The 576,716-nt window shown below is 39.1% G+C and overlaps 3 protein-coding genes and 1 pseudogene across 11 annotated transcripts; 3 read left to right on the top strand and 1 right to left on the bottom strand.

The window, feature by feature from the left end:
* Positions 1 to 7,208: 7,208 nt before the first annotated feature.
* Positions 7,209 to 39,741, top strand: GC (GC vitamin D binding protein). Of its 2 annotated transcripts, none has more exons than XM_027599936.1 (13): positions 7,209 to 7,674; positions 19,393 to 19,462; positions 20,087 to 20,219; positions 21,478 to 21,689; positions 22,832 to 22,964; positions 23,285 to 23,379; positions 26,818 to 26,947; positions 28,556 to 28,758; positions 29,498 to 29,627; positions 30,086 to 30,183; positions 32,002 to 32,134; positions 37,334 to 37,385; positions 39,578 to 39,741. In XM_027599936.1, the coding sequence occupies exons 1-12, from the start codon at positions 7,575 to 7,577 to the stop codon at positions 37,361 to 37,363; spliced, it is 1,467 nt and encodes a 488-aa protein (XP_027455737.1). In that variant the 5' UTR covers positions 7,209 to 7,574; the 3' UTR covers positions 37,364 to 37,385; positions 39,578 to 39,741. The 2 variants fall into 2 exon arrangements, with proteins under 2 accessions (XP_027455737.1, XP_027455738.1); XM_027599937.2 differs by lacking the exon at positions 39,578 to 39,741 and adding an exon at positions 38,517 to 38,745.
* Positions 39,742 to 124,938: 85,197 nt separating this feature from the next.
* On the top strand, positions 124,939 to 126,956 carry LOC113925308 (60S ribosomal protein L7a-like). Its single transcript, XM_035726255.1, is given in 3 exon segments — positions 124,939 to 124,980; positions 126,075 to 126,140; positions 126,143 to 126,956. Coding segments are annotated over 3 exon segments (846 nt in total). The 5' UTR covers positions 124,939 to 124,962; the 3' UTR covers positions 126,905 to 126,956.
* A 34,949-nt stretch (positions 126,957 to 161,905) lies between these two features.
* On the bottom strand, positions 161,906 to 502,768 carry SLC4A4 (solute carrier family 4 member 4). 8 transcript variants are annotated; one of them, XM_027598149.2, is made up of 26 exons: positions 502,108 to 502,768; positions 456,242 to 456,315; positions 437,613 to 437,792; positions 367,284 to 367,419; positions 357,140 to 357,300; positions 350,219 to 350,398; positions 311,151 to 311,227; positions 279,602 to 279,759; positions 272,717 to 272,804; positions 270,287 to 270,441; positions 269,525 to 269,644; positions 266,985 to 267,159; positions 253,446 to 253,579; positions 247,276 to 247,547; positions 234,978 to 235,048; positions 214,510 to 214,701; positions 201,356 to 201,469; positions 199,508 to 199,669; positions 187,565 to 187,743; positions 186,350 to 186,422; positions 178,779 to 178,847; positions 175,982 to 176,155; positions 173,274 to 173,435; positions 169,820 to 169,916; positions 167,157 to 167,236; positions 166,115 to 166,250 (listed from the first exon to the last, which is right to left on the bottom strand). In XM_027598149.2, exons 2-25 carry the CDS (start codon positions 456,312 to 456,314, stop codon positions 167,193 to 167,195), a joined length of 3,246 nt encoding a protein of 1,081 aa, XP_027453950.1. In that variant the 5' UTR covers position 456,315; positions 502,108 to 502,768; the 3' UTR covers positions 166,115 to 166,250; positions 167,157 to 167,192. The 8 variants fall into 8 exon arrangements, with proteins under 8 accessions (XP_027453954.1, XP_027453950.1, XP_027453951.1 ...); XM_027598150.1 differs by lacking the exon at positions 502,108 to 502,768 and adding an exon at positions 461,216 to 461,234; XM_027598147.2 differs by lacking the exon at positions 502,108 to 502,768 and adding an exon at positions 456,671 to 456,810.
* Positions 372,665 to 373,534, top strand: LOC113924478 (annotated as a pseudogene).
* Positions 502,769 to 576,716: the final 73,948 nt, after the last annotated feature.

Below are 576,716 nucleotides of genomic sequence, written 5' to 3'. Positions count from 1 at the left end.
GCTAGAGTTAGAGCCCTGTGGGTGAACAGGGCACAGTGCAGGAAGACTTAGTGTAGCCTGAAAATCCATGTCTCTTGTGCACTCCAGAGTAGTAGATCCATGTGCCGACTCAGAGTTCCTCCTAACACAGCATCTTCCCCAAACTGTTTCCTCCAGTGTATCCTATCATAGAAAATGGCATTAATAGTCACCTACTTGCTTAGGCCAGAAACCTGGGGGCTTACCTCTGACTTTTTCTCCCTTCTAACATCTGGTCAATCACCCCTGATTCTATGTCCTAAACAGAGTCTCCCCATCCCGTTGCCAGTACCACAAGCCAAGCAACTGTCATGCCTTGCCTGGATTCCTGAAGCAACCTTCAAACTGACCTCTCTGTATCCACTGATCTCTTCTGCATTCTCCACATATTCACCACTCAACACATTTGCTATTTTGTTTTCATCATCTGTCTTCCTAACTAGATTAGAAGGTCCATGAGGACCCTAGAGGTCTGCATGCCATGGTAACACCAATAGCTTTGCATGATAACCTGGCAAAAAGTGGTGTGAATTAGATATATGTTAAATAAGTGAAAGTCTTCTTCTACTGAAAACTAAGAGAGCAGACACAAAATAGAGTAAGAGCTCTTTCAAGGAAAAGAATGGAAACAAAGACCTTTGGAAACCAGCAATGCCATGTGCTCAGTGAACCACAAGCAGTTCAGCTGTACTAAATTTTAATATGTGAGGCAAAGAGAACCTTACAGAGGTGCATAGGATATAGTCATGAACTTTAAACACAGGCAATTAACTAAAGGGTTATAAGTAGGGAGGCAATAATATGGTCTCATTTACATTTTAGATAAATGATAGCAACAGAGGGAAGATTGGCCTAACATGTTAGTTAGAAAGCCTTTAATTGCAAATGAGGGAATTGCAGCATGAATAAACTTAAATAAAAAGGGAGATTATAAGAATATTGGGATTTCTCATGGGAGTCGAGAACAGAAAAATGGGTGTCCTATAAAGAATACCCTGGGGGTGCCTGGGTGGCTCAGTCAGTTAAGCGACTGCTTTCAGCTCTGGTCATGATCCTGGAGTCCTGGGATCGAGTGCCGCATCGGGTTCCCTGCTCAGCAGGGAGCCTGCTTCTCCCTCTAACCCTGCCCCCTCTCATGTGCTCTCTCTCTCTCTCATTCTCGCTCTCTCAAATAAATAAATAAATCTTAAAAAAAAAAAAAAAGAATACCCTGCAGGAAAAACAGAGGGATGTCCCGCTAAGGTCAGGAAAAAAAACAAGGATGCCCATTTTCACCACTTTTGTTCAACATAGTCCTAGAAGTCCTATACACAGCATTGAGACAACAAAAAGAAATAAAAGGCATCCAAGTCAGCTGGGAAGAAATCAAACTTTCGCTATTTGCAGATGACAGCACACTACGTATAGAAAACCTGAAAGACTTCACCAAAAAAAAAAAAAAAGGCTACTAAAACTGATAAATTCAGTAAAGTCACAGGATAAAAATCATTGTACAGAAATCTGTTGCATTGCTATACAATAATGAAGCAGCAGAGAAATTGAAAAAACAATCCCATTTACAACTGCACCAAAAACAATAATATACCTAGGAATAAACCTAACAAAAGCAATAAAGACCCGTACTCTGAAAACTATAAAACAATGATGAAAGAAATTAAAGATGACATAAAGAAATGGAGAGACATTCCACGCTCATGGATTGGAAGAATCTTGTCAAAATGTCTAGGCTACCCAAAGCAATTCACACATTTAATTCCACCAGCACTTTTCACAGAGATACAACAAAAAATCCTAAAATTTTTATGGAACCACAAAAGACCCTGAATAGCAAAAGAAGTCTTGAAAAAGAAAAACCAAGCTAGACGTATCAATTCTAGACTTCGAATTTCATTACAAAGCTGTAGTGATCAAAACAGTATGGTACTGGCACAAACAGACACATAGATCAATAAAAAAGAATAGCAAACACAGAAATAAACCCACAATTATATGGTCAATCTTTGACAAAGCAGGAAAGAATATCCAATGGGAAAGAGTCTCTTCAAAAAAATGGTGTTGGGCTTTTGAGCTACACGCAAAAGAATGAAACTGGACCACTTATACCATACACAAAAACTTAAAATGGATTAAAGACCTAAATGTGAGACCTGAAGCCATAAAAATACTAAAAGAGAGCACAGGCAGAAATGTCTGACATCAGCCATAGCAACATTTTTCCAGATATGGCTCCTGAGGCAAAGGAAATAAAAGCAAAAACAAGCTATTAGGGCTACCTCAAAATAAAAAGCTTTTGCACAGAAAAGGAAACAATCAACAAAACTAAAAGGCAACTTCCTGAATGGGAGAGAGTATTTGCAAATGACACATCCAATAAAGGGTTAGTATCCAAAATATACAAAGAATTTCTAAAACTCACCAAAAAAAAAAAAAAAAACAATTAAAAAATGGGCAGAAGACACGAACAGATATTTCTCCAAAGACAACCTACAGATGGCCAACAGATACATCATCAGTGATGTTGAGCATCTTTTCGTCAGGGAAATGCAAATCAAAACTACAATGAGCTATCACCTTACACCTGTCAGAAGGCCTAAAATAAAAAACACAAGAAACAACAAGTGTTGACAAGGATGTGGAGAAAAAGGAACCCTCTTGCACTGTTGGTAGGAAGGCAAACTCGTGCAGCCACTGTGGAAAACAGTATAGAGATTCCTTGAAAAGTTAAAAATAGAACTACCCTATAATCCAGTAATTTCACCAGTGGATATTTACCCCCCCCAAATACAAAAACACTAATTCAAAGGGATACATGTATCCCTATGTTTATAGCGGCACTATTTACAATAGCTAAATTATGGAAGCAGCCCAAGTACCCATCAACAGATGAATGGAAAAGAAGAGGTGATGTATACATTGGAATATTACTCCGCCATAAAAAAAAGAAATCTTGCCACTTGCAAGGACATGGATAGAGCTAGAGAATATAATGCTGAGCAAAATAAGTCAATCAGAGATTAAAAAAATACCATATGATTTCACTCATCTGTGGAATTTAAGAAACAAGCAAAGGGAGGGGAAAAAAAAAAACAAGAAACCAAGAAACAGACTCTTAACCATGGAGAACAAACTGATGGTCACCAGAGGGGCAGTGGGTAGGGAGATGGCTGAAATAGGTGATGGGGATTAAGGAGTGCACTTCCGGTGATGGGCACTGAGTGATGTATGGAAATGTTGAATCAATATATTGTACACCTCAAACTAATATAACACTGCATATTAACTATTAACTATACTGGAATTAAAATAAGAATTAGAAAAGAAAAAAAAAAAAGACCTGGGGTAGCCTGGGTGGCTCAGTCAGTTAAGCATCTGACTTTGGCTCAGGTCATGATCTCAGGGTCCTGGAACTGAGCCCCACATCAGGCTCCCCACTCAGCAGGGAGTCTGCCTCTGCCTCTCCCTCTGCCCCTCCTCCTGCTCGTGTGCTCTCTCAAATAAATAAAATCTTAAAAGTATTCTGCAATGTAGATCATGTTCTATTCCTGCTCTGAACATCAACTTTAAGGATAATACATACTTTATGCTATTAACACATCCATCTCATGAGGTCATTCATCAGGGCAAGACACTGACACCACACTAATAGCATAGAGAGAATCTGAATTAAAAGAACATTCTGGCAAATGAAATCATTTTGAAGGCAATTTCTACTGTTACACTATAATGGAAGAGTTTCTAAGCAGCCTATAGCAGCATAGAAGTGTTCAAAATACAGCTTTGGTAAAGAGTGTATGGTCTAGGAGTTACTAAAAGAAGAGAAAATAGGGAAAGAATAAAGATTGGCTTTGTCTCACAATTTTGCCTAGAACTAGCCTTGCTTATGTAAAAAACCTGCATTTCTTCTAAAGCTAACGGCAAGATAAAGCGAAGACTTTTTTTTTTTTTTTTTAAGATTTTGTTTTTAACTAATCTCTATACCCAGAGTGGGGCTGGAATTTATAACCCTGAAACCCAGAGTTGCATGCTCTACCAACTGAGCCAGCCAAGAGCCTCATTTCAATTCTTCACAGGCAAAACAACTGTAAAATTCTACTGCTTATTTAATAAAGAATTCTTTTTTAAAAATCTATTTCAATAATAAATTTAAGTTGCCATAACTGCTACTGTAACACTTCAGATGTACTAGTCATTGCAACATGAGACTTCTCATTTAAGCCAATTAGGGTTATTTCTTCCCAAATTTTGAATCATTGTAAGCAATCAACATTTGAAAGATTCAGGAAACTTACAGAAATAAGACAGAGCAAAGATTCATATATTTAGCTACTAGCATGTGACAGCTAATTTTCAGTTAGAAAAAGATACTCAGCCAAGGGGAATGCATTTGGCAGCTTGTGTAGAGATTTCTCAAGAGGACACCTAAATGAGATGTTGCAATTCTTGCTACATGTAGTTTGTCATTAAACAGGAATGGTAGAGGCTATTGCAAAAGCAGAGATAAAGTTATTTTTTTTAAGTGCAAGAACAGGCTGATCTTAAACCCTGTAGCAAATTTAATGGGAAACAATATATCTTTAAATGAACTAATCAAAAGATGACTAAAATACTGTTAAATTAAAAACTTTAAGAGTACATATGTTGTGTTATCTTAAAAATGGAAACTAATCTGTCAGTTATTCTGAGTTCTGGGTTTCTTTTTTTTTAAACTCTTTGGCCCTCATTTAGAGTTGATTTCCAAATAATTTACAGTAAGACTAAAGCATTTTTTAACTTACAAAGTAAACTCATAGTTTAGCCAAAGGAAAAGTTTAGAAGATTTTTAGTAGGTGGAAAGTTCATCTTTGAACAGTATAGAGCTGGTTCTTAAACAGCAAGACTATCTTCCCATTCTGTCTCTAGCAAGGTTTATAGTATCTTTTCAACTCCTTTACCACAGATTTCCATTGGCCTTACAGAGGTAACTAAACAAGATCAAAGCAGACATCTTTTTCCAACTAACTGGACTCCATTTTCTGAACCTAAAACCCCACTATTTTCAATAGAGATGGGGGATCAGACTAAAAATGTAACCTCTTAGAGCAGTTTACTAAGATTTGGATGGAATCTGCCCATGCAATTAATCCTTATCTACTAAATGGACACTGAAATTCTAGATCATTTGTCTGTGATGGTCCTAAATCCAGGATACAGGGCTGGCTTTAAAAATATTCCACTGAGTCCCAGTGACCTTCTTGGTTTGGAGAGCCAGTGAAGAACATGAATAATTGGAATAACAGTAATAGCTAACATTAACAGTAATAGATAATGTTAATGTCATCATCTGTTTGATATAAACCCTGCACATGGATTATCTTCATTAAGCTCACAACAACTTTGTGACAACAGTACTAGAGTTATCACCACTGTGCATACAAGGAAAATAAAGCTTAGACAAAACTTCCTGGGTGGCTCAGTCAGTTGAGCGTCTGCCTTGGGCTCAGGTCATGATCCCAGGGTCCTGGGATCGAGCCCCACATCGGTCTCCCTGCTAGGTGGGGAACCTGCTTCTCCCTCTCCCTCTGCTCTTGTGCTTTCTCTCACTCTCTCTGTCAAATAAATAAATAAAAAATCTTTAAAAAAAAAAAAAACTTCCCAAAATTACAGGGCCCATAAGAACTGAGTAAGGATTTGGTTTCAGGGCTTGTGTCCCAATCCTGACCTGACACTGTTTCTGGAAACAAAGGGCTACTGCAAGACCCAGGCACTGACCCGATTCCAATGATGGGATGAATGATAACTGTGCCTCTCTGGGCAAGTTACAAAACCTATCTGGGACTTGGTCCCCTCTTTTGTAAAATACTCCCTCTTCTGCTTTCCACAAGGCCACTGTGAGCTCTCAAGCTATACTATCCCAAAATATACTAATTTTATAGAATTCATAGAATTTTTTTTAAAAGATTTGAGAGACAGAGAGAGAGAGAGAGAAAACACAAGCCAAGGGAAGGGCAGAGGAAGAGGGAGAGGCAGACTCCCCGCTGAGCAGGGACCTGACCCCACCCCCCTCCCTAATGCAGGGCTCATTCCCAAGACCCTGAGATCATGACCTGAGCCTAAGGCAGACACAACCAACTGAGCCATCCAGGCACCCCCATAGAAAGAACTTTAAATGAGCTCTAGGGAGTCCAAGATTTGCAACGAGCTTTTGTGATTTGGGGTAAGTCATTTACCACCACCATCCTAGTTATTTGCCTCACTTCAAGGGCTATTTTTTTTTTCCCAGGTTTGGGACAATGCTTGTTTTAATGGTAGATTCAAGTACACATTGCATTCAGCTGCTACATATGGGTTCCATATAAAGCTCAATTTACATGATATTATTTTTCTCATTTAATATCCTGTAGTATTTGGTATCACTTACTTGTGAGGTTCCTTGATAGACTTGTACTGTCTTCAAGTTCAAACATTAATTTACTCTTCTCATCTTTCTCAGTAAATCCCAGTGATATTTTCTAATCACATTAGAACTGGACTTTAAACCAAGAAATCATCAACAGAACCATGGTGGGTGAAAGAACAGTAGAGGCCGAGCTTGTCACTTGCTGTTGGAAGTATATGAGTGCAAAGGAAATAACACAAGACAAAACGTCTCTACTGGTTTAAGGACATTTTTCTTAAATTAAAACTTAGCTAAAATATGAACACTAAAATGGTGACTTTAATGGAATTTTGGACTATGTATTCTATCCGAGGGGTTCAGGGGGGGTTTCAATGTTTAGAACTGGGTTCAATGTTTTATTTTAAGGGCTATTTTTAATATGTATTAAAATAGGGGTGCCTGGGTGGCTCAGTCAGTTCCGTGTCTGACTTCAGCTCAGGTCATGATCTCAGGGTCCTGGAATCGAGTCCCGCATTGGGCTCCTCACTCAGTGGAGAGCCCTTCCCCCCTCTCATGCTCACTCTGTTTTGCTCATAAATATCTTTAAAAATATGTATTAAAATATGTCAGTGCTTCAAGAAGTGTAATATAGCACATAAAGTACTATCCCACTATCTTCAATAAAATTTTAGAACATTAAGATTATGAAACTAGGCAACTGTGATAAATTGGCTTCTAATCCCCTTGCGCCTTAGGACTTAAAAATATCTAGTCTTCAATATGTTAAGGTAATCCTTATGTGTAGTAAATTTGAAGAAAGAAAAGCAGACCAATAGAGAGAAACCTCCAGGTTTCCATTTAAATATGAGAAGGGTAGGGAAGGTCCAAAACACATAACCCTGTAAGTGTTGGGGCGGGGGGAGGGATATGTGCCAATTAATACATTAATTTTAGAAAAAAGCAGCAGTGGGGAAAAAAAATTCTATGTATCCCCTCTTTGGCAGTTTGACAAAGTTAATGATTAAAATGTCCTATATTTTCCCCAGAGTGTCTATTTGCCTTGATTGATATTATTTTACCTCTTGTGGGCCAAGGATGACTGCCCTTGCTTCTGTGTAGAGATTAATAATTGATTAGTTCACAGTCAGGATTCTTAGTAAAAAGAAATTGGTTACTTTGGGCTGCTACTTTGTACTGGGTCATGTACAGGAGACGGGGTGCTGCAGAACTTGCTGGCAGAAAGATGAAGGTGATCCTGGTCCTTCTGCTTGCTGTAGCATTTGTGCATGCTCTAGAAAGAGGTAAGACCTTCCAGTGCTGCCATCACTTATAAGAACTCTTACTAGTTTGATTTTCCATTACCATTTTTAAAAGTTCTACAAAAGGTGAAGAACAGAGAGTTGGTAAACATGTTGAGGAGTAAGGGCAGAATCAAAGAGGCACCAATCTGAGCTCAAATGGGGCATATAGCACTGAGTTGGAATGGGCAAGAAATCAAGAACCTCATAAAAGAAAAATAATTTTTCAATTACCCTCCCTGCTTTTTTGAAAACCAAGATCTGGAGAGAATTGCTTGAAATTAGAAATTTTTTCATTGTTAAAAGATAACGCAAATGAGGGGCGCCTGGGTGGCTCAGTGGTTGGGCATCTGCTTTCAGCTCAGGTCATGATCCCAGGGTCCTGGGATCGGTCCCCTGTCGGGCTCCCTTCTCTGCAGGATGCCTGCTTCTCCCTCTCCCACTCGCCCTGCTTGTGTTCCCTCTCTCACTGTCTCTGTGTCAAATAAAAACATTTTTTTAAAAATCTTTAAAAAAAAAGATAATGCAAATGGAAGCTGTAGTCCATCACAGAATATTTTTCCCCCCAGACTTCAAAGATTTATTGTTTTTGAGAGCATAATATACCGTATCAATGATCCATGAAGTGAGCGAAGATCCTTGATCCTCTTCAAGGAATTCTGCATATGTGTAATATTTGAAAATGCATTATACTTTCTAAAAGATCCTACATGAAAGAACTTAATATGAAACATGACTCAATAATTAAGCTATATTTTTCATTAATATTCTTCAACTGATGTCTTCATCTCCGAGCAATGTTTAAAAACCTTTTTAAATGATACAAGCTAAAATATGTGAAGCATACAACTTCATGAGAAGTTCCCAAGTCGCAAAATTCATACTCTGTTCCAATTAACTTTCCTGGCTGATTCTTTAATGCTTATTGGAAAAGCTGCATTTGTCTTGCTTTGGCAAACTAAAACTTCCATCTAGTGCTCTCAGTGAACAGCCTCGCCCAAATCACAGGGTAATATCCATATCGGTAACCTATCTAACCAGTAGAAGATGTGTATCCCAGAAGTCAGCTACTAATTGTGACATGAATAACCTTATCGCTCTTCTTTTCACATTCACTTTTCCTTCATCTTTTGTCGTTGAAGTTATTTTAAATTTTAAGTTGCTCACTTATAGATTCTTAAGCAAGCTATGGGTCCTTATGTTAGACTACTAAATCTGAGATATAAATAAATGGTATCCTTTACAAGACCTCTGAATAGGCCAAGTCCCAAGAAACCCTGAGAGCTTACTCCTTTGCCCAAGGCTTCCCTGGGGCAGATCTGAACCTAAAAAATCCTACTGAAATACGTTCAGATCAAGATCTTCAAAATACAGAGGATCTAGGAGTGGCTAGGTCCTGGGATTATGTGCGGACACCATAGCATGGGGCATGAGTCATTTTGAACTGCTGACTCAGTAAGTATATATTAGATTCACCACAAAGGATTACAAATGTCCTCTGGAAAACATTATTCTGCACCCTCTGTTTTGACATCATTCATCACTGTCTCACGCTCTGATGAAATGGATGCTAAAAACTACAATTCACCTTCCTTAAAGGTCTGAACTTCACAATCAACTTCAGTCAGATTACTTAGGTGCCGCAGGCAGATGATATCCCGAGACAGAAAATACATTTGTAAGTGATACATGTCCAATATTTGGGAACAGTAGTCCTGACACATCCAACCTCTATTCTATAATACATGAGCATGACCCAAATGACCAAGCCAATGATTTACCTGGAAGCTCGGTGTACGGTCTCCTGGAAGAAAGTTACAAAGTACAGATTAAAGGAATTGAGAGGAGGTTTGGGTGGTAGGGGATGGGTTTGGGATGCAATTCTCTCTGCCTTTTATAGTTCCAGAAAGTGGACCAACAATCCACAGCATGTATCTAGAACACCTTTTTGAAAGTACTTCCTTGAAGACTCCTCTTGGAAGAAAGTTTCTATGGCCAAACACATTTAAGAAATAAGCCAAACATTAGTCCTTCTTGGTTGGTTTACAATCAAGGTCTTTGTTATCCTAAAGATTCTGAGAAATCATATAAGAAAGCTTATTTAACCCAGTTTCCCAAACACATGGGCTCGTTCCGAAAGTGCCTTTGGGAAAGGAAGTGTTCTTTGGGAATCATTAGGTTTAAGGTGGATGCTGCTACAGCTCACAATGAATATCAGCTCTAGTTAGGCCAGTCCTCCCCTATCAGATGCACTGGAGATTCAGTTCACAAGCCCTTGGGTACATCTTGGGAGAGAAGGCCTTTGCCAAATATGCCAAATCTGGATGGAGTCATAAGAAAATATCCACTTTAGCTACCCTATGAAAGGCAAGCAGTCTGTGTGTGCCAGTTGCCTCTCCACTCAGTTTCTTTCCTCAGGACTGAAATCTAAAATGTATCTTTCCCTGTTCCCAATGAAGCAGCAGGAAGGCTGCTGACACAGCTACAGGATTGCTAAGGAAATAATCCTACAGGAAACAAACCTCTGCATTTTATATGAGCTGTTGGCCATAACAGGTATTTATTATGAACATTTTCTTTTTTGCTTTAGGCAGCTCATTCTCAGCATATGTATTGTTACTAGATGGGATATTAAATAGCGAGAAGAAAGTAAGTCCTTTGGGTTGGTGGGTAAGGTGCATTTTTCCTTCTCCCACTCGCCTGTCAGAATAGCCCTGGACAATATGGGTTATCCCAACCTCCCCACTCACCACTGAATCACTGTTTCTCTTTTCTGCAAGTTGCCCCTTCATCAGCAGCCATCCTAAAAACAAGTTGTCCTAAGTTTGATTCAGGGACATAGCTGTACAGAAAGCCCAATAAGTAGATAATCCTCTCTGTTTTCTCAGAGAAGTCTTTATATCCTCTCTGCAAAACCTGTATAATGGTTACTGAGGGGGTGACCTAGGATAGGAGAGCTACATGATGAAAAGACAGCCATGCAAAGATCTAGAAGTGTGTTTCAAGCTGAAGGAATGGAGGTGTAGAAGTACAAGCCAGGCCTGATTCAAGTTCGAAAAGCCGCCAGAGTCGAAGCCCAAAAGAGGCTTAGCCAGGAAGGGGGAGGAGGAGGAGCTGAAATCAGAGAGAGAACTAACTTCATCATCAAAGGCAATGTTAAGCTCCCTGGAAATCAATAGCAATGTGACGCTACACTGTTGTCAGGTATAACGCCAGGTATGCACACACCACCATGTGTATAGTATAGGGATAGGTATGCATGCTTTTAAAGCAGGAGATCACTCTATCAGTAAGAGATGAAGACTCTTTAAGAGGCATTGATTACCCTTCTCCCTGGGTACCTATGGCAACTTAACTTCTTTGTTCTGCCCACAGCTACCCTGCTCTGTTTTCCCCTTCACTCTGCATCAGCCACAGACCTCTACACTCTCCCACACATTACGTGCTCTGCACCTAAGGAGCTTGCACTAGCTCCCTCCTCCTCTTAGAACACTGACCCTCCCCCCCGCCCCCCGCCGATATCCACATGGCTCCCTTCCTCACCTCTTCCATGTGTCTGCTCCAAGTTCATGTATAGAAGAGGCTTCCCTGACCAACCTATCTCAAATAGCACTGACCACTTCATTTTTCTCTATCCCCTTACCCTGCTTTATATTTTTCTTTTTAGCACTCATCACCTTACCTGATCACCAGCTGTTCATCTGTTTATTATAACAAATACGAAATGTAGACCCTAAGCTCCATGAGATCAAGGAGTTTATTTCTGTTCCTTAGTTCCCAGTTTTAGAATGCCACCTGCCAGGTAGTATGTGTTCAATAGAGGTTTTGTGTAAAATCACAAAGTTAGGATTGTTAGAGTACCGATCTCAAAAGGTAGTTTTGAGTATTTAAGGAAAATTAAATTTCAATTAGAATACCTAATAGACATCCTGAAAGTAGTAAACTCTAATTATAAAAATAAGATTTATAAATTATCCACTGAAACATTGGTCTTAGAGTCTATACCTTGAATAAAATAGACAATATTCACAATGTCCCAGCATGTTCAAGATCTTTTGAATAGATCTATTTCATCATTATAACGCCCTGATCAACTCAGCATTATTATCCCCACTTTAAAAGTGAGAATCTGTAGGAGGGAGGAGTCAGTAGCTTATCTAAGGAAACCAAGCTAGTAAGTGGCAGAACCAGAATTTGAGAGAGATTAGTTAGGTTTACAAAGACAATGCTCAAATCATGGCTTGGCTGCCTCTCATGGGACAGATATCTGAACAATCGTTCACTAATATAAGAACAAGAGAGGAAACCAGTTCACTAGCACTAGTTTAGGGGGAATTAGATAAAATTCATGCTGCCTACTATGGTCATCTGTAACTGATCCAAACTCTAGTTCATCTGTACTCCATGGATCCGGCTCTGTCTTCTAATTTCCCTATTTTCCCAGTACCTTGGAATCATTTATGTCCCACCCTGTAGAGACTTCCTGGATTTTATTGTATCCATTTTTGCCGTCTATATTCAGTCATTTCCACATTCTACCATTTTCAGCTCCGAAATACATCAGCCTTATACAGAACCTTCTACTATAGAAAGCTCCTCGGTATTCCCTTTTTATTCTCTCCTTTACCCTCCTGCATGTATCTAGCTCAAGGCCTGGTGAACACCACCTCTCATATCCACTACATTTCCACATACCGTCTTTGTCCAGATCCTGTTCCCCTTCACCTGACTATTGCAATGGCTTCCTAATTAAACCCCATCTCTTCCCCAATCAATTCATATGAAGATACAATACAAAACCTGATAATCTGATAACTGGAATCCAAAAGATGAACTACATCAAAGTCAGGATCACTCTTGAGAGCTTAATGAACTGATAAGCCTGAGCATGTACAACTGATGGGTAGGATTCCAGGGTTCAGGCTGTCTGATACAAATCCACCCCAATTCTGGTCTCTGTTTAGAGCCACCTGATGGTGACTTGAGGCTTAAATAGGAATATATGGTAAGCAGAATAAGGGCCCTCCAAAATGGCCTACATCCTAAGGCCTAGAACCTGTGAATAGGGTAGGTTACATTGCAAAAGGGAATTAAGGTTGTAGATGATAAAAGGAAATCAGCTGGCTTTCAAACAGAAAAATAATGCCAGATTATCTGGGTGGGGTCAGTGTAATCACAAGGTGCTTTAAGGTGGAAGAGAATCAGAACACAGTCAGAGGAAGGTGTGACCAAGGCAAAAAGAGGTGCAAAATTGCTGGCTTTGAAGATGGAGAAGAGAGCCTGGGCCCAAGAAATGTAGACCACTTCTAGAAGCTGGAAGAGGCGAGGAAACAGATGATCCCCTTGAGCCTCCAGGAAGAACACAGTCCTACTGACACTTTGACTTTAGCCCAATGAGACGTCTATCAGAACTATAAGCTAGTAAACTTGTATTGATTAAACCACTAAATTTGTGGTAATTTGTCACAGTAGCAATAGAAGTCTAGTACAGTAGGTTTCTGGGTCCCGTGACAAGTTGAAACTTCTCAGAGAAAAGGAGCACTGAGCCAAGGCATCTCAGTGTTGACAGGCTACCCTTTTATTTGCCAGATCCAGTGAGAGCTGGCCAGGAGATGACTGGGGTGCATGTTAACTCATTTCCCTGCTCTCTGGGCGTTTTCTATTTTTACTTTCTCTTCTGTATTCTTACCAGAAAGTAATTTAACCTACCACCTGCAAGAAGGACTGGAACAAATCCCAGGATATCCACATCAGAAGATTATAGAATATCTGATAATGTATGTCATCACTGGATTTTGTTACAAAAAGTTGCTAATACAGGATGTTCATCACATTAGGCAGGAGAGGTGCTAAGCATTTTTACTTAGATTAACATTTCATAGAACAGTCTTATAAAAGGGTACTACTGACTATCTTAAATTCAAGATTATTCTCCCTTGAATTCCCCTATAGGAATATATTTCAATGGATACCCCATTACCTAAAAAGTAAAACTTTGTCTTTCAAGCATGTGTTAAAGTCCACGTTTCCATTTCCTTATAGGACTTTTTTTTTTTTCCAAATAGGACTTGTGATTTTTTTTTAACTTCAGATCTCTCCAAGTTGTTCTCTCCACTTAAAATACTTCTTCCAATTCATTTACTCCTGTTAAAATCCTGCCCATTATTCATGATCCACTCCAAGTAATAGTTACTTTCAGGAGACTTTCTAAAAGCCCTCTTCGTTCTGAGGTTCTGTAATGCTTTGTTTCAATCTCCTCTACGGCAATGGGCACTATTGGTGTTACATGCTTAGCTCTATGAGACGTCAGTTCCTTAAGTATTGGTGGCTTCAGAGCTTCTTGCATGGTACCTTTTCATTCTTATATTGCTTAAAAACTAAGCCCTGCAATGCATTCTAAATTTCTAAATCAATATGTTGAAGGTAGCACTCTCATGCATCCCAAAGGTGGCAGAAAGAAACTTGCTCCCTAATATTCACCCCTGCAAAAGCATTTGTAGATGACAAGATGCCCAACCTGTGAAACGAAGGGGAGGTGGAATGAGATGCATGAAGGAAGAATGCCTCCTTTGAGACTTTGGTGGGTGTAGCCTCTATATAGACAACCGCCCGCAGTGGACCCAAGGATATTAAATTTGAATGAGCCCAGGAAGTCATTCTCTATTGCAATTTTAGTTTTCGGGCAACTGACTCACTGACCCTGTATATCCTACTGCTTTTTTAATGTTCAAAGTCTAAAATGAAGATTTGTTCCTCTGATGGTATCCTAAGAGGTACATTTAATTTCCTCTAGATGGTTTAATACATAGATGTCATGTAGAGTTCTAGGTTTAGTATTAAAAGATTGAATTTCTTTCTATGGACTCAAACCCAGAAAACTACACACCTACCTGCAATCATTATCAATATGAAAAGCCAGATCAATGCTTTACGATGTAAAATGTCAATAGATAGGAGAACCACAAAAGCCTGAAAAATGAAATAAAGTATTAATTTGCCACTTCATTGGCAGTGTTTCCAGTAATAAATCAGTAGTTTTCTTTAGCTCCATTAATTACGGTAGCTTCCTAAACCAGTCCAGCAATGTTCAATTTCTCAAATAAAACCACTACTCTGCAATCAACATCTAACCTGACTAGGCAGAACAAACACTACAAACCATATTTTTAAATGGTTTAAACACACACACACCCCAAATATCCTGACCTTTTCCGACAAATTAGTCTATCAGTGTATAATAGAAATGAAAATGCCAAAGGAATGAAATTACAGAAATACAGAATGCCCAACAGAGCTCTGAAAGCCCATGATTCTCCAGAACACAACAGGAAAATAGCAATGTAATATAGTTTCTAGCATTTTGTATAAGCATTTTTCAATTCAGTGTTATTTAGAGTACAGCCATCATTCCTGGTATACAAACAACTTTTATAAAGGACCAAAATGGTTTCAGAGAAATATTCTAACCGTGGTTAAAGCATTCAAAATACACTTTTTAGCAAAGTTTGTACCAAGGTGGTAGTAGCTGATTGTCTATCCCCACTAGACTGAAAGTTCCATGAGGGCAGAAACAGGTCTATTTGGCTCCCCATTGTATATTCAGTACTGAACCCAATACCTGATACAGGTCTTCAAACCATATCCGTTGCATGTATGAATATTGTTAGCTATTTTGAGAGGGACATGAAGCAATAAAAATTTCCCAAAAATAAGTCAAGTTTTCAAAAGTCTAGAATTAGATGCGATTTACCAGAATATTTCACAATACAGAGAGAAATGAGACAGGCTATTGCAAAAAGCAAAACTGTTAATGAAATTTGTAAACATTTAGTGCCAAGGGGTCACTTGATGTGAAAATGATTTCACCAGGGTCACTGAGATTATGCCAATATTTACTGGGGCCATATCAAAGTTCAGATTGCCTTCTTTATAACCACATGGAACATTAAAGAACAGACTATGTCATTTACAATTCATTCTAGATAGGATTTAATTATATGAATCAAAGGGAGTTCCACCAGTATGAAAAATTTAGCAGTACTCCATGGAATAAGGAATCAATTTGTAATAATCACATTGCAAATTAACTTCAATATTTGCTTTTTGGACCATGAGAAAATTATTAACATACTTGCTTAGGCTTAGAAGCTATAGATCGTTGTAAATAAATAAGTGAAAAAAATTCTTTTAATCAGAAACATTTTGAGTATTCTACCTGAAAGATACATAGTACAACAGCTTCCTCTACAGGTTATTTCTTTAAGAGAAATATTTTACCCTTATATTTTAATTCTAAACATTCTCAATGACTCTCTTTTGAACTTCCTTCCTTGCTTCTGTCAAGCCCAAGGCTGAACTTTGAGCAAAAATTATTCCCAAACCACTTTAAGTCATTAGTTGATCGAGTTTCCCCACTTTGCTGTTATTTTGCATTCTAACTAAAGCAGTACCTAACACCTGTGGATTCTAATGCATTTTAGCGCAAACACCAGTTGATTTAATTAAAGCTATTGAACAGAGGATAATCTGTGGCATCTACTTATACTACATTCACATGTACTCCCATTCCCAGAACACACTGAAACTTCTTTTTTGGTGAAGTGAGAAATCTGAATCTGGAAGGCTAGAAACAAAATATTTCTTTAAATGTTCATCAGAGGTGCACCATTTGAATACAGGCTCTCACTTTTCATGTTACTGAGTGTTTGCAATCAAAGTAACAAAATGACCTCTATTTTTATAGGGAAAGTTTATTAAACAGAGTTGGCTCCTCTGCATTAAAAAGAGAAAAGTTCTTATTGGAGAATTATTTTTTGTGGTTTAAAACACTGTAAATTTTGGGGGGGGTCCATATAATTTCTTACTATTTCTAAAAGGAATTATTTTGTAAACCTTTGGATGTGCTCTTAGAGATCACGAGGTTACAATCTTGTACTAAATTCAAGAATCTTTAATAATTATGGTTATTTAAATTCTACTTGATTATTTCCAGGGCAAAACAAACTCACCTCTTCACAAAGCAGTTCATTTAGTAGTCATGGCTATAATAAAATTCTCGCACATTGAACTAAAATCTAACACCCAGCTATTTTTCCTAGCTCTACCTTAGGAACAACCTAAAACAACAACTCTATGGACATCCTAATGGCACATTCTTCACTATAGGAGGACAGCTCTCCCCTAAATTCTTTCCCCCATGCCCTAATCACTGGTCTCATTGAATACCATTAATGATTAATGGAAGTTTTTGGTACTATTTGATCTTTTGAAACTGTGACAATATCCGACCTTGTAAACTAGTCAATACATTTCCAGAAGATGTACTAGATGTGAAGGTCCTCAGCTCTATCAGGTTCACTGCAAGTAGCTTTTTATACTCCACTGTTAACTTTATCAATCCTATTGTCTTGGCCTGATTTCCAAGATAACATGAGATTTGAACATGTAGTTTCTTCCACACCCTTTAGGATTTTGATGGAATTTGTAATAAGGGGCTCAAAGTGTCTTTGTCCCTCAATTCTGACTCTTCCCACTGCAGTAATATACTTTGAGCAGTCCACCTGAAAGATAGAGGGGCAACAGCTTCCTCTACAGGAGGTTTTTGCCATTAAGTCTAACACATCCTCAAGAGAACCTTCTCAAAAGAAAAACAAAAACAAAAGAAAAATAATTTCTCTCCAGCTTGTATCCAAGCGCCACCACCTGCACTCCAAACCATCAAAAGCTGCTTTCAACCCTGGCTTCCTTATGTTCCTGCTTTCAAAGCTGTAACTGTGAGAGGCAAGGCCATGTAGGAGGGTCAAAGTCATGATAGAAGTTGCCATTGTAATACCTGAGATGGGTTGCTCAATATTTAAAATCCAGGGAAAAAAAACCTACTAAACTTTAACACACTTAGAAACTGGGCCATTTATATTCTTCTTGCACTTTCCCCCCCAAAAGCTGTATCATGAAATGTTGGAATGTTTCCTAGACTTACTTGCATAATTGATGCATCAGGAAATAACCGTATGGACTACTTCCCCACCTCCACCCTATTGTATTATGTAGTAGGTATGGTGAACAGGTGGGTCTTCATCAGTAGAGAACTCCTCTCCTCCTGTGGGAACTACCTTTTCCCAACCATTTGGATGGACCTAAGAGTAGGTTCGATGATTTTTCTGTTCACTTAAAGAGGTCCTCTCTGGTCCTTCAAAAGGACTACCTCCTAACAGTCAAGGGAATGGCTGGTTTGTTGAATAGTCAAACATTTGTAAGTTCTTTTGAAGTTGAAGCTACCCACCCCCACCCCCCCGTGTTAGTCCTGTTGCCTACAGCGGCAACAAAGGACCTGTACACTTTTCTTCTCTCTGCCTTCCTCCCAATCTCTAGACGGTTTTTTTTTAAGATTTTATTTATTTGACAGAGAGAGATCACAAGTAGGCAGACAGGCAGGCAGGCAGAGGGAGAAGGAGGGGGAGAAACAAGCTCCCTGCTGAGCACGGAGCCCAACGCATGCAGGGCTCGATCCCAGGATGCTGGGACCATGACCCGAGCCAAAGGCAGATGCTTAACCGACTGAGCCACCCAGGCGCCCCTCTCTAGATGGTTTTTACCCTTTCCAGTTTTAACATAGGGAAGGGAGAAGCTAGCAGGAGAGGTAAGCAGCAGGAACATTAATTCAACAGACAGTGTTGTGAGATGGTGTTTCCACTGCTTACGGGAGTTATTCCAAGTTGATATTTTTCCTTTATGGGTTCTTTAGGGAGCTCTTTACCATCATTTCTGGGATCTCTTACATCCAGCCAGTACCTTCAGACTTTTCAAGTTGTCACCTTTGCATGGAGATATCCACTGTTGACAGCCCCCTGCCCTCTAGATAGCCTAGCCCCACCCCAAAATTAAGACAAGTCCAGGCGGGCTTGCTCTCCTGCTTGATCTTAATCAGGTCCACAGGTCACAATACAGCTTCCCACTCAAAGCCTTCTCCTTTGTTGCCCCAGGCCACTTCGCCAGCACCTCCCTTCCTCTAGCATTCTCTAGTCTGAATCAGACACCTGTCATCGTACCCCAAACTCCAGGAGCCCCCTCTCAAGGTCTGAGTGTTTTCCTTTAAGCCTTTCGCTATGCTTGAAATGAGAGGAAGTGCTCTCCACCCATTCCTCTAAACCCACCACACAGGCAAGTTATTTTTTGAGAAAGCGGTCAGATTTCTACTTTCCCCCCCTGAGCTGAATTCCTAGCATTCCTGGATAGAATCTGGAGGTGGGTAATGGGGTTACGGTGGCAACACCAGCTCACATACCTCCTTTAAAGTCCTGCATTAGGTGGGGCTAGCTCTCCACTATGGATATATGTAGACATACTCTCCATTTATTTTTTTGTTCTTGTTTCTTTCAACACCTTTGGTGACATGGAGACAAAGAAAGGAAGGATAAAAGTTCCATCTTAGCGTTATTGTAAAGAAGGGGCCCATGCGAAGGATTACCATGTCAATGGTTCTGACATCATTTGACTTTTCTACTTTCAGCATTAGTGCATTTGTTCTGCTGTCCGTCACAATTTATAGCAGGCCATAAAATTCATCTGTAAGAAAACAGCTAGAAAGGCAAGCAAAAATGAAATTGTATATAGAGAAAAATGCTACTTTCACCTTAGATGAATCCTGTAGAAGACACATACATATAATGTAGCAGTCATTAAAAAGGAAAAGATACAGATTCTTCTATTTCTGGTTCCTAGGCCGAGATTATGAGAAGGATAAAGTTTGCAAGGAACTTGCCAGTCTGGGAAAAGAGGACTTCACATCCTTGTAAGTATGAGGTATTCGCTCACGCTCTTAGTTACTGGACCTTGAATGAAACCACATCTGAGGGAACTTCAATTCAGCATGCTGAACCACTCTCTGCACATTTTAAAAGGATAGAACCCAAGGTCAGTGTGGGCATGGCCATCAGGCCAGTGGAGGACATCCAAAGATTCCGGTTGAATTACTGTTACTAGACAAGTTGAATTATTGTTACTAGGGTCTAAGAATTTGTTAGCAGTAACTTTATTAATAGAGTTAAGAGAACAAGCACAGTTTTCTAAGGTAAATTAGAATGCAAAGAGTATACAGAAGGACCATGGCAAACAAAGACAACAAGATACAGAATGGGTCCTACTGGGGAGGCTTGAGAGAGGAAAGAACAGGAGGCTGCTCGGATAAAACCCCAAATCCAACTTCCATCTTACAAGAGAAGTTTGCCTAGAACAAAAACTATGTTTTAAAAGTCAACCTCCTGTTCTTTTCACTAATCAAGGTGTGCAATATGCTTGTTAAAGACTCAACGAATTTCATGTTTTAATTTGAGCAAATGTGAAATTTTTTGAAATTTTTTAAAAATTATATATTTTTAAAATATATATATATTGACTTGCTTTTTTCCCCCCTCAGATCAATGGTCTTATACAGCAGAAAGTTTCCCAGTGGCACATTTGAACAGATCTGTCACCTTGTGAATGAAGTTGTCTCCTTGACAGAAGCCTGCTGTGCTGAAGGAGCTGACCCCGACTGCTATGACCGCAGGGTAGGTTCACGTGGCTGGCCATGTCCACGGTGGCCCAGACAAAGAAGCCAGGATAGGCTTTTATACCATATCTTGGAGAAATCTTAGACAGCAACTCCACCTACTCCAAGTTTGGGAGACATATAAAGCCTGCTACCCCCAGAGCCCAGACTTATTCTAGTATAATGAATCAGTTTTGCCCATCAGTCTTACAAGGTTCAAATGAGAAAACTGGGACATATATTAATTCATGAACCTCTTGTAATATATTCTGTGTCTCTTAAAAGCCTACTCATGCACATACATTTATCATGTTAAGACTGGTACCAACTGCCCCAGAATAATTTAGTGTTTGCCTCAAATTATTTGGGGGTTCAAAAGTTGCCCTATAACCATATACCAGGTTCTCCCTTCAAGTATATATGCAGAAGTTACAATGCTGAAGTGACAGGGTTCAAAATGTAGACGGGAGCTGAAAAAAGTGAAACCACAGGTGCTTCTAGCAATTTACGAATGCAGTCATCAGGCCTCACACAAAGGACATTTAGATGCATCTTGATAAAGGCCTCTACAAATATCTGCTTGCTCAAGCCTGCAGAAACCATGCTCCAAAGATCTGATTAGAATATATCCTACACAATGATTATTCTTAGCCATTAATTGCTTCATCTGGCCCTTATGTAACTTCCAAGAATTTTAATCCTTTTCTCCCACCACCAACTCTGCAAATATCCATCATTTAAAACCTGACCTTCTGCACCACCTTAAAATAAACTACCAACCATGATCACTAATATATTTTTATTTTGTTTACATTTTATTTCATGTATTTGCTAAGTGTCGCTTGACCAGAGATAAGCTCCAGGTTTGTAGAGACAGATCATAACAAAATAGAAATGGCACTGCCCTTTTTTTAAAAAAACACCTTCTTTCTCCTATTTGTTCAAAGCATTTTTAAAAACGTGTTCACTCTTTTCAAACTTTTTTTTTTCGAAAAGAGGTAATTAAAAAAAAGAGAAAAGAGAAAAACAGGAGATTTTTCAGGGAAAGAAATGGAAAAGGAATTCACTGAAAAAAAGAGATAAGGACAAAAAAGAGTTCCTAAGAATTCCTAAGTTTTGAGAGTCTGATGGAAAGTAGGTGTGAAGCTTTTGTCATGGACGGTTTGTTACTAATGAGAATTTTTAAACTTAAGACTAAGATGGTCATATTGAATGGAGAACTAAGAGCCGGGAAACTTCCATTTACGAGCTGACTTGTTTCTCTTCTCTCATTCTAGACCTCAGCATTGTCCGCTAGGTCCTGTGAAAAGGACTCTCCATTCCCAGTACACCCAGGAACTGCTGAGTGCTGTACCAGAGAGGGCCTTGAACAGAAACTCTGTATGGCCGCCCTGAGGCACCAGCCACAAGAATTTCCTACCTACGTAGAGCCAACAAATGATGAAATCTGTGAGGCATTCAGGAAAGATCCCAAAGACTTTGCTGAGCAGTAAGCTGCTTTCATCCTAAGTAAAACTTCAGGGCATAAAAATACCAGAAGTGTGTTGAATCTAACCCTCTCCTCTATACAAACACCTCTTCTATAGCAACCTGGATAATTTCCAATAAGAACTTAACTCCTACCCAAGACTTTTCATCTCCATCAGTGCTAATTATCGTAAATGCCTTTCTCAGACAGAGATGAAGTCAACTTTCTAAAACCTCCCAAACTTAGTTCTATTGTCTGAAGCAGAATCACTTGGATTTCCTCTCTCTGTGACATTTTCAAATATTTGACAGCTATTGGGATCCTCTTTATGCGAGGGATCCTTGCACACTCTATCAGATAGATTTTTCCCCCATTTTTGTTAGTTTTTGTGATCTTCCAAGGCTAATATAAGATTATATAACCTGGTTACTCATGAATGTTAAACAATGAGATGGTCAAAGTTACATGTTCACTTATGTGGTATAACATGTCACGTTCACAACTGTTTCTAGGGATGTAGGAATAAAAAAACCTTAAACTTTTCTGAACATTAAACATTTAAAATGTGCACAGCAATACAATTCTGTTTATGATCATGGCAAAATACATATACAAAAGTCAAATGCAATGTCACTCAAATTGGCTTTAGAAGTTTATAGTTAAGGTCATGATTTTATAAAAACTCATTGGCTTTCCCATCCCTGAAAATTTTCAGAGAGCATTTTGCCCAAGATTTCAGAGTATCCAATAGACCCTTAAGGGCTTCTGCTCCTAAAAATTAAAGATTTCAGCAAATAAGCAAGCCTACACATAGTAATTATCAAATAGTAAACTGGGATAGATCATGAAAGGTAAATGTATCTCATTTTAATTTGTTCAATCAACATTAATAAGCAATTACCATGGGCCATGCGGCTGTAGACACTAACTAAAAGGAGACAAATAGCCCTTCCTCTTAAGCAATCCACATGAAAATTTAAGAAATAAATGAAAATAGTGATTAAAATTGACTAGTATTGTAACCCATTCTTTAAATCCTTAGTGCTTTTCATATAATAAAACTGAACTAATGTAATGCATCCTTTTTCCATCAAAATGCCTATGAAAAAGTACATTCTGCTTCCCACCAATGTTTTGACCAATCTTATTTCCCCCCCCCACAGATTTATGTATGAATATTCCATTAACTATGGACAAGCCCCTCTATCGCTCTTAGTCAGTTATACCAAGAGTTATCTCTCTATGGTGGGATCCTGCTGTACCTCACCAGGCCCAACAATATGCTTTTTGAAAGAGGTAGGTATCATTTTATTATGTATTTATGTTCTATTTTTTTCTTCTATTAATGCCATTCAACTTAAATAATGGGAGTTCAGAGTCTATAATCAGTAAAACTTTCTAAAATGCCTCCTTTACATTTCATTCATTGGAAAAACAAACATAACCACCTCTAGGAAAGGAATATCAATAAGTTCCTTTGGTCAGAATTCAGTTTTATGGTAAAAAAAATAGTTTTGAGGTTTTTGGGTTTTTTTGTTTGTTTGTTTTTGCCATTCCTGAACACTGCTTTCAATGGATCTTGACCATCTAATAGAATTCTCTCACTTATCTCCTAGAGACTCCAGATGAAACATTTATCACTTCTCACCACTATGTCAAATAGAGTCTGTTCACAATATGCTGCTTATGGGAAGGAGAAATCAAGGCTCAGGTAAAGATTAAGCATCATCAATATGTTTAGCTGTTTCCTTCTATACTATCCATAATATTAGGATGCTCTAAGAAAATATTTGTAATAGAATATATACACTATAGTCTTACGTTCCTATAATTCACAAAAATACAGTCTAGTTCTTCTCTATGTAAAATCTGAATAAATAGGCTATTTTGTAAAACATGAGATTTGCTCTTAATCAACCTTTTCCACATGCACATGGGAAAACTGGTAGACCCCTAGAAATTGTTTCTTCAGTATTCATGTTAGTATGTATTACAAACACAAACACAAAAACAAAAAATCATGTTTTTGTTCATCACCTGTTATTTCCTTTGCCTATTTTTTTTCCTTGGGATGAGACTTCCTGAATTCTTATTTGTTCTATGCAGTTTTGTGCTATATATAATGTGCATCTCTTAAGCTTTGTGAATGTGTTCTAATTATTTGTAAACTCCACTTTGATTTTTGTGTGGCTACTGTTAACACTAGATTTTAATTTTGACAGTTTCTATCTTAACACATCTCAGACTTCTAGACTTTGCTCAGATTTATCTTTCCAGTATCTACAGTCTCTAATTCTTTTTACTCTGATCCACAAGCTTTTTTCCTCCTCTAATGGTAATAAATAAATTAATTAATTAATTTAAAAAAACTGTTTTGTGCTGGCATCAGATCCTAAGGTTCTCTAGTGGTAATAGAAACTACTTTCTTAAGTTCTTTAAAAATAATCCTCTAGTAGAAATACTCAAATACTAAATGGCATTTTCTCTAGACCTTCCCTCTCCTTTTCCTTTTGCATTAAGATGGTGTATTTGGCAAATAGAACATAAGGATTTATAATGCAAAACCACCTATAAAATATATATCTATCTTAATTATTAATTTATACTTACATTAGTGTCTGGGAATTTATCCCAGGGAAATAGCACTGAATGTGAACAAAGACTTAGCTAATATATTGCTGCATCATTTCTTTTTAAATATGAAAAAAATCAGAGTCTTCCTAAATTTCCCTAGAATGGAGACTACTTCTATCAGTTATAGTGTATCCATATGAGAATGCCATATGGTTTGCTATAATGCTATTGTAAAAAGATATTTAATGAAAACTATAAAATACTGGCAAAAGAAACTGAAGAAGATACAAATAAATGGAAAGACATTCCATGCTCATTGAATGGAAGAATATTGTTAAAATGCTCATACTATTCAAAGCAAGGTACAGATCTAGTGCAATCACTATCAATATCTCAATTGCATCTTTTGCAGCAATAGAAAAAAAATCCTAAAATTCATAGAGAATGTCAAGGGGATCTATGTAGCCCTAACAATCTTGAAAAAGAAAAACAAAGTTGGAGGCCTCACACTTCAGGATTTCAAAACATACTACATAGCAATAATAAACAAGATGCTATGGGACTGGCATTAAAAAAAAAAAATAGATGGACTAATGGAACAGAGAGCTCAGAAATACACTCTTACATATTTGGCCAAATAAATTTCAGCAAAGGTGCTGTGACTACACAATGGGGAAAGGACAGTCTTTCAACAAATGGTGATGGGAAAATTGGATATCCACGTGCTAAAGAATGAAATCGAACTCTTACCTTGTACATATATTAAAATTCAAAATGGACTAAACCTAAACATAAGGCCTAAGACTATAAAACTCTTAGAAGACAACAAGAGGGAAAGCTTCAGAACATTAGATTTGGTGATGATTTCTTACAAATGACCAAGAATAGACAACAAAAGCAAAAATAGACAAATGGTGCTACATCAAACAAATTTCTGTGTGTAAAACGATAACCTACAGAATGAGAAAATATTTGCAAGTATATCTAACAAGGGTTTGATATCCAGAATGTAAGGAACTTCCATAACTCAGTAAGAAAGTATTCAATTCTGTTTCATTGAGTTGTTTAAACAATTATTCAAGAGATATATAAAAGGCCAACAAGCACATGAAAAGATGTTCACCATCACTAATCATAAGAGAAATGCAAACCAAAACCACAAAGAGATGTCACCTCACACCCATTAGGATGGCCACTACCAAAACAAAAAATGACTGTTGGCAAGAATGTGGAGAAATTGAAATTCTCGTGCACTGTTAATGGGAATGGAAAATGGTACAGCCATTACGAAAAACAGTACGGAGTTTCCTCAAAAATTTAAAAATAGAATCCTATGATTCAGCAATATCACTTTTGCGTTCAAAGTAGAATCTCAAAGAGATATTTGCACACCCTTGTTCATTGCAGCACTATTCATGATAGCTAAGAGGTAGAAGAAATCCAAATGTCTATCGATAGATGAATAAAGCAAATGTAGTATATATATAGAATGGAATATTATGCAGTCTCGAAAAAAATGTCCTGTCACATGCTACAATAGAGATGAATGCTAAGGACATTATGCTAAGCAAAATAAGCAGTCACAGGAAGACAAATACTGTATGATTCCACTTCTGTGTAGTATCTAAAGTAGTTAAAAAAAAAAAAAGTAAAAAGGTAGCTGTCAAAAGCCTGGGGTGGAGGCGATCAGTGTTTAATGGGTATAGAGCTTCAGTTTAGCAAGATGAAAAGATTCTAGAGATCTGTTATACTTACAGATATTTACGTTTTTTTTCTTAAAGATCTTATTTATTTATTTGACAGAGAGACACAGTGAGAGAGGGAACACAAGCAGGGGGAGTGGGAGAGGGAGAAGCAGGCTTCCCGCTGAGCAGGGAGCCCGATGTGGGGCTCGATCCCAGGACCCTTACAGTAAATAAATTTAACACTACTGAACTATACACTTTAATAGTTAAGATGACAAACTTAAGGTTATGTGTTTTGCCACAATTTAAAAAGAATACTTAATACAGGAAATATTCCTGATATATTAAGTAAAAAAGGCAAATATATAAATAGTATAGCAGAGTATAATCCCTGATGAAATACTTAATACTTGATAAACCTTATAAAATGCTTCAGGGTTATAAACCAAAATATCAACATTTATTAATTCTGTGATCTAGGGCCATAGGTCTTCTTTCTTTTTAATCTGTAGTTTCTAAATGAATTTATAAACCATTTTTAAAAGTACAATGAGGGGCCACAAATATATGACATTGGCCCCATGAATAGGGACATTAGTGCTTTATTGTTCTTTTGGATCTAACATTTTAAAGGCATGCTTTGAGTAGGTAGACCTGGCAAGAAGAAAAGCTGCATATCAGTATGAAAACATAAAATGATTCCCTGGGGATGACTGAATTTTGAATAGTGGCTCTAGCACATGAGACCCATCACATACATAGCAGATTTGTTCCATGCAGCTATTGAGGACAAAGAGTTGAAACTATGGTATTATTCCTCCAGAGTGTAGATTCATAATGAAACCAAGAAAACAGTGTGCTGAGCTAACAATTCATTTTTAACTGTTTAGCCATCTCATAAAATTAGCCCAGAAAGTGCCAACTGCTAATCTGGAGGATGTTTTGCCACTAGCTGAAGAGATCAACACAATCCTCTCCAAGTGCTGTGAGTCTACCTCTGAGGACTGCATGGCCAAGGAGGTAAGAGAATCCTCATCATGGGCCGTGTACTGAGTGGCAGGCACTCTGGGTTGCTTTTTACCTACATCAGCTCAATGAATCCTTGTGACATTTAAGTGTATTGTTAACCCCATTTTATATAGATAAGGAAACAAGATTAACCAGGATGAATAATTTGAAGTCTTACAACTAGGAAGTGGCCAAGTCCACACACAAGGACAAGATCATCTAACTCCAGAGACCTTATTCTACCTGCACAGCCCAGTGCAGTTTAATTATAATTAAACAAGTTCTTAAGTTAATTCCTAAAACTTAATATTTAAACTCAATTCCTTGGAAACACTAGTCATATTTTTTTTAATTTTTTAAAATTTAGGTAATCTCTACACCCAACATGGGGCTGGAACTCTCGACCCTGAGGTCAAGAGCCACATGCTCTACCAACTGAGCCAGCCAGGCGCCCCACTAGCTACACATCAAATGCTCAATAGCATTGGACAGTATAGATAGAGATCATTTCATCACAAAGTTCTATTGAACAATATTGCAAGCATTAGATTATTAGGAAGTGCTCATGTTTATACCTGTTATAACTGGGTCAATTTTTTTTCCACCATTTTTCATTTACCTAATCCTTTCAAGCAGATATGAATTTGAACAGTTGCTTTAGATAAAGGTTACTCTAAGTCTTTGGACCTCTTTAGAAATAGGTATATTGTATTGCGTGGTCTTCTTCCTCTAAGAAAACAGGTCTGTGTTAATAGGTGTTTTTCTATAACCTGACTTAGAACCTTTCATATATACCAGGCCAAGGCTTGTAAGCCTACCTAAGCCTTATTTTTTTAAATTTTATTTTATCATGTTATGTTAACCACCATACATTATATCATTAGTTTTTGATGGAGTGTTCCATGATTCATTGTTTGTGTATAACACCCAGTGCTCCATTCAATACATGGCCTCCTTAATACCCATCACCAGGCTAACCCATCCCCTCCCACACCCCTCCCCTCTAGAACCCTCAATTTGTTTCTCAGAGTCCATAGTCTCTCACGGTTTGTCTCCCCCTCCAAATTCCCCCCCTTCATTTTTCCCTTCCTACTATCTTTTTTTTTTTTAACATGTATTACTTGTTTCAGGGGTACAGATCTGTGATTCAACAGTCTTGCACAATTCACAGCACTCACCATAGCACATACCCTCCCCAATGTCTGTCACCCAACCACCCCATCCCTCCCACCCCCCACCACTCCAGCAACCCTCAGTTTGTTTCCTGAGATTCCTCATATCAGTGAGGTCATATGATACATGTCTTTCTCTGATTGACTTATTTCGCTCAGCATAAGACCCTCCAGTTCCATCCACGTCATTGCAAATGGCAGGATATCATTCCTTTTGATGGCTGCATAATATTCCATTGTATATATGTACCACATCTTCTTTATCCATTCCTCTGTCGATGGACACCTTGGCTCTTTCCACAGTTTGGTTATTGTGGACATTGCTGCTATAAACATTGAGGTGCACGTACCCCTTCGGATCCCTACATTTGTATCTTTGGCTAAGGCTTATTTTTAATGAGGCCAACCAGGAAACTAACAGTGCACAAACTCACAATTGCTTTTATAGCTGCCTGAATACACAGTAAAAATCTGTGACAACTTATCCACAAAGAATTCTAAGTTTAAGGACTGTTGTCAAGAAAAAACGCCCATGGACGTGTTTGTGTGCGCTTACTTCCTGCCAGCTGCCCCAACACCTGAGCTGCCAGCCATCGAGTGGCCCACAAATACAGACCTGTGTGACAAAGGGAATGCCAAAGCCATAGATCAGTAAGTAGAGTTGATCAGAGTAATTTTTTTCATGACGGTATTGATATTTACTAGCACTAAGTGACAAAGAAATGAAAGGTTTGCCATTTCTTCCCATTCATCTGTTTTCATCCAATGAAGAACTAGAATAGGCCATATGTTTCATATACCATGAGCTGCATAAGCTACGAGTATGTGCACATCCATGGCATAGAAATATTTCACAGATAGGTTGGATTAACAAGTCGGAAAATGGCCAATATTAGAGATCAGAATTTAGACTAACTTTAGACTAATGTATATTTGTCTAAATATTTTCATAAATGCATAGAGAGCAATGGAATAAGACAATGGAAGGATTGACACAAATCTACTTCCACAGAAAAGCCATTCACAGTACCTACTTGATGCTTTATGTAGTGTTCATTTTATTATGGCTACACAAAAGCTAGCTCCATATGCATTTGAAATAGATGTTTATATATAATATACACATATGTGTATATATAGTACACATAAAGCTTTAATTATTAACTAGTCAGAATAGCTCCAAAGCAACTACTAATAATTTGCATTTCAATGAGAATATTAATCCCAAACCTGTTGATTTGGAGTCAGTTTTACCTAAACCTTTTATTTCTAATTAAGATGCAGAAGCCAGGTGATCAGCCTTTATAACAGAGACCCAATTTCAAACATGACACACATACACAAATCTACTCATGTTAAAAAGTATTCGCTCCTTTCCCTCTCATGCCAGGTATACATTTGAACTAAGTAGGAGAACTCATCTTCCAGAAGTATTCCTCAGTAAAATACTTGAGCCAACCTTCAAAAGCCTTGCCGAATGCTGTGACTCTGAAGATGCTACAGGCTGTATGAATGCTCAGGTACCACTCGCTACATTTCCTTTACCAACCTTGGTAGAAGTCAAGGGTTGGAAATCTGTAGCTCATGGGCCAAATCGGACCCAGTGCCTGTGCTGTATGGCCTGTGAGCAAAGAATGGTCTTCTATTTTTAAACGGTTTTTAATTTTATGACAAAAATGTGAAACTCAAAATTCAGTGTTCATAAAGTTTCGCTACAACACAGCCTTACTCCTCGTTTGCACATTGTTTATAGTTGCTTGTGTGCCATATTGGCAGAGTTGAGTAATTACAAAAGAAACTATATATAGGTTACAAAACCTAAAATATTTACTATCTGGCCTTATGTAGAGAATGTTTGTCAATATCTGGTGTAGATAATAAACACACATACTAATACATTAAACAGAATTCTGATTTAATGTTCTTCTAGAACAATGCTTCAAGACAAATAATTTTGTATGTAATTGTTTTCTTACAGGGCCCTCAACTGAAAAAGGAATTATCTTCTTTCATTGACAAGGGACAAAAACTATGTGCAGATTATTCAGAAAACACTTTTACTGAGTATAAGAAAAAGTAAGGGACTTTTCTGGCTGTTTTGTCTACATTTATCAATATTAGTTTGGTTTTGTGGTCTCAGAGTATAGGTGAGGATTAAGATGTGCTAAGTGAGCAACAGAAAGAAGAGGTGCAATCAAGAGTTTAAAAAAGTAGAATCTAGTATTTATGTAGGAAGAAATGGAGTTCTTTTCAGAGGGGGAAAAAGTCATGTGTATCGGGTGAGGTCAACTAGAACACAGCCACAGAAGTATAAATTACAAGACCTGCAGGAACTTGATTCAAAAAAACACCAAATTAGCCCAGAGTTCATCAACATTCTTGCCCTAAAACTTATGTAGATGTCGCCACATAATTGAACTGTAAAACTGCGGAAAAAGGTTACCTAACCTCGTGGCATATTGTGTCTGACAAGACAACCCAACTTTCAATCAAGTGTGATACCACCCATGACCAGCATGTATTCTTTACAAATTGAAAATAATCATCAGTAATGTTGTACAAGAGTCAACAGTCGTGTTTCTCAAGAGAAGAAAGGCCGTACTAGTGAAATGAATTTTACTGGGTTCCTAACGATCCATGGCATTCCCAACTTCATTAAGTAGATTTCTTAGATCCATTTCAAATCATCTTGGTCAACATAGGCCTAAAGCAAGCACAGATAGAACTCCACAAAAAGAACTAAGAATTCCAAAAGTAGGTCACCTCCTTCAATGACCCCCCCTGAAGCCTACTTTAGCAAAGCTCTAAAAGAAAATGAAAAACTGTGAAAGCCTTAAGTTCAAAATGCTTATTTCCCAATGATCAGAAAACAGCATAGAATAACATTAAACAGATAATACAAGTTTTGTACCCCAGTGTTTCCTTGGGCAACTGACAATTTATATAATCTCAATACATTAAAAATAGCAATGAAGTAGAATTGACCTTTGGGTTATGAAATCAAAGATTGAGACAACTGCATCCAGGTATTTGAAATCCTGCACAAGTGTACACACACATACCCACACTTTTTCTTTCTCCATTCTCTGAGTTCCTTCTGGGCTGACTTGCCTCTTCTTCCAGCTGGGACCAACTCTTTTCAGTAATGCTATTATGAGCAAACTAGTCCCCCTAACCCTCTTGTCCTTTCCCAGCATCCACCTTACCGCAACTAGATAAATTTGGGTTTCTACCACCTCCCATTGCCCACAACTAGGCTGGCAAGTAGTTCCTGGAGAAGGTCCTAAAACCAGGCTGAGTTGCCCATTATAAGAGTAGAGAGATACCAAGATTCTACAGACAATCCAGAGGACTCAAGTCCTAGTGCCATCTTAAAAACTAGATGGAAAGTTAATTGATAGTAGAGCTAAAAACAAGAGCCAAAGTTTCTGACCTTCTTTGTGTTCCTCCAACATAGCCAGTTGAGAAGTAGGCACACTGAGGGGGAACTTGTGTAAAATGAGAGAAGAGAAAAAGTATTAAGGTGGCATAAATTTCCATGAGGGAAATACTCTTTAAGGAGCTTGAAATCTAGCACTGGAGAGAAGATGAAAAGTCAGGAAGAATAGGAGAGGAAGGGATCCACGTTAATATAACAGAGGAAACGAAAGGGGAAAGACTGGAATTCAAATCCAGCAACAAATTTTAAGTTTACTTTTAGGGTCTTAAAAGAGATGTGGAGATTTCATTTTCTAACCTCGAACTGAGTCGCTAAAAATCACTCCATGGATCCGAAGTTTAAGAGCAACTATTTCCATTTTTCTATTGTAAAAGACCTGAAGTGGGTTATCAGCTTGCATCAGAAAGGTTTATAAAATACATCTAGTAAAACCTTACATAAATATGGTCTTTCAGACTAGCAGAGCAATTAAGAGCACAATTCCCTGATGCCAGTGCCGTGGAACTCCAAGGGCTGATTGACAAGCGCTCAGACTTTGCCTCCAAGTGCTGTTCCATCAACTCACCTCCTCTCTACTGTGATTCAGAGGTAAGAAAATCTAACCCTCTACTTAGCACTGCACAGTATTTTAAGAATTTTACTCAGACTTGCTCATTCCTTTGTTACTGAAATGCCATTATGTGGCAGACTTTTCCTGACACTTGCCTGAGAAAGACAATTACTATTTCCTTGTTATGCTAATGTAAAAGCAAATTGAGGCAGTTGCAAAACTTTGTTGCCTATATTCATAAACCCTTGTGTTAAAGTACACTGCAGTGTTTTTCAAACTGAAGGTTGTAACATTAACACCTTTTTAAAATAAAAAAAATACGGTAGAAATAGAGTCCATCTCACACAGTAAGGGTAAATATTTTGTGAATTTTACTTCATATATGTACATGCACATAGGTATCAGTAGATAGAAATACTTTTAGAAACCTGGATCACACACCTTCTCTCAATTATGAAAATTTGATTTTGTTTTAAGAAAAAAATGCAACTGAAAATTAACGGTCACTAATGTTTCTTTAGAGTAAGAGGTTCTAAAAGTTAAGATGGAGTCATTTCTCATTACTAAATTTTTTTAGATGCTATCGATTTGCTTCAAAACTTTAAAAGCTAAAGAAATCAGCTTGGGTTCATCTTTCTTTAAATGTTAATAATGTTAATCCCCCTGCTCCTCCATTCCCTTTCCCTTTTCCCTCTCCTCTCTAGCTTTCCTTCTGTCCCTTAAATGTAATTTGCATAGATGCCAGGTCATTTATTTTTTTACATTGTGCATGACAGAGGCATTTCCAGCCAGACTTTTTTTCTGTAGTCTGTTAGTGTATCCCTTTCACTACCTCTGAGCCTACTGGCTTTCTCCTATAAGCCAGTGTGAGGCAGGTACTTAGTGTCCTACCTTTATGCCGGCTGCAGGTATAGAGGAGGGGAGGGGAGCCCAATTTAGGACACGTAGGTCCGCTGCAGATAGATCTGGTCATGCTCTGAGATTTTGTTCAATGTTTTAAGCTAGGATGTCCTCCATCAAGTCAGTATCTATCCTATTCCATGAGGAAAGGTTCTGTTGGCCTTTTTCAGATATAGTAAGCCCACTCACATCCTCCATTTGACCTATTCCTCCCCAGCAGTCATATCAATTATTTAGAAGAGTCAAAAAGACAACATTTCATTCACTTTACTGCTAATTTGGTGGTATTAGTGATCATTCCAAGAACTGTGTTGTCTCACCCATTCCACTTCTGGGATACAGAGGCAGGGTTAAGCGCAACTCTATACCAAACCAAAATATCTTCTTCCTTTGCTCACCTCTTTCTGAAGCTCATGATATTAAATTATTTTCTTTCTTACTCTGGCAGTGGCTGTTGAGATTTGGCTGATTTTACTATTGTTTATTTTGTCATGTGTTGGGGAAGAAGCAATTATGATCCATTCTTGACCTGTCATTTTTGTGTTTTTACATAAAAAGAACTACAGTGGTATATATGCTGCTGAAGCGAGCACAAAAAAAAGAACTACAGTGGAAGTCAATATTTAGGCTGATAATTTAGTGTCAGTTAGAAGGCCTCTTCTATAAGCTGGACAAATTCATGTAAATTCTTGAAAGATCTTCATTTAGACCATGAAAGTGACAAAAGCTTAGTGTCATCTTATTCTATTATTTTTTCTATTTCTAGTATTCTATTAGAGCACATTTGAAAATATCTAAGAACTTAGTAGAAATTACAAAAGTTCAAATGTCAGAAAAAACTATAAAGATCATCTAGTAGAACTTTTCACTCCACTAATTCCTTCCAGAGGTCATTCAGCCCACACGTAAATGTCTATAATCAATTTATTTTCTCCTAGAGGTAGCCTATTTCACTGCCAGTTGGCCTCATTTATGAGAGCTTTCTTCTACAAGTTAAGCCAGTGTATTACCCTCATGATTTCCACTGACTGGTCTGGTTTTCTTTACCAGCTAGAAAATGTCTCTCTTCTCAATAGCAGCTTTTATACCTAAAATGGCTTTTTAAAAGTTAGCCAAGTCTTAAGTGATACATCTGATAAAGGGTTAGTATCCAAAATATATAGTGAACTTATAAGTCACCACCCAAAAAGTGAATAAGCCAATCAAAAAATTGAAAGAAAAGTCTATTCATGTCTTCTGCCCAAGAAGCCATATGGATAGCCAACAGACATATGAAAAGATGCTCAAAAAAAAAAAAAAATCACTGGATATCAGGGAAGTACAAATCAAAACTACAAGGAGATACCATCTCACAACTGGCTAAAATCAACAACACAAGAAACAACACGTGTTGGCAAGGATGTGAAGAAAGGGGAACCCTCTTGCACTGTTGGTGGGAATGCAAGCTGCTGCAGCCACTCCAGAAAACAGTACAGAGTTTCCTCAAAAGGTTGAAAGTAGAACTATTCTATGACCCAGCAATAGCACTACTAGGTATTTACCCAAAGGATATAAAAATATTGATTCGAAGGGGCACATGCACCCTTATGTTTATAGCAGCATTATCTACAATAGCCATATTATGGAAACAGTCCAAGTATCCATCGATGGATGAATGGATAAAGAAGATGTGGTATATACACACAATGGAATATTACTGAGCCATAAAAAAGAATGAAATCTTGCCATTTGCAACATGTTGGAGCTAGAGAGTATTATTCTAAGTGAAGTAAGTCAGAGAAGGACAAGTACTACATGATTTCACTGCTATGTTGAATTTAAGAAATGAAACAAATGAGCATGGCGAGGGGAAGAAAAATAGTGTTTCTTGGTTTGCCTCTAACTATGGAGAATAAACTGATGGTCACCAGAGAGGCGGTGGTAGGGGGATGGGTTAAACAGATGATGGGGATTAAGGAGCACTATGTGATGAGCACTGGGTGATATATGGGAGTGCTGAATCACTATACTGTATACCTGAAACTATTATCATACTGCATGTTAGCTGGAATTTAAAAACTTAAAAGTTAGGCAAGTTTGGTCTCATAGTACTAACATTTTAGTGAAGTTTTATTTGTTTTTGCCTGTATAGCACCTAACAAAGTCCTAATTAGTTTGCCAAACTGAGCTACATCACCTTGTTTGTTGTTCTGCTTAATATCCTGGGAGATTCTGATTTCTCTTCTAATTTCTACATTCACACCCTACAGCCAAACCTATTAGCCAATCTTGTTTGTAGCAATTTTAAAGTTAGAACTCCAGATGAAGAGCAAAAGCCTATTCTTTAAATTCTGCTGAGAAATAGATCATGTTTATCTTTCATGAAAATTCAAGCCAAGTGAGATTCTAAACATAAAAATTGGAGGAGTTGGATTGCTAGAATATTTTGGTCATTTTCAGCATTAAAACGCTTAGCATAAAACAACTGAGCAGTCCCTTCCTTTACTACTAACCTGCAACAGCTGAATTAGGTTGCCTTATGCCAGAAAAATAAAACTACCTCACTTAGAAGTTGTTACCAAAAGATTTTGCTGAGTCTCACTCAATTATTAAAAGGACTAAGTTGTTTTTTTTTACATTCTGTCAAAAAGCAGCAGTTTTGTAACCCTTCCCGACTTTTTGTTATCTGTTTATCCATATACACACTTTCCTTTTTGACATCATACAAGACAAACTGAACAATTGCACACAACACATGCTTCAAGTCCATTGCTTCTCTTTTTTTGTTGTTGCTTTTCAGATTTTTTTATTATAACATATGGCCATTTAAAAACGTTGTATTTTCAATTACAATGATGAAAAGGCAGGCTTACAACGATGTTCTTGCTTTATACCCAGAAAATGTAGAGCAGTGCTGCTGCTGAATAGCCAATCTTTCAGAAACCTGCTAGACAAGAGGGGGACAAATGGAGTGGAGGCACTTGCACACATGTGATTATTTGGAGCACTGGGAGAGGAGACCCTCTGCAGTTTGCATTAGCCCTTTAGATGCTCTTTCTACGCTAATCTCACAGCTAGGTTAATGAGCTGGCCTCTGGGACTTCATGTTAGAACAGCACTCACTTTGATTCTCAATGCTTGGTGTGAGTATTTGTCCTGTCACTCTGTAATATTTGGGATATAATTTATTAAACCTCCTTGCCCTATATTTTTTTGACAGATGTTTTTCCTTTAAAATAATGCCCATCTGCTACATTGACTCCAAGTCATTTATATCCAGGGATCTACCTCTTTCGACCATTCTAAATATACTTGGCACAGCCGCTAGAAGAATGGCAAAAGGCACTTCTGAACCAGATTAAATCAGTGTTTCATTAATTTCAACATGGCCAAAATCTTCTCCTTAAAAACCTCCTCTTGTGTTTCCTAAGTTTATGAGTATCACCACCATTCACCCATTGTCTAAGATAACAAGTGATCCTTGATATCACTTTTCATATATATCCAAATTCCAAATCCTACCAATTTTTTCCTCCCAGCCCTTTAATATTTACTTAAACAAGTTGAGGCACAAGCAATAATAAATCCTATCAATTCTAACACCTCAGTATCTCTATCTCCCCACTTACTTCTACATTATTGGTACTTAAGTTTAGGCAACCTTTTGCCTGCAGTATAATGTCCCAATTGGTCTTCCATCTCCAGTCCCCCCACTTTCCAGGCCTCACACCCACCCTCATCTCTATACAGAGGTCAAAATAACCTTTGTAAAACACAAAATAGTTAGTACATTCCTCTATCTCCATTGCATCCAAAGTTTTGTTTTGTAATAGAGTTTGGACCCTTGACTTCCTTTCCAGTTGGATCTACCATTACTGCTTGTTCCTCCTGCTTTGGTTCTCCTGAACTACTTGCAATTTTTCAAGTACATTCAGCTTGCTCTGACCTCAAGGATTTTGCGCATAATGACTCATCCCAGATTGCCTCATGCTCACTCCAACCTGGATAAATCTTCCATCAAGTCTCAGGATTCAATTTAGGCCTCACCTACCTCCTTTGGGAATCCTTCCCTGGACTCAAGCTCTTCTGTTAGCCCTTACTACTCTGGGCACACCCAGTAATTGGCACTTATTAACTATTGTCCTTTCTTTCTTGTCTATTTTTCCTGGAACACTGTAAATTCTAAGGGCAAAGACAGTATAAAATTAAATAAATGTGAATGCTGGCTCATAAAAAGTTTACTATAAAGCTACATTTTGACAAGAATCTTTTTCCCTAAGCAAGGTTCAAATTTGTGTATACCTTCTGCAACAGTCCTCAAAATACTTTATGACTTAGATAACATTTTTTCATTTCAGATTGATGTTGAAATGAAAAATATCCTATAGTCCTGATGCATGTGTGTATTAGGTAAGTATAGTTTAAAGGCAGCAAAGAACCCAGATTTGTATTTTAAAAATCTGAGAACAATTTGAATAGTCTCCTTTCTAACTATCATCTATTCAGACTCATTTTACAGTGAAAATATTAAGCCTATGGAAAAGTTAAGGTGCTTATAACGCATAGACACAACCAACTTCTGACCTATTCAGGCCTAGAATCCAGGTCCCCAGTTTGGTACTATAACCATTACAACTTCACATCTAAGATAATGACAACATGGAGATCATTTCAGGAATTTTGAGACATTCAAAGTTTAAAGACTCAGTTTAAAGACGGAGTCCACCAAGTCTTAAAGACAACAGGGTTCTTAGGAGGAAAGAGACATTTTTCAAATTAAAGCAACATGTTTGAAGTATTATCACTTGTTTATTTTAGATATTACACTTTCACCCATTAAAAAATGTGTGAAGATGTTGAGCCTAAAGTAGAACCCCATACCTTAAACCAAAGGTGACCTCAACTCTGCACATTACAAAATTATTCTCTCCAGATTTAATTGTATTCATTTTAAAGATATTACTTTTGAGATTAAAAGTGATGAAAACAATCATTTAGGTTTATTTCAGACCTTCATTGAACAGAGGTTTTTAATGCTGTAAGGCTGTTATTTTGCTCTATTGACAACATTCCTCAAAATGATATGGAAGCAAAGATCATTGACTAAGGAAATTAAATCATTTCATCATATCCAGGCTTTCAATGTAAACTCTTTGAATGTAAAATGGTAAAAAAGAAAATTAACATCCTGAGAGGCAGGACAATGGGGGTGGTCATGGAAACTTTTGAAATTACCCACTCTACATTAGAACCCCCACTCCAACTATCTTTGTAAGCAAGTTATTATACTCCTTAAAGCTCAGTTTCCTTTTCTGTGAAAAGATATTACAGTATGTCTCCGCCTTGTTGTAATGATGAAAGGGAGGGGATGTGTAGAAATGCCTAGGAAATGGCAGTCCTACCAGCAACATTGCTGCTATTGTTTCGACTACGTATAACGTGAATCTAAACTCAAATGAGTTTCCCCCAGATCCATCAGTCTTTTCATGTTTTAAATTGCTCTAGAATAGATCCCTTTTCTTCTAAGTTTTCTCTTCCTAGGGGCACATACTGTTGAGTGTGAAGCAGTTCCTAAAACCGTTAAACCAACTGTGGCTGGCTCTGCATTCTATCTCAACGAAAGCCTGTATTTCGGCAGATGGAGGAGCTGAAGCCTTGGTTTCAGAGGGTTCTCATCCTTAAGTACACCTCCAATTCAGGGCTTCCAGCCAACAGTGTGTTGCAGTTTCATTCTTAACTAAAAGCATATTATAAACCAGAGTTGTCCTCTTGACCGTTATTGGTCCCCTTGATCACTTTCTTTCTTCAAGCCCCAAAATTGACTGTGGCATACCTCACTAGAGAGAGAATTATAGTCTCCTGATAAATCCCACAAGGCCAGTTAGCTTTTTCCTTCAGCTTTGGAAAGAGTGTTCCCTGGGTTGCCAACAGATAAAGGAATAGGCTCCCATTGCAGACCCAAGTTGGATAGAAAACACTACCAGAATCACACTCAGCATAAGCAGGTGCTTACACCGTGAGAGAAACTAGTGAGGAAAGCACAAACGGGTCTCCCATCTCAAAGGCATAAACGCAGGACAACGAAAGATGGAATTTCTTACACTGTGCAAACAGAACTATGGTATAACTTTGCTATCCAGTCTTGGTGGGTTTGGTAACCAAGGTGGGGGCGGGGAATCATATTTGATTCATTACAAAGTAGAGGGGGATTTGACAAAAACTCACTGTGTCACTAAAAAAAACTATTCTCTCAATCCCATGACAAGGGAGGCTCATGTGCTATTGGTTGCTGCATTTTTTTGTTTTGGCCATAACCATTCATTCTGCGAGCACAAAGTTACACACAACATTAATTCAAAGAAAGAAAGAAAAGCTATGATGTACCTTAACATAACAGTGATGGCCTCCTACACAGGTCTTGGGAATTTCTTACATTTTTATTCTGGACCCATCAGGTGGGTCATAGTGGATAATATGTGTCATGTTAGACAGGTCTCTCTTTTAACATAAAAATAACCAGACCTTATAAACATCTGCTGAGCGGTATTAGGATTGTTGCCCATTAGCAGTTTTTCTAACATTTATTTTCATTATTCTCATAGATCTGTTGTTGGAACCACCTGGGAATATCTCATGGCCTAACCTAAGCAAAACCAGAGCTCCTGGGGAGACCAGTAGGATACTCCCTGCTTTTTATCAGCTACATTTTCTTTATACAACAAGTTTGATAATTTACTATAAAAAATAAATATAATGCAGACCATAAATTTTCCTGAGGATGTTACAACGCTGATCTTCAGCTCTGTCCCTGTGATTTTCACAAAGATGCTGCGATAGGCAGCCCCAACCTCACGAACCCCTGCTTTTTTCTAGCTCTCTGCTGTGTCTTTCTAGAAGATTCACAACATTAAGTATCCACTTTCAAATTCCCAACACCCTAAGTTCCATTTCTTGATTGCTTCTCAGGCTTAATAGGTACCATTAAGGAAAAGTTAGCCAGACTTCTATCATAAATAGCCTGGGATAGTTCACTTCTTAAAGAACCACCACCACCACCTTCCTGAGAACAACTTTGTGCTCCCAGCTGCAGGTTGTGTGGCATTAAGTAACAGCTGCCTTGCATAAAAATCTCTGTGGTCTGAACATTTTTATCTTTGCTAAAGACGACTCCTCAGAGCAATTTATTGGATCAAAATTCTCAACACCTGATTTCAGCTTAATTCAATTTACCACATGTACACCGTAGAGGATATTATTTCTATGTGCTTTCTTTGCTCAGGGGAAAAAAAAATCAATGTTCTAAGTTGACAGGTTTTATTTTGAAAAAACGATCATAGTTTTAGAATAAGCACCTCTCTGAAACCAATACAAGCCAAGGAAACCTTCTAAAACTAATTGCCTGAAGGAATTTACATTTATCTCATGGTAGATGTAGAGTTATATGGTAGAGATGAGCATATTTTAGAGCAAATATAAGTGGAGTCCCATTAACCAAAATCATCCCTGGTCATGCCTCAAGATTCTAAGTCTTCTCAGCAGAAAGAATTTCATTAACTAAGCCGAGGTCAAATACTCAAGACTTCAGCTGCCAGTAACTGGGAAATAAAATGCTTGTCCCCTTGCAGCTTCTGTAGAAGTTTCCAGTCTTACCTCCCACAAAGATTCCAAAATGGGAAATTAACCTCAAATAGAAAAGTTCTTCAGATACCATGAAGGAAAAAAAAAAAGGCAACAAACTATGCACTACATATTTAGTTATTTTTTTACTTCCAAAAGTACCTTGCTGAAGCTTCAAAACCAACTCTGGGATGTAAACATCATTGATAAAAATGAGAATGAAACTCCAAAAAAATGAGTGGCCCACAGTTAACAGTGAAGAGCAAAGCAGAGACTTAGCCTTCAAGTCCAGTATGCCATATAAGATTAATGGGCATACTGGAAGAATGTGTTCCCTGATGAAATTAGTTCTGGAAACAATATAATGTATCTCCCTTGAAGAGTCACAATTGACTGTGTACAATTTAGTATTCCCTAAATTTAACCACTGACCCCTTTTTCTTTGGATATCACCCAGAATTATTGCTCTGTAAGATTAATCTTGGAAAATTCTGCTCCGTTCTTGAGAAATTACATTTACAAATTGTTCATTAACCACTACAAACAAGCCCGTTTTGATCAAGCATTTTTATGCCTGACCAAGTAGAATGGAGTGTTTTTTGTCACTAAGTATTCGATAAATATTACATGATGGGTTGAAGTAGTGTTTTCATGGTTCCCCCGAATATATTTTCCAGCAAGCTCTGAACAACTTTCATCGGTTTCTTTTATATTAGGGATCTCTGACCCAAATATACCATCATTCTAATACAAGTTTTAGTTTTAGACTTTTTATGCATAGTTTATATGCATTCTACTCTGGGTAGAGTTTTGCTTTTAAGGCCTTTGATTGGATGAGGCCTATGCACATCGTCAAGGGTAGTAATCTCCCTTACGTAAAGTCAGCCAGTGTTTGATGTTAATCACATCTACAAAATACCTTTACAGCAACATCTAGACTAACATTTGACTAAACAAATGGCTGCCATAGCCTAGCCAAGTTGACCCATAAAGTTTAGCCATCACACAAAACTTCTGTAACTTGCATTGTCCTTTACGAGGCTTAATGTCTTTCCAATTGTAGTACTACCTGTGTTTTTCTAGATGCCTAAGTCATTCCACAAGTGATTCCTAAAGGATCACCTGAGATCATCACCTTAAGTGGTCTACACAGGATTAGTATATTAATGCCTTTTCCTGGAAATGCTTAAAACAAACAAAGCTCCTTTTTATGGAGATTTTAATTTAAAAACCTAACAAGAGGAAAGCCTTTCTATTATGTCATTTAATTCAACAGCAATATGCTCTAATGAAACAAGAATTGAGTCAACTTGACAGTTTACCCAATTTCCAAATAGCTAAAAATAAACAAGAAGGCTTAGAAGCTTGTGTTTTTATGACTCTGGTCTTCCTTCTGTGTACCTCTCCCCACCACCAAAGCCTCACCTTCACCCAATCTATAGACCAGTGATTCTCAGAGATTCGGGTTTAATCAGTCTTGAATGGAACCTGCTGTGCAAAACCCTGCACATCATTGCTTTAGAAGCTTGGCACATGGGGCACCTGGCTGGCTCGGTTGGTTAATCATCTGCCTTCGGCCTCAGGGTCCTGGGATCAAGCCTCGCAGCCTCGAGTCTGCTTCTCCCTCTCACTCTCCCTCTGTTCTCTCTCTCAAATAAATAAATAAAATCTTAAAAAAAAAAAAAAGCTTGGCACCCTCACCCAAATTAGAAAAAGAGAAGCATCTGAAATCAACCAGTAAAGGACCTGTTGGTTGGCTAAGTGGTTATACTGGGCAAGGGTGAATTTCTAATATCACTTTCCCTCTGTCTGCCATTGCATTATGAAAATGCTGTCGATTATGGAATGAAATTTTTGTCTCCCATTAAAGAAAACCCAGTCATAGATAAGTCAAAAGATGGCCTTTCCCAGAGGCTATTTCTTCCTTGTCCATTTCTTCCAGGATCTGAGATATTCTTTTCCCTCATCAGGACAAGAAAGTACCTAATTATTCCTTCCACTACACACACCACCACAAGTCTCCTCATTTTATAACTAATGCTTTTTGGCAAATTCTAGTTTGCAATTAACGATAGTACCTACTTACCCATCTTGATTCTCCCCCAGTAAGAAAGTTTCCAACAATGAATTAGGTGTCTTTTCTCATGCTACAATCCCAGAAATACGGATTTTGCAACCCCTTATGCTGCACCATGAAAAGCCTCCGGAGGGCATGCCTGTTTCAAATAAAAATATCTTTGCCTCCACCTTGTGGTTGACAGGCCTAAATGCAGATAGCTGTGCAGAAATCTATTCTGAAATCAGATTTTCATAAAGTGGATGGGACCTGATCACCTGTAATATGCTTACTTTGTGCTACAGCTGTACTTAGAACAACGTGAAAAGCCAAGATAACAAGGTATAGAATTCTCAACCTTTATTCTCAGAGATTTCAACGAATGTGTGAATTGGCAACTTTGTACACAACAGACCAAATGATCTGTCTAAATTTTTCCTTTAGATCCTGAGAATGTTTAAAATTTTAAGAAAAAAAAATTAACCCATTTTTCTCTCTGAAAAGATAGCATCAATGATGGAGTAGAAGTACCTAATATTAAACTCCTGCTAAGATTAGGTAAGAAAATGTAAGAAATAGTACAATACTTCACTTTGCACACACTGTGTTGTCAACAACCGACCTCTGTGCTTCGGAACCAAATTACAGCTGGAAGACAGAGTTTGGGATAAAGAGGAACAGCAGCTTTATTGTTTTGCTGGGAAAAGGAGGAGGCAGCAGGCTACGGCCTTCAGAAACTGCAAGCCTGGGCCCTTGGGTGGCTCAGTGGGTTAAGCGTCTGCCTCCCGCTGGAGTCATGAGCCCGGGGTCCCGGGATGCAGTCCCGCATAGGCTTCCTGCTCAGCCCGGAGACTGCTTCTCCCTCTCCTCCCTGCTTGTGCTCTCTCTCCCTCTCCCTCCCTCTCTCTCAAATAAAAAAAAATCTTTAAAAACAAACAAACGAAACAAACAAAAACCCTGCAAGCCCTCCCAGGGCAAGGGGCTGGGCGCTTTTTGGGGAAATACAGGATCTAGCGGGTTTCAACAGGAACTGCGGTTGTGCTGCCAGCCTTAGTCGTTTTCAGGGTGGTACCAGGTTCCTGAAACAAAAGGCTAAGAAAGGAGGAGGGGGGAAAGGTTACTTTAAAATAGAGCTTCTCTGAGTGCTTGGTTGAGCGCCCAAAACTTTATTTCCGCTCAGGTCAGGAACTCCGGGTCTCGGGTTCAGCTCCGCACTGAGCAGGGAGTGAGCGGGAGATTCTTTCCCTCTCCCTCCGCCCCTCTCCGCAGTCACTCTCTAAACAAACAAATAAAATCTTTTTTAAAATATCGAGCTTCGTGGGAGCACTGTTGCGGCTGTTTTGATTTTTGTTCAACTTTATGCTTTTAAGCGGTTTCAGTATTACTTTTTCAAAAACTTTCCCGTCTTATCTCGTCCAATCTTCCTCACATTGACATGAAGCAGATAATTCGGGTCCTGATACATCTAATTTACAGGTAAAATGGGCTCAGGGGGATGAACGCGCGCTAACAGCAGAGACGGGCCCAACCATGCGGATTGTCTCCTAAGTGCCTTCCGAAAGTCAGGTGTAGCAGGTACGACCTGGCGACGGTGCGTGCCACGGATCTATTGCTCCGGAAAACGCCACCCTGACAGGGCAGCTGAGAACAATAGCAATCATTAAAAATTTGCTCACGCCTATCAGTGTTGACGGAGCTCGGGGTTCCTCGTGCAGTTGAGATCAGGCAGTGGCTGGGTCCCTCCTCAAAGCGTTTTCATTCACGGAAGCCGCCCTGGGATGGAAGCAACCAACCAACCGTGGGGCTCCTTGAGCATCTCGCTCCTGGTGCTCTGTTCACGTGGTCCCCGCAGGCAGCCTCAGGGCAGCCAGCGCTTTCCCGCCGCGGCTGCACATTGCCGAGTTTCCCAAGATAGAATGGCGGAAGCTGTCCTTTTTAATCAACCCCCAGAAGTCAGGCAGCAACCTTCCCACTATGTTCTAGCCAACAGGCGGTGCAAAGACCCCACCAGCTTCGACAGCAGGTGAGATAGACTGCAATTTTTGATCAATGGAGTATCAAATAATTTGCAAACGTTTTAAAACCACCATCGGTACAAGATTTTTAGATCAGCGTATTTGTCATTGGCAGTGGTTGTGCAGAATATGACAAAGCGCTCCGAAGGCTGGGGAAATGATGTAAATAGGAGTCTAATCCAAATATAGATTTGCTGACCAGAAAATCACCAACATTTTTAAAAAATTACTTTCTATATCAGTAATCTGAGGACTAGTTCATAGAATATGTTTAGGTATAAAATTAGATAAAAATAAGAACCTAATAAAAAACTCAGAATAAGGCCAATACTACTACAAACTGAACATTGAAAAAAGTGAATTCCTGTCTCCAATGAGTTTTTGTCATCCAGTTTATCATATTTGGTTCCTTGTCATTCATATGTTCCTAATTATGATGTCTAATACACTCAAACCAACAAATACACTCAGTTGTTACTCTAATTTCTAATAGATGGTCTCTATGTAAAAAGCAGAGAATTACATAGTGATACATCATCAGTTATTAACTCAAAGACGGCAATGATGAAACCTGTGATTAATTTTGTTCAAGGATTATGTTTGCTGAATAAGGAGGGTACAACGTATTTTATGTAACAGTTTGTCAGATGTATTTCAAGCCGTCAAATATTTAGACATGTGCTCTGTGGGCCCCCACTTGTACGTTTCCCCCTGGGCTAGCAGTTCCAGGTCAGGTCCGTATCTTACAGGTACCGCAATGGATCAAGTAGGTGACTTTTTCCCTTTGCCCCACCCCCCACAAAAACACGAAAACAATACACAGCCTCATTCACACCGGCTTAACAACAAATTTCCCCCAGGCTCTTCAGCATGGTGACTTCAAGCAAGCTGCTGGTACTCTTTCCTCCAAGCCTGGAAAACTATAAATGTGAAGGGAAACTAAAATGATTTGAAGAACTAACAACCATACTAACAATAGTTATGAGTATCTTTGGAGAGTCGGAAGGCTGGGGAGTTCCTTAAAGGCCGTCTTGATCTTGGGAACACAGTGGGGGAGAGAGGTTGATGGGAGTGGATTCAACCTTGGGCAGAGTAAGGGGAAGAAAGCTTCTAAAATCTGCTCAGGCATTCAGAAAAGTTTAAAACGCTAATAAAATCATAAGAGATGGGCTGAATAAGTGAGAAGACAGTCCATGCTCTTGAAGTGCATGACTCACTATCACAAAAATATCAATCCTCCTCAAATTTATCTATAAGTTCAATGAAATCCCCCATTAAAATTCCAGGTGAATTTTTTAAAAAAATTCATTCAAAATCCCTTATTTGAAAATGTATGTAGAAATTTAAAAATCTACAAGAAAGAAGTCTAAAAAAGGAAGAGTAATGTGTGGGAACATACATAAACAGATATATAATACAAAGCCATACAAATAATAAATAATATAATAACATAAATAGGTAAGTAAAATGGAATAGAAACCCAAGCATATATGGGAACTTAAAACTATAGTAATGGCATCATAAATCAATGTGAAAAGGTTGGATTATTTTGTAGATGGTGTGGAATTTTTCTTCAATGTGTAGAAAAATTAAATTGGAATGCTATCAAATAGCATATGTGAAAATACAAATGGACTAAAATCTTTAAGGTAAAATTAGAATACACTGGAGTTAATAGAGAAAAATGTAAGTAAACATATTCATAAGGGGTCAGAAACATCCTCCTTCAAAAAGGACAAATCATAAGCAAAATCGTGATATATTTGTAATTCTAAAACCGAAGAGGCATTAAAATTTAGAAAATAAAACAAAATCCACAAAGAAAAAAATAAAATGCATTAATCAAATGGCCAGGGGAACCACAGGGGATTTTTAAGGTAGTGAGGTTATTCTGCATGAGTCTGTGATGATGGACAAATGACATTATATGTTTGTCAAAACCCACAGAACTGTACAACCCAAATAGTGAACCTTAATGTATGCAACTTTAAAAACATCATTTATGAGGTCAAAGATCACAGGAAGGAATGCAGACTGTGACAAGAGAATTTAACTGTATTATAAATGTATGAACAACTTCTCCAGAAAGGTTAGGGGAAATGGTGTCAACCTACATAACTTTAGAAACAAATGAAGTCTGTAAGGCTAAGGGCAAAAGGAATTGTGCAAAAGCACTGTGCTCCAGTTGATAAAGTTATTTCCCATGGGGATACTTGTTAACAACTTTGATACTGCTACACATGTGTACTGGAACTGAATAATTAGTAAGTGGATGGAAGATAGTAGGAGCCAAGTTTCTCACTATTGGAATGGACATTTACAAATAAGCGAGAGGAGGAGGCTGAAATGATCCACGTGGTAATGGAGTAGAGTTGGAAACATCAGTAAGAACTCATGTTTAACTTAAGATGGCTACAGATGATTACACACAGAAATATTTATGGATGTGTGTATACAGACTGGGTTTAGTATACACACATGCATGTGCTTGCGCTGTCGGCAGAGAAGGCCTAAAAGAAATGATAACCCAGAAGCAATGAACATACCTGGCACTCTGACCTTAGTTTCTAATACCATTCTCGCCAATAAAAGGAGCTAGGGATTGTTGGAGAAATGGACTGTTAATATTCAAAATAAGCCTAGAGTATATTGTAGTATCAGGAAAAATGGAAGTGCTCAAAAAAGGGGGAAAAAAACCCACGAAGATTGGGGTAAGTCAGTGGGACACAGGAGCCAATGTAAGGAGTTCTCAGTGGTCAAAGCTGGAACAAAATAGATACAGTAGCATTGGATTATAACCCGAGGTATAAATAAATGTCCATGAGTTAGTCCATACTAATATAAATAAATGACTGTGTAAATTAATAAATGAGAAGAGACAAAACTTCCCTGCAAAAGCATTACAAATGAATTATGCAAATATTTGCCCCCTAAAAGAGGGGGAGCATAAGTCCCCACTCCTTCTGCATGGACACTGCATAGTGACTTTCTTCCAAAGAGTAGATTATGTAAAAAAGGAAAAAAAAAAAAAGATCTTACAGGAGAGAAACCTGAAAAACACTGCTTTGGCCAAGTAATCAAAATCAACATCAACAATCATAAATCATGTTGATAGAATGTACCCTTGATATGATAGAATGAAAATGAAACTTGACTTCTGTGGCCTTCCTCCTAAAAATCTGTAAACTCAATTTATTAATGAGAAAAACATGAGACAAATTCCAAGAGAAGGACACTCTATACAATATACCTGGGCCAGTACTCCTTAAACCTCTGTCAAGGTCATCAAAAACAAGAAAAGTCTGAGAAACCGTCACCCCGAGAGGAGCCCAAGGAGACATGAAGACTAAATATAATGTGATACCTGGTTGGGATCCTGGACCAAGAAAGGGTATGAGGTAAAAACGAAGGAAATCTAAATAAACTATGGCTCATTAATTCTAACACGTGCATCATACAAATCTAAGATGTTAATAGGGGAAATTATGTGGGAGTGGGGCAGGAAGTATGGGAACTGTACTATTGGCTCAGCTTCTCTCTAAATCTAAAACTGCTCTAAAAATAAAGCCTACTGGGCACCTGGGTGGCTCAGATGGTTAAGCGTCTGCCTTCGGCTCAGGTCATGATCCCAGGGTCCCGGGATTGAGTCCCGCATCGGGCTCCCTGCTCCTTGGGAGCCTGCTTCTCCCTCTGCTTCTCTCTCTCTCTCTCTCTCTGTCTCTCATGAATAAATAAATAAAATCTTAAAAAAAAAATAAAATAAAGCCTACTAATTTAAAAAATGCAATTTACAGATGAGGAAACCGAAAAGACTTGGGAGCATATAAAGGGATAATCAAACTCGTTAATTATCAGAGAAATGCTAATTAAAACAACGAGATATCACTTTACCTCTGTGAGACTGAGTAAACTTGGAAAGCTGCGTAAAGCCCAGAGCTGGTGGAGATCTGGGGACAAAGGTTCCTCATGCACTGCTGGTTGGAGTGCAGCCTGGTCCATTGGTTCTGGGAGGAATCAAGAGGCTCTTAGTCAATTATACATACACATAAACTCTGACCCTAGGTTCTGCACCTGGAGATAGATACATAAATAGATAAATACACACCAAATTCTCCCGTGGTCCACAAGAGAATATGTAGGAGGATGCTTTTGTAGCGCTGTGTGGAGGCAGAGAGTCAAACGAACACTGGCTATCCAGCCCTAGCCTAGAAAAATAAACAGGTAGAATATAATGGATGCACACCATGGAATATTACACAGATGTTAAACACAGCAAACAATATATGTGTAGCAACATGGATGGCTCTTAAAATCATAATGCTGGCAAAAAAAAAAATACAAAACTCAGTGACATTTTTACACATGACCATCTATTTCAATTAAAAATACATACATGCAAAATGAAATTTTTATATTTAACAAGAACAGATACAATGAAAATATACATAGGAAGAACACAGAATGATTACTTATCGGCAGAGGGAAATGGGGTATGAGGAATGGGGGTAACTTAAACAAGAGCTGAGCCTTCTGTGAACCAAAGATAATAATGTGCATTAACTGAAGGGTATGGTTGACATCATTAACTAACCTTCCGCACTTGAGATCCAACAAGAAAAAAAGATTCCAACTCAGATATGGAATTGAGGCCTAAGGACTTCATCATTCCTACAATTGAGGTATAGTCCAGCTCCACACTGTCCATGGCTTTTCCAAAACCACAGTCTGTGAGACTAGCTGAGGGAGATGAGGAGGGTATTATGTGATATCCAAAAAAATTCTCCAATATAAATCATCTAGGCATGTCTCCTTGGCACAGGCCCCACCTGTCATAAAGATATCACCCTGAGATCAGGTGCACCTGTAGTCTCCTGCCCAGGGACCAGTAAATCCTGGAGTAGGCCAAACTTGGCATCTTCCATGTGCTGTTGACGAGTAGCCTACATTGTCATTTACACTTGTAATACCAACTAATTCTAACAACTGTTGAGAAAGAAAAGGGTTAATGTCTCCCCGAGTTGGAGTCCTGCTGTAGTATCATAACCCCCACATTGTACAGAGTGGAGCCAGATTGAACACATTCAGAGGAAACTCTGATCCTTTCAAGACACTGAAGAACTATTCTCCAAGGAACAGAATTCGTTCTAAGTAGTTAAAACAGAGATTGGTTCACGAGAAATGTTATCTGATTCATGATTCCACTGAGTTAAGACTCGACTTTAATCCCTTCAGGATCTCTAAGTGGAGCCATTAATAACAATTATTTTAATAGCTGAAAATTAGTGTTTACTATGTGGCAAGCATTGTTCAAAACACTTTAACTGCATTATCTCATTCCAGCACACACACACAAAGGTCTATGAAGTAGCTACAGTAATTATGCCAATTTAATAAAGCAGAAAATTGACAACATAGGAGATTTTGTGACTGGCTGAAGGCTACCCATTAGTAAATGGTGGTAGAGCTGGGATTCAAAGCCAGGCAGGCTGACCTCAGAGCCATGTACTCAAACTTGTATACCTCACTGTCTCTGTCCACTGGGCCTAGCAATTAAGAAAAAGGCAGCTTCTCTAAATTATGCCAAAGTTACAATAGAAGAAATTTTTCATGGTTTGGTCAGGAAAGCATTTTCTACCCACATATTCTAATAGCCAGCTTCATTTCATTTTTTTTTTTTGTCTGAGTCTGAAGATTTTAAAGTTTCCTTCCTCTCTCCCTTCCTTCTTTCCTTTCTCGTGCTATCATAGAGTTGCTAAAGATATGGCAGAATTTTTAAAAATGTGTCCAGCATTTTGCAAAACAGAAGATGATAACAACTGGTAAGACACTTGATGATGGTTTCCATCTGTTGGAGAATTATATCTAGAACATATAGAAAAGAGGTAAAACTCAAGAAAAATCCCTAAAATCTCCGAGATCATCCAAAAAAAAAAAAAAAGACAACTGTTTTTCCTGATAGAAGTCTGTTTCACTCTGTCCCAGCCCCCATGCTATTTTTCAAAAACACCACCACCAAATGAAACAGTTCTTACCCTCCCAGATATTCAATACATTGTTTTAGGTAAAAGAACTGAAGAAACAAACTAGCAAATGTGACAAGGAGAGAAGGAGCCACCATTCTAGGATACTGTCCATTTCATGCATAGATTCAACAAACCAGTTCTTAGAGAATATTTTAAAGTTGATTGTGGTAGATCTTGTATGGTCCCTGATATGCAAAATAAATTTATCAGAAGTAGACTGTTGGTGGGGAAAAATAGACTCTTAACTATAGAGAAGGAACTGATGGTTACCAGAAGGGAGGTTGGGGGAGGGGGACGGGTGAAAGAGGTGACAGGGGATTAAGGAGTGAACTTGTCATGATGAGCATTGGGTGATATACAGAATTGTTGAATCACTATATTGCACCCCTGAAACTAATATAACACTGTATGTTAACTATAATGGAATTAAAATAAAAACTTAATTAAAAAATAAAAAAATCTATTTTTTGAAATAAGCATCTTGAAACTTGCTATAAAATTCCTCTACCTCTACTGCCAAGACTATAATGGCAGAAAGTATATTTTATTGATGCATACTGTATATTCTATTATGTATACTCCATTAATCTCATTAACATTTTTTAAAAGATTTATTTATTTATGTGGGGGGGGTAAGGCAGAAGGAGAGGGAGAGAGAATCTCAAGCAGACTCTCCACTGGGCGTGGAGCCCAATGCGGGGTTTGATCTCAAAACCCTGATATCATGACCAGAGCTGAAATCAAGAGTCAGCCACTTAACTGACGGAGTCACCCAGGCACCCATAATCTCATTAACTTTTTAAAAAACACTGACCAGCAGTCTACTGACATCTAGTGTATTTGAAGGCTATCATATGTAATCAAGTGCCCAAGAAATGGAAATGAATTCTAGTATTAGCTTTAAAAAAAAAGATTGCAGATATAGATCAAGGTAGAGACATAGCCATAAAATATATAGATATGGAGACAGGGGCACCTGGGTGGCTCTGATGGTTAAGCATCTGCCTTCAGCTCGGGTCATGATCTCCAGGTCCTGGGATCGAGCCCCATGTCCAGCTCCCAGCTCGGCGGGGAGTCTGCTTCTCCTTCTCCCTCTGCCTCTCCCCCTACTTGTGCTCTCTCTGTCATTCTCTCTCAAATAAATATTTTTTTAAAAAATTTGAAAAAACGATATGGAGACATATGTCCATATTACACACACCAGTTTTCCCTTCCATCGATATAACTAAGAACTGACTGTCAAGATAGAGACTTGAGTGATATTGCGTGTGCTGAAAGCTTCACAATAACTCAGGCAAATACGCTGATTTTGGAGTCCGTGAATTGAAAGGAACTTTTGTTTCCCATCAGTAGAAAAGAGCACAGAACTGAATGAAAGTGGAAACCAGAGTTTTATCTCAGTCTCACCATCACACTGTGTGACCGTAGAAACTTCATTCAATCTCCCCAACTCCCATCTGCAAAATATTGCCAGTACACCAAATAACCTCTCCAATTCCTTTTCTTCCTTTTATCTCTGACAGCAGTACACTGTGCGTGCGGGTGGTGCCGCTCCATGCCCTCTCTGAAACCTTTTGAAAATATTACTTACATGTACCCCTAGATGGCAGCAGAATCCCGGTTACTGTATGATTGCAGGCAGCCAATTCCCCTTTCACATCATTCTGAATCCCACGGTCAAAAAGTTAATGGAAGGACTTTGCCTTCCATTTGTCTTGCAGTTGTCAAAAGACTTGAGTTTCGCCCTCGGCTCTGCTATTTATTAACTGTACGATCTTGGGCAAATGAGCGTGTTGAGGTTTCTGATTACCTACCACAACATCAAAGGACATCTTCCAGATCTGACGCTATGATCGAATATTGTTGCCATAGCAAGAACATGGTATGTTTAAATAGTAAGGTCCTCTTTTTCTACCTTAAGCCATTCAAACCGTCTGCATTTGGCACAAAGAAAAATTCCATTTTCTCTCTGTAAGACCTTGGACAATTAACAATATTCTTGTTTCCTCATCTGTAAAATGGGGAAAATAATAGTATCTCTAAGTGGTGTTATAATGAGTAAATAGATATGACAAGTAAAGCAGCTAATAAATGTTAGCCATAATAATGTTTTATTGTTATGGTTTTGCTCCACGGCATTTGGCCTCTCACAGACCATTATTCCTACCAGCCTTCTCTCCTGATATTTGAGGGCATATGTCAGTGGCTTCAGGCTGACTCACTTACAGGCTCAGAGTCTGCACAGAACAGCACACAGGTCCAGAAATTCCTCAGAGAATCCTCCCTCATCTAAGTTGCTGTGGAAAGTTCCAGGCCTTGGATCTCTAAGTCCTGAAGGGATCTAGGTGTTCTGCCTCAATCAATTCTCATGAAAACTCCTTGAAAGGGCCCTCTAAAGGTCCTCTGATTGGAGTTGTAACCTGTAGTCTCATGGATTCCTCCTTAAGGAATGCAGAGTCGACCTGAAGGCCAGCAAGTAAGGCTGGTGAGCATCCCGTCTTAGCAACACAATGCAGAGACTAGTAACGGAAAGTTACCTATAACCTAGAGTACAGAAACCAATGTATCTGGTTCCTCCTTAAATTGGCTCTCTTGATTCACCACAATCATCCATTATATTACTTCCAAGTTCACATACCATGTTATATGTTATGTGACAAGAGTTGCCACATTCTCTCAGGTATTGATTTAAAGCCTTGAATACATAAAATACTAAAGTTGCCAAAGGGTCACTGAAACAGAATTCCTAGGAGTCACTGTGCTTCTTTGACCTATTAGCTATCATCGTTTTGAGAATATTGGATGTTATGAGCTAGCAAAATTAAGGTGCAAAGCAAAACTAGCTGTAGTCTCTACCAGGAACCATCCCTTAACTACCTTATCTCTTTTTCCAAAATACTACACTGCAACAAATTTATCTTTTATTTCTTTAATTCTATGTGTAATATAGAATTTATTTAGCAGTAATGTGTGTTGATAACTTGTTCTGTGTAACAGGATGAGTCTGGTCATGATATCAGGGCTGACAGGCAGTGGTTAATCAGAGAACATGGCCCAACCACCCCAGATCAGAGCAGGTAATGCGAAAGCAGAATCGGGGATGAGCTGGGTCTAGAACACCCAGCACCCTTTACATGCTAGCAGGGATGGGGATAAGAACCTAGAGACATCAGAGCATTCTGAGATCTGAGGCTGCCAGGGTCTTGAAGAAACCAGAGAAAGCTGTGATTACCCCTTCCGTGAGGTAGTATTAATAATCTATCTGCTTATATCACTGATTCTGGATTCACCAAATATGTCAAAGGCCTTCCAAAAGGTGAGTAAGATTAAAATAGTTCTTCCATGCATATCTCACCTTTAGAAAGAATAATGAATACAAAATAGAAGAATGGGGGTGGGGGGAGAAAAGACCAACCTCCAATTATGTATTCTTTAGCTCAGAAAACAATTCTGCTAACACAGACCATACTACACTGATCTCAGAAAGGGCAGACACCAATCCTGGCCTGCCCTTTTTGTCACCAGCGACCAGTAGGGTGCTTGGCACTCATGCTCTCCATGAAGGTTTGCCTTCCTTACTGTTGTTATGGATGATCAGCTAAGGATATACCAACCGTAAAAGTTTGTGATAGTGTCCTGCTGAGTGACCAGAGTCATAAACCCCCTGATCTTTAGCCCTTTCCTGTTATTTGAGCTGAATTCATATACAGACATACAAAAGAACATAACCACCCCAAACAAGAAGTGAAGCCAGGATATAGGCTTCAAAGGATGTAAACTCCCCACACGCCTGTTATAACTGGGGACCACTGGCACCCTGAACACCATCCCCACTGCTTGTGAATTCTTTAGAGTCGCCTTATAAACACGGTACAACAGGCTGCAAGTCAGAAGACCCATGGCCTACACCTGCTCTGGGCATCCACTAGTCGTGTGACCTGAAGCAAGTCATTTAATTTTGTTTTTTTATTCATAAGTTAGACTAACAGTCTAAGTCCAGCAATAATAGCCCATTTCAGCAATAATATTCTGATTCTAAGCTGATCATGAAGAAGAGAAAATTGGATTCAACAAGGGCCAGCCAGCGTTCCTGATCTGTATAAATTCCCACAGAGTCTTTTACTCTCCCTAATCCACATACTTTTCAGTGTGTGAACAACTAAACTGCTTACAGGAGATTTACCAGTGACATAAACTCAAGGAGGATTCCAGAAAATTACATGTAATCATCCTTCTGTGTGCTTTAGAGCTGTGTGAACTCTCACCGTTCCAGCACGTTCCTGAATTGGTTAACGGAGAGGCTGAAAAAAAAACTTTAAACAGCTTAACGTGAAGCTATAAAAAATATAAGGATCCTTACACTTTATCCAAGAAATTTTATATGTCGTGGGCTTTAAGTTTCCCACAGATGTCACATGAAAATGATGATGAAATGAGCAAGTGTTGACAAATGAAATCATCAGAAGACACCGGCCGGGGCGGCGGGGTGGGGGCGGTGCAGGAATAGAATTGGAATTCTGGGATGCTCAGCTTGCACTCCTGTGACCCTGGGGCTGCCGGTGAATGGTGTCCCACGGGCCTTCACGGAGGGACAGGGGCGGGAATGATGTATTTGGGAGCTGAGGCGGCCTTGGTGACATTACGAAGAAGAGCCGTTTGACGTGGCCCTTCATATAACCACTCTTTGGCACCATCCCATCAAGACACTCGCGTCCTCCACCAAAGGTTCATCCCTTCAAATTGCACTACCTTCCAATCTAATATGAATTTTCTATCCAGTTCCAGCTTTCAGGAAGAGAGAAGAAACCTTCTATTCTGTTTCTCCCACTGAACGTAGCTAGAAACCGAGGCGGAATTCATGGAGCAGGTGGGCTAAGGAAGGAGGACAGATCTGGAGCACCACGGAAACAACGGTGTATTTACCTTTCCGTACCCCTGCTGTCTGTCCCTTGGCCTAACCGCCAAACTGCCTGAGCCCAGACGTCAGCATCACTGACCACAGAGAAAGGTCCAGGCAAAGCTCTCTAGTTTAGGCTTGGGGAGTGGTTGAGGGGTCACTTGGCAGCACAGTGCAGGAGGGCCCCATGGGGGCCTAAAACTCTGAAGGAGGAAACCCTTCCTCCCTGCTTGGAAGAGCTATGGTACTAAGACCTAAGAGAGTGGGGAGGGAGAGGTACAGTCTCACTGCTTGTCTCCCTCTCTCTTTCAACCACCAAGCCACAAACACCGTTGGAGTCATGAGAAATGCTGGCAGAGCACAGTAAATCAGATTTCAGATTTCCGGCAGCAGGACTGAAAAGGGGGCCTTTGGGGACATGGAAAGTCATCAGGAAATCACAGAGAGGGAGGAGCTCAAGGAAGTCATCTTCCAGAATTGGCTGTGCACTCCTGGGCTTACCCCCAAGCTGGGCATGCATGGGGCTGACCCCAGACGCCCCAGGAGAGACTCTGAGAAGTCAACGAAAAGTTCGATCATTGCCCAGGTCCCAGACTTGCAAATCAAATATGATACACTCTCATGTCAGATCCAAACAGGACTGCAAAGACTTCGGAGAACAGGAATGAAAGAGGGGCTCCATAGCAGACTCAGCAGACACTGAGAGAAAAATGAGGGGACACAACACAGATGTCTATGCACACAAATTTGATGAAATAACATAGACGAAATAGACTAATTAATTGTTCAAAAACCATATACTTTCTAACTTTATCCGAGATGAAACCATTCTGGAGGTCAGAAGCTAAAATCAAAGTATGGCCTGGTCTGTCTTCCTTCCAGAAAGCTAAAGAGGTGAATCCCGAATCCTTTACATAGCCCCTTCCAGCTTTTAGAGGCCACACACAGTCCTTGGCTCTTGGCCCTCCTGTATCTTCAAAGCCAGCAACATTGCATCTCCCTGTGCCTTTGGTCTGTAATTACATTTCCTTCTGACTCTTCTGCTTCCTTCTTCAGTTTTTAAGGACCCTTGTGATCATGCTGGGCCCACCCAGATAATCCAGGATAATCTCCCTATTTTAAATCCAGCTGATTAGCAACTAATTCCATTTGTAGCCTTAATTCTCCCTTGCTATGTAACTTGACATATTCGCAGGTTCTGGGGCTTGGGATGTAGACATCTTTGGGGGGCCATTATTGTGTCTGGCATAGCAGACCTTACTAGCTGATGAATTTTAAGAATCCAACATGGAATTTAAAAAGACAGTGGGATGTTTAAGGCAAAGCTGAAACTAAGGAGCGATTTCACACACAGGCCAAAGAGAGCTTACTTATATATGACTGAAAATTGGAATTTTTTGTTCTTATAAATTCTCCATACCTCATTAATGTTATCCAAAGGTCAATAACTGTTTTGGGTCAATAACTCCATAAGAATGGGTTGAATTAAAAGTTCTTTTGTGACACCTGGGTGGCTCAGTCGGTTAGGCGTCTGCCTTCAACTCAGGTCATGATCCCGGGGTCCTGGGATGGAGCCCCGCATTGGGCTCCCTGCTCAGTGTGGAGTCTGCTTCTCCCTCTCCCTCCTGCTTGTGCACTCTCTCTCTCTAATAAATTAATAAAATCTTTTTAAAAAGTAAATAAACAGAAGTCCACTTGGTGTTCTGCGTGGTTAGGAAACCAAAGGAGTGTATCACATATTATAAAATATAAGCCTAAACTAAATTTAGAATTATCATCTTAACATGATAAATGTAATCAGAGAACACAAAAAGGCATAACTTACTGATGTACCTGCAATAAAATGAATAGAATTTCATTAGTGGAAAAAAACCCTGGGAAGAAAATAGAATAATGGATAGAAAAATGCCATAATAACTCAAATTATTCTTACACAATGTGTGTTTTTGAAGAATAATCATTTGACTAATCATATAATTATGACCATATAGGATGAATGGAAGCAATATTTACAAGGACAATACCCTTGGGTTGAAAATAAAAACATCTCCATCTGGCAATAGCTACTGAGAAATGTAATCTAGGATTCTATTAGTCAGAGGGCATCTAGGTTTCTTGTCAATAGGCAATATCGACAAGTGACCGTTACTCTATGTTAGTAAGTGGGGATACACCAATGATTCCTGGGGAACAGATACACCAATGATTCTCAGGCTTTCTTCCACAGAGGGTATGCAATGGTCATAAATGAGATTTAGGCTCAATTTCCTATATGGTATTTCTGATGCCACCTTTTTCTTTCACTCCAGGTAATAGAGTCAACAATTTGAGAATTCAATTCATGTTATGATAGGCATAACACAAGAGCCCACTAGCTTCTTGAATTCTCCCTCCTTTTAATACCTAAATAATGACCATCTGGGTCTCCGTCATGTGTGACGACACAAAGTACCCTTCGTAAGTTCTGAGAATCCGCAAGCAGAGCTGACATCCTCCTAGGTGTGGTATGCAGGCTTCCCCAGCACTTTTCTCCAGCCCCACCATGTCACAGCTCTTCTCCACACTGGTGACATGTCTCCGCTCTACCTCGCTCCAAAACTAGACACTGCCTTCCCTTCTCCAAAGCACAGCTGACATGAGACTTTATTCTTCAAAAGACCTCACCAAAGGAGGCCTGCTATGATATAAGTTACCCACAGTTAGAGATCTTTGTTTTGTCCGTGATGTATCTCAGACACCTAGAATACTGCCTGACATGTAGTAAAGCCCTGTTGAAGAAACGCAAAGTATATGGAAACATAAGGCAAGTAGAGTGCAAAACAGTAGGAAACCCTACTCCTAAAATCGATCATCACTCCTCCACTCTCAACTGAATTCCTAGGGCCCATTCATTCTTCCCACTGAGGAAAACCCCTTTGTTCTAGCCTCTCAGGAGAAATCAAACCGGCTAAACCCATAATAATCTTACAGACATGCTGTTGACCACAGAAAACACAGTCATTTACATTGCTTTGTGGAGCAATTGGATTTTTTTATTCCAAATCTGGCATTCTCAAGTAGGATCTTATTTTACCTTTGCATAACTCAAGGTTCATGCAAATGTTTACTCCAAAAACCAAAATGACATCTATATCTGTATCTCTCCCCAAAATGATAAGGAATTTATCTTTAGCAACACAAAGTGCCAAAGAGAGCTTTGAAGTTCCGGAGTTTTTTCCTTAAACACTGTAAAGAATCCAGATCATTTCTCTGCCTTCCCCGCCGCTCCTACCCAGCATGCACACAGCAGCCTCGCAAGTGGAAAGTGTTTCCCAACCCACTGTCAAGGGAAGGGAAGGAGATAATGTGTCTGTTTATGGAATCGCCGGCCTCTGCCCTACCACATACATGCAAAAAATAATTTTGTATATCCTCCAATTCTTTTTATTTTTAAAAATAAGTGGTATGCAAATTGCCACATGATGACTGTTATGGGTAACATATCACCATTGATCTTTCCCCCACAACCAATGGTCCATCCAGGGTTGTGACCCTGCAGCTCAGGGCACAGGGCAGTCATCCTAACCTAAGATCTTCCCTCTCCTAGCTTTGTTTCCAAACTTACACACGCTGTGAAAGGAGTATTTTCCAAAAGTACCTGCACAGATTAGAAATAGTAAGTACATACATGTGTGTAATCAAGCAATAACAACTCTGTCTCATAAGCAAAGAAAGCTTGCACAATATAGCATGGCAGTCAACAGCATATGTAGTGCTTCATGCTACCGAAAATCCTAAGAGTTTGGGGGACAATGCAAGCTGGTAGTTAAGTATACACATTTTGGAATCAGAAGGATGTGGGTTCAAATCCAAGTTCTACCTCTCCTTACTGTGAATGTGAGCAAGTTACATGACCTCTCTGAGTCAGCTTTCAGACCTGGAAAAAGGCACATTAATACAGTTGCTAGAGGGTTATCAAACAGGGATAGAGATACAGTGGTGCTTCTAGAACATCAAAACGCCAACTCAGTTGGGCCTGCAGTACCATCTTACAGCCTTTGGGGCTCTCTCTAGCCAGCTTACTCTTCATCCTGCAGAGCTGCTATTTCAGACCTTTTCTTTTTTCTTTTTTTTTTTTTAAAGATTTTATTTATTTATTTGACAGAGAGAGACAGCGAGAGCAGGAACACAAGCAGGGGGAGTGGGAGAGGGAGAAGCAGGCTTCCCGCTGAGCAGGGAGCCTGATGTGGGACTCGATCCCAGGACCCTGGGATCATGACCTGAGCCGAAGGCAGACGCTTAACGACTGAGCCACCCAGGCGCCCCAGACCTTTTCTCTCTCCCCAAACCTCCGCCTGTGTCTCACCTCCAATACTACTGAGAAAAATGGAAAACATCCTAAGTAGGAAGGCTATACGATTACTCAGCCAGAGTGAGACAATTTTGAGAGCAAAGGGGGATACTCTTTTTTTTTATTATTAACATATAATGTATAATTTGTTTCAGAGGTACAGGTCTGTGATTCAACAGTCTTACACAATTCACAGCACCCACCATAGCACATACCCTCCCCAACGTCCATCACCCAGCCACCCCATCCCTCCCACCCCCGACCACTCCAGCAACGATCAGTTTGTTTCCTGAGATTAAGAGTCTCTTATGGTTTGTCTCCCTTTCTGGTTTCGTCTTGTTTCATTTTTCCCTCCCTTCCCCTATGATCCTCTGTCTTGTTTCTCAGATTCCTCATATCAGTGAGATATCATGTGGTAATTGTCTTTCTCTGATTGACTTATTTCGTTTAGCATAATAAAAGGGGGATACTCTTATAATTACATCAGGACAATAGGTATCAGCTGAGTTAAATTCTTATTGAAAACTCGAACTCAATATATTCCAAACTAAACTTATCTTCTTCAAAATATCCGGCTCATCCCCTCAGTGTTTCCAGTCTCAGTAAATAGTTTTACTGGTTTCCCTGGTTGAAAAACTGGAGCCATCCTTGACTTTTCCTACTCCTTCTTCCTCTCTATCCAGTCAGTTCTATTTTGTAAATGTCATTCAAATCCGTTCCCTTTTTATCATTCTCATTGAAACTAACCCAGTCAGATCCTCATCGTCTCTCATCTCCATCACAACAACTCTAGAAAGAGGCTGCAATCCCTAACTAAAAGTATGTCAGAAATACACATTGCAGGGCTACTGTTTTCCTTCCTTGCTGTCCTTTAAGGGTAACCCACCTAGAAAGAAAGCTGTCACAAAGAGAGCAGAACATAGAAGTGAAGAGAAAGCAGATGCCTCTTGTAGCACCTGAAGAATTAGATGTTATAAACCTCTTTTTATACATGAGAAAATAGTGTGTAGGAAGAAGATACAGCTGTACCTGAAGGCACATTTCACAAACTTTCTAGCTATCTGAGCCAATGCATTTCATTTTTCTTTTTGATGAAGCAAGTTTATTGCATTTCCATCACCTACAATTTAAAAAGTCCTGACTTAAAAAAATCATGTGACCAGATCACAACCTACCTTCAGTCTTCAGTTCCTAGCACAGTACCTGGCCAGATGATTAACCTGTTGAATGGATGATGTATGCAAACACCCTACGTGCATCTTTACCTCCATACCAACAAAGAGAAATGTGTTTTCATTCATTCAACAAGTATTTATTGAACATATTCTATGGATCACTATTCTAGATACTGGGAATACAGCCCTGAGCAAACACACAAAACTTTGCTCTAATGAAATGTATATATAGTATATTCAAAAGTAAGGAGTAAGAAATTAAAATAAAGTAAAATATCTACTATTTTTGTCCATGGCTCTTAGATAAGCTGCCTGGATTTTGTTATATAAGATATTTATATAAATACATATTTATATAAATATATATATTTATATAAAAATGAACTGGGACATGGTATCCATTAAAACTTAGGTCCAAACAAATGTCAGGGCTTAAGATTTCATCAGAGACAAATTATTTTTATAGAGCACTTTTTAAAAAAAGTGTTATTGTTATGTTAATCACCATACATTACATCATTAGTTTTTGACGTAGTGTACCATGATTCATTGTTTGTCCATAACACCCAGTGCTCCATGCAGAACGTGCCCTCTTTAATACCCATCACCAGGTTAACCCATCCTCCCAGCCCCCTCCCCTCTAGAACCCTCAGTTTGTTTTTCAGAGTCCATCGTCTCTCATGGTTCCTCTCCCCCTCCGATATCCCCTCCTTCACTAAAGAGCCTCGTTACAGAAACTCATGCTCACTAACCCATTAGTTCAGTATTTAAGGCACCATAGAAAAAATGAGAATACTTAGAGTCAGAAATCCTAGAGTTGAATCCTGGATTTAAGTAAAAGCTATGTCTTCTTCCTATACACTATTTTCTCATGTATAAAAAGAGGATTATAACACCGAATTCTTTAGGCCTATTCATTTCACTTAGAAAGTTAGCCAGCAATTATTAAATATTAGTTGAATGAATGAATGCTAATATACATATTAAGTGAGATCATATATATGAAAGCATTTGTCAGCTGTAATGTGCTATATAAACAGTAGTTGCTTTCATCATTATCATTATTATTATTATTATTATCATCATTATTATTATTTCTGTGAGAGCTGAGATGGTGGAAGTGTTATATAGGAAAAGGTACTAGAAAGAGGAGGAAGTAGTGTAAGAACTGTGTAAGAACACAGTTACTGTGTTCAGTACAGAACTACTTACTGTGTAGTTTAAGAACTGACTTGAAAAGAATTAAATGTCTAAGTGTCTAAGAGGAGAGTGGGGAAGGCCTACAGTAACAAGCACCATTTCCAAGTAGGGGGAGTTTGGTTCTACTGCTCCCAGTCTCTGGGCTCCCTGCTTTGGTACCCTCACGATTCTCTCCACAAAAATTCCTAATCCTACCCTCTGTCTGCCTACCAAAATTACCTCTTTACTCAGCCACACTGCCATTTTTTTAAAAGCTGGTTTTAGGAAAGCAATCTGATTAAATGATAATTTTACAGTGTTGTGAAATGTTGCTATTTTTGTGCCCCGCTTTATTTCCCAGGGAAATATCACATCCTTCTTCAGTGACTTCTTAAAATTTCCCACAACAGTAGTAGTATGTGCATGCCATTTTTCCTTCTTGTTTTTGTATTTTCTAATTTTTTTTAAGATTTTATTTATTTGTCAGAGAGAGAGTGTGTGCACAGAAGCAGGGGGAGAGGCAGGCAGAGGGAGAGGGAGAGGGAGAGGGAGAAGCAGGCTTCCCGCCAAGCAGGGAGCCCGATGTGGGACTCGATCCCAGGACCCCGGGATCATGACCTGAGCCGAAGGCAGACGCTCAACACCACCCAGGTGCCCCTGTATTTTCTGATTTTTAATAATAATTTGAAATTATAATAAAAGTGAAAATATTACTTTTAAAAATAGATTTTTTAAAAACCAAAATACTCCAATAGGTATGCTATTTTTTTTCTTTTTTTTTTAAGATTTTATTTACTTATTTGAGAGAAAGCGAGAGAGGGCACAAGCAGCGTGTTGGGGGGAGAGGGAGCAGACTCCTCCCTGAATGGGAAACCTGACACGGGGCTGGATCCCGGGACCCCAGGATCATGACCTGAGCCGAAGGCAGATACTTAACCAACTGAGCCACCCAGGTGCCCCTCTTTTCCTTCTTTATTATCACCTGCCAACTTAGCTTCTAATCATCTGAATGAGTTTCTCTAAGTGGCTATTCTCTTTTTGCTTCTTGGAAAACTAAAGTGAGCATAGCTGAAACTTAATCCTTGGCTGTCTTGTTTACCTACCCCAGCTTCTGGAAATTTAGAACAGGTGGATAATGATGTCTTGTCTTAAGGAGTTTTCAAAGTAAATGCTTGAGAATGGGCAGAAACTGTCTTAAAATAATACCTTGGGATTTGGGGAAGAAGAAATTGATCAAGACAAGAGAAAACTAAAGTAACCAAAGTAACAGATTTGTATTCTCCTATCTCTGAACCACTTTCTAGACTATCTTACTTACTTTAGCTGTATAGAAATATTATTTTCATTTAAATGAATAGGTTACTATTAAAATGTTATTCCTAGGGGCACTTGGGTGGCTCAGTCAGGTAAGCATCCAACTCTTGGTTTTGGCTCAGGTCATGATCTCTGGGTCGTGAGATGGAGTCTAGCATCCAGCTCCATGCTCAGTGCAGAGTCTGCTTAAGATTCTCTCCCTCTCAAGACAAACCATAAGAGACTCTTACTCTCAGGAAACAAACTGAGGGTTGCTGGAGCGGTGGGGGGTGGGAGGGACGGGGCGGCTGGGTGATAGACATTGGGGAGGGTATGTGCTATGGTGAGCGCTGTGAATTGTGTAAGACTGTTGAATCACAGATCTGTACCCCTGAAACAAATAATACATTATATGTTAATAAAAAGAAAAAAAAAAAAGATTCTCTCCCTCTCCCTCTGCCCCTCCCTGCCCCCCGGCTTGCATGCACACATTCTCTGTCTCTAAAATAAATAAATAAATAAATAAATAAATAAATAAATAAATAAATAAATAAATAAATAAATGTTATTCCTAGCATAATAAACACCATGCATATAATTAAATGAATTATATCTATAATTATATATAATTAAATTAATGCATTGGTTTAATTTTGTTGCTAAGCTTTCACTGGAACAAGCAATATTATTATATATTCCCTGACCTTTTGAAATTTCTGACATGACATAGCTGCTTGCTCATAACTTTTTAAAGAGAAAATTATACTGGTCATGAACATGAGATCATTAGGAGAGCTGAGGCAAGGCTGAGGACTTAGGACAGTCTATAGAATTGCGTCAAACTCAGGAAAGGACTCGGAGCCTATAAATTAAGGTGTTCTGGAACCCTAGGAGCCATGGGCAGTGGAAGCATGCATTAATTCTAGAAGATAAAGGCTCACAAGGGTCAAAAATCAGTTCGGAGGATATAAAGGGTCACAGCAAACAGGAAAGCGTATGGAACAGAGGCTGATAACATGGCCAGGTTAGGAGTGCACATCCTGGTACCAGTAACAAGCAGAAGCTTTCCATTTTGCCAGCTTCCTGTTTCACCTCCTGGGTTTTTATGTGGTTCCCATTGAAATAGAGACAAACCAGCACGATGTGTCTAGGTCTGAATAAGAGAGAATGTAACTGAAATGTATAGATGAGAAAAGAGAGGGTAGAAAAATTCTGGTCTGGGGGGGGGGGGAGTAAGAACAGTACAGAACAAAGATCTTAAATAAAAAAGAACCAAGATAAGAAAAAGAAAATTTCCAATGTTTGACTTTGGGAATAAAATAATCTGAGCATTTTGAGTACCTGCGTTCTCCCTTGCCCACTTTGTATGTTATTCTTAGGGTTGGCAAGACTCGATAATCACATTTAGGAAATTTAAGAAAAGGACAAGAAAAACTACCTTTACTAGAGCTAAAGAAAACAATGGCTACCCTCACACTTGTTCTCCTAAGGGCCTTTTTAAAACTTAATATTTAGTCACAAACGCATCGTGAGTAATTCTATCAGGGGACATGTAGTATGGAAGCATCTTCATTTCAGAAAAACATAACCCTAGGCTTTCTCCAGTGTGTAACTGGGACAGATTTCATCTCTGCAGCTACACAGTGTTGCTGCGCAGTACAGAGGAAGCAATCTTGCCCCGGAACGATCAAGAGAAAACCGAATACGAAAATCTTATTACCTGACAAAGCCCAAGAGAATCTGAGGCATCACCCTTAGACACAGGTTTTTTTTAACTTTAGCCAGAAACTCCCTCAAAGGCAATATGATTCTAAGAATAAAACAGGGATAAATTAAGTCTTTTTGAAAAGTATTACTTTTAATACTGATATTTAAAAAAAAGAAGAAGCAATAGTTCTTTGTTTCCACACTTACAAAATCTCATACCCAATATTTGCCTATTCAATTTGTTTGTGTTTCTCTCCATGAAGTGGTGGGGAAGGTATCTGTGAAAATAGGAATTAAGGATTTCTATTAACAGAAATAGGATGATCACATTCTCTGTCAAGTTACATGTACTTGGCTTATCTGAGCAAATTGTACGATAATTTTAGAATGAAAGATACTATGAAAAAGCTAACTAGGGTAAACAGTGACAGGCTTCCTCAGAAAGCTGGATTTTTACTTTGAAAATGTATAAAAGAAGCAAAGTGGGTCCATATGAATTTAGGGTTGAAAGCAGCACACCGGTATGGAGAAAACTATTCTAAAGCGAGTAAAGAAAAGCTTGCCATTATCTTGCTATTCTGACAAACAGCCTAGTAAATTGAAAGGCCTTTTCGGACCAATCCTTAAAATTAATTAATTCCTAGAAATTCCTGGAAACCAAATAACAAACTCTTGACCTTTGTCCACCGTTCTTTTTAATATCAGCAACATGAAGGCCGGAGAACAAGGGCCAATTCCCAGGGACATTTAGTAAAGTTTATCCTCTACTGAGAGTCTGGAAATCTAAGTTTCAAGAACCATGGGACCTTTGCTTACTCATTTCCCCTCTCTAGGTGTTAATTCCTTCATCAGAGGATGAAAGTGTGATATAAACTATTCATTCCCCCAGCATTCTTTGTAGTGATAACTGCACCACCACCCCATGTTTTATTTAGGCACAGGGGTGCCCAGCTAGAGATTGTTTTAGCTAGGAGTGGTCATGAAACACCAAAGGTGATTTTGCAATCTTTCTGTCATTTCTTTAAAGATGAAGCCCCTTGCCCTGGACTCTCCCCACTCCCACTGGCTGGAAAGTGACCACAACTGCAGCCACTACCTGAGACCCAGCCTGGGAGCCACAGGATGCTGATGGCAGAGCCTCCCCACCAGCCCGGGCTGCTAACGGACATCCCTGAACATTGACGTTCTGAATGTTAATCAGTGTAAAAGAAGAAACAGAGAGGTTCTGCTGCAGGAATAAAACAAAAAGAGTAAGCCTTTTTATCCTGACAATGGTGATCATAGAAGTAACAGGTTAAGGTTTCAGATCAATTTTGAAATGATGGTCTTTTCTTCTTTCTTAGCAACTCAGACTCACAGGCCCTTTCATTATATCTTTTAATTGCTCTGTTAATCACTTTCAATATCCTTCCAGTTTACTACCATGCAGTATGACAATAGATTGCCTTCACTACAAAGGCTATCTTTAAATTCCCACGGGCATTTAGTAAAGTTTTATTATCCCCAGGCGTAATCCTATGAGAAGATTAGATCACTAAAAGTAGTTTTCTGCCTATCAGCATAAAGCACCGGGGAGGGCTTGCAGATGATGTGGGGTTTGAAACCCAAAATCCTGCAGCTTAAACAGGGCCGCCAGAAGGAGCTCTGGGAAAGTCACCTGAATCAGACTTGCTTTTGCTTATGCAAGTCATTGACCAAAAAGGAACTTAAGGAACCTTCTCGCGGCTTTGTGAAAGCCCAGACTTAAATACTTGATTTTACACAAATTTTATACCCACACACAAATTGTCTTTTTAGTAATTGTTAAACATTTTTATTAGCAATATGTCCACTGGAACTTCAATGTGAAGTATCAACGAGCTCAAAAGATCAAGAGTTGAGTTAAATTCTTTGTGCCGAGTTAAGCTTTGTAATCTATTGATGTCTAAAGGAGAAAAACGCATCATGGATGACAGATAAATTCAGAAGCATAGAAAGTCTCCCAAGAGAGTATTTCACATAAGGAAGAGATTTGGGCACCCCAAAGACTGGGTAAATGGCATTCACGACCTTGGAGTAGAGAGAAACAGATCTAGAGGAAGGACTAAAGGAACGCTAAAAAAGAGAAAGAGAAGTAGAGGGATGTGATACAGTTAGTGTCTTACCCACCTGCTAACTGAAGCCAGAGAAATCATTTAAAAACACAAATCTCTCCATTTTCATTTCCCTGCTTAACATGGCCCTTAGAAAAATGTACAAAATCCTACCCTGACCTAAAAATGTGCTATGTGCCTGGACCCTAATGATCTTTCTGGTATCACATCAAACCACAATCCTCATTGCTCTCTCCAGGCTAGGCACGCTGGGCTTTGTGGGTTGAATTGTGTCCCCCTAAAATGTCCTATGTTGAACTTCTAACTCCCAGTACCTCAGAATGTGAGCTTCTTTGGGCATAGGGACATTGTAGATGTAATTAGCTAACATGAGGTCACTCTGCAGTATGGTGGGCCTCTAATCCATTATGACTAGTGTCCTTACAAAAGGGGAAATATGGGACCAAACGCACACACAGGGAGAACGCCATGTGAAGAGACAGGCAGAAATGAGAATGATGCTTCTACAAGCCAAAAACACCAGAGATTGCTAGCCATCCACCAGAAGCTGCAGGAGAAGCATGGGACAGATTCTTTCTCAGAGCCTATAGAGGGAACAACCCTGCTGATGCCTTGATGTTCGACTTCCAGCCTCCCAGACCTGTGGTCCCACAGGTCTAAATATCTGTTGTTGAAGCTACCCAGTTTGTGGTCCTTTGTTATAGCAGCCCTAGCAAACTAACACGCTAGATTTCTCTCAACTCTGCATGGTCGCTCTTCGGCAAAGTCTCTCTTTGCCAGTGCTGTACCCTTCACCTAGATACTTCTTTCCTAGTCACACCACCCTTAAGTCTTGCCGTAAGCACCATTTCCTGGAGAGAGAAACCTTCCTTAGCCTCCCAGAGTAGGTAAGATTCCTCTCCTTCTTAACCTACACTTATCATAAATCCAACAGGTCCCTGAACTTCTTCAGAGCACTGTGCCCTCCTGAATTATTTGTTTGTTTACTTATGTCTGTCTTCTGCATCTGGCTGTAAGCCCAGGGTAGGACTGTGTCTGTCTCACCCTCAGCCATATCCTCTGTGACTGGCACATAATAATTAGTGCTCAAGAAATATTTATTAACTGGGTTCCTTGATTTTAACTTGGAATCCTCTGTTCGCAAATATTGTTTCAAAGATCCTACATCCTGAGTAATAATTCCCACCAAAATATTTCTATCCTCATGTATATATTCATGTGCCTGAAGGCAACCTCATACCTCTATAATTTGTTGTTGTCATACCTAACATTTTATTTCATTCCACCACACATCTGTATAAGCAATAACATTTGCAAATTTATTAGTCTCCAGGAATGTTTTTGATTTAGATACTATATTACTGAAAAGAATTCCAATTATTTGGCAAGCTGACATCCTCATAAGATTCTATCTGTCCAGCAAGGCAGATGAAGGAAATCATGTGAGAAAAACACTAGAGGAATGAGGTAGTTTTTTAAAAAGACACCCATTTAACCTGTGTTTCCTGATAGGAAAACTTCTGCTGATGTACTGAGATGAGAGGCTTGATGATAATTATCTAGAATCTATGGAATAGTAAAAGTCTCAAAACATGTATATCTATCTATCATCTATCTACCTATCTATCTGTCTTTATAGATATGGATATATTTATAAAAGAGAAAAAAGAGCAAATGATTCTAGGTAGATTATATTACGTCTCGAGTCAATCCTAACTTAGTTTGACTTTTGATCTCAAAGAATCACAGCAATTTAGATCAGAAATCTCTCTGCAATAAAGCTCTGAGTGTGTTCACTGAGCAGAAGCATTTTGATTTACTTTAAAGAAAGTTTCTATTCTAAAAAAAAGAAAGTTTCTGAGTAAATGTGAGTTCAACAGATATTCTTTTAATAAGAGAATAGCTGGAGATAATACATTATTCAGTACCCTTTTTCAGATGGACTCTGCTGGTCACAGAAGGACTAAAGGGTGGCAAGTCTGTTTTGAATTCCATCATATATGACACAAACTAGACTAAGGCCTTCTACTCTTGGGCACAGAAGGAACAAAGTGACTAGACTCATCCTAGTCATTCACTTAGTAAATCTTTCTTCTGAGCATTTATTCTGTTGTCAACTGCTGGGGCAGACACTGCTTGTATAAAGTTGAATAAAAATTATAGTAACAATAAAAATAGCCTATTCTTATTGCCTGCTGATTATGTGCCAGGCTCCACACTAAATGCTTTCCATACATCGTCTCCTCTAATCCTCACCATAGCACTGTGAAATACGTACTGTTGTTGTCCTCATTTTATGAAGAACTCAAGTCCCAGAGCGGTCTGGTAGCAGAGCCAGGATGTAAGTCTAGCTACACCTGACTCCAGTGCCTGAGACCCTACCCAATGCATTATACTACCTCACAATATAGAATGACTCAACTGCTATAATTTTTCCCCAAATCCATAAAATTCAGGTTAAGCTTCTGAGCTGAGAAACATAATGTAAAGTGAGTTTGAGAAAGAGAATTTAATTCCACAATAATACAGAAATGGCATTAAGTAATCTTTTCTTAGAATGAGTTTATGGGCCATTTCACATAAGCTCCCCAAGTTCAAAAGTCAGGATTATAGTGATTTTTGGCTCATCTCAAGTGAGCTTAAGAAAGGCAGAAACGAAAGAAAGGGCCCTTAGAACCTCAAGTCCAGTGTGTGTGAACGTAAAATAAAAACAATGTGGAAGAGACCTGGAGTTTTTAGTCAAGAAAGAAGCCAATCTGTTTTTTAACCAGTAAGCATAAATTGAATTTGTATACGTTTTTGGTAGAGAAGAACCCATAGTTTTCATGAGCTTCTCTAAAAATACTTTGACCCAAAATTTGAGCCAAAACTGGAAAGGAAAACATATTGTTCAAGGGTCCAGAGAGAAAGGTATATAAATATAACTATTAGCTGAATGCAGAATTCTCAAAATAATTATTTTGGACACCCCAAAGCAAGAGAATAATTGGCCTCTGTTTCATTACTGAGTCCATGTATTCTCTCACATGTGCCTTTCTGTGAGGCAGGGCCTACGTCTTCCCCACTACTGACCTTGCCTTCCACTAATTTGACAGTCCCGGCCCCTCTCTGCCTCTTTAACTCCTTCAGTTCTAATAATAGTACGAGCGACTTAACCTAATTGTTGAATTTGAGAGAGAAACTGTTGAGAGCTCTCAGGAAACACGTGCTCTCTTCTACAGCTTGGATAGATTACACATTTGGAGATGCGGATGTCTGCTCGGTTCTAGTGCAGGCAGAACTAAACCATTGAACCTCCTAATTCTAGAGTCAGCATTAGGAAACCAATTTGTCCACAGATATAAATCAAATTCTCCAAGAGTAGTTTTGTCAGTAATTAAGCACATTTTTTGGCCTCTCTGTACTGACTTTCTTCTTATTTCTCAATTATTGTGAAACTGAATGAGGAAGCAGCCTATTACTTATTAGCCCCCTTCAAAGACCTCAAAACTACAGATAAATTGATAATAGTAGCTTGCAAGCAGAACACACAAAAAAGAAAAAACTTCTCTTTGGTATATTCTGGAAATAAAAAAAAAAAAAAAACTAGAATTGTTTTTTAAACCACTTCATTTTTTTTAGAAGTGGTTTAAAAAATAATACTGGTCCAGTTTTTCTATCCCCAAGCATTGCTAATGTAGCCCTGCTTGGCCAGATCCACTGTGATCCATTTGTAAATGGGTTTATTAACAGTTTAACTGAAAAGCCCAAAAAGATGGTGAGAAGTTGGCTGCTAACCCTAGTTTTGCAGCCAATGGAAACATTTGATAGAGAAGAACTGGAATTAAGGGGTAAGGGCGTGTGGGGGATAATTCTAAGTCATGGAGTAGAGTCTCCTATGTTCAGATTTTTTATTTTCTAGCCATCTTATCTTTCGTCTTTCATTTTCTTGTCTATCCATCATAACTGAAGCAGGCATTGTACAATGCATGGGGGCCATGACAGCGTGCTTCGCCCACCCCCTACTACAGAGAGTGTAATTGACCAAGGGCCTCAGCTTGGGAAATCCATACCAGTATTTGCTTTTAGGCTGCTCCTCCCATTGGCTGTTTGAGCCAATGACTGAGTGCAGTGGTGATAACTAAGGCAGATCCCAGTCTAGAGAGACATGAGATTTTTGTTGGCTAACTTTGTCTTGAGGATTCCCTGATGGCTTTGTTGAAACTGTGAAACTGTGAAACTGTGTGGCATTCCACCCAACGTTCTTTCCCTCTCTCTTTCACTCTGGGTTAAACTTGACTGATGAAGTCAATGGATGAAAAAAATTTCAAATTAACTAAAGATACCAACAAAATATGTTGGTTCCTGAGCTTCATACCAAATGAAACTGAGCCCTCCTCAGTGGCTCCTAAAAATCTCAGTGGCCTGGAGAACAGTCTTCAAGCCTCTTTCGTAGGAGTGAGGAGAAGCTGTGCTTGAGGAGTGAGATTCCAACACTTCCTCCCCACACCAAAGGTAGTAGAATTAGTTTTAAACATCAGATAACTATGTTTCCCTGAGGAAATTCTTCTCGAACAGCACTGTTTAGTAGAACCTTCTGTGATGACGGAAATGTTCTATATCTGTGCTGTCCACTGCAGAAACTATTAGTCACATATGGCTGTTGAACATTTGAAATGTAGGTAGTATGGGGAGGAACTGAATTTTAAGTTTTAGTCAAACATAAATAATTTAATTTTAAATTTAAAAAGCCACATGTGGCTAATGGCTACCATATTTGACAACACAGCTCTAGAATCTGCCTACAAATACACCATAATACAAGTGCAAAACCGTATGCTTCCACTTGTTTATGAAGTACGATTCAGTGAAGAGATTAGCAAGAATCAGAACTATTTTGGAAGGGCACCATACATAAACAAGAATATATCTTGTTCATGGACTCTGAAAAACAAACTGAGGGTTCTAGAGGGGAGGGGGGTGGGGGGATGGGTTAGCCTGGTGATGGGTATTAAAGAGGGCACGTTCTGCATGGAGCACTGGGTGTTATGCACAAACAATGACTCATGGAACACTACATCAAAAACTAATGATGTAATGTATGGTGATTAACATAACAATAAAAAAATTTAAAGAAAAAAAAAGACTATATCTTGTTCAGGCACCAATTTGTAAAGGGCCTTACTTCTTATTCTATTCACTCTGGAAACCATACTAAATAGATCCAAATAATGTGTTTCTAGTGTTAATCCCCAATTACTTTTTTAAAGTAATCCATTTTCATCCATTGACTTTTTTTTTTTCCTGCAAGTCTCTAATATTTTTAATTATCTACAAGCTAATATTCAAGAAGCCTTTACCATAGATTTTTGTGGTATTGATAAAACTTGCAGTCAGTATGGTTAAGGAAGTCTATGACATTTTTTTCTTTGTTTTGAAACTGCACTGACAATTCACTCCCAACTAAATCCCATGCTAATTCTTCTTCAGTACACATGCTTGCTGGAAAGTCAGTATCAGTTCTGACAAATGCAAAAGCTATTTTCTTTCTTTCTCTGACATTGCTCAGAATCGATCCTTTAAAGTACAGGCCACTCTGCACTGGCTGTGGAGTCACATTAACTATAGATTAAATTTTAGGACAATAGAGTAGCCTTATCAGCCTCTGGGTAAGTAAGCAATGAGCCTAAAGAAGGGATGCACCATCCTTTTGTAGAAAGACAGGATGGACATAGCAGTCAGTATGATGTTTGGTGTGACTTAGAAGATCCAGGCTTTGGGAGTCTACAGTAGTTGGTGGAAAAATTGAGTTTCAAATGGGAGATAAAAAGGTAGCGTACCTCACTCTACAGAGACACCACGGCTCGGCTTCTAAAATAGTCCATGCGTACAGAGTATACTGAACTTTAAACAGAGGGGTAGCATCTCAAGAGAAAGGAATCCTTCTGCTAGAATTGTTGACCCTGCTGGGGGGAAAAAAAAAAAAAAAGCATTCATTGACCAACTCAGATGAGAAACTCCAAGTCTTCCCTGCTGATACCTGGGTGATCAGGGATAGTTAGAGGTAACCAAATGGCTAAGAAGGAACAGCTCCTAGGCACAGATGCTGTACTGGAGAAGCAAAGAACCATAGAACTACACTTACAGCATCTAGGGGCATGGGTCTGGGTCTTATGTGGGTACTTCTCTCATACTCCCACGACTTTAGCTATTCCATTACCTTCAAATCAGTTTGATTTTATGGCTTCTGTTGCTCTTCTCGGCCTTTACTGAGACAGCCCATTCTGGATCAAGGTTGATTTTATTTTCAACTGCATTTTCCCCTTTAAAATGGGGCAGTTCTGCCCACTAAAGCATTGGTCCATGATCGTGCTCCTGCTCACAGTCTTGCCACATTCTCAGTTCTGTTCTGCTCAATCCTCTTTCCTTTCCCCAAGTCACTTGCACTGATACCAATGGTTCTGTTCATCCAGAATTATAGATGGAACAGGATACACTGTCTAAGAATAGATTTATATACTCAGTTCACTTTCCAGAGGATTGAGAATTCTTTGACTTTTGATGAATCACTGAATTCTACTCCAGAAAGCCAATATTGCACTGTATGTTAACTAAGTAAAATTTAAAAAAAGAGAGAAGAAAAACAAGAATTCTTTGACTACTTCAACTTTATTATTTCAATCTTTTATTAAATTAGCCCTTCATTCATTCACTCATCAATAAACATTTATTGAGGGCACATTATGTGCCCACACACTAGTTTAGGACTGACGATACAATGGTGAACAAGGCATACAAAGGTCTTGAACATAGTTGCTTACGTTTTAGTGAGGATAAACAGATAATTAACAACTCAAGAATTAAATTATTTCTAATAGTAATAACTGCTCTTTGAAAATAACAAATGGTGGGGTTGTAGGATTTAGAATATTAGAGGAGACAATGAAGTTCTCTCCAAGGAGGTGAAAATTGAGGGGAAACATGAATGACGAGAAGGAGTTCTTCATGTAAAGACCTAGGGGAAGGCTTTACCAAGTTGGGAGAATAGCACGTTTACAGGCCCCAAGGCATGAATATGTTTGGCATGTACTTGGGAAGGAAAGAGGACCATGTGGCTAGAAGAGCTTAAGAGAGGGAGACATTGGAAAGAGACGAAGTTGGAGAGTTAAGATCATGAGGTTCTATCAAGGAACTTGGATCTGATTCTAACCGTAAAAAACAAGATCTTTAAAGAGCTTGGGAGAGAGAAGTAATAGTATTGACTTTGGTTTTTAAAAGTGCTCTCTGAATTGTGTAAGACTGTTGAATCACAGACCTGTACCTCTGAAACAAATAATACATTATATGTTAAAAAAAAAAAAAAAGAAGAAGAAGAAGATAGCAGGAAGGGAAAAATGAGGGAGGTGGAAATTGGAAGGGGAGACGAACCATGAGAGACTATGGACTCTGAGAAACAAACTGAGGGTTCTAGAGGGGAGGGGGCTGGGGGGGTGGGTTAGCCCGGTGATGGGCATTAAAGAGGGCACGTAGTGAATGGAGCACTGGGTGTTATGCACAATGAATCATGGAACACTACATCAAAGACTAATGATGTAACGTATGGTGATTAACATAACATGATAAAATTTTAAAATAAATAAATAAATATAAGAAAGTGCTCTCTGAACTATATATGGAAAGGAATTTATATCAGTCAGGGTCCCAGCAAGAAAAAAAAGCCACACTCCAAAGGGTTTAACTGCAGAGAACTTAATGAAGGGAATACTTAGAGGCACAGGTAGGACTGAGGCAGGCAACAAGTCTTAATGAATTACCTAGGGACTGCAACAGAGATGAGCTGATATTACCCCAAAGCCTTAAGGTACAAACACAAGGCACCTGAACCACGGAGAGCTGAAGCAAGAGAAGAAAATCACTCTTCAGGAGCCACGGCTAGACTGTGGAAAGGAAGACGGGGCAAAATAAACACATTTTCTTTCTCTCTTTGTCCCTCCAGTCTTCCAGTGGGACGCTCAACTTTTCAGACCCAACCATCGAGGCGAGAGAGTCAATGTCTGTGCATATCTGGTGGTCAAAGCAGGGCAACAAAGGATGGAGAGTGACTGTGGAAGGGAGGGTGGAGAACAAACAAGACAGGCTGTGGGGGAGCAGGAGCAAAGCCGGAAGAACTAGTTGAGTACATGGCATGATAACAGGTACCACGTAAAATAAAATGATAACCTGGTGTAAAGAAGATCTGTCAATATTAAATACCATTTTCTTAAAACACAAAGGGGCAGAGACATTTATAAATATTGTGCTTGACTAGTTTACAAAGTGACTTCTTTCTACCTAAAGAAAACCGTGCCTATGAAAAATAACCTCAGTATCTTTTGAGATAAATAAAGGAAGAACCAGTTATGTCGAAGTCATAAAATAAGAAATAACAAAAAGCAGGTCATATGGGAAAAATTTACTTTATCTTCTGGGTCCGTTCCCCAGGGTACTCATGCTGGCCTCCCTAGCTCTTAAATAAATACTCTCCCAGGTAGAAATATGAATGATAAATGATTGCGGGCAGACATTAAAACTGTGCTTCCATGAGAAGCAAACATTAACTGCAAGAAGAATGTTCTCATAACCACAGTGCGAGAACCAGTTTTTCTCCCACTTTTGTGATATCTTAGGGCTTTCTCCACTCTTTACTATCTTCTGAGGTCTCCTTCTGGGATACTAAGCCATAAGAAACTTAAAAAAATAAATGAGTTTTGTTAAAACAGAAGGAAAAAAAATCAGAAAATCTTTCAGCATAATAATATACCAGATTTATGAGAAGAAGACAATCTTAGCAATATTAAGAAAGGCTGAAAAGGGGGACAGAAAATCCTTTAGCATAATAATGATTGGGAATCTTGTTAATGGAGGAACCAATCTTAGAAGGAGAAACATTGGTTGTATGTAAGTGATGAACCACTGAATTCTACTCCTGAAACCAATATTGCACTGTATATTATAACCAGAATTTAAATAAAATCTGAAAAAAAAGAACTATACAAAATCAGAAATAAATACATTATTCTTGGTCAGAGAAAAAAAAGAGAGAGAGAGAAACACTTGCTTGCCTTGACGCTTTGCTCTATTTTCCTTATCCCTCTTTACTTGTGCGCAAGTTCTAAACCCTTTCTACCACTCCCACCCCAGAAAGTAAGATAAAAACAAATGCTGGTGGCCTGGGTAGTGGAGAAAAGAACATAATGATGGGGAACAGGCTGAGGGCTAAGAGGCAAAATACACTTCTATTTCTGTCCATAAGAGTAAGGTGGTCTGGAATTACCCTCCAGGCCACTAGAAAACTAGAAAAAAAAAATACAAGAAACAACTATTTTCAGTTACTGGACAACAGTCAGCACAACCGTTTATGACTCTTGAGAAATGGAAACACTGGGTAGGGAACTAGATGAACCTTATCATCACTGAAGTGATGCAGGGAAGAAGAACCCAAAGGGAGTGCAACAGTCTCACTGTGTTGAGCAAACACAGATCGGAGTTCAGGGAGGCCAGACTTGCTAGAATTTGCAAAGCAACATACCTCGGAGTATAAAATCACATACAGAAAGAGCTTCAGAAATCTGTGTAAGGTTCACCTTGAGTCTCCAATGAAATAGCAATCTGCGTGTTTATAAGGTGAAATCTCATGAGGACAGACAAGAAAAATTTCTAAGGAAAAAAGCAACCACCAGAGAGTTGAAAGAGGTATAGTTCCTGGAGTTGAGAACCATTCAGGAAGAGTTTGCATTCCCTCCAGCCAGAATGGAGAGACTTGGCCGAATACACACAGCATTCAGTAGACTGTACGAGGCCCATGCCTTAAAGGTGGAAATAAATTTAGTTCTAGAAGAGAAGCTACTCTATATCCACCCAAGATAAAAGAACTTAAAAACAAGCCATGAAATGATCAAACTAATCCACAGGTGACTTAACTTTCTTCAGAAAAAATTCAAAACTCATTAAATTAACAAAAATATCCAGCACTCATCAACATAAAATCAGAGGTCTGGCAAACATTAAAAAGAAGTTAGATATGCAAAGAAGCGAGAAAACTTGACAAATGACCAGAAGAAGCAGTCAATAGAAACTTCCAGAAACAACAGAGGCAGAATTAGAAGACTGAGAGCTTAAAATGATATCATGCATTTGCTCCAAATACTCAAGGATGCAAAGGGACAAAATAAACATAATGAAAAAAATGAAAGGCATATAAAAGAACCATATGGAACATCTAGAAATGAAAATTATAATACTTAAAAGTAAAAGTCTACTAAAAGCAATTAACAGTAGTTTAAGCACTATAGAAGAAAATTCAGTGAAATTGGGCCATAGGAATAAAACCTATCCAAATGAAACACAAAAATAAAAAAAGCCTAAAAAAGATCAACAGAACCTCAGTGACCTATAGAATAATATAAAGTAGTTTAACATGGATATGACTGGAGTCTAAAGGGTGAGCAGAAAAATCATTTGAATAGTAAATGGCCCGATGTTTTCCAAATTTGATGAATTCTATCAATAAACAGATCCAAAAAGCTCAATGATGCCCAAACAAGATGAACATAAAGAAAACAACACAAACTGTATAATAATCAAACTGCTGAAAACAAGCATCAAAGAGAACATTTTAAAGTATTCACAGGAAAAAAAAAAAAACACATATACACAGAAGAACAAAGACAAGAATGTCTACAGACATCCTGTTGGAAACTAAGCAAGCTATGGGACGATGCACGGAGAAGAAAACTATCAATAGGCAATCTATATTCAGTGAAAATGCCCTTGAGGGGAAAAGGAAAAATTAAAATTTAATCAGAAAAACTAAAGCTAAGGGAATCTAATGAATAAAAGACTAGTAGAAGTAAGATGGAACCCTAAAAATATTGAATCAATCCAAAATAAGGCAGGAAAAATGAAAACAGAGAAAACCCATACCAAAATGGTAGATCTAAACTCAATCATCACTAATTACATTATATGTAAATAGTCTAAATATTTTAATTATCAGACAGAGATGGTCGGACCAGATTATAAAATAAGATTGAACGTTACACTGTTTTCCAGACACCTATTTTCAAGATAAGACAAAGATAGGTTAAAATTGAAAGGATGGAAGAAAGACATGACATAAAAATATTAATCATAACAAAGTAGGAGTAGCTATACTGATACCTGACAAAGTGAAAATTATAATGTTATCATGAAATACTTTATACATAAGTACACATGGAACATTCATCAAGGTAGACCAAATGTCATGCCATAAAAACTAGTTTCAACAAATTTAAGAGGATTAAAATCATATCACTTATACTACTTTATTGCAACCAAATAAAATTAGAAATTAATAACAGAAAAAACATCTAGAAAATCCCCAAATATTTGGAAATTAAACTTCTAAGCAACATATTGGTAAAAGAAGAAATCACAAGAGAAATAAGAAAATGTTTTAAAATAAATGACAATAAAATCTGGCATACTGGAATCTGGGGGGGATGTAGATAAAACTGCTTAGAGAAGAATTTATAGCTTTAATTGATTGTATTAGAAAAGATTTCAAGGGGCGCCTGGGTGGCTCAGTCGTTAAGCGTCTGCCCTTCAGCTCAGGTCATGATCCCGGGGTCCTGGGATCGAGCCCCGCATCGGGCTCCCTGCTCCACGGGAAGCCTGCTTCTCCCTCTCCCACTCCCCCTGCTTGTGTTCCTGCTCTCGCTGTGTCTCTCTCTGTTAAATAAATAAATAAAATCTTAAAGAAAGAGAAAAGATCTCAAATGAATGGCCTAACCATCAGCCTTAAGATTTAAGCTAGAAAAGTAAGAACAAGAACACATTATACCCAAAGTAAGTAGAAGGATGAAAAGAATAAATGATAGAAATCAGGAAAAATAGAAAAGTAAAAAGCAAACAGAGAAAATCAACGAAACCAAAAGAATATAGCTTGAAAAAAAATCAATGAAATTGATAAACTTCTGGCTGAAACTGATTAAGGGAAAAAAGAACAAATTACCAAATTCAAGAATGAAACAGAGGACATCATTATAAATTCTGCACACATTAAAAGGATAAAAAGAGAATAACCCCCCAAAATTTTGGCAAAATACTAACAACTTCGATGAAATAGGCAAATTTCTTAGAAGACACAAATCACCCAAACTGTCTTAAGAAGCAATAGAAAATCTTGATAACCCTAAGTCTACTAAAGAACTTAATATATAATTTGATATGTAACCTATATTAATATATATTATAGAATTCTTCACATAAAGAAAGCTCAAGGCCGAATCGCTGCACTAGTGAATTCTTTTAAACATACAGAAACTTAATACCAATCTTATATGTACTTTTTCAGCAAATAGAATTAACTCCCAAGTTGACTGTCTTTGCAGAGAATGTAAACATAGGTATTCAATTAGTTCTTTCTGATCCTGCAAGTGATAGGGCCGGGCTCCCTCCGGGGCGGCCCATATGCCATCAGCCTCCTGTGGCTGTGTTGTCTGCCCCTGGTTTGGCACGACCACACACACCAGTGTTGTTTCTTCTGCGGTGACACTGCTGTTAACATGTGGTGCTGTGGGTCTCATATACTTTTTTTATGCATCCTTTCCTGAAATGTCAAGTCCAGTCTTGTTGCTGTTGCTGCCACTGTGGGAGTTCGTCACTAATCACGAAGCTGGTGCACATTGGAAGCTTCTACCCAGTGTGGTTTCCCAAAGTGGAGGCCTCTCCTAGTCCAAACAAGGAAGAGAGCCCCATGAGGGCAGGAGTGCCCCAGGCCTTGGAGCAGACAGGGATGGGGGCATGGGGGCTGGGGACCTGGAGCTGCTAGTAACAAGTGTGATTCCCATTACCTGTTTTCTCTATTACAATAAAGCAGAGTCTGACATACACACACAAAAAAGAACTGTTTAATGATCTTAAGAGACCAGAATGAGCCTAATGCTTAGTAGTGAAAGACTAAATGCTTCCCCACTAAATTCAGGAAGAAAGTGAGAATGTCCACTACCTCTTCTACTCAAATTTTTTTGTGGTTCTAGGGCAAAAGGCAAGAAGTAAAAATGATATACAATTTTGAAAGAAGGGCAAAAATTTGCGAAAAACATAATCATGTCCATTTCTTAGACTCCTAAGGAATCCATTTAAAGAAAGCTACTAGAACCAATAATGTAGCTTAGCATGATCAAAGGGTACAGTGTTAACATACACAAGTTTCAACTGCATTTCTATATACCAGCAACGAGCAATTGGAAATTGAAATTTAAAAGCAATAGCATTCATAGTAGAATCAGGAACATGAAATGCTGAGGAACAAATTCAATAAAATATGTGCAAGAACTGCTTAATGAAAACAACAGAACATTGCTAAAACAAATGAAAGAAGATCAGAAGAAACAGAGATATGCACTATGTTTCTGGATTGGAAGATTCAATGTTATTTAGGTAACAATTCTTTCCAAATTGATCTCGAACAGTGTAACAGTCTTGCCTTCCTGCAGTATGGCCTCTCCCACCCAAGTGACCTTTCTAAGAATTACAGGTTTGATCATGTAATTCATCCACTTAAAAAAATATTTTATGGTTCCCCAGGGCTTACAGGCTAAAGCCTAAATTCCTTAGAATAGTACAAGAGGTCCCTCATTCCTTTTTGTTTCTCCACCTATCGCATCATGTCTGGTACATAGTAGGTACCTAAATAGTGTTTTAATGAATCATTGTCTGATCTACTGATTGGATGAAAGAGAAGAGGGTTTTGTTCAAGGATGAAAAACCCAAAACAGGCTGAATTTCAGAAGTGAATAGAACACTTTCGTTAAGTTTGGCTAAAATAAATATGCAAAAAGACATTTCGTAACAGGAAGAATTATTAAACATTTTTATTCTGGCTCCCTGTTCCTTCTGGCATTGCTTCTAATCTAAAGCAGCTCTGAGGAAATTATGTTTGACCACAAGCCCCACAAACTATTTCTAGTTTCCCATAATAAATCCAAGAGAGAAAATCTTATAATATGTCATCTATAGCCTCAACCTACCTCAATCTCCAAATCCACCCCCACCCCCCTTTCCCTCTCTCTTCCACACTAGACAAATTTCCCAAGGGAAGAATGAAGATATTTATAGCAACCAAATAAAGAACTCTGTACCGGAAAGTCTGGCTGGCCCAGGGAAGTTTGCCTGCTTCCTTTCCACCATCCACACAGAGTACTGATAGCATGCCCACCTCTCGGTCCTCGAGAATGAGCTGCTACCCTTTCGAGAGCCTGATTTTCCTGCATTGTCTTTGAACTGTAAGTTTGGGTGTGTGCATGTTCCTTTAAAAACATTTTCACAGATCCCCCAAATCACACAGGCATAATTCTTCTAGATACAAGAGTTTGGGAACCCCACAAAAACCTGTTTCCTTTCGGTATCTGGCTAGAGATACATTTGTGCTATATTCTTTTAAATATTTAAAGTACCATTTTGAAACAAAGTCTAAAAAACAGAAAACTCGGCAGAATATAACGGCAAAGCTAAAAGGAAGGCAGTAAACAACTGGGAGATTTCCAGAAGTTCCTGTTTCAGCCAGGACAGGCAGAGGAGGCTGGCAAAATGGACGTGGGACAAAGCTTGCCCTCTGGAATAGCTTGTCTCCTCCCTTCTGTAACCTGATGCCCTGTCCTCATGCTGCTTTCTGTCTCCCACCCTCCCAAGGCTGCTTTCAGGAAATGATCTCATATTGCTTCACACTGAAACTAAACCTTAATGTATACGAAGAACTCATGAATTTCCTCTCCTCAGGATTTGCCTTTTATCAGAGGACAAAGGTCTTTTTCCAACACCACTTTGGATTAAACCAAAAGGAATTATTTTTATGCAATAAGCAAGCCAGAAGGGAGAGAGAGCAGACATGACTTCCTGTAGGAAAGAATTAGAGAATGCAAAGCTGATGGGAAATATTCTCAGCCAACACTGAGGAAAGTACTCAGGGCCATGTTAGCAAAGGCCAAGGAGTCATCAAGTGTCCTCCTGAAGATGCAGCCAGACTTTTATCAACTTAAATTCACACATTCTGAGAGAAACTAACACATTAAGTGACAGAGTTGGTACAGAGTCCCAATTTTCTTTCACTTCACTGTCTGCTAAGACCCCAAGATCTTTGGCTGTCATACCTCCAAACGATTGATGTCTACCCCTTCTCCTTGAATGTGAAGATACCTGTCTTATCCTTCCCGCGTTAGCATTCCTTTGCTCCCTGTTTTAAATTTTTCCTTTTGTCCTTTCACCTCAGTTTGTCAAGTGTCCTAAATCCTATTATTATCTCCTGAATTATTACCTCTTCATCCAGCTTAATGCCACCAACCAACTCCTAAAGGGAGGAAGAAACCCTTCCAGAGTATTAACTGCATTCCATAAATCTAGTAGTACTACAAGGAAAGCGACAGCAGGTACAACCTAGTTTCCAGGGCCCGAGGTTTTAGAAATCATTTTGGCAGCGACCACCATGTTTCCTACTTAGTCAGTGGTGTTAACCTTGCACCACTCTTTCCTCCTTACCACAGGCAAGAGATGGCCTGGCTGGGTCTCAGTGCCACTGAAAGCTTGTTACCTCTGCCTTCCTCGAGTGCCCCATGCCCAGAGGAGATAAAATGATAAGTGAAGAGAAGTAAAGCAGAATCGGTTTTGAGTCACAAGAGTGACTGTTCAGTAATTCCCTCCTTCGGTCAGGTGAGGAGTGTTGAAGTTAAGTGACGGACATGGCAAAATGTATATATCAAGAAAATTTCAAGGAAGTTCATCCTTTTAAAATCCCAGAGTGGCATCTTCATTTGTGAACAAAGGCTGAACTTGGGTGGAGGGAGACATGTGGAAAGGCCCAGCAAGCACGTGGGCTGCATCACAGCAGGGACTCAAGACTCCCGGTGAGGAGAGCAGAAGGAATGGGACTCGCTGCTTTCAGACCAAGCCCTATCTTGAGAACATTTGCTCTGTTGTGATGAAAGTGAGCATCAATGACACACGCCCAGCTTAAAGGAAACATATCTATATCAGCATAAAAAAGCAATGTTGAGACGCTCACAGGGCCTGTTCTTTAGATAACCCCTGACCCTGCTCCCACGGCCCCCCCTTCTACTTCCCCAGGTTACCTACACAAAACTGAGTCACCACGAGGCCCAGTCATGCTAACAGGTGCTAGGATCCAAAAATAATTGGAAAACATCTGTTCTCAAGGTCTCCTTTTATTCCACCCTAAGCTCTCCACAAGAAGTAATCTCTCTAGAATGCATCCCAGAAGGCATCTTAAAATTCTCGGCTCCCCTCCTCATCCTTGCCCCACCTCTTCCACCAATGACTCTCTGCCTTTTCCGGGGTGAATCCAGCTGGTCTCTCGATTCTCCTCCACCTTTCTCATTTACTCATTTCCTCCCCACACTCAGCCAAAGGTACAGGCTGTGGTCTAGTCCGAAGCTTCCCAACTGACATGTAGGCTACAAACTTGTCCTGGTTTGCCTGAGAATTTCCCACTTGTAGCACTGAAAATTTCACATCTTAGAAAACTCCTGAGTTGCGTATAAACCAAGATGCTTCTTTTTCTAATGCTGTAAGATGACAGAGTCAAGATATTGATCCCCTCAGGTCTAGAGGCAGCAGGGCAGAACCTGGAGTCGCTGACATTCCTAGACCCATAACTTCCAGCCACAGGGGGCCTCATCCCTTTACCCAAATGGCCTATACAAAGATCATTATTTTCTATGTGCACCATGAAAAGTTTATGAATCATTGGTCTAGGCAACTCCTTTTTAGTACATTTCATTGGAGGGGGTGGGTGGAGAACGTCACAAATGAATAGTTTTCTTTTTTCCCCAGTGTCCCTAGTCAGAGTCTACAGATTGAAAAAGAAACTCTGAGAGGCACAGCCCAAGGTTTCTCCTCCTCTCTCGGGCTGGGGTTTTGGCACAGTCCCACACCATTACCATCTCACTCTAGGAGGCATCAGGAGAGGGCACAGCCCAGCAGGAGCCCTCTCCACAGCAGGCACCATGGAAGAGAACATGATTTGGAACGCAAGTTGGGGGCCAGCATGAGGAAGCATCAAAGGCCCTTGGTGTGACAGGGGAAAGGATCACAATAATTTTGATATTCATCGAATGCCTTCTGTGTGACAATGCTGCACTAAGAGCTCCACACTAAACACTGTTTTATAGATATGGGAAACTAAGACCTACTGAGATGAAATTACTTGCAAACATCATTCAGTAAGTCAAAGAAGGGGCTCAAATCAAATGCAAGTCTTTCTGACAGGGAAACCCATGCTCTTGTCAGCTCTACTGTAGAGATATCGGCAGCATCCACAGAGGTAGCCAGCAGTCACATTAGATCTCAACTGCCCAAGAATGAGAGAACTCCTTTGTATCTCACAACTGGGATTCAAACAAGACCAGATCTGCTGTAGTCTCTTCTCAAAACATCAATTAAAGTGACTATATTAAGACATAAAGTAAGTTATACCTTCCTTCTGCTCAAAACCGTCTCACTGTCAGGGAAAACCCCAGTACTCAAAATGGACTCCCAAGTCCTGGTCTGTCTCATTTCTCTAACGTCACCTCCAACTTCTCTTGCCCTCACTTACCTCCACTTCCGCAACTGGGCCTCCTTGCTGTCCCTCAAGCATGCTCAATACACCTCTACCTCAGGGCCCTTGCACATGAGGTTTCTTCTGACCAGACCATACTTCCCATAGTCATCCACACCCCTCACTTTTGTTAGATCTCTGCTCCATGTCAGCTTCTCACTGAGGCCTTCCTGACCACCCCACATAAAATGGCAAATCCCTAATGCTCACCACCTGGCACCCTTTAGCTTCTCTCCCTGCTTTATTTTTCTTCTTATCAATATTCAATATACTTTGTATTTTACTTGTTTATTGTATGTCTCCCCTCTCTAGAATGGTAAACACGATGAAGAGGTGAATTTTTTATTTTTTGGTCAGTTTTGATCACTACTTAGCATTTGGAATGATAAATATGTGTTGAATGAACTAATAAATCAATGACAGACTGTTGGTATTCTTTTCTTCCCACAAAAAAAAAAAAATCCTCCTTCCCTTAGATGACTCTATGTACCCGAAGTGGCCGCAGAAGGTTCTAGGTGAAGGTAATGACATTGGACTCATAAGATGAGAAATAACTGCCTGAGGTTCCTATTGATTTTGGTCTTAGCTGTGGGATGAGGGATATTACATTTCCTGAGCTAAAAGGGGCCTTAAAAAGAAATTGAGAATTAAGGAAGAAGTTGTTTCTTGGTTGAAACAATCCTTCTACTTATCTCTGCTTTTAATCGTGTTTTGTGGGGTACTTTACCTTCCCTTGAAACTATTCTTGGATCAGGCTTTTTCTCCGTTGTGAATGTAATCACCTCAACCATCAGTGAGAACCCAAGTAAGAAAAATATTCATATTTTTGTTAGAAAATTCCCAGAATGATTTTATGACCAAATAAGTAATTAGATTTTTCTGGGTTTGATGCTATTTCTCAGGATAGAAAATACAGAATTACATCATTAAGTTCATTTGCTTTGTACAGCATCCAGCACAGTGAGATAGACACCCATTTATGATTTCATGGATTTTTTTCTGTAGTGATTACTAAAGTATTTATTATATTTAACATTTGATGATATGTTGGAACCATGGTAAATCCAAGAAATATAATTCTTTCTAGCTAGGAAATTACAATCTTAAATGAAAGGGAAACTAATAACAAAAAAATAATATATGTTTAAGTATTAAATAAGTTTATTGGAAGTTTCATTTTACAAAAAAAAATTACTTTTTATCATTCATTCTCCCATTTCTTTGAAAGTTAAACTTTTCTCTTTTAACCAAGAGATCTAACATTGCTGGTAACCTAATAGGTAACTCAGTTTTTATTTCTGGCGTATACCTGAAAGTCTAATATCTCCATTTTTCACCTCAGTTTTGCCTCAGAATAAACTGTATTTTAAAGCAATGTTAGCTCAAAGAATCAGATTTTGCTCAGTTTGCCTTTGAAAGGAGGAAATTTTGTCCATCAAATAGAAGGTAGTATGTAGTATCAACTAATTAATGATCATGAAGTGCTTTTTAAATGCTGACTGAATGAATGTTCACCCTTGTGATGCTTAAAGGTGAAATTCAGTGACTCCATAGCCCATGTATTAGTGGTTAGAGTTCAAGTCCATAGACTATTGGTTATTCATTCAAACTGTTCTTCAACTTTAATTCATACAAGTTCTATTAACAAAGATACTTATTTGAGAAGAATTATACAGTAGCACGTTTGCATTAATTAAACCTATCTAATTTGGTCACAATGGGACTCAAAATTCATTAAATCCCAATAAAACTGTTTTTTTTTTTTTAAGTCAAGGGACTCTTTCTCCAAGTTTAAGATAAATTGTTTTAAACATAGATGTTTTAGAAGAATTTGTAAAGATAGCTTCAAATTACTCATCCACAACTGTTTATGCCAGCATTTATCTAAAATAATTTTTATTGCCAATTCAGGTTTTTCTCTACCTTTGCAACATGTTTCTTTGTCAACAACTCCTGTCACTCAGTGGATACAATACAAACTAAATTTTAATAGTATCAAAAGGAAAATAACATTAGGATGGTAGGACACCAAAAAAAAAAAAAATGGTTTGCCTCCAAATCAACTATAAATTTGTTTAGATTATCTACACTGTTTCTCTCCTCTGTAAATCTTATCATTAAATAGTCACATAATGAAGGATTTCCCTTAATTAGTATTCACAGAGCTAGAGACTTATTCCTGCAAGGACAAGAGGAGTGGCAGGGTAGTGGCGAGGGTACATAGAGCCTTGGAATCAAACTCTCTCCCGAACTCTTGTGAGAACTTTAAAAGACATTAACACTTCTGGACCTTAATATGAACTTAATAATAACTTATTCACAAAATGTGTATGAGGATTCAATCAACTTGCTATAAACTGAATGTTTGTGCCCCCCCAACCCCCCCCACAAATTTATGTATTAAATCCTAACTCCCGAGATGCCTGGGTGGCTCAGTCGGTTAAGCATCTGCCTTCGTCTCAGATCATGTTCCCAGGGTCCTGGGATCCCACATGGGGCTCCTTGCTGAGCGGGGAGCCTGCTTCTCCCTGAGCCTGCTTCTCCCTCCGCCTGCCACTCCCCCCTGCTTGTGTGCTCTCTCTCTCTCGGACCAAAAAAAAAAAAAATCTTAAAAAAACAATAAATAAAATATTAACTCCCAATGTGATAGTCTTTGGAGGTAGGCCATTTGGGAGGTGATTAGGTCATGCGGGTGGAGCCCTCATGAGTGGGATAGGTGCCCTTGTAAAGAGATCCCAGAGAGCTTCCTTGTCCCTGAGGTCATGTGAGGACACAGCGAAAAGCTGAAGGGGTGGTTGTCTATGAGCCAGGAAGCAGGCTCTCACCAGACACCAAACCCGCCAGCGCTTTCATCTTGTACTTCTCATCTTCCGTAACTCTAAGAAGTAGATCTGCGGTGTCCATAAGCCACCCAGTCTATGGCGTTCTCTTTTCGGAGTCTGAACAGACTAAGACAGAAATTGGTCCTGAGAAGTGGGTACTGCTGTAACAAATATCTAAAACCATGGATGTAGCTGTGGACCTGAATAACGGACAGAGGTTGAAAGAGTTTTGATATGCGTGTCTGAAAAATCCAACATTGCCTTGCATGAACAATAAAACCAATGCTGGTGAGAGATCAGAAAGAAGAGAAAAGAGCTATAGAGAGAGCCACCGTCTCTTCTTAGAGAGTCCCAAAGCAATCCTGAACAGGACATTGGTAGAAATACAGTTGGTAAGGACTATTTTGATGAAGTCTTCCACAGAAATCAGGTGTATATTATTGGAAACTGAAGGAAAGGTGATCTGGTAATAAACTGGCAAAGATCTTGGCTGACCTACGCTTGTGTCCTAGTGTTTTGTGGAAGGTAGAACTTGCGAATGATGACATTGTAGAAGTGGCTGAAGAAATCTCTAAGCAAAATGTTGAAGGAGCTATCTGGTTTCTCCTAATTATAGTGAAATGTCAGAAGAGAGAAATGATTTAAAGATAGAATTGTTAAGCAAAAGAAAGCTTGGAAGATTCTCAGCCTCTCTATATTGTAAAAAAGCGGGAAAGCTGGTCCCAAGAGAATTCTAAGGGTATGGCCAAGCAACGGTTTGATAAGGAGATTAGTATGGATCTGCCAATCTCAACAGTGGTCAGGAGCTATTGTGCAAGACAAGGGAAGAATGATGATGAAGGCAATTCGAAAAACACCAGATTTGCCACTCCCACCACAGGCCCAGAATGCAAGGACCCCCAGGGGCAGAGTGGCTTCACAGAAGGGACCACCGGTGTCTGTGGGACCTCAGTGAACCCTTCTTGGGCCATCTCACATTGCAGGCTCCATTCCCAGCTTCTTGGCCACACTTGGCACAGCTCTGATGGGCCCTGGAGCTACATGGGCTGCACCGGGGAGAATCATGGGAGCATGGCTGCCTCCACCTGATTTCAAAGGGCAGGACTTTCTGGCAGAGCAGCAAGTTTGGGATCTCAGCCCTAAAGAGAAGTGGATCCAGGCAGAGAACCATCATAGGGGTGGAGCCACTAGAACTTTGGGGGTACAACCCCTGCCTGGCAAAGCTGTGGGGGCAGGGCTGCTGCCTCAGTGCATCTAGAAGGCAGGACTCCCCCCAGCCCCATTTGTGCCTGTAAGGTAGGACCTGGACTTCAGTGGGCCTGAGCATTGAGCTAAAGGATTATTTTCAAGCCTTATATCCTGAGGTAAAAGACAGTTGTTGACTGCAGAAGACCAATGGAAGAGTATTTCATCTAGTGAAATTTCTAGGAGTACAAGAAAGCCAGGAATTTCCACATGACCAAAGGTTTATGAAAGGTGCAGCAATGATGGAATCAGCACCAGGTAACATAATCAAGCTGTATGCAGGAGAAAAGAAAAAGTAACCATCACGCAATCTCTCTAGACAGCACCATGGGCCCCCATTTACAAAGTCAGATCTGGATGAAGGTTTAAAAGTCAAAACCATCGGATATGAGTAATCTGCCACTGTCATTCCAGGGAGTCCAGCAAGCTGTGGTGCTATTGTCTACTAGTCCCTCTTTCTTGGACTTACTGTGCTTAGGGTCACCTGGAATTATTGTCACAGTGTAGTTTCTGAGTCAGTAGATTTGAGGTGGATAGAGTTTCCACATTTCTAACAAATACTCAAGTAATGTCTGCAAACCAAATTCTGAGGAGCCAGGATATATACCTGGGAATATTAGGAATAATTGGGGCATCACTGCAGGGGCTGGAAGCCAAGAGCCACCTGGGAATCTCTATGCAAAGTTTCAGAATCATTTCTCCTCGTCCTGGCTGCCAGTTACCCCTTAGCTAGTGAGCTGGATAAACAAGTCCCTGTAGATTAGAATAACTGATTCTTCAATCTTTATAAAACAGATTTAGAAAAGTGGGAAAAAATGAAAAGACTAATCCTATATAAATAAAATCCAGTTTCAGGATAAAATGCTCACTCATACAGGGTAAACAGCTCCTTCAAGGCTAAATGCTTCCCTAAATTGAACTTCCTTTTTTTTCATCTCACATGTCCCTCCTGTCCTTGAAACTGCTTTGCCTCGAGGGAGTATTTGATTTCGTAGGAGTGCATCACATTTTATGATCCTTGATTTGATCTGAAATTAAGCTAAATGTTTAAATGTGTCATAAATATTTAAATTAGACCCTCCAATTTTGTGTGTACACAGAAGTAAAATATTCAGGTTGTTAACAGTAATTGATCCTGGGTAGATGTGAAGATTATAGGGAATTTAAATGTTCTTTTTCATATACTTATATGTATTCCAAATTCTCTGTATACATAGAAACAAGTGTATAGTTATGGTATATGCAAGTAATTTCTCTGACCAAGCCATATAGCCATCACCAGATTTTGGTGTGTCCTGAGATCCAGAAATTAAGCAATATTAATTGGCTTCTACTATGCTTTAGACACAACACTAGAAACGGAATAGACACACACAGTCCCCGTTCTTGAAGATCTTGCAGTTCAGTCAGTGCTATTAAGTATCAGGAAGAGGGTACTTTTTGAGGAAAATACGGGAGGATGCTATGTCAGTCAGGGCCACTCAAAGAAGTCTTGGAGAACAAATCAAGAGTCTGCCAAACAGAAAAGCAAGAACAGGACATTCCAGCTAAGGGAAGAGCATGAAAGACACCTTCACTGCCTAATTTCTCAGTCAGTCTGATTTTAAAGCACATTATCCTCATTAACTGTTAGTCCATGTCAAATCTCTGAGGGTTATTTCTGTGGACAGTAAATTTGGTTGATTAGATTTTGATGTTAATGAGAACCTCATGTTAATTTGTTGGCTTGCCAAAAGAATGTGCACAGAGAAACTAGAATGAAGAACCCTAAAAGACTTTAATCCTAAACCATCACGGCATTCTGAGACAGGTAGTCCCGGGGATTTATTCTCCACTGTTCCCGAGAGCTGGGCTTTTGAGGGCGTCTTCAGGAAAGTAAATTTTTCCTTCAGCTCTCCCATCCACAAACACACATAACACACACAGGCGCATACTCTCCCCATCACCACCAACACCAGCCAACATATACACATAACACTTCACTTCATGGAAACAGATAGAAAAATCAACAAGTCATGTAAACCAGGTCCACTTCTAAAGAGAAAATACCAACTTAAAACTATGTCCCATGAACATTGGTAGAGCCGCTCTGGTTATCCCTTCCTTAATTCATTTATCCAACAAACACCTATCAATACTAGGGATTCAGATCTGATGGAGACATGGCAGTCACCCTCAAGAAGCTGCAAATCAAAGACCATGCACAGGGCCGTAAGTGTGTAATAGATGGATGGGGATGGAGAGTGTGTTGGGGCCACAGGCATAGTGCATCAGGGTCGGTCTGGGAGGGAGTGGTCCTGGAAAGTTGTCTGGTTCTCTGGGAAACTGCAGAGAACTACAAATTGCTCGGTATGGCTGCAGCAAAGGGTAAATATGAAGGAGTGGCAGACAATGAAGCTGACAATACAGAAAGAAATGGGGTCACAAAAGGCCTTATATACTAAATGAAAGAATTTGAACTTTATCCTTGAAAGCTGTGGGAAGCTATTGAAGGATTTTAAGCAAGGAAATGGCATGATTAAAAAAATCAATATCATACCAGTGTGGGGAAGGGATTGAAAGGAGGCCACACCGGGGACTGAAAATGCAGTTCGGGGGGTATTGCAGGATTTAGAGGCATTTAGGGAGTTCAAATTAGGGTAGTTGTGCAAATAAAGAGGAAGGGAAGACTTTATGAACAAGATCTTCACAATAAAGGGAGTCACCAAGGATACTGACCCCAACTCCAGGTTCTGAGGTGTTTAGTGGGGGGACAAAAATCACCAGGAGAGCGCTAATGTCAGAGCAGTTTTCAGTTAGAGTAAGAAGGTGAAAGGAATGTTCATGGAAAAGACTGAAAATGAAAGCCAGTTTACATCTGGCTTGGTGATAGGCTGTGAGTTCTGGAGGACACAATGGAAAGTTCTGGAAGGTCAGGGAGGGAGCTTGATGGAGCAGGTTGAGAGAGATACAGGGCAATTTGAAAATAAGCACTCATATAAAGATAGCTTATCTGGAAGTCTTGAAGAGGAATGTGGGCTTGATGTAGTCAATCTCAGAGGCTCCAAGGATGTGGTATATCCGTGTCAGCCAAACTTATTTGACCACGAAACATTTCTAAAATCATAATGTATTTCTGGAACATCAAAAGGAGTTCATGAAATATGAGGAGCTCTTTGATCAATGTAGGTAGTTAAAAATGGTCTCAAGGATAAATTAGTTGCTGCAAAAAATTATCAAAAATCTTTCCTGTCATTTTAGTGCCTAATAGAAAACAAACTAGAGGAATCAAATACTTTTTGTTTGTTTTTGTTTTAGTAAGAATGAAGAAGAAAGCCACAAGAAATGATAAAGAAAGAGGTCTGGCCTTACACAAGGGGTCCCCCTGCCATATGTCCAGAAGTTTCCCTGACTCTATCCAGTCCACACTAAGTAATTTCTTCTCTGGTTGGCTTCAGACTTTTAGTTTTCTCAAAGGAATTTAGAGCTGGAAAGGCAGGTTTGAATTTAGAATGAGTAGACCTTTTGAAGCTTTGTACCCGAAGCTGGTGGCGAGATTCAACCTCCAAGGAGTAAGGATGTTTTCTAATAAATATGAACTAATTTTTCTCCCAAATTTCATTCAGACTTCTCTTTTATGTAACCAGAGCATAACTAAATATCTTGAAATTCAGATTCTGAGGAAATATAAAATACTCTTTTAATCCTAATTGTTTGTGTCATAAAAGCAAGGTCAATGATATACTGCCTATTCTTCCCAAGGACACTGAAAGCTATAGTCAAACTTTGTCCAAACTTTTTTTTTTTTTAATTCTCTAAGGAAGTCTTGTGGTAAAACAGATGAAAATAATGTGTCTGAAAGTGACTTTGGTGATTTCCTCCCTACTTTATATTTACAACAATATAATTATCCCCTCCTTTGCCTCAATTGGCTGAAATTTTAGTATGAGAGATAGAATCTCTGTTTTCTGGAACCATTGCTCCATAGTCAGCAAATCTTCCTCTAGCCTCCCCTTCTTTTTCTGAGCACCCTTCTTCTTCTTTGCCTTAATTCATGGTTCTTCACTTAGAACCTCATGTGCCTGGCAGCCTCAGTGTCAGCAGTTGAGATGAAGGATTAAGGTCTCCTTGCTCCCCACTGCCACTTCCAAATTATTCTTCCCCACTCTCTTTTTAAAAGCTAATAATAATCCTGAAACCAGTGCTGCACTGTATGTTAACTAACTTGAATTTAAATTTTAAAAAAGGGTTAATAATAAAGCTACTCTCAAGGAATGGTGAACACAAAATTCAAAAAGGTGGTTGGCTTGGAGTGAGGTCAGCAGGTGAGTCCCAGACTTCTACTCAACATCCCAACTTTAATGTCACCTGTAGTGCCTCCGTGGTGCTTCAGGAAAAGCAAACACTCCTCCCCAAACTCATTCTTACTTCCCAGAAATGGAACCAAATTTCACTGACGTGGGCAAATAAGAAGCCCAAGTAGCTCCTTGCCATTTCCTTTTCCCTCAGACCCACATACAAAGCACCATGTTTTCCTGCTACGTGTACTTCCTGTGGATAATCTGCCTTCTTCTATCTCCACTGCCTCCACTGGTGCAGCTACCATCACCTCTAGCCTGGTCACAGGCAATATTTGCCTAATTGGTCTCTCCACAATCAAATCCAGAGCTCCCACCCAATCTACTCTCATCCAAAGATGATTCTTTTCAAAACACTCATCTGACTGTGCCACTGCTTAAAGACCTTTCATGGCTTCTAAAAATTTGTAGGATAAAACCCAAAATCTTTGTCAACACCTTGCATTATCCTATGTCTCTAATACCCTTACCAGAGGGCTCTAGCCACACTGGCCTTTTTTATGGTCCTAGAACATGCTACATGCCTATTCACCATGAGCTGCTACACTGACTACTACCTCTGTCTGAAATACAAGAACATTTCTCCCATTTCACTCTATCTCTCCCAGACCCCAAACCCTAGTCCATCACCCTCCTGCTTACACCGTGATTTTCACTTCATCAACTCCTACTTTTTATTCAAGCCTCAGATCCAATTGCTTCCTCAGGAAATCTTTGAGGCCCATGGGTAGATGAGGTCTATTTCTTATATGTTCCAAGGGTATTCCCTTTTTGCCCCCAGAAGTGTGAAATTATATTAATTACTGCCTCTTCAAATAGACTGTGATTTCCATGAGAACAGGAATCACGCTTAGTTTTGCTTAGCTTAACGCTTGGGACATAGCAGGTTTTCAATCAAAAGGTGTTGAATTATATAGGATAGTATCTTAATTAGCTTTTGCTTCATAACAACCAAATAAATCTTAGAGGCTTGCAGTGTAAGCATTTTTTTCTCACATTCATGGATCTGCAGGTTGATTCCAGTTCATACTCAAGGGTCTGCAGGTAATCTAGTCTAGGCTCAGCTGGGTGGCTCTGCCTTAGGCTACAGTTCAACTGTGCCTGACCTTAGGCTAAATGTTGCATTCAAGTCTGCTTCATATGTTTTCCTCAGGACATGATCTCATGGCAAAGGCAGAAGCACAAGATCCAAGCCAAACCACACAGACACATTTATGGCCTCTGCTCATGTCAGGTCCACTAGCATTCCTCAGCCCAAACAAGTGATGCAGCCAAACCCAACATTGATGGGGCAGAGAAATATATTCCCTCCAAAGGTAGGGGAGGAAGGGAGTGACTATTTGCTGGGCAATCATTCAAACTATAATACATAGATACAAAACTTACTGTAATTCAATTTAGAAAGTGTTAGATGACATAAAGATGGCATATTAATAAAGGCCCGTGTAACTCAGGAGAGATAAAAAGCTGGGGCATCATAAAAGAAAAAAGTTTTTATGAAAGAAGTTTCATCTAAGGTAGGCCTTGAATAATAAAAGGATTTGAACTTGTAGAGACAGATATCTCAAGTGGGTGAAACATTGAAAATAAAGGTCTAGAGATCAGAAGTGTGGGACATATTTAAATAGTGGTATGGCTAGAACACAGAGTACCTGTAGGGGAGTAAAAAGAGAAAGCTCATACACATTTTACTTGGCAGTGGTTAGTCAGTAATGGTTTTCAAGCAGTGGAATAACATGTTCAGGGCTGGACTTTGGGACTATCAGTTTGGCAGTAATGCCTAAGACATACGAGGGGGGAAAGTGAATGGAGGAAGATCCATTAGTAAATTCTTGGAGTGTTTGTGAGGGCATGACAGTTGCTTGATCCAGAAAAGTATCAGTAAGAACTTAGCAATTAGTTGGTTGTGGAGAGTCAAAAGAGAAAAACATCAGAGATAATTGGGATTTTTTTTAACTTAATAGGGGCTTGGAAAAGACTAGTACTGATAAAGAAAAATCTGTGCCCTAAGATTGCCAATCGAGCCAGCAAGGGAGTCCCAGCCCCTGCCCTGGGGCTCTTCCGGGTTCTTCTTTCTGCTCTGCTTCCCTCGCGCACCAGTCCAGGTTCCTCTCCCTGCCCGCTTCGCGCGCGTGCCAAGAGTGCCCAGTACGCAGAAGTAGAAGTGTATAAATTACCCCCTTTGTTTGTGCTCGGGGCTCAGACCTTTGGAGATCACTCTTCTCTAAGCTGCCGGCGTTAAATACACCTCCTATCCTCCAAGATCTCTGGGTGCTGCTTGGTTCTTCCATTGGGCAATCCAGTCCAGGTTCCATAACAGTACAATCATCTGAAATCAAAAACACAAGAAGAGGAAAAATTTAGAGAAGATGATTCACTAGTTTTGGATATGTTTTTCTTGATACCTTGGCATGAGTATCCAGCTAAAAATATCTGAGAGGTGTGGAGTTTAAAAGTGAGACTATGGGACACCTGGGTGGCTCAGTTGGTTAAGTGCCTGCCTTTGGCTCAGGTCATGATCCTGGGGTCCTGGGATTGAGTCCCGCATTGGGCTCCCTGCTCAGCAGGGAGTCTGCTCCTCCCTCTACCTGCTGCTTCCCCTGCTTGTGCGCTCTCTCTTTCTCTCTCTGACAAATAAATAAAATCTTAAAAAAAATGAGACTAACTGAAGACAGGTATTCACCCATCCATTCAAGAGTGATTTATTACTATAATCTTTTCAGGGGTCATGCCCATCCTGTTGCCATTGTATGTCTAGTAACTATCAGGTTCCTGGTTTAGTGCAGGCTATTGGAACATACTTATTGAATGAATGCTAGGCAATGGGCCCACAATGATGAAGATACAGATCATGCTCTCAGTAAGTTCACAGTCTAGATTTGGGTGTTATCATATGACTGAGGCCATGAGAAGAAATAAAATTGCCTAGAATCTTTTACCCAACCCTAAATACCCCAAAGCAAACTCTTGGTAACTACGAACACACAGGGGTGGAGGAGGAGAACAAGGTAAAAGCTGGAGCCATAGAAGAAGCAATTACAGAAAAGGAGAAAAGCAAAACAACCAAGTCTCATAGAAGCTAAGGTGAGAGAAAATTGCCTTAATGTCATACAGGCAAAGACTAACCGAATTTTCAATAGGATGAAAAATACAAACACGTTATTTGACTTGGCAACAGCAGGTCCATGATGTCTTTAAGGAGTTGAATGGTTGGGGAAGAAACCAGATAGCAGAAACTTCAGGAAACAGTAAGTGCTATATGAGTGCGGTTAGTAAATGCAATCTAAATTTTTTTTTTAATTTGAAAGTAATTGGAAAAGAAGGAATAAAGTAGTAATTCAGGAGATTCTTCATTATTGAATTAAGATAACTCATAACCATGCATGAATGACTAATATCCTTCTTTGGTTGTCCCCTGTTCTGTTACTCCACAACTTATGCCAGGTAAATCCCTACCTCTAATCATGTTACATTGTTTCTCAAAAAATTTCCATTGATCATTACCTTTTTTTAAATTTTTTATTGTTATGTTAATCACCATACATTACATCATTAGTTTTTGATGTAGTGTTCCATGATTCATTGTTTGTGCATAACACCCAGTGCTCCACGCAGAACGTGCCCTCTTTAATACCCAACACCAGGGTAACCCATCCCCCATCCCCCTTCCCCTCTAGAACCCTGTTTGTTTTTCAGAGTCCTTCGTCTTTCATGGTTCTTCTCCCCCTCCGATTTCTCCCCCTTCACTCTTCCCCTCCTGCTTTCTTCTCCTTCTTCTTCTTCTTTTTTTTTTTTTAACATATATTGTATTATTTGTTTCAGAGGTACAGATCTCTGATTCAACAATCTTGCACAATTCACAGCGCTCACCATAGCACATACCCTCCCCAATGTCTATCACCCAGCCACCCCATCCCTCCCACACCCCACCACTCCAGCAACCCTCAGTTTGTTTCCTGAGATTAAGAATTCCTCACATCAGTGAGATCATATGATACATATCTTTCTCTGATTGACTTATTTCACTCAGCATAACATCCTCCAGTTCCATCCACGTTGTTGCAAATGGCAAGATCTCATTCCTTTTGATGGCTGCATAATATTCCATTGCATATATATACCACTTCTTCTTTATCCATTCATCTGTCGATGGACATCTTGGCTCTTTCCACAGTTTGGTTATTGTGGACATCGCTGCTATAAACATCGGGGTGCACGTACCCCTCGGATCCCTACATTTGTATCTTTGGGGTAAATACCCAGTAGTGCAATTGCTGGATTGTATGGTAGCTTTATTTTCAACTTTTTGAGGAACCTCCATACTGTTTTCCAGAGTGGCTGTACCAGCTTCCATTCCCACCAGCAGTGTAGGAGGCTTCCCCTTTCTCCGCATGCCCGCCAACATCTGTCGTTTCCTGACTTGTTAATTTTAGCCATTCTGACTGGTGTGAGGTGATATCTCATTGAGGTTTTGATTTGGATTCCCCTGATGCCGAGCGATGTTGAGCACTTTTTCATGGGTCTGTTGGCCATTTGGATGTCTTCTTTGGAAAAAATGTCTGTTCATGTCTTCTGCCCATTTCTTAATTGGATCATTTGTTCTTTGGGTGTTGAGTTTAAGAAGTTCTATATAGATTTTGGATACTAGCCCTTTATCTGATATGTCGTTTGCAAATATCTTCTCCCATTCTGTCGGTTGTCTTTTGGTTTTGTTGACTGATTCTTTTGCTGTGCAAAAGCTTTTTATCTTGATGAAGTCCCAATAGTTCATTTTTGCCCTTGCTTCCCTTGCCTTTGGTGGTTTCTAGGAAGAAGTTGCTGCAGCTGAGGTCGAAGAGGTTGCTGCCTGTCATCTCCTTTAGGATTCTGATGGACTCCTGTCTTACATTTAGGTCTTTCAACCATTTGGAGTCTATTTTTGTGTGTGGTGTAAGGAAATGGTCCAGTTTCATTCTTCTGCATGTGGCTGGCCAATTTCCCAACACCATTTGTTAAAGAGACTGTCTTTTTTCCATTGGACATTCTTTCCTGCTTTGTCAAAGATGAGTTGACCATAGAGTTGAGGGTCCATTTCTGGGCTCTCTATTCTGTTCCATTGATGGATGTGTCTGTTTTTGTGCCAGTACCATACTGTCTTGATGATGACAGCTTTGTAATAGAGCTGGAAGTCTAGGATTGTGATATCGCCAGCTTTGCTTTTCTTTTTCAACATTCCTCTGGCAATTCGGGGTCTTTTCTGGTTCCAAACAAATTTTAGGATTATTTGTTCCATTTCTTTGAAAAAAGTGGATGGTATTTTGATGGGGATTGCATTGAATGTGTAGATTGCTCTAGGTAGCATTGACATCTTCACAATATTTGTTCTTCCAATCCATGAGCATGGAATGTTTTTCCATTTCTTTGTGTCTTCCTCAATTTCTTTCATGAGTATTTTATAGTTTTCTGAGTACAGATCCTTTGCCTCTTTGGTTAGATTTATTCCTAGATATCTTACAGTTTTGGGTGCAATTGTAAATGGGATCGACTCCTTAATTTCTCTCTCTTCTGTTTTGTTGTTGGTGTATAGGAATGCCACTGATTTCTGTGCATTGATTTTATAACCTGCCACTTTACTGAATTCCTGTATGAGTTCTAGCAGTTTTGGGGTGGTGGAGTCTTTTGGGTTTTCCACATAAAGTATCATATCATCTGCAAAGAGTGAGAGTTTGACTTCTTTGCCGATTTGGATGCTTTTTATTTCTTTTTGTTGTCTGATTGCTGTGGATAGGACTTCTAATAATATGTTGAATAGCAGTCGTGATAGTGGACATCCCTGCCGCGTTCCTGACCTTAGGGGGAAAGCTCTCAGTTTTTCCCCATTGAGAATGATATTTGCTATGGGTTTTTCATAGATGGCTTTTATGATATTGAGGTACGTACCCTCTATCCCTATACTCTGAAGAGTTTTGATCAAGAAAGAATGCTGTACTTTGTCAAATGCTTTTTCTGCATCTATTGAGAAGATCATATGATTCTTGTTCTTTCTTTTGTTAAGGTATTAACAAAAGGATGTTGAACCAAACTGGCAGCCCAGGAATAAATCCCACTTGGTCGTGGTGAATAATCCTTTTAATGTACTGTTGTATCCTATTGGCTAGTATTTTGGTGAGAATTTTTGCATCCACTGGGTCTAAAATGAGTCTCTTACAGACAGCATATCGATGGGTCTTGTTTTTTAATCCAATCTGGTAGCCTGTGACTTTTGATTGGGGCATTTAGCCCATTTACATTCAGGGTAGAAAGATATGAATTTAGTGCCATTGTATTGCCTGTAAGGTGACTGTTACTGTATATTGTCTGTGTTCCTTTCTGGTCTATGCTGCTTTTAGGCTCTCTCTTTGCTTAGAGGACCCCTTTCAATATTTCTTGTAGGGCTGGTTTTGTGTATGCAGATTCCTTTAGTTTTTGTTTGTCCTGGAACCTTTTTATCTCTCCTTCTATTTTCAATGATGGCCTAGCTAGATATAGTATTCTTGGCTGCATATTTTTCTCATTTAGTGCTCTGAATATATCATGCCAGTCCTTCCTGGCCTGCCAGGTCTCTGTGGATAGGTCTGTTGCCAATCTAATGTTTCTACCATTGTAGTTTACATATCTCTTCTCCCGAGCTGCTTTCAGGATTTTCTCTTTGTCAATGAGACTCATAAGCTTTACTATTAGATGTTGGGGTGTTGACCTATTTTTATTGATTTTGAGAGGGGTTCTCTGTGCCTCCTGGATTTTGATGCCTGTTTCCTTCCCCAAATTAGGGAAGTTCTCTGCTATAATTTGCTCCAATATACCTTCTGCCCCTCTCTTTCTTCTTCTTCTGGGATCCCAATTATTCTAATGTTGTTTCGTCTTACGGTATCGCTTATCTCTCGAATTCTGCCCTCGTCATCCTGTAGTTGTTTATCTCTCTTTTTCTCAGCTTCTTTATTTTCCATCATTTGGTCCCCTATATCACTAATTCTCTCTTCTGCCTCATTTATCCTAGCAGTTAGCACCCCCATTTTTTATTGCACCTCATTAATAGCCTTTTTGATTTCGACTTGGTTAGATTTTAGTTCTTCTATTTCTCCAGAAAGCGTTTCTCTAATAACTTCCATGCTTTTTTCAAGCCCAGCTAGTATCTTTAAAATCATCACTCTGAACTCTAGTTCTGACATCGTACTAATGTCCGTATTGAGTAGGTCCCTGGCATTTGGTACTGCCTCTTGTTCTTTTTGTTGAGGTGATTTTTTCCATCTTGTCATTTTGTCCAGAGGAGAATAGATGAATGAGAGAACAAAATGCTAACACGGTAACAATGTCACCAGGAAATATACTCTAAACAAATCAGAAAAGACCTGAAACTGGGGGAAAAGAAAGGGAAAGAAAGAAAAAAGAAAAAAAAAGATAAAGATAAAGACAAAAACAGAACAAAACAAAACAAAAAAAACATAATATGATCAAATATGATCAGGCTGGTACATAGATCAGTGCCACACACTAGATTTTGGGTGTATTTTGGTTTGTTAGAAGAAAGTGCCTCCCAAAATTTTAAAGAAAGAAAAACTTATTTATGTACAAAAATAAGGGTTAATACAATGAAGGGATGGAATATGAATGTAAAGATGAAAATTATAAAAAATTTTATAAAAGGAATTGATAAGAAGTTGTTTGAAAAAAGAAAGAAAAGGATTTAAAAAGAAAGAAGAAAAAAAAGGGAGAGATGTGATCAGGCAGGAGACTAGAACAAAGCCATACACTAGAGATTTAGGGTATATTTTGATCTGTTAGAAGAACTGTATCTCAAAATTTTTAAGAGAGAACAACTTATATATATATGCCAAAAATAAGGGTAACTACTGTGAAGGGATAGAATATGACTCTAAAAATGAAAAATAAAATTTTTTTTTAAAAAAAGAGATTGAAAAGATGTCGGTTGAAAAAGGGAAAAAGAAAAATTCAAAAAAAAAAAAAAAGACAGTTAAAAAAAACTTTGAAAGACTAAAGAATCATGGGGGAAAAGCCATGAATTCTATGTGCAGTATTCCCCTAGCGCTGGAATTCTGCCATTCTCATTGATCAGTAAACTTGGTCTTGGCTGGCTGTTCTTGCCGATCTTCCAGGGGAGGGGCCTGTTGCCGTGGTTCCCAAATGTCTTTGCCGGAGGCGGAATTGCCCCGCCCTTGCCGGTCCAGGCTAAGTAATCTGCTCGGGTTTGCTCCGGGAGCTTTTGTTCCCTGCAAGCTTTCTGTACAGCTTTGGAGGAGGAGAGTGAAAATGGCAGCCTCCCAATCTCCTCCCCGGAGGAGTCAAGAACTCAGGGCCCCACTCCTCAGTGCACCCCCAGAGAAAAGCAATCACTGCCGTCTCCCTGGTCTCCAGCCGCACTCCGTGCTCACCTGGCCTGTGACCAAGCCTTTCTATCTCTGGCACCCAACCCTGTGTGGAGTCTCCAAACCCAGCAGATCCCTGCGGTGCGTTCCCGCAACGCTCCTCCCGGGGTAGGAAGGGGAGTCTCCCCGGATCTGCCGCTTGTTGGGTCCCTGCTGGAGGAACAGTGGCCCAACTGGGCCACAGATCACGTTTTATGGCAACCCCGAGCTAAGAGCCCGCGCCTCGGCTCCGTCTCTGCAGCCGGCTTCCCCGCTCCAATACCAGGGGAGCTCTGCTGCACTCAGGCACCCCTAGTCTGTGACTCTGATGGTCCTGAGACCACACTGTCCCAGAGAGGGTTCCACCCCCCGCTTAGCCACTGGAGCGACGTCCCTCAGCGGAGCCAATTTCTAAAAGTTCTGATTTTGTGCTCCGCGGCTCTATCACTTGCCAGAAGCGGCCAACGGAGGCCCCCTCCCTCGCCGTCTAACCTCCCAAGTATCGCCTCAGATTCACTTCTCCACACGTCCTACCTTCCAGAAAGTGGTCACTTTTCTGTTCAGAGAGTTGTTGCTATTCTTTTCTTTGATCTTCTGTTGAGTTCGTAGGTGTTCAGAATGGTTTGATCCCTATTCAGCTGAATTCCTGAGACCAGAGGAAATCCAGGTCTCCTACTCCTCCGCCATCTTGCTCCACCCCCCCCCACCCATCATTACCTCTTGAACGAAGTCCTAGATTGGTTCTTTTGCCCTAGTTCAATTGCCAAACCTATATATAAGGCATTTTCATCCAGGTCATTTCCTTATAATACGTATTCTACACTCCAAGCATATTGAATAATATTCTATCCACTTCTTCCATTACAAAAGCAAAAATTTCTCACTTAGGTGACTGCTCACATACATCTGTCCACTTACATCACCTTATTCTTGCAGTCTTGCCTTCCCCCAAGGCAACTGATCCATGAAGCCTTTGTTAGTCTCCTCAAGCAACTCTCTTTTTCTCTTTTTTGAATAGAGAGAGGCAAATACAAAAATAGTGAACACACAGAGGCAAATAGGTATGGGTGCAATAGAAGTTTTTAAAATAATAAACAGATAATTTGAACAACCCTATTAAAAAATGGATAATTTAGATTAAATGGACAAACAACATATTCTCCACCAGAACATAAAATGCCAAAATTTGATGCAAGAAAATATAGATACCTCAAATGTAGGTAACAAAGCAATTAACCTCAGACCCAGAGGGTTTCAGGTAAGGTTTACAAATACCTCAATGAACAGGTAACCCTATATTATACCAACATAATTTTAAAAATGGCTGGGGAGGAAGTTGCCTAATAGATTTTAAGATGCTAGTAAAGCCTCAATTCCAGAATTAGTTTGTTCTATACAAGAAAAGTATATGACCATTTCACTTATGAACATAAATGCCAAAATCCATAATAGCCTATTAGCCTACCAACTTCAATAGTGTATTTGAAAATAATAATCAGGTAAAGTTTAACCTAGGATTAAAAAAATTACTGAATAACAGAAAAGTCTACCAATTATAATTCACCAAATCAATGAATGCAAACTGGACAATCATGTGATTTCTCCAATGACACGGAACAATATTTGACTTTATTACTTAAAAACTAAAATGTTTTCCTGAGACTAAGAATAGAAACTTGGAACTTTCTTAGTTTCCTGAGTTCTATACCAACATAAACAATCATCTATTAAAGGAATTTAAATAAATCAGCAAATTCTATAGAATCAATTTGAAAAATCAAAAGCTTTCCTCCCCACCAGCAATAACCAACTACAAAATAGAGATCCATTCACAATATAGTAATGTGAATTGGAATTAACCTTATAAGGAATACACAAGAACTTTATGGGGCAGATACTACATGTTCATGGTTGAGTAGTTTAACATCTATAATTTCAATGTCAACTCAACCACAATTCCAATCAGATTTTTTACCACTTTTCTGAGACTTCAAATTCTTCCACTTGCATCACATTTATATGTATACTTGTCTTATTCCCTCTGCTAAACTCTAAGTCATTTGAGGATAGTAATATCTTTTCCACTTTTAAAATTGTTCAGAACACCTAACAACATCAAGCCTTGTATGAGAGGTGCTTATAGAAATATATGTTGAAGAAGGGGAGGAAAAAGATTTTGAAGGTATATTTTCCATTTTTCATGATTTGTCCTAGAAAGAGTTCTTAAAATAGGTGCATAAAGTAGCACTTCAAGGTTGAAAGGCTTTTCAATTTTGTTTCTCTTCCTATAATTTTTAATGTTATGATTGACTATATCCTAAGCTGGCTGAAATGCTAGTAAAACGTTGGCATATTTATATTTGTATGCCACCAAATTTTAAAAGAAATATTTCACCAAGTTTCATATTGATTTCTAGTCCAGTGTACCTTTGGATTCTCATGCACTAGCTATTTTCTTATAATAGATGCTTTGGGGAAATTACTATGTATTATACCATTTTAAAAAATTAGATATATCTCTGTTCCTTCTCCTTTTCACAAAAAAAGACTACACACCTCTATTTTGTTTCTATATAACTTATCAGTGTCTCTTTAAATAGCCTATGAATCAGTCAATGCATCTGTCAAATGACTAGCTTGCATGAAGTGCAAATATTTCTTCAATAGAAATCAAATGAGAATACTCACCAAAATATTCAATGGTACAAATATTATATCTATTCTATGAAAATTTTAAATTCTCAGGAAACTTATGAGCCCAGAGACTCATAAATACTGGAACATGAAATTTATCTGAAAAATTAGATGAGGACAAAGAAAGGTTAAGTGACTTTCTTACAGTCACAAAGAAGTTGGGTGAAAGAAAATACAGCAGACAACAATCAATCAATTAATCAACTATTCATTGACTGCCCATACCTTTTTGTTCTTATCATTATGCCATTATTCATGGCAGAGTAAATTTGAGCAAAGTCATATAGAACAGCTGGACCAGCACAAAATTGTGAGGTCAGTAATGTTTTCCTTTTTTTTCATAAAGTTTTCTTCAGTGAAATACCAGTTCCTCACTTTTGAATGTTTTACCTTGGAAGCATTACTTAATCTCTATGAGCTTGTTACCTTACATGTACATTGGAGATAATGCTTATTCATAAAGCTTTTGGAGAAATTAAATGATAAATGTAAATCCTTGCTTAGTGCTCTAACCAGAGTACCTAATGGAAAGCATTTTTCCTCCCTCCTCTCTTTAAAACAATATGGTTTCCTAGTCTCTAACATCCTACTCATATCAAAACAGGAAAAATACCTCTTAACCTAACTTACTCTTTGACAAAACTAATTAACACCATTTTCCAAAAATCTAAGTTATTTTATTCTAAAATAAAAATTATGTTGGACTATATAAAAGAAACAGTGGTTAGGTCATTTATATAAACTCCTTCTTTGTGTCTATATATCATACTAAAAATAATTATGTATATCCTAAAATTTGACACACTGACTTTGTTGCAAATTCAGCCTTCAAAAGGAAAGTTATAGTAGAAAGAGCACTAGATTAGGAGTCAGGAAACCTTGCCTCGAACTCTGGCTCTTTCATTATTTAATCATGTCATTTAGGGTAAATCACTTATTCTCTCCTTCTCCTCTGCAAACTCAAGGGGTTGAGTGAGGTGATTTCTGAGGTACTTCACCCCAGAAAAGTCTGCTTCTCAATGCTTTTATAGATGCTCAGTCTTCCTGAGATTTTTCTCCTTCCCCGTATGCTTTTAGCTTACAACAAACTACCAAGAACCTTATCACTTCTCAGAGATCTGCTCTTGGAAATTGGATACATAGCTTAAAAATTAATAATAAGGGAATATGAAAACATGAGAGTATAGTTACACAAATGCTCAGATATATGTGTAAAAATATTAGCCTTATCTCATCTGAATTGTTAGAATATCATAGCAGTTTCCCTCAGAATATGTGTTAGAGAGAAATAAAAAAAAAATTTAAAGGGTAAGAGTACTTACTTTTTTACATTTAGTGAGTGGAAAAGGCTCAGCCACTTATCAAAGTTGATAGGAGACATAATTACAGCACTACATCTCCAACTTCCAAAACTTACCAATTATAGATAATAAGATGCTTGAGATATCCTAAATTTTTAAAAATCCCCTGAGCATGATATTCTCTGAAGCCATGTTTACCTGCTACTAACCAACTACAGTTATCCGAAGAGAACATTTTTCATTCATTTCATTCACTTACATACTACCTCATCTATTCAAAAGCAATTTAAAAATATTGAGTCCTTCCACTTGTACCCTGGATTCCAACTCTTTTTACCTACTCAAGGAAATTGCTGCTGCAATTCTCCCCTAACCCACATAACTCTATCCTCTTTCCTGAACATTTCCTATCTATATAAAAAAAAACTATAATTTCTCCCATTAAAAAAATAAGCACTTTTGACCTCACATCCCCTCTAGCTTCTCTTCTCCTTATAGAAAAATTCCTCAAAAGAATTGCCTGGGGCGCCTGGGTGGCTCAGTTGGTTAAGCGACTGCCTTCGGCTCAGGTCATGATCCTGGAGTCCCGGGATCGAGTCCCACGTCGGGCTTCCTGCTCAGCGGGGAGTCTGCTTCTCTCTCTGACCCTCTTCCCTCTCGTGTTCTCTGTCTCTCATTCTCTCTCTCTCAAATAAATAAATAAAATCTTAAAAAAAAAAAAAAAGAATTGCCTGTATTTCTGATCTCCAGTTATTCTCCTTCATTCTTCCTTGAACCCTACCCAACCTGGCATTTGCCACCACTACTTTACCCAAAATAGCCCTTGTCAAGGTCAACAGTTACCTTCAGGCTATTAAACCCAATAGTCAAGTCTCAGTTCTCATTTTAGTTGACATATCAGTAGCACACAACATAGATGATCAATTCCTTTTCCTGGAAACAGTTTCTTCATTTCACTTCCAGAATAACTATAATAACAACAACAATAATGACTAACACAAGCTAGCTCTGCTCCATTTTGTAGTTCACCTGCATTTACCATGATCCATTTGTTTTTTTCATAAAGGCTATATAAATGAATTCAACTTCAATATGATGAAGGCTGCTACCCCTGCATCTTTTTAGTCTTTGGTAGAATTCCTACAATGCCTCCTGGGATGGAGCACTGTGGTACTACTCTGATTTACTACCTTAACCAGAATATAGGGTTGGAGCTGGTGGGTTGGGAAGGAGAGTACAATTTCAGAGGCTTCCACTTGTTTTTCCTATCAGGATGGCTCTTCCTGCACAGGTGAGGAAACCAAAGTGATGGTTCTGCCAGTTGCTGCGTGTAGTCACCATTATTATGCACTCAGGAACCGAAGAAAGGACCACAGAAGGGTTGTGAGTTGGACCTGCTATGAGTTCAACATGGCCAGGACTCCATTTGCCTCTTGGCCCTCATATTTAGCAACTCTAATAAGGATGCCATGACAGCATGGCATGAGGCATCTGGCATCACTGTTGGCTCAGCCCCATCTCCAAGATCTGAGTATTTCCCCAACCCTAGTATAAGGTGTATTAGTAAATGTTCATAGAGCCCTTTGGTAATAAACTGGTAAACAGTTTCTGAAAATACATGTTGTAGTAATACGCAGTTCTTCCTTAAGGGGATTGGCTTCCTCTTTTTAGTCAATAGGCTCTGGTCTGGAAGATGGGTAGAGGTGATTTTTTTTTGCTTACAGCAGTTGACTTCAATCTTTTACTTGCAAGATATTAATACTTGCTTATATAATTCAAGCAATACTCTCATTGGTTGCCCATCTCTATCATCCCTAAGAAACCATGCACCATCAGCCATTGTCATAGATCCCATATATCAAGGCCCCCGGGTTGCTATCCAGCTGTGCTGCCCATTCCAGTAATTATGACCACCCTACCTCTGGTGGTTAAGTCCACCATTGGACATCCTCTATTCTAGAATCCTATCATCCCCATTGATACTACAGTTAATTCCACAGTAGCAACTCCTCCTACATCAACTTATTTATAGAGGACAGCTGTCACTGAGCTTCTCAGTGATGCCAATGTCTCCCTCACCGGTGTACTCTTCATTGCTTAAGTGAAGGAAGTATCATCTGCACACTACAGGGAACATAGCTGTTTTATGTAATCAATTTATTCTAGCATGGCTACTCCTTGGAACTTCTGATCTTTTGCTCAATTGCCTAGGCAGTTATAGTATCTCCATTTCATTTACTATGTGATTGTTACCTCCATGGTTTCAAGAGAGATACAAGGAGTAATATGAGGACCAGATCCAGGCAAATTATTGCCTGTATGTTCAGTCCTGAGTTATGAGAAAGTATCGCCACAACGATAAACTCTTGCCTATCCACTTTTATGTTTTGCCCCTGCCATCATTCTATGCTATTCCCATACTGCTTTCCCAGTTCTTGCCAGTATAGCCATGTACTCAGTTCTTTAATTAATAATTCACTTCTTCCAATAGCAGAGGCTGTACTTTTCTTTCCATGCTGAGACTTGACCCTAGTTATTGGCCCAGAAACAATGAGAAAATGTATAGGCAGGTCTTGAGGAAGGCAAGCATCATTCCTAAAAGTCCTCAAGGGAAACCTTTGCATGGCTTCCAGGCAATAGCAGCTACCAGCCAGAGAGCAGGGCTGTTTCTGCAGACCTTTAGGGTTCCCGGAGAGCTTGTAATAGCAATGCTACCACATGCCAGTATTACCGCCATCCCAATTAGCATCGGCAATGGGATCTTTATGTTATCTGACCAGAGAATGATCAAATTACAGAATCTCACTCTAAGGATCTGTTTTCTAAGACCACTTGTGTTACCAACTGTTTTAGATTGCATTTCCTAAAAAGTAGGCACTGAGTCAAAGATTTGGGTACAAGAAATTTCCTTGGGGAGTACTTCCAGGAAGCATGGTAAGGGAGTAGGGAATTGTGAAAGGGAATGGAGGAAAGCCAATAAACAGACCGTTAAAGAGCAGGTTATCAAGGTGGGCAACTGATATTCTCTGAGAAACTGTAGAATACACCTCAGAATTGTCTCACCAAGAGGCAAGGAAGTTATCCACAAACTCTTGACTCTCCCTGTTTGTTGGTTGCTCTGATAGGACTTAACTCTCTGCCCCATTCAGGCACAGGCCAAACATGCTTCCTCAGACAGCTGGGCAGAAATGATGGGTTTGTATAGCTCAGAGCAGCTGTAAGTGAGATCCATGTAGGCCAAGGAAATGCAGGCAAGGCGTTGACAGCAACTGCTACACTACCATATACTGAAAACCTGTCTCTCTTGCCTTAAAAAGAAGGTGCCAGTTACACTTTCTAATACACATAAAAATAAATCTTTATTTTTTTAATGTTTATCCACATCCTACCTAAGAGTCTTGTGTTATTCCACTAGTGCTGTGCATTCCCCAGATTAGAAAAGATTATAATGAATAACCACAATTGAAAGGAGAAAGGAAGGAAGACTATATGTATATGTACGGAAACCAGTTGGGAGGCTATTACAGTCTCCAGAGCATTAACTAAGTCAATACCTACAGATGGAATGGAGAAGGGGGTGGTTTTGAAAGATCTTAATGAGAATTTATAGGACTTGTTGACGGATAGAAAATGGGGATTAGGGGAGTAGATAAATCAAAAACATAATATCTTTTCCCTTCTTTTAAATATTCATGCTAAGTACTTAATAGCCATCAAGTTAAAGATAAAGTTACAGATAACTTCAGAAAAATCCAGTAGAAATTCTTCACACTGAATTTTAAACTAACTCCACAGGTGATTCTGATACTCTCCAAAGTTTGAGAACCACTGCCTAATATGATACTACTAGAATTCCTTCTAGAGATTTGAGTGTCATTAACTGGCTGATAGGTAATAATTCCCAGAGTATCATCCATTTTAGGTTAATATTTTCTACAGGGAAATATGTAAAGTCGTGTTAGCATGAATCAAAAGTTTAACTGTATGTCTGTCATACTTCCAGCAACTACCTTGAGAAAAAGCCAAATGGATGTTAACTTTCTGAGCAGAACTTCACAGCAAAGGAAGATGAACTAAGAGAAGCATTGCCTGATTCCAATCCAAATGCCAAAATACAAGTGCTTCCTACTCTGTTCTAGCAAGCACTGAATGAACATCAACTGAGGCAGCTCCAGAATGAAACAGGACGGATTTATAACTGGTCATTCAAACTTATTAATTGCTCCGTATTAAATTCACAATATGGTACAACCTGGTTGCCATGTCACTAACACAAACCACATATGACACATTCTTTCCACTTGAGAGACTGATTAATTCATCATTCAACAAAAGACTACATCTCTTCCAACTTTGTGTGAGGATTTCTTGTAGCAAATAGTTTGTAACAAAAGGATGCCACTTTTTCTCTAGCTTCCTAATGATTGAAAAGGTTATGGATATCCTTAAATTTCAGAAAAGAAAGTGTAGATCTGGTATGAGAGAAGTTATTGACATTCTAGGGATAGAAAGATGGTAAATACATATCCTAGAAAGATCTTTAAGAAAAGTAAAAACAAATTGTTTATTTCTGAATGGTTTAGTGTATAGCCTTAATCACTCAACAAATATTTGTAGAATATCTATTTTATATTTGACTGGCACTTTCTCTGAATGCCAGGAGTATAGCAATGAATAAGACAAAGTGTGTCCTATAAAGGCTGCAGTGGTAAATATTTAACAACCAGTTCTTCAGGGCAAAAAGCTCTGATTTATAGACTTCCCTGATTCCCATGGTGTAAATACTCCCATCTGAATTTAATTCAGTAAATTTTTACTAAGAACATGCTATGAAAGAGGGCCTGTGCATGGTAAAGTGAGAATCAGCCCCTCGTATCAAGAGCTCATTACTCCGAAGCTGAAGTGTCTTAAAATATTTTGATGGTAATTTCCCAAGAACACTGACAATGAAATAAATATTTGCTGTGTAAAGTAGAAGATTCAGCTAATAACCTAAAAATAATTTTGACTAAATTAAAGACAATCCATGAAAATTTGGCTTTATCAACACTGGTGAGTTTAAGCTGGAGAGTTAAATTATTGACTCCACTCATGCAGTTTCTGTTAACTTATGAAACAAAATCACTGCCTGGAAAAAAGCCTAGCAAATATTGTTGTAGACTGTTGACCTCATCCATTTGGTGATGGCAGTTATTTTGCTAAAATCTTTTGAAGCAGTTGATTGTGGCCTTCTTAAATTCTGCTTAAAGGGTTTTTTGTTGTGAAATAGATGAATTTGAATGAAATATTGCTCCAATGCTTTGTGACCATTTTTATTTCTCTTATAAAAGTGAAATTTATTACCTATATCCTCTCTGGTTGCTTGGATAAAATGTCTCCTTAAGATTGCTAATATTAGGGCGCCTGGGTGGCTCAGTTGGTTAAGCGACTGCCTTCGGCTCAGGTCATGATCCTGGAGTCCCGGGATCCGAGTCCCCATCGGGCTCCCTGCTCAGCGGGGAGTCTGCTTCTCCCTCGGACCCTCCCCCCTCTCATGCTCTCTCTCTCTATCTCATTCTCTCTCTCAAATAAATAAATAAAATCTTTAAAAAAAAGTTTTAAGATTGCTAATATTAGTATCAACAACAGCTGGTGAGTCTAATTTGCATTTAAATGAACAATTCACAGCTACGTCCTTCAGGTCCCAGGATGCTCCTGATAAATTCTCTTATGCACATATGCAATAGTAGTTGCAAGATGGATATGCAGTCAACAACACAATCTAAAAGCTGTATCTGTTAATGGATCAGTCAGTCTATGAAGGGCTACTGACATACTCAGCACTCCTTTGAAAAAACAGTCATCCCAAATTTAATGTCAGCTCTCCATGCCAGGCCAACTCCTAATATTTCAGGCTGTTCAGGGTTTGATTCCAGCAAGACTAGAATTGGCCTGAGTTACTTTATCAAATAAAAGAACTACCAAAAATCCTTAATCCCTGGTCAAGGAATGAAACATATGATTATAATGTTGTTTTGTACCCATGGATCCAAAAATTTCAGGGACATTTGTACCAGCTTGTTAGCATTGTTTATTGATAATGGTGAGACTGATGATTTGTACCTAATCTTCATGGGACCCCTCTGCCTTTGGTGATGCCAGTAGTGACAGTCAAACAGGGTTCAGTTGCTAAAGAACATTCCCAGGACCCAAGGTGCCAGTGTTTTCAAATCTAGAGTTTTGCAAGAAAAACATACAATATCAATGGCATTGGTGGTGTTTACACAGCAAGAATATGGCTACACGACCAGCAGGGTGTAAGAAACCATAACCAAGATTCCCAAATGTCCTCATAATTCTGAGCTGTCCAGTACACATGTCAGAGGTTCTTGCTCTAAGGGGAAAAGTTCATCCATCTAGCCTTTTACAAAGATGGAACAATGGAGCTCCTACTGGCCATTGTGAACTCCTCATGTAAGATAGGTTTGGACTGTGTATTAAAGTAAGATATTTTTACTTTAATGCTACTGCTATGTTGTATCCTTAATAATTACCTTTAACAAGAATTACCTTTTCAGGATTATAAATGGTAATTTCCCATTGCTGTGTGTGTGTGTGCATGTGTGTGTACATGTGTATGTCTGTGTGTGTATGTGATTTGTATTAAACTTTTATTTTTACTAAACTTGGGCTCATTTTATGGTAGAAATAAATAATCTGTAATTTTTCTGAAAATAAGTTGTGAATTTTTCATCATCAGCTGTTAAAGATTCTAATTTTGGTACTTATCAAGTAAAATAAACCTTGTCATATACAGCAACCAATGTTTATTTGTCACCAGATCCAAAATTAAAACACCAGATCCTTTATAGAAATATGTACAAAATAAATATACAGTTTGCATAAAGGTTAATAGATTTTTTAAGTTCTATGCTTAGATTACTTCTATTATACCCAAAAATGAGATTTTTTAAAACTAAAATGACCTAAAAAGTACTTCTGGGGTTCTTATATTTGTCATATATGCAACTCTATTCAGATGGAATTAGCACAAGGCAGATGGATAGATAGACAATGGATAAATAGATAATGAGGAAGGAAGAGAACAGTTTTTTGTGATACACTTATAAACAAAAACTGTCATTTCTTGAAATCCAATTAAACTATTGTGAAGCTGAGGTTAAAACAAAAAGTCACTCAAGATCTAGAGGATGAATCAAACAATTAATCCACTTACTACCCATTTCACCACCATTTCCTTCTCATTGAGAATGGATTCACTGCAAATTTTCAGGAGTAAAACTCGTTTCCCAGGCTAACACAAGTATTTCTAGTTTCCAAACCTTGGATATTCTACTGGGAAATTTTGAGAAGAAGGGTAAAGTAAATAGAGTCAGTTCTTCTATAATGCTTGTTTCAAAAATGCAAATTTGTTCCAAGGTAATTGATATATTAGCAAACAGTTTGAGAATAATATGAATTTTACATCTGTTTGTGCATGATTTCATCTGCAAGAAAACATTACATAAAGGCAAACAAAACAAAACAAAAAACTAGACCTGCATCCAGCTGATCTAAGTCGAATGCATAAGTGCATACACACACAGCCCTTGAACATCTACTAACGACTTCATTTAATAGGTGTGTTAAATTGCAACGTTTTTTGCTGTTATTTTGCATTTGTAAACTTGTCTATTTAAAAAGAAAAATCTATTCGTAATCTTAGATATGTCTAAATGGTTTAAAATGCCAACCTGTGCATGCAGAAGAAGAGCCTGAAGGATAGAAGAGAAGCTTGAAATGATAAGGCATTTTGAAAGAAATTAGAGAACATGTGATATTTCCCAAGGACCAGAGACAACACTGGGAAATAAATGAAAATTCTATGGTTGGAACAAATACAAGTGCTGAAAAGTCAATAATAAGGCCTCAAGAGGCAGAAAATGTAGAAAGATTGTTAAGCATATGATTGAAGACCACCGTAAGAAAATTGGAAATGGAAACAATCTTTCTCACAATCAAAGAGAAAGTGATTTTTCTAAGCTCTTTTTCCCCCCTTGGCTAATATGTAAAGATTTCTGATCAGAGCAGAGTTCCCTGAAGATTGTTTTCCTGTCATTTTCTCACAATTATCCAAATATGAAAATTACATTAAAAAAAGAGAAAGAGAAAAATGCGATCTATCTACAAAGACCTTCCATAAAAATCACCAAAACCTGCAAGTGACTCCCTTTAGACCGCTCCTTTTAGTGGCATGTTCAGTGGTTTTGAACATGGCTTAAATTTCCAAAGTTGTTGGCTGTTTGAACAAGCCATAAGTACAAATAAGAAAGCCTCAAAAAATTTCCAAAGGCAGAAAAACATGCTGTAGGATTTAGGGTTGTGAACATACAATTTCAGGTCCTTCTCAAAACAAAGTGCTGTATTGATTGTAGTACTTACGTATTTCTTAAATATTTAATATGTGTGAAGCTATGCTACCATTTTTATTTGGTTCTGATCTTTTTTAAAAAAGATCGTATTTATTTGAGAGAGAGCATGAGAGAGAGGGAGAGAGAGCACAAGCGGGGGGGGGAGGGGAGCAGAGGGAGAGGGAGAAGCAGGCTCCCTGCTGAGCGGGGAGCCCAACACGGGGATCAGGACCTGAGCCGAAGGCAAACACTTAACCGACTGAGCCACCCAGGCGCCCCTTATCTTTTTTTTTTTTAAACATGTCACTGAGGAAGTCTGAGTGTTGTGACCCATTTTTCCCACAAACCCTGTGGTTTTTGCAGTTTTCATAGCACTTCCATTTTGGGGACCACATAAATGGTGTTAGGGCAGAATTGACTGCACTACCCTTCAGAGGAGGCCACTAGCTTTCTGCAAATACAACTCTCTATATGTTATATTTAATATGACAATTATGCAGAAAGATTATGTAAATAAGATTAATGGTTTGGCAGTAATGAGAGAAGAAAGAGGGAAGGATCGGATTCCATCCCCACGTTGACAACCACATCCGTGACATTTCCTGAGACGTCTTGCAGTCATCTCAAACGCACTTCAGATGTCCAAAACTGAACTCTTCATCTCCTCTTGAGAAACTGTGCCTCCTCCACTTTCCACCATCTGAGTAAACTGCCCCTCTGCTCTTGCTCTTTCTCCCACACAAGCCTGAACCTTGGCCATCCCAACAACTCCTGCCACTCACCAAACTGCACCCAACCCATCACCAGACCTGTCTGTTCCATGTCCCCGATGCATTTCCAATCTCTCTCCTTCTCTCTGTCTCTGCCGTCTCAACCTGGTCCCTGGGGCTGCCATTTCTTTTTAATGGTGCTCCTCCTGCAGGTTCTTATTGGAGTATTTTCTGAGAAATGAGGATCAGGTCATACCTCAGACCAAAAAGTTCAATGGCTTTCTATTGTAGGCTTTCTAATCCACAAAATTCCTTTGTTCAACTTGACACAGCCCAGACCACCTCTTAAACCTCATCTCATACTCTTCCTCATCTCCATTCCCGGCATCCTGAGACCTGGTTCGATGGAGCCAAGCTCTTTCTTGCCTCACACCACCCCGTGTACTGTTCCGCTGGTGTGCGCATCTCACCTGTTTAATTTCCACTCAGCCTTCAGGTCTCAGGTGACTGTCACCTCTTCAGAAACACCTTTCTACCTCCTACACCACATTAGCACCTCTTCATTCTCTTACTGATCTTACAAGTATTGTCCTTCTCGAGGCTGATCACAATTTGCATTTATTTATTTACACATTTGTATGATTATTTGCTAAATTCTCTATTTCCCACTAAACTATGAATTCCATGAGGTCAGGCAGCATCCCTATTTTGGTCACAATGTTGAATAACACATGCATCACAGAATACACACTTTAAAATATTTGCAGAATGAATAAATTCCTTCAGAAAAATGTTTATTACATTGTGTTTTGGATGTTGGATTAAGCTCTAGGACTATAGCTAAGAACACATGATCTTTTCAGGGAGACATAATCAGATCATCATCATCATAGCCATAATGAGCACTTTGTGGATTTGTAATGGGTTATGCATTATCAAAATTCACCTTTACATCTCTGTGAAGTTGATACAGTTGTGTTATTATCCTCACCTCGCAGATGAAGAAATAGACTCAGCAAGGTTAAGCAACTGTCCAAGGCTATACAACCAGTCAGGGGCAGAAGTTTAATACACGTACTCTAAATAACTCTCTACAGAAGCAAATAGGACCTACTCATCCTTGGGAAGTTGGGAAAAAATTTCACTGAAAAGTGATAATTTGATCTGCGTCTTAAAGAATGGATCAGAGCTTTCTAGACAGAAAAGGGCGTGAGGTCATGCCAGAAAGAAGGAAAAGCAGATGCACATGTATGAAAGGTAAGACATTTTTGTGGTAAGGCAAGGAGTTCAGAGGAGGTGAAGTGCTCAGTTATGTGGCAGAAAGTACAGGAGAGGATGCAAAACAAACAGGTAGGGACCAGATTGAGAAAGGCCTGCATTAAATCTAATCTGATCAAGGGAGAGCCAGTGATAGTTTTGGTCTAACAAAAATAAAAATATTCCATGTACTTCTTATGTCTTAAAAAGCTAGGTCCACAGATTCTACCACCGAAAAACAAAAGTGCCAGAGTTATTAAAACCTATGGATAATTAAAGTCAAATGTTAAAAATTCCTAATTAAAATAAACCCACAGCCCTCTTCCTCCTCCATTCACGTTCTTGGATGTATCGGCCATAGACAGTCAGTGCAGCTGAGTGCGGCAGGTGTCCCCCACTCAGCATGGGGCAGCCATGGGGATCCAGAGTGGGATTTTGGAGCAAGATCCGTGTGAGATGAGTGTCCACTCAGAGAGGCAGCCCAGGGTGGAATGTCAGTGCTCTGGAAAGGTGAGAAGACATCCATGCAGGGGGCAGCCTGGCATAAGGTGTCAGAGCCTGAGCACTTCCACGGAGACACAGCCCCGTGCGGGATATCAGAGCTGAGGAGGGTAAGGATGACACCCATGAAGGAGGGGCCTGGCACAGGGGGTCAAAGCCCAAGCAGAATGAGGAGGGCATCTGTAAAGGGAGGGTGCTTGGTGTGGGGAATTGGAGCCCAAGTTGGGTGAGGGGGATGTCTGGGTTGTGAAGGTGATTCAGTGTAGGGTGTCAGAGTCGGGAAAGGAAGGTTTGTGTGTGGGAGAGCGGCCCAATGTGGGCCATAAGAGCCCAGCTGGAATAAAGAAGGTGCCTAGCATGAGGACCTAAAACCCAAATGGACGGGGCGCCTGGGTGGCTCAGTCGGTTAAGCGTCTGCCTTCGGCTCAGGTCATGATCCCAGGGTCCTGGGATCGAGCTCCACATCGGGCTCCTTGCTCCGCGGGAAGCCTGCTTCTCCCTCTCCCACTCCCCCTGCTTGTGTTCCCTCTCTTGTTGTGTCTCTCTCTGTGTCAAATAAACAAATAAAATCTTTAAAAAAAAAAAAACCTAAAGGGAGTGAAGAGGATATCCCTGGGAGGGAAGGGGGCAGGATCGGTGAGAGGAGTGAGTTATATACCTTATATACTTCAGTATACAAAATATACACTAAGTATATTACAAATAACGGTGCAGGTTTTTCACTGCCAGAGAATGGAGTTACGAAGATGGAAAGAAACCCTAATTGATTGGAATTGAAGATTCCAGTCAAGTCAGTGTAAACTCAGGGCTTTATAGCATTATCTATATGATAGGTAGAGAAATAAATATCCAGTAGTCTCCCCTTATCCACAGGAGATATGTCCCAAGACCCCCAGGGAATGCCTGAAACCGCAGGTAGTACCACAACCTATATCTGCCTTGTTTTTTCCTGTACATATAGATGTGTGATAAAGTTTAATTTATAAATCAGGATTTAAGAGATTAACAATAATAACAAATAATAAAATAGGACAATCATAACGATATACTGTAATAAAAGTTTTGTGAATGTGGACAATCATAACAATATACTGTAATAAAAGTTCTGTAAATGTGATCTCTTTCTCTCTCAAAACGTTTTTCTGTACCGTGTTCACCCTCCCAGTGACCATGTGAGATGATCAAATGCCTATGTGGTGAGATGAACTGAGGGAAATGACATAGGCCTTGTAACATGGTTGTCGGGTTACTATTGACCTCCTGACGATCATTCAGAAGGAAAATCATCTGCTCCCAGACCGCGGCTGGTTGATCATAGTAACCAACACCATGGACAGAGAAACCATAGCTAAGGGGATACTACTGCGGAGGTGCTTGTGCATGTGTGGTGTGCGTGTTTACATATATTTCCCAGCCCTGTCCCCTGCAAGGGCCTGATAAGAGCAAAAGTGATATGCACACCTAACAGCCAGACCTTGCGTTCTAAGGACTTTTATCCACTGGAAACAGGGCTTCTTTAAAGAAACAGCTGATTCCAAGGCTGGGGAAGAAAAAGTACAAGATGAGCCTAGAATATTTTATTGTGTCTGAAAGCGAGGAAGGATTCAAAAAATGATGCGGACTTGTCAAGAGCCACCAACGCCAGATTGGAGGGGCTCCCACTGGCCAAGTCCGAGATAATTTCAAGGTCAAAATATATACAAAGTAGCAGATTATAACCAATTAAATTAAAATTTTAACAAATGTACCACTCCAGTGGGGGGATGTTGACAACTGAGGACATTATGCATGTGTGGGGGCAAGGGGCATACAGGATATCTCCGTACCTTCCTTTCAGTTTTGCTGTGAACCTAAACAATTCTAAAAATATAGTCTTTAAAAATACACTAAATTAAAGAGGAAATCATGAGCCCATATTAATAGAAATAATCCACTGAACAAACACATTGGAACTATGATGAGACTGGATTTTACATAGTCTCAAAATATCTTTTCAAGAGAAAAAAAACAAAAAACAAACCTTAACTGCAAAGGGAAAAAGAGTAACTTCACAGTGGACAAGCTGACGGACACCAGCTTATCGAAGTGATCAAAGCGAACACCACCAGCAATAGGACAAAATGTCATTGTGCCCCACCTGGGAAAATGCAAAGAAAGGAAAGAAGCATCACTTTTAAGATCTTCCGGCCAAGATGCAGAACCTGAATCTAAAGATCAGGAAATATTAGACAAACCTAAATAGAAGGGCAGTCCGTAAAATAATTGCTTAAAATCTTCAAATGTGTCAGGATCATTAGTCAAGGAAAGGATGAGGAACTGCTCCAGATGGAAGGAGACTAAAGAGACATGACAAGTATATGCAATGTGATTTTGAGCTTCATCCTTTCGCTATAAAGGATATCACTTAAATGTGATCTGAGGATGAGAGGATAAGGCATCAATGTTAATTTCCTAATTTTGAGGGTGGTATCATGGTTATGTCCTTCTTGTAGGAAATACACATTCAAGTATTCCCGGGTGCTGACACATAATATCAGCAACTGACTCAAAAATAAGTTCAGGAAATAAGAAGTCCTTTATACTGTAGATCCAACATTTCTGATGATTGGGATTTTTCCTCTCAAGAAAGAAAGAAAGAAACAACAATATCACATTTACACGTCAGCTCAATTCTCCAGAATTTGGCTTGGTTTCAAATACGTTACAAGAGGATCTTCATCTTTTGAACCTCTGGCAATATACTGCTTCCCTTAGCAACTGACTAAAAGTCACATTGGTTCTCACTTAACACAGTTCTTAACAAATTATACTTGGTTTTCCATCTTGTCAGCCAATGACTTTTTATATAACCACTGTTGAGGCTGACAAACCCAGATTGCCAGAAGCATGCTAAAATAAAATTTAAAATAAATTAAAATAAAAAAAAGATAAAATGGGTGAGTGTATTTAGCTCGCTGTAGCAAGGGACAAGGCACCCACAGGAACCACAGGAACATCTTCATAAGTGGGAGTTGAGAAAGGCTTTTTATGGGATTTGAGTTTATGCTGGATGATTCTAAGGAGTTAAAAAAGCAGGGACCAGTTCTGGATTAGAAGCTATCAAGAAGCAGGGGAAATTCAGTGATTGGGAATCCTAGCGCTTTTTGTCGGAGAGGTGGAGAAGGAAGGCAAGCCGAGAGTCGCCCTTGGGAAGGAAGCAGCAATCATCCCCGTCAGTCAGAAGAGGGGGGTGTTTAGTCATTTCTGTGGTCAGGTGGCAGCCTTGTCTATGGCTTGTTCCTAGCAACGCTTGAGTTCTGTTGAGAATACTGTGGTCTGGTTGCCACCAGGGCTATTTTCTAATTTCTCAAGTAGTCCTTTAAGTGGCAGACACGGTAAACAGAGGAAGTAATCACTGCAACCTGTGAGGGAAGAAAACACAGAGCTAAAATAATAATATGAAGGAAGGGAGAAGAAGAGGAGGAAGAGGAGGAGCACGAGAGGAGGAGGAGGAGGACGGGGGGAGGACGAGGGGGAGGAGGACGAGGGGAGGAGGAGGATGGAGGAGGATGAGGGGGAGGAGGACGGGGGGAGGAGGACGGGGGAGGAGGAGGACGGGGGGAGGAGGAGGACGGGGGGAGGACGAGGGGGAGGAGGAAGATGGAGGAGGACGAGGGGGAGGAGGACGGAGAGGAGGACGAGGGGGAGGAGGACGAGGGGGGAGGAGGACGAGAGGGAGGAGGATGAGGGGGGAGGAGGACGAGGGGCAGGAGGACGAGGGGGGAGGAGGACGAGGGGGGAGGAGGACGAGGGGGGAGGAGGACGAGGGGGGAGGAGGACGAGGGGGGAGGAGGACGAGGGGGAGGAGGACGAGGGGGGAGGAGGACGAGAGGGAGGAGGACGAGGGGGGAGGAGGACGAGAGGGAGGAGGAAGAGGGGGGAGGAGGACGAGGGGGGAGGAGGACGAGGGGGGAGGAGGACGAGGGGCAGGAGGACGAGGGGGAGGAGGACGAGGGGCAGGAGGACGAGGGGCAGGAGGACGAGGGGCAGGAGGACGAGGGGGAGGAGGACGAGGGGGAGGAGGACGAGGGGCAGGAGGACGAGGGGGGAGGAGGACGAGGGGGAGGAGGACGAGGGGGGAGGAGGACGAGGGGGGAGGAGGACGAGGGGGGAGGAGGACGAGGGGGGAGGAGGACGAGGGGGGAGGAGGACGAGGGGGAGGAGGACGAGGGGGAGGAGGACGAGGGGGGAGGAGGACGAGGGGGAGGAGGACGAGGGGGGAGGAGGACGAGGGGGAGGAGGACGAGGGGGAGGGGCACGAGGAAGCAGCAGCAGCAAGATGGGTGCTGATTATAAGGCTTTAGATGCACCAAACATTTTCAGTTCTCAAAGCCACACAGTAAATTAGCTAATACTATTATCTCCATTTTACAGATGAGAAAACTGAGGGACTGAGACATTAATTTGCCTGATATCACTCAGCTAGCAAATAGCAAAGCCAGGGTCACTATACAACACACAGTGCTGGGCTTATACCTCCAATGGCCAAATATTTACTGAAGCTACCATACACCAAGTACTATCTGGGTATTACAGGAAATAATATGATATAGCACCCGCTAAAATATACCTGAAAACCTCTTCCAAACATTTGCCACTCTCGTCAGTCCCCCTTCCTCACCTCAGCTCCACATTTTCAAAGGCTATGATGAAGTCTCATGTTTCATGATTGAAATACAGGATCAATAATGTACCTCCCTTTAACTTACCCACAACTCGGCCCTTTATCTCCCTTCATTCTTTTCTCCATGCTTACATTGTTTTTTTTGAACTCTATCGCTCATGTATGCTCCATGTGTTGTGCTAATTGCCTGCTTATATATCTGTATCTTAGGAGACACTCTTTATTTATATTTTTGGCTGTTCAGCATCTTGATTTCCTTTTGGGGAATTACTCTAACCCAGTGGTGTGCTGATAAATATTTAAAAACTGGCTCTCCAGGTGGAGAAAAAATATTTTTAAATAGTATTTTTAATAATAAAATGTTATTTTATTAAAAATTTTATTATACATTTTATTCGTAAACATTTTTTATAAATTTTACTCATATAAAGAACATGTAACGATCTATAAATAATAAGAAAATATATAATACTCTCTTCATTGTAAACTCCATACAGCAATGAATTCTCCCAGAATGCTTTTGTTGTTTTTGTAACTTTTGTAGCCAAACTACAAAAGTTGTAGTGATGACAAAGTATAGTTATATGTCCAGTGTTGTTGGTGTTTTCATGTATGAAATAAGTAAGGTAAAGGAACACAACAGAGATGTATGTCAGAACTTTTTTTTGTTCGTCGATGACATGAGTTCTTTGTTGAATCTTATAATAGTTTTTGGATACTGGGAGAATATTTCCTCAATTTTTTAAACTCTTCATAATGTAATGGCTGAAGATGTGACACGATTTTAAGTTTCATCTGCATTATTTACATTTCTCCATGACTTTCTTAAGTCTGAACAACCAACAAAATAACAAATCAAGTCCTACTTTGTAGCATTTGTGAATGTGTACCACATAAAACAGTCCCACCCTGGCCAATTTCAAGCTACCAATGTGATGCACAGTAGCACAATGTATAATATTTCCACTCCATGGCCACAGATGTAAATAACCTTAAGAACATAAATAATAGTAAAATGTAGTAAAATCATTAGAAGGTGGTAAGTTTTGAGTATTTATTATCTTTGTTTCAATATAATTTATTTAATTGCAAGTTAATATCATTTAATTTTAATTACTGTTTTTAACAACTGGCTTATAAACTTCCTGAAAATTTAGCAGTTGGCTCTCACGAGCAAGCAGTACAAGCCAATCCAGCCTACAACTGCTTCTTCTCCACAGGTCACAGGTAGTCTTGGGCAGGAGGGACTGTCTTCCTGTTTCATAAAGGAGACCACAGAAACGGGTCTCCGGTCTACCTTAAGGAATCAAGGGACAGGCCTAGAAACTAAGCGTGGCCCCTTATGTGCACTCTTCTGGGACTCTGAATCTCGACTGACTCAAAAGATAAGGGAAGAAACAGTTGGAGAGATCCATCACCCAACATGGCAGCAGCTGCTAACCAACCAGCTCCTGCTATGGAACTGCGCTATGCTTCTCTTTCTATTGTCTGGAGGTGCCTTGGTCACTGCCTCTCTCAACACCTGTTCTCAAGCCTGTGATCCTCCCATGTTCTTTCCATAAGTTACATTTGGCATGTTTCTATTGTTCACAATCAATAAACCCAACAGTTACTGCATGAGTTCCTTAGAAGCAAGGGCTGGATCTTCCTGTTTCTAAGTCTTGCACCTCACATAGTTCTAACACCAGGTGAAGGCTCAATAAATATGTGAATGGATTTTATAGTTGGGATGACATTCCGGATTATATAGATCATAAACAAGCCCGTAACATAAGTTGAAATAATAAAATTGTGTTCTGAGTTCCAGAGAATAGGAATGAATGTTGTAGCACAATGTTTCTGCACGTGGTAATGATACAGAAGTCCCCTCCCGATCGGCGAGGGATACGTTCCAAGGTCCCCAGTGGATGCCCGAAACCACATAGTAGCCAGCCCTATATATACTGTTTTTTCTTATACATACATACCTATGATAAAGTTTAATTTATAAATTAGGCACAGTGAAAGATTAACAAGATCTAATAACAAAATAAAACAATTATAACAATACAGATCTTCCTCAACTTATGACATGGTTACGTCCTGACAGAGCCATTGTAAGCTGACAATATTATTAGTCAAAAGTGCCTTTCCTACACCTAACCTACCAAACATCATAGCTTAGCCTCACCAACCTTAAAAGTGCCCAGAACACTTACATTAGCCTAGAGCTGGGTAAAATCACCTAACACAAAGCCTATTTTATAATAAAGTGTTGAATAGCTCATGTGATTTAGTGAATACCGGACTGAAAGTGCAAAACAGAATGGCTGTGTGGGTAGGGAATACTTGTAAGTGTGTCGGTTGTTTACTTCCGTGATGGGGGGCCCCCTGCAGCTACTGCTCCCAGTTCCACGGGAGAGGGTCACGCCGCTCAGCTAGCCCGGGGAAGAGACCCAAATTCAAAATTCAGAGCAGGGTTTCTACTGAAGGCATATCACTTTAGCACCAACCTAAAGTCAAAATATCATAAGTCAAACCATCGTAAGTCGGAGACCGTCTGTATACTATAGTAAAAGTTATATGACGGGGCACCTGGATGGCTCAGTCGGTTAAGAATCTGACTCTCTATTTGGGCTCAGGTCATGATCTCAGGGTCGTGGGATTGAGTCTCATGCTGGGCCCCACACTGAGCGTGTAGCCTGCTTGGGATTCTCTCTCTCCCTCTCTCTCTGCCCCTCCCTGCTCATGCTCTCTCTCTCTCTAAAAAAAAAAATAAATAAAATAATAATAATTAGATGAATGAGCTCTCTCTCTTGCTCTTTCTCTCTCTCTCTCAAAATATCTTATTGTATTTTACTCACCTTTCTTCTTGTGATGAGGTGAGAAGATAAAACGCCTAGGAGGCCCCATGACTTAGATTTAGACTACCACTGGCCTTCTGACGATTCGTCAGAAGGAGGATCACCTGCTTCCAGACATCAGCAACTGAAACTGCTGAAAGCAAAATCGCCCCTATATATTACGATGTTGACAGTCATCTCGATAATAACAAGGATACTGGCTGGTAGTGGGGGGAGGTGGTGTTCATCAAGGATTTGGATATTTCCTGTGCCTACTTCATACCCTCTCCACCCACCTGTTACTCCAGCCATTGAGGAGGCCATGAGTGTCACACAGGTGAGCCCCGCTAACCCCTCACCTCAGCTGCACCACATTCTCTGGTACTCCCTGACTTCGCAGCATGGCACACCCATGTGTGCCCAATTTGGAAGTGAGAGAATTAACAGACAAGTCTTAATCAATGGGGATTAGAAGTGAGTAGGTAATTCTTCCTCTCTTTTGTCCTCCCAAGAGAAGATTCTGAGGAACATTCGTTCTACATGGCTTTTCAGAGGGCCCCCGCAAGACGAAGCCCCAGTGGCCCAAGGTGATGCAGATTCAGGAACATACTCCTATGTCAGCTTTCTCTCCCTCCCTACTAGTCCCGGTCGCTCACTCCTGTTCCCCCGGATCATTTCCCAAATAAACTACATTAGATTCTGGGGGAAGACCAGATTAAGATAATAACTCTGAAAAATATTTTCTTAAAAGAAAGCATGATTTGGCATTTTTTCTCTTCAACTCTTCCTAACATCTCAGTTATTCACAACTTTTTCTCAGTTGAATCAAAATTACAAATGTAGTTGTCAGAATTCAACAGTAGGTATGTGTAAAAAGATAAATGTCCCTCCAAAATTCATATGTTGAAGCCTCTCTACTCCCAGAACCTCAGAATGTGACCATATTTGGAGATAGGGCCTTTAAAGAGAAGATTAAGTAAAAGTGAGGTCATAGTCTGAGCCATAATCCAGTCTAGGGTCCATAAGGTGAGGACAGAGGGAGAAGGTGGCCATCTGCAAACCAAGAAAAGAGGCTTTAGAAGAAACCAAGAGCTGCCAACACCTTGATCTTAGACTTCCAGACCCCAGATGGTGCAAATAAATAAATTTCTGTTGTTTAAGCCACTCAGCCTATGGTATTTTTTTATGGTAGTCCTAGCAAACTAATTCAGTATGTTATCAGAAAATAGCCTTTTTTTTTTTTTACCCTTTACTAGTATAGGACCTACTTACCAATCCATCAAGAGAGAATTGGCTTTAGAAAAGTACAGAGATTTAATATTCATAATGATAGTTCTGAGTCATTGAAAAAATGTAAAGTTATTTCTAGAATTCTCTCTATGTGACACCGATACATTTTCTTAAGGTTTTGGAGTTTAATGATACAAAACTTCTCTTATCTGGGACTACAACTTATCAGAAATGAAACATTTCCATATATTGCTATATAAATAATACATCTCTACCATGGCAGACTTTTCTATCCTTCAGGTTTAGAAGGAGCATTCTTTTCTCATGTTGCCATAGAGAGAAGCATGACTTGACATTATACTAAACACTAATAAAACCTGGAAATGTTCACAGACTGTGGAAAGTATTTCAGATTGTGGAATAAAGAGTGAGGATGAATTACATCGAGTTGTTTTCTGTATTGATTTAATGCCTCGTTACTTTTTCTGGATCATGGAGAGTTCCCAGAACACTCCGCTTTCCTCTTTACATTTCCTTTGATCGATATAAACCAATTGTGCTTGTGGATCGGCCATTGTTACTCCCACAGGGAGGAGAGAGAGACCTGGAAAAGATAAGAAAACAGGGGAGGCCGATATGGTGAGGGCTGTGAGCTCAGCCAGAATGAATGAAAGGCAAGACACTCTCTAAGGGGAAAAAATTATTTCTGTTCTTTCTCCCATAACCCACAGTTAAAACTCAGCATAGAGCTCTCTCCTCCAGCAACCCAAGATGCCGAAAGGGAAGAAGGTGAAGGGGGAAGAAGGTGGCCCCGGGGCCCTGCTGTCGTGAAGAAGAAGGAGGAGGCCAAGAAGGTGGTCAATCCCCTGTTCGTGAAGAGGCCCAAGAATTTTGGCATCGGACAGGACATCCAGCCCAAAAGGGACCTCTCCCACTTTGTCAAATGGCCCCACTACATGTGGCTGCAACGGCAAAGGGCTATTCTCTATAAACGTCTAAAAGTGCCTCCCGCAATTCACCAGTTCACCCAGGCCTTGGACCGCCAGACAGCTACTCAACTGCTTAAGCTGGCCCACAAGTACGGACCAGAGACAAAGCAGGAGAAGAAGCAGAGATTGTTGGCCCAGGCCGAGAAGAAAGCTGCAGGCAAACGGGATGTCCCCACTAAGAGGCCACCCATCCTTCGAGCTGCGGTTAACACTGTCACCACCTTGGTGGAAAACAAGAAGGCTCAGCTGGTAGTGATTACACATGATGTGGATCCCATTGAGCTGGTGGTTTTCCTGCCTGCCCTGTGTCGTAAGATTGGGGTTCCCTACTGCACTATCAAGGGGAAGGCCTGGCTGGGGCGTCTGGTCCACAGGAAGACCTGCACCACTGTCGCCTTCACACAGGTCAACTCGGAAGACAAAGGAGCTCTGGCAAAGCTGGTGGAAGCCATCAGGACCAATTACAATGACAGATACAATGAGATCTGCCACCACTGGGGAGGCAACGTCCTGGGTCTGAAGTCTGTGGCTCGCATCACCAAGCTGGAAAAGGCAAAGGCTAAAGAACTGGCCACCAAACTGGGCTGAGTGGACACTGCTGAATTTTCTGTACATGAAAGTAATAAAATGTTGTCTTTCAGCCAGTGTCAAACAAACCAAAAACAAAAAACCTCAGCATAGAGGGATCATTGGAAAATATTAAGGAGCCGTGATTAATATCCTATGCAGAATATTTTTTTTAAAGATTTTATTTATTCCTCAGAGACAGAGAGAGAGAGAGGCAGAGGGAGAAGGGAGCCTGACGCAGGACTCGATCCCAGGACCCTGGGATCATGACCTGAGCTGAAGGCAGACGCTTAACCGACTGAGCCACCCAGGCGTCCCACCTATGCAGAAATTTTATCTAAAATTGTTAGGAGGCTGGGACACAAGAAAACAAACATCCATAAGTGAGTGCTGCTTGATAGCGGCACATCACTGTTCACATTTATCAAAACGTCAGCCTTAAATTCCTGCAAGAGTCACAATACATATTTTCTACAGTAACAATAACAACAAAAAGAAAAAATGTTTCTAAGTTTGAGTGTATTGTCTAAAACTGATTCAATCAAATGAGGTTGTCCATCATGGAAACACACCACTGTGGAATTCTGTGACAATAGGCAGAGAAGTGACTTCAGCAGAAATGACATGACGTGGTCTAGAGAAGCACACTTCACCTGGAAAGCATGTGCCGAAGATACACAAGCGCATTGTCTATGTAATCCCAAAAAGGACAGTCACAAAAAGTGTACTGCTTCTCCCAAGGGATTGTTGAATTTTTTTACCTGTTCCAGAATGAAGACTGAAAGCCTTTTGATATCCCACTATTTAATTTGTTTGATGTCTTTATGAACACTGGGGGGCCGTTCTTTAAAGAGCACATGAGAATGTAAATTGCTCTAGGCTCCATTGCTTTGAACCATGTGTAATGTGAACTAATTACATAATTTATTCCAGAACAGTAATGAGATTACTGGTTAGTCATCAGTCAGGTGCTGGATCACTTTTATTGGTCATCAATTTTTAAGCTCAGTTGAGGGATTTACTCAAATGGCATATTTAATTACCACAGATAAAGAAGAAATAAGCCATCCACCGAAAAAGAGGTGGCCATTAGGGGTTACCTAAGTCTCTGTGTAAGATGATAGAAGGAAAGTAACCTCACGCTGAGTTCAGTAATAACCAGCCTTCATGTCTAAGCTTCAAAGACTACTCTGAAATACAGATGTGTTCCTTCTTACCACAATCTGTGCTTCCTTTTTTATTCTGCCAGTGAACAGACCATTTCCTTCCTTTATCCTTTCTTGCTTTCATGCTTTCTTCCTTGTATTAGGAAGGAGCATAAGCCCTGGGCCATACTTGATGTTATAGACAGTCTGTCAGGAGGATGAAATAGATAGAACTAGGGGAGAAGCTCTGAGGCCTGCACCCGAAGCAATAAACAGAAGAGCTGGGAAGAAGTAAGAAAAGCCAATCTGGAAAACTCAGACACCTATTCCAGATACATAGGGACCAAGGTCTGTACAGTAAAAAGTTCTGGAATGGTTGATGTATACTAATAAATAGGCAATGTAATGCACAAATAGTGCTTTAACAGGGCAGTACTTACTTATGACTAAAAACAAAACAAAACAAAATTTGGACTCTCCCTAAACCTGTACAGAACAAGAAAAAGATAGAAACACTAATACCATTTCCCTACAAAGGAGAATATACACAAATTCTGGATAATCTATGACAGCAAACCAGCAATGTATTTACTACTATTGCTCTCAGAGAAGGTGGAGGTGCCTTTCCTTGGTCGCTCATGGATTTGTGAGTGTGTGCGGTCTGGTGGAAACAGACACTGAATTTAGACAACATGCTGCCCACTCACTCGCATGTGGTTTTGGCAATGTGCTTAACCGCTCTGAGAAGTAGTTTGTATCATCTATAAAGTGTGAAGAGGAATAATATCCACTAGGGCTATTTCCAAGGGGCTAATCGCATTTGTAACTTGTTCCGAAATCAAGTAAAAAATGCACTTAAAGCACACAGCTTAGGAAATACTTGATAAATGTTCATTTCCATGTTTTATTTTTCCTCCCACCATCCCTGTCTCCCTGTTGATAGTCACTCATGGCATAAGGAACAGAGGCGACGGGCTCGTGGCCACCGCGTAGGCAAGGGTGCTCAGACAGTGGGATGATTCGGCTGCGTGCTGGGCAGACGCTTCACAGGAGGGGAGGGCAGGGCGAATTGTTTCTCCTCCCACTCCCGCACGTTGTCCACAAGAGGCACATTTTTAGCAATTTTGTGACAGTATTATGTTGGCATGGAAGGATGAGAACGAGTAAAGTATGGCAGCCAGATCCCCAAATGCGAAGGAGAGGGCAGTCAGGGGTGGGGCGGATGAGGCCCCTGAAGCTTGACCACACCCAGGCTGGCTCCTCCAGAATAACGTTAGATCCGGAAACTCTTTCAAGGCAAAATTACCCAAAACTAATTTAAAAATTCTGCCCCCCCCCCATTCCTTTTTTTTCCAGACTAGAATAACAAGATGAACCTTTATGGCAGAGCACAGGAAAATACACAGGAAAAACGTAGACAGGTGTTAATTTTCCTGTTCTGACGCAACCCTTTTGGTTGTGATTTCACATGGTTAAATATCTTGTTCAGTACCATAGCAGATCTTCCCAGATCACTGAGCGATTTTTCTTGAGAATACTCCAGATGATTGCATCAGGAGGCATTGTCGTCATGTGCTTTAACACGAAATGGAGAGTGGAGAGGGGGAAATGATTCAGAAGACAGGTCTGGAGCATAATTAGACAAACACTGCAGTCTCCAGCTCTCTGTCAGCAGCAGACTTAGGAGGCTAAGTTTCCACAATATTTGTAGGGAAACAAATACTCTATAGCCACAGGCTTATGCTGTTCTTGTAATGATTTCATCCAAGTCCTCAGCCCGTCCTGAAGGCTTGAGAGGAGATTATGAATTTCAGGACAGGCACACATAGCAGAGGGATAGACTGTAGAAACCAAGAGCTCAGGAGCAGCCGGGCAGATCGTGACCTTGAGTAAACACTTACTGCTTGACCCAGGTTATTTCCAGTTGTAAAAGCCAGAGCTCCAAACTTCCACAGGAGTTTATGGAGACGAGTTGGATATCACTTGTTCAACTCCCTCTAACCATCTTCCCCTTTTTCTTTAGTCTTACTCCCTCTGTCTATACTCCTCCATTTACCCCTCTTTCCCTCCATCCTATGATGAGGTTGAAACTACACTGCAAGGCTCAAGAAACAGAAACCCTACATTTCAAGGTGAGATAAACCCTATTCAGACCCTCCAAGCCTCCTTACTCTCCACAGACCTGATGTGAAGGGTAGACTGGGCACAATTCTAGCTCAAAGCATAATATTATTATCTTTACACATTAGGTCAAGTTATAGAAACTAGACCATCCCCAGAGGAAATACCAAAGTATAGACCCACTAAGATTAAAAGGAATGTCTATTTATTTGAAAGATGGCTTAATAGCAATAGAAATAGGAAATTGCTTCCATTTTGGCAAGCACAATAAATTGAACAGAAATATCAAAGAACAGTTAAGTTTAATTTTTAAAAAACCAGCAGAATTAGTTTACACTTGAGCAGAGATTTATTTATGCAGCTTATCTAAAATCCGGGTAAATATTCTACTTCACGGATAGCCACTATGCCTGCCACTCCTCTTTTGCAAGTCAACATTTTCCCAGCAAGAAGTAGGTTGGTTGAAGCAGGAGGTAAAATGCAGGGGTTGGCCAATTTTCTGTAAAGTTCCCGATGTAAATATTTTAGGTTTTGCAGGCCACACATAGGGTTTCTGGCTTCTGTAGCAACCACTCACCTCTATAATTGTAGCTTGGAAGTAGCCATAGACAATATGTAAACAAATGGTTGTGGTCATTCTCCAATAAAACTTTAGTTATGAATACCAAAGTCTTAAGTTTCTTACAACTTTCACACATCACAAAATACTAGTCTCCCTCGAATTTTTTTTAATCCCTTAAAAGTGTTTTGTATGGCTCACGGGCCACACAAAAACAGGATATGGCCCATGGTCTGTAATTGTCAACCCCAGCATAATGCAAGGACTAGGAGTCATATAGGCAGAAAATATTAGTCTGATTGGGTAAATCATGAAAACTCTCTAATTTTTTTATATCAACTTCTTGTGAGGAGAAAAAGTTATACACATGAAAATAATTTCAAAATATTATGTATTATACACATAATAGTTGTTGGTGATGTTTGTTTATATAGACACTGTCACATATATGTTGGCCACATAAAAACCCAGAAGCACACAAATCAGCATAGATTGTCAAAAATCACAAAGGCAGTAAGTGCGCATATACATAAGTCGTAAGATCTCCACGGTGTCAAAGTTGAGGTACAAATTTGTCTCCAATATTGTTGGCAGCCAAAGTGAAAAGGAAGCATTCAATTCGATTCAATTCGATTCAACAAATATTTATTTTGTTAGAATCTACTAGGAGCCAACCATTGTTCTAGGTGCTAGGAATGTAATAGTTCAAACAAAGTCTTAGCTGTTGTGACACAAAATTGTTATGATATTCCCTTGTGATAAGAGAGGATAGCAACTCTTTAAGGGAAGAGAAGCCTTCCTGGGTATGTAGTACTGAAAATAATTTTCCTTGAGGCTTCACATAGGCCACCCTGCTTTGCTGTGAAGACTTTTGTCTCAATGATATGCCTATGAAAGTGTGATATTAAATTGTTTCTTGCATCTTCCAGTGAAAACTGAGGATGGGACACCAGAGCTTTCTCAGTAAAAGTAACCCTGTTGTAAGCCAACACAGCCTAGGGTCAGTGTATAATTCTCAGCTGCTCTAACTTAATCCAAGAATCAGACGTGGATTACTAGATAAAACCTCCATCTCCAAATCTGCATCAGAATGATCTGGGAAGCTTCTGAAATATTGTCGATTTTTGGACTGCACTAGTGAATCAGAATATCTGAAGGTGGGCCTAATAATCTGCATTTTGAAAGAGCTCCTTGAGATTTTCTTTTACACACCAAACTTTGGGAAACTCTGACTTTTAGTAGGATTTTTTTAAGCTGCTTTCGTTCTTCAGGAGTTGTGAAATCAATTCGGGGGACAGCATTTTTCATGAAAGAGATTAAAATAAAATAGAAAGAATGATTCCATTCCATTCCAATATTTAATAGTAAATATTAAAGTGGATTACACTTTATTTAAGTATGTATTTAAATGATACAGATGGTCAGCATAGTATATTTTGCAGGAATTTTTGTTTTTATGTATACATACAGTGTAATAAGTCATACATATGTATCTTTACTCTGGGCCTCACTCAAAAAATTCTGGAAAACATTGATCAAGAGGAACACATCGACTTCAGATCCTTCCAAAGTGCTCTGAAAATATCAGCCTTCTCTGATCTGAGAACCAAAAGGTAACAGTTGCGTGTAGCATTCTCAGGCAAGAATCTAAAGGGCGTGTATTCTGTGCTTTTCAAAATAAAGTAGGAGACAATAGGGTTAAAATCCTTTGGATGGATGTGTATAATTTAAACAAGAACATTGACTGGAAGGTGATGGTGCAAAAGATAATGGTGTTTTATAATGATGGTAATAGAAGTGGAGGAAATTGGATCTAATGATCTCATGATAAAGTAATTGTGTTTCTAAAATTTTAGTGTGTATCACCAAAGGCAACTATTTATTGTTTGTATCTATGCCAGAGGCACCTATGAATATTTATATTATTACATATATATGTACATATGTGTGTGTGTGTGTGTATATATATATATATATATATATATATCATGTGCTTTTGTTCTAAACATACGCTAGTGAAGGAAAACATCAACTATCCTTTGCTTGCCATGATGTTCATTCATATTTTTAAAAATACATATCGTTAGAGGGATGAGATGTCCCTGTGGATTAACACTCTGGTAAACCATGTACAAGCTCGTTACCAGTAGCGGAAGTCTTCTGGCCATAAAAAGCAACAAATTTGCCCAGGCCACTTTTGTGTTCTCCGTTTATTATTTTCTGTAAAATAATAACTCATCCCAATTTTATTTATCATATTAGAAGATAATACTTAGAACATTTTGGAGCACTGGCTTCTTTATGATTAATGAACCTAAATTTAATTTCCCGTCCAATGCTGTATAGTCAACTCCTTATGAATTCCTTCTCCTCCCAAAATTATGAAGAATGTCCCATTGTAGCAGGTACTGTTTCAGACAGGTGCACAAAAGCATCTCTCTCAAAGACTCCCAGCACAGGCGATGTCTTTAGCATGGGAGCATTCCAGTGAACACATACTAAGTCAGTGCAGAAGTAAAACAACAAAGGCCGTATTTCCCATTTGAACCAATCTTCATGGAAAGCAACTTAGTTAAGTGTTAAACAATCTTTATTACTCGGAACTTGTTCTTGTTCTTTTAACACAGAATTCATAGAAGGGTTTTTGTGAACTCTGAAATGTCATGAATTTTGTGTATATCGATGCATAGATTTCTCTAGGGAGTGGACTCATAGCTTTCAGCAGTTTCTTGAAAGCATCCATGGCAAACAAAAACATCACAAAACAAACTTTCACTGCTTTAAAGCCAGTCTTTATTCTTTCATTCCGTAATTTAAACCCTGGATCTTCTCCATCTGTCTTCAGATAAGATCAAACAGAGTTTTTTTCTTTTCCTTGTATGTGTATAGTTTATTCTTGAAGGCTTTCATTAGATAACACCCTGACATTCTCTTCTCTAAAAGAAAGACAGACAAAGCTTCATTGGAAAGAATAACCGTTGAGAAGAATGGTTTTAAAGGAAGGAAAAAGGCCAAAGTCTAAGTCTCTTTAAAGATGTTTATATCCACTTTGGAGCACTAAAATAAGGTACAAAACTTGCTGATAAATAATGTGTAGCTTCTATTGTACTAAGTGGAATCACAATGGAATGTCAATCCAGGTAAATTATTAGGGAAGTACTTTTGTTAAGTCAACATTTCTCTCAAATAGTAGAGGTTAATATTAACATGGTTTCCTAGAAAATGATCCTCTCCTTTCCATAAATCACACAACCAATGCACAACAGAGGCCATTTTAGAAATATCTCTTAAAATCTGCAAACAAGGAAGTTTAAATACATAATGTGTAGTAAAAGATATGTGGCAAACTTCGTGACATGGTGAGATTCTGCACCTTTTGCTCCAGGTAAAGCTGATCTTCCTGCATTAGGTCAAGATAAGTTCAGAACGCAATAACGTTGTGTGGATTTTAATTAAATAATTCCAAACCTTCAGGAGTAAGTCAGTTTTCTGAATTAATACAAAACCAAAGTATCACTTGTTCAATAGAAGTTTTATCAGACATTGTCAAGAAAATGACCAAATTTTTTTCATTAACACAAAATGTTGATTTCAATATGTGTGGCAACAGTTAGGAGGGATATTTTAATTTGCTTGTTCTTAAAGCACAGAAATTCATCAATTATTCTTATATTACATCCCAAATGCATTCGCTGAACAAATCATTCACTGCTTTCTATGTGTCAGACACTGCCCTAAGTAAGTGGTGGTTCCTAAGGGTTTGTGATGGTGAAAACGAACAGGAATGGATGGTAAATGAATAAATCACTTTGCTTTGGACAAGCATGGGTAGTGATTAAGAAATCTTGATACCACAAGTGAGACGGCAAAAAGTGAATTGTCTTAAACAATAACAACAACATCCTGTGGGCTTATAAATGGCCAGACATTATGCTAAGAAATCAAAAGAGCTTACTGTATCTAAATTGCACAGAAACCCCACAAGATGGATATTTGCAATAGGACACTGGGTCACAAATGACAGAAACCCAACTCCTAAAACCCAATAAAATAGGAATGTAGTTAGAATTCTGGCACCCCTGGAACCAGGTTCTGGAAGAAGGGCTATCAAGTTCCTCACTGGGTCTGTCATCTCTGCTCTCTTTGCAAGTCTCCCACACTCTTCTTTATGGTCTGTGGATGGATTTCCTCTGGCAGGAAACAAGACCACTACTAACATTTAAGTTTTACGTCTTAAATGTCTACACCTAAGAAAGGCTCTCCTTTCTGAGTTACAATTCTAATATTCCTAGAAAGAGACACTATTAGCCACAGTCTATTCAGATGCCCAACACCAGACCAGCAGTGTTCAGTAGGTCATGTCTGTTATATTTATATTGAGGTAATAAGATCTTGAAATGGCAATCTTTCTGATTTTACTTCCTTTTATACAAGCACTTTCATCCTTCTCCCAACTGTTCAGAGGAATCCAGAAGCTTTAGCATTTTTCTACAAGGAAAGTAAAATAAGAAAAATACATTTACACTCCTTTATGGGTTTGGTTTAATGGAGTTTGGTTGGTTGGATTTTGTTTTGTTTTGTTTTTTATGCTTCCTAACTAGTTTCTTGAGACTCAACAGGAAGTCCCTGAAGAAAGTGGGTCAAAGAGTTTATGTAACAAAGATTAAAAAGCCAAAATAGAGGGAAGGAAATGACTCCAACTGCCACACTTGGAAGGAAGATGGTTGAGGGTTACCTGGGCTGAGAGAGAGATGAGGGAATGGTGGAGCCAAGACTTCACAAGAAGACAAAATCTCCAGACCAGAAGGCTCACAGGGGAGTTAGGGACGAGACGGAAAAGTTAGCATGAAAATATGTCCCATCATCATAAAGTGGCCAGCTCCAGGAAGCAGAGTGGAAGCCAAGATCACAGACTATCCTTGTGCTTGCAGAAAAGCCCTGTCAGTGGCTGTCACCACTATTGGGCAGAGACTGGCTGCCATTATCAGCTGCCTCTACTTCAGCAATGTACTACCCAACATACGAGTAGCTATCTATTCCTGTAACTTCGCGGAGCCTCTTGTGGACACTATCTTTGTCATCAGCCCAGGACACACACGAGTACCCCAAAACAGGGCATAGGAAACCGGACCTACCCAATACAGCAGTGGTGGAAAAGGGAAAACCCTGGGGCAGGTGTTTGAGGGAGCTGAAGAGTGGAAAAACTCGCCCTTATTTCACCACTTTGGCAATTTCCAGGGTAGTCATGTAGATGACAGGTAGGAAAGGGAAAATTTCAGACAAGGTGCTGGCATGGGTTGCAGGACAGATGAAAACATAATAACCTCCTAGGATATAAATATTCTTCTTTGACAGATGAGGCAACTGATTTTTAAAGTTAAATACTTACCCAAGATCACAGAGCTAGGAAATGCCAAGCCACGATGCAGACTCGGCCATGGCTCTGAACCATGATGCAACAATACCTCAACGTTCAGATCTTTGTGGCATCTTCTTTAATAAATGAAAATGTGCAAGAGGTATTTGTGGAAATTTTTGGAATCAAAATTCCAACTTCTGGCACCAGAGGAATCATATAGCTATCTGAGCAGCCATGGAAACAGATGGTTCTAAGATAATGTATACAGTATTGGGAGAAGGGTTTTTTGGTTTGGGTTTTGTTTTTTTGAAGAAAAACATAGTTATCTCTATCTATGATTTTTCTAGAGTGTGTGTCCTGAGCTCAAATCGGGGTCTCAGGTTATTTTTTGTGGGTATTTTGTATATGTATATTTCCATTTAATGAAAAATTAATATGTGCACAGTATGGATCATTTAGCCCATTTAAGTGATAATTTTCAAGGGACAGAGGGATCCAAAAGCCATAGAAAACATACGACTTTCATCCATATGCATTTTTAGGAGTTTTTAAAAATCTTAAATAAAATTCACGGTAATTATGGAAAAATCAAGTGTGAATTATTATGCTTCTAAATCATCGTTTTCATAGCTTTGTAGTATTGTATCCTTTGAATCTGCCAGATATGTACTAAATGGCAAGTTAGAGAAACTGAATTCAAGTTAACTTGAGGAATAATGGAAATTTTGCCTCATGTAGCTATAAAAGATATTACAAATATGTTGTCAATTTCTCTCTCTCCTCTCTCTCTCTCTCTCTCTCACCATCCATCCGTCTCTCATCTTTCCCACTCTCTGCTGGCCCTCATTCTCTCCTATGACACATGCATGGAGAACAAGAATCTAGAAGCTCTGAGTTTATGACATTATAGCCATTTCTCTTCAAGAGCAAAGAAAGAACTTCTCTCTAGCTTTCAAATATCAAATTCCTTAAAAAAAAAAAAAAGACCTTGATTAATCCTAAGTGGGCCACATGTCCTCCCTTGGATCATACCTGGGGCAAAGGAATTAGGTACCAAGATTGGCTGTTTCTCATTCATGCGTCTACCCTTTTCTGTGGAGTTTTGCTAATGTCAGCCCTACCAGAGTCAGTGTTGGGTAAGGAGTAGGAGCGGTGAGTGGGCTGGGGCCAGCTCTGGCTCGCTGGGCATTGACTGTAAGCATCTCTTCCCAACTCTAGATGCATTGAATCAGCCGTGGTGGGAGCTTTTACATAATAGAAATCAGCATACACTGCAATCCAATACTTTTTTTATTTGCCTGAAAGCAGCTTGTTGAATATTTCCCAGAAACTCCTGCATGGGAGCATTTCCCCCACAGGGCTGGGTTTCGGAAGACAAAGGGTGCAGAGGAGAGACAGGCTATGCTACTCTCAGACCTATTTATTCTCTCTCAGTGCAACCAAGAAGTAGTATCTATAAAACCAGCAGATATATTAACTTTTGCAATATATAGCAACTTTTTCATGAACAGAATTCTGGGATTAAGGAGGTCTTTTAACTACAACGATTATACATTAGCTATCCTATGACAAGAAAATGAAAATCTTTAAAAGTTAAAAAAAAAAAAGGAGGTCTTTTAAAACTTCCACATGCTTTCAGACTGCTCCAAGTAGAGTTTTGGAATTGTTTTTTACATGGCATTTACTCACCTCACAAGTGTTCAAATACAGGAAAATAATATTAACATGTTCCAAGAAAAGAAAAAAAAATACCATCTACATTCAGATAATTCTGTAAAAACATGACCTGTATACCATGGCATTTCATTTGGAGTAAATTCCACCTCAGCCTTTCCCCAGGTCATTTACGGAAAAATAACCCTGTGGTTGAGTCTGTCTTTGCCAAGGAAAATATCATACCCTGATGCCTGCCACCCATGTTAAATAAAGATATATTCTGATAAATACATCTAACACTTTTTTTAAATACCCACATGTTATACAACAGCCATTATTTCACAAATACTGGAACATTATCTACATCCCAGTCTCCGGTTTCATCTTAATGCAAGAGTGAAAGTGAGCAAACTTCTATGACTCTCTCTCTCGATGCTGATTTTTCTAAGATTTGTGGACGTTCCTTGTAAAATGACTCATGATCATGGGCTGGGCTGCCTAACTGAGTGCCTTTTTCTTAGTCAGATCATGCATAGTACCTCCTGTTTTTGTGTCAAAAGACGTTTTTGGTTTTTGCTTTTTTTTTTTTCCCCCAAAGCTTCTTTTTGTTAAATTTAGCTGTAACTACATTTATTGAGCAAGTGATAATAATAGCTATGGGATAACTTACCATATCAACACAGCTAACATTTACTGAACATTTACTAACTTGCTTGGTAGGCACTGTGCTACCAAGCACCTTACTTTTGCCATCCTATTGAATCCATACAACAGCCCTAGGAGGCAGGAAATCTTATCCCCGTTTAACATAGGAGAACACGGAAGCAGAAAGAAGATAACTAGCTCTCGCAAGGTCACACAACCACTGAATGGCATTGTCAGGAATCAGATCCTGATGTGACACCAAATTCCATGCCCTCAACTGTCTGAGTCTGTTAGCTGCAATATCATGGACTAAGGCACTTGGCCTATCAACTTTCCACTCAGTTGCAACGCACGAAGTCTCCGGGATGCAGGTTTTTTTCGTTTCCTTTACACATGATCATAGCAGGGCTCAAAGAGTTTAGGAAACACGCCCAAATTTCTAAAGCTGCAGGCAATAATTGCTTGAAGTGGATTTCAGAGCACAGCCTAACTCCTCACCCCGAGCTTTTACTCCTAATGTGCACTTCTCAGCAGAGTCAAGGGATTTAAAAGTGTTATAAGTTTAGTTATTTGAAAATTTCAGGAAAACAGCCTCAAATGATTAATGTTTGGCTATATTAAAAACATGCCATTTGTTCAGAATCTCAATTCTACTACCGTTGAGGGTAACAATAGAGAGTAAGTGCTAGAGTAAATTACAGGATCCTGGCAGTTTTCTGGGAAGAAAATGTCAGAGGGGGAGTCTGTGCTATGGAAGAAGGAGAAATGTATCAACGTCAGCCAGTAGAAATAGAGTTGATTACTTGAATCCAGGAGGCACTATGCCAGCCAGCCAGAACTCAGGGAGAGAGAAAGAGAGAAAAGAATCCAAGAAATCAGGCAGAATCATCTGTACCTTTTAATCACAATAGAGTAGGCAAGAACAGACCAAGTGGAATTAAATGTCTATCAGAACTGCGCTGCACATAACCAACCCTGAGTCACTCCAGCCCTATACCAAGTCTTACTGTAACGACTTCATAATGAGAAAACCACATGCAAATGAAGTAAACAGTGATTAGGGGCAATCATAGACCTGTACTGCCTCAATCTGGGGGAGCTGTGGCCGGCTTAGGGGGATGGTTTGCAATTCAGAACAAGAATGATTACTATGAAATGACAGACCATGACACCTGTGAGAGTTACCTGTATACTGAGCCTGTACACTCAAGGGAAGGAAAGACCCTCTGAGTCCTGTCACCTTGTTGCTTCTCAAGTGGACTACAAGTCGGGGTTAATCTGGGTAATAAACCATGTAGATTTCCTCATGGTCTTGCCACAGCTGATCACTGATGCTTGGAACCCTAGAAATCGGAAACAGTGGGCTGGAATGAATAACTGGAAAAGTAGACCATGTTTCTTGTAGCAGAATCAACACCACAAAGATACCAGTTCTCAAGCTGCTGGGAAAAGCCAATGCAGTCCCTTCTTTTAAGGCGAGGAGCACACAAAGAGCCAACAATGTGACCACTTTGAATCACTTCAAAAATCTTGAAATTAAGGGAAACTTAAAGCAAAGTCACTAACAAAACAAAGGTAATTGATTAATAGAGTCCCTGAACATAGGTTGGAAGGGGGTTTAGTTACCAAAAAATTCCCTTTCTCAATAAGAATTCTAACAAATCAGACAGAGAATATGGTAAGTAGGAAGGTGGGGGTGAGGAATATTATGGGAGAAGGTGTTTGGGAAGGTGGGCAAGGGTGAGGCCTGTAATAGTGGCAACAGGCTTAGAGGTAGTCCAGGAAATTTTCAAGATATTTATTTATTTATTTAGAGAGAGAGAGAGAGAGAGAGTGAGAGAGCACGTGCTAGTGGGGAGGCGCAGAGGGGGAGAGAGAGAGAGAATTTCAAGCAGGCTCCACACCCAGCCCAGGGCTCAGTCTCACCACCGTGAGATCATGACCTGACCTGAAATCAAGAGTTGGTCGCTTAAGTGACTGAGCCAGCCAGGCACCCCCTCAAGATCTCTACTTAGATGGCCGTATACACTAGCAGACTTGTAGACTAGGGAATCAGGAACTCGTGTTTGCCTTCTGGAATTATAAGCAAAGACAGAAAGCTTTCCTAGCCACCTTTAGGCCAGTTGAAGTGTATCACATAGAGCCAAGGTAATATCCATTACTGCACTGTGTGCTCAGCTGTCTCTTCCCCAAGCAGACCGCGAGCCCCTCACAGAGAAGTCTCCTCACACAGCAAATGCCAAACAAATATTTATTGGACAGAACAAATGAGAAGTATTAAAGTCTGCTTGTATTGCCCCAACTCATCTTGAAATTGTCTACCTCAGGAGAGAAATGACAAGTCTCTAGCTCCTGGGCAGACGTTCCTTTCCCTTTTAAACGCAAACTCATTCAAAGTCTGATAATTCTACCTTTTAAGTGATTTCTTTCTGAGGGAAACTACTGCTTGCTTGAGCTACCCAGTTTGTTGCTGCCTCATCTAACTTGTTCTTAACTCTAGATCTGCAGCCAGCGTCCTGTGGGGCGGGCGCCTCTCCACACACAATGAGTGGGAGCAGGGTGGCCCAAGCTGCCCTGCAGCTGAAGTGTGAAGTAACTGAAGTGTGAGTTTGCCTCCCTCGCACCTCATCTCTCCGTAGCCTCGATCAGGAAGACATGGTGTATGTTTTCGTGGAAATATGCCACTCAAATAAATCTGGCAATTATAGTTTAAATCCACCCTTCTATTTCCTAACATCCCTGTTGGGGGTGCTGGGAGACTGTCTAAGGGTTAACATGGCCACTGCTGTGACAGGGGTAGGGGTAGGTTAGTGTTAGGTTATGGTTAGGGTTAGAGTTTGGGTTAGGGTTAGGTTAGGGTTAGAGGTAGGGAACAATGAACTCCACAAACTCGAAGAGAGACTGTACCCAATCCTGAGGTCTACACACTTGCCAGAAAAGGAAAATGAGGGAAATTAAGAGACATCTAATTGGAAGTTAGAAGATAAAATGATTATTTGTTACTGACCATATGATGCATAATGTGTGAGAAAGCAGCAGGTGTCTTACTTCATTCAGGTCTCTACTTTGTTCTGCCACTGCGAAGTCTTGTCTGACATTGTTTCTTCCACAATTTACTTTCTCCTTGTGACTCTCTCCTGTCTCGGCTGGCTGCTGGGATCCCACCTGTAGTGGTGATAACGTCCGGAATCCTGCTTGAAACTTTTTGGACTGAATATCATTTTCTCCTCTCTGATGACCACTTTAAGTGTTGTTCAATTAATGTAATCATTCTGGGTTTCATAATCCTCATTTTTAAAATGAGGGATAATAATACTATTTTTGGTGGTGTGAAGATTAAAGGAGTTGAAATATGGAAAATACTTGAAGGAATGCCTCGCACATTGTAAATACTATATAATTCTGTGCTCTTATTATTCTTTGTCACATTTATAACTACCTATTTATTTATTCACTTATTTATATATTTAAGAACACTTAATATATGGCCTGCCCTCCTAACATATTTTTAAGCGTACCACACAGCCTTGTTATCTACAAGCACCATGTCGTACATCAGATCTCTAGAACTAATTCATCTTGCATAACTGAAAGTTTACACCTGCTGATTAGCAACTTCATTCCTCCCCCCCCCCCCCGCCAGCCTCTGGCAACTCCCATTTTATTCTTTGCTTCTAGAAGTTTGATTGTTTTTGGATACCTCATATAAGTGGAATTACGCAGTATTTGTCCTTCTGTGACTGGTTTATTTCACTTACCATAATGTTCTCAAAGTTCTTCCATGTTGCCTCATAGTGCAGGATTTCCTTCTTTTTTAAGGCTGATAATATTCCATTGTATATATACCACATTTTCCTTATCCATTCATCTGCTGATGGACATTTAGGTTGTTTCCATATCCTGGCTATTAAGAATAGTACTTCAATGAACATGAGAGTACTTATATCTCTTTTTTAAGATCTTGATTTCAATTCTTTGGGTAAATACCCATAAGTGGGATTGCTGGACCATCTAGTAGTTTTAGTTTTAGTTTTTTGAGGAAATTCCACACTGTTTTGCATAGAAGGATCATTCTGCATTCCCACCAACAGTGTACAATAGTGTCCAATTTTTTCACATTCTTATGAACAGTTGGTGTCTCTTGTTTTTTTTTTTTTAATAATGGCCACACTAATAGTTGTGAGGTGATAACTCATCGTGGTTTTGATTTGCATTTTTCTGATAATTAGTGATTTTGAACATCTTTTCATATAACTGTTGGCCATTTGTAGGTCTTCTTTGGATAAATGTCGATTTAAGTCTTTGGCTCATTTGTTAAATTTAGTTATTAGACTTTTTTGCTATTAAGTTATTGTAGTTCCTTATATATTTTAGAAATTAACCCCTTATTAGAGATCTGAAAATTTTTTTTCCATTCTGTAGGTTGCCTTTTCACTCTGTCGATTATTTCCTTTGACTCACAAAATTTTTTAATTTGATGTAATCCCAGTTGTCAATTTTGCTTTTGTTGCCTATGCTTTTGGTGTCATATCCATGAAATTATTGTCAAAACCTATGTCATGAAGATTTTCCTGTATATTTCTTCTAGGTGTTTTACAGTTTCAGGTCTTATGTTTAAGTCTTTAATCCACTTTAAGTTGATTTTTATGTGTGGTGAAAGACAAGGGTCCATTTTTGTTCTTTTGCCGTTTGTGGCAAAAACTGGATATCCAGTTTTCCCAACACCATTTGTGGAAGGGACTATTGTTTCCCCATGGTGTATTCTTGAATCCCTTGTTGAAGTTGAGTTAACTATAAATGTGTGAATTTATTTCTAGTCTCTCTATTCTGTTCCATTGTTCTATGTGTCTATCTTTATGTTGGTACCATATTTTTCAATTACAATAGTTTTATAATATATTTTGAAATGGGAAATGTGATGTCTTCAGATTTGTTCTTTTTTCAAGATCGTTTTGAATTTTCAGGCCTTTTGTGGCTCCATGTGAATTTTATTTATTTTTTTAAAGATTTTATTTATTTAGGGGCGCCTGGGTGGCTCAGTCATTAAGCGTCTGCCTTTGGCTCAGGTCATGATCCCAGGGTCCCACTCCCCCTGCTTGTGTTCCTGCTCTCGCTGTCTCTGTCAAATAAAGAAATAAAATCTAAAAAAAAAAATTATTTATTTATTTGAGAGAGAGAGAATGAGAGATAGAGAGCATGAGAGGGAAGAGGGTCAGAGGGAGAAGCAGGCTCCTCGCTGAGCAGGGAGCCCGATGCAGGACTCGATCCCGGGACTCCAGGATCATGACCCGAGCCGAAGGCAGTCGCTTACCCAACTGAGCCACCCAGGCACCCCACAACTTATTTTTGTATGTTGATTTTATATCCTGCAACTTTACTGAATTCATTTATTAGTCCTAGAAGTTTTGGGGTAGAGTCTTTAGGGTTTTCTATATGCAAGATGATGTCATCTGCAAGCAGACAGTTTCACTTCTTCCTTTCCAGTTTGGATGCATTTTATTCATTTTCCTCACCTAATGGCTCTGGCTAGGTTTTCCATACTATGTTGAATAAAAGTGGCAAGAGTGGGCATACTTGCCCTGTTGTGCTTAACCAAGGAACCACAAGCAGATGTGGGGCAGGGAAATAAGCAGGACTCATCTCTTCTGAGATTGCAATGAGTCTCCCATCGTCTGTGAAGATGAAGAGAAGTGTGGAAGGGGAATTTCTCTCAGTATAGACGTTCTGTGTACAAATCATGTCTCTGCAGGCCTTTCTCCATGGTTTGAGATGGTTTCTCAAATCATGTTGATATAATATTTATGGACTTAAAGACTACTCAATTCAGTATATCATTTGCACTGACAACACAAATAATATAGACTCCATAACAAAGAATTTATCCCTAAAATATTAAAAGAAGCTACCCCTGAGGCAGTTTGAATTGTAAATAATGGTGAATGTAACACAAATGATGTAACACAGGACAGAATTTACTGTGGACTGTAAATAACTTCTAGACCTTTTTTGCAATAATTGCAGTCTAAAAACATAAGGAACCAAATACAAAGGAAACAGTAAAAGAAATACCAAATGAGAAAATGCCCCACTAGAATAGGTCTCTACTAGTGAATCTATGTTTTTCAAAGGATTTTCCCATTTCATCTCAGTTGTTGAATTTGTTGACGTAAAGCTATTCTGAATATCCTTATCTATTGAAACTGTGGGATAACCCCTGTCTCATTCCTGATATTGGTGACTCACTCTTCTATTTTTCGTGATTGGTCTAGCCTCAGGAATGATCAGTTTGATCTTTTCAAAGAGCCACTTCGAGGTTTTGTTAATTTCCTCCAATGTTTGTCAGTTTCTTATTCTATTGTTTCTCATTTTTATTATTTCCTTCTTTCTATTTAGTCAGGATTTACTCTGGGTTTTTTCTAACTTTTTGAAGTAAAGTCTTTCGATCATTGATTTCATACCTTTCTTCTCTTCTAAAATAACCATTAGGAACACCTGGGTGGCTCAGTCGGTTAAGCGTCTGCCTTAGGCTTAGGTCATGATCCCAGGGTCCTGGGATTGAGTCCCGTGTTGGGCTCCCTGCTCAGCGGGGAGCCTTCTTCTCCCTCTGCCTGCCATTCCCCCTGCTTGTTCTCTCTCTCTCTCTCTGACAAATAAAATCTTTATAAAAAGAAATAAAAATAAAATAAACATTAAATGTAATATATCAATTGCCTAATTGCTGTGATACAAGGCAAGACATATTAGGTATCAAATACATGATATAAACAATAAGGTTAATATCAAAAATGATACTGGGGAAAGCTTCATAGTAGAGGAGGTAGCAATTGATATGGGCCTTGGTTAAAAGGTCGACTAGAAGGGAAGGATTTGGAGGCAGAAAGAATGATTCCAGGGCACAGACGGTTGGCTGAAGGGAAGGTGCATGCAGAGGAGTGGAAGGAGACACTATGAAAGAAACAATTTAGAATATCCCCAGGACTATTTGTGTTTTAAAGAGGATTATTAATCCTGGAAAGTTAGACAACTCATACCTGATTGAGGAGATATTTTAAAGCAGCAGAGCAAGCCATACCACAAAGATGGACTTCTACTGGACCAACTCTAAGATGTGTATTCACCCTTGACTTACATTTAAATGTGAGTCTCTGACAGAAGGAAGGCAAACACTGTTCATCGGTAGAGAAATGCAGTACTGAAAGCAAGTGCAAATCTAACAGGGGGTCCTTTCTATGCCTTTCCCTCCAGACCGAAAGCTCTGCTAGAAGACGCACAGCAGCCATTTTATCCACCAATTTAAGCATATGGCAGACTACCTAGCAAGAGTCTATACTCAATAAATGAATGCTGAATACATTGTGAATAAATAAATTCCCAGTGTGTAACTTCTTCAGAGTTACAGTTTTTTTTAAGATTTTTTTTTTTTTGAGAGAGCCCGTGCGTGCACGAGTGGGGGGAGGGGCCGAGGGAGGGAGAGAATCCCACCCCAACTCCCTGCTGAGCTCGGAGCCCCCATGCGGGCCTGGATCCCACAACCCTGGCATCATGACCAGAGCCAAAATCAAGAGTCAGATGTTCCACCGACTGAGCCACCCAGGCTCCCCAGAGTTACAGGGTTTTGTTTTGTTTTGATCATACTGTTCTATCATTTGCAATTTTTCCACGGTATATTAAAATAACAAATGAATTGAAAGGGTTTTAAACTTTGAATTTAAAAATAACGACTTTCTGTCATCTCTCAAAATAACTGGAGTCAGCCAGAATCACGAAGTCAGGGTTGGAAAATCACTGCTACAGGTAGTTACTGCCAAAGGGATTCAAATACTCTCTTAAAACACTTCTTTTTAACCTTCCAAGTGAAGGTTTTGTTGACCTTGTGAAAGCTGCGCATGTGAATAGATGTACCCTCGAAAAACACAATCTGATCAATACTGGCCAGGGAACAAAGGGGTTCCGACCTGAAGTCGGATTTCCACGTGCGGCTACTGCGTCTCCATCACAGGTGACAGCCGCGCAGAGAAGAGCTAGACTGATTTCCGTTAGGCATGCTTCTGCTAAAATAGATTCATTCTTAGTCATCAGAATCTGATTTGGGCTCAAGCTTAGCAGGCTAATTTTCAGCCTATGGGAATAAAGTCCTGGTAATTTTCTGATCATTTAATGGAAAAGAAGTCAGCAGTGATAAAAGAAAACACCACACCAAGAGACTACGAATGTCAAATATTTCCTACATCTCTGGCCCATTAAACATCATCTGATTGGGGTTTACTTTTTAAAGGCATAATTCCCCTAATAATTAGGGGGGGACTGTTCTCAGGGTGCATAGTTTACTACTAGGGAAAATGTCACTGGAACAAGGCTTAATTAAACCTTTGCTTTTTATCACAGTCTAGCTCTGGTTGTTAGAGATCCCTACAATTTGATGCAACGGTTTTGGGTTATATTTCACTTCCAAAGAAATATAGGGTGTTTTGGAGCAAACAGTGAACAGAAAGGAATATTCCAGTGGGAATTAGGTTTTTAAAGACATAGTAATTGGTGGCTTTTCTTCACTATCTCTCATTGAAATGGTTGCACTTACTCCATAACCAACTTGGCTCAAACCTACATGTACTTATTAAATGCAGGCATGCCTTCCAGAGGCATTTTGCCAGATACTGAACACAATGTGATGAGGAATAGCTCCTGGTCCTTGCCCGTGAGATTGCCCAGTGGCCTGGGGAGACAGTGTGAGATGTGCTATTAAAGGAGGTGAGTACAAGGTACGATGGAAACCCTGAGCCCGGAGATGATAGAGGACACATCCCTCAGGCGGTCACCATCCCGCTGAGTCATGAAGCATAAGGAGGACTTTGCCAGGATTATGAACTCACAGTCACACCAGGCGGAACATAATACCCTTTGGGAACTCCCTTTCTTTAAATGAACTTTTTGTTTTGGAATGATTTTAGATTTACAAAAAAAAAAAAAAAAAGTGACAAAGATAATACAGTTTCCCCTAATATTAACATCTTACATGACCGTGGTACATTTATGCGAACTGAGAAATTAACACTGGTGTAACACTATTAAGTAAACAACCGCCATTGGTCCTATTTTACCATTTTTGACACCAACGTCCTTTTCCTCTTCTAGGATCCAATTCAGGATACCACATGGCATTTAGTTGTCACATCTCCTTAGCTTGCTCCACTCTGTGACAGTTTATCTGTTTTTCCTTATTTTCCATGACTGACAATTTTAAAGAGAATTGACCATGTGTTTTGTAAAACTCCTTCAATTCAGATTTTTCTGGTGTTGTTTCATGATTGAATTGGAATTATGGGTTTAGGGGAAGAACATCACAGAGGTGAAGTGTCTTTGTTGCATCAAATCAGAGGTATATGGTATCAACCTGACACCGCACTGTTGATGTTGACCTCCATCACGTGGTTAAGGTCGTGTCCGCCGAGTATAGCAAAGTTATTATTTCTCTCTTCTCTTGCTCTCTCCTTTGCCAAAGAGTCAATAAGTCCACTCCACACTCAAGGGAAGAGTATCTACGCAGACCATTTGAATAATTTTGTAAGGAAGATTTTTCCTTCTCCCTCATTTATTTATTTAATCATTTATTTATTTCAGCTGGGACAAATATATTTTACTTTGGTTTCTTACCCAATACTACAGTATTTACTTTGTTGCTCAAATTGTTCCAGCTTTGGCCATTGGGAGCTCTTTCCGGTCGTCTCCTGTGTCCTTTTGACAGACACCCATATTTACATTCTCTTAGCATTTCCTTGCTTTTTGGCACAAGATACTATAAGATCACATTGTATTATCCATGAACCAGTCCTAGAATCAACCATTTCCCAGCGAGCCCTGTCTCATTTTATGGGAGAACAGTATTTATTAACCAAGATATGCACACTGGGTGTGGAGTTTTTGCAGTGTGTTTATAACTTGAGATAAAAACACAGGGATGAAGGAAATAGAAGAAATAATAGTAGAAAAATAATGGAAGCTGGAAAGTAACTGGCCAACTGGAAAACTTCTTAACAAACTACAAAAAATAAAAAGTAACCCAGCACTGGCAGAAATACAAAAGCGAGCCAATTGGTACCAGAGAACCCCAGGAAGACTTGGAATTGGAAGCACCAGCTACCTCTGAAAACTGGGAATGCAGCTAGGCTAACAAGAGAAGAATGGATAAACGGCCATATGATAAGCTGTTTGCCCCTTAGTTCCCCTCCCACACCATGGACACCCAGGCAGTTATCTCTCCCATGCTAGCACAGGCCTGGGGGTTCACTCTCCAGAGAAGTTCAACCAAAGAACTCTGGACTTGGGCACTATAGGTTTAGTTGAGGGAGTGTCAGACTGAAAACAAGAGAATTAAATAAAAGGTTCCACATGAAATTTTATCTTTATTTGTCTCTCAGAGCACAATCAGCCATTGGAGGAGTGCTCTCTGGATAAACCAAAAGAAAAGACCCACAAATAGTGACATTTGGGGGTCCCAACATATGTGGTCCAGTCAGCCTCCTTACAGTGAATCTCATGAGACACACAAGTACATGCCTACAAAACTTGTAGGATCCATTTTTTCCTTTTTGTTGTTGTTGTTGTTGTTGTGAAAGCTATCATACATAAAGAATATATATAGCATATACATACACATATGTTTGTGTAAATATGAAAAAATATACATGAAGAACAATTATATAATATAAAATAATTATAAAATAAACATCTGTAGCAACTATCAAGGTTAAAATAAAAAATAATTACAAAAATAAACATTTTGTAGCTACCACCAAGGTTAAGAAATTGCCAGTACTATAGAAGGAAAACACTGATTCATATTCCCTTCCCTTACATTTAGGAGTAAACATAATTCTAATTTTTAGGCTTCTTTTACCATTATGTAGACTATATACATATCCCTGAAAATATACTTTATTTTGCCTTTTTAAAAGTTTACAGAGTGTTCTACCAGTGTATTATTTATAACTTGATTTTTTTTCCTTCAACATACTATTTGAGAGATTGATTTATGTTGATTGTGATGGTTAATTTTATGTGTCACCATGACTGGTCCACAGGGTGCGCAGACATTTAGTCAAACGTTGTTCTAGATGTTTCTGGATAAGATTAACATTTGAACTGGTAGACTGAGTAAAGCAGATTGCCATCCCCAGGGCTGATGGGCTTCGTCCATGTAGTCGAAGGCCTGAATGGAAAAAAAGCTGACACTCCAGTGAGTAAGAACTCCTGCCTGACTTCCTGTGAGCTGGGGCATCATTAATGTTTGGTTTTTCCCCTGACTTTGCACCCGCATTGAGACATTGACTCTGCCTGAGTTTTGGGCCTGCTGGTATTCAGGCTGGAAATATACCATCAGCTCTCTTGGTTCTCAGGCAGAGAACTTGGACTGGAACTACGTCATTGACTCTACTGAGTCTTCAATTTGTCTACTCACCCCACGGATCTCGGAACTTATCAGCCTCCATAATCAAGTGAGCCTGTTCCTATAATAAATCCCACTCCCTCTTTCTCTCCACATCCTATTGGTCCTATTTCTCTGGGGCACCCTGACTGATACACTGATGAATATAATCGTAGTTTGTTCATTTCCCTTTCTGTATAGCATATATTTATCTATTTGAATATTAATGGATGTTTGTTTTGTTTGGGGTTATTATTATACCAATTTGGGATTATTATAAACAATACCAATATAGACCTCCCTGTACATGTGTCCTGGTCCACATGAGCAGAAATTTCTCTTGGATGTATAACGAAGAATCAAATTCTCATCAGATCTATAGATTCAGCACGGCGTGATTTTTAAAAACTTAGCGAAAAAAATTTTTTTTTTCTTTTTTAGAAATTGACATGCTTATTAAAATATACACGAAATTCAGGTGCCTGGGTGGCTCAGTCATTAAGCGTCTGCCTTCAGCTCAGGTCATGATCCCGGGGTCCTGGGATCGAGCCCGCATGGGGCTCCCTGCTCTGCAGGGAGCCTGCTTCTCACTCTGCTTCTACCTCCCTCTCCCTGTCTCTTATGAATAAATAAATAAAATATTTTAAAAATATATATACATGAAATTCAAAAGATTAAGAATAGCCCAAACAGTTTTGAAATAGAGTTGGAAGACTTAACCTACCTGATTTTAAGACTTATTATAAAGCTAAAGTTAGCAAGATATTATGCTGTTTGTGTCATGAATGATGAATTGATCAGTGGAACAGAATGGAGAGTCTAGAAATATGCCCACACATATTGTCAGCTGATTTCTAGCAAAGATGCAAAGCAATTTCATGGAGGAAGAATAGTTATTTGCCAAATGGTGCTGGAACAATTGGATACCCCTATGCAAAATAATGAACCTTGACAGTTACCTCATGTTATTGCACACAATTTATCTTGAAATAGACCACAGGACTAAAAGTAAGAGCTAAAATTATAAAACTTCTAAAATCTTAGTGACCTTGGATTTGGTAGATTTCTTATATATAACACAAAAGGCACAAAATCTAAAAGAAAAAAAATCAACAAATTGTCATCAAAGTTTAAAATTTTCACTCTTCAAAAACACTATTAATAAAATGAAAAGGTGAGCCACAGACTTGGAGGAAATTTCTTAGCAATTCCATTCCTCAGTCTATACCTTAGAGTCTAGAGTACACACAACCACATATAAGGATGGTCACAGCGGCTTTATTCATAATAGCTTCAAACTGGAAATAACCCATATACTAGAAAACTACACAGCACTAAAAATACAAATTACCGGTACACACCACAACATGGATGGCTTTCACAGATATTATGTTCAGCCAAAGAAGCTAAACAAAAGAGAGTATACATTATATGATTCTCTTCACATGAAATTTAAGAATAGACAAAACTAAGGTGATCACAGGTGATAGAAGTCAGAACAGTGGTTACTTACAGGAGATGGGATAGGTACTGATTAATAAACTCACAGGAGTACGTCTTGGAATTCTGCAAATATTCTGTATCTTGATCTAAATGGTGGTTACATAGGTATATACAAAGGTAAGATTTCACTGAGCTAAATACTTAAATTTATTGTACTGTATGCTTCAGCCATAAAAAGATGTTATAGAAATGAAGAAATAAGTTATATATATATATATATATATATATGGTTTTATGTATATACATACATATATATATAACATATATGTTATCTTACATGAGAATTAGGAATTTCACTTGGTAAAAATATTCCATTAGAGGTAAGCAAAATCGTGCCTTTGGCAGCAATCTTCAATAAGAACCACCTTATCAATTTATAGTTTCTGACCCCATAGATTATATTAATGCTACTGATCAGCCAAAGCAAGGGAATTTTACAGCATATGTTTATAGGCTAGATAAAATATGTCTCTCCAGGGCGCCTGGGTGGCTCAGTCGTTAAGCATCTGCCTTCAGCTCAAGTCATGATCCCAGGGTCCTGGGTTCGAGTCCCATGTCAGGCTCCCTGATCGGCGGGAAGCCTGTTTCTCCCTCTCCCACTCCCCTCTGCTTGTGTTCTCTCTCTCGCTGTGTCTCTGTCAAATAAATAAATAAAATCTTTAAAAAAAAAGTATCTCTCTTTAACTTCCTATTATAGAGCTGATGAGGTTATAGTTGTTAGACTTTCCTGATTTATAGATTTTTATAGATTTATAGAGTTGGCTTCCTCCTCCATCTAGGAGGATTATACTTTAGCACTTCCAGTCATGGCCACATCACTTGCTTTGGGTCAATGAAGAGTGATTGGAAGAAAGCGGGCCGCCTGTGAGCAGAAGCTCTTCGAGCTGCTGTGTGTCATGTTCTCTGTCAAAAGACTGGTGGTGTCTAGATAGAGGCTGCCCCATCAACCTAGGTTCTAGAATGAAGATGACCTGGTGGAGGACCATATTGATAAGTAGCCTGAGAAATTAATCTTTGATGTTAAAATCCAATGAGATTTTTAAGTTATTTGTTAGCATGCATTATTTAGCTTAAACTGGTTTATGTAGAAATTGGTATCTAGAAATGCAGGGCTACCCTAATGAAAACCCAAGTAAGCTACATGACATTGGTTCAGGTGCCAGTAGGCCATAAGGAAACTTTGTTACTGGAGTCTGGAAAGATGACAATCCATATTATGCATTGTCAGAACATTTGCTAAGACTGTTCTTTGTGTTTCCTTGGGAGATAGTTAATATATTGAGTGATCTTTGGATTTAGATATAGAGGTTGGCAAACAAAATTAGTGGCACACCTTACTTCTCATATATTACAAGACAGAGATTAATTTAAGAAAAATTGTCCATTTGCAATCAGAGATGAAAGTGAATAGAATTGAAAGATACAATTGTTTCTCTTCCCTAAACATAAAAGGCAAAACTGAGAGAGCATTTGACCTACAAAAGGGCAAATAAAATTCACCTCATTTCAAGGACCAAATCCAATATATGGCCATTAGATTCTTTGTTACACTTTTGAATTAATTAAGATGGAGTCCTTCCAGTTGGATAAAAGAGTTCATGGGTAAGAGATTAAAGGAATGAATTGACTCCCGCTTCTAAGGAACTTGATTAACTAAAGTCACCCATAATTAAGTTTAGAGAAAGAGGCATATCATGAAAACAATTGAGGATGAGGCTATAGACACATGAAGCTGGATGGAATCAAATAAAAAAGCTTAATTCTGAGAGCATTGTACTAGTTGGGACTAAATATCACTGTGACAAATCTTGACTAAAAATGACCCTTGTGGCCCTCAATAGTCAATGAAGTGAAAGTAGGCTGAGAAAGTGGCTTAGCCCTCAAAAGGAGGACATATTCTCCAATGTCCTCTTCAGTTGTGGCCAAGAAGGATATAGGAGAAAGAGAAATTTCCAGAGAGTAGTGCCAAGAGCCACAGAGGATAGCAGCCTGGGAGCTTATTCTCTGAGAGCAGAAGAGGGGTCCAATCAAGGAGTGTTCCTTATCCTCGGGGTGGGGGGAGGCGGCAGGGGGGCATTCTTGAAAACTTTACCCAGTGTGATTTCAGAATTGCTTCATGTCTCTCGTTATTTCTCTTTCTGAAAGGGAATATATGTTGCAGTTATCCTCTCTGTCCTCTACCATTGACTTACGGATGTGTGGGTCTCTCGATGAAGAGAAACCACACTCAGACCTGATGTAGTAAAGACAATCCCAAAATGGTTTACTTTCATCTTGATGCTATTCCTGAACTTTTGGGTTTTTCTCCTCTGAGAGGGAAATGAGTATATTTTGTGTGCAGTGGGAGGGAAGCAGAATTTCTGAATAAAATTTGGGACCATGCTAAATCACATTTCATCCTATTCTTCATTTGTCTTTCTCTGAGGAAAGATTATGTATCCCTGTTGACCTCAGGCTTGGTCATGTAACTTGCTTGAAACAATAAAATATGAGCAGAAGTTATCCATGGTTCTATTGTGCTCTATTTTCACTCTGCCATGAATTCAGCTATACCCACCTATGGGGGGTATTCCATCGCCCTGGATGGTGAAGCAAAGATGACATGAGCCGAGCTGCAGCCAACCCTGTAATGGACTTGTTGCAGAAGGCAGAAATAAACCTTTGTTGTTATAAGCCTATGAGTTTTTGAAGCCTTTGTTCCTCTACATAATTTTTCCTGAGACAACTGATAGGACTTTTCTTCCTCTTTTGGAGCTTTGCTGAACATATTGACCTTTTAAAAGATATATTTGAGCCCTGTAGCAGCCATCCCACCCGACAGATGCTTCAGCTGTTGGTTGAGAACATGAGTCACTCTGTTGTGCTACAACAATAAGTACTAAAATGTAGTGTTGGGGGAGTCAGGCTTGCTTTCTTGGGTTCTCATGACATCACTGAGGTTGAGAAGAGACCTGTGGAAGTTGAGCTCAACAGGTTCCCACTTTGGCTTGGGATCAAGAAGTGTTCCTAACGAACTACCCAAGAGATGGAAAACTTACTGGAAGAGATTAGAACTATCAGCACATTGTGCTTGTTTTGAACTGGAAAACTGAATCTACTCTCATGGTATTATAGAAACTCAAAAGTCTTGAGTGCCTAAGAGAATTTGAAGAAGCCTCAACTGTAGAGCTAGCTCCGCATTTATTGGCTTCTAAACTACCACTAAAGGTATATATTTGTCATCTTAGTCAGAGAGCCCTTTGCGGAGTCCATTGGCTTGTCATTGTAGTGGGATCTAGGGTATAACAGAGCCAAAAGATCTCAGAATATTTATCCAGAAAAGGACCAGCATCAACAACCTCGCTCACCTGGGTGAATAGGGAAGAAAAATGGATTACTAAAAAATCAGTCTTATGGAATATTTCTTAAGTGAGAACTTTGACTTTACAAAGCATATTATTAAAGTGAATTGTTACAATGCATTAGCATAGCTTAGTGGTTAAGGAGAGAGATCCTGGATCTAGACTGTTCCAGTCAGCTCTACCACTTACTAGATATATGATTGTCTTAGGTTGGGCTCCGGGGAAATAGGCTCCGAGGCAGAGATGTCCATGCAGGAGACGTTTGGAGGGTGCTCTCAGGATGAACACTCACAGGGAGTGAAGACCACACGATTGAGTGGGAAGATAGTTGGAGTGTAACATGGTTGCCACAAGGCTGCAGCTGATCCCCGTGGTTGCTCAGTAGCCAGAATGGCTTTCAGAGATGTCCTGATTTGAGGTAAGGGGCATTGGAGGTGGGTTGCTCTTGAGGGAGGAGAATAACCTTGGGTAAAGCAGTGTCCTGTGGCCAAAGAAAATTTCTGAGGAAGGACTCACCTGTGACTGTCAGCAGCCAACATACCTAGAATGAGAGCCTGGGCCCTGAAGAAGTGCTGAGAAGCGCCCTGCGGCCTGACAGCAATTAAGGACAAGTTACTTAACCTCTCTACCCCTTGGTTTCTTTGACTATAACATGGAAAACTAATGGTACCTCTTATTGGGTTGTTATGAGGACAGATTAATATATGTAAAGCATCGGGAACATTGCCTACCATACAGTGAGACTATATAAGTGATTGTTAAATAAATAATGGTCCAGTGAAGGTTTTCAGGGAATATACTTTAACAAATAGATGGGGGAGCTTTATAATTAGTCTATTAATTGTTTCTATGGGGACAGTCACTCTGAAAGTGCTTTTAAATGTTTGAAAGCAGTTAATTCTCAAGTAGTTAGAAGTTCTCCATGAAAATCTTAAGAAAAGTATTAATTTGCTTGGAAGCAGCTTTTTAGCAATCATGCATATACAATTCTCAGGCTTTATTCAAATTATTACATACTCTGAATTGCTGAAATATGAATAGAAGGCATATGATTCTTGACCGATGCTGTACTAAATACCTTACATGTGCTTCTCATTACAACCACTTTAAGAGATAAATACTATATTGTTATTATTTCTGTATACAGACGGGAAACTGAGACTCAGAAGGTTTTGCAAGACTCCAAACCCTTGATACCTAACTGCTGCATCCCTCTATATTAGTCACACACACACTCAGCTGTTCCACGTTTTTGAAATGTCTGATTTCTTAAGCACTGCACTCAAAGAAAATGTAGCCTACCAGTGTTGCCCTTCACAAAGATCCATAAATAACCCAACAGCATCATCTTGCAGCTTGTTAATGGAATACTCAAGCTTCCCATCTTAGATAATAAATAATTAAGATATTGAAATGTTAAACCTAACTCGTATTCATATTGTAGATGTCAGCTCGCACAGTATTCTAGAAGCATTATATAAAAAGACACATTTTGTATTAAATTACATACTCAGTAGGAGGATATGTATATCATGGCATCAAAAATAGACTCAGCACTTTCTAATCATAGCAACTCTCACAGTCTCCCTTCAAAAAGCTGATCCTTTAAAAACAGCCTACATAGTCACTAATCCACTAATTCATAGTCACTTGTAGTTCTACCCCAAGTCAGCAGTTGGGTCTGCCCGTTGAGAAACCTAATCAATAACCGAAGCTCCGTAGCTGCTATGCTTAACCAATGCAGCCCTTGACAATTCTATTGCTGAATCTCAACGTTTGAAATTATCCCGGCCGAGCTAAATTTTTACCAGTTCAGTCTGACATACAAGATCAGGTTATATAGGGTAAAAGAAGACAAGAGCGTTCCCGATACTGAACGATGCTTGTTTTCAAAACAGAACATATTACGGTGCTATTTCACCTTTAATCCACCATTCTTCCCACCGTATCCCACCACCTCCAACTTGTTCAGGTGCTAGACTGAGACACGGTGAGCTCAAGAAGGAGAGACCCCAACCCTATTCTAACCCCCAGAAGATGCTAATCAACTTCCCTTTAGACAGTGATCGGTGTAAACGTGGGGGGTGATTCAGATCTACCCAACAGGACACAGGAGAAGCCTGCGGGACAGAATTTCCTTCGCCAAATACAAAGACAAAGCCCAGCCAAGAGAAAACCCTTTGTCTATCTCCCTGCTTCTTCTTGTTCTGATGTTTCTGAAAATGCAACAGCTCTCTTTGACCATGAATGACACAACCAAGGGAATTACAGAGATGCCAGCTCTGACAGCATCTACACAATGAACAATATCCAGAAGCTGCCTAACCCCAGACTATTTAAGGCCAAACTAAAAGTTACTAGTTTGTCCAACACATTGCTGATGGACACAGCATCCTTGCACTTCTCTCCATCTTTTCTTTCTCACTCCCACTGCCCAACCTTCTGTCAGCTGCCTTTTACATGGTCATGGGTAATCTCATTGGCATCTGGTTCCCTAGCATTTTTTGAATGTTGAAACCAAAAAATATATTTCCATTATTATGACTATGCTAATATTCTATGTTAACGTTATGGCTAGGTTAAAAAAATAAATAAATACTCTAGTGGACTCAAGTCGTGGGATAATTATAAATCTAGTATAATTACACCTGAGTCACTCAAAGGAAAATGTCGAGTTCAAGTAAATTCTCTTTCCTTATACTCCATCAATAGCTCAAAACATGAGTCTACTACATATTTGGAGTATTTACTGCTCATACAGTATTTAAAAAATTTTTTCCCTAGAGTTTCTGATTGCTTTTGTTTTCTCTTGAGAGAAATGTTTACCATATCCCCAATATCTTCCAGATTCTTACTCCTTCTTGGAATCTAGTGCATTTTTTTCCTTGACGTATGATAACTTCTATTCCAATTTGGATTGATTTCTTAATATTTGGACCATGACTTTCTTGTACAACTTTTATTTTTCCAGAATTTTCTAATTGCCCTATTTTCCAATGCTTTCATCTTATACTCAAGTTTTTCAAATTTCCAGTCATTTGAGCCATTCCACGGAGTACTTTTTCTATGTCCTTTCCCAAAGCCTTCCATCCTTCTACTTTAGTTTGGATTGGTTGCTCTCTACGCCTACGCCTAATGAACACCTATTATTCTGGGACTTTACTATTTGACAAGGTTGAGTTGATTACTTTTTGTGACCTTGATTCTTTCTCACTTGAATCACTCATAGTGAGCTATGTTCTTGAGTAATATCCTAAGAACAGGTGAGTGGGAAGATAAACTGTTTGGAATTTCATGGTTTCTAAATATTTTATTCTGCCTTACACTTTATTAATAGGTTAGTTGCATCTAGAATTTTAGGTTTAAAATCATTTTCCTCCAGGAATTTTACAACATTGCACTATATCTTCTAGTATCCAATTTTGCTGTTGAAAAGACTGTCATCTTGGTTTTGATTTCTCTGTAGGAGGCCTCTTTTATGGACAATTTTAAGATATTCTTCTTATTCTTGTGTTTTGAAATTTTTATTCTTGGTTACCTGAAATTCAACAATGTTATGTATATATAATTATTTGTTGTTTCTACCCATTGAGATTTATATCTGAAGATGTGTATCTTTTCTTTTTGATTCTCTATTTTGGGATATTTTATAAACATTAACTTCCAACTATTCTGTATTTTGTGAAAAAAATTTGAAATGGTACTTTAAATTTCCAAATGTTCCCTTTTATTCTTTGATTGTTCTCTTTTAAATGATCCTGTTCAAATTTTGTATAGGTAGTGTTTTTTAAAGTATAAAGCAAATTACAATGATTTTTTTAAAATTCTCTTCTAGTCTTTAAAATACTTGTTTACATAGGATTAATCTTTTCTATTAATCTTTGTCTTTCTCCGTAATGCTTAAAGGATTTCTTCACATTTGGTGACTCTTACTGTCCATACATATCTCCACATTCTAGAATGAGGAAAAAAAAAATTGACAGGGAACTTTTTGCCTATGGGTGAATCTTGTTGACCTTCAGGCCTTGCCTCGGTGTACAGAAAGGTAATTATTCATCAATGTCAGATGACGAGGTTTTGGTTTTGGTTTTTTTAAACAGGTGTTCCCACTTTTTCCCAAGGCAATTTGTTCAATTATCTTAAGGGAAGAACTTTCTGATTTTTTTTTTAATCTAAGGATGAGAGCTGGGCCTTAGGCTGATTGACAAGCAGAGGTAGGAGAAGAGGTGCTATATATACACACACTTCCTGTTAATACCCATTCTCAGCCAGCCCCACTTCCCATTCCCATCCCTGATCCCCCTGCAATGTCTGAGTCTGAGCCTTACTGAGATTCTCCTGGCCAACCATGGCGCTGACGGCATCCTCCTCTGCCCACGTTCGAAGCTGCAGCTTCCTGCAGTCTGCTTCATCAGCCGAACATGCATTGGCCTTTCATCATGAGAATTTGTGGGTGTCTCTAGTCCACTTGTGCCACCTTCCATAATTTTTTTATTCCTTTATAATCATTTTAATGTAGTACTGAAAAGAAGAAATCTTGGTTCACCAAGATTTGTACAGAAATCAGTTTTACATTAAAAAAAAAGATCCTGGGGCAGAATAAGGAGTATATATTTTCAGTAGGTAAAACGTGTAAAATTTAATCATTTCAATATAAAACCAATACATTTGTCTTTAAGACTTCTTGTGGTGTCCTTGCCTCTGTACTAAATAGCCTGAATTTTTTTTTTTTTTTTTTTTTTTTTTTTAAGTAGGCTCCACACCCAGTGTGGAGCCCAACACCGGGCTTGAACTCACAATTCCAAGATCAACACCTGAGCTGAGATCAAGAGTCAGACGCTTAACTGACTGAGCCACTCAGTTGCCCTCTAAATAGCCTGATTCTTAAATTCTTAAGTATATTTTATAGTTTTAAAAATATCTTCTCTTCCTATCAGGATGAAGTTATTCATTCTTGCTAACTCAGTTTTCCTATCAGTAATTTTCTCTGTTATTTCTCATGTCCTGTGTTCTGAGAAAGCCACAGATGACCAAGCTTAACCCATTCAAGCATTTTGAATAAGTGTAAATAGATTCTGTGGGAGGAATTGAGTTCTTCTTCCAGGACTCTGGTGCTCAAGCTGTGGTGCCTAGACCTTGAGACACATGGTTTGGTAGTTCAGAGGCCTCTGCACTTTACTTCCCTGTTCTCAGGTAGGTCAGGTAGGTGAAGTAGCAAGATGAAGAGCTGTTGGAGTGCCCATTTTTCCCCCCTAACATACTAAATACAACTTGATCCTAATTTCTGGACTCAGTTATTGTTATACATGACAATATTTAGAATTCTCTGTGGGTACATTGAAAAATTAATCAAATTCTCCCATATTATCTGTTCAGAGTATGGCTTCTGCTACTTCTTCCAGCTCAGTGATAAAGTCCAAACCCCATTTTCGCCACCACTACCACTATCAGAGCTATTGCCTTGATATTAAATTTCCAGATTGAAAGATTGTTATACTGTCTCTGTCTCATTATCTTTTTTTAAAATGTACTTTTTAACTGCTACCAATGGTTCTTGCTCATCCCTTCCATTTGCTCCCCACCACCCGCAACCAACCACCACTCTCTGATTATAATTTGGGGCTGAACTGAAGTTTCCGAGAGAATTGTAAATATTGCATGGAAGCCTGAATAGGCCCAGCAGGAAGAAGTATGTGGGATGTGTCTTGTATCTTCTGAGGAGTACCATTCCAAGATTTTGTTCATTCGAATAATTATTTTTTAAAAAGTGCTTATGCTTAGAAGTTAAAAGATTTATTTTGGAGAGAGAAAGAGAGAGAGCACGTGAGCAGGGGGAGAGGGAGAGAGAATCTGAAGCAGACTCCGCACTGAGCACGGAGCCCAGCACAGCACTCAATCCCAGGACCCTAGATCATGACCTGAGCCAAAACCAAGAGTTGGACGCTTCACCGACCATGCCACCCAGGCGCCCCTTAGCAGTTTTTTTTGCTTTGTTTTTTGCTTTGAGAATTGACTATCTACATTATCCTGGATTCAAGAAAATGGCATTTTATATTTCACTATTTATAAAAGAAATTATAATAACACTTTTTCAATGAAACCATTCCATTGCTTTTTAAAAAAATGTATTTAAATTCTAGTTAACATGCAGTGTAGTATTAGTTTCAGCAGAATTCAGTGATTTATCACTTACATACAACACTCAGCACTCATCACAAGTGCCCTCCTTAATGCCCATCCCCCAACTAGCCCATCCTCCACCCACCTCCCTCCATCAACCCTGTTTGTTGTCATTAAGAGTCTCTTATGGTTTGTTTCCCTCTTTTTTCCTTCTCCCATATGTTTCATCTGTTTTCTTAAATTCCACATGTGAGTGAGATCATATGGTATTTGTCTTTCTCTATTTCGCTTAGCACAATATACTCTAGCTCCATTCATGTCATTGCAAATGGCAAGATTTATTCTTTTTGATGGCTGGGTAATATTTCATTATATATATATATATACATATATATACATACCATATCTTTATTCATCTTTTTTTTAAGTTAAATTTTAGTTAACACAGAGTACAATATTGGTTTCTAGAGTGGAGATCAGTGGTTTGTCACTTACACACAACACCCAGTGCTCATCACAAGTGCCCTCCTTAATACCCCTCCCCCATCTAGCCCATCCCCCACCCACCTCCCTCCATCAACTCTCAGTTTGTTCTCCATCTGAAGAGTCTCTTATGGTTTGTTTCCCTCTCTCCTTTTTTTTCTTTTCCCCCTTCCCGTGTGTTCATCTGTTTTCTTTCTTAAATTCCACATATGAGTGAAATCATATGGTATTTGTCTTCCTCTGGCTGACTTCTTTCACTTAACATAATACTCTCTAGCTCCATCGTCATTGCAAATGGCAAGATTTCATTTTTTGGATGTCTGAGTAATACTCCATTATAGAGATATACTGCATCTGCTTTATCCATTCATTAGTTGATCATTCACTCCATTGTTCCATTGCTCTTAGTTGGACTTTTTTTTTTTTTTTTGCTATGAACCCTTGCATGATTCTACTTCATTAATACTTGAATAGATGATTCTTACAATCTCTTATTTTATATAATTTGGACACTTACTTTATCCTCCTACCTTGAGTTTTAAAAAGCCATCTAATGTCCGGGACTCTCACTTACTCAAATCTTTGTACTCCCTGTAACACCCAAAGAGTAAAAGAACAGGCACTTAATAATTATTTGAAGAGTTGAACAGAAGCACTTGACACTCATAAATGCATAAAGTTACTTTATTTTAAGTATACATTTAATTTTGAAAAATATAAATGCTAAAATATCTCATCTTCTTCATCTCTTAATTCCATAAAAGTCACAATAGAAAGCTTCATAAAACTGTAAAATACTATGTTATAGGAATTTTAGGTTTTATATTGGAAAAAATCATTAGTAATATATTGAAATGTTTTCTGTTCTTTATCATTTTGTTCCACCATGTTGATCTACTTCATTTAAAATAAAAAGATGCATCATTTCTCCAAAGTTAATAAAGACTTAAGAGAATAAAAATAAGAATATCTGAAAGTGCGTATTGATTCTGAAAAGTAAGGTGTACAGATATGTACCAGCCATGAAAATGGCTAAAAAGAGGCAACTATTCACTCTTTTCACATTGTAGGACTGGGACAAAGTTAACTTCTGGCTCTAAAAGTTTCACTGGATGACTTTAGCCCTGAGTTGCAATTATCTGCTTGGGAAACAGAATTCAGGATTTTTGTTATGTACCCATGGAGCACAGAGAAATGAGCTAAGAAATAGGCCATATCCAAATTGGTCAAAACACAACTTGACTGGTTAGCATATATCATACAACTTTTTTTATTTCAGGCTGCAATGAAGCTCAGTGAAATCATCATCTGAAAACTCCCAAGGCCCTTCGGACAGTCAAGGGCTGTAAAATATCATTTGTATTCAGCCACTTGGTGCCACTGGGCTTTATGCTCATGCTGTGAAGAGTGGATGTGAAATATCATGGAATAAATAAGAAAATCTCAAGTTCCTGCACCAAAATCATTAAGTGGTATGAAAAGAATTGAAGAAAGCTTTGTCCCATCCCTGAACAATGTCAACCTCTGTAATACAACTCAAATGGTTTCGTTTTATTTTTAAAGGATAGTCAGCAGTCAATACATTTCAAGTACTTTAACACAGTTAAAAAACAAAAAACAAAAAACAAAAAACTCGGAAGACAATCGTTCTCTGTATTAAACAGCAATGTATAGCTGATAAAAGATTTACTCTGTGTGTGTTGGTGCATGTGCATAACATATACACGAACTGAATTACTGAGAGCAGATAATCACTTCTCCCACCACCCCTCATTTTTTGAGGTGGGGGCTGATCAGAGAGGGTTTTGTTTTTTGTTTTTGTACATCTTGAAGCCTCCATCGCCCACCCCCACTCCACCGCTTGACTGGAAGAAGAGGCAGGAACACCACTGCCTATGGCACAGAAAATAGTTCGGATTCCAAGTCACTGTCTCACACAGTAGAAAAGAGTGATCTTTATCAAGGAAAACAGCGTCTCCAAGAGATTTTCCTTTCAAATGCAAAACCAGAGGCCTTTATGCTCCTTTGATAAGGCCAACTCTTGGCCCCGTGATCTCTTCAACAGTCAGTTTGTACAATCACAGGACTTCTGCTTGGTATCTTGGGAGTTGCCCTTAGTCTTATACTCCTAACAACTTCAATATTTCATGTCTCTGTATTCGCACCAGGGAAAGATACTTGGTAAAAAAGAAAAAAAAAAATTCCCCATTGTATTGTATTCTGTGTGTCCAGTTTACATAGAAACTTCTCAGAAAATGAGTAAATTCAGTTAAAACACAGATGATTCGGTGGCTCTGTATGGACTGCGGGTTTTGTTTGCTTGTTTGGTAACTACTCCTGTTCCTCTGAAAGTAATGATTCTTTAAAAGCTTCCCTGGGTTCTGAAATATTGAAAGGGTTTGATATGAACTGTTACTTTTAGCAAACGGAAGGTACTGTTCTGCATTCATTTCATGAATTTCAACCTTTGGTCACAGAATATGGATCATAAGTGGAGGTGCAGATAGTCTTCAGATCTACTCAAAGGCTGAAATATTGAGTTAAGTTGCTTCAGGAGTTCTTTGAAAGAGATGGAGAGAGGCACAAATCCTCAAATACTTGATTCATGATCAGAAAAATAAAGTGTTACATCCAGGGCCTTCATAAAAGTGAACAAAAAGTGTCTTTAATTTAATAAGATCATACGTTAGGCTAAACTTATTATGTCTGACTCTTAGACATTTTATTGATGCTTCCCTTGGTAAAGAAAAAGCTTCTTATAGTTTCATATTAGAGTAATGAAAAAACTAGATAGTATAATCATTTTAAGGAGAGCTCTAAATACAAATGTGATGCCAGAACTTGGCATGTAAGCTTTTAACAAATACTATGTAATTTGCTGCTTCTTTTAATGAAAAAATTGCAGGTCATTTATGTCTAACTTGTATAAAGTTTAAACTTTTAAGATTATCAGATACTATAAAAGTAACAACTAATTCAGGGTAATAAAGTTTTTATAATCAAAATTTTAAGAGGACAGAATTATAATTTAATTAACGTAAGAATGAGTGGGAGTCACTAAGTGCATATTATGAAACCAAAATACATGGTTTCATCCTGCTTCTGGTACTCTTCCTAGTTAGATATATTTAGTTTAGATAGATCACAAATATGGTTCTATGAATCCAAAATTATGAATTCAATATTTAAAATGTTATTTTTAATGCAGATTCACAATACATAATGCAGTCTATTTAAAACATTACATTTAAATTACATGCTAAATTTGGTTAATAAAGGCCTAATTTTCTTTTTTCTAAATTTCAATATGGTACCTTGAAATACATGTACACACACACACACACATATATATATATATATTCTAGATGTCCCAATCATAAGGAATAATTGCCTTTCCATCCTAAAAACATGTGTGAGCATTGCTAAAATGTACGTGTGGATGTGTGTGTGTATATATGTACACACCTCTGCAGATCTATCTGCATTCCCATAAACACTGTATAGATAAGTAAATTGTCTATTAATATTCCTATGGACTTTGTATTGTAAATACGAGCTCTTGGATCCATGATGGTATCCGGCAATAAAATACATTTACCTTCATTTGTATAATAGTCAGTCTCTTAGACCTCTGATGGATTTTTCCTATGTGGTTTGGGTTTTATGAAAACTGACACAAGAGGCTGGATAACTTTGCCCATCGCCTACCTTCACTCTGTCTCTTTCCAACTTTGCACATATGTGCACCAGCCACACACAGAGTATGTACACAAACAAATATTTCAAAATGAAAACAATGTGTAACAATACTGTATAGGACATCGACATGGCAATACAATCAGCATCTATGCCTGGATATTACTATTATCAAGACATCAGTTATTCCCATTACACAGGAGCTTCTCCCTTCTCCCTCAATCTCTTCATAGCACAGTAAGTTTCTTTTAAAGAAAGGGAAAAATGGATGCTTAGAAACATGGTGTTTTTAATCTGATCCAGCCCTCTGGCTTACCTTAGAGGTTGTGTATTTGTGTGTGTGTATGTGTGTGTAAAAATCACATTATATACAATACAATTTTTACAGAAAGCCTGGCAGCTACAAATAAGAGGTAGAACTACTCAAAACTATGTTTCCTGCTGCAGGAAAAAATTCATTTTCTTTACAGTAATTAAAAAAAAGTTTAAAAAATTGACAAAAAATGAGTTGCAGGTTAGGCCCCATAATTTAAACAACAAAATCTACGAAGAAAATATTCTTCAATGTACTCAACAGATAAGTTCATTAAAGGGTTAAAAAAAGTTGCATAGGAAAAAGGGATATTCTAGCACTTGCTACAATGATGGCAATAGTTTCTCTACAGGGAGTAAAGTACCTTGAGTTTTTCTTCTTCTGATAACTCTAAGATGAGGGCTTACAAGCAAGAGCAAATTAGCATAGCAGCACTTTTTCCAGTCCTGGAGAGCTCTATAAGCAAGGGGGGGCTCTGCCTGGGGGCCCCGGGTTCTTCTGCCCCACGGACACACAAGCTGTAAGCGCAGCTCCAAAGCTAAAGTTGTAAGTTCCTTCAATGTTTTAATCAAAGGTGTTACAAAAGCCTTAATACTTTTGCCCTCTGCTCAGTAAAGGGAAAGCACAGGGTCTGTGCGTGTCTTGAGTGACAAAGGAATTTGGATGTCAGAGGACACATCTGAAAAAAAAAAAAAGAAGAGGGGATTCTTCAGATGTTTTTAAGGAACGGTGCACTACTGTCTTGATTCTACCTATGCAAGAGAGAAGCAGAGTGAGTGCTAGATTATTTGGCCAAGGACCAAAAACCAAAACAAAACAAGAATTAAAAAATAAACAACTAGACAAAACCCAAGAACATTAACAACAAAAACTGTCCATTTGAAGAAAGACAAACAGGTTACAATGTAGTTTCTGTTCCCTTGCTCCTCCAGAAATAATCATTGTCTTCAGGCTCAAGTTCTATCCTAATGTGAGGCACAACTTTTACTGGAGTTCTAGGAGGACTAGAGAAAAAAGAAGAAAAAAGAAATAGTAAGTAAATCGGATTCCCTTTATCATCTGTCAAATGTATGTGCATTGTGCAGAAGCTGAACATGTTCTCTGTTCTCTTTACTTACCTACTCTCTCCTTATTAAAAACATTTTTTTTATTGTTTTAAAGATTTTATTTTATTTTGACAGAGAGAGACACAGCGAGAGAGGGAAGACAAGCAGGGGGAATGGGCGGGAGAAGCAGACTTGCCGCAGAGCAGGGAGCCTGACGCGGGGCTCGATCCCAGGACCCTGACATCATGACCTGAGCCGAAGGCAGGCGCTTAGCCGACTGAGCCACCCAGGTACCCCCAAAACAAACATTTTTTTAAATGGGATGAAGGTACAAAAGAGTCAAGAGATTCAAGTAGAAAATTTCATAAACCTTCACACTTAGATTAAAAACAAAAATCACAAAAATCAAGAAAGAGGACTGACAGGTGGGTGATACTGTTAGAAATCAAAGGACAAATAGACCTACATGAAGAAAATGTCCCAAGATTTTGCTTTTTGGAAAATCGAGGAAGATCTGAAATGTCTAGAGCCGTGTTAAGATTAGGGAAGGAAACTACTGGTGAGCTGCCAGAAAACAGCGGTTATCCCTTAAATCAGAGATGATATGGAAATGATAAAAGCAAACATTGATCCTGGGCTTTACCTTAACGATACTGAATGTGTCCATTACTTCTAAGTATAGCAGGTCTCTTAGAATACTTTCTACATAAAACCTGGGGTGAGGTTTGGGGATTGGGCAATTGATTCAAGATAGTTTGTAGACAGGAAGGAAAACAAGGCGTTCTGCCAATAATCCGCCATGGACTACATTTCTGTGGGGTAATCATCCCACAGAACAACATAAAACATGGAGTTGTCCTTTACCTTGGCATACCGAGTGACTGAAGGAAAGGAATTTTATCAGCATGATGTGTGGCGTTCAAGGAATGTTGGTGATCTTTCTCCTGGAAAAGAAAAATTTCTTTAAATCATGAACAGTACCCTTCGGTAACGTATAAAATTAGAGTAAAAATAAAAATCTTTGTAAAAATTGATGCATTATAATTGGAAAGAGAGTGGCAAATTTAGACAATTTCTTTTTTCTTTTTTTTTAAGATTTTATTTATTTATTTGAGAGAGAAAGAGAGAGTGAGAGAGGGAGAGTATGCGCAAGCAGAGGAAGGAGCAGAGGGAGAAAGACAAGCAGACACCACGCTGAGTGAGGAGCTGGGCTTGATCTCATGACCCTGAAATCATGACCTGAACCAAAATCAAGTCAGATGCTCAACGAACTGAGCCACCCAGGTACCCCTAGACAATTTCAAGAGACATAGTATTGAGCTAAGAAACTAAGTTAGGTGACCAAGATAAAAATCTGTTAGTTTCATTTCCCCTAGGTATTCTGGGATGGACCACTGTTGTTTTCTTCCATGAAGGGGTAGGAGGCCAATCAATTTTAGAGCATCTACTTAATGTCTTAAGCCTTGCCCTTGGATTTCCTTTCATCTTCAGCATCCACAGTTTTGTCCTGCTGTTATTCATGTGGGAGAAAAAGATTGTGAGGAACTTAATTATCAGGCACCTCTACTATTAATTTTGTTCTTTCATGGCTTATAAAAGATTAATATGACATTAGAAAAGATTTCAGTTAGAATGACCGAAGATATTTTGCTTAAGTAAATTTCTAATATCATATCAATTTTCCATGTATCCCTCTAATGGGTTTTTGAGAGAATGAGTAACAACTAGCACTAAATAATTGATTTGACATAAACTATTTCCATGAATTCTAGCTGGTGGTGCTTTATTTTTTATTTTTGAAGCAGCCTTTAAACTGTACCTAGAAAGGCTGTAACAGGTCATGATGCCAACAGAAGACATATGTGCTGTGTCCCTTTCACAGTTTCATTTTGCTATTAATGCTCTGGCATTAATAAAATGAAAACTGAAGCCAGGATATGGTTTGAGGAGCTTGAATTCAGAAAAGGAATATTAACCAAATCCTGCCGATAGGACTGAAAAGAAATTAGCCTCAGTTACAAGTTATAGGTTACGGACTGGACACCAAAGCGAGACTGTTCTCTAAACCCAGTGTGGCAGCCAGCCTCCAAGGTGACCCCTGCTGTGCCCTGAGCCTCCCGGTATTCATGTCCTCGTGTAATTCCTCCCCATTTTGTACCAGGGTTGGTCTGTGTGGGACCAACAGAACATGGCAAAAGTGATGGCACGTCACTTCTGAGATTCAGTGATAAAAGACTGCAGTTTCTGTCTTGGTTTCTCTCTCCATTCTCACTGGCACTGGGGGCAGGCAACTATATGATGGGCAGCCCCACGGAGGTGCCCAGGGGCCGGGGAACTGAAACTTCCTGCCAACTGCCTTCCACGTGAACTTAGAAGCAGATCCCAGTTCCTGTTGTCTTCAAGTTTGGCCCCAGCCAAAAGCTTGTCTACAATCTCACGAGAGACCCAGAGACAGAACCACCTAAATCCTCTGTTCCTACATTCCTGAATGTCGGGAATGTTATAAGGAAGTACTTGTTTGTTGTTTTAAGTTGCTAAATTCTGTGGTAATTTGTTCCATAGCAACAGAAAACTAATATACCCATTTTTCATAAATAGTCATTCATTCCAAACTTCTCTTGGTAACCTCTTACTGAAGTCAAAGTGGCATTGTCAAATGGAAATAAAAGTGTCTCAACTGTCTTTTTCCCCCTTAATAGGTCAGTAGACTTTGAAGTGCATCTGGATCTAAAAGAAGATATTTTCTTCAAATGACACCCCAAAGTGAAAGTAGTTTGGAAGCAATTGCTACTTGCTATTGGAAAAGCTTGAGATATTCACTAATGTTACTAGAGCGGTTGTCCCCTTTTTCAAGTGGCCTGTTACCCCAATTACAGAAGAAAAGATGATGTGTCAGAAATCATTACACCTTAGCCACCAACCTATTACCCCAAAAGACCAGTCCAGTTAAAAAGGTGTTTTTGAAATAGCAGAAAAGGAATAAGGAAATTAGGAAGAAACGGCATATATCTTATAAGTAATACCTAAAAAATTGTATTAATATTTTATGATCACTAATTTAATTGAAAATAACAATTATTCCAAATGCTCAGTATGAACAATTGATTCACTGATGATTTAGATGCAATTTCTCTCTGAGCTCATTTGGTCCTTGGCTAAAGCCTAAGGAAGACAAACAGTAACAGACAGTGATGTAGTACTACAGGCTGCAATTCTAAATACCAGCGGAAAAAAAATGAAAAATCAATTAAAAATACAGCTATGAGTTTAGCAATTGAAAGAAACTGGTGATGATGTGTGGATCAGAGAAAAGACTACCAAACAAAAACTTAATAGGTTATGGATAAAAGGAAAGAGAATGAAGCTCAAGGAATGTAAAACTGAAGTTTTATAGTAAGTAAGTGTGAATCTTCACATAGAAAAACAGAAAATAGAGGGAAAGTTAATGTAAATGATAATTCTAAAGTTTCTTCTCTGCAAGTGCAAATCATATTTGAGCAGACACGCAAGAGGTTAGTTCTACTCACTGTCGGAAGGTTTGCTATCACTTAGGAAAGGTTGCTGTTCCATGATGTCCATTGGAATTTTAATACTTGGAACTTTTTCTGAGTATGGGCAATCAGACTGTGAAAGAAATTTACAACAATTTTTAGAAAGTTTTTACTATACAGCCCTCCCTCTCTCCCAGTATTGATCAAGCCTATCATATTAGCACTTACATTGTCTAAGGAGAAAAGACTTTGACATAATCATTTTTACTTGCTAACTTTTCAAATTCTACACAATTTTTCTCATGTTTGTTTTCCTCTCTTCTGAGTTAATGGGATAAAGTCAATTAAAACTAGAACCACACCAAAGAGAGATCACTGTAAATTAAAACAACTGTAAAGCTTTCCATAAGCTAGATTCCCAATCCACAAATACTTATGGCTTTGTTGTAGGGTAAAGTAAATAATCTCAACGTGAAAGATTAAATTTAGTAAACTCCCTCAACTAGAACATGGTCTTAAAATTCTTGTTTCATTTATGCTTTCTGATTCCATGTCCAAGACTTCCCTTCCAAGACAGGTAGAAGACTAACATTCACTATCAAGGAGCCCTCGATGTATAGTTGAAAATAACCCCCCCCCCAATACTCCATCAAAACTACTTTAGAGTTAAAGGTTCATTTAAATTTGTTTATACCAAAAATATCTGAAAGCTTAGCAAAACATGAGAAAATAAACAAAAGGAAGGTACCTATGATTGTCAGGTAAGCAGAGAATCATAACCAAAATAAAATGATAAAATCAGGAAGCTATTCACGGGGCTGTTTGAAAAAACAGTCACCAAAGCCAAAACTATAACATATTTTCACAGGATTAACCCCTCCCTTTTTTAAGGAATTCATTATATTGAATACAAGTCTATGTTTGGACCGAAAAGATCAAATCCATTCCTTAACTGAAAGTACCAAAGAGATGCCCTTTAGCAGAAAGATGGGGGGGGAGGGGGGAAGAACCAGAGGTCAAAGAAAATAAAGAAAAAATAAACCTTAACATACAGACTACTATATACATTGAAAATTCTTTTAAGGTGAATCTGAAGAGGGTAATAGGCCACAGTATGATTTTAAAAGACTAAGATACTGCACTTAAATTGACCAAAAAAAAAAAGATGCCACAGGCACGGACCTTTATGAGAATGTCAAGAAGGACAAGTTTTAATCACAGTATTTCACACGTTTCTCCAAATAATAGCATTTATAGATGAACAGGTGGGAAGCTGATCCTTAACCATAGCCTACCAGCCAGATCCAAAAATGATTGAGTGGTTCAAAATACTGCCAAGCCATAATTTTCAATACATCTGTGCATAAAAGTTTTGTAGCTGCCATGCCCCTGTGTAGCTCTCTTTATCAATGGACCCCAGCACCCCTGATTACCAGGTGAATGCTAGGAGAGCCCCTAAATAATGAGCTCAACACAGAGAACTTATTACACATATGTATTCTAAATTGCCTGGTTGAGTTCACTAAGACAAATACACAAGCTTGTTTTTTGGCGAGGGCTGGGGGAAGAAGAGAAAGAGGAAAAGAAAAGAAACAAGTATCACACATTATCTTCAAGAAAACTGTTGGAAATACAGAGCTGGAAACGGTAAATACCATTAATAAAATAATAGAGTTGTTTAAATAAAATATGATTTATTGAAAATTGAAATAAAGAATTTGAAGGACTTCTCAGAAGCTCATCTGATCCAACTTTTGACACCAGAGAACACAAACTTAAAACATCTCAAAAGTTGGTATTTTATTATTTTTTTCTTAAAAACTATTAGAGATGAGGATTCTATAATATCAGTTCATATATTAGTAATATGTGATAAATTTTAAGTTTGGTGTCCATGTACATCAACTGGCATACTTGTTTTGAAAATTCAAGATGAAATATTACTTCAATTATGTATTTCAGGCATTCCTTTTTTCTTTTTTGTCTTGAGTGGTCTAGAAATTAATTTCAAATTTTGATTTCTAATCAATGTGTAAACATATCATTCTTTTTAACACTGCACCCTAATCTGTACTGCAATTTAAACACAATTTCTTTTTCCGTCATCACTGGAAACAGAAAATCTATACACCTGTTCTCATTGAAGATGGATGATGACAGTCACAAAAGCTCCCTCGGACTCTTTTCTCTTTAGCTAAATGTGCTTCATATATTTAGCCTCTTTTTATTGGATCAATTTATCTGAAATCCAATTTTGTCTGTTGCCTTCCTTCACTGCACTATTTCTAAATTCTCCACAAAGAATACAATCAGACAGCCTGACCAGCTGGAAATAACCAGACAGGCCTGGACTAGAGTTTTGGCTTTGCCACTATTGGCTGTGTACACTTAGAAAAATGACTTTACATTTTTCAGGCTACATTTTCTCCTGTAAAATAGGAACAAAAACATATACTGTAAAGAGCTGTTATGGCAAGTAAGGACGTGTATGCATGATCACTCAAGATGACATAGTACAGAGGAGACACCAAAACTTAACAATATCCCCACTTTAGAGCTGTATACCAGGGATGCAATTAGAATGTGGATACTGTGCTGTGTAAAATCCACAACAAATCTTCACACAGAAAATGTCATTTTGGTAGTCCTTTCAAAAGGCTACTGGGATAAATTGTGCGTGTGTGCGTGTGCATGTGCGTGCGTGCGTGCGTGTGTGTGAAATAATCCCAGCTGTTCTCCTAGTACTGATTACAGACCCCTACTGGAGCACCTGTGAAATGGTCTCCTAAAGAAAAACAAAAATGGGCAACAATTTTATTTCTCAACTTAATCACTCAATTGCAGGAGGATCATCTGGACTACAAAACTGCCTACTACAATTATGTATAAAGACCCTAAGCTCCAATTCCCTTTCCTTTTCATTGAAGGGTTACAGAGAGATCATCTTAAATCATGTCAAAGTTCAATGTGAGGATAAGTACAATAGAAGAGAACTGTGGTTGAGAGCCTACTCAAGTGGATACATAGATCACCGGAGGTGAGGTCACAGGTATTAGTCCACATCAGTCTTGAAATTACATATAACTGAGTTATTAGCTCATATTTAAATCCTGGATCATCAATAGCGAAACAAATACATTTTATAGCATTATGAAGCAAGTTTCCTTTTTATCTATGAGATGGGAGACTGGAGTTCTTTAGATGTGGTGGGCTTCTTTTGGAAGTCATTTTTATCGCTATTAGTATATTAATGGCTACAGAAAGACTTCAGAAAATATAAAAAACTAAGGAAAGAAAATAAAGGGCAAAGGAAAGTGAAGAATGACATGTAACCCAGCCAGGTGAACATTCTTGGAACTCAGCCATATCTCACATAAAGGATTATATGTATATAATATATATATTTCACATATATATATATATTTCACATATATATTTTTTTCACATTTATCTCTTTAGCTTTACTTTGGAATTTTGGAAAGTTCCTTACATCATCATTGTCACTGTCCAGACTTCCTTTCTTCTTTTTCTTTTTCTTCTCATCTTCCTTCTTTTTCTTGTCCTTTTCTGGAATGACATCATCGAGGAAGCTGAGGTCATGTTGGGAGAAGAGGTAGTCCATGCCTTTTCTGACAGCTACAAGTGCCAAGATCTAAAAGGATAAATATAGAAAGTATAAAAGAAACCATGTCAGATGAAGTCATGGTGAGCATTGATACTACTCTATCAAAGGCAGTAGAAACCTAGCTTGCATAAGGCTAGAATATGATAGAACTCATCTTGCTTATATGGATTTATATTACCTGGACCACAGACATTTTCTTTATGGGGAAAGTTGCGTCATAAAAGTCTTCAGTAAAACTTACTTTCTTCACTGAAATGTATGATCATGTTCACTTAGAATGTCAACACAAAAGGATTATTTTTTTTTAAGATTTTATTTATTTATTTGACAGACAGAGAGGGACAGTGAGAGAGGGAACACAAGCAGGGGGAGTGGGAGAGGGAGAAGCAGGTCTCTGGCTGAGCAGGGAGCCCGATGCGGGGCTCGATCCCAGGGCCCTGGGATCATGACCTGAGCTGAAGGCAGACGCTTAACGACTGAGCCACCCAGGCACCCACGAAAGGATTAGTTTTTAAACCATTTTCTTCCATGTCAGATTTTCAATAAAATGACTGAAAGTTTAAAGGGAAGAAACAGCCTGCATTTGATTTCTAATTATTCAAAATTAAAACATTACACAAGTTTTTGAAAATCAAGAAAATCTGTACAATGTACAGTATACTACAACATCTTCAAAGTACTAATAGTGAAGCAGTCCTTGAGTATGCTCAGATCATTTAATCTATGGGGCAACTTTAATCACTACTATGACCAGAAAACTTACAGTGTGTCAGAGGCTGTGCTAAACTCTTAGGCAGGATTTTCTCATTTATTCCCACCACAAACTCAAAAAGTCAATATTATGATCTCCATCTTACAACTGAGGAAACTGAGGCCTAGAGACATAAGTAAGTCATCCAAGATCACAAAGCCAGGTAAGGAAAAAATACAAGGGCCCCAGCTGTCTGCCTCTAAAATCAGTATTCTTAAAATATATATCTTTGATGCTATGAGTTGCCCTTGAACAGTAACTTCTAAAGGTACATTAAAGATGCCTTTGCTCAAGAGTAAAATTAGTAGGGTGCCTGGGTGGCTCAGTTGGTTAAGCGACTGCCTTCGGCTCAGGTCATGATCCTGGAGTCCCAGGATCAAGTCCCGCATCGGGCTCCCTGCTCAGCAGGGAGTCTGCTTCTCCCTCTGACCTTCCTCCCTCTCATGCTCTCTCTCTATCATTCTCTCTCAATAAATAAATAAATAAAATCTAAAAAAAAGAGTAAAATTAGTACACACTAGGATATATGAGAATCATGACTCTGTCTCAGATTAAACAGTTATGTTTATCCACATCATGCTCTCTATAGGTCCGTTTCTTCATCTCCTAGAGAAATTAACAACATCTGCCCTACTGATACACATTATTGTTTGGTGATCAAATAAAAGCTCTAGAAAGATAAAAAATAAAGTTATAAAGGGAATGCATTTTTTATTATTATTAAGCACAAGCAGTAAGTGATTTACTGGACTAGTTCAAATTTATCCAGGTGTAACTTTGTTTTTCCTGTCTTTAGCAAAACTAATAGGTAGACTATACCAACAGGCAAATGGGAGTCATTTCTCATACTCATTGTGTTTTCCAGTAAGCTAACAGAGTTTAAGAAAAAAAAGGGGGGGGCGGATATAAGGGACCATCATGAAAAAAATATGACTCTACAAGTATCACTAGTATTTTATGGCAAAAAAAATTACAAACAACAAATACACATGAGATAAAATAATAACTCTGGCTAAGAGTAAGAGGATTTTTATAAAAAAAAAATAAAATATGTCTGTGTATGAGAATTGTGTTTCCAAAGTTGTGGGAGAGACAGATCAGACCTGAGGCTAGCTTGGTGACTTGCTTCAAGTATACGCGTGTGCATTTTCTTGCAAGAAATGGAAAATTATAGTAAAGTATAAAATTTAATGATAAAGTCGAATGCAGGGCTACCATTTCCTTTTCTCCTTCTTTCACTTGTACTTCCAAGTGCAATGTTAAGTTATTTTACCTTGCTTCTCATCATATCATGGCAAGGACTGAGAGCCCAGACTTATCCTTAAACTTAGCAAGAACTTCAAAAACTGCACTTTTCACTCCATTTCTTCAAATTCACTTGTTTTCTTATTACCTGGACTGTAATGTGAAGTACTTTATTATTTAGATTGATTCTATTGTACAATATTTTAAAAATAACTCATGTGTACTGGTGTCTACTAGATGTCAGGCATTGTGCTCTATACTTAATATTTATCATTGTTGCTCAGAATGACAGTACTAAAGCCATGCCCATTTTACTAAGTTCATGGCAGCTCATGGAGGTTCCCCGACCAGAAGAAACCAGTGTTGGTATCTGAACTCAGCTGAGTTTGACACTAAAGTCCAGCATAGATGACCACAGACATAGGAACCTTAAATAACAATTGATCAAATCAAAATTATTTGGCCAAAGCTGGAAAAAATGAGAACCACACAGAAAAGACATGTGTGTCTTCTATATTATAATAACAAATGACACTGCTATGACTTCATGGGGAGGTTCAATTAAAGGAATCCTTACCATGACTGGAAAGATGATAGCAGCCACGGTTGACTTGAGGATCCAGAGCAGGGCTAGACACAGCACCTGCAGGAAGGTGAACAGGTGGACCCTGCGCAGGGGGACATGGCGCAGGTAGATAAAGTCTGGCTGGTGCTTCAGGGGCATCAGCAGCAGCTTCAGACGATCCATGAACTGGGGAGGAAAGGAGATGAGGGTACCATCATATTACTTCAAGAGCAGATACACAGAGTCATTTCCACAATGCCTAACCAACGACTAGTGATTTATATATTCTATAATTTAGGCAAGCAGTGTCCTTTTCAGAGGACCCTGGTCAGGGAATACAGAAATTTAGTCCAGCACAGTAAGACATGATAGGAATCTTCCAATATTGTTACTTTGCAGGAATGTTATGCAGATATAGGAGACAAAGTGGCCACCAAAGAATAAAGTCACAAAGCCAAATATAAATTCTAGATGCTCATCTCTTACTTTCTATTTTTACTATCTGAGTCTCCAGAGAGAGAATCTTGTGACTATTTTTGTAATGAAGGAAGACATCTAACTCATGTATCTTACTCTGCCTCAGTCACCTTACCTGAAAGAAGAAAAGATGCTACTATGCATCTTAGACATTTCGGGATGTTTCAAGGATATAAAGGAAGTTTCCAACTTGAAAATGGGAATGCACTGGTATTTTCATAAATTCCACATTATTTATCTATGGCATAACTTAACTAATAACATTCAGCAATTCATTACCATTCTTTTCAAAGAAAAGCCATAGGACTATGATAGTGAGTTTCAGAGTGTCAACAACTAGACATTGGAATCTAGGAGAGGCTATCACAATGTTGCACAGAAACAGGTACTACACGGGCCTCCGAGCACCTATGTGCCAGGTGCTGTGTCTCAAAGATTAACTGTTGAGTTGCCATGGATGATGGTGAGAAGGATGATATTTAGGTACCTCCGAGAGGATCTCTCAAGTGAAAGATACTCAGTAAATAGCTGCTGAATTCAATTATTAGGTAGTAAGACTCTGACATAATATTTCTACTTTCTTTCCGGAGGAAAGGGGGAAGTGTGCAAATAAACTAGACTATCACAGACAAGCTTCTTGGAAGCTATTTCCTATGTAACAAACTTACTTTCTCTGCCTACGCCTACTTTTGACTGGAGGGGACCTTGCTGTTTATAAAGACTGGGTTACAAAATTTCTTGCTAAATCAAATCTCCCAAAAGAGGGAGAATCAAGAGAAAAGTAAAGAGAAAAGGCAAGAGGGACAACAGCACTGCAGAATTTGAGAAATCCACGGGCTGTGCCTTTAGCAAAAGATTTTTTTTCCCCATCACTGTGAAATTGTTGATTTTTTGCCTTCTATTTAATTTAATAAACATGTACTGAGCTCCAACTATCAGTTAAGCACCTAGAACATATAAAAATCAAACTTCTGATCTAGACTGACCTATTAGGGGCAAAAAGAAAAAAAAAGAAGAAGAACTATTAGTTTGGGAGCCATATTAGTTCCATATTTTTCCATTTAGGGGAAAAAAGAATATTTACAAAGCCAGGTACTTGCCCAAAAGTTTCATAGGCACAAATAAACTCCCATTCACATTCAACTAGTCCAATCTACGAAGGACCATCTTGTATTTTGTGACAAATATCCCAATGGTGAAGAACTCTACCCAGAGGGGACCTAAAAAAGGGAAAAATAAAACAGGCTTTTCTGTTTTGGGGGGGTCAGGCCAACTGCCCAGCTCTATCTGACTCTAAAACCAAATTAATCTAAATTCAATAAATGAAAGCAAGGACTATTATGAAGGGGTTTAAATAAATTCTTATGATGTTCACAGAACATGCAGTCTTTTCCCATTAAAACATTAGTAAGTGCTAAATAAGGCTACAATTAACAAGGTGCCAGAAAGCAGCAGAAGTACTTCCAGTCTCCCGGTGCCAATTAAATTAAACCTCAATTGAAAGACAAAGTCCCTTACAGAGTTTTCTCCAGTGATTTTTTTTTTTTTTTAAAGGGGCCAGTTTTACCCAAATTGTGAATAGCTGAAGTTTTGGACAAAAGTAGCACTAAACCGCATTGACTTTATTCTTTTATTGATGCAAAACTTTTGCTCATTTATCTCAGCCATGTGAAAAGCGAATCAAATAATAGCCTATTCTTAGTATGGTTTAAAGGCAGATGGATAAATGGTATCTTGAGGAGCACACCGAAAGGGTTCAATTTCCTTCTTGAGATGAAGGAAGGAAGGAGGGAAGGAAAGAGAGAAGGAAGGAGGGAAGGGAGGAGGGAGGAAGACAGGTCACAGCTCTCTCACTTCCCCAGTTAAATGACCTTTAACAGCTTATTTCAAGAATGGGTACCTATGGTAACATTTGTTAGCACAAATTAATTCTGTTAATTAAGTCAGAAATAAGAAGCAGTTGTATGGCAGAGAAAGTCGGAAACAAATGCATTTTATCTATCATCTATCTACCTACCTACCTACCTACCTACCTACCTACCTATCTAACATATAGTGCAATATTCTTTTCGGTATACAATGTAATGATTCAACAATTCTATATACTACTCAGTGTTCATCATGATAAGTACACTCTTAATCCCCTTTCTCTATTTCACCCATCCCCCCACCTCCCTCCCCTCTGGCAACCACCAGTTTGTTTTCTGTACATACACACATTTTAAAAATTCAGCAGTTAATAAGTAGCACTTCTCATCAAAGATCTGTTACTGGACTACTCTTACTACTAGAAGAAAACACAACTATACTTAGATTGCTATGGAAAACTTACTTGCACACCATTAAGGGATGCTACCCCCATATACAGGAATACACCATAGAGTACAGGCATGGGAATAAACTAGAAAGAAAAAAAAAATGGAGAAAGATTAAAAAATAATAATAATAAAAACAGTAATGAAGAAGGATAGTTTAAATAAAGGCCAAATCTGAAACTAAAAGATAGGACATAATAATATAGTGACCTCTAATTAGTGTACTCGTCATTGACGAAACTTCTAAACTCTATACTAGAAATACGTGGAGGGAGACTTTCAACTTTCATTTGATGCCCGTTGGCATTTTTTTTTAAACAATCAGCATGCATGACCTCAAAAATAATTTTTTTAAATGGGAAAAAAAAATGTTTCCCTTTCCCCTTAAAACGAATGATTATGTAAACCAGATGTTTGCATGAAATGTGAGGTAGAAAGAGAGATAGACAGTGGTTGCTTCACTCCTGAGACCAAGTTCCTTTCCAACAGTCTGTTGATTTTTTCCTTAATAATTTTTGCCAAATGATCTATCAGTTTGGTGTGTAAATGCCTCTTTCAATTAAGCAAACATCAAACGGCTGTCCCCTTTCTTCCTCTCAGGAATATTAAGAGGACTAACTAATGAGAACACTGCTTGAAAGGAGCATTGAGCATACGGAAGCAATTAATTATACACATGTAGTAATACACATCTTTAAAGAGTGAATTAATACATTTTCAGGCATTAATTAGCAAGAGTCTTTTACAATAATACAAAGTGTTTTAACAATAGGAAGTTCCAATTTGATGTTCCTTAAGTTTTATCTATTCCTAGACCTTTGAAATGTCCTTAGTACTGTAGAAACTAAGCAACTCAAGGTTGATTCTGTTTCTAAGAAGTCTTCTATTTGAACAACAAAAGGTTCTCAAGCTTGGATTTTGAAAAGAAGTTCAAGTAATTTCGGTTTTCAAAAACCACAATCAATTAAGTTCAATCTTACTAAATCTACATAAAGGAGGCTTTGTAGCCAGGAAACAGTATGATTTCAGAGTAATTTTTAAAGAACTATGGCATGTATTAAATGGAACACAATTTCTATCAGTCTCCCCCTGGCATGACCTGAAACGGTTCTGCATCTGAGACCCTTTGGCCACTACTGTTGAGAATTAGTAAATTCAAAATACGTCACGACTATCTCCAATTGTTATCGGCTAGCTATAGGAATTGTTAAATTCATATGTAATACATATATTTATTTACATAAAACATCACACGCTCCTTCTAGAAAAAACTAGTAATTGTAACATAGCTAATTTGATCTTAAGTTCAGAAATAAATAAGTGACTTTGACTGCTGAAGGGGTCGGAGGGACAGTCTGAGTACTGGGGACTCCATGTGTGCTGTCATACCCCACAATCACCACAAAGAGGTGAGCACATCACATTCAAGCCACTTGAGGTCAAGCCACTTGAGTTCTGACACGTGCCTTTATTTCCTTTAGAATGTATATATTTCCTGTACAAACTGACCAAAAAAATAAATAAATAAATAACCAACAAAGAAACCACTTCACAGCTTTCACTCATTTTTTAAATTTTTAAAACATCTGTTACTGGCAAGGGCACTCCCACTTTTCTTTAATATATGATGATTCCTTTCATACATTCATTTCATTTCTAATTCCTTGGGAAGGAAAGAAAGGTGGAAGGGGAAAAGAGAAGTATAATTCTCTTATAGTTGGGCATGTAGTTAGAAATCCTGCAGTAGTTACTTTTTAATCTGAGTAAAGTGTTTTTTTCTGGCTTGAAAGAAAGTAATCACAAAGGTGATACTGAGCCTTACCTCCACCCCTCCCCTAAGTTTAGCTAAATATTTTCTCTAATGTAGTTCTAGGACCAGAGTGAAGGAAAGTTGTACCATGGTGCTGAGGTCTATTCTCTCTGAATTTATGTCAGATTTCACCAAATCTACCACAAAATAAAATCAGAAGGTACCCTTAACTCAGAATGGGGTATGGGTAGGAAAATAGCTTGAGAGATGATGATTTTTTAAAAAAAAAAATATTCTTTGGTGAAAAGGAAATAGCACATATAAGGAAGTCTATTGATTCAAATTTTGGGTCAACTTCACTGTGATACAAATGTCTTAAGAAATGCACCATTTTCTTTAAAATAGTGCAATGTTTCTCACTAAAAATCTTTCAGTTTGGAAACCTTGATGAAATGTGACAGAATTACTGGGTTAGAGGATGTTTTTTATTGGATTTGGTTCAATTACTGGGTTAGAGGATATTTTTTATTGGATTTGGTTCAGAGTCCTATCAAAAGTTCAATCCTTAAAAATTCATCACAATAGAATCATTCATCACAATAGAAATTTCCCAAAGGAAGAAAAAGAACAATGTTTTAAAAAGATGTGATCCCATTTTAAGTTAAACTAGTATAATATACATTGCATAGCAGATAGGCATTTTTATAAAACAAGACAGGAGAAACTAAAACACAAAAAACACAAGGTATACTAGGTTCATAGGCACTTGAGAATTGCCAAATTATAAAATTCTGCAAATAAAATTACATGATTAAACATAGCCAGGAAACCAAAAAGCCCAGTTATAAGTAAATATTACAATGCTTTTAATAAATATTAAAAATGAGAACGTTCAATGCTTGGCCCTACAACCAGACAGAAAAATTAAATTGAAGTCAATGAAGATTTTAGCATACTCAGATTATGTCAGCAAATTTTTCAAATTCTGGTGAATGTAGTTCTACTCTTTTTTTACTTAGCCCTCCCTTTGATTTTCTGATAGTGTTAGAATATTCCCATAAGAAAAAAAATGTGAAAGGGTAAATTTAATAAGAAAGGTATAGATGGTAGTTGTCCACAGTGCAGAATTCAGTGCAGGAGTGAGACCTCCTAGCAGAATAATAGTCATTGTGTGTGTGCATGTGAACGCGCGCACGCGCGCGCATGTGTGTGTGTGTGTAAAACAAAGAATGAGGTACTGATGAGCATGGAAGCATAGAAGCTAGACCTGAGTTCCAATTCTGGTTCTACCCATTGTAGAACTGAGAGAGAACTGTCAACTTCTATCCTCAGTATTCTCATCTGTACAGTGGTTATGATAAAGATAACATAATACATAAGATCTAGTTCAGGGACTGGCTCATAATAGATACTCAAGAAATGATAAATGTGGTACTGATGTCATTATTAGCATCAGGACCTTCACTGGCAAGTCGAGATGCCTGCGACCGCCAAGCCCAGCCCCCCTCTGGTCCCTCTGTGGTAAGGGTGGGGGCGGCAGGGGTACAGGCCAGAGAGGTGGCTGCAAAGGTCAGACTCGAAACCTCGGTTTTCTATAAGCTCTACAATATAGTCCTTTCAACTCTAACAACTGTCTTCAGGAACATGTTATTAAAGTAACATCCTAATGCCCTTAAGCCTTAAAAATCCGGGGCCATAAGGAAGCTGCTGACTTGAAATCCCGTCCTTAGTCATTGACGGAACCATGGATGAAGAGGTTGTGAAAATGCCACATTTCTCTCTACGTAAGAGAACTGGAAATTGGATCAAGGAAGCTGGGGAAGATCATCTCATGGGAAATGAAAGTAAAGGAGTTCTTTGAGGGCAATACTGTTTTATTTTAAAAAGGCAATAAACCATGATGGTTATGAGATCAGGCTTTTGGAGTTAGAACTGCCTGAGTTCAAATCTTGGCTCTACCATTTAAGAACTTTGTGACTTGGCCGGTTACTTATATATATTTTTTATCTGTAAGATGGATGCAATTATACATACGTTTTTCATAGGTTTTATTGGAGAACTAAATAAAAAACAATCTGTGCAGAGCTCTTGGTCCGATGCCAAGCTCCCAATAAATGGGAGCCGCTATTACCACCATCCTCCCCCTCACTACCATCTCTCCTCCTTTCCCTGATACTGAGCAGAGTGTGGCACACTGTAGGAGCTCAACAAACGCTTGCCAGATACAAATCAAATGCTAGCCTCCACATTCTAGAACCCTAAACAAATGTGAAAGACAAATTTCGGCTGCACCTCGTGTTAAAGATGAACTACTTCAAGCAAAGGCAACAGAAGTAGCAGTGAACTTTACTTGATCTTTATTTCTTTAAGCTTGCCAAAAGAATTGAAAAAGCAAGCTCTAGGAACAGTCTTTCATCTTTTTGCTGCACTGTGGTTGGCCCCAGTCTCCCCATACAGAACCCGAGCTTAACAGGCAGTGTTTCTGCCACAGAGACACAGATCTAAACTGTGTAAGCAGCCTGGGAAGCCAGTTCTTCCTGCTTCCCCACAGTTCTGTACTGAATCAGGGGTGGGATTTGAGGCATGTGTGAGTGCAGCTGGCTAAGGTCACGGGGTATCCTCATGAACTTAAAGCTAATACACTATGATTCCTTACATTTTTTCCATGTAAAAAGACACGCTTCGGCAAAGAGATCAAAACAGAGGTCACAAGCTTCATGTTCAAAGTAAGCCTGCATAAGGAGGCGCAGGGGACAACTACCCACCCTGCTCAATGCAGGGAGAAAATTACTCGCATCCTCTGAGGCACTGAACCTGTGGGATGCAGGGAGCTGGGCAGGGGGAGGTGCTGAGCCACGTCATTTTAAAAAGTGAAAGGCCCATATTTCTCTTGATTCTGTTCATTTGATCTGCCTTTCAAAGGCAGACTCTTAAGTAAAACCATTCTCTAAAGTTGTCATCTGTTCCTTTAAAACACACATACTCCAATGGTGGAGGAAAAAGGCTCCCTCCTCCCAAGTAACCCCTGATACCTCTTTCCGTGTGAATTCTGAGGTTAATTGTTAATCCTGACTTCTACTTAGTTATTACGGAGGTTTTAGTTAAACTGTACCCTCAACATCTGCTTCTTCCTGTATTGACTTTTTACATGAGCTACCAAGAATTCTGGGGTGAATGCTTCTCAGCTACCCAATTTCGTGGGAAGAAGGGCACATGATCTGAAACTAGCTGATGTGATTCCTGAAGGAAAGAACACTTCTACTCACCGAAGTCTGGAATCACAATTGTCAATGCTGGACTATTTTATTCTTGTTGTTTTCAAATCTAGGTTTCCCACAATATATTGGAAGCCATAGTAACAGAACAGTTTCATTTCCCACATTTTGAGCATAAGCCTTGCCCAGTAAAAATGTTTGCTGGACCACCTTTTTCACTGATTCTTACAATGACTCTTTGCATTGACTCAAAGTTGCCAGGTGGAAATGGCCATAATTATGAACATTAGCAGCTGAACAAGGGTGAGCTTGAGGAAGGTCAAAAGGAAAAGCAAGCTCATACTTGCTGATCCCTTACATCTCTCTTTCTCCTTTCTCTGTATTATAATCTGTTCCTGCAGATACTAAGGTGCTTTGCATATCAGGGCAAAAAGAATCATCGTAAAATAAAGAACAAAAGGGCTTTCAGCTTTAATTCCTCTGCAGCCACATTTGGGTGCAGGGTTAGAAAATAGTTAGGAAGAGGCGTTGTTGAAAATGTGAGTCTTGCATCTTTTCCTAAAAATAGCAATTTATACAGTATCTGTTCTCTGTTTCCCTTTGGGATCATACGTGATTACTCAGCTGACAGATTCTCTAAGATTAAAGCCAATTTGCTGTAACAAAAAAAAAAAGAGAGAGAGAGAGAGGGAGAGAGGGAGAGAGCTTTTAAACACATCTGAATTTTTTGAGTTAGGATTTGATACTGTATTAATGAAAAGACATAATATAAAAATAAAAGACAAAATGGGTGGGGGCTGATGGGCTAATAGGCTCAACTGAACTGATGGAAAGATTTCTATTTATCCCCTACTGGTAGCTAAGCGCTAAGAGACCCCATAAAAAAATCTCTGCAGTTGTGTCATGTGAGCCCACCTTTGGGGAACCCAGGGACAAATTCATTCCTGTAGATCCTCCCACAACATGAGGTCATAATTGCCTGCAATGACCTTTCTAAAACTGGATCTGTCCAGATGAGGTTCTACGGCCTATGTGGTAGAAAGCTGTCATTAGACTTTTCCACCGGCTGATGTGCTAGTGTCTATGGGGCAACAAAGGAACATAAAGCCTTTGGATGGTGGATGTGATGCTGTGAAACTCACAACTTCAAACCTACCCCACAACTTGCTTTGCACTGGCAAAAGGGATAACAGATTTCCCTCTGTCCCTGCAAAACCTTAAGACCTGTACTCTCTTGAGGTTTTCATATATGCCCAGAAACAACTTCTTTGAGGTTATTTTAAATTTTACTTTCCCACATGTTATGTGAAATATGTATTCCTTCATGATTCCAGGCAGAAATTAATTAAGCCAGTTTCAGTTCATCGTGGAAACCAGGGACAAGGGGTGAATATTTAAATCTTTTAACTGTTTACCAAGCATTTTGTGTATAACATATGCGATAATCTAAATACCCTGAGGGCAAAACCAGTCTTAGCCATAAACTAAGAAATTATAGTTCCACTTTCCTCAAATTCATCTGAATGGCAACCGACTTATAAATGTGCCAATTCAAGAGAACGGGGGTCTTTTGCCTTTCTCTCTCTATACTTCTGCATGGTTTGAATTCTTTACAAGAATGTACTGCTCCATCACTTGTGTAGTTAAATAAGCATCTTAAAAATCTGAAAAATGAGAGTTGTCTAAAAATAAACAAAACTTTTCAGAGACGAATTTGAAAGGATATTAACAGTGGTTGTTTATAGCTTCTAGGTCTATAGGTAATTTTCATGCTTTGCACTGTGGTGCAAAGCATCAAATACAAATTATCAATAACTGGCCAGTATTGTTCATATAATAGAAGGAAAGAATAAAATGCCTGTGTCACAAAAAAAGAAATGGAAGCTTCAGGACAGCTAAACCTGCTCTTTTAACCCTATCTCGTCTTCTAAATAGGTTTTCCCATACAGTTCCCATTCATCTGTTTTGGCAGATCGTCACCCCATCGATCAAACCTATATATTTGACTCCTAATTTTCTAAATCATCCAGCATGTCATTTTTTCTTCTTCAAAAGTTCATTTCTAAAGTTTTCTAGTCATAAATCAGTAATTTTACTCCATTCTCCCTCTGTGGAGATTAGGCCTTCTGATTCAAAGCCAATAGAAGCACAGTCAGCAATAATTAAGACGAGGAGAAGTTACAAAATGATCATCCATGTTACCCAGGAGTCTAGTGCGTGCGCGGGGGGGGGGGAGTGGAAGCAGGATTTAGGGACAAGTAAATGGGAAGTAGTGGGAAGAAAGGGTACAAGGAGAAGAGTAAGAAATGCAGTGAGGAGGGGAGGTCAGTTAGACTAAACTGTATGGAATTGCCCTTTGTATAAGTCAAAAATTGAATTACGGTGCAACCAAATACCTACAACCAAATACCTACGATAATAATAATAAATAATAGAAGGAGTGAAGGAGTGAGAAGGACATCAAAATAAAAGTTTTCAAAGTCCTTGTTCTACCTGACCCCTGCTTCAGTGTGTTCCAGAACTGATGAGAATCTTGCAGATAAGGAATTCCACTCCTCACATAGCCAATTATCTGTCAGTGTACTGAGAAGGAGGAAGAGACAAGTATTTACCACATATTTACCTTCAAGATGGGGGCCATAAAGACCGACAGACCAGTCAGAATAAACACGAGGGTTCCAGTGACTCTTTGTTCCCTGAAACCAAATCAAAAGATTACCAATTTACCTCTTGTTTTCATAATATGCCTTGTCTTTTCACCTTCAAAAAGGACTATACATTGACCAAATAAATGTTTGACTAAAACAGCAAAGGTCTTGATATCTTATATAAATGAATACCTCGAGGACAGCATATAAGCTCCATGTAACTATAAAATTCTCTTATTGTATAACGCGATTTGAATTCGTCAAGAGAAAAGTGATTCTGCTAAATCCTTTGCTCTTTTCAGAATTAAAAAAAAAAAAAAGTCACTTGCTCTTGGTCCATCAATTCCTGGCCTCTTCGAAGCCCTTATTTTTTAAACGACTTGTGCTGTTGTGTAATTACACCTTCTTTCTCAGGAGACAGATATTACATTGTCCTGCATTCTAATTAGCAAACAGCTCAGGGAAATTTCATAAGTGCAATAAATCCCATCAGTCTAATTTCCAAAGCTAAACAACAAGAGTACTTTTTAACAAATAGGATTCCCATCCAACACCCCCAGCCCCCAAGAAAGAATCACCCACTGTTGTGGCGTGGGAAACAGTGGCTCTGTCCTGCAAGCTACTCACCCAAGCACTTGCGAGCAGGGCTTGCTGTGAAAAGCATTCAACACAGTATCAAGGTCTTATGCAAGCCCTTCCTGGCTACCCAAATTTAACAGCTGGCGGTCAAGGCTTCTCAGTGTTTATGGGGACAGAAAATGAACTGGGGAATAAGAATTCCTTTCCCTTCATAGAATCTTCAAAATCACAAGCAGACTCAAGAGTTTTGGGGAGTCTCAACAGAGCTGGAAGGTTAAAGGGTTTGGCCTTTACATATACTTGTGATGGAGTGGTTATCACAGCACCGAAGCGAGCTACCCGTGAAGAAAATGAATGACCTGCTTGTGCTTTTACATTGCCTTAGTTAGCCTGCATCAGCCAAAGGGAATTTACGGAACATAAGATGCGAAATCGAAAAATTATTGAAGACTCTCTTTCTAATGAAAATGTAGTCCTTTCTGGAACATCAAGTACAGGAATAAATTAATCATCACCAGCCTTTTCTCCTCCCATTCTGCCCATTTCCTACGAATGACATAGGTGTGGCATGATGTGTTTTGCAGAGCCATTTTCCTCTGACTTACACATACCTCACTCCTAGGAACTTTGGTTGTTCTCCGGGGGCAGAAGTCTCTGTCTCCATCTTCAAACTGTCAATGTGAGCAATAGAGATGACGGTCGCAGCCACATACCATGGAAGAGCCATGAAAGAGCACACCACCATGAGGATGGCGACCCAAAAGAGATCCAGGTGATATCCAGCTCCTTTCTGTAGAAAGAGGTAACAAAACCATATGGAAAACAAACAAACAAAACAAAACTCATCTTTCTATCTTGTCCTATTTCCAAATGGGAATTAAGATGACCAAAAAAAACCCCACCTCACTTAGCTTGCTAAAAATATCTACTTCAAGGTAAGTTTTTCAAGGAAGGGGACTTTATCTTCCCCATATTATCCCCCCTAGCAATTACACACAGAGCTGCCACGTGACACCTCCTCTAGCTTGACTGAAATTCACAGCTTACTTATCGTTTGCTTATTGTCAGTCATCCTCTCTGTATCCAATTTTGTAATCAGAAAGATGGAGATAGAGATCTACCTTGAGGAGTTACTGCGACCATTTGCATACTTCACTTTTAGTGAAGTAACAGAGGCAAAGCATCTTATAGGAACTTAAAAGGTAGTGGTTGTTGCGTAGTAGGAGCTCAAAAACATGGTGATGGCAACAGTGGTGGTACTGGTTGTTGTTAACCTAAGCACAATAAACACCTTAAAAAAGGCAGGTACCAATCCTTCTCTGTTTGACTGTTTAGCATAAGCTGTTCACCTAGATAGTACTCAGCATATGTAGACCAGAGATCTGAAAGCAATCTTGAGAAGGTATGCCTAAGACGATTTCTCACCTTTCATAGTATATGAAAATAATTGTTTAATAACTTATTAAACGCAATCATTACGGTAATTAATGCACCCTTAATCAGAATAGGCTGATTTTACTGGTCACAATAATGTTTATTGACTGGAAAAGCAGACTATGTAACAAAAGGTCTCGCTCTTTTACTCACTAAATAAATATTGTTAAATGTGTCCATAGTGTTATTCTGTGGTTATATTTCCCTCCTCTGTTTATGAAGAAATCAAATGCTTAATGCCCCTATGGAGCCTGAGAAAACAGAGCAGTCCATTTGCACAGCATGGAAGCAGAAGCACCAAGAGCCAGAGTATGGCCAATCTGAGGGAATGGAGATGCTGGCTTTAAAAAACTGAGAACGTAATTTACATTAGAAACCTGGTGACTGTTATCATTCAGGTCCGATTACAGTCAGTTAGAACACTGCTATCCTCTCACTGAAATGCCAAGATTTCACCCCTGGCTCACAAACATGGGTCTAATCCTGTTCTCAACTCATCACAGGCAAGGGTAGCTGACACAAGAAAGAAGAGCACACATTGACTTAGTCCAGGTTTGACTATGAACAGAAGTATCCTTGGGAGACAAAGGTTAATACACAGTCATGAAAGCAGTTCATTTCAGTACAAATGGTTTGAAACCATAGGGTTCGGATTGGGAGTGGGCTAAGGTAGGGGAAAGGAGAGCAAAGCGTGGGGATGAGCTGAAATAAACTTGTTTAACAATAACTAATGAGGCGAGTATCATGGTATATCTGGGCCTCAGTCATTCCATTCCTTGAACAAATACTACTACCAACTTACTAACAGGCACAGTTCTGGGTGTTAATGTCCTATCTGTGAATAAGACAAAAATTCCCATCTTCGAGGTGTTTCCATTCTACCGAGACAACAATAAACAACACAAGTAAGTAAACTGTAAACTATACAATATCTTAAATAGTACTAAGTACTAAGTAGAACTATGAAAATTTGGGCTTGTACACTGAGTATGATGGGAAGCCACTGGAGGGTTTTAAGTGGAGGAGTGACATGACCTGCTTACGTTCTAAACACTATGGCTGCTATGCTGGGAACAAAGTCAAGGACAGTAAGCCCAGTTAGGAGGTTGCTCCCATAATCCATGAGAGAAATTGTGATGGTTAGAGCCAGCGTAGTGGCAGTCACGATGGCAAGAAGTGTTTGGATTCTGCCTATACTTTAAGGTGGAATCCACAGAAGTTGTTCACTCCTGCCTATGGATATGTCTTCTGACCTCACTGTAGACCATTCATGCTCGGGCCTTTGTTCACATCTGCAGCCTCATCTTTCACCTCTCCCCTGCCCCCATCCTATACCATGGCCACCTTCAATCATATGCAATTCCTTCAGTATGTCTTACATACTTATGCCTTTGTGTCTTGGCCCATCTAGCACCCTTGCCCTGGAATAACCTCTACTCTTCCTTCTTCTTACCTTGAATCAGTCCTACTCATCCTTAAGACTTAAATCAGCCTTTATCTTTTCTGGTAGTTTTCCTGCCTCAGTCCAGGTGAGATGGGTAAGTCCAGTTAGGTTAGATTTCCTCTTCTTTGTTCCCCTGTTCACTTTATGCTTTCCTTTACCACAGCACTCATCACACTGTTTTGAAATTATGTGTGCATTTATCTGGCTTTGGCGTTAGACTGTAAGAAACAGGAAGACCTGGACTATGTTTCTTTTTCTCTCTATCCTGAATACCTAAGTAGAGTTCATGGAGCAGAGTCAATTCTCAATTAGTATTTACCAAAAAAAATGAACCACAAATAGCATGTATACATTCTTCTGAATGGCAACTATAAACTCTTAATCAGCCATACAAAAAATTAAAACTTGATTTGTTAATTGGTGGAAATGTGAATCACTTGGTGGGCGGGGAGGGAAGGTGAACAACAGCGGAAAATATCACATAGTTTTAAGCCCTATTTAGACTAAATCACTCAAGACCATATTAGAGATACCAACATGGTAATTAATGGACAGGATCCCCAAATCTTGGCATCAAGGAAACTGTAATAACCTACGGATGTACACACTGCCTAGATCAATGGGTCAAAAGAATAGCTGTTGTAGAAAATATCATGTAGACTACCGTGACCCAAATCCATACTTTCTTGCTCTATTTCAACAAAAACAAGTTTGCACAAGATATCCTGGAGACTAACAAAAAGGGGCCACATAATACCAAAGAGGGTGAAATGAGGATTTTGGAAAGTAGAATACAGAGGAAACTATGCAAAACCACCAAAATAAAAGCTCTGAGAGAAAATAATCGTAGATACATAATTACTATGTGCTCTGACATCATTCTCTTCAAAAAGTCTTCCTTTCCCTCAACCATGTTGAGACTTCTTGCTTCTCTTAAGAGGAAGGGGAAATCATCAACATGAACTGAAGGCCCTGCCAGGCCTGCCTCTGTGTGGTTCCCTCTTCATCGTCAACTCTCCCTCTCTCACTGCGGCCACACTGGGTTCTATCAGGAAGGCATTCGTTCTTGTCAGGTTACTTCCTCTTGTAAAGCCTGTACATACACTGTGATTCCTGTGCCCCAGTGGAATACTCATCCCACCCAGCCTCATCTAGCTAATTCCTACTAATACTTGAATCTCAGTATAAGTGCCATCACCTCAGGGAACTCCTTATAGTTCCTGACATAGGTCAAACCCTCTCGTACAGCTTCTTAAAGCACTGTCACCTCTCCTTCACAGCACTAGACACATTTGCAATGTCACATTTTGCATGACTATTTGAATGATACCTCTCACCCTCATGGACCAAAAAAGCTCTATGAGGACAGGGACCATGGGTGTTTTTGTTCACCACCATTGAAACCCTAGAACCTGGCACAGTGCCCATCATAGAGTGAACACTCCAGATAAATATTTATTGGGTAAATGAATGAATGTTAATTCATTTGTTCAATGGCACTCTGCTAGATCGTAGAAGTAAAATTACAGTAAATAATACAATCTTTGCCCTCAAGTGGCTTACAATGTAGTGCTAGAGCTGGACAAGTCAAGAGGCATTTGCAATACCACACTGTTCTATACATGGGGTGAGCTTGGGGTGCCATGCAGAAGGGGTATTAAGCCCAAAGTCAAAGATGGTATTCAAAGGAGGTGGTATTTAAGCTGAGTCCTAAAATGTGAGCCATAACCGGCTGGGAGGCAAGATATAGGGAGGCAAGAGGAAAAAATTAGGCAAATAAGCCACCATTTTCAGAAAATGAAACAGAGTTGGTGCATATGAGGAGATGGGAGAGGTAGGAAATAAGGCTACAGAAGTTAAGAACTTTAATGTTTTGCTAAAGACTTTGGAATTTTTATCTTAAAAGCAAAGGCAAACCATTAAAGGCTTTTAAGCAGGCAAGTGATATGATCAGATTTCTGTTTAGAAGGATGGCTCTTCTGGTTTGTAGAGGACATACCGGGAATGGTCAAGACTGGACGCAGAGAGGACAGACATGACAGCATTGCCACAGTCCAGGCCAGAGCTGACACAGTTCCAACTAAAGTAATAGGATGGGGGAAGGACAATGGACAGATGGGAGAGATTTTAAGGAGACTGAGTCCAAAGAGGGAAAGGCCATGATTTTGCCAAATTTCAATGCTCAAGGCTTACAATGTCTACCTAGTACAGTGTCCTACATACTGTAAACACTGGAGACATATTTGTTGACCAGAATGGTAAAAGCTATGCTAAAAAAATTATAGTGCCCCAACTATTGCCATAAAGACCCGCAACCCAAGTGGTTATGTTAGAGAAGTTGTTCCTGAACTTATACATATGAAAACAAGCCAACTCTAAGATGTTTCTTTTAGCTAAAGGTATCTGAGTAACTAGATTTGAATGGAATAAAAACAGTATTCAAATATTGGAACTTTTAATAGAAATAGTACTGTAAGAAATAGAGAAAACAGCATTTTTCAAAAATAGCATGTGCATTGTTCCTTACCCCTCCTCCCCATTGCCAACTGCCTTCTGCAGATTTTCATAATCTCCTACTTGGATTATACAGGGGCCTCCTAACCACTCCCCTCCACCCACCCCCTCTCTGGCACCTCTCCCATCCATCCTTAATGCTGCTAGAGAGGGTGTTTAAATGCAATGCAGGTGCCATCCATCCAGGCTGGAATGTTGAGGGAGCAGGAAAGGCCAGCAGGAGATGAGCAAGTCAAACAGGACAGAACCGGTCATGACAAGCACATGGCTTGCCATGCTGAGATGCTCCCCATCTGATACTATGATAGGGGCCCTCAAAGATTCCTGAAGCTTCATCATTCCTTAAATGGGCATTGTACATTCTGCACCATTCCTCAAACTGGTACTCTGTTTCTAAGTCTTAACATTTGTTTAAGTCCGTTCTCTCTCTCCAAGGTCCAGCTCAAATTCCCCTGCTTCCTTGACATCACTTAGCAACCCTTGGCCCTCAACACCGTCCTCACCATAGAAGTCCCTGCTTCAGTCCTGTCCCTGACAGCCCATTCTCCTTACAGAGTAATCTTTTTAAAATCTCAATTACTATATGGCACTTCCCTGCTCAAAACCCTCCGGGGTTTCCACCTAAAACAGTGGCCTCCTGTTTCCACCTAAAACACAGTAAAGTCATCTAAAAGGTTCCATATCAGTGTTTCTTCCTGGAACTATTTTGCCCCCCACCCCAGGGAACACTTGTCAATGTCTAGAAACATTTTTGTTTGTCACAACTTAGGGGAAAGGGTGCAAGTGGCATCGAGGGGCTAGAGACCAGAGATGCTGTTGAATAGCCTACAATATACAGGACAGCCACAACCAACAAAGAATTGCAGTTGGGAACCTTTGTTCTACATGATCTGGCCCTACTCCCTTTGACCTCATCATGCTTCACTAATTCCCCTATGTTCCAGTCACGCTGGTCTGTTATCTGTTCTGCAACATACCAACATACCTTCCCACCCTGGGGCCTTTGCATTGCCCCAGGAAAACTGCACTGGAATTGGAAAACTGTTATTTAATAAACACCCACTGAACACCCTATACCATGTTAGGCCTTGTGTTAGATAAAATAATAAGTAAGAAAGAACATGTGCCCCTAAGGGGTTTATAGATTATTAGTTGAAGCCAGATGTGGAAGCAAATAATTTATTATATGTGCAAGATACAAGGCACAAAGAAAGCCAAGTCAATCCCAACCTTGGTGGTGGAGTTAAGTGATAAATAGAGAAAATCCACTAAACTCCTTCAGGGCAGAGACCATAACTTAGAACAATTCTTATCTTCAACATCTAACACAAGTGTTCCATACATAGCAAGGACTCCAAAAAATGCCCAAAAGGTTATATACGTCCTTTAAAGTTTAAAAAAGTCCTGTCTCCATGAATATAAATGTAAAGGATGTTCTACTTTTTGAAATTAGATATTGTTTTAAGTAGCAGGACAGGAAGTGAAATTTTACTTCCTTTTAATATTGTATATGCTTTGCTAATACAGAACAAAAGGCAATTGGAATAAATCCACAGAAATCAAAATCTAGGGGAGAAAAAGACTAACAGTCTAAAGTTTACATCTGGTAAACAGATGATAACAAAGGGTCAGAGAAGTACACACACATGCACAGACACAGAATAAACATTCATTATTGTGCATAGGAGCCCCCCATGATCCAGACAATAAGCTGGTTTATGGGGACACCAAGAACCATGAGATAGGTCCTCCCCACAAGGAGCTCACAATCAGATGAGGGGACTCAGATCTGTACACAAATCACAATGCACTCTAAACGGAGATTCAAAGAGGCTTGAAAGAGACACCCGAAGTACAGAGAATAAACTGTTTACCAATGTCTAGAGTGAACCCACAAAAACTTCCCACTGTGATGACATCTAAACAGGGCTTTGAATAATAGGAGCACTCCCTATGAGAACTGGAGATGGGTTGGCAAGCTTTTCAGCTATCACCCATCTCACACAGTGCAACAACTCTGGGAACCATGTGGCCCAAGATAACCAAATTCTTCATTATGTATTTACTGAGCCTACCACATGGAAATCGCTGTGATGGGCCACAAAACAGAGCTGGAGAAAGGACTAAAACATATCCTTGCCTTGAAAACATTCGGCCCAGAAAAGGAGATAAGGTCATTATCCAACCTAACTAACCTCCATGCAGGATATCATGTGACCAATGCTATAGAGTAATGCACATTTAGTAAGAGCAAAAATAAGAACAACAGAAATTACATTAGGAGTGAAGGCTACACTGACAAGTTTATATCCAGAGGCTCTTAAAAGGTGGGAAGGATTTTAGTAAGAGGTAATCATCGAGGAATGGAAAGGAGAGTTGAAATAACTGGCAGGAGATGTGCCAGATTTGAGGAGAAACCAAGAATCCATTTGATCTGAGCATTGTATAGTATGTGGAGAGCATCATTCTAAATTTGGGTTGAGAACATATCACAAAGAGATTTAATTCCCAGGCTAAGGCAAATGGACTTCTTCAAGGAGCAAATGTTTAGAGGGCCAAGGGGTAAAGGTTTAGAAATATAAGACTGACATATAAGAACAACACTTAAAAAAATTACTGCTTTTGAAATGAAGCAAGGGAACCTGATTATTAACTCATGGCTAAACAGAATAGTCTACACATGAAATAAAAGGACTGGATTTAAGGTTATGATAACAGGAATAGAAAGGAAAAATAAAACAGGGCAAATTTTGGAGTTATCCAAGAAAAGGACCTCAAATTAAGGGTTTTACCACAAAGGGTATCAGAAAATTCACTGATACACCAACTTATGTCTATGCCTAGATACTTATCCTAAACTATTTCTCCCTCCCACCTACTTAAAATCATTTTCCTTGTGAGAAGTATCCTTTGCTTTGCAGTCTGAAGCTCAGACTTATTTCCTACCTCTGCAATGACTCAGGAAATAACCTTGGAGAAGTCATGACCTTGCTGAACCCCATTTGCTTTTGAGTGCTCTGCAGGGAGAATGTGGGACATAACTAACCAAAATGATGGCCAAGAAAAGCCAAGTGGCTTGGCGCTCCTACATCAATACGGAGCGGTTCAGCAGAGTGGAAAGGTGGATCCCATCCCAACAGAGCAGCCAGCCAGCCAGGGCCACATGACACAGAGCCAAAGCAAATGCCACCCAAAAACATGCTGCTTGTAATATTACAATCCTTCCCTCTCTCTCACTGTTCCAGGTTTCTCTTTTGAATCAATTTCATAGCAGTCAGACCCCTTTAATTTCAGACCGATCTCCAATGTTCACATTCCACAGCCACCTTTCCCAACAAAATGTGAATAAAACAATATCCAGAGTGAAAAGCCTTTCATCCATGATGTCTCTCCACTGGCATCATGAGATTTGTGTCAAAACACTGGCACTTATTCTGTAACTACTGTCATTCAAAGAAATGATTTCAAATAAGCAATTCCTAAAAGTGATAAAAACTTAAAATTCCTATTTTAAGAGGTAAATCTTAATATGTCTTGATTTTCCAATGTTTTCTATAGGGAATAGGAGAATTTTAAAAATTCCGTATTTTATCAGGAGTGCCCGGCTGACTCAGTCAGTGGAACATGCAACTCTTGATCCTGGGGTTGTGAGCTAGAGTCCCACGCTGGATGTAGAGATTACTTAAAAATAAAATCTTTTTTAAAAATTCTATATCTTATCAATTCTAAATTTGCTAAACTTGAAATTCTGAATTTTATTAATAAGAAAACTTAACGAGCAAAAGTAAATAGGCATTTATCTCCAAAGACACATAACAAATCTGGTCAACTATATAACAAAATTAAAAATGTGCTTCCTAACTCTTTTTAGAATAAAATATATTAGTTATCATCCATTTCCAGCCTTTCAAACTAAATCAACACTGAGACCCCTCCCAGTATAGAGCATCTAAAAATGCTCGACCAAATACAAAAAAGTATCTTTTAGAAATCATGGCTTATCTACCAGAAAGTAAAAGAAACAACTGGAGGCAAAAAACAATGGCAACAAGAAAGAGTGAATCTACAGGGTCAGTAAGCCCTGGGGCTTAGGCTCACCCTGAGAGACCTTAGGGCCTGGATTTAGAATGACCATCCGAACCCTAGGGACAGGAGACCAACTCTAGGGATATGGGGGAAAGGGTATAAATGAAAAGACATCCCTTGAAATGAAATTAGGATACTCTAAACACAGCATACTGAGTTGGTCAACTAGGAAATAAGACACCCTACGGAGAAAGTAGGGATAAGTGCCTCTCTAGGCCTTGCCTCTAAATATAAAGCCATAAGAAAAAAAGAATCTCGAAAGATATTTCTGACTATAAACCTGCAATTAAGTTTGAGGCTGGAATTCACATTATCTCTATGGTCTAGAAATCCTGAAGTCAAAAATGTAACGTAAAATGGTCCTGACCTTCTACGAATGTCTTGCCACCCTACCCTCAAAATGAAAGAGATATAGATATAAAATGACAAAACTATACTTCATCAAGCTTCTGGATCCAACGACCAATTTAAAGGAAATACAGAAGACAAAAGAGCATGCTAAATGACACCACAGGGAAATAAGCATCATGATCTAGACTATGGCAATTTCTATAGTGCAAATGTAGCAGATTTTTTTTTTTTTTTTTTTTTTTAGAGAGAGAGAGAGAGAGAGCAGGGGGGGCAGTGGGAGAGGGAGAGAGACAGCCCTCAAGCAGACTCCCTGCTGAGCACAGAGCCAGACACAGGGCTGGATCCCAGGACCCCTAGATCTTGACCAGAGCCAAAATCAAGAGTTGGACATTTAACTGACTGAGCCACCCGGGTGTCCCCAAATGTGGCAGATTTTATTTTCCAAAAACGACTGGAAAAATATCTCCTATCCTGCATATTTTTCTTCAAGTGTAAAATTGCCATTCCTCCATCAAACAGTGGAGCCCTTCCCCACCCCATTCAATGGAGGCTGGGCCTGGACCTATTTTGATCAATCGATGATAGCAAAATAAAGAATAGAGCTGTGCCAGTAGCAGGTGTAACCATGAAATGGTCTTGCATCTTTCACTCTTAATTCTGGGAAGTCAGTTTCCATGTGCCAAGTACAAATAGCTCAAGGTTGCCATGCTGCGAGAAGCCTAACCCACATCAAAAGGCTCTGAAGGAGGATATGCCATGTGGTGAAAGAGAAGTTGGACAGACAAACAGACACACCAAGGAATCAAGGTACTAGGTATGTGAGACATGGAAGTGAGTGAAGAAGCCGTACTGGACAATCAGCCTAGTCAACCCTTCAGATGACACTAACTGCAACTGCAGGAGAGACGTCAAGCAAGAAGTATCCACCTGAACCCTGTCAACCCAAAGAAACATAATAAATAATTGTTGTTTTCACCTGTTATATCGCAAAAGATAAACTGAAAAACAACCTGGTTGTCTTCAACACATAAATATCTAGGGAAACCAAACAGACTGATGGTGGTGGGTGGGGAGGAGAAAACTTACGGACTAAAAGTTTATAAAAGATTTAAGATAACAATATTTGAAAGTTAACTGGAATCCTGATTTAATCAAATAAACTATATTTTTAAAGTTTATTATATAGTTTTACAAACATGTTTGAGCATTCAAAGAAAAGATAATTGGCATGTTACACATAATAAAGAAAATATTATATTCTATTTCAGAGAACGGAATAGAAGTGGAATAGGAGGAGAAACACTACCAGCTCATTTTATAAGGATAATATATTCCTGATAACCAAAATCCGACAGGGACACTGTAAGAAAGAAAATGCACGGGCCAATGTCACTCTTAAAAGAGATGCAAAAATCCAAAATATATACATATATAATATACTCTGTATATTATATAATTACGTAATAATTATACATAAAGATATAAAAACCATGTATAAAAGAAACTATATTCTACCAGGTTGCAAGGTTGGTTCAAGAACAGAAAATCTATTACTGTAACTCACCAAGTCAACAGATTAAAAACAAACATGCTTTTATCTCAATAGTCTCAGAAAAAGTATTTGTCATTGTCTTCATTAAGGACAGTTACCACATTAAAATCAGATGTAGGATGACACTGGCTGAGTGGTGAACAGTTTATATTGCCCTCTTTGGTGGTGAAGGAAATATGATCTCAACTTTTTCAGATTTAAATGAGGTCTTCCTAAAGTATTATATTGAGGACATGTGTCAACACAAAGCGATCTGTGACTCTGCCAAGTCAGAAAGAATATTAGCTATAATCTAACTCTTGATAAAACTGTCTTGGTTTTCTCAATGAGATACCACCTCACACCACTCAGTATGGCTAAAATTAACAAGCCAGGAAACGAGATGTTGGAGAAGATACGAAGAAAGGGGAACCCTCCTACACTGTTGGTGGGAATGCAAGCTGGCGCAGTAGGGAGATTCCTCAAAAAGTTGAAAATAGAGCTACCCTATTACCCAGCAATTGCACTACTGGGTATTTACCCTAAAGATACAAATGTAGTGATCCGAAGGGGTACGTGCACCCCAATGTTCATAGCAGCAATGTTCACAACAGCCAAACTGTGGAAAGAGCCGAGATGTCCATCAACAGACGAATGGATAAAGAAGATGTGGTGTATATATATATATACACAATGGAATATCATGCAGCCATCAAAAAAAATGAAATCTTGCCATTTGCAATGACGTGGATAGAACTAGAGGGTATTATGCTAAGCAAAATAAGTCAATCAGAGAAAGACAAGTATCATATGATCTCATTGATACGAGGAATTTGAGAAACAAGACAGAGGATCATAGGGGAAGGGAGGAAAAAATGAAACAAGACGAAACCAGAGAGGGAGACAAACCATAAGAGACTCTTAATCTCAGGAAACAAACTGAGGGTTGCTGGAGTGGAGGGGGGTGGGAGGGATGGGGTGGCTGGGTAATGGACATTGGGGAGGGTATGTGAGCGATGTGAATTGTGTAAGACTGATGAATCACAGACCTGTACCCCTGAAACAAATAATACATTATATGTTAATTAAAAAAATAAAAATTTAAAAAAACTGTCTTAGTTTTGAATAAATTAGTATTTTCAAGTACTATAAAGAAAGTAGAAGGCAATGATAACCACTGTTATGAACATTTACCTTGAGTTTATGTTCTTTCCTGTTCACGATCACAGCTGTGATTTGCTGGTCCATGAAAATCAGAATGGTAACCAACAAAGCAGGGATAGCAGCTGCAAGGTACACCCACCAGGGGTTTCCTCCAAATGGTGGAACAAACCAACCTCGGTTTGGACTTGTTGGCTTGAAGAAGAGAAAGAACATTTTCAAAGCAATATTAATACATACTATTTGGTGAAAAATCAACGGGAGAGACACAGTTTTATTTCTGGATAGGTTAAACAAAGATTAGTCACCAAAAACTTCCTGAAGGTGGTTATTTTAAGGCAGTATTTTAAATGAAGGAGAGTAAGAATATAGACTGAGGGGAAACAGATAAATGCCATTTTGTGCATTTAGGATGATCTAAGATAAGGACTCAAGAAGGAAGACAGTGATTTACGTTAAGAGGCAGCCAAAAGAAAAACTCAAATATAATAGTAAAGACACAGACAAGAAATTACAAAACAACAATGAATTTTGTCCATGAATTTTGGCAATTATACTGAAGTTATTTCTACTACTGCCAAATTGTAACAGTTTCACATAATATAGAAAAAGCTACAAATATTTTTACATGCTATAATTGAACTTGCTTAACTACTCTGGTTTTTCTTATACATATGAAAAATGAGCCAGAATAACTGGTTAAATCCTCAGAAATATTACCAAAAATAAAAAATACGATTATTTTTCTAGTTTTCCATCTATCCTGTTAGATCATACATCTGTACTACAGAAAAAAAATATTTTCCTTTCCTTTTCCTAATGCTAAATAATGTAAATAAACCAAAATAGAATCCTATGAATTATTTTCTCTATATTTACTAGTCACTTCTCTGAAGATATTTCTGTCTTCCATCTCCCTTTGCTCATAACTACATCACTGAATCTATTCGCATTTTACTACCTTTACCAGGTTGAGAACTTGGAAGGGAAGGAAATTTCTCTTGTTCGTCAGTGCATTTCAAATCCCCTGTAAAGAGCCTCACTCAAAGCAAACATTCAATAAATATTAACTTAAGTGAACTAATCACTGAATGATTGAAAACTTATCTTTGCTAATGAGTATGAGATGGCAGAGATAATGCAACAATCTATTTGCTGTACCATAGATACCCCTTCCTCCTTAAGTAGTTATTAAGCTAGAACTGCAGTTAGTTTAATTTTTCGTAGCAAGTATATAGTCTCAGTGATGGAGAGAGAAGCTAGGAGTGTTCTAAAAAACAAGTGAAAGACATAATGAAAAATTAGGGAGGGATATGTAAGAATGACTAAAATGTAAATTTTACCCATTAGGCCTGCACAAACCAACAGATTTATAAAATGAGTAATTCCTCTATCTTCTTTGTGATAATTAAAATGCACATTACATACAAACGTGTGTGTATATGGCAGGTAGTTTGGTAGCAGGAAAAGAGCACTGAATTAGAAATATAATCTTGGGCATTTTCTTTAAATCTTTATGAGCTCCAACAAACAACTTCATAAAATCAAGATGATGATAGTTACATTACATCCTAGAATTACTATATGGATCAAGGTGATAAGTTGTATGGAAATACTTTGGCTCATCTTAAATTCTCCAAAAATATAAAGCAGAGTTTGTATTTTTCAATAAAAATCAATATAATGTGAACCTTGCATTTGATCCTAATCAGGCATTTGATTTTAGTGAAGAAATAGTGTATACACATGCCTAGCGAAAGACCACCCCTGAAATAAAGAAACAGATAAATCATACAAAATGAACTCAAAAACATATAACAAACTCTAACAGGGGAAAGAAAGCCATAGAGTCCCAGGAATGACCAGCAGAAGTTCACTTACCTTGAACTCGCTTGGCACAATTAGTTTTGGAGTATCCACACCTACCAGGGCATCTATTACACAAAAGATGAGAATGGACAAGATAATGGCAAAGTCACTGATCAGTTTTCTTGCCTGAAAAAAAATAAAAAAGAAACCAGGGGCTGCTTAGCACTGGATTAATATATTTGCCTGTGTTGGAAATGAACAAAATATTCTGTATTTGGCTAGTGGTCTACAGTAACAGTGTCACCAGCAAATTAAAGGAGTGTCACACTGCAGAGAGATTATTTTTCACATTGTTTTTGCATCACTTTCTCATCTGGCCAGAACTAATCTAATCGCACAGAACAGATCAGAGAGAGAGAGAGAGAGAGAGAGAGAGAGAGAGAGAGAGAGAGTGTGTGTGTGTGTGTGTGTGTGTGTGTGTGTGTGTGTGTGTGTGTGTGTCTAGGCAGGGGAATAATATATTCCTGAATAATATATTCCTGAAATACCGTACAAACACTCTTCCTGTAGGCAGCACAAAGGATACGCAGGTAAGGATGAAATCTCAAAAAATCTACACAAAAATATAGAATTCTGTTTATCATTCGGGAAATAGCATTGTGCGTAGAGGGCAAGATAATTCTATAAAGTAACCTGAAAACACTGTGGATCTAGCAGGAGAGGGGTTACAAGTTCTAGGTGACTGAGTGGACTCAAGACTTCAGAGGAACATGAAGTGATGGGAGAGAGAAATGATGACATCACTACCTCTGTCAAAGAAAACAGTTTTCGCTGTAGGCTAGTGCTTAAAGTCTTCTGTATGTGGGGAATCTCTTCACCACCACTTCTTAAGTGTGGTTGCCACTGGTTGGCAAACTCGAAGCTTCCAAAGTATCTGCCTCTGGTCAGGTCAAGGGCTGGGGTTTAGGGGTTGTAACATTAAACCCAAACCTTTCCCATGAAGTGGGTGCAGAATGGTCATTCTGGAGTCAGCAGGGGAGCACGGGACTGTTGGCAGCTCCCCTGCGGTATCTAGCGGCACTGATAACGGCCTCGGAGCACTGCTAGAGCATAGACGCCTGTTTCCCCATAAGTATGTACACATGGGGGTGCATAATCTGATCATTCCACAAGAATTCACTCAGCGCCTTATACTTTGGTGCTAGGGATACCACAGTGAACAACACAGACACAATCCATGTCTTCATGAAGGTCACATACCCAAGGAAGCCTGCTTCTAAACAAATCAGGGTGGATTCAGCAGTTACAAGGTTTCCTCAGGGTGAGCAGTGTTCTGGTACTGCCAGATGAAGAGAAATCAGGCAGAGTGGCTGACAGTTCTGCAGTAGGGGGGCTACTACAATCAGATATTCAGTAGGAATGGAACTGGGGAATGGAAGTACTTGGCAAGGTGGGTAGGCTGAAGGCCATCATCGTGTTCTCTTCTTCACCGCTGCCCAGCGCCAGGAGCCTTGGGTCCTAACTAGCAGCAAGACCAAAGATGGCCCTGTTAGCTAGGAGTTCCTTTCCCTTTTGAAGGGCTGGGTTCTGCTAGGCTTAGCTCTCTTGAGAAGTCACACAAAGAAGCAAAAAGCCAGCCATGGGCTATGTTAGGGGCAAATTAACACCAATTATACAATAGTGTCAAGCACAAAAAGATGGCAGGGATCAATATGGGGAGAAAAATATAGTGCAGCGGTTAGGAGCACAGTGTCTATAGTTAGGTGACCTTGGTTGGAACCCCAGCACATTCATTTTCTATCTGTAAATATCTATCCTTTCTTAGCTTCAATGACTCCATGTGCAAAATGTAGCCAAAATAATCCTTACAACCTCACCGGTTTGTTATAAGAATTAAATAAGATAAGCCATGAAAGTGCTTAACATAACATCTGGGAACATAATAAACTCTCCTAATATATGTCAACTGTTGTTTTTTCAAGTTCCATGAGGCCTCTTTGGCTGCAGAAACCACTAGAATAATTAAATAATCGACCATCAGGAGGTCTTTAGAAGGAATCATCAATTCCAAGAAACAAGATATAAAAGCCCAGTAATAATACAGAACTGCCACTCAACTAATTTTGGTTGGAAGTATCTGGAATTCCTGCAGAAAAAGGGCTGGAGGAAACTCCCATCTCTTAAGTCAGTGTTGACACAGGCAGTTCAGGATGGTCTGGCACACATGGTCATATGAAACAGGTTCAGGAATATATTAAGACGTTACAACAATCTCTCTGGTCCAGTAGGTCATAAATCACTGGAAGACCAGAGGTCTTTTTGCAAAGGCAAAAAAGATGTTATCTCTTTACGACCCTCCCAGTTCTTATCCAGTAAATCCAACTTGTTGACAATTTAGACACGTTAGAAGTTGTTCAAAAGTGGGGGGAATCGTTATTAAAAAGACAGCGCTCCTCCTTTTGCTCATAAACAGAAGAGAAGTAGAGGGTGGCAAATGAATCCAATCTTCAATTCCTCGGTAGAAAGTCCCAGCGCGCCTGCACCTCTGGCCCTGCTAGGGAACAGACCTACATGACTGGAATCACTACCAGACACCTGGGATACTTGCTTCTTTAGTTAGGAGAAGAGGCTTTCTGAGCCTTCCATAAACTGAACACTGAAGCCCTAAACCTGCTCTTTCAGTAGTTCTCTCCATCTTAATTAATGGTAGTTTATTTTTTCCTATTGCTTAGGCCAAAAACTTTGAATGACCCACATAACTCTTCTCTTTCTGTCATATCCTACATCTAATAGGTCAGCAAATCACCTTCAAAACGTACTCAGGATGCTGTCACTTCTCACCACCTCCATTGCTCCCTTGTCTAAGGCACCATTTTATCTCCTGTGGTTTCCCGCTTCTTATCTCATCTTCCTGGTTCTATACTTGCCCTCCTTCAGTACATTGTCAAGGTAACCCAGAATAATCATGTTAAAATTTAGGTCGGATGACGTGGTTGGCAAAACAATGCCCCCTTAAGGATGTAAACGTCGTGCTTCCTTGAACCTATGAGTATGTAATGTCGCATGGCTAGAGAGAATGAGGTTGCACACAGAATTAAGGTTGCTGATCAGATGACCTTGAGATTGGGGATATGATCCAAGATTATTTTAGTAGGTCCAATGTAACCACCAGGGTTCTCATAAATGAAAGGGGGAAGCAGAAGAGTCAGTGTCAGAGTGATGCACGGTGAGAAAGATTCAACTGGTCATTGCTGGCTTTGAGGATGGAGGAAAGGGCCATGAGCCAAGGAATGTGGGCAGCCTCTACAAGCTGAAAAAGGCAAGGGAATGCATTCTTTCCCAGAGCCTCCAGAAAGGACACAGCCCTGTCAACACCTTGACTTTAGAGCACTGAGACCCATTTCAGTCTTCTGATCTCCAGATCTTAAAGACAATAAATTTGTGTTGTTTTAAGCCAACATATTTATAATAATTTGACACAGCAACCATAGGAAACTAATATAAGTAAATAGATTATAGTTTATTTTAGTTATTAGTTTCCCAAATTGATACACATTGTATATACACGTGGAAGAAATATTATATATGTGTGTGTGTTTGTGTGTGTATGAAATATTATAAGTTTAGAAGAAACCCTCAGCAATGGTATTCCTGTCAAATGTGGTACTATTATACCATAAATATAAAAGTAGCTAAAAAGACAAATATTAGTAAGATTCAGGACTACATTTCTTAAAATTTATGGGGAAAAAAGCTACTTTATTAATAATATTGCTTAACCTCATTAAAAATCACAGCCAGGGTGATATGTTCCATATAAAATATTCACTTCTATTTCCCCTTCCTTTCCCTTAAATTGTACAGTACAGTTCTGTTACAGCAGAAATCACTCCTGGAGAGTGTTTATGATCAGACATACATTTCCAAGACACTGGATCCAGTTTAAACTTCATAGTAAGGAAATGGATTGTTCCCAGACTACTTTTGTATTCAACTCCAAATCCTCTAACTGGAGAAGGCAGGCAGGGGTGCCATTTTAGTAGACTGTTCAGGTCTTACCCTATACTAAAATTAAACTTTAATTTAAACGAGGGAAAACTGACAGTAGAACTATAAAGTGCCCTAAAAATGTCAAATGCTGAGTAAATACAGCTTTTACTAGATATACCCTGGGACCTGTGAACAAGAGCTTTGACTTTAAGGAGATAAGAATCACTCTCTTGAGGTTCTTCTCACATTTCCAAACACATTTAGAAAAAAAAAATTACATGAATTTCCCTTCATGTTTTCTGTTTCTTTTACTTTCCATTTTCATCAAACTTGAGCTCTTTCAAAAACTCCAAAACAACAACCTTTTATGTGCCAACATGTAAATAAAGAAATCAAATTAGAAATCCATAGTTTTTAATTCCCTACTAGATCTTCTTGGTAATGATTAGAAGTGCCAAAGTTTTCATGAGAAACCTGTTTCCACAAGATTTCATATCTAATCCCATGGATTTGAGAGGTTTCAAATCTAGCTTGGACAGATATAACTTGTGGATGTCCTTCCAGCCAAACACTAAGTCCCTCCAAGTTCAAACTTTAATATCGTAGGCACATACACTATGACAATCTAAGTGAAATACAAATTAAGACAACTCACATACAGCAAGGGCTTGCTATAAAAAAAAGGTTTATTTTTTAATGGTAAACAGATGTGCTAAAATGTAAGAGAATTCCTACCTCCATTCATGAATAAGGCAAAGAAAAGTGTTTAACTAAGATCCTTTTATATCAGACTGGTTTTGAGCTCTTTTATTTTTGTTTACCATTTTTTTAATTTTAAAAATGAACAGGAGAAAAATATTTCTGTCCTCTACAGAATTAATTATAAAATATCTCAACTAATCTAATAAGAAACACTAAGAAACAAGCTTAAATATTTAAACTATCAAAGCAAAGAAGAAATTACATGGATGGGAAGCGAAATTCAAATAACCATATACTGTTCTCTTGTTCTGGGGCAAAAACAACCTAATAAATCTACTATAAACACACTCTTCATGAAGGATGGTACTTATTAATTATTAAGAGAGTCATAATCATGGAGACACCAGCAGGGAGAAGCTAGTTAATTTACAAGAGAAAAAAAACGAATCTGGTTTCTCTGAAGCCCCAGAGGACATTTGGTTTTCACTTTGCGAGGGCTGCAGCTGGTTCTAAATGACCGCAGGGCGGCTCTCAATGGATGGAGCTGTTACAGAGACAAGTACAGCAGCAGGGACCCTGTGGGTTCTCAGTAAATATTAATTCATGATGTCAAGTCCTCTCATGACGGCAGTGCTTGGAAACTGCCAAACAACAGTGTAAAAAAAGCATTTATTGTAGATGAGAAAAAGTACACCAGACAAATATGTAACTTTTGGCAATCATGAGAAGGCATAAAATACCATGAGAATTTTGAAATTTGATCCCCCCCAGTAGTCAAAGCATAGCGCTATAAAAGAAATAAGCATTGATATCAGTATAGCAATCATAATACACTGTACTTTGAATCAATAATACCCACTATAGTTAGAATTCAATAAAAGGAAAGTCTGATTTAGACTCCAGGATTTTAATGCTGTGAATTCTAGAGTCAGAGATTCGAGGAACAAAGAAGGGAATTGGATTGGGCACTTCCTCTGGGTGGTGCTTAGAGCTTCCCGATGGAAGTCTACCTTTAAAAAAATTGTTTTTCCAAGCACGAAACAGAGGGAAGTAGGCCTATGGAGTCTTTCAGCAGGAATGCGAGTGAGAGACTTCAGCCCCCTCAGGCCTCTTCCTGCATCCTGCTTCAAAACTGAGCAGCAGAACAAAAAAAAAAAACCTAGTAAGTGTACGCCAGAAGCAAATGATCAAATCCCATGGGACATACTGTGTCTCAATCTGGCCACTATTATTCTAAGTAGAAAGTGAAAATCTGGAGCTGATCCAGAGATGGGTAACCAGAGGAACAGGATTCCGGAAAACACACTGCATAAAAAACGATGGAAGGCCTTGAGAAGTTGTTGGGAGACCGGTCTTCAAATATGTGAAGTCTGTCACGGGGAAGAAAGACTAACTTGTTCTGTGTAGCTTTCAAGGGCAAGGGCAGACCCTGCGGACAGAGGCTGTGGCAGGGAAGATTTGTGTTTCTATCGGGAATGTCTTCAGAGATACGAGTTCCTGTTCTAAGAAGCATTCAAGCAGCCCACAGATGACCCCTTGTCAGAAATAAGAGGCAAGATTGGACTAGATGGTATTCAAAGTTCTAAAACTAAAATGCAATGATTAAGACCCAATTATCAAAATTTCTTGGCCCTCTAAGAGGGTCTTCTTGATATATCCTCCCAAAAATATCATAATAAAGAGTTCCAGGGGCTCCTGGGTGGCTTCGTCGGTTAAGCAGCTGACTCTTGATTTCGGTTCAAGACATGATCCTCAGGGTTATGGGACTGAGCCCGGCCTGAGGCTCCGCGCTCAGCAGGGATTCCGCCTGAGATTCTCACTCTCCCTCTCCTTCGGACCCTCCCCTGTACTGCTCAATTGCACTGTCTCTAAAATAAATAAATAATCTTAAAAAAAAGAAAAAAGAGTTCCAGAACTTAAAAAGAAAGGTGGTTTTTATAATTATATCAAGGTACGAAAATTCAAATTTTAAAAAGAATATTAAGTCATATGTATAAATCAGACAATCTGGAAACAGAGCAGGAGGGCCGTTTTGCGTTAAGGAATGGATTTCAATGCTGGTGACTTTTCTATGATAGGCAAGTAAGCTGAATGTGTTTATGACCAATAAAGTACCAAGGTCAAAATTATTGTCCATAGACTGTTTCTATGCCACCATTAAAAGCCCTCACAAAACACCTGGCTGATCAGTGCTCCCAACCTTATTTTGATTAGGGCTCAATTCAGGTTGGCTGCATTTTTTGTCATATATCTATAAGAACTGAAGTATTTATAATCTTTGTTAAATGTTTAAGAGGTTGAGGGCGCCTGGGTGAGTTGGTTAAGCGACTGCCTTCGGCTCAGGTCATGATCCTGGAGTCCCGGGATCGGGTCCCGCATCGGGCTCCCTGCTTGGCGGGGAGTCTGCTTCTCCCTCTGACCCTCTCCCCTCTCATGCTCTCTCTCTATCTCATTCTTTCTCTCAAATAAAAAAAAAAAAAATCTTTAAAAAAAATGTTTAAGAGGTTGAGCTGGACTTATAATCAAATACCCCTTTGTCATTCTTAAGGAAAAAATATGAAAATCAATTTTGGATTAAACAAATTTGACTTTGAAAATCATATTCCTTGGTACAACATAACACAAGAACTTGAAAATCTGATTCCCCTTCACTGACAACAAAGTCATTTTCTGAATGAGTTTCAAAGGCATGATGTGGTCTGATGTTTCTGCAAGAACCAGCCAAATGTCACCCAGCATTACTAACACTAGAATGGGACAGAGAATACATGCCCATTATTTCTTCCTAATTTTTGGATACATTATTTGTTTTAGTTTGATAGTTTTTACCATTCACCAGAGAGTTTCTGGGAGAAAAAGAAAAAAAAAGGGATGACACCTGATTCTTATAAAGAGCTGTTTACCAACTAAACACAGCCTACTTTAATAGAACTGTCACAGGCCAAAGTGTCAACTAAAAGTCATGGAGCCAAAAATACGGCAAATTGTGGAATTCTAGGCTTGTTTCACATGGATAAAAACTAAATTTGTCACCTAACTATATTAGCGCATTATATTTCCACTGAAATTCCTGAAGCCCTATACTTTTTTCTTATCCATAAAGCCAGTTCCTCAAAGATCATCATCAATTTACTTAGGTCACAGGAAAGCACTAAAGTTTGATTCCACAGAAGATAACAAGCATGAATGGAGCAGAAGGATCAAAACGAATCACACTCATTTGAAAACCCAAAAACCTAATGTATTCAACAAATATATACTTAGTTCCTACTAAGGGCCAGGCTCATGAATTACCCATCCCTACCACCTAGTACTGTATCAAGCACACATTAGGGTCACAATATTTTTTTTCAATATTGAATTAATATACTAATTAATTACAGAATACTGTTTTTAAAGAAGGATATTAAAGAACCTTCTGCTCAAGTGTCATCTAAATAAAGTGTAGAAAGTGTCACAGCTGTTGACGTTACCTGGAATTTATTTATTTAACTGCCAATAACAATCAGGAGGCATATTAAAAAAAAAATCTTGGTGCACCTGGGTGGCTCAGTCAGTCAAGCATCTGACTCTTGATTTCAGCGCAGGCCATGTTCTAAGGGTCATGAGATCAAGCCCCATCTTGGCTGGACATGGAGCCTGCTTAAGATTCTCTCTTTCCCTTTTCTTTTGCCCCTCCTCTCTCTCTTTCTCTCCCTCTCAAAATACATACATACATACATAAAATAAAATAATAAAATAAAACAAACAAACAAAAAAGAGAATCTTACCATTACATCAATTCATGTGAGGGTCAAAACTGTTACTTATTCTAATAGGGGGGAAAAAGGAAATTAAGTGGTTCCTAAAGAAATACATTTTCATGCCAATTACATCCATCAGCCAGTCACACTATATTTGACTATATATCAAAGTATCAATAAATTGTGCTTAATTCAGAAGTTCTACAGCTTTATGAGTTCTACTACTACTAATCACACTCCTGCCCTCAGCTACTGCTTCCGTTTTACCAGCGCATATGCAGGGAAGGCATCTCTGTGGCATGCGTATGATCACTTGCTGATATGGCACTCTGGAAGAGCATTTCAGGTGAATGCCCTGAGCCATCTGCCACAGAAGATCCCAGATGATGCTGTGATGCTCCTCCAGGAAGCTCTGATGCCAAACGTCTTTGACCAAAGACTTGAGGCTGATGGAACAGACCAGTAACTGTATGGGGTAACAGTCTGATGCACCCCTCTAAGAAGAATGGGGAGCACAAAGAAGACAGACAGTGGGGTACACTGGTCTTCCATTCGCATTCCCCTCGGCATTAGGGCTCTCTGGACCGTGCCTGATATACAAATTAAATTCCTGATAGAAAGGTTAATAAAGACAAACTCTTTTACCTTAAGTGCTCATACTGATGGAGTGCCACTAGCCTCCTGAGGGAGAGAAAGTGTGGATAACTGACCCTGGTCTTGGCCAAGATAATGACTGACAGAACCAGGGGAACAGAAGTGTAAGTGTGTGATTAGAGCGGGATAAACGAGGGGACTGTGACAAGTTTAATTTGATTAAAAAAAAAACCTTGGAGAGGCAAATGTGAAAAATATCAGCTTTTGTCACACCAGATCTATTTTGTACCCCTTATCACCATGCTCTCTGCCTTGGGAGATGGGCCTGTGTGGTCTGCAGTAGGTTCCCTTGCTCTCCAGCTGGGTTAGGCCTGGAGCAGCCAGGGCAGGCTATCGGGGGGAAAAGAGAGATCAAAGTACTTACTCCCACAGCTTTATTGCTGTGAGGTTGCCTCAGGCTGGCTACATCCCTCCGTGCAAGCTCACAGCAGCTCGCAGGACAGCTTCCTCGAGGCTTTTCTCTTCTTCTGGGTTCCAGCAACTACTCCCCTGGCACAACCTTTGGGCCAGGGATGGACAGTAACAACCCACTGCTACGAGCACTGGACACTACACTTTCCCTTATGGGTTCCCAAAACCTAACTGCACTTTCATAAATAATGCTTCAGTAAACCCCTCAAATCATCTCATCCGAATGTATAATTTGTTTCCTGCTGAGACTGACCGATAGACCAAATATGATTCTGAGATTTTGATCTTGGGTGGCTGTAAGGGTAGATGATATTATTAGCTGAGACAGAGAATACAGGAAGATGAGTATGTTCAAATGTGGAAAGAAAAACCACATTTTGAATTTGCTATGTAACAACTGTGGATCATCCAGAGAGAGAGGTTGGCAGCAGCTGTACGAGGGGACCTGGCATAAAGATGGAGATAATGAATAATTTTTTGAAATTTGTAACTCTAGATCATTGTTATAAACTCTAGCTTAAAATGAAGAGTTCTCTTAATTTAGGAGATGGAGTCAGCAAACTGTCTTTAAAATTATCGAACACTCGAGCTTAAAAGGATGTTAATTGTCTTCTAGCTGAGCACTCCTTTTATAGGTGTGGTAACTAAAGTTCACAGTTAGCTCTCAAAGGGCACACTGTTAGTTAATGGCAGGGTTAGCACTAGAATCTACATCTTCTGAGTTCTCACATCTGTGCTTTGTCCACAAAATGCAGCATCCATTGCTCCTTCACTGCATTCCACGAGTCAGCAAGGATGGAGTACTAAGTCTGTGTCCAGCCATGTGCTAATTGATGTGAGGAATCATATAGACGTAAAACAGTTTTCCAGCAGTTTACAGTCTGAATTGACTAACCTACAAATGTTTAGAAATGAGAAGGCAAGAGAGAAATGGCTGGGCAAGCTAAAGGAAAAGAGGGTATTTTGTATGACAAGGGCACTGTCGTCTAGCATTAGCAATTTGAGATTTTAGCGGTTTCATGTGAATGGCTGGTATGAGCGAGGAAGTAGTAACAGTTGGCTTGATTCTTGTCACAGCAATCAAGGATTGTCTAATTTATTCTGTTTAAGCATACAAGTTGTAATTGTAGAACATAATATGTAAGCATAAGAATCTATAAACCTATTGGTCTCTATCTAGAGAGACCACCCTTCTAAATGACAGCTTAAATCCAAACATATTTTGGCAAATGAGAGAGCAAAAAAGATGTTATTACTTGTGTATTATGAATTTATGTATGTATTGTTTTATTATTCAGCTGTAAATATAAAGTGAGTAAGAGAGATGACAGTCTGAAAGCCTACACACCTCAACATTGCTCCTTAGAAATCACATATATTTTCTCCTCTCTGTTTATCTTATGATTGCTATATACAATTCTAAATTATGCTGAGAAACCTCTTCGTAGGAATTGCAACTGGAATGCTATCATTATTCCATTTTCACATGCTCATGACTTGCTCAGCAGCACTTATCAACATTGAGAAATGACCTGCTTGGGCTCTTATAAGGGGAAAATTCCTTTAAGTCTGAAGAGCTGTTACCAATTTGGGAGTTCTTGCTGGAAGAAAAAGGTGATGCCTACATAGGCAGTTGAAATGATCTCTATTCATCTTAAGGTTGAAACTAGTTTATTTTGTAAATTACAACTTAACAATTGCTTCACACATTTTCTACTTTTCACCTGCTATGTCTATATAATAATTTCAGACTTTGGCAAATAGGAGAGATCAAAAGGGTGATAATTCCCAAGATGTGAGCCAAAATAAAAAAAGAGAGAGAGAGAGAGAGAGACAGAGAGAGAGAGAAAGAAGTCTAATGAATTAAAAACTAAGAAGGAAAAACCTCAATAGGGAAGAAGAATCATCGTCAAAGACATTTACCTAAGGCATCTGGCCTACACAAAACTCGTACCATTGAAGAGATGGATTAAGTAAGCACGTTTCTCTGTGTGTGAACTGGTGTTACAAGCTCAAATATCTTCAGGGATGGGCAGTTAATCTGAACGTACAGAGCAGCCAAATCTTAGACAATAGAGAGTTATGAGGACAATAACTATCTGAAAAGTACAGGTTCCATCTAAGGCCTCAAGTGTGTGCGTGTGTGTGTGTGCATGCATGCACGCAAGTGTGTGTGTGTGTGTGTGTGTGTGTTTACACACTATGGTCTAAACAAAGAATGGCTGTAGGCTGAATTCTGCCTGTTGACCACCAATTTGTGATGCCTGTTTTAGACACATTAAGTTGAATACTTCTTTCTACATTTTACTTTGTAAAAATTTTTCATTCCTTGGCCCAGCTAGTTTGGGACATCTCATTATTGCTATGGTCTCAGTGCTGTGTCCCCCTCAAATTCTTATGTTGAGATCCTAACCCTCCAGAAAGATTGTATCAGGAGGTGGTGCCTTCAGGAGGTGCTTATTAGGTCATAAGGGTGGAGCCTTCATGAATAAGATTAGTGGTTTTCTAAAAGAGGACCTACGGCGAGCCCTAACCCTTCCTCCATGCTTGGACACAGTGAAAAGGCACTGGCTATGAGCCAGGAGGAGGGCCCTGACCCAAACTTGCTGGTACCTGACCTCGGACTTCCCAGCCTCCAGAACCATGAGAAATAAATTTCTGTGGCTTATAAGCCACCTAGTCTATGGTATTTTGTTATAGCAGCCCAAACAGACTAAAAACAATTATCAATCCTTCCCTTTATGTTCAATTTTATAAGAAAAATCACTTTTTATAAGAAAAAGTAAAAAAATTTCCTCAGTGTGAATATATTATGTTTCATTCTGTAGGACATGAAAAGAAAGTAATTTCAGCAACTCTATCTCATGTCTTCTAAAGTCTTTCCACTCCTTCCACATAAAACACAAGGGTAGAAATTTCATGAGATTCTAGCTGCAAAGAGCAGCTCATTGATAAAAATCAGGTATAATCAAGATTACCTAAGAAATACTGACATCCTAAACACTGAGAACTGAACTGCAAAGCAAAGGATTATCTTAGTTTCACTCTGCAGGTAAAAAAACAAAACGCCATTAACTAAATGTTGCTCTTATCTTGTAGTCTCTCCATGAACCACAGTTTTGACTTTACGTTCACCCAAGCATATTAGTGGAAGACAGGATGTCTGCACAACCCAGCTCAATTATCTGTTTTTCTGTTCTATGGTATTCATCACTATGGGAAGGAAATTTTGGCTCAGATGACGCTATCTTATACCAATACTGGTGTAACAACACAGTTTAAGTTTATTCCCAAAGCCCATAATTCAACTACGAAATTACCACATGTACAGCTCATGAATTAGAAATTCTACATCAAAATTTCTTGCTAATATAAAGAGCTTTTGCTTATGTACTTTAAAACTATGGATTTAAAAAGGTCTTTTTCTTACTCATGCATTTTTAGATACTAGAATACATCCCACCTTTTCCCTCCATACAGTAAGAATTATGATAGAATTTATGACAGAATTATGTGAGTAAAATCTTTGGAAGGCTTTTCAAAGCTGCACTTCAATTTAGTTAAAAATACATAATACACAATGAACAAAGACTGGAAATCAATTTTTAAATGCACAAAATTGTATTGTGAAAGCTGAATTACAGGTGACTTTTTCATTCTGTAACACTGTATTATTGTTGATACAGTATAAATTTAGTGAAAGTTATTTAAAGCTTAGGTACTTACCGTGGTTGGAAAATAACGGCTAGTTTTGAATTTTTTCAGAGCCATAGAAGAGGTGTAGGTGCCCAAGAAGAGGATGAAAGACATGAGGGTGATATCAGGAACAAAATCACAGTTGTTCCCCACGAGCTTTCCTCCATATTTCAAACACTTCTTCGTTGACAAAATTGCCCAGTCAAAGGTAGCATTATGGTACTGAAGAAGAAAAACACAAAAATTTTTCTAGGGAACACCAAGGCATCAAAAGTAGCATTTGATATTTGATGGGCTATGTAGGGATTAGGCTAAAAGTCTCTGCTGAACAGCTGGTGGGTAACCACTGGAGGGTGAAACTTGATGAAGTGTTAATGGAATAACAGGTACGGGAGGCCAGGAGGCTAGCAATTATTGAAAATACAATGGAAATGATGCAATCTGTTACCTAGTTTGAGCTACAGTCCTACAATCATCCATTTGTTCAACAGAAACAAACCACAAAGTCCTTCTTTCCTGTCAACCTTCCTGAGAGTAAACTGAGACACACTACTATCCATAATGTGAGACTCTCTAAAACACCCTTGTTGTTCAAAAAGTACTTACTTTCTCAGTGCACGACTTCTTTGGACTCAAGCTGATGGCCCTATGGTCAATGCTCTCTAAAAGTTTTACTAGGCTAAACATGAATTTACCCAGCACTTTCACAGAACAGCTATTTCTTTTCTAAACAACTAGAGAATCGTGGTTTAAGAAATTAAGCTGTCAAAATGCTGATGGTCCCTGCGTTTTCAATTGCATATCCTAATAAAATACAGCTTTTTTGTTGTTGTTGGCTCCAGGTCAGCTTCATGAGTAGTCAGTGCTAGAATTCGCTGTAATGGGCTATGGATTTGTGTGGGGGATATCTAATCTAGCCCTATGTTACACGACTTCAAGCTCATGGGTCAATTTTCAGATTTTCTTCTATCTCATGAATGGTTTTCATGTTGTCAGTACTTCTTGATAGCAGCTAACTCTTGTTCCTATTTTCTGTTTCTAATATGCAGGAGACTCTTTTTGCTAGCACAGTGGGTAAGGCCAGGGCACTCATCCCCTAGCTGCTCGGAGTTTTAGCTGCCGCCAGCTCACACCTGCCTCCTTCTCTAGAGAACTGCCTTCAGTCACATAAGAGCTAACTCACCTAAAATGTGATGCCCTCTTGCAGCCACTTACGCAACACTAATGGGGTGCTGACTACATTTCCCCTAAGTATGTTGAAAATCTTATGTGATGATGTTTAGGAGGTGATTTAGTCATGAGAATGGAGCCTTGATGACTGAGTTTCATGTCCCTATAAAACAGACCCCAGAAAGCTCCCTTGTCTCATCTACCATACGAAGATGCAATGAGAAGGCGGCTATCTATGAACCAGGAAGTGGGTCCTCATCAGACACTCAAACTGCCAGTGCCTTGGTCTTGGACTTCCTCTTGGGTCCAGAGCTAATGAGTATGTCATGTGTTAACAGAAGAGTTCTTTGAGAATACCTTGCAAATAAATATGGAAAGATAAACTTCTCCTGTCCTTTGGGGCAAGAGTTCTACCTCATACCAAACACATCATCAATATCCTTTACTACTCAATGAATTCTCTTGATGTAAGTAACCTAGTCATAAAAGAAGATCACACATGTAAAAGAAGGATTTCTGACTAGAAAGAGTCATATTATTATAGAGCTCAAAAGATAAAGTGCTTACATAAGTCAATGAAAAAAAATAAAATCTAGATCTTTCCCTGAAATATTTTTTTCTGTATTAGTTTCAACTTATAAACAGCTGAATTACATAATTATTCTTTTATCAAACTCTTCTGAGGGGTGATTAATCATGTCTCATCTTTTTTCAGATTTCTGCATATGGATGTTTTTAGCAGAACACATTTAAAGTTTAGAGGTCATAATAGGTAACAGATTTCTTTTTCAGATCAGCAAAAATTTACCATAATATCACTTCAGCACTTTAATATCAGCAGATTCCTTCTTTATAACCCAAAGAAGTAAGCTGTGTTAAGACAATCCCAACAGGCAATTTTTATTGATTTTCTTACAGATTTAGGGTGAGGCGAAAAACAATACACACATACATAAAAATGATAGATATGTTTTCTCATTTACATCAACCTAAAATGCCAATATCACTATTTTGTAAGCCTCAAGTGATTTTTTGTATTGCTATACAGACAATTTAGCTTCCAAACCATCTAAGGGCTTTAACATAAAAACTTCAGGCAGCGTGCATAGACATCCCAGAATATATGTACACGAAGTTTCCCACTCCCATAAAAGTTTAACTCTAGCAAATAAATAATTCTATTTAAATATCACTGAAGAGGTATCTATATTATTTGTGTTATTTCAGTGTTATTATTCCATATAAGCTGATATCAATGAAGATTAGCTTCACAGGACTTTAGGTAGCATTCATATCACAAACTAAACATTAAGACAAAGCATGGTTCATCTATTAATGGTGTGTATATGCAAGTATAAAAAGTAGAGTTTTAGATAATTAGCTAATAATTTAATTGTCACAGATCTAATTTATAATAAATTTTTACCCCAATATATCTCATTTTGTTATCTATGAAACAGAAACTTTTGGGTACAAATGATATTTTTTACTTCAGAGATGCATTCTGCTTTGCCTATGTAAAGGGAACATAAAAAAAGAAACTGTACAGATTATAGTTACCACTTGCTATAACCCAGTAGTTTTCAAATTTTAATTATCAGTGAAATATTTCTTCATGTAAAATCTACCCGAAACCCCAATATTTAACACTGATAAAACTGAGCTATTCTGTGCTATGTAGTTAAGAGGCATTGAGCTTCTCTCTCTCAATACCCCTGATCCACTTCAAGGCAGACACTGAGTTACCTCTCTGGAATCCTAGCTTAGTCCGAGGGGAACACTGCTTTAAAAACAATGCTGTCTTATTAAAAGTTATCTATCTCTGGGGCGCCTGGGTGGCTCAGTCGGTTAAGCATCTGCCTTCAGCTCAGGTCATGATCTCAGGATCCTGGGATCGAGCCTTGCATTGGGCTCCCTGCTCAGCGGGGAGTCTGCTTCTCCCTCTCCCTCTGTCCCTCCTTACCCCCGACCTGTGCTCTCTTTCTCTCTCAAATAAATAAAATCTTCTATAAATAAATAAATAAATATTATCTATATCTATCACTTGTAAGTTATCTAAAATTGCCATGATTGGTTTAATCCAAGACTGAACAAACTATATCCTACAGGCCAAATTCTGCCTGGCCCCAGTTTTCATAAATAAGGTTTTATTGAGACATAATCATGCTCATTTCTTTACATAACATTCATTATTGTATTTGTGCTAGAACTACAGTGTTGAGTAATTTCAACAAAGACCAGATAGCTGACCCATAAGTGCTAAAATATATACTCTCTGGTCCTTTACAGAAAAAGTTTGTCTGCCTTGGTTTAATTTCTTATCTAAGACTCCTATATTACTTTCTATTATCCTTTTAAATAAAATCTTCATGCTTCATTCATACTAGTACATTCCACATTTTTGTTTGATGACCTTTTATACTTACATTATTATTTCATGGGTAGTGTTTTTGATACTGGTTGAGTCACTGTAAACAGTTTTGGTTTTGATCATTTATATTTTCAAATTGTGGTAAGTCATAGAAAAAGCAAAAAGATGGAAATGATTCTTTCTCAGGTTCACACAACTCCCACAGAATTTATCTGAAGTAAATACTGAACATATATCAAAACAGCAGACTGGGAAAACACCCTCATGGGCTTCAATCTCAGCTCTACCACTCTTCCAATTAAATAATTGGAAAACAGAAAAAAAGTAACTTCACTTTCCTGTGCAAGTGTCAATAAGACTTTTCACTTACATGGCTGAAAAAGAGGACCATGAAGGTCACTATGATCACAGTAGAGAACAGTACTCTTCACATGCAAACCACTCCGATTATCACTCAGGACATCATGGTGGAAAATGTACACCAAGTAACACTGGCTCCTAAAAGAGGGCAATCCTGGGTTGGACATATCCAGCACAGTTGTTAAGTGACCTAAAGAAAGAAATCCCTGAGTCCCCTGAAATATCACATAAGATACTATGTGCGTGAGTATGTATCTGGGAAAAGCAACCACAGATTTCATTAGAACCTCAAAGGAAGCAGTGATACAAAGAAGCTTTAGAAGCACTGCTCGGGTGCTGTCATAAGTGAGATTATTCCATCCTCATAGTACAACATTCTCTTTGTATGTCAACCACACTCCAGTCTTCATTTACTCTAAGAGCAAAGTCACGATCACAAAACTGACGATGATTTGTTAACTCATCAGCAAATGTTCTCCAAATAAAATAAAATTTGTTTTGTAACTACTTCTTGGTAAACTACATCCCTGTTTGAATCCTCATGGGCATTTTAAATTTAACATGTCCAAAACTAATTTCTGATTCCTCCTTAAATCCTGTTCCCCTAGGATCTTCACCATCTCTGTTAATAGCAACTTCATCCTTCTAGATTCTAAAAGCAAAAAACCTCGAAGTCATTGTTAATTCCTCTCTTTCTCACATGTCACATTATGGCAAAAATGATCTCAACATACATCCAAAATTAGGGGTGCCTGGCTGGCTCAGTTAGTGGAACATGTGACTCTTGATCTCAGGGTTGTAGGTTCCAGCTCCAGCTGTTACCACCCTTATTGAAGCCACCATTATCTCCGCTGGGCTTAATTCAGGAGCCTTTTATATCCCACAGCTTCTGTCCTTTATTCCTTAGAGGTGATTCTTACTCCTCTGTGGCTTTGATCTTTATTTCCTATACAGAATTCTATACATCATAATTTACTACTTATGTCAAAAGTTTAAGAACAAAACAAAAGGGAACATAATCTCAGAAGTCCCTTCTGTCTGTCAGAATTCTCAGAGCACATTATCTCTATTTCTCATGATGCTTACAACTTTCCATTGCAAGAATACTGTGGCCCTGCTGCCCAGAGAGATGTCTAATTGGTCTGGAGACCTGGATCTAGAAGAGATGTCAGATGTGAAGATGTCAACTTAGGGGAAGGAAAAGAGTGTAAAACATCTAAGGTACCCACAACAAAGTGAAGATACCACAAAAGATTATGAATATACCATGAGAGTGATGGGTAAAAGGAAAGGTATCTAAGAATGTTGAAAATCAAGGGAGGAGGAAAGGGTCATATGTGGAGGAGAGCTGAGAGGGTCTAGTGTTGCCAAGATGATGAGGGATGAAGACAGCAAAATCCATTGTTTTTTTTTTTTCTCTTAAATTTAACACGTTCACAACTAACTCCTAATACTGAATACTCCTAATATTAAATACTAGAGGGAGAGCCAAAGGACAGAACTGAGTTGAGAAATAAGTGAGGATGAAAAAATTGAAAAGGTTACCCAGACTATTTTTCCAAAAAATACAGTAGCAAAAGGATGGGCTAGAATATGTGAGCACTACAAGATCAAGGCAAGTTCTTTAGGGCTGATGAAGACTTCTGCAGTGTTTGTGGTGGATGAGAAAGAGCCCGGCTATGGGGACGGAAGGAAGGCGGGCATGCTGGAAAAAAACAAGAACGGGGAAAGGAAGGTGAAAGATTAAATGAGAGAGAGACTGACTAGGGCTTTGGCAATTCTTTGCACCAGGGATGGGTAAAGGCTAGAAATGACAGAAGTATAGAGCCTGCAGACCAAAGGGACTGTGTGTCACTAAAAAATAAGAAAGAAGAACCAACCAAGACAGAGGCAGGGTTTAACTTACAATACATCAGGCTCCCAAAGAAATTTTAGTTAACTGAAATCATTCATCAAGATCCAACTGTTTGACATATTCAAGGACGATATCTACCAATTTATCTACCCTTTTTATCTGGAGAACAAAAGTGAAGTAAAATAAACTTTAAACTGAAACTTGCCAGATAAAGGGAGGAGTTAAAATGGCGGAGTGTTTGGGGGACCCTAGGCTTGCCTGGTCCCTCGAACACAGCTATATCAACATCAAATCATTTTGAACAACTAGGAAATCGATGTGAGGATTAAGAAAAGAATCTGCACAAGCGGAGGGAGAGAACCTGGCAGATGCGACGTTTGGAGCTGTGAATTGCGGGAGAGAAAAGCTGTGGTGCTGCCAAAGATAGGGAGCGCTTTTCATGGAGTGAAGTTGTGGAGAGAGGGAGAGAGCGGGAGAGGGAGCAGTGCATAGGGTTTGCACAACATGCTGTGGTGAGGGGATCCACTGGGTTGCCCTGGGAGAGATCGTGCCTCTTCCTTTTTTTTTTTTTTTTTTTAAGATTTTATTTATTTTTTGAGAGAGAGCAAGAGAAAGAGCACGAGCAAGGGGAAGGGACAGAGGGAGAAGCAGACTCCCCACTGGGCAGGGAGCGCGATATGGGACTCAACCCCAGGACCCTAGGATCATGACCTGAGCTGAAGGCAGCCACTTAACTGACTGAGCTGATCACGCGCCTTCCTGGAGTACATTTGGAAGAGGGTATATTGCCTCTCCAAGGACAAAAGGCCTGCTGGGAGCCTTTGAGTAGCCGTTCAACAGTAGGGGACAGAGTTACGCAGAGAGGGCAGATAACCTGGTCCCAGCTTTTCACTGATCGTCACAACAGACTCCAGCCACCGTGTGTGTGCACCGTGGGATTGCTTTTCTGGGACAGAACAGTGCCGGCTGCAGCACTGTGAGGCTCTCCTCCAGGGCAGGCGAGTGGGTCCATGCCTTGCTATGCCCTTTAAGATTTGGAGTTTTGAATCCCAGCCACTGGCCAGAGACAAAACACAGGAGAACTGTGGTGCCAGCCATGTCAATAGCCCGGGCATGGACAGGTTGAGGGCAGGGATCTGATAAAAGTCTAGGACACAGGAGGGGAAACTGTTCCCTTTCCTTTGAGGGCCTCCTGAACAGCAGCAGCCACAGGTTCCCGTCCCCAGGGATGAGAGGGTGGGGTGATGCCATCTTCCAATCCCCCACCCCTCACCAGCACAGTTAGATTTCAGAGAGAAACACAGCAGCTCAGTGGAGGCTGGAGTCACTTATGCCAAACTCTGCACACACTGCGCTCAGCAGGGGCATCTTTACCAGGGCAGTTCTGACTGTGAGCCTGCACAGTGGGCCTCTCTCCCAGAGGACCAACACAGGCCACCCGCATGCACCAAGTCTACTGATTACAGAATGCTCCAAAGCATCAGCTTCAGTTCTGGTGAAAATAGGACCAGGCTTTCTTTTCTTTCTTTTTTTTTTTTTTTTCTTTTTTCTTTGGTATTAGGATTATAGTTTTTTGTTCATCTGTTTGCTTTTTTTGGTTCCTTTTCCTTTTCTCTTTTCTTAGATCAGGACTTTTTTTTAAAATCAGGCTTATCTTAACAAGCAAATCAAAGCACACCTAGTTAAAGGTCCAAACATTCCCCAATGCAAGCAAGGTGGAACTCTGTAGGGGACTGACCTGTGGGAAAGAGCAGTCAAAACAGAGCAGCAGAGTGCACACAGCGTACACCAGAAATACTTCCTGAAGAGCCAGGCCCTGGACAGTATATGACACCTTCTTAATATGGCATTACTCCCAGGAGCAGAAAACATAACAAGCTTTCACAATATGCAAAAGACAGAAACCTAGACATAGTAACAAGATGGAGGAATTCTCCCCAAAAGGCAGATCAAGAGGAAATCACAGCCAGGGATTTGTTCAAAGCAGATATAAGCAATATATATGAACAAGAATTTAGATCAACAGTCATAGGAATACTAGTTGGGTTTGAAAGAAGCACAGAAGACACCAGAAACCCTGGCTGCAGAGATAAAAGACCTCAAAACTAGTCAGGCCAAAAGAAATGCTATAACTGAGAAGCAAAACCGACTGGATGTAATCACAATGAGGACGAAGAAGTAGAGGACCAAATAGGTGATATAGAAGATAAAATTATGGAAAATAATGAAGCTGAAAAGAAGAGGGAAAGAAAACTATTAGATTACGAATATAGACTTAGGGAATTCAGTGATGCCACAAAGCACAATAATATACGAATATAGACTTAGGGAATTCAGTGATGCCACAAAGCACAATAATATCTGTATTGTAGGAGTCCCAGAAGAAGAAAAGTGGGAATAAGGAGCAGAAGGTTTATTTGAACAAATTATAGCTGAGACTTTCCCTAATCTGGGGAAGGAAACAGACATTCAAGTCCAAGAGGCACAGAGAACTCCCCTCAAAATCAACAAAAACAGGTCAATGTCACAACACATCATAGTGAAACCTGCAAAATACAAAGATAAAGAGAGAATTCTGAAAGCACCTAGGGGAAAAACGTCTTTAACCTACAAGGATAGACACATTAAGACTGCAGCAGACCTGTCCACAGAGACCTGGCAAGCCAGAAAGGAGTGGCATGATGTATTCAACATGCTAAATGGGAAAAATATGCAGCCAAGAATACTTTATCCAGCAAGTCTGTCATTCAGAATAGAAGGAGAGATAAAGAGTTTCCAAGACAAGTAAAAACTAAAGGAGTTTGGAAACACTAAACCAGCTCCGCAAGAAATATTAAAAGGGACCCTTTGAGTGGCAAAGAGAGAAATAGAAACAAAGACTAGAAAGGAACACAGACAATGTACAGAAACAGTGACTTTATAGGTAATAAAATGGCACTAAATTAATATTTATCAATAATTACTCTGGATGTAAATGGACTCAATGCTCCAATCAAAAGATAGAGGGTATCAGAGTGGATAAAAAAAAACAAAACAAAAACAAGACCCATAGACATGCTGTGAACAAAAGACTCATTTGAGACCCCCCAAAGACACCTCCAGACTGAAAGTGAGGCGGTGGAGAACCATCTATCATGATAATAGACATCAAAAGAAAGCTGGAGTAGCCATACTTATATCAGACAAACTAGAGTTTAAACCAAAGACTATAACAAGAGATGAAGAAGGGCATTACATCATAATAAAGGGATCTATCGAACAAGAAGATCTAAAACTTGCCAATATTTATGACCCCAACTTGGGAACAGCCACATATATAAATCGATTAATAACAAACTTAAAGAAACACATTGATAATAATACAATAATAGTAGGGGACTTTAACACCCTATTCACAGCAATGGACAGACCATCTGTCTGTCAGATCAAGGGCTCTCAAGAAGATCAACAAGGAAACAAGGGCTTTGAATGACACACTAGACCAGATGGATTTAACACACATATTCAGAGCATTTCATCCTAAAGCAGGAGAATACACATTCTTTTCAAGTGCACATAGGATAACCTCCAGAACAGATCACATACTGGGTCACAAATCAGGCCTCAACAGTACAAAAAGATTGAGATCATACCATGTATATTATCAGACCACAATGCCTTGAAACTTAAAGTCAATCACAAGAAAAAATTTGGAAAAACCACAAATACATGGAGATTAAAGATTAAAGAACATCCTACTAAAGAATGAATGGGTTAACCAGGAAATTAAAGAAAAAATTTAAAAAAATACATGGAAGCAAATGAAAATGAAAACATGACAGTGCAAAATCTTTGGGATTCAGCAAAGGCAGTCATAAGAAGGAAGTATATAGCAATGCAGGCCTTCCTCACGAGCAAGAAAAGTCTCAAGATTACAACCTAACCTTACACCTAAAGGATCTGGAAAAAGAATAGCAAATAAAGCCTAAAACCAGCAGAAGAAGGGAAATAATTAAGATTAGAACAGAAATAAATGATATAGAAATTTTTAAAAAGACAAAACTAGGAGACAGTTCTTTGAAAGAATTAACAAAATTGATAAATCCCTAGCCAGACTTATCAAAAAGAAAAGAGAAAGGATCCAAATAAATAAAATCATGAATGAAAGAGGAGAGATCACAACCAACCCTGCAGAAATACAACCAATTATAAGAGACTATTATGAAAAATTATATGCCAACAAATTAGGCAATCGGGAAGAAACAGATAGTTCCTAGAAACATATAAACTACCAAAACTGAAACAGGAAGAAAGAGAAAGTTTGAACAGACCCAGAACCAGCAAAGAAATTGAATCACTAATCAAAAATCTCCCAACAAACCAGAGTCCAGGGCTGGATAGCTTCCCAGGGGAATGCTACCAAACATTTAAAGAAGAATTAATACCTATTCATCTGCTGCTGTTCCAAAAAATAGAAAAGGAAGGAAAACTTTCAAACTCTATGAGGCCAGCATTATCTTGATTTCAAAACCAGACAAAGACCCCCACTAAATAGGAGAATTAAAGACCAATACCCCTGATGAACATGAATGCAAAAATTATCAACAAGATACTAGCTAATCGAATCTAACAGTACATTAAAAGGATTATTCACCGTGATCAAGTGGGATTTATTCCTGGACTGCAGGGGTGGTTCAAAATCCGCAAATCAAACAACGTGATACACAACATTAATAAAAGAAAGGATAAGAACCATATGATCCTCTCAAAAGACATAGAAAAAGCATTTGACAAAATACAGCATCCCTTCTTGATAAAAACCCTCAAGAAAGTAGGGATAGAAGGAACATACCTCAACATCATAAAGGCCATATACAAAAGACCCACAGCTAATATCATCCTTAATGGGGAAAAACTGAGAGCTTTTCCCCTAAGGTCAGGAACACGACAGGGATGTCCACTCTCACCACTGCTGTTCAACATAGTACTGGAAATCCTAGCCTCAGTAATGGGACAACAAAAAGAAATAAAAGGCATCCAAATTGGCAAGGAAGAAGTCAAACTTTCACTCTTTGCAGACGACTTGATACGCTACATAGAAAACCCGAAAGTGTCCATCAAAAAATTGCTAGAAATAATACATGAATTCAGCAAAGCCACAGGATATAAAATCAAGGTACAGAAATCTGTTGTATTTCTAGACACCAATAAGGAAGTAGAAGAAGGAGAAATCAAGGAATCAATCCCATTTAAAATTGTACCATAAGATACCTAGGAATAAACCTAACCAAAGAGGTAAAAGATCTACACATGAAAACTACAGACTTAGGAAAGAAATTGAAGAGGATGCAAAGAAATGGGAAAACATTCCATGCTTATGGATTGGAAGAACAAATATTGTTAAAATGTCTATACTACCCAAAACAATGTAAATATTCAATGCAATCCCTATAAAAATAACACCAGCATTTTTCACAGAGCTGGAACAAACAATTCTAAAATTTGTATGGAACCAGAAAACACCGTGAATAGGCAAAGTAATATTGAAAATGAAAAGCAAAATGGTGGCATCACAATCTCACACTTCAAGCTATATTACAAAGCTGTAATCATCAAGACAGTATGGTACTGGCACAAAAGCAGACACATAGATCAATGGAACAGAATAGAGAACCCAGAAATGGACCCACAACTGTATGGTTAACTAATCTTTGATAAAGCAGGAAAGAATATCCAATGGAAAAAAGACAGTCTTTTCAAAAAATGGTGTTCGGAAAACTGGACAGTAACATGCAGAAGAATGATACTGGACCACTTTTTTACACCATACACAAAAATAAATTCAAAATGGATGAAAGACCCAAATGTAGGAAAGCATCAAAATCCGACAGGAGAAAACAGGCAGCAACCTCTTTGACCTGGCAATTTCTTACTAGACACGCCTCTGGAGGCATGGGAAACAAAAGCAAAAATGAGCTACTGGGACTTCATCATGATAAAAAGCTTCTGTACAATGAAGGAAACAGTCAACAAAACTAAAAGGCAATGGGTGGAATGGGAGAAGGTATTTGCAAATGACATATCTGATAAAGGATTAGTATCTAAAATATATAAAGAACATATACAACTCAACACCAAAAACAAACAATCCAATTAAAAAATGGGCAGAAGACAGACATTTCTCCAAAGACATTCAGATGGCTAATAGACACATGAAAAGATGCACAACATCACTCAGCATCAGGGAAATACAAACCAAAACCACAATGAGATACAACTTCACACCTGTCAGAATGGCTAAAATTAACAACTCAGGAAACAATAGATATTGGCAAGGATGTGGAGAAAGTGGAACCCTCTTACACTGTTGGTGGGAATGCAAACTGCTGGAAAACAGTATGGAGGTTCCTCAAAAAGTTAAAAATAAAACTACCCTGTGACCCAGCAATTGTGCTACTAGGTATTTATCCAAAGGATACGAAAATGCTGAGTCGAAGGGGCACATGCACCCCAATGTTTATAGCAGCATTATCAACAATACCCAAATTATGTAAAGAGCCCAAACGTCTATCAGCTGATGAACGGATAAAGAAGAGACGGTAGATATATATATACACACATACACACAACAGAATATTACTCAGTCATCAAGAGGAATGAAATCTGGCCATCTGTAACAATGTGGATGGAACTAGAGTATATTGTGCTAAAAGAAATAAGTCTGTCAGAGAAAGACAAATATATGATTTCATTCATATATAGAATTTAAGAAACAAAACAGATGAACACAGGGGAAGGGAAGGAAAAATAATATAAAAATAGAGGGAGAAAGACCATAAGAGACTCTTAAAAATAGAGAACAAATTGAGGGTTGCTGGAGGGGAGGTAGGTGGGGAGATGGGCTAAACAGATGATGGGCATTAAGGAGGGTACTTGTTGGAATGAGTACTGGGGGTTACACATAAATGAATCACTAAATGCTATTCCTGAAACCAATTCTACACTATATGTTGACTAACTTGAATTTAAATTAAAAAATAAATAAAATGAAATTGCCAGATAAAATATAGGACGCCCAGTTATATCTGAATTTCAGATAAAGTGAATAATATTTTTAGTATAAGTATGACCTATGCAATATATAGGACATATTTATACTAAAAAAATTGTTCATTATTTACCTGAAATTCAAATGTAACTGGAACCCTTCGTTTTTGTTTTGTTTTGTTTGCTAACGCTGGTGAGGCTATTTCAATTACATATAGGCTATTCTGAGTAACAGCAACATGTGGAAAATAGAAAAATGTGGCCAAAAAAACCCAGAAAATGCACTGGGTCCTGATTACATAAAGGAACTAAGATAGTGTTAAGGGAGCAATAAAGAAGAATAAAAAACAATTTTTAAAAGTTTCCTTGGAGAAATAAAATATGTCCACCTAAATATTAACTAATAATGCAAGACAGTAAAAGAAAGTGTCTAAATGAATGGTACAGAGATTAGTAGATTCAGAAAAAGGACTTATCAGTTTCATTCAGCACAGAGAAAACAAAATTTAAGCTAAGCCTTGAAAGAAAGACAGGTCCCTGTAGAACTCTCATACTCCAAAGGGTAGAAAGAAGAGTGTGGCAGGAGAACAAAACTAAAAAAGAATGACAGAGAAAGTAACAAAAGTGAGTGGACGGGGGAATAAAAGTGAGAAGCTTTGGATGTGTATTGCTTTCTGCATTGGCAGAAACCAAGAGGTAAAGCATTAGACAGGGAGATGAGAAAAGATGCTGATTCAGAGACATGCAATGCTTCATTCACTTATCCAAGAAGTCCTTCATTCAAAATTTATTGGACGTTCACCGTGTGGAGAAACTAACAGTGAGTGGACCAGGTGAGCCAAAACAAACTGATGGTGCAAATGGGTAGTAAAAAAAAAAAAAAAGCTGTTACGAGAAATAGGACCAAGTTGCTGAGGATCTTAACTGTGGTCAATCTCATGAAAAAGAGACATCAATCTATTTTTCTGGATCTCATTTTCTAGAGAATTATTCTGTTAACACTGAATGGATTTATTTATAAATCTTAAAAGTATAAGATATACTGAAGGATGACTTTAAAAATTTAAAATTCTATAGCATCCTCCCCAAAGACAAAAGTGGGTGACATATATGTGAGAGAGGATGAGCAAAATGTTCATTGAAGCTAGGTGATGTGTATATGGAGGTTCGTTGTACTATTCTCTATATTTTACTGCATGTTTTAAATTTTCCATAATATTTTTAAAAGTAGGAACATGTGGGGCACCTGGGTGGCTCAGTTGGTTAAGCGACTGCCTTCGGCTCACGTCATGATCCTGGAGTCCTGGGATCGAGTCCCACATCGGGCTCCCTGCTCGGCGGGGAGTCTGCTTCTCCCTCTGACTCTCCTCCCTCTCATGCTCTCTGTCTCTCATTCTCTCTCTCTCAAAAAAAATAAATAAAATCTTTAAAAAAAAAAACAGTAGGAACATGTGATGTTCAAGGGGATTTAAGGACAGAATGGCACTTGCCTTTCTCAGTAAGAGAAAATCACAAAGATGTTACGCACAAGAAGATTAATATGACATTCTACATCCCATGAAAATGAATGTTAACTCCTAAAATCACCCTGAAGGTACATCAAATCAAAGCACTTTTGCTTACATGTCTGACTGCCAAGCAGAATTTATGAGACTATAATAGTTTTTAGTTCCATGATTAACAACATCTCCATGTAGACATGATATGCTTCACTGGGTAACCCAATAAGCAAAAAAATAAAATAAAATAAATAAAAATGAAAGATTCCTTATTGCTCTCCTTAGGTATCAACTGGTAAAGTATGTGCCTTTTGAAATATATATAAACAAAGGTAATGCTACAAATAAAAGTCTCAAGGTTAAGTGGTTAATGTACTCATTTAGAGTTTTTCTCCCTGCAGTGAGTAGACCAGACTTGCAGTAATCTGCAATCTTACGTTATCAACTAAAGGATACATTTGAGCTGTAGTCGTCTATAGTTGTACATGTTGTTGTGAAATATCAAAACTAATTGGTTGTTCTACTTGTGATTAAAACAGAAAGTAGAACGAAACTGGACCACTTTCTCACACCACACAAAAAATAAATTCAAAATGGATGAAAGACCCAAATGTAAGACAGAAAACCATCAAAATCCTAGAGGAAAACACAGGGAGTAACCTCTTTGACATTGGCCATAGCAACTTCTTTCTAGATAGGTCTCCTGAGGCAGGGGAAACAAAATTAAAAATAAACTCTTGGGATCTCATCAAGAGAAAAAGTTTCTGCACAGTGGAGGAAACAAGCAACAAAACTAAAAGGCAATGGGGTGGAATGGGAGAAGATACCTGCAAGTGACATATCTGATAAAGGGTTAGTATCCAAAATCTATGAAGAACTTATCAAACTCAACACCCAAAGAACAATCCAATTAAAAATGGGCAGAAAACATGAATATATTTTTCCAAAGAAGACATACAGATGGCTAGCAGACACATGAAAAGATGCTCAACATTACTCAGCATCAGGGAAATACGAATCAAAACTACAATGAGATATCACCTCACACCTGTCAGAATGGCTAAAATTAACAAGTCAGGAAACAACAGATGTTGGCGAGGATGTGGAAAAAGGGGAACCCTCCTACACTGTTAGTGGGAATGCAAGCTGGTGCAGAGACTCTAGAAAACAGTATGGAGGTTCCTCAAAAAGTTAAAAATAGAGCTACCCTATGATTCAGCAATTACGCCACTAGGTATTTACCAAAAGAATACAGAAATACTAATTCAAAGGGATACAGGCACTCCAATGTCTATAGCAGCATTATCTACAATAGCCAAATTATGGAAACAGTCCAAGTATCCATTGACTGATGAATGGACAAGGAAGATGTGTGTGCATATGTGTGTGTGTGTGTGTGTGTGTGGAATATTACTCAGTTGTCAAAAAGAATGAAATCTTGCCATTTACGATGACACAGATGGAGTTAGAATGTATTATGCTAAGCGAAGTAAGTCAGTCAAAGAAAGACAAATACCACATGATTTCACTCATGTGGAATTTAAGAAACAAAACAAATGAGCAAAGGGGAAAAAAAGAATGGGAAAGCAAGAAACAAACTCTTAACTACAGAGAACAAACTGATGTTCACCAGAGGGGAGGAAGATGGGGATTAAGGAGCACACTTAGTGTGACGAGCACGGGGTGATGTACGGAAGTGTCGAATCACTATACTGTACACCTGAAACCAATATTATACTATATGTTAACTAACTGGAATTTAAATTAAGAAAAAAGAAAAGGTCACTTCCAACCTCTCCAACCAAGCTGGATAAGGTATAAAATCATAGTTTTTAAAAATCCAGCAGAGAGGTGAGGATACAAAGAAACTTAAATAAATTCTAAACAAATTACAAGACCCTCATGGAAGAGAAGAACTCCATGGCTGCCTCGTGTGTGCCAGAGCAGCATATGGAACATAAACCCACTGCAGATGGAGGTATGGAGAAATAAGCCAAATCTTCAATGAGTTTTTAGTGGCTGAATGCACACTGGGGTGACAGATCAGAATTCCAAGGAACCCTAGGCATTTGACTGAGCCTGCATCCATACACCAAACTTTCTCACGGTCTTTGCCAAGTGCACAGGTTGTATACGTAAGGCAGGAGGTTTGATAGGAGAGCTAAGAGAAATCCCCGCTTAGACATGGAGCCCCTACCAAATATAAGAAAGTCACTCTCCTAAGATGGGAAGCAGGGCAGAAGAGTGCAGGAAAACCCCTCCAAGGCATTCAGGCACTCCTTTAAGAGCTCAGGCATCTGAGCAGTTGGGCAAAGAAAGATCTCCCCTGGCTCAGAAGCTGAGGCATAAAACAAGACAACAAGCATTCCCCATGGGACTTTCTGGGATAATGGCAATGTTCTACATGTACCTTGTTTTGGGTGATGATTACATGAGTCTATAAAATGTCAAAACTCAATGCAATGAGCATGTAAGAACAATGTGTTTTAAAGTATATCTCAAATTTAACAATAATTTTTTTTAAAAAGAGAATCTAATGTGAAAAACAAAAAGGAACTAATCCATTTAATCACCTCCTTGGAAAAGCTTTGATGTTAGACTGTGAAATCTGTCTCTCCCTCTGAGAGCTGCTAAGTGGAAGCCAGAGATCCTAAGACTCATTGTGTCCATACAGTGTGGAGAAGCTGTGGCTGGTCTCAAAGTTTTAGAGGGACCTTTCAAAGAATTCTGTTTGCAGGTTGAAAGGCTATGCCTACCAGTAAGTCTACAGGAAAACTGAAAAGGTGAGAGGCATTAAAAACCCAGTGAAGCCAACAATGAATGGAAATAATGGAAAACCTGCCTTTTTATCTTTTTTTAAAAAAGATTTATTTGAGAGAGCGAGAATGAGAGAGAGAGAGTACATGAGAGGGGGGAGGGTTAGAGGGAGAAGCAGGCTCCCCACTGAGCAGGGAGCCCGATGCGGGACTCAATCCAGGGACTCCAGGATCATGACCTGAGCCTAAGGCAGTCACTTAACCAACTGAGCCACCCAGGCGCCCCCTGCCTTTTTATCTTGAGGGATGCTTATTCTAGAGTTCCAGGCAATTGCCCAGTTTTCCTGAAAACACACTACTACTACGAAGAAGAAAAGTTGTCTTCATTCTAATGAAGCTGAAGAGTTAAGCCTTCCCTCCTCTGACAGGGTGTTCTCAGAGCCTTGTGAGAGGGAGCCCTGCTGGTGCCCCAGGGCTGCATGTCACTTTTCCAGCACTTTCTTTCATAATCTAATTACAGCAGAATAAAAGAAATTAAATCCTTGCTGACTGTATGTCCCAGGAAAAGACTGAGGGTAGCAGAGCTAGCATGGCCAAACAGGGAGAGGGCCCAGTCGCCCGTCAGAGCTGTGGCATCCAACTTACTTTCTCCACCAACCTGAGTTATGGTGGCAACATGGCCTAATGGAATGATAAAAATACCTAAACAGAATAATAACAGTAGCTAACCTGACTGAGAAGTAAGTATGTGCCAATCACTACGCTAAGTCCCATCTATTTACTCATTTGACTTTTATAAAGTCAGGGAGATAAAGTACTATTATCATCACCATTTTACAAATGGGAAACTGAGCAGCTACCAAAACCCATTAAGTAGTGGATCCCTGAATTTGAAACTGGGCATGAGAACTCAATATCTGTAAGTCCTTCTATATGAAACACTATTCTGCTTCCCCAAATAATAGAAAGAGGCAGACTTTGGAGTTAGAAAGCCCTGAGTTCAAATCCTGATATTACAGATACTGACGATATGGCCTTTGGAAGGACAGTTAACCTTTCTAAGCTTTGGCTTCATTCATATGATACAGGTAACATAACAAAATAGATGGACATAGGGGAAGAGAAGGAAAAATAAAATAAGATAAAAACAGAGAAGGAGACAAACCATAAGAGACTCTTAACTATAGGAAACAAACTGAGGGTTGCTGGAGGGGAGATGGGGGGGACTGGGTAACTGGGTGGGCATTAAGGAGGGCACTGGATGTAATTAGCACTGGTGTTATATGCAACTGATGAATCACTAAATTCTACCCCTGAAACTAATAATATACTATATGTTAACAAAATTGAATTTAAAAAAAATTTTTTTAAACACAGGTAACATAAAACTCAAAAGCTATTCTTAGGATTATAGACAATTAATATGAAGAGCCTGGCCCTTAGTAAGTGCTCAACAAATGGTAGTTATTACTGGTGATAATAAATCATATTACCTCTTTAATACTCATTTCTGGATTTTGTATATTTTCTAATTTTGTGTGTGTGTGTGTGTGTGTGTGTGTGTGTGTAAGCAAAGTATACCTAAAGGCATTGATATGGATAGAAAAGGAGAAATGAAGGATAGAATAAAAGCTGTCCTTCACCATTACATACATACATACACACACATACACGCATTTTTTCCTAATCCCTTCTTCAGAGGTGCTGAACATAGCAACTTAACATTTTAATTAAGGTGTGTGACTGATACACACATGAGGGGACTATTGCCCTGGAGTACAGAACATGCATAAGAACTGAAATTGTAAACATTTCCATCTGCAAACATTGAAGCATAATGGTGGACTAGAAATATCACAGGTCTTAGAACCAACCACTCAGACTTCTGTTCAAATCTTTGTTTTAATAATTTATGGCTATGTGACCTAGAGCAAGAAAGGTTATTTACCTTCTAAAGCTTTAGTTTCTCTCATCTGTAAAATGAACATAATTATACATTGGTTGTGTTAACGATCATAATATGTGTAAAACACCTTGTCTCTAGTAGATGCCCTATAAATGGCAGCTAGATTGTAATCATTATTATGCCTTTATGTCTTCTATCACAGTCATATTAGAAGTCAATCACAATTTCCATTTGTTTTCCATAAATCTTATAGTGGTATCTTATAATTATATATCAATTCCTAGAGTCACTCCAGCATTTGCCCAAAGACAGGGCTTAAAAATTCATTAATTTTAAAGCTTTCCTTGATTAGTTACAAAAGGAATTAAGTTAGAAATAATCTCTTTTTAAGTCAGTGGAAATGTTTTATTAATTCTTAATTGCAAATTAACTTATGGTTTTAATTAATTATATATTTTTTAAATTTTTAATTAGACTTTAATTAAAATTATTTCAAGTCTAGAAGGAACTATTTTTCTCTGTATTTTAATCAAGTTCTTTTAGGCAATAGGCTGGCTGGCTCAAAGACTGAAAATTGATCTCTTTTCTGTATATGGCTTTTAAAACATATTCTCTCTCTCTCACACATACACACACACACACACACACACACACACACACACAAACACAAAGAAAGAGGCAAGGTTTAGAGAAAATCAGAGAGAACTTTAACAGTAAGGAAAGTCAAGAGAGCCACAGAACATGAAAACAAGAGAGAAATAGGGTCAAGTGAGAGTTGTTCAGGAAAGACACAAAACATCATCTTTGAAAGGGTGTTGTGGGCACTCATTACATAACACCTCTGCAGAAGTGTTCTGGTCTCCTGAGAGATGGGCGCTCTATCAATACAAGGTATTATGGCTTCTGTCTTTATAACTGAGAGATTGATATTCTTTGGTAAGATTCCATATCCAGTGTAGAAGGAACACAATTAGAAGCCTGAAATAGCACTTTCCCCTTTTTCTCCAACACAAAAGTCTCCTTCTAGTGTGTGACCTTCCATGCAAAACAGCACATTTTTAAAGCTTAGTTCCAGTCTCTTAAAGATCCTTGGTTACAAGCCATGGGAAAGGATATCATGTGACAGAATCCCAGTCCTAAGTGACAGGGGAAATGTCCTACTACAATCACCCTTAGTGAGGAGAACACAACACCATTTGGTAGTCAGAAGAATTCTTAATCGTACTAGAAACAGAGAGAGGATACCATGCTCTCATTTTTCGACTGCCCTCACTTTCCCTTGTGAAAATATTTCAAGGTGACAATGAATGGATACAGTAGTTAAAAATCCTAAGAAGGTTTAAAAAGCATGTTGTAGGAGTAAATATTCACTTGAGTTAAAAAAGAAAAAAAAGCTGACTAGAGCAAGGGAAGTGTTTCTTTCTGTTCCTCCACAATCACTGATTATTAAAGTTGTGTTCACGCGCAGATTGCTGAAGGGTAGGAGACATCATGTTATGAATATTATAATTAGAGTATATAATACGCAAGTGGTTTGAAATATTAAGTCACTTACCATGTCAGTAGAAGAAATAGTTGGCAAATCCTCTGGGGCCAATGTAGTGTCATTAGATATTGAGCTATTAACTGTAAGAAAAAGACAATCTTTTACCATAAAAATAAAATAAAAATGACCTAAATGCATAACTCAAAATCTAAAAAAGCTAAGCTAGACATTAAAATGTCTTCAACAATAACATAAAGCACAATGAATTTTTCTTTATTGTAACTGTATTCACCTTCACCTAGATAAAAATTACCAAAGACTCAGACATATCTCTTGTACTCTAATCTTGATAAGAAACAATGGCAAACATTTAAGAAAATGGTATTACAATTTGTTTCAGGTTTCAAAAAAAGAAAAAGAAAAAGAAAAAAACTTCACCATTACTAAAAGGCACTCAATATATTCTGCCTAGTGAAAGAAATGGATATGTTAGTAAGTAAGTTGATCACTGGCTTCACGTATGGTCAAATCTTGCCAAGTGCAATTTCACTAACTAATTTAGAATTTTTGGAAATTTGCACTGCATATGAGAAAGTGTATCTTTGCAAAATGTGGGAAAACAAAAAATCTTTCAAATACATAATAAATTATATAAATATAATGGGAATAAATATTTATCTAATTTTAAAAAATTATTTTCATATAATTCAGCACGATTTGTAGAGTTATTAAGAGGTTACTTTTGGAGAAACCTAATTTATTTATTAAATCAACTCTCCTCTTGGAAATATTTCGTTTTTTTAAAATTTATCAGTCTAAAATTAAGACAGTATTTAAAGAGAGTTCTATAATTAAAACATTTTTTATCAGATAAAGCTTTTTCCTACTATATGAAGTTTTATGTGTTATAAAATAGTTACTCAGAGAATATCCCTAATTTGTGGAGATACTGTAAAATGACAAGTTTTTGTCTTTGAGTGTCACATTTAACATCCAAATTGCTAATTGTCATTTGGTCCCCTTCTCCCTGCCCTCTCCTGCCCCCAAGCCACTAGACTATCCTTTTAGATTATGTTTTAGGTCCTACCTACATAAGCTCTTAAGGAGAAACAGATTTATTTGACTGTTGAAATTTAGAATATAAGATCCATGAGGGAAGAACAGAAAGGGCAAGTCTTGTTCATGCTTTTCCACAGAATCTGCCCAGTCTGGCACTTAACTAACAAGAACTCAAAAATATTTGTTTTATTATTCAACCTCAAAAAAAGGAAAATTCTACCATTTGCAAAAATATGGAAGAGGGCATTATGTTAAGTGAAACAAGCCAGACAAAGACAAATACTGTATGATGTCACTTATAGGAAGAATCTAAAAAAAAATTAAAATAAAAAATAAGTATAACTCATAGAAAGAGAGAGTAGAATGGTGGTTCCCAGGGGTTGGGGAGGGGGGTTGGGGGAAATAGGAAGAAGTTAGTAAAAGGGTATAAACTTTCAGTTATAAGAGGAATAAGGTCTGAGGATCTAATGTATAACATGGTAACTATAGCTGTTAATATTGTACTGCATAATTGAAATATGCTGAAAGTAGGCCTTAAGTGTTCATAAAATAAAATAAAATAGAATAAAATGTGAGGTGATGGATATATTAATTAACTTGGTGGGAATCCTTTCATAATGTATACATATATGAAATCATCATTTTCACTTTAAATATAATTTTATCAATTTTACTCCAATAAAGCTGAAAAAATACTCATTTACTGTCAATAAATGAGGCTAGAATAGGGACCAACCATTTAATGACTTCAAATGAATGAGAGCAGATAAAGGCAAAAGAAATGAAATAAGGAAAACAAAGGGGAGAAAATATTTAGCTTGAGCCCTAGTTTTTCTCAATTTTGGAGTCCATTCTGATCTTTGAAGGTTCTGGAATTGTTAAACTTTTAATCTAAAGCTAGCTGCTGCTAGGGCATCCCTATTTCCTCAATAAAACAGGCACATGTGCAAACTATTTGCTTACTCTGTTTCACTGCAGGTCATGGAAAGAATCAAAATAGGCTAAAGGATGCTTGGCCCAAACAATAAAGCCAAACATGAACCCATTCCCAAAAGGAAGAAGATGTTAGTACATTTTTATTAACAAAACCTAGATTTTTATTACGATTTTGTTTAAAAAAGCCTAAAGTACATTTTCTTACATTATTCCATTTGCTCATTTAAAAACACCTGAGAACATGTAACAGGTATATTTTTATACCCACTTTATGTTGAATAGGACTCTGAAGCAAGATATGCCAGGTTTCTTGCCCAGGATTGTAGAATCAACCAGAAGTAGAATAGGTACCAAAATCTTGTTTGGCATTCTTTCTTTTCCTACTCAGCATCTGATTTTTGTGGCCACAGAATTCAAGGTGGGATAATACTCTCCAGTGTTAGATGATGTGAATCTCAACTGTGAGGTGAAATGTCTGACTTGTCTGAGCTTTCGAAAGAAAATAGCATATACGAAATCACAGACACTATTTAGATGGTGTCTGGGAAGCTGCTCTTCCTGAGCAAAATTCTTTTATGCAATTTTATGAGCTTCCTATCACAAGAGAGTGAAGGTCTTTTTGCAACATACTTTTCCGCATAAAAACAAGGAGTAGGAGTGAGGGAGAAAGATATCCAACCCTCCTTTTTTTGTGAAATGAATGACAGATAATAAAGACCACAAGTGAACTAAAATAGGATTCCAATCCAAATTTTCAGTAACTACTTTTAAGTTCTAGATACACATCAATTCTGCTCATCTAAATTCCTTTTATCTTTTCAGTTTTCCTCTAAGACAAGCTATTAAAGCATACGGGCTCTAAAAATCCCAAAAGACTAGTATCAAAAGGACCATAAAAAGTATATGCCTTTCCTACTTATTTTAGTATGTAGCTGCTTCAAGAGAACTTCAAAATAAATATATAAACAAGCACTTCCATAAATGCATATTAGCAGAATATGGTAGAGTCCATAAGTAAGATTAAAAGTAAATTTCTTTAAGTTCACCTAAGAGAAAATCATCAATTCCAATTGGGAGTTTTGTCTATGAGAGCCACTGGTCACCATTTGGATCCAGATACATACAATGCAAGTATTTTGGCAACCAAGTGCAGAATGATCTATGTATATACAATTTGTAATATCCTTAATTAGGGTTCTGAAAAGGTCAAATAGAAAAGCATAAACACACTGCACTCTGTCTTCACTATTTGCTCAGCACCATGGCTTATGAAGCAAAGAAAGTCTTTGCCCTAGGAATTTGGCTAATTTAGAACTAGCCAATTGTCACTGGGACAGTCTGTGTCCCATACTTGGTTTCAGGGAGTTTTCACAGGTTGCTCGTTTTATGTTCCTCAGATTTTCACCTCTTTTTTTTTTTTTTTGAACTTTTTGGGTTTTTTTTTGTTTTGTTTTTATTTGACTCTGTTATGTTAATCACCATACATTACATCATTAGTTTTTGATGTAGTGTTCCATGATTCATTGTTTGCGTATAACACCTAGTGCTCCATGCAGAACGTGCCCTCTTTAATACCCATCACGAGGCTAACCCATTCCCTCCACTCTCCCCCCCACAGAACCCTCAGTTTGTTTCTCAGAGTCCATAGTCCCCCATGGTTCGTCTCCCCCACCGATTTCCCCCCCTTCATTTCTCCCTTCCTACTATCTTTTTTTTTTTTTAACATATGATGCATTATTTGTTTCAGAGGTACAGGTCTGTGATTCAACAGTCTTGCACAATTCACAGCGCTCACCATAGCACATACCCTCCCCAATGTCTATCACCCAGCCACCCCATCCCTCCCACCCCCCACTCTCTTGATCCTCCTTCCTGTGTATCAAATTCTGGCTGATCCTCTGGAATAGGGAATGAATATTGTCAGTAACAGACATTTAAAAATGTGCCTGGGAGTGTTCCTATCTTAAGCTGGCTTTTTTCCCCCTCTATGCTTGATGAGAGATCTACAGAAAGAACAGGCTATGAGCAGAAAAAAAAGGTGACATCCATATGTCAATGTTAGTATACCTCCTGCACAGGGACTATCCATTGCTCCTTTAAGGTTGTCCTTCCTTATCCTCTAGTACCTGGCACCAGGAACTATCCCATGATTCCTCTGCTTTACACATTAGCAGAAACTATAACATCAAGAATATACACAAAAGCTATAAGGTCAACTAGGAGCAACAAATGGCCATTGAGGCAGATCTGTCTGCTTTGATGTACCACCACGTCACAAGTTAGAGAAAGGAGTGCTAAGAAAACTGGGCTGGAACTCTGGCTCCACCACCTTCTGGAGCATAGGGTCACCTCACTGCTATTGGCCACAGGTCCTTCACTTGTGAAATTGGATTTGAAACAATAAGGTTACTGTGCGGGATTATGTAAGACGGTGTAGGCAAAATTGTTAGCAGAGTATCCAGTAGCAAGTGGAACTGAAAGAGATGCTAGTAAGGTTACTACTAGCTTTATGACCTGGAGAAAGCAAACTTCACCCCTGGGAAAAAATCGGCTACCTCACAAGCTTTATGTGATGATTAAATACATACATATTATAATATTACAATATACTGAAATACAGTTTATAGAAATCCCTTAGTAAGGGGCGTCTGGGTGGCTCAGTTATTAAGCATCTGCCTTCGGCTCAGGTCATGATCCCAGGGTCCTGGGATCGAGCCCTGCATCCGGCTCCCTGCTCAGCGGGAAGCCTGCTTCTCCCTCTCCCACTCCCCGCACCCCCCCCCCCCGCTTGTGTTCCCTCTCTCGCTGTCTCTCTCTCTGTGTCAAATAAATAAATAAAATCTTTAAAAAAAAATCCCTTAGTAAAATGTCTGGCACTTTGAATGGTGCTTAATAAATCTTAGCCAAATCTGAACCTGTACCCTCAACATAGCTTCTTGGGATTATAATAATGCAGAATTGGTTTACCTGCTCTGAATGAGAAAAAAATTTAAGAGCATTCTCCATGATAATGAAACTTTAATGTTTTATTCCATTCTACTTAAGCAAATTTGAGGAAACTGAGTAACTGGAAAATAGATAAAGAATAAAACTGAAGAAGCTTCTTGCCTGCAGGGTCACATCAGACTTATTTAAGGGTCCTGGATAATTTCAGCACATGAGTGCCTCTTAATAAAATCAAATATTTATGCTTTAAATGTCTAGATCAATAAAAGGCCAAGGGACGACAAGGTGAATGAGGAAAACATTGGGAGAAACAGCTCTTAGGGAAATTACCTGCCACTAACTTAGCCTTGAGCCTTAAAATAAATAAAATTAATAGAAAAATTTTCTTCACTTTTTCTTAATATTATCCCTTTCGTTTTCCTAAGTATTTTTACCAAGCCTCATGCCTGAGGTTTTCACTGTACCTAGACAAGTTCAAGTTAAAACACTCTCCAATCTGTGGACACTTTTTCACATGTTCACCTATGATACCGCCTTGGAAGTCAAAGAGCTGGCTACTATTCGCTATTAAGTGGGATGTATTTAGCTACTGTTTTCACAAACAAACAAACAACAACAACAAAAACCCACTTCTCTTCCACACCCACTTATCATTACATTTCAGATGTGTATACACATTACTATGGGGTATGTTTTCCAAATCTGTGTTTCATACAAATCCACAACTAGAGAATTATACAGGTCTGGTGATTATCTAAATTCATTGCTTCCCCTTTTCCGATTCCTGCAAGTGTTTAGAAACTACTAAAATATTAGGCTAGGAGAGTAAAAGGAAACTGAAATGATGGATGTTTCAAGTTTCTATGGTTTTCTCAAAAGGCCATATAACCATGAATGATAAAACGTCAGCTGTGCTGGTAAAGTCTCCTTGCAAATGCAAAGCCTGAGTGATCCCATACCAGAAGGCCTGGTACTTCCTGTTTAACCATTAGTTTGTGATTTAAACCTACTTTATAATCCAAAGAGGGAATGATACGTAATAAAAATAAAATTACAGAGAATATGATGCAGGTCATGGAAGATAAATTGGGATTATCTTTTATTTCCTAATTTTACCTTTTATTTCCGAATTTTCTTTCAGTGGGCTTTCTAATTATGAAACACGTATTGACTATAATATGGACAGGAGACACAATCCAGCAGTTCTTTTTAATGGTTGTAACATATTGGTGCATAGCATTTATTAAGATAATAGAAAAATTATATAGAAAGAAATGGTAATGAAATTCTATGCTACTGACAACCATTTTAGAGCATTCGGAGGCCACTTCATGCTGTGAGTAAAAGGAAGGTGCAGAAATGGAAGCCATGGCTACTTTCAATCACTTGACTTGGTCTTACGGTTTTACACCAGGGAAAAAGCCACCTTTTACTTAGAGATACTATAAACAACAATGTCTCCGTGCCTGAGAAAGGATTTATCCCTCTTAATCATGCATCCATTATTAAGCATGTTCTCCCTGGAACAGTCAACAATGAATCAATAAAATATATCCCTTCTGTTAACAATAAAGTACAGTGTCTATTCCCTTGCAGCAATTTTCTTGCTTTTCTAATTTGTTTACCATTTTTACCAAGGCTTCTTTCCCCTCCAGATACAAAACCACATTTGGTTAGAAAATTTATTTTGACCCTTTCTAAAATATTAATATGCCCTTGAGAGTTCAGTCACTGTAACCTTCACACATTAGGCAAATGAAAACAGGTACCGAAGTGGAAATGTATTTCCAAAGCATAGGTCAAATGAAAATCTGACCTCGTTCATTCAAAAAGTAATTAACACTATTTTAAAAACAGCACATTTTATAAAAATCTGTGTGTACGTGTTTGTGTGTTTATGGTGTGTATGTGTGTGTGTGTAGTGTGGTGGGGTGTGTGATGTGGTGTGTCTGTGTATGGTGTATAGGTCCGATTGTGTGCAGTGTGATGTACAGGTATGTGTGTGGTGTGTGTGTGGTATGATGTGTGTGTGGTGTGATGTATAGATGTGTGTGGTGTGCTATGTATAGGTGTGTGTAGGATGGTGTGTGTGTGCAGTATGTTATATGTGTGTGTGTGTGTGTAGGTGCACGTGTGTGATGCAGTATGGCGTACAGGTGTGTGTGATGTGGTATGCGGTGTATAGGTGTGTGTGTGCAGTGTGGTATATGTGTGTGTAGTATGTACCGCTACGTGTGTGATGTGTGTGGTGTGGTGTGCGTACGTTTGGTGTACAGGTATGTGTGATATACTGTGTGTGTACAGTAGTACAGTGTACAGCTGCCTCTAGTGTATTGTACTGGTGTGTGTGGTGTGTGTGGTGTGGTGTGCGTACGTGTGGTATACAGGTATGTGTGATATACTGGGTGTGTACAGTAGTACGGTGTACAGCTGCCTCTGGTGTACTGTACAGGTGTGTGTGGTGTGTGTGGTGGGGTGTGCGTACGTGTGGTGTACAGGTTTGTGTGATATACGGGGTGTGCACAGTAGTACGGTGTACAGCTGCCTCTGGCGTACTGTAGAGGTATGTGTGGTGTGTGTGGTGTGCGTACGTGTGGTGTACAGGTAAGTGTGATATACTGGGTGCGTACAGTAGTACGGTGTACAGCGGCCTCTGGTGTACTGTACAGGTGTGTGTGGTGTGTGTGGTGTGTGTGGTGTGCGTACGTGTGGTGTACAGGTATGTGTGATATACTGGGTGTGCACAGTAGTACAGTGTACAGCTGCCCCTGGCGTACTGTACAGGTGTGTGTGGTGTGTGTGTATGGTGTAATGTATAGATGGGCATGTATGTGTGTTGTGAGTGCGTGTGTGTGTATGTATAGTGTACTTCATCCCAAGCACAATTCTTAAAAATGGATGGAATAGGTTCTTTATGCATTTTTGTGGATAGCAGAAGGGGAAGGACAAAAGGGCAGGTGGAGGAGAAGAGAGGAAAAAGGAAAGAGGAGAGCTCATGTCTTATTCCCTATTTACAAAATTCTATCATTTATGTTTTTGAGTGAATTAGACCAATTCCCCTTAAAGGAACTGAACATTTCACCTCTAGGACTTTAGAGCCTTCTTCTACATGATTATATATAGTGTGCAACACTTTTGTAGACTTGAGATTCAGTGGAATAACATTAAGTGATCTAACTATGATGTACTGAACTTAACATTTTTTTCTTTAAATATAGCTCCAATGTTTCAGATTTATCTACAACAGCACATTAGTTGTTAATCTGAGGGGGGCTGGCTTAGGAAAACCTAGTTAGTCTCTTCCTCTAGGAAAATTGCAGGGAAAATTAAATTTTGAACCCCTTTAAAATAATACAACTAAATGATAAAACTGGCTAGGGCCTCGTTTGTCAAACAATGAGAAATGAGAAAAAGAACAAATTTTTACTTGGTATCTATTAGGTGCCAAACAACGTTACATATACTTTTTCATTCAATCCATATAGTAATTTCTAAGAGTAGGTACAATTACTAACCCAGCCCACAGGTTATAAAACAAAGAAATTAGGTGTGATTAGCCTAGTCCAGGGTCACACTGCTAGTTAGAGCTGAATTCACGCTCACTTTCCTTTACTCCAAAGCATATACTGTTTACACTTTATCACACTAACATTGGGATGTTGGCGATGAGTAGTAATATTGTGAATTGCCCTTCATTTGGATATTTTTTAGTTTTTACTGTTGGCTTCTGAACTGAATCATCTTCCTTATACGCCTCTGCTATGTAATCTTCAAGGCACAGTGGGGAAATATGACCTCTATTACATCAATTAATAGCCACTCTAAGAAAAGGAAATTTTAGCTCAAAAACCATGTCTCCACCCTGACTGATATGTCAAATCTCATGGCTAATTTTCCTTTTAACACTTGCAACTGAGCTTTTGGAGTTCTTCAGTAAACGAGAACCTAAGGAGGTACGTGACTTTGGCCCCCGAGCAACAGATGGGGCAAAATGAAGGGAGAAAAAGATGCATGAAGAAACTGAAACTCAGGAAGTGATGAAGATTTATGGAAGCAAGTGAGAACGAGAAAGATAAGGAAGGAAAAGAGGAGGAAGAGTTGTCTTCACAAAGCAGAAAAAATTCACAGTATTATTGTGGCCATGAGTAGAGTTTTCTTAGTGATTAAGTGACCCCTAGTTCCCTTCCTGTAAAATGATTTCTCAGTTTGCAGGATCATGACTCCATCTGTGTAGTTGCTGGTTCACTGTTACATACTGTCCCAGTGTTGAAAAACAAGTCATCCGCCAGTTTAAATATTATTGACTCATTGACTGAATTCTTTTACTAGGAGTGCATGTTGCGATGAAAGGCCAGGCTTTTGTTGTTTTAGGAACACTTGCTCTAGCTGTACATGCAACCGTATTATTCTCTATCAGTTTTCACGTTTGTTATCACGAAGTACTAAATTTATGGTGGTATATAGGTTTTCTATCAAAAAGTATTAAGGTTATGAGGGAAACATACACTCACTAGTCTTAAAGGGTTTTATAAAGTATGAGACTGTCATGAAAATGGAAATATCTGTTTGCCTTTTTCCAAACCAGAAACAGATTTTATTTCCATAGGTTAAAATAATCCCTCACATTCATGTGCATATCCTTCAGGAGTGCCTTTCATCTGGACAACTCTAAAAATATGGGGTGCAGCCAATGGTCTTGTTGCAGAATAAGCCAACTATCCAACAATATTTGCTTAGGAAGGAGGATGATGAAGACTGGTTTGTTGGTTCTATCATTCATACTTACTAACCTTAAGTTTTAATAAATAATACCAGCAGTGTTAACAATGACAGTTAACACTTAATTGCTTATTACATATCAGAAACTGTCTTGAGTACTTTGAAATACATCATTTTTTCTGTAAGATATAACAATTCTATAAGGTAGGTACTGTTACTAACTCCTTTTTACAGATAAGGAAGGTGAGGCAAAGCTTCCTTGGGAAAAGGAACTTGCCCAAAGTTACACACAGGGTATGATTAGCCACGCTGGGACTCAAATACAAGATTTTCTGATTTCAAAGCCCTGCTACACTGCTTTACTGGTACCACTTGGAGGTAGTAGGAATTGTCAGAGTCCTTCCAAGAAAATTCCTAACTATTTAGGACAGACTTTCTATCCAAGCTAAAGAAAAAAGTTCAAAGGAAAAGCTATCTCCACTTCAGCTAGTACTCACTATGCACATGTTAAGCCTCAAAATGAGTTTTTCAAGAAAACAATGATCCTTCTTGGAAGGAAAATTACATGTAAAATTTTTATATATTTTTCACAGTTAAAACACATTCAAATATGTCTTCCTTGGCTTCTTATTACCCTCTCTACCAGCATCCAATTAAAACGAGTTTCAGTTTCCATTAGCCTCAGGTACGTAGATCTTCTTTGTGACAGGTGTGCTGACAAAGCCCTTATCTGGCTTTATGAATATCTCACACCTCAAAACAACTGAGAAAGTATCTTTTTTCCTTTAGAAAAAATTGCTGTATGACTCCTCAGACTTGTCTATGAAGTCAGATTACAGACTTCTTCATAAATAAATATTTACATATAAATATATAAAGATAGAAATAATCAAGACGAAAGTTCAAAATCCTCCAATTCAATATGTCTGTGAGTCAATATTTTGAACATGCATAGTCTGGACTTCCCCTGAAAGTCCAAAATGGGAGGGTAAACCACCCCCCCGACTTTCTTTTTGGACAAGTTCTACATGGTTGTATAATGGTAACATCCATGTCTCAAGCATATTTCATTAATCCTAATGGTAGTATCTATCATGCACTGAGTGCTTACTCTTTTCCAAGTAGTTTTTAAGTTATGAAATATTTGTAATCACTATAACATTTTGACAATAAGCTTTTGTATCTATATATCACTCAAGTTGCCCGAATCTTTAAATTCCCCCTTTGTACTTGTCTCCGCTTTGCTTTTAAGCATGCGCTTTATTTTAATGTGTGTCGACTGTCCTTAAATAAGACCAAAGAATCCATGAGTGCAAAGCCCAACAATGCCCTATCTTTCCATCAGTGTTGCTGAGTGACCCAATTTTAGGGAGATACTGTTCTCTTGTCTCTCACCACTCAAGATGCTACAGGTGTTCGAAGACTTCTCCACCCAAGGGGCAGAGAAGAATGCAGATACAATACCAAAATTTCTGAGAGTAATCTGACACAGCCTGGTCATAAGCATTAAAATTCTTTGTAGTATCTTCTTTAATTTTTAAATTTTTGTTTGCATTCTAGTCTGTAATACATCCACGTTTGTTTTACTGTAAACATTAAGAGGTTTTTCCTCAGAATCTATAAGTAAAAGTGTATAGTGCATGAATGTGCCCTACATCTATGCTCAGGTTTACACAGCCCTCAGTACACTGTTGTACTCCTGGTGCTGTAAGACCTTAGTCAAAAGCCTGGAGTGTGTATCAATTTTTATTTTAAGGGACAATGACCCGTAGCTAATTGCATCACCTGGGATAACTAACACTATTACCATGTAATTGTCTGACACAAATGTCTACCCCTCAGTCTCCCAGAGCAAATATAAAACAACTTTCCCCAAAGTGAATCTTTTCCCCCAAATGCCTTCCATATTATAAAACGATGATGAATTACTCCAAAAAAAAAAAAAAATTCCAGAAACCAAATTGAGCACCTTTTTGGGAAAAAATCCTGATGCTGACCAGGTTTGGCAAGATAGATATTAAAGTGCTAAAATGTGCAGAATCAAATTCCTTACCAAGAACTTACTTTTCACTTTTATGTCTTTCCTAACTCTAGAATATAAATCTTCCCTGAGAGCGTAACACTCCTTTTCTTCCGTTCATTTCTTCTTTTCCTTTCTTATTCACATTGTCTAGGACAGATGAACTATAAGGCTCTACTTTACCACTAGGTAACTCCAGTCTGAGATTTTTTTTCAATTTCACACTTCAAATTATATAAAGTGAATAAGTATCTTGTTTCTTCTATAAGCTTGAAATAATCTATTTAGAGTTTACTTTAGGAAGAGATTCCTATAATAATAAGGAAATGGCAAGAGATGGGATAGAAGTTCAGAGGACTGGGTTGGTCTGGTCCTTATATCTGTTAATATTTGTACCTGGTTCCCTCAACTATCAGATAAGATCAACACTAATGTACACTAAATCTCCTTGGAAATACTGCAGTTTGAGTTATTTTCAAAGTATTGAGCTAAATACATTCACATTCCAGAGCTCCTGGTTTCACCTCCTGATTGAATCACGTGGCTAAGATACCTCGGGGTAATGAGACTTCAAACTCAGCAGGATGGTTTCTCAGAGAAAATACCATGTTGAAAGCCTGCATGCATGGAGCCTACACCTTCCTCCAAGCACAGGGGAAGCACAAACACTAAGCATGATGTCCTCACCTGGGTCAGGAGGCATACAGGCACAGGAAAACTGAGTACTGTAGCCCACTTTGAAGTTGGAGTTGATGGGGTAGTAGTCAGCTAGCTTGATCATCTTCTTGAAAGCATCGTAGATAAAGATGAAGCTAATCAGAGAAGAGAAGCCCTCTTCGGTGAAGCGAGTGAAGTACTGAACCAAGAAGCTGGCATCTGTGGCTACCAAAATGAGACACAAGAAGGCTGACCACAGGCCAATCCAAAGGCGAAACTCCAGGTAGTCAAAATTATGGTCCCTGGAAAGAAGAAAGAAAGGTATTTAGACTCCTCCTCCATGGAACACAAAGAATAATATAAAACTACCCAATGACTGCAGAATGATTGCTAAAAATACAAGATCACTTTTAGACACTAGATATAAAGCTCAGTCTTGATTTCATCCTGAAAATATTAAGGTTAAGAATGTGGTCTAGTAATATTATTAAGCTACCGTAAAGAAATAATCCCAGAAGTTTAGGAATGGCATAAAAAACAGTCATACCATTTGTATGTAAATCACTCAATTTTCTCCTTCAAAAAATCTGGTCCCTGCCTTTATGGAATTTATAAAAGAAACAATTTGAAAGTGTCACGTTGGTAGCCAGTATGCACTCAATAAATGTTTGTGAGCTTTACTGGTTAATGAAGATCCTAAGCTAAATATGTTCTCTGTCCCTACATCATTGCAATCTACTGAGGGAGACAAACTGATAGACATAATCACACCATAAAATACTACACGATATCTAAAGTTTCCCACAGTGTCCCAGAGGAATAACTAATTCTGGCTGGGGGAGGCCAAAAGGAGTTGCAGAGAAATCTCAAGGTATTTAAGGATAAGTACGCTGCAGCATACACTTGCTGTGTTATAGCCAGATGCAACCACTTCTCACGAAGCTTGCCCACAGACACGATATCCTCCTGCTAAAGTTGTGTGTAAAGCATCTTGTGACCACCTTGTTTTTCGTCTGTTCCTATCCCACAGCAGTCTTGGAATAGGCTGCCTGCATCAGAGGATGCCATTGTTTTTTGAAGGCCTTTCCATTTCTTTTAAGTAAATTAGTTCACATTTAGGAAAAGATGGGTCAAGTGTTGACATTTATCACTTCAAATTGATTCTTTTAAAATTATGTGAAGATTACTTTATTGTATTCTCATCATTTGTGATGAAAAAGCAAAGAGTAGTAGTCATATTTCTTCTACAAGAAAAAGAAATAATCAAGGCGCATGCATGCTTGAAGTTCTACAGTCTTGCTTTTAAACAATGAGTTTCTGATGGTGATATATTGAATACTTTCCTAAAGGCATGGTATCAACACCTTCACCACCACCAACCCAATCTGGGCCACCAAGAAATCTTTGCTTGATTAAAGTCCTTACTGATATCCATGTTTGCCCAGCTCAAAGCCATTTTCCACATCACAGCCAAAATGATCTTTTTAAATGTAAATCAGATCCCCCCACCCCCATTTAAAACCTTTTGATGGCTTCACACTGCTCTTAGAATAAAATTTAAATTCTCTAACCTAATATAATGCTTGGCCTATAGGTTTCCAATGAAAACTTGCTAGATGAATTAAGGCAAGCCTATGGCTTAGGACTTGAAATAGTTACTGACATGACCTATAAGCTATCACAGGGAGCCAGGAGATCCTGAGTGAAAATTTTACAGAATATTAGAATTAAAAGTTCCTTAGAGACTGCAATGGTTAATTTTACGTGTCAACTTGGCTAGATCACGTGGTACCCAGATATTTGGTCAAACATTATTCTTGGTGTCTCTGTAAGGGTGGTTTTGATGACATTAACATTTAAATTGGTACACTTTGAGTAAAGCAGATAGCTTTCCATAATGTGGGTGAAACTCATCCAATCAAGTTCTTCAACCAAATACAGCAAAAAATCTGCCAACCCCAAGCAAGAAATTTTCTCCAGCCGATTGCCTTTGGCCTTTATCTGGAACATGCCTCTTTCTGGTTCTATAGCAGGCACCCTTTGAACTTGAACTGGAACATCAGCTCTCCTGGGTCTCCAGGCTGGCCCACCCTACAGATTTCGGACCTGTTAGTCTCTATAATTGTGTGAGCCAACACCTTATAATAAATCTCTTTATCATACTGGTACTGTTTCTCTGGAGAATCTTAATACAGATATCAATTAGTCAAATATGTCTCATTTTATAGATGAGGACACCAAGGCCAACAATGAAAGTTAAGTCATTTATCCAATGCCAAGGTTTTAATGGCAGAGCTGAACCAGAAACCAAATCTCTGCATTCTTGGGCTGCTCCTTTAAAAAAATCATACCATCATTCCCCTATCTGATGTGTATTTAGGGTGGGCCTTAAAATCACTGTCTTTTGTTTCCCTCTTTTCATCAAATCACATAAATTGGAAATATTACCAAAGCAGGAGATTATTAACACTTGGGTAGAGAGTTATCTCCTATGGATTTCCTGGAATCTTTCTGAAGACATCTTTTGCACTCCCTTATAGTTCCCTTTACATCTGGAACCCCACTGCTTAATCCTATGCATGTCTTTGTGAGATAAGTAGACTACAGAAAAAGCGAAATTCTAGGAATTTGAGATAATTTACATTATCACACAATGAATCAAGTCTCAGAGTTAAGAAACAGTTTTATTACTTCTGAGCCAACAAACTTTTTCCTTAAAATAAAAATTTTAAACAATTACCTAGTTTTGCTTCCCTAACAAGATGACAGGGCAATCTTGATTTGTTCTAAGAATGCTAATGGTTGTTTAGAGAACTGATGTTTACAGGACAGGATGAGAAACAAATCCAATAACTAGCTAATGGTTAGGAACACTCAGTCTGAGTACAAAGGAAAAAAAAATGCACGTATACACTTAAATCTTAGGATCTAAACAATATACCAAAATAGCTGCTCTAAAATACTAAAATATTCCCAGAGTAGCTTTATAAGAATAACCCAAATAAAATCACAAAAACCCATGGCACTTCATTATAAAAGTGCTATGTTTACAGCAGCAAGAAGAAAGAGGAATAGGAGATGAGAAACTTTTTAAAACAAGTTGATCAACAGTAATGACTACAATAAAATGGCAATATTACATCCAATAAGTTTATCAGTCCCTTTAGTGCCAAGTTTAAATAGCAATTAGGTTATAAAAAGTAACAGGAAATGATAGTAGAGACAAAAGAAACTATTGTGAATTCAAATGAGAAAATGGGCTTACATCCTTGATACCACAGTGTTCCTAGATATTTTGAGTTATAGTTTCTGAGGAGCATAAAACCAAGGTACAAACTGAAGAACTAATCTGAAGCATGCTACAGAAGTTAATGTTCAGTCACTGACAAATATAAAACTCCCTAAACTACGTGAATAAATCCAGTAATATAACAGAAGAAAATAATCATTTGAAGACCTCTAAGTAAAATGTTCAAAGAATAGAAGGAAAAAATTATTGAATGACCAAATGACAATTATACAGGTTAAACTCCAACTTTAATTATGGGGCTTCTACATAGCTTAGAACACAGTGGTAAAACTTCTTTCAGATTCCTCACATTATTATAAGGTTTATAAGGTATAAAAACAGTGCAAAAGAGCCTGCAGGATTAGGAAAACAAAACTACAACTGTCATTTGCAAAGTTTGTAAGCTCTTGCCTTCGTTCTGTTATTAATTTTAAAAAGGTGACAGCACATCTTTCATATTCCTTTGTGATTCTTCAGTTTACAGGGCAAACATTAAAACCTGTATCCCATGTCAGAAGGAAACCAGTGGGTTATGTGGAATTTACGTTCGACTCCACTCAAACTACCTACTTCTCAAAAATGGTAAAATATGTTGGAAAAAATCTGGGCAAGACAGACTAAAGCAGTTTCTTTACCAAAGGACTTCTCAGATCTCTTAGTAAGCTAAAGTGTAAAGTGAATTACTAAGAGGGAGATAAAATATACAGCATTTTCCAGATTTATTGGGATCACAGAAACTTTTTGTCCCTGGAACACCTAAAATGGGACTAGAAATTGAGGAAATACACTTTGAGAAATAGTGATCTACACAAATAATCTGTATCTAGACAAAACATTAGCACTGTTGTTATAATATTTAAGCAAATGATACAGCATGGTGAACAAAATAATAAGGTTTGCCACACAAGTACCACATACTACTCAGTGATGAATTTAAAGCACAGCTTCTCAAATGTTTCTTGTTGCTTTACAACTGTTTTCAAATAAACCACTTGGAACTATGTTTACATTACCAATTATGATGAAACAGAAGGGAAAGTGAGAAAGGAACGTGCTTAGTGAAAGGAAATAATCTCTATCCTACAATTATCTAAAGTAAACTGGGATGCAAACATTTTCTGCATATTAAGGCTCTGATCACATTGCATCCAATAAATCTTTCTGCAAAGGTTGCACATGTTTGTTCCTGTTTATAGTACATGCTTGTTTCATCTTTCCACAAAGGCTTTCTTGTCTCACACAATGTTTTCTTAAACATATAAAAATGGTTTGACGTTCTATAAACTGACACAAACAGGATTCTTCCCAATGTCCTTCTGAGAATTATGATGGAGGAGGGATTTTTAGTGGTGAGCTACACAAAATTCACACTATTTAAAATTTAGAACTTTAAATTTTCATAAGACCTTTGCTGATGTTCTCAACCCAGTTCTCAAAACACTAGTTTTAAATCCTCATTCCCTCCTCTACCTTGGGATCGTTTTTGATGGCTTGCAGAGTTTCAAAGGCTACTGTACCAGTACTTAAGTCTAGGAGGTAGCATGTACGTAATAAAATTTCCAATAATAAAATCATAAAAATGTGTAACAATGTAAGAGTACAGAAATTCCAACAAGGAATGCCAGCAACTCATATGAAATTCTGCAATCTACCTAAGGATGGGAAAGGCAATTCTCTCAGAGAGGTATCAAGTTCATTAGAAAGAGGCCAGAATACCCAATTTGATTTTGAATCTATTTGTGTGCTAATGTGGCCACTCGGATAATTCACTTAACTTGAATTTCTCCTTCTTAAAATGATCCATCAATTTCTAAAAGAAAATATGATATCACAATGTTATGTCCATTAGGAGTGTCTAGTGACTCCATAAGAGACATAGGCCCCTGAGCCAGAAAGTAAAGCAGAAATTCAAATCCCAGCCCTACCAACAACTGATGATGGAGCCTTCAGCCATGCACTTACTCTCTTCCTGCCTGTTTTCTAATCTATAAAACAAGGTATGGCCCCTCCCTCAGTATTGCTACAGGACTCAAATGAGGGAGTACATGTAGCACACTTAGGATAATACTTGGTACCTTGGTACATGATCGGTGCTCAACAAATGTTATTACTCAGCTGACTCTTAAAATATATCTTTAGTTAAGAACACTGAGATCAGGGTTAGGAGCAGTGGATCATTGGAGCAGCTAGGCTCTTTCTTTAAAGAGTCATGTGACCTTGAACAAGACATTTTCTTTCTCTAGTGTATCAGTCAGGATCATGGCAGGAAATAGAAGGCATTCTCGAACAGGACTGTGAGGAAAACTTAATAAATGGGCTATTTACAGAGGTGTCAGTAACCGAGAATGGCAAGGTACTTGGGGACTAGCGACATCAGGGAGCCATTTTTACCTCCTAGCTTGAAAAGGCCAAGGAAGGACTAGAGTCACCAGAGCCTGGAGAGGGCTAGAACCAGGACAGAGGGGGCACCTTACAGGGGCTATACGCAAGGGACAAGCCCCTGCCAGACTGCAGTGTTAAAGCAGGGACAGTGAGGGGCAGGGAGGTAGACACCCATCCTGACTTCTCGCCCTTCCTGTCCTACTGAAGCACTACCAAACCCAAGAAGAAGCCAGCGGGCAAAGGAGCCTTAGTGTTGCAATCCACACAGAGGTCAGCCCCTGGAGCACGGAGTGAGGCTATAAGGGCAGAGAATGACGATGAGGGCAAGCGGATAGTACATCATCTGGGCCTCCGCTGGACCAAACATAAAATGTGTGTTGGAATATCTAGTCTCCAAGGGCCTTCCAACCTCCACATCTTAAAATTCTCATGTTCTGATAGACCTAATTATTATTCTACGCTCAATCTAGACTATGAATGTTCTACAATTAAACAATCCTAATTTATAATTAGATATGTGTATACATACTTGCTGAAATTAAATAGAAGCCTCTCAAAAACTAGAACAGGTCCTGTGCTGCTCAAGATGGTGAGGGGCTGACCAGCAAACAGGCAGAAGACAGCTCCAGAGACAGCTGTACCCAGGAAGCTCTCCAACACACCCTAAGAGAAAGAAAATAAAGCTGTTAAAAGAAACACGTCTTTTTCCTTCCCATGTGTGATGGCACTAGGGAAATTAAGCACATGAATATGCTATTACGAAGGCCAGAGCAAACACAGCAAATAGACGTGAAGAATTAAGATTCTTACCAGTAGGAATATCACCATGTATTTCACCATACGATTTAGTCACCTCTCCCTACTCCAAGGGCTGCCAGCCCGCTCCAAAGGACTACAGGAATTCTAACGACTGGTGGCTGATGACAGAAGGCAAAAGGAGGTGACTCTGATCCATTCTAAAAATATTAACTGAAGCTTCTGTATGTGAAATCACACTGTGTAATAATACCACCAAGTGGGTAGATGTGATTCAGTCCTTTGGGGTGTTTTTCTCTCTGTGGTTACCTTCAGTGTTTGTTTCAGCCTGATGTCACCTTGAACATAGCAGGTACTTATAAATAGTTACATTTTATACACAAAAGCAATTTTTTCTAAAGGAAAGATTTGAGAGGGGAGAGCAAAGGGGGCAAAAAAAAATTTGCCCTCTATCCTGCAATCTCTAAGACAGCAACTCCAAAAAAAAAAAAAAATTTCTTATTACCTATTCCTTCTCCAGTGTAAACTTATAGAAGAGCTTTAATTTATTTTAGAGGAAATACGTGTGTAGGGACATGAATAACTATATCTTTGTGGCCACACCTCCCTATGGTTTATTTATTTATTTATTTTTAAAGATTTTATTTACTTATTTGACAGAGAGAGAGACAGCGAGAGAGGGAACACAAGCAGGGGGAGTGGGAGAGGGAGAAGCAGGCTCTCTGCCGAGCAGGGAGCCCGATGCGGGGCTCAATCCCAGGACCCCGGGATCCTGAGCCGAAGGCAGATGCTTAACGACTGAGCCACCCAGGTGCCTCCTCCCTATGGTTTTATCTCTGAAAACTCAGACCATTGTTTTCCTTTAGCCAAACAAGAACAAGGAAACATAAGCCATCAAGTATTACTGACTTAAAAGATTATCGTAACTTACTTAATCATGTCATTTGGGACCAACGCCTCAGACGATAGCAAACTAGTCCATACCCTCTATTTTTCATCAGTTTGAATTTTAGTGAGAAAAGCACATTTTTATTTGTAAGAGGATCCTTTTCTAAACCTGAAATAGTATTCTATCAAGGGATGATTTTTTAAATATAAAAAGATGACAGTCCCTTTATTCATACGTAAGGGTAGACATCTAAACCATAAAACTTGTAAGATAAACATTTTTCAAATGAGTAAATATTCTATAGCTTTAAAAGACACAAATATATATATATTTAATGGTAGGTTAATTTACATAACAGCAAAATCGCTGATCTCTATATGTGTATACTAAAACAAAATGGTACGAGGAAGATCTCCCTCTTCACTGAACAATAAGTTACCTGTTCACAGAAGTATGATTTATGTTTACATAAAACAAGCCATCTCTTAATCTAAACCACCCTCTGTTTGGAGCAGAATGAATCTCTGGGTAATCTGAGACACCACTCAGTCATTCCCTGTCCCCCACCAAACAGTTAACCTATCTACCTGTCAGCCTCTGTCCACCTCTTCCCACGGCCCCAGAAGTTCTCTAGCAACTTTCACTCACTTATCGTATCGTATAATGAAATGATTACACAGGAATTATTTTTTAAAATCAAGTTACAGTTATGGCATGAATAAGTCACAGGAGTAAAAGGCACAACATAGGAAGTATACTCATCGTATTTTGACAGATGGCGGCTACACCTGTGGTGAGCACAGCATAACATACAGAGAGGTTGACTCATATGTTCTTTCTACACCTGAAACTAATGTAGCATTGTATGCCAACTATATGCAAATTTGAAAAATGTCTTTTTAAGTAATAAAAGTTTAAATATCAAAATAAAAAAAAGTTACAGAACTTAAATACACTAAGTGCTATACCCACTTAAAAGCCATCCAAAGAGACCCTTATTATAGTGATCACTCAAAATATTTTTTACGCTGCTTCAGAGCCAGCAATATTCTCCTTAAAATGGCACTGGCAACAGCACATCCTCCTCTTTGAAGAGTCGAGTTCAATTCAGAAAACAGATAATCCTTTAGAACAGTACCGTGTAATAACGAGGTTGGGGTGGGGAAAGGGCAAAAGAAACAAGGGCTGACAAATAAGACTGGCTTCTCACACAGTGAGCACCCACATTCTGAAACAGTTCAGAACTATTTCTAAGAAGTCGAGGTTGACAGTCTGGCAGGAGGGGACCCAGTTTCCATGGATGTGAGCTCTACGACATGACTGAAGAATGCCATCCCATTATTTTATAGCCATTCCATACATCATCAGGGTATCCACCTCATTCTTCTTCAGAGGGAGAGAATGAAGAACAACAAGCAAGGCTGGCAGAACCAGGTTGCATTCATGCAGAGAAGAGACTCCCTTGTGCCCAACAAACAGTTCTGATCTCTTACATGTGAAGATACTGCGATTCGGGAAGAGTTAAGTGATATGAACAAACCCGCATTCGGTGTGGCACGCCAAGTGCATGGAGTATGGATACCTACACAACCACGACCTCACCACAGCAAGGCTATAGGGTGTGCCCTCAGCTGGGATTTTCGTGGACATGCAGTGTTTCCCCTTCTGTGCACTGACAATGAGGGTTTTTTTTAATGTCTTTTAATTTATCTTTCTCATAACTTACTTTAGCGTGTGTAACATGAAAGGGTAGGAGTGGAATGTTCCATGTGGCAGGACAAGCCACATTCTGGGTATATGGGACAGGCAAAGTTACTGCATCATTCTTTATCAAGCATGGAAAAGTACCTATTTCTCATGACTACTGCACAATCAAAATACAGTACCACCAGGGTGTAAGAGAGAACATGAGGGAAGAAAGAAGAAATGCGAGATTAAGAATTCTCTACTTGATCTGACACTGCTATTAATCTCTCTGAAGGCAAGCACAGGGTCTCCAGGGGCCTTCCTATTTTTCTTCCTCTCATCAAGCTTTGCACTATCCCTCCATGTGCTCTGTAGGCATGCAGGGAACGCCAAAGGAACTGAAGAAGAAATTCCCAAATCATACCCTAGGTTCCACTTAATCAAAGGTCAACAGCCGTTGTTGCTCACTCAGTAAAGATAACAATGAATTTCTTCCAGAAAATGGCTTTGATTTATGGAAACCATGTGACTGTTAAAAGGCAGAGTATTTTTATTTCAGTACTTGATCTTTTGGTAAGTGCTACAGTTTCCATTCTCTTGCTGACAATTTTGAAACAGACAGGTGATTTATTATATACACTGCACTGGAAACTTGCTTAAGCTTAGAGATACTTGCAGTGTTTCTGAGAAAAGCACTATTTTCACCACATTTTGATATGTTCCTCTTGATAAGATAGAAAATTTAAAAATAATCTCATGCACTGAAATACTTCAGTTCAACTCACTAGAATTTGAAGCAATTTATAAGGTGAACTATCAGAAACCCCTTTTCTGATTTGTTATATTCAGGGTTCACGAATATAAAAAAAGGAAAATAACATGTGGGTGTGTGTATTTCTAATAGCTGTAACTCATAAAGACACTTTTAGCCCTGATTTCTCCCTGCCTCTATTAGTTCTCATTCAGTTCATGAGACTGTGTGTGGCTGAGCTCAGAGGTGTGGCAGAATCAGGTAGCACGAAGTGCTCCAGCTCCATTTTGGTTAGGCTTTCATCTCCTTCCATTTCTGATCAAGAATCACCCACTGTTGAAGAGGAGAATAAGCAAAGAACCAACAGTCAGGAAATCTAGAGTCTAGACTTTGTTCTGTTCCCCAAAGAGCAGGTGATCTTGGGAATGTCACTTCAAGTTTGTCGATTTTAGTTTCTTTGTGTAGGAAACGTGGGGCTGATGTAGTTTAACAATGGACTCTGAAGTCAAAAAAAATCTCAAAGTGACGCTAGACTATCCCCTTTACTCAATCCATGACTTTAAGCAAATTACTTTATCTCTTTATGCCTTAAACAGTATACATATTAGATAATACATGGAAAATGTTTAGCATAGTCTCTGATATAAAATACATTTTTTATGAACAGTAACATATACATAAGGTATTTGTTTAGATATAAGACGGAAAGCTGAACTAGATGATTTCCAGCGTCTCTTCCAGGTGGCTCGGCATAAACAGCACGTCTTGGAGTCAGGGACACCTGAATTAAATCCCAGTCACCCACCTCTCCACATCCTAATTCTCTCTTCTGTAAAATCGACTGCTATTTCAAGGAAAATGACATGGACTAAGAAAGACAATAATATATAAAGAGCTAAGAACATAGATACAATGAAACGTGGGTTCTCTTTCCTTTGCTGCTTCATCCCCTTCCTCCAGCCTGCCTCTACTATTCCCCTTTTCGTCAGAAGAGGGAAAAGATGGAGAGAGGAAGTTGAATGGAGTGACATGAAAAGAAAAAAATGAAGATTAGTCCTCAGAGGAAATGGGGGGAAAAAAAACCTCTTTAGACCTTCAATATATCCCCGAGCAAATCCCAAATCAACAGATGCCTTAGGGGCCTCACTACGGCCATTGAAAGTTGCTTCTCTTCATTCCCTGTGCTACTAAACACATGGGATTGGCTGTAAAAACAGAATAGTTTCTTTTACTTTACAGCTGTGAAGTCAAAACCCACATCCAAAACAATTTATGAACGTCTTTCTCCTTATATCAGGGTATGAAGTTAAACCAAAGATGGTCCCTGTTTTACAAAACAGTCAAGAAAATGAGCACAAGTCCCATAATAGAAAAATCAAGCATAAAAGAAGTCAGACCATAGGAACAAGATTCTTAAGGAAAAAAAAAAAATTCAACCGTAACTGGTAACACCAGCATTTTAGGTCTTGAAGCCACCTGTGATAAGGGCCCCAGGGCCATCATGCCTGTCCGCACTAATGTCAAAAAAGCACATTCAAAAGATGATGAAACCTTAGAAATTAAAAATGTATGCTGTCAACTTTGACTTTACTGCAATTCAGTATCTTCACAGGACACTCAAGAATGACCCTTCTTGTTTTATGTTCTTTTTATTGAGGAATTCATTATTTAGAAAAATCATCACAACCATTTAGGCAGTGTGGATGGCAGTAACAGGAGAAATGCAGCACAACTGCCTAAGAAAACAAAACATTTTCTATGTCTTTGACAATTTTCAACCAAGTAAAACTTGGAAAAGAAAATATTTTGGTGGCAGTAAATGATAAAGTATTCACTGACTTAACTGTATTATTTCAAGCTTCTAAAAAGAAACTCAACTGTTTCTAACCATAAAAAGAAATTTCAGCCCCTGTTCGTGGTAATTCATACAAACTGTGTAGAATAATAAAATTAAATTTCTCTAGTGGAGTCTAGCCAAGAAGAATGATGCAGCCCAATGCCATTTAGACATGGCCACTGGAAATAGGCAGGCAGACCTGAATTATCTGCAGGAGTTTTGATGGCAGGTCTCCAGCAGAAAGTCAAGCCACATGATTAGAAGTAAAGTGAAGAAATGATGCAAGTCTCTAAATCAAATCTGGGTCACATGACAATTAGCTGGGAAGTTTTTGTTTTGTTTTGTTTTGTTTTAAGAAAAAAATACTGATTCTTTCGCTCCACCTTGAACAATTAAATCACGATCTCTGAAGATCAGGCCTGTGGGATCAGTATTTTTTTTTTAAGTTCCCCACGTGATTCTTATATGGCTCAAATTTGAGGTGCACCCATTCAAAAAACCTCCCTTCCTCTTGCCAAATCAGAACCACCTGCTAGCATTTGTTAAGGTCCAGTGACACAGACCATTCATCTGCACTGGGGAAGAAGACTGGATAGCCAGCCCTCATTTTTTATTTCACCTCTGTAGCTACAGCCTATAAATCAGTGATTTCTGTCCTGACAGATCGCAGCTGTCAAATCCTTATTGCCATCTACTCTGCCTAAAAGTGCTTTGTCATCATAAACAGGATTTCTGTTTACACTGCCCGGCAAGAACTGAAGAAAGAGGGAAGACTGAAAGATGAATTAGCTCCCTGCTTGCAGAAAAGTATGAGCCAAAACCTTCACCAAAGAGCCACAATTCCAAGTCCAATAGAAAGGAGGGGAAAGACGGGGAGGCTTTACAATATTTTTTGTTTGTTTGAAGAGCTACGAATACATGCCTAGAGCATCTGAAATGCCCAGACATCAAATTCCAGTATAACCTTACCCAAAAATCAATTCCAGATGGATAAAAAAATTTAAATGAGAACATAAAAGTACTAAGATATGTGGGCAAATATTTTTCTAATCTTGGAGCAGGGAAGCCTCTCTAAATATACAACAAAAATAAAAAACTATAAAAGATTGAAGATTTTTGAATACATAAAAATTAAAATCTGTATAGCAAAAGAAATCATAAATAAGGTGAAAAGACACAGGATAGATCTAGGAAAAATGTATTTGTGATATTTTTTATAAGAAAAGGGAAATTATCCTTATTACACAAGTTCTTATGAGTCAATGAGAAAAAAACCAAGTACCTAAAAGGAAAATATGCCAAGAACACAAATACACACAAGTATAGATAGTCAATAAAAATGCGGAAGGACATTCACCCTCACTAGAAATCAAAGAAATTTGAAATGAGTAAGAATGATCTATCATTCTCAACCCACTGAATGGCAAAAATGAGAATATGGGACAAAATCCAGTTTTTGAAAGAGTGCATATAAGTGGACAGTCTTGTCCATTATTGGTGGAAGTATAAACTGGTATAATCTTTGGGAGTATAATTTAAAACAAATATAAAAAAATAAAATAAGCATACCCTGCAAACATTCTGCTAGGGATTTTATTCTAAGGAGATAATGACAAAGAATGAAAACATAGTTAAGCACCACAGTTTGTTTATAAATGAGAAAATTTGGGAAAATTGAAAGTGTACTAATAGGGGATTATTGGGTAAATTATAGGACATGCATCATCATGTGTATAAATAGATGTAGTCATTAAAAATAATGTTCAAGATCCATACTGAAGTGGAAAAACTTCCATTAAATGCTAGTCATGTTATGAAACAGCAGGTATATGATCTCATTTATATAAAATCTTATACACCAATCTATCTCTTTACACATGCATTGCAAGATATAGAAAAGATGTTCATGAAAATGTTAATAATGGTTATTTCTGAGTGATGAGTTTAAGAGTAAAATTACCTTTTATGTAGTTTTTCTGCATTGTTTGAATTTTCTACAATGCATAATTATATCTTATTAAAAATAAAGGTATTTCAACATAATTTCAAGACAAACACGAAATAGTTTTAGAATGTCACAACATTTGGGATCGCCAGCCTGCCCAAATCACTATCCTTTTCTAATCACCAAGAAAACAGAGTTGACAAAGGTCTTTCAGTTGAAAAAAACAACCAAATATGTTCTGGTAAGTGAAAAATTTGGTTACATTTGACTTAACCTTAATCAAACAGGCTTAATTCAGAATTTGTACATGAAGTGAAGCAAATTACTTAGCTAAGTTCCTTCCTGACAGAAGGAATAGCCAGCATACACACTGGAGGCAAGAAAGTAATGCAGGCCCCTTACTTTGTCACTAATACACATTTATATTTTTTAAAAGATTTTATTTATTTATTTGAGAGAGAGAGAGCATGAGCTGGGGGAGAGGCAGATGGAGAGGGAGCGGCAGACACCCCGCTGAGCAGGGAGCCCAATGCGGGACTCGATCCCAGGACTCCGGGATCATAACCTGAGCTGAAGGCAGACGCCACCCAGACGCCCCAATACACACTTATTTTTGACTACCAAAACAACCCACCTGTATCATTCCAACAGACTATCTCTCCCTAACTTTTTTTAAAACTCTCTTATGTTTCTGGAAGACTATTTCAGGCAGATTAACATATCACCTTACATTTCCACTTCAAGAAAGAAATGCATTTTGGTGCCAAAGTGCAACATTTAGGTAAGTTGAAATTACTATACAGTCCTCACTATAATGAAGCAATTGCTGTTATAAAGTGCACATGATGAACTTCATAAAGAAGTGTCTATCTTAGGGAGGAATATCATATGTGAAGAAGAAATGATACATTTCCAACCTCAGCAGATTGATTAAATATTCTCAGCACAGCAGTATGTTAAAATAAAGCTTCAAATTTGGAGATGCCAGCTATAAATGTTCCTTATTATGAGACAAATTTCCTTAAAATGTGCTCCGTTAGGCTCCATAAATATCACAAAATTCACAGATTTCTAAAAATCTTACTGTATCCTTTTGCTAAAAGGTTTGTGAAAATAGGATTATATTTACTCTGGGGAAAGAAATTAAAATGACTTTCTTCATTCTAGACTATGCTCAGTCATTCACAATCAACAATGTCGATTTGAGTTAAAAGATTTTTCAGTGTTCCATAAAGCTAGGAACAACTTTTAAAAACACAAAGACTTGCCACAGAGTATCAAAAAGTGTTCCCTGTATGGGTAACTTGCCCATAGACTAAGCTATCCATAAATATTTATTAAATCTATGTTTAACAATTTAATCAGAAGTATCTAAATGAAGAGAACAGTAAGCCTGCTTGGCAACCAAGAATATAAAAACAGTGCAATGAGTCGGCATGCACGGTCACAGAGTTTAGCTGTGGAAAGGACATGCTTCTAGGATGGTGAGGCTGAAAACCCTTTCTTTACTTCATAGCACAGCAAGGGGACCAGAGTATTATTAGAGTGGGGCGTACTGAGAAGGATAACAAAAGTGTTGCACAGGGCGCCTGGGTGGCTCAGTTGGTTAAGCGACTGCCTTCAGCTTGGGTCATGATCCTGGAGTCCCGGGATCGAGTCCCGCATCGGGCTCCCTGCTCAGCAGGGAGTCTGCTTCTCCCTCTGACCCTCTTCCCTCTCGTGCTCTCTATCTCTCATTCTCTCTCTCTCTCAAATAAATAAATAAAATCTTAAAAAAAAAAAGTGTTGCACATTTCCCGGACCTCAGAAAGCATATGCTCTAGTCCTTTGTTTTTGAACGACAGGAACAGGAAATAGGACAAGCCAGGGCTGGGTCCTAGATAAATCTACGGTCAACTCTTGGCAAAGCAGTTCAGTCACCCCAGAGGCCCAAGGAATCCATGGGTACCCCCTCTGAAAGCCTTCGAGTCTTCTCAGGGCAGGCTGATGGCTCCGACGGGTGTGCCAAGTTGGGAAATTTGTGCAGTCGTCTCTGTGGCCATTACCAATTGATTATACTTGGAGCCATAGTAGCTTCTTCAGCTGTTACATTTTGAACATAGGTTCATAGGAAATGATCCATATGGTTCCCAAGATCTGCTTCTAATGATGTGGGGAGAGATACACACACAAGTGCGTATGTAGGAATACTAAACATACATAAACTTTATTATGATTAGTGTTAATACTACATATATATACTTCAGCTCTGTAAGAAATGCCTAAATGTAAATTTCTGTCTTCGAGCAGGCAAGACCTCCTGCACAGAAGCTGGAAGAAGAGTTTGCTTAAACAACAACAGTACAGTGACTCATCTGTGTTTTCACAACATGTTTGTACCAGCACCCATGTCTATTTGTAGCCTGACAATAAAGGCCCTATGTGAACCATCTCTGAGCTGTCTGCCTTTAAAAGCAAGGACACTATTCTCGGTTGACTCATTTGAGCTGCTTATGCTTTTGAGAACAACCCGCTGCCACATTATAAAGGCATGTGATATAATTGACGATTACTTCAGACTATGTCAATGTTCTGCTTAGTCTTGATCTAGTGTTTCAAAAGTCAAATAGACCCAGAGGACTTTACCCCCTAAGTAAGCCCACTACATACTACTACCGGTATCTCTTGGGGACATAGAAAAAGAATGCCTTATCAACACCCTACACTGTAAATACCATCAGACTAGGGATTCTTATCTATTTTGGTCACTTATCTGTATCCCCAGCACTTAAAATAGTGTCTGCCACACAGCAGACACTCAATAAATATTTGCAAAGGAATAAATCAACCTCTGCCATGGACCTGGGAAATGATCTGGGACTTAGCACCAACTCCACAAAATATTTTGTTGTCCTGATGCCAAGTCAAGATTTCTATTGCTAGAGCATCAAAACTTCCGTATGTTCAAGGACATGCTCTTTCTATACTGAGATGCTTTTCAACATACTAAGTCACCTTACTCTATAGTCCTTAAAATAGATAAAACCAATAGAAATACCAATCTAAGTGATCTACCACCGCAAGAAAATCTAGTACAATGACTACAGATAAAATGTTTCCTACTGAAATACTGGGATATGTAAAATCACTATAAAACGATTGAGTTGGGTGTGTGTGTGTGTGTGTGTGTGTGTTGTGTGTGCACGCGTGCGCACGTGCACAAACACACTAGCTAAGTTCTAGTTACACAGACTACTTTAGATCTATAAATTCAGTGCTTAGATCTATGCATCCATTCACTAATAGCATTAGTTTGCCCAAAAGAAATAGATAATAGATTTTAGTTCAACAAATACGTATTAACAATCATTAATTTTCTATCCTTGTTTTTCAGTGTTTCTGCCACCCACTGTGACTTCTACAAGTACCAAATTGCAGTACTTGGCCAATACATTTCTTCAAAGAAAAAGACCAGAAGTGAGAGAAAAATATGCCCTTCAATATTTCTAGTCAGACTTAAAACATTGAGTTCACAGTTTCAGTGAAATTATCAAGAGAGGTTACAAAATCTATTAATAAAATAGGCAGAATATGTCTGGCACATATCCTCCTAGGTTTGAATTTGATACATTGAATTAAGTCAACTCCTAGGAGTGACATCCAGGAAATGGTCCTTTTAGCAGACAACCTAGCATCCTGATGTGCTGAAAGCATTTATGTTTCTCCTGAAGTCTGCAGAACTCAGAGAACTGCTTACTCTAGCAGCAAGGCCTTTCCCATGACATTTATCACAGACGGAATACCCATGATTACTACATATGTTACACAACAGAATCCTTTACTTTCCCCAAAACTTGCACATATGGAAATTAATTCACCTAGGACAGATCAACAATAGACTTTAACAGATTTCTTTCTCATCTCAGATGCGTGTTTTAAAGCTAAGTCTTATGAAGCTGAAAAGGGGTTCAATTCAGTTTAAAAAAGGCAATAAACTAACATACAGGAAGTGTCATAATTTCTCTACCTCAATGAAAAGAACATTCATGGAAAGCCACGTGTTAAAAAATTATCTGCACAAGAAAGTCTCCATATATTCTGAAAGACAGAGCTTAGCTTGCCACTGTCTCAAAATCACAGCTTTCTTTCATTTTCCTAACGTGGCTGCCTGTTTTACACTCTTCGTGCTGGCCTCAGGTGCTTCCGCAGTGCTCTCTTCTCCACTTGTTTTCGTGAATGATCTGATTTAGTTATCATTATGCTCTCATTTGGAGGAAGAAAAACTGCCCAATTTGGATATAGATCAGACTTATAAAATTACTACTACTGATACCACTGTTACAGTTTAATTTATTCATTCCTATCTTATGAATGAGGGAAAAAAAGGGGGAAACACCCTATCGGCATACCATGCCCTACCATGCTTGGTTTCTATTCCCCACACCGCAGGTCTCTCACTGGGAACATAACACACATGTGCTTTCTGGCCAGCACAATGTTATTTTTTAAATGTTAATTAGCTGCCAATATTTAAAAATCACTAGATTTCACATAAGAAAATTTGAGTTTTCAGCCTCTTTTTGAAAATCAGAAAGCGAAATCATCCTGAGCACATATTCACATGGGAATGAGCAAAGCTGAGAGGCCACTGCCCCCTTCCAAATAGGGCATTAGCTCTCAAGGGTCACCACAGTCCCCAGCTATGAGAAAGCCAAGCTAGCCACGTGGAAAAGTCATGGTCAGAGTCCTTTGTCCCCAACTGTTCCAGACATCCCAACCTAGGCACCAGACATGTGACTAAGAAGCCTTCGGGTGACTCTAACCTCAGCTGCCGCCTCACTGCAAATGTATGAGCCCAAAGAGGGAACCACCCCAGACAAGACCATCAGCCAACCCCCGAAACCTGAGAGGAGAATAAAATGGCTTGTTGCAAGCCTCTAAGTTTTGGATCAATGTGCTATGCAATGATAGATAAGGGCGAAAAAATAAAAATGCTCTTCACAGACTAAACACAATGGCTTAATTTCTCCCTTTTTACTTGGGTCAAAATAGATGTCATCATATGTGGTCTCCATTATATTTTTGTGTTTTGGCAGAATCTAAAATATGAAGGTACACAGAGAAGAAAACAAAGGTAGAAGAAAAGCAATCTTTTGGAATCGGGTGTATTTTTTTTTAATAAGCTGGCTGGCAGTACTGATGAATGTCACATAGGTTAATCAGTAATAAGTAGTAAAGCAGAAGGACGGGGTTTGAAAAGGGCTTGAATCTGGTTCTTCTCATTAAGAATACCAGCTTTGGGGCACCTGGGTGGTTCAGATGGTTAAGCAGTTAAGCGTCTGACTCTTGGTTTATTAGGCTCAGGTCATGATCTCATGGGTTGCGCGGGGCTCCACTCTGGGCAGGGAGTCTGCCTGAAAATTCTCTGCCCCTCCCCCCATTCATGCTTGCACTCTTTCTCTCTCTCTCTCTCTCTCCCCCCCCCAATAAATAAACCTTAGAAAAACAAAATACCAGCTTCACTCAACACTCCGTATTCAGCACCTAGCACAATGTTTAGCGGGCATCCAAAATATCTTTTCTACCACAAAAACTTTAGCTGTTACTGATAAAAAAGGATGGCAAATGGCACTTGGAGAGTAACCAACAAACTGTGCTTTATACAAGACAGGTCAAACCCGGGTCTTTACAGCTTAATGACAGGCAGATTCAAGAAGAGGAGAAACAACTCTTAACTTCCATTCCTAAAAGCCGAGTTCTACTGATAGATATGCAAATCCAACCTCAAGCAAATCACTCAATTTTTTGATGACTGTTTGCTCATGTGTAAAATGAAGCTAATCATGTATTCCCAGAAAGAGTGTGTTCATCAAGGTTAACAGAATATGGTCTGCTCACTCAAGGTAGTAGAAGATCTAAACCTGGTGCCCTTCACAAAAATTAAAGCAGCTGATACGCTTTTGCCCAAATAGAATTGTATATCTTCATTTCCTTCCCTTCTTCTCCCCACTTGTGACTCAAGCCAGATTTCATCGAGCTATTTTTGTAATTACTAAAATGCTGGAAATATAGCAGCAGGCCAGAAGCAAAGTAAAATGCAGCATCCAGCAAAAGAAAGAAAATCACGCTGAGTAACTGAAAGGCCATCTGCTTCTAGCTGAGCTAGAGGGGTGAGGAAGGCAATCTGGGCTGTACTATTTGTGTCTTCCCCCAAACCAAACCCACCTGCATGTTGTCAGTGGCATCCCCAAGCAGTCCTCCAAAAGTGATAGCATTAGTTACAGTTGCCAGATAAATGAAGAGAATTGCTGAAAGTGCCTGAATATTTAAAGCATCATAAAAATCACTGGCGAAAAATGGTGCTTTCCTCTTTATGTCCTTAATTAGTCCACCACAGAACCTGGGTAGGGAGAAAGCAAACATGTGACAATGTAAAACAAACTGCCATCAAATTAACCAAGAGATAACCTATGAAGCCACAAAGAATTTGTATTCAAAGTGTTTGAATCAACAAGCTCTACTTAAACCACTTCAGGGAAAACCAGAAAACTGTAGAAGAATACATTTTCTTCTATCTGTCTCTGTTGTGGTCACTAAATTGGGTGTCACATTCCTTAAAAAACAGACAGTTGGTTTTTAGACAAGAGTGAATTGTGTAGATGAATTAAAATTTCTCAGTTTGAAGAAAAACATCCAAACATGTGAGCAGAGCATGTAAAGTCCTTTATACGCTAGCCACGGTTTCCTTTCCAGCCCCATTCATCATTCCACAGTGCTTACTGAGCACCTGCAATATGCCCAGCCCTACTCCAGGTGCTGGAGACACACCAGTGAGCAATACATGCACAAATACCTGCCCTCGGGGGTTTCGCCTTCTAGATGGGGGACAGACAATATAAGTCAAATTCAGGCTCCTAAAAATCAGGGAAAAAATTAAGTGGGAAAGAAGGTTATGAAGTGCTAGAGAAGGAATGGTTGAAATACTGGAGTGGCCAGAATGGACCTCCCAAGCAGGTGACTTTGGGATAAGGTCCCGGAGGAATGAAGGGAGGAAGCCAGGCCAGTATGTGGCGGAAGAGCATTGCAAGCTCGGCCCCATTCCACACATTAGTAGGTCAGCTGGCCTTATTTGTGCAGCAGTCAACCTACCCTCCCAACCAAACCTCACATCTCAGCCTTCCCCACCCCCTTCCTGCTGCCTAGGAGGCCAGCCCTCAGAGCTCAGCAGCTCTCTGAAGTCCTGACCCTCCACTCAGAGTTCAGATTTCCACCGCGGGCTATCATACTTTATCAGGATTGGGGGGAGGGAGGGGCTTGCTGGCCCTCTCCGCACTCAGCGGCCAGGCTGCAGTTTTCTTGGTAGGCACAGGGCTGAGCCTGGTACCCGGCATGCTGCACACACTCAGTGCATTTAGGAAGAAGTGAAATATATAAGCATGAAATTCCAGTCTGATTAAATAAAGGAGTTGAATTTTTAAAGATATAGTATAATTCTATATGCTTGCATACCAATGAGATTATTTGCCAAAAAAACATATGCAAGGTATTAATCCTATCATAATTACCATTATTTAAGATTATCAAAACTGACCTTCCTAGTGACCTACACTTTGTAAAGGCAGATTTAAAGTTAACAACAAATAAAGCAAGGAATTCAGAAATCCCTATTTCCTCTATTAAAATGTTTCATATCTTGGAAAAATAATAAGTAAAGGAGTTGAATCCCAGAACTCGTATCTATAGAAAAGGAAAAGGATATTCCTAGTAAAAATAGTTTGTAAAGAACTATTCAGAAAAAAATAAAGGGAGAGAACATCTTACGTTCTCTATTCTTTAAGAAAAAAAGGGGAGGGAAATAATTGTCCCTTCAATTTCAGAGAGAAACCCAAGTGGTCATCAGAGGGACAAAATCATTTTATTCAGATTCAATCGCATATTAAAAAGACATACTTTTGTGTTTTCATAAAACCGTCAATGTCCTTAAAAAGTCCTATCTTTGTAAAACGAGTATCCTACTTAAAATTTTACTTAATCCAAAAGAAAATGGAGAATCTAACAGTGGAAAGAAAAGGAAGACTTATCATCAAAGGAGACTGACAAAAGCAATCTGGGAAACCTGAATGCTCAACAGCAGGCTAGGGAGACCATGACCTGTGAGTACCTCATTTCTGTAACATATTCCCCACTTGTAAGTAAATGTACAGGGAAGGGATGGGATCCCAAAAGCCAAATGATGAAGACAGGCACATGGCTGTCTTCCTGCCTCTCACTCACACCCACCCGCAGGCCCTCTGATCTTTTAACACCTCCTCCCTCACTTCATGGCCTGGATGCCAACCCAACACATACCACAGGCTCTCTGCAGTGTCCTCTACCCGCCCCCCATCTGCTGCGTCTGTCTCCACCTCCTTCAGGACTTTCCTCACTGGCTGCAATTCTCTGTAACGCCTTCTCTGACCACCTTATTTAAATTGGAATACTTTTCTCCCATCGCCAAACTCCCTACTTCTTCTGCTTTAGTTTTCCCCAGAAAACCATCACCACGTTTTTTGTTTTTTCATCTTCTCAGTGTTTGTCTCCCACCCCTGAAAAGGAAGACCCAAAAGGACATGGGGGTTTTGTTTAATTTTGTTGCGCCTCCAGTGCCTGTGACTAATCAATATAAATATCTATTGGCCAGCAAATCAAATGCAGATAGGAAGATGAAGGGAAATTAAGATCTCAAGAGATCCTCATCATGAATGTCAAAAGAATCCGTCAGTTACCGCCCAGTTCGCTGCAGTTCTTCACAGTCCGCATGTCCTCCCCCTCCTCCTCCATGGCCTCCATCATGGGGTGTGTCCCCATTCATCTGCACATTCTCTCCACCTGAGTACATGTTCTTTCTAAGCAAGACAACAGAGCCCAAGAGAATATTAGTTTATTTTATTCATCTGCTTCTTAGCTGTGTCATGCACTAGACTAATGAAGAGATGGACTGAAAACCCTTTGGAAGAAAGCTCATTATATCCTTCTGCCACCCTGACAGGCAACGCTTAAAGTGTTATATTTAGAGGGAAGACAAATGACTGATAAATAAAAAGCTGAATGAGTTGTATACGATACAAGAGGGGAAACTGTTTCACCTGGAAAATAACAGATTTCCAGAAAATGGCTGCTCCAAAATTATCCCACCCAATTTCTTAACCTCTTAAATCTATAGGGACTCATCTTGAGGAAACCGATCTTTCTACATGTACAGGAAGTCCCCAACACATCCTCCAAAAATCTCTACAATGTATTCCAATATCATAACCTGAGATCTCTAATTTACAATCACTGAAGAAGATAACAACATACAACATTCATTTTACAGTGTCGACGAAATGTCAAACCAAAGCACCGATGGGAGTCCTTTGAGAGAATAATACATCAAGTTAAATGGGAACCTGAAAACACAGTATTAGGACAGTCACCTGACCCCATTTCCTTTTCTGAACACAACCTCCTCCTCAAGGATGAAAACTCCCAATTGCCTGATAATTTACCTTTTGTCAGATGATGGAAGACTCTTGGGAGGCTCTATCCTGATTGCTGGATCCCATTCCCCAGGTGGAAGGACAATGACTTCATCTAGGAACTCGTCAATGCCAGCAATCAGGTCGTGCCTGTCTTTTGCTTTATAAGCAATGTCATGGAACACCTAAAGGATAGTAAGAGATGTGCTGATTGACAAGAGAACCTTCTACATGCTTCTACATGCCTCTACATGCCTCAGATGCCTCACAGCATGCCGAGCCTGAGAAAGGCAATCTATAATCCACTTTAATATTTAATATATATTCGATATAATCATATTTTCATACTTCCTATCAGCTTGTCCCAAACTATTTTGGTATTCTGATTTTGAACCCAAAGAATATAAGTAGAGGCATGAGAAAACAGCTGTGTTTCTTTTATATGTTTTTTATTTTTATCAATACGGCAACACAACATTGCCTTTCATCTCCCACTGGTATGTACCATTACTGCTATAGTTGCTGTGGAAGCCAGATGAAAATGGTTTGGAGAAATATACAAAAGAGTCATTCTCTGAAATAGAAACGACTGGGACAAACCATTGCTGGTAATTCAAAAAGGAAAATTTCAAGCTGAGTGTGAAGATCAGGTTAAGACCCAAACACTGCAACTCTTAAACACACAAATAATGTTAGCTATTAAATGAAGAAAAATCAAGTTATACTGTTAACCCGTAAAACAAAGGAATTTAAGCAGGTGACATCTGTCTAACCTTTTAGCAAGGCAATAACTAAGTCATCCAAGGCAGCAAATGCTTCGTGTCTTTTTTACAGATATCCAAAGAAGGAGCTTCCAGAATGCACGTAATCCTCTTTGTCAGTCATTCCACTCTTCTAACCTAGCTGATGATCTGAAAGTCCTTTACACCTTTTCATACCTCGTAAGTCAAATTCTTTAGTCACCAGGAGAAAAGATGGCCCCTGTTTAACATCCTTAGCTATTCGTAAGGATTGCTACTAAATCTCTTCTCTTCAAACAAGAATTTTTAAAAGCTGTCAAACAAATAACATGTCATGGTCTGGAGGGTTGTGAGGTTGAGGGCAGGGCAGTCCAAAGTGCCAGCACCTTGTCCGCAGCGGGCACAGCAACTACGGAGGCTGGAGTCAGAGGGTCACTCGTCCAGCCTGCCCTTCAGATAAGGATTGACAGTTCTGGCCAATGAGATAAAAGAAAAAAGCTGTCTGGAAACCTTTAGAATACCTGTTAAAAGAGACAGATACAGCTAACATTCCCACCCCCTTCTTCCTGCCTCAAATACAGAAGAGATGGCTGGAGCTGACGGCAGTAGCCATCTTAAGACCACAAAACAAGAGCTGTGGCTCTTGATTTATCATGAAGCAGTTACATTAAACCAACTCTAGCAACTGCCTACCTCCAAATTTCCTGGTATGTGAGCAAAAGAATAAACCCCAAATAGTTTAAACCACTATAAATCAGATTTTTCTGTCACGTAGAGCCTAGAGCATTTCTAATTGCTACATCTTAAGAGGAAGGAGTTTTTTTTAAGAAAATATAAACATACAAAAATAAACAAAAGAGCCCCCTGAGAGGCTTAGTTGCCTCAAGGGGGGAAACCAGCATAGCTACACATCAGTGCTCTCGGTCTCACATTAAAGTAACCATCTCAGTAATCACCAAGTAGAACTTCCATAACTAAATGCCCTGTTCTCCACTTAACACATGGAGAAGCTAACAAATCAAGTAATAAAGCAAAAGTAAAACGTTTGGGAAAAGAATAAGCTAAAAAGCCACAGAGGCAGAAATCAGTGATCCCATAGCCTAACTGTATTTCTTCCTACTGAGACTAGGGTTTAGGGTTTCATCATATCTAAAATGTGTGAAACAACAGTCAGCTGTTTTGAGAGTAAGGTTATAATTCCAAAGCACTAGATACTCTGCAGTAACGGTTGCTAATGCATTTTAGTGTGCGTATAATCCCTTCCCACAAGATAAGAAGACCATAAAAACAGGTACTTTCTGATACCTAAGGAAAAATGCATGATCTGTTTTATTATGCATTACTTTATAGAACCCATTATTTCTGAAACAATATGATATATGGACACCTGAACTCCCAGAATGACTATATTTAACATTTTAAGAGATAAAGCTTAAGTTAATACAGTGATTTGAACATTTTAAAGAATATTTCACATATATCAGTTTTAAGAATTGCAAATGCTTAGAAAAAGAAAGGAACCTATATCTTATTCCAACGTAAAATTTGGTTTTTTTGAAAACTGTTTAGATATCAGCTCATCTGCCATGAATGACTGTGACTCATGTCATAAAGGCTGATAACCATATAATTCTAACTGAATAAATCATGACAGCCAATTCACAGTATGGAAACTATACAAGTGGGACGGTCACAGATCACCATGTTCCAGATCGCCTACCTCGTCAGACATCAAGGTGGCAATGGCTCTGCCAATCTCATGGTAGGACTTGGCTTTTCCCTTAGGACCTAAGAGAATGAACAAGAACCTAATGGAAGAGGAAAGAAGCAAAAGCTATAAAACACATTTCATCAAAGTTAATATACATAAAACTGAGACACGTTTATCCTAGTTGATAAAAAGCGTAGGTCTAGAATACATCTTTAAAACAAAGGCAATACTCTTGGTAATATGAAAGATACTCTTTCACACTATTGTGAAACACAAATTGTTATTTCTTTGGAGGCAAGGAAGAATTTCACATGGAAACCCTGAGAAGTTTCCCACTGAGCAGGAGAACTTCACTTTGGGAGTCATTCAATCTCCTTTTCTAAACTTTCTTCTCTTTCCATTTCTACTGACTTTCAGAATTTTGGAGAAAACCCATTAAACACAATAACCAGAAAGACTCAGTACATCTTCAGATTTCTCTGACTTTTCCTTACTCAATATGACCAGTGACAAATGATCCTCTCCATACTCTTAAGAAATATTTCTGCTCAGAAGTGACTGGAAGTCAGCAAAAACCAAGTCCTCTACAAGTAAGCCACATGCTGACAGCCAAAGTAAAGGAAAAGAAATATGAGAGAAATTCAAAATAAAGCATCATTCACAGATAGTTACAATTCATTTGTGGGTGTCCTCATTTTCCTTTCCAAACTTGTTTTCTTGATAATGCACACTCATTGCTCTACAGTAAGTAGGTCCTCAATAATGAGCTTATCCCCACTTAGGTTTGTGTCTCGACTAGGGAGGAAGAAACCCAGTAAGTAAGTGACAAAGAAATAATATATAAAAGGCAACTCTGGATACACCTCTGCCTTGCTTATGATCATGTCTTACCTAACATGAAGATAATAAGGGCAATAAAAATGATCACATCACGTTTGCTCAGCTTTTTAAAGCTTGCAAAACATTTCACACTACATATAACCTTTTGCAATAAGGACAGGCATCCTATTCCCGTTTAATGGTGAGGATATCGAGGCTCAAGGAGGTCAGTGGATGAGCGAAAGATCGTGCCTAGTAAATAAGAGAGAGTAGATATAGGCCTTCTCACCTCCCGTTCTTTTCAGCCCACAATTCTGCCTAATATTGCCTGCCCAACCTATGACTTCCACAGGTCAACTCTGGCAAAAGATGTTGTGGATACTTATTTGGGGACAAGAAATCTTAGATAAAATTTTATGTGACCAGGGATACTATGGGACTTGCTTAATAAAATTTTGTTTTTTACTTATTTATTTATATACCTCACTTTATTTTTTTTAAAGATTTATTTATTTGAGAGAGAGAGAGAGAGAATGAGAGAGAGAGAGAGAGCATAAGCCAGAAGAGAGGCAGAGGGAGAGAAGCAGGCTCCCCGCTGAGCAGGGACCCTGCTGCAGGGCTCAATCCCAGGACCCTGGGATCATGACCTGAGCTGAAGGCTGACACTTAACTGCTTAACCGACTGAGCCACCAAGGCACCCCTAAATACCTCACTTTAAATAAAAATTGGTTGACAGCAAGTACTCTTCAAAGAGTTAGGGTTTGTTCTAAAAAGCCCCTGAATAAATAATTTCTTTTCTTCATTATAAAATTCAATCCAAAGGGAAAAGGGGGAAAAAAACAGAAATTAAGAATGTAAGAAGGTATGTCAAAGTCTGAATGCTTTGATTTTATACCAAAATAACCACAAAACCGTTCAATACTTATTTGCTTAGAAACCAGTTCCGGCATGAGGCGGCACACTCACTTTCAAGTGTTATCACGGTAGATGAAAAAGCAAAAGCAATCGGCAGGCATGAAAGTCTGTCCAAGTATGAAGGAAGTCATTATTAAAACCGGATTTTAGTTCTTCTAATACGGAAGTTCAGTTGATACTAGAACTTTTCTTTGTTTGAAGCTGGACCTAAATTATATACCACTACATATAGTATTATAAAGCGCTTCCTTATGACAGTAAAATGTACTTTACTAAAGGGACAGATCACTGATTTGAGTGCAACATATGCAAAAAATATTTAACCACTAAAGCAAAATATAAATCCAATTAAGGAACACCTACAGTACTGGTCACATTCCCCAGTCCCATTTGCCTGTCTAGCAATGGTCTCCTGTCAGGCAGGGCAGTAAGAACATAGTTTTAGCCAAAGGGGGCAGATGCAGGGCAGCAAGAGAAGATATCCAACGCCTGGATCCTTTACTTGACACATTTTTAAATAATGGGTTTCCTTTACCCACCATTTTTTGTTATTTTAATGTGTCTAAACATTAGTTTTTCAGTAAGACATAATATCTAAGATCTTTCCATAACCACTCTGTACCTCTTCCTACTTTGCCCTAGCATCTCCATCATGATGACAGTTTACAAATACACATTATGGAAATATACGTTTATCAACTGACACATGAATTAATTATCAGGTTGGCTATATGGCAACAAAGCTAAAATACCATCTTGTTAGAAAGTGAGACAAATACTCTCAGTTATTAGAGTCCTCAAATATAAACTTTGGCAGATGATGGGTAACTATCCCAAGAGCTGAGAGAGTAATGGAGCCTCTAACTTCAGCCCTATGAGATGAGAGCATAGATTTCCTATAAATATTTACTCCGGTCTCTGCTAAACAGTACCAAAGACTGAATGGAAGTAGCAGACCAATAGTGACTATAATATATATTATAGCAATAAACCTAATATAGGAGAATGATATTGTTTCAGTAACTTAAATATAAAGGTACACTGTCTCTTTCCTGAATAATGTAATTTTTCCTTTAAAAAGACATGTATATATTATATGTAATATATAAATATTTATTAATCCATATATTTATTTATTCTTTAATGGAGAATCACCAAGTGCCCAACAGAAATAAAATGTTACATATCAGCAAAATTTTTCCATTACTCCAGTCAGGAACCATTCAATAAATTCAACCTTTTAAAAGGATACAGAGAAGAAATCTAGCCACCTATAGGTAGCAGGAAACATCACCTCGGGTGAAGAATTTCATCTGTAGGAACAGAAACCCTTAAGAAGCCCCTAATTTGGATTGCACTGTTGAAATGGCGATGAGAGATCTGGAAAACTAGCAACACAGAACAACTCATCAAGTTGAAGTTCCCTCTGCCTGAAACATGTTCTTTCCCCTTTAACCCTCAAAGAGGCAAAAGCTGTTACAACTTTTATGATAGAAGTACATCTTGCCAAACTCAGCTTTTATAACATACTGAAAACTCCTTTCATGACCCAAGCTGTTTTTCGTCAATGGACAGATGTTATTTTTAACCAGAAGCTTTTTTCTTTATTAACAAATTAGAGTAAACATCACATTTGTGTGGCTGGAAGGGCACAGCCCATGTTGACAGCTGGGGAAAAGAAATTAATTTATGTTACTGAGTTCTTTTTATTCACTCATAACTAGAAATAAAGTCATAGTTAAGAATTTTTAATAGTGCTAGTTGTTTCAAGAATCTTCATGAGGCTCCTCTACTCTTGTGAGCTTTTTCACATACCTAATTATGCCCAGGGAGGATGCCTTTAGCATTCTCCATAACAAAAATAAGTGCCAGATGATCTCTGTCCGGAACCAATGGACTATATACTCACATTCACAAAATAATTATAGGCAGAAACAGAGTATAATATCAGAAAAAGAGCCGGCCTTCCTAAACCACTCAATCTTTTCAGAAAGGATGTGCACCCCCCTCCTTCCTGATATATCACAGCTATTTCTAGAATAAACTCAGCATGTACCAATCCTTTACTCCCTGCTCTCAAAACAGCAGTGAATCAAATAAGCCATTATTCATATTTAGCGGCTTTGGAAATGATGGCTAAACTGTAGCTTCCACAATAGATGCATGAGGACCACAAACCCACCATAACCAACCACATTACATGTGATAAATAGCAGCTAGCAACTGAATTGTTGGACAAGACAGAACTGAAGTCGCAGGACCTCCAACCCAATCCCTCTAATAAGATTTTCTATGGTTTTGATAATTAAGCACAAACTGCTTCTCTCAGGCAAATCATCATTTATCACATAAAATACATATTAACTTACAGTGATATGAAAAGGGTAAACAGCCTAATTTTTTAGAGGACCAGAACTGACTGAATAATATTTGCCTTAAATGTGAAAATCAAGATCAGAAAAGAACAAACTGATCAGGGGCTTTTATTTTTCTTCATGGGAAAACCCTCAAGTACTTTGTTCTAATCCATTCTACATAGCTCCTTAGATTCCCCACAAAAGCCTGGCTTCAGAGTCAGAAATCTGCAGTTCTGTATCTAGCACTGAGAGTGAATCTTCCCTTTGCCTCCAACTCTCAACTGTGAAATGGGAATAATAGTAATTATCCCCTACATTGCTAATAAATACGTGTGTGTGGCAGCCTCCGTGGACAGACAGAAGATGACAGCAAGCCAAGTGTCTGCAAGATGCTGGGAAATCATAACCATATCCTACCACGTCACCAAATATCAAAGAACAGTTGTTTGCCTTCACATGGATGGCAAGAAGGGCCCCTAAGCAGATAACGTCCACCCACCTGGCACCCGTCCAGGTGCAAGCATAAGGCTCAAGTACATTCAGCCAATAGCAGGGTAACTAGAGAACTATGTGGACACTACACACACAGAGCTGCTAGATCCATGCTTCTTAACAGGTGCATGGCAGTAATATTGCTTATTACAAATAGTAGTAATAACAATCATAAACATAAGAGCATAACTTTCTTCCCCCTTCTTAAGGAAAAATGACAAATGACCATTACCAAATGACCACAAAACCAGACTTTTCAGGTCTCCCCACAGTAGGACAGGGTAGAGCGTTAAAGCACAACACTGAGTACAGAGGCAGTCCTTCACAATGACTACCACATTCCTTGTGGGATTTCCTTGATTGGATTTCTCAGGATGCAGCCATTGTAAATGGCCCCACATTACTCATACACAAAAAGGCTAATGAGACTCCCTACTCAGTGATTATAGCATGCCCTGGTTCAGAGGACAGCAAATGGATAAAACTGTTTCCTGGAAAAATGTTAACATGCTTGGATATATTGTTCAGATTATTGCCCTGAAATGGTTTTATGACATTACTGAATTACATTCCCTTGAATTGCCGAGCTCCTTTTGTTCATTCAAATGATGCTGTATATCACCTCTAGACTAGAAACACTCTCCTGTACAGAAGAAAAAAATGAGCCAGACAGGAGCAGATGATAAAGGGATACACAAATGGTCATGATTTGCTGCTCAATAAACTCGTGTTATTATTCAATAAAAAGCCCTTTAAAATTTTTTTACTTGTAGCTTCTAGAGAAAAACAGTAAGAAAGTTGAAAATGCAAGAGCAACTTAACACTTCATGGTATGTTTTTTTTCTTTCAAGCCCTAGTAAAATTAGTCCAAAGAGACATAAACAAAACCATAGGGGCACAAGAGCTGGACATCAGCCATGATCTGAGTCAGCTAGCTGTTCGCCAGGTGATGGCTCAGATAGAACTGCAAGGCTCTGCTGGAATGTTTTCAAGGGAACAACCAAGTTATAGAAAACAGGCGTTGTGATAATCCCATTAATTGAATATGCTATGATCATTTCCTTTGATCATTTGTCCACTGACTGCCTACTAACGACCAATATTATTCCCCCTTTAAGTGTCTAAGAAATATAAAAATAAGGAGAAAATATCCGTATGATTAAGAAAAAATAGCCTGAATCTATGAATCAGGAGGCCATAAGGAAATGTTCTCCTTTTCCCCCTAACCTGGGAGCCCCTTGTCTCAGTGTAGGATGCTGAAACCATTTGAGATCCCTGTGGAGTTACAGCCCTTCCTGCTCACCTGAGGAAACCTAAAAGAGGCGGAAGTCACTTTTCCTTGCCCAGGACCCACAAAAAAAGCACCCGCCCCCGAAAAGTTCCTCTTCACATAATTTTATGATGTCAACTCGAATTTTATGATGTCAACTCGAAGATTACAAAGTGCTCTTTAAACTCTTCTTCAGCACAAGCTGAGGTGAGGCATTACCTTCTGTTTACCTATGGCACTCTGTAAGTCTAGCTTCTAACTCTCTGAGCTCAGCTGCAAGGTAGATCAATTGGAGGCCTCGTAACGTGCTGTGCAGGCAGTAAGGACGTGATCGTAAGAACTGTAATGTGCTTCCTTTTAGAATAAGAACTTATGTGCTACAACACATAACTGTAAAAGTGTGCAAATTTAAGCGTGCAGATTAATGATTTTTCTATGTGTGTGTGTATATGTGCACAGAATCACATATATACATACGTGTATGTGTATATATATATGTACCTAGTGCCAATTTTCCGATAAAACGTAGAGCAACCGAAAGCAACTCTGACCACTGAAACATTTACCATCTGTATGACGTTGGACAAGTTACTTAAATTCTCAGACTCAGTTTCTTCATCTGTAAAATCCATATACCTATAGTTTAGAATTTAAAAATATTATTTTAAGAGGGGCACCTGGCTAGCTCAGTCAGAAGGGCATGCGACTCTTGATCTCAGGGTTGTGGGTTCAAGCTCCATGTTGGGTGCAGAGATTACTTAAAATAAATAAACTTTAAAAATATATATATTATTGTGAGAATTAAATCAACTAATCCCTAAGAATAAACTAGTACATGGCCCAATTAATTATTATAATTGTTATTCTTACTACTATACAAGTGCCAAGTAATTTCATAGCATGAAAGACAGGCTAAATCATTACTTCAGATTAAACCTTTCCAATATGCTTGCCTGGATGTATCCTCATTCTACTGATTATCTAGCCAAGACCACTCTAGAAGCACACTGTAGACCCCATCAGGTCAGGGAGAAGCTTACCTTGTGGGCACAGGGACCTCAGTCAGGGCACCCAGCATGACCGCCTGCTGGAGCCGAACAAAGGCAATGAAAGGAGTATCCAAGAAGTCAACCTCCCCAACAAGCACGTTGGAGGCTTCTGCATCACGTGGCAGTTTTTTCATGAACTTATTCTTCAGCTGCATGGGAAAAGCCAAGAATACACAACTTATTTCCAGAGAAGGGAAAAGAAGAGACACTCCATATATCACTCAAGGAAATTCCTTTATATGAGTCTATACACAACAGGCTCTGGCCAGCCATTTTTCTATTATGTTTAGCCATTCTATTATAAAAAAAACATTACTCTGGATTCAAAAATATTGAGGGTATAATCACATGGCTTACATATAAAAAATGTTTACATATAAAACAATTCATTTATTTTTCACTCACTCAGTAAACATATGTTGAGAGTCTACTATGAGCCAGGCAATTGATCTAACCCCTAGGGATACAGGGATAGATCAACAAATGACATCTTCCTTGGGTCGTATTTCACCAGGGGAGAAATAAAATGTGATTTAAAGTAGTGATAAGTGCTAAGAAGGAAAAATAAAACAGGTTAGAGGGTACTATTTTAGACAGGGTAGTCAGGGAAAGCCTCTGAAGAAGTACATTTTACACTGGATTGGGGGGACAAGCCACGCAAAGATCTGCTCAAAGAACATTCTAGGCAAAGAGAACAGCAAGTGCAAAAGCTCTGAGGCAGCAAAGAGCTTGGCAGAGAGGTATAGTGAGAAAGTGAGTGCGGTGGGAGATAAAGGAGCAAGGAAGAGAAAATAGCAGCAAATGAAGTTGCATAGGTAAGGCGGGGGGGGGGGGGGCAGGTGATAAGAACCTTGAAGGCCACAGTAAGGAGTTTGGGATGTTTTAGGTGGGACTTGCCTACTAAAAATCCAGGTGGAAAAGTGGTGTAGGAGGACATACATTTAGAAGATATTACCACATAAAAAGAATTTAGGACCATGAGACAGGATGACACAGCCTTAGTGTGAGTGTAGCTAGAGAAGAGGGATAAGACCTAGACTCTGGGCCACTTTATTTTTTCATAGGAATGGGAGGAGATCTCAGCAGAGGACACCCTCACAGAGCAGCCAGTGAGGTTGGAGGAAAACCAGGATATGCCAACAATCAGGTGAAGAAAGGGCTCAATTAAGAAAGTATATCGGCTGAGTCACAGGCTGCTGAAAGTTCAAATAAGATGAGAGCAAAGAATGGACCAATGAATTCGTCAAGACTGAGGTGCCGGGTGATCTTGACAAGGGCAGCTATGGTGGACACCAGGGTGCCCAGTGAAGAAGTGGAGACAGGCAGTAGAGAGACTTATTTTGAGAAATGTTGCTACCAAGAAAAGGCAAGGAATAGGAAAGTAGGTAAAGGAAAACATAAAATAGAGAATTTCTTTTAAATGGCAAGTGTGCTACCACCTTGGAATGTTAATGGGACAGATTACCGCTGCCGGAGATACAGCGGACAACCACAAAAGTAGTTCAAGTAACCTTGAACTATGGAAGAGAGAACTGAGAAGTGAGCTGAGGAGGAAGGGGGGGGGGAGGGTATGTGGAAATTTGGGGGGGGGGGTAAAGGTATAAAGAGATTTTCCTGGGGAGTAAAGGCTGCTTCTTACGGTCACTCAGAAAGCTTACCTTGCAGGTGTTCTTTGTCCCTTTCCTGGCCTTCCTCAAGTCCTACTTAGAACAGGCCTGTTCAAGCACTCTGCAGTGAGCGGGAAACACCTCCCACAGCTCAAGGAAAACATTTCAACAATCGTGGGAGGATGGAGATAAGAATTTTGCAGGGCCATATGAAAGGCACCGACTTCTGATATATACTAATCATCAATATAAATGCCCCTCCCCTTAGGTCAAAAGTTACCAGTGAACTCAGTACTTTTTGCCATGAATTACTGCTGAGACAGGAAGTGGCAGACATGGCCCAATTTTCCCCATTAATAAACTGAGGGTTTTAGAGTGGAGGGGGGGTGGGGGGATGGGTTAGCCTGGTGATGGGTATTGAGGAGGGCACGTTCTGCATGGAGCACTGGATGTTATGAACAAACAATGAATCATGGAACACTGCATCAAAAACTAATGATGTAATATAAGGTGATTAACATAACAATAAAAAAATTTAAAAAAAAACTAATGATGTACTGGATGGTGATTAACATAATAAAATTTAAAAAATAAAAAATAAAAAGGTTATAGTAAAAAAAAGTTATAGGAGTTATAGTAACAATTTCCACTTATAGAGTTTTCTTTTTCTTTTTTTTTGGTAAGCTCTACACCCAATGTGGGGCCTGAACTCATGATCCTGAGATCAAGTCTCACATGCTCTACCTGCGGAGCCACCCAGGCGCCCCCATCTGCAGAGTTTTTAATTGGGAAAAATAAATGACATGAGAAGTAATCCCTAAAACTCCATCACCCTCATTAGGATTTTTGTAGAATTTTTTAAATTCGGTACTGCATACAAGAGGAAAACTGTGAGGCAAAAAGCAAGGACATCAGGGCTAATAATTTAGTGGAAACAAACACACAAAAAAGCAAAGGAAGATATTTAGATGTTAGGAACATGACTACTTCTAAACAGTAAGGGAATTATCCAAAGTTTATACCATTAGTCCTCCAAGAAATGTTAATATTTTTTTAAAAAATCTATTTGATTCTATAAATAGTTAAAGAGCAGCCATGGGAAGGGTCTAAAAACATCAAATTGCCAAAACTGTTATTAACACCTAAGGAAGTTGCAGTAGTGAACTGTTTTCTAAAACACAGAGTACAGTATAGGGTATGGCTAAGTGGCACAAATGCCTAACAAAATATCACTGCTAGAATAATCTTCCTCAGGTTCTTTCCAGAGAGTTCCCATTACCAAACAGCTCTATATAATAATCTGATTTTATTTCCCATTCTCTTCAGCACACTCTTTGCTTTATCTAGTTAGGCAGGTAATCTGATAATCCTATTCTATTTTATGTAGTTAGACTCCCACACGCATTATAAAAACTTCCTTTCCACATTTCTACCTTTTCTAAACATCTTTCTACCTCCTCTAAACATCAAGCATGAGCCATTTAACCATCTCAGCCCCACTTTCTTGGGAACTCTGGAAGCACTCACTTCTGAATCATACTTTTGAAAGCTTAAATCTTTTCCCCAAATTTCCTGAGGTTTAGAATAGTTTATCCCCCATTGTACTGGATACCTACTTTGCACATAATTCAGCTGTAATAAATATTATGAATAGAAAGAATGAACTCTGTAGCACTAAAAATCAGACCAAAAACCATCAAATGCCCAGGAAAGTTAGCTTCCCAAGGCTCACTCTAGAACCTGTGTCCAGATCTGCCACTAATAAACTACCTGACTCACAACACATGCAGAATAGCCCACAGTCAATTATATTCCTCTACAAAATGTCTTAGAGTACTATGTTACATTTAGTGAGATTATCATACCCATATTGGAAAATTAGGAGTGTATTTTTAAGGCCAAAGTAAGTAAACTATATTCTATATATGCTCTAAAGAGATGTAGTTCTAAAGACATGTTCCTTTAGATCAGCAGATCTCAAACTGTGTTTGTAAAATGCTAGTGTTCTCAGAGAAACTAATAGCTTTTCTAAAATAAACACGTATGGTATCTGAGGTACCTCAGAACTCAGCCCCTGAGTGGCTTTTCCTATCTCCACACACTCCCTGGGTGAGCTCACCAAATCTCATGCCTTTAAACACCTTCTATATGCTGATGACTCACACATTTCTATCTTCAGCCAGGACCTCCTCCCTGAACTCCAGACCTGTAACATCTCCACTTGGATGTCTAATAGGCATTTCAAACTTCACTTATCCAAAAACTGAGCCTCCACCCCCAGTAGCCTCCTCAAACTGGCTCTTTCTGTAGTCTTCCTCATCTGGCTAATGGTTACCATTCTTTTATTGCTAAGGCCAAAACCTTGCTGCCATCTTAGACACTTACCTTCCTCTCACACCCCATGCCCATTCTATCAGCAAATCCTATTGGATCCACATTCAAAGTATCCAGGATCTGATCATTTCTCACCACCTTCACTGCCTCTACCCTCGTCCACTATCATCTGCTACGATCATCTCTCTCTCCTGGATAATGGCATTGGCTTCTTGGCTGGATTACCTGTTTCTGCTCTTGCCCCCTGTCTATTCACCAAAGTAGCCAGAGTAGTCAAATCAGAAGTCAGATAATGTCATTCCTCTTCTCAAAGCCTGGGGGGGGAAGGCAATGCTGTCAGGACAAGTCACAACCCCAGCATCATCTGGCTCCTTATCAGCAACCTGACCTTATTTCCTACTGCTCTCTCCCAGTCTTCCCCATGCCAACTACTCCAGACTCCATGTCCTCCCTCAAACATGCCAGGTACACTCTAACCTCAGGGCCTTTACTCCTCTGCTGTTGCTTCCCAATGTAATGTCTGCACGGCTTCCTCTCTTACTTCCTCTGGATCTCTATTTACAAGTCACCTTTTCATCCGTGAGACTTTCCCGGGCCACATTAGTTAAAATATCAGCCTTCTTCTCCCCACAAATTCTTTTTACTCCTCTTTCCTGCTTTATTTTTTCCTTCTTTATACTTATCACAAACATGCCATGTTTTACCTATCGTCTTCATTATCTGCCTCCCCACTAGCAGTAAGTTCCATGAAGGTAGAAATATCCATCTCTTTTGTTCAGGTTGTATCTCCAATGCCTTGAAGAGTGCCTGAAGAGAAAGGCTGAATATCTGTTGACTGGATGAATGGTGGTTACTACTTCTGCTCTTCCCAATAAGCTGTTCAAACTCCTCTCTTAAAGGTTCTGGACATAACCACTGACCAGGCCATCTAAACCGACGAAAGGCCCGGATACAGCCAATCTTAGTAAACTCTTCCCCTGATAACAGTGACTGGCCCAGAGGATGGATGTGTGACTCAGGCAGGAACCAAACCCTTGTGGGAAATTAATATTTTACTTGTATAAAAATCAGCATTTTCCCTTTCACCTCACGTTGTTCCCCTCCATGTTGAAAGGGCCTGTCATAGGACTGTCCACACTAGGAGAGAATGAGGTCGGCACCCAAAAGGAAACAGACAAAAGCAAGAGAGAAAAATGGATGAAAGAGAGATTGCTGAGTCCCAAGTCCCAGGTCCTGAGGTCCTGCAGCTTCTCCATTCTGTGAACTCATCAAGAATTCTTACTTGTTACATAAGCCAGAAAATTCCATGTTGGGTTTAAATTAATTTGAGGTGATTTCTGTCTACTTAAGAGTCCAGATCCTTTGCAAAAATGTATTTGTCAAATAAATTTGAGGAATACAAGTTAAATAAGATTAAATGTTTCTATACTACAGATATTCTCAGAGCCTTGAATATGCCTATATGCCTAGGAATGCTTTATCTCCTGAGATAAATAAGGCACATTATGATATGAAAACAGATTTTAAAATGCTATTTGGACAAATTTTCTCACTTCCCATTTAAATCCACTCTCAACTCCATTTAATTCTCTTCAAACTTTATGGATGCCTATAATGTTTAACGCCTGGTAGTGGGCAGTAGACAGACCCTACTCTAAGAAAAAATTATAAACATTAAACAAAAAGGTAAAGAATAACCAGAAACTAAGAGAACAATAACAGATAACGAAAGCAAGAACAGAATCTAGGGCTTTCAAATCAGGTTGAAAATTACCCAATAAACTCATCTGGATTGAATTCCAAAGATAAAGTTTGGCATTCCTTTCCTATAGATCACTAGTTGCTTCTCCAGGGGATACACAGCGTGGATTTAATGCAAGGTCAACTATGAGAACACACACAGTGAATACGAATTCCTTTACCCAAACTTGATCTCAAAGAAATCTATTTCAAATGGCTGTTATGTGGAGCTACAACTGGAACACCACCAACTCTGTGAATCCACATGTGTGCATTTCAAATTCCTCTTATACTAGCGTGTATTCTTTCTTCCAGAGTAAGATCTTGCTATAAATACTCAGAAGTATATGGCTTGCCCTCTGCCATACATGTTCATTTTTATAATTTCTTATATGTCCTTACTTTCTGAGTGGTGTTCTAAGACTCAGGGATCACAGTATTAGCATACCAAGAAACTAGAGATTATAACTGGACAAAGCAGAACAAGCAGACTGATTATGAAAAAGATGGGTTACTTGGGATGATAGCTCTGTGAGATGATACGAAGTTACTCACACAAGTGATATGTACCATATATAGCTAATTTGAGGAAAAGTCTATCTTCTGTACTCTACTCAGGTCCTAGATTCTCCTGCCATCTTCCATGAAGGCAGTTTTTAGGTTTTCTGTATGGGACCCATTACTAAGTAACGGCTAACCAATTTTAACTGGGATGACCATTTGATTAACACTGTGTCCTCCTAGCCTCCTTACTATCACCCTCAAACCAACAGCATCACTTGGTAAGTAGGTCCAGACTATCATATTATTCCAGTCACATAAGTCATATAAAAGCTACCTCTTTTTGCCTGCCATTATTAGCATATGTTAAAATAAGTGCATCTGTTATGAAGTGTCATTTTTAACCAGGAGTACTCATAGTTTGTCATTTGAATCTGATTTATTAGAATGGATCCTATGGGCTGTTCAATGTCCTTACTACAAGTGGTGTTTTAAAAATCATGTAAACTTGAGGATACTTTCTCATTACAAAGCTTACACCTACTGCTACTGCATTCTACACATTCTCTTTTCCTCTCAATGAGAATAAGTTTAATCTTCCAATCTGTACTTACTTTCAATTCACCCTGCTTAATGAATCATGTCTACATGCTAACATCCACCTGCTTTCCTGGGTAAAGAGCTTATACCTGGCTTTCTTATTGGTGTTTCTTCTTATCTTCTTTTCTTCTTCTTAGCTTATTTTTTCTTCTTCCTGCTGATTCCCCCCTTTCCGTTCTCTCTGCAAATTGCTAGCTCTTATTTCTTCCCAAACAAACTCATCTGCTAAGGTCACTACAGATCACTCTGGGACCATGTCCTCCCACTGCAAAGAAATCTTAGTGGTAAAGTAGGGTCACCACACCTATCAGTTTCTTTATGACAGTCCCAGTTTACCCCATTTCCTGATATAATTATTAATATTACCTCTTTCATTCTCAAAAGTGTCTTGTGCTAAAAAAAATTATATGGTCCCCCTATATTTTAATCTCACTGAGGCTGACTCTTGAGGAGTGCCTAAGATATGGCATTGGAGAATAAATCCATGCTGTGGAACCTTTAGGATTCAAGGAACTTAAAAGCATGAGAGAATGCCTAGGTCAAACAGCATCTTGGTAAATTATTTATGCTACTTGAGTATAAATTTATTCATTTACTATATGCAAACAATATTAACTGTTAGGGTAGGAAAAAAGTGCTCTCTCACTCACCAGAGTGAGATGATTCTACCTCTGTCTGCTCCCTTTCTCTACACCTTGGGGGGGAAATGGCCAATTTGATGAAGCAGAGTTTGACAAATTCACTGGCACTTTTTTCTAATGGGAAGGTTACAGTGCCTTGAAGACAAGAAGCAAGCTAACTGTTCTCTCTTACAGAAAGACAAGTGAATGGATTTAAAAAGAGAGAGAGGAGAGAGAGACCCGACATCTTCATCCCTGTGGCTGGTTAGGTAAGGAGACTCAGAATCTGTTTCATAGGCTCAACTACATTTCTCTATCATAACACATGGCTCTTAACTCTATGAATCCCAGGATTTAGAGTCTGTGTGGGTGGTTGTAGGCCTGGAGATGTGTATTTAGAGAACTAAAAATGTCCAACCTAAAAAAATGTTCCTAAGAGACTTCACTTTCAGCTATGGTGAACTAGCTTGCATCACACCAACCCTTCCAGCAAGAAAAACTGAAGAATTTTTGTAATCTGCTTAAAGGCATCAGAAAGTTACTGTGACATTAAAAATTTGAGGAACCAATATCCTTGAAAAAGGAAACTGCATAAAGGTGAGGCTAAATTCAGCTCTGCTTTTCTTCTAAAGGCATTTGATGATTCCTAACTAGCTGCAGAGCTTCAGAAATTGAGCAGAGCCTTCAGCAGCTTCAAAATAATGGACAAGCATGCCAGGCATTTAGTTGGGACCTCTACAGGACAAGATCCAAGGCTTAAGGGCAAACTAGTAATAGACTAATCCACATAAAGACTGAAACCCAGCTTCCAATCAGCTCAATTCCACACCGAATATTAGGGTGACCTGCCCCTCACCTAAACACCAGCCAAAAGCAAAAGAAATAAACTCTGAAGAAAGAGAATATCATCCTGAGTAACAAATTATCTCTACTATGTACATATTATATCAGAATTATAATCAGAATTACTAGGCATACTAGCAGATAAAATCAAATGACTGGGGCCCAAGAGAAAGAAAAACCAGAAATTAGAAACAAAGGAGAGCTTCATATTGTAATTAACAGACACACTTTGAAATAACAGTAATATTTTCAAAATATTGATTACAACATGGAGAATTTCAGCAGAATCATTTTTAAAAACAAAGTAGATTTCTTGGAGATTAAAAGATGCATTATTGATTTATTAAAGTCAATATTACTCATAATATAAAAATATGACATATCAAAATTTGTAGAATATAAACATGTGCACTGGATAAAATTCATGGCCTTAAATGCAAATATTACAAAAGAAGGAAAGCCAAAGTTTGATGATCTAAATATATATCTCAAGAAGTGAAAATAAAACAGAAAATGAAATTCAAAGAAGGTATAAAGTAGAAAATAATAAAAATAAGAAAAGAAATCATGACAAAGAAAACAAACATACTATGCTGGTCATGTTCTATTGCATAATCTGAGTAACAATTATGTGTTCACAATTTGAAAAATCATCAAGTAGATTTATGATTTATAAACGTCTGTATATGTAAATCACACACATATATTTTATTGTAATAAAATATTTATACTACAATGAGTTTCTTAATAAATAAACTATTATTTCATTGCAAATCTGGCTTACATGTAGTTCTCCCTTGGCAGAAAATCCTTAAAGGAAATCAAGGACAGTGAAAACTAAAACCATATTCCATAGCCCTAACTCATAAGGGCTTTTGTAAAGACTGAAAGAGAAGAGGCAAAATACCTGGCAAGATATAAAAAACAAAAATATGGGGTTCACTCCTTTCCCATTCTTTTTTGTTTCTCCAACATGGGAAGTAAACCTCCTTACTGTCTTCACTCTTCCTATCTTGCATATCAGGGAGACCCCCTGACTGTGTTATGTCTGAGGTGATATATGCCTGCCTTTATTTTCCAATAGTATATAAACCATTAATAGCCCACTACTCAACATGAATATAATATAACCCATCAAGTACTCTGTCCTCAGGTTAAAATTAGCTTCCACCAGTGTTGGCATGAAGAAGCAGACCATCAAAAGTAGCCTTGTGAAAATGAATCCCTGGGATAATTTTTGAAATACGTTTGACCTACCAAAAACTATGTATATTACTTGGCGTAGACCTATAGTCTCAAACCCTGGGAATCCTGGAGTAATGGCTGGAAACCAGTGAGTGCCTAGAGCTGGCTTCCGTGGTTAACTGAAGACTGTCCCTATCTCCCATCCTCCTCCCCACTTTCCAGCAGCCCTCTCACCCCACATACAAAGAGAGCTGATCTGAAATAGTCAAATTCTAAGTCAACTAGCCTATGCCAGCTTTTCCCCCAGGTATGGGGAAAACAGTCACTCTTGCCAAAAGCTCTATTCTGGCCTTTCTTCATAGTTGGGGGTTCCCAGTGTAAAAGCAGGCCTACTCTTGTGTTCTAAATACAAGGAGCTTGTTTTGCTTCTATGCGCTTCACAACTACCAAGACGAGGCAGAAGGCTCTGCCTAGTTCACCAGGGTCGTACACTGGGGTTTGCAGCCAAAGCCTCAGCCAGTAACAAAAGGATTCTTGGCCTTTGTTTCTCTATGTACACACTTCCCTTGATGATCTTCTAAACAAGAGTGTTGGACTGAGGACAAGGGTTTGGTATTTCTGAACTGCCTGGACAAACACCATCTCTTCAACATACCCCAGCCCTCCATTCCTAAATCTCATTTCTTTCTTATAAATTATGTGGCTGCCCAACTTGGAAATGGCAGAAGGAGGAAAATGATAAGAATCACTGTTTCATAAGCTTAAACAGGTATTGCGTTTTATTTCAAAACATGTAAGAAAAAAGCATCTTAAAACTTTTCTGTTACATGAAGATATCCTTTAATCACCCCTTAAGTTAGTTTGTGGGACTTCTTGGTGTAATAGAACTACTGGAATAATTTCTACACACATTTTTTTGTTTTGTTTTTAATGATTGCCCTTTAGGTTATCTTCAAGCTGTGATTTAGAAGAATATTTCCAAAGGCTAAATTTAAAAACCATTGCCCCAATGTCTAAGAGGCCTTAAAAGTGGGGGGGAGGGGGTAGCTATTGCTTGATCACCTACAGAATCCAAAATCTAGGCAATCACTTATAATGTTATTAGTACTGAACATTTATTACATGATCTGAGATTTCCAGAGTGCATAAAATATGAAAGAGTACAAATAAAGTCATTAACTAAGACAAGATGCCAAAAGGCTCTGTGGCTACATGTTTTTACTTTTTGAACACTCTTCTCCTTTCGTTTATTCCATTTCTTAAAATACAATATGAAAACAGTCCCCCGGAGGGTGAAAATTTGATTTTCTAATTTTTCCTTCCAAATATAGACATCTTACCACCATTAATGCAAATGATTCTGCAAAGCAGCACATTCACAAATGGCTATTAAACTAAATATAACATTAAGTACAATCCATTAGTTCTGATTTCCTAAATAGGATGAAATTTCAAGTACTGACCTAGTTTGAAATCAACTTGTCAAAATCTCTAGTCACATTTTCTTATGTCTTCCATCATTAAAAAATCATACTGTCAATATGCTTATAGCTATTTACAGTCTTTAAAACACTTTCACAATTACTACCTTACTTGAATTCTTATAGCAAGCTTATGAAAAATATATTATTAAACCATTTTCCAGGTGAAAGAAACTGAAGTTCAAGAAGGTGAAGGGACTTCATGAAACTCATACAGCTAAATGGTCAAGCCAGGACATGAATTCTAACTTTTAATGCTCTGTTCACTTCACTACACTGTGAAACCCTTACATTTCTGATGAATACATTTTGCTATCTAAAATTTAGAAGAGAGTGCTCTGAAATCTCTAAATCTCTTATACAGGGACGCCTGGGTGGCTCAGTTGGTTAAGCGGCTGCCTTCAGCTCAGGTCATGATCCCAAGGGTCCTGGGATGGAGCCGCTCCCCCTACTTGTGCTGCCTGCCTCCCTCTCCCTCCCTCCCTCTCTCTCTGACAAATAAATAAAATCTTTAAAAAATAAAAAAATAAAAATAAAATAAAATAAAATAAACCTCTTATACAGAAAACCAATATCAAGCACCTACAATAGATTAGGCTCTGCACAATCTTTAAAAATTTTAATTGAGCACATTTTAAAGCATTTAACAGGATTTAATTACATAAAATAAAATGGGTCAGAGAGAGAGAAAGAAGGTAGAAAACCCAAATATGGAGAACAGCATCTTAAAAAGTTTTTAAAGTAAATCAAGAATCTGTAAACTCCAGGTGCTAGTTGGGTTATAAGTAATGTTTCTAGAAGTTATTTTTCCTCTTTTATTGCTGTGTCATGAATTCCACTGTACATATAAGCAGGTCACCTGCTCCATGCATTAAGGAAGGAGACTTGAAATATTCATTAATCTATTTGGTGGGAAATGCCCTTTGCCTGGATGCCTGCCCTCCCTGCTCTGTCCTTCGATGCTAAATACAACTTATGCCTCCAAACTCTCGCCAAGAATTACAAGGAGAGTAAGCCTGACCTTGACGCCCCCAACTTTCCCTGACATTGTTCTACCACAGGACCCTAGCCTCCCCTCTGTGATTACACTTATCACAGTGCATTCAATGATTGACTTGGCTGTGACTTTTATTAGAAAAGCACCTTTAAGAAGGGTTCTGGGCACCTGGGTGGCTCAGTCAGTTGAGCATCCAGGACTGTGGGTTTTGGCTCAGGTCTGTGATCTCGTGGGTACTGGAATCAAGCCCCGTATCGGGCTCCGCACTCAGTGGGGAGTCTGCTTGAGGGTTTCTCTCCCTTTCCCCTTCCCTCCACGCTCTAATAAATGAATAAATCGTTAAAAAAATAAAAATAAAAAATAAATAAAAAGGGTTCTAAAGTACCCTATAATAGGGAACCATGCATTATTCTACTTTGTTCCCCTGGTCCCTTAAAAGGGAATAGCCTCACAGTAAGTGTTCACTAAATGTCTATTAAATGCACAGAATCTATGTGACCACACCTGTGTTGTAGTGTTCTTAGACTCCACAAAAATACAGGTGAGGACACTGAAGGTCAAGGAAAGGTGCTCCCATTTGGTGGTAACAAACTTGAAAAAGTCTCTGAAGAAGCAAAGAGCCTTTACTGGTTCTAAAACTTATGAGCATAGGTCGATGAAAAATAACTTTTATATTTAGGCTGCTTGGTAGCTACCATACATTGTTTTTTGTTTGTTTCTTTGTTTCGTTTTGTTTTGTTTTTAAATCCCTGTTAAAGGGCCTTAAAGTCCTACCATTCTCTGGGAATTATCAGGAAAATTTTGAAAGAGAGTCCTGCTTTTGAAGAATTTAGATGAATACCCAACTTTTATATCAATATGGATGGGACTGGAGGAGATTATGCTAAGTGAAATAAGTCAAGCAGAGACAGTCAATTATCATATGGTTTCACTTATTTGTGGAACATAAAGAATAGCTTGGAGAATATTAGGAGAAGGAAGGGAAAAATGAAGCGGGGAAATCGGAGGGAGAGACGAACCATGAGAGACTATGGACTCTGAGAAACCAACTGAGGGTTTTAGAGCGGAGGGGGGTGGGGGGTGGGTTATCCCGGTGATGGGTATTAAGGAGGGCAGGTACTGCATGGAGCACTGGGTGTTACATGAAAACAATGAATCGTGGATCACTACATCAAAAACTAATTATGTATATATTGTATGGTGACTAACATAATAAAATAAAATTTTAAAAAAGTAATACTAATGATTACTAACATTTTTTAAATCAATAGTTCCTGGCCAGATATCAGATCAGGAACTTTGCATGAGTTATCTTATTAAATTCTCACCACATTTCTATTAGCAAGTTATTGTTGTCACTATTTACCATGAGGAAATGAGACTCAGAAATAACATGACCTAAGATCATGAAACTAGAAAAGGCAGAGTAAGGATTCAAACCAAAGTCTGTCTATCTCCAGAGTCCAAGCCTTACCATGCTAAGCTCAGTGACTGTTCTCCAGCTGTTTATAACCAGGTCGAGAGAAGGAATAAGCTTTGGGGTCAGAGCTATAAGCAAACCTCAGTCCTTCCTCTTCCTAGTTGTGGAACAATGGGCAAATGACTTCATTTCTCTAAGCTGATTACCTCATCCATAAAATGGGGACAATAAATGACCACATCATAGAAAATAAGAGGTGTAGATGAATGATGTCTGAAAGTGTTTAAGCACAGTGCAAAGCTAGTAACAGGCCCCTCAAAAATGTGTTAAATGGAGGAATATTATGCGACTCTGAACCAAGAGAACATCAGTGGGGATGGAATGTTGAAAAGAGATTTGAGAAACAGGAAAAGGCAGAACATACAGGATTTTCGGAATGCCTGGACAGAGGGGGGAAGGAAGAGTCTAGAATGACACACAACATTAGAACTATGTTTTTTCAAATGTCCAATGCTCCCTAACATCAAAAACAAATATTTCACCAATACTGATGAACAACAAATTCACCACTAAAATTTTGGCTGGGCACTAAAAATAACCTGCACCCTACAGTTTCATTTTATTTTAACCTAAGCAATAGAATGGTAATAATAATTATTATCATGTTAGGAGCTTTAGTAACATCCTAGAATATATGGGGAAGAGGTAACTGGCACAATAAAATTTTTCTCTCCCAAAGGAATAAAGTAAAAGACAGATTAGTACCATATTTAATTCAGACACAATTTTCTGAATTTTAGGAAGAAATCTCTCCCCCAGTTTGCATCACAGTCTTAAGTACATATATCCATCTAGTACAGTGCTTTTGTAGGCAAGTTAATTCTACCAAGTTTTAAGATACATGGCTTTTTTAACCAGACAAGGTTGCAGAGACACCTTCCCCAGGGTAAGGCTAAAAAATCAGATAAATAGAAGGTTGACAAGAATGTGGGTGGATGAGTGCAGCTATATAGTAAAACAAACATTAATTCCTCACAATAACAGGGCCATTTTATCTGCATTCCCTCAAAATGACACACTTGTCCTTGAATGACCATGTTTTCAGCAGGAAGAAAAAAAAAACCTTAAATGCTTTACTTCTGACTCTCACCCTATTAATATCTAAAAAGCAGTATCTTTGTACAGTCTTCCCTCTCCTACCCCAAAAAGAAAGATCCTAAACATAGGGTTTCTTTTGTTCTTTCTGCCCCACAATCTCCAGCTGCCATTGGGAGAGAGGGGCTGCAGAGGGAACAATCAAATGAAGACAAAACAAAAATTAGCACCACAGGGTTAATGACTTCAAGAGAAAATTATAGTTTAAGGGGAAATGTTTCATGTGCATTCTCCTCTGCACACATCCCAGACAAGGTAGCTAATAAAACAACACAGACTGCTCTTTTAAAAACAAAAAGTGCAACGGATGAGAGGTGGGAGGGTGGGGTCATCAGAGGTAATGAAGGCAACTAAGAGTGGAAAGTTAATGGCTCAACAAACACCGATGCAGAGTGCTTTTCTTGGGTGGAAGCTAAGAAGACGCTGCCCACCACCCCCACCACGTGCTCCACACCAGAGCAGTCCAGGAGCTGGACAGGGCTCCACTCTTCACGCCCCGTGGACCCCAGAGCTGGTGTTTCGGGCTTCAACCTTCTACTTCTCTGTCCTCAGCCTCACCTGTGCAGTTCTTTCACTCAGAGCAAGAAGGAAGAGCCAGGACTCTTGTCAAAGCACAGAGCAGTGGTTCTAAACTTGGGGTCCCTGGTGGGAATCCAGGGGGGTCCACAGGCACTTTGAAATTATATGCAAGTTTTTGTGCCTACACATTTATTGTGCATTTCTCTGGTGAAAGCATCCATGATTTCATCACAAACTAAATGGACTGCTGACGTGGAAAAATGCATTAGACAGTCTTTAAACAGAAAAAAGTACATAACGAAGGCCAAAACTGCTACTTTCGGAGGTTTAGGCCTTTGTGTACAGAGTTCATACTGAAAGCTTTTTGCGGTCCAAAGAATGGGGAATTTGTACTAGGAAAAGAGATACTCAGAACACCACAATGCGAAAAAGGAAGAGCATCCCTCTATGCTAGCTGCTCGTCACTGGCAAGAACATGTTCCCTAGATGATTCTTACAGAATCTGGGAACTAAAAGGGACCCAGAAGGGGCCAGTTCTGGCTCTCCTGAGACCCAGAGAAGCTAAATATTCATTCAAGGTCACACTCTTAGAACAGTAACGGGGGAACAACAGATGCCCTCTCCTGAGCCCTCTACTTCTGTTCTCCCCCACACCACAGAAAATAATTACAAGAATCACCCCCTGAAATACTGTTTTTGAAAAGCCAGTGAGTAAACGTTGTTAAATATAGAAGTACTTTCCACTTAGCACATCAAATGTGGTGATAAAAATCAGCCTGCAAAACTAACAAGTAGACATAACTCTGGAGACCTGTCTGGGTGGGTGCTTCAGTATCTGACTACTTGGAGCCTAGTAAGGAATTGTCAAGAAAACGTCCATCTGCAGAGAGACAACAGAGGTAAAGCACACCATCTATTGACTTCCAAATGACTGCTAGCAGTTCTCTGAGAATTCAGCACTGTCAGCTGGGGAACATTTAAACCAGGTCCTTCCAGGGCTGAGATGTACAAGGGACCATATGGCCCCAGCAGAACACTTCAAACAGGCAGCTGTATGACTATAATTAAATCTGTAGTAGTCATGCTATTATTTATTTAGCATATTTTTTTTAACGTACCCTCCACTGAGGTCTCTGAGAACATGCACCAAATTAGAACAATAGAAAATACGGAAGAAGTAGGTAAAGAGAATCCAGGGGAGAACAAAATCCTGACACAAGAGCAGACAACAGCTCTGCAGAAGTCTCCTTGACAGGGTCTTCACTTGCAGCCAGTGGGCTCTGACCGAGCACACCAGTAGATTAGGACCACGTTACTGACACGGATATCGAGCTTGTTTGTTCGCGCCCTTGTTCCCCGGTTCCGGGGCTACGTTCTACCTCTTTTTTTTTGAATTTTCAATTTTTGAATCCCCATGTGCCATTCGTTTGACATTCATCAAATCATAAAATCTTAAAAGAACTCAAAGACTATCTAGTCCAATTTTCCACCCTACGACTATAGTCCTAACATAGTCATTTGCTTCTTGTTGAACACTACAGTAAAAGCATTCAGCTCAAGAGTTACCTCAAATGTCACCGCTGGCCACTCCCCAGCTCCTGGCAGAATTCATACTCCCTTCTCTCCGCTAAGATATCTACCACCCTACGTTATTTACAGATGTATCTCAAAGTGGGTAATTAGAGCCCCTACAAGGCAGAGACGATGTCCTATTCATTTCTGTAGTCCTGAACCCTAATACAGTGCTTTGTGCAAGGAGGACTTAATAAAAGCTTCATAAATTAGTGATAAAGCTCTATTTCCTATCTAATTCATCTTTATATTAAAATAAAAACTGCCTCCATGAAACATGCACCTGCTATTATATTTTATGTCCATGGCAACAGACAGTAAATCTATTTTCTTTCACTATAAAGCAAACTTCATGACCTTCCTACCCCTCAAACCTTCTCCTCTCCAAGAGTTTTGGAAAAGTTACTTCAATTATTCCCATTAGGTTAGTGCCCAGGCATCTCACCATCGTAGTTACCATAACCACATCCCCTTCACTGTTTTTGAGTAATGGGCGCCTTTGAAACTTTCTATCCAATAAACTTTCTATCCAAATAAAGCAGGATTTCTCATACATTCTTATTCACTTCATGTTTTGAACTTACATAATTTACCTTTACTCTTGTTAAATTCCTTGTGGTTTCAGCCCGTCAGGACCATTCTCCATCTGGATTCTAGGATTTAAAATGTAGATAGCTAACCTTGTCAATTTTCTGTCCTCTGAGAATCTGATAAGCGTGCATTTTGTCTTAATCCAATTTGCTAATAAATCTGTTCAATGGGGCAGGACAAGCTAAAAAATGCCAAGGCATGAGAATGCCAAGACATTCCATATTTCCATTGGTTATTAATGCACATACTTTGAGTATAGTTCTTCTCCAGCTAAAACCCTATGATGGTCACATGGCCCTCAGCTCATCAAAGTGCTTACAACATCATCACACATTCTATGGATGTTTACTACAATCAAGTGGCCTGGTCAGAAAAGAAACGTGGTTAAAACCTTATTCAAGTTCTTCTATTCCACATACATAGCAATGATTTGGATCACAGGCTAGCAAACTTTTTCTTTGAAAGGTCAAATAGTAATTGTTTTAGGCTTTGCAGGTGGCAAACAGTCTCTGTCACATACGCTATTTTTCAAACAACACTTTAAAACTGTAACTGTTCTTAGCTTAACTATTTTTGGGCTACTGGCTGTCTCTGACCCACGAGCCATAGCTTGCCAGACATCATCTCTTCAACTCTGAAGCAAAGAGCTTATTGGCGAAGACTAGCATTTGACCAAAAATTAAGATAGGCAATGACTCGATGACGGTTGTAGTAGGTGTTATGATGGAAAAGCATAATGTGCTTATAGCCTATAGCCACAGGCTCGAACCGAGACTGGAGAGTCACCAGCATCTTCCCTGAAGAGGCGACGTTCACAGAGGAATGAGTGAACAACGGGTGCCTGGGCAGGAAGAGCATTTCAGTCAGAGGAAACAGCACAGGCAAAGGCCCCAAGGCAGGGGCAGACTGGCACCTTAACGGACCTGAAAGAACATTTGTGTGGTTGGAGTACAGTCAGTGAGGGAGAGAACCCTGAAAAATGACTCTGGAGAGAGAAGTTAGACAGTGCAGGGCTATAAAGGCCATGCGGGGGATCCTGGGTTCATCAAAAAGGCAATGGGCAGCCACCAGACGGCTTTAAGCGATGAGTGATGTTCGTGGCACTCTCCTTCCATGCAAAGCCTGTCTTATATTTACTAGATACCTTTATAGTACTTCATCAGTTTTCTACACTCTCAGATTTAAAAACCACACTGGTTTGTGTGAATGCAAAGTGAGTCTTAACATACTGCTATCGGCTGGTGAGGAGCTCGCTACTTTCAGGAAAAAGAGGGAAAAGAGAAAACGCCACCACTATAAAATTTCACTTGTATGCTCCTCTGGGAACTATTTAATAGAGAGTCATTCTACATTAAGATCTATTCTAAGAAAAATTAAAAAATACCCGTGTTCTATTTTGCTACTTTCTCTTGAATCGCTACAAAGTTAAAACTATATTGCTTCACTCATTTTACTCCCTCCATGAGGACTTTGTTGCATAGTTTATCCTACTGCACTATTCACAGAGAGACAGAAGAAAGCAGAGGGCAAGCACCTCATCTCTCTACCGGGTGTACTTCACATACATTTTCTTGTTTTATTCTCAAAAGAATCTGAGAGGTAAGGTTTCTACCCACTCTCCTAAGGCTCAGAGACATTAGGTACCTGCACAGGATTACTCAGCTAGTAAGGAAGAAAGCGAGTATTTGAACCAACATCTCTGGGATTATAAAACCCAGAATTTGTTACTACTTCAAGCAACACACATTTCTTATTATCCAGAAAATTCTGGGGGTGGGGGGTGGGGAACTACTCTAAGTCTTCTATCCCTTTGATTTAAATCCTTTTCTCCAAGTCCTTCTGTACTGAGGTATTACAAACCGGGTATTTGGACCATGAAGGCACAGACTAGGGAATATATAAGCACAGGAGCATACAGCCCCTACTATAACTTTCGAGAAAAGGGAGAATCTTCTAAAAGCATTTCATTTTCGTCTATTGTTTTTCATTTTAATAAAACCTGCATGTTGTCCTACTTTAATACATCTTTTAAAAATGAAAAACCATAGGAATTTTTAGAAGTATGACTAGAAACCAAAATGTAACCTGAATCCAGGGTTCTCAAAAGAAATCATCACACTCTCCTGCATTAGCAGGACTTCATGCAGAGTCCCACAAAGACATGGGGGCCCAGGAACAGCACTATCACCCCAAGAAAATCCCTTCATGACACGTTTTTACAGAGGTTTTCATGATCCCCTGATGACAACAGTCACTCCGTGAGAATCCTGCACTTAGGAAAAGAGTTTCACAACAATTTTAAGTACTAGTAGCAGTTGTTATTTTTCTAAAGAAGATCTCCCTTCTCGGGCACAGTGTCTGAGGATGGCTCCTTCGAGATCGTAATTCAACAAGGCAATAAATTATGCACCTAGTTTTTCTTCATACAAAACCACAATATAGAGGCCACTTACTGAAATATCTGGAATTCCCCTGGTTTATTTCTCAGGATCACAAATAAGCTGATACCGAAATGGGCTTTACCCTGGTAAGTTTCATTTGTGAAACAATGAGTAATGCCATCAAAAACACGAGGAGAAAAGATCAACATTTCACTCTGACCAAAAGGTTCTTCTGAAGCAAGTCATCCTAATACATGGATTTCAACTTGATTTGTTCTTTCTTCTTTTTAATAATATACTTGGATCTTTACCATAATGCTGTCCTGACAATCTAAACTATAGAAAAATGTATGAGCAAAATAGGGTTATAATAATGTATAGAACCGTAAATTCAATAATAAATCCCACTCAATGATAAATTCTTTCCAAATTTGGTACGGCTTGCCCCTAATTTCTCACTAATTTCATACAAAGTGAAGTAGCTCATATCTAAAAGTAAAATGTTGATAGTCCATCATTTAAATGTGCTATGCTTGGGAAAACAGCAATACCATGTCATCTTGCAACAGAAGATCTTTCTGTTGCTGACAGTTGGCTTTTCCAATATGTCCTTGTGCCACACTACACTTTGTTTTAAATAAAGGGCAAAAAAAAAAAAAAAGATCTGGTGTTTTCTTTAAACTATGCCAATCAGCCAGTTAACTATGTTCCATTGAGCTTTCATTATGAGAAAAAATGTGTAAATGGATTGTACAAATGAAAGAGCAAACTATATTTGAAATGTTAGCATTTGCATGATTGTCCTAGCCAAAAAAAAGAAATTTTAAATGTATGAGATGGGCAAGCATGTGCATTTCAAGCAACTGGTTAACCTAATGAAACACTCTATCAGCAATCATAAGAAATACTAATTTTTCAAGTCACCAAAAAGAAAAGATAATAACAATGCTCTGAGAGAAATCACCTTTCTCTGAGAAACTCTCATACTCATTTTCTCAGCCTTTAAAAAGAAAAAGTTCTCAGGGCGCCTGGGTGGCTCAGTCGTTAAGCGTCTGCCTTGGGCTCAGGTCAAGATCCCAGGGTCCTAGGATCAAGCCCCGCATCAGGCACCCTGCTTGGCGGGAAGCCTGCTTCTCCCTCTCCCACTCCCCCTGCTTGTGTTCCCTCTTCTCGCTGTCTCTCTCTGTCAGATAAATAAATAAAATCTTTAAAAAAAAAGAAAAAGTTCTCAAGAAAGGGTAAGTGGAAGCTGATTCACCCTTGATTAATCATGATCATTCCCAACAGCAACTAACTCACAAGACTGCTGCCTCTCCTGCCCCCGAACCCAACCCTCTGCCTCCCTTCCCCACACCCCATAAGGAAGATGAGACATACATACATATAAAAAACAATAACAAACAGTTGCATCCATATGAAATGACAAGTAGTAAGTGCCAGGTGGTGTCAGAAATCGAGACAGGAGTAATTAACGTGAGCCAGAATGTTCAAGGATGCATGTATGGAAAAAGTAGACTTGACTGAGGTCTTGAAGTAAAGGTGGGACTTGGAAAAGCAGAGAAGAAAAGGGAGATTTGGGTCCAACGGAAATGTGCGTGCAATAATAGTCACACAAGGACAATCGGGCACTTTTCAGCAGCATGCAGGCAGAGCAGTGGAGTGCAAAAGTTGAGTATGAAACCCCAAAGAGCCAAATTAGCAATGTAAATTTGAAAGGTGAGGCATGAAATCTGAAATGAAACTGACTTCCATCCCACCAATCTTACTACAAAAGCAACCAAAAATAAAAACCAGTAGCAGATTTAAATAATGAAAATGACAGTGATAATGAAAATTTGTATACTATTCTAAAGTGTTTTAAGCATGTTCCTTTACACACAACAACCCTGTGGAGGAGGCAGTTCAGACTGAATCATAACACCTGTATTATGAAACAGGAAACTGAGATTCATAGCACTTAAGGTTTAACATGCTTATTTAAGTCTTCAAAGCTACTGCTGAGATCAGCTTCATTAAAAAAAAAAAATCAGTACTAATTGCTTCCCTCTTACCAGAAAAAAAAAATATGGAAGTTATAATGATGTGTACCTCTCATACTTCATGGTCAAGGAGAGCATATCTATAGGGAGAGTGAACACTGAACAACCTGAAAGTCAAGGAGCCATGGGGTGTTTGTAAGTAAGGATCTGTAAATGGAGTATCCACCATGGTCCACAGACAAATCAACTAGCTAACTAATCTACTTTTGCTAACGCCACAGGTTAGCTCAAACAATAAAAAAAATTGAAATCTTGTTGTATTTCATTAAATTGGGGGTTGGGCCATTATTTCAAAGAATTTTTAAATCATATTATTTTCCATTTATCGGATAAACCAAATTGTTCACTTGTATGGTTTACCTGCAGATAGTTACATTCCAATTTATTTTCCCCACCTCTTACCTTTTTCTCCAAAGAAAAGTATTTTATTTGGCTAAAACTCTTATTTTCTGTTATTGATGTTCTCTCCAGTGGAAAGATGCTTCTAGAGTCCCTCATTTCTCTGTGATTGATGGTTCTGGCCCACACAGTTATCTTGTCTTTCACTGGACTGCTGTACTTTAGTATCAGTACCAACAGTTTATTCAGTTTCTCCAGCTAGTTAGAAACTCACAATCTAAGATCATATATTATACTTTTTATTCTACCAGCCTTCTCTCATTGACCTCCAGCAACACCACTTAGGGTCTGGGCACACAACAACTACTGGTTGAGTCTTTTAATCACTGTGGCAGCAGAAATGTCTGGTGACCATAAGACCCTTAAGAATTTGTTTACACTGTAGTAATTCTGATGATTAGCCTATTCAGCATGATGTGTGCCTCAAGGACAGACTGAAGGGCAATAACTATCAATTTGACACCTGAGCCTTGGGACCTAAAAAAGACCCTAATCCAAACAGGCAGCATCCCTGTACTCATTAAGAAGATAGGCTGCAGGGCCAGGATGCAGCTCTACCTCTTAGCTGCTATTTAACTTTGGGGAAATTACTTAATCTCTTTGTGCCTCAAGTTTGCCAATATGTAAAACGGGGTTGATCGTACCAACACCAAAGCATTAGTGTGTTTAACCTATATTAGTTGTTGTTAATTATTGTTAATTATTCTCCACAGAGGGATAGACTCAATATATCAGGTGGAGGCCTGAATCAACAACAGTGCAGCCACTTTTGAGGTTCAAAATGATTACAATGGCTCCCTATACAATGACTCAGTTACTTTCTTGCCTTTCGCATGTGGATGCACAGAACACTGAATAGGCAATAATGCCAGTTTGGTATAATTAACTACTGTCTTTCAGATTGTAGGAAAAAATTACTGCTGCTCTTTTAACACATGGAGGTAGAGAGGAAAGAAAGGATGGTTGTTTTCATTTCAGTTCAGCTCTAGGGAGTGAAACCAGACCACTGGTGGTAACACATAGAGAAATCAGGAAGCTCGGCTGGTGATTGATAAGGTCATGAGATTCTGTAGAGGCAAATCAATCAACTAGCCACTGGATCAATCAGACAAGTGAGCTGGAAACAGTGGGGAGCCCTTCTCTTTCTGAAGAAGAGCAAGAAATACTTCCTCCCATGAAATGGCCTCTTTGTAAATCTACTCTGCAGCCATTCCCTGTCAAGGGGGAAATAAATAGCAAAATCTGCAAATACTCCCCAACATGTAAAGAATGGTTCAATGATCTCTTTATCAGTTATCCCAGATGACAACACTCCTTCAAAGTTCCTAATAAAGCACTTCCACATAAGGTATGAACTTTTCATTTAAGTAACTTTAGAGTCTGGATGTAAGTTCACTTAAAATTCTCATCGGGGTGGGGAGTCAGGGAGAGGAAGGAGATGCAGAGCCAAGCTGCAAATGTGTTGAACAGTGCTTCAAAAAGAATACTTGTCCAACTCTTCTTGCAATTTTCCTTTTTGTTCCAAATGCTGACCACCAAGAAGGGCTCTTGAGATGAAGCCATTCTTGGTTGCCAAGGAAATTCCCACAAAGACTGAAGGATTTCTTTGAGAGCTGGGGACAGCAACACCTTTTAGCAGAAGCAATAAGAAACATACAGGTGGCTGAGTCTACTGTCACTGTACTTTTCACCTCTTTACCTCAGAAGACAGGAGGATTAGCCAGCTCAGAGATCCAATGAGACTGGGAGAATAAACCCAGTTTTAGCCTCAATATTTTAAGCTTCTGAAAAAAGCCCCCAAATTGATCTGGGAGGCAGATGCTAGTGACTGAGATTCTTTTCACTTTAGCAACTTGAGTCGCGAAGCTTTTACTGGAGTGAATCATAAAGACGAAACTCAAATCTGATTGGCATACAGTATCCTAGCAGTGGAGGAGGATTTATTAAAGTGTTTAAAAAATCTAGGACACAAATTGGTATAATCTTTTGGGAAGGTAATTGGCAATACACAGTGAGCCAGCAATTCCACTTATAAAAATTTCTCCTCCAGAAATACTAAAGAATTCCAAAAAAAAATTACAATAAGGATTTTTCTTAAAACCTTGATTGGTAATTGCAAAGAAATGAAAATAAAAATATCTGTAAGAGAACATTTAAATAAAATAGGATTCTGGTGGACTACAGCCTTTAAAAAGAATAAGGTAGATGTCTGTGGCATTGTTAGGTTTTAAAAAATCCAGCTGCAGAACAATATGACCCTATTTGTATTTTATATAAGTATATAAGTTTTTAGGCATAGAAAAAATCTAGAGGACTCTCCATTAAACTGCTGATAGTGGGGCGCCTGGGTGGCTCAGTTGGTTAAGCGACTGCCTTCGGCTCAGGTCATGATCCTGGAGTCCCGGGATCGAGTCCCACATCGGGCTTCCTGCTCAGCAGGGAGTCTGCTTCTCCCTCTGACCCTCTTCCCTCTCGTGCTTTCTATCTCTCATTCTCTCTCTCTCTCAAATAAATAAATAAAATCTTTAAAAAAAAATAAACTGCTGATAGTGGTTATTTTGAGGGTGAGAATTTGTGAACTTCCACTTTCTATTTTATTCATATTTGCTTTGTTTGAATTTTTACAGCAATTGTATATGCTTTGTAAATCAGAAAAAAACTAAAGTTTAAAAAATATACAGATAATAACATGTCACTATAGCAGGTTAAGAATGATTCCATGTATATATTTATAACTATTAGAAAGGTTTTTTTAACCAGGCCCTTAGGGTGTTCCTCATAAGGTATTGCTGTTTTCTGGTTGTGTAACAATTTGCCACTTCCAAGGGAAAAAAAAGTTGTTTATCTTTTTAATGAAGTCATGGTCAGAAGTAGGCAACATGTGACATGAGAGTAGACATCCATCAGAGATAATTGTTGATGGCATTCTATGACTCTCTCTAATATATTCTAAGAACATTCATGGTATTTGAATACAGTAGAATGCTAGGTATTGAAAAGAGGAAAAAAGTGCCATCAAATATAAAACATGCCAGTTAATTATTTAAGACATAAAACCTGCCATCCCCTTCATTATATGTCCAATACAGGAATGCCCTGCAGTTGTCCTGAGTTCAATTCTTTTACAGGTACAGGCAAGAGTGTGGCTCGGGACCCCCACTCGGCTGCTCTGTTCTGTTCTACACACCAGTGCTCCTTTCTGAACAGTAAAAACTAAGATGCTTGTCACTGTTCCTCAGAGAGGCCTCCAGTGAAGGTTACATGAGTCATGGGTTTTACCCGGGCGACATGCCTGACATCAGCCAGCAGTAACACCAACAGGAGAACTGGAGGTAGAGAAGCAATCACTCAAAAGCTCAGACCCACCACTCTTGGTGGCCTATGTCCAGTGCCGGTGCATTAAAATATTTTAATATTTTATTAATGTTCATAATTTAATTAATAGGAAACTTTTTCTTTCTTAAAATACTTTGTGAAACAGAAGAACTTCCCTTACTGACAGAAATAAGATCTTGATGTCTATGGTAAATATATTAAGAAACTGGCTATTGGGTCTTTAGGCTATCAGTTTAATGCACTGTGGTGCTCATCCAATGCTCAATTATAGGAACACCTGATGATCCAGAACACTGGCAAATTCCTCTATCCTATTACCCAGGATCCTCAGTGATCTTTTAAAAATATAAATCAGTACATACAACTTTCCAGGTAAAACTCCAAAAACGGTGTCTCATTCTCACTTGGAATAAAAATGAAAAGGTACCCCCCGTGTAACTTCTCCGGCCCATCTACTACTTCACACCTGCTACCTTTGCTCCAGCCACTCTGGACTTGTTTTTTCTTCTTTCCATTTCTTGGATACACCACATTCATTCCTGTTTCAAGGTTTTACTACTGCTTTTTGCTTAGTATAGAAGCCTCTTCCCCCATAGCTTATCCTTTCTGGCTAACCCTCCTACCTAAAACAGCTTTTAGGTAGCTTTTTTTTACCCTGCTTTATCTTCAAGATAGTATTTGTGATTGTGTGAAATTACTCTATTCATTTGTTTACTTGTTTTTATTGTTTATTGCCTACCTATCCTCAAAAGCATGGGAGTTTATGAGTCAAAAAATTTATGTCTCATTCATCTCTGGAACCCTACCTACCTCTGAGAACACTTTCTAGCACAGAATATACTTTTTGAATAAGTGAATGAGTTCAAATCACAGCAACATACAGTTATGGGGTGATTTAAAAGTTCACATTTGTTGCAGCCTCACAGTGACTGAAAATCATAGTCTAAGTTTCACAAAAAAACTCCTCTTTTCTTTGCCTGAAAATACAAGATAGAGCTTAGTTTACTTCAGACAGGTTAATCTGCTTCATTTTCAAGCTGACACAGAACCTGTTTTTCACTGAATGTTAGTCTTTGATTCAAATAAACAGCTTTCATGAAAGTATATAGCATTATGAAAATGGGAAAATGCAACTGCCCCAATTTTAAGTGGGACACAGGTTCATGAAATCAGTATGTCAGAACTTCTCAAACATACTAATAAACACTGTTAATTCTTTAAGAATACTGGAGAGAGCATCAGGTGGGAGAAGGAAGCTATGTAAAGTCAAATTTCTTACAGAAAAGGAAAAGATGATAACAAATATCAGTTTTGTTAATTATCTAAGTGGCAAGCTAATGCCCTTTGAAAGAGACTCCAAAGATAATCATTGCAAGGGTTACACCAGGTCCCATCACGGACACGTAGCTGAAGAAACGCTGTAGCCACTGAGCCACAGGGAAGCTCACTGCAGCTACCCAAACCATGGTGACTAATGACATCTAAGGATGTAACCACCTCCACACAACATGCCTTTGTTCTCAGATTTTCACAGATGTGATTCCATTTGGAGTTCTCCCAACACCGCAGTGTTTCAATGGTCCCTAAAAATGTGCTAGAGACAAGTATTATAACCTCAGAAAATATGAGCCTTTCTTAGCCACTTCACCTTCCCTGAGGAGGGAACCGCGACCACCCAGTGCTCGGTGTGAATTAGAGGGCTTTCTGGCTGGGCTATGAAAAAGAAAAGGAGGTGCTATTGTATTTTTCTGTCACTGTGCGTATGAAATAGCTATTAACGCTAAGGGAAGTTTTATGTGAGCCTTAGGAAGGAAATCTTCAGAACTATGAAGAAATCATCTCAGCTGAATTTAGCTGACTCAGTCCTATATTACACATGTGTTAGAAAAGGATTAGGGGTTGTTCAGTCACAAAATGTTTCTAGATTTCATTTTAAGGAAGTCAGGGCTTAGCAATTTCAAACTTATACATGGTTTTAATGGTTTCTTCCTCTTACTCTCTGACAAAATATTTAAAACCATGTCGATTTCTGCAAGAAACAAAAACAACAACAACAACAAAAAAACCCAGGACTTCAAAAACAGAAACCAAGACAGGCAAGTACATTGGGAGATAATAGGCAATAGCTGGTGCTAAAAATGATTATAACACATTTTAGAAATCAACCTTCAGTCAAATTCTACCAGTAGACCTATGGATAGGTTCTCAGATAAGCTAGAAGTGAGAACCAAATAAGAAGTTACAAGGTTATGTGAGCAGTGTCTCCCTAAGAATCTGCAAGGTATTTCTACATCTACTGCATTCACGGTAGTCTATGGACTGCCATTTCACTGAAGGTTGATCATGTAATTGTGAGATGTTATTGCATTTTACTGATAACCTGAAAAAAAGTCAAGCCCTTTTAAAGTCATTGTACCACTTAGCATATTACTTCTACCAGAGCTAAAGTTAAGAAGTAAAATGAGAAAGATTTTCTCATTCTCACAGCTGATTCCATACTCAAATGCAAATCAGAACTAAGCTACGGGCATTTGACAAGCACCCATTGCACTTGTAAGTTTTTTTAAAAAACAAAAAAGGAATAAAAGGAGATAGAAAAACAAATCAATCTAAGGTAAATGGGGAAGATAACTGGATAATGGAGAAAAAAATCTTCCATAGCAACAAAATAGAAGAGATTATTTATGTAGATTTACAAGTAGATGAGCTCCAGATGTTTTTTTTTTTGATCTACTTCTCCCCAGGTGCTTTTCTGCTTAATAAATACAACATCCAAGTTGGAATATTGTTGAGGCATTGAATCACCTAAATTTTGGCTACGCTCTTCTGCTGTTAACTATTTTGAGCTATTTCTCAATAAGGCAGCCGCTACTGAAATCATAAGTACATAGGCTTGGCAGAGCCAGAGAGAAAAAGTGCAGTCCACAGATTTGTTTCTTCTGTTTTCCCAAAACAGAATCTCATAAAAAATATGCCCTCAAATTTTGTCACTATGTTGCTGTCAAAGAAATTCTGCTCTTCATAACTCTGAACATTAAACCCATAGTTCTTGTGCTACGGGGAAGTTATAGAGCTCCAGGAAGTGGAGAGGCACCATTGCAACTGTTCAAATTGTAGCCAGGCAGAATAATCAGTCAATCAGAAACTTCAGTTCCAGTCGGATGGAAGTTTTTGGGGCCAACTTGGAAAAGCATACAGAACAAGTTTGACTTTACTGCCAAGATCATTTCCAGGACATTGGCTAATTAATTATAAAAGCTTTTTCAAAACAAATTTGAGCCTGGCAACCTTTTTTTCCTACCCAAACAGAGAGAAAAAAAAAAGGTTAAAAAATAAAAGCCTGAGTTTATTGTGCGGGGGGTTTTTTTGCCATAGCTTCATCTTCTTTACAAACCCATTTTCTTCTCACCCTAAAATGATCCAGAAGCTTTTGTATTTGAAGTTACTAAAATAGTAAGTACAGAAACTGAAAAAATATTAGTTTGAATTCCTAATCTGCCTTTGATTGTAGATGAGATCATGGGTCAGTTCCAAAACTTCTCTTCATACTCTTTGGTGGGAAGCAAAGAATGGACTTTCTTCCTCTTTGTGGGATGAAGAGCTCATTGGATTAACTGCAATTACTGTAATAGATACAATGTAGATGGACAGTTGCTCTTAAAATGATATATTGTGTTTTGTTAAAAACACACAATAGGGATGCCTGGGTGGCTCAGTGGGTTAAGCAGTTAAGCCTCTGACTCTTGGTTTCAGCTCAGGTCATGATCTCAGGGTCCTGCGATGGAGCCCTGCTGGGGGCTCTGTGCTCAGTGTCCAGTATGCTTGTCCCCCTCCCTCTGCTCCTCCCCCTGCTCTCACACTCAGTTTCTTTCTCTCTCTCTCTGAAATATACAAATAAATAAAGTCTTTTTTTTAAAAATGATAGTATTCATCAGCCTTCGCTTCCTGGCTTTGAAAACAAAAAGGACAAAAACTTCTGATTTAAATCTTCTTGGTTTCACTTAATATGAACCTCAATGAATATGAGATGTTCATGATAGGCATCAAAGATTCTGGTTTCAAGTACTGCAATCACACAGGTTTTACAGCTAAATCAACACCCCCGAACCATTATGTTCCAACATACTTCATCTAACACTGGAATCAGAGCTTATGTAATATGCATCTTAAGCCATCAAATTTCCTCTGCATATGCCCAGATCTGAAGACACTCAAGAAGGTAAGAAATTTCTCTTAGCCAGCATTTACCAGCTGCTTACTGGCCAATTCCTGGCAAGAAAACTGTCAGTAATAAAATAAGCTTTTTTTTTCCAAAAAAAAAGTCTGTCAACCAGATATTCCTAACTCTGCCTTATCCTGTATCATGTGTACTGCCTTATTCAGTATCAAGACCCCTGGCAAACCACAGAAACAGAACCTTACTAGTAAATGTTGAATGGAGCCAAAATGGGCCAAATAATTTTGAGGGCAACTCTAAACAAGTCCTTGTTTACTGAGTTTTCTCTTTGCTGCTACAGCTATGTAGCTCCCAATGTATCCGATATTTAAATGATCTTCTCCTGCTCATTTCAAGCGGGAGGCAAATACAAGGGAGGAGAGCTATCCATATCAGCATATGAAGGGGGGCAGCTCTAGGAATCAAGACTCAACCTCAGTGTAACAGGGAGGTGACTCAGCCTGACAAAGGCCAAGAGAGTTCCTCTTCTGAGGAACACAAATTAAACTAGGAAGGACAACACTAGATTTCAGAGAATCCTGAAAGTCAGGTAGGGAAATCTGAACTTAACTTGATGGGAAGCCATTATAAACCTTTGATCCAGGAGAGAAATATGAGGGCAATAATATGAAAAACATATTACTGAAAAAAAAAAAGAAAAGAAAAGAAAAAAACATATTATTGAAATAGGAGAAAACAGAGACAAGGTAGTTCCAAAGCTTTTCTAGCAATCCAGTACGAGATGATGAAGGCCTGAATTGGGTGCTGCTGGTGAAGGCGAGGAAGAAAGAATCCAAAAGCCACTTCACAAGAAAGAACATAAATTCACCTTTCCTGTACCTTTCAGAATTCAGCAAGGCCTCTAAACCTCTGTCACTACTCTAAGAGCTGTCCAGGAAAGAGGCACATCATCATAAGTCTCCATCGCCTTCGAATATATAATTCAGATTTCTTTATTCAGGTGGAATTTTCACCCAATTAGTCCAAAGTAACTTGTTTTGTTTTTTAATATAAAGCACAAAATTATACCTACTCACCCTTTTTATGTCCACCCAACTGGGAAAAATGGCCCAAATTCTACCATATCTTTTTTTAAAAAAAGTAAATCAAGGGGCACCTGAGTGGCTCAGTTGGTTAAGCATCTGCCTTTGGCTCAGGTCATGATCCCAGGGCCTTGCTCAGTGGGAAGCCAGCTTCTCCCCCACTTCATGCACGTGCTCACTCTCTTTCTCTCTCCCTCAAATAAATAAAATCTTTTTTTTAAAAAAAGTAAGTAAATCAAGATTCAAAACCTAATCGCTCTTCATGTCAAATAGGCTACTTACTATGTTTTAATAGACAAACCTACATACAGCTAACAAGACAATCATTACCTTTGCCTGACATATCCCCCAAAAGTTAACCATAGCCAGCATTTTTTAAACCTTCATACTTTATCAATGCACTTTTTCCTAAATTATCTCTTTTAATCCCCACAATAACCCTGTGGTAGGGATTATTATTACTATTTTAAAACTGAGATGGGGCGCCTGGGTGGCTCAGTCATTAAGTGTCTGCCTTTGGCTCAGGTCATGGTCCCAGGGTCCTGGGATCGAGCCCCGCATCGGGCTCCCTGCTCCGTGGGGAGTCTGCTTCTCCTTCTCCCAGCCCCCCTGCTTGTGTCCCCTCTCTCGCTGTCTCTCTCTCTCTGTCAAATAAATAAATAAAATCTTTAAAAAAAAAAAAAAACTGAGATAACTATAGCTCCAAGACTTAAGTTGTCCAAGAGAATACATCTGTAAGGGTTGGAGTCAAGACTAATTCTTATCTTCGAACTTCAAATCCCTTGACATAGTGCTTTCCCTTCCCTCAGAGAACATGTGCAAAAAAAAAAAAAAAAAAGAACCCATCTACACATATCAGTTCCTTTCAAGTTAGGGAACCATCATCTCTAATCTTATTCCAGCACCTTCCAGACACATATTTAGTCTTCGGTTTCAAAGTAGTCAAGATTTCTTTGCTTACCTGGTCCTTCTCCGGTTTATCAGAAATGTCATTCAGACTGGAGGAAGTCAGATTCCTATGGGTCATGGCTGGGCTACCTGAAAAAAACAAAAGTGAACCCTAATTGAAGACTTCAAACACAAGACTTTGGCTGCACACTTCATAAACACTTATAGATGATGATGAGAATGGCAATATGCTTTAGTTCCACTGGGACTCTGCTGAAGAGTCTTCCAGAGTACAGGTTGGAGCACAAAGATGGTTAAGCTAAAAGTATGTAAAATCGCAAATACCATGTTTAAATCTTACTGATTTCAAGATGAGTTAAACTTTAGAAGAAACATCTAAAACTATATGCATAAAAGTAAATTTACTCCTCGTTTGGCTTGCTTTTTGTCACTGCCCTTTATACACATCCTGATCTACCTGGTATCCTTCCCTTTTCCTACCCCCTTCAGAGACGGCCTCTTTCCTCATGTCAGCAGAAGTGGCCCCAGACTACAGGCCTGGACCTCCTCTCTCCAGGCCTCTGCAGTCCTTCCTGGGGCACCACTACCTCTGATCAACCACAAAACCCATCTGTGTTCCCTTTTCCAGTTCACACTTAACCAAAGATTTCTCCGTGGTGGGCATCTGATCCACAATCCCCATTCTTTGCCTCAAAGTAGTGCTACCATAGGCCCCTTACTTCTTGCATTCCCATTTGCCAGACTCATATAAGCATAACCCTTATTTCCCCTCAACATGCCAATCTTCTTATTCACATTACGTGATGGGTTTCATCATGAGCACTTCACGGGAACCAAGCTCCCTGGCAATACAGTGGCTGTAGGTCAAGTCTACTGGCAACCCAATGACTTTAGACACCATTATACAAGTAAAGAGAGGAGGGACATCTAGAAGAGTGATAGCCCATCTTCAAGTAGACTATGTTAATCAAAAGAATAACATTCTGTTCATTCTGCAGTTGGACTTGAAATTTCTAAGCTTACTAAGCAAAAGAGTAACTTTTCAAAGCCAGGGTGTTTGACCCAGCCCCTGCAGGGAGCTGAGTAATGCATTCATCATTAATCCTCAATGATCTGACTCAGGCTGGTCTTCACACCAAAAGGACAAGGGTTGAAAAACAAGCACCAAAGTTTGAACATAGCTTCACGTTTGCTTCCAAATTATTTTTTAGATTATAGACTTTAATTCCTTCAGATAGAAACTTCAACACATAATTCTACCGCAGACTAAAATCTACTCCTAATAATTTAACGTCTAAGTAAAAGCAGTTCTTTAAAGAATATAATTGTCTTTACTAAATCAGAAAAATCATAATTTTCTTGAGCTGGCAAGACAGGGTATTTTCCACTCTGCTGCATTTCATTGAGTAAGCATGGCCTAGATCTCTTAAACCCTTTACCTGGTGGGACATTTTATTCTAGGAAAATCTGAGCACAGGGCATTTTTCAAAGGAAAGTTACATCTGAAAAACTGCTTTATGAGCAAAATTAAAAGAACCTTTTTGAAGGCCACATTTTCTTCTCTGAACTACACACCAGGTTTCCAGCATGCACTCAAAACAAAAGACACCAGGTACAAATGTGAATGCTCCCAAACAATGCCGGGCTTGAAAGTAATAGGAAATGATGAGTAGCTATAATTTTGCACCTGGCATTAAAAGCAAACGCCATTATTTGGACTAGCTGGGTGAAAATTCTACCTGAATGACTGAGGAAATCTGAGCTATATATTCCTAAAGCAATGAAGCCTTGGCAATCCTAATCCTAAATTAAAAGTAGCTTCTGTAAATTAATAGATAAGACTGATTTCTAATTATCAAATCAATTGATGTAAGTGGCAATACTGAAATAATCTGAAAGAAGTTTCATTAAGTGATTTACATTTTCTGGGAAATATCCTAGATTCATTGATTTGCTTTGGAAACCATAAACACTGCAAAGGTGCATGTTTGTCCAAGCACTGTCCCACTGCTGCAAAATCTAAAGAAGTAAATGCCAAAGGAATCAAGTTTTTACTACAATGGTAATCCTGACTGATGTCACAACTTTTCCAAGAAACCTCATATACTGCCTCATCATTTCTCTCATGATAGCATGGATGTATTTGTACCAGACAGGGGTTCCAAGGAAGGCACAGGTCCCAGGAAGATGCAGGAACCAGATGGGGAAAAGTAGGTCAATGTTAAGAATCAACCAAATCTACTGTCCCTCCTACCATTATCTGATTCTCATTAATAAAAGTAATATGAACAGCTTCACTGCTGTTTAACTTTGTAATACGGTGGAAGAATCCAGAAGTCAACACTTCTAGGTAAACCCTAAGCAAGATGGTAAGCATGCTTCAGTGTTTTCCCCACCTCCTGCCCAGCAAACTCCTCACTCCTGAGTCCAAACACCTTAAACCAAAAACAAATGCTTCCCCATGCAGTGGTCTCCAAAGTGTGGTGCCCAGACCAACAACATTGCCTTACCTGAACGCTTATTAGAAATGCAACTCCTTGCAACTTACCCTAGACCCACTACAGTGGTCCCCCTTATCTGCTGTTTCAGTTACCCAAATTCAACTGTGGTCCAGAAGCAGGTGAGCCTCCTTCTGACAAATCATCAGAAAGTAAATAATAGCTTAAGGCTACATTACAAGGCCTATGTCATTCACCTCACTTCATCTCATCACGTGGGCATTTTATAATCTCACATCATAAGAAGGGTGAGTACAGTACAATAAAATATTTTGAGAGACCATATTCACATAATTTTTATTATAGTACATTGTTACAATGTACTATATACAATTTATAATTGTATTTTATTAGTTACTATTGTTAATCTCTTACTGTGCCTAATTTATAAATTAAACTTTATCATAAGTATGTGTGTACAGGAAAAATATAGTATATATAGGGCTAAGGCATCCACTGGGAATCTTGGAATATATGTCCTGTAGATAAGGGGATCTGCTGTATAATCCAAACTCTGGGTTTGGGGCCCAGTAATGAGGTTTTAACAAATCTTTAAAGTAATTTTGAAGCATGCTAAAGTTTGAGAACCACTGCTCTAAATAAACCCGTTATCTTAAGAGGAGAGTGGGCCCCAGTCAGAATCTGAATTGAAAGAAACATATATAAACTGAAGTAGGCAGAGGGGTAGTTCTGACGACCTTGCCCTCCTCTAAGTCACTGCTCCAAACTACTGTTATCTCAAGAAATCATTAAGTTAGCAACCTCATCACATAAACACGCAGAAAGTGTCTCGCCTGGCTTTTCCTCTAAATCCTCTCCTACACAATCAAATAAATAAATAACTTTGGAAACTCATTATTTAATCAGCCTTTTCCAGAAATATATCACCCAAATCCAAGAAGACAAGGACAAGAGCCAAAAGAGATTACAAACCCGATTATATCCGGAATCAGAAATTTGTGCATGGCATTTTAGCAAACCCAGGAAGCGGTTATGCAACTGATCCCTAACAACGTTCTATTGTAGATATTTTGCACCTGACATTCAATAAGACACATTATCAGGATAAATCAGTGCTTTCTATTTACAGTTTGGGCCTATAATGCAAACTCATTATACTGCAGTCCTGAATGAGTAGGGCTAATAAGAGAAAATGTCAGCTTGTACCAAAAAAGTGAAATGCAACAGTACCCTTAAAGTACCTTACTCCTTACACAGGCAGGGGTTCATTCAACTAGTCAACTACCACTAGTCAGCCCTTTCCATCAAAATCCAGGGCATACAAATGTCATATAACTGCTCTTGGTCCAAAGAAACTTTTAAGTTTGATTTCTACAAAAGAAGAAGAATCAGCCTCAGGTGCATAATCATAATTAATTTCCATAGCACTGTTTTCTGGCCATAAGAAAAAGAAAGCTTTGGAGAATCACATTTTAGGCAGTTTCATACAACCAAAAACAATTTCACTTTGAAAGTACACACTTGGCAAGTACATACTGTCTTCTATAAAAATTAATTGAATTCTGTACTGTTTGAAAATCCTTGTTATTCTTTAGCACACGTAGCAATTCATAAAGTCCTTTACAATTATATCTATTAGATACAATAAAAAGCAGTAAGGAGAACTATAGCATAGGAGGAGGATATTTAAATGTGTACACATTAGATAAAAATGTAAATATGTATGTAATGCAATGAACACATGACCCCCCTCACCTCATACCTTTACAATGAAGCAATAGAGAATCTAAGAAAAAGCTAAAACAAAGATCCCCTTGGGTATGAAAAAAACTGGGTATTTTATTCTTAATAATAATTAAATATTTTTAGCATGAAAAATAACTGAGGTAACTTCCACATAACAGACATAAGGGAATCTGGGTGTCCATGTCAGAAAATTCAGAGGTATGGTCTGATTTGCACTCCCTGAGATCATAAAACTAATAATTAAGTGTAGTTTTCGAAGAATGCATGCAAATGTGTTCTTCTCCCCCACTGTTGACATAACTCTACCAGAAATCATCTATATCTAAAATTAAGGGGCAACTAATTTTTTTAAGTATGAAGTACTTTAACTTACATTGTCTTACTTAATGCTCATATAAGCACTTTGAAGTTAGTATGATTCCTATTACCACTTTACACATAAACAAAATTGAACCTCAAGGAGGTTAAGTTCATGGTCACACAGCAAGTGGTAAAACTATCACTTAAATCTGGATCTCTTAATACCAACCCAACTGCCTCTGAGAAAAAACTGGCCTCTCTATGTTATTTCCATAAATAAACACACAAACCTCACCATTTCTAACAAGGAGAAAATTTAATATACAACCACAAAGAATATATTCTATTTCCATGCCAATTTATGTGCAATATAATATCATTAAGGATATTCAAGGCAGAAACGTTCTTGGTTGTCAATTTAGCTACTCCCAGAAATAAAGTATACATTTACTTTTTCATTTTCATAAAGAAAAAAAAGGGGGGGAATGAACTTGCTACTCTGTTTGCCACTGTGATTAAACAGTAGCCCAAAACCACAGCTCTGTGTCAAAGGAGAAAAGGGTGCTAAAAGCAACAGCAATGTAATTATAAAAGCAATAATGCCACATCAAAAACTAATGATGTATTGTATAGTGACTAACATAACAAAATAAAATTAAAAAAATAAAAAAATTGAAATCTTTAAAAAAAAAAGCAATAATGCCGCATTCCTCTGAAGGTCCTACCTCATAATCATAGCCAAGTACTACTAAAATTCCACAATGTACATACAGTCAACTATCCATTATTTCCATATTGGTTTTCTACCATATTTCAAGTTACTCCAACTGCAATTTCTTCCTAAATTCCACTAAAAGCAGGAATATAAGGGAACAAGGAGAATAAATCAACTGGGATACGAGCAATGAGTTGGAGAAAGTCTAGAAAGAATGGCTAAAAGGGAAGCTTGGATTTTGTTAGATCAGTTTCCTAGTCTTTTTTAAGATTTTATTTATTTGTTTGTTTATTTACTTAGAGAAAAAACTCCAGCGAGCATGTAAGCAATGGGAGGGGCAGAGAGAGAGAGAGAGAGAGAGAATCTCAAACAGACTCTGCACTGAGCACAGAGACTGATGCAGGGCTTGATCTCATGACCCTGAGATTATGGCCTGAGCTAAAATCAAGATTCGGATGCTTAACTGACTGAGCCACCCAGGTGCCCCAGTTTCCTAGTCTTCCATGGCAACAAAATATCAAGAGCTGCCCCCACTAAAAATAATAATAACATAAAATGTCATTAAGACCTCCCATCCATTCTTACTTCTGACCTCCAGATAAAAACACAGAAATATTCAAATTGTAAATATTAGATGAAGGAAAGTTAAAAATCTTACCAGAAGGAGCTCTTTGAAAGAATTTCATAACTAAGTGAATGTCAGTTTGGATGTTTTTGCTTGTTTCATTTTTAATTGTTTTGTTTAGAAAATTTTTGTTGTTTGTTCATGCTTTAATATAATATAAACTCCAAAGGCCCAGAGTCAAAGCCTTAGGTTTGTCTTATTCACAGTTTTAGCCTCAGAGCTTGGCACTAAGTGGCACTTAATAAATATTTGTGAATGAATGGATAATAGCAACTGGGTATCATTTTACTTCCATTTGGAGTTACTACTATAAACACTACTGTTCAAAGTCCATTTCCTATGAAGGGAGATGCCGTGTGCACACTTCGAGAGCCTTCAGACTTGGAAAGCCTTAGAGTAAATAAGGAAGAAGTTTGTAGCTGGCCCAGAACTAACAGAGTGGAAAGACTCTGCCAAACTGGCTAACAGCCTGTCAGTCAACAGTGGGAACAGATGTGAGAAGCAATAAAGGGGAAAAAAGAGAAACCCCCTGTGAAGGAAGGATCAGGAGGTGAAAATGAGAGGAGAAATAAGGGAGGGTGTCCAGACCTCAGTGAAAGGAAAAGAGTAGAGAAAAGTTTGGGGGAGCTAAAATAACTCAAAGAATGTGGTTGGCCTGAAAAGTGGAACAAATGTAGAGGAAGAAAGAAGACATCAAAAGATCCAGATAACTAGCAAAGTATGTGACCAAAGTGCTAGCCAAAAGCTGAAGTCACCCCTAATGTATGGGACGAGGGTATTGGAAAAGACATCTTATGGAGAGACCGGAAATGTCCAGAAGCCAAACCACAGCACAGTAAACACCTATGCTAATAAACCCGCACAAATGCTATTATCATCTTTTAAAGATCATTCTCTTCCCTTTTGAGACTTCTGCTGTCCACCTGCCCCTTGATAATCTATCCGACCTCAACCTCTTTGATCCTATTCTCTGTTTTTGAATTTTCTGACTACTCTGTGGATTCTTCCCAAAACTCAGTGTTGGGTCTTAGGCAGCTCAATGCCAAATATACAAGGTTCATCTCTTCTAATTCTTTTTAAATTTCAACCAGCAAAAGCAAAATGCTCTAATCACAGTGACTCCTGCACTAATAATATTGCACTGGATATTTAATTTTTATTATGATCTAAAATAAGTAAATTTTTTAAAAATTTCATTGTTTCTCTCTGCACACACACACACATTAAAAAAAAAAAAATCTCTACTCAGCTAAGGAAACACTCTGAAACAAACAAGGACAGGGACACTTACTAAATAGTAAAGTCCCCTAAAGTACTTCAAGGAATCTGTGGTTCTTGTGATTACATACAGTATTTGTGATTCTGTAATAGTTCTTTCTCTGTGCCTCACACACACACGTGCAAACACATACAATATAACACTACAAACAAAAAGTTATTCTGTCCAAAGCAAGCACACAGGTGGAAGTATATAAAATAATTTGTGACCTTATCTCATAAAACTAGAAACAGAAAAGAACAATACCATCAGCAAGCCTATGCTGGCTAGTAAAAGGATGAGTGCAAAAGACCAAGAGCAGATTATGACAGAAGTAAACAAATATCTCACTGCCTTCATTCCAAATAGGCAATGACCCAAAGTGATTTTACGAAATGCCCCTAAGCCAAGTTAAGGAGGAATTTCAGTAGATTCCTGCAGCCACATCATTCCAAGCACAAGCACCAGTGTCTGACTTCATAAGTGGGGCCTACTTTCTTGTATCTATGTAGACACCAGATCCAAGATATAGTAAAATTTTGCTATTCAGATTAATGGAGAGATTCTCTGAATTAATGAAGTGTCAAAATTTAAAATAATTTAAAACACCAAAAACGAATGATGTAATATATGGTGATTAACATAACATAATAAAATAAAAAATTAAAAAATTAAAAAATTAAAAATTAAAAATTAAAAAAAATTTTAAAAGCCTACGAGTTCAACTTATAATATGACTCAGCAAATGAGTTTATCCTTCTCTCTTCCTGGATACTTTTGAAATGATAGATTAAAAAGTATATATTTTTGAAGAAAATGTAAGGCCATATCAATTGAAAGAACATGTAGAAGACCAACAGACCAAAAGCTTTCCAGAAGAGCAGATAGAATATTAGAGCCTGATACTATTCATACCATGTCTACATGTGTGTAGTGTAGTTGTAATTGCAGTGTAAAGTGTGTGTAGAGAGGCATGTAGTCAAAAAAGAAAAGATCTTCCCTGCAAAACTCTGAAGAAGCTCCATACTGGAAGATGCCAAGTATTATGGAGGCCCAAGTAAGATGCAGGCTACAAGGGACGCATTTATGGAAAGTCTATGCACAGAAAGTTTAACACCACCCAGGCAGAACACCCTTTAGCCAAAGCATTTACCAGAGGGCTCTTTGCTAAAGAGGTAGTCAGAAAACACCAGGGCAATTAGTACAGGTGTTTGTACCTCGGACCAAAGTCTTCTGAACTCTAGAATTTAGAGGGCCCTTCAGGATAACCATTCTTACTCTAAAACAAATCCTCTTTCTTAAATACAAATGGACAACTGAGGAAGCCCAAAACTAAAACAGACACCAATAAATAAATAAATAAATAAATAAATAAATAAATAAATAAATAAATGAAATATAATTTAGAAAACTTAAAATAAAAATTCTTATTAGTTTACAGAGAGATTTGAGAAGATACTGCATCCACAGAACATAAACAGGATGTTATGAAAAACAGAACAAGTAAAATGCTTTAAAGTTACAATTACTTTTTTTTAAATTTTATTATGTTATGTTAATCACCATACATTACATCATTAGTTTTTGATGTAGTATTCCATGATTCTACAATTACTTTTTAAAAACATGGAAGCACCTAGGTGGCTCAAATGGTTGAGCGTCTGCCTTCTGCTCAGGTCGTGGTCCCGGGGTCCTGGGATCGAGTCCCACCTCAGGCTCCTGACTCAGCGGGGAGCCTGCTTCTCCCTCTCCCTCTGCCTCTCCCCCTGCTCATGTACTCTCTCTCTGTCTCAAATGAATAAATAGAATCTTTAAAAAAAAAAAACATACATGATTGCTATACACACACACACACACACACACACACACACACAAGGGTATGAAAATAAGTCAAGAAATCTTGCAAAAAGTAAGGGGAGAGGAAAACAAAGAGCTAGAAAATATGCAAGAAAAGATCAGAGGTACAGAGGATCAATCCAGGAGTCAACATCTGACTACTAGGAGTCCAACTAAGTGAGAACAAGGAAAATGGAGAACAAAACGCTATTAAAGAGAATATCCCAGAGCTAAAGAACATGTTTCCCCAAATCAAAGGTCCCTACAGAAATAATAACACCCCCCCAACATACACACACACAAATCTATCTCTGTATGTAGATGAATCACCATGAAACTTCACAACACTGACAATGAAGACAATATCCTACAATTTTCCATCTAGACGAGAAAAGAAGTAAGAATTGGACTTTGGAATTCTCTTAAGCAACACAGAATGAGTGGAAGAAAATGGAAGCATGTACTTTCAAAGTTGTGGAAGAAAAATTATTTTCAACCTAGAATTCTACACTCACCCAAATTATCAATTGAATATGAAGAAACAATAATGAAACTTTCAGGCCAAAAAAAAAAAATTAAAACCCCCAAAAAAGTCAATCTTTATATGCCCTCCATACAAAGTTACTTGAAATGTGATTTAAGGAAATGAAGGAATAATCTAAGAAAAAGAAGTATATGGTCTCAACTCAGGAGGAGCAATGTAAGTAAATGCCAGAACATCAGTTCTGCAGCAGGTGTCCTATGGAGCAGGAGGGATGGATCTGCAAGTAGAAGGTATCTATGGGGTTTAGTACTATCCTTGAGATACTGAAAGAGCTCCATAGTACAGTAACAATAGGTAGTTAAAAAGAAAAATACAATTTAAAACTCTAGGTTAAAAAAAAACTATACAAGAAAAGCATATTATATAGCTTTAAGAATAAACTATATTCATATAGTCATAATACTATAAATGTTATTTATGGATTTCTGACTTTAGAATCACCTGAGAAAGCACAAAATGTATTTACAGAGGAAAAAAAATGTAAATCTAACCAAAACTGACAATAAATAGTTGAAGTACCAATAACAGAAGTCTAGAAGTGGAAGTAGTGAGGAGAGGGGCTAGGAAGAGTAGAAAGCTCACCTCCTTCTCTCATCAGGTAAGTAGTCAAAAGATCCCAACAGCACTTGTGACCAAAAAATAACCAGAAACCACAAAAAGCATAGGCTTACTACCTAAGACTACATACAAATAGAATTAATAATGGAATTAAGAATAATGATACGAACCTATCTGGAGGAAGGAAAAGTGTACAAAGCAGGTAAAATTAACAGGCAATATCTAAGAGTAATAAATCAGAAATAGCAAGATAAACCCAGTATGCAGAAATATGAAGATAACTATGAAAAAACTATAAAATGAAAATTTAGAAACAATCTGAAGCATTAAAAGTGGCTGTTAAAAGGACAGGTCTCAGAAGAGAGACAACGAAGCAAAGGAGTTTGTTTTTTCTCCGTTAGAAGTCCTATGCTCTTCTTCGATTTCATAACCATTTGCACATAATACTTCAATAAAAATGCCTATAATATAAAAGTTAATTAAGTCTTTTATTATTTCTAAGTACCTGAAATTAATTTGAGGCTTTATCAAGTACTAGACAAACTTGGGAGATTTAATTGAGTCAAATTTTAATATAAACATGGAAATCAAAATTTTAAGAGTTTAAAATCAATTTTAAGTAGTTTTAACATGCCTCATGAAATAACATTTACACTACTTTTTAAATTATGGTAAGGGAAATTTTTCTTGACAGCTCTGTCTGAAATACCAAAGATTCCAATATATAGCTTTAGTCACCAAAAACCCTTCCACCTGAAAAGTGTATGCAGAAAAAAGGAAAAAAGTATGGGCAGAAAAGCCATTTGGCATAATCCTACATCTGCAGCCAAATAAGTATATAGATATGGATGCCAATATCAATGGTGATTTAGATATAGATACAGACACAGGCACAGATAGAGATATAAAACTTTATTGCTTATCTATTTATTTATTTTAGAGAGAGAGCATGCAAGTGGGGGGAGGGGCAGAGGCAGAGAGAGAGGGAGAATCCCAAGCAGACTCCATGCTGAGTGGGGAGCCCAACACAAGGCTCGATCTCACCACCCTGAGATCATGACCTGAGCCGAAACCAAGAATCAGTTGCTTAACTGACTGAGCTCCCCAGACACCCCTAACACTTTAAAAGAGTAATAGATGCTGAATTCTCAGGTCCTCCAGTTACAAATATAGCACCTCCTCACTGCTCCATTTATGGCTCATCAAATGTGACCTGAAGAAAAGCCACTCCAATTGGCTTCCTCACGCAGTATCTCCTCGTAGCCTTGCCCACACACGTCCAGTTAGTTGAACACACTGCACAGGTGCTAATCACAAGCCACCCACAACTCACAGAGCAGCCTCCGGGACAGAAGGGCACGAACACCTCTGGGCCCACAAGGCCTCTACCACACAAGCGGTCCGGAAGACTCTCCACATCTAAGTTCTCCAAGTCTGAGGAAGAGCAAAGGAAGGGTGCAACACCTTTCCTGGTGTGCATTTGCTCATACACTCAGTTTCTCCCCGGTGGAGAAGTTTATTATACAGTTCAGCAAAAGTGACAACTAGGTTCCAAATGGTGTGGTAGCTGCAAGGCCTCACGTGATCCTAGAGTTACTCCAGGGAATTGTGACAAGAATTAAGTTGGGCCCAGGATTTCCTTCTTATTGAAAAGCCCGAGGTGAAATGAGACGCTTGCAGTTCTGAGTTGATACTGTCCTGCTCCTAAACCACATCTAGTTCAAAGAAACCACAAGGATGGGGTTATTTAACTCCATGACACAGATCTGTATGATGCCAACTGCCACAGCCATCATTTTTCTGACTGGGCAGGGGGTGGGTGGGGGGGAGGGCAGTACAGGCTGGTGGCTCATAAGGAGAAATACAAAAAGGAACCCAAGAGATCATCTACATCAGCATGGAAAGAAGACAAAGTTAGAGTAAGAAAAGACTGTAAAATGGAATAATAATCCCTTATAGGATTGCTACGAGGATTAAGCAAGGGAACACATGAGCAAATGTCCTGCACAGGTGTTCAGTGGGTGTTCGTTTTCTTCTTTTTCTCTTTGGCCTACAATCATAGGCCTAAATCCTCTCTGATGTCACGATCCTTAGGAAACTGAAATACAACTGCCATGTCAGAATCCCACCATTTGTAATTTTCCAGCCTAAAGAGATGAGTTCAAAGAATGGAGAGGTTGCAGCTGGGGGTTGGAATCATCCGAGCCCACTCAAGAAATGAGGACTGAGGCCTAACTGTAGCTGTTATTCATCCCATAGAGGGTACGCAGTAACTTCAGGCAAACCAAAGTTATTAGCTTCTAGCAAAAGTGGAAGATGCCTCCCTAAGCACAGAGGTCATTAATAATTATTTACTTGAGAAAACTATGCAATATGTATGTCACTTACTTATGTGGGTTACATCATGCTGATAGAAGGTTCTTTAGGTAATCTCTAATGCGTTCTGAGCAGACTTAATTCATTCTAGTGAACCATCCTTAGTTCAGTTCATCTTAGTTCATTCTAGCACCTGTCATTCTGATTTGAAGGCTATGTACTCCTTTCTATAGTTACCACCGAAGTGGTATGGAGGGAAAAAAGAAAGTGGTAAAATATATGAAGACTCAAACAACAACAAAAAAGATGCAGGGACTCTAAGAATGCTTCACTTGGTCTCCTTACGCTGTTTAAAGATTGTTTAAATCAGTGGGCAAAGGTACTTCCTAAAAAATCCATTTTCTGCTGAACCAAAATGAAGAAAAAAGTGGCAGAGACTGAGAAACTCTTATCAGTAATAACCTGAATCAGTGTCAAAACTGTAGCTTCAGAAACTTCTCTAGTATAGTGCTGCTGGAATTTTCTCAGTTACACATTATCTCTGGAACAGGGATACGATATAAAGGGTAGATACAGTAAGTTTAAATGCCCCACAGGGTAGATAATCTGGAAGATTGGGTATGTTATAGTAGATGTGATTCACACAATCACAGAGCTAAAGGATTGGCTGGAGATCATACGAACAACTCTATCAAGCAGTTTTTCTCCTATAACACGAGACACAGCCAATCTCTTAATACCTGTTTATATACTTTTGATGACAGGAGACTTGCCACTTAATGAAGCAATCCATTTCATTGTCATAAAGCTCATCCTATTTTTTTTAAGATTTTACTTATTTATTTATTTGGCAGAGAGAGAGAGAGAGAGAGTACAAGCAGGGGAAGCAGCAGAGGCAGAGGCAGAAGCAGGCTCACAGCTGAGCAGGGAGCCCGATGCAGGGCTCGATCCCAGGACCCTGGGGTCATGACCTGAGCTGAAGGCAGATGCTTAACCGACGGAGCCACCCAGGCGCCCCAAAGCTCATTCTTATATATGGTAAAACACCTCAGTTTTCCAGGTAAGTAGCAGCATCTAGATGAATCAAGAAATAGTATGTGCCAGGGCTCCTGGCTGGCTCAGTCGGCAGAACGTGTGACTCTTGACCTGGGGGTCATGAGTTCAAGGCCCACGCTGGGCAGAGAGCTTAGTTCTTTAAAAAAATGGTAAAATGAAAAAAAAAAGAAATGGTACGTGCCAACCAAAGCACACACATGCTCAGAAGAGCTGGCTTTCAATTAAATACACATAACTTCTTAGAAATATTGTACACCATCGTATGTTTCCAGGCTTAACTAGACATCTTCATAAGCAGAGGCCCTTGATTATCCTTTCATAGTCTCTCCAGCACTGGAGAATTGGTCCCTGCAGCCCTCATTCCCTCCCCCAAACTGGCAAACAAAAGTCCCTTGCTGGGAAAACCCTGCATCCTCACATAAGAGAGATGGGACTAAATCCTTGCCAACAGAGCTTTACCAGCCTGAACTTGAATCAGGACATTAATCTTTTGGAAAATCATTGAAATTCATGAATCACTGAATCATAAAAATAAAAACTACGTTCAAATCTTTATCTCAAACATCAGAGCGTCAAGTCAGTATCTTCTTTCCTAAAATGTTTGCCCATAGGGCCTGTTCTCTGAAGAACCAAAGAAAGTCTGCTTGTTCCTACCTATTTGTATGGAGCCAGCCCACGTAAACCAATTAAGTTGCCCTTTCTCTGATTCCTCTAATCAACATCCTATGGCTGAGTCAGATCCCTCACTGTCTGCTCACCTCCTAGATAGTCTCCAGGTGCTCATTCTCCCCCTTCAGAGGAGATCCACTCTCTATAAGCACCCACCCCACTCTGCTCAGGAGAACCAGCTTATCACAAACATCACCCTCCCCTTGGTAAACAGGCCTGACTAGTAGGTGTATGAAGGAAGGCACTGTGTCTGCCTTGTTCATTATATTTTCCCCACACCTAGCTAAGCACTGGCAAAAGAGTGGTACTTAAAAATACTTAAGTGGGGGCATCTGGGTGGCTCAGATGGTTAAGCGTCTGCCTTCGGCTCAGGTCATGATCCCAGGGTCCTGGGATCGAGTCCCGCATCAGGCTCCCTGCTCGGCGGGGAGCCTGCTTCTCCCTCTGCCTCTCTCTCTCTGTCTCTCATGAATAAATAAATAAAATCTTTAAAAAAAAAATACTTAAGTGGGGGGCGCCTGGGTGGCTCAGTCATTAAGTGTCTGCCTTCGGCTCAGATCACAATCCCAGGATCCTGGGATCGAGCCCCGCATCACGCTCCCACTGAGCAGGGAGCCTGCTTCTCCCTCTCCTACTCCCCCTGCTTGTGTTCCCTCTCTCACTGTGTCTCTCTCTGTCAAATAAATAAAATCTTAAAAAGAAATACTTAAGTGAATGAATTGACCATTTGAATGAATTAATGTAACAATACCCCAAAACTCTATCACTATAACTGGATACAATAAAATTATCACCACCAAAAGGGAAGAGATCCTCCCAATCCAAGGTGATAATCATCATTCTTACTGAAGACAACAGTCACAACTATCACTGACATTATTACAACTAATAACAGTCTACATGACCTAAGCCACTAGCTGCTGAAGAGGCAATGCCACTTTCATCCAGGCTCTAGGTTCTTCTCTAGAAACACAGACAAAAATCAAAGATGTCCTTTGGAAATTTGGGAGATGATTCAACCTTGACACCTACAGCAATTCCTAAAATCCACACCCCAGCTTAAGTGTGTGCTAGAAGAGTCAATTTTTTAAAAGTAAAACTTTTTAAAAATAAAACTATGGAGAAAACTTGCCATTATAATTGAATTTTTCCTGTTTTTCGCCCTTAAGAAGAATGCTGATATTAGTCCCTCCACTATATTCACCTAACAAGACTGTTCCTTGATTTGTAACCATGGTTACTACTTGCAGAACCTATCAGTGTATGGCTCTCCCTGAGGTCAAAGCGGATCACGGCCTGTAATAGTGTATGTGCTCCAGCTCCTTCCTGCGGTTGGTAAGAATGGACTTTAGAAAACAGAACCATCCCCGAAAATTACACTTCTGAATGCTGACTTGTTGCCTCTCAATGAAAAACACTGGGGATTTCATTTTCTGACCTGAAACAACGAAACTCTGAGTCATCAGTGTCCACACCTCTGGTCAGCAGACAAGAGCACTATCTGTTGCTGAAGGCAGAGAGAATGAGAAGCAGAGACAGAAATAAAAAGTAACTGTACCATCTGACATCTACACATCTGCATTCAAACCCTGGTCCCCCACTTCCTGGGAGACCTCAAATACTCTCCCTGCCAGGTAGGCAAGGTTATGGTGAAAGAACCAACCTCAAATTCTCACGGCTTAAAACAACAGTGCTTTACTTCTCACCCAGAATAATGCCCCTTGTGGACTGGCTGGGGGCTTGAGTCCGCACCTCTGTGTGCAGGCCAGGACCTAGATGCATGGAGTAGCCACTCTCTGGAATGCTGCTGGTTTGAAGGAAAAATGAAAATAGTGGAGTGTGTACTGGCTCTTCAAGCTCTCCTCAGGAATGACATCCATCACTTCTGCTCATGTTTCACTGGCCAAGGCCACATCGTGTGGTCACACCTAACATCAAGTGGGTGAGGAAGAAGAGTCCTCATTTGTCCCAAAGGAGAGCTACAACATTTGTGAACAGCCCTAATGACTACCATAAGCACTTAACCTCACTGAGCCTCAGTGTCTTCATCTACAAGGGGTCTGTAAGGCTCGCTTCACAGAATTTCTGTGGGAATGTTTAAATGAGACAGGACCAGGTTGGATAAATGACAGCTCAGAGCAGTCATAACTGCTTTGGTGGGGGAGGGGAGGGTACGTCAACCATGGATAGAATGATCTAGTCAGCAGGAAATGGAGGTCCTAGCCAAGGAATGCAGTCCTCAAATTCTACTACTATCAGCAGCCACAGAAAAGCAGCAGAGCTTCCCCCTTGCTGGTTAGTTTTGATGTGAAGACTATAATCTGACAAATGCAGAAAAATCATTCCTGCTCTAAGTTTCCATATTTTTTTCAGTCCTTTCTCTTATTTTCAGGTTAAGTGTTCATTTAATCAACAAGTATTTGTTAAGTGTTTGCGTGCTGGGCACTATTATGTCCTGAGTGATGAACAAATCACAGTTTTCTACAAAAGAACCCCAATCTATGCAGGAAGAATCACAATTCATGGCCCATTAACTGCTCCCTACACCATCACCATCTCTCACTGTTGAAAGAGAGAGAGAGAGAGAGAGAGAGAGAGAGAGAGAGAGAGCGAAAAGCAAATCATACAAGAAAATGTACACAAATTTGAAAAGTTTATCATCATTCCTTCCAAGAGTACCCAATAGTCAAAAGCAAAGATGGAACTGTCTATTGTTCAGAAAGTCTGTCTCAGGCTAATGGATACTACACATTCTAGTTAAGTAGATGCTACATATTCTATTTCCTCTCATTTGTTTCAGATCAACTAAACTCCTAAAGACAGGATATCAATCCAGTCAAGACAAAGGAGATACAAGTATAACTGACAATGCATGGTTAGCCAACAATATACCCATGGCAAGAGTCAGGTGGATGAATTAGTCCAGTTTAAAATTTATTGAACATCTATTAAATATGACTGCATGCTTGGTAATGGGGATTCAAAGATGAATGTGGTTCAGGCTCTTTGAGCACTTTGTCAATCATACAGGAAACATACTTGTACCATGGCGTGATGATAAAGCAATGGGGAGGGGGGTGCTTTGGTGGGATGGAGAGAAAAGGAGAAAAAAGGTGTATGATCTAAAAAAAAAAACAAAAAAGGTCTCTTGAGAGAAGCAAGAGTTTCAAGGGTAGGCTAATTTTAACCACATCAATTGACAGTTGCTGCAACAGCATGAATAAGGGATAGAGAGATTCAAAGACATGGAACCTAAGAACATGAGAATCCAAACGTCAAGGGGTGATTACAGATGTAAGCGGAGAGCAAGTCAAGGGGCATCTTACAGGTTAGAGAACTTGGACTTGATCTTCTAAATATTAGCCAGGCTAGGGAGCTTGGGTTTGAGTGTGTAAAGGACAGAGAGATGTCACTAAAGGTTTTTGAGCAAAGGGAGTGATATGTTTGCCTTTGTGACTTAGAGAGGTCCTTCTAGCAGTAATGAATGATGGATTGAAAGGGGGTAAGAATAAAAACTGGGAAAACAGGAAGATATTGAAATAGTTCACACAAGAGATGATGAGGATCTGAAGTAAGGCAGTTGCAACGGAAAGTCACAGAAGGGCAGGAATGAATAAGAAGGAAAACAGCCAAAGGGTACAGATGGAGGACACGGAAGAGTCTAAAGATGGCAGGGACTTTTGGCCTGACAAGGGGTGGATGAGGAGCTACTGAGATGGAGGATGCATTAAGAGGAGTAGAATTGGTATCTGAATAACCAGGACAACTATAAACACATAAACATTCAGTTTACCACAGAAAGAAAAGCCATATTTCTGAAGGTTCTGCCAGCAATTTTCATCAAAGTAAAACTCTACTGTTTGTTGCCAAGAAGAAATTTCATTATTAACTTTGAAATTGATACCTACAGCTGAAAATATTGCATTTGCTTTTCCTCTGGTCTCCCTCACTCACATGTGTACAGACATACTAATTCAAGTAGTCAGATCTTCAGTTGTCTCCAAGAATTAAATCCAGACATTGTTTGGTCTAATAAGAGTGGTTTACTGTATATCTGCATGAAATACTCCCCATCAGTTTCAAATTAATCTAGTCTACTTCAGAAGCCTCCCATAAAACCACAGCCCCAGTGGTTTCAGTAGACCTTGAACTGGTAAACCCCAACCTTTCCTCACTATGAGAAGAGCCCTCATCCTCCATCAATAAGAGTACACAGGAGGACATATCTGCGGTATACTGGCTTTACATAGCACCACAATTCTCTTAGCACTGCCAAGGACACACTCCAAAGTCACGGCTACAATTTCTGTTTTGACTGCGTGGTAGTCATTAGTGCTGTCCACTGAATATTTCTGAATCTCCACCTTCTGGGCACATGGAGGATAACAATTCTTTAAAGTTAGGTGTGGACATATGACTCATTATGGCAAACGAAATGTGAGTGAAAGTAACATGTGTCATCGCTGGTCCGAAGTTGAAGAGGCAGGCTGTGAGTCACCATAAGCCTTTCTCACTGCCACAATGATTGTGGAAGCACAGACTGAGAGAAGGCTGCCATTAGCCTGGATGCTGACTAACAATGGTCGGCGGAACTCCCTGAGACCCACGTCAGACATATAATAGTATGACTAAGAAACTTCCCTGGTGTTAAATAACTGAGATGTCTGGCGTTAGTTGTCACTGTAGCAAAATCAAGCCCATGGATTTTTGACTTACTAATTGTCATGAAAACAGCAAAGAAAGAAAGTCAGGAAGATTCCATCCCACCTCAATTCATCTTTATTCCACCATGCCTCATCAATGTTCTCTGGGAAGCAAAGCGGAAATCCATCAGAAACACAGAATAGACATCATTTCTTAATGGTTTCTTACTTACACTTTCCTTCCAATACTTTCAATTATTGTCACCGTGCTTTATTTGATTTTACATTTGAATCATCTGGTTCTGTTATTCACTACTTGTTCAACATTTATTGATTTATTGCTCTGTAGAAGGCATTCTAGTGGATACAATGGAGCAGCAGTGGTCAAAAGTTTTAGCCTCAAGATACCTTTACACACTTAAAAATTAAGACTATGTGTTTATCTGGGTTGTATCTATCAATATTTACCATACTGGGAATTAAAACTAAAGTTTTAAAAATATTTATTAATTTAAAATTACACCAGAAACCCATTGTATGTTAACATAAGTAATATATTTTATTAAAAATAACTATATTTTCCAAAGCAAAAAAAAAAATTGGCAAAAAGAACAACATTGTTTCACGTTTTTACAAATCCTTTTAATGTATGGCTCAATGAAATACATCTGGATTCTCATGTCTTCTTCTGTGTTCAATCTGCTGAGATATGTTATTTTTGGTTGAAAGACATGAAGAAAATCCTAAGGCCCTCTGAAAGGGTCTCAGGGATACCCAGAGCTCTCCAGTCCCCACTTTGAGAACCAGTACTATAATGCGAAGGTCAGAAAAATATTCCTGTAAAATGGCAGATAATAAATATTTTAGGCTTTGTGCGCCACAAATCTCTATTGCAACTACACACTACCACTGTAGCATAAAAGCATCCATAGCCAATATATAAACTAATGAGCTTGGCTGTGTTCTAATAAAACTTTATTTACAAAACTAGGCAGCAAGTCAGATCTGGTCCATGGGCCTTGGTTTGTCCATCCCTGTGACAGAAGATACCTAAACAAATTAGACTTGGGTCCCTCCCTTAAAAAAATGTACAGCTAATAGAGGTAGTAAGTTCCCATACACTATTAGCACAAAACAGAATGAGATACATGTGAGAAATCTCAAAAAAAGATGCTTTCAGAGTTCAAGGTCACTGGAGAGTACCTCAGATTGGGAAGGTTTCAAGGAGAATGTGGGCACTGAAGGATGGGCTGAATTTTCAGAAAGTTTCAAGAGGAAGGAGAGCATTCCAAGTAGAGAGAATGTTCAGGCCAAAGACACTAACGGAGGGAAGCACTCAACAAATTCAAGTAATAGTAAGTAGCTCCTGAAATGTAGTGAAGATAAAGGGAAACACAGTCGTATGAAATGCTGCTTACTCAAATTTAGGTCACTGGGCAACGGGCCTTGAGTGCCAGGCCCAGGGGTTTGGATATTGTTTGAGATGCAGTGAGGTGCCCCTGACCATTTCCACAAAGGAGGTAACTTATCAGCCAGGTATGATATGATTAACTGGAAGGTAAAGTGCAGGATGTGTTTGCATGTGCCCAACTATAAAGCAGTGACCTCAGATGACAGGCTATTGGATTAGACTAAGCATGAGGAAAAAAGGACCTGAATAAAAACAATGACAGGAAGATCAGGAAGGAGCCAGAGGCACACAACATTACAGAGGTGACATCTAACAGATTTAGTGGTTCATTAGAGGGGAAGAGAAAGTGCAAAATCAAAGACGATTCTAAGGTTCCGAGTCTGAAAGAAGGGAAAAAGATGGTAAGGGCCAGGAAGGTCAGGAAAGGGGACAAATTTGGTGACCAGAGGAAAAGTTCGATTATGAACATATTCCGCATATCACCATATTGCCAAGCACAAGTCTGAATGATCACAAATCCAAAACTCTCCTTGGTGGGGAAAAATGTATTTTATAATTCCAGCACATTGTCAAAATTTTTCCAAATCTGTGCCTCTTGAAATCTCTTCCAAGTCCCCAGTACTCTGAAATATAACAGAATTTCTAAGTTTTTATTCCTTCTCCACTTTGATTCTATTTATAGGCTTCTAGAGTCAGCATATACTTTAGCTCGTTGTAAATACAATACTAGATATCAATGAAACAATCAATGAGATCTTTTTCAGAAACTCAGATAAATAGTAACTAACTCTCATTGGTTTTGTTTTTTGGGGAGTTTTTGTTTTTTGGGGGTTTTTCTTAAGTGGTTAGAACTGTCCCTATTTGAAGAATGTTGTAACTCATTCTTGGATACCACCTAAGTTTTCTCAATGTTTTATGTTAACTAAAAAGTCTGACGGTTGATGTCAGGTTGCTAAAGATTTTATTTCTTACAGTCTTTTGGAAAGTTATGGTGAGGGAATTTTGAAAGCTGTACTCAAATTTCCTTTTGCCTTTTAAAAGGCCAAAAACATATGTGAGAGTGACACAATAAATGACCCAAATAAGATTCCCAGTCAAGAACAGACTCACATCTTAAACCCGCTGAAGAAAGGAACAGAGGGAGGGAAGGTGAAATGCTTGGAATCAAGATACAAATACTCTTCATTTACAAGTTGCCTAAGGAAAGCTGTGATGTAGTCGCTATTCTGCACCCAAAAGATAGGTTTAGATGGATCCAACAAAATAAGGTGAGAATGTGGTATCAAGGCAGAAATCTAAAAGAGTCTTGACCCACGATAAGTCATCTACAAACCTCCTAGGGAACTCTATGTGCAAAGATGGCTAGGGCATGCCTGATAGGGACAGAAAAGTGCAGTCGTGCTCCTGTAAATGCCCTCACCTTTTTCCATGAATGCTTTCTTGTTAGCTCCCCGATTGCAAGCTCAAAACCTGAGGCATCCTGGATTCCTTCCTCTTCCTCCCCTAACATTCAGTCAGTTGCCAAGTCCTGCAGATGCCATCCTTAACATTTCTTGCATGATCCCCTCCTTCCCATTCCCACACTCACAATCCGAGCCCAGATCCTCACTCTCTCCATCTGGTCTACCGCGATCCCATCCTGACTCTCTCCCTACCTCAACTGCTACCTGTTCTATTCCATTCAAATAACCCCTGGCAGATTAATTTCCTTAACACACAGCTCTGACCAACCCACCTCCATGCTAAAAAACTGCTCACAGACCTTCCACAAAACGGCTCAATTATTTTGCCACCTTCACACCCACATGTTCAGTTCTCCTGCCCTCGCTGCTAATTCAATGTGTCCACTTACTCGACCTCCCAAAAACTCTTCTTTATGTTTTCCCAACAACCTTGCTTTTCTACTTCTCTCTCAGCCTAGCACCACTTTTCAATGTCTCATCCTGCTTTTCCTACAACCTCCTATTTGTGGATGTACAACCCAACCTTTAAGGTTCAGTGAAGTGATCTCGCAGAAAACCTACTGGTGGTTGCCGGAGGTGGGGGAGGGCTGGGGGAGGGCAAAACAGGTGAAAGGAGGTCAAAAGGTTCAAACTTCCAGTTATAAAATAAAGAAGTCAAAAAGTAAAATAAGATAAGTCATGGGGGTGTCAAGTACTACATGACGAATACAGTTAATAATACTGTATTGCATATTTGAAAGTTGCTAAGAGAGGATCTTAAAAGTTCTCATCGCAAGAAAAAGAATGTTTAACTATGTGTGCTGACAGCTGTTAACCAGACATATAGTGGTGATCGTTCTGCAATATATACATATACTGAATCATTATTGGTACACCTGAAACTAATATAATGTTATATGTCAATTATACCTCAGCTTAAAAAGAAAAGTGAAAGTCTATCTCCTCTAAGAAAAAAATTTTTCCCAATTCTCTCTGTATGCTCCACTATCCAGTTTTCTGATAAGCATTTCCAGAGAGTATAGCGCATGGATCTGTGTTACACACTGTAGATAAACAGATCTGCCTTTACAGTCTTCTGAGGGTACTTACCATTGCCTCTCTCAAATCACTGGTACCTGTGAATTTCTCTCATCTCCTTCTCTCCAACTGGACTGTGGAACTAGAAGAGCAAGAGCTGAGCGAACAGTTGTTGACCTGAGTTTGTTAAATTGGACTCTCTGGGTTCACCACTTTCCTAAAGAAGTTTTGGAACTTTTTAAGAAAACTCTAGAGCCCAAGAAAATTACAATTTTTATTTAGTCAGTGAACTTTCTAACAGATGAAAGACTTCAAATTGCTTAATCCCAAAAATGCCCAAAAAGAAATTTTTAAAGTTTCTTTAAAAAAAGCAAAGAAAAGGGGCGCCTCGGTGGCTCAGTCGTTAAGCGTCTGCCTTCGGCTCAGGTCATGATCCCAGGGGCCTGGGATCGGGTCCCACATCGGGCTCCCTGCTCAGCAGGAAGCCTGCTTCTCCCTCTCCCACTCCCCCTGCTTGTGTTCCTGCTCTCACTGTCTCTCTCTGTCAAATAAATAAATAAAATCTTTAAAAAAAAAAAAGCAAAGTCCCACTTATAATTCAATTCTTTAAATTCTAATGTTCACTGTGTAACCTGGTTGTAGGATGAGACCAGAATCTACAGTTATGTCACTGTGGTTTCATAAAAAAAAAAAAAAAAAAAAAGAGAGAGAGAGAGAGAGACACCAAAAAAAAAAAACAACCAGTATGATCTAATATTAATACTTAAGGATAATGATAACATCAAATACTGGATAAGAACCTGCAAAAACAAAACACTGAACATGACCAGGAGGTCCTTGCCTGGTAGATTTACAAACCAGACAGACATAACACACAGCAAAGGGAAGACTGAGGCCGGAATGTGCCAAAGATGGCAGGAAAAAACCCTGCACCTCATTTTCTTCTTTAAAGTTCAGAATCAAGAGTCTGAAGCAGCTGGTCCTGACTGCCAATAACGGCAAAAGGACATAAGTGTTTTCGAAGGGCTCAGATGATGGGTTGTTAGATGTCACACTGAATTTAAAGATAAGCGTACACCATGAAGAGCCACTCTGGATCCTCCAAGATCCACTATGTCCCTACGCTCTAGTAATGGCAAAGCATTTAGGTAGGTATTAATTTGTTCCAAAAAGCAGAGGTGAAAGCTTTTCTTTTGTTCTCAGTAGCCCAGGCCGGTTTCAGACCTGCCAGTAAGATCTGTAAGAGGAAATCATTTTTGGTTTTGTGCCAACTTCTAATTCAATACCTTGGCAGCATTTGAAATGGGTAAGAGCTGTAAACTCGTATCTGCCTCAGGTGACAACTAAGATAAGAAGCACACAATGTAAAAATGATGAGAGCTGACTCCCCAAAAGCAACCTTAAATGTAGCTTTTTAAAAAGGGTAGTTACTTCAAGTTACACAAAGCCTGAAAATATCTTGCTAAGGCTGAAAGATTAGATTAATGGAACCTTGTTCAAAAACCTCTTCTTTAGCTGATATTTTTGATAGTGTTTGTGAAAAATAATTCCATGTTAACTATTACAACAAACCAATAACCAAACTTATCAGACCTAGATGAGTAGAAATATGGGTAAAGAGTTTTTGCAGGTATACAATATTTACTTCAGGCTCATAGTTTATTATGGCCAAGATGGGCCCTAGTGAAAACTGGGCTACTGGCTGCATTAAGTGAAATGATGGGAGTATCAAGGATTGATCAAAGTTTACTGAACAACTCCCATGTTTCAAGTATCTACACTGCACTGGAGGAGACACAAAAGCACGACTTACACCCCCTGCCCTAAAGAAGGTTTTTTACATAGTTGAAACGAAAAATACAAATAATGAAACACCAGAAGACAACATAAAACAATACACTATAAATCTTCCAATTGTGAGACACAGATAATAGGAGCTATGAAATTTTAAAATCTTCTGGGTCTATGAGAACCATTTTATAATGGAGATGAACTTCATTTTCTGGATAGGCATACTTGAAAAGGCATTCCTCGAAAGGCAGAGGAATCAACTACAGCATGGAAGTAAAACTGACCGTGATATAAGCCAGAAGAAAAAGGACAAGATGATTAGACTAAAGGTTCATACTGAGAAGACATGAAAATGGAAGTTGGATAGGTAGGCAGAACCAGCAGGATTTAATATCACTTTGCACATCTTCATTATTTATTACGGATCTTCCTCAACTTACAATGGGGTTATATCTTGATAAACCCATCATAAATGGAAAATATGGTAAGTGAAAGTGCATTTAATACACCCAAATTACTGAACATCACGCTTAGCCTAGCCTACCTTAAATGTGCTTATAACACTTACATTAGCATACAGTTGGACAAATCATCTAACACAAAGCCTCTTTTTAATAAAATGGTGAATATCATATAATTTATTGCACACTGTACTGGAAGTAAAAAAAAAAAAAACAAACAGAATGGTTTATGGGTACAGAATGGTTATAAGTGCGTTGGTTGTTCACCTCGTGATTGTGTGGCTGAAAGGGGTTGTGGCTCATTGCCACTGACCAGCATCATGAAAGAGTATCGTGCCATATATCACCAGCCAGGGAAAAAGATCTAAATTCAAAATTCAAAGTACAGTTTCTACTAAATATGTATTGCTTTCACACCATCATAAAGTAGAAAAATGATAAGTGGAACCATCGTAAGTTGCAGACCATCCATATGTGTATATTAAATTTACTGAATTGATGTGGTAGGTAATAGGGAGCCCTGGGAGGGTGATTGAGATTACGAATCAAAGCTGTTTATTTAAGGAGAGAATATATCATATAAATAGACAACAAGAAGAATCCTCTCTCATGACTAAAATGTGTTTTCTTAGAAGGATTGGCCCAGGATGTGGTCTAAGGTTGATTTCCAACTGGTTGATGTATTTCCATCATCGACAAACTGAACATTTTGGTCAATTTCCTTGATGCTTTATCCACATAATATTTCAATGTCTAGATGCCTGACATGGTTTCGGAGGATAAAAATGGCTACAATTTCTTCAGCAATTCCTATTAGCACTTTGCTAATAACAGTAATGTTGGATTTATCGAGTGCTTTGAAATATGATAAACACTTTATATATTTCTAGTTTAATTCTCACAACAATCCTATGTTGGTAAGATTAACCCAATTTTATCATTGAGAAACCCATATTTACAGGAGAGAAGTAACTTGCCCAAAGTCAGGAAGCCAGCAAGGATTCAAACCCAATTCTGCCTGTCCCCAAACCCCAATGATAATACCTGAATTTATTTTTCCCCAAGAGGCATCACTGAAAAAAAATTTTATTAGAAGGAATGAATGCATGATACTTGTAGAGAAAATCATGGGAGTGTTAGAGCATCAATAGTGGAGTCAGTGTATCTTTTTGGCATTATAACCATGTGAATTTCCTATACTTTAAATTCAATGAGATATTACTCATGAAACTATCATATGAGGAAGTTCAACACCTGCCCTAGACACTTGGAATCTGTGTGATTTAGGCAAGTTACTTAACCTCTCTAAGGCCTATGTCTTCATCTGTAAGATATGGATAACAATAGCTACTTCACAGGATTGTTCAGAAAATTAAATGGTATCACATAGAGTGCTTAGCCCAGGGTTTATTACTGGAAAGTGATAAGCTAATGTTTGCAACTTTTATTATTATTCACGGAAAAAATATTCAAGCTTCTTACAATGTAGCAGAAATCATTACAAAGTTATGAGTTCAATAAGGGTCCCTTCACCCTATTATTCTATCACCAAACTCCTACTTTTCCTTTAAGATTTAGCCCTAAAATCATCTCCTCCAAAAGCCTCTTCTACCATCACAACTTCTCGGGCCAAGCAAATGTTCTCATAATCTTAAATGTGTGTATGTGATTTTCAGTCATCTCACTTAGCATTTTATACAATTTTACCCATTGTGTCTTGCCTCCATCATTAGAAAGGCAGTCCCCTGAGGGCAGGGACTTACTTATCTCTAAACACCCCCTGCCTAGCACAGGGCCCGGCATGCAGTAAAGTGCAGCACATACATTTGTATCTCTATGGGACACAGAAATTATTAAACCAGTTTCCAAAAACATCAAATTTACTCCAAGAAAAGCCCTGGAAGTATGTAGTGCAACAAACACTATTCTAAGATGAACTAAAAACTTCCCTCATTAAGTCATATGAGAAAGACATCTTCCCAGCAAAATGAAATTTTCTCATGCTAAATGAGTAAAAAGCATAAATCAATGGGTTTATTATAAGAAAGGTGATAAGAAACAGTTAAAAGCCTAATGATGTCACTCTGGATGGGCTTCTTGACAACTAAAAGAAATTTATATCACACATAATCAAATTTGGAAAAAGTCCATGTAGTTTTCTGTGCATGTTCTTTTCTCTTTTGGTTTTAGATAAAATAAATCCTGTCTCTTTAACAAGCTCTTTATTTAATTAAAAAAAAAAAAGGAAGATTCTATCTTACATCCATGGCACCTACTGCCTTTCTTAACCATAAAAGGAATTTGGATTTTTTTTCTTAGACCATTAACCCAGTAAGTTCTTCCTCTTACCCAGCACTTGAATGCTTTCGATCAGAGATCTCATCCCAAGTGATCTTCCTCACAATCCTCTGAAGGAAGAAGGCCCAGCATCATGACCCCTCAGCCCCAACAAGAAACCAAGGCTCCAAGCAGCGTTCCATGAAGGGAGCACTGCCCGTGCCAGGCGTCACCCTGAGTCTGGAACTCTTTCCGCTGCCTTACAAGGCACTGAGCTTGAATTCAAGATGGCAGAACAGGGCGCCTGGGTGGCTCAGTTGGTTAAGCGACTGCCTTCGGCTCAGGTCATGATCCTGGAGTCCCGGGATCGAGTCCCGCATCGGGCTCAATGGGGAGTCTGCTTCTCCCTCTGACCCTCTCCCTTCTCGTGCTCTCTATCTCATTCTCTCTCTCAAATAAATAAATAAAATCTTAAAAAAAAAAAAAAGATGGCAGAACACCCAAAGAAGACATTATTACTGTACTCTCAGGTGGTAGAAGGGATAAATCAGTAATTGTAGGAATCTGTAAGGCTCATCCATTCAGATATTCTTGAGGATGCCCTCCACTCAGCGACCATGAGCCCAACCTTCACACCCTCCCACTCCCCACCATCGCCACCATCCTTGCCCTCCCCGGCCATGGACTTACTTAGCCATCCCACGCTGGGAGTGCGCCGCACTCGGGGGTCATCGTCCAAGGTGCGGGTTGCTAGGCAGGGCACTGAGTTCTCAAGCGGGCTGCGGGCTTTAGTGTCAGAAGCAGAAGACAGGAGGAGGAGGACACATGAGCAGCCACAGCAAGGATGAGGGTGGAAGCATTAATTAAGAAGAAAAAAATACTAAAGCAAATCACACAAGCGAGTTAAAGAACAACAATGACATATTACATTGACACACATACCCCCTCCCATGACCCTTAGATGGAACAAATCCCAACACAGAATGAAAAGCCTTTGAAAAAAGTACATTTAAGCATTATTGTTCCCCAAGTACCAGTGAATGATCCGCCCTGCAGTTCTAATACACAAAACATGGATTGTATCCAGAAGAAAGATTTACATAACGAGCACTAATTTTAAGATGTAAGACCAAGACTGTTAATAATTTTGCACCACATAAGCACACACAGAGGGAAGCTACACACAGTTCTGTAAAGCACAGGGGGCAGTGGGTTGTATTAGTAAGGAGCTTTCTTATGATCTACCCTACAGACCCTTCCACGGATCTTGCACAGAAATGCAGAAAGCAACATTTCATGCTTCCACTTCTGAAATATTTTCCCTTATGAACATAGAACTGTTTTTCAATTTCCTTTGCCTCTGTTTTTCAGCCCTTCAGAAATATGAGACCAGGATATAGATGAATCGACGCCTTAATAATATGAACCAATTCAGAAATGCGTGTTAGTCCTCAATTTCTGGTGCCCTTTAATACTTATTTCACTATAATTTTAATATTCAGTGCACCCATGCCAAATCTTGGACCAAATCAAAGACAGATTAACGATGCAAGCTAAATGCATAGTATGATTCCTCTAGATATTTTTCATCAAGTGGAGAGCACCACGAACTTCTGCTTCAAGATAATTTCATTTGGGCTTCATGTCATCTATTCTGCTACTCTCATCAAATACCTCAGTCCAAGGCTACCAAGAAATAGGCAGCATAATTGTCCTTCAAGGAACAATGAGATAGGAACTATCTAACCATCAAACTACATACAATTTGATTTGAGAATTTTAATATAAGAGATAGTAAATAAGCAAGGCAACAAAGCATATCCAACCAAAAGCAAAGATCAGATAATCTAGTCACACAAGTGTGCAAATAACAGGGCAGACAAATAGTCTTTTTAAGGCTACTGGTGACTTGGGAGGTCAAGTTTTGAATGGAATCATTTACAAATTAATCTAAGTTTATGGCCAAATTTGGGCATTCGGCACATTATAAAATCTAGAAACATTTTTGTCAATTTATCTGTCTGTGTTTAAAAGCTGTAAATAAAGCCAGGACTTGTGAGCAGGCCATCTGTGCCCGCACCTGTTTGAGGCAAATCTGATGTCTTCTCTTTGCAATCTGAATTTTTAATTGTTTCCCATAACTGAACTTCTTTGCAAGTTTTTATTGCACTAAGAAAAATGAAAAAAGGGAAATGAATCAGTCGAGATTATTCTAAAATTGCTTTTGTCAAGAAGGAGGCAATTAGAAACATGTATTATCACACTGACCAAGTCTCACCTCCTATTCCTTTTGACAACTGAGTGACCTGCTTCAAGAGCCAATATTCCAGCCGACTGAGCTGAAGGAAATGAGAGATGGGGGACAACTACAGCTGTTTACCCAGGCCTGAGTGAGGACCGACTGAAATTCGGTCGAGTGCAAAGTTAACTCACAAGAACGTTCACATACTTCAGCTTCTGAGCATTATGAAGCTACCCAAAATTTTATCACTGATACCAGGGCTTGCCCCTCAAGTGAGTACAAGAGGGAGGTAGCTGCTCTGAAACTCAGGTGCTGATCACTAACTTTCTCCAACAGCTTCTCTCTCCTCGACTCCTCCCACGATGTCAGGGTGTTACCTGTGGGGAGCTAAAGCTGGAAACTCCTTTTTGCATCTACAGCCTCCACTGATGCTGAGCAGCACCATCAAGGGGACAGTGGAATGGAGCCTGGCACATACCAGCAAAGAACCTGGCTCCAAAGACAGGCATGAAAAATGAAACTGCCCATAGAGACTTGGCACCTGTGTTTTAGCAAAGCTGATTGGAGCCATCTGGCTGCTTACTCTCATGAAAACTGGGAGGCTCACAGCATCCATTACTTATGTTGGCAAATTCCAACATTTTGATTTGTTGGACCCTCTGTGTACTTCTGTGCAGGAAGAGATACAAACTCCATAACCCTTTCACATTGAGTTTTTTTTTTCTCTTCACAAATTGACTTCAAAGATACAATTTTGAAAAGTCGTTCCCAAAGCTGGAGCCGAACTTTCTATAATTATACAATGATAATAACATATTATGTACGCCTTTCCCAGATAATGCCTTCACTGTACCTCTTCTACACTTAAGCTTCAAAATAAACAGCTTTGCTGTGATCTTACATATTCTCTTCCAAATCACTTTTGCCTGACTCTAGGCACAAACAAGGTAGAAATTGGTTTATATTACTGTGACTTGATGATGAAAGATCTAAAGATCTATAGCTCTAAAGATTTTAGAGGGATGGTTTGCAGTATCTACACTGTAGAAAAAGGTGTGTGTGGTGAGGAGATTTTTTAATGATTCATGTTACCCTTGAGATCAACTTGTCCACAACCATCAATCCTGATCTATTCAAGTGAGGGTGTCCCTACTTGAATCATGCAAACAAATAAAACAAACAAATGAAATCTCTCCAGCAAAATGAGTTTTTAACAATCCTATTAAGAAAAAAATAGATTTTACTCATGTTAAAGTTTTAGCACTCTTTTAGGATTGCAATGTTGTATGTTCAAACAGTCATCCTGAAACTAATATTACGCTGTATGTTAACTAACTGGAATTTGAATAAAAACTTTTTTAAAAAGTAGTCATTGAGCATGCATAGTGCATTCCACAATTATTTAGCCAAAAAGTTTAACCCAAGAGTATAGCTGCATCTTACCTGTATACCCATGAAATATGTTGCCTAGAAATCTCCATTTGGAAAGCCAATAAAGACATCCAACTGCCATGTTTGGAGTGTATTCCTGCCTAGACATAGACTGGCTTCCAGATCCCTTCAACGTCACATGATTACACGAAGTATAAGACCTGGATTCAACTGATGTGTGGGAAATAAACTGTGGCTGAGAAAGTTCACTACCATTTGTAGTTTAATTAGCATATTGTTATTAAGCGCACTAGGTTCCACCATCTTTTTATGCTTGGGCAAACTTTGTTACATTTCTGAGCTCAGGTTTTTCATATGCAAACAAAAATAATGATATATACATTAGCAACATCACGGAGGCCAATGCCCGGTGTATAATAAGTGCTCAATTAACGGGAGATAGTAGTGCTGCCACCACTACTCTCACTGGTGGAATGACGTTTCCTTTGCTCAGCAACCTGAAGGGTGCTGGAAAATATCAAAGACAGAAACTGTGGCCTAATTTAATTCAACTTTAAATTCAAAATGTGATTTTTAAGATATCAGGTTCATAAATCTGAACAGATCTCCTTTTTGCCCTTTGTTATTTGTACCAAAACTAGGCTTGAGTAGATGGGGCACACTTAATCACTCTTGGCCGACATGAATTTTATTCCCGCCTTTTCTTTTGGGAAGACAAGGAAAGGAGTCCATGGTACTCACATCTCCTCTTCACCTTCCCTCCTTTTTCACATTTTCCTGTCCTTCCCTCTCCTTCTCTGTTTGTCTTTTGTGAAGACAGGACAGGACGTGGTCCCAGATCTATACCTACTCTCCTATCTGCTCTTAGACAAAGATGAGGCTGGGGAAAAAAAGGCTTTGCGAAGGTGTCCCTATCAAGGATCTCTGGGAAGACAACTACCCAGGTGGCAACAGCAAATCAGTTAAGGGCCCCTTAAGGACATCGCTTTTCCGCATGTGGTAAGGTATGGCACGGAGAATCATTCCATTCCTTTACTCCATCAGAGATGTTGGCTGTGGACTGCCAACTAATAAAACGTAAAAATATGTTTATTTCATGGTAACATCCTGTTATACATATATTATTTACTAACAGCTAACAACTGTCATTGCTCAGGCTATACTGATCAATCTTTATATCCTAACTGAAAATATTATACAGCCCACAAGTGACACCTCATTATGTATTATTTGGCATCTCTAAAATTGATAATGAAAGTAATATTGCTTTAAAAATAAAACTCCAAGAATGTTTTCATTTATGGAATAGTGGGAGAAAAAAAAATGAGAGGCACAAAAAATAACAGAGTACAAAATAATGGTGATAAATTGAGTCTCTGTCCTTGGTTTTAAATGTGAAAGGCATTAAATCTGCTCTTTTAAGTATTCCTCAATAGCTATTCCTTACAGTGGTATCTCACATTATGCTTCTTAAATACTTTTCACAAAAAGATCTCATCTACTCCTGGTTGAATGAATAGAATAAGACACTACTACCTTTATTTACAAATATAAAAAAATGAGGCTCAAGGATATTGTGTAAATTGCTCAAAATCACACTACTACTAAGTACTAGTCCAGGACTAGTATGAAGCCTTTAGAAAAGATGGCACCATGTCTCCAAGAAGAAGATTATAAAGTAGGCCTTTAATGTCAAAAACAAAATACTCACTTGTGTTATATCTCTTAAGCCTGACTCTTCATTGCCATAAACAGCAGAACAGACTAACGGATACTTGGGTAAAAAAAAGACTCTGGAAAAAAAAATGTGTTATTGTTTATTTAAAGATCTGAACATTATAAATCTGGAAGATCAGTCACCTGCCTAGGGAAGGGAAAGGAAATAAGAGTGGTATCTGATAGATGAATCAGAAATACTACTGTTATTAAGTTACTATTATTAAGGAATATTGAGGCACTTTTCTAGAAACTTTCCATGGACTGGTTCATTTAATCTGAGGCTGAGAAGAGCTTGATCATTCACTGGGTTCTGGCCAGGACATTCATCTGTGCTGTGCAAATGAATGCAGAATTAGAGCCCTGAACAAAACAGATGGATGTGTGCTGTTGGATTTGGGAGCGAGCTGATTGTATGCAAAAAGGCACCTGGGAAGAGGACTCTCATTTTAAGGTGATGTGAGCCTGAGAAACAAAATGTTGACTGACCCATCTCAGAACTGGAGAAAATGATGGCCTGCTTCAGAGGAACAGAACCTCTGAGGGAACTTAGAGAAATGCCTGCCTTACCCATTGATTCAGGGACCAGGTCTGAATTCAAGGGTACAGGGAAGGGGAAGCTACAAAGTAGAACAACCCAGCCAGAAACAATTGGGATAAACCAGAATCCAAAACCCAGACAAAAAGCGAAGAATTTCTAAAGGGACTGAGAAAGCTGCCAAACCTGGCGGTGGTCCCAGCCAGATCGACTGTGTGCCAATATCTAGGCAGCTTGATCTAACATCCAACCCAAATAGCTTGAATACGCCTCATCTCAAATCAGATGCAAAGCAACAAGAACCTAGCTAATCCCACTTACGTTTCAATGGGGCCGAGAATTACTATTAACAAAAAAGTTGATTTCTTTCCATTGTTTGTTCTATGTTGCTAACCACAGTAGGTAACAGCACAGAGGATACTTTTTTCAATATCTAAAGGTGCTGTGAGCTTCTGTCAGAAGAAGCAGTGTGAGAGCTAGTGGGAAAGCAGCATCCGACTTGGTAGGTAACAATGAAAAGAGAAATCCAGGGAGAAAGTAAGTGATGGCAACAAGTGGTGGGAGCAAAGAGATCACATTTCTCATATCCGACAGGGGGGGAGAAAAGTGGCAAACTGAAGATAAAACCCAGAGGCGCAATCAGGAACAAGCCCTAGATCCCTATCAATATAGAGGCCACCGTGCAGACAGGAAAAAACCATGGAGGAAACAGCATGAGGCGCAAGAGCCAGCCGCCCTGGCTCTGGAGCTACCACCTTGGCCCACTCCTCACCTGCCTGCTGGAGCAGCTTTAGTAAGTCTTGGATAGTCAGCGTGGTTTAGGGTTTCCCTGACAGCCATTTAGCAAAGAGTAAAATGAATGAGGGAGAAAGACTCTTCGTAAGGGCTGTGATGGGAAAGGGCTTCTTCCTCTCTCATATCCCCTTTGGTATTAGCTACCAATACCAAAGGGCAGAGGCAATAACTCAGCACTAAATCCATGAGTCTCTTCCCAATGAATAAGCTATAGAGCAAATATCATTCCAGAAACCATTCTTAACTCAATAGGAGACTTTTCCTCCCTAATTGTGATTTGTTTGATTACTATGTGCTAGTCACCATTTTAAACATTTTACATATTATTATCTCATTTAATTTTCATTATCTCTGTTTTACAGACATGGAACTAAGTACTAAATTACCTTTCTAACTTTTTATTGAAAAAAAAACTAAAGAAAAATGGGGTCATGAAATTGGATTGGGAAAAAAATGAAATTCATAGTCTAGGTTTAACTGGATAACCAAAGTCATGTCAGGAAAGGGCATATATATTCACAGACAATGGAGGGTAAGGAACAGGTTTCTATGACAGTCTAGGGGTAAAAAAAATGAAGAAGCCAGGGGAAAAAAAAGAGGGACAAATTGATAATGGCATTGCCCAAATTTCCACAAAAGTGGTGCAAGCTGAGTACTCAAATTAAGGTTCCTAGTTGCTTTTCGTCCTTGAATCAGGTCTCATTCGTCTCTTATAAACTTAGATACTACATATCAAAAGTATCCATTTAAATAGTAAGTGATGTTTTTTAAAAATCAGATCGTTCTACAAACCATGATTCTTTAAAACAGTTATCAGGTAACCTTGTCATAAACATCTTAGTAAATATTTTGAATACAATACCAATTAAGTATAAACTTTTCTTTCACTTTCTAATAAAGAGCAAATGAAATACATCTTACTTAATTTTCAAATGCCACCAAGGGCTGTTCCTAGACTTACTTGTTATTCTTTCATAGTAAACGACAATAATATAGATTATCTAAGCATCTCAAACCAAATTATTAAGTAGAACTATATGAAATTGCTGACAGTCAACTTTATTTTACCTATGAAATGGCAATTTCATATGGCCCAAGCTAAAAAATAGTAAGAAAAAGAGTGAGTGAAGGAAAATCTAACACCAGAGGAAATGAAAACCTAACACTAACTCCATAGAAATGCCTCAATTAATATATTGGGAAATTATAGCACTTGCCTAAAATTTAGTACCTGGCAGACATGTCCATCACAACTCACAGATGTCTCACACAAGTAGTAATTTCACAATAATTAAAATCTGGGAAGCTAGCCTGATTCTTTCCTGATTTATTATGAATAAAAACATTTTATTTATAAAAACACTAAATTATCTTGAACCCAAAGCTACATTGGGACCCTAAAATATGAGAGTTAATCTTTAGCTACGGAGAGACAGTGGTGGGCTGTTAGTGGGTATGCTGCTAAATGTTTGAGAAAACCAGCTCCAGGGAAAAAGCGCACGCGTGTGTGTGCTTGTGTGTGTATGTGTGTGTGTGTGTGTGTGTGTGTGTGTGTGTAGTAAGTTTTACTGATATAAAGGACAGGCAGCACACATACAAGTAATAATAAAATATATAATATTCTATTGTAAATCACATATAGTCGGTTGATTCTCATAGAATGCCTCGTTAGCTTTTGCCAAACTCTTTCAGCAATAGCCAACTTATGGTTCCAACTGGCGACCAAGCATAGTTGCAACATCCTTGTTGAACATTCATTATCATATATGTTAACAAGTAGGACAAAAGTGAAACAATGAAGAGATATGTCAGACTACACTCATTCCTCAATGATGTGGGTGACTCCTTTGCTAAACTGGATAATAGTTTTTGAATACCGGACAAGTATTTACAGGATTCTTTGTGCTCTTCACATTTTAAAAGCTGTTATGGACTGAAGGTTTGTATCTTCCCAATATTCATTCATATGTTGAAATCCTAACCCTCCCACCCAGTGTGATAGTAGGAGGTGGGGCCTTTGGGAGGAAATTAGCTCATGAGGACAGAGCCTTCATGAATGGGATTAACGCCCTTATGAAAAGAGAGAGGAGAAAGATGAAAGATTTCCCTCTGGCATGTGAAGACACACTGAAAAGGCAACCATCTACAAACCAGGAAGAGGCCCCTCGCCAAGAACCAAATCTGTGGCACCTTGATCTTGGACTTCCCAGCCTCCAGAGCTGTGAGACATAAATGCTTATTGTTTAAGGCACCCAGTCTATGGTAATTTGTTAAAAGCTCAAGCTGACTAGGCAATGGCCACAGACACTATACACTTCAATTTAATCTGCACTATTAGCATTTTCTCCATCACTTTTTAAAGCCTACAGACAAGTGACAAAACAGTGTAAATCAGGTCCTGATTTGAATTTGCTGATTTCTACAGTGTAAATGCTACCACCAAGGCTTAGGTCAAGCTACCAAAATGATGTCACTGAACACAGAGCTGGGAAGAGGTGACTACACACCATTTTGTAGTATTTTCACCATATATACACAACAGATGTTAACAACATGAAGAGTGTAAATTCCGGTACAATGAAATAAAATAAGTAGGAAATGATGAATTTTAAGTAATTACCTTTGTTTTTAATATCACTATTTAATGGTATGTGTACATAATTTAATTTTTAATGGTCGCTGTGTTGAAACAACTGGCTTGCAAAATTCCTGATTGGCTACTATGAGTGGATAGAAGTAGCTCCAGCATACCACTGGGAAATGAAAAAAAAAAAAAAATCCCAATTCCAAAGTATCTCCATAAATTTCAGCTATTAATTGCACTGTTGCTATCATAACTAAAGCAAACAATGTCTATTTTCTAGCCTATAACAGAAAACTAAAGTAACTGCAGTTTATCTAGATTGTACATGGAAATACAGTGTTGGAATCTAGCGCCAACAACAATAGATGTAAGATTCTCACTTATTAAAATAGTAGCCACAACTATGTAATTCTTTGTTTTAGAAATTTATTCTAACAACATTTCATGGTTGTTAAAGATATCGAATAATTAAATCCTAATATATAAAGCTAACTGTATAAACTTGCAAATAAGAAAATGTGCTTTTAGACAACCAAAAATTTGTCATCTGATAATTTATAATAACGCACCTTAGAGGTACATGAAAGTCATTACTATAGAATCTCTCAAAGTCAAATCTTGCCTCTGGATATTTAAAAGGAGTTAGGTAACACAAAGGCCAATAATAACATGTTTAAAAAGGCCTAATCATATTCCACACTTCAGGGTGTAAGCTGATCCACTGAAGAGCTGGAAAGGAACTGACTGTGCTCCCTATTTGCTTTCTGCCCAGTGTATATAACATTTCACAAGTGAAAGGTGAATGACAAAGGCAATTGCAACTTTGCTCTGAAGTACAAAGATCTACAGATAGGATAAAAGATTGAATGATGGATGATATCAACATATCAGTTGTATTCCATATCCAAATACTTTCTCCTAAAACACAAAATACTGGCCTCCAAGATCCATCTGTTCTTAATTTCTACTCTGCCTGCACTTCATGAAAAGGAAGCTCAGACCAGACCGTTGGAAGGCACCCTCATTCTGCCATATTCACTCCACTTCTCTTTGCAAATATAGCAATACTTGAAAACAATGCACTTTCTTGCTTCTTTAACAATAAGTACCAACTTCATGATAAAAAAAAATTAATCCCCAAATCATGGATTTTCATTTAATGAGGAAGAGGATAAGAAATAAAACATAAAAGAGAAGACTTTTGCGTTAGTTGCCATAATTTTAAAAAACAGGGCCGCTCTGTGACATCAGTTGTAACCCACTGTTCATCCCATATCATTTCCAGCCATTAGGCTCTTCCAAAAATACAATTGAAAAAAAGAAAGAAAGAAGCAAAAGACATATTCAAAAAATAAAACATTTCCAGACAGCAGCAATATGGCAGGTAATGATAGAACCATCAAACTGTAGTAGGAATATTCTAGATTCTTCTTTTTGTGAATGTTTTTTATATAAAGAGCACTTTTCTGTTTTATTTATTTATAACTTGTTTCGCATTTTAAAAAATTTATGGTAGCAGTTAAATCAATGTGTAAGTCATTCAATAAAACTGAACTTTTCATTTGGTTCTACTTAATGACTAGACACTCATTAAGATACTACAGTAATGGAATGGTTCAAAAAATATACCAGAGAAAGTCTGCTAACAGTAAGCTCTCTTCCCCCTAACCATTAGTTTTAATATTAAGTCAGAAAACTCAATTTCCAGAAATGGAGTGGCTAAGTTAGAATTCAGTTTATACAATTCATTTAATCCACCTTTCCCATGGCAAAATATTTTACCCTATTCTGAAAGTACAGATGAAGGCAATGAATTAGACGCTCCCTTATCTACTCATTTCTCTTAGTACTAAAAAAGACCAAGGTAGGAAGAGAGAGACCTGGTTCTACCAGCGCAATGTTCAGCAACACTTTCCATCATGCTTTCATTTTCCATACTTCCTCGAAATTAACTTCTCCCTTCTCAGATTATACACAGCCATGAAATGTATTTGAAACAAAGACAATGATATAAAAGATAGATACTTTACAAAAAACTCTACTAAATGCAACAGAGTATAAATAACACACAGTACCTTTCCTATTACTATATAATGGGGTTGTACTCCACCTTGAATAATTATTCTCACATCTAACCATCACTATCATATAACAAAAGAGCAGACTATTCTTTTTCTTTTTTTTTATAGGCCTAGACTTTATTAAGTAATAAATTTAATATTGAGCCTTACTTGGATAAATAATGATTTAGAGAGTAGACACCATCTCACATACCTAGCAAACACTTTATGATACTAGAATTCAGAGGATTGTTCATATCTCAGTCTATCCTCCTGATTCTGACACACCCCCAAGTCAAAAGCATGTTCTTTGATATACTCAAAAATCTACAAGTTTGATGACTCATCTGAAATTTTCAGTTGTTTCATAACAGTGATATTACCAAACCATCTCAGTCAATCAGACTAGATGTATATGGGAGCAAGCAAGGAATCTTGGCATCTGCAGCCTTAGTAACTGCTGAAATCTTTCCAACAGGACTGCAAACCTGCCCAACTGGATAAAAGTGTCATTAGGAAATGGCTGTGGCATATGAGCTTGAGGAAAGAAGAACTACAGAGAGGGGTAAAAACAACCAACGACGGGAGATGGAGGAAAGGTGAGTGAGAAAGGTAAGAGAGTGTGGCAGCTGTTCGGCCCTGCATTACCATTATCAGGGTTCGTAAACATCCTACTTGCACTGGAGACTGTCTTCCCAATGTCAGCCAGGGATCGAAGGTTAGATTTCTTGGTTTGATGCCGGTGCCTCCGGAGCAAAGTGTAGGTCACCTTATCCTTAAGGTCAGGTTTCAATAGGCCTGTCTCAATCTGATGGTCAACAATCATCTCTGGTACAAAAACAAAGCAAAACAAAAACAAAAAGCAAAATTCAGTCACAAGATCACAAAGTTAATTTTTTACCCCAACTTTATGGACACCATCCTCAAACTTACTATCAACATAGTATTTCCCAAATTTCCAAGTTCCCTCTTTGTATGAAGGGTAAAGATACAGGACACAGAGATTCTGGTGTTAATGAGAGAGTTATAAATATTCCACTATGAATTTTATGTTTGGAGAGGAAGAATCATCTTGTCCTTTTTTTTCAGTCCCAGTTAATAGTGAATTCACATTAATCACATTCTTCTATGAGTAACACAGTAAGTCAGTAATTTACATTTTTTCAATTAAGCAAAAAAAAAAAAAGATTAAAAAATTTCATGTATTCTATCATAGAAAGTGTGCCAGAACTATAAATGATATAAAAAAAACAACTGGAAGAGAATATGCAGAATTTAATGTAGTAACAATACTGATTTTTAGATCTATTTTCCCAAATTCTTCTGTAATGATATATTTTCCTTAAAATAGAGGACAAAGGAAAGGAAAACAATACTGTTCCCCATATCAGGTTATTTGAACACCAATTAATCCAGTGAAAGAAAGACTAAACTACAAAACTATGCCTTCATCTTTTCTAAAAAGGGAGGCTATTCTTCTTATTTGGATCCAACAAAAGCCTTTTCAATATATTCCATTAATCATTTTAAAATATAAACTGACCAGAATTTAATATAAAATTTTAGTCTTACTACAAAAAAGTTATAATTTCTATTAGTTCTTGTTTTTAGAATGGCTTTAATTGGAAAAGATAACTGTGTTTCACAGAAATTGCTCAATGGGTGGCTCTGCTAAAGAACAAGTTTTACTCTAAAAGAAGAAATCCTCTTTCTGACGAGTCAGCATGTCAACAGTATGGCATACATGTAGCCTGGTGCATCCTTCTCTAATGTCACATGACAGGTCGACATTTCCTCTGTCCAGAATAGGGATCTGGCCGAATCATCACAGAACCTACACAAGATATGCAGTGACAGGACATTACCTCATTCATTGTATGCAGGTGGAGCTCTTGTCCCCAGCATGGAACCAGAACAATGAGTGGATCCCATGCCTACCTTTTCAGGTGTATGAGTGCATCTAGCACACCTCAACATTCTCCTCTTGGGTAAAGTTCCCAGTATACAAAAGTGGAGATGAGAGGGGCACCTGCGTAGCTCAGTCGGTTAAGCATCCGACTCTTGATTTCAGCTCAGGTCATGGTCTCACGGTCCTGGGACGAAGCCCTACGTCAGGCTCCATGCTCCTCAGCAGGGCATCTGCTTGAGATTCTCACCCTCTCTCGCTGCCCCTCCCCCTGCTCATGTGCGCGCTCTTTCTCTCAAATAAATCTTTTTTTTAAAAAGTGGAGATGAGAACAAAAGCTCTTCTCTTGTAAAAGTCTGATGAGAAAAGTGATGGGAACTGGTAGGTTAATAACATCTCCTAAGAGAAGTTACAGATGTTCCAGGGGCTCTGCTGGGGCATAACTACCTCCCGGAAGACCATCTTAATAGGAAGCACCCGAAGAACTGGCCTGACAGCCTATAGCCAGACACTGACAACTTACACAGTATACAAGCAGCTACTTGGAAGCCAAGAGGAGGCTGAATCCAGGATTTTCCATCACACATCTTACACAGAGGCCATAAATGTCACATAACACTGGGCCACTTCGTGGGGAGCTTGGGCAAGGCAGGGAGAGTTTCTCCCATAGGAATGTTTTGGTTTGAGAGTGGCCTTTAGCTCTGAGTGTTTTTAACTGCACAAACCCTTCTCAGTGAAACGCTCAGAACTGATCCTGTAATTACAGTTAAACCTCTGTTCCATAGTTAAATAATTAGGTGCTACTCCTGTCCTTTTCCTTGAAGTCTTGCTCAGTGTGGAAGGTCCATTTTACAGAAGAACCATAAAAATAAACAAACAGCCCCAGCGTACCCGCGGCACATGTTATCAAGCTCCTACTCTAATTCCAGGGCTGTGGATTCAAGTGTTCCTTATCTACCCTTCCTGGCAGGCCCGCCCTCTATGCTTGCCTTCCCTTGTAATCTCAGACCTATCCGCACATAGGCCCTTTGCTCCTAATGCCTGGAAATCACCAGTTAGAACAGGTTAAGACATCTGTGTGGCTTATGCCCTTCATTAAGTTTCCATAAAACGGCCCACATTACAGCGATTTTTTTTAAGCATGAACTACAAAACCTTTCAAGGAAAGTGGGGGCAGTAACATTTTACAGCTACACTGAAATTAAGCCTTCAGTGTTCAAAATCCCACAAACACTACCAATTGAGAGAGAACGTGCCAACTGTAGAGAGCAGAACCAAAAGAAACCTCAGGAAACACCAAGTTTGCAACCTCTTGTTGTGCAGGTCGGAAGAGAGGGCAAAAGACAAAAAAGTTTACTTGCCCTCAGCTATAGCCTAACTAGAGACACAACCCCCCAAGTAGAACCCGGTTTTCTGACTCACAGTTTACATCTTTTTCCATATCACAAAGTATTTTTCTTTATGGAAAAAAGTAAGCTCTAGACAAAAAAAAAAAAAAAAAAAATTGACATATCCAGAGCTTCTGCAAACCAACAGAATGGTGTTCATGCAACAAAAAGATGGCCAAAAGTGACAAGCATTTTTAAAAGAAATACAAGGCCCAAGAAAGATTAAACTTCAGGACTAACAAAAGCAATTTAAACAAGTTTATATAAATATCAACAATTATGAGATTTTTGTAAATCTATGAAAGTAGCAAAATGTAAACGAGCAACCCAGAGTGATGTGAAGGGGGGTGCCATAGGGAACCCCATATCCTGACGATTACGTTAATAACTAGTACAACCTTTCCTGAAGGCCACTAGGCAAATAACATAAACAAAACCCTTTAATATGTTCAAATTCTTTGGATATTTCACCATTAGAAATCTATACTAAAAAAGTAAACAATTTCACAAAAGTCTAACAAAAATGTTCACTTCTATTCTTTAAAATAAAAACTTGAAGGCAACTTAAATGCCCAATAATAGATTACTAAATATTTTGCAGCCATCAAAATGTTTACATTTTGCATTTAATCACATGGAAAGAAATTCACATTAAGTTTTTAAATTAAAAAGGGCAGATTAAAGTGTTATAGTATGATACCATTTATAAAATAAATTTCACATGTGTAAACAGATGTACAGAAAAACTGCTGGGAGGGTAGCCGTGAATGGTGGGATTTTGATTTTTGTGTGTTGTATTTTTCTGGATTATTTGGAAATGAACATTAGTTCTATGATAAAAAATAAATACATTGCCATTTTGAAAATATAAAAGGTGTTAAAAGCAAGAAACAACATGACTAACACATCTGCCAACATGCACAGCTCAGGAATGCCTTTAAATATAAAAATGAGAACTCCAAAAACAGAGCTACATTTTCCTAATCCATTTCCCATCATAATAAAATACTGAAATGGCTTATCATTTTTTTTAACTTAGGAGGGCAGGAAAATTCTCATGTACTTGCCTGCATTTGTGAATGTCACTCTTTAACTGTAGGATTATAATGATGATAGTAATAATCAAGCTATTAAAATAATCCATGAAAATGTTGTTTTATCCTTTAATTACTTTCAAGACAAATTTTTTTATTAGCATTCAAAAGGGCTTCTCCATGAAGAAAACAAGGAGGTGTCCTGATGAGAACCAGAATGAGGCTGAATGCTGTATGTAAGTGTGAGAAGTAGCACCTGCTTAAGCAGTCACGTGGTGACAGCTCCGCACCTGCAGAGAGAGGCTGCCTCCCAGACAGGCCACCGAGAAGGAGGAGCAGGTGCACTGCAACGGAAGATAAAAACCATGCTATTGTTTGTTTGTATAATCACTATTATTTCTTTTTCTTCCCTTTTGTAGAGATAAAAAATGCAGGGGAGGGGGAGATGCACCTTAGAGATTTAGCTGTACATAATTCTCAACTCTGAATTACCGGCATGATGCAGAACAAAGCGACCACTTGACCCTCTGCTAGAAAAGGATTTTTTCATAACCAAATAAGTAACGACAATAATTCTTCAAGTTACTGTGCCATCTTCTGTCATTTAAAAGGAAATTAGGGCTTTTTATCCTTCATGTGTTTTAACCCTCTATAAGGCTTTGATTATTTTGAGGATTTTTAAATATTTTTTTTCAGACAGTTACACTCTTTCAAACATGTTCTCTCCACTCCTGCAAATCTGATCCCTTTCCTTCCTCTTTCCCTCCCTCCCTCCATCAGTCCCTTCCTTCCTTCTTTCCTTCCTTCCTTCCTTCCTCCCTCCCTCCCTCCCTTCCTTCCGTTCTAATGTGTGTTATTTGCCTCTGAATTGTTTTTCTGTATTATCAGCTCCAGAATGAGTGATGGTACTTCAAAGTGACCTGGTGGTGTCTAATTTTAAAATATAATGGCAATTTTTAGAAGAGATGGTGGTTAGAGAAAAACTCCACAACTGATAATAAAAAGTAATGGAAAATAAAAGTGAGAACTTAACATGCTTAATGAACCTTTCTTAAATCTAGTGAATACCAGAACCTCTTTCTTTGGCCATTGGCTAACAAGGCTCCAATATAATGTGGGATTCTGTCTTCTAGTGCATGGAAAAGATCAGTCAATTGCTGATGAACAGAAGCTCCTTGAGATGACTCCTGCTGGTACTAAAGACCCCAAAGACAGTTTTACAGAAAAACCCAAGTCCTACCTTCTTAATACTGGAACCTTTCTAGTGACCCTTAAACCACAACACATATTCTCCCCCGAGGTTGCCTATATCTTGCCCAGTCACGAGTTTAACTTCCATTTTACCCAGCATTCATGAATTCTGACTTATTTTTTCAACTTGTCTAATTTCAGACATTTTCGCTCCAGATTAGTTCTTAAAGTCTAAACACACACAAATTGCAATTCTCACTCAAAAACTGGACGGATTTTTGCTAACCATGATATTTTTTTGAGTAACGATCTCCTTTGCAGTAAAATAAATCACCCAGAAAACCATCACTTCTGTTTGCTTCTTTGTAGATAGGATCATCTTCCCTGGGCACAAGAATATATCCAAATACCCATTTTCAGCCTCACTTGCCTTGTCAAATATGAAAAATTCTACATAGAGATTATTTCCTACATTATCTTCTAACTACGTGGATGCGGATTTGTAACTTACCCATTTACAAAGTGACAGATTTGCAAACCTAATTCCAGGGCCTAGAACAATGTCTGGTACATTGCAGAAGCTCATGCACCACTGTTGAATAAATGCATGAACTAATTAATTCTGTCCACCCAGTTTCTTCACATTAGCCCTACCCCCTTCTCTACTTGTACCTCAAGCACCTCGAGTTTATGAAAAGTGTAGGACTTCTTTGCAAATGGAACTAACAAACTCTCTGAAGAAGAATCAGTTACATATACAACAGGAAGATGTATGCCTTATTTGGAAACTAATCTTTTCTTCCAAAACAAATGCTAGCTCTTTCCCACTGTCTATGAAACACATACACACACACATACACACACACACACACACACACACACACACACACACAGAAGCCACAGACAAGCCTTTTGGCTCCAGATATTCAAAGAAATGTTGTAGTAAGTCTGAAATCACACAAGAATTTTACACTGGTCACTTTCGATGGGGCCACAATCCACATCCTCTTCCCCATAACCCCAAATGAGGCACCCTGCAGGCCCCTTGGGAAAGTGTAGTCATCCATATAGGTCCAGTGGTCATCTAGCTAATGAATTTTCCTAGGAATGCCACACAGAGCCCCTGCATTTCTTTTTGAGAAAAACATGATCTTCAGCACACCTGGCTCTGACTGGTAATAAGGCAGTTTAGTCCAGGCTTTTGTTAGAAGATGAAAACAATGACTACTGTTTGGGAGGTAGTAATGTGTGCCCCAGATGTTCAACATGGTGAGTTAACATTCACTACACAACACTAATTGCAAAAGAGAGTAATGCAGCCCGGTACCATGAGGTTCTGGGACTTGGTGGTGGTGGTATAACTGATACTCAGCACCAATGTGACATGACTCAGTCACTAGCCCATAAGGTTCTGCTGGCTCCTTGCCCCACACAAACTTTCTTCCATACAGTTAAAGGATCCTGACTTCCACCTACAAAAGCAGCCCCAACCCACCAACTAGACGATTTTTCCTCTTACATAGGATTTAAGCCCTATTTTACAGATGATAAAACTGAGGCCCAGAGAAGCTCAGTGCAAGGTCCAAAGTCGGAGTTCTCGAAATCTAGTCTCCAGACCTCCAGTTCAGTATAACCAAGGATGGGAGAGGAAGTCTCTACTCAAAATATTAACCTTATCCTTATAAGGTTAGGAGGTGAATGCCAGTCTGTACATAAACATTGTGATCCCAATAAAAAAATAACACGAAAAAGTAAAAGAAGAGAGAGAAGACCAAGAAATAAAAACTGGATGGAAGCATGCCAAAATGTTAACAACGGCTATGGAGGTATGATGGATGCTTTTTTTCATTTTCTTCTCAATATTTGTCTATACTTTCCAAATCTTCTGCAATAACCCTTACTTGTCTTATAATATAAAAAAAAGAGTGAAAATAAATGTTATAGAATATTCAACTCTGCTTACACTAGAAGTCATCTGCATGAATGGAGACCCATGGATAGTTAGTAAAGCTTAAAAAAAAATGATAAAAACTTAAAACAACATACTTACCCACCAGCTGTGGGAGAGACGAAGCCTCCCTGTCCAGCATGATGGATCCCTTCTCCATACATGTCCTCAGCTCAAATAAGCTGTGAAGGGACAATGTGGCCACGTGGGGCTTGCTCCATCTTTCCCCACCCTGTTCCACTTTTTCTTCAAACTTAATCCACCTAGGAACATGAGATTAATGAACAGCAATTAAAAGTATTCCAACCTCCTCTGGAAATAGCTACATCAAGCCTGCCATCTCCACCCCCACCAGCACTTCCAAAATGTCTCCTTTGGTGTAGTCTTAAAAGTTTATTATATCATTAATTGCATTACCTTTATAAACACACCGAACAGAGTCACTAGACTGTGTTCCCCTGGTGTTAGAGAGAAAGAAAATAAACCTGAAAGATCCAAAGCATCCTTGGTTTTATATCTGTCCATATGTAACCATGAAATCCTGAAGAATGATTATTTTGCTAAATTTTTAAAATAACATAGGAAAAATGTGCATTTCAAAATTTCATGAAAGCCCACACTGTGTAAAAATAAACACCATTGCGAGAATTCTGTTGTGACTTCACAAGGCAAGTTTATGTAAGTTGAAATATCAGTTATGAACCAATATTTATCTTAATTATTTGAAAAACATGGTGTATGACGTGGTCAGATGAATATAAAATTCCCCTTTAACACTTAAAGAGGGCCAGCATATGTGGCAATGTCTTACTCCGTATTTCTCAGCTGACACACATTCCCTTCTCATTGAGATTCTAATGGAAACTTTACCCTTCAAGTCTGGCTCCACATGTGTTTAAAAATACACAAGTTCCGTGAACAACACATCTATTCTGATAACAGATCTCCTATTAACCTTAGCAATGGAACAAACAGCCCACTTTCATAGTTTCTTTCTAAGATTCCTAGATGTCTCGACAACTTGGCAATACAGAGCAACTTTTTAAAAGTGTAATGGAAATGAAAACACAACACATTTGACAGTCTTTATGTCCCGTGTATTGCACAGACACTTTCTACACTGGTAAAGGAAAACATGAAAGCATCATCATTTTGCTATTCCTGATGACCCAAAGAAAAATGCTTCTTTCTCTCACTTCAAACCTTCTGAAAAATATTGAAAAAGATACAGAGGGGGTAAAAAAAATTGTTTTCCTACACTCTTCACCTGAAGGTTTAATGATTGAAAAATGTTTTCCTAGAAAAAGCTAAACGCTCACCTAGCTCACTAAAGATGAGAACAAAGGGCAGAGATCAGAGGAAGCTCTACATAAGGTATTATTTATAGACTGCTCACCACCCCCAAGAGGAGGCAAAAAAAACACATTAGTAGAACCAGGAGTGAAAACAGATCAAGAGATCAGCCACAGAGTCAAAGAAAATTTAGAATTTTAATCAAGCCCAATACTCATGCAATTGAGAAGTATTTAGTCATATCCAAAGCCCCCATCTGCACTCCTCTCAGGAAGCCTCTGCCAGCCAGGGCATTCCCACATGTCAATGGTAACCTTACCTCCAACCTCACCCTCAATTCCGAGACCCTCTTCCTTTCCTTTGTGTCCCCCCAAAATGTAAACAGTGGAGAGTTTTACATATTTTCCTCACAAGTTAAAAAGCCCACATGACCACCAAAGTTCTAAAGCTTCAGAACTGGACCTTGTTTCTTTCTATACAAGTAGTTGTGAAACACCCCAAAAGAGAATAAAAGACCCTTAATATTTGTGTGAGTGTGTGTTCAATTAAATTAGTAGTTCTTCCCTCTGGTTGCTATTAGTCCCACAGAAATAGAAAGGGGAGAAAAATGACAATTTTACATCATACTCTTATTGAATTCTATGGATTTGCCAAAAAGATAAAAGGTAACTGGAGTTATTTCAAGAGTAATCATTTTACAGCATATATTTCATTGATTAACTTTTGGTATATTATCTTTTCAAGCTAGCTCACACAATCTTTAACCATATTTGTTGATAACTGTTACATAAATCATATTACATTTTTAAAATAATTTTGGAGAGGGGGTTGGGGGATGGGTGAAATAGGTGATGGGGATTAAGGAGTACACTTGTGATGAGCACCAGGAGTTGTATGGAAGTGTTAAATTACTATATTGTACACCTGAAACTAATACAACACCGTATGTTAACTGGAATTAAAATAAAAGCTTAAAATAAAATAAAATAAAATAATTTTGAAGAGTATTTTTATTGAAGTATAATTGACATAAAATAATCTACCAATTTCAGGTGTACATGACAGTGAATCATATTTACATTTGATGTTATAATTTATTACTCAAGATAAGACTCTAGTATATTAAAACCATGTCAGGATTACATATAAGGATGTTATCTATAAAGAGTGTAGTGACTCCTTGTTTTTATTCCTGAGAGAATTCTTATTAGCTGAGGGATAGAATCTTAGGTCATAGGATTTAAACCCAAGATAAATAACAAAAGCCAGCTAGAAACTCACTAAAGGGGAGTGTTTCATACAGCATTCATGTCCCTCTTATTTCTACTGAATGAGTCCTCCCTTCATATCAGTTGCCAGAAATCTGTATTGCCAAATACATACATATGTGAGAGCAGCTCTTTTCTGCCATCACTCTCATCTGTCCAAACTATGTAAGTTTAATACAATTTTCTTTAAAAAAAAAAAGGGGGGGTGGGTAGTGATGTACTATACATTGGTCTAACTGAATTTAAATAAAAAAGAACGGGGGGCGCCTGGGTGGCTCAGTCGGTTAAGCGTCAGACTCTTGGTTTCCGCTCAGGTCATGATCTCGGGGTTATGAGATAGCCCTGCATATCCACACTCAGCGGGGAGTCTGCTTCTCGCCTTCTCCTTCTGCCTCTCCCCCAACTTGCATGCTCTCGCTCTCTCTCTCTCTCTAAAATAAATAAATCTTTAAAAACCAAAAAGGGGCAAAACGACTGCATTCTTTTGTGACCAATCTTTAGTTTCATTCCTCCCCACAGTTTGTATTGTAGAGGCAACTTGACTAGACTCAAATATGACTTTAAACAGGTTGTAACAGTACCTTTAGAAATCATAAATCCCAACCAGCTTGGATATATGGAATAGCATTACTCACCCTCCTGGAATACACCAGCCCTTTAGGTCGAGATTTAATTATAAAGGAATGAAAACATAAAATCTCAAAACTAGCCAGTTCCTTAGAATCTACATTCCTAAGGGATAAGTATTATATCATAGTTCAGTTTAGCATCTACTTCACTTTGAGGTTAGTAAATATTGAATGTTGTGATGATGTCATATCATAGCATAGCTAACAACATATGGGAAACTCTGGGATAATGGCTATTAAGTTCCCTTAAAATGTATTGCTCTGATTGTTCAAGGAACGGACTATACTTCCAACATATGCTTTCAGACATAAAGTAATGGTTTGCCCATTTAAACAGATTGTGTGCATGCAGTTTCATTCCAGAAACTACACATGCTATGTCTATCCTCCTCACATACCAAGGACAAATTTGAAAAAAACCTGAAAACTACGCAATTCAAATCAGAACCCATTAAAGAAAAGGCTAAGGCAGAGGTACCAAAGTTCAGCCTACCCGAGTGCCAATGAATTTGTTAAGGTGACTTAGAACCATGTAATTACATTTTTTAAAAAAAACAGACATTTTTACTGTAAAATGTACTATAAGCTACTATCTACCCTTCATAGTGACTGAATAACAATATATTTGCAGGAAGTTTCCTACTTTTCCTTTTGTCCTGGTACTCGACATTTTATAGGAAAATTAATTACAGAAGTTAGTTTTTTAAATGCTTGCAAATACAAAACTGTTGTAACCTTGGAGGAAGAGTTTATTAGGTAAAGTTTATTTCAAGGTCTTAGAAGAAAGTACACTGCAGTTTAACGCACTTTGAGTGACTGCCAACCAAACAGCATTTCATTCGTTTATTGAAGAAATAGAAGGCCCACTGGGAGTCACTGAATTTTGCAACTTTCCAATCATATGATTAAATATAATTAAGAAAAGACAAGACCTCTAACTTAAAAACAAGCTAATTTTACAGTGGAAAATAGACATGACCTTTGCCCTAGAATATAATCCAACTATATAAGACTATTAAAATAACAAATTTCTTGCTAACTAATAAGTGCCTCATTACATAAAAGAAGCCAACACTAGTGTGTATCTGGGGTAAATTATGTTTTTAAGGAGAACTCTCAAATTTCTAGATCAACTGTGAAAGTTATTGCAAAGCAGTATATGTGACTACATATAATTACATAGACAATTAGATGCCTTTTCCTTCAGCCTTTTTCTTACAGAAGAAATAAACTTGTTCTGAAATGGAATGTTCCAAAGTAATCCAGTAGAGAAAAGACAGAGAAGTCAGTGTAGATTGGGAAAAGAGCACTCTCTCTCTAAATCCCCAGGGTCAGGACGCATGTCTTGCTTGATGGTCATGCCCTGAAATCAGGGTTTTCCAGAGGTAGGCTGGATCAGTCTGCCAAGCAGAAACACAAATGGGTGTTCAACTGTGCTATCCCACTGGAACTAAAACATCAATACCCTTTTCCTTTGCTGGCTGGTTTTGTTGAAGCTTGTGACCGCTCTCCTTTTTACCCAGGTTTGGCAACAAAAACTAAACCACATTGGGGGACTGACCTTTACCATATATTCTTCTAACAGTGAAGTCCAACATTACCCATCTGAATATTCACTGAAGGAAAACCGAAAACCAATAACCATTTTTACAGAGACATCACCATCTCAAAGAAATTAAGAGCTTGGGATGGTGGGGAATGGCAGTAGCCCTTCTTCCTGGCTTTGGGCCAACACCAAAGCTGGACCGTGACTTATTCTTTCACCAGTTTGTGTCATGGACCTATTAGTTAATGCCTAGCCACCTAGAAATTCTCAACAAGGAGCATAGGCTTCTTCACTAATACCAAATACTCCATTATAATTACTGCTACATTACTAAATGTCAGTATTCAAATAACCTAACACTCAGGAATACTCTTTAAAAAAAAAAAAGTATTCTCGGCATTCCACTCATCATATATGCTTCTCAGGTCGAATCATTCTATCCTTTGCACAGTCTTCAATTTGTGCTTTATGCTGGAAGAGCCAATAAAAATCCAAAGTTCTAATTTTTAGGAAAGGGAAAAGCAAGGGAAAGATGTGAAGAAAAGGGGGTGGTAGAGTTGGCCGAACTTCAAACTTCATATAAATAAAGACTTCCCTTGTTCATAATTTTACATGACTATTGTGCCTTCCAAGACTTAAACTGGGATATTTTTCCTACCACTGAAACCATTCTCTTTATTTTTTGAGACAGAGCTTAACCTGAACTTCCTGACTAAAACTGAAACTGCAGTAATGCTGAGGATCAATGGAGGATATTTTTGGTCAAATCAAATCATTAGCTACCTAAAAAGCATAGATCATTAAAAGGGGTAGAACTGTGTCCTGTCGGGGTGTGAGCTCACAGTAGAAACTACATTAAGCTAGAGAAGTCTAGCGGGTTAGTTCTCTGTGGAATAAAATAGTCTATGAATTGGGATTTTCACAGAAAAGCAAAGATCTCAGGTTTATAAGTCAGCCAGAAAAATATTCACAGCACATTTTCATATATAAAATGAATCCCTTCTAAGTATTAAACTTTTATTAGTCTGATAGGTTTGAGAGTTTTTAGTGGGGAGAAAAAGCCCTATCATCTCTAGAAACCAGACATCTTAAATGGCAACCAGAAATTACTGCAAAAATGTTCTGAAGTGGAGTATGTTGCAAGAACTAGAGATTATTAAAACTGAATCATTTCTGGAGGCACAATTACCTTCCAACCTCCCAAGAGGATTTAGGTGGAGCTAATTCTATTAACACATATTTCTTGACCATGGACAGTGTGCCAGGTAGTTGTAGGAACTAGAGATATAGTTATGTACAAAACAACTAAAAATTCCTGCCCTCATGGAGCTTTAATTTAATGGGAAGAGAAAATAACAAGATATGCAATATGCTAAATGGCGATAAGTACCAAGGAAAACATAATGGAGGATGGGGGTTAGAGAGTGTTGGGGCACTTTTTAGATTTTAGATGGGGTAGTCACTGAGAAGGTAATATTTGTAAAAAAAAGACCTGAAGGAGGTGAGAAAATGAGCCATGCAGATAACTGGGGGGGGGGGGGGGGGGCGGCAAGGGGAGGATTTCAAACAGAGGGAACAGCAAGTGCAATGTCCCTGGCATAGGAGCATGACTGGCCAGTGAGTGAACAAGGGAGGAAAAGTAGGAGAGAAGGCCAAAGGTATCATGGTGGATTGCTCATGCGGGAGGTAAGGGCAGGTGCAGAGAGATGGACTAATTAGGAAGCATTTACAATAATCTGTATAAGAAACAACAGCAGCTTGGACCTGGATTGTGGCAGTACTGAATGTGAGATGTGGTGAGATTCTGAATATCTGAGTATCTTTGAGGGTAAAATAAATAGGGTTTACCAATGGATCGAGTAAGGAGTGTAGGGAGAGGCAGAAGTCAAGGAAGATCCCAGTGTTTCTGGTTTGAGCAACTAGAAGAATGGAGTTGTCCATTGTGGTAGGGAACTCTGCGGGAGGAGCAGATCTGAGGCAGGTAGATCAGAAGCTCAATTTTAGATATGTTACTTCAAGAACTGTGTATTAGCCATCCAATTATGTGTTTTCAGTCATACAAGGAAAGAAGTCTGGGCTAGACAACTTAATGGGGGATGGCAGCAGCATACTGATGAATTAGTTTGAAACTTCGAACGCAGGTCCTCTCTGACCTTTATCAGTGGTGTGCTAGATACCTTTGATCTGTCATTCAGCTGTCCATCAGTCAGAAAGAGAAGAATTATCACAGAACTCCAGCTTTGGTCAAGTAATATATCTAAAAAAGTATGATATTTAGAACAGCTGTTTCTAAGGCAATCAATTCTCAACTAACCACACTCAACCAATATTATTGAGCACCTATTATAGTGTGAGGCACTGGGAATACAGTCATGAAAGACAGACTTGATGGTCCCTGCTTCCAGATGAATCAGCGTAATGAAGGAGACAAAATGAAAACAATATCACACTTACATTTAATTAAGCAGTAGTAAGTGTGGCAAGTCCCACCCAGAAGTTACAGAGTGTAGACCGGTGGGAGTGAGTATGTTTCTTCCTGGACAGCCCCCCCCTCCCACCACCAACACATGGCGCACTCCCACCACACATTCTCTCCAGCAGTCCAGTCTCTCAGGGGCTAATGACGTCACCAAAAATGACACATGTGTTCTGAAGGCAATAGAGTCTTCAAGGACGGTAAAGTATTCAAAATTATCTCCATTGTAAGAAGCTTACATGAAAGTTCTATGTCCATCTCACTCAGTGTTGAATTACCTACACAGTGAAGTGTCACCTCTCCACCTTTCTGAGACCAGAGGTCACATAAAATATAGTCCACCTTGGACTGAGAGAGAAAGCAGAAAGCTACACCCGAATTCTACTCTATGATAGGTACTCACACAGAATTTCAAGAAGTAAGTATGAATCAAAGTAACACTTCTGGTCATAACTGACTAAACTAGTATATAGACAGGGATAGATACACTATGCTATAAAACTATGCATGAAGTTAACAGAGATGCAACGCAGTATCACCTTCCTTGGGTAGAAGAGAACACTCATCTCAGGAAGAAGACTGCGTGAGTATGTGACTGGTCCAAAGCGAAGCAGCCAATCAGCAACAAAGCCAAGACTAGACCAAAATCTCCCCAACACTTAATTCAGGATGTACCAGTACGATTCTCACTCTGTTGTTTTGTCTTGTTTTTTTTCTATTAGAAAGAAGGAAAAGAAAGAATGAAATGGAGATACCAGTAAAAGATTCTACTTTGAAAGCCTTCTTTTGGAGGATGTTTATGAACCAAAAGTGTACTTATGTAGGACTTTTAATTTCCAGGTTATCAGGACTAAGAGAAGAGAATGAGAGAGAATTACTGTATCATGGAAAGAGGTCCTGAAAGGACAAGAATGAAGAGCTTCAAGAGGGAGCATCAGAGGTGGAGAAGCAGAAATGTGCTACAGATAGGTTTTTAATAAGAAGGAGAAAATATTAACAGAAGAGTTAGAACAAGTACACCCACTATTAGTGTCTGAATATTAGAAAGAGTTATCCAGCAAATGGAAAATAACATATTTAAGATTAGGTCTCTTCCCTTATTGCTACTGGGAGGGCCAGGAGTAAAATGTAATGATTTTTTTTTCTGGGCACAGTTCAAGTTATGGAAGATATGAAATTATCCATGGATTCTACTAAACTTTTTTTTCTACTGAACTTTCTTTTAAAGCAGATGTTTCCACAAGACCAAACTACCTAGAAATTCTTGGTGAGAAATAAAGGCTTCTCTATCATTATCAAATGAATTAATTTATGATGCTTCTCTATTATTAAAAATCCTAAAGACATTCAATAGTACTTAGTATGCAGTAATGATAATAAATCCATAAACCTACAGAGCATAAGTCTCAGTAACTAAACAAAAATTACCAAAAAATCCAATTAATTTGATGAACACTTGATTAGAAATGATATGATGCATGAAGCTTTTAAAATATGCTCCAGAAATGGTGTACCTGGCTGGCTCAGCTGGAAAAGCATACGACTCCTGATCTCAGGGTTATGTGTTCAAGCCCCACACTGGGTGTAGAGCCTACTAAAGAAACTTTAAAAAAGAAAAAAAAAAAGATATGCCCCAGAAAATAAAAGTTCTTCCTTTAATTCTCAAAAGAACCTCATCCAGAAAAGGAGAGACAATTGAGTTAGTGGTTCTTTATATCTCATCAACTTTTACTAATCACAGAAGATAAAAAAATATATTTCTTTCTGATTCTAGAATGACCTAACTAGAAGTGGAACAACAGACATAAATCTCTTTTCCATCTAATCCACAGAAGAAGGTTTTCACTTATTTTATTCTTTTTTTAAACCCAAAGCTACCAGAAGGATTTGATTTGCCTCATTCCTCAGATTGTAAAGATATTATATTGAACACACTTGAAACTTGAGGAAGATACAATAATCTATGTGTGAGCTGCTTCTGCTCACTTCTTTATTCTCAGTACCTCATTAGTGCCTGACATATACTATGCATTCAAAAAAACACCAGTTGAATTTGATTTGAATTAAATTGCAGACTATAAAAGGTGTATCTTAACATTATTTTGCTTGTGAAAGGGAAATATATTGAATCTCCATGCACTTACGACAATGAGAGACCAGTAACTGCATTATATCAAATTCCTTATATTACATAATTGTTCTATGTCCTAGAAGATACGGTGTGGAGTATATAACTTAATCTATATGTAGAAAGAAAGAAAAGCTCTGTTATCATGAGAAGAACGAAACCTTAGATACTTCTGTAGTGCTTAGCAATTTACAAGGTATTTCCATATATATACATACATATAGGCATGTATGTAAATATCTGTGATATAATTAGACAAATATTAAATAAAATACATAAAGATGTATTACATATCTCATATTGCATACATATATATGTAGTAGGTATTATTATCCATTTTTTATTGATGATGAAATCAAAGTTCTCCGACACTGAGTTCTATGCAGCTAACAGGTGACGGAATCTGAAATTTAACTCAGGTCTCTAAACTCCAAATTCAAGTGAACCTTCTACTTGCTTTCGTGGGTACTTAAAAAAGATGACAGGTTTTTCCTTGGAATAATGGCAAGTCTGTGGGTAAACACTGTCTTTGCAACCTCCCTTCTAACTGCAGAAACTGTGGGTACATATCTCTAGGCTACCATTTTTGGGTGCTTGCGTTTATCTCTTTAAGATATTTCACTATTAAATAGCACATGAATGCAGATTTACCTCTAATTCTTTATAAAGGTTAAAACTGTAACAGCGTGAATCAATGTAACAATGCTCCAGCAGTGAAATAAAGGGTGTCCTGCATCCACATCAATGCAACAGAGAAGAAAAAGAATCCTTTTATTCCTTAACCCAGACAACACGATGCTCCTCAGTTATTCAAAGGGTGAAGGTGAGAGAAAGGTGCTCACAGACCGTGATCTTGCCCTGCACTTCTTTCCCCGGGTCAGCACTGCACAGCCAGCCATGCCTCACCTTGCCGTCTCCTTCCACTCCATCTCCTGCCCATCCACGGCCAGCAGCTCATCCAGTTCGGTGAAGAGCTGAGGGGGTGCTGGGCTGTCATCCTCCTCACCCAAGATGAACCGGATACGTTCTGCGGCAGGAGAGACTGCAGAAGTGAAAATACTGTGGTTAAACACTGGCTGGACAACCCTGAGGAAAGTGTAGCTTCGAGCTCTTCCTCTGTCCCCAAGGCTGTTGGACTTCCCCGCCACGTTTTCCATGGACATCCTCCTTGCTGAGCCTCCCTTTTCCCCAACCTACACACGAAAAAAACTCAAAGCCCTTCTCTGTTCCTTGGGTCCTAAACTGTATCTCAGCTCGCCACCACTCTCCAAGACAGGACTCCAGTTCTGTGTCGTGTGTGACAAAGAACCTTTAGCCCTCAGATGAGCTGAGGTCCAACCGCATGAACTTCCCTCCTTCCTCACTTATGACCCATCCAAAATCATTAGATAGAAACAAGCCTGAGCCAATCACTTTTTCTACAGCAGTGGGAGGGGGCAGAGCACACCCCAATCCTGAGTTTCCCCCAGGCCCTCGCCTCCCACCCACCTTCCCTCTGTCCAATGCCTAAAGCTCATGCCCTCACAGGATCCTCGCTGCCTGTAACTGGCTAAGAGCAAAGCTGATGAAGGAATATTTAACAAGATGGGGCCTCTTCTTTACATAAGGGCAGTACCCAAAAATGTTTAGTCACACTTCAAGGCACTTGAAAAACAAGCCCAAGTAAAATATTGTACACCTGAGGAAAAAAATTTTTTCTGACACACTCAAGCACATAATTGAATGCCCTACGAGCTCCTTTTGACCCTATCTCCTGAAAATCATGTAATGAAAAATTAACTAGAACTTCCCTCAGGTTGTGGGTTATTTTCCTTCTTTTTTTAAGAAAAGGAAAGCCTTTGGGAACTGATGATCATATTACAAAACTAAGGCCCAGAGATACTCTTTATAATATCTGGGCAAAACCAAGAATGGTATATACGTGTGAATATAGTCCACGTACACAGATATATGTGTATATACATATGTATGTATATACACACAGACGCACACACACATTGTAGAAACAGGTGTACTCAAACAACCTAATAAAACAAGAATATTTCTACCATCTGAAAACTACTGTAATACAGGACAATATGAAATTCCACAGATCAAAAAATACTATGAACAAACCCATGAAAATTATTCAACCTAACTAGTAATCAAAACTAATTATTAAAATAAAATACATGTTTTACCTATGAAAATAGCAAAAATGTAAAAAAAATGACAATCCCAATATTGCCGGAGATTTAGGACACATGCACCAGCACCTCTCAATTTATGTCACTGATAGAAGCCTAAATGGGAATCTCTCTCTGAACAGAAATTTGGAAGGATATGGAAATGTTTTAAAAGTGTATACATCATGTGAGCCAGTAATTCTACCACTAGAAATAATTCATTTCAGAGAAATAATAGTTGTTACCTCAAAGACAGAGGTGACTAATGCAACACTGTTTATCATTGAGAAAAAGAGAAGCCTAAGTGTCCAAAAAGGAGGACTGGTTAAATAAACTACACTACAACTATTCAGTAAATCACCATGCAGTTATAAAACATGGAAGTCAAGATTATCATTTTTTTACATATATAAAATGCTAAATGAAAAATAAAATTGCAAAATCATATGAATAAAGTGATCCCACGTTAATGAAGAAAAAATACACATATGTCCACAAAATAAAGTCTGGAATTGAGGGAAACCCTCACTATGCATGGTTCCAAGGTCTGCGAACTTCACTTACTGCCATTTAGTTAAAGAACACCAGTCCCCCAGTAATGCAGTTTAAATTTCAGTTAGGATAGTATATTAACTGTGAGTAATTACATAAAGTACAAACTTCACTGCTAGTTCTTCAGTCCATAAATTATGATGTTAGTAACATACATGCATCATGTGACCGATCAATGACCAATCATAATGCTTCTTGCAAAGTCCGTCAGTGACTGGTCACTGCGCACTTGTTACTAGTTCATGTACAGACAGCAAAGTGTATACCCGTGTTGCCTTCATGTCAAAAGAGGAAAGTGGCCAACAGAGATGAAAGTAGAGTGATACAGAAACAAAGAGTGATATGGTGGAAATGAAATCCACATCGAATGTAAACGGAGTTATCAAAGACAGAGCTGCTCATGGGGATGCTGACAATGCTGCCATTCACCGTGCGAGAGAATCTAGACAACAGTCAAAAAGTACCAAGTGAAGGCAAACAACATGAATAAGGAAAGTAGCTGGACCAAAATGACAAAGATGTCCCAGAGGAAGTGATGCTGGCAAAGAAAGAAGAAGAAGAAGGGGGGGGGGGGGGAGAAAAGGAAGAAGGCGGAGGAGGAGAAAAAAAGCATTTCACATTAAAGGAACTCTCAGAGACTTTTCTTGACATGGAAAGCACAAAGGAGAAAATGCTGGAAGCTGATCCAAAGTTAGAGAGGAGTATGCAATTCATCGGGGCATAGAAAAGATGCCTGCTCCATTTCATAAGTTGTACAACAGGAAGAAGGCAAGCATTATTCAACACTCCTGACAAGATTTTAAAAAGAAATAAAATACTTTAATCTCAATATTTCTGACATTTTAAATTACAGCTTAGTTTAAAAATTAGTACTAAATACTAGTTGTATTATTTTTTTCATTCCCCTATACCTTTATAACGAAACAGCAAGAGAGATTTTAATGATATGGCAAATATTTTTTAAAGGTCAAAGAAAAATAGTAACTTCTCCCATTGATTATTAGGATTGTTTTGTATAATTTCAGCTTGAATAGTCATATTTATGGCCTTGCCCTACCATGCAAAGCAAAGACTGCCTATATATACACCTTTTAAATGTTATACAGTTTATTTCCAGGGCTTCTATGTTCCTCCTTTCACTTTTCTATCTCTACAGTGTACACAATTCATCCATGCATTCATTCAGCAATATTTATTGAGTACTGTCTTTGCCCTAAATAGGCTTTGTTTCAGGCTCCGAAGATAAAGCAAAAAACTTGACATCAAGTTCCTTGTTCTTATCAAGTGTACATGCTAGGAGGGGCAACAAACATTAACCAGTTATTTGGTTAGTGAATAATTAATTGGTTAAATAAATAAATTAGTAGATAAACCAACAAAAACATCTGCAAACTGTTCCGTGTTTATAGAACATTCAAATAAGATAATTGAATATATATTAATATAGGATCCAGGATGTTTAATTTCTGTAATTAGAAAAAAAATGACTTTGAAATTTCTTAACATCTCTGGGAGAAAAAAACCTAAGGTTCCAGAACTTTTGTGTAAGAACACTTGCAATGCCCTTCCAATCAAGAAATGGAAAGTGTCATTACTTTAGAGAATCATGGAAGTCATGAAGGAAATGATGGGAGGGTAAGACCTAATGGGCAGAATTTGGAATGTGGCTACGGTTTCCAAGAGCAGAGTGTTCACACTACTTCAAATATGGTTATTTATCCGAGTGGTTCCAAAACTGACAGTCACAGATTTGATGGACTTTTCATCAACATTCAACATCAATGCTCCCTGAGGTAGAACTAGCTTTTAGAAGGGACAAGTCTACACTTAGAGAATCAATTTTTGGTCCATTTCTAAAAATGTGACATGAGTTAGTCCCCACCACCAACAGAGATGAATAAACCTTTCCCCTCCTTAGAAAAGAGACTCTCCTGCAGAGCACAGTATACATCTCTGCTCAGCTCTGATCCGTGGAGCATTACCCTGAGATCCAGCAGCCTCCAGTTAGAAAAGCACAACTCCGCTTAGCCAGAGAGGCATGATAGAATCGAAGAAGGTTGTGACATTACCCCTGGTTCTGATTCTCTGGGTCTCATGTGTAAGTTGTCTTATGCATATTAAATACAGCTTCTGAGTAACCAGTGTAACAACCCCTTGGGGATAAAGTTCCAAAATCCTGTGTCATAAACTAGCTCGATACTCTAGTAAGTTTCTTTCCTTAGCTGCTCCACTAAGCTTCCCCAGTATTAGAAGAGGCCACAGCAATTGTACTGTAAATATAGACCTGTGGGAGAGGCAGCCTCTGTAGCCAGCAAATACCCTTCCCAATTTCTAATGTCATTCTTAACACAAAGATATGCAGAGTGAGAGTCTCCCTAATGAAGGATGTCAGGAATTCATTTCTTCCCCCGTAAATTTTGATCAGAAGGGAAATGAGCTAAATAGAAGACACAGCACTGCATTGAAATTAAGCATACAGAACTCTGGAACCCAACTGCCTAGGTTTGAATCCAAACTCTGCTACTTATATGTTGTGTGACCTGAGACAAGTTAATTAACCTCTCTGTGTCTCAAGTTCCCCACATGAAAAATAGGGTGATGATGATCAATTATCATAGCTAAAATACAAGGTTTAAATTAGTTTAAAAACTGCCAGCCCTTACTAGCAAAACCTGCCTAGCTTCTAAATAAGAAAGTGCTCACAGGGGCGCCTGGGTGGCTCAGTTGGTTAAGTGACTGCCTTCGGCTCAGGTCATGATCCTGGAGTCCCGGGATCGAGTCCTGCATCGGGCTCCCTGCTCAGCAGGGAGTCTGCCTCTCCCTCTGACCCTCTTCCCTCTCGTGCTCTTTCTCATTCTCTCTCTCAAATAAATAAATAAAATCTTAAAAAAAAAAATAGAAAGTGCTCACAGATATTGGCCCCAAGAGCCCTTGGATGTTGAAAATATATAAGGTAGGAAAGAAAAAAGCCAAAAGTTCTGCATGTGTTACTTCAGTGAATTCAGTAGCTTTGGTAATGAGAATATAAAGGTGTACCTTTCTGGGAAACAGCCAATAACAGAACAGGGGAAAATAATGAAACCTCTTTAGTCTCACTTTAATACCTGGGGGGAGAAAACATCAGAAAATCAACTTACATTACAGATGAATAGATTATGATTCTAAGTAATAACTAACCTAGTTTCATCATAAAAGAGAACCTGGAGAAAAATGAGAGAGAGTGATAGGGAAGCAGGAAATGAGGGAGAGAGAGAAAAACTGTCAAATTAATCCAATCACCTTTGTCAGAACAGAAGGCCTGTAGATCAAAGCCAAGTTAATGCCTCTAATCTGCCTTGATTTTTTTCTTTAATTCTGCCCTCTGGTTAGAATGTGTTTGGGGGGTTTTGGGGGGGCGGTTTGGGGGTTTCCCCCCCCGGAGTAGCTGTAGAATTTCCTGGAGGGTCCTACATAAGTGTGGTTATCTCTGACCAGCATCCACCTGCAGGGTGACAATGTCATGGTCTGCGATAGACCCAGTGTTCCCAAATCCCCAGTGCTGACAAGAAGGAAGGCAAGCATGTGGCAGGAATGCTGCCATTCCCACTCCCACCACCAGCACCCACAGCATACATCACATCTATTCCTGCTGAGACTAAACTTGACCTCAGAGCAGTCACTATCCACCAATCAAAGACGGTGTGTGAGAGGACCCCTCTCCAATGACACGTACCGGGCTATAGAGTCAACTCTCAGTGTGCCTGTCATGTCACTTTGGCCCCAATCTCTGCATCCAACCAGTCTCCCACAACAACCCAAAAATGTTTGGTGACAGAAGAACATACCTGCTCGATTTTGCACCAAGCTCAGCCAGGAACCCCAGCGTCACAAGCAAGCTCAGAGGTATTCACTGCTGCTGTCACAGTTCACCTGCTAAACTCCATCCCAGAACATGGGCATAGGCAAGAACAGAAACCTACCCTGGCCCCCATCCAGGAATGAATTCAGGTATTTCCCAAGAATGACCAGAATAGAATTTTGTAATTAGAATTTTGTGATTACGGGTAGGAAGACATGACTCTCTCCTCCCTAGAAAAACTGACTTTTAGAGAACAGAATTAACTCAGTTCTCAGTAGAGAACTCAAGGAACCTCCAAAAGGCACTCATTTTCTAGCCGAAAGTCTGCATGATGCCTTAAAACTTATAAACAACCAGAATTAACAAAGAAGGTGGACATGGTTTGGATAGTGGGAGGCAGTTCTGTTTATAAGGAAGCCACGAACAAGCCAAGCCATCTCAAACTCTTTGAAAGTAACACACTTTTCCCAGAAATTGATTTGGGGATATATAAGCTTCTTCCAGAATACCCAAGTGTTCTTTCTGGTGTCCAGGCAGAAAAAGGCATTAAGTAGAAATTTGAAGTATACAAAAAGAATGATTCATGTGAAGGTGTTTTCTGATTTATTTCAAGTTGTTCCCCTTGCCCTCCAATTATATATTTTAATGTTAGAAAAAAAGGCTTTTGTTGACTTTAGATCAAAGCATAACTATTTCTAAGCAATGTGTTTATTAATCTTAACTAGACTATAATTAAGATTAATCTTAACTAGACTATAATTAAGATTAATCTTAACTAGATTATACCAGATATCATTTGTGAAACATTTCTTGCTATCACTGTCTGAATGCCAATCGAGGACAATCGCCTGCCTGTCTACCTGTCACCTACATATCTACCAAAACACCAAAGTGGGAGAATCCCCTGGTATCACGAGTTGAAACCAGGGCTTATAGAAATAGAAGCTAGATAGATTTGTCCAAAGATCAGAAATAAGTTATACACAGAAGAGCTAGAACTCAGATATTAAAAGAAAATTTGATCAAAATGGGGACTATGAATTACTCTATGCATATCACACTTCTGGAAAAAAAAAAAGGCTCTGTTCACTCAGATAGGAAATCAGTAAGTTGAGAACTTTAGTACATTCCATATGGATAGTAAAGAAGCAGGCAGGAGACTATCCTTTTGAAGGTTAAAAGAGAAGGTCTGAGACCTCTAAAAATTCAGTTTCTGATCTTTGGTGAGATCCCATGGGACAGTCAATGATAGAAAAATAGGCTGCTCTTTACAAAAGAGTAATCTAATAACAAGCATATGGCTAAAATTAAAAATTCAGAGGTAATGAATTGAAAATGGATAATGCCAGAAACCAAAATTAGTAAGTTAGAAAGTAAACTTCACAAACTTAAAAATTAAAATTAAAACATGTTTTACCCATCATGTTAGCAAAGATTTGAATTGTTAGGTATCCAAAGAAACAGCATTTTCTGCCTTGTTAGTTAATACAACCTTTTTAAAGTGTAAGTTAGCAATATCAATTAAAAATCAAAATATTCTGGGTTTGGACCCAGATCTTCCACTTCTAGAAATTAATCTGGAACAAAGAGATGGACCCAAGAGTATCTGTGGCACCATTATATTTTTTTTAAGATTTTTATTTATTTGTCAGAGAGACAGAGAGAACACAAGCAGGGGGAGCAGTAGAGGGAGAGGGAGAAGCAGGCTCCTCACTGAGCAAGGAGCCCGATGTGGGACTTGATCCCAGGATCCTGGGATCATGACCTGAGCTGAAGGCAGATGCTTAACGACTGAGCCACCCAGGCGTCCCATGTGGCACCATTATTTTTAAACTTGGAAGCAGCCAAATGTCAATCAATAAAGAAACAATTAATGGAAGGAAGGAAGGAAGGAAGGAAGGAAGGAAGGAAGGAAGGAAGGAAGGAAGGAAGGAAGGAAGAAGGGAGGGAGGGAGGGAGGGGGGGAGGGAGGGAGGGAGGGAGGGAGGGAGGGAGGGAGGGATTAGAGAACAAACTTGCTCATTTTCAGATCTTTTTTCATCTTTTCTATCTGGTATAGTCTTTTCTCTCCTTTCTAACTCTGACTTAATTTCCAAGGCCCAGCCGAAAATTCTATCTTTTCCAATAACCTATATTAACCATTCACAGAAATGTGAATCTCTCCTATATTCAAACTATAAAAATACTTTGTATGAATTATCCTTTAGGCACTGGCAAATATATAGCCTGGTCATTATTATGTAACCTTTGGTGATGTGACCTCTCTCCAACTAATCACCAAACTCGTGGAGCACAGGGTCTGTCTATGTATTTTCCTTAAAGACCAACACGGTACTATGCACTTAATCGTCCCTCGAAATAGTAAATGAATGAATTAGATGCGGATGAATAAACCTTGGACATCTTCAAGTACACAAAAACATAACCACGTGCAAAAGGAAACTTATATTAAGAGCTCTGAAATGGAAAATATCTAAGTTTGCAAACTATCCTTAATCCATCTTTGGGGGCGCCTGGGTGGCTCAGTCGTTAAGCGTCTGCCTTCGGCTCAGGTCATGATCCCAGGGTCCCAGGATCGAGCCCCACATTGAGCCCCACATCGGGCTTCCTGCTTGGTGGGAAGCATGCTTCTCTCCCACTCCCTCTGCTTGTGTTCCCTCTCTCACTGTGTCTCTCTCTGTCAAATAAATAAAATCTTCAAAAAAAAAATCCATCTTTGGATTAGCTGCACAGTGACCAAAATACAGTCACCATTTCCTATTGAGTAAGCCACAAAGAAAAGAATGAACACTTCAAGTAAGCTATTTTCCCCTGGTAGATGCAATGTCTTCCTACCCTGAGGGACCACAACATTTAATCTGCACTTCTATTAAGACATTTAATATCCTAATAAAATAAAATTTAAAAATAAATAAATAAAATCTTAAAAAAATAGAAAAAAAAAGAAGAGAGACATTTAATATCCACTGCTTTGTGGGTTTTCTTTCCATTGTTGTACTTTGTCTTTACACCTTTACTAAGCCAACCGCCTGGTTCTTCACTTACCTAAACTATTCTTGGTGCCTACCTTGTGCACAGTGAAGTTACACAAAAAAAGAATGGATTAAAAGAATGAGTAAGAAAATGAATGGAAAGATACATAATATGTAATCTGCCCCAGTTTCTCACAAAAAAAATCTTTCTTTGCTTCTTTCCTCTGCTTCCCTGAGGCTTAGCAATGCTTGAAGTATAGTTCTACGTTCTCATTTTGATTACTTAATTAATATTTATTAGTTTTTAGTGTGTGAAACACTATGTTACTTGTTGAAAGTACACAAAATATTTTTAAGATAAGGTCCTTGTCCTCAAGGGACAATGGGAAAAAGTCTATCAATAAAAACAGAATATGCAATTACTAATGTTTTTGAATGGTTACACTGTACCAGGCACTGTGTTCAGTGCCCTTCACTTATTATATTATTTGTTTTACACAAAAATATGAAATATCTACTGTTACCAATCTCTTGTATTACTCATATTACAGACAGGGAAACTGAGTATTTAAGAGACTAAGGGACTTCCACAAGATCACACAACTAGTAAGTGATATAACCTCAAACCTACTTGTGTTATTTCCAAACCCATTTTTTCAGACACCACTCTCTAAAAGATGATCTCATTAAAAAAAAAAAAAAAAGGAGCCATATGAACAATGCAGACAGTAAATGTACTGGATTTCAGGAGGCAGAAATCATAATGGCATATGAAATAGTCCTAAAGTAAATTAACTGAACATTTGGTTCATTATCCACCAAAAGGCAATTTGTGAATGTGCCTTTTGTTTTTGGTCTGGAAAACATCCCACTGTGGCCACCCTACAGGCTACCAAAAAAAATTTTTTTTAATAGAAATAATGATCATAATGAACAATTCATACTGGGCATGACAAGTTTACATGCAAATTCCCTTCTGTGGGTTAAACGAATACTTACAGATTTTGTATTTTCTCCTTGGGAAAATTCACCATCTGGTAAAGTCTTAGCTCTCAAACCAAAGTATAAAAAGACATAACTAGGGCACCTGGGTGGCTCAGTCAGTTAAGTGAGATTTCAGCTTGATTTCAGCTCAGGTCATAGTCTCAGAGTTGTGGGATCGAGTCGCACGTTGGGCTCTGTTCTCAGCAGGGAGTCTGCTTGAGATTCTCTCCCTCTTCCTCTGCCCCTCCCCACCTCTCTCAAATAAATAAATCCTTTTTAAAAATAAAAAAAAATAAATAACTATTTCTTTAACTTATCAATGTGCTGTCACCAACTGGTTTACATTTTAAGTATTCATTTTTCTCCATGTTGAGTTAAATGTCTGTAAATCAACACTATAGTTGCTAAAACTTCCACAATTTATCTAATTATTAGACCACTATAGTACTCTAAAAAATGCTTAAATGTATATATAAAGTCATCGAACTTCAATTTCACATTCATAACTGTAAGAAATGAGCAATCGCCAAATAAAGTTACATATATAGATATCTTTAAAACATACACATGCATTGTAGTGGCTATCTGTTACTCTTGCCTACTTAACACCCCTATTCTCTCTTCTGATAACAGCATCCTACTTTCCTTTGCAGAACCATTTTTATACTTAGAAGTTCAATGAGAATGAATTATTCCCTATGACCCAGGTCCGGAGAATGAGAATATCACAAATCTTGGCCACAACAATTAATTTTTGAGAGGACACTTTACCTAATCCAGGCCAATCAGAGTAAATAAGTGTCAGTCTTTCGTTGGAACTTCCAGAAAATAAATTTTCACTTTATGCTAAGGTGCTAAGAAGGTAATAAAAGCTTTGAGTGCAGATGCCATCTTGCAACTCAAAGGGAAGAGTGTGTGAGAGTAGAGTAAACATGGAAGAACTCAGAACCAAGGCAGAGACAGGTTCCTGATGCCATTATTTGAGCACCTAGATCCAGCTGTGCCTGAAGTCAGATACTTCTCAATCATTATGACAATTCCCTTTTAACTTAAAGTAATCTAAGACAATTTTTTTGTCACTTGCAACCAAAAGAGTCCTGATATATATATGTCTGTGATTCTATTTTAATGGGCTAGAGTAGAGGTAACTCATAGTAGTCATCCACAAATTATCCTCTTCAAATTAAATGCATCAAAGAACCTGTTTTTATAGAATTCAGGTTTTCTTGGAGTGATCTATACAATGCATCTAGACTTTATCCATGCCTTAACCTACCTCTACCTCAATAAATCCAGAAAATGACTATTGACTTACATGCTGGCAAGCTCTAGACAGGTAAATTAGATGGTTACTTTCTCTGTTCAATTAGCTAAGAAATTGAAACAGCCAAATAGCATTCATTAAGATGGATAATTTTTTAAATACTTAGGTATCCACGTATTAATAAGCTCTCACACATGAAAAGCTGTCAATTATCACAATTGTCCTTAATATGCCATGACATTATTATTCAGCTATAGAAAGTCAACAGTGCTAGGAGCCTGGATTTCAGAATACTACCAAACTATCTTACTTAGAAGCACAGTAAGTTCAATTTCAGCTAGCAAAAGGTGAGAAGAACCAGAATTTGCTGAGACATTTTTGGAAAATATCTGTGTCCTTAGCCTTTCTTCAAAATAATCAGAAAAATAATTTACCTAGAGTTTACATCACAAAAATGTTATCAGGATCCAAGTCGTATCTCTAAGATATTCAAAATTCTTTAGAACAAAAAGGTGGTAGCCCTTACATCCCCCAACTTATTCTGCCTTGCTCCTTTATAATTTCTGCCAACATAGTGAATTGAAAAAATTAAAACAAGCTCCCTGTCAGTGTTAGTATGTGTTTTTTAAGTGGTGTGAAGCCATTTCCAAAGAAGTAGTCTCAGTGATGGTCTTAGCAGTCAAATAAATTTATTTTATCTATGAAATTCCAGACTTTGGTCTGCCAAGTCTTTTATTAATTATTCCAATTATATTAATTATATTATCAATATTATTTCAATATTTCCAGAATCTCTACCAGAAAGACATAAAATTCCAATCAGTCATTTTGGGCTTTAGCATCCTCAATAGTGACCCAAAACCAAGTCACTGTTATGGACTGAACTGTGTACCCCAAAATTTACATACTGAAATCCTAACCCCCATTGTGATAGTATCTGGAGATAGGGCTTTGGGAGGTAATTCGGTTTAGATGAGGTCATGAGGGTGGGGCCCTCATGATGGGATTAGCGCCCTTATAAGAAGAAACACCAGAGACCTTGCTTCCTCTTTCTTGCCACCATGTGAAGACACAATGAGAGGGCTTCCACCTGCAAGCCAGGGCACTCATCACGGAACCAAATCACCGGGCACCTTGATCTTGGACTTCTCAGCCTCCAGAACTGTGAGAAATAAATTCCTATTGTTTAAGCCACCCAGACTATGGTATTTTGTTATGGCAGCCCTCAGGGATTAACACAATAACTAAATTACCTAATGGTGAAACTCAACTTCTTGACTTTTTTTTTGCACTTGACTTTACTATCATTTTCCCTATTTCATTTAACCCAGGTGTGCATGGTATTCACGAGTCTTTGCGGGGAAGATGGGCTCAGAGAAACAGTAATAGCCAATTTCCCTCACTCTTCTCCAGCTGCATATCACAAGACTTGCATGCCCACTAATAAATCCAACTGCTAAGTGTTTGTTGGCTCTCCAAGGGATATTTCACACATACTCATCCTTGCGGCTCCAACCCCATTGTTGATGACCTCTGTCTGCAAAAGCACCTGGGAAGGTACTATATTACAGACACTGTCACCAGGGCACAGTGTGGCAATGTCAATACCCTGCCAAGGAATTCAGCTCCCAAAGCTCCCAAAGTTCCCAAGGACTCAATCCCTGAGATGCCAAATCAACACAGTGGTAAAAAAAAAAAAAAAAAGAAAGAAAAAAAAAGGGCAGGTGATCAAGAAATCTGGATGAAATACCATGACAGGCAGACAATGTGGATTTGGTAAGTCAGTACAGAGTTCAAAGTGTTATTCAATCCCTGCTTAAGTCCTAAATTATGTCTTTTGACACCCACCAGATATGAGGAAATTTCCAGAAGAAAAGTAAGGACTCAAGCAAGGAAGAGGAATTCCTAGGACCATGTCCATCTACTCACATTTAACTACCAGGGTATTAAACTTACAAGTTACCTAATGCCTTATGTATCTGAATAAGAATTAACTTCTGGTTCTTGCCTTTAACTTTTTTCTAATCTTTTGTTCAGATCAAATCACTTTCCCCAAAGAGCTGGCTATACCCAGAGTTTCCTTCAGTCAACCAATAAATTCTTGATAAATTCTTGCCTATTTAATCCAATTATAATTGGGTTTTTCTAGCACTCTGAACCCAAAGGCTTACTGATTTACATAGTACATACAGAAAAAAACACCAGAAGGACATGCCAAATGTTAACAATTATTATCCCTAAATGATGGAATTATAGAAATTGACAAATTTTCTAAAATTAACATTAATGTCATTATTATAAGAAAAATAAACCAATTAAGGTATCTTTAATTGCTAACTTGAGGACAGGCATGTCAAATTAGTGCCAAACACTTCCTTACAACAGTTGAAACTGCAGAATCTCGATTATGTTTCTAACCAATGTCCAAAACAAACAAAGCCCTCCAGCAATGCCTTTACTGCTGCCTAGGGCCTCTAACAGCCAATTCTGAACCATGTAACAGGAGTGGCCATGGTTCTGAAAGCTAGCAGACTGAGCAGCCACACATATCTAAAGATAATCCCATGGGTGCAGAAGAATGGGGACAGTGGGCAAGGGGCTTCATGTAGGTAGCATGGAAAGTTAGGCTTTCTGTAAATAGGGAACTTACCCATTAATTAAGATGGCAAAGAATAGGACTACCCAGCAACCTCTTCCTAAAAGACCTCAAAGTTCCTAATGCATGTCACAACTCTCATCATCTCCATTTTCCTTTCATTTCTTTACTCCCTACTTCACTTCTCTTTGCTCTGCCAGAGCTGTCCATGAAAAGGTTTATATGATGAATCACTCTGCTTAAGAGTGAACACATCAGCAGTTTCTCCAGGTTCAACTCAGAACAATTATCAGCACAATTTATACCCTGAGGTTTCTAAAGTCAGACCTAATTTTCATCACCATTAGGAAATCTTCAGGATTCCCAAAATAAACTCGAGGCTTGCTCAAGTGCAACTACTTTCTATACAAAGTAGCTAAATTTATTGTTCCAAAATTAGTGTCACAACCATACTAATGCTGCCATTAGATGCCTCCACAAGCAAAGAAGACATCCTCCCTCGGGCACACTCTTTCAAAATGCGTAAGAATATAAAGACACCAAGCCTTAAAGAATCTTTAGAAAGTCTGACTTCATCCCCACATTGCCAAAAAATTCTATCCATCTTTCCTGGATAGCAATAATGAGAAAATGTGACTCAAAATATAATCCCGTTTCGGGACACCTGGGTGGCAAAGTCGGGTAAGCGTCTGCCTTCGGCTCAGGTCATGATCCCAGGGTCCTGGGATCAAACCCCGTATAGGGCGCCCTGCTCAGTGAGGAGCCTGCTTCTCCCTCTCCCTCTGCCTGCCACTCCCCCTGCTTGTGCTCTCTCTCTCTCTCTGTCCAATAAATAAATAAATAAAATCTTTATATATATATATATATATATATATACACACACACACACACACACACACACACATAACCCCATTTCAAAAGGGGAGAGGGGGCAATGCAGAAATCAAGGAAACATTACATAGGTGCTGGTTCTTTCTAAAGAAAAAATGGTCTCATTTCCCATAGATACATTAGTGCTCAAAAGATTTTGATAAAACTCTGAACATAATACAGAAATGTCCATAAGATCCTACAATAAGCTTTTCTACCTTATTTAAGTCTGCTCTGAGTAGAGGATCCAAAATTAGTGGCAGTGAGCCCCAACCTCTCTTAATTACATTCTCAGTGAAGAAAAAATTATTTAACAGGTCCTCCAACACTATACACTTGGCATTTCCAGTTTCAGTGTTTTCAGACAACATAATTCTTCATTTACCTTGTCTTATCTTCCCAAAAGACTATAGCAGGGAAGCCAACAAGCAACACACATCCACTGGCCAGCAATGACCTCAAAAATCACACCAGAATCTCAAAGACCACTTGTAAAACCTGAGTTCAACTCCTTCAAAAATGCCATATGAGTGACAAGAGCCTAATTAATATAAACAACTAAGTTTTCATGCTGTTTCTTTAAGCACTTTCCCAAAATATCAATAGGGATTTGCTAAATCATCTTCAATAAATAATAAAATGGAATCAGCTTGGTTTTTAGAACTCTTTTAGAAAAGGGGAGCACCATTTGTCAAACCAATACACTTCCTTTTAAGTTATCCACATGGCTATACTACACAAAGCTATCTGATGACAAACAGATGAGAGTGTGTATATGGGCTGGCTAGGGACTCTGATCTCCTATGAAGGTGTGCTATGAACAATCGCTGTACTGCACAGAGTAATAGCAATAAAAGTAAAGGAATCACCCTTTTCAACACAGTATGTTTTCGCTATCATTTTCCCATCCAACATTTCTTAATCCCTTCCATAAAGAACCTATACATAACACTTTCAGTCATCTGGAGATAACCTCAGTTATCGGAGGAAGGAAATGAGTGCCACTTCAAAAGAGATTCATTATTAACAGCTTCCTGTTCATAAAGGACAGGCAGAGAATTTAGTCACTTCTAAAGCTTGTGGTGATGTGTAAGGCATGGCTATTCCTTAATTGGATGCAGAATTTCCAATTAATTAAATATCAATCATAAAACTTAGAGTTCCTTTGCCTTCCCAGACCACTCCTTCTTTAGATCAATCACAAATTAATTTAAGCTGGTTTAGAAATAACATTTGTCGATTTATCACACTTTCTAAGGATGACATAAGCTCAAATCTGTCTTTCCTAGAATTATGCTCATTAAATGCTTTAGTATCCTTCTAAAGCAGAGATTAGGCATTCACCTAAAAACTGGCCAAATCCCTCTGCTGCCTTACTTATGTGGGAAAAAGCCACTAGCAAACTGGGATCATTGGAATTCAGATACAGAGGGATATAAAGAATGAGACAGGGAACTCCTACTAAGGCAAGAGAAGGTGCTCTGGGCCTGAAAAGCAAGAAAAGTCAAAGTACACATGCCAAAGCCAGCAAATATAAACAGCAAACCTAAAGGCATCAGAAGGAAGAATCAAGGTCAAGTTAGGTCCTAAAGGTCAAGGCAAATATTAAATATAAACACTAAAGTTGTCTAATGATGTGAAAATGAACTAAAGAGGCAGGGTTGTTTGGGGGCATGATGGGGCAGTGTTCTCAATAAATTTTAGGAAGGACTCGCATAAGATACTAAAGACCCTCTAAACCTTTGCTATTATGTTGGCATACTCCCTCAATTTGATCAGTGAAATGTCTTCAGCAGCTGGTTCTCACAACTTCAGGAGAAATGGATCTTCATAGCTTATGGAGCATTCACTGTTCAGATGGCGTTCTGTACATGCTCTCCTGTCCAGTGATAGCACAGGGAATTTACTTCTCAAGACAACATGACCCTAAATAAACAATAATCATGGTTAGAGTCATGGATTCAGAATTATAAGACCCAGATCCTGTGCTCAGCTCCAGTTCCATCTGAGCAAACCCCCCTTTACCCTCTGACTCAGCTTCCTCATCTGGTTGATGTATAATAACAACCGGAAGAATGAAGAGATTACAAGGCACATCCATGGATGGTGGAACTAAGTTCTGCTCTTCTGGCTTAGAAAAATCTATTCAGAAATATGAGACGGTGCTATTATATTAAACGACCTAGTAATGTACTATTCATTCTGTCACTTTTGATCTCATCTTTCCTTTGAGAAAGAGTACCAACAAATTTTCAAAAGCAAAGACTGAAAAAGCTGCATTTGGCATTTTGGGGAGGGGAAAAAAAACAACCCTTAGCAATATTCTCACCCTTTATTTCCCCTATTATTTAGTCAGAGATGTGTAGTAAGCACTCACTAGGAGTATTTAGATACCAGCTATATAAAGGAGTTGCAAAGATGAATGGGATATTTACTCTTCTTTTTTCAATGAATTTACCATCAACCGTGGCAACAGAGATAAACCTCAGCGACAGTGACCCAAAGTTGGTAAAGGCACATAACCAACTCCAGAGACCTAAGTCAGCACTAAGTACTTAAGATGATTAAAAAGCTGAGACTTCACTGAAAGAAGCAAAAAGCATGTGAATAAGGATGGGGATTTCCAAAGACAGAAAGGGAAAGGCATGCACGATGGTTCACAGATAAAAAGAATATGTGGTGCAAAGAACTAAGCTATGTCCAAGGGTGACTGACTGCAGTGAATGTGAGAATTTTATGTACAGTCCTACTGACAACCATCTACTTTGTCTCTTCAAGTAGTGTCTGTCTTCAAAACAAATACACAATCAGCAACCCAAGAGAAACCCAATAAATATTTAACAACACTGGTTATCTCTGAGCTGCATGCAAAATACGCACATGTTAAGACTGCTGGACCCCAAGATATGCTCACCCAGTCTCTAGTCTTGCCCAAGACAGATTTTAGGAAGTGTGATTCTCTATTACAATCGAACAAAATTCATGTTAAAATAAATCTTGTAAATCAATCCTTAACCAGGTTTCTAAAAAAAGTCTTAATTTTTCAAAACAAGAGCCCAAATATTTTTACAGATTCCACTGTTGGTTTACATAAAAATAAATTATAGTTATTAAATAAACTCTGAACTTCTGCCCTGTATACTCAAAAAAAAAAAAACTTGGCCAATGCCCAGTTCTTATAATGTTATATTAATCTAATCCTACTTTAAAACACATCCAAAAATGCTACCAAGTAGTTACTTGTGATCTCAGCTAAATGAATCCCCTAAAAAGGATTCTGAAAGTCAATTCCTAATTATTCTTTTCCTGGCCACTAATATAAAATAGGCCTGAACATTAAAAATTTCATTATTTGGACATTAAATCAATTGATACTAAATTTTCTCCTACAGAGTGTTTCATCCAAGTCATATAGATGGTTATGCATAAGGATTCACTTCAGAAGCATCAACTACAATTAAAATATTTCTGAAATGTTCGTTTGGTACATCCCACCATGAATGACAATTGGTTAATTTGCCTCTGAAACTGGAACGTTGTGAGTTGAGTCAAAAAAAATGCATCCTTCACATGCTGAAATCAAGCTCACTTCAGAAGTGAGTTTCTTTCCTATCTTGAATCTCGTCCTATTTCAAATGATCAAAGACTTTGAGAACAATCAGTTGACTTACAATCTTATTTGGGATATAATCACATAGAAGCAAACAGGGCTATACAACTACTGCAGTCCTTTCCTCTAAAATTTCTACTTCTATCCTCCAATATCACAAGGTTCCATTCTTCTTCTGTCAACTGACCACTTGCAAGCTCCTTCAAAAGATAGTTACTGAGATGGGGTTTTACTGAGGAGTCTTCAGCTTGCTTTCTATTTTTTGTGGCCAAGTGGTTTAAACTGTATTATTCACATTAGTTTGGGGCACTTGATTGGAAATATGACTTAATAAGGACATCCATCAGTAAATAGCACCTACCAGGAACATATATTATCTCTTTTAAGAAAGACTTCTGTGGGGCGCCTGGGTGGCTCAGTAAGTTAACCGTCTGCCTTTGGCTCAGGTCATGATCTCAGGGTCCTGGGATTGAGCCCTACATCGGGCTCCCTGCTCAGTAGGAAGCCTGCTTCTCCCTCTCACGCTCCCCCTGCTTGTGTTCCCTCTCTCACTGTCAATCTGTCAAATAAATAAAAGAAAAAAGAAAAAAAGAAATACTTCTATACACTCCTATAACCTAAGTATTATTATGTCTATATTCAAATGAAACATGTTCCAAATATGTTACATATATTACCCAGGTCACAGATCTAGAAATGGGTGGTGGGGGGCCTAGACTTAGAAAGCAGTTGTGGATTTGGCTGACCCTCAAGTCCATACTCTTTTTACTACAGCGTGCTTCCCTCTCCGTTTCTACTTCTACTCTATTTCAGAACACAGGGCTCCCTTCAAGAACCCATGCTCCTGGGGTGCCTGGGTGGCTCAGTCATTAAGCATCTATCTTCAGCTCAGGTCATGGTCCCAGGGTCCTGGGATCGAGCCCCAAATCGGGCTCCCTGCTTGGCGGGAAGCCTGCTTCTCCCTTTCCCACTCCCCACCTTGTGTTCCCTCTCTCACTGTGTCTCTCTCTCTGTCAAATAAATAAATAAAATAAAATCTTTAAAAAAAAAAAAAAGAACCCATGCTCTGTATCTCAAAAACACATCTGGCAGTTGACTTGAACTCTTTGAAAGTGAGAGATGTTAAAATTTTGATAACAATGTTTCTTTTTTTCTGTAAAGTTACCAAGCACTATATATTACCAAATGCCTTCCAATGAGTGTTAAAATTTTCCTACACTAAGCCTGGGATTGAGCTATTATTCCTTTACTTTTCAACAAGCCATCCATTCTATTCCTTTTAATTTATTTTCCTCTGATTATAAATGGCTTTAAGAGCTGTCTAAATCCATTCCAGAGCTCAAACAACTTAGCCTATAAACTTGTCAGTTTTAACTTTGGAGGTTACAGATCTTTTTAAGAGTCGGAGGACACTCATACAGAGACAAGCAGAGTTTTGTGTAAAATGGATGCGACTGTTTTGGAAAATTATTTTCTTCAAGCTCATCAAACAACTTTCAAAACATATTTTTTAAAAAACATTCATTCCAGGAATAAAACTACCCTAGGGTTTGTATGGGCCTAAGCTTCCATGATGGGTGTATATTGAAAAATAAGAATAAAATCAATCAACAGTGCATACACACCCTCATAAAATCTTAGAAGTTTAGGTGCCTGGGTGGCTCGGTCGTTAAGCGTCTGCCTTGGTCTCAGGTCATGATCCCAGGGTCCTGGGATCCAGCCCCACAATGGGCTCCCTGCTCGGCAGGAAACCTGCTTGTCCCTCTCCCACTCCCCCTGCTTGTGTTCCTTCCCTCTCTCGCTGTGTCTCTCTGCCAAATAAATAAAACCTTAAAAAAAAAAAATCTTAGAAGTTTAAAAAAAAAAAGTATCCCGTAAAAATTAGCCAAGGAACATTACAATTTTCAAGACTATCTGTCAGGGCTCAATAAATGCTTAGACTAATTCAGTACATTAGCTGAAAAAATACCTTTCCACTTTACAGCCCTATCTAGAGAGCTTTAAAAACACATGTGACCTATGTTTAAAAAGGCCTGTACCACCATGGTGACCAGCTGACCACTGTGCTTTATGGGCCCATTTCCCTAATCTCTGCCATGGTAAAATATGTCAAACAGATGTTTACAGGCACATCTCTTAGCAACATATTTAGTTCCTACTGAAAACATTTCCAGATCTACATTACAAATGCTTGCAGAGTTGTTTGCTAAGGCCCAGAAAGGTTCAGAGGGAGGATTTTCTTCTCTACTTCAAGTGCAGCGACTCTTTCAAAAGTAAGGCTGTTAGAGAATAAACTGAAGCCCAGTAGATGACATTCTGTCAAAACAATCTGCAAACATTTATTTTGCTGCCACAGTTCGGCTGAAACCAGTTCCTACTGAGATACTGACACTGCTATAATGTTGATTCATGCTTTTGTGGCTTCAAAAATTAATAACCGTAACTTTTGTTTTTAAATGGTTTGGAATTGCCAGCAGTATGCTACCTCCAACTGGCTCTAAATAAAGCAGTTCATGATTTAACTTGTCCTCAAAAACAGGAAAGCATCTCCTTCTCTGAAGCTGTGGTTCCAAACTGGTTTCTCATGCAACAAAGTAAAGCTAAAGACTGTACCACAGCCCTTCATGCTCAAGAAGTGGGTGAGAGAGAACTTCAGAGCCCTCAGCAATAGAGTCAAAAAATTAAGACTTTCTAGGGCTTTGTCATCAAATGTGTTCTTTAAATTCAAAATGCCTACGCTACGGTTGTTAAATCTTCCACAATACAAACCTCTAATGTGCGTGTTCTTCAAAACTTTCATCAGAGGGGAGAACTGAGGCATCCACCCAGCCTCAAAATACCTCTGTAAATCTCCATGCTGTCTTTAAACTTTAAAGATTCTCATGGAGGGCGCCTGGGCGGCTCAGTCGTTAAGCGTCTGCCTTCGGCTCAGGTCATGATCCCAGGGTCCCGGGATAGAGTCCCACATCGGGCTCCTTCCTCAGGGGGAAGCCTGCTTCTCCCTCTCCCACTCCCGCTGCTTGTGTTCCCTCTCTCGCTGTCTCTGTCTCTGTCAAATAAATAAAATCTTAAAAAAAAAAAAGTTAAAAAAAAAAGACTCTCATGGATTTCACATTCAAAATTAAAAATTCTGTTTGTTTTACTGTAAAAATATTTCTTTGCAAATATCCAAGCAAAAGTGATGTTTCAGGTAAATATTATATGTTTATCATGTACTTCATACCACTGCACCCTGGGAGCACCTAAAGCCCAGCCTGAGAAAGAAGTCTTCTCTGCCTCTGTTAAAGGTCAAAATCGATGCCTGCAACTTGGCTTTGCAATGGCTCAACACATGACAATGACCTGACAAACATGGTCATAACCAAACTAACTCTTATAAAGTAACAGAATGACATTCAATATCTCTTATCTATTTTTGATCTCCCGGGTAACCAAACTCAAGCCAAAGTCCTTAAACATAAGTTCAACTTCTCAACCTTGTTGAGGTGTGAACTATTAACAGAGTGATTTGGGGCAGGTCAGCTCTGCCTAAATCTATGGTATTTACATGAGTCTTAAGTTTGATGCTATTGAAGATAGAATACAGAGAAAAACAAAGAATTCCATGGGAAAGGGAGGAACCTAAAAAGTCAGCCAAATTTCCAGTCTCTCAAGATTCAGATAGTCATTGTTTGGCTTGATAATTTTATAAATTCCAAGAAAATCAAACACACTATTATTTAATATGTTTGGCTTATCCAATCTCCCTTCAATAGCATGGAGAACTAAGGGTTGACCATGAATATGCCAAGTACCTGTAGTGTGTGATCCTACCAGGCTATTGATTCATTCACAAATTTGTAGTAAGTATCTATAATGTGCCAGGAACTGTGTACACGCTACAATGCTCTGGATGGGCTCATATCCCAAAAGGGAAAAACCGACATGTAAACAGATCATTATAGTAACTGTGTGAAGTGCTTTTGATGTATTCATTCATCTAATAAACACTAATAAGCACCTACTGTGAACGGAGCCCCTACTAGGCACTATGCTAGAGGCTATAACAATTTTTTTTTTTCCTTAAAGCACTTTGGAAGTCTATAGTTTAACGTGGCTGGAGCACAGAGCATGAGAACGTGGTAAGAGAAGAGAGGAGACTATAAAAATAGATATGAGATAAATCATGAATGGCCCTATAATACTTTGATAAGGCATTTAGACTTTATCCTATAGCACCAATAGGGAAGTGTTGAGACCCTCAAGCAGGAAGTGGCAAAACCAGGTGTGTATTTTAGAAAGGTGTTTAGGGCATTGCCATAGTTTGTGGGGAGAAGGAGGGAGGGTATTCAGCAGTTCTTACTGCAATGAAGACATCTATAAAGTCGTGATTGGTAGCAGTAAACATCTGTTTGAGTGGACTGCTCTTTGCATCTCAGCATCTTGATGTTCCTGGCCGCACATGCCTTGAGAATGTAGCTTCCTGCAGTTCATCTCCAACTGTCTGTGGTAAGGCTCCCTTCCCCCAACAGCGCACTCAGCCCTCAGCATTTCTTTCACAACTCCGTTCATAAATGCACCACTTTCACTTCTTAGACAACATCTGACAAAAATACCTTATTTTCACCTATACTCTTCACATACCTACAAAAACAGTGTGGCAAATCTAGATAGACAGCATTTCCTGCTGTAGTCCAGTATCCAGTGGTATTGCTTCTGATGGGGATGGTTTAGGGAGGTAATCCAAAACTCAGACTTCCGTTTTCTTAGCTACTTTCATTCTACATTCACCACTGTTAACCCCTGATAATCAGTTATACTGCAGTATCTTTAAGTGGTTTTTTTCCAACTGTTAAAAGCAACATTGAAAGCAGGCCTTTAGCCAGACAACACCTGAGTTGTATTTTCCAGTCTCGATCATCAGATTCACCTGAGGTAATTCAAAATACAGATTACCAGGTTCCTGAGTCTCAGAAGATGTGAGGGAAGAGGGGTGAGTCAGGAATCTGTCTTTTTAAGAGAAGCCCTAGGTGAAGTTTGTAAACCATGGATCGAAGCTACCCTAATGAGTTCCTTATAATTAAAGCAGCATTAAGCACATATTTTTCTCTTAAATACTTTAATGAAACTTAGGCAATCACTTTAAGTAATTGCCACCCATTTAATGTTTACTGAAACAGTTTACAACTAATTCACATGCCATTTTCTAAACGCTTCAGGCTTACTTGGCCTTCCTGCTGCGCATTAAACAGTTTGTTAACCATTAATAAAGAGTGAAGAAAAATCCGAATCTGGAGGTCATTTTAACAGTAAAGGGGGCAGCCAAGAAGCATGATTTGTAATTAGCAAAATACATGTGAGTTCCTTGTGGCATTAACCAGAAACTTATGATCAGAGCTTTAAAGCAAAAACAGGCCATGAATAACCAACCTGTTTCCTAAACTAAGTCACCTTCTCTTTCTGTCTTCTGTCAATCAGAAAATATACAGGAAAATACTATTTTTGCATTTAACAATGAGTATTTGTGGGACAGCATTATTGATAAATAAACTCAGGGCAAAAATATACGTAAACGAAAAATAAAAATTGATAATATCTAGTAAGTGGTTACTATTCTTTATATGTAGTCCTCATTCTAAGTTCTTTGCATTTAATTTTTTTCCATTTAATAATGCCAGGTACCATATTATCTAGACCTTATAGATGAGGAAACTGAGGCACAGAGAAGTTAAGTAAACCTGTCCAAGGTCAAACAGCCAATAGGTGGCAAGGATAGGAACTGAAACCGGGAAGTCTGACTTCAAGGGGAGCCTCTGCTTTTAACCACCCTGGTGTACAGACACTGAGGGAATTACAGGCTGGAACTGTGTTTGTCAGAGGTAGAAGAGCTATGACCAAAAACACTGAAAGGAACTTCAAAACAAGTCAGGCTTAGAAATAAGTCAATCAGAGAAAGACAAGTATCATATGACCTCCCTGATATGATGAATTCTTAATCTCAGGAAACAAACTGAGGGTTGCTGGAGTGGGGGTGGGGTGGGAGGGATGGGGTGGCTGGGTGATAGACACTGGGGAGGGTATGTGCTATGGTGAGCGCTGTGAATTGTGCAAGACTGTTGAATCACAGATCTGTACCTCTGAAACAAATAATACATTAGATGTTAAAAAAAAAAAAAGAAGAAGATAGCAGGAAGGGAAAAATGAAGGGGAGGAAATCAGAGGGGGAGACGAACCTTGAGAGACGATGGACTCTGAGAAACTAACTGAGGGTTCTAGAGGGGAGGGGGATGGGGGATGGGTGAGCCTGGTGATGGGTATGAAAGAGGGCACATTCTGCGTGGAGCACTGGGTGTTATGCACAAACAATGAATCATGGAACACTACATCAAAAACATAAATAAATAAATAAATAAATAGGAAAAAAAAACCAAGTCAGGCTTAGAACCCAGTATCCAATTCACTATGTGGAAGGCACTGCACTCCGTGCCTTGGGAAATATTAATATAAAGATGAATAAAACATTGACTTTCTCATCTTCACTGCTTATTCAACTGTCATCTCTTCCATGAGCCCTTCCCTGACTCCAAAGAGCCTTCATCAGTGACTTCTGTAAGTACCCACAGGACTCTGTGTATGTCTTTCAAGTACTATTACATCACTCTTCACACTGCTTTATAATGAAATCTTCGTATGTCTGCCTCTTCTTCCACGATGTTCTAAGTTCCATGGTGCATTCCGGGAATAGGGAACAAGTCTTAGCTTCTCATCCAGTCACTAGCTTCTTAGTACACTGTACCTCAGCACACTTCTGTCTCTCAACAGATGTTTAATGAATGAAAGAACAAATGAAACACTGAGAGAGGGATGCAGATGTGAAATAACTTGCTCTATGATTCACAGTACACTTGTGGCAAAGATGAGCAACCAGTTTGTACACTCCAGCCCTAACTAGTCAAAAGTTCTAATACACCACCTGCACCACACATCTCCTCTTTCACTAAAACTGCATGATTTCACATTTTATCATACACTATGAAACATAAAATTTTGTTCACATTTCATCTTTATGCTTCATCTCTCATTTAACACAGTAAATCATTGTAGGCAGAGACCACTGCCTACCTCAATTTCTGTTGTCAGACCATTCTCAAGGCATGCATACCTGCAATTTAATTTTCAGAAGGATCTGCTGAAGAAGCCCCTACTAAAACTGAAAGTTTAGAGAGGTCAAGTCACTTGCCCAAGGTTACACAGCTAGTAAGAGACACACTAGTACTTAAATCTAACTCCAAATCCCACACTAATAACCACTGTACTATTGTTATTCTCTCAAAGATCCAAATATCAGCTCCACCTTCTACTAGAATGTGACTTTGGGGAAATTATTTAACTTTACTGATACCCATTTTTTTCTGGCTGCATTAGATAGAATTAATATGTAAGACTGTGTAAGTTCAAGGTATAAAATGTGATTATTTGATACCAGTATACATTGTAAAATGATTATCACAATTTGGTTAGTTAACACCTCCATCACTTCACATAATTACCGTGTGTGTGTGTGTGTGTGTGTGTGTGTGAACATTTAAGATTTACTCTTTTAGCAACTTTCAAGTATATAATACAGTACTGTTAACTATAGTCACCACGCTGCACATCAGATCCCCAGAATTGATTCATCTTCTTATAACTGCAAGTTTGTACCCTTTGACCAACATCTCCCTACTCCCCACACCCCAGCCCCTAATATAAACACCATTCTATTCTCTATTTCTATGAGTCCATGAGCCTCATTTTTATCATCTGTGAGGTTGACAGAGAACTCACAGGAATGAAATAAGGATTAAATAAGATAATAAACTGTCAGTCACATAGTAGGTAGTCAATAAATATGTATTGGCTGGTCCACTGACTAATAATCAGATCTGACTAATAATTCAGCACATTTGTTAACAATCAATTTAGATAATAATACTTCTATGAAACGCTGTGTTGTAAAGACAACTATGTTGGAATTTCTCTCCCAAGTAAGGAGTTCCAAGTGTTCCACAAAATTAAAAGTATAAAGAGAAGATGCCACCGTGAAGAGAGACACCTATAGATTAATATTCTGCTAGGGAGCCTTTTTATTATCCCCATTTAAAGAAGGACTCTGAAGTACGAAGTTTAAGAACTTGCCCAAGGCCAACTCAGTCACTGGGGAATCTGGAGCTAGAGTCTAGTTTCATATTGTATTCATTTATTCACAGCTGCCTTGCTTCCATACTAAGGTGTGGCTCTTTTTCTAAAAGCAGTTCCAAACTGAAACACAGCGTTCCTACCCAGTAGAGGAAGGATCCAGAAGACCTAATTTCAGATTCAGGCTCTGCCACATACCAGCTCTGTGAATCAGGCCAAAGTGTCCTCATCGATGGAATAGGAATGAAACTGTTTTCTCACAGGACTGCTCAAGATTCAATGAGACAAGGCATAGGAACAGGCCTAGCATAGAGCCAGGAATTTAACAGACACTCGATAGATGTTCATGAAACAGAATCTGGAGATCACAAGATGCAGCAAAGCAAAGTGTTGTTACCCCTTTGCTTGCAAGTATTTAAATACAGCTAGAAAGAAAGGAAGGGAGGGATAACTCCACTTATAACTTCACTTGTGTTGACACACACACGAAGTGTGCTGACATAGAACCAAAGTCACACACAGTCTTGTGATTCTGATCCTGGATTACAATGGTCAAATATGGCCTTCTGTTTTATTCTTTCTGCTAAGAGTAACAGAAATTGTGATTCCTAATCAAAAACTGGAAATGGGATGGGTCATAAATAGATAGTTTTCATCCATGTATGCAAGAAGAGCTGTTTTTCAAGCGGTGGTCCATGGGAAAGACACCAGGAGACGAAAAGCACCTTGAGGTTTGAGCAACAAAGTCACCTGCCAACATTCTGACAGAGCAACAGAGACTTGTCTGAAACACTAATAGGCATATTGCATTGCTCTGAAATACACCTTCCTGTTGTGCAGATGCCATGTGGGTTAGATTTTACTATAAACAACGAATCCTCTTTTCTCTACTCCCAAAGAAGCATTATATGGATAATGGATCTACTGCCCTCCTCTCCTATCTTAGCATTTCTCTCTCCTCCCTTTTTCTGTTCGGTCCCCAAATTTTAACCTGCAATGTGCCTCAAGTTCCCGAGATACAGGACTCAAGATCACTATCAAAATCACAGGAGAGATTAAAGCAGAGGAAAATAAGAGCTGATGGAAATTACTTTTAGGAGAGAAAATGATGGGCACAGCCTGATTCTTACACTTTTCTTTTTGGCAGATGATAAATCTCACTTATAATAGACTGTATTGTAAACCCTAGAAAACTGATTACTACAAAAGGTAAAAAAGTTTAAGGAAACATGATGGAATTGGAAAAACCATCTAAAATCCATTTACCAAAATCTACGATTAGGTAGAGTGTATGATGTTTTGCATATCCAAAACACCCTAGTTAGGCCTAACATAGCACCATCCTCCTTCTCCATAAGGTTGCAAACTCCCAATCTTAGTATTACCTATGCGTCTTACAGCAAAGGCTAGGGCACCATCGCTACTAAAGGTCATCACTGAAATACATGCGTCCAGTCTAGAAACAGGTTGCTGAAAACTATGCATTAGAGACAGAGTGCCTACCTTCCAGAATTTCAGCATACCTTGAGCTGGAGAAACAAACAGCCAAGAGCCAACAATGCACATAGTACATTTCAAAGAGAGTGAGCTACAAGCAATCCACTTAGATTCAAGACCCCTACGTCCCCTTCTGCAACCAAGTTGGCTGTTTTCATTGAGAAGGAGTATCGGTTACCTTCCCACTCCGTGAAAAGAATCAATCACTGTGGTCACAGAGAAAAGTCAGAGAGTCACAGAATTTTAGATTAGGAAGGGACCTTAGGAATTATATAGAAATAGCATTTTATGAACAAGAAAATAGAGGTTCAGAGACATAAAAGGAAAATGCCCATGTTCAGCAAGCCATTAGCAGAGACAAAAATTTCTTTTAAATTCGTAATTCTCAGCACATCACTCTTTCTACCACTATAACATACTTTATCAATAATCTGGTTGTTCTGGAAGTTTTAAGATATTTCCTTTGCTAAGACTTACGGAAAAAATCACCAATATTTACAAGCCCACAAGACTAAATATGCAGCTCCAAAATCAAATATGTGCCTCCTCCTCATGTCTACAATAATCAATGTCATTCCTACCTCAAAACTGAAATAAATAGCATCTTACTAAGCTATACCATCTTTTGCAATACTACAGAGGCACCAAGCTTTCTACAGAAAATAAAACTGGGAATGTGTCAGACTTATCATAGTAAGCGTTATTCATTTCCTCAGCACCTGTCTCCAAATGCCTAATTTCCTATGACCTAGACAACAGGGAAGCTTGTCAGTGCCAGTTGGCTGGAGTTACATATCCTTCCATCACCTTTCTGCCTCATAGATAACAAAAATGAACCTCTTAACTTGGCTCATTCAACAGTTCATTCAAACTCAGAATAAAACTTTTCTTTGGAAATATAAATGATACATTATGAACATCTAGTTGTGTGAGATATTCTGCTTCAAAAAGATGTTATAAGAATATATAAAATAGCTAGACTAATAAAGAAAATTAGTAAGATTTCACTAAAGTTAAACCCCAGAGAACATTCTCATCAGAAAAGTTAAGAGTTTCTAATGGAAACAACAAACAAATAAATTGAAGAGGAAGCCAAAGAATGAAAGGAAATTGGCCACTCATCTACAAGGCGGGATAGATGAAAACCAAGTCCCAAAAGAAAATCTGAAGCCTTTCCATAAACTGGGAAACACAGAACCTACCCCTAACTGAACCCAAACTATTTCCTGTTGACACTTTCTAACCTGAAGATGGCCCCAGCGTCCAACTGAGGAAACACATTTTCCAGGATGTGAAACTCAGCTTAGGAAATTCTGAATCTTCTTTCCAATACCGTTTGCTGTGTTAAAAAAAAAAAAAAAGGACTCTCACTTTCAACCAAACAACTAGATAATTTCTCTGAAAAACGTAATACTATCTGACCATATTTGGGCATTTGGTGACTCACAAAAAAAGACTGTTTTAAAAGTTGATAGATGCTACTCTTTAAGCATCAATGTAAAGGTAAAACACTATCAACCTTAACAATTAAACTCAGTCCTTCAAAATGCACTTTTTCACCAGGATGTGTAGAAACTAAGCCTTTACTGATCTTTGTTCTCTGCTTCCTCCTTTCTTGACCCAAAGCTGCTTGCAGAACTCCAGTACGAAATTAGCACACCTGTAATTTTTCACTCCTTAACAGTAGCCCTTATATGAATATGCCTTTTAACCACCAAAGAAGGGTATATTAGTTTATAAGTCTTCCCTGAGATGAGACATTCATTACTAATGTTTGATTACACTGGAGAGTAAATTTTAAATAATAAGGATAATTAACATTTGTGTGGTAGTTTACAGTTCACAAAGTGCTTTTTCTTAAATAAATTATATAGTTCAATTTAAATATGTCATATATTGGAAATCCACAGGTAAAAAAATGAACCTTTATCGAAACCTCACCTCTTATACAAAAATTAACTCAAAATGGATCATGGTCTTAAACATAAAATGTAAAACTACAAAACTTTTTTCCTTTCAAGTTTTTATTTAAATTCCAATTTGTTAACACATAGTGTAATATCAGTTTCAGATGTAGAATTTAGTGATTCATCACTTCTATACATCACCCAGGGCTCATCACAAGTGCACTCCATTTCCATGAGTGAAACAGGCTACGGAGATTAGCCTTTTTAAAACAATCATCCCCGCCCAGTAACCCTCAGTTTGCTCTCTGTAGTTAAGAGTCTGTTTCCTTGTTTACCTCTCTCTTTTCCCCCCATGTTCATCTGTTTTGTTTCTTAAATTCCACATATGGGTGAAATCATATGGTATTTGTCTTTCTCTGACTGACTTATTTCGCTTATCATAATACACTCTAGCTCCACACACATCATGGCAAATGGCAAGACTTCATTCTTTTTTATGGCTGAGTAATATTCCATTATATATATATATATTTATTACCTCTTCTTTATCCATTCATCAGTCAATGGACATTTGGGCTCTCTCCATAGTTTGGCGACTGTTGATAATGCTGCTATAAACATCGGGGTGCATGTATCCCTTCGAATCAGTATTTTTGTATCCTTTGGGTAAATACGTAGTAGTGCAATTGCTGGGTCGTAGGGTAGTTCTATTTTTAACTACCAGCAGCTGCACCAGTTTGCATTCTCACCAACAGTGCAAGAGGGTTCCCCTTTCTCTGCATCCTAGCCAATACCTGTTGTTGCCTATGTTGTTAATTGTAGCCTTTCTGACAGGTGTGAGGGGATATCTCATTGTAGTTTTGATTTGTATTTTCCTGATGATGAGTGATGTTGAGAATCTTTTTGTGTGTCTGTCGGCCATCAGGATGTCTTCTTTGGAAAAATGTCAATTTGTATCTTCTGCCCATTTTTCAATGTCATTATTTGTTTTTTGGGTGTTCAGTTTTATAAGTTCTTTATATATTTTGGATACTAACCATTTGTCAGATATGTCATTTGCAAACATCTCCCAAAATGGGAGACCATTCCAAAGGTTACCTTTTAGTTTTGCTGATTGCTTCTGTCTCTGAGCAGAAGTTTTTATCCTGATGAAGTCCCAATAGTTTACTTTTGCTTGTTTCCCTTGCCTCAGGAGACGTATCTAGTAAGAAGTTGCTACAGTCAATGTCAAAGAGGTTACTGCCTGTGTTCTCCTCTAGGATTTTCACGGTTTCCTATCTCACATTTAGGTCTTTCATCCGCTTTGAATTTATTTTTGTGTACGGTATAAGGAAGTGGTCTGATTTCATTCACAAAGTGCTTTTAAATATGTTTTCTCATTTAAGACTCACAAGTCCCAGCTACGATGGAAAAGGTAAATGGAAACAGAGCCTCAGAGGCTCATATTACTATTAAGTGGCAGAAGCAGAACTTGAACCCAGGTCTTCTGATTTCAAATACTATGCTCTTTTTACAGTGGCAAAAGAAATAACAAATTGCTAAATTTTATAACTTTATAAATATATAAAAATATGTAAGTATGTATATGTGTATATATGTATATACGATATGTGTGTATAAATATGTATATATATGTATATGTGTGTGTGTATCTACAGGACAAACCAGACAAGTAGATGTAAGGGTAAGTAATTACCTTCTGCATAAATAACCACACATGAGAAAACAAAAGGAGTAAGCAGTTTTTAACAATGAATGTGTGATATGATTCTGCAAAAAAAGGCCTATGATGCTACAAGGGTAGCTCCAGTGTTCAGGGATAACAATGGGGTCAGTAAGCTATGGAGGCTTAGCATATCTACCTGGAGACCAAACTCATTCCATGATACTGATGGTCTACAGCACAGGGTCTGCAGCAGCATGCCACTGGGTAAGGCACAGTTAATGCAGATTCTTCAAGGACTCTGTCCCACAGCCAAATCTCTAGCTGAGTTTTACAAGGACTTCTTTGTCTTGGGTCCCCTCCCGACACATGGGAAACCTCAGAATGTCTCTTGCCACTGAGTGCAACTAAGCTGAGCCACTGGGTATTACACTGGCTCTCAAGGGTGGCCAGCCAGTTGAGCCAAGACATATTTCCAATATTTCTCAGCCTTGCAAACAACCTATACTTTGTATGAGCTTGTCTTTTATCTTTAATAAAAAATTAGGGAATTTTTTTCCAATAATGCTTTAAGATCCAAATAATATGAGAGAACAAAGTAATATCCAATAGAGGATAATTTCTTATTTTCTGCCTTTTATTTCCTATCACCCAGGCAATAAAGCAAACTGATATGATCTGTAAAACAACATATCTACAAGTACAGAATATTTCTCCCTTTTAACATGAGACAGCAGATTTTCAAGTATGTGTAGTAAGTGGAGAATTATTTGCAATTATCACTCCACAATATGCTAAACATACATAAGTAAGCCACTTTTAAAATTAGGAAAATATTAAAAGGATAGTACATATAATCAGTAAAAAATATCAAATCATATTTCAGTCCCTCCAGCTTTTTTGATGTTTAAAACATTATGATTTAGTCTAATATATCTAAAAGTAACTAATGTCCCCAAAACAAAAAATATGTCCAGCTCTGAGTAAAAATAAAGTCAAGAAGCCTAGAGCTTTGCCATTTATCCAGACATTTCTTATAACACAGAAACACTGCATGTTACCAAAAGGTACAAACTGGAATTTTAGACTCATAGTTCATCAATCATTCATTACACATGAGGTAGGTCAACTGCTAATTATATCTATTGCAAAACACAAGTTAACATCTTTTTATGTGTACACTGAAATGCATATAAACCCAAAGAGAAAGAGTAGAAAGAAAACCCGAGCGTGGACTCGACAGCAAAAGAATGAAGAGAGGCTTTGATTTTCTGCTCCATTATATATTCTGTATTATGTTGCTTCTTATTCCATACTGTTTTAACTACAGAAATAAAAATATACTAAAAATTTATTAGTATGAAATAAAGAAAGAAAGAAGATGAAAAACAAAACAAATTTTAAAGGACTTGGTTCCAGGCAGGGCCGCTGAAAACCTAGAACAACCCCTGAGAGATACAATGTGTTAGAAATGGAAGCGTGGGCAGCTGCTGCCATAGATAAGCCCACTGTGATTTAAGGTAAGTGACATTATTAAGGCTTTCTCAAAGTGAGAAAGCAGAAGGGACTACCTTCTCCAATCCTCTCCAATCAATGTTGAAGAATTATAAAAAGGGGTCAGTTCCACGATTGCCTCCTCTCTTGGGAAAATCAAGGTAAAGCCCCTGAAAATCTCTTACATTGGTATTACAAAGGATCTGAAGATTCCAAACCAAAGGCAAACCAGCGCAGAGTTACCATGTAAATACCCAGGGTTTGCAGCTCCAGGGTCTAACTTGCCCCCATAGAATCAAGAGACAATCCCTCCTCATCTCTAAGTAGAGAGGCAGAGCGACAGTCCCCAGTTTATTGCGCTGGAGTCTCATGGGAAATGAATCTACCTCTAAGCAAGTTAAGAGTATTTGGTGGATAGTGGTGAGGGAGAAAAGTCTCAAAGAAAGGCAGGTGTGGGGAGGAAGGGAGGAGGAGCTTTTCCCCTTGCCACAGTCCATGACTGACCCAAAAATTTGGTTTTAAATTGGAAGGAGGAGTCTGCCTCAGGAAGGAGTCAGCCTAAAATATTACCAGATACAACAGAGTAGGAGCTGAAGAATGTTCCAGCCTGCAAAAAGGAGGTCCCAGCTGCTATGCCAAACTGCCAATCATTCCAAATTACATCATGATGGCAAAGCTTCAGCTCTTACCTCTAAAGAGGATGCCTTGATATGCTCCCTTGTACACCACCGACCATCCGGTAAATTGATACGCATTTTGTGGAGGATAACTGTGATGCTGTGTAGCAAAAGCTCTCAGTTCTGCTTATGCTTTGACCTAGCAATTCCACTTTTTAGAATTTATTCTGAAGAAATAAGCGTGAATGTGCTCAAAGATTTAACAACAGGAATGTTTGGTAAAGCACTACTTATGGTAACCGAAACAAGGAAGAACCCAAACCCCAAAAGGGGAAAGGTTAAGTAAATTATGGTACAACTGAACAATAAGCCATTAAAATAATACTGGGTTTGTTATAAAACTATATAACAATCTAGAAAGATGTTCACTGAGACACTATTAGAAGAAAAGAGATTTTGAAGATAGTATTTATAGTATGATACCATTTTTATCAAAAATATGTTTTAATATACAAACTTAGGAGACTATACCTAAAACATTAATGGCTATCTACAAATCCTAGGTAATTGTTATGTTTTTCTTTTTGCTTATCAATATTAGTTGTATCTTCCTTAATAGATATACTATGTGTACAGTAAGAAAAATATCTCTGAAGTAAAATAGATAACTTGTAAATCTACATCTATAACTTCAGTCCTTGGTCTCCAATTATCACTCCCTACAGAAAGGAGCTCTGTTCCCTACTCCTATCATTAAACTTATTTCCCTCAGTCATCCATACCTAAAAGCTTAAAGCCTGAATAAGCAAACTTTATAATTTTAGCATACCTAAATGCTCAAAATTGTAGAAAGGCAAATAATCTCCAAAAAGTAATGAGTTGTAAAGAATGTTTTATAGAACAAGATTGAATTTTTTGGAGGAAAAAAAAAAAAACCTGTTTGACTAGTGACTCATCACATTTCAAATTAAATATAGCTGTAAATATAATATTTGCAACAACTATGGGTTCCATTCTTTTTTTTTCCATTCATTCTTTATATATTATTGGCTGAAGAAAGCCAACTACTTTTAAGGCAGAAAATCCTAAAGTTTAAATTAGAAGAGAACATACAATGAGATAGAAATCATTTTGGTAAGGAGTAATCTCTGTCTTTAGTCCTTAAATAGGTGGCATGTGTATCTTCTATAATTAATGGCAAAATCTCCCTCACAAGCAGTTTCCAGATGCCTTACTTAAACTACAGCTAATCAGCCTCTGATTCATCATGTGTTCAGGAATGCTCTCCTAACAGGCATACTTGCTAGCTCACTGCAAAAGAAATATTACTACTCACTCCACTGCCATTAAAAAAAAAAAAAAAAATGAAGCACATTTCAAACATGTTTAAGCTCTTTCAAGGCCAGTTGTAGACATACATTCCTCCCCTAGTCAGGTCCCAACCAATGTAAAAGTATCCAATCATGAACTTACATCAACACATGATCTAATGTGATGAGTTTACCAAAGTCACCAACAACGTGAATCACGTGCCAAGGGAAATACAATGAACAAGCTACTCTAGAGTAAAGATGCATTTCATACCTGTCAGGGGAATCTGTTCCACTGCATGACTAGACAGCTTGACAGAGGAAACCTCTCCTAAGTGGAGAATTTGCTTCTCCCCTAATCTCATAGAAATCTTACATTCAAGTTAAATTTTTCCAAATGTTCTACCTCATTCCAGAAAGAATTTATGGTGGTTACTAATATACTCCTGGTTTCAGAGGAAACATGAAAACTATTTCCAGAAATTTCTGTCACGTTAAGTTCTCCTTTACAACCACTGTGCAACTGAGGAAGCTAACTTTTTCCTTGGAATTTCTTTATCATGTACTCCAAAACCAATTGTGTAATAATTACCTCAGCCTTCATTGATTCACAAAAGCTCAGCCTTCCTGTTGGCCCACAGTAAAAAAAAAAAAGCTCATACTTGAATGCTTTCAATGCAAGGACTCGGACCTTACGAGTAACAGGGGTATGTCCATAATGGATGCCTGAAAGTTCAAAAACACATGAGGTAGAAAGAAAAATTAGTTACCCCCAATGTAAGTCTTAAGAGAATTATCTAACTGACCCTGAAGATCCACCATTCAATTGACTTTGCAGAAGGAGGTTTTTCACATTAACACCAGCCATCTGTGGACTTACGAAGCCAGCTCAGTAGAGCTTGGGGAACCCAACTGGTCTCCAGTCATGACGCTGTTAAGGGTATCTTTCACTGTATTCTACAAAGTCCTCTTTATTTCTCTCTGGGTTCTGTGTTGGTGATACTTCAGCTTCTCTTAAGCAAGTGACTTGTTTTTAATTCATCATGCCTAGAAATTGAGTAAGTAATCAAGTTCTGTATTTTTCCCCAGCTGGTAGAAAACTTAAAAACAAGAGTGAGGCCCACATATACCAGGCGACCATGACTGCTCGATGGTTTCTATTTGTTCTTCTTGACTGCCATCTAAGTCTCTATCATTTTTCCCCTTTCATTTCTCATTTCTTTACAATTTATTTTATATTCCTTTAGTTTCTATAATAACTATTTGTCACCTTGGTTCTTTCCGGTACCAAGATGGAGTTGAAATAAGTAAATTTAGGAAATTCTTAGACCTTTTGAAAATTATTGGCTCAATTCAATATACATCCTAAACTATACAGCAGCTTTTGGGAAATCGGGAAGAAACACACCATCATGAGCATCACAGTCAAGTATCAACTTGAAGGGATGAGCAGAAAATTTTCATATTCCCATGGAATCCAAGTTTAAAGCACAGTTCCCAGTTCACCTATATAAATTACATCATATAGAGCACTAGAAAACACTGTATTTCATAATAGAGAAGCAGCACAAGCAATTCATGTTTTACTATAAGAGACATGAAAATCTATAGAAACATTAAATCCTCAATTACAGGAAAGCTATATTTAGCCCCTGGTTAGCTCTGGGCAACTACCACCTGAACAGAACAAAAATGAGCTAAAAGAAAAAAAAAACTTAAATCCATCTTTACCTTCATCCCTTCTCAACTTTTTTTAGTTTTTGTGATGTGATTATAAAATACTCAAAATCACATATCACATATTTAATTCACCAGAAAAGCACCGCATTTTCATCTAATTACATCTAAATTAGATCATGTTATACCTATAATTTCAGGTTTTATAATTATAAAGGAGACTACCACTAATTAATTGAAAAGGAGATAAATTGAAAAGTTTGTTTTCTTTCTACCAATTTCTCCCTTTGAGCCATGAAAAAGTTTCTGCTCCCTTTTAAAATTTGAGTTGTTCACCATATCCAACCCAGTTATTGCCTCCATTTATTCAACTCCACTGATATTTCTTATAAAATGGTTATGTGTTTTTGGAATAACATCAGTAATACATCATTAAATGCAGAGCTTTGATTCAGTCTGACCAAAATGTCTTGGGTGCCTCCACTTCCATGTAAATTAATGTTAATTATTCTTGCCAACTTGTATCGGATTCCTACTATTTTCCACAGTGCAATATTTGTGACAAATACTTCAGGATCATCTACTAGCATACACCAAGCAAGAGTACCCACAAAGACACTCTCCAATACTGCTTGCATTTTACATTTTCCCCCCGGTTTCCCCCAGAACCAAAACGATCCTGCAAATCCCAGGCAGTCTAACAGTTCAGCTTCAAGAGTTTCCCTCTCACATAACACATCAACTCACCTGATTGGTTTGCAGAATATGAGAAATCTAACCTCGATTCCTTCCTCAAGTGACCTCATAATTTCTCTTAAATATCGAAGACCCAGATACCCAGTCATATGTGCTAAGGGATTTATTTATTAAACATTAATCTCCTTGTCATACAGAGTACCTAGAAAATCCCTGATCACTTCTGCACTGAAACTTCACTGGAAACACATTTTTCTAAGTCTCCAAAGATCTTTCTCTTAACAAATCTGATAGGCCTTTCTCAAGCTTTCAATCCCCTTGACCTCTATGCTTCATTTAGCACTGTTGAAATTCTCTCCTCGCATGGTTTCCCTGGATGTTCTCTGTGTTCTTCTACTACCTCTTTGTCTCATTTGCTGACTTTTCTTTTTGTCTGCCTCCACCCCCTTGGCTGGCAATAGCTCTAAGGTTCAGAACTCAGCTTTCTGCATTTTTCCCTCAGTATTCACCACTGTGAAGCATACACCAGCATTACTGAACTATATCACCTTGCACAGGATGCCTCAAAAAAAATCACCAACTAGGGCTTGACCTCTCAAACTCTGATTCCATCTCCAGTTACTGACTGGTCATCTCAGGCTATGACCCCTAGCACCTGAAATATAACATCTCAAAAACGGAGCTCATTTTTTTTTCCAGTCCAACAGGCTTTCCCAACACCCCATACTAAGCTCTCACTACCTTATAGCTGGGTTACAGAACACCCCCCGCACCCAGCACTCTTCCCACCTCTAGCTCTACCACTCCAATCCATCATGGACATTGCTGCCTAAATAACTACCATATCTATCATTTCCAGCAAATTGCATGCATTCAGAACCTATGACACGTTCCTACTGTCTGCTGCCTCAAATCAATAATAAAATTCATCACAAATTATCAATAGCCATGGAAGTTTCATCTCGACCAAGCCACTGTTGTTTATGAACCACCACTCATGACTTGCTTACTGTCATTTCCAAATCTGTGCCCTCGCACACACCTTTCGTCACACTCTTCAGCCTCACTTCTATTCGCCAATTTATGTTCCTCTCTTCCTCCATTATCCAGTCCAAAATTCAGCTCCCTCTTCAGTTAGCCCCATATATTTACCACCTCTCCTCTAACTGCTTGATGCTTAGGTATATTCAATTCACACCATGTTCTTTTCACTTATTGATATGCTACTTGGCAAGTGCTGTCAACTTGTGTCATACGTACATGTTATCTTTATCCCTGCTAGATTATAAAACTCCTTGAAAGCAGGGAATCTCACTTATATATAATAACACTGTAGTGTTTGCAGAAAAACACTGACAACATTTGCTACTCTATACTATACAGTACCAGCAGGCATCCCCTAACAGTTGTCAATTAATAGTGTCATGGTTGGTCAACATCATAATCCTATAACCAGATCCTCTAAGAAACACTACACATCCAATGCACATTTCAACCAGTAGTCAAAAGAGATACAATTTTCTTCAATAAAATGTTTTAAAATATTCCATGGTAGACCTTTTTTCTCTTCAGATTAACTTTATGTCTTTTCTCCTGTTCTCCACTTTAGCTTGTCCACTTGCTGGAAAGAAAAGTAATGATTTCTTACCTAACCTAATTACTTACTCCTGCCTGTATTGGAATCCTGGCTCCCCTACCTGCTTTGCTCAGTGCTACCCTCACAGGCATAAGAAAGCATATTTCCAAGGTCAGCCTAGGCCTCTGCTTAAGTCCCTGGAGTTTGAGAACATAGAATGTAATTCCACCAGCCCCCAGAAGTCAAGAAGCAGCCTGCATTTGAATGAAAGATACAAAAGGTCATACATATTTTGATGTCAGTCATACAAAGGAGAAAAAGAATTAGAATTGACTTTCTCTTCCTCATAGGATGGAGTGAGGGAAAAAGCAGTATACTCTGCATAGAATTTCCATGGAGATTTTTTAATTGGATACATAACTGAACTACGCAAGATGTCTCAAGTGAGGGTATTGGCCTGACGGCTCAAGATGCCCTTGAAAGCTCCTACAGAGGCCCTACCCTGCATTTGCTCTCCTGACTCCTTGTTTTCAAGCCAAACCATCAAGAGCTGCATGGTCTATCTCCATCAGAAAGCAAGGCCCCTGACATTTTCAATGACTCTGCTTGAAAGAAAAACATTTAGAAAACACAGGCCTGACCTGATGTATCCCAGATCTTCCACTCATTGCTTTCAATTAGAGCACCATGAAAGATACAGTGAATTCAAATAGGACTCTTTCTGAATGCTGCCTCATTATGGCACAGTCCCCTGGACTATCAAAAACAAAAGGTATTAATATGCCATCATTAAGTATTAAGAGCCAGATGGATATGGACAGTTGCTAAATGTACTTTGGTAGATAGAGGATTAAAAGATACCAGGACCATATATCAGAGCCTGGGAATTTCTGTCATGATTGGTAACAGATAATACAAGCTATATATGACAAGAGCTTGACTTGAGATTTTAAAAAAAAAAGATGCTTCAAGTCATTTGTTCACACTGACTCTTGGTGAAATTTAGTAAACAGAAAATGCTTTGTTTTGGTCCCTAGTTCAGACTGGATATAGGGGGGAAAAAAAGCATTTTGTTTCTTTTTCCTGTGTTAAAAATGATCATTGGATTATAACCAAAACTACCAAAACCAAAATTTTTAACTTCAAACTTTCATAAAGAAACCCAGGATAAGTATAACATCAATGAAACTTTTCTATAATGGGAAAAAAGCGCTAGCACAGCATAAGATGAATCCGATGAAAGCAAACTTCTGATTCAAAACACAAAGGCCATACTGTACATGAAGATATAGAGACGATCACTGCCAAAGGCATAAGCATGAAGGGTCAAATGCCAATTGGTATCAGCAATGGAGATACGATCCCAGAAATCAAAGACTGAATGACACTCAAAAAAGCCTATAACACACAGGACAATTCTACTGCTTCTTCAAGAAGAATGGTTAACGGTATCAGAATACATGTAGACCAAGACTTAGGCCTTCCTCACCCTTTGTACCTTCAGTGATTGAAGATTATACAGTGTTATCTTTATGAAGTTTTCTAAAAATGGACAATTTATTTTCATTTGGTTTTAATTTTTATACTTCAAATGTCTACTTTCCTTCTAATTAGATCTCCCTGTGGCTTTCTGTTCTTTCTAGAGTGAGTTGTAGCCTGGCTTTGTATAATGTATACTGGCAAATTGTAATGTGCACTGGTAACTCGCCTGGAAATACTACCACTCATCCTTCTGAGAACAGAGACATCTAATTAGAGGACTGTAATCAATCCAGGTAATCTGCCTTCATACTACCCAGGGTAAGAGCATGAACTTCAGTGTCAGACAAACCTAGCTGAAATCTTGGCTCTGCCATTTACTAAGGGCATGACCTCAAGATTACTGTTACCTAACCTCATCAAGAGCCAACTTTAAAAAAAAAAAAGGTCATAATAATACAAATAATAACAATAACATTTATTTCAAAGAGAGGATAAACAGAATGTATATCATGGTCCCTGGGACATAATAAACCCCAAATTTTCAAGTATAAGTAACACAGGTTAGGGTATCACTTCTACCATTTATTCATGACCCTAAACTTTCTACTTCATAAAATGTAAATAACAATACTAACTGCACAAGATTCTTATAAAGATCAACTGAGATGGTGTCAGTGAAAATACTGCTTAATGATATAGCTATACACAAACGTAAGGTAATGTTATTCTGCTCAATTTAATAAGCTCAGTGTTTTCCAGATGCTATAACCAAAGACAACATACAATGTTTGACCTGACTTTGCACAAGGTTATAGAAACTGCTGGTGATGATTCCAGTTTGGTTGGTATTTCTGTTTCTCAGTACAGCATAAGTAGAGACACATGCAAGGGGAAAAATACAAGTCTCCAAAGCAAATGATCCTTTGACAGTACCATACAAAGCATCTACCAGCTGGTAGGTAGGAAAGCACCATCTTACACATCCAGTGCTTTTCAATGTTTGGTCCTGACACTTGCACAAGAATGTGCATTTTATAAGATACCTTTGAGTAACACCCTGACCGGTTATAGTCAAAATCTCTGGGAATAAATCTGATTTTCTTTTATTATGTTCAGTTAGCCACGGTATAGTACATATCATTAGTTTTTGATGTAGTGTTCAATGACTTTTTAACAAGATATCCAAGTGGCCTAATGTCCAATCAAGTTTGAGAACTTCTGCTTCAAGTTTTGAATAATCATAATAAACACAGCTAGCACTTGTCATTATGGAAAATTGTTTACCCTGAAAAAGGGAGGAGATAGATCTCGCCACAAAATTTTAATCTAAGTATAAATTTTGAAATGGACAGGGTAGACAAAATTCAAAAAAATCAAGATTTAACTTTTCTTTTAAATACATCTTTTCAATGACATCTCATAACATAAGAATTATTTCACAATTGGTCATTATTCAACAGTCAGGTTTCCCTAGCGCTCCAGATATTGACTTCGCTTCCCTTAACACCTGCACACTTGTTTGTGCCAACTATTTAAGCAAGAGCTGAAAATCAGCACACTTCAAGTTCCAATGCTTCATCAAGCCCCAGCCTTCACTGAACTTGCCTGAAATACAACCACCCATCTTTTGAGGCTAGCGACATCTAATGAGAGGATTATAATCAAAACAGGCAATCTGCCGTCACACTCTCCAGGTGAACCTGTGGGGAGTATTTCCACCCAGAACATTGCTGACAATGCTCAGCCACACCTGCACCAGTTCTTTCAGTCCAAAAGGTTACCAGGAACAAGGATGGGTTCACAGAGAATGTGCTATGCCCAAATAGCCTCACTTCCTTCTGATTAGATGGCATCATTTAACTTGAGTTAAGCAAAATATCTAACCCCATCCCATAACTAACTTCCTTAGTGGTTCTCTATGAAAAGTCTTTGAGGCAGTGCTGAAGGCTTTGGCCCCCTCATGGAGCACACAGAGAATGACATCTGTATGTCACACTGAAGGAGAGAGATGAAGCTACTTGATACCTGGGGTCCACTGAGGCCCTGCCCAGCTACCCAAGAATTGCAGAGAGCAATTTCTCAGCACATCTGTAACCTACTGCTGTGGGACACCAGTTGGGAAACATACTCCAAGGAATATCTCTCCATAATACCCTCATCAGATTCCCCATTGAGAGCACCAGTCTGGATAGCAGTGAGTGAGAGATGTGGATTGGCAGGTATTTACCCAAAGTGACTAATGCAAGAAACACCAGAAAACCAAAGAGGACTAGAGAACGATGTGAAACCAGATATAAGAAGAAAACCCAAAGTATAAGAATACAGAAATATACAAGAAAAGAATGGGGATCAAAACCACTGATAGGAGCAAAGAGGTTCTAAGACCAAGATGTACAAGTGGGTCTTCGTCTAGTTTAAAGGCAAAGGTTCAGAAAGATGTAAACACAAAGAGAGCTGACGGATGAACCATGACCAGCTTGGAGAAGAAATGCACTGTTCTATTTGACATTGTTAGCAATGACTTAGAAGCTTAGAATAAGCTTATAAAAACATCGAGTCACCCAAAGCTAAGAGATTTTACAATTCCTTCTTCTTTTCAAGAGCTATCATCTGGGAAAAGGAAAAAGGACTAATTGTATTATCAAGGGCACAATTAAGACCAAAGGGTCAAAATCACAGGAAGGCTGATTTTGATCCAATGTAGTGAAAGGCATTTTTACAATTAAATCTGTCCACAAATGGAATGGACCACAGTGCAAGCAATGTGCTCTCTGGTCCTGGGAGTGTGAATTATGGTCAGTTGGAAAAACAGTAGCAAGGATTTCTGCTTTGATGAGAGAGAGAATAGCTGGCCTTTAAATTCTTTGTGCTCAAATTCTTTGAAAAATATTTTGGTAGAAACCAAGTCTTTCTACCATTAAAGGAGGAGTAATGAATCTGGCAAAGAGTACGACATCTAAAATGATCCCAGTCTGAATTACAAGTAGAAGCCCTTTATTTCCATTCTGGGAAATATAACTGATAGAGGCTTATTTTTACCTATGACATCATACTACTACTAGCATTCCTCCTATTACCCTTATCACCGTGGGCTAAGTTTCCAACACAAGTTTACAGACTTTATAAGTCAAGACAAAGGAAAAAAAAAAAAGATTCTATTCCTGAAAGCTCACTACTGAGAAAATAAGAGATGACTGTGCATTCTCCTCCTTTAACATAAAAAAGTAAAAGAAGGAAGGACCTGCACCAAGAGGACTATAAAAAGCTCACTTGGGTCTGAAAGGATGACACCGTGGACCAGCCTGGGATCAGCTTACACTGAACTTTGCACAGAAGTTCCCTAGGACCTGGAACGCATACAAAACCAGTGGAAATTTTGTAGAAGAAAACTTAAAGTTTTGTACCCAATCTGATTTCTGTAAATAGCAATAAATTGAGTGGGTACAATCTGGTGGCCTATAGCCATGAATCTTAAGAAAAGAAAGTGGGGATGATAGAGCAATAATGTTGACTCAAAAGCCACTCCCCCAACAGCCTAACATTTCCTTCCCTGGAAATTAGGGTAGTGAGGCTACGGACTTGCACCTAGGAGACAAGAGTGGCCTTCACACCAGATCCTGCCAAGATTCTACTGTCTTCCCACACATAAAGGCCAAGACATTCAAAGCAACTGAGGCAGAACTAATTCAGTCCAGTGTGACTCTGATGACAAGGGAAGCTCCTTCTGTGAGTCAAATGTCAGGACTGCACACATTTCAGCTACGAAAGACACTCTGTATCTAGATCATCCTCTTGTTCCAAGAGACATCACCATAAAAGGGCACACAGAGATCAAAGGTAGAAATGGGGTTTTCATTAAAAGGCTTCCCAAGACAATGAATGAGAAATAAGGATCAGGGGAGGAGGAAGAGAGAGGATGAAGGTTATAAAGATATTAAAGAAATATAAAACACATCAGCAGAGCCCTGATCATTGTTAGCTAGGTTGTCCTAAAAGACGAAGAGTGGCATACCTTTTTGGAAATGTACGACAGGACATTTGGTAGGTATTTTCTTAACAAAATTTTGCTCATCATATTTACAAGCCAAGTCTATTAGACCTCATCTTAAATGTAATGGTGCCTTTTTCTTTGCATATTTGAAAAATCCAGTCGCCAGTCATGGGTGTTTCAATCATTTATACTGACCGGCGTGGCCCTGGTCAAGTTAAAATCAGCTTTAGGGCTGCTTTTTTCCCCTAAGCATTAGGGAAAGCCATGTACTACATACAATACACTGGCCAAATGGGTTATTTCTGGCTTTCCACAGAGCACACTTGTAACTTTACCAAGCCACAGTTTTTTCTTTCCTAAGAACTCAGATCATTTTTCCATTACTTTTCTGTTATAACCCCAAAGCAAACTTTTCAAGGTTTTTGTAACAGGGTTCATTAAAAAGCCACTCTCTTTCAGAACTTATACCACTGGGCAAGAACTGATGTTGTGAAACAAGAAATCTAAGAATGAAATAACGTGCACCATGCAGTCATCTCATTCAGGAAATTAAAGGGAAACAAAAAAGAGAGAAAATAAGTCAAATGCCCCTTACTATTAATCCCTGATGTTGTGTATTATTCAAGACAAATCAACAGATTACATTTCATTGGCAATACTAAGACATTTCTAATGGACTCTCAATTCCAACACACAATATTTAATGTGGCAAATATTTTTGAAAGAGAATCCATCAATCAATTAATCCACTATGGCATTAGATACATGGCAATACTTGACATAATACATATTTTATACATCAAAGGGGGCATTTCCATAACACATTACAGTTTAAAAATGCTCTATTGAACATCAATCATCATTTCTCATATCAAGGTTTTATATTCTAATCAATAAGAGAACATGAAGATAATACCACAATCCACTTTATTTTTTTTCACAATTCACTTTAAAAAGAAATTTCACAGAACTATGAAATGTGTATCTAGAAGAGATCAGCTAGGGATCAAGCCCCTTATTTCAAAAAAAAAAAAAGGAAATGGGGCTCGTATTAATTATCCAAGTTAGAGAAAGCCCTAAAACCACTTATTACAGGTCTGGCATTTAATCCAGGCCTCCTGAAACCCATCCCACTTCTCTTTCTTCTACATTATGTTCCCCTCAAAAGAAAATTCTAGTGCACTCATCTTACCTAATCATTCTTCAGCAACGTATTAAATATGAAGTCGGACTCCAGTGCTACTGTGCAGACCTTAAATAGAGCCTTGAACTGTGACTCCAGGCCCACTGCAGGGTCTTCAGTGCCAAACATAAGCTATATGTAGAGTCTGCTTGGTTGTCCAACTCCCACCCAAGTACAATGCATTCAAGTAGTAATCAGGAAATAAAATTCAGGGTGGGAGATACATTAGTCCTTTAGATTCCTGTTCTGCTTGGTATCTGCTAACTCTCGCTTATTTAAGTATTCAGCAGTCCCCCCAAAAAAGGTATCAAATTTACGTTAACTTTTTCCTTTTTATTTCTTTGCACTGCCCACTTCTCTGCAGAAGACATTGTCTAATATAAAACGTGCATGGGGCGCCTGAGTTGCTTAGTTGGTTAAGCATCTGCCTTCGGCTACGGTCATGATCCCAGGGTCCTGGAATCGAATCCCACATTGGGTTCCTTGCTCAGTGGGGAGTCTGCTTCTCCTTCTGCCTGCCGCTCCCCCTGCTCATGCTCTCTCTCTCTGTCAAATAAATAAATAAAATCTTAAAAAAAAATAAAAAGTGCACAACATAACAACTTTACATGGACTTATTACACACACATTTCAAAAAAGACAATAACTGCTATTTAAAGGAAAAAATTAATTTTAAAAACAAACTTTGACCTAAACCTCATCCCTTACATAAAATGTGACTGAAAACAGATTACAGATTTAAATGTAAAATTTTTAAAATATTAGATGACAACAAAGGGAAAAATCATCAGAACTAGGGCTTAGTGGAAAGTTTTTAGACATGACTTAAAAGCCACAAGCCATAAAAGAAAAAAAAATTGACAAATTGGACTTCATCAAAACTTAAAACTTTTGCTCTGTGAAAGACCCTGTTAAGAGAATGAAAAAACAGGGCGCCTGGGTGGCTCAGTTGGTTAAGCAACTGCCTTCGGCTCAGGTCATGATCCTGGAGTCCCGGGATCGAGTCCCACATTGGGCTCCCTGCTCGGCGGAGAGTCTGCTTCTCCCTCGGACCCTCTTCCCTCTCGTGCTCTCTCTCTCTCTCATTCTCTCTCTCTCAAATAAATAAAATCTTTAAAAAAGAGAGAGAGAATGAAAAAACAAACTATAGGTTAGGAGAAAATATTTACAAATCACATATGTGACAAAGAACTCATATCTACGATATATATGGAACTCTCAAAAAAAACTCAATAGTAAAAAAAAAATAAAATAAAATAGATAACCCAATAAAAATGGGCAAAATGTACAGAGACATTTCACCAAAGAGTGTATATATATATATATATATATAAAAGGCAAATAAGAATATGAAAAGACATTCAACACCGCCAGCCATTAGGAAAATGCCAGTTAAGATTCTCCCTATACATATTAGGACAACTAAAATAAAAAGGAGTGACCCCATCAAGACGCTGGTGAGGATGCAAAAAAAAAAAGACGCTGGTGAGGATGCAAAAAGATAGGATCGCTCACATGTTGCTGGTAAGAAGGCAAAATGGTACAACCACTCTGAAAAATAATTTGGCAGTTTCTTAAGCTAAACACAACTAATGAATCGTTGAACTCTACATCAAAAACTAATGATGTACTGTATGTTGGCTAACTGAACGTAATAAAAAAATTTAAAAAAAACCTAAACACACGTCTACTATACAGATGAGAAATTGCACCCATGGGCATTTATCTCAGAGAAATGAAATGATGGCCATTCAAAAGCCTGTACACAATTGTTCACAGCAGCTTTGTTTGTAATAACCTGAAAATGGAAATAACCAAAATGTCTCTTAGTGGGTAAACAGTTACACTGTGGTACACCCAAGCCATAGTTTTCTATTCAACAATACCTGACAAACGATTTGCAACAAATGGGATAGATCTCAAGAGCAGTACATTGATTGAAAAGAAACCAATATAAAAAGTTCCCATACTGTATGATTCATTTATATAACATTCATGAAATGACAAAATTACAGAAACGGAAAACAGATTATTAGGTGCCAAGGGTTGAGGAGGATGTGAAAGGGGAGGGTGTAACTATGAAAAAGAAGCCCTTGGAAGGTCTTTGCAGTAACGGAAGCATTCTGTATCTTGATTGTGGTGGTGGTTATGCCAATTTAGACAGCGGTGATAAAATGACGTGGAACTCTACAACATATTATACCATACCAATGTCAATTTCCTGGTTTTGATATTACACTCTTATTATATAAGATGTAACCACGGCAGGAAATGGGGTGAAAGGTACATGGGACCTCTCTATACTGTCTCTTGCAACTTCCTATAAATTTATCCTTTTTTCAAAATAAAAAGTTTTTTTTAAAAAACTCTATTATTCCAGTTTGCCCTGCCACAGGATTATCCTAGACTGACTGCTGCATTTCCCCCTGGAAAGGTCTCCTCCCTGAACTTAGAGCTCACTCCATCACTAACTGCCTTGGAAGCTCTAGTTCCACCACATATGCTTTCATTTTGCTCTTCCAGTGTCTCTTAGCCTCAGAAGAGTTTGGCAGCCACATCCTCGTGGATTTGACCCTCAACCTCATTTAGAAGCATGGCTTCAGAAAGAAGGAAAATTTTTCCACTCTTCTAAAGTTCTCATGTTGGTGGAAGATGGCCACTGCTGTGGTAAATTCAAGTTATTAAGCGAGAAGCTGCTGCCCAATACAGGAAGGAAATGTGGTGTGGTAGGGAGAAGACTTGTTTGAACACTAGAGGCCTAGGTTAACTCTTTGGGCCACCCTGGCCTAGTCACTTTTCCTCAGTCATCTGATACATTAAAGGTAGAAGTTTAACTGTGTCATTTATGATATGTCAGCTGGCTATCCATTACGACTGCCCTCAAAGCACTATGAGAGAAAGAAGAGCTGTATTTCTGAGAAAAATCTTACTAACTTAGAACTTTGAAAGGCAGAAAGTCAGTTCTAGAATGTACCTTTCATTTAATCATCACTTCCTGTCACCATTATTTTAGGGGAAATTATGACAGCCAGTTTGAATTAAGTCCCAAATGAAAGGAAAACGCTTTGGGAAGTATTGTAGAAAGAAAGGGACAAGACTTTTCAAGGCACTGTGCCAACTATATCTCCAGTTTAAATGACCCTTTGCTCAAGACAGAATTGTCCTTGGCGAGAAAAAAAAGTAAAAATTGTGTTCTGTTATTTGGACTTATCTTCCCTATTCATTTGATTCATTCATAGATCCACTCTGCTGACAGCTTAGGGCGACTCAGAAAAGAGCTGTCCTGCCACTGGCAACCATTAAAGTAAAGGCGTTTCCTGTGCCTGCATCCTTCCGGGCCACTCCTGCTGTTACTGTGAAAGAATTTAAAAGAATTTCTTTCAATCAAGGAAGGAAGCAAAAGATCCCAGGCCTGTGAATGAGCTGAGGACATTTCTCCAAAGAAATCAATGAAAGACTATAAAGGGTCATTTGGCCCTAAGGGACACACTGGAATAAAAAAACAGAATCTCTAGCAACCTACTTTGAACTTTGTTTTATTTTGTTTTATTTCCTCTCTGTTTTATTTGTGACTATCTAGTGGGAAAAAGGGGGGCTCTTTTTTTTACTGATTAGTTTATTTAGTTTTCATATAACCTAATTTACAGTAGACTATGAGAGCTGAAGAAAATTTAGAGATTACCTATACGATGCCCTCATTCCACAGCTCGGTAAATTGAAGCCCAAAAACATCAACGAAGTGCCCAATGTTCAAGAGCTGGTGAGTGGCACGGCTGAACTAGAACTCTTCTGTACCAGCTCCGTGCCCTCTCTGCTCTACCACAGACCACCCTCATCCCTTTCAGGCTGGAAAAAAAATTCTACAGAGTTGGCTAATTCAAACTCCTCCGAAGATACCTACTGCATGTAGGAACTTAAATTCTGATACCTAAATTACTCAGGAATATTCTATTTGGTGACTCCCATTCCTTGCCAAACTGCTCTAATTCTTCATGTCTAATTCTATCTGAATGGACTCGGACCATAGATTACCCCATTTTTAGTGGCAATCTTATACAGCACATATTTATTGGAAGTTTATAATCTGCCGGTCATAAGCCAAACATTCCATATTGATTACTTCATTTCATCATCACAACCACTGTGAGTTAGGTGGTATTATCCACATTTTTCAAATGAGAAAATTGACATGTAGAAAAGTTAGTAAACTGGCTCAAGGCCACACATCTAATCCAAGTCAGTCTGATTTCAGCATCCGAGGCTTAACCAACATGCATCTTAGACGTGCAAACTTCTTAATCACTCAATTATTCCTTCAAAATGTTATGCCAATTTTTTATCAATATACACATCGAGAATTCTCAATCCAAAACTCAGCTTAAGGAGGAGTTTAACTTTAGGCAAAAGTATGCTATCAGTCCTTGAAACAATGTACATTGCCTTGTGAGGAAACCCGTCAAGAAGAATGTCATAAGACTGAATTTTTCTAGACTTTTAACCAGCTTTTGACTCTGGACTGAAACCAAATATGAACCAAACTACCTGAGCTCAGTGGGACTCCCAATCATTTGGTTCTTTTCCCACTGCAAGAATTAGGCTGGGCACAAGTGGTTTCCTCCGCATTTCTGCCCCATTATTAATTTCTATTTTTTAGGATTTAAAATAACTTGCATATGAACTAGTTGCATTGTAACCTGCAACAGAGAAGAGGTGTATAAGTTTCTTTATCTGATCCACCATATAGAGAGCAGACTGGTGCAGTGAGCAAACCATTTATCAGCTGTCTGCTTTGGGTGACTTATTCAACTCTTTCTCTGTTTCTTCATCTATAAAATGGAGTTAATAATTACATCTCCCTCATAGGCTTGTTATGAGGATTAAATGAGTTACTACTTGTCAAGCACTCAGAAAAATATTCAGTGAATGTTAACTACTCTTACTATAGTGATGATAGAAGTGGTGGTTATTACTATTACAGTAATCACAAAATGAAAGTGACTTTACATACATAATCAATCATGGTATTGAAGAACTGTCAGAAAGAACAATTCTGTATTAAGTATTCTAAACTAAAATCATTACATTTGGCTGCATTCTCCAAAATTAAACTTACCCATATCAATTCCTGACACTCCTATATTTAGTAGTAAATTCCCCCTCAGGGACCCCATAAAATAAAATCCACTAAAACTTTTTTTTTTTAAGATTTTATTTGTTTGACAGAGAGAGACACAGCGAGAGAAGTAACACAAGCAGGGGTAGTGGGAGAGGGAGAAGCAGGCTTCCCACTGAGCAGGGAGCCCGATGCGGGGCTCGATGCGGGGCTCGATCCCAGGACCCCAGGATCATGACCCAAACCAAAGGCAGATGCTTAACGACTGAGCCACCCAGGCGCCACACCACTAAAACATTTTTAAGGTTCTCTCATTGTTGTGAAAAATCATCAGGAACATCTCCTTTGAAAATTCTGCATATCAAAGCCATACCATTCATGATCCATGATGTGAAATTCTGTATACTAAAGCTTGAACATATGCTCAAGGGCCCCAACTGCCTTTCCAGGAAAATCTGGACTTGCTGGCGGTGTCCCTACAGTCGACCTCAGCGCTTCCAGACAAGAATCTAGACTAGGATCTCAGTTTTCTCAGGAGACTAATGACTTTAACACTTACTTAACAAGAGACCCACCAGCACAATAGTGAAACGCATGCTCATTAGAGCCAGAGAGACCTGTATTTGAATCTGGCCACTGAGCAGCTGTGACCTTTTGTTGAGTATTTAACCTCAGTGAGCTTCACTTTCTCCAACGGCAAAATGGGAATAATAATGGCACCTTCCTCACTAGACTGCTGGGAAGACTAAAGTAACATATAGGGGCGCCTCGGTGGCTCAGTCGTTAAGCGTCTGCCTTTGGCTCAGGTCATGATCCCAGGGTCCTGGGATCACGTCCTGCATCGGGCTCCTTGCTCAGTGGGGAGCCTGCTTCTCCCTCTGCCTACAGCTCTCCCTGCTTGTGTTCTCTCTCTGACAAATAAATAAAATCTTAAAAGAAGAAGAAGGTAATGTACATAAAGTGTGTAGCATTCAATAACAACAACAAATAACCATTATTCCTAGTTTAGGCCAACACTGTCAAACAGCAACAGAACAGGAGCTTTTCTACTACCCACCTCCTACTAAAGCCTGGATAAGAGAAGCAATGCTTACAGATGATCCTTTAATCTGGGTCCCCTAAAAACATGTCCCTAGACAACATAGAACCTCTAGAAGATGGTAAACTTGGTTTTAGCTAACTTATCTCCTTACAACATTCTAACAGCATGATCCAGAATCGGACAGGGTCTAGGCCTCAATACAGGTTTATTTCTTACTTGCTGTGTGACCCTTGAGGAAGTTATATCAGTTCTTCAAGGCTGAGTTTCCTTATCATTAAATGGGTATAATGATATCTTTAAAAGGTAGTTGTAATAATTAAATGTTTATGAGAGTTAAATAAAACAAGGCATATAATAAAAAGTTCCTAGGATGGTGCCTGACACATAATAGGAACTCAACAAATTTCAGCCTCCTCACAATGCATTTTTTTGTTATTGTACAGCTATAAAATTTGGTTGAGGGCATTATCTTCAATTATTCTTATTGCCCCTTATCTAAAGACTCAAGTGAAACAATCCTAATAAAATCTTTACTTTCCTTTAAGCATGCTTTTCTTTTTCTGATAAGAATATGTAACTGATTATGTCTCTCTCTCTCTCTCTTTTTTTTTAATCTTGGCTGCCAGGAAGCTCAGAGACAAATTAAATTCAACTCTAGTAACAATATTGGTGCTAGTGGTTCTGCATACTGTATGTTCTCCCTGGTTTTAACATTTATTTTCACCCATACTTATTACAAGACACCTAAATCTTTTGTAGAGTGTGAGAAGCTATTAACTAACCAACTAATTAATTCAGTCAAGGGAAAAATAATGATTTAAGTATTAGGAAAAGAATACCAGACTTGAGGCCTTCAAGTCCTATCTCTTACATTTACCCCCTCTCTCCGAGCAATTCATTTAACCTTTCAGATCTATAATTTCTCATGTCAAGTAGGAACAATAATCTCTAAAGACCTTTCAGAATCATTTATGTATACAAATGTGTTTTGTACCTGTCAAGTGCGATCAGGTATTATTATTTTTATCAATGGCGCGCACACACACACACACACACACACACACACACACACACACACACACACACACACACACACACACACACACACACACACACACACACACACACACACACACACACACACACACACACACACACACACACACACACACACTCCAGTGCAGGACTGAGGACCCCTGCAGGCAAACAGGGGAGATGTGTAGTGGCAGGGGCAGAAGCAGCCACCATGCTCACTAGTTAGGCTCACTAGAAAGCTCCTCGGAAAAAGAAGGGGCATGATGGAAATGAATGTAAGCGCTTCAAGGAACAATTCCAATTCAGTCAACATCTCAAGCCAATTTGCTGTTTGGCCACTGATCTAAACTGATCTGCGTAGAGAACAGTGCAAATGAGACCGTGGTCTGCTCCTCATGTGCCTGTGAGCTGCACCCTCATTCTCAACAGACCCACCAGGAGCAGGCTGTGGGTCGCAAGGGGGCTTATAATGTGGGACTCCAACAACTCTCCTTAATCCCCTTCCAATGACAGCTGACATGTCACATCAACTGGTACATCCAGAAGGACTCATATACTATTAATGTAATTCAGAGAGGGGGATTTTTTAAAGAGCTAAATCTGGGCTAGAACCAAGCAGCTCTTAATAATAGGGAGGGTAGGTGTTACTCCATTTTTAGAATAATTCACCAACTTATTCTAGGAGTTCAAATGTTCTCTGAGTATCTCAAAGTCTTTTATTCCAAAACCCCATTCCCCCTCACTGATAACTTAGGGCAGCAAGTGCCTGCCCGTGGAGGAGAAAAGAAGGAAGCTGCTACAGAATGGCATGCTAGAAAGATGAGGAGGTAGGAGGGAGAGTTCAAAGTCACAGGTTCAAGTCTTTTTTTTTTTTTTTTAAAGATTTTATTTATTCATTTGAGAGAGAGAGAGAATGAGAGACAGAGAGCACGAGAGGGAAGAGGGTCAGAGGGAGAAGCAGACCCCCCGCTGAGCAGGGAGCCCGATGTGGGACTCGATCCCGGGACTCCAGGATCGTGACCTGAGCCAAAGGCAGTCGCTTAACCGACTGAGCCACCCAGGCGCCCTCACAGGTTCAAGTCTTGACCCTGCTTGTTGATTATGTGGGAATGTGATCAAGTCACTTAATAATAACTACTATACATCGAGCCTTGTTATTTGCCAGTATCCTGTGGAGGCCTCAGGACTCATTTAACCTTCACAACCCAACAAGTACAGGAGGTACCTTTCTCATCTTACTCTATACATTGTAAGAACTGAGACTGAGAAGCGTCCAGTGACTTGCCCACCATCAAAAAAAAAAAAAAAAAAAAAAAAAAGCTGGGTAAGTAAGGCATACAAGGATCTGAACCCAAGCAAGATTCCAAGCCTGTGGTCGTAACCACTGCATAATATTGCTTTTGTAAATCTTGCTTTTCCTTATCTGTAAAAGAAGGGAATAATAAAATGGACATTAGATTTCTCCCAAGGTTGTTATGAGGATCAAACATTATCCTGGAGGTGACAGCCCTTTATTCAACCTACAGTACCCTACAAATATGACAGGCTCCCACTCAAGGCAGCATGCTTCTCCTAATACCAACTACTTGCTCAGCAAGGACAAGTGGTGCAATATGCCAAAAAGAAGTTACTTCTACATAGTCTGAACTCGAAAGAAAGAAAGAAAGAAAGAAAGAAAGAAAGAAAGAAAGAAAGAAAGAAAGAAAGAAAGAAAGAAAGAAAGAAAGAAAGAAAGAAAGAAAAGAAAAGAAAGAAAGAAAGAGAAAGAAAAGAAAGAGAAAGAAAGAGAAAGAAAGAAAAGAAAGAAGGAAGGAAGGAAGGAAGGAAGGAAGGAAGGAAGGAAGGAAGGAAGGAAGGAAAGAAAGAAAGAAAGAAAGAAAGAAAGAAAGAAAGAAAGAAAGAAAGAAAGAAAGAAAGAAAGAAAGAAAGAAAGAAAGAAAGAGAAAGAAAGAAAGAGAAAGAAAGAAACAACAACAAAGATTTTTAAAAGACATCTGTGAAAATGAGTGACTTGCTAATGAGAGCAATGAAGGCCAGGCTGATGAGCAATGGGAAAAGCCCGTGCAGAGTCTGCCCACGCCCTTCAGAAAGACACAACTGTCACCTAAACTGCTGGAATTTCAAATACAGTAAAAGCTATTCTACTGCTAGGCTCATCCATTTCCAAGGCAACCCACTTGCAAAGGATTTTTCTCTAGGACTCAGTTGACTTTAGACCAATCCAGTGGAAAACAACTATTCATAGCTATAATTTTCTAATTTTGAATACACCGAGCTTTGGAGAAATGAATAATGGAATCCTCCAGGACTTGATTGCACCCGATCAAGTGCTCATTTTCAGCCCAACCACTCCACTATTACAGCTTCGTGATACAGTACAAGGAGAGCCAGAGCAGGAGTCCAAAGACCCCGTGCCAAGCCTGACTCCTCCAGTCCAGGATGTGTGACCTCAGGCAGGTTGTTAGCCTGTGGAAGCCTCTGATTCGCATTTCTAAAACAGGAATAATGCTTGCTCTAATTGCATCAAGGGTTAGGGCACAATTGGATTCTGTGTATAAAAACCTCCATAAGTTCCAGAGCACTACACAAAAATAAAATGTTTTGCAATGTATAGTCAACTCAGCTTAGTCAACTCTCTGAATGCCCTTTGAACTGAGTACAGAGGGCCCAGGGAAAACTTTCAATGCCGTCCAAAATAACTTTGATGGAAAAAATGCAACATGAGTCAAAGAAAGAAAAGGCAAAGTGTGAGAACATGAAAAGTGACATAAAAATATATATTTTGCTGCAGTCATAAGGCCTTCCTGGGACCTTTTCTGATTTCTTTTTAGGGAAAATACACATTTCCTGATCACAGGCTTCCAAAGTACAGTGAACAAAAATCCACTGATGTCCTCAGTACATAAAGATTTCAAAATTCCTCCGGCCAAACAAAATCTCCTTTTGTACCGGACATTTCTCTTCTTGCCCTGGCTCTGGCAGAATAGGCTAACAAACCAAAACCACGGTCTAAATCGTCAGGGTGAGACGCCATTCCACGCTCTGGTGATATATGTAAAGTCACCTTGGAAGGGAATCACTGAATAAGCAGAAGCAGGGCTGAGGTTTTTCTACCCTCTTGACCCTGTCACTCAATCCTCCTCTTCCTTACATCACGTAAGTGAGAGAGAGAAAAGGCATGTGTATGATTTAAAGTCGATGCTCCTGAAACATTTACCCAGACTGGTTTGCCCCTCCACCCTTCTGTACTCTAAACTGTAGACCCAGTATCCTCAGGGGATGATCCTGACTGCCAGTGGAGTACCACGTCAAAACGGACAGTCAAAGCTCAGACTCACTTGTGGCTCAAAAACAAACGCTTTCTTTGACACACTGATACAGTAGGAAGCAGTATTTGCAGAAAAGAAGGGAATGACACATAAGCAGAAGTTAGAGGTGATTCGGAAGATAAAACAGCATTGGGAAGAAAATGTGAAACTGGAAAGCAGAAAGTTCGGCTTTTAAACTTGGGTTAAAAATTGATGCTTTAAACGACATGGATGGAACTAGAGGGTATTATGCTAAGCGAAATAAGTCAATCAGAGAAAGACAGTTATGATATGATCTCACTGATATGCGGAATTTGAGAAATAAGACAGAGGATCATAGGGGAAGACAGGAAAAAAATGAAACAAGACGAAACCAGAGAGGGAGACAAACCATAAGAGACTCTTAATCTCAGGAAACAAACTGGGAGTTATGGCTGGGTGATGGACACTGGGGAGGGTATGTGTTGTGGGGAGCGCTGTGAATTGTGTAAGACTGATGAATCACAGACCTGTACCCCTGAAACCAATAATACATTCTATGTTAATAATAAAAAATAATAATTTAAAAAATTAAAATTTAAAAAAATTTCATGCTTTATATATGCAACTAATGAATCGTGGAACACTACATCAAAAACTAATGATATAGTATATGTTGGCTAATTGAACATAATAAAAAAAATATAAATAAATAAGTAATTTTTTTCATGTTTTGTTAGCAAAGAAAGTCACCTGATGTGGGGAAGTGTTATTCTTCACCCCTCCCCCTTTCTTTAAAGTTTTTATTTTGAAATGATTCTAGATTCAGAGGAAAGTGCAAAAGCACTACAGAGAGGTTAAAAATTTTTTTAAAAATTGATGCTTTAACTTACTCCATGCTTTTGGCATTCTACATGACTAATTATTAACCTGAAATTGATATCTTTCATTTTCTCAAATACCAGTCCAAAAAACATGAGATTATTTTTTAGACGGAATTCTTCTCAGTGAGGCCTCCCCACATTCAGGCAGTGTTGATGGCATGTCTTAAACAAAAGTACTGTGAGGCTCATCATGCTTCCTTGGGGAACAGAGCGTTGTTTTATGCTCTTCTTTTTACCTGCTGTAGTGTTCTTCTCTTCAGGGTTTACCACATTTTTCTTTCTCATCCTTCAGATTTCAACTCAAGTATGACTTTCTCAGAGACTTCAGTCATTTTCTGACCCCCCCAAATTCGGTCAAATACCACTATTAGATTTGATTGTGCCATACGTGCAAGTTAACATTTAGCTGTGTGCGTATTTGATTAGTAAGAATCAATAATGATAATACAAATTGAATGTGGATGTGTACAGTGTCTTTCCAATTTCATTCACTCTAGCATGAAGCTGTGAAAAAGCCTGATCCAACCTTTTTCACAATCACTGTAGTGTGATGGTTAAGAGCCTTTGCTTGGAGTCAGAGAGACCCCAGTGTCCCAGTAATGCCACTCGCCAACCATGTAATGCCGGGTGAGTCGCTCACATTTGCGAGCTTCAGTGTGCTCAAGGCCCAAGAAAAGGATATTAACCTCAGAGGACTTTGATGAGGAAAACTAAGGTTATATTTTTTAGGTACCTACAAAGGACCTAGACCACAACTCATGTTCAATAAATATTAATTATTGTTATTATCAATATTTTGTCAATGAAAATCAGATTCATTCTTATTACTTCTTGTAATCCTCCTTGATAAGAAGAGAGAGAGAAAAGGATAAATAAACATAAAGAGACCAACCTAGAAAATGTAAGGGGTTACTCAGGCTCAACAGTGATAATGACAAAGTTAAGAGGTGTCAGGTCTTCCTTCCTGGAAGTAAAAATCACATGACTTTTTTTTTTTACTATTTACAAAGTAAATAATGGATCTAAAATATTAATTCACCAATACCCATTAAAACGTGTGTCAGCCACCTATCTCTTTCCATCAGAAAACGATACATTTCACCCAAGCACCAAGTACACCTAAGCTTACATCTCATTGGTCAGGACTAGTCACGTGGCCACCTCTAGCCACAAGGAAATCAAGGTTTTCAGCTGCCACAATGCCGTCATGAACGAAATTGGGATTCTCGGGATAAAGAAGAAAAGGAAAATGGATATCAGGCAGGCTACTAAGCAGAGTCTCCCAAAATGGACTTTCATGGTTATTTAAGCACAGAGAGAAAACCACCATATCCTTTCCGTCTAAAGGGAAAACGGATATTCTGGTAGAAGCACCTTCGCTTGTTCACCGTCTGCGTTGCTCCTGGATAAAGAGGCAGGGAAACCTAAGCAGCTCCTCACCCTCCCTCCCTTACTTCCTGACCCACTCCTGCTGCACCAAGGCCCAACGCAGGGCTACTTCTCCTGCAAGGCCTTCTCCCGCTCCCCTGCCTAATTTAGGCACATCCTTTCTGCTCTTATACCACCTTGGGTATAATTCCACAATAGCAATTATCGACATTCTCTTAGATTTCTCTGATTTGTGCCATTTTCCCCACTAAACTGTCAGGTGTTTTTTGTTTTTTGTTTTCATGAAATTTTCATCTCTGCAGGCCCATTGTCCAGGACTATGAGTGAGAAGTACTCCATAAATATTTCTCGGATTGGATCAAAATGAATTAAACCGAAATGAACTAAACTGATTTACACTGTACCACACTGAAGGCTCAGGGATGTGGCCACATCTCTTTCCTCACCCTATTGTGGTGGCTAACGGGGTGCCTGCCCAAGTACCATGAAGATTGATGACAAGCTTACAAGCTTATGCTTCATAGGAATAGATCATGTCTCAATGAGATCATGCATTCGCGTGGCTTTCTGGCCAAAAAGGAGGGTCAAAAAGCAGTTACATTAGCTTATTTCCTCTCAGGGGAACCATGGAGAAAGGAATAAAAGTCACTGTTTACCAAACAAAAGGCTGAGAAACATTTTTCCATTTAAGAATATGACAAATTAGTGAAAGTGACAAAAATAAATAAAAACCTACCACATACTCAAAAAGTTGCACAATTGCCTAAAAACCAAACTGCAGTTACGAATATGCTGGCATTTGGCACAGAGTTCAGGATTTCAAGGAAGCAAGCCACTCTTTTATGAACACTGAACAGGAATGTCACAAGCAGCTTTTGATTAACTATGATTGTCACAGTATATAGGAATGGACTAACATATGGTGTTTTTAAAATAAACTACTAACCACATCCAGTGGTTTCAATTAAAGAATGGTTCATTGCTTACAAAAATTCCCCTAGACCCAGCTGTCTTCCAAAAAAGTCCCATTGCCTCACTCTGAATTTCCACTGTCATCAGGCAGATTACTAAAAGGCCAGTCTTGGATTCGGTGTGGACACTCAGGGTAGCCTCTGTATAAAGTAAGTACCTTCCTTCAGCTTTGTCTTGTGGCTGAACAAATCCTGGGGGTCATCTCCTATAAGGAGTCTAAAATGAACTGCAGAGTTATATTAAGTGACCTGCTAGAAGAACAGAGAATATTTAAAATATTATTTTTAGAATATTTAAAATTATTTTATTTACACTATGGTGTTTTGGTGTAAACACACACACACACGCCCTACAACAAAAACAAATATGAAGAAAAAGACAACTATAGCTATAAGGCAAGGCCCAAGCTCCTTCTAAAGAGGATCATCTTGTTGAGAGGACTCTAAAACTAATACCAAAAAAGTAATGTAAAGATAAAAAATGAAAGGCAGCTAGAGAATCACGGTAATCATTACATAATCATGGTGAAAAGCGAACCCTAAGGAACTAAAGATAAGTCAGGTGGAGGCTACTCGAAACCGGTTTGAGGAGAGGATGTAGAGACCTGGTCCAGGTAGGTGATGGGGCTCTACTTTGAGGAGCGGTGACACGTTACCCTTTGCCACCAGCCCAGGGACTTTTCTGTTCTTCTTTGGTCTCACTGCCTTTCTTGATAGTCAGAGTTCCTCCGCCTCCTCTTTCTGATAATTTGTCATCTCCTCAGTCTCTTCTCACCTTCAGTGTCACTCAGGTGCGCTCTTCCCCCAATCCCCACAACTGCCCAAAATAGAGAACTCAACGATGTTTTTAAAACTCAATTGTTATTTAAAAAGAAATACATTCTCCAGGTCGGTTTTGCTTATACATTGCCCTTGACTGATTTCTTTTTCATCTGAACTAGTATGAGCCTTCTATTAAAATAAATGTTCCCAGTCCCACTCTGGAAGACAGTACATTCTCCCCACCCACCAGACAAGAAGAGCATCTCTGGCACGTGTGCCTGCAGACAAAAATATGCAGAAAAGCTCCTCAAATTTATCCCATTATATTTACCACCTCGGTGTTTTTACAAATGTCAGAAAGAATCATAAAGTAACAGAATAGAAGGAGCTTAAGGAGAATGTAGCATAGACAGGTTTCCAGCCAGTTTCATGGGGGAATAAAATCTGTAAACCTTCCAAGTTTGGTGTGAGCATGCAAACAGTAGGAAAAGTTTCCTTGAGCCACACTCTGCACACATACTTTCAAAAAAACTCTGATTAGCATTTGATCTAAATGAAGTGTCCAGTAGAACACCAGCTATCTACACTTAACTCCTTTTTTTTTTTTTTTTAGATTTTATTAATTTGAGAGAGAGTGAGAGAGAGAAAGCACAAGCAGGGGGAAAGGGCAGAGGGAGAGGGAGAAGCAGACTCCCCGCTGAGCAGGGAGCCTGGCCTGGGGCTTGATCCCAGGGTCCTGGTACCGTGACCTGAGCCGAAGGCAGATGCTTAACCAACTGAGCCACCCAGGCGCCCTTAATTCTTCTTAAACTAGAGTATCTTTTGCTCAAAATCTATGTTTAAGAATTGGAGTAAAAAGGGAGAATGTTCACTGTTTTTGGGTGTGGCCATCAATACATAATAATCCAAAAGCCTTTTTGAAATTTTTCGCTTGTTTGTTTCCTTGGTTTTTGTTTGGGGTTCTCGGCAGTTTCACAAGAAGTAACAAAGTAAAAGTTAGACAAAAAATTGATTTAAGATTTTATAGTTGCTCACGCATGTGTTCTGGGTATTGGATGAATCTGCAGTGAATTTCTAGTTATAGGAATTGCTATTCCCATGCCTTGGCAACAGAAATCAGCCTATTTTCTACTGAAAACAACTTCAGTTTTAAGCAAACACAGCTAGCCATATACGGCCCACATGTTTATTGTAAATCTGCCTTCAGAAGTCACATTTTCCATTACACCTAAATTATCCCTTCCCAAAGCCTCATAAATGAAGCAGAAGCAATTAAATATAATTGCTTTCTTTTGTGGCCTTTGTGGTAAAATTTTGATAATTTTCACACAGAATGCTGTAGCCCAATAACACCTCTACCAGCAGTGGCTTTAAGTAAGGGGAGCAAGTGCATCCTGCCTTTTTTTTTTTTTTTTTTAATGGAAATCTGCTTAACTGGCATGCAGCAACAGAATAAAAAGTTTCAGGGATGTTCTTGTTTCAAAATCACTAAACCATAATTCTGAGGAGGAGATACAAAGGTCATCTAAGTTCATCTCTGCAGCAACATGGATTATTCTGTTTATCCGTAATACATATAAATAAACGACGCCTAAGATTCTCTATGTAAGACAGTCCACAAACAGCCCTGATGACACAGTAATTAACAAATCTCACTATCCTGAAGTAGCCTCTTTTATATACTATCCTCACTCACCACAGTGGAATACGAACCCAAAACGAACAGTCATAAGCAGAGGCAGGCTTATTCCAACTCAACATGCTATATGGTTCTTTAGAGAAATGTCTTCTTAAATTATATTTTGCATGCTTACATTAACCTGCATATTTTCACACATTTTAATATTTTCCCATGAGAAAAAGTACATGCAGGGTAGCACTTTTATTTCTGTTTTGAAAACATACAATTTCTATTTTATTTATGTACTAATTAGTCACTGCGAAACAAAGTTGTAGAACTATATGACATGAGCAAGATCACTTTTCCTGGTCTTCTCTCTTGCCATTTCACCATCATTCAACTCCCACTATTGCACAACACTGGTGATTTCTATTTTAATCACACTTCAGTAAGATTTAGGTTGGAGGGGTAGCATTTTTTAACTAAAGTAAGTCATTAATACTGAATAGTCACATAACCTTTCCTCTTCAGTTTGTATTTCCTCAGACAGGCTGGAATATTTTAAACTAATTGGTAATATCTGGACATTTCATTTATGCCTCCAACGCAAAGGATACACTCTTTCAGAAAATGAGCATGAGCTATTGCTCCTGCCCTTGAGGCTCTAACGATGCTGTTGGAGAGATGACACACTCCTGAACGAAACATGGGAAGTGTTACCAGTCTAAATACCAGAATGTGTAATGCAGGTCAGCTCACAGGAGCTCAGAAACTGGGAAAGTTGTCATAAATTAGTATTAATGTAGTCTTTAAGGACTTGAAGAAACAGAGCAAACCTATAATTTTCATTAAATAACTTAAAATATTAAAATTAATAGAGGAAACCCCACTACACTATCAGTTTCCTCTTAATGTGTAAGAACCCCAAGTTCGGGACCTGCGTTAAGTAGTGAGCCGCATTAGAAGAGTTTTGCTTGCTTGCTTGTTCACTTGTTTAATTAAAGAGAGACTAGGTGGAAGTGAATTTAAGATGTCTGGCAGCCTTGTCTGAAAAAAGTCCCTTCTATTTCAAAGAAGAATCTGAAGGCTGAAAATCCAAATAAGAAGATGTTGCCTTAGGAATTCAAAGGGAAGGGCAGACATGAGAGGCTGTGAAGGAAAAAACCAATAGGACTCAGTGAGTGGCTGGCTATGGAAGAAAAAGAATAGGAAAGAATCAAGGATAACTGACATTTTTATTATATAGGCAACCAGGATAGTAGGGACTCCATGCTCACAACACCTTCATAAAAATGTGATTAAAAAAAAAATCAAGTAACACTCCCCTTGCATTGGAAAGTTATTAAAAGAACCCAACATTCCTGCTTCCAGATTGTGGTCATGGAAGAACTCCAGAGAACTTATTTGTAGAATATACCCATGGTCTCCAATGGTCCCTCATCCCAACTACTTCTGCATCAACAGTTCAAACTCATAAAGTCTGGAATCAAATCCCTGGTATCAAGAACACATATAGTCCCTTAAGAACAATTTCCTTCAATATGAGAAATTTCCTAAACAGAATACCCTTTCAAGAAGACCCCTACTAGGGAATACAGTCAATGATACCTAATAGTGTTGAATGGTGACAGATGGCAGCTATGCTTGAGCTGAGCACAGCACAGCATATACAGGTGTTGTACACCTGAAACTAATGTAACATGGTATGTAAACCATACTCGAATTAAAAAAAAAAAGATCCCTACCAATACTCCACACAATTCCAATAATCACACACACACACACACACACACACACATACTCACAAATATACTCACACCCTCAAGCTTCCTGTCTTATAAACTTGAACCCATACCACAGGATGTGTCCTGCCTTCAGCTGAAGTGGTAATGCCTATAGCAGACAGTCATTTACACCCCCACTCACTTCATTAAAGTATACTTCACATCTTAAATTCCACACCTGCTGGGGTTTCCCCTGTTTTCCACCCCAAGTCACAACCTCCTTTTAGCCTAGAGCACACCAGCACCTGGAGCACAATAGAACCCTCTGAGGCCTCCTGAACTCATGAGTCACTATAAATAGAAGCAACATCAACTCTCCCATGACACATGTAAACACACTATTCATAACATCTCATGGCAGGATAAAATGGAATAACTATTGTAACAGAACAGTCAGAGGCAACAAGAAATGACACCCTTCCATAGTGTAAGAACTGCCATTTGGAGGGCACGTCAAGGTGACTTCAGGAGAACTGAATTTCAGAAATTCAAAGCTCCCTGAGAGATGTATACGGTTAACTGCCTAAAGAAGACAAAAGCACCACGACACAGTCCTCCTGTATTCACCAACATCACAGAGGACTAAACAGCAATTATTTGTACCACACAAAACACAGCATTGCTGAGCCAACCCAGTGCCACCAAAAATACAAGTATGCCAAACATATTTCCTTTCTGTACAACACTGCCTTCAAGTTGCTGACCTATCCCAGCCAACAGCTCTTCGCCAGATTAATTTCACTGAGAAACACAAAGAGCCAGAAAGAGATCATTCTCATGAAGGAGCAAACAGCCCACTTGCTTGCAGGGGTCCAGAACTGGGAATTCCAACTATTGACCAAAATCAGGAACACAGTCAGCAGGCAGAGTCACAACAGGAACTACTTCTGCCCCCTTGAGAGTCTTGTTTCATTGGTCTTTTCACCTACCAGTCAGTATCCAGGTGACACCCACTAGCAAGTTTAAAGACTAAATTTAGGTTAGTTCTCTCAAAGATGCCACTGAGAGCAAGGAGCCAAGCTGATAGCTAAAGCAAAGGGATAGCCAGCGGGAATCTGTAGTAGAAAAGTCCAGAAGAGCTTAAAGGATACTGATTAGTGTTCATAGGATATTAATCTCTACAAAGTTTTAGTCTGAAGCTTTTGGCATTACCTGTGTGCAACGGAGAGGGGAAAAAATGAGCTTGTTCAGAGTAACTCAAAATAGTAATTGCTAACCATCACTGTTAACCAGATGCACTGCTCATTTAATACTCACACTATGAATTAAGCTCTATGATTATCTCCTTTTCACACATGAGGAAACTGGAACACAGAGAGGTTAAGTATCTTTGCCAAGGTTACACTGCTGATAGGAGCTGGGATTCAAACTCAGTCTGGCTCGAATATGTGTTCCTAACCACTGGCTTCCAGGTAAAATTACATTACAAGTGCCCCTTCTGAAAAGGCAAACTCTTTAAGTTTTCAATTTTTTTTTTAATATAAAGAGACTTTGTTTCAGACCTAGAGAAAAGTACTTCCTCCTACTTATGTAAGATAAAAAAAAAAAAAATAGAGAAGAGGGTGAAAGAGACAGTATAGTTCTTCTGTGTTGTGTTTTTTTCTTAACAGGGACAGCATCTACCTCATTCCACGCACATTCCAAAGATCCTCTCCTCCCCTACCATACTCATTCATTTGGGGGATATGCACATGGCATATCAAGAATAAACAATCTTACTTTATTACCTCAGACTTAAGGGTCTTGCCTGAAAACATTTAGAAATCAAGAAAAAATAGAAATGCACTAAGAAGAATGAGGTCAGGTAGAGGGAGGGCAGAGGGGTGTGCACTGGGAAAACGGGAAGTCAGATGACAAAACCCCAAATAATCTTGGCTCCTATGAAAAGGTACTCTGTTCATTTACCCGGAAGCACCAAACAAAAGCAGCTCCCCATTTCTCTGTTTCAGTTTCCTGAATATAACTGGATCACCAACTGGCATCCATTGTTCCCAGCTCACAGAACAATGTTCACTAGCATAAATCCATCAGTTCTGGTACATATCCAAGAGCTAAAAAAAGAATACCACAAGATTGAATGAGTGTCTATATGCACATACCTCGCAATATGACTCTACAACAGACAAGTCATACGTGTGAGAAGCAGTTAGCACCTCCAAGCACTGATGCATGCTCCAGCTTGTCAAGAAATATATTACACATCAGACCAATAGGCTGAATGGGATATTCTGTGTCGCTCTGTTTCCTAACATTTTACACACCTTCAGCGTCTCTGCACTCACAAAGTAGCCTATGATTCCCGCACAAATATCCCAGGACACTAACAAATGAGAAGTTCGGAGGTCAAAACCATCTGTGGGGGGAAGCTGTGGTGTGTTTCTAGGGCCTGTCTCCTCAAAGACCACCTTCCCACCCACTTTCTGGGCAACCCTCAGAGGATGGCAGCTGCGAACTTAAAAAAAAAAAAAAAGTGCATGGTGGAGGAGGCAAAAAGGATTATTTTTAAGAAAGAGCACAATCTAACTTTTCTCTCCACCACCCACTCCACACCACCTCCTCATTCCCTTGTCTCTCCTCCTGCTTGCTCTTCCATTTCACTCTTCTTCCCCAGCCTCTCGCCGCATTGCTCAGTGAACCACACCTCGCATGCGTTTCCTTCTCTGTGGCCCCAGCTGGGCCAGCGGTTCGGGCACCACACTGGGAAAGAGCAGCTGTGTAAGGACTCGGGGCTGCCGCCAAGCTCGCAGGAACAACCCTAGCTCCTCCTCAAGGCTCCAGATATGTGGGAACCAAAACCTGCATTCACTTTTTAGAAGCCCTGCCTTGACAGGAGAGCCATGAAGAAAGGAAGCAGCACCTCTGTTATGAGCCAAATGAACCTGTTAATTATGTCATCTTCCTGATGTGCCTAACTACTGGAAGATACTTGGCTTATTTCTTCTTCTAAATGCCCTTAATTATTCAATTCCATGCTTTAATACGGCTTCTGGAGCTGAGCTGCCTGAATTCTGCGTGGAATAGTAAGCATTTTAAGTGTACATGATGAATCCATGTGCCCTGTGGATGAATTTCTTCCATCAGCTGTGGGCGACAAGCAACTCAACACACTCGGGAGTCATCTACCCAAACCAAGATACCACTTTAACAATAGTTAAAATAATGAGGCACTTTCCAAAGTGGAATAATTAAAAGTTAGGACCAGATTTTATGTGGCGCGGGAAGAAGGCAGAGCAGGGAAATATAAAGATGATGTGCAAGGATTAAAAACAAGAAAATCAGCTAGATCTTTATCAATTAATGTGAACTACTCAGACCAATAAAAGCAACATTTGTGTCTTCCTCTATAGTAATCCATCCACTCAATTATTCTTCAAGAAGCATTTATTAGGCACATCCTATGTGCCAGGCACTGTGCTAAGTGCCAGAAATAGCATAGTGAACAAGACAAATCTGATCCTCTCACTCACTGAGCTAACAATCTAGCATCAACACAAGACAAAACTGCAGGCTCACAGAATCACAAGTTGAAGCAAACAGTATGAAGGAAAGAAAGAGCTGAGAAAGAATGACACTGGAGAACGTATGTTAGATAGAGTAATAGGAAAAGGCTTGTCTCCACAACATATGAAAGCTAGAACATGGGACACCTGGGTGGCTCAGTCAGTTAACGGTCTGCCTTCCGCTCAGGTCATGATCCCAGGGTCCTGGGATCCAGTCCCTCATCAGGCTCCTCGCTCAGTGGGGAGTCTGCTTTTCCTTCTGCCTGCCGCTCTCCCTGTTTGTGCTCACTTGCTCTCTCTCTCTCTTTCTCTCTCTCTCCCCCTCTGACAAATAAATAAATAAAATCTTAAAAAAAAAAAAAAAGCTAGAACATAAAGGGAAAGAAAAGCTAACCAGGACAAGAACGGGGTGACCATTCCAGGAAGACAGGACTACATGTGCAAAGGCCCTGAGGCAGAAAGGGTTTGGGTACCAAGGGACTGAAAAATCAGTGTGGCTGAAGTAAAGTGAGCAAGACGAGAATGACACATAGCAGGACTCGTGAAACACTGTGGGCCATGATGCCCAATCAAGATTTTATTCTAGGGACAAGAGGAAATTTTCAGCGGAAGAAGGGCATAACTCAATTTACACTTTATGATGATCACTGTTGCCTCTGGGTGGAAAAAGACTTGAAAGTGGAGTTTGTTGCAAATGTCTAAGCAAGAGATTCCCTGGACCAGAATGTGGCAGCAAAACTGAAGAGGAATAGACAGATTCAGACATATTTTAGAAGTAGAACCAATAAAAGTCATTGAAGGATTGTATTTGAGGGTGAAATAAGGAAAGAATCAGAGACGACTCTCATCAAGTTACTCTATTTATATACAGGGTTTTTCCAGAAGTTACAAGCATCACCTGATATAATGTCAGGCTCATGCAGGAATCTGATCTATGGGACATGGTATGCCTGTATGTGCATAAGGATCTCAAACACCTGGACCCAAGAATAACAGAAACTCTGTGTAGCTGTTCTTGAGAGACAATAATGGTATACTAGGCAGATATTTCAGTGAGTTTTCCCATAAGAATTTTATTGTCATGTTGGTGCCAGAGCCCTGTAGCTTCCCCAAAAACCTAGGGTTAAATGCCTTTCTATACCTGAGTGCAACAAGGCTCACTTTCACATACAAGTGCTCCAGATAAACCAGTGACCAATCCATTTAGTCTCCATGATAAGCAGTAAAGAAAATATAAATTTCTAAGAGGACCTTCATATCAAATTGGATGACCCAATGGGGTGCCTGAGTGGCTCAGCTGGTTAAGCATCCAACTCTTAATTTTGGTTCAGGTCATGATCTCAGGGTCGTGAGATGCCCGGGGGAACTGAGCTCCATGCTGGGTGTGGAGCCTGCTTGAGATTCTCTCTCTCACTCTCTCTTTGCCCCTCCCCTGCACGTGCTCTCTCTCCAAAAAATAAATAAATAAATAAATAAATAAATAAATAAATAAATAAATCAGCAATGGTCTTTAAAAACAATTGGATAACCCAAGTCAAGTATGTTGAGGCATATTACAAGCATAACTTATTGACTAGCAAGAAAATAACTATAAAATGCACATTTACAAATAATTTTCTTATGATCATTGAACAGTTGGGTCCTTAACAACAGTTTCTCCATATGACCCCTTCAGAAACTGAGTATACAACACAGTACAGTACACCCCAGGGAAGAGACCTCAGAGGGTAAAAAGAATGGACTGCCTTGTTTATTTTACATGCTGCATGCAAGCTGGTCCCCAACTGCCACAGAAAGCAATAGGCCCCCCGTGGTTGGTGCACATTTAGTCTCAGCACCTTTCTGATCTGTTCATTCCCTTTTACCTCTTGAGTGTTACTGGCATTGTTTCTGTTGCCCTTCCTAAAAAGCTGGTACATAATTATCTCAAAAGCCCTTGGCCCATTCGTCTAGATGAGCACCTCTCACCTTTTTAGTATTTATAGTGACCATGCACTCTCGTTCATACTCTGCAGAATGAGAGATGACTCAGAGACAGAGGGAGAGAGAGAGCGAGAGATCTACACACACACACACACACACACACACACACACACACACACACGCGCGCGCACACAGGGGGAGACCTCTGGTTCTGGCGCAGGCTTCACCAAAACAGACAGCAAATATAGATAAATAGTAGTAATTTATTTGGAAAAGGGTGTAATCTTTTCTTCCTGCAGACTGTTAACTATGACCTTTTTTTTTTAAAGATTTTATTTATTTATTTGAGAGAGAGAATGAGAGCACGAGAGGGAAGAGGGTCAGAGGGAGAAGCAGACCCCTCGCCGAGCAGGGAGCCCGATGCGGGACTCGATCCCGGGACTCCAGGATCATGACCTGAGCCGAAGGCAGTCGCTCAACCAGCTGAGCCACCCAGGCGCCCAACTATGACCTTTTTTACCTGCATTTCAAGGACTTTGCTTGAATCAGGCCCCATTATTTTAGTCAGTATATGAAGGATTCCTTTCAGAAAGGCTTTTCCCCAACATTCTAATGAAAAGTACAGAATTCTTTCCTCCTGCCCTTTGGTCCTTCCTGTCTTACATTTATTCTAATATCCTTAAGTTTTAATTTTGTGGTCTACCTCCAAGCTTTCCTCCAACCTTTGCCCTCTAATCCGGTGGTCCATCTGTACTGTTCCTCTTAGGATAGTACTTCCCTAGCTCCTAAGCCACCTGCTCAGTTTCAGTGGTGAGACTATTCAAGAGTCACAGATTCACCTCACTACACTTCACACCCTCTTTAATTTAACTCTGTAAATTCACTTTTCAACACTCCTGAGCCATTAATTCTAATTTGGCCTCTCATCACCTGCAAGGACTGAGCCGGATCTTTATCTGTGCCACCCATAGTGCATTTTATTGCAGGTTCCATATTTCTGCAACTGTAGCGAAAAGATGAAGAATGTACAGAGCTCTGCCAACATGAAAAGCTGTCACTACGTAGCTCCTGTTGGGGAATCTTCCAAAACTGGCATGTGTTTCTTTTGCTTCTCCCTTCTTCACATATTCATTCTCACTTCAGCCACAAAGCTCCCCGGATAGCCAAATATTCTCCACATCAAGAGAAGCAAAAGCAACATATGCATACACCCAAATACACAGTCCACCCTATCAACTGAATCCTTGGGTGTTTGTTCTCTGAGCTCTCATTACCCTGTTCTCAATAACACTTCTATCCAACGTATGATATTTAATATGTTCAACATTTCAAGAACTGTATCACTCTACATTCTTCTCTGACTCACAGGATGCTTTTCCACTTGTCCTTTGCAAATCATCGACCTCCTCTAAAACCTGGTTAAACACCATCTATCACCCTATCAACGTCATATGTATATATAGTTCTCATCTTGACCTACTCTCTTAAAAGAACCTATTTGGAAGCAATTCTTTGAGTCTTCCAGTTACTACTGATTACTGTACTTAAATACCATGTATAACACTCTGCCCTACCTCACGAGTCAAAACGTAGAGTACACAAGCATGCCTAAGCCTTCTCAGATCTTTTCAGAATCTTACCAGATCTCCTGCTAGAACAACCTGCTAGGACAAGAAAGGAGTCCCACAGACATTATCCTTTAAGAGGAGACCATCCCAGTATGACCGTGCCCCTCCCCATTAGTCACAAGATCCTAAAAGGTGTCTTTCCCAAGGATGTGGGAGTGAGGCGGAGAAAAGCAGCAACACCCAGGGAGTACTCACTGAGAGGTTTCAGGATGCTGCTGCTGGATTCATCAGCATTTTCCACATCTGACTTATCAGAGTAGTTCTCAGAGATTCTTTCTTTCTCCTTCTTTTCTTTGTGCCCTGTCTTTCTCTTGTGGCGTCTCCTTCTCCTGTAGCTCTTCGGCACATGGACCCCAATGTAGATGGTATGGTGACCTAAGAAGGTACACAGATCATCAGTCATTTCAAAGCACAGTCTCTGCTGCATATAAGTTTCACAAGCTCCTCAGGCCAGAAGAAAATGTCTATGGATTCATTACCACTTTATATTTGACAAAGAAACTGGAAAAATAAAATCTCTTCCCAATTTTCAGTTCGCTAGAGTATAATTCAATCCGTTGGCTGGCACTAGGATTCTGCGAGGGTGTACTCTCCAGTTCTATTCAAATAGACTCCTTTTAAAAGTTTAGGGAAACCAAAAAATACCAAGCCAGAAATCAGGAATTCTTGATTCTGGTCCTACCTCCATGATCAATTAGCTATTTGACCTTGAGCAGGTCCCTTCACCATTCTGGGCCTCAATCTCGTCATTTGTATAACAAGAGGCTTACATTGGGTGATCCCCGGAGACCTTTCCAGTTCTAACCTTCCTGAGTCTGTGACTGTACTGAACAGGGTGCTGAAAAAGGAGGCCTGGGAGCAGCAAAAAATAAAGATCTAACTCAAAGTTCAAGAAGTCATTCTGCTGGGGATAAGCTTTTGCATTAAAACTTTTTCTTTTTCTTTATCTTTTTCTTTTCTTTTTTTTTTTTTTTTTTACCAAATCAGCAGAATAGAGACTTAGAACTGGGACAAATTGAGAAAAAATAAGACATACTTGGAGAGAAGATTTTAGAAATACTCAAATGTTCACACTAGGAAACAGCTAAAATGAATGTCAGTTACAGTACCATTCTCATTTTTCTTTTTTCGTTTCTAAAAGTTTCTAAAAACTGGTTGTTGCAATGATAAAAATAAACGCAGCCCAGCAAAAATTGCCTTGAAGAGAAGGGCATGAGGAAAAAAGATTGTGAAATGCTTTTAGTTCTCTAGATGGAAGAAGCTGCAAAACTGACAAGTGATATTATTTTTACAAAATCTGATAAGACAGAAAAAAAAAGAAAGGAACTCAAAGTTCCACATCTTTTTTTTTTAATTGGGAAACTTTTACTTTCACCTTATATACAGCATAACTTCTGAAACTATAGGAGACTCTTAATCACAGGAAACAAACTGAGGGTTGCTGGAGGGGAGGGGGGTGGGGGGATGGGGTGGCTGGGTGATGGACACTGGGGAGGGGTATGTGTTGTAATGAGCACTGATGATGGTATTATATAAGATTGATGAGTCACAGACTTGTACCCCTGAAACAAATAATACATTATAAGTTAATTAATTGAATTTAAATTTTTTTAAAAAGGTAAAAAAAAACATAAATCATGGGAATAAAAGGCATAACACAGGGAATATAGTCAGATATTATAACAGTGTGGTTTGGTGACAGATGGCCGCTATACTTGTGGTGAGCACACATATTGTATAGAGAAGGTGAATCGCTATGTTGTACACCTGAAATTAATGTAATATTGTGTGGCAATTATACTCAAAAAATTAATTATTTGGGAAAAAAAAGAATGTGGGAACCACCATCTCGGAAGTAATGTGAAAACTTTTTTTTTGAGCTGCGAATTAGATGAGATTAATCTCATCTTTCCCACTTCCTATCCTATTCTAGAATTATTCCTTGATGACCACTTTACAATGCCATGGATAATACCACACACCTAACATGCAATACATATACATGCAGTATGTCTAATATAAACTGCTGTGAGTTACTTTCCACAGTAACTCATCAGGCATATCTAAAAACACTCTCATTCACAGGGGTGTTCCCTTAAATTGGAAGGATTAAAACAACTATATGCTCCTTTAGGAGAGAGCTTCCAACTAAGGAATGCAGATCCCTAAGTGAATGGGTTAGCATTCCAAAAAAAAAAAAAATCTGGTATTTGGAATGAAGTTGGAGGCATCTATATAAAGTATGAAACTCCCCCCAACACACACAGACAGACACACACACACACACCAACTCAACTATTACAAAGCACAGTGAAATTCTCCTCACAGAATGAGTGCCAATGAGAAATTTATCGTGTCTAACCATTTGGGAGCAAACTGTTCTCATGGGAAAGCTATATTCTCCTAGGAAGTAGGAAATGTCTCAGAAACAATGTGAATTAAGAAACAGTGTCAATTGTTTCCTGTACTCCAGTTACTGAGGGAGTCCTGCAGCTTTATCTCGAGTCACACAATATATGTAAGCAAAGCCAACCAATTTCTAGAGTAAATCAAACACTGAGAGCTTGGTTGCTTTCGTTCAGGAATCAGGAAAACATCATGAAAAGAATTAAGAGGTTAGAAAATTTTAAAACCTGTCATATTAAATATTTTCTACATCTTATTAAATAATGGCAACTAAGCAAAAAAAAAAAGTCAGTGAAGCTACATTAGTCATACTGATATTACACAGAAAGATTTTTTTATTTACCCACAGTGTCTTTGATAAGTCACTTAAAAGATAGTTCATATGGGCTGATAGGATTTTAAGGTAAGATTTCTGACTATAAACTGTTGTTGTTGTCAACCTAACCAAAGAGGGTGATTCAGAGAGTGAGCTTTCAAAGCCCACGGAGAGGAACATACCTGACCTTCTGGGACCTAACTGGAGTTACACCACCACAAAAATGGTGCCACTTTATTCACACCATGGTCACATGCTTTCCCACGAGTCCCCACCCACTCCCCCGCCACTTTATAAAGAAGATTCAGCTTACCCCCATCTCCTCTAGCTCCTGCCTCAGGTGCTCCCCCCAACACATACCCTTCACGCACTTTCACACACTTTCACATAGGTGGGGAAGCTTTCAGATAATGATGATGCTCTCTGGAGCCCAGATACTAAGCAGAACTGCAGTTCCTGGCAAGACACCCCAAATTTCAGACATTTTTTTATCAGCTTTATTGAAGTATAATTTACATGCATAAAATTCACTCATTTTAAGGGTACAAGTCAAAGATTTTTAGTATATTTACAGAGTTCTGCAACCATCACCCTAATCAACTTTAGAATTTTTCCACCAATCCAGGAAGATCCCTCCTGCACATGGGCAGCAGTGTACCTTCCGCGCCCACCCCCATCCCATACAACCACTCCTAATACTCTCAGTAATGGCCTCTGGTAAGCTACAATTCTCTGGTAACCACATAGCTGTGACCTCTTATGTGGGCATCCTTACAGCACAGTAGAATAGACTATTCCCCGAGTAAAGAAGATACTGCTTTCCAAGAGCTGCCAAAGGAAATCATGACACTGGGCAAAACTCAAAAGCATCCTCCTTTTCTTCTTACACATTTCCGGTAACTAAATTTTCCTTTTCTATCTTGGGTTCAGGGAGAAGAGAAAGAGCATGGTCCTGCGGTTAAATAAACCTTAAGGAACTCAGGGACAGTGCTTGTGTTGCATCAATTACCTCTCGGTCACTGTCCACTTCAGCTTCTTCGCCCACGGGAGGAGAGCAAGACACCCTCACTCTGGAGAGTGAGGAGAAGGCGTGCTTTCTCCAGGTGATGACCAAATATTTCATAAGCTGTACATGCCAAGTAACAAAAATACCAAAAGTAAAATGAGCTCAAATGGAAGATTCTTTCTTGCTGCTCCCACGGAATACCTGTCTTCGGGAAGCAGAATTACTGATGAAAATATACTATTGTTGATAAGACTCTCCTAGGTGGATTTCAATATTTATTTTCAATAAAATATCTTAACCTGTCTCACAGATATGTCATGAAGATTGATGGCTATTTTTAAAATTGCAACTCATAAAAATGACAGCAAGCACTTAGGTAATCTATAAAGGTTGAGGGTGGAGTATTATTATACATATAAAATAAAAAATGAGAAACTTGACAGACAAGTTTTCCAATCCAGCAAGAGTCTACAAAACCGTAGATGCTAAAAGAATCAGGGACAGTTACCTGCTTAACTTGTAAAAGAATTTTAGACTAAAAATATATATGTATATGATATATAAATATTATATATATATATATATATATATATAAAATCAAATAAAACCTCTCTGCTAGAAATGTCACCAAAAACTGCTTCCAAAATTTCACCAAAAACTTCCTAAGGAGAAACAATAATTTTTTTTAAATAGCTATAATTCATAAGAAAAGGTGATTTTTTCAACTACACTCAAGTAGAGAAAAAATTTAAGGTGATTGCATTAAATATTATTAAAATAAAGCTTCCATTTTTGCTACGAAAATTGTAGAAAGTAAAACCACTGGAATCTACATTTGATGGTGTTCATTTAGGTGTGAGTCAAAGGGCATTCAGTCCTTGATTTGGCAGTGGCCTCAGTATCAGGTGCTCAGATAAATACCCTGCATGCCTTTCTCTGACAGATGGTATAAGTTCCCAACAAACTCTAAATGTCTTGGGAATATCTCATACTCCATCCCACAGCCAGTACTACTGGGAAGAACACATGGCTTTCCTAGTTATCTCTGAATGTCAGAAAGTATTACTAGGTGATGCTTACATCTTCCCATCCTCACCTGCTCCACCTCAGCTGAAAGCAGAAGTACTGCAATGCTATCATGTCCAATTCTTCCAATTCCTGAGATATTTCTAAATTCATGTCATTGATAGCTGGGATCATGTTTTCAGACCAACAGAGAACTCTTACACTTAGTATCTCTGTAGTTATTCGAGTTAAAGAGGCTTTCACAGACACCACCAAGGATGATTTAGAATTTTGTAGAATTAAACCCATCAAACCAAAAGAGGGTTTTATACCAGCCAAACACAAAATTCTATAAAGGACTGGGTAGTTAAAACACCATATGCCTCTATATGCAAGATCGATCTATTAGCTCCTTTAGGAAACATATTACTATGTTTACTGTACATACAGATGATAGCAACAATTTGTTGGATACTTACAAATGTGCCAGGTTCTGGCTAAGTCTCTTATATCTATTACCCCATGCAATCATCACAACTGTACGAATTCGATACTATTATCCTAATTGTACAGGAAAGAAACCAAGGTTCAGGGAACTCATGGATACCGTCACCGGCTAACTCATTAAATCCCAGAGGAGAAATAGGTCTCAGGTGTCAATATCAAGAACAGTGAGTGCTTCATCACTGCTTTAGCGGTGGTTTGTTAGTCTTCTTCTTGTGTGTGTGTTGGGGGGGTGGTTACTTATACTATAAAGTATACAGTATTTATACTCTCAGTCTTATAACTGATTATACTTCCTTCTTTGTGTTGGCTGCTAGAAATAGAGAGACAAATCTCGGGCCAACCAGCAGCGGGTAGGCAGAGTTTTGTGACATTCATTTATACACTAACCTCACTCCTCCAGCTTTTCAACTATTACTTTCCCTTCACACTAAGCCGTTTTTGGAATAAGGCAGTATATAAATATTTTTTAAAAGCTGAGATGTCAGTACTGAGGGAAGAGGAGGGGGATGGCTGAGTGTGGCTGTGGGGGAGGGTAGATTTCCAGGCAAAGATTTAGACCTATAGATTTAGATGGATCGAAAGGATCACCAGAGGACAGGTAAAGTCTTCGCCACCCCCATCCTCTTACACACATCTCTAATTAAACACTGAGGGATGTTCCCAATCTGATTTTTATCCACATGGTTTCTCCTCCTATAATCACCTGAATTTCTGTTTTCTCCAGTTCAAAGACTCCACAAATGCTTGGCACTTTATATAACCCTTCTAGAACTAATCAGCAATATTCCCAAAATACAAGTCAAATACTGCCTTCCCTGCCTTAGCTAAAGTAAGCTGATTTTATGCCAAGATTCCTAAAACATGTTGTGTCTATTGCCAAGAGGGATGTAAGGGAGGGAAGCAAAATTAAGAAGTATTTATTATTTCTATTTTAATTATGAAAAAATGGAGAAGAGGAGGCAGAGCAGCTGGATGAGTGACAGATTACAAAAAGATGCTACAGACTTTACTTCTTAAACCAAAACAAATGTCAAAGATTTTTTAGAAGTACAAAAACAGACTCATAGTATCAAGTCCAGATGCCACAGAGGCTGTGGGTTTGACACTCTGCGGAGCAGGGAAGGAGGCAGGGGACGGGCTAAATAAACGTTGGGCATTAAGGAAGGCACTTGTCAGGATGAGCACTGGGTGTTATATGTAAGTGATGAATCACTAAATTCTACTCCTAAAACCAATACTACACTGTATGTTAACTAACTTGAATTTAAATAAAATCTTGGAAGAATAAAGTTGTTATACGTTCTCTAAAAAAAGAAGAAATAGATCAGTACATATAATCTGAAATACTTTAATAAATGAAATTCAAATAATTTGTTAGCTTATTATCCACCAACACATAAGAGTGTCCATAAGCAGCTCTAATAAGATATAATCCAAGTAACACTGCTATAATTTACTGGGGCATAAATATCAGCTCATGAAAAGAAAACCCCCTTCAAAGGGCATGGTATAATTTTTCAGTTAACACGGAGAAAGTCAGACCTTGAAGAAATGTTTGCAGGAGGGTCCACATTTCAAACATATACCACTACAAAAGCAAGGCCTGATTTCTCTTTTTTTTGTATTTTGGATAGGGGTCACTTTTCACATAGAAGAAAAAATAATGCATATGCTTATTAATAAAAAGTTATATATTACTTATGTAATTTATTTATAAATAATTTTGAATGTTGACGAGTAATCTCTTTTAATATTAATGCTACCAATTACATTTAAGATTAGGCATGCAAGCAAATAAACAGTCGAAGTGATGAAAAACAGGAAAATACTTTTCTTCCCACTGAACTGCATGGGAATTTTGTCCACTAAAAGCCTCAAAGAAAACCTTAAGGCAACCTGAGGTTCCTCAAGCAAGACTGATAAGAAATCTCAGCTTGTTATCTGTTGTTTACCCAGTACAGTGCTTTTAATATTTAATATTTTATGATGATGATCATGGTAACAATCTCTAGGCAGAAACAAACAGCTACAGGAAAAACGTCTTGAACGGGAGTCAAGTTTATGGTTATTCAGCTAGCCTCCTGTCCTTTAGTTCAGTAAACTTGTCCACCTGTCTTTTAAGTGCTCATTTCTAGCAAAGTTCTAATTATAGTCTTTAGGTACAGAGGAGGACTCGAAGACCACACACTGAGGTTAAGATTCCATTATAGTTACCATTACTGATAGCTAATAAGAGGCAAAAAACTGACCAGCACGATAAAATATAGTTTGAATTAGTGAATATTTGTAAAGAAATATAACTTTAATATGTTCAGTGGTCATCAATTATTTGAAAACATCTAGGCTAAAATAACCATTTAAAGGTAGTCCTGAAACCTACCTTAATGAATGAACAGGACTAAAAGTCATCTTATTTTTCATAAAGGGCAGTTCCTGAAGTGCTTCACAATCTCTAAAAAGTTGACTCTCCAAAGCAATTTTAACTTTGCTCTAGCAAAATCTCTTTTCTATTCATCTGTAGACATAAAATATAATCTATATGTACATCTATATCTCTATATTTCTATCTACTAGATATAGGTATATACAGATATAGAGAGATATCTGCATAGTCTCCATACATAGGGAGATGCAGAGAGAGAGAGAGAGAGAGATCATTTTTATGGACAGTCCAAATCAAGCCATGTCAATAAAGTATCTCCCACCATGTATGGTACACAAAGGTGCCACACAAGTGTTGATCCTCCTTCTCCCTTCCCTTTCCAGGGGGAAAATACAGAGCTCCTTATTCCCACCACCCTTGAGCCCGGATAACAACTGTGAACCCCTCCCGCTCTCTAGCAAAGGCACTCGTGAGGACAGAAGAACCAACTTTAGACCAAGTCTAACTTGCCCCTCAGTGGGCTGCTTTAGTCATTATACAGGGTTTAAACGTTCAACAGAGGCAACACCTTCCATCACCTCAATCTTCCCTCATCCTGCCCAGAAACACATGCCTGGCAATCTCCACCCTGCTCTGGGTAGAGTTTTACCCAGAGCCTTCACGCAGTAAGTGCCAACCCCCAGGAGCTCTTGTCCTTTGCCTTAACTGAGCAGAGTAGATTGCAACGAAAAGACCCGGGAAGGCCAGCACCAGGCAGGGCAGTGCTAAGAGTGAGGAGGAACCACCCAACAGGAAGAGACGACCCCCCCCACTCATCCTGACACCCCCAGAACCCAAAAAGACCTGATGAATTTTAATGTGCACTACACATGCTGTCAAACAAAATCCACCTGTGATCCAAACACTGAGAACTGACAGTTTCAGTTATTTCTCTTGTGGTCACCATTTGCACAACTGAATGGGAAGCAGGTTTGGAAAAGAGAAAACAATGGCTAATCCAATGGTCACTGATAACTGGATTTGCGATTGCAGCCAGAGAGGCAGCTGAGAGAGACACATAAATGCACACATTCACACTCTCATCCTACCCACATTGTCCCTCTCCAACTATTATGGCTTCCCTTTTAGCACCGGCCTACGCCCTGGCTGGGCAATAGGAAGAATAGTCTTTAGTTGCTATAGACAGATAATCCACCATATAGTTATACATTCACGGCTAATCAGGTATCAAATATTTAATATTCGTTCAGATAATTCCCTGCTCTCACATACCTACACGTGGGTAAATGAGATATGGATAATGCCACAGGACTAAAACAACGACCAAGAACTAGGGAAAGTGCTCTGAGAGACTTGCATTAGTCTAAGTAAGTCCAATCCCAGAATTTCCATGGCTATGGTTTTCCACATGCCCAGAAAAGAGGACAACGTTCACTGACACAGCAGCACATAGTCATACTTTCAGAGCCGAAATGACCTTCAACATTACATGGTTCAACCTCTTCATTTACCAGCAAGTCAACCGAAGCCAAACAGCCAGTTAATAATGTAAAGACAGGGATTCTTGGTGCTCCTGGATATGTAAGGTTTCTTTTATCGCTTTCCCACTACCACAGTGGCAGCCCACCACCACCATCCCTCCCATCTTTCACTGTCTGCAAAACACAGCAAAACGCAAAACACAGCAAAAAAAAAAAAAAAAAAAAAAAAAAAATTAGTCCTTTTTCAAGTTAGTAATTACCTAGAAGGAAAAAAGGCCTCAGGAGTTCTCTGAAAATGTTTCTCTCTTACAATCATAGAATGACAAGTTTAAAGATTTATTTATTTATTTGAGAGAGAGAAAGAGCGCACGCGAGCGCATGTTGGGGAAAGGGCAGAGGGAAAGCATCTCCAGCAGACTCCCTGCTGAGTGCAGAGCCCGACTGGGGGGTGGGCGGCTTGATCTCATGACCCTGACATCATGACCTGAGCCCAAACCAAGAGTCGGACGCTCAACTGACTGCATCACCCAGGCACCCCTAGAATGACAAGTTCAAATCCACAACCAACCCTTAGCTCCATAAACTGCCCCAAATATGAAGATGTTCTGGCTACGACATCTGTCCTCCACTGATCACCACTGATCACTTGGAGAAACAGTAAACGAACTTTTAGCTTTTCCCTCTATGTGCTCCATTACACTTAACCAATTAAGATATTTAGAATGGTTATAGAATTTTTAGAGCTAAAAAGGATCTTAGAGAAAATACAGCTCAACGTTCTCACCTTACAGACGAATGGAGGAGCCTGGAGAGGTTAAAGTGATTTGCTTGTGGCAACACTGGCAGGAACTAGTATAACAAGGACAAGGGCCCAGACTTTCTCAGGGCAGTGCTCATCCCAAAAAGGAAGAGCTTACGAACGGGTGAAGCCAGCCAGGCTGTTTTCTTCTTCCTCTGGCCTTTTCATAAGCTCTTCCAACACCTTTCATTCTCCTCCTCTTAGTTCTTCCCACCTTCTGTTCTTCCAGGTGCTTCTTCCAGTTCTCATCCATCTCTCTTTCCAAGTTCCCTTCTGGCTCCAGAGGGAAGAGACCTCAAGCCTCCACAAAATGGCACAGGAATCTCCTAAATTGCCCAGAGCGGAAACCCAGAAGCAATCACTTCCATGTCTCCTTCTGTCCATCAGCAGTTTCTGGCAATTAAACCCATTTGTCTCCACCTCTTTTGTCCCTACTCCAACCCAAAATCATCTCTCAGTCGAATCCTAGCAACAGTCTCCCCACTCTTATCTTTGTCCTCCTGGAATGCTTTCTCCATGTATCAGCCAAAGGGATCTTCTTTAAAACGCAAATTTTGTCTGGTCACTTTCCTGCTTAAAACCCTTCTGCAATGGCCCCCCAGTGCACACTCAATACAATCCTAAATCTTTAGCATAGCATAAAAGGCCATGAATTAACTGGGTCCTATCCACCTCAGGCCACTTCCGCCTTGTTCACGTGGTCCAGCCATATCATCCTCATTTCCACTTCTCAAATACTTTGGGTCTTCACACATGCCTGCCCATGATGCTCCCATTATCCTTTCATCCTTTAGGGTTCAACTTAATGTCACTCTATGGGAAATATATCCCTCTGTTTCCCACATACATGATACACTCTCTAAATTATCGTATCAACCAACCTTGTCCTTAGATAATGACTGGCTTATTTACTGAACATTAATTGTGGCCTTCATTAGAATATGTTATCATGTTCAAGGATACATAAGGGCCTGGAAAACAACATATTAGAGTTCATATCTACAACTGTTCTTTACATTTTGAGAAGCTTAAAGCAAAAAAAAAAAAAAAAAAAAAAAGCACCATGCATCAGTTAAAGTTAGTAAGAAGAGTTAACAGAGACACTAATCAACTAATTTGTTGATTACCAGGTATCAGTATTAGCTTTAGTCTGAAAGCATCCTGCAATCACAGCAACCACTGGCAAGACAGTGGAATCCACTGGTAATAAATTAAAGGCAGGGAATATGTCCAAGGGAGATAGTACCTTAAATTTATAGGGTTCATCCTGGGGATTTCAAATTAGTTTACTTACACTCCTAGCAAAACTAGGAGTTAGGGAGGCACAAATGCTATTTCTTTGTAGAACAAAGTAATATAGAGAAATTAAGTAATTTGTCAATGGCTTACTGCCAATATCAAAGTATTTTTCAGGTATCACCCAAGAATCCTCAGAGCATCTCTGGTAGCTAGATAAGATAGATTACTAACTGCACTTTGCATAAAGGAAATGTAACCACATAAGCATGAGTGGCCTCATGTCACCCACAAAGGCAGGGCAGAGCCAGAAATAGAAATAGGTTCTAAGATTCCTGGTTCTCTGCTATGCTCTCTAACCCACAGCACAGACTGAATAAAAGTACCTGAACAATCAGATACTGATCTAATTTGCCAAGTACATGTAGCCCATCGGCTTCAATTATGAGCTTTCGTTCTACATCCAAGACATTTTCTCTATTTTTTCAGTAGGGATAGAATTACTTGTTGAAAACTGAATAATCAGCTGGAGGTGGGGTGGTGATTTAACCAAACGACAAATGTGCAGTTCTGGCCCTCTAAAGCTGATATGTTGGCCAATATTACGAAAACCCAAAACCTACTTTTTTTCCAGAAGTTTTGGCCTGCTAAAAGTTACTGAGAATTCTACCATGAAAAGAGTCAGTAAAATAATGTCTCAAGAGGCTTAAGTAGGGTCCATTCTCCTCTCAAAGGCAGGGGAGAATAAAGAAAGGTGAACACACTGGATACAGCACTGCCTTCTAATTCTAACTCCCTGGAAAGGTAAAAATTAACGAGATTTAAAAGCTTCTGCAGCTATTCAGAGAAGGGAGTTATTTAAGTCACCTATACTGCTGATTCAACGCATGTCACTCACCACCCTCCCTACCTTCACCTCATCCCACCTGGCAATCAGCAGCCTCAGGGGCACAGTGCTTGGAACCTCCTGGAAGCTCCCGTCATAGCAGGTTCTCACCTCAGTCCCCTAAATGCTATCAGCCGAGAAAATAAGATGTAAAAAAATAAAATAAAATAAAATCCCACGGGCAAGCTCAACAGCAACAAGAGCACCTCAACTGAGCTTTAGTCAGCGTTACCCTAGTTCTACTCCCTCATCAGACCCGATTCTCAATTCCCCCAGTGATTCTGAATCTTGTGATGATAAAAATGGTGAAATATTTAGCTCAGGTTTATTTCTATACAATTGCATAATCTCATTTAATTGGCACCTAAATTATATAATAACCAACAAAGAAGAGAATTATTCTAGCTCCGGCTGGGTGGGGAGGAGGAATATATACATTTCATAGAGAGTAAGTTTATATACACGAGATCAATTGATCGATCATGACCCCTGAATCCTCTTCATTGGTGGAAAATACCATGCACTTAAATCTGTTTTCCAGAAGAAGCAATTTTACGGGCTTCATTAGACAATGGGCACATGCTCGTATCGTAACTTGTATACAATCAGAGTTAATATGCCTCTTCTTGGAAAAGAAGACAGTTTTACAAATTAGGGACCATATGTATCAGAGTAGTCTAACCATGAAAATCAGATCTCACACCCAGAACGTAAAGGGAACCATAACGAGTCCAAAGAGAAACAGACAGCAGGCCTTGGGAAACTTCACTTGACCATTCTGCTTGCCCTCTCCAATACAAGAAGCAAAAGGTAAGTGTGGTTAGGAAGGCAAAGGACAGATGTTGGTAAAATGAACTAAGCAAATAAAAAACATTTAGGCCAGTTAGAATTTTTGGAATGATAATCCTTGAAAATTATTGGTGAAACTGTATCAACCAGCAAGAAAAAGTATAGAAAGTGGTGCAGTAATAAAGCACCCCTATTCCCAATGCCAGGTACAGCAGCAACATCATTGCCAGTAATTATCAAAAACAGTTCTATGGGAAATGGCACGTTCTATTACTCCCATTTTCCAGTTGTTTTTTTTTTCCAAACTGCAACTTGCTCCCTTCACTTACGCAATGATTCCACAATCGATGAGACCAAAGTTTTAAAACTTATATTCCCAAACGGATGCTTAGCCCCTCGGCTTTAACAAATTTAACAACTGTTTTAATTTTAAAAATGAGATGATAAAAAATATGTATCACGCAAGATGTCCCCAAAATAAGGATCAAACAATATGTTTCAAAAATATGACCAGATAAAAAGCTTCTAAAAAGAAACTTGACCTACAGACAAAATTGCTGCAAGTATATTATTTCAGAATTTCTGGATGCTTGCAAAACACAACCCAACTACCACGTCCAATTTCTTATGGTTTGCTGTGGAAGAATGTGGACATCTAAGGCAGAGAGTGTCCTCGAGAGGGCTCTGGCCCTTACTGTACTACCTGGCAAATTCTCTACAACTGGAAAACTCTGGGAAGGAATGGCTGATTCCAGTTTCAAAACCCATGGAAATAACATCAGAGTCCCTTGAAATTAAAGAAATCTATAGGCAATATTTAACTTCACTGATGCAGCAGGTGTCAAATAGCTTCTGAGCTAAGTGAAGCCTGCCTGAGGGACTCTGGCGGGCTTTCAGCTGAGGCCATGATGAGAAAGCAGCAGGGCGGAGAAATGTCTGTATGGACACAACCTGTTCTGGGAAACCCAAGTTGCTGTTCAAATATCAACCCTTACACACCCCACCACATTTCTTTAAAGCTCTCCAATGAGTGGATACAGGTTTCTTTCAAGAAGGTTTTTCCTTCAGCGATATTTGCCTGAGTGTTTCCTCTGAACACACAGTTTCTGAGCCATCCGAGTGAACAGCAGAGAAGAGGTCAGCAAAATGCAACCGGACACTTATAGCCAGCGCTCAGAATAGCCCCAGCTCCAACTTGACCCCTCCCTTCCCATCCGATAGGTTTTCATTCACTCCTTCTTGGCAATTATGCTTTTTACCGTTGTAATTATTAACAAATGTCCACCCGGCCCCACTTCTTCTTTAGAATACTACCTCCTCCAATACACATAAATACATCATCATGATATCCTCTAGTGAAAAATAGGGTTAAGTCATTATGATTTCATGTCTGTAAAATGTTGAGATCCTGACCTCCAAAAAGACAAACGTCACCATTAGTTTAGTCTCTGTCTTCAAGAGAGGAGAAGAAAAGAGAATAACACAGACATGTTTCAAGGGGCTCTTTTACTTATCAATATAGATATACATATAAACAACATAAATATGTCAATGATCTCTGCAAAATCAAATAGCAATAATAGCAAGGACAGAATCTTTAGAGGCTCTGTTGTTTCATTTAATTCAGAGTACTACGGGAACCAAATTTCTGACTAAAACTTTAAACAAAGACTTTAGAAGATTACATAAGGTAATTCTGCATATACTTTACTTAGTTTATGTCATATATTTGTGCATTCCATTCTTCCTTTTAACAAATATTTAGTAAACATCTACTCTGTTCCAGGCCCTGCTCTACTTTTTTACTTTTATTTCCCTAAAAATAATCCTCCCGTAAATTCCACAGATTTTTAACAATTCTCGCTCTTAAAGTCCATCAGTAGACATGGGAATTTGTAGAATTATCCTTCCATTTGGACAGATGGGAGCACACTTCCTTCTGGACTCGGTTTTCAATGGAAGAGGAAAACCACCACAATCTATCATAATAGCTTTGAGAGTACTGATCACACTTCAGAAACGGAGATACGTTTCATTCAGCCAATATTGTCTTGCTGTATTTTATGCTTCCTGAGTTGCTGGTTACACTAATGTTCAGAAAAGGCCCCTCCTCACAAAGTCAGAGTTGCCAAGGCTTGCTGGGAAGTTACCTAGCGCTGCAGAGCCAAGGCCTTATCTCAAAGGATAAGGTGGAGTTTGCTCTTTTCCCCTATTGCGAAATATGAGAATATTAAGTAATCTGTTTATATCATACAGATCCAAAATCTTAGCTAGCTTTTTTAAGGATAAAACATCCATAGGATTTCCTGTTTGGAAAAAGCTACATGAGACTCTTTCTTCCGATCTCAACCTTGGTTCACCCAATAAAATTTGGCAATTTCCCCCAAGTGCGTTTGAAATGAAAATTTCTTGTAATACCTCATGGCCAGCATTTCTGGGTCATTCTGATAATGTCAAATTTCTCATCTACAGACCAATCCTGTGGAAGTGCCTGGTCTAGAGCTGGAGTCTTCTGGTATAGAAACGAGTATGAGTATCTGAAACTTTGAAATTTTTTAAAGGAGTTTATCCACAGTAACCCTTATGTGACTAAAATGTTAACTTTATAAAACTATACACATACACATATACATCGATATAATATAACCAATGAAAGAACAGATATAAAAGCTTCTCTTTATTTTAAAGATTAAAATTGGCACTTGGTTGCCTTTTTTTAAAGAGGATCTCTTTAAATCATTAACACAAATGCACATGAAGTAAATTATGTGAAAATGAGGTTTAGGTCTTTAAATATATCCCACATAAATTCATTACTTAAACAGAAGATGACTCCTCTTCTGACTCACTCTATTCTTAGTAAGCTTTGCAGATGATGGCTTTCTATTGAGTTTTTAGACCATGGATTAAGCATCATGCCACCCACTGAGAGTAAAGTTGAACCAGGTGAACTGAGGGCGTGGTTGGAAGTCTCAGTCTCTCCCCTTCGGAGAACTACAGCAGAAGGGATCGTGTGAGAGCATCTAGCTCCCCTCACCTTCAGGCGGAGCTGAATCTGATTATCACAAATTAAGGGACCCTAAGAAGAATTTTAAAAGCATGAACATTCCAAAGTAACTACAGCTACTACTGGGCCTTAGTCACACTCATAATCACTTATTAGGAGTATATCTTATTTGTGCAAATTATTTCAAAAAACAAAACTTTTAAGTTTTCTTTTGCCAAGTGTGCCGCATTATACTTCAACCATGTTTATCCTAGAAGCAAGAGAAGTTACTTGGATAAAAGGAAACATTTGATAATATAAATGAAGGGTGTTCCAGCTCCTTGCCCTTTGGATTCTGATCCTTAAAAGTGGTGCATTTACTTCTGCCATAAATGTACCAGAAACTCAACTACTTCAGAACAAGATAACGCTTTGCTTTCCTCTAAATACACCCTTCCCTATGCAGTTAAAAATATGAGATGGACACGCGTCCTTGTGGAAAACATTCCCACTCAAACTATAAATCCTTATTAGAGGTCTTGACAGTTTTCATTCTCAACCACTGAGACCACGACTTAAGCCATAAACCTTCCATTCCAACTTCTTTATACTTCACCTGGAGTTACTATAAAATCTAAGTGATCCACCCCCACCAGATGAAGCCAGGTGAGAAAAATGGGAGGGTCAACTAAGAGGGCACTAAATCAGAAATAGTCCCTAACTGTAGTTTCAAGACCTGTACTGTAGGGGCGCCTGAATGGCTCAGGTGGTTACATGACTGGCTGGTGCAGGTCACGATCTCAGGGTCCTGAGATGGACCCCCACATCCACCTCCATGCTCAGCGTGCACTCTGCTTGAGATTCGCTCTCCCTCTGCCCCTCCCCCTGCTCATGCTTTCTGTCTTCAAAAAAAAAAAAAAAAAAGACTTGTACTGTAGAAGAGCCTGCACTGTTGGATATTCTCCACCAAATAATGACACCAAAAGCAACCACGCTATAGAGTCTTAAAATGCGGGAACAGGCAACTGGCTAAACATGCCTCGAAAGAAGTGTAATCAGCTCAGTTTCCAATCAACATGAAAGATAATCTTAGAACAGAAGCCTTATCAGAATACAAAAATACACAATATCCATGTGGCAAGTTTAATCATCATAAAGCCAAACAATTTTACAGATGTTTCTACCGTATTTTGTTGTCTTTTTGTTTTTTCTTAAAGAAACTTGACTACAGATTTGTCTGCTATTCATTACATTGTTATTTTAATTTTGTGCTTGAAAACCAAGGGAAGTACTTTAGGAAATAAACTTGTTAGTCAAAGTCTTAAGAACCCCATGTACAATACCCTATCGCAGTAGAGTGCTGTCAATCCTACAGACCTTACAAACTCAAGAAATGATTTACATCTCCTGTGAACTTAGCTAGAACATTATTCTCAAGGAAAACACACACGCGCGCACGTGCACGCACACACGCACACACGCACACACACACACACACACACACAAAGAGTACATCTCATTCCCAAGCTTTCTCACTGATATTTCTACTTTAATTGCCCCAAAAGTATATATTCACTCAATTCTACAGTATTTCTTACATTCATATGCTGTAACTTGAAGATCCTTATCTCCTCTTTGACACTGGGACAGTGAGAGAGTCACCACAATGGAGACTTAACATCAGGGGCACAATAATCTTAAAGACACAAGTTTTACTATTTTGCTCGCACTGACGTGACATTTTCCCACAGTCATGTTGTAAAAGTGCAAGGAACCCATAAAACAAAATGAAAGAAAATACTGTAGTTTCCTTTTTCCTAAGAAACTCAGGCATCAAATTCTTATTAGTCAAGAGTCAAGAGCATAAATGAGGGAAGGAGGGCAGTGGGGGTGAAGGGACTACAACGGCCAGAAGAAACTTAGTAAGCAAACATGAGAAACATCATCATGGCCACACTGTGCCAACTATTCCAGGAGGTCCAAGAAGGCATCACGTGCCCAGGACCTGGTGTTCAGTCTGGTTGAAGAATCACTCCGGACCACACAATACCCACCTTCTTTCTTCCAACCCCTCCCCCACACTGGTCCAAGTTTCTGGTAAGCATTAAGTGTTCACCAAATGGCACCAACCAGACTAGAGTTCCCAAAACACATATGAACTGATTCTCAGGTGATTTTAAGAGGAAGACTATATGACACAGTTCACTTGCAAGTTTCATTTAACTTTATGAGTACTGTCCACAACTCTGATTATTTTTTTTAAATCTCATTGTAAGTATTAATTATATCTTGTATATCTGTGATGCCTTTAATTAATAAATATTGAGCCCTGTTTTCTCATTATCAAGTGAATAGAATTATGCCCATATTACTGATAAGTCAAGAGACAAGAGGAGAGGGGCACACTGGAAGCATAAGAGCACCAACTAAAATTTAACTCTTACTTGGTTTTTAACAGGCACTGGGCAACATTAACAAAAGAGGTCCTGGAGGTTTTTTAAGTAAAAACATGTCCATCATTTCCTAATGGAAACTCATCCATGATCACCCCTCTTTATAACCGTGGTTTATACCCATTTTTCCTGCAACAATGATATCATTCTCCTTCTGTAACATGTTTCTCTACCCTGCAAGCTGTAAGAAAGAATATTAGAAGATGCTGCCAAATACATTTATATAAATCTAGCAGCTTCTTTGAATTAGTCATCGCAAGGTGGTAACTAACTGGCAAAATATTTATTTCTTGACAGAAAGGCACGGCTAACATAGGCACCTGCTTCAAAGGTAAGACACCTCCCCCCCTTTTTTAACCATGCAGGACCAAACTGATTCAGATTCTAATGGTCCAGTGAAGTTCTTAAAATTACTTTCTGTGTTGAAGAAAAATGTGCAGACTAATAAAACCCCATAGGAAAGCTTAAGTTTTTAACTTCAAAAATATAAGCTATATGAAATGCATGAGCGCTACTGTCTACGAAGACATAGGTATACGAATATACACTTCCCCAGACCCATAAAGCTCACCTTCTACTTCTTCTTCATCACACACATGCTTAAGGAAGGAAGCCCCTCTGTCCAGGACAGCTTCATCCTCCATCCTATAGTAATAAAAAAGAAAAAAAGAATGCTCAGACTTCTCCTGGAGCGAGCCACTTGAAGTAGCCCAGCTTCTGGGCAGGTTAACCTGCACGCTGGTGTTCATGTTAACAGGGCAGAGCCACTCTTCCTCTGATGTCTGTTAACTCCTTCACGCAGCTCCTCTCATCTGGTGCTTGAGAATATGCCGGTCCCACATAGCTTCAGTTCTAACCTTGAGAGGGCACCCACATGGACAGGTGAGAGAAAATCATCTCAATCCTATAGGCTGGATGCTGGGGGTTCTCCCTTTGGGATTCGCAAAAAGGAAAAAAAAAGAAAAAGAAAAAGATGAAAGCAAGAAAAAAAAAAAAATACCAAGAGAGGAAGTTTGGTTTGTCTGGAGTGCTCGTGATGATCGTTTGTGGAAATCCAGCTTCAGTGCTTAGCTCTTTAAACACCCACTGCATAAAAATGTATACCCTCACTCACACACACACACACACACACACACGCACGCACACCCACCCACACAAGAAAACGACAGGGAGTTAGGCTAGTGCACAGTGGGAGCCTAGCTTCCAGCCAGCCTCTTAATAACAGCACAGCCCAGTACTCTCTGTTGAGTGGCAAGCTTTGAGTCACATGTTGGCCTTACGGAAATCTGACATCTGAGGATTATCCAGCAACCCGGCTTCAGCAACAGTCACATATCTATATGCCACCCATTCATTCATTTTCCACGTTTCTATGTATATCTGTATATCTGTCCTGTTAACTCTTCCCTGAAGGGCACAAAGTTCTTCAGTTTGTAGCCACATTATGCTGTCCTCCTGTCTCCTTACATAATAGGATCTGCTCTGCAATTTCATATGCTAAATAAGACCTCAGAATCCATCCAAGTAATGACAGCGTTTTTATGGCCTCCTGATGCCAAACATGTTTCTTAGTTTATAAGATGAGTTAAGGTTTAGTTCCAAATTCTGGGACTTCTTTTCATTGCATTAACTTTGACATGCAGAATTCCATGAACTCTATTTATAGTGAAAGCAGAAAAAAAACCCGAATTGCTCAAATGCTGCTTGTGTCGCACCGGTCTAGAAACAAAGAACTTTCTCTGGAGACAGCTGCTCTATGTCATACCGTACATAAGCTCTGCCAGAGAACCAAATGTTCACTCTGTATTCGATTCATCCAATTATATGTTCAGGCACTGAATATTGTAAGTCTGTGTTCCATATTGTTCCATATTGTCTGTATCTTGTGCTTCAGATATCTGTTATAATCTATGTGGATATGCACTGAATTCACATTTTCCTCTTTTCTATTTTAGGAGCATATCCATCTTGCAAAGCAACCATCTGAGCATAAAAAAGTCAGAAATTGGGTATCAGGTAGACCTGGGTTTAAAAAACCTAGCACCACCTCTGAATATATGTATCACCTAGAGCAAAGTATTTAACTCTTTGAGCCTCAGTTTTTCCACCACTGAAATTGGGGGTAACAGTATCAACAGTGCAGGACTGTTTTGAGATTCATATTAGGTAACATACGTGAAAAGACCCAGTTCTGTGCTTTGCACCTACTACATGTTTAATAAAGGTAAGTTTCCTTGCTTTATTTTTTCCTTCTTTCTTTTTACCCTAACCTTTACTGGTGGACAATGCTATTGAGAAACTCATTACCTTTGGACACTTGCAGAATATCTTCTTTCAGGGATATGGCTCTTATATGCAATTTCATGCTGATACGTATCTTTTTCCTTCTCTGTACTCAAACTAAAAATATAAAACTAAATGCAAATAGGATATAGATCAGCCATCAGGAGTAGAGTTGAAAAGAAAATGCCTTGAACACTTGAGCAATCAAATCATTTACCAGCCTCTCTGAGCCTCAGGTTTCCATGAAGATGAATGATACAACACATTTACAAATTCAACAAATATTTAGTGTCTGCTATGTTCCAAGCATCCCCAGAGGGAGGGGGAATACATTCATTAATAAGACAGACAAAATTCCTAAGAAACTAATAATAAATAGATGAACAAGGTACTCTTAGATAGCATTAAGTGCTTTGCACAAAATAAAAAGAGGCAGGCGTTACTTGGCATATGATGGTTCAGAAGAGGCTTCTGAGGAGGTGACACTTGATAGAGACAAAAATGATAGGGAGGACCCAGGCATTTGAAGATCTGAGGGCAGAGTGTTCCAAGCAAAGGGAACAGCAAGTGCAAAGGCCCTAAGGTTGGAACAAGTTTAGCATGTTCCAGAAAGGAAATGAGGTCAGTGAGGCTGGGCAGAGAGGTCAGTGGTAGCTGACAGTGCTGGAGGAAACAGGCCCCGGCAGGCCATGGTAAGTAGTCAAAATCTTAAGTGTTATGGGAGCCACTGAAGAATTTTGTTTTGTTTTGTGTTTTGTCTTGTTTTATTGAGGTAAAACTGACATACAACATTATATTAGTTTCAGATGTACATGATTCAATTTTTGTGTATATTGCGAAATGATCACCACAGTAAGCTTAGTTAACATCTGTCCCCACACAGAAAATTTTTTTCTTGGGTTGAGAGCTTTTAAGATCTACCCTCTTAGCAACTTTGAAATACACAGTACAGTATTACTAACTCTAGTTAAGATTTTAAGATGGAAACTGACCTGAGCTGTTTTACCTTTTTAAAGAATCCCTCTGGCTGCTATGTGAAAAGTGGATAATCAGGAGACCAAAGAAACTAGGAGACTATCTTAGGAACCCAGGGAAGGCTGTGGGAGAAACAGGTTTTAGGGAAGGAGCCAACAATTCTTCTCTGGCCACTTTATGGTTGTTGAGCTTCTTATTATATATGAAAAAAGAGCTGTCAGGTGTACAACTAAAGGTCCAAGTCTGGAGCTTGGGAGCCTAGGGCTGGAGAATCAATATACAAAGCTGGTAATCTGCAGCCATCACTAGAGGAGTTCATCCAGGAAGAAAAGGCAGAAACTGAGGTGCAGACCTAAGACCAAGTGCTGGAGCATGTTAACATTTATAAGCAGAACAGAGGAACAAAAGCAGTCAGAGGCAAAAGAAAAACGAGAAGAAAGTGATGTCAAGGAAGTACGGCTATGGAGAGGCTGAGAAAGATGGAGACAGGTAAAAATTCAGCTTGGCAATATGGAGGCCATTGGTGACAATGACCGAGGCACGTGAAACGTATCAAACACGGTGCTAGACACACAGAGGGCATTCATTCGATCAAGTCCTTTTCTCTTTCCTTCCCTCATCCCCTTGTTCACTCAGTAAATATGGACTGAGTACCTACAAGGTGCCAGGCATACTGCTAGGCACTGGAGACACAGTGATGAGCGGGACAGACAGGGGCTCTGGTGTAATCACGTCTGCCTTCTCGAAGACCTCCCCTAGCCATCTGGGAGAGCCGGCCCAGAGGCCGTCCAGAGGGCAAAGAAGTCATCAGCAACACAGCATTCGTAGACACAGATAAGGATGACAGCTTAATGGGGAATTTTTTTTTTAAAGACCTCTGAAGCACAACAAAATCCTGGAGGCCTGGGCGACTGCACACACATCAACAGTACCGTCTCCCATTTGGAAAGCAAACAGTAGGTTCACCCACATTGCTCCTCGGCACAAACCCTTTCTTATCAATCTATAGAATCCAACACAATTTCCTATAGAACATCATTTCTGCACCTGACCACAATCAAGCCAATCCTAAAATCTTTTATGGATTTTTTATACATTTCCTAAATAAAATGTTTATTAGCCCTTGCACCTAAGCCCTTCCTAAAATTGCATGCAACAAACAACTGAAGCACAAGTAAAGGAGGAAAATCGGTAACAATGAAAGGAGACCAAAGAAATGTTAATGGCCAGAGCCCTCTTCCTAGGCTGAGGAACCATCCAGCCAACTAAAGCGCTGTCCCGTGCACCATCTGAGTTAGTGAGAATTGATGGGTGCATTCCTTGGCTCTTTGATACATATTTCACATTCCCTCCAAGACTATACATAGCAAGTAATTAGAAACCTACTTCTTTCTGATGGACAATGCAGAGCATCTGCAAGCAGCCTCTTTCCTGTAGGAAGCGGAAAAAGAAAGAATGCCGCCAACTGAAAATATAAAAACCTACATGTCCACGGTGGCCTTTCCCCAGAGCAGCCCTCTCATTCTCATGAGCAAGTGCATCTGGGCTTCTGCACCAACAACAGGGATTTTACAACTTTTTTTTCCATCTTCATACTAACAAACGTCGATTATTTGGGTTTGTCTTCCCCTCCTAAAAGCCTCTCAGCAGTTGCTGGCTATTATTAGTCAGACAGAGATATCTTTTGACATGACCGTCTGACCCAACCAGTTTTCCCTTCTATCCGTAGGAAGAAATTAACTCATCTAATCCCTCATCAGGCCCCCAAATCCTTAGTAAAGTGTTCCTTTCACCCAAGCCGCCTCTGCTGAAAACAAAGGAGGGAAGGAGCATGCTTCTAAGCAGCTCCCTGGGTCGCTCACTCGCCAGCATAAGGCAAAGTTCAGAAGAGATTTGGAAGCTTCTCACCAGTATCACGGGGATAAGGGTCATAGCAGTCGGTACACAGATCCACACGGGGCCCATGCTGCCCGCCTTCAACAGGGCCTCTGACCGTAGCAGTCAGACCCCCTCCTCCCAGGTCCACACCCACCGCGGGGTTTCTCTCACTCTCCGTCATTCCAGGGACACTGAAATGATTTCACTGTAATACACGTCAAATCTGCTGCCAAACAACCAGCTTTCACCAGCCGGTCCCAATCACGGAGCAGGCCTGTAAGGGTGACTTAAGCCCGGCCCGAGAAACATTTGTGTGAAACTGTCAGCCACGGGGCCTTGGGCACCCATCTACATTCCACCCTCCTAAGCTCCCACCCTCAGAGCCCTCGCCAACTGCCAACGTGCTCACCAGCGAGTCCGCGTGGCGCAAGCAGCTGCCACTCAGCCAGCCAGCACGTGGCGGGCCGCCAGCACACAAGTTTCAGAACGCAAGCCTGCCCGTCACTGTGCGGCTGAAGGCTGAAGGTCCTTGGGGGCGCTAGCCTCTGGATTCGCCTCACTTGCCCTCCCACGGCCCTGCTGCCATCCCTCCTGCTCAGCCTCCCGCCGCAGCGTTTCGCTGTCTCTATAGTAACAGCATCTGCTTTCAGGGCTCTAACTTTATACAGAGCAATTCTCCTCTTAACCCAAGGCTTGTGACAAAGGATGCACCAGCAAGAAGGCCGCTGCTTAACGTGGAGCTACCTTTCTGTCGCCTGGTCAGGTCGTGAGCTGCTGGGCTGCGGCAGCAGCCACATTCAGACCCGGCGGAGTAGAAAACAGATCCTCCAACTTGGGCACACGGGGCCGTGCGTCAGGAATCCACTGCGGGGCTCATAGGCCCCATGCCAAAGCCAGCTCACTCGCACCCTCCACACCGGGCCTTTCTGGGAATATTTTATTTATTCATTTATTTATTATGTTATGTTAGTCACCATACTTTCAAAAGTATGGTCATTCTGACTACTTTCAAAAAGACACCAAGGGATGGCATCCTGGGGAGCAGAACAGCTCCAGTGTTTACATGTCCATACCCCAGTTTGACAAGGCTGGTTCTTTCTGCTCATGCAGCTTCAAGTGCACTAGTTAACCTAAACTATTTTAACCCACCCCACTTCATCTTCACTAGTTTGATCTGTTTACAACATGCAATGAACCCCATAATCTCTCACTTTACAGCAGCTTTCCTTACACACATGCCCTCACATACACCAAAGTGACGCATACAGGGGAGAAAGGCAGATACCAGGAGGTAAGGAGTTTCATTGTTTTTAGCCATTGCTGCCATGAAAAGCATATCTGCAGCATGCATGAGGGCCCTCACTTAAGGACTAAGAGGTCTCAATCTCAAGTCTCAGAGCTCAGAAAGAGGCTGTCCCTCCTACTTTGCCGGTCTTAGAACAGAGGGAAGGCAAAAGTCAGCATTTTCACAGGTCTTTTTCAGGAGCCACACAGAAAGCAACAATCAGTACTGACACCTAAAATTATAGACTCATACACACATCTCTGAATCCTATCCCCTATGCAAGTCATTTCTAAGAAGTGGGGGGGGGAGCATTTTCATTACAAATCATTTATAAACATGATGTCTTCTTTCAGATTTTTTAAACTGCACAGCATTTTATTGGTGCCTTTGTTGTTGGGGAAAATCCACTTTCCACACTTTCAACATACAATTAAAGCACAATATCAAGTCTCCAAAGCATAGGCGACATGGGTGAGCCATCCCGGCGGCTGCAAAGAGCACTGCCACCTTTTGGCAACATGTGCTCACTACAGGGAAGCGGAAGGCAAGGGCAGAGGAAAAGCCAGCGCGGTTCCTTTCCCAACTTCAGCGGGTCTCTCCAGGGCCTTTCACTCCCCAGGGGGTAAGAGACAAGAACGCAGTGGCTGGCTTCACGGTGGACACGGCTGGAGCTCTGGACACGCATGTTGGGGGAAAGAGACATCAGCATGGCATACCTGACGAGCATGACTAATGGCAAGAGGCGATTGCCGGAGATCGGCCAGCAACAAAGCAAAGCAAAACCCCTCCACGGAGCTCAGGAGTGCCTTAATCAGCCTGGAAATTTACACAGGCCCAGGGCCAGGGAGAAATGGGTGACAGCGCCACACGCAATCAGACCGCAGACTGGATAAAAGGTGAAAATGTAATCCAGAGCAGGATCACGCCAGACATAATTCTGGATTTATGAACTGCATTCAAAGTTCATTTGTACTCTTGGGCACTTCTCCCAGAGACAGGAAAACTTATGTTCACACAAAAACCTGTCCACTAAGGTTCACAGCAGCTTCATTTGGCATAGCCAAAAGCTAAAATGAGAGAATGAGCCCAGGCGTCTTTCAACAGGTGAATGATTAAACAAAGTATGGCACATCCAGACCATGGAGTCCCGCTTAGTAATAAGAGGAACGAACCGTCGACGCACAAAACAAGTTAAGTGAATCTCCAAGGGATCATGCCAAGGGGAAAAAGCTAATCCCAAAAGGTTATATATTGTATGATTCCATTTATGTAACATTTTTTATTTTATTTATGTTCAATTAGCCAACATATAGTACACATCATTAGTTTCTGATGTAGTGTTTTTTGAAGTGACAACATTCTAGATATGAAGGACAGATTAAGATGGTCAGGGGTAGAAACTGGGGGTACGGGAGGGTGTCTGTGGTTATAAAAAGGCAACATGAGGGATCCTATGGAATTGGCTCGTTTCCTTACCTTACCTGGTGGTAGCGGGTACGAGTCTGCCCAGTGATAAAATTATACAAAACTTAATACACACAAACACACACACACACACATGAGGATAAGTGGGACGCCTGGGTGGCCCAGTCAGTTGAGCGCCCAGCTCTTGATTTCGACTCAGGCCATGATCCCAGTGTCCTGCGATCAAGTCCCGAGTCAGGCTCCCGGCTCAGGGGGCAGTCTGCTTGAGATTCTCCCTCTCCCTCTGCCCCTCCTCCCACTCTCTCTCTTTCACTCCCTCTAAAATAAATAAATAAATGTAGGGGCGCCTGGGTGGCTCAGTCGGTTAAGCAGCTGCCTTCAGCTCAGGTCATGATCCTGGAGTCCTGGGATCAAGCCCCACGTCCAGCCTCCTGCTCGGCGGAGAGCCTGCTTCTCCCTCTCCCTCTGCCTGTCACTCTGCCTACTTGTGCTCTCTCTCTCTCTCTGTCAAATAAATAAATAAAATCTTAAAAAAAAGAGAGAGATAAAATAAATAAATAAATCTAAAAAAAAGAAAAATGAGGATAAATAAGTAATACTGAGAAAATCTGAGTAAGTTCAATGGATCATATCAGTGCCAATGTCTTGATTGGTGATATTGTACTAAAGTTTCATAAAATGTTAACATTGGGAAAAACTGGCCAAGTGTACAAGCAATCTCTTTGTATTATTTCTCAAATATGCATGTGCATCCATAAATATTTCAATAACAATGTCAAAATATTTCAGTAACAATGTCATCCGCTTTTTTAAAAAAATTCCCTTAGGAACATTATTTTACATGATGGTCACACACTAAAGCTGACCAGGCAAAACAGCACAAATCCCACACGCGCTCTGTGGTAACGATGTAACCTTGGAAAGTCAGTTTCCGTCCCACTTCAGTGTCCTTTAAAATGAGCTTAAAAACACTTCATAAGTGTTAAATAAGTATTAGGGTATTAAATAAGTTCCTGGAGTAAATAAATGCAATTAATTTTAGTTGAATCTAAATCCTAAAGTCCCTAGGGCCCAGAGAGTATTTGAGAAATTAACAGTCCCACAGACCCAAAGGCCTTCATTCGGTCTCTCTGAGCAAACGCACGGAGTGTCCACGGGGGAGGCCAGAGAGAAACTGCCGCTCATTGCCAAAAGGCCCCAACTCCTCTCTCCATCGCTCTGAAAGGCTGCAGCAGACGCAGCAACAAAGGACAAGAAGAGAGCTGGTGGCAGAGTGGACACAGGAACTACGGGGTGAGGAAAGGGGCGGAGGCTCAGGGCAAGGGGCCCATGAAAGGAGGAATAACTGGACAGGGCGTTAAGGGCGAGAAAGGGGACGACTTGCACAACCCCCTCAAAACACTCCCCTGATTTACACCGCACAGCCACACCACAATCTTTACTTTTTTTAGAGGGCCTTTCCACGTGCTTCCACAACTACCACGTGCTGCTTCTGACCGGAGTTCCACTTGACCAGAGCGGTCTCCTTCCTCTGAATGCAGACATTCAGCACCTTGCCCTTTGAAAGTTTCCTCAGTTTTTACTGTTGGGGGCAGGGAAAGAAGGCTCCCTTCTCAATTCTTTTCACTATCAACTGCCCTTTTTCATGTGTTCTGCTGTGAAGATCAGAGAGGTCCTAAGAGAGGGTTCAGGAAGGTGAAAAGGCTGGGGATGCTCCAGGTGAGAAACCATAAGGGCAGCGGTGGACATGTCTATCCTCTCTCCCTTCCTCCTCCCCACTGCCAAGTCTTCAGCCAGAAGCCAGAGCCCAACCGGCCGCAGAATAAAGATGGCAGAGCCAAGAGAAGGAAGAGAATCCACAGGGTAATGGCGGTGAAAAGGAGTATCTATAGCTAGAAACCCATCCTGCAAAGCAGCTGTTAGTTAAGGGATGTTCCAGCATGTTCAGGCTTAGAAGCGAGTGTGTGATGGCTGGCTTCCGACCTGCCCTCCCACCCACAGGTCTAACTCGTCTCCTGGCTCTAAACCCACTCTCCTGTAACCCATCCAATTATAAAGCACCATTTGGTATCATTCTCCTTTTAAAAATCATTCAATGGTTCTTCATTACATTGAGGATGAAGTCCAAACTGCTCAACATGGAATTTAAGGCTTGCCACGACCTTTCCACACTTAGCTCCTGTCCTCCCCCATGCCGCACCATTCCCTGAAGAGGCGACCAAGCCACTGTGTACACACTGTTTCCTCTGTTCTCCACCCACCCCCTGAACGTGTCTGCTTCTCATATAGCACGTACGACACTGCACGGTCACTATCACTTAAGCTCACGCGACTACACTTGGACATGTCACCCCACCACATTATGAGCTCTTTGAGAGCAGGTATCATCTTTCCATGGTCTTTCTAACTCCAGTGTAAAGCACAGCTGCTACACATACTAAGTGCTCTTTAAACGCTGATGAAGGAATGAATGAACCAACCAGTGAGGAATGGGTACAATGAGGATAGATACATGTTTAGTACTAAATGCAGCTCTAAGTTTAAAGGTCCTTAATGTATTTTTCAAACAACATACACAAGCAAACGTCCAATTACATGGTCTGGTATTCAACTAAAGAAAACAGTGATTTGTTCCAAAACTAGAAGGGGAAAATGGCTATGTTGTATTCCCTGAAAGATGTTATGTCTGTGGGTGAATTAAGGTATTTTTTAAGAATAACTTTAACTAGGGGCGCCTGGGTGGCTCAGTCGTTGAGCGTCTGCCTTCGGCTCACGTCATGATCCCAGAGTCCTGGGATCAAGCCCCGCATCGGGCTCCCTGCTTGGCGGGAAGCCTGCTTCTCCCTCTCCCACTCCCCCTGCTTGTGTTCCCTCTCTCGCTGTGTCTCTCTGTCAAATAAATAAATAAAATCTTTTAAAAAGAAAAAAGAAAAGAATAATTTTAACTACCTACTCTTCTGCTTATTGGCTAATTTGAAAACTTAACCCTTCACATAGACTGTAACTGGACTGTGATATGTAAAGGCAGAATGAAATTCGAATCAGAATTTCCCCCTGTCCGTTTAAACTAAAAAGTTAAGAGGTACCTGGACCTGCCATATAGTAGATCCTAAGAAAATATTTGCTCAATGCATAGATGAATGGATGAACTTAAAAGTAAACTGCTGCTTAAACTACTTTAAAGCCCCAGAAGAAGCGTGAGAAGTTATGAGAAAGTTCAATTTTGTTCCTGAGACTTGCAACTAGACAAATAAAACTCTGAAATATGTTTGGGTAAACCAATAAAGAAGCTCATAGTAGCTACTTGAAGAGGAAATTGGGATTTGAAATGTCAATATAAACCTTGAGCTCTGGAAATTTTAGCCAAACTATGTATTTATATATAGTTAATGTTAATTATTTATGGTAATTAGTACAGGAATAGCACAGATAACTAATATCCACAGTTAATTCATACATTTCATTTTTTAACTTAAATTCAAATTCAAGTTAGTTAACATATAGTATAGTATAGGTTTCAGGAACAGAATTTAGTGATTCACCACTTACCTATGACACCCAGTGCTCATCCCAACAAGTGCCCTTTTTAATGCCCATCACCTATTCAACCCATCCCCCACCGACCTCCCCTCCAGCAACCCTCAGTTTGTTCTCTATAGGTAAGAGTGTCTTATGGTTTGCCTCCCTCTCTGTTTTTTATCTTATTTTATTTTTTCTTCCCTTCCCTTATGTTCATCTGTTTTGTTTCTTAAATTGCACACGAGTGAAATCATATGGTATTTGTCTTTCTCTGACAGACTTATTTCACTTAGAATAATACACTCTAGTTCCATCCACACTGTTGCAAATGACAAGATTTCATTCTTTTTGGTGGCCGAGTAATATTCCATTGTGTATATATACTACATCTTCTTTACCCATCCATCAGTTGATGGACATTTGGGCTCTTTCCACAATTTGGCTATTGTTGATAATATTTGCTAGGTCACAGGGTAGTTCTATTTTTAACATTTTGAGGAACCTCCAAACTGTCTTCCAGAGTGGCTACACCAGCTTGCATTCCCACCAACAGTGCAAGAGGGTTCCCCTTTCTCTGCATCCTCACCAACATCTGTTGTTTCCTGAGTTGTTAACTTTAGATTAGATTTAGATTCTGACAGGTGTGAGGTGGTATCTCATTGTGGTTTTGATCTGTCATACATTTCATTTTAGATGATGATTTTGCATACATTTACTGTGGATTTTACCAGGACCTCAGGTCAGATCCAGTTTGGCAGGCAGATAGGGACTCAAGAGCAGGAGTTTGTTCCAGGACACAGCACTGGGAGTTGATGGATGGCACTGACCTACCCACCTCTAACACCCAGAGCTGACTCTGGAGAAAGGTGCCTACCTCTACTCAGTGTGGCAGCCATACTGTTGACATCTTCCATCCTGAACCACCACAGCTCCTGGTGGAGATGAGGCTCCTGGCATTTGACTGAGTTCTTGCTAGCTGATGCTAAGCATCATGCATGCATGATTTCTTTCTGTCAAATTTATTTGTCTCTGTCAAATTTATTTAATGCTGTCAAATTTTGTCTGACTGGTTCAGTAACAGGACAGGGCTTAGACTTCTAGCCAAAGGATTTCAACACCTATAACAATGTAGGAACTGAGATTAGGGACTCTCATCATCCATTAATTAAAAAAAAAAAAAAAAGTCCCATTCTTAAACACTTACCACATGCCAGGTATTGTGCTAAGCACTTTACAATAATTTTTTTATTGAATTCTCATGACAACCCCATGAGGTAAGTACTTTTCACACACCCATTTTAGACTTGTAATTTGACAAGTAATTTACCGCAAATCACATAGTACAATGTGATGTGAGAAGACCAAGCAGGCCATCTAAAGCAGTCCACAATTTCAACCACTCTACTATGTTCCTGCATAGTTAAATAATCCATGTCTGTCAGGCACTACCCTCAAGAATTTTTTTCATATCGCTTAAATGAAATATGCCTACAAATTATATCACTCACCTCTTTCCCTCTCTTGGTGTGCCTACTGGCCAGTAGGTTTGGCTAAAGCATCCTCTAACAGGCCTCCCAAATAAATGTCTTTATTCTTATTTAGCAAACACTTAGGTTGAGCTTACTATGTGTCAGTCACTGCTGTAATTGCTTGACAAACACGATTGATTAACTCATTCAATCCTCACAACAATCCAATGATGAATCTACCATTTTTATCTTCATTATCTCTGAAGCACAGAGTAAGTAACTTGCCCAAAGTCACACAGTTAATAAGTGAAGTCAGGATTTGACCCCAGGCGGTCTAGCTCTACAATTCTGTGTTCTTAGCCACTATATATCATACTGCCTCTCTTTGGCTGTCTTGATTAATCTGTTCCAAACTCTTTAGGAACCTGGGATCACAAATATTAAACAGACTTTTGGTGAAAGAGCAGACACACCAGGATACCTAGAGAGTATACAGACCCTTGACATTCATGAAACATTGCCTCTCCCAACCTTGTTTTGCAAATACTCAAATTCAAATATCCCAGTAGCACAATTTCTGATATACTATGTGGTCAAGTACAACTTTCTGAGTTTCTGAATTCTCAAAGTAAAGCAAGCAAGCAGGATGACCTGCAGTGCAGGAAGCAGGCCATCCACCAGGCTCAGTCTGGCCTCACCACCTGCACAGTTCACCACATGCCCTGCTATAAAGCACAAATGACTACACCATATTACCATTGGGGGCTACCAGCAAATAGCTGAAATCACAACTGATGGGTTCACGCATGCCAAGGACCTACCATATCAAAAATGAGAAGAGTACATCATTCACCATATGGGCTACACTACTAAGCAGAAAAACAACCTTTATCTCATAAACTTTAGGAGCACACCTCACTATTACATGAATAATGAAGACACTTCTCTACTCTTTGCTCCCTTACTAAAGCATCTCTCTCCACAAGGCTGTTCAAAGTGTGTCCTTCATTTTCCACAAGGAATCCTTCAGTGCATCCTTGTGATCAAATTTTCCAGGGTTTAACTCACTCACTCAATCATTTAGACAATTTCTTGAGTGTCTACTATGACTAGGCATTATTCTAGGCATGAAGGATAAATCCATGGTGAGAAAGAGATGATAAACAGAATTTAAAAGTAAACTGTGTAACATAGAAGGTGACACTCCTATGGGAAAACATAAGCAAGAAAGAGATTTCAGGAGTGCTGCTGGGACCAGGATGGGGGTAGAGGTGGGGGTGGTATGTGGAGGGGGCAGTTTTAAATAGGTAGTCAGGGAGGACCATCCTGAGTGAGAGTTGAGCAAAGACCCGAGAGAGGTGAGGAAGTGAGTATGTGAGGGAACAGCAAATGAAGAGGCCTTGAGGCAGGAACCTGGCAGATTCTTGGAAGGCCAAGAAGACAAGAGGCCAAAGCAGAGTGAACGCGGGGGATAGAAGATAAGATCGGAGATGTATAGGCAGGGAAAGGGCAGGCGGCGTGGCCTGGGAGGCTGATCTAAAGGCCTGGTATTTATTCTGAACAACTAGAAACCACTGAACAGTTCTGAACAGAAGTGATTATTTCCTCAAGCTTCTTCTTTACTTTTTAAATCTTTGTCATTATGTAAACATTGCCAGTAAGGTCCTTCCTGGAACGTCGTTCTACTCATAGCGTCGCATAGAAGTTACAGGTGGGGGTCTGCTGGGTCTGTGCCCTCCAGCAGCCATCTCAGAACCTGACCCAGGCCTGTGTCTGCAGATCAAAGAGTGGACCAACACACCTTAGCAGACTAACCCCAGTGCCCAGGGTCTGCATGCGGACTTCAGCCTTGTGAAGCAATGGCGTCAGTGCTCAGAACTCAGGCCACTCTGCATTCCATATTCATATAATCTTGATTAACTTCTGCCAACTAGCCTCAGAGTTAATGATTCAAGTAGTTGCCACCTGAATCCCTGCCTACCTAAACTTACCCCAGGGATGGCAACAACAGTGTTAGAAGATGCCAAAGCCAATGATTAATATGTAGCTATCAGGAGAATAGCGTGGAATTGATTTATTGATGCTTTTTAACCGCTATGATTCAAATCTATGCTTTAAATAGTAAAGGAATACATTTGAAGTTGTTTTTAACAATAACTTTTCCAGATTAATTTTATAAGAAAGGGAAGGACACATGGGGTGCCTGGGTGGCTCAGTCAGTTAAGCGTCCGACTCTTGATCTCAGCTCAGGTCTTGGTCTCAGGGTCTTGAGTTCAAGCCCCATTTTGGGCTCCACGCCCTACCTAAAAAAAAATTTTTTAAAGAATGGAGGGGCGCCTGGGTGGCTCAGTCATTAAGCATCTGCCTTCAGCTCAGGTCATGATCTCAGGGTCCTGGGATCGAGCCCCACATCTGGCTCCCTGCTCAACGGGAAGCCTGCTTCTCCCTCTCCCACTCCCCCTGCTTGTGTTCCCTCTCTCGCCAGGTCTCTGTCTGTCAAATAAATAAATAAAATCTTTAAAAAATAAAAAAATTAAAAAAGAATGGGAAGGACACAGGAAGACTGCCAATGCCATAGTTATGCCAATTGTATTTGGGAGGGAAATGCCCTCGGCTTGCCATCTCTTGCCTACGCATGGAGTAAATGCTTCTTGGGCTCTAGCGACTTCCTTTGCTGTCGGGGAGTAGCCCACCCTGCAGAAGTATGGTACTCCCCAACCTAAAAATACTCTCTTCGACCTGGTAGTAAGAGACCAACAGGCATAATTATCCAATGCAGTGTGTGTATTCAAACAAATCAACTGTTTTAAAAACTTGTTTGAGACAATCAAGGAAACTAGCGTATTAACTGAGTGTTAGATGAGACTAAGGGACTGTTCATTTTATCAGATATGATAATAACATTGAGGTTTTTTTTTCATGTCTTTATTTGTTAGAAATAAACACAAGTATTAATTGGTGAAATGATACGATCTAGGATTTGCTTTAAAATACTCCAGCAAGAAAAGGGGTCAGGGGAGGAATGTGAAACAAGACAGGCAATGTGTTGGTAACTGTTGGAGCTGGCTAATAGGCACACAGGAGTTCATTGTACTATTTTCTTCTTTTTTTGTTCATGTTTGAAGTCTGCCAAAATAAAATGCTTTTTAAAAAAAACTTTAAAACTACCCTATATAAGCCTCCCTTCTTCTATGCCCAACGCATTTCCAGAAAACATGTATGAATACAAAAGTCATTAACAATATATATACATGTTATAAAGATAGCTCTCTATCTAAAGAATAAAACAACTCTAAAACCCACATTCATATCCTTCATTTTAGACATAATAAAAATGTATTTTACACACTTCAACATGTTTTGTCTTTTCCTTCACACCTTAATACACAGGCTCTAATCCCCCGAGTACTTGATTGACTGGCATGGCTCACCCTGTCCGTCTTAGTCAAAACAAGCAAAGCTTATGAGACCTATGTTTCTTAGTATTAGCATTAGCATTTTTCATTTTTCCCCTCATTTGTGTAAAATTGCACAGGAAAATGCAACAGAACAAACCCCTGCAGCAGCTAACACAGAGATGCACAGAAGCCTGGTGATGCTGACGACCCTGCACCACGGGCTATGGGCGACGCCACCCGGAACTCATTGCTCAGGCCCTGCCACTCCTCAGCGGACGTCGGGAAAAACACAAGCAGAACGTAAAAGCTGAAGTATTGGGGTTCGTATGTATCCAAGCATGGTTTGTATGAAAGCTGAACCTATGAAAGTCAGGCCTACCTGTATATACAAACACGTGATGTCTGTGCCTGAGACAACGAGCTTTCTCTAGCACCTTGGAAGAACAAAAAGTATCTAAACACCATCACAGTCCTTCTGTTGCTAGACATCGGTGGGGTACAAGGGAAAAGCACAGGAAGGATATTCTTGGTGACACCACATTCCCTTCCTGCCAAACACAGGGCACCGATTTTTCCCAAAGAAATATTATTACATGTGTTGGTTAAGGTTACAAAGCCAACTCACAAAAATCAACTAACTGCAAACGTGGCCAAGTTACAGTAATAATAACATAAGCTAGTAAGTGCTTTGTTTGAATTATATAAACCTTACTATCAGCCCATAAAATAAATGCTATTAATATCTCCATTGTACAGTTGATGAAATAGATTTAAAGATGTAAGTGAGGTGACCCCCCCAAAAAAAGCCTCTAAGTGACAGAACCATATACGTTATCAATTAATAGTATTAAAATTACTAATAATAGTGCAATGCCAAAAGGACCGCTTTAAGTAAAACAGGTGAAAGAGACTTGCCTGGACTCCAGTGAAACCCAAAGCATTGCTCTAAAATTGTTTTCTATGGAAAAATACAGTTTGAGTTCCAAACAACCATATATAATATTGATAGCACTCCAAAAATAAATTGAAAGCAGAATGTATTTGGTTAGAGAGGTCATCAAACGAATAGCAGAAATTAAAGGATAAATACCACCGTTATCTCTAATAGATAATCACAAATAAAATTAACTACAGTCGACTGAGTTAAGACAAACCTACCCCAAGAAGAAATGACATACACTACATATTCTAAGGCAACTTTTTACATTTCCAAAAATCAATCATCTGGATAAACACATGACGTAAAAAGACCAAAGTAAAACATCAATTCAATTCTTGAAGATCTGCTCAGCATCATAACATTCTCTCTCTGAACATTTGGGACCTGCTTGCAAACTATTACCAACCTGAATCGATTTTTCAAACCACTAGTTCAAAAGGAAGAATGATTACTTTATTTGAGTATCAGGACAAAATCCCCCCTGCCAAGAGTCTTAGAAGACGCTAAGATTACTTTCTCTCCAATCTCCCTTTGTTTTAACTTCCACAGTCCTCCCAGCTTACTAGTCGCAGCCAAGCTGAAAGGGAAGAGCCAAAAACAGTGCAAGTCAGACTGTCACCACCACATTCCAGCCTTGACAGAGACCTCCGGGTCTGTTTTGTTAGTCTTCCTGCCTGCACTTACAGCGCTGGAATACCAACAGCCGACACCAGGAAAGACCAGCTCAGTACAAATGATGGCACTCTTCTGCCAAATGGAAGCCCTGACCAGCTTAGTGTTGCCCATCTCAGTTATATTCACAGATTGATTTTTGTTTATGATGGGCTTTGAAAGGCAAGCATATAATAAGCACCTAGAGATAAAAACTCATGAAGCTATATAAATGCCACTGTGTTAGTAGCCAAATCATTCATTGCTTCATTAACTATTGACTGGCACTGCTTGGCATTAGTACTAACCACCCATTCATTAGTAGAAACATCTTATTATTCAGTCTCAGTAGGGATTAGTCTCTTACACTCTAAATTTTGGGGTCTGGGCAAATCTAAAATTTCTCGTCTAATTCTGATCCTCCCAACCTTGTCCCACTCACAAAACTTCTTTTTAAAAAAATTAGTAAAGAATTTTTATAATAATGAATGTAATTCAAGTTATTAACTCTCTAAGTCTCAATTTCCCCATCTGATAAATGGGCTTAGTAATCCCCTCATTGTTTAATTGTGGGGAAGCCTTGAGGTAATACAAATGAAAGTGTTCTGTGTGCTCAGCAGGCAACACACAGAGCTGGTATTATTACACATCCGGGTCCTTAACTTTTCCAGACAGGTACAAGTCTATGAAGGTCACATTGCTAGCAAGTGGCAGAGATGGAATTCAAACCCAGCTCTGCCCGATACCAGCACTCTCGTGCCATGCTCCTTCTCTACCTGAAATAAAAGGAAGAACCAGATAGTTCTGCTAAAGTCTTTTCTATGCTTACAAGGCCTGGAGTAGGAGCCAAGAACAAAGGATGAGAGAAGCTTCCCTCTTCTAAACTTTATGGAAAGTACAGGGGTATGAAGGAAAGAACTCATCAAGCTTGTACCTCTTGATATACCAGAGGTCAAATTTCTCAACTTGTTGATAATACTCAGAGGGCTAACTGGGAACATGGCTGAGGACTGGAAACAAGCCAGCGGAGTATTTCTGAAAGGTGGTCACCCTGTGAAACACAGACCTGCTTGTAGACCAAGAAAAAGCTTAAAAATGACCCCAAATGCTAATGTTTTAAGTGAGAATAAAAGAAAAATTAAAAATGGAAGTGACTGAGAGTTAAAAGCAAGAAAATAAAGAATAAAAAGGGTAACCCAGGGTCTTTACTAACATATCTTTGATAAGAACTAATTTTCCAAAATTAATGATTTCCTAAAATAGAAATAACAAATTTAGTAGTTTATAGTAAAACTACCGACTCTGTATGACACTAAAAAATTATCTATAATGATAATCACAGACAGACTTTGTTGTATACCTACTATTTGCTGGTCCCTACAGATGGGTCATTTGTGATCTTCACAACACACAAGCCCTAAGGTTACTACTCGCTATATTCCACACAGGAGGAAACCCAGTCTGAGAGCCACAAAGAGAATGCCTGAGGGTGCAGAGCCTACAAAGGGAAGAATGGAAATTCACACTCAGATCTGTCTGACTCGAACACCATCCCTTACTGGCTGCGAATGTACCCAGCACAGGTTCGTTCATTCGACATGACCTCCCTTCCTTAGTAACCTAGGATAGGTACAAGGTGGATGGAGGTTCTTGGAGGATCAGTGGAAGAGCATCACCTTCTCCTCAAGGACCAAATCAATGGTGCTGAAATTGGTGAAATTGAGAGCAGCGTATTGATTATGTTAAATGGGTGCTATTCTGACAATACAGTGTTTTGAAAGCATGACCATCTGCACCTTGGACAGGACCAGAATACAAAGTTCTTAATAAACCAAAAAAGCAGTCGAAAGCAAATTAATGAATTCCCAAAAAAAGCCAATCCCATCTGTGGTGTTTTCATCCCCTCTGTACAATCAACAAGACTGATAGAGGACAGGAAAACAGACAAAATACTTCCAAAATTTTGTAATACCGCTGTACCATACACAGTATGATATACTTTCAAGGTGCTCAAAGAGTTCACACAAATTATTTTTTTCAACATGCCTAACAGCTAGTAAGAGGATAGGTATCATATTGAGTCTAGGTTAGAGATAAGACAATTCAGGCCAAAGGAGGTTCTAAGAACATAAAGAAATCACAGTAGAAGCAAACTCCTTTCCCAAGCTCCTAGCATAGAATTTAGTTCACCGGATAAAGCTACTACGATGTCAACTGTGAATCCTGCTGGTTCCAACCAGTGTGCTGGGAATAAGTCAGAGGTGGACTGACATGGCCATCCACCACTCCTGGGGGCTGCCAGGCAGGGCCAGTCACCTCCAGCCGCAAGATGTCTGGATTGTTTACCCAGAGTGCCGTACAAGTATTATTACTAAGCATTCCATGACGTGAAAAAGATTCAGAAGCATTAGTAAATGTACCCATCATTTCACGGACTTCTCGATCAAGTAATGCTAACCGCTTAGAAAATCCACCATGTCCCTGGATTGGCGTGAATAACCATTCCTCCTCAGTCCTCTTTCCTCCCCATAGGGGCCATTATTTCTCTCACAGCTGTTGGTCAGTGTCATCCCAGGCGGAGGATGACACACTTTCTCAAGAACTGTATACAAGGCTGTATAAACCGAGTCAGGAGGCCACAGATACCCTCAGCACGGGATCGGTCAATGTCAAAGAAGGAATTCAGACACTTCAGTTCTCCACACAGGCCACTCACAAAATGCATGGGGGTCCATCTGGATGCCAGGGGGCCACATCAAAAAAAAAAAAAAATGACTGAGGCATGAGTGCCAACTGAACAGTCACAAAGATACTACAAGGGAGCAGCCTGAGTGGGGAGCAGAGAAGAAGGAAGTCTCCCTCTTATCTTTACAGTTTTCACTGTGTCTGTGGATACACAGGTAGGTGTACAATCACAGGGACAACCCCAGAAACGGCTGTTGAGAAAGAGGAACCAGTGTGCAGTGAAAAGGCAGTAATCCCCAGCAAGATGGGTCTGTGTGGGGGCAAAAGAAGCTCCTGCCTTCAAACCCACCGGCCTCAGCGCAGTCCCTTGTACCTGCAGTCCCAAACACAGGAACAGAGACACCCCTACTTCTGCTTTAGCAGCTCCTTGTAACACATCAGGAGCTACAGTCACAGGCCAATCTTTTACGAGGCAAAATTCCGGATTGCTCCTAGTAACGAGAATAAAAGCAGGTACAAATGACATGCAAGCCAACAACAAAGTTGTTGGCACTTCGGATGATAGTTTTGAGATATCAGGCCTTCCACTTAGTTCTCATTTTTGGAAAACTTCCCCCAACGCTGGAGGAGCTTTGGCTTCGGGGCGACCACTCTGCTTAGCTCCCGAATATCTATCCCACCCCCCATCTCTTCCATGGGACCTGGCCTGCCCCAAACCACACCTAGTACCCTAATCATACATGCATGCATATGTGCACAGGCGCGCGCGTGTGCGCGCGCACACACACACACACACACACACAAACACACACACAGTTTGTGTATTTTAAAATACAGGCCACCACTCCCTCATTCACCTAGTCCCAACTTGTGCCTCCCATTTTCACATTTCATTAATCCCCCAACCCCAGTGTAGCTGTGCCCCATGGAACACAATTCTGGTCTCTGGGACCTCCTGGCTTTCCTCACTCCTGGTGAGCCCCTCTGACCAGCACATGTCAGCACTGATATCCACCCTCTGCTCCAAGCCAGGGCAACCCCCGCCTTCTGCTCAGCCCCGGAGGACTGGGCCCCTTCCCCGCTGCTTTCCCAGCCAGGCACAGTTTTGCTTAGATCTCTTCCTAATCCTGAGGCTTAAACACAGAATGGTGACTGTATTAAAACTAACCCTGAATCTAACCAAGTGAGAAACCAAAGGTCAGTGCATAGGACATAAGCAAAGAGCCAAAGTATTCCAAACTAAAGAATGACAGTAACAGAGATATGGACCTCAACATTTGAGGGAAGAATTAGATGCTTTTGGAATGAGACCGGAATTTACATTTCAGATGGAAGACAAACTCATTGAGGGCAGACACACTTGTACAAGCAGAGGCTGGAAGGTTAGATATTCGGAGACGGCATCGAAGTGGTCGCTCGAAATGGCCAATGACAGAGACATCCTGACAGGGGCTGTCCTCCTTGGTGATGCAGCATTGCCGTCACCACACCCAGGAAGCTGGTCGTCAATCCCCCACCCCTGACTTAGCAGACTCCAAACACATGTCTGCTTTCTTGTGTCTTGTTTCCTCAATTACAAGAGGCGAAGCTCACTTCTGCACCACCTCAGGCCTGAGAACACTATGCCGTTCTGATAAGATCCCGGAAGCATTCTAAGCTCTTTACACACACACACACACACACACACACACACACACACACACACACACACACACACACACACACACACACACACACACACACACACACACACACACACACACACACACACACACACACACACACACCAGATAAATTCAAGAGACACTATTACCAAATGTGTGCTTACTCTCCAATTATGGCGGACATGACTGTAAATTGCCACCTTCTTACCAACAGATTTATAAAAGTCTGTCTACCTGACTAAGGCCAGGTTCCAGCTCTTCAGGTTCAAGCTCACATTTATCAGGAAGCTCTGCTAAAAATACCCACATGTTTTTAAAACTTCAGAATGCAGCAACATTAAGGTCACTGCTAGTTTTTGCTGGCATAGTCTCAAAACCATGGGAAAAAACTTACTGTATTTTGTTATAGACCTAAAATGTCTCTCTCTCTGATTAAAAAAAAAAAACTCAGGAATGATATAAGCTATCATGTACCATTTTGCTGTTACCATCTTGCAAACTGTCTGTGGAGTTTCAGAGGTGGTATATAAAAACTTCTGTACTGTATTTTAAATAAAGCATGGTAATGACAGATCTAAATTTACCATGGTATAAAATCACAGGAGAATCAGTCTTTTTATTGTTAAAAGCAAATAAACTATAAACCCTTTTTAAATCACCAGCCAAAGCCCAAAGTCTGGAGGAGTAAGAAAAGAGGGAAGGTAATTATAAAAACCTGTTTTGTGAAGGTGTTTTTTTGTAGGAAAAGTATATGAGGCAGTCACCTTGACATATAAAGATATTATTTGAAAGCAATCTAAAAAGCTCATGGATCTGCAAAAGAATAAATGTTCCCAAGATAAATTACAAAGAAAAACATTCTGAATGTGAGTTATCTTTGTCGTACATTTGGTTTGAAGTCTGTTCAGGTTTTTCAGACAATTCTTTGGAACTTTAATTATCCAATACTGTGTCCTTATTATTTTTCATCTTTATTACCATAGTTGTATGTCTCCAGGTCAGTCCACTCGGCAACATTTTAGTGAGAACCCTACCCTGTGGTAGGCCAGAGAGCAGGGACATAAAAAATAAGATGTAGGCACCTCACTGAAGAGATTACAGGCTACCGAGGTAGAAAGACACATTAACAGATAATCTTGCATAGCTTCAAACTCCAAGAAATACACTTGTTCAAGAAACAGAGATAGTTCTTCTGTCCTTTTTTGTCTACAAAGAAAGAACTCCCAGTCACAAGAAGAAAGCATCCTCCTCGGTTGGATTAATTTCCCTAGGTTTCTACTTGGGGTGTGGGTGGGGAATGGAAGGAGGGGAGCAGAAAGAGAGAAGATCACAGATAATATGTTTTTTGGTGAGAAACAACCAATAAGACAATTTTTCCTGAAAAAAATACCAATGGTTAGCTGGTCTAACATATATAATACATTGACCGCAAATTCAATCTGCTCAAAGACGTCATTTGACGGCTTCAACATTTCTGGCAACTGTCGTTCTGAGTACGTTTAAGTCACTACCTCTTCTCCTAGTAACTACCTAAGTGTCACGACCTCTCTCCTTCACTCAGATAATGGCTAGTGAACAACCAAAAAGAAAAGGAATAATAACCACGCCCTTGCTTACTATCTAGAAAATTATGCGTTCCGGGTTTGCAGCATCTGTTTGCCCAAAGGAAGCAAAGGTAAGAAACAAAAGGCAATAAGGGGGTAATCATGGTCACACAGTTCCCCCCCACACCCCACCAAAAAGATGTATAAAGGTTCAATTTTCAGAGGAGTTCATAGCCAAACACCCTTAGGACACTGGACATTAGATTACAGAAAGCACTGAAACAGCCCCTCCAAAAAACATCCAACAAAAAAATAGTAACAGTAGTAATAATGATAACAAGAAGGAAATGAAACATTGGTATCTCCTGAAAGTTGTGAAGAGCCAATCCAAGAGTAAATCATAATTTATTTTTCCCATTTTCTGGTAGCCATAATTTTTTGACATTACTAAACAATTTCCATTTGGCATAATTAACCATAATAGAAAGTCAGTTACCTTTACTTTTTTTTATGATTTTATTTATTTGAGAGAGAGAGAGAGCAAGAATGAGGGGAGGGGCAGAGGAAGAGAGAGAATCCCAAACCGATTCCATGCTGAGCATGGAGCCCGATGTGGGACCTCATCCTACAACCCCGAGATCATGACCTGAGCCAAAACCAAGAGTTGGATGCTTAATTGACTGAGCCACCCCCAGGCACCCCGAAAGTCAGTTACCTTTAAAACGTAGGTTTCCCACAAACCTTGGGGGGGAAAAGTACATCTGAACACCAGAGACTGAGCAAGTTAAATTCTGTATCATATGTAACTGCAGAGAAGTACTTTCTAACAGGCTGAAACACTTGGAATATTCTGAAGAAAGATACAAGAATAAAATTCAAATGTCCAAAATGTATTACATAGAGTTTACTGGTACCCATATTTTATGATACATCTTTATCATCTGAAGCTATGTGATCTAAGTACTGTATTCAAAAGAAGAGTAAAGAAAAAATTGCCTCTTTGCCTGTGAACCTCATTTACCCTACATGCTCTTGAACCTGTTCTTACAGCACCACTGTAGCATTCTACTTTCTACCTGTATCTAATTTATCTCCCCCAATAGGCTGTTAGACATTAGAGGGGATATGGCCATGCTTCTTTCTACAAAGATCCTAACACAATGCTCAAAACAATAGGTGCCTATGAAATAAAAATGCCACAGTTAATTTCAAAAGTAAAAATATAACATATTGTGTCCAATAGCACAAATAGTGTAGGAGGTCCTTTTGATTTGCATGTTATATTGGGCATTGAAAAATAAATATGTGCTCATGGCATATAGAGTCACTTAAGCCATACTTATATTGATCATGCAGACTAAACCTCAAGGGCAGGGAATATTCAACACAGACTTTCTGAAGAGTTTTAGCATTGCATAAAGAGCACAGAGCCATTCTAAAGATCAGAAGGTTATCAGTGTTACTAAACTAACTTGTCATAAAAAATGTTCCAACCGATTACTAGTCAATTTCAAGTCTGAAAAGTCTAGGAAAAAAACTGAGAAATATTAATCTTCTATCAAACTTTTTTTTGGTCCCCTCTCAACAGTTACCCTAGACCCAAGTGAGGGTTACCTAAGTTCTATCTACGATCCTCAAGAGATGATACAAACAACCTGGAAAGCAGATCCAGACATCCTAGAACCCAACTCAACTAGGTTACCTTGCTTTTCACTCCACCATAAACAGGAAGGTGATTTAAAATAGAAGACTCCAGATGACAATAATGAAAGCAAAGACCATAATAGTAAAGAAAACCATAACTGACAAATCATAAAATGAGATCACGAGATTTTAGTACTAAAAAAAAAAAGGAACCATATTAGCTTCCACATACAATACAGTCCTTTTGATGTAATGTGATAAACTGTGTAATATTAGATTTTATTTCCAATAGCCTTTTTCTTTTAATCCAGAGATATGATTAGCCAGTAATATATTTGGATGTCTATAACAGTAACCTTGTTATATCATATTATTGTTAATTTCTCAAAGGGAGAAAGCCCTCAAAATTTTCTTAAACTCAAATGTAAATGAAAAAAGAGAAAAGAGAACTCAAGCATTAATTTTGTCTACACTAAAAAAAAGCGGGGGGGCACCTGGGTGGCTCAGTCATTAAGTGCCTGCCTTCAGCTCAGGTCACGATCCCAGGGTCCTGGGATCAAGCCCCTGCATCAGGGTCCCTGCTCAGCGGGAAGCCTGCTTCTCCCTCTCCCACTCCCCCTGCTTGTGTTCCCTCTCTTTCTGTGTCTCTCTCTGTCAAATAAATAAAATCTTTAAAAAAAAAAAAAAGCTTCCATGCAGTTCTTAGAAATATAAAGTTGTTTGGACCACCGTGAAGTCAATCATGGAGGAGAATGTGAAGTAGCAAAGTTTGTATCACTTTCCCACTTCCAGAGCATCCTCTACCACTGCAGAAAGATGAAAATTAAGTTTATTCACTCAATGATCTGATTTCAGTGTTTTAAAGTGCATTTCATGGTGTGTGTGTGTGTGTGTCTGTGTGTACACAAAAGAAAACTAAATATCCACTTAATGATGAGAAATCATATTTAAAATCAATAGTGATTTGTACCTATAGGCATAATTTCCTTTAAGGATATGGAAGCATATCCTATAAATTTATCCTCAAACATGGTTTCAGATTTTTTTTAATTTTTGCATTTCTCAATTAATAAGCTTAGAAATATTTTATTTGGAAGACCCATGTGTCTAGCCATATTAAATCAACTGAAAAAATCTCCATGAGACTTCAGACTAGTGTCAGTAACATAAACTGTCAATTCTCATTTATTCAAAGGATGATTATAGTGTTTGGAATACAGCCAACACCTTGTTTCTTCTTTGGGTCCTTTCAGCCTGCACTACCTTATCTAACTTATTGACAGGCATCACTCTAAAAGTAGTAATAAACTAACAATTATTAAGTTCTTACCATGAGACAGACACTGTTGTCAATATACACTAGAGCGTTTGATTTTCCACAACTACCCTATGAGATCAGTAATTTTGCCCTGTTTATTTTATAGATGAGGGCCACAGGGATGTCAAGTGACTTTCCCAAGACCACAGTCATAAATGTCAATGCAATATGACCATCCAGTCTGGTGCCAGACCTGAATACTTAACCACTGCATGATCTGCCTCCCATAGATAACCACAGTAAGAGGAAATAAAACCCAAACCCATCACTAGGGTAAGAAAACCTTCTTCTCCCCCCACCCTTTTTTTTTTTTTAAGTAATCAAAATGAAGGTGCTTTTCATAGGTAAAATGATTCCAACTACTGGTCATATTGAGATTTATGGATTACCCATAGATTTCAACCCATATATTCAATCTCAGGCCCTCAGTTAACGGAGTTACTGATTTGATCTTTCTTGCTTATCTTTCTTTTTTAAGATTTTACTTATTTGAGAGAGAGAGTGAGAAACAGAGAGCACAAGCGGGGGCAGAGGCAAAGGAAGAGGAAAAAGCAGACTCCCTACTGAGCAGGGAGCCCAATGTGGGGTTCATTCCCAGGACTCCAGGATCATGACCTGAGCCAAAGGCAGACAGACGCTTAACCAACTGAGCCACCCAGGCGCCCTCTTCTTTACAGATGTCAAATCTAATACATATTTATCAAGCACTATACTCAGCCCTAAACACTTTTTTCTGAATTCTGATGGAAAACACAACATAATATATACCACCTTAACCATTTTTAAGTGTACTGTTCAGTAGTGTTAAATATATTCACATTGTTGTGCAACTGATCTCCAGAACTTTTAGCCCCTGCCCTAGTCCCTTCAGACTGCTACAACAGAATATCACAAGCAAAGAGCTTATAGACAACAGAAATGCATTGCTCAGCATTCTGAAGGGTGGAAATCTTAGATCAGGGTGCCAGACGGGCCAGGTGAGGGTCCTCTTCCAGGTCACAGACTTCTCACTGTATAGGGGCATGGCAGACCTGGGGGGGCTCTGTGGGATCTCTTATGAGGCACAGATCCCATTCACCTACTCACTTCCCAAAGTCCCCACCTATTAATATCATCACCTTTGAGAGTTAAGATTTCAACATACGAATTTTGGGGGGACACAAATATTCAGACCATAGCAGCCCTTAATACTTTGGAACTCCATTTTGTTGTGCCATTTTATTCCTTATCAATGACTTGTCTTCAAATTTCTAAAGATAAGCAAAATCTTCAATATTGTAGAAGACTTCTTTTTAGATAAGCATATATAGGATTCTGGCATTATAAGCTAATGATTCTTAACTTTTTGGGGGGGCATGGGTCTTTTGAAAATCTGATGAAAGATGTGGATTCTACCCTCAAATTAAAAGGGATATATGATTATATAATTAAAATGCTGCTATAACTTCATGAGGTTATTGAATCCCTGTTCCCCAAAAGCCAACCATGAACTCACATGAAAAAAACTCTTAATTTTTTGGTCTCATTTTATACTAGTATTTATTGATTCTCTGACATTGCAGTATTCCTTTAAATATCAAGTTTCCCCTAATGAGTTGTAATCAAGGTCTTATTTGAAAAATTTCACATAAATGTGATATTACTTACAAAAAAATAAATTAATCTACAAATATTCAGGAAAACAGCTACACTGCTTATACTAGGAATTGCACAGAGGAAAAGAATTCCCCTACTTCCCATGAGTCCATCACATATTCAATGAGCAGTTTCCCACAAAAATGCTATTAAAGCACCTCATGTCTGAAAGTAAGCTAAATTATAAATGCCTTATCCTTATGGGCACACCTTCTTCAGATCTGATAGTAAGAAAGCCCCATGACCGAGTAGAGATAAGATGGACTTGATCACTACCCTTCTAAATTTTAATGTACTGTAGTTAAATAACTATGTTCCCTGGCTTTGATTGCATCATTGCACTTTCTGATGTTTCTGATAATATAAAAACATTAGATTTTTAGAGATGATATCCTGGAGCTGATAGGCTCTCATTTCCTTTCCATCCAGACTTTGGGGAACTAGATAGCTGGAAATTATATTTTGTTCTGTTATTTGAAGGGGTCTAAGTAAACATTCTTAAAGGACACTAGTCCACATTAAATATTAAATGTCTTGTGTATATCACAGCTTTAGTAACATCATGAATACTTGGATGCACTCCTCCAGAAACATATATACACACAAATTCTGTATACAATACCTGGGAGCTCATGAGGCCCCTAAGCCCCCTGTGGACTCCAGACCTCAAGATCAAGAACCTATCCCTACATTCAGTAGACAAGTGTGAACCAACACGTCTGATTTCTAGGACTTCATTTCCTTGAAACAATAAGAACAATCTAACCCTCCTCTGCCTTTAAAGGCGTTAATCATATGCAAAGAAACTCAGCACTCATCAAAAATAATCACCATAGCATTCTCTTTGTTATCTGGTGTTCCTCAAGGCATAAAGGGATTAACTGCTCTCCAGGAAAGGCACTGGCTGTCTATTTTAAGGGCTGAGAACCTGAGGGATGGACAGCCTTCTGCATCTGCCATGGTAACTTCATCCTGCATCTCTCCAGAGAGCTCATCAGTAGATACCCTGACGCTGGCAACAGAAACAAGCCAGGAACTGGTCTAGCTAATGTAGGTATCTGGTAGGCCACAGTCACCACTGGAACCCATCTCATAAATTCAACCCATTTACCTTCCCAAGGCTCTTGTCACACCTTCACTCATGACCTCTCTTCTCAAACTCCTTTGGGATTTATTAACTCTAGAATTCAATTATCAACCTTAAACTTATTTTGTCTACATAAGCCTCTCACATATTCTTTCTTGTTACCCAATTTTTTAATGTAAGTTTGTCCTCTATAAATGTCACATAGCTCAACTGTTTATAACACACTATCAAGCATATATATAGTCTATACTGATTATTCCTCAGACTCCAAAATTAAACTGAAGTTACAAAAACTATTGTTTGAAAGAGGCATTCCTTTAATTTATTAGAACCACTTTCAAAATGCAACTATTTTGCATTTTGAGTTGTTCTCATACTTCCACCAGATTTTCCAAATTCTCAATTTACCAGGTAAGCAGAGACCATACAAATTGCAGTCAGTAAACTTACTAATACTTAATATTCCATTGTTTTAAGTGTACTGCAAATGATGAGTAGGCAGAAGTGAGATGAAGAATGAAATCTGTAGGGAAACAATGAGAAGAAAAGTTTTCAAGTATTCAACATCCTTGGTAACTTTTCCCATGATCCTGTGATTGGAAACCAGGACAGCACTTAAAAAGCTGGTCACCTTGGAAAACACAGAAACCTCTAAAAATAAAAACCAACATTTCCAGACTCTGCCTTAATGGTTTCCTGGTAAACAGAAAGACATGCTTGCTATTCTACCCCACACGGGGGTTGTGGCAATTAATTATTCAACATTTGGAAAGTGCTTTGGAGATAAGAAGCTAAGTGCTGAAAATCATCATCAATTTTCAGAAAACCGCACTTAGAGTGAACTCACCAGGTTTACTGTTGGAAATTGAGTATAAGACTATGTTTTCTTTTTCCATTTCATTTAGACCATTAGACCAAACAACTAACACTCATATGGAACTTTTCTTTCCTTTTGCTCAAACTTTGAATGTCCTCCAAGTAAAAAACTAGTCCTTAATTTTCAGAGAAATATAAATTCTAACAATGTGGTTTTGCCAGAATTTACAGTGGTATGCATATTAGGTATCATTCCTCTTCTGCCTTTAAGTAATATAATAGTGAATTTACTAAAGATTTCATTTGTAAAACTATGAGAGGAATTAAAATCTAGTGTAACGTACTTCTACTATAGTTATCGTTTAAGGAAGCATTTTTTTTTTAATTTATTTATTTGACAGAGAGAAACAGAGAGCGTGAGCACAAGCCAGGGGAGCTGGAGAGGGAGAAGCAGACCCCCTGCTGAGCGGGGGGGAGGGGAGGCCCACTGCTGCCGACCTCCCAGGACCCCAGGATCATGACCTGAGCCTGAGGCAGACACTTAATTGACTGAGCCACCTAGGCACCCCTAAGGAAGCATATTTATTTAGGTGTCCACGGCTGCATTACACTACCTGTATAATTTTAGATAAACAATCTAAGAACTGATTAACCTTGATTAATGCTCTAAATGAAAATAGTAACTTACTCTATTTAAATAAGAAATTATTTGGTTAGACAGTTTTTCCTCTTTAACATATACTTATCTATATTTTTTTCACTTTAAAACTCAAAACAGTGACCCAAAATTGAGATTTTTTTTTTCACCGAAGTATAACTAAAACCCACATTAAAAACCCACCTGCAGGGGCACCTGGGTGGCTCAGTCCTTAAGCATCTGCCTTCAGCTCAGGTCATGATCCCAGGGTCCTGGGATCGAGCCCCACATCGGGCTCCCTGCTCCCTCTCCCACTCCCCCTGCTTGTGTTCCTGCTCTCGCTGTCTCTCTCTGTCAAATAAATAAATAAAATCTTTAAAAAAAAAAAACCCACCTGCATCCATGCAAAAAAAAAAAAAAAAGAGGGAGGCATTAAGTGGTTTTTAAATGGAGAGTCACTAGCAGGCCACGCTCTGCAAAGCCATCACACAATAACTGTGGTCAATTTGGGATTAAATACATAAGAGCAGAACTCACTCACACTTCTGTCCGTTTTGGAAACAATAAATAATTTTGTCCCAAGTAATTTTTTTTTTACTTCAGATCCCTCCCACAGTGAAAGATCATATATACAAAATCATAATTTCATGTTTTTGAAAATTAAAAGCTGTACTGACATAATCTTCCTGGATATGGGACTTGTTACCCATTAGATGGAGCTCATTAAAAGATTTATGTATTAAAATCTCAAAACGCACAGTTTTTAAAAGTCATCATTGCTTTTAGAAAGGGTCTGTCACGAGATGAGTTTTTACCACTTTAAATTAATACCTTTTACATATCTATTAGTCAACCTTAAATCTTTTATCCATATTCACCTTCCAAACATCTCACCCACCCCCCAAAAAAATGTGAAGTGAAATCTTAAATGTGCTCCACATTCTGAATCTCAGTAAAGGAAGAAAAAACAAACAAACAAACAAACAAAAAACCCTGCTGGTTGCTTTAGGGAGATGATCTCAATTAGGCCCCTGGCTCGCATTAACAAAAGTTACTATGGAATTCTGCAAGGAACCCACAATAGGCTGCTCTACTCCAAACAGGTTAATGCCAAAACAGCTAAGAAAATTTCTCACTGACTCTGGTTGATATTTACTACATATTTGATATAATCTTTTACAGATCATTATATAATAAATATTTAGATAAACTTTTTCATTCTTAAAAAAATAATTGTTTTCATCCCTTAACAGAAATGAGTATCTACAAGGAATCTAAAACTGAAGAGGAAAATGCATCCAGAAATGGCCCTTTTAAAAAAAATTCTTTCCAAGAAGTTATCCCAGTGTTTGTTCTCTCCTCTACTCTATTATGCCAGTAATGGGCTGCTGGTACAAACAGAAGAAACAGGCACATTTTTATGCTTTAAAGAAGTACTGGGGGGCATACATCTTAACTATCTTTGCTTTAATGTTAACAGGACCATCAGATAGTTCCTTAAAAATAAACAACATGATACAGTTGCCGTATGGGGGTGGGAAGTCATTTCAAATTAAATGTTTTCCATCCATATGAATATGAAGGAGAGAAAAACTGTCCAAAGGAATTAGACATGTCCCCAAATGAGTAAGAAATGAATTGGCAGGGACTGAGCCTCCATGAGAACATTACTTTGAATCTAAACCAAATTTCTAAAACACTCCAGGTAATCTGCTCTATATTTACAGAATTTAAATGCTGAAATAGTGAAAAGAATGATTCTGAAATGTTTAAGAAATGAAGCAATTTAATTAAGTGGCAGGGTTGTATTTATTGATTCTATGTTGCAACCTTTCGATCTAGAACCAGAGTGACAGGAAAGACAGCCCAAGACTCCGAGGACCTTCTCAGATGTACACTACCACCTGGTCATGAAATGCTTTTACTGAATGATTCCCCAAGTCAACTCAGCATAGGGGTCACTCCCTGTAAATTTAGAAGATCCTTATTTATGTAAGTTACTTTGAAGGAGCCTAAGAACTCACACACATAGCTACCTAAAAATTTCATTCATTACATGTCCAAAGCCTTCAAATTTCAACATCAGTGATTATTCCTTTTGCATCTTTCTTCTGGTAAAAACTAAAAATGCAAATACTACTAAAATACCTGGTACCTCGAATTATTTCTTACTAAGATACTGTCAGATGTTTTCTCTTGCAAAGAAAATTAGAAAAAGAAAAACTAATAATGAGAGCATTAGCCGTCCAACTCACAGTGAATCAAAAAACCGTATTTTAAGGTGAAGTTAGGTATGAGCGTAATAACTAACACCTGAATCATACTCACTAGGTGCTACGGACTTCTCTAAGCATTTCACATATATTAACTTACTTAAACCCCAGGAATAAAATGAGGTAGGGTCGCATGAAGAACTGGAAGCACGGAGTCGCCCGAGTCATGAGGCACGGAGTCTGTGGGTGCCAGGCGCACGGCTCACATCTCCTCTTGGGAACGAGGGGCTTCCCCGGCCAGGGTCAGGGCCAAGGCCAGGGCCAGGGCCAAGGCCAGGGCCAGGGTCCGTACCGACCGTGCTCGGCGCGGTCTTGCTCCGGAAATGGTCTTAGCCCAAGGGAGCCACCTGACCCATGGTCACGCCCCCGTCGCAGGACGGCCCACATCTCCCGCCTGGGCCGCGTGGGCTTCCTCACCTCAAGGTGGGCGAGCTCCGCAGGGCCGCCTGGGCTCCAGGGCCTGGTGGGATCCGTGGAGGCCCCTGGGGCTATGGGATCGCCCTTGCACACCTCCCTCTGCCCAATCCAGCGTCCTTCGCTTCCTGGCGGGGACCACCCCTCCACACCAGTCAACTTCCTGCGCTATCGCAAAGTGCTTCCCGGAGAACCTCGCGGAAGACGGCGTGGACGCGGGGTTCCAGCCTAGGCACTCTGGCTCCGTAGTCCATGCTCAGAACCAGCTCGGGGAAGTCCTGACAGTCGGCGCCGACTCACAAACCAGCTTCCCCGGGAGGTTCCACAAGCCTCCATGGCCACTAGGCACAGAGGTCTCAGGAGCGATGACCTCCTGCTGCCTCCCAGCGCCTTCTCAGAGCCCCCCAGTCACTCCTGGGCTCCTGTCAGCCGTGCCCATCACCAGTCCTTTCATGTCCTTCCACTCGGGCTGCTCACTGACGGCCAAAGACTTCTTCAGAACTCCACTTCCCTGCCCAGGACGCTCTCTCCAGGTCTCCCAAGGCCCCAAGCCTTCAGGTCACGGATGCACACAACCACCGCCTCAGGCCACGTCACCCCAGAGCCACAGTCTGCCCCTGCACCCCGAAGCAGCCCTCTCAGAGCTCACCTCGCGCACTACCTCGGCTTGCAGGTCTTACAGCCTTTCTCCCAATATGGCTAAGCCTCCCCCGCCCCCCACCCAGGGCACAGCAAGGGAGCTGCCAGCATCACACCTCCCATAATGCCTCCCCCTCTCACTCTCTCCCGCCTCTGGACTGGCCTCGGTCAATTCATGAAAAGAGATACCTCCGGGATCACACCCATCATGTAAGATAACAGGGAGACCCTTAAGCCCTCTTTAGGCACAGCTAAGATCCTCTTTACAACATAAAAGGCGACACAACGTATAAAGCACAACAATATGGGCACACCTGGCGTATGGCTTCACACATCTCCAGCCCGGAGAGCTTTGCCGAATTGCGTAATGATAACCATGAGAGATGAGCCAAAGGAGAAAGTATACTCAATGTCTTATTAGGAAAGGTGATAAGTGCAATTTATTTGGGAATGATGTACCTCAGAAACCTATTTTAAGACAATTTTAGTCTGGACACTTAATTAGATAAGCTTCAGTTATAAGAAAATTCAATTAAAGTAAATATACTCTAATGACAGTAGATAAATAGACCACTCCTGCAATTTAAGCAGATTCACAATTTCCCAGAAACAGTCTCCTTTAAATATTATTTCCACTTCTTTGATTCCACAGACTCTGCAACTCATGGTACCTACTGCCCACACTTCAAGGATTAACACCATCCCTTTGCAGTTCCCAAGTCATCAGAGTTCTATAGATCCCATATGTGGACATCTACCTTAGAAATGAATCCCTCCCTGTCTCTACGGAACTAAGACGTTATTCCACCAGCTCCTGACTCAAGCAGCAACCTGCTTGAAGCCTGGGCCACATGCTCTAGCCTGTTTTTTTTTTCCTACTACTCTCGTTTTTATATAAAAGACACTGTGTTATTCAAGCCCAAATACTAGAGTCCTTCCATAACAGAAGCTAAAAGCTGTTCGTCAAACAGAAATATATGGCATTGGACTTTCCATACTAATTTATGAGCATAACATTACACCTAAGAAAGTTACCCAACACAATGATTTTTAAACCTGCACAAAATAAAATATGCTTCATTTATTTGGGAAAGCAAACTATTTCAGATTAGTGGAATTATCCCAAATGAACCCAGCACCAAAGGCATTGGCTTCGATTCAATTTCATTTTATCAGCAGCAAGATGTAGTCTTGATTTAGGGAAATTTTACAAGGAGGTCTAAATGAGCCGATCACTTTTTAACCTCATGTGTAACAACGCTCCCTTATACTAGCGCCTTCTGGTCAAGGTCTAGAACTGAGATAAGACAGCCGAGGCAGGTAAACTTTATAGGAAACATTGCATGAGGTCAAACCCACAACACTATAGACCAACATTCAGTGACATCAAAGAACAAGAAATTTTTCTACAAAATGCTAAGTGACATAAGCAAAGCACTGTGAGAAAGCCTAGGTAAAAAGAGAGAATACTATCCAAACAGTTCTATTTACCAAAAATATCCATATTCTCTTTATAACTGTATGAATACTTAATCTACCCCAAAGATTTGTTCTGGACCTTCTCCTCTTGAAAAAGCCATTTTCTCCTCTTGGAGTGAAAAACTGCTCACATTAAATACCCACTACATAAATTGAAACTGATTTATGCTAAACCTATTTCTTGAAGTTGTAAGTGGTCCTCCTAGTTAGTTCTGGTGTTCTTGGATTTGGAGTCCAATGTTCATGACATTAGGTTGGGAGGTCTCCTCTCAGACTTCACTGCTTAAGATTATAAGCATTCAAACAGACTTCTGTCTGTTCTCTGAAAGACACTCCTTTATTCTCATGATATGCAGTGCATTTCTCTAGACCTTCCCCAGTTATGTCTGTCTCAAGGTGCAAGATGTAGCCTCCGAGGGAGCATTCTAGGTAAAACGGCATAAGGTTCAGACACATGGACGAACATGGACGTACGGCATTAGAAGATCCCTATTAAGATGTTATAACTGAACTTAAATATGTATTCAAATGTAATATTTATCAATATAAAGAATAGTGAAACATACTGAGATTTCACTGGGAATATTATAATGTATATATAATAAATAAAATATCTATTCTAAAATGTCTCAATATATTGTGCATTTGCATACATTGTAAGGCACATATAAGGGAAATATACACCTAACATATAGATATATAGTACAATGATATTCTCTCACCTTTACATAAAATCCAATATTATGGTGCCCTAATACTAACACCATAAAAGATCTCTATTTTCCCTCATTTATATTTATATTATATCTTCCAGAGATTTCCTGAGAATATCTGGATTTAAAACTTCCTAGTTAAATATGATCAATATAGAAAATTATTTGAATGAGGCAAACACCAAATTCACAGAAGTGAATAAATGAATGAGCGACTCTTCCCCCTTGCTTACCACAGGAGCACCTTTCTAACTGAAACCCAGAAAACACTAATTCTACATTTTTTACAATACCTACTACATATTTTTTTCCTACTATATATTCTTCAGAGAAGGCATAAAAATTGCAATTCCTTATAAATCTTTTTAAGTAAATGCATTTTTAAAACCTTAAAAGCAGGGCGCACTGGGGGAAGCCGGGAGGAGGCTATGTGAAAACTGTACTATATTTTTGCAGCTTTTTGTGAGTCTATGATTATGTCAAAAAAAAATTTAAGAACTAACAACTCACTTTTATTTTTTTTAATTTTTGTTTAAATTCCAGTTAGTTAACATACAGTGTAATATTAGTTTCAGGTGTACAATAAAGCGATTCAACACTTCCATACAACACCTGGTGCTCATCACAAGTGCTCTCCTTAATCCCTATCACTTATTTCACCCATCCCCCCACCTCCCCTCTGGTCACCATCAGTTTGTTCTCTATAGTTAAGAGTCGGCTTCTTGGTTTGCCTCTCTCTCTCTTTTTTTCCCTTTACTCATTTGTTTTGTTTTTTAAATTCCACATATGAGTGAAATTATATGGTACTCATCTTTCTCTGACTTACTTCAATTAACACAATACTCTCTAGCTCCATCCATATCACTGCAAATGGCAAGATTTCATTCTTTTTGATGGTTGAGTAATACTCCATTGTATATATTTACCACTTCTTCTTTATCCATTCATCAGTAGATGGACATTTGGGCTATTTCCATAATTTGGCTATTGTAGATAATTGCTGCTATAAACACTGGGGGGGCATGTATCCCATTAAATTAGTATTTTTGTATTCTTTGGGTAAATACCTCGTAGTGCGATTGCTGGATCACAGGGTAGTTCTATTTCTAACTTTCTGAGGAACCTCCATCCTGTTCTCCAGGGTGGCTGCACCAGTTTGCATTCCCACCAACAGTGCAAGAGGGTTCCCCTTTCTCCACATCCTCACCAATAAAAACTCACTTTTAATCTCAAAAAAAAAAAAGGTAAATAAGACTGTGTCCAATTCAGAGAACAGATGAAATATATCTAAATAGAAAAGTGGGGTAGGTTTTCCAAGGAACTATGTAACATATCACAAACCCTAAAAACAAAGTTTCATCGCCAAAATTACTGGATTCCAAACTTCGTGACCACAAATTTCACAAGAAATATGTGAAAGACCTTACAGCAGTGATCAGAGCTACTCCACTGGAGGAATCGCTCTAGAAGAAATAAGAGTTCAAATAAAGCTGGGTGGAATGGCTGGGCATCTCTGATTGGCTTGTCCAGAGTTTTTTAAGTGAGTAGCCTTCCATTAAATAAGTATTTTCACTACAAAATATGCTAGCCACTGCAGGAAGCACGAAGGACGTCCTGACAGGGCGGCAACGGTGCAGGACCACGTGCGCACGTGTGAGACAAAGGGCAATGCCGAGCAATTCGCCATAAAATTCAAATGTAGAGGCCACTGCCTCAAGTTTGGGCAGGAAAAACTTGTGAGTGCCTGAACCGTACTTTCTTCTGATGTTTCCGGACGAGGGTTTGGTTTCATAATGTATTTTTCAAGGGAAATTATCTGATCTCATTTATCTAAATCTTTTAAGACCTTTCCTATCTGCCTTCTCTCTTTTCCCTGGCAGAGGAGCTCAACTTGTAAAAAGTGCAAACGTGTGAGCTCTGTGCTACTGCTTAATGTGTTCGCGCTCAGCAATTTTCTGAAGGCGATTGTAATCCCTGCTTCAGCTATCTCCTACCACGCGGCCCTTACTCGGCTAACATCGTGAGCGCTCATCACACAGTCCTAAGGCCACGGTGTCCAGAGGTCGAAGGAATGAAGGCATTTGTGCAGCAGTTCTGCTGTGAGAGCTCGCGGCAGCTGCAGGGAGCATGTAACACGCGCGGCGAGGGTCCCGGGAGCGCAGCCATCAGCACTCGAGGTCTGCTCAAACTTCGCCCTGACTGATGAGCCCACGGAGTCTGCACTCCGAACAAACGTTTCACCCCATCATGCTTTCAGAACTTCATTCATGATCACTCTAGGGGAGAAGGTACAAAAACCTGGTTTGAATTAAAGACACTAGAAAGATTCCCATCAGGCCATTTAGATAACAGATTTCCAAGCTGAAGAGCGGGAGGGATGGAAGAGCTAACCCCGGGGCCCATGGGATACCAATTTAGAAGTTATTGTCATGATCCTATTCCTTAAATAGTTGCTCTTCCCTAAATCCAGTCCTAGCACCATTGTTTTTTTAAAAGCCTCCTGGGCTGAGTAGATACCATAGGGGAGGAGCCTTGCTTCCAGCATTTAACACAGCAATCACCACACAGGCCTGGATGCTTTTGTTTTATAAGGACCCAGTTTAATTTCTCACAGGAATGAAAGCACCAAGAACAGAAGATGTTTTCTGAAATTCACTATTTTTAAAACAGCAGTTTCACAAGACTCGCCATAATTACCCTTTGTATTTATTTCAATTTTCCATAGCATTTTGTCTGTAACAGAAAACAAAAGCTGTCTACTATACCAGATGATTCCATTTTCCACTAAATCATGCGAAAGCAACCACATTTGGGTTAAGCATATATGAGGGATGCTACCTGAAATGTAAACATCCTCAAAAATGCAGACTGACTTATGTTATTCTGAAGCAATATGTTATATATTCAGTACTCTGATAATGGTAAGAGCCAACCAATCAAGATCACCACCAGCTCTCAAAAGAAAAACAAGAATAACAACAACAACCACCTTCAAATAAAAGGAAAAGAAAATCAGTCTTTGGGTTAAAAAATCTAAGTAGATTTCCACATCAGAATCCAAGTTCCTTCTGCTGCAGGCCTGATTTTGCAAGGGGATACCTACTATTATTTATCTTATAATTCTCAAAAACAAAAATCATACAAAGTTTAATTCTATGTAATTTAGAAATAAATATTTGGCCTAAACCTCTTTTCAGATGAAGAAAGTAGAGGTCAAAGTCAAACAGTACTTGAGGATCAGACCTTTCAATTATTGCTTTACACAAATGTTTATAAGGTTTATGCTGCAAGTTTGCTTTTGACATTATAATCAACATATGTGGGAAATGCCTTATCCATATTAAGCTGAAAAGGCTCCCTACAAGCTCCAGTTTTCAGCTATTATTCATCCTTAAACATTCAATTTTTCATGAAATATGGTTTCCAAGGTATCAGCACTAGAGACGCCACGACTATATTTTAAAATCTAGAAATTTGTTGGCCAGCATTCTAATTATAGAAGCTAAAAATATTCCGTGTGTAAGCTTTCGGGGATCACCCATGGGGTGAAGAGCACTATAATCATTTTCGAGGGTTCTCCAGGTCCTGTGTGTGTTACTTGGGGCATAAAGTTGATATGAGTGATACAGTGAAACGGGTGATCTCAAACTGCTGGCTATTAGACTCAATTTTTCAAGCTGATGTTTAATAAACCCTGTTCCCAACTCAACTTTAGCAATAAAAAGTAAAAGTCCTAGAGAAAAAATGTTTTCTGAGTTTGGATTACTCAGAGGAACAGCTCAAGAAAGACACGTAAAAGTGTTGTTCATTCATTCAGCCAACAAACATTTATTAATATGTCAGGAACTGTTCTCAGTGCTGGCACAATTCAACTAAAGAATAAGGAATGTTGTAGAACACAACAACAACAATAATAACTAACATATGTAAAGTCATTTACAGTTCTGAACAAGGTTTCATAACGATCACTTTTGTCCTTCATAACACCCCTGCAAGCTAGGTTTTACAATCATTTTAATAGTGAAAAAAGAAAGAAAGATGATTTTTTTAAATCCCAAAATCAAATAACTAGCAAATAAGAGAGCTGGGTCTTTAACCCATATCTTCCAAATGCATATCTCTGTTGGTCACTGGGCAACACTAAGTTACAAAATGCTTTTGCTTTTATGTTAAGCACTGAAGACAACAAGTTCTGCAGGTTTGTGAGTATTGTGTTAAGGTTGGTGTGTGTGTGTGTGTGTGTGTGTGCGTGTGTGTTTAAGGACAGGGTTTCGCAGATCCAGGCTGTAACGTTTACAAGTTCAAAGTACTTTTAATATCTTCACCCATTTATTTTACTTATTATATGGAAACACTGGTGAATGAGTGTGGATGGTTATCTGAGTTTTCTAAACAAATAAAAGAACTTTACTTCCCAGATATTAAAACCTTTCTTGCTTGGTATAACATACTGGACAAAAACTTCATGAGCAAAAAACCTGAACATGTACTTCACAAAAGGCTATCGCCAATAAACATATGAAAAGGAACAAAAAATACGTGAGGAAATGCACATTAAAACCACAGTGTGATACAACTATACATCCACTTTAATGATTAAAATAAAAAAGATAATACCGGCAGTTTGTAAGGATGTAAGCCAAAACACTTATAAGATGCTACTAGGACTGTGAATTGGTACCACTTTTGAAGGAAGGCACTATCTATTATTCCCACATGTTTACCAAAAGACATATGTAAGAACGTTCATAGCAGCACTATGGATTATAGCCAAAAAGGAGAAATAATCCAAATGCCCATCAAAAGCAAAATAACTAAACTGTGACATTCTCATAAAGCAGAAGACTGCAGAACAATGACTATAAGCTGTTGCTACACACAAACATAAATGAATCTCTCAAACATAATGCTGAGCAAAAGTAGTCAGATACAAAGATACACAACATATATTCTGTAGAAAGTTCAATAATAGATAAAAAAAAAAAGCCTATAGTCTCAGAAGTCAGGAGACAAGTTATCTTTGTGGGGAAATAATGCCTTGGGGGAGAGAAGAGGGAGAGAGGGGGGACTCTGGCTGCTGACAGTGGTGTATATCTTGGTCTTGGTGTATTCACTTAGGTATATCACCAAGCTGTTTACTTATATCTCAACAACATGCATACTTTTCTCTATACATTTTATATTTCAATAAAAATTTTGGATGGATAGATAGAGAGATAGATAAAGATAAGACAGGAATGGGGATAGGAGAGCAAAAAAGAAAGGAAGAAAGACAGGGAGAGAGGAAGAAGGGAGTATAATAAAGTGATCCTATCGGGGTACACCTAAAGAGTCCTTATCACTGTGTTTGCTCTAATTCCTACAACTGCTTTTAGTACTTGGTGTATCTCTTCCTTTACTACCAACCTGTCCCCTGGCACTTTTCAATGTTATCAATGTAGCTGCCAATATCAAGCCATTCCTGTCTTATAATTTGTAATTCAGTGTTTGCTATGGGGTTAGAAATGCTATAATCAGTCATGTTAGAACCGTATGTGAATTAAGAGTGAACAGATTCTGAGGGATCTCCTATGAGTAAAGTGAATCCTCTTTAATGTATGTCTTTTTGTAACCCTCTATTTTGCCTGCTCAGAGGCTTTTTTTGCTGAAGAATATGCCAAATATAGGAGTTCCAAAGAGATGAAGTTGCTACTGGACCCTACCCGTGAATACTAGTCTCCAGGCCAGACCTAGAACTAACACAGAAGTCCAGATCCCACAAGTTTACTTATTTGCAAATAGTATAAAGGACATTATCAATCAATAAATATACTTCCAAAAAAAGAAAAGAAACCAATGACTTCTTATAAAGACATTATGAAGAATTTTTCTAGCTGTATCACTCATAGAACATTACACCAGTTTTAAAGACAATGTATTCCTTTCCATTTTGTATTTTTATTTTTGTTTTTAAACTCCCCCAAAAGTATACTACTACAGGTTTTATTTAAAACCTTTTTAAGGATTCTAAGTCAAAAATTCAAGTTAAACTGAGGATAGCCTTTTTCTACACAATAATCCCAAACTATCTTTGGTGGTTTTTAATTTCCTTTAACATCCTAGTTTCATGTAACTTCCTTCTGTATCCACTCTCCGTGAAAAACAAAAGTTAACTCTTAAAAACGAGCTAAAATTTCTCCACACAAATTGAATAGTCTTCACTAGTGAAATGCCCATGGCACCAATGGACAGGAAATAAAGTCGAGGCCAATGGGCACTGCCACTGAGCAGAATCACTAACAGGGCCAGAGCCATCCCTTCAAACCAGGATAAACACTTATCTGCCTTAGTATCTTCAGCTGTGACTAAAACAAAATTCATTCGTTTGATAACAGCCATTCAATACATAGGTAGCACTAGTTCAAAGAGAAAAGGTTCATCCCCACCTCCACCAATAATTTTCTCTTCAGTTTAAGAAAAGCATACTAAAAAAAGAAAGAAAAAAGAAAGAAAAGAAAAGCATACAAAGTTCTCTGTGCCTAGTTTCCTCATTTTTTCAACGAGAATAATAATCCCTTACATCTACTTAATTTGCAGGGAAGAACAAGATGATGTTTTGGCTTATGAAAACAACTGCAGATATACATGGTTTCACCAAGCCTATTTCTACCACCACCTTTTTTGGATATATAACTTAATTCAAAGACAAGTGAGATCAATAAGGAATAAGATTATGAACATCATGAAAAGACTGGAAAAACAAAGTTCTATCTCTTCTTTGCCACAGCAGGTAAATAAATCCATCACCATTCATCGCTGCCTGTCCTTTTGATGTCTTGTCTGAAATGCCATTGTACTGCTGAGACTAGAGAAATGTAACAAAGTCATTCCCACGAAATCATGACAGTCATAAATATGGCTTTAGGTAAAATAAAATCAGTCATCCCTCCAAACAAGTAGTATGTGTGTGTAAATGTACATCATACAAAAGAAATGAGTAAAAGGGTAGGTTAGGAAAACCCATCTCCACTACTGGAAAAATAACTAAGGCATGCACCACAGGGATATAAAATATCATCTTTATGTTAGAAGGACAGTAGCATATTTTCTATTCTGTGACTCAAATACATCAAATGTGGAGCTATTGGGAGAAAGGCAAAATATATTTGGAATACAACTTACCCCTGACCTTATATGAAAGAAACATTTTTCCCTTCCCTTAAAATTCCTGCATAGTGAAAAAAAAAAAAAAAATCCTGAAAGTAGCAAGACCTCATTTCGTAAAGTCCAACTAACTTCCTGGATGTTCCTACACTATCCATTTTGCTAAATGACTCCCCCAAAAGACATAAATGTCAAATCACAAGTTAGCCTCAGAAACTGCATCGATAGTGAGAACTGAGCTATATGTTCTGCTTAGAGCTTCCTTTGTCCCAATAAATCATGTACCCTGAGTCTCTCCACTTAGCAATCAAGGAACAAGTACTTAGAAACTTAAACCGTCATTAGATTCTTCTCTTCTCGGGTTCTTTCTTTCCACTCCCAAACTTGTTATCAACCCCGGTCTTAAACTTTATGCATGTTATTAAAAGTGAATACAACGAACCTCCAAGAGAGGAGCAGATGAAGTCTATTGCCGCACTTACTTGAGGAGCAGTGAATTCCCTCAGGACGCTCCCCCCTAACAGTAGCAGTCCTGTGGACTGCAGCGCCCTCAGAGGCAAGCAAAGAAACCTGATTATCTACATGATTCACCAGCTAATGTGTATTTCCTTTCCTTAAGTGTTATGTTTTTCTTTACAATGCAAGCCATAGCCAGGCTATCTTTCTTGTTATCAGAACAAAGGATCAGAACCTGAAAATTGTACTTGCCAGAGCTCAGTGAAAAATGAAATTACCACCAGACCATGCTGGAAGTTGTCCCGAAGTTTACCTGATTTCTATCACAATTTTTTTTCTCTAAATGATTCCCTGTATTCTTTTCACACATTATTGCAAACTCCAAAGTTATGCTAATCATTTAAAAGACTAAAATAGTAACACTAACAAACATTTAAAGTTTTTTTCTGTTGAGAAAATAAACTAAAAGAGATACATCATTATACACCCAGAGTACATCCTGTCAATTTCATTGGCCAAGGCGCCTTCTATATGTTAATTAGTAAGTCTCCAGAATGACCTCAACACATTACATGATACTAAAAACCTCATTTTGAAAACACTCATACACAATGTTGGGGAAGGGTCTTCTTAGTTTTCTTTTTTCTCAAAGGTAGACATGCCTAGAACTATCCAAATATCCAAACTTATCCCTCCCACTCCCATTCTTATAAATGTCCTATGTCTCAACAGTTCTGAAGAGTACCACTTTCCTTTCTGTCCACATATGTGGGAGTTTTTGTGTCACCTTACCAGAGACTCTGAGATAGTTACAGCAATTCAATTTCCAGATTTCATAGAGAACAGAAGTCTATCACTATATTTAACTTTAAAATGAAAGTAAAAGTTTTTTTCTGTTATTAAAACTATAGAAAAATAAGCAGACATGCTTCCTTTGAATGAAGTTATGCTAATAAACTCAATCTAATTGCTTTAATGATCATGAAAATTATTTATGCCAGTGTGACAGATACAAGGAGAGTTCTTAGAAACCTTTTCCAAAGACATTACATTGGTTATAAGATGCTACTGAATACTGTTTTAACTGCACTGAAAAAGCTATTCAAATCAAAATTAAAAAATAAAATAAAATAAATCCTAATGGGCAATGTACACTTTAATTCAGGTAATAGTCTAAGTCCAAGTCCCAGAGACAAGAAAAAAGGGGAAATACTGTACAATGCAGTGTCTCTCAGGAAAGGAACTGTTCCAGGATTTAAGACAATGTGAGTTTAGCACAGCTCAGTGTATCAGAAGTACCCATTAGGAGCAACTTTCTCCAACACTGAAGTGAAATGGGAAAGGAAGCGAAGAGGGCAAACCAAAGTGGTTAACTGCTCTTCCATTGTCAAGACTGAAAAGAGCTTGCTGCGGAGAATTAGGCTGAGAAGGTAAGGCCCTGAGAAGGAATGAGGGATGGAAAAACAAAAGTTTCACAAGGAGCTGGAAAAAGAAAAAAAAAAAAAAAGCTTTACGATGGTAGAACAGAGGTAGAATGGCTTCCTTCTCCATCTTTCGAGTCAAGTTCAGGGTTTGCTGTGGTTTTTGTTTTTTGTTGTCGTCCTCATTGTTGTTTTGTTCTTTTGTTCTTAAAGAACTTTTTTCCTTGCGATGCTTGCTGCAGTTTGCTGATGTGGTTCCCAACTCCTGCCTTTCTTTGGTGACTGTTATTAACGGACTGGCAAGGGCTGCGTAAAATGCACTTAAGAAAAAGGAAATCACCTCTACTTGGCAAGACGCACATGCTGCCCAGTACCTGAGGAAGAGCTCCACTGTCGCTGGCCAAGAGAAATCCCAGTTTAACCTCGGCCTCCCTCTTCCAAATCCATTGCAAATAATTGTGTGTGTGCCACTTGCAGAGAATCTGCCTGACTCACCCCCCGCTTTCGGTGTGCCAGGGAGAGATGTGAATGCTCCGTCCCGGAGCGGGCAGTGAAGTGGGGGCCGCGGTCTCGGTGGTACCGAGAGTCCCCCAAGTCTCCACCATTGGTGGGTTTGGGGATGTTCGTGTGGCAGGTGTCCGGCCACACTGGGACCACCCCGTCTCACAGGAACACACGTGTCACTGCGCCGGAGCCCAGCCCGCCGCGTACACCGGCCCCACAGTCCGGGCGACAACGCCTGGTTCCGCGCAGGGGGCTCCACAGTGGGGAAGAAATAGGGCAGCTCAAACTGCTCCTCTAAACGCTAAGAAGGAAAAAAAAAAAGTACTTTTCCGCGGAAGCAGCTTTCACACTCCGCCGGCGCCCAGCCCCGGGGATGCCCGGCCCGCAACTGACCTTTCTCCCTCCACCGAGTGCGCCGAGGCCGCCCGCGTGCCCTCTGGGACCGGCCCCTGGGCCCGCCACCCCTGCGCCCGCTGCCGCTGCCGCCGCGACCCGGGGGCCTCGGCCGACCCTCCCCGCCGCTGCCCGGGCCGGGCGCTCACCTCCTGGGGTCTGCCTTCCGTCGCTCCTCCAGTTTGGCGGCGGAGTGTGGGGCTGCAGCGGCCGCTGCCGCCGCCGCCGCCTTCGCTGCCACCACAGCCGCCGCGGCCACAGAAGCGCTGCCCGGCGCGCCGCCGGGTCTGGAGGCTGGGGGCCCGCGGGATCCCCGCAGGCGCGGGTCCGGGGCGCGGCGGGGCCGAGCCGCGGGAAGTTGTCGGCGCGAGGCGCGGATCGAGCGGGGCGCAAGCCACCCGCGCCCAAGTAGTCACAACTTTGCCGCCTGGGTGGGTGCACCCTCCGGAGCGGAGGGAGGCGAGGACGGGGTGAGGGCGCTGGGGCGGGAGGGTCTTCGGAGCAAGCTGGACTGGAACCCGAACGGCCCACTAGGAAGGGGGAGAAGGTGGCGCGGAGGGGGGGTGGGGGGAGGGAGATGTCTACACGGCCCGCGTGGTGCGGGGCGAGCGAGTGTGTGAGAGCGCGGGCGTCTACTCTACTTTGCCTTCTGCAGCTTCTGCATATTTATGGGGATCTCCGATGTTTTTGCCAGCAACTAACACTGCAGCAGTGGTGCCCGGCCCGGGCACCCCTCGGGAGCGAGCTGGGGGACGGGGAATCGGGAAAGGCGGCCGTGGCGGAGGCTGTGCCACGGGCGCGAGCCCGCGATCCATATTTAAAGCCGCGAGTGGCCTCGGCCGGCCCCCTGCCCTGCCCTCGCTCGCGCCGCCCGGCCCCCACCGCTCCGGGCCGCGGCTCGGCGTCAGCCGCCCGGGCATCGGCGGCAGCGGGGAGGGGCCTGGGGCCGCACCGCCTCCGCCGGGGGCTCGGGCTCTGCGCGCCGCGCCCGCCTGGAACTGGCCAACGCTCCGGCTCCCGACCGGCTGCCTTCGCCTTCCTGGGTCCCCTCTCTCTCCCGCCCTGAGCTAGCTGCTAGGTCCAGCTCTTTGTCTTAGTCACAGCAGTTCCCCACTGGGGACAGCCTGTTCTCTCGGGCAGAACCGAAGTTGCTTGCGTTTCCTAGCCCCAGATCACTCTTGAGGCTACTTTATAAAACTTGAGGCGTCTAGGTAGAGAGAGTGCTACCAGCACACAGTCATCGTTCACCTTTAGCAGAGGATGTCCGGGGAGAGTACGGTTCTCAGCTTTGTCCTATGTCACGGGTGGTTTCTGTCTTCCTCATGCAGTTTGAGAAACATCTTTAGCCTTCCAAGGGAGTCTTCTTGAGCGTACAAGTTACTATTTGTATTTACTTTGTTCCTAAGGCTAATTATTGAGGTTTAAGTACACTTTGCTAAGCAAATAATACTAATAATATATCAGTGACCCATCCCCATTATGATCAGTGAAGTAAACTATTAAAATATCAACAGACTGTCAGCACGGACACCGTCTAAGTTTCTGGGTACTGCTAGAGAGTAGCCACTTAATGGATGTGAGCCACGCGGTGTATGATGCAAGCATATGATTTCCTATTAATACATATCATATATATATATAACATATGTGTGGAAGTCACTGACCAAACTGCATTTTCAACAGTAACCACCAAAACACATAAAACCCAAGAAAAATAATTGCACATACAGACTACCTGCTCCTGGTTCCAAGTCCTTCTTCAATACTAAGCAATAACTAGTAAGACCTCCGGGGGTGGAGGGAGGGTGGGATATTCTGAAGGAAAATAACTTAGGGACAGAAGCTTCTCTTTCTAGTATTTAAAACTGGAAGAGATCCATTGTACCTCACCAGTGCTTAGGATGCAGGCATTTAAAGAAAAAAAAAAAGGTATATTTAAAACCCTCAATTAATGGTCAGAAGGCACTAGGAACCACCCAAAGCTGTCTACTGTCTGAAATTAAAATGTACTAATATCGTGTGTCCAGTTGGTGTTACATCTGGCTCAAATATATGTTCATGCATTCTACATACCCCACTGCAGTGACATGGGGAATTAGAAACAGAAGATTGGGGGGAAAAATTAGCTTTAAAATTTGTGCCTACATAGTTATATTTTGTTTTTAGACTAATGTTAAAATTAACTTTCAGTGCCTGAGCACACAGTTAGCAAGAATCAGCAACCCCAAAGTAAGCTCACAGGCAAAGGGAAGCCACTTTTGTATTAAGAATTTGACACTGCTGTTCAGCAGTTTTTCACTCTGTGGATTATGTATTTCAACATAGCTGGCAATTTCTCATTATAATCGTGAACCAGCCATGAATGGTCAGCGTCGGTGAATGTTTGGGAAAGGAATAGTGCAAGGAACTTATGTTTTCTAACATTCTGGTGCAAAATATATCAAACTGTTCTTCACACAAAACAAATAGGTAACCCCTGGAAGCCTTTCACTATTGAGATTGGCACAACTTCACCCTGAAAGGGGTATAAAATTGGTGTGTGGGGTGGGAGGCAGGGAGGGAATTAGAGCACTATGAGGTGAGGTTTTGTGTGTGCCTTAATGAGAAAAAGAGTTGTCTTTGGCAAAGAGCCAACAACCTCTGTTATCATTCTCATTACTTGATGTTTGCTATCCCACAATTAGAAGAGCATGTTCCATTTCCTTTCCTATTGATTATTGTCCAGTAATTGAGATATATGTGTTTTTCCTTTAAAAGGTCATTGATTAACTTTTCTTGTCAACTCTGCATGTGGTCACCTTTGCTATTGCTATTCTGAGTGAGGACAGTGAATCCTGAGATCTTTTTTTTCACCTATCCTAAAACTTGAGTTATGTCCCTTGATTCCCATGAGCCCAGAGAAAGATTCATTTGTTCTTTTTGTCTTGGGGTTCACACAGCTTGATGACAAAGAAAATGAACAGAAAAATTAATGGAATTTTAAAAACAGAATAAGTAATCTTTACTGATAATGATTTGCTTTTTTAATCAATAACTCTTTGTACTAAATGACCTTCTAGAATACCCATGCACTACTTAGCTTATCAATCAAGTTTCTTTCATATCAGCCAAGGTCCTAATAGGCACCTAGAGAAAACAGACAGATGGGAGGAGGAACCTGTTTCAATGACAAGCACCATCTAGTGGCAGCAGGTGATGAAACCTCCGGACCATGTAAGGTCCAACAAGAATGAAGATGAAGTTTGTAAATAGGCAGTCCAGGCATTCCTGGTCATGTATAAGCATGGCACTCTTCAATTCTAAAACAAGAAAGTTGTCTGTAGGGAAATAATAGAACCAACAGGCCCTTTGTTAATTATTCAAAGTAAGTAGAGTGCAGATGTGATGTGCAGATAGGATTATTGCCGTAAAGCATTTTTTGAAGTCACACCTCTGTATTTTTGAACTTAAAAACGTCTGTGTTTGGGGTGCCTGGGTGGCTCAGTTGTTAAGCGTCTGCCTTTGGCTCAGGTCATGATCCCGGTGTCCTGGGATTGAGCCCCACATAGTGCTCCCTGCTCCGCGGGAAGCCTGCTTCTCCCTCTCCCACTCCCCCTGCTTGTGTTCCCTCTGTCACTGTCTCTCTCTGTGTCAAATAAATAAATAAAATCTTTAAAAAAAAACAACTTGTGTTTAAGTTTCCTCGTATAAAATAAGGAAAGTGATGGCTTATCACCAAATATTATCTATAAAGCACTTTGTTCAATTATAGCAAACCCAAAAATGTAGCTATTATATTTGGAGGTCTCTTCATTATTCTATTTTATTAGAAAAGAAAAAGAAGGTGGAAGATATCACTGAATGTTTACCCTGGAGTTATTCAAAATTATAACAATCATACGTATTTCATTTGGGGGCCTAAACAAAAAGGTAGTAGCAGATATGTTACTGTTACTACAAACTACATCCTGTTACTACAAACTTCAAAGAATAATCAGAATGATTTCTCAATATCAGGTTCCTTTTAAATAGAAGGCTTATTGGTAGAAGTCTGACAAACATTTTGCCATACACAATAGTTTTCTTTGTGCTGATGTTTGTTTTGAGTTGCAGTTGTTCTGTTATTAAACAATATTGCAATGGAATGATCACTAAAGTTGCCACTCCATCATCAATGTAGTCAACCACTTCATGATGTGAGTCTAAGGAAAGAGAAAAATCACTTTTTCTTCTCACCCTGGAACCAGTCTGGGATGAAACTGAAGACAGATATAGATAAAGGCAGAGAGCGAGCGATCCCTTAAAGACCTCATTTTTGTTTCATTTACACTCCGTAAAGTTCATATTCAGTCTGACAAATTCCTGAATAAATTCAGCCGAGATTTATAATCTATATTCCCTCCTTCAAATCTGAGGTTGAAAAATAACCAACCCCTTCCTCAGAGGAAAGAGGAAAAGTGAACACAGTTTTTGCAAGCTGTCCGCATGGCATGAGCGAGAGAAAATAATTTTATTTGGTTAACGTGTCATAAGTTGCTTCACAACTTAAACTACTAAGCTCTCAACTTATCCAACAGTCATTTTTATTATAATTTTTTTTTTATTAGAGAAAGAGAATGAGAGAAAGAGAGCACATGAGAGGGGGGAGGGTCAGAGGGAGAAGCAGACTCCCGGCCGAGCAGGGACCCGATCCCAATGCAGGACTTGATCCCGGGACTCCAGGATCATGACCTGAGCCGAAGACAGTCGCCCAACCAGCTAAGCCACCCAGGTGCCCTCCAACAGTCATTTTTAAAACACAAACCTAAAGTCAAATATTAGGAGAGGTTCTAACCTCTAAAAACAGGAGCCTATCTCTGTTAATGTCAAGGAAAGCAAGTTAGTCAATCTTTCGGGGCCTAAGTTCCCTCAGCAGTAAAATCAAGGGGCTTGAGATTTTTTTCTTAAATAATAATAATAATAATTCTAATAGGATACCAGAATATTTTTCTCTAGTAAAATCTGAAGAATATGTTTGTGACAGAGAAACATTCAAATCTTTCAGGAATGGTATTGACACATTTATTATGAATGCTCTGCTTAATAACCCTAGGCCAGAGATCCAGCCTCTTCCTCCTACAGAAATTCTTCCATGAGCAGTATCACATAGGACACAGGCCTCTCTGTTTGGAAAGGAAAACTTGAACTGAGCTACTACACCTATGCCCCCTGATTTAAAAGATTGGTCTGGTTTTAGGTAAGACAGTAGAGAATGAAGTCAAACTTCTCTGCCAGAACTGACCCTTGGGGCCCAAGGACTGTGCTAATCAGTGTGTGTGTGTGTGTGTGTGTCCACATCGGCCATCTCCCAGACATAGAAAGGTGCTGGTTTCCTTGGATCCCTCCGGCCTTCCCACCTCCTCGGGGGAGGAATGAGCACAGATGGCGGACTGCTCTGAAGTTGCTCTCCCTGAGTCACATGGACACAGCCGTTCCATTATATGGGGACCTGTTTTCCACAGATTAGCCCACCACCGCATCAACCTGGACCATGACCATTCTCGTCTCACTGGTCTGCTCCCCAGGCCAGGCCTATCCTGGAGACCATAGCACCTCAGTCTCCCTGCAAGGAATAGAAGAGTGGACACTTCCAGTGCACATCTGCCAGACTGATTTCTTTACAGGAAATGCTGCAAAGTTTTAAAAGTTGGCTCCTTTTTCCCCTATCCTAAGGGAGGACATTCTGAGCAAATTTGCCCTTTACGGCTTTTCAGTTTCTCACCGCCAACCAAAAGATGCTCAGTTCTACACAGAACACGGAGCACAACCAGATCATCCATTCAGTCCACACTTAAGAATCTACTTACTCACTATGTGTCAAGGACTCTTCCAGGTGATAGATTCCTAGAACAAGCAGACAGAATTCCTGCTTCATGGAGCTTACCAAGAAACAGATAAATAACAAGACAATTTCCATTTCCTTGGAATACAGAATGTTATGAAGTAGAAGATGCCATGAAAGGGGGGGCCAAGCAGCCCAGTTCACAGTTCCAGTTTACCCCTCTTATCCCTGTGTCTTAATAACAGCAACCCCCATCTCTCTCAAAAGAGAAATTGGTGAGAAATTTAGAATCACCCTAGCTCTAGAAGAAATAAAACACAATGAGAGGACAGGGGAGAGCTACTTTCAAGTGGATGTTAGGGAAAGCCTCTCTGACCTGGTGATGTCTGAGCACACAGATTGGAATGACAAGATTCATAAATATGAAAAATTTTAAAGGCAACTTGACATAACAAACAACACCTGGCAGGCGGCCTTACACATAGTAGGAACTCGGTAATGACTTATAGGATGATTGATTGCATCCACTCGTTTTGGAACATGAAAACTAGAGAGACTTCGTCGACCAGAATATACTTCTATTAAGATAAATTCAGATTCCACATATTCCTTAAGACAGGATTCTTCTTAAACAAGAACTTTTAGACTACATCTATGTATTTATCGGCATGTGCATAAAATATCTCCAAAGGATACATAAGCAACTAAAAACACTATTTGCCTCCAGGAAGGGAAGTTAAGTGATCATGGGAAGACTTTTCACTGTATCCTTTATTCTTTTTTGAATTTTGAGCCATGTGAATAAATTGTTTATTTTTTAACTTAAATTTGAATTGAAAATACATAAATAATTCCCTTTACACCTTGGAGCTATTTCTCCATACAAATAAATATGTAATTAAACAGAAACTGTTCTGATAAACAATGAGATTAATATTCTAATATTCTTACAAACCAATGGCAGGGCTGGAATGTCTGAGTCCCTTCATAGCTATTGGATACTGTTCAGGGCTAACACTGTTTGCTCACTGCCCACCTGGGCTCTGTTCAAATCAGTGTCATGGGACAAAAAGATCTTCAAAAGGATATTGCTGCTTTTCTGGCACTTGGGCAAATAAAATCAGTACAAAAATCTTAAAGTAACATTTTACTGGGGATCTTGCTGCACCTTTGATTATGGCTGTTTGGTTTTCAAAACTGAAAATCTGTTGCTTTTTTCCATTATAAAAGTAATATAGTTTCATTGTTTAAAACTTGTAAAATAGAGAAAAATAAATGGAACAGCAGTGAGAAATACCCTCTTTCAGAGAAGACTGCTAATATCCTGGCATATTTTCAATACAAGTTTCTAGCCAGAAAAAAAAAACGGGGTGTGGTAGGATCTGGATTCAGTGCCATCTTTCTAAACGCAGTTGATAGCTGCTGGGCTCTTAACTCAGCACAATTCCAGAACTGCCCTTCTGTTTGTGAAAATTCGTATGGAAGAGGGTCTCTATTGACAGTTTCTACTATCTGGCAATGAAAATATTGATTGCCCCACTAATAGTCCTAATACTTATATTCAGAATAACCAATGTTGGGGCACCTGGCTGGCTCAGTCGGTAGAGCATGTGACTCTTGATCTCCAGGTTGTAAGTTCAAGCCCCATGTGGGATGTAGAGATTGTTTACAAATAAAGTATTATATTAAAAAAAATAGCCAATGCCTACATAGTCATTACCGTGTTCCAGGGACCATTCTAATTACTTAACATAAATGAACTCATTCAATCTTTATAATCACCCCGTTAGTGGCATCACTCTCAACATCAAAAAGAAAGCAATATGAATACCAGAACCCGTACTTTTCATACATGTCAACTGTTTCAGATTTCCTCAAAATTTGAAGAAGTTTGGAATTGAGGGTTTGTCTTTCTCTGTGAACTTAAACATTTGATCTGGAAGAATTAGCTAACTGTTGGGCAAATGCACACAAAGTGACACCTGAATTGCATTTACTGCTCCAATTCCAACCAAATCTAACAGAGCACATATATACTAAACCAACACCTGAATATACTTCTGAGAACTCAGTTACCCAAAACCAGAATTTTTGGAATTTTTGGAAGCTGAAGACACTATATTTTGGTACTATTTTCTTTTTTTAACCTGGCTACTTTTTCATCACAGCTACTGAAAATGAGATTTTCAGGGCGCCTGGGTGGCTCAGTCATTAAGTGTCTGCCTTCGGCTCAGGTCACGATCCCAGGGTCCTGGGATCGAGCCCCACATCGGGCTCCCTGCTCCGCGGGAAGCCTGCTTCTCCCTCTCCCACTCCCCCTGCTTGTGTTCCCTCTCTCGCTGTGTCTCTCTTGTCAAATAAATAAAATCTTTAAAAAAAAGAAAATGAGATTTTCAACGGTGTTTTCTTTTAGCTTTAGTCACATTATGTGCTATCTCCAATCATCCCTCTAAGGCACACAATAGATATGCAACATATATATTTGAAGGCAATTAATCACTTCCCATGAACCAGCAAACCATGGTATTTGCTTATACTCTTCTCCCTTGACCTTTTGATTTTGCATATTAAAATATGTGGGGGAAGGAAATATTTTCTTTGGTGTTCTGATAGTGTTATCGTTGTTTTGGTATTTAGGGCGTGGCCCTGGTACTAGCAATTTTCATCCTTAAGTTAAATCTTAAGAAATTTTATCTCTCTTTACCAAAAACAAGCATTTAATCCAGGATTACATGGAAAGGGTAACAAGTTTCTCTCGGCAATTCTTACTTGCTTAAATTCAAAAATTAGTATGTAGCAAAAATTTGTCAGAAAACATGTGTTAGCATATATAATGGTAAATCAGAAACTGGAAGAGAGAGGTGATTTTCATATTACTGAAAGCTACATTCCTTTCCTCTCAATTTGCCACGTGAGTACTCTGGCAACTTTGATCCAGGGAAACTAACTCCAAACATTTCTCGGTACTCACGTTTCTTCATAGGTTTAGTAATGCCTTGGAACCAATAGCCTGGCATCTCAGTCCAAGGAAGGTATTAAAATAAAACCTAAAGAGGAAGAAAGAATAAGAGGCAAATGGAACATATCAGAAGCAAGAGAGCTAGCCAGCTCTCTCTGCTCCAGCCAGTGGCCCTCAAATGCTATTACTGCTTCTTTGATTAAATTAAAATACAGTAAGTATTGAGCACTTATTTAACACTTTGTCTATCCTGGCAAGAGTAAAAGACATTCCATTTAGAGAAACAACTATTCAAAAGTTTCTGCTGATGCTGCAGTTACTATTTGGAACAAAGAGCAGGGTAATCAAGTAGATGGAGGTGATTTTTCAGAGAATACTGAAGAAAATATTACATACTAGGCATAGTGGTCCTGTCCTAACAAATTGTTTTCACGATCTTGCTTTAGCATAGACCACCCACCAAGGCAAATGGAGGTAGTCCAGTGTAACGCTAAAAGATTGTAAGCAAACAAATTCAATGCCGCATTCAATAATTAATAATAGCTACCATTTGTCAAGAACTTCCTAATCCTCATGGAAACCCTGTATGATAAGATACAAATTATCCCTCCTTCACGATTAAGGAAACAGAGGTCAGAAATGTCAAGCGATTAACCTCAGATCATACAAACACCAAAGTTATGGAGCCAGAGTTCTGAAACTAAGAGTAAGCCCCTGCTCTTTCCACTATACCAAGCTTCCTCAGTCTATTCCTAGGGGTACATGGAAAAAATGAAATTACAAGGTCCCTGGTCCTTGAGGGAAAAAGTTTGGGCTTCTTACCTCCACACTCCTTCCTCCCCACACTCCCTATTTTCAATCTAAACTGCACATGAAGCAGGACTATTTTGATTAAGTTCCCGTCTTCCCCTAACCAAAAAAAAAAAAAAAAAAAAATCACTTTCAGTGTTGTTCATCAGCTGCTGAATGAAGTCCAAGTTATTTAGCTTGGAGTTAGTGGCCTTTCACGACCTGGTTTCAACCAGCTGTATTTGCTACTGATCCCATACACAGCTTGATGCTCCACGCAGCCCAGATTTCTCACCATTTCCTAAATATGCATTTTGTTTTCTTGGTCCTGGTTACTAGCTCACGCCAATTTATTTTACCAGGAATGCCTTTCTTTCTTCCACCTCCTTCTCCATCTATGGAAAGCCTATTTATTTTTATTTTATTTTTTTAAAGATTTTATTTATTTATTTGAGAGAGAGAGCATGAGCGGGGTGAGGGGCAGAGGGAGAAGCAGACTCCTCGCTGAGCAGGGAGCCCCACACCGCTGAAAATCTCATTTTCTTTTTTTTTAAAGATTTTATTTATTTGACAGAGAGAGACACAGCGAGAGAGAGAACACAAGCAGGGGGAGTGGGAGAGGGAGAAGCAGGCTTCCCGCAGAGCAGGGAGCCCGATGCAGGGCTCGATGCTGGGGCTCGATGCAGGGCTCAATCCTGGGACTCAGGGATCATGACCTGAGCTGAAGGTAGACACTTAACTGATTGAGTCAGCCAGGCTCCCCAAACCTATTTATTTTTAAACATTCAATTAAAATGTTATTTATTTTAAACATCCAATTACAATGCTACCTAATCAATATTATCTTCTCTGATTCATTTGGTACAGAAGACCTCTTTCTCCTCCATACTGATAGCATTTAGATAATGCCACTTAACTTGTCACTTGAACCATCTCAATGTAATGAGGTTTTTTAGTATATTTTCGTCATTTCCCCCACAAAATTGTTGGCTCTATGGAAGTAGGAAATGTATCGTGCATTTTTCTATTTTTCACCCCCTCTAGTGCAGTCCCATACATACAGGAGGTTCTCACTAAAAACTGAATGAATAAATGAGGCTTAGGTTTAGTTAATGATAATTACAACCCTATATTCTATATTCTACAATATAGAAAGATCTACCTTGAAAGGTCAGATTGAACCAAAAAACGCTTAAAAGTTTTTACTTTTCTGTGGCTATTAATGTAAAAATCATCTTTTATGTTCAGTCATGGGCTTTAGCTATGGGTACATTTTCACAAGAAATTAAACATAAACATATAATTTCTCCTTGTTTTAAACAATCTTTCATTTATTCGTTAAAAAAAATAAAATGCCTATGACACACAAGACCAACAAAGTCCTGAAGAAACAAGGGTGCAAAACAGAAAAGGCCTTCAGGGAGCTTAAATTCTAGTTAGAAAGAGAGGCAATAAACAAGTAAACAAATATACAGAACAGTAAGTTCTATTATAGAAATTAACATGATAATGTTAATAGTAGTATGTTATAGTACTGTTAGTACTGTTATTAGTACTGTAATAGTAGTAGTACTGTAATAGTAACGTTATTACTCTCTCCATGATAATGGAGAGAGTAATAAGACAGAATACTTTAGATTGGACAGTCAGAGAAGACTGGAGGAGGTAACAGCTGACTTTAAATGAGCCCATCTTGCAGAAAGCTGTGGGGAAAGCACTCCAGGCCAAGGAAACAGCAGGTTCAAAGACTCTTGGGGGTTGAAGAACAAAAGTTGGTAAGAGTGGAAGGCAACAAGAGAAGGAGCCAGTGGTGTGAGAGGAGGTTTAGAGGAAAAGGTGGGGGGCGCCTGGGTGGCTCAGTTGGTTAGGCGACTGCCTTCGGCTCAGGTCATGATCCTGGGGTCCTGGGATCGAGTCCCACATCGGGCTCCCTGCTCAGCAGGGAGTCTGCCTCTCCCTCTGACCCTCCCCCTCTCATGTGCTCTCTCTCTCTCATGCTCTCTCTCTCAAATAAATAAATAAAATCCTAAAAAGAGAGAGAGAGAAAGGTGGGGAGCCAGATCTTGCAGGGTTTTGTAGGTCCCAGGAACAAATTAACATATTCTAAGAACAATCAGAAGCTACTGAAGAGTTCTAAACAAGGGTATCACATAACCACATTTAGGATTTGGGAAGTTCGTTCTTACTACTAACTGGAGAATGAATTGGAGAGGAACTGATTGCTTGTACTAGGGGAGGAGCACTGAAGATGGAGAGAAATGGATGAATTTGAAAGGCATTTTGGAGATAGAACTGAGTGGAGTTGACAAATTAGATGTAAAAGTTGAAAGAACAAGAAAAATCAAGGATGACTCCCAAGTTTTCTATGAGGGAGACATTTAACGAGGACCAAGTTTAGAGAAGACAAAAATCACTGTTTCAGTTGGAAGGGAAGACATAGAACACTGGTTTGAAATAGTAGGTTTGAGATGACTTTTAGACACCTAATTTAATAAACAACCAACATCACAAAAATGTTAACATTTCCCTGAACACTCACATTTTCTAATTGTGTACTCACTTTTTCTTTGGCCATGGAGGAGATTGTATTTCCAAAAGAGGGTCTTAGCAACATCTCCCATTCCCACATCCTCTTCTTCAGTGTGACCTTACCACTTCCCTATAGAGAGGCAGAGTCTAATTCTCCTCTCCTTGAATCTGGATGGGTTTGGGACTACATGACCAATAGAACATAGTAGAAGTGAGGCTGTATGGCTTCCAAGGCTTGGTCATAAAAGATGTTGTAACTATCATTTTGTCTGCTGGAGCAGTCATGCTTGGAGCCTTGAGCTGCCATGTAAGAAATCCAACTGTCCTAAAGCTGCCATGTTTGGCTCCAAGCCAAGCCACTTGGAACAGCCACATGGAGAAGCCACCTATAGGCAGTCCAGTTGCCAGTTCTAGTCTCCAGGTCTTCCCAAAACAGGCACCAGCCATGTGAGGAAAGGGGCTTCCACATGATTCCAGTGCCTGGCCATCAAATCACCCCAGCCCTCATATTTTCCCAGTGGAGATCCTAGACTTTGAGGAGCAGAGACAAGGCATCTTGCAGTGCCCTGTCCTGAGCCACAGAATCCATGAACATAATGAAATGATTACTGTAAGCAATGAAATGTTGGGGTAGTTCGTTAAGCAGCAATAGTTACCAGATTAGCCAGTTAAATAAACATTTGGGGAATACATGCATTTAAGCTATAATCCTACCAATACGCCGCTTATACAGTTCAACACTAAATTCCAAGACGAGTATGCAATCCCCAAACGAGATTCTTAAACTAAATGTCATTTTACTTACTCAAATGAAGGTTGAGTAACCATATTAGTGGTTGGGACAGATAAGGATTCTGAAGTTCAGGCATAGATTTGGCACCTAATTCTTCTAAGTAAAATTATGTTTGATAGTAAAGTGCATATTTCAAGTTTGATAAGAGCTAGAGTAAAATGAAGCCAGTTGTAAAGCCCTAATGTACATATGTACATTTCAAATTTTATGATTTCCTTTACATTCCATAAGATGTTCTCCTGCAGTTATCTCTAAGTTATGGGAGTGAAGCTACAAATAGAATAGATGGCTTAAGGATAAAATTCCTAGGTGTGACAGGGAATTTGAACAACAACAACAAAAATTTGAAACAACAAAGTTGTTTTGTTTTCAGAAACAATCTCCATTTTTTCTTTTTTTACAGTCAATATTTTCTCTTTACTTTTCTTTCAAAAAAGGATGAGGGACGCCTGGGTGGCTCAGTGGGTTAAGCGTCTGCCTTCAGCTCAGGTCATGATCCCAGGATCCTGGGATCGAGTCCCGCATTGGGCTCCCTGCTCAGTGGAGAGTGTGCTTCTCCCTCTGCCCGCCGTTCCCCTTCTTCTACTCCCTCTCTCTTTATCTCTCTGACAAATAAATAAATAAAATCTTTTTTAAAAAAGTATGAAATAGGGGAATTTGGCCTGGATATTAGGATATTTCTTTCGAAATAATACTTTGATTTGAAAACTACTTTAACACCACATACTAAATTTTTTGAAGTAAATTATTTTCCTAAGAATTAGTACCTGTTGGGGCACCTGGGTGGCTCAGTCGTTAAGCATCTGCCTTCGGCTCAGGTCATGATCCCAGGGTCCTGAGATCAAGCCCCGCATCGGGCTCTCTGCTCGGCGGGAAGCCTGCTTCTCCCTCTCCCACTCCCCCTGCTTGTGTTCCCTCTCTCACTGTGTCTCTCTCTGTCAAAGAAATAAAATCTTAAAAAAAAAAAATCTTTAAAAAAAAATCTTTAAAAAAAAAGAATTAGTACCTGTTATCTTGTGAGTAAAGTCAATTTGTTTTGCCTCTACAACAATCAGAAATATTTAATAAAATCATGTGAATGACTTTAGCAAGCACTAGCAATGAATTACATTCTCCAGGGTAGCTGTTATTTTGGCCACGGCTTCCTGGCTCTGACAGCGCTGGTCTTTGATCATGTTCTACTCCTTTACTTTGATCCAGTACATTTTGATTACCCTTGCAGATCCATAATCAATATGAAACTTTTAGTCTGGTATGGGCAAAATAAATGGAACTCAAGGCTATTAACTTTACGTCGACCTTCACTATTATGCCATATGAATAATACCAATATTGGTGCTCTATTTAAAATAGAGTGATAAGATTCTGGAAGCCCCTAGAAAATGGTAATTACATGTGCTTACACTCTTTTTTCATTTCTTTCCAAAGAAATAAACTAGCATAATCAGCATTTACAGCCTTAGAATCTTTCAGCGGCCATATGGAAATTTTTATTCGGGGACTTACAGGGTCATGTCATTTTTTAAATGAGGTACTATAACAACTTCCAAAACTAATAGGGGTGCCTGGGTGGCTCAGTTGGTTGGGCGACTGCCTTCGGCTCAGGTCATGATCCTGGAGTCCCGGGATCGAGTCCCACATTGGGCTCCCTGCTCAGCGGGGAGTCTGCTTCTCCCTCTGACCCTCCCCACTCTCATGTTCTCTCTCTCATTCTCTCTCTCTCAAATAAATAAATAAAATCTTTAAAAAATATGTATTTTTTGTTTGCTGAAGAGTTTCAGTTTAGGGGCTTGTTATATTTCATGAATGTATACCCAATAAGAAATAGGATAAGAAATTAGTTTAAACCAGGGCTCACCAAACTTTTTCTGTAGCATCCGATAGCAAATGTTTTTGACTTTGCCAGCCATATATTCTGTCTCAACTACTCTCAACTCGGCCATTGTTGTGAGAAAGCAGCTGTAGGCAATATGCAAACGACGGGTGTGGCCAGATTTGGCCACAGAGGGCCACACTCTGCCAACCCCTGGCTGAGACTAAAGGCAGACTACATTAATAAAACATATTGGAATGTAATCATGTTTATTTATGAAAAGATCTACCTTTCATATCTTCTTAGTACGTCTTTCTTTATACCTCTTGTTTTGTTTTATTGCAGACTAATATCACGTTCCCTCACTCAGCCCACCTCCTGTGTTCCTGCAGACTGAGATAAGTCAATTATCGTATTACATCAATGACTGGAATGCTACAAAACTACTCTGGGACACCACTGCAGAAAATAACAGACTAAAAGCCTAGGTCTAGTATTTTAGAGTTGGAGGGAGGTGTGAAAACACTAGTTCAGGATATTTAGCAAAGCACCCTATGACCTTGCATAGCTACACCTAAATTAAAACTGACAGCTGACATGGCTAATAGGGGGTATACCCCTCAGAGGCACTAATATCACACACAATGAAGTAGACACTCCCATTTCACTAAAAATAAACAACCTAATAAAATTAGAATGACAAAAATAAAGTCCACACCCTACCCATTCTTCTTATTAAGTAAAAGTGAAGGAAAACAGTAGATTAAAAGATTAACTTTATAAAGTATTTAATGGCCTGTCTACTTCTATGGCCAAATAATAAATCTGATGTGGTCAACCTGGCTTGAAATTTTTATTTACTTCCCCTGTTTGTGTTACCGATCACCTGCTAAAAAATCATCTATCTTCTGCCTATATGATTTGGATTTCTAGTTCCCTGACCCCATAGTCTCTGCCAAAGATTGAATCATTACTGATAAAGAACTATAGGACAATTTTAGGAACATTGTTTTAGTGAAAAAGAATATTACCAAAGGTAGTATATACAACAAAATCCGGAGCAATAGAATAGGTGAAAAAAATGGATCGAAATATCAAATAAATGTAGTGAGTCCTTGAGTGTATTGTCTTCCTTATCTTACACAAAGAAATTTTGACCATATATGGTAGCCTTAAAAAATTATTTTTATTTTCCACTGTCTTTCCAAGTTTTAAGACACCTTGATCCAAAATCAAGCATAATGGTAAAATGTTCTCTCACAATAGTAATCTTTAGTTCTTTCCTGAGCTAATCCACTAATCCACTTTCCCTTATGATCTACATTCATTAGTGATTCATACTCACTCTCATGAACTACAATTCCATTTAAAAGATACCAACAAGGGATCAGGGCAAGGTCAGCAGGGACTGAACTCAGGTGTTCTGCCGCTTAGCCTTGAACTAAAACCACTAAAACCTTGGAATTATCTGATTAACGATCATGCAGTTACCTAATAGTGATCTCAAATGGAATATAACTGTCCTGTTCCTTATAGGATGAAAATTACACTTTGTAACAAGAGTGAAACAGAGAAGAGCATGAGTTTTGGAGACTCATGGGTTTGAAACTTATTTCTACTATTTATTCTCTGAGTAATCTCTATTATTATGGTGGCGGCAGGCTGTCAGTGTTCAGGTGGTACAGGTGTGGGTATCGCTGGTACTTCAGTAACCATGAGAGAAAAAGACACAATTTTAGTGCCAAAGTAATTTCAAATAACCTTCTCAGTCCATCAAACATACTGAATGCCTCAATCTATATTCTATCTTCAGTTGGGTGAGCAAGAATTTCTCTCTTCTAAGTTATGTTGATTGAATTAAGGCCACCACTTGGCATGGAAAGAAACACTGGGATAATATTCATCATTTAATCCATTCCCAATTTCCTATGGAAATGCAAACCTCACTGGAATCCTACATCCAATTAATAGATCGGGGTGGAAGTATGGTCAGAACTAGAGAAGAGAGGAACATAGCCATTTCTATACTTTTTTATTCCTTTCTTAAACTCTAAGGACAGAACTAAATAATCCATGAGGGTAGACCTTATTCTCTCCCATCATATCATGTTGTTCTTTTTTCAACTTTTAAAAGGTCTTAATAAAATTATCCTAACACACAATGTTGGACCTAGAGTCTATCATTGTCTTTTACTGCCTGCCATTCTCCTATTCTGTTTTGCTTTTTTGTTTGAACTTTGCTTTTTGTTCATTAAACAACTTATAGCATTTATGTGTCAAACACTATGCTTAGTAATGGGAATAAACAGTTAACAAGACATGATACAGTCTTGTCCTCATGGAGCTTACTGTAGAGTTCCTATGAAAGATAAATATTAAATAAATATACAAGTAGGCAATTTATTAATTACAAATAGGGTTAGACAATAGTTAGCTTTGAAAGATCATAGATGGAGATCTGCCCTACCAAACTCTGGTGAGCTATCACTTCTACACCTAATGGGATGCCAAGTGGAGATGACTTTCCTATCTTCACATTCCCTGCCACTGACATCATTCCCTCAGTAAAATCAAACAATGGGATATGGATGATGATGCTTGGGTGGGGCAATAAATGTTCTTGTAGAGTAAGTTAATGAATAATCATATTGCCACATGATATCTTTTCTCACTCTATAACATTGTACTTGCCTTTAGGGAAATCACACAAATTGTTTATTTAAGGCACACTGAGAGGCTTATTTGCTTTGTGAAGAAGAGCTCATGGTGATGTGTCTATCAGAACCCTGTGGCTCACTCATGTTCCCATCTTTGTAAGGGAAAGAAAGTCAAGTTGGAAAAAATGAATTCTCTCCTCTTTCTGCCCCTTGATACAAACATCCCCACTCAGGCATAGAAGCCCAATGGATACTGTGGAAATACAGTTTCTTTGCAATTTAATTCATTCTAAGATCTTTATATTTAACTGGAAGGTGAATATTATTGAAAGTAATCTCCAAAATATAGATCTTCCTTCAGAGTTCATCAAAGCCTCATTTTTAACATCTAGCCAGTATATGAAAGGAGTATTGCCAGTAACGAGAAGTTAGTGCAAGGCTCATTTTTTAAAAAAAATTATTAAGGTTGTTTTTCTGACTCTTCAAATGGGGTAAAAAAATCCATTCCTAGCCACAAATATTATGTTGCTAGTCTGTGGATATTTTTGCCAAATCCCCTTCACTTCGTTACTTTCTTTAGACCAAGTTTGTTGTTTGTTTGTTATCAAAGCCCTGTCCTTTTTTCTAAGCTCCTACCTTTTTCTTACCCTTCATCTATACAGTCATCCATCTCACGATACTCCCTTCAACTCCATGATATTACACTCCCCTTCTCTCTGCTCACATCTCTCCCCTCACTTCTGGTTTCCTCTCCTCCTTGTTTTAAGCTGGTTTCTGAATCTATAAGGTGAATGTTCCTTTGCTCCTATTAAATTGCTATAGAAGTAAAATGAAGTTCCACATACGAAAATCTCAATACATAGAAGAATTACAATCTTATCAAGCATCCAAAAAATGGCATTGAGCAAAATGTGACATTTATAATGGCTATCCCTGTGTTTGCAGGTGTGTGTGGGTGCCAGGGGAGGTCCCACAGTTAACACTTACCCGGACATGTATATAAGATAAAACAATAGGGAAGGTGTTTATTTCCTTCCAAACAGAAATCATCAAGGAAGAGGGAGTACTACTAGGTGCAATTAAGATTGTCTACTCTAGGGGCGCCTGGGTGGCTCAGTGGGTTAAGCGTCTGCCTTTGGCTCAGGTCATGATCCCAGGGTCCTAGCATTGAGCCCTGCGTTGAGCCTTGCATTGAGCCCAGCATCCCAGCATCAGGCCCCCTGCTCAGTAGGGAATCTGCTTCTCCCTCTCCCTCTGCTCCTCCCCACCCTACACGTTCTCTCTCTCTCAAATAAATAAATAAAATCTTAAAAAAAAAAAAAAGACTTTCTACTCTAGATTGAAATTACATGGGTTTAAATCCTGGCTTTTTCATTTGCTACCCTGTGACTGTCGTCAATTACCTAACTTCTCTGAGGCTCAGTGTCCACACTAGTAAAGAGTATCCACTTCATCAATTTGTTGTGAAAAGTACATGAATTATATAGATGTAAAGTGCTTAGAAGGTCTGATACATAGGAAACAGTCAATAAATGTTAGCCATTATTAAGATAGATTCCAAATTGCAAAGATCTATGTCTTTCTTTTTTGAACCCTAATACTACAGAAAATTCAAACCAAATCCATTGGAAAACTACCCAGATTGTCACATAGGCTTGTCGATCATCATTTGGCAATACAGGAGAGTCCTATACATATTCTCATCACATAGACATATATGTACCAGCTATGCACACACACACACATAAATATACACATATAATTTTGTATCTATATTTTTCTTTTATAATTAAAGTTAAATCTCTTGATGTTTATTTTGTTATTATATTAGACATGTATTTTTTATTTTTTTTAAGATTTATTTATTTATTTATTTGACGGAGAGAGAGACAGCGAGGGAGGGAACACAAGCAGGGGGAGTGGGAGAGGGAGAAGCAGGCTTCCCGCTGAGCAGGGAGCCCAATGTGAGGCTCGATCCCAGGACCCTGGGATCATGACCTGAGCCAAAGGCAGACGCTTAATGACTGAGCCACCCAGGCACCCCTAGACATATATTTTTCAAGTAAACTACATATGAGGTACTGTGAGATCCATCCAGATGTTTCCTGGGTAAAAATACTGGACTTTTAAGATCTCCCAAGTGAAAAGAATGGGACATGTTACTTCAGGACTCTATTCTCCAGCACACATCAGATTCCCCTTTAGGTACTTGCAATCTGAAAAGCGCACACAAGCTAACTCATCTCTTACTGGCCCACCCACACTTTACCCATACTCTCCTTCTGCCCTGACCCAGAACACCATGGGTGGCAAAAAAGGATGGAGTTGTAGCAGAATGCCCAGAATCAGGTAAGATGAGGAATCAGAATCTATACTGAAATAAGAATTGACTGCCAATCCCAAACACCCTTCTCAAAGCCAGCCATTTCTCTTTCAGCACATCCCTACAAGGCTAAAGGGACTTAGGAATTTGATGTATGAAGGGGAGTTACTTTGCCATTCCAAGTGGCTGCGGAAGGTCACCATGGAAACCATCACTTGGATTTTGGTGTATTTAAAACCTCAATTCAGCATTTAAAATCTGTAGCTTGCCTTTGAGAAACATCTTAGCTTTTCAAAAAGCTTTGGGTAAGTGGGAGCAGGGAACCAGTGGTGTTGATTAGTCTGTTTATTTAGCTAATAAAACTAAATTGTTTTTTTAGGCACAGTGGTTGGTTTCTTTGCCAGTGTAAGCAGAAAATTGGATTCATTGTGTTTAGACATGCCCTTTCATTCAGGTCACAGTTGTACATTCGTAAATCTTTTTATCATATTTAATATCTATGCAGATGCTGTGTGGCTACATGTTTATATTACTCGTTCCTAAAAAAGAGACACACACTGAGTCAAGGATGTGTTTGCCTGGCATTCTGAGTTTTTAATTGGTTTTTTTCCCATAAACTTAGGTTGTTGTTCACAGTTTCTTTCTCTTATGAACACCATGGTAACCAGGGAAAGAAAACTTTTCATGAAATCCATTTCTCATCATTTGATGGTCTGAAAATTGGATTTAAATTCTGAAAATAGGGCTTTAAATCAAGTGGGTGCATTTCCCTGGTATATAGGGTTCCTCAGGGTCTTATTTTCCTCTTGCTACCACTTCCTTCATTGTCAGAGACACCAGCAAGCAAGCAAGGTGATCACTGATTCCCTACTTCTCCCTTCTGAAGGCCTCCACTTATAAAGATGTTCAGACGTGTAGTGTAATATCCAGAAGGCAGGCACAGAAGGCAAACCGAAGTACATAGATTCCGAAGATTAGAAGGTATTTGAATGATCAGTTGAAAGTTATATACTGAGTTAATGTAATTAGAACATCACATTGCATTTCAAATTTCCTAATTTCAGAGCTTTGAATTTGTGCATCACATTCTATAATGTATGCTAAAATAACAAATTCAAAGTCATTAAAATATTGCTTATGCTAATTTTTTGTCCTTCTGGTATATGAAAATCTAGAAAATCCAACTCAAAAATAAGATTCTAATGACAACCTTGATTCATATCATGTGAAAAGGTATTTTCCAATTACCAGTTTTGCTCCTGTTACAAACACATTAATACATATTCTATTAAAATGTGTTATATTAATGTGTGTCACTTTTAAATAAATAAAAGTGGTATTATTCTGATATTCCTGATTTCTAACGGCATGGTGTCATTATACACACTACTAAACTCAAGATTGTCATTAGTGTCTAATAATTTATATCATTGCTCCAACTTCATTTATCTTCAGTAGTGTTTTAGCCCTAGACACATACTCAACTTTGCTTTAAGAATTCTTACAGGTATCAGTTGAACTTCACACATCAGGTTTATAGACCTTCCATAATTGCCGGTTGGAGTGGTGTATTTACATCTACAGATTAAGGAATAAATAATTAACAATCCATGAGTAATGCAGCCATAATTATGCTATTTAGACAAATGCTGGGTAAGAATAGTCTCCTTTCTCAAACATGAAGCATTTTCCTTATGACATGCCATTCTAAATCTCAATTTAGAATAACTAATAAAAATGATTATAAATCACTTTGCAAAAATAAAACTGCTAAGCATGAGCTGAATAAGTACTATTAATTAAAGCTCTTAACGGTTCGGAGCAAAAAGGAAACATCACTTCAGCACTGCTAAAACGAAGCCAAAAACTACCACTGAGGAAATGCATGCAAGAAATCCATGGGAGAGTACTCGTGGCGGCAACATGGCTTATATCACATAAGCCTCGCAGTGTTTCAAGGGCCATTATTTCTCTTTTGATATAGTATTTTTATATCAGCTGCCTGCAGAATCACGAGGTGTGTGCTTCTTTGGACATAAGCCAACATTTCTCAAGGTATAATTTTACTGTCTTTACACCAATATGTTTAATCCTATCAGATTCAGTTGTGAGGAAAGTCCTATAATTTTTACTTGTAAAATTCGTGAGCGTAGTGTCATGCTGCCGAAGCGAGAAACTTGTGAGCGTAGAGGAGTCAAAGACCATGAGGGTGTACCAAAAACATGTCATGTGTACATGAGGTGTGTACATAGTTGTGCACAGAGTGAAAATACATCGTAATAATGAAATCTGTATGGCTACACATCAAAAATATTCACCCCTCATCCAACTATGGTAAAGTGTCAAGAATCCTTCATCAGGTTCACCAAAACCTCCAACCAATGCATGAGCCGTACAGGCTGTGAGGAAACCTAACCCTCCCCCCCACACACACCCCCCGCAGCTTCTTTGGCAGCACTCTGTGGAATTATATGCCATAGAATTGCCTGTTTAGACAGTGCGTCATTATTCCCACATGTCCAAAACTGGGCTTATATGAATAATGGCAGAGAAACATAATAAAGAAAGATGGACTAAGGTCCTTTATTAGTAAATTAGTGCATGAAAAGCCAGCCGAGATTATGTGTATTCTTGTAAATTCTGCACGGACTGCTTTATAAAGAATAGTGATGTGCAAAGTTTATGCATACTTATAATTACCAAGAAATGCAAGGAAATGTTTCCAATACCTGTAATACCAAACAGGTTTTTTAAAAAAATCATACATTTATGCTAATTCATGCACTTAAAATGCCAATTGGATAATTCTAATAAACTCATACAGAGAAATACAGCAGAAATATAGAAGAAATACTTTCATATAATGGAGTTTCCCCTTCATTATGGCTCCCAACTCCACATATCTGGACTGCCTTAAAGTTAAAACCAATGGTGTTTATTCTTTATTTTGTTCTTTAATAATTAAATGCCCTTTTGGGGCGCCTGGGTGGCTCAGTCGTTAAGCGTCTGCCTTCAGCTCCGGTCATGATCCCAGGGTCCTGGGATCGAGCCCCGCGTCGGGCTCCCTGCTCGGCAGGAGGCCTGCTTCTCCCTCTCCCACTCCCCCTGCTTGTGTTCCCTCTCTTGCTGTGTCTCTCTCTGTCAAATAAATAAATAAAATCTTTTTAAAAAAAAAGTAAATGCCCTTTTTTTTTTGCAGTCCAATGTGGAGATACCCTAAGTCAAATTCCATTTAACAGAACCTAGTGCTATTCCCAGATAGAAGAGCTACCTGAAATCCTACAAAATAATTTTCATCTCGAAACTCAACTTGATTAACATACAGAATCATTATACACCAGAATTGGAAGGGTTCATGAGAAATTATCTAGGTTGGTGGCTTTCAAACTTTTTCAACCACAGACATATCATACATAAACACACATGCACACACACAAAATATAAAAATAAATGGTATGAGACAGTAATTTCCCTTGCCTTTTGAAATGCATTACTCTGACAGTATCTGTAATTCCATTTTCAAATGCTCATTGTGACCCACTAAATTGATTTTGTGACCTAACAGTGGGTTGCAACTTACAATTCAAAAATTTAGGCAATACCCAAGCCCTTGGCAATTTATAAGAATGAAACGAATTAGGGACGCCTGGGTGGCTCAATCGGTTAAATGGCTGCCTTAGGCTCAGGTCATGGTCCCAGCGTCCTGGGATGGAGCCCTGCATTGGGCTCCCTGCTGGGTGGGGAGCCTGCTTCTCCCTCTGCCTGCCACTCCCCGTGCTTGTTTTCCCCCTCTCTCTCTGTCAAACAATAAATAAAATCTTTAAAAAAAAAAAGAATGAAATGAATTATAGATTAAATCCAATTTCCTCATTTTAAAGATGATACAAAAACAGACTTACATACTAATCTTTTCCATAGCATGGATTATCAAATTTGTGAAGGATCACAAATATAAAAAATAAAAGTGATCGATTATTTATAACTATCCTTCCTTTACTTGGCACAGATCTGCTTTTTTTTTTCCAGTTTCTTCTTCTTCTCTAAAAAATAACCTTTTAAAGGTTATTTATGTATTTGAGAGAGAGAGAGAGAGAGAGAGCACAAGCAGGGGGAGTAGGAGAGGGAGAAGCAGGCTCCCCAATGAGCAGGGAGCCCGACATGGGGCTCAATCCCAGGACCTTGGGATCATGACCTGAGTCAAAGGCAGACGCTTAACCGACTGAGTCTCCCAGCTGCCCCTCCAGTTTCTTCTTATTGTATACTATGTACTATTACGACCTTTGTCCTCCTGACTTTGTCACTATTGTATTTTAGCATCTCTACTTTGCCTCAGGGTATTAGTACTTATAATATTTATTATTCTCTTTCTATTTTCCCCTTAACTAAGTCCAATGTACATTTTAACAATGACTTTCTAATTCTATCAACCCCAATTATTAACTATCTTATACAGATTCTCTGTCGATTATACCTGGGGGGCCAGGTGTTCCCGAGATAATTTTTTTTTAAAGATTTTATTTATTTATTTGAGAGAGAGAGAGAGAGAATGAGAGATAGAAAGCACGAGAGGGAAGAGGGTCAGAGGGAGAAGCAGACTCCCTGCTGAGCAGGAAGCCTGATGCGGGACTCGATCCCGGCACTCCAGGATCATGACCTGAGCCGAAGGCAGTCGCTTAACAAGCTGAGCCACCCAGGCGCCCTTCTCCTGTACAAATATCTTCTCTCCTCAATCCTCTCCAATGTATCATTAAATGAAGATTTCAGCCACACTAACCACATGGTTGGCTACATGTGGCTAGTGGTTACTGTCTTGGACAGTGCAGGATATCCTCATCTCCCCACAATTAGGAATGAAAAGGAAATCATATGGAAACAATCTGAGGCATGGACATACAAGCAGTAAAATATTTCACCTCCAACACACCTGATCCCACCATAACTCTTCTTCTACCATGACCCCCATATTCCTTTAGACTTAAGATAGGAAAAAAAAAACACACAAGAAGAAAAATAAGTATAGCTGATGGAAAAGGCATGCTCAACTATGCCGGGGGTGGGGGTGGGGTGGGGGCAGGTAACCCAGAGCACTTAGCAACCTAAGGGGCAAAGCACGCTGTCTCCAAGAGAATCCAGGTTGCAAGCCCCATTGCATCCCCACCTTTGCTTCTCGTTTTCCCACCCCTGTGCACTTATTTGAAGAGTTGCTAGTTGCAAGCAGTTGATGGGATAGGCAAAGGATTTCATTTTTTAAATCATCTTTTCTGCTCTTCTTGCTAAACGGCAGGGCCTTTATAGCATTTTGCAAATTGAATTTACCTTTTCATTTAGGCAACACACTTAACTGAGCTTCCATTTGCCTTCTGTGGACTAAAAAAAGGTTCTGTGTATTTACTGGCTCAGTTCTCTGCCTGCACATGAGGGAATCGGGGTGTTTACATACCACTATTTCTGGCTGAACCTAAACCTTGGTTCCCAGAGGAAGGCAACTTGCAAACCATCTCCATTTATGAGAAGGGCATCTGTTTTCCCAGCCACATCTCACCATATGGCTCTTGGTTCTCCCCAGAACCTATTGGCTACCTCCCCCCCCCACCGCCGACCCTCAGCCAAACCCGAGTTTGGTTTCTCTGTTCCCAGATACTCTCTGTTTCCCTAGGCAACATCACTGTGTACAGAAACTCACTGCTTGGACACTCCAAGGATTGTCAGGGCTCAACATTTATTTTTGCAACAATACTCAAGATTAATAATGTATTTTTTTAGCCATGAAATTTAAGGGAATTCAAGCATAAAAATGGATTTATGAACATATACACTATAGATAAGTATTTATAAGCAGGTAATATTAATGTATAATAGAATTCACACTTAAATTTATAAACAGTTAAGCCAGATGGCTAATTGGATTTAGGGGTTCCATTTGATGAATCAAAAAATAATGCCATCTTTGAAAGTAGGCCAGTAAAACTCTGGTCCCACTGCATTTTCATAGTGATAGGAACAGAAAACCCATTAGCAAACAGAAAATCTCATCCAAACCTATCAGCAGAATTGACAACACTAGTTCCAAGCCTTGGAAGGTAAAAGAGAACATTGTCTCTCTCCCACCTCTATCCGTTTGGAGTACAGTGCCTGACATGTGATTGGTACTTAAACATTTGTTGAACAAATAAATAATGAGAAGCAGAGTAAAAAAAAAAAATTCTATAGACCTATGGATAGAGTTTCAGACTCACACCTGGAAGTTTAGAGGTCTCCTGCCTAGTTTGATTCAGCTATAGGACTTCAATGCTGTCACACTCCCTGCTTTTAGCACACAAAATTTAGGACTTCCTGTTCCCTGCCAAAGAAAAGCTGTGTCTGATTTCTATGTCCTTTTTGAACCGACGGCCCTGAATCATATCTGAAGAGATCCCAGAAAAAGACTTTATTATTTGGGGGCAGGGGGAGATTTTGCCTATGATTTTTTTCTTAGTGTTGAATCTATTTTTAGGTCTTTATTTTTTTTAAGGTTTTATTTATTTATTTGACACAGAGAGCAAGCACAAGCAGGGGGAGCGGCAGGCAGAGGGAGAGAGAGAAGCAGGCTCCCTGTTGAGCAAGGAGCCTGATGTGGGGCTCGATCCCAGGACCCCGGGATCATAACCTGAGCCAAAGGTAGGCGCTTAACTGACTGAGCCACCCAGGCGCCCCTAGGCCTTTAGTTTTAAACTAATAATAATAGTAGTAGTAAAAAGGATTTCCATGACATCTTCTGAAGAACTAATAGTGAGGAAATTCAAGAAAGAGAACTATGCCATTCTGATTAAACTTACTGAGGTCATGGCACATCTTGCTTAAACCACTTCCTTAAATCCCAGCTTCAAGGACTGAGGCTGTTTCTACAAGGAACCTTAGAGACTCATGCCTTTAGAGGGTCTGAAAACCCATCTTCCTTCTAGACTGATCCAAGACTTGTTTCATAGAGTCCTCGAAGAGCACTGAGTAGGGCCAGTGGGAAAACTTCAGGCAGAGAAGAGATGTTGGCTCAATAGGAAGAAGAGCTTTTCAATCATCAGAGCTGTCTGTGAAATTAGAAGTATTGGATGTGCCATGTCATGACCTGGGAAATTCCTCGTCACTGTTCAGATAGAGGACAGAAGTAGAGAGGAAGGAAGGAGCATCAGTTAGTGGGGAGGTCCATGGCCTTTAAAGTCCTTTCCAGTTTCTGTGGGTCCAGGAGTCTCCTCCTGGCATTCTGAAATAAACTTCTGAATCTAGTTGCTTACCTGAGCTAACAAAGGCAAGAAGGAACTGAATCTCTAACTGGTCAGGCCCATTGTTTTCTTGAAACCAGCCTTGTTCCCTCCAGAGTCACTGCTTTTTGGAAGGGCTCTATCTTCCCTCAGGACAACTAGGCCAGACCAGTACTTTACCAGGCAAACGGAATCCAGCCAAAACAAACCCAGCCTTAGAAATGTGGAAAACAGCTATTTTTCTGGCTACCATGCAGATGGCTTCAATGATTCCTCAGGTCCCCACCTCAGAAAGACCTTATCTTAAAAACCATCAGATCCTACTTGATTTAACTCCATGTCCTGAAATAGGATGTTCTGCGTCGTGACGCTATAAATTAACTTCGTATTCTGACAAATTAACTGGTGTGATTAAGTCAAGCCCCATTTGTTTCCTATTTCCTCTTTCTCCAGCTCCACTCCATCATAGGACACTGGCAAACAAAACAAAACAAAACAAAACAAAACCCAAGTCCTTGGTTCATGCAGGGGAGAAGTACAAGGGAAAAGGAAGGAAAAGCATCACTGTGGTGTGTGGTTTCGTTTCCCACAGTTGGCTTTGGAATTTATCTCTCTGACTGCTTATTACTCACTGATTGTCATCAACCACCAACCCCAGGGAGCGCTGGGGAGACAGCAAACAGAGGTGAGGAGGATGAAAAGGGGACAGGAAGAGCAGGAGGAGAGAAAGAGCAAACAATAAGACCATACACAATTCCCAACACCCCCATGGGATTCTCTCAAAAGAAAAAAAAAAGGCTACTCCTTTGGCATGACTGCAAAGAGTTGAGTTCACTCTACTGTATTAACAACTCCTGGGTATCACCTCCAAGGAGAGCACGGGAGTTGCTGCAAAAAGACCCTCATAATAGGATGCAGCCTCTGCTCTCATTACCATGGGGGTATGGTCACCAAGGCAATCTTTTCTCTGAAAACAGAGGGACAGCAAGAACCATGGTTGAGTGCAAATGCCATAGATACCCTGAAATGGCCCCACAAGATTCCAGAGCGGTTACTTCAGTGGATTCGAAAACATCTCCCTCCCCCGTTTTATGCTTAAATGCTTCCCACTCTTTTTTATGCATTGTGTTTAGTTTTACACTTAATATGTTTATTTTGGTTTTAGAAAAAGGAGGAGGCTGCTCATGAGGCACACTTGTAACTGGCAAATTCACTGGGAAGCTCTGTCCTAGAGCTATACTCTAACTGCAGAGTATCTTACAGCATTTCTATGCATTAGGTCTGATTGTAAAGCATTTACTACCCCTGCAGTTGGTGGAAGAAGTTTCCTCACTCCTTTTTGGAATAAGACCTGTCCCTCTTACACACACACACACACACACACACACACACACACACACACACACACACACACACAAGTATTTGGAGCTATGTGTTATGCAACTTTGCATTTCCTGCTCCCATGCTTTGGACGTAATAAATTACCAATAAATGTTATTTTATTTTAGTTTAAGGCTTTTGATTAAAAGATGGGGGCGCCTGGGTGGCTCAGTCAGTTAAGCATCTGCCTTCAGCTCAGGTCATGATCCCAGGGTCCTGGGATGGAGCCCCGCAACCAGCTCCCTGCTCAGCAGGAGGCCTGCTTCTCCCTCTCTCTCTGCCTGCCGCTCTGCTTACTTGTGCTCTCTCTGTAAAATAAATAAATAAAATCTTTTAAAAAAATAAAGATGGGAAAGTTTAGATAGTGCTACCTACGTAACCAGTATTCTTTTCTTCCTTATTCACTCTCCTACTATTCCCCCAACGCTGAACCCTGACCTGAGAGCTTTGCTGATCTTTGATATGTTTAATTCTCTCCAGTTGAATTCCCAGTACAGTATATATATACAAACAGATTCATCCACTCACACAATATTTGTTAAACACTCGGGGCATCTGCCTTCGGCTCAGGTCATGATCTCAGGGTCCTGGAATCGAGCCCCCATCAGCCTCCCTGCTCAGTGGGGAACCTGCTTCTCCCTCTCTCTCTCTGCGGCTCCCCCTGCTTGTGCTCTCTCACTCTCTCTCTCTCTCTCAAATAAATAAAATCTCTTAACGAAAATATTTGTTAAACACTAATATGTTCCAGGTGCTGTTCTAGATACTGGGGATACTAATGAGGAAAGCAGACAAGGTCCCTGACCTCTTGGAATTAACTCCCAGTGGAAAAAACAAAATATAAGCAAAGTTTTAAAATATATTTATGGCAAGGTGATCAAGAAGACATTTCCGAAGATATTTCACTGAGACCCCAGAGCAAGCCAGGTGAAGGTATGAGGGAAGAACAGTTAAAGAGAAGAAAAGAGCAAGAGCACAAGCTCTGAGAGGGGAAAATCTTGAAATGCTTGAGGCCATGTGGCTGGAGTGCATGAAGGCAAGAAAGAAAAGCAGAAAACGAGCACAAAGAGATCACAAGGTCCTTGCAGACATGGTAAGAGATTTAGATTTTATTTTAAATGTAACAGGAAGTCATTCAAGAGTTTTGAGCAAGGAAGTTGCATGATCGCTTTGGTTATAGGATTATACTGAAGGAGTAGAAGCCTCAGAGTCTGCAATTATCCAGGTGAGAGATGATTGATGGTGTCTGGAACCCCTGTTCTTGTACTGGAGGTGATGAGAAGTGGTCATATCTGATACATATTTTGAAAGAAAACCATCAGTGGATTGTCCTGGTGTGGGGAAGTGTGGAAGAAAGAAATCAAGAATGAGTCCGAGGTTTAGGGCCTGAGCAATAGTGAAATGTAAATAATGCCATTTAATGAGATGGGGCAGTTAAGGCCAAGGAGAAGCAGCTTGGGAGGAAAAAACCAAAACAATGTGTTTGTGATGTCCATTACAAATCCAAATAAAAATCCAAAGCAATTAAATACAGACATCTGAAGATCAAAGAGAAGTGAAACTTCGAGATCTAAATTTGGAAGGTGTTAACAGATTTATTTATTACCATTAGATGTTATGATCTGTTCAAAAACAACCCATTTTAAAAGTTTTACTGAAAAATTTAAAAAAAGGGAAACAAAAAAAATATCAAGGATCACAACTATCCCAAAAGAAGCAGTTTAGCTTGATGAATTAGATTAATAATCACTTCCCTTCCAACTAGATGATCTCTTCTGGTTAAATACAGAAAGATGGATCAATCATTGACTCATTGATTTTTCTCTTTTTTTTACGTATACCCTTTCCTCTGGCTCCCAGCATACCGCATCAGCCTCCTTCCCTCCCTGCAGAAGAACAAAACAGTTTCCCTGGCAGAGAAGTGTGAATCACTATGACAAAGGTGGATGCTACAATCAGTGCAGAGAAGAAACAGTATTTGGATAATCTGTGAACCTTAAGATAATGCTTGTTCAAGAGAACTTTGTTCAATGACTGTATAGATCTTTGGAGATAATATGAACTGAGTGAGATTTAATGACATACCGACTCCTCAAACTGGAAAGATGGAAGGTCTTGGTGTGCTCTTGGTTGCATCTTTCTTTTCCTACTAAAGACAGTGTGACAGTTCCCTCCCATAGACCCTACTTAGAGTTTTGCAAGAGAGTTGACACTAACCATGACCATCGTTTGATGTGATTGCCGCCTGTGATTTATCTTCTTTGCCTGGGCAAGCTTTGGGAAAGAGGCTGGCCTCAAACTAAATTAATATTAAAAAAACCCAAATTGATTAGTGAGGCAGCCAGGAAATGGATAGTGTTAATATTTTAATAGGGGTGATAACACTGGCCTCCAGAAAGAGTTCACTTATTGACCCCTCTGGCTGCTTTTTATTTGACGTGGTGACAAAATATACCCTTCATTAATCAACTTAACTAGTTGGTCTGTCATTCCAAGGCCACACTGACATAATGAATGAAGTCTGTCTTTTGGAGCCCTGCTATGACACTGTTAAATATAGAAAGGAATTTGGCAAATATATCCATGGAGCATTCTCATATTAAAAAAACTAACAAGATCATTTTATTAGAACCCAATATCAGCAAAAGAGCAAATCCCCAGGGCATTTTCTCTGTGTGCTAAGAGCCACTCTTGTTAACCAAAGTATTGGGGCCTATTTCATGAAATTGCTTTTTTGATGAAACTTCTGTTAAAGTGCTCCTTTGCCTTTAAGCTTGTGAGTAGAACAAACCAGACAAAGAAGTGTCTTTCTATGTGTTAACACAACATATCTCAGCACCTTTATTTATCTCCACTTCTTTTTTCAGATGGTACCAGGGGTTAGAATTGCCCTCAGAGCTCAACTTTATAAGGGGGACAGGTAGCAACCACTTGAAAATTTTCAATCCTATGAATGTTGAATGTCCAGGAAATATGCAGAAAGCAGTTAAGAATGAAGTTGTGGCAGAACCAGGAGCTATTTGTCAGGATAAATAAGGGCTTGTTCAAGCTATGAAAAGGCCCTAAAAGAGAAGGTGGTTAAAGGGTCTTGAGACCAGGAAGCTTATGGTCATGTTCACTAAATATTACTGGATGAATGAACGAATTAAAATGTCCATTCAGGTTAAGAAGCTACTTCAGGAGGCATCACTTTTTATACCATAGGAGGAATGCTGGGAAAAATGTTCAGGTATCCTGACCAGAGAACAGACTGATGTCTAGATAGATAAGGAAGGGATCAGGATCAAGAAGTTTCATGGACTGGCAATCAGTAGAGGATGACTCCTGAAGAACTAACGTCCTGCATGGATTATAAGGCAGGGACCTTGGGTCCAAGATGGTGGCTTCTATGAAAACTGTACAGAGTCAGAGCAGAGTTGTCAGTGAAGTGCCTCTTGGCCTTGAGCTTATATTCTCCTTGATTAGAGGGGAGCCTGGGCCAGAGTCTGAACCAGATATAAGCTTAAATTGGAGATATAATCCAACTTAGGGAATTGGTAGATGAACTGGTAAGGGCGCCAGACCAGTCATTACACCATCTTCCTCTTCAAGGGTTCCTATAGCTAGTTTCATGGGAAGGAGCTACCAGGACATAGAGATATCTCTTCTTTGGCCAAGAATAAAAGCATACGCTTTGGATTCAGGAAAAAGTTTCAGCTTCCCCATCTGTTAGCTAACAACAGTCTGGTGATAGTAACATAGCCTCTTTGTATGTAAAACATGTAATGTGCCTAATACTGTGCCAGACTTCCTCTAAGTTGTACACACACAAAAAAATTGTAGTTGTTGTTGCTGTTGTTGTTGCTGTTTTATTTCAAGAACTATAGAAGCCTTACCACATGCCAGACACATCATCTAATTTGGCCCACCCAACATCCCTTGAGGTAGGTACTACTGTTACCACACACTTATAAATGAGAAAAGGGAGACCGCAAGAGATTATGTAACTTGACCAAGGTTACACAATTTGTACAGGAGGAACTGATATTTCAAAACAATTTATCTGACACTAGAACCTTTGCTCTTATAATATACTGATCCTTGAAAGTATGAAACCATAATTGAGTCTTAAGTCTATTTTGGAATTTCAGATGGCCCCTCCCAGATGATTCCTCTAGGATGGTGTACATCACATATGGGGTTTATAGATAACCCCACCCTAACACTGACTTTTCTGCAGTTACTGAAGGTCTTTCTAAATTAGCTCTACTCTAATCTGTTCCAAGTGGCATGTGAACATCTGGCTCTCTCTCAAGACAACTCAAAACATATATTCCCACGTAAGATTAGTGAGAAAAGCATTCAACTGTGCATGAGGATTCTTCTTTAACTACATCGGGCTTGAAACCAATTCTGCTGGTCTCTAGGTCATCAAGGACATGCATGATACTGTGTTCCCTAGGCCCGAGCACCCAACTAAAGACCCTAGGATGAGACTAACACTGACTTCAGAAACATTAAACAGGGTTTGAGATGCACACTGGGCCTGTGCTCATAGACAGCATGGTTGCACTAGGCTCTGAAGCTACGGGAGGGCACAGGACTATAGATTAAAAAAAAATAGGAGATTCAAATTTGTGATGCCCCAAATTCCTGTCTCTGCAGCACCATGAACCTCTAGGGTTGTGAGGGTTTGGAAACCAAGTCAGAAGAACATCAGAAGTGTTGAGGGTCTCAGCTGAATCTAAAATACTAAGTTCTTTCAGGAACTGGCTAGGCTGGGCTTCCACAACTCAGAGAAGACAAGTATTCACCTCTAGGATCTAGTGAAGATATTTGAGCCATGTTAAAGAGCAACTTTATTCCCCTGTAGATTCTTAAAGCCTTATTGGAGCTCAGCATGAGAGTCCCAACAACCATCATCCCCAGCAAGCACTGACCGTGGTCCACTGCTTCATGTCACCCCCTTCCCTAGAGGCTCCATCACCTTGGCTTTTTTAGAGCTGGAAGCCCCAGCCTCTGCCATACACAGAGGAGACTATACTTGCTAGCATCCCTGGGGCCTGTCTAAAATTCACCACGAAGCTCCCTAAGCACCAACCTTTCCCCACTGGGGAAATAGGACTGTGGTCCACAGCAATGGACTCAAGACAATGGGGCAGCACAGCCTTCAGAGTCTTCACAGAATATTGGGGAATCAGAAATGAGGAATTGCTGAAGTTCTCAACAGCACTACTGAAGCCTCTCAGCCATGCTTAGCAACAGAGGGAGAAAATCCCTGGTCCCTGGGGCTTCTATTCAGAGTAATACAATCCAGTATTATATTAATTGAGTATTCTCAATCAGTGGTATGGAGAGGCTGAGAAAGCAAGTACGTGGGAGGTACACATAGCAGAAGGCAGGGTCTCGTTATAATGGAGCAAAGTTTAGAACAGGATTTGGGCCCAGAGAGAGGACACAGAGACAATGTACTTTTCTCCTCCTTCACAGAACAGCTTTCTCCCTTTACAGGAAAGCTACTGTAGACAAGCATCATAAGTACCATAGTCAGGATCCAGGCCATTGTGTAGTCTAATCGGGACCTGGATGGATGGCAGGATAAGCAAGACGGAAAGGACAGTCTCAAGTTGCAAAAACTCAACAGACCTGCAGGGACATGGGACTCTGGGGCTATAGGTTGGAGCAGCCACACCAGGCTTTAAAGCCTTGTGTTCTATCTTAAACTGTCAATAGAATATGCTCATATATGTGTACTTTCATACAATATCTTTTGTATTAAAAATAACAATAAAATGAGAATTTTTTAAATCTATATTTTGGAATAAAATCAACTTTCAGGGAAGATGATTCACGTTTTTCTCTTGCAATTCCCCCACACTCCTTGGCACACTGTTCCATGTATGTAGGTGTATTCAGGCCTCTATTTGAAAGTCAGAAATATAGTGAAGGCCCAGGCAAGCTGGTAGGCAGCCCCCAGAAAACTTTTGATGGGTTTATTCGTAGTCTGGACACAATTGAGGAGAGAATCTCTGAGCTTGAGGATACATTAATAAAATCCTCAAAAGCCAAAAAGCAAAGAGAACAAAGACTGAAGAATCATAAGCAAATAAATGATCATTGTTTAAACCACTGAGTCTCAGGGAGAATAGATAACTGAAGCACACTGTAAAGATTTAGCCTCACAGAGCTATCTGGAAAATAGGGTCCAAGTGGGAGAGAGCATGTCTTGATGCTTCCCATGCTACTACCCTATGGCTCCAAAAGTTCTCCCTGAGGAGATCTTGCCATTTGCAATGACGTGGATGGAACTGGAGGGTGTTATGCTGAGTGAAATAAGTCAATCACAGAAAGACATGTATCATATGACCTCACTGATATGAGGAAATCTTAATCTCAGGAAACAAACTGAGGGTTGCTGGAGTGGTGGGGGGTGGGAGGGATGGGGTGGCTGGGTGATAGACATTGGGGAGGGTATATGCTATGGTGAGCACTGTGAATTGTGCAAGACTGTTGAATCACAGATCTGTACCTCTGAAACAAATAATGCAATATATGTTAAGAAAAAGAAAAGAAGAAGAAGATAGCAGGAGGGGAAGAATGAAGGGGGGTGAATCAGAGGGGGAGACGAACCATGAGAGACAATGGACTCTGAAAAACAAACTGAGGGTTCTAGAGGGGAGGGGGTGGGGAAGGGTTAGCCTGGTGATGGGTATTAAAGAGGGCACGTTCTGCGTGGAGCACTGGGTGTTATGCACAAACAATGAGTCATGGAACACTACATCACAAACTAATGATGTAATGTATGGTGATTAACATAACAATAAAAAAAATTTTAAAAAAAGTTCTCCCTGAGGAGTTCAGGGACAGGGAACTAGAAAGGGTTCTAGTGCGTTCACTCATTTCCAAATTGTAATGAAAACATCCCAAATTTCCACAAATATCATTCTGGTAAACATGGAAATTCAACAAACACACTTACTTTAACGGATAAGCCATGCAAATCTATAGCCTTGTCTATTGCTATGATGTTCAGACCTTACTAGTTCCTAGTTCTACCACATTCTCCACATGTCCGCCTGCATCAGAGTGGTCTTGAGCTGTCTCTGTCTTGCCTATGCAGTGCCCAACACAGAAATACACACATGCAGGTACTTAATATCCCATGGAGGGCAACAGTAGCAGTGACCATGATTTCTGGATTGTTGGGCTCAGTCAACACCAGCTATGAAGCAACAATGGTAAAGGAAGTACTACTCAAAAATTCCAACTAGGCGGGCACCTGGGTGGCTCAGATGGTTAAGCGTCTGCCTTCGGCTCAGGTCATGATCCCAGGGTCCTGGGATCGATTCCCGCATCCGGCTCCCTGCTCCTTGGGAGCCTGCTTCTCCCTCTGCTTCTCTCTCTCTCTCTCTCTCTCCATCTCTCATGAATAAATAAATAAAATCTTTTTAAAAAAATCCAACTAGGCAAACAACTGGTAAAGCTATGTGGGACAAGACATGATGACTTTCTCTTCTTCTCACTATGCAATATCAGTGAACAACTGCAAAGGAGAGAACAGTCATCAACGGTTCATATTATAGGATGCAAGGTTTTGGAGGAAGATGCAAGATCTGTCCATCCCCCTGCATCAAGGCAGAACCAACCCCACTCCCCACCCTTGCTATACAAACCACTTAGAGAAAAGCACTGGGCTTTATCCAGGAGGTAGCATCCATCCAGCTGCACCTGCTATAACTGCTAAAACCAACAGGAGCCTCAGCCACAGGATGCCACTTCCATTGCCATGGAAATAGGCAGGCTTTGGGCAAATTCAAAGTACATGCTTAAAAATAATTTTGCAGCTTCCTTTGAACCAAGATATATCGTTAGCTGATATACATTTTAGAGCCCCCGTTGACATGTGTCTGGAGAAGGGGCGGATTAATAATAGCTTACATTTCTTTAGTGCTTTTCATCCCAAAGGATCCCAAACAAGAGAAATAAGCTGAATCTTTTCTTCTTGTTTAAAGGAAAAATGCTAGTGAATTTCAAAGCAATCCCAAATACTAGAACCAATTACAAAGAAATTCACTTTTTTAAGTGTCAGGACATAATTATTATTTTTTAAAACTTGAATAGTATCCACATTGCTCCTGAGAGCTCACAAAAAAATGCCACCATCACCATCTCAGAAGGCTATCATCTCTTTCCAACAAAGACAACAGTTGCAGTGCCAGGAGATTTAGAGACAGTATGGGTGAAGAGATAAAAATAATAATAATAATTAACAATGGCACGGGAAGCTCCATCTGGAGCATCTGATAACACAGTAGGAGATGGATACAGATGGGAAAAGGTGGGTGGCACAGGGTAGAGCTTGTCCTAATCTCATGGGCATGAGACCCCAGACATACTCAGATTAGCAAAAGGCTTGGTTTTTTTCTACTCCTTGTGATTCTAATGGAACTACCCAGGCCAGAGCCAGCGTGTTTTACCAGTGTCCAGGAAATCTGGGCTCTAGATCACAGTATTATTCTGTCTGGCATCATGACAAGGTCAATAATACATTTACCAGTGTTTGATAATCCTGGATTAATATAGCTTTTCATTCTCTAAAGTACAGATTCTTTCTTAGCTTTAACCTAAGTAATTTGCATATACTTCCACATAGTAATTCCAGGCACAATGCTGCTTATTCTGAGCTTTCTGCCCTGATTGACAGTTAATTAGAACCTTGAGATGTCGGCAGGTGTCGAGATGAAAAGACATCATAAACCCAGTTACAGCATAGACAATGGCTTTTTAATAATTCGTCTAAGTCATGCAGTTCCCAACTATTTCACGCTTTTAGGATGAGTAGGTGCTTGATCCTGGAAGACTACTGAGCAAGGAGGACCTCTGCTGTTAAAAAGGAACCAACATCTACAGAGGGACAGGGAAAGTGCACTTCTGAAAAGGAAAACACAAAGGCGCTTCCACCAGGACATTCACAAAGAACACAGGAATTTTTTTTTATCAATTTGCTTTCCTTCCACAGAGATGCCAAACTAGCGAGAGATGGACAGACACACCCCCACCCTCCCATCTGCCATTGCTAGTGAATATGATCTTATGGATGAATAAGAAAAGTAAGCTGTTGAGAAGATAAAATTATCTCATTTGGAAAGAGAATATGCTAATCACACTGGGACTCTAAATGAAGCCATTCTTTCCCTTTAGTGTCATAGTTTGAGATTCTAGTGTTTAACTCTTACTTGATATTCATCATGAGGACGACATTCTCAGCACAGGATAGATGTATAAAGGGAAGAACTTTCTCCCAGTGTGTCACTGGGAAGAAAAAGGCTGTCATTACAACTGCCTTCACACACACCCTCCCCCCACACAGGGTTTTGTGAACTCCAAAGATATCTCCTTTTAACTTGATTTTTTCCAAAAAAGGTACTGATTGTACAAATCTTCATAGAGGAACTATTATTTGCATAGACTTGTGTTAGGTGCTGTGGGGATACAAAAGTAGAAGACGGAGGTTTTGCCTCTGAGAAGCTGCAAAGTATGATTTACATTGCATTAAAACAAATAATACAACAAAAGAGAAGCTTTACAGTGTGCTATCACTTAGTGCTAACAGCATATTAAAAACAGTAAATATACTAGGGTTGCCTGGGTAGCTCAATCGGTTAAGCATCAGACTCTTGATTTAGGCTCAGATCATGATCTCAGGGTTGTGAGATCGACCCTGTGTCAGGCTCTGAGCTCAGTTCAGAGTCTGCTTGAGATTCTTGCTCTCTCTCTCCTTCCACCTCTCCACCACATGGTTTCTCTCTCTTTCTCTTTCTGTCTCTCTCAAATAAATAAATAAATAAATCTTTAAAAAAAATAGGAAGTATTATTCATTTAACAAAATTAGAGAACTCTGAAAACTGAAAAAGTCAAGGGAAGCTTTAAAAAACAGATCCTTGAAGAGAAGTAAGATTTGAGTTAGCCAGAAGAAAAGAGGATATTCCAAGTTGGAAGCTGGGATAGGATGTACTTGGTTAATGACAGTGGGGTTGGAATATAAAGATTTGTTTTAGGAACTAGGAATAATTCGGGCTAGCTAAAGAGATGGGGTCCTTCGGGGCCAAATTTTGAGGGTCGTTAATGCCTAATTCAATGATACCCAGATATTTGGGATTGTACATCTTATTAGTAAAGATTTTTGAGCAAACCCACTAAAGGGGGTAGTTAGTGGCTGACATAGGTGGCAAAAGATATACACTTTTTAAATAAGAAAGGAATCTCAAAAGAAGTTATCATTAAGTACAGCAACATTCTATATTTTATTAAGTGTCAAAGGCCTTTAAACACGATTAAAATATTTGTAGCTATTTGACTTCGTTTTTTGAAGATAGAGACCATGATGCTCATGAAGGTTAAGTGCAAGACTGTTCACCTGCATGAGTATCTCCCCCGCAATGTGTATTTCTGTAAAGGTTGCAGAGGTGAGATAAAGGTAAGAAAGTTTGACTGTAATTAAGGCAGTGCCCTTTTCCATTCTGAGTATTCTGTTACACCTCCTCTGTGTTAGAGGGAACATAAGTGGATACAACCATTTTGGGGATCTGAATAAGGGGAAGTGGAGTTGGGAGTACATTTAGCTCGGGTTTAGTGAGATCCCTTTCTGTGGGTCTTAAGCTCTTCCACGTATGGTTAGGTTATCACTAGCCAGCCCAGTAGAAGATGCCTTCCAGGAATGCTCCTGCCCACCACACTGACTCGTGCGACGCGAAGGCACACAATCAGAGGGCATACCACAACATGAATGTGTTCTATAGTATCAAAAATACATGGAAGCGGAGAGAAACAACGTCTGAAATTATGGAACCAGAAGACAATCTGTGGAAAATTCTTCCAGTCATCAGATAGGTAACATTATAAACAACCATTTGGTTCTCATTGGATATTCTCCTGTCGCCATATTCATTTTTAAATAAATCATAGCTTTTTTTAGTTTTATTTTTATTGTATTCACATGAAACAGAATTTATTATAATTCTTGTGTTTGTGAGGCACAGACCTACAGCAGTACTACAATCAGTGAGTAAGTCTATGTGTGAAGTCACATGATTTATGTATGCCATCTATCAGAGCACATCCGAGACTGTCTCATGTATCTTGTCCTGATGAAATCTGGCAGGACCAGATAAAGTGGCACACAAAATTGCCACCAACATAGCAAAACGAATAAAGAATAGATGTTCCTGCAACAGAACTCCTACATGTTTGTTTACCAATAAGCCAAAATATATAGCATAAGAATAATTTGACTATACAGTTATATAGCTCACTGCAACATGAGGGCATTTTTTAAATGCATTTGAATTTCCTCTGATCAATTGGTATTATTAGTTCAAAGAGCATTTAAAGTTAGTCTTGCATGATAAAATATTAACCTCCCCCAAATCTTACAGCTCAAGTATTAACATGGTAAAAGTTTCCCCAAATTTGACTACAACCCTAAAAACCTGTATAACATTATTAGTAACAAATTATTAATAATAAAAAGTTTGATCAGTTATGCTAACGAAAAGTATGAGTATGCTTCTATTACGTCTTTAAAAAATACTACAAAGTAATTGTCATACAAAAGGGTGTTCAAAGAAGATGTAGCTAAAAAATATAGGAAGAAGGGGTGCCTGGGTGGCTCAGTCGGTTAAGCGTCTGCCTTCAGCTCAGGTCATGATCCCAGGGTCCTGGGATCGAGCCCCGCATCAGGCTCCCTGCTCAGCAGGAAGCCTGCTTCTCCCTCTCCCCCTGACTGCAGCTCCCCCTGCTTGTGCTCTCTCTCTGTGTCAAATAAATAAATAAAATCTTTAAAAAAAATACATAGATAGATATAGGAGGAAGGTATTATAGAGGCATGTCAGCAGTTTATTTATAAAAAACACTATGTTATTTTTCTGGATCTTGTGTTGTTTGTGGTATTTCCTGCTTTTTAAGATGACTAATTTGTTGTGATTTCTTCTCATTCTAAATAAATGTTCACTTTCACACTTAACTTTGCATTTGCCATTTTGTGTTTTTTTCCTTAAAGAATCCTCCAAAACTAAACTGAGGTTCAAGCTCCACAAAACCAGAATATTGTCCTTTCTAGGTGCGCAGTTCACAAATATCTTGCTGATTTAATGGCTCCGTACTATCACTAACTAAAATCTCAAATACAATAAACACTTAAAGTTAAATGTATTGTTAAATATAAGGACATGAATTCTTATCTCAAATTGTTACTTCGGTAATTCTGAATCTTTTTGATCAAATTCTTGTCAGACCTGATTAACTGCACTATTTTTACCATATAATATGGCTTACAAAGCATTTACGCTAAGAATAGAAGTAACAGCTTGACCTTTTTTGTTCTCTTGTACGTGCAGTTACTATTCTCTTCAATCTGATTTCTTTCCTGCAATCTTTTTAAGTCCTTTGCCCGTTCTTGAAACCATACAATCAATAAATCATTACTAGATGCATCTAAATAAAAGAACATCACAATATGCTGGAAGTTAACCCCAAAAATGAGGGAACCGCTGCTATACTCTTAACTACTTTGAAATTTAATTACTTCAAGATATCTCAGGTGTCATGAGTGGTATGATCATGTGACATACAGTCTGAAAGGCAGTCCCTGCATCAATCTGTGTATGAGACATTAGAAAAGGTTATTTTCTTTTTTACCTAAAGCTATATATAATTGTTTATATAGTATAGGGATAGTAATAAAAGGTTCTGCTACATTATTCTGATTGTCTTTCACATCCCCTAGCTGTACCCACCTCACTTTGGAGATTACTGGCTGAGTTAGTAGGTGAGAATTTATCTTAGAAAACAAAAACAAAAACATTGAAGATATTTGAGCAGGGAAGAGACATTAAAGTGGTACTTTTGGAAAATTAAGTTTAGTGATGTTAATCAAAATGGATTCAACAGTGGAGTTTGAAGGTAGAAAGATAAGTTAGGGGGCCAGTGCAATAATCCAAAACTGAAGGGATATAATGAAAGTGAGTAGTGTGGAAATGAGAATGAGAAAGAAGAAACAAAAGCAACTGACCTGATAAAAGAAGGATGAACAGAGTTTACAATGTACTCACTTTCCAGACAGGTTTTGAAGTTGTGGGTGGGTTTAGGACATTTGATAAACTGGTATGTGTCCTGTGGTTAGATCCTATATCAAATTACCAGACTGTCTGTATGTCCTCTGGGAAAGCAGGGTGTCAAAATGCCACAACCACACAAATAAATGTAGCAGTGAAGTTAAAGCAGTGCACACAAACATATGGGACTCAGCTGCCTAATTAAAATCCTAGTGAGCCAACAATGGCCTAAAACCATAAGAGTTCAGTGACTGCCAAAAGAAAGCAGCAAATGACATACTCAGAGTGGAAACATCTCAAATTTGTCCGAATTGACACTCTCAACCAAAAACTGGCAAAATTTTAAATACCACTTCAGACCAGCTCAGTCAGAAATATCCAAATGTTATATCAAATTTTAGATCCATATAATGATTTGACACAAAGCATCTGGAACAGTAAATGAGACCATTTACTTTGTTGATAGCCAGAGCATTGAATAATACAGGACAGAATGAGGAAGAATACCATCTCACACTATTCCAAAATGTCTATGCTATTAAAACACATTTTTTTACATTTATTTTGTTCTTGTTAATATTTTAAAGTATATACCCAGAGGTTAATTTAATAAATTTAATTTAGTACATACTCAGCATTAAATATTAAATGAAAGGCCTCTAATAAAAGCTTTCTCTTGCCCTACAACTACTCAGTCTCTCAATCCTTCTCTCTAATCATATTTAAATAATTTAATGATTATATAAAAATCTTTAAAAAATGTATTTTTCCTTTAACATGTTTAGTTATTGTATTTTTGCTTTATGCTATGAGAAATGAAGATTCATCTATTTTATACCACTTCCAACCTAGTTTTCCCCCAGTCTACACAAAAGCACTATTTCCACCGGTATGTTGGAGCCTACAAGCGCCAAATTGCAAAAGCTAATTGTTTTAGGAATTTTTCAAGCCAATTAAATGTTAAATATAGCCATTATTAAAAATTAAATTTCACAAGCTTATAATTAAACAAGTTATATTAAAAGTAAAGGTAATGAGGAGTGCCTGGGTGGCTCAGTTGGTTAAGTGTTCGACACGGTTTCAGCTCGGGTTCTGAACTCATGGGTCATGAGATTGAGTCCTGAGTCAGGCTCCATCTCAGGGGGAATCTGCTTGGATATCCTCTCCCTCTGCCCCTTCCCCAGCTCTCTCTCTTTCAAATAAATAAATAAATAAATAAATAAATAAATAAATATTTTTTTAAAAAGTAAAGGTAACGAACATAAACATTTACACTTCCTAATTATGTCACTACATTTTACTATTATCTATGCTATTGAAGTTACTTACATTTATTGTATCTGTGTGGTACAAATACTATATACAATGCTATACTACTCCTTACACCTTCCCAACTCTGTGTCCAGTGGCACATTGATAACTTGATATTGACCATGGTGGGAGCATGTCACCACTGCAATCAGCAGATGTCACAAATCTGGGCTTTGATTAATTGGTTGGTTAATTGTCTAGACTTTAGACTCAGGAAAATAATGGAGAAAAGTTTAATAACGCAGATATTAACTTAAAAGTGTGTTGTGTCTGTACCCATTACATTGTGAATAGAACGAAAAATGAAGGGATACTTTTCCATTATTCATTTCAGCAAAGAAGTTGTTCACGTCATTAGCAAATGAGTGCAGTTCTAACATATGTCTTCATTGTTTCATTTTTCTTAAAGATGTATTTTATTTATTTGAGAGATAGAAATCATGAGCGGGAGGGGCAGAGGGAGAGGGAATCTCAAGCAGACTCTGCGCTCAGTGCAGTCCCATGCAGGGCTTGATCTCACGACCCTGAGATCATGATCTGAGCCAGAACCAAGACTTGGATACTTAACCAACTGGACCACCCAGGTGCCCCACATTTCTCTTACTTGTTAAGGTAAAAGAAAATTCAACTAACATTCACATCAGAAGTATGTTCATTTTGTCAGTCACAACCATAGGTTACCTATGGTTCCAAGAATTCAGCAAAACTCAACAAAAGCACAATGTGAGAATCAATGACTTTATAGAATTTGTTGTATATATTCTTGTATATTTCTTTATTTATAAATTGTGAGTTATATATCCTTTATACAAGTAAAATTTATCATAAATGTATGTATGTAGATATGTGCATTTTTAGAGCATTTTTTAGTTTACCAGCATACTGGTTATATAATTATTTTTAAGAAGTTCATAAATAATATTTGCATATGTGATTGTATATCATTCACTGAAGAAACAGATGTTTTCTCTTAGATAAATGTTTTTCCTGAAGTTTCTAATTGCCTTTTTTTCCTTCTTGTAGAATCTTTATTTATAATTATTCTCCACTTTTATTTCTAAAAGCTCCATTGATCCATGATACTATGCTATCTTCTACAGGTATGGGGAGAAATAACCTTCTGAGCCCTCTGGCATTTTACTGCAATTTAAATGCATTCTAGGCCTCTGGCAGAAGAGTTACCCTGGGACTTTAATGACTCTTTTTTAATTTTTATATCTTAAATCTTCTTCTTTCTTAAGTTTCTTCTTTTGTTTTACTAGAAAACTTCCTCAATAAATTTCTTAAGAAACAGTATGTGAGAGAGAAATTTCTTGAGCCCTTGGACATCTTAAAAAGTCTTTATTCTGTGACAGTTTTATTGATAGCTGGACTAGTTATAGAATTCTAGCTTTGAAATTCTAGCATTTTCTCTCAAATTTTAGTTATTCCTCTATTGACTTCAAGCAATCAGGTTGCCTTGAGAAATTCAGTGACACTCTGGTATCTCCTCTTTGAAAGTAATCTAAATTTTCTCTTTGGAAATTTAAAAATTTTTTCTCTTTTTCCCTAAGCATATTGCAGTGTAATACTTATGTGCCTTGATATGAGTCTTTTGCATTCACTTCAAAAGCATTCAAAGTGCCCTTTTGATCTAGAAACCTGCTATACTTCAGCTTTTATATTACATATTTGTTATATTTCTTCTTTCTGTTTACTCTGTTATTTCTTCCTAGAATGCCAATTAGTTGACTCCTCCTTTAAGTCTCTTCTCCCCCATTTTCATATCTTTTACTTTTTGTTATACTATCTGAGAGATTTTCTTCCCTTGATTTTTTTCAGCCATTATATTTTACTTCTCAGGAGATCTTTCTTGTTCTCTTTTATCTTTTCATTTTATCCTGCTCTAGTTTTATGGACGTAGTATCTTTCTTATCACTATAAGAACATTAGTTTTGGTTTGTCTTTTGAAGTTCTCTGCGGTATCACTGTTTCTCTGTATTTACGTTGTCTATTTGTTTATTTCTGTCTCTTCTTTCACAAAGCAAACTTTCTACAATTTTTTGCTGTTCCTTGATTGCTGTTCATATTGACAAGAGGCACATACACATGGAAAAAATGGTTGGAAGTTCTGTATAGAGTAAGTGGTTGTTTGTTTGTTTAAGATCTTATTTATTTGTCAGAGAAAGAGACAGAGCACAAGCAGGGTGAGTGGCAGGCAGAGGTAGAAGCAGGCTCTCTGCTGAGCAAGAAGCCCGATGTGGGACTCAATCCCAGGACCCTGGGATCATGACCTGACCTGAGCCGAAGGCAGACGCTTAACCAACTGAGCCACCCAGGCATCCTTCGAGTAAGTGTTTTAACCAGTGGATTCCTCTTTATGGTGGGTAGGCAAGGACATGTCCATGGGAATCATCTGGGGGAAACTCTAAGGCCAGCATGTGGAAATCCAGGAAAGTTCAATTTTTTTTTCATTTTTAAGATTATTTATTTCCTTATCTGAGAGAGAGAGTGCACAGAGGGAGAGGGAGAAGCAGACTCCCACTGAGCTGATGCAGGGATTGATCCCAGGACCCTGAGATCGTGACCTGAGCAGAAGGCAGATGCTTAACTGACTGAGCCACCCAGGCGCCCTGGAAAGTTCAATTTCTTCAGGGAAGAAAGTACTAATGGGGGAGTATGAGGAGTAATTTGCAGCTATTGTTATGCAATCAGTCTTTTTAAGGCCTTACATCTTACTTTCACTTTCCTCTTTATCTAGCATCTCTGAACCTGAAGCCTTTACAAAGTTCTGTGGGCACAAATCAAATTTCTATAATTCTATGTCCTCTTCTGAAAACACTCAATGGTAAATTTACCAATATAACACTTAGCTATAGCAATGATCTCTAGTCCATCTACTTACTGATTCCAGAATTCTGTTGAAATCTTTCTGGTTTCCAACAATGGCAGAAAAGTTTATTTAGACCACCCTCCAAGTGAAAATGACTAAAATTGCCAGATCAAATATTTGTTCCATCTTCTTTAAAGCATGAAATAGATCACAAGATATTAGGCAATTACCAGGCCAAAACTGAAGGGAAAGCAGAGACTAGAGAGAGATAAGCCAGCATAGAAGCAGTATTGCCCTAATGGCATTTGACAACCCAAGGGAATTAAAAATAAGGCCCGGGGCACACTCGCCGTTTAGATTCCAATAAGAGAAGCTCTCTTCAGTAAATTAAGGTTCCAAAGGACTACAACTTCATAAAATAGGGAAGCATTATCACCTGGGTGGATCAAGGAACCTGGAGCCATGAACACAGTTAAGGTGATTCCAGGCTGGTATTTACTGCTACCTGACAGAAGCAATGCAAAACTTCGCTGGAGATGGCAAACAGAATAAATTAAAAGAAATTCAAGTGGAAAGAGCAGCACTGCAAAGAAAACTATAAATTTCAAAAATCATTAAAGCATCCAGAGATAAGAAGGAAATTAACTAAAAATAAGAAACAGGCAGTTAGCTTCTCAACAGCAACAGTGGAAGCCAGAAGATAGTGGGATTCTATCTTTAACGTGCTAAAAGAGAGTATTTGCCAACTGGAATTCTACAACTAGTAATTGTTCAAGAATAAAGGCATTATAAAGATATTTTAGGAAAAGCAAAAACAGAGAAAGAAAGCAAAAACCACCAATAAATCTTCAGTAAAGGAAATTCTGAAGAGTATACTTCAGGCACAAGGAAAATACTAGATAGAATCCTACAGACGACAAAAGAAATAAAGAGCAAAATAAAGTGGTAAGTATGTAGATAAATCTAAAAAAATTGTCTTTATAAAATAACAATAGTAATATCCATTGAATTAATCAGCTCATGACAACAATACCACCTGTCCAAACAGGAATGACATATATGAGGTTAAGTTGTCCTAAGGACCTTTATTGTCTAAGAAGAGAATACAGGTATTGATTACTTTTAGACTTCGATTAATTAAATATTCATGTTGTAACTTCTAGGGAAACCACTAAAGGAACAGAAATAGAGCATATGATTTCCAAAAACAGTTAAGGTAGAAATCAATAAGAAAAACAGCTAGAAAATATATTTGGAAGTTAAGAAATAAACTTCTGAATTTTGCATTATCAAAGAAGAAATCATAATGGAAATGAAAAATTATTTTGAACTACAACAGAGTTATTACATCAGACCCCTTCCATCTTGGAAGGGCTAACAGTTCATCCTTGGAAGGGTAGATCCCTCTGCCACATCAGTAATGTGGGAATTCTCCCACTAGAGAATGGCCACTATCCCACTCTCTTTGACACTGCAGAGTGTGAGGAGTTTTTATTACTTTCAGTTTAGACAAGTCTCTAGAGGAAAAGGAGATGAACACACTTTTCAATCAGCCAGTTATAGCAAAATTCCATTAAGTCATTTTAAACAGCTATACGAAATAACACAATCCTATGCACCATTTCTCCCTTTTTTCCTTTCTCTAGGCTTTTAAATTTTTACCATTTAAATAAACAAATAAACAATCCCTACCTAGTTTGTTTTTTTTTCAAGTATAAGACAGATTGATTTACAAGCCATCTATATTGCTGAGAATTTTTGCTAATTCCACTTCTTTTCATTACAGGACTTTATTTATACTTAGAATATTTTTACAAGCACCCTTAAATGCTCTTTCAAAAAAATTCTTCCTCACATTAACTCAGGTGATAAAACCAGTTTTCTTACAATGAAAACCAGCTGGTATCTACCTTCTGATTTCTATCTTTTTCCCTCTTTTACCCAATTCAAGTGAAACAGTATTTTTTGTGGGTTAGGGAACAGATGCACAGAAAATCGTTATAAAATTCTCAAGTTTTAAGCATTAGGTGGGGGCGGGGAAGTGTGTGGATGTGTGCGTTGATCCATTTTGTGTTAAAGGTAGGAAATCTTGAGCCAGGTATGTTATTTGAGATAGAAAATTAGTTTCATGATAACAAAAGCAGACAAAAACAATCTTCAACTGAACTTAGTCTCAAACATGTTGACAAACCATATAAATAGGGGACTGCATTTTACTTTCCTGAATGTGTCTGAGTTAATCTGCATACTAAATAAAAGCCTTTTTTGGTCTATTAACAGAGTGTGGTTAAATACTTTTCAAATGGAAAGTTACACAATAAGAAAATATTTCATTCATATCTTTAAAAATATTTCTAAGAGAATTTTAATTCCCAGAAACAACCTACCAAATAATAACTTGTAGAATTAAATTAAATATTTGTGTTATCTTTCCATTTAAAATAAATAAATAGGGGCGCCTGGATGGTTGTCATCAAGCATCTGCCTTCGGCTCAGGTCATGATCCCAGGTCCTGGGATCAAACCTGCATTGGGCTCCCTCCTCCACAGAGAGCCTGCTTCTCTCTCTCCCACTCCCCCTGCTTGTGTTCCCTCTCTCGCTGTGTCTCTCTCTGTCAAAATAAAATAAAATGAAATCTTTAAATAATTAATTAATTAACGTATAAAAGTTTGCTCATCTTATATAATAGCGCTCTATTTTCAGTAAACATACAGTTCACTGAATTTTCACTTGCCTGAAAATACATCTGTATTAATAAAACAATTTGTGGTAGTAAAAAACTGTTAATATATATATCTATTATATATATTAATAAATATATCTATTATATAGATATACCTATACTATATATATATATAGATATATATATATATATATACACACACACACACACACATCCACACACAAGACCACTGCCATCCAAACCTCCTCATTTTGGAAAACTGTAGTAGATTAGGTGGAGAGTAATTGTTTTTAATGCAGAACATGAAGTAAACTTCTACATCAACAAATTTCAAGCCATCAAATTGGGTTCCCAGTGTGTCTCACTGTTCTTATACCTACCTCTATCCTAGTAACTAAGATCAGCCTTTTTATTTTTTATTTTTATTATTAAACACATGGATCCAGTCTGCTAATAAGTATGCCTACTAATTATTTTGTTTATAGAAAGCTATTATCAAAAAAATGATTTATAAGTGTTATTACGACATGTACTTTTTTTTTAAGATTTATTTATTGGGTGCCTGGGTGGCTCAGTCGTTAAGTGTCTGCCTTCGGCTCAGGTCATGATCCCAGGGTCCTGGGATCGAGCCCCACATCGGGCTCCCTGCTCAGTGGGGAGCCTGCTTCTCCCTCTCCCACTCCCCTGCTTGTGTTCCCTCTCTCGCTGTGTCTCTCCCTGTAAAATAAATAAATAAAATCTTAAAAAAAAGATTTATTTATTTATTTGAGAGAGAGAATGAGATAGAGAGAGAGAACATGAGAGGGGGGAGGGTCAGAGGGAGAAGCAGACTCCCCGCTGAACAGGGAGCCCGATGTGGGACTCGATCCCAGGACTCCAGGATCATGACCTAAGCCAAAGGCAGTCGCTCAACCAACTGAGCCACTCAGGCACCCAGACATGTACTTTTAATTATATACTGAAATGTTTAACAGGCTTCATTTTTCAGTAAATTGTTGCCAATCCAACAATTTACTTTTGTACAAAGTACACCTGTTGACCACTAACCTAGTAAATCTTACTCGGAAAGTTAGGAGACATTGTTACCATTTGTAGTCATCTGTAGAATCCAGTGGTTCTCTATTAATGTAAAAATTTATTGCAATTAGAGGTATAAAGGGAACAGAGTCCAACTGAAAGTATAAACGGAAGCTGGGCAGAATTTAATTTAATTATCAGAGTTGGAATTATTCCAAGACTCCACCTACCGTAAGGAAAGTACCCTGGGATCCTTAATGACCACAAGTGGTCAGGATTCCAGTTTTACAGCTCATCTAATTAATTGCCAAGTACATCTTCTGCTATACCATTAAGTGACAGGGCTGGGGAATCTGTTCTGCTAATTAAGAACTTGGGGCTTCATGTTAGTTTCCCAGAGGACTTTTCAGGGTATGTGGGTATGTGTACATGGCCTTGTAAACATGCACTTAATAATAGATACTTCTATCATGGATAGTGAACAAGAGAGACTTCAGCCATTTCTTCTCCACTCAATTAGGGTTAGACAATCTCTACAGCACAAGTCAGACTAGGGTTGAAAAATGCTGGACTCTTGGGGCAGTTTCCAGGGGCCACTCCTATTCTGCCTCTTCATTTTGGTCAAATGTAGAATATACAGATTGCTTTGTATAGTCCCACTTGCCCTCTGGAGGAATTCACCCTTGCTCTTTATAGCAGGTCCTGTTTCAGGACCTTAATATACTCTTCAGGGTGAAACTTGGGTGTAAAGATTCTCATTTTTTCATATTCTTACATTACAATGTGACTCTAACTTCCTCAATTTCCCTCTCTTTAAAGGAAGCAAAATCATACCTGCCCTTTCAAAAAGTGAAGTCTGAGAAATGACCATTAAATATTTTTCCCAAAGTGAAAAATAGGAAAGCCTCTTCAAATAGCCTAGCTCAGTCGTCCCCAGACTAGTTGCATTTGAGCCACTTTGAAATTTATTAAAAATAGAAATCCCCAGGTCCCACTCTAGAGCTACTGAATCAGAATGACCAAGGATGGGAGCAAGGTATTTGAATTTTCAACAAGCCTACGAGATCAGTCTGCTCATTTGAAAACCACTGGACTCTGACTTCCCTTGGAGGCAAAATAACAAAGGTCTTTTGTGTGATTCTGAAAAGAAAACCTGTCCGTATATCACACACATTACACGCAATATCTTCCTCCTTTTTTCTGTGCTTATTTTCTTTTGTGCCCCTTGCATTGCTTCTATTTTAAATCCCATCATTTCAGTTATCAAGCTTAATTTCTTTCTTTCCAGGAAGCATTGTGTAAAATTACTTTGGGATCTTATTAAAATTGATGCTAATTAACCTGACCATATTTATTTTCACACTCAGATAATATGAGTAATCCATGAGAGACATTGAACTTTAGACACGAGGGAAGTTAAAATGCCTGTGACGCAAATAGAGGCATTAGAAAAAGATTATTGGACAATTTAAAACTAGCTGAATGCTACTTTTTCCTGTTACTGTAGCTGATGTTCCAACATAATCATTTGTTTTTAATTAGTGGGAAAGGAGATGTTTGAAGACACTGCAGAAATCTGGTACCGTAGCAGCCAGAGTAAAATGAAGATGGCCAAAACTTTCCAGTGCAATTGGGATTTTATTCATCTGTAAAATGAGATGGTTGCAGCGCAGGATCTCCTAACTCCCCCCTCACTCCAAATCACCAGCAGTCCATGACTGTGCAATATCCTTAAACAGAGTCCTCAGAAATTCAGCAAGAACAGGAACATCTAAAATTAGCAAAGTCATCTGTTACTCATAGACCTGGAAGGGTTAAATGACTTTAATAAAGCAATCCAGGAATATTTGTAGGTCAAAGAGGGTGACTAATTGCCCAGGTTTGCTCAGTACAAAGGTGTTTACCAGGACACGGGACTTCAGAGTTAAAGCCTGGACAGCTGTAGCCAAACCCTGACAGTTGGTCATCGTAAGGCCAGAGGTAGAGTTTATGAGATCTAAATGACAATTTTTTTTCCTTATAAATATAATTAAGCTTTTGACACACTGAGAGGTAAAGCTGGAGCTCCCCAGATTTGGGGCACATGGCTGGGATGTGACAAATTACTTCTAATCTTCTGAGGTATCCCAACCATGATTAAAGTAAAAAATAGCATCTGAGCAAAAAAAAAATTTTTTTTGTAAGCCTTATTGGAGCCTAAGGCAAAAGGTATGATCTAAATAATAAGCAACAGAGCACTTAGAAGGAATGTAGATAAACATCTTTATTAGGGAGGGATCTAGGGATTGTACTGTCCATAGCACTGACTTATACATAGTACTTCAAACTAAAGAATTTGTCAAGAAACAAATTATTTAAAAATAGTCTAGTGCCATAAAAATAAAAATAAAAAAAGAGTCTAGTGCCTCCCCATTTGTTTTAGTTTTTGTTTTAAAGCTACGAACAAAATAGAAATTGACTTCTCTCTCTCTGGGGTAAACATGGACATTCTTAGCAATGGTACCTAGTTACCTGGCTCCCCAGCCTATATTTCTGCCCTCATATATGCCTGCTCATGGATTTAGGTAAGAACAAGGATCCATCCAGAGAACTTATAAAGATGAATTCATTAAAGTAAGGGATTATTTCCCTTCACCTTAAAGTTAACGTGAAAGATAACTTGAGATTAAAAATGTATAGTTGAGGAAAGAGGATCCTGGGAAGATGCTATTGTAGAAAGTACCAGGAATCTGTCTCCCCACCCAGACAACAATTACACTGGCAGAATCTGTCTGATGTAACTATTTGGGAACTCTGGAGACTATTAAAGGCTTGCAACTTCCAGGGGAAGCCTTGGACTATAAAGTTGTGTTTACTATCAGTCAATTTCATCTGTTAGCACAGGAAATGAGAGACAAAAAAAAAACAATAAGGCATATAGAAAACAAATAGCAAAATGACAGAAGTCCCTCCTTATCAGTAATTACTTTAAATGTAAATAGACTAAACTCTCCAATCAAAAGACAGAGATTGGCAAAATGGAAAACACACACACACAATTCAACTATATGTTGTCTACAAGAAACTTACTTTAGATCCAAAGATACTAACAGGTTGAAAGTGAAAGGATGGAAAAACACATTTGATGCAGACAGTAACCAAGAGAGCAGGAGTGACTATACTAAATCAGACAAATAAACTTTAAGTCAAAAAAGGTTTTTAATGTATATATAGCTTTAGTTTTGCAAGATGAAAAGAATTCTGCAGATAGATGGTGGCAATGTTTACACAACACTATGAAGGTACTTAATATTACTGAACTATACACTTAAAATAAGTTGGTAAATTTTATGCTACATGTATTATACAATAATAAAAAAACATTTTTTAAAGAAAAAAATGTTTATGTTTTATACAATCTCCTGATTCAGGAAAAGACTTAGTTTTTTATGAGGTGGTGATTATGCTTGCAGAGACAATAAGATAACCTCTATTATGATTTATTAAAGCAAGGTAGAGAAAAGATACAATAGCTGGTCCCTAAATCCGAGTGGATTCATTTCAACCCATTTCTTGCCTGACTTCTCAGCCACATTTAACACAATTTATCACTCCCTCTTTTTATATGAATAAAATATCGAACTTCTAAATATAAAAGATTTTTAAATCTAATATTGTAATAGTGTCCTGAGGCTTACTGAAGCCTGAGACAAAAGGAAATTCAGTAATCCTGATCTTGTCTTTTTTTTTTCTTAACAGAGTTTTTTTTTTTTAAGATTTTATTTATTTATTCAAGAGAGAGTGAGAAAGAGAGAGAGAGAGCCTGGGGGTGTGGGGTGCTGGGTCGGGGGAGGGGCAGAGGGAGAGGGAGAAACAGACTCCCCGCTGAGCAGGGAGCCCAACGTGGAGCTCCATCCCAGGACTCCGAGATGGTGACCTGAGCCGAAGGCAGATACTTAACCAACTGAGCCACCCAGGCATCCCCAATTCTGATCTTGTCTTTATTTAGAAGTTTGATGTTTTGCTTACCATGAATTTTTGCTTTAACTTAGGTTTTTTTTAAAATACTGTATTGGGTGCCTGGGTGGCTCAGTCGGTTGAGCGACTATTTTTGGCTTGGGTCGTGATCCCGGGGTCCTGGGATGGAGTCCTGCATTGGGACCCCTGCTCAGTGGGGAGCCTGCTTCTCCCTCTGCCTCTGTAGCTCTCCCACCTTGTGCATGCGCTCTCTCTCTCTGTCAAATAAATAAAATAAAATAAAATAAAATAAAATAAAATAAAATAAAATAAAATAAAATACTGTGTTAAAATGTTAATTATCTTAATTATGGGTTTTTTTGGCACTCCCTTAAATTTTGTGACCTGAGGCAAGTTCCAGCCCTGAAAGGACTCTCTTGGTGTCAACCTCTGTGGTATCACAGTTTGCTAATTTTTTTCCTCTCCTTCTGGTCTCTCCTCACTCTTCTTTGTAGCTCTTCATCTGTTTGTCAACTAAATGTCAATGTTCGTTAGGGCTCTTTTTAAGTCTTCTCTTCTTTTTTCTACACATACCACCTGGGTTATCTCAGCTACTTCCATATCCTATTGATTCTCAAACTATTTCCAGCCACAGTATATAGATAATTTAACCCTAATCTAACCCCCAGTTCTCTGCCTTTGTGGTCAATTCCTGTTCCCACAATGCATTTCTGGAGACATACTTCCCACTTCCAATGAAGTACTTCCTCCTGCCAAAATTTGAATCTCTGTGCCCACCAAAACCCTCGCCCCACCTCCATCATGCCTGCCTCCTACCCTAGGGTACAGGAAGGGAGAGAAAGAACCAAATACCCTTCAGGTCCTCCATTTTATCCTTCCCACCACTTTATCCGCCAGTTGCTCAACTATGCCAAAATATTTCTCAATTTCACAACTTCATACACACTGTCCTCTTCATCTGGCATATTTCCTTATTTTGCTAGCAAACTCCTACTTATCCTTCAAGTTTCAGCCTACATATGCTTGCCAGGGAGATTTCCTCTGACCTCTAGATTATATTAGGTTCTCCTTCTCTGTGTACCTATAGGACTCTGTCCCTTCTCCTTCATACCCCTCATATGCATTATTGTACCTAGTTGTTCCATTTTCTATTTTCCCCACTAGACCACAAGGTCCATGAGGGCAGAAGCCATACCCATCTTAGTCATTATATATATCCAGCTCTAACACAATGCCCAGGATTTCTCAGTTACTTAATAAGTAATTATGTAAGGGAAGGAGGGCAGTCAGTGAGAATAAAATACCATCCAAATAGAACCTGTGCAATCAATAAGCAAGTGAGCCAAGAGTAAAAGGCAGCCATTGCAAAGATCACAAAGTCCATACACTATTAGGAAGCAGCTACTTTTTTCCCTAATCTTGGACACATATTTTTGCTAAATAACCAGGACTCCTTGCTCTAATGCTGTCTGTACAATAGGCAGAGCACAGTGCATTCGTTGGCTTGATTGTCCTGTGGCCTCTGAAATCTTGGCAGACCTCTGCAGGGCCATCTGGCCTTTAGCATCCCTCCTGAAACTCATTTCTGCTCTTCTGTGATCAAATGCTCTGCTGCCCATTGATCTTTCCCAGGATATAGGGGTTTTACTTGCTGTTTCCTGGCAATTACATCTCACCAAGAGTCGTACGGAATAGCTTCACACAGCAGTAGGAAAGAAATTCAAGTTTTCTAGATCCCGAAAGCTCACTGTGAAGTTTGAAACCCTTTCTTAACATAGTTAGATTCATAAGGCTCTTCTGAAAAGATTATGCTGATCCAACAGAAAGCAATACTATACAATGTGTGAAACTAACACATATGGTCTTACTGGTCAACAATTTAAAATAAGTCCAATTCTATAGGTTACAAAAACAAAGAAAAGCAAGAAAAAAAGCCCTCAATTGCCTAAATTTTAGCCTGTCCATTGAAAACTGATGGAGTATATGTAGAATAAAAGTCAACAATTTCAAGCTAGGAAATGTAGGACTTGGCCCTGGTGACTTCATTGAAGACTGAAGGAGAAGAAAGAGACCTTTCTTATCCTGAAAGAATGAAGATTGTCATATGAGCTGAACACATGCACAAAAATCCAGTTTCTTGTAATTACAAAAAAAAAAAAGTGCAAAAAAAAAAAACTAGAAAGAGAAAATAGAGAGCTTCATTAACCTAACTGTGTGTGGTTAATACGCCCTATTAACATGTGGGGGATTTGTCAGGAACACTCTCAGAGCTTCCCTTGACCACATATCCTTACATGTATTAAAGCCTGAGACTTACATAGCTAATAAAACACACTAACAGATTATCATCACCCATGAAAATACTACAGCCTTAAATATTATAGAATGGTAGAGCTGAATGTAAATCCTCTTAAAAGTGTTTTTTTTCCCTGTGTCACTATAAGCACAAGCCCTATCTACAATGTAGTGCCAAAAATAGACACACACTGCCTAGCGTTTGGAGAAAGAGCCTGCATGTGCCACTCCATGCTGCAAAGTCTCTTTACAATAAATGCGACTACTTTTCCAATCCATTTTTTCCTGGGATCTCTCCCTCTGAGCATCAATATGCAAGCCGTGGATGCTTAGATGAAGACAGAAGGGGACAGCCGGGTAATACAAGACTTGAGTCTCTGACTGCCTCCCAAATTGCAGAGGATAAAACTCCCTTGCAGAAGGGCCACTACATTTTATTACTGTGTCCCACTCTTGGCTTTTCTTAAAATGCCATATCCTCATATTTTTCTTCCAATTAGAAATTCGTAAGGGAAATCTGTGTACCGAAAGATATAATGAGGGACACACTTTAGATTTTTTCCCAAGAGGACAGAGTTATCAGCCCCAGAGTTTTTTTTAACAGTCTGGCTGACGTTTTGGTGTCAACACCAACTGCTGGTTAAATCATCTAATCAGCCAGGATGAGGCCTTTTGTTCTCTTGCTTTTGTGACTTCATTTTTTTGAACACTTAAAGTTGCCAACAATTCCAAATGCTGTTTTATTACTTCTCTCCGATTCGTTTCCACGCAAAGATAAAAACTATTGTATCGAGATCAAATTATAATAGGATGCATAAATGACCCACTGTTGTAAGACCTACAAATAATAGATATCTCCCTATAATGGTTTGAAAAGGACATTTTTTATATCAAGCCACAGAAGGAAAAAAAATGCATCCTCAAATTCTCACCTATATTCATCATCAACAACAATAACAATGATTTATTGACTATCCACCAGTACCACAAGAGGAGCTCTGGGAGTTTAAATTAGTAAAGCTAGACCTATGCAGTTTATCAGTTCAGAACAAGGTCAGACATTTGCTTACAGACACAGAAAAGGCTTTTCTGTCCCTAACCACGAACCTGAGATTAGGACCTGAGCTGAGATCAAGAGAAGGATGCTTAACTGACTGAGCCACCCAGGCAACCCAATTTTTTTAAGTAAAGATAGGACAAAGGTTAAAATGCAAAGCTGGTTTTTTTCCATATATGTATGACTTTCTGACTTACAACAGGTCAAGCATCGGTGTTGAGGTTTATAGCCAGAGGCGGTTATGAAGCAGGTATGGGTATCTGTAAAAAGAAAAATAACAATTATTTGATGAATCTCAAATAACATAAAATCTTTCATTGAGAGTATAGTAACTCATGATACCTAAGTCAATCTAAGAATCTCTTCATTCCTTCTCTTCTTGACCCTCTTTCAGGGTCTGTTCTTGGCATTCTATTTTTAGATTTCTGCACTCTTATTGCTGAGGTAATATGATGGGCAAATTTCCATTAATGGGCAAAATACTGAAAATCAATTATTTCTTTCTTGAAAATATATAGGAAATATGTCTAAGCAAAACTCTGCAGGAACTTCTACAAGGCTACCTACTCCTAATCTCTTACTGAGATTTGAAATATATAAATACAAATATTCATTTTAGGGTGTTAATCAAAATGAAAAAGTCCCTATAAGAAAAATGTAGGAAAAATGGAATGCTATTGAAGTATGTAAAAATAAAAATGTATTGAATTTCATCAATCATAAGAATTTGAATTCTCTAAGAAAAATTCATACTTAAAATGAATTGAAGCATAGAAACTATGGTCAGGGGGGCCCGGGTGGCTCAGTCAGTTGGGCATCTGGCTCTTGGTTTCTGCTCAGGTCATGATCTCAGGGTCCTGAGAAAGAGCCCCACGTTGGGCTCCATGCTCAGCCGGGAGTCTACTTAAGGATTCTTTCCCTCCTCCTCTGCCCCTCCCCCTGATCTCTCTCTTTCTTTCCCTCTCTCAAAAAAAAAAAAAAGAAAGAAAGAAACTGTGGCCAAATTATCCTTATTTAACAGACTGCCCAATCCTGTTTATATGTTTATATTATCTTGTATCCCTTAATGAAAATCATCTCTATATCGCCTTACTAAGTAGTTCTACATATAGTCCACATATAGTCTCCGAAGATTTACTAGTTATTGTACAAATGAAGTAAAAAAAAAAACTTCATGTTATCTTAGTTGTTATTACAAACATTATTATACTCAAGAGAGGAAAGTCTTAGCATAATGCATGCAGTTTTCAAAAATGGGTACAAAGCAAGTTTTAGGAGTCAGATCCTGACAGAGATATGCCATATTTCCCAAAGCCCACACCTCTCTCTATTTTCAGTCCCTGTGAAAGAACTGAAATTTTCAGAATGCCCACCGAATAAAGAGAATAGGAATTCAGACTATGAGAATGCCATGACCCATTGCTGGCTGCTTGGAAGTTTGGGACAAAACCAACAGCCCACTTTATCCCCAGGATTACTGCATTACTCTTTAAAATATTTCCACATGAAGAGCCTTCTGTGTGAATTTTCCTTGCGTTCAACACCCCTGTTTGGCACCGTTTGTTTCTGTGTCTCTGGGTACAATCGTTACAGTCACTTGTCTTAGTAGAGCCATTTGAAATAACCACACTCTGCATAACCCCTACTACTTATTTGAGACTTGGGAAGATAAAACCACTCTGAAGAGTTTCCCATCCTACCTTTAGCCTTAGCATTTTTCCCAGCAAAGAACAAACCTTACCTCTTTCAACAGCACTTGTGTGTGTTTGGATGAAAAATGTCTTCAAGGAGGAGTAACAACACAGGCTGTATGAGAATGAAGTTGGAGTCACTGAAATCCCTCAAAGACAACGTTTCCCTCTAAATCTGATGGCCCATCCCTACTTATTTGCATATATGCACATTTGTTTTCTAATAAACATTTTTATTTAGAGGTGGGTTTACATAAGAGTTGAGTAGGTGCACGGAGGCCTCCAATAAGTTAAAGCATTTAAAGCATACATATGAAAAGACCGTTTTAGATTATATTTAGTGTCATGGAATTACTGAAGTTACTTTATAGAATATATTTCAACACAGTATCTACATCCCTTTATTGATAATGCTCTTAGAAGATGTTAGGACAGGGGCACTTGGGTCATTCAGTCAGTTAAGCACCTGACTCTTGATTTCGGCTCAGGTCGTAATCTCAGGGTTCTGAGATAGAGGCCGAATCGGTCTCCAAGCTGGGCATGGAGATGGAGCCTGCTCAAGATTCTCTCTTTCCTTCTCCCTCTGCCCCTCCCCTCAACACTACATGTGCATGCTGTCTCTCTCAAAAAAAAAAAAAAAAAAAGATGTTAGGATATTGAACAACTCCCTTGAATTAATACAGAATTCTCAACACATCCAAAAGTCTATCTTGCTTTTGAAGCATAAGTTGGGGGCTCTTCCATATAAGCTTAAGATTAAAGATTTTTTTATTTTATTTATTTTTTTGACAGAGAGAGAGATAGCGAAGAGCTTGTGTTCCTACACAAGCAGGGGGAGTGGGAGAGGGAGAGGCAGGCTTCACGCAGAGCAGGGAGCCCGATGCGGGGCTCGATCCCAGAACCCTGGGATCATGATCTGAGCTAAAGGCAGACGCTTAACAACTGAGCCACCCAGGCGCCCCTAGGCTTAAGATTATAAGAGCTTTTCAGTTACTCCCTCCGCATCCTTCCCTGAACACACACATAGACAGCTCTAGCCAAGAGACAGAGTAAGTATCTACAGACCCCATTAACAAAATAAAGGTTATCTGCATTCAAGTAATCTAATAACCATTACTCATATTGAAGATGAACAGAATACTTACCCTAACCACTCACTACAAGCCTTATATGAATTATCTCATTTAATACCCAAAACAACTCTATAAGCTACTCATGATTTGAGGTTTAGAGAGTTTTCAGAGATTAGAAAGAATTGCTAAAATCACACATGCTCCACTATCCCAGTTATAGCATCTATACCAATCTCATATAAACCTTTAGGGCAACTTAATTTTTTTATTTTTATTTTTTGCAAAAGATTTTATTTATTTATTTGAGAGAGAGTGAGAGAGAGCACAAACTGGGGGAGGGGCATAAGGAGAGGGAAAAGCAGGCTCCCCGCTGAGCAAGGAGCCTAATGTAGGGCTGGATCCCAGGATCCTGAGATCATGACCTGAGTCAATGGCAGATGCTTAACTGACTGAGCCACCCAAGTGCCCAATATTTTTTTTAAGTAATCTCTGTACCCAATGTGGGGCTCAAACTCACAACCCCAAGAATCAAGAGTCGCATGCTTAACTGACTGAGCCAGCTAGGCATTCCCCTGGGAGCATCTTTAAATCATCATTTCAGAGCTTATAACTTTGTTCTTCTTCCTTGTCCATAAATTGACATGTCTTTCAATTCAGATATCAATTTACCTCCAACACTGGAGCCAAATAAGAAGACTTCTAGAACTAAGCCAATAATCAGAATCAGAAGTAATAATGAAATATTTCAGAGGTAATAAGGCAAAAGTTGGAAGAATGCGAAGGAAGGGAGCTTCCTCTTAAAAGTAGCCATATGGTCTATCAACTGAGAGATGTATATATCCAGTTGTGATATATTCTCAAAGATAATCACTATAATAGTTAAAATAAATGAATTACATCTAATGTGTCAACATGGAAAAAAATCTGAAAAATCTAGTTTGACTGAAATCAAGTCGGATTATGTTATTTACTGAATAATATCATACATTTAATTTTTAGACCCATAAAATAATATTATCTATTGATATGGATACACACATATAAACAAAATGCTTACAACACAGATGGGAAGGAAAAAAATCTACTTCAGCAATGCTTACTTCTGGGGGATTTAGGGAGTTAGGGGCTAGGGAGAAGTAAGTACAGGACCTTGACCATTTCTGTAATATTGTATTTGTTTTAAAATATCTGAAGCAAAGATGGCAAAATGTTCACATTCCTTAAATGTAGGATGTGGCTACATGGTATTTGTTGTGTTCCTTTCTATAGATTCCTGAATGTTTGAAATAGTTTGTTATTTCAGCACAATTTTCTGAATGTTTGAAATAGTTTATCATTTTTTTTAAAGGAAAGATGGGAGGATATAGTGTCTTGGTGGTGGGGGTGCTATATGTAAATAAAATATGTGAAACTTGAACTATAGCTAGTTGCAAAGGCAGAGCCTTGGCTGGGCTGGAGATGAGACTCAGATACATCCAAGTTAGGGAGAATAGAAGGATACCCACCACCCTTCATCCTTCTTACAGACACAATCTATTGGCATAAACTGGATTACCTGAGACTTGAGATGCTTTTGGGAAAATAATTAAATCAAATCCACAATTAGGTTTTACATGTATACAATTATGTCAGACTAACTGGGGGAACCTCAAATAAAGTACGATATAATGAGAGACAACAGAAAATGTACCAAAGGGAGCAAGGTGCCTGCTGCAGTAAATTCAGCAAAAGGACCTAAGGGTTGGAGGGCAGTGGATTTAACAGCTGAGAGCAGAACCCAGGGGGACCCAGGCATTCCAGCAGCATGTTAGAGCCCTGCACCTACGAATTAACAGCTGGCTCACAACTTAGGAACTTTGGGGCACAAGAACTTCCCACCATTCCCCAAATTGATGGAAGAAACATTTTATTTTTCCTTCTCAAGAACAGAATTGGCCAAAGGTGCCTGGGTGGCTCACTCGGTTGAGCGACTGCCTTCGGCTCAGGTCATGATCCTGGAGTCCTAGAATCAAGTCCCGCATGGGCTCCCCGCTCAGCGGGGAGTCTGCTTCTCCCTCTGACCCTTCCCCCTCTCGTGTGCTCTCTCTCTCTCTCAAATAAATAAATAAAATCTTAAAAAAAAAGAACAGAATTGGCCAAGATAATAGCAGGGATCCTAAATGAGAAGGCGGTGGTGGCAGCCAAGTCCCAGCTTACCAGGCTCAAAGGAGCTGCAACATCAGAGTTCCAACCAGATTAGCTCCAGGTGGAAGTTCTGGCTGTAGCAGAAGCAGTGCAGTTCAGCTCAGAAGAAAGCATTGTGTATCTAACTCATCGGGGTTTGAGGCTAACCAAGCCCATTCTAGAACCCCTTGTCTTCACTGTAATGTACAGCAAGGAAGTATTCTTTTCCTCACTTTGCAGAAGTGCCATTGGCTGAGGTGCCGGGGAGAAGAGCCACAGCAAGGCGGGGACGGCGGCGTTGTGGCATGCTGGCACCAAGGAGGCGGCAGCAGCAAGCCTTCCACCGGGATCTGCAGCCAGACTGCAGTAGCAACAGCAGAGTTCCAGTTTGGGCGGCTTTGGCAACCCAGCTTGGGGAAGCCCCGTTGCGAGCTCTAGCCTGGGCTCCGCATGAACAAATGAAAAGCATTTTGTGGGGGAATTTCCACAAGTACATGGAGGAGAATTCCACAGGAACCCTAATGGGTTGGTTGGGGGTCAGCGCAATCGAGATGTGAATGCTTTTGTGCTCCCAGGGCGGGAAGTGATGAGATGAGGCTCAAGTCACCGTAACTAGCTGCGGCAAAAGACAGCATGTTTGTGAAAGATTTTGTGCTTCGGGGGGGGGGGGGGGGGCCGTAATAAAATAAAACACAAGTTTGAATTAGAGTATTCTGCCCAATGTTTTTGCATCCCTCTAAGATATGGAATCTTCTAAGAGGATTTTTGGTTAGGCAAGGGAATGGGACGGGGGAGGGGAGAGAGGGAGAAACTGCAAAGGATCAAATATATCCACGTAAGAATATGTCATGGTGACAATCTCTTCAATTATACACAGTGAGGAACAGGTAATACTGGAGTGTGTTTTAAATGGAACTTTGTGTAAAAGTTGGAATGTCGTCTGTAGCCTGAGGTGAAAGATGAGCGATGAGCATCCTTGCAGCAGGGCCAACTAAGTATATTAAGTCCAGGTGAGATGACGAGGAGCGGAGCAGTAACAGTGACCACAGAGACAGCCTCCCATCTAAAAATGTCCCCCAATTCACCTCCGAGCACTTAAAAGCCACAACGCCATGTATAAAGCATTTGAATACATAAAGGAAGGAAATAATCCAGGGAGAAAGACAAGGGTGGTGGAAACACGGGAGATGATTCTGATGGCCACTCAGAAAGGGAAGACGGTCATCGTCTTCCATGTGCCCTGTGTTGCGAAGCATGTTAGCCGAGTGGTTTGTTGAAAGTGTAAGTACGCTTACTTACCCAGCCCTTTGCCCATATCAGGAATCATGCTGTCTTCTCTGAGAGGTCCCCCTCTGGCTAAGCGGTCCCATCTGTTGATGACTGAGAGAGCAGCAGCAAGGACAGAGCACACACTGACCTCAGTGGGCCCAGCCTCCCGAAAGGGCATATGGGACACACGTGGGCTGTCTCCACCTTCCTGAGTCTTGCACAGGTATAAACACACAAGCGTCACAGCAAAGGATCACACGGGGACCAGGAGAGACGCAAGCGTGCTGCAGTCCTGCTGTCAAGGTAACAAGCACCTTCGATTCCTGGCAACAGGATCCTTCCGGACCTGCTGTCAGAGAAACTAAGGGATTAGCCAGACTTCTCCCACTGGGAAGGTCACTGCCATCCAGAGGGCCAATCAATATGTTAATCCCCCCAGAGAGGGCCAGCGTTGGCATCACATAGGAAGGAGCGTGGATCATCAGCATTTATATGTTGTGGGGGACACAGCCCCACAGTCCTCACACTTCACACCTCCTTACTGATTCCCATGAAGCCTTAGAGAGTCCAGATAATGCCATATGATGACTTCTTGGCAGCCTTACCTCTGTGGAATATGATCCACATGCAAATCACATAATCCTTTTAGTGAAATTTTAATCCTATCATCTTAGGACTTGAAGGTTCAATGATACTTGGAGATCATTCTGACTACAGATTTTTTAATGAAATAGCATACCTGAAATTCAAAACACAAAAAGACATATCCCTTCCCTTCATTATAGGTATCCTAACACATGGTAGGTGTCTCATGTTTCCCCTGCCTCAACCAAGTAAGAGGATTGCAATAGGAATGCCTAAACATTTTAACACCCCAAATGCCCCCTCTCCTCCCCAGGAGCTATCTCATAAGCAATGACGGTCACAATTGTCTCCGCTACCAAACAACACTGTTTTTCTGCTTTCCTGGTTGCCTATGATGACTGTCAAGCCCTCTGAGACTCTCACCCTTGCATAGAAAGGTTGAAGCTGTTGAAAAATACACATTGTGTCACAGCTCCACCAAAGTAGGGAATAACTTTTCATGATTTCAGTTTTAAAGTGTTATACAATCCCAAAGCAGCAAGGTTTTTGTTCTTCCAATGTTCCAGAGGTTTTCATGAAAATATTCCTTTGAGATTTTACTTACAGGCTCTCCTTAGCACTAAGACAAGGATCCATGGAAACTGGACAGAGCATGAGCTGAATGAAGAATGCCTCGATGTGGTGCCCCAAAATTAACCCCTTCCCACCAACTCTAGGCTGCCTGTAGCTCTTATTCCTTTCTGATGAATCACTGCTAAGCAGGCTGCTCAGGTTGCTATGCAGGTGGACTCCTAGAGGCCTTGTGAATTCAGAGGATCCCAAGACCTCCCAGAATGGCTAAACCTAAGAAAAACACAGTTAAGGTGCAAGTTGAAATCTCCCTAATTTATTTACAACCGTGGACAGCATTCCATCAAGGAAAATGACTCTTCCTCACAAGGGAGGACAAAACTATCATTAAATGAGGGAGAAGGCACTCCATTAGGCAAAAGCAAAGATCTTACATGTGTCCATATTTATACACCAGAGAGAGAGAACTAGAGTGGACTGAGGAGAAACCAGAGTCAGAAAGCTCATCACTTGAAACATTTTTGCCTTCAGTGACCTCTCTACTAAGAATCAAGGTTTTTCTTATTGTCAGACACAGAATCAACGGGTTGTCTGACATTCATCATTCTTAAGCAGTTTCCCCAACTGTGAATATCAAGGAATGTTAACTTTGGAGAATCTGGTAAATGCTACAGATCTCCCCGCCCCCAGGCCCAGAAAAATAAACACAAACAGTTCCAACAAAATTTGCACGCAATTTGGAACGGAGAAGGTTCACAAACCTCCTTAAAATCCAGGTTAGGCACCCCTGAGCTAGATGGTTTCTGAGATTTCTTCCAACTCCACAGTGAGTTCACAGAAGCTCTGGTTAAACCTGACAAATTAAACACTCTTGTTTTTCTTTACTCCCTCCTAAAAACTCACAAGAAAAAAAAAAAAAACAGAAAAATAACAGGAGAGGAAGAGATGGTAACAAAATAACTGGAGGTAGAAGGTTCCTGGACAAGTGAAACTGATATGGCTGAGCAGAGATTTAAGTAGCCACCCAGAACTCATTCAGCTCACCACCCAGAACATTGCAAAATTGAAGGCTCTGCTACCTGTGAAAGGAAACCTGAAAAGTGAAGTCAATGAAGTTTCATTGTCTCACACAGGCTCTACCAAAGCCCAGGAATTAATTTTGCATTCTTTTTCTTAAAGGAGAGCCCCTAAATGGTACAAGTTTATGCCCCACTAATCTTCCTGCAGTGTGCTGAAACAGAAAGATTGAGTCTTTATTAGAAAGTTAGAGCCCAAGATGACCTTCCTCAACCCATGTCATCAGGGACCTCCTTGGCTGAAGACAGATTTACTAACTTGAGATGTTAAAAACATCTGTGTTTCAGCTATGCCCAGGGATGAGGGATTAAATGAAAATCTACATGCTGAATTGTGGAACCCAGGACCCGTCCCTCAATTCAGCTTCCAGAATGCTGACAGTAAGTTGTCTCTGGGGGAGGTTGGAGGATTCTTTGAAGAAACTTACAGCAGTTCACATTTCTGAGTTCCCTAACAGAACAGCTGGGTCCCTGTACAACTACTGTATAGTAAAACCAACCAGAATGTAAACCTACAGAGACTCTCATCATATTCTCTGTAATTCTCTTCTAAATATGAGTCAACAGTCAAGAATCACCAAACATTTAAGGACCATCTCCAACATGAAAGACAGGCTAAAACATACAAAAGGGTTGGGAGGGGGTGCCTGGCTGGTACAGTTGGCTGAGGGGGCCAACTCTTGGTTTCAGCTCAGGTCATGATTTCAGGTTCGTGAGATGTTCAGAGTCTGCTTAAGACTCTCTCTCCCTTTGCTGCTCCCTGCCCGCCCCGCGCTCTCTCTTTCTCTCCCTCTAAAATAAATAAATAAATAAATCTTTAAAAAAAGAAATACAAACGGGGTAAAAAATAAGACAAAACAAATAATGTGGAAATAATTGATGCAAAGTACAGAATAAAAAAAACTTTTAACTATAATTAAGCTCAGAGAGATAAAGAGAGGTTATTACATACAAGTTGTCTTAGATTTAAAAATTATCTTAGGGGTGCCTGGGTGGCTCAGTTGATTAAGTAACTGACTCGATTTTGGCTCAGGTCATGATCTTGGGGTCCTGAGTTTGAGCCCCACATCAGGCTCTGTACTCAGCATGGAGTCTCCTTGAAGATTTTCTCCCTCTGCCCCTTTCTCTAAAATAAATAGATATTGAGAAAAAATATCTTAAACACTCACAAAACATGAAAGTACCCTGAGAATTAAATTGCCAAAATTTTGAAAACGCTCAACTGAAGTTTTAGAAGATGAAGTTGAACAAAATCTCCCAGTAAGAACAAAAGGATAAAGAAACATTTGGACAGAGTAAAAGTAAGCGTGGTAGGTAAATTCTAAGATGATCCCCAAGATTCCCACTGCCTCGTAGATGGGCCCTGTATAATCCCCTCCCCGTGGGTGAGTAGAACTTGTGAATATAATGCCAATTTTCCTACTTCTTGCCAACACTTGTTATCTGTCTTTTTGATTACAGGTATCTTAATAGGTAAAAAGTATTACCTCGGTGGGGTTTTGATTTGCATTTCCCTAAGAGCTAATGATATTATGCATCTTTTTATGTGCTTATTAGCCATTTGTATGTTTTCTTTGCAGAGATGTCTATTCAGATGCTTTGTCCATTTTTTAAATTCTCTAAGTTCTTTATGCATTCTAAATACAAATCCCTTATCAGAGAAATGATTTGCACAAATTTCCTCCAATTCTTCGGGTTATCTTTTCACTTTCTTAATGGCATCCTTTGAAGCAGTCTTTGTAAGTTTTTATTTAAATTCCAGTTAGTTTACAGTGTTATATTAGTTTCGGGTGTACAATATAGTGATTCAACACATACACACAGCACCCGGTGCTCATCACAAGTGCACTCCTTAATCCCTATCACTTATTTCACCCACCCCCCACCCGCCACCACTCTGGTGACCATCAGTTCGTTCCCTATAGTTAAGAGTCTGTTTCTTGGTTCGTCTCCCTTTTTTATCCTCCTATAATCATTTGTTTTGTTTAAATTCCACATAGAGTGAAATCATATGGTATTCATCTTTCTCTATTTCTTTTTTTAAAAAATATTTTATTTATTTATTTATTTGAGAGAGAGCAAGCACAAGCTGGGGGAGCGGCAGAGGGAGAGGGAGCAGCAGACTCCCCACTGAGCAGGGAGCCCAACATGGGCTCGAACCCAGGACCCTGGGATCATGACCTGAGCCAAAAGCAGCCATTTTAATGGACTGAACCACCCAAGCACCCCTCTGATTGACTTATTTCGCTTAGCATAATACTCTCTAGCTCCATCCACATCACTGTAAACGGCAAGATCTCATTCTTTTTATTGCTGAGTAATATTCCATCATATATATATACTACTTCTTCCTACCCATTCATCAGTCAAGGACATTTGGGGTCTTTCCATAATTTGGCTATTGTAGATAATGCTGCTATAAACATCAGGGTACATGTATCTCTTTGAATTAGTATTTTTGTATTCTTTGGACAAATACCTAGTAGTGTAATTGCTGGATTGTAGGGTAGTTCTATTTTTAACTTTTTGAGGAACCTCCATGCTGTTTTCTAGAGTGGCTGCACCAGCTTGCATTCCCACCAACAGTGTAGGAGGGTTCCCCTTTCTCCACATCCTTGCCAATGCCTGGTTTCCTGTATTGTTAATTTTAGCCATTCTGACAGGTGTGAGGTGATATCTCATCGTGGTTTTGATCTGTATTTCCCTGATGATGAGTGATGTTGAGCATCTTTTCATATGTCTGCTGGCCATCCGGATGTCTTCTTTGGGAAAATGTCTATTCATGTCTTCTGCCCATTTTTAATTTGGATTATTTGTTTTTTGGGTGTTGAGTTTTATAAATTCTTTATATATTTTAAATACTAACCCTTTATCAGATGTCATTTGCAAATATCTTCTCCCGTTCCATTTTTAATTTTGATGATGTCCAAAGTATCTATTTTTTTCTTGCACCGATTAATTTTTTAAACATCATTCCAACTCTTACTTGACATGCAAGATATTTTCCTTGAGTCTTTCCTAGATTCCACTATCTGATGCTCCCTTCAAACAAACTCATCCTAGCTTGATTGATAATTCTCTTCTGGGGTGAACTCTACCACTTCCCCATAATCTTGTATAGATTTCTAAGCAACTCATACTTACTGATTGATATAGTTCTCTTCTGAAGTAGGCTGTAAGCAACTTGAGGGTAGGACCCTATTCATTCGACTTTGTCTTCTTAAATACAAAAACAAACAATGAACAAAAAACTGGCACATAGTGGGCATTCAGTAATGTCTGATAACAAAATGAAAAATATGTGAATAAATGCATGCTAACTGCACAAAGATGGTCTGATGCATTTTGAGGGCCCACAATGTGTTGGTTAACTTTCAGAACCCCTTTATAGGACCACAATTCTCCTATATCCAAATCTTTTCTCATGCTCTTTTCTACATAGAATACATCTTTTCCCTATAGTTCCTCTAGTTTCTTATAATCTTATTTTTTTCTTATAATCTTATTTTTTCTTATCAAGATTTTCCAAATAATGGGATGAAAAAGACCTATTCTATCTGAACATGCATTTTCCTGGGACACATACTTAGTTAACATAAATATATTTGTACTGATTTTTCTAAATAATGCATATTTAGTCATTAGATATATTTGCAGGATAGTAATTCTTTTGTCTGTTATTGTATAGAAAACTCTTAATTATCTATTTTTGTTGGAAGAAACCAAGGAAGTGCAGTAGGAGAAAAAAATAAGAGGAGCATGATCCATAGCAAATCTTGCTTTCAAATTCTTAGGCATCATTAAGCTGAACAGATACCAACAAAACCATCTGCTATAAAGCCCATTTTTTCTTATTTACATTTTTCCCCTATATTGCCTATAACCAAACTTTCTCAACCAAAACATTTATCCTCTTTAACTCAGGGAAAGTATAAAAACAAACATGAGCAAAATAGTTTGAGCCAGTAGCTTGTTCACTAGGATGGATAATTAAGAGTTGAATATATATCTTATTTCAGTCCTTATCTTTGTCTACCTAACAGAGTGTGATGAGTAGAAAAACACAGAAACCAAAATTAAAAGTATATACTCTGAAAAGTCCAGGACCAAATTTCATTAACCAACTGCATACAAAACCTTCACATATACCCTAAATTCTATTTAATTTGTTTCAGTTCACTTTTATAAAGCATTCTATAAAAATAAATAACTACTAAGGCTGAATGACAAATACATTCCCATGTGCCACAGAAGAATTAAGTATATTACAGGGGAAAAAACCGATACATTGAAGGGCCAAGGATTAAAACAGATTCTTTTATTCATTCAACCAATATTTATCAAGCATCTGCTTCATTTTCCAGATACCATTCTAAGCACTGAGAACATGGGGGCAAACAAAACAAATCCCTGCCCTTGTGGAGCTTACATTCTAGTGGAAGCAGACAGACTATAAACAAATATATAATTTGACAGGTGGGATAGAAAGAATAAGCAAACATAAAGCAGTCAAAGGGAACGGTGAGAAAAAACAAGAAGAAGGGGATGCTACTGGATAGGTTAATCAGATAACTCCTGTTTAATAAGATGATATTTGAGCAGAGACCTGAGGATGTGCGGGAGAGAGCCATGAACAGATCTGAAGGGAAAGCATCCCAAGCAAAAGCGAGTAGCAAGGGCAAAGTCTCCGGGATAAGAATGTGCTTGACATATTCAAGGAATAGCTGAGGCTAGTCTGCTGTGAATGAGCAAGGAGGAAAGTAGTAAGAAGTGAAGGTGGAGATCATGAAGTGGTAAGGTCTTTTTTCTCGTCTCTGATTGAAATGAGACAGAAGATGGGATTACCCTTCCTTCACCCCCCTGAAGAAGTCAGTCCTTTACTTCTATCTGGGATCAAGAGGAAGGAAGGAAAGGAATACATTCATTATAGGAATCACAATGCCAAAGAGGAACAGACTAGTCCTGATGAACAACAGACTGCTTTGAAGTCTACTTCAAGATCATAACATGTGGCTTTTGCAATTTTTTATCTGAAAACATTGTTAATAGCAGGGTGACATTCATGATTTCCTTCAGTCTAAATGCAGTAACCTTCTATTTTCCCATCAGGTGAAATAGAAATGCTAGTCTAAATTCAGCCTAATCATGGTGCTAATAATAGCACAAATGTGAAGAGCATCTCTGAGCTAGAGATCCACAATTTCTGCTTCTGAATTGAGCTTTGTTATATGTCCTCCAGGTTCAGGTTAATCCTCATCCGGTGTTGAGCAAACTTTAAGGAAAGGCACAGGCACCAAACCAGAACTGGAACTTAGAACAAACAACTACCAAGCACTGGCCAGGCGAATGTGCCACATGCAGTAACCTCATCTTTCTAGTTGCTGTATTTTTAGTAGTCACTTCTGAGAAACTCATTTTCCCACACTGAAGCTACTAGAACAATTTTCCAACAGAACTTGCACAAAATTTCACCAGCTAATTTGTTTAAATCCCATAGACCCTTCCTTCCTTCTTTCCTTCCTCCCTCCCTTCCTTCCCCTCCCCCCTCCCTCCCTCTCTCCCTTCATTTCCCTTAATAATCATAGTTACATCCTGGGCCTAAATGGTCTCCTTTAGATATGAAGTCTCTCACTGCTTTAGTGAAAGAAAGACTTTTTACTGTGTTTGATTTTAATGGTAAATTAGGTACAAAGGAACATCTGTTTTGAGTGATATTTAGATTGTATTGTAGCTCAAGTCCTCCTCGTGAATTCTCTTTCTAGTGAAATACTTTTGTGGTTATTACTACAAGACAGATGAATATTTTGTCCTTCAAAATGCATGCCAGTCAAGGAGCTACATGGGAATTCCTGCTGCTTCAAGTCACAGCCTACCACACCTGGTCCTTACATTCCCAGACTCACTGGGATATGAAGACTCTCATTTACTCTTCATAGCTATGGAGAAAAAGACAATGTAACAGAAATTTAAAATGTGATGATGTCACAAAACACTTTTAAATTCCACCTAGTTCTTCAGGTAATTAATTCCTATTCTATACTGTCATCTAATTAGAGACAAGCAAATCTCTCTTATGGTACCTTTCCTGGATTTTTTTAGGAAGCTTCATCTACAAAGTATTTGTTGAGCATTATTATGTGCCAGGTATTGTTCTAGGTGCTGGAGATACAGCAGTAAACAAAAAAAGTTAAAAATCCCTGCTATTGTTTCCAGTGGAGGGAAACATACATTATAAAATTAAATAAGTGAAATGCTTATTTGTGATAAATGCTATGGAGAAAAATAAGCCAGGAAAGGAGAATAAGAAGGACTGTGGGTAGGGAAGGTGCGATTTTAAATAGGTGGTCAGGGAAGCTTTCACTGAAAAGATTCACTTGAACAAACTGGAGAGATCCAAACCTATAAAATACCCTTTTAGGAAGCATTTTGACTTCATGTCATTTCTTCTCTAAGGACATATTTATTCTCTGTGGTGGTTTTAAGGAAACATATTTCATAACCTTGTGGATCACTTTACACAAATTCAAATATGTTAGCTCAAAATGACCACTCTCACCATTATTATCTAACATTGTTCTGAAGGAGCCAGTAGCCAATGAAATCGGTCAATAGAAATTAGGTATAAAAATAGCAAATTAGGAGGTAAACATCACAATTTGTAGATTATCTATCAATTGCTTTAACATAAAGGCCCGGTGGTGGGGAACCAATTACAACTAAAAGAGAATTCAGCAATGTGAACAGTTACAAAATATGCAGACATGAATTGCCTTCATATCTATTCATACAAACAACCAGTTTAAAAATATAAAGAAAGATAAAACCCCATTTACAATAACAACAAAAGATGTCAAAATACTTAGGAATAAATTTGAAAAAAAATGGTCAAGAACTATGAAGGAAATTTTGAAACACCACTAAGGAGTACAAACAACCACCTTGAACACATGAAAATAAGTATCAAGTTCAAGATAGCAGATCTCACAAACTTAAATATACAGATTATTCAATAGAATCCCAGTGAAAATACCATCAGAATTTTTGTTGGAAAAATAGCTAAGTGCATTTAAAGTGCACGTGGAAAAAGGAAAAAGCCACAAGCCTTTAGATATACATTTATATCTAGGGCGCCTAGGTGGCTCAGATGGTTAAGCGACTGCCTTCGGCTCAGGTCATGATCCTGGAGCCCCGTGATCGAGTCCCACGTCGGGCTCCCTGCTGAGCAGGGAGTCTGCTTCTCCCTCTGACCCTCTTCCCTCTCATGCTCTCTATCTCTCATTCTCTCTCTCTCAAATAAATAAATAAAATCTTTTAAAAAAAAGATATACATTTATATCTAAAAATATAAAATTAACAATAAAAGGGGAACAAGTCTACTATATTTATTTTTATTTTGAAACTTCACCAATTAAAATAGTGTGGTGCCACTGAATGAGTGACAGATGAATTAAACAGAATAGAAGGTCTAGAAATAGATATAAATATAATAGGGAATTTAGGATAAATGTGGCATTGAGCATCACTGGGAGAAAAGATGGATTATCAAGTAAATGGTTTAGGAACAATTAGGTTCCTAGGTTTAGGAACAACTAGGTTATAGTCATCTATTTAAAAAAAATGTATGTCATACCTTTTATATCAAAATAAACTTTGGTACATAAAAGTTTTAAACTTAAAAAAAAGGCTCTAGAAACAAGAATTTTTTAATAGAGTAGGTAGAGTCCTACTAGGTATAACACAAAACCTGGAAATCATTAAAAAATGATAAATTCAAATACATAAAAATTTTAATTTCTGCAAGACAAAAACACTACAAGCAAAATTATAAAGCACACACACACAACAGATTTTCAACATGGATAAAAAGTAACATACATTGCTGGTGGAAGTATAAAATGATACCAGCTCTATTGAGAGCAATTTGGTACTATGAAGTTTTAAGTGTATGTATATATATATGTAGTAAGCCCTTCTAGGTGCCCTCCCTGACAGATGAGCCCTCCCTGACATAAAATTCAATAGTACCAAAGTTCTCTCAATAGAGCTGGTATGTCAGGGATATGTCAGGGAGAGCTCATCTGTCAGGGAGGGCACCTAGAATGACTCAGAAGTCCTTCTAGGATTTTATCCCATATATTTGGTACATATGAGAAAAGACAAGTCCAAAGATATTTATGCAGCGTTACTTAAAATATCAAAATATTGGAACAACTGGGATACATCCATATAATGCAATTATATGCAAACTTTGAAGAGTAAGGCAAATCTATATGACTGATACGGAAGGATCTCCATTCTCTGCAGAAGCAGAGACCAAAAACCCAATGGATTAAGTGAGATAGAAAAGGTATGGATGTATGCTTCCAGCTTTTTTGTTCCTGAAGAGTTATAAATATGAGAGGGCATGTAGAGATGGAGAACGGACCTGGATGAGGTCCAGGACTGGGGGCCCTTTCAAAGTATGAGTGGGAACTTTTTAGGTCCAGGAACACAAAGAATAGCACTCAGTGATAAGTTATTCTTAGTGTGGACCCCACACTGATCCTTTGCCTGAGGACACTAACCATCTTACCAACCTGGAGAGTCTTAAAATGTCCCTTGAAGAAAAAGTGGGACTTAATGTGGTGACGTTAGACATCCTACGTAGAGATGGATACCTAAGGGAAAATTCTGTCCCCTGACCAATGTAGAACTGAGGAGAACATGTTGGAAATTTCTGTTTTTAAGAAGAAATTGATACCCCACGGCTATTATATATATGTCATCCCAAGGAATTTGAACGTACTCCAATTCCCGAACTTTGTATCATTCATTCCCAGTCATGATGTCTTCTATGCAAAGCACTGTTAAAAACAGCTGTCCTGACAAAACTCATTTATGGTGATGGAAGTCAGAATAGTGTTATCTTTAGGAGTAGGCAATGTCAGGGAGGGCTCATCTGAGAGCCTTCTGTAGTACTGAAAATATTCTCTATTTTGATGATTGGTGGGGTTAGTTGCATATATACATACTTTAAAATGTTTGTTTAAAACTTATAGGCTTACTATATATAAACTGTACCCCAAGTTTTAAAAACTAGGCTGAGATCTCCTTCTATTAGACCACAACCTACTTGGACATGGGTTATCCACATTCCTCTTTCTCTCCCATAAAGAATAAAACTCATCTATTCAGCAAAATTCCAATGCCAGGTAGTACAAATGCAAAGTCACAAGGAAAACAGAAACACAAATATATTTAGCTGATGGAGAGATAAAAAAAAAAAGTAAATAGTGAACTGTGGCTTCATCAAACATTTACAGAACAGTACAGGGCAGAACAAAGTAGCTGATAATCAAGATATATGTTAGGATTATATTTGCTTTAGGGCAATTTATTTTCAAATTTGTAATTGGTTTTAAAGTTTTCATTTAAATCTAACATTTTGTTAAGAGATTATGATAAAATTTTGGTTAATTGTGGGTTTAGAAAACTATAATCTTTTAACTATTTTTAAAAATGCTGTTTGAAATTTTTAAAAAATACTTTCCTTTCTGAGAGTTTGCATTTGCATTGCCCTACTGCCCAGGACAAACACTCTAAAGTTTAATTCTTTTTCACACTGAATTTTCTTCTCTGCATGTATAAAATACTTCTCCATTTCGGAAGGTGTTGTGATTTGCTTTAGTTCTGGGTCTCTGCTTGTTTCAATCAAAAATACAATACTCCCCACTACCCTATTCTCATTCCCCTTACTTCTCAACAGAAGTAAATTTTGGTGGAAGGGTAAAGAGCAAAGTAAAGTCATAGGCCAAGGGTGGCCAAAGTCAATAACCTCCAGGGCAAACCCACTA

This window comes from Zalophus californianus, chromosome 2 (genome assembly GCF_009762305.2).
Source record: "Zalophus californianus isolate mZalCal1 chromosome 2, mZalCal1.pri.v2, whole genome shotgun sequence".
Taxonomy (NCBI): Eukaryota; Metazoa; Chordata; class Mammalia; order Carnivora; family Otariidae; genus Zalophus; species Zalophus californianus.
The sequence above is the reverse complement of the archived record's forward strand: the minus strand, read 5'-3'. Positions and strand labels throughout refer to the sequence as shown.

What these genes read in the sequence shown, in the direction of transcription:
- GC (XM_027599936.1), top strand. Translation starts at nt 7,575, where the DNA reads ATGTACAGGAGACGGGGTGCTGCAGAACTTGCTGGCAGAAAGATGAAG. An exon ending in CAATATGCTTTTTGAAAGAG is followed by an intron (nt 22,965 to 23,284) that starts GTAGGTATCATT and finishes CTTATCTCCTAG; the next exon opens with AGACTCCAGATGAAACATTT. An exon ending in AATGCCAAAGCCATAGATCA is followed by an intron (nt 28,759 to 29,497) that starts GTAAGTAGAGTT and finishes CTCTCATGCCAG; the next exon opens with GTATACATTTGAACTAAGTA.
- SLC4A4 (XM_027598153.2), bottom strand. Translation starts at nt 456,762, where the DNA reads ATGCAGTGGGTGTTTAAAGAGCTAAGCACTGAAGCTGGATTTCCACAA. An exon ending in TGATGAAGAAGAAGTAGAAG is followed by an intron (nt 437,793 to 456,241) that starts GTGAGCTTTATG and finishes GTACCTTCTTAG; the next exon opens with GTCACCATACCATCTACATT. An exon ending in GAGTGGAAGGAGACGGCAAG is followed by an intron (nt 357,301 to 367,283) that starts GTGAGGCATGGC and finishes TCATGTTCCTAG; the next exon opens with GTGGATTAAGTTTGAAGAAA.